General features: G+C 39.9%; 1 protein-coding gene across 6 annotated transcripts; it reads right to left on the reverse strand.

Annotated features, from left to right (window-relative positions):
• Nucleotides 1-15168: 15168 nt before the first annotated feature.
• Nucleotides 15169-331874, reverse strand: Sash1 (SAM and SH3 domain containing 1). Of its 6 annotated transcripts, none has more exons than XM_087193584.1 (20): nt 331730-331874; nt 157213-157341; nt 111297-111347; nt 111122-111171; nt 86129-86169; nt 83129-83215; nt 80755-80867; nt 74574-74675; nt 51846-51978; nt 45954-46789; nt 40330-40404; nt 38721-38864; nt 34923-35058; nt 33950-34119; nt 33052-33261; nt 32047-32197; nt 26412-26525; nt 21581-22713; nt 20158-20289; nt 15169-18585 (listed from the first exon to the last, which is right to left on the reverse strand). In XM_087193584.1, exons 1-20 carry the CDS (start codon nt 331772-331774, stop codon nt 18322-18324), a joined length of 4116 nt encoding a protein of 1371 aa, XP_087049710.1. In that variant the 5' UTR covers nt 331775-331874; the 3' UTR covers nt 15169-18321. The 6 variants fall into 6 exon arrangements, with proteins under 6 accessions (XP_087049710.1, XP_021093661.2, XP_021093660.2 ...); XM_021238002.2 differs by lacking the exon at nt 331730-331874 and adding an exon at nt 255891-256246; XM_021238001.2 differs by lacking the exon at nt 331730-331874 and adding an exon at nt 196320-196486.
• Nucleotides 331875-576716: the final 244842 nt, after the last annotated feature.

Raw genomic sequence — 576716 nt, forward strand, 5'->3', positions numbered from 1 at the left:
GCTTCCCTGGCTCAACCCTTGCTCTCATGCCCTGCGGTGCAGTGCTGTTCGGTCTGTGGCTTGGAGCTTGGGGACCCCTGCTCTAAGGAAAGAAGTGGGCTGTCCAATAAATAGCAAGCATTATAGTTCATTGGGGTTTTTTGGTTCCACCTTAAAATTTTAGGCAATTTTGTTTTCCTTTTAAGGACATTATACCTATGCATGTTTTAATTAGGCATATTTAATTCAAACTCTGTCAAATATGATGAGAAGTGATAGAGCAGGGTAGAGACTTGCTTGTTAGACGACCCATGTTTGAAGCACTTCAGTATGAAACAGGAGTAATTTTGGCCTGGATTCCTCATTAAAGAGAGCCCTCTACTGACCAAAGTGTTCATTCGACTTCGCTCCCCAGTAATTTTAAAAAGACCTTTAAGTAGTCATTTTTAAATCACCTTTTTAAAATTACACAATAACCATGGGCTGCTTTTTGAGAAGGGCAATTGGCTGCTTATGACCACTCAGCAAATGAAAAAAAAATGATTAAAAAGTAATACTCATCTGGGTGCAAAGGGGACACGCAGTCCCAGTTTTGTCTATGGGGGAGCAGCAAAGACACGACTCAGAGCATTGTTTTTTCCATTTTGTATCCCATTAATTTATCTTGTGCTGGAGCCCCTCAAGGTTAGAAACACATAAGTAGGATAAATATGCCAATAGGATTCAAATCTTGTACTCAAGACACGGACACAAGTAACCCAAGGCAGAAGTGCCACATGAGTTGAGCAGAAAAAGGAAGCTTTTTTTCCCTAGTTAGAGAGCAGTGGGAGTGAGGACCAAGAGGGCCATGAAGTACAGAGAAGGGAAGGAAGGAAAGGAACTGCAACTCAGGGTGGAAGCCACGGCTTCAGAGTGGGCCAAATACATTTATTTGGCAGTTTATTCTCTAAATATATTTGCAGCCATAAATATTATAATAATTTTGAGACGTGATATAGGAATTCAGAAATGTGAGTTAGCAGTTCATAGACATTCTATTTTATACATATTGCTTGAATTAGTCTTTTTTATACGGCAAAGAAAACTAAACAGGATTATATGGTTTAGAGCAAAAGAAAAACAGTTGTCCCTTGCCTCACCCCTGCTCTGCTCCACTCCTGAGATTCTCAGAGATCACTCTCAATTCTTTAATGGATTCATTTGATATTTATTTCTGGATTTCTAATGAGTATGGTTATATGAATTTTTTCAAAACTTGGATATTACCTATTGATTTTCTGTTATTCTAAATGACGACTGAGGTTTCTTACGTTCTCTACCCCCACTATTTCTCTTGCCTTGTTCCCAGTAGTTATATTCCATTTTCTGAATCAATGAAGGTATCGATATTAGCATCTTTGTATAAATAATATTCACTGCAAAACCTAACTAATCTACTAACATTCTATTTTCTTTCTTGCGCAATGTTTTGTTTTCCTGGAATAATAATCACCTTGTTTCTTTTCTCTTTATAGCTTCCTGGAAACTGAAGCCTTCATTTTGTTTGTATATCATATTGTTTATACATCAATAAATATAAAGCATGAGGACATCAGATGGTCTATTTGTTTTTCTTAGAGATCTCAATCCAAGTATTCCCTATCCTCCTCATAGTCTCGACTGGTTGCTTTGTAAACTTGCCACAAATGTCCATCTTGGAACTTGATCGTTTAGCTGAGTATTGCACTGCTACTGGACTGTTTCCTGGCTCTTCTATTTTCTCTTGATGTGCCCTATTCTCCCATTTTCCTGCTACATTCTTCAGGAGTTTCCAGTGGTTGCTTCCTGAAGTCCTTGCTGATGTACAGTCCTCACCTTGAACCAGGGCTGACCCAAGTGGCAGATTGAATGCAGTGCAAATGACGGTGTGTGACCACTGTGGCCAGGATTCCCAAGGCACCATGGTCTCACCTTGCCCTCTCAGATCACTGGCTTGCTGTATGTGAAAGTCAGCTGCTGTGTCGAACAGAATATCACACCAGTGATGGTGAAGGAAGTAGAAAGGTTCCTGTTTCCCTAGCTTCTAGTCCATAGGGAAACAGCAAAGACACCTGAGAATTTTTCCATTTTAAATTTGTATTGAGTTAATGTTCTTACATTTGCCGAACACTGAACATATGAATGCACCCTGCTTTTATATGCATTTATTCATTTCTGAGCAAGTATGGGAAGCCAAGGCATGATTATATGATCCTGCTCAGCCACTGATAGTTATCATAATTTAGTAAACTCAGCTAATGATGCACTTCTGCCATTTCCATGTTTGTAAGGGGGCTACTTTAGCTGCTAATGCCAATAAAACCAAGCATATAAATAAACCACCAAATCACCTCTTCCGTGTGTGACCTGACCAACACACCCAAAGGTAACATCTTTCTTATTAGCCTGCTGTAGAAAGTAGTAGCTACCTTGGTCCAGGAATAAAGTGGACACAGATCATACAAGAACCGTTAAGGCTCCTGTCAATATAAACAAGTTTCCTGTGAGAAGACACCTGGTCATGGGTCAGTTACTTAAATGTTAGATCTTCCACCAGAATGAAGAAGAATCCTGTGGAAGCACACTGTAAACTCTATGATGCCCCATCAGATCGTCTGATTCCCCATCCTGGATAGAACTCGAGTTTATGGTCACTCCCTTGTGAGAGATCATAAGACCAAATTAGATGAAAATATAATGCATAGAGAATAATAACCTACTAACAACAGTGTTGGCTATAAAGAGGTGAAACACGTCTCTAAAGAATGTGGAACCGAGAGTAATAAAGAAAAGCAAATTTACAAAGAAGGTTGATCTGTGGGTTGAATTGTGTCCTTCAAAAAGCATATGTTGAAACCCTACTCAGATGAACTTATTTGGAAATAAATTTCCACAGATGTGAGTTGTTAAGTTATGATAAGTTCATGCAGGAACAGGGTCAGCCCCTAATCCAGTAAAACTGGTGTCCTATATGAAAAGAGAAATTGGGACACCAAAATGCACACAGAAAGGATGTCATATAAGATGCAGGTAGAGATCAGGGTGATGTTTCCGCAACCAAGAAATGCCAAGGATTACCCACAAACCACCACAAGCATGGAGCAAATTCTCTCTCCCAGCCCTCAAGATGAACAAATTCTGCCTATACCTTCATCTTTTAAAAGTTTTTAGTATATGTTTACAATACATAATAATTGCATTTACTTGGGGAATTGGTACACATACATATCATGTCTTGATCATTTTATCCCCACTCCACCCACAACACCTTCATTAAATACATGGTTTCCAGAACCGCAAGACAAATGTCTGTTGTTCAACCACCCAGTTTGCAATACTTTATCATAGCAGCCCTAGAAAACTGCTACAAGGGGCCTCCTCCCCAAACTGGAATTCAGGACTCATTAGGGAAGTTGCCCAGTGGGTAATAGATTCATTTCATGAACTGGCCCAGGTCAGAACTGGTCCCCATCATAGGGCAGAAAACAGCCCCTATGTCAATCAGTGCTTACTAGAGAAACAGATTTAATGCAAGACATACAAATATAAGAATTCACCAGATTGGCTTAAAATGGCTACCCATGGAGTCAGATATGGAAGAATGCTAACGGGCTGTCTGCATACTGGAGATCTGAAGGATCCAGTCAAAGGCCTGGAGCTCACTGTAGAGTCCTGTGTGAGTCCGTATCAGGAGGCCGCAGGGTCTGTGGCAGAAGGCTGAAGAGTCTGTGCTGAAGGCTGTAGAGTCCTCACTGGAAACCAGAAGATGATGTCCAAGGTGAAGGTTAAGACCGGAGCTCCTCTGGAAGAAGCCGAAGCGAGACTTCCTTTTTCACCATCCAGGTGACAAGCCTCCCTAGGATGGATTTTTGTCTTCAGTAAATCCTTTCAGCCACAACCAAACTATGCTGATCCAATTTAGTTGGATGTTTCTTACTCCAGTTGACACAGTCAGTTATTATTACAGCCCAGCTTCTCAGACTGGCAGCTGGCAGCCTTCTGAAACTGCCAGTGTCAGTGGGCTGTGGCTGATAGGCAAGACAGATCAGGAAGGACCTCACTAAGAACTGTGGGTTCTTTGAAGCAGCAGTGGGCCCACACAGCCTCTCTAGCCATTCAGGGAGAAGCAGCACAAAAACAAAGGAAGTGTGCTGGATGCTAGGGAGAGAAGGTCCTTCTCTGGTCCATCCACTGCTCCTTCTTGACAGGGTAGAGTATCATGCAAAGGGGAAATATCTAGTACCCAGCTCCAGAGGAGGAAGTGATGCAAGATGAATTAGAATTGAAGGGGAAAAAATTGGCAGCTAGTTCACCCACCCTTCCCTTAAGCGTAAAGAATATAAAATAGAAGGTATTATTTTGAGAAGGATTTGTTTCCACCCAAGAGGTGAACAGGCAAAAGCTGGGGGCCTCATGGCAGAGTGGATCTCAGAGATTCTTAACATTTTTTGGTTCTATGAGTCCCTCTGACTACCTGGTGATGCCTTACTTTGCTTCTCAAAATAATGTTTGAAATGCATAATCTCAAGTACATAGAATTGTCAATATATTGAAACAGCAGTAGAAATTCTTTTTTAATATCAAGCTCAGGATATAATGTGATGATTAATTTAAAGTGTGAACTTGACTGGGTCATGGGGTGCCCTAGTGGCTGGATCCATTATTTCTGGATGTGTCTGTGGGTGCTTCCTGATGAGAAAAATGTCTGAGTTAGTAGACTGAGTGCAGCATTAATAGACTGAGCACCCAATGTGGGTAGACATCATTCAATCCACTGGGGGACTGGGTAGAACAAAAGGAGGAGAAAGGGAGACTTTGACATCTCTGCCTGAATGAGCCACTACATCCCTCTTCTGCCCTTGGCAGGCAGATACACCATTAGCCCTTTGGTTCTCAGAACCATACCATCAGTGTTCCTTGGTCTCAAGCATGAAGGTGGCAGATTATGGATTTCTCAGTCTCCACAGGCCTGTGAGCCATCACTGATACTGGGTCAGGGAGGCCCAGGATGACAAGCATAGCTGGGAAAGTCCAGAGGCTGGACCCTAGATCAAGAAACAATATATGCACCCACACTCATCCATGCACATTCACACACATGCATGCATGCAAGTGCACACACACACGCATTGCTTTTGTTTTTCTAGAGAACCTTAATACATAGAGTACACAAGTCCTCCTTTACCAACACATTAAAAGTCAAGATCTGTCAGTGAGTCCACGAGCTACATGACATCAAGGAAGCAATGACCATAAAAGACATTGCAAGGGCCAGGGATTTAGCTCAGTGGTTCCGCCACCTGCCTCACAAGCGCACGGACCCGAGTTCGATCCCTGGTATCAAAAAAAAAAAAAATGTGGTATCACATCATAAAAGACATTGCAGGCTATACCTGAAGTCCAATGAGGCAATATGAAGATACCCATGGTTTGCATTGGTGACATCACAAACAGTATGGTTGCTGTTGCTTGTACTCATAATTGAAGAAAATAACACATTTTAATTAAAGGTTATTGCAGAAAAAGAAAAGTAATTCTCTTCCAGGCTGCACTCCCTGTGTTGGCTGAGACAAACCCAGTGCCTCTGCATATCAAGCAGGCATTTTTGAGGATCCTATCAGGGAGACTCACCACCTAAACACAAGAGTCAGCCACTCTGTGCCCTTTCTAGGAACATAAAATGCTGTGTGGGAAGCTGTAGGTTCCCCTCTGGATGAATCACTGAAAAGTCCTGTTGCTTGCCCACAGAATTGCTGCCTAGTACAGGGAGTGTTCAAAACACAAACACATTCGTTCTTCAGTGTGTAGAAGAGAGCATCTGGCCTCACAATGACACACTTGAGGATTTTGGCGGCAGGGTCACGTGGTACCACCCACTTTGCACCCCGTGAGTCAGTGGAAGAGGAAACGCCTGCGGATTTTCATGGATGTCCTTTGAGAGAACAGCTGGCCCACTGGCCACTTGGCTGGCAAGGGTAAGGACAAAGCCGACTTCCCTCGCTGTTACCCAGCTTGTGACCAGAGTCCCAGCAGCAGGTGTGTGAGAGACCCAGAGGGGCCATGGCTGGCGGAGCCATGAGCACATACTTCGAGTCCAGAGCTGCACATTTGTTTGCCCGATCCCACTTTCCTTAGGGTAGCCTCCTGAAAAAGAAAGACAAAGAGTGCTGCACACCTTCTTCGTGTGTGCTATGCAGCACTGGCATGTTCTGGACACTGAGCTGGACACTGGGGAAATAAGGATGAATGCCAAGTCCCTGCATTTCAAGAGTTCAGCCTGGGTAGTAGATACTGGTAGTAGGAAAATAATCACAGTGTAGTGTGAGAACTATACAAATCCTCCTCAACTTGTGAGGGGTTCTTTCCAGATAAACCCATCTTAAATTGAAAATATAAGTAAACAAATGTACTTAGCATTCATTCAACAAAACCCTATCTCAATGACACAAATGAAGCACTCAGAACATTTTCATTTATTAACCTATAGTTGGGCAAAACCATCTAACATAAGGACTATTTTATAATAAAATGCTGAGTATCTCATGGGATTTATTGAGTACTACATTGAAAGTGGAAAACAGAATGAGTATAGATGTGTGCTTTTATGCCACCATAAAGTTGAAAAATCATTAAGTCTGATCACAGTAAACCAGGGAAGTCTGCAGAGGCTCTAGTGTGTGCCCTGCTGTAGGGAGGAAGGAGGACCTATTCCTCCACTCAAAAAGGAGTCCACTTTTAAAAAAATAGCTTGCCTACTACTTAGACTATTACAATGAAACCCTGTACACTTTGAGCTACTGCCATTTTTAGGGTTTTTACACTAGACCGAAGTGAAAGCAGCCACTAGTAAGCCCAGGGGAAGGAAGGAGCGCTGAAATACTGGTCATCACCCTTGAGAAAGCTCTTGATTCTGTGACCTCTATTCCAAGACACCTTCCTGCTCAGCCCCATCCCCTGCTAAGGTCAATGAAAACACCAAGATGTGAAAGATAACGATAAAACAGCCTAGGAAAATCCCAGGAATCATTTAAACCTGAAGACTAATTCTGGTTACCATCCCTTTAAGAGATATGAACCAAATGACTATCCGGTGATGAAAGGCAGAAATAGTGAGAGGTTCTCAGGTCTCTGAGAGACCTTCCGTGGCACCCTGCCCATGGGGGCTGCAGAGAAGGAAGGCCCACTCCAGTGTGGCACAGAGCCTGGTCCCCAGGAAAATGGTCGAAGCAGGGCTCAAGGCTGAAAGAGATTGCTTTTCCACTATGGTGGTGGTGATGACCCACTGTGTCCCCAGGTGGGAGGTGGGGGAGAGAAGCTGGAGCTGATGGCCTAGATACTTGCACAACTGTTTACCTTCATGGCACCCAAGTCATGAACACATGTCTGGGGGTGGCAGTGGTAAGTCGTGAGTGCTGGCAAGTCACCTCTCTCGTCTGCCAAAAATAAGAGAGCAAATTACTTGTCGAATTGTACATTTTTAGAGTAGTGTGAGCAAACCCAGCCATCCTGCAGCAAGCATATATTTGTCCTCACCCATCTGGGCCTCAAGAAAACATTTAATTTCTTAATTTATGAAAAATCGTTCTTCATGCTTCCTTTGAATAGATGTCCCAAACACACACTATATTATTTTCTTCCATTTTTGAAAGGAAAAATATCCATAAGAAAAATTTTAGTATAGAATTTGTAAATCCTCCACCATACAAACAACATGAATTCCTCATCAAATTTTTTTCTGTGGGGAACTCTCCTAAGTCTCAAGGCAGCAAGGGAGGCATCCTGGGCAGCAAGAACGGGATGTCCTTGTAGAGACACAGTCTCCACTTGTTCTGTTTCCACAGACAATTACTATTACACACCTTCCTGCAAAGCCTGATTCCATACATTTGGAGCCAGGACCAAACAGGAAGTGCTAGGTTCCAAAGCAAATGTTCTCCTCCCTGGTGCCAGGGCTCTGAATTTAAACCACAGCTGAAAAGGCTCTTGGAAAAGTTCTGAAAAGCTCCCCTAGGAAGACAGAGGAAATGCATGCACTGTCTCTGTGTCCATCAAGACAGCCTTCAATCTGCTCTGCAAACAACTGCTAGTTTTGCAGGGAGCTGATGCTCTGAGATGTGAAGCCTTACTCTGTCCCCAAGAGGCCCTCAACAGACCCTTGAGGAATTCTGAGGCAGGGACCCCAGAACAAAGAGTTACCTTTTTGTCCAAGTCTCAGGTTCTAGATCTGGGGCCACTTTTCATGTCTCCACGCCAAAACTCCCATTTCCCGCTGCTCCAAAAACAATCTCTTGAGCAGATTTTCAACTTGGCACATGAGACAGAAGCCACGAGGGGGCTTACCAGAGCTAAGTGTGACTAGCATTAGCCAAAAGATTGAACAAGGACTAAAATGACTCTCAGAAGCTATCTGAGAGGACAGAAGCCATTGTGATCTCATTTTCTGATGTGCCAGGGTAACCTGGGCATGGCTTCCCTGAGTCCAGGAGAGAGACAGGTCAGCTCTGGCCTCTGTCCCTGAGCCCACCAGAAAGGGGTCTTGTTTTCCCAAGGGGAGACTTCCCCAAGCCTGTCCTCTGAGACAGGTGCACCAGACAGAACCATGGGGACCACAGGGAGGGAAGAGAGCTGCAGGAGAGGCAGGGCCATAAGAAGACCCTGGACCTCCCATTGACTTCACTGCATTCAGAGCAGAGCCCCACTGAGCGGAAAGCTGGGGCCCCTTCTCAGTGCAGAGTCTGAGCTATTCCCACCCTAGCCAAGCAGGACTTTTAGAAGCTGCCAAATAAAAAGGATCAGCCATTGTCTGACTAGGTGATCTACCTGTCACCCTTCGCAATAACTTTGGGAACATCTTGCAGTGATTCTTCTTGAAGGCAAGTAGTTGCTGGTGGTGATACTAGGACATCGGGGGCCAGAAAGACTCAATCTCCTATGGCTTTTGGTGTATAGAGTAGGTACGCTTGAATAGGCCAAGTTGTCACCTTGGAAAGAGAGGTCCTCTAACCTTTCTGTTTTCTAGAATGCAATATGATTCTAACTTCTTGGACTCAGATGGTTCTGACAAATAACCCAGCAACCCTAATTAAGAACCCACCCCAGGGGAGGGGTGAGTCTGGACTGTCTCCTGAGCTCACCCTCCCCCTAGAAGGTCCACTTGGGGCTTTTTTGGGCAGATAATTTATTTCACCACAGCTTCCAGAGCTGCTGCTAAGACTCCCCGGGCACAGAGGTATCCTATGGGGCTGAGTGCAAATCCTGTCAGGAGCTGACCGGTCCTGCTGGCTTTAATCTCAGCTTGTTGACTGCAAGCAAGAAAGGCCTCTTTGCGCTGAGAAAAGCCTGCCATTCTGCAGCAACTTTTTTGCAAGCATGTTTTAAGGACAGATAAAGGACACTTTGTAATTTGGGGACTCCAGACTGAAGCAATTGCAATAAATAGAAGAAGATAACCTCACCTTGGTCAAGCAGATCAAACTGGTTAGTTATTTTTGGAGAGGGAACAAACTCAAAGCTGTTAGTGTTCTCTAGCTTCTATTACTGGACCTGTAGATTAATGTCATATTTAAGGAAACTCAGGAGCATGTATAAGAGATAGCAAAGTGTCATTGGACAGAACTTCAGTCAACTGGGACACTTTTGAACATGATTTAGAATGTATTTAAACTTTGTAAGTTTAGGGCTATCTGGGCCCTAACTTGGAAGCTGAGGCTTCCTTGATGAAAAGGAAATTCTGCCATGGCCAGCAGTTTCAGCCCATGTCCAAGAGCTCGGGTCTGCCCTTCGAGGTGGCCCAGCCCTGTGGATTTCATACTCCACCAGCCAGCCCCACAATTAAATAAACCGAATCTGGGCAATAAATTTCTAAATATATATCTCCCACTGGCTCTGTTTCTCTTGTGAAGCCCTGATTGGTGATAACACCACAGAATTTTAATATGCACCCCTGGCTGAGAACTGGGAAATTATTCAGCATAGCGATTAATCCAAAGGGCATGAGATACAACCCAAGGTCAGATCTCATCTCATCCACCTCTGGCTGCCGTGATCGCAGTTCCTGCAGCTGTGAAACGGGGACCACAGCGTCTCCTGCCCAGGCACCCTGTGAAGGTCCAGAGCGCTCAGTATGTAAGAGTTCAGGGCGCGTCTGGACGAAGCGGTGGCCATTTCTCTCCATCGGGCTATTCCGGCCTGGAGCAATAAAATGCCATCCAAACAAAAAACTGGCCTGGATTCCACCTCTCAGCTTGGCATCGAAAGTTTAGGACTCCGTTCATAGTCTAAACACTGCCCCGCACCCCCATGTGCTCTACAGCAGGCCGGCGGGCACCTGAGAACGCACAGAGACGTCCACACCCAGAGTGCAGGAAGCTGAGCCGCGTCACGCAGCTACGGTAAAGAAGAAATGAGGCAGAGAGCCGGACAGCCAAGAGCTCCAGTGTTCAAAACCGACTGAGTTCCGGTAGTCACCCATTCTCATTCTCCTAGGGCTAGGGCGTTTTTGTAGGAGTTTTGCTTACGGGACACTGCAAGCGTCGCGGAAACCCTACTCCGCCTTGCACCAGCTCAGTCCCTTTTTGAGACTGGGGTACCCCCGCGCTCACTCTGCCGCGGCTGCGCAGTACGCACATTCAGCACTCCCCCGGTAGTCGTCACCCCACCCTCCTTCAATCCAGCTGATCACTGCCCTCTGGTGGCCGCCCGCTGCAGTAACTGCTCCCTGTGCAGGTTCTGGTGCTGAAAACAGCTCTGAGATCTTGGGGTTTGCTGATGCTTTCCAAAGCCACGGGTGCGCACGTGCTCCAGGTAAGCCTTTGGTGAACAGACGGGACCTGACTCTTCACCAGTTTGCTCTGCCGCTAGCCATCCGTGCAGGACTTCAGCCGCTCCCGTCACTTCTGGGTCTTTGGCCCCTCACCTACAAGATGGAAGGTTAAAATAAGTTCTCTCTAGTTTTAATACCTAAGATTCAAAAGGGCCTGGGATGAAAGTATGAGGTTCCGGAACCGTCAAAGCTTGGGTAGAGGAAGAAGAGGCAGCTGAGGATACCGGGAGGCAATACGTGGCTCCCGCACCTCTGGCTGCAAACTGAGGCTCTACAGGGCATAAACAAGGAGACAGGAGCAAGGAGATCTTTCCCGATACAGGATTTGGCTGGGAAAAGCAAGAGAGAAAGTGAGGGTTGCTGAATGAGGGAAATGGGTTGAAAGAGAAATTTTAAAGGAAAGAATGGTCTCCACTGGCCTAGTTGACAGGATTATCTCAGTGGGTAAAACCAACAAACAGCTTTGACTCACGAGCAGGGAGAGGAAGGTTCTGGAAGAGCCCACGGGGCTTGCTGCAAAGATCTTCAATCTGGGATGCTTTCCACAGCACAGTGCCTCGGGCAGCTGGGATAGGGTCTGTTACCAGGTCAGGGTAGTCCTGAACTTACCTTCCTGCCTGGCCTGCCAGTGCTCCTTTCCATCTCTTTTTTCACAAATGCCCCTTTCCTCTCATTTCCAGAGGGGGAAAAAAGCATCCCTCTCAACAGGTTATAAACTCGGCAGGTTATAAAAATTCCTGGGGCTCTGGACAAGCAGGCAAACGAAATTGGTGTTGATCTTCTAGGATCAAGGCCCCATAAACAGCCCTCTGCCTTCCATCCATCTTATGTGGGACATTTCCAACTTAAATTTTCATAATTGATGATTATTTATCAAAAGTGACAACATAGCTCTACATTGCTACATTGATGATGGTAAGGGTAAAAAAAAATGAAGATTTTTGCAGAGAATTTAATCATAGGAAATGTAGTTTCAGTTCACAGACATCTTTATTATAGGAAAATATAGGATGATAAAAAAGATCCACGTTAAATTATTGCATCAGGATAAAAATCTGTGGTGGAAGTAAAATGAAGATAAAGCCAAGGAGAAAAGGGAGCGTATTAAAATTTATAAATTGCTTGCTTTTGTGTGCTTTCAGAGGGCAACTGGAAGGTATCAAATAGCTATAGTATTTATTTTCTAATAGATACATATTTTAAAATAATGTTGCAGTTTTATTTTTAAAATGCAATATAGTTATATGGAAATGTACAGTCTTGCAATTACTTAAACTTATGGTTAAGAAGTTTTGGTGGGCAACTTTAACATGTGCAAGAGAGTTCATGTTTGAATATTATTTTAAGGGGTATATGAGCCACAATGTCTGGTGGCCATTGGCATGAGGTATCAGATGAGAGTAGAGGAAGCCAGAGGGTCCCTTGTTTGTGGGGCTTTATGGATTCTTCAGGCATTGCCACCAGGGGCATCTCCATTGGCAGCACTTGGTTGCAGCCCTCTTACATACTTGACTTTCAACTCAAGAGCTTGATTCCAAGAGAAGGAGCCCCAGTGGCCTGGGTTGTGCTCACTACTCAGAGGCAGTTTAGGGACACCACATCTGAAAGTTGTGCCAGGATCACTTGAAATGTTGAGGGTGTAGTTCCCCAAAGGAATGCAAAGATAGCATTGGCCTGCTGCAGACAAGTGCCAGGGGAAGCTATTGAGATGTGAGGGAAATAATGATGGCTTAGGCATCCCAAAACAGGATCCTGAGTTCAAGTAGAAGAATTAGACAGAGTGACCTTTTTTGAGGTAGGGAAAACTACTTGAAGATGCTGCAGGGTTTACAAGTGGGCTGAAAGATCCAAAAGGGAGGTTAATGCATGGACTATCCCCTCAGGGACATCAGGACTTTGGACTCATGGGTTATATTTTCTCATTTATTGTCTTCTGTCTTTCAGGACTTGTGTTAACAGCACAAGATACATGCTTATAATCCATATAACTACCTCTTCTGGGCTTTTCTCTCCCCAGACTCAGTTTCCTCTCTGCTTTGCACAAACTTTTGTACACACACCTCTCTTCTATGGTTCTAACTGCAGTCATGATCCAACTTTTGAGGAAAAGTTCATTGAGGATGAATGGGGATGGCAAGTCCTACTCAGATTACGTATTCTGAATGACTAAGGCTCCCACACCACTACCCTGGTGTCTTTCCATACCAGACTCAAGCCTGCTTGGATTAGGACCTTCAAGTGTGTTTGTTAAGGTGTACAGGAGGCATCTTAGTCCATTTTGTGTTGCTCTAACATAACACTACAGGCAGGGTAATTTGTAAAGAGGAGGCCAGGGATTTAGCTCAGTGGTTTTGCCACCTGCTGCGCAAGTGCAAGGACCAGAGTTCCATCCCCGGTACCAAAAAAAAGAAGAAATTTATTCTTTGTAGTTCTTAAGGCTGACAAGTCCAAGAAGGAGGCGCTGCATCTGATGAGGATCTTTTTGCCACATCGTAACAGGGAGGAAGGCATCAAATAGCCAGACAGAGCAAGTGTGTCAGCTCCCTTTGTCCTTCTAAAGCTACTAATCCCTTTGTGTCCCCACCGCCATATGATTTCATTTAATCCTAACTACCCCCAAAACTGCATCTCCAAATATCACTAATACATCAATTTGAAGATTAAGTTCCCAACAAATGAGCTTTGGGGACACATTCAAGCCGTAGCTTCAAGTAAAAGCTAAAGTCCCTTTCCAGAGTGTGGTGCTGTCAGAGCAGCTCTGCATGAGGAATTGGGAGAGCTTCCAAGTAATGTCACCCAAGGTCCCCTGCTGGTCATCTTCTCCTCTCTCTCTCTCTCTCTCTCTCACACACACACACACACACACACACACACACAAGCGTGCATACAAATCTTGGGCTGTGAAGTACTGTGCAGTTTGCCGAGAAGCTCCTCATAATCAAGGATAAAGAAAGTCACAATTCTAAGGGCTCCAAAATGAGTTGTGCAGGTGAAAAATCGTTACCAAATGATTATCTTCTCTTCTATACTTTCCCTAATCAAATGTGAATTTTATAGAACATCCTAGTGAATGCAACACAGGTCTGCATCTATGAAGGGAGTAGGAACAGCAGGCATGTGGTCAAGATTTCTTAGGAATCCTAAGAAAAATGTCTCTTCTTTAAATTGAACTATTAAATCTTATGAGTCAGCCTACAATAAACTTAATTGAAATTTAGGGTAGGCTCTAACAGTTGAGACGATATTTCACTCTACGATATAAAATATTCCCATTTTCAAAATGAGTTGGGGATATGGAGAAGAAGACAGTGATGAAACCTACCAGAGTAGTTTCCTTTAATGAAACCCACCAGTAGGTTTAAAATATTCTATCAAAATTTAAAACACAACTTTAACGCAGCTATTCCATATGACATATCTGTAAGGATATTTGTAACAGCTTTTTTTTATAACAGCAAAAAGTTATGTGTTCATTAAGTTAGACAAATTACTCGCTTAATCAAATATTACCCAGCCTTTAAGAGATTGGAGGGGAGTTAACATGGATTTCCAAAATATTTTAATTTATAAATAAGCAGGTAAGAATTAAGAATTCTCAGGTTAAGAATATGCTAGCATTTCTGTATGAAAAAATATGTATTCAATTAGATTTGTAAATATGTATGAGCATTTCTAAGAACCTAGGTAAATGCTATTATGATAGCTGCCCACAGAGAAAGGAACAAGGTAGTTCAGAAGGAAAGGTGAGTTGTTTTGTTTTGTCCCAAGTGAATGTATTATCTATTAATATTTTTTATAATAACCATCCCCCTCAATAAAAATGTGCCTTTAGGGGCTGGGGATGTAGCTCAGTGGTAAAGTACTTGCCTAGCAAGCACAAGGCCCTGCATATGATCCCTAGAACAACCAAAAATAAAAAAGTCTTTGTGTCACTTATGGTCTATCAACAATGAAAATACATCACTGTCAAGTTGACTAATTTCTAGAAATCCTAACCTTCATTTTTTTCTCTTAGTAGAATACTTGGGTTGGGCAAGTCAACCACTTAGGTGGCCTCAGATTCTTTATTTGAAAATGATGGCTTAGAAAAGAGATGACTTCCAAAAATCTTTCTGGTCTTATATGAGTCAGTGATACATAGTTTTAAAAAAAAATGCAACAAATTGGCAAGGAGAACCTGGGTGTTTGTCAGATGGTGGGTTGTAGTGATGTGACTACGGTAACTATAAACAACTATAATTTCACAGTGTAGTTCATTTGTTAACAACCCTTCTTAATTTCTCCTTCATTTCTATTTCCCCATCTTTGAAATACCTGAGGAACCACCGAGGAACCACCAAAGAAGCAGATTCAACTGAAGAAATTTATTTACTTTTTATTCTAGGTACATAGATGACATAATTATAGACAAGTTTTGATACATAGGAAAACCTTTCTGTCCATCGTTCCTTTTGCTAAATGAATCATCACAATAATTTTTACAGTTCTTAAAACAATACACAGCTTTCTTGGGCTGAAGCAATTGCAAGAACATATTGGTACTGGTATATTACAGCTACTTACAATGTTTAAGAACAGCAATGGAGAAAAATAAGTTATTTAAATATTGATTTCATATACAGAAAGTGCAATGTTGTTAGTTGTTATATAACTTGACAGTTTGTTTTCTCAATTTAAAATCAAGATACCTTGGACTCAGACAAGTATATTTTTTTCTGAACATAATTTAGTATGCACATGCAGGAGTGACTTGGTGAATGGACCTCTCGCTGCAGTTATGAATGCAAACTCTGCTATGTCAAGGACTGATTTCTACTAGACAAATCATTTCTAATTTCAACTACACCTGGGGTCAGGACAGAGAAAAGTGCCTCTGCGTGAGGCAAGGCCATGAAAAGCTATTTGCTTTCAGTTATTTGGGAATGTTAAGTGGTAGCTGGGACTGGCTGCATTTCCTTCCAGACAGCTGTGAGATTACAAATGACACACAATGCCATGTGTACCTACCTGAGCCAAACTGCCTTTCCAGGTTTCTTTTGTGCTTTCCAAAGACAGTAATTTTCACCATTACTCAAATTCTGTACCAAATGCAACTGATAAAAACTGGATATTGCTAAAACCTACCACCTCCAGCATCCACAGGCAGCCCCAAACCACCTCAGTCAATGGTCACACAAACATTCAGGCTTTTCTCAGATCAAATTAAAAGTTTAAAGCAAAAGAAGACCAAACAAACACTAAAGGTAGTAAAAAAAAAAAAAAAAAAAACCCAAATTTAAAAAAGGTAAAAACAGGGCCAGGGGTTTAGCTCAGTGGTTCCACCGCTTGCCTCGCAAGCGCAAGGACCCAAGTTCGATCCATGGTACCAAAAAAAAAAAGGTAAAAGCAACCTAGCCCCCTCAAATCAGACATTCATCCTAAAAAGTTATTCATGGTCCCTGAATTTAATTTTCCATGCAAAGGCAATGATTTACAAAGAGTGATAAAAATATGGTTTGACATTCTCAAAATCTCTGATGCTAGTTTTAGTGAAACGAAATCTCTGGGCTGGGAACAAATTAAAACTGGGAAATTCCCATGTGATTTCTCCTTTGTTGCCTCTAACATGACCTTCACGTGGTCTTCTGGCTCAGCTGAAAGGAGGAGCAGACTCTGTCCGAATGCCAAGCCAAGGTATTTCAAAAGCAAGAAGAAAAGCCTGTTTTAAGGTCCCCACCTCCACCACAAATGACATCCAGTGACTGCTGTAGTTCTCTGGACCCTGCAGCCCTACCACCTTCCAAATGGGCTGTGCCACAACCCAAGAGGACAAATATTGCTGTAACTTTTAAGAATCCCACAGAAATTTGGCAGCATTGCCTTTTTATTCAGCATTGCCACAATTTCTTCACATGGCAATTTATAGAAGGTAAAAGTTATGGAAGAAACACATTGTTTTTTAAAATGCATACCAATGCATGAAAAGAAAATACATCACCTGAGAATGTCCTTTTCCTCAGAGACATATAAAGCATGTAAAGATGGCTTTGTAATTAATGAAATCATTTCCTCCACTTCCCTGAGGGAAACCATTTAATACAAGAGGAAACATTAGAGAACTTTTGATCAAGGTCTTATGTTCAAAGTGTTTCTATTGTAAATGATCGTATTTGATGCTTCCAATAGTGCTCATGATTAATAATGTGAAGGGAAAATCATTTTGTAAGCAACGGAAACCTTAATATTGTCTAAATTTGCTGTTTGCTAGAAAATGAGATACGAGACTACAAGAGGATATAATATGCTGAAATCAGTTGGAAAATAATTGAAAATATGCAATATTCAACACATGGCTAATGTGGTTTGGCTCCCTAATGAACCCGTTTGAACAAAAAGAATCATCTAAATAAGAAAAGAAGGATAACAATATCTTAATTATAAAACTAAAAAAATTGAAAATATCTTATATACTGCCTCCCTTTTTAGAAACAGCTTTCTGAAATATTTAACCTTACAGTGAGTTTCTGCAAGCGTGGTCTCTTAGCTGATGACTCAGTTTTGGAATGGACGTGGTCAGGATTCCAAGTCAATACTGCAACAGTGACCAATGTGGTATGATACTAAACTGATTAAAATGAAAGGCAGTTACTACACTCCCACACCCACACCCACACAGATATCTTTTGTCAGTTTCAGATAGCTTTTTACTAGGCTGTAGTTAGTTTAAACACAGAAAGCCAGGATGAAATGCGTGCCTGATCATCACCCCTACAAAATAAGCCATGTTAGAATAAGACAATTAGAAAAGGCCATTTTTGCTGAAAACATCCCAGACATGTCACATGGCAGTCTTAGGCTGAAGATTTGGAACTAGGGTTACAGGGTTGTGGACACTAGTTACAGATAACTGCTTGAAAGCTGATATTAAGGCAAATAAAAGCTGATTGCTAGAAAGCAATTATTTGAAAGTCTCTTGTTTATCTAAAGGAGAATAGGACTTTGTTTTTCCTGCTGCAGCCAGATGTTCTAACTTCTGAACAAGTGAGCACAGTCAATAGTATAGAATAATTCCCGGGTCTGGTACTTTGGCCTAGCTAACCCCACCTGGTTCAGGCATCCTGCAGGGTGACCAACACAGGGCAAGGGCACAACCAAAAACAACGGGGTGCTCTGCTCTCTCCTCTCTTCTCAGCCCTCTCCTCCCTGCTCCCCACCATCTGCCAGCCCAGAAACAGACAGAGGCACAGGGTCTGCAGCTACTTGGCATCTTGGTTCTTCTGCGTTCTGAAAATAAAAATAAGCACTTCTCCTGCCTTTGGGGGTCAAAGAGAACCACACCAATTTCCTCAAGGGGCTTCTTTGGAGGAGAGGGTCCAGTCCTGTGCCTGGTTTCATGTTCTGGGGGCCACATGGGGGCCTTTCTTCTGGATTCCACCAGCCTGCCCATGATGGAAGAACTGCATCAGCTTCATGAGCACAGGGAAAGGCTGGCTCTGGTCCAGGGAGGTCCATGGTGGGCTTGGCTACATTGTCTCAGGGCTGGGTGGCAGTTTGAAGAGTCTGGCTGCGGACACGAGCTTCCTGATGTGTCGCTCCTCTGTGATGCCGGCCTCTTGAAGGCAAGTGTGGGACAGAGAAGGCACTTGGCTCAGTGTGCTGAACCCCGCGTCAGAGAGGGTGCTGGTGTACATGGGGAGGCCGATGGAGATGAGCCAATCCGACACAGATGCGATGCATCCAGGAGAGAGGGGCTTCCTGCAGATTTCAGTGAGCCCACCACTTGGGATCTGGATAAACACAGAAAGCAGAATCTAAAGACTACCTGGGCTAGTGGAGGCTATGAATTATGAGTGTGTGCCTATAAGAAAAAGAACTGAGATACAACATTGCTAGGTTATAATCAGAAAGTGATAATGCTATGACAGGTCAAAATTCAAAAGTAGAATAAAGAGTTCTCCTCAAAAGTGGCACCTGGCACCATGTGCCAATTTTCAAACTGTAAACATTTCTATACCCTGCTATTTAGTCTCACTGTGCTACGCTTGTCAATGAGAGATCCCTAAGGATTTGCAGAGACAAACGTATATGAAAGTGTGAAAAGGGATATTCAGTGGCTGGGTTTTTATAAAGTAGATTTTTCTACTGTATTTTAATCTTCAGTAACAACCAGAAAATTCAGTATTTAATCAGTACAGTTACAAAGAATCTGAAATACCATAATATCAAATATTGGCTGAGACAGGGAAGCAGACATTGAAATTTGATGACTAGGAGCCAGGCACAGTGGCACACAGTCTGGCACTCTGGGAGGCTGAGACAGGAGGGGTACAAGTTCAAGCCCAGCCTGGAAACTTAAGAGACTCAGCCAGACCTTGTCTCTAAATTTAAAAACTTATGAAAGAGCTGGGAATGCAGCTCAGTGGGAAAGTCCCAGTGCATGAAAAAAAGTTTTTATTTTTTTAACCACTGGGCTACATCTTTCAAGAAGGTGATTATGTAACGTGTGTGACAACCCTTGAGATTTTGTACAGCATGGATGAGGCAAAAGCTTTTCAGAGAAATGACCTTGGAAGTCTACAATGATTTATTAACAAAGATATTCTTTACTACATTATTTAATATAAAAAACCTACATGTTTCGACAATGTGGGATATTTATCTACTGGAACACTTTGAAAAATTGATAACAGAAAAGAATTCCTGATCTGACAACTGAAAACAATCGAGTTTCAAAACTGTACATTTACAATTATACGTGTGCACAGAAATAGCTAAGTTTTTACATATTGGGAAATAAGCATTGTATATATTTGGGATATATAATATTCCTACAAATGTACACATTGTAGAACAGCTAAATCAAGCTATTTAAAGTATGCATTGCCTCACTTACGTTCTTTTGTGGTGAGAATAGTTAAAATCTACTGCCTTAAGAATTTTTAATATATTGTTATTAACAGTAGTGATAGTGTAGAGCTCTTGAACTTATTCTGCCTGTCTGAAAATTTGTGGCCCTTAGTTAGAACTTTTTAGAGGTTTTCACAGTACTAGGGTTATGATCATTTTAATTTCCTTCTAAAATTGTATGTTACGGAAGCACCTAGGTGCTGAGAGTATAGCTGAGAACACTTGCCCAGACGCAGGAGGCCCTGGACTCAATACCTGGCAACACAAAACAAAACAAATTCAAGCAATTCCTGGCTAATCACATGCTGCTTCCTCTCCAGGCATCTCCTTTCCAGGGCCATTAGCAGCCCTTGTCTACCAAGCACCTGTCAGCTACTCGTCACCAGCACTGTCACTAAATGTGCAACAAAAAAGCTACTGAGGGGCACCAGAAGCACAGGCTGGCTGCTCACCGCCATCCGGTGCTGCTTCCGCAGCAGTTTCACTCGGATCTGGTCCATGTTGGTGGCAACATCCTTCTCGGGCTGATCTAGGTCCTCTGCATATCTCTGCACCAGGGCTTCAGGGATCCCACAGCGGCCGTGCTGCAGGGAGGAACAGGCAAGGGGGCACAGAGGGCAGCATGGATTATTTTTCTTTTTCTAAGATACATTGACTATAAGCTAAGACAAGACATTTAGCTACAATAAAATAATATCAAAATTTTTAATTTGAGATAAATATATGCTGTTTGTGATCGGGATGGATGCTTTCAAGGAAATACATTTATGTCTTTATGTTCCAAATACTGATGAGCTCTAGGGCAACTTCTGAAGTCTACTGAAGGCCAAAAAACAATTGTCCTGAATTTTTTAAGCCAACGCCTACATCTTACTAAACCTGATCATTTTGCAAAGTCCAATTCCTCCGATGATGTTGATGCTAATCTCATCTCCAGGACAAACTTCTACCCTACGGATATTCCACTGTTTGCCCTTCATTTGTAGGACTTGTAGCATCAATCAGTGGGCCATGTCTTAGAATTCTCCCTACTTTCACTTCAAAGGGTGTTACTCATGAAATACCAAGGAGACAGAGGAAAGGAAGGGAGGGGATGTTACCACAGGCATTCATGGTCATAAGAATTTTATAACAAGGACTTCTAGGAACACTTTATAATGGCACATGCAGTTCCAACCAGCTCTGTTAGTGCTGATTTGTCTTCAAAGTCACTTTGGTACTGGTAGATCTTTTTCTATCATTTTCTTCAAATAAATTATTTTTCATTATACATCTAAAAGATTTTGGTACAATAGAAGTCTTTATATTATCATTTCCTCCCTATTATCTACATAATTGTACAATATAACTACTGTATTACATCTGAATGGCGTCCTGCAGTTTTCAAAGTATGGCCCCACTTAGATGTATTTGCTCTCAGCAATTCACCTACGAGGTACATTAGGGTGGTGATACTTAAGCCCAGCTGATTTACAGGGAAATGCAGAGGGGAGACAGTCATGACTCAACACACACGTGTAAGTAGGACCTAGATACTCGGACTTGAGTTTCTCTTGCCCACTAAACTGTCCTTTCAGAAACTGGTTCTGGTCATTCTCCCTGCAAAGTGTAGCTGCCAAAAATTAAAAACAAACAAGCAGGAGCATAAGAAAACTGTGAGGCTGCATTCACATGTAACCTGAGGACTGTGGTCCCTGGTCAGCAGCGGGCTGGGTGTCTGACAGGCAAAAGCCACTGGCAATGACTCACCACACTTTCAGAACAGCCTGCTCCAGGGCTGCCTCGGGCAGCTGTGTGGGGGTTTCATGTCCCCTGGATGCCTGACAGATAAAAACAAAGGACTGTAGGGGTTGGGGAGGCCCAAGCCTCTGCTACCTTATCAGAGTACGGCTCTTCTGTGAGGTCAATGCCTTCGGAGTGTAGCTTGCTCTCAGTGAGCAGTTCCAGGTCCACGCCCCGGTTGCAGGACACCTTCCTGCTCAGTGCTGGGCCCAGCTTCACACCATGCTCCTGCAGGGTGGCACTCTCAGGCAGCTCTGAGAGCCATGGCGGAGGCCTGCTGCATGATGGGCTGTCAGGTTCCTGCCCCGAGGGAGACCTGGATACCTGTGCTGAGAGACAATCAGCAGGGCTGGCCTTCTTCACTGGCAAGTATGGGGCATCTGGGCTGGGGAGGGTCACCCCAGGGACAACAGAAACAAGGTGGAGGCCGTTGGCAAGGCGTTCTCTGCTCTTTTTAGCAGGAACAGGTGGAGGCTGTGAAGGGTGCTTTGGCTGTGTCCTTGGCTCAGGGACCCTCTGCTCTGTATCTACCCCTTCTTTTATGCCTGGGGGATGGTGTGTTCCTTCAAAATCATGTCCTTTCTTGTGACCCTCAAGAGACGTCCTTGTTAAACTGTGCCTAACTCCAGAAGGCTGAGCCTCAAACTTTCTGGGCAAACACTGAGGAGGTGAAACACCACAGGAAGAGGCTGCTGGGGGACCTTCAGCTTTCCTGGGTGTCATCTTCTGAGAGTCAGGACATCTCTGGCTTTGGGTCAGTAGCGAGGCATTGTTGGCTGCAGAATTTCGCCCTGGAGGTTGGACCTTCTCGGTGGGGGCGGACATCTTTTGGGGCACTTCCGGTATAATCTGAGGAGAGGTTTCTGTCACTTCAGGAGGCACATCTTTTCCAGCATCAGGCTGTCCTTGGAGGTCATCCAGGGAATGGGATCGGGGCCATGTTTCCACAGTCTGGGGGCCCTCCAGGGTCTCACAGCTCCGACAGATGGAAAATGGGAGGCTTCTCCGGCTTTTACTCAAACCAGTCACACAAGGTGGGTCACAGTGCTTGGAGACGACTGGGGAGCCACCAAGGCCCAGCCTGCTCTCCTCTCCCTGCTTCCGTGTGTCCACTGACTTTGTTAAAGGCAAGGTGGGGTACCTGCCCAGCTGATTCTTGTGAAAAGGCTTCAAGCTGGACTCAGCTGACGACTTGCCAGGTAAGAGGCCAGTTTTCTGAGTCTTGCCTGTGAGACAAGGGAGTATTTTACAATCACGTTTTAAAGTAAATCACATTGATGCATAAAAGTGTGCGAACATAACTGACATCTCCAGTTCCCACATGCCCATGTTGAACTGCACTAAGGATACAGAATCATCACATATGACAATGGGTGAGGTAGGGCCACTCTGATCCCATTTTTATTTTTAGAAAGAATTCTTGGTCTTATTAAAAGACTTATGGAGACTGAAATTAATTAGATTATGCCATATTAGGAAGTAGCAGAAAGCAAAACTTAATGTCTTTTTCTACCCATAAGCAATGTAGAAGAGGGTCAATCATCCAAACCCTGTTTGGAAACCACACAGATGGAATTTCTGTTTAGCGAGTACAATTTCCCAAGGTCATGGTTGAAATGGAGAGGAAGACAGATTCCTCTGAACAGCTTCTATAAATGATGCCTCAAAAGGGTGATTAATGAATACTCAAAATCACACCTTCCTCCAAGCTGCTCCCTTCTAATAAATTCATCCAGAACCAACCAACCAACTTTGATACAGACCAGTAAACAAACCGAAGTGAGTAGTTTGTCAGAAACCACCTATAAAATGCTTCTCTGGTTCTAGGTCCCTGCAAAGCAAAGCCCTAGCTAAAATGAACTGTCAGCGTGATAAGTGAGCCACCAATCAGGCACAGTCACTTATTTATTTGATGACTGCTGACTGGTATTAACTGCTCCTGCTGCTCGAAAAGCTTTACGGAGAACATGCTATATGTGGGCCAGGCACAGTGCTACGTGAACACATACTAATTAACTGTCCCTGGTTTCATCTTTGGTTAATAACATGTTTGTTGTGAGCTTTGACATTGGCAAATCCCAGAGGGGAATGCCCCAGATAACAGAATATTTGAGCCAAGTGATCCCATTACTCTAGGCTTATAGGAAAAGATGAGTAATACTAAACCTACATCAGGTTGGGAAGGTTCAAAGAAATGGCTGGCTCTAATCTCTGGAGAGCCACTGTGTTGTTAAAAGTAAGGTTTTTCTTCCTAATTTGTTGCTTCAGTAAACATTTTTAATTATATATTTTAATTTAGAATTTTGATATATCCCAATTAAGCAGGCTTACCCTTTCCGTGTATAAAGCAGCAGGAGAAATCAGCCAATGGGCTGATGTGACCGGGTGGAGAGAGGAATGGGTGGGTGGTGCCCACCCAAAGGAGGAAATGGGTACTCTGGGATAAATGAAAGGCATTCTCTGATAAAAATCTCTACCAGTATGCTGCATACACCAGGGGAAAGGAACAGAAAGAAAAGTCCTGAGGCACTGACATTACAAGTGCTTTGGCCATTATCAGCAGGGAAAAAAACAGATTCCTGTATGATCTACAGACTTTTACCAAGCTCACTCTAATTCCAAATTAAAAATATGCCACGTGTCACATCATGCATACTGCAGGCCCTAAGACTGATAGATAAGAACAGTGGCATCTCAATCAGTCTTCATATTAGTGATTCCATCCTTTCTTTTTTTTTTTTGGTACCAGGGATCGAACTTGAGTCCTTGCACTTGCGCAGCAGGTGACAAAACCACTGAGCTAAAACCCCAGCCCTTCCATCCTTTTTAATAAAATAAAAAATCAACATATGAAATATTCTGCATTCAGCAGAGCACAGACCTGGTCAAATGACATTTGTCCTCCCTTATGAATAGTAACTTGAGACCTTAAACCCTCCCTACCTGTATGTTCCACGCCAACATGCCAGGCATTTTTCATAGGTTATTATTTTATTGCTACAAAACAACAACAAAAGAGATTGGTAGCCTAGTGTTATTACTGAATACACTAGTCATACTCCCACTTTTAATAACAGAGGACTCATCCCAATAAACAGAAAAGCGAAATACCTCTTCAGAAAACATATCACATTCAAATTTAAAAACTGGCTGAAACTATAAATTCTTAAAATTCCTGGGCCAGGGATTTAGCTCAGTGGTTCCACTGCCTGCTGACCAAGTGCAAGGACCAGAGTTCGATCCCCGGTACCAAAAAAACCCCCAAAAAACTCCTTTATTGTAAATTTTAGAAATACAGTGCAACCAGAATCACAGAATGAATACTTCGACCAAAATCATGGGAAAGAATTAAATTCGTGAACCAAGGTACTACTGTATGGCTTTCCTTCCCTTTAACTCCCAATATAAATCATACTCCCCATATAAATTCCATTTTCACATTCTGCTTAAATTGGAAAGATCCCTGGATTTACCTTGAATTCAAAATATGGTTCGTCATCTTCTTTAATCTAGTTCTTCAGCAGGAGCATCTGAATTCTTTTGGGCACTCAAAATTCTGCCAGTGCTATCTTTGAAATCCTTATCAATCCAGCACAGTTGGAACTAATTTTCTGAAAATGTTTGGCTATGGAAAGGTTATTGGCAGAAAAGCCTTCTGGACCTACATGAGGATTTGATGTTTACTGCAACTGAGAATATACTGTGACCTTGGTAGGTTTTATACCCCATCATGACCTAGGCTCCAAGGGACTGAGCACCCCATTAGGATGTGCACTCTGGGCACCTACTTGACTCAACCTCAGTCCTGACTTTGGTGCCCAAAATGGCTTTCACAATTATTTGTTTGGGGGGTACCAAAGATCGAACTCAGGACCTTGTGCTTTCAAAGCAGGCAGTGGCACCCCTGAGCTAAATCCCTGGCCCCTTTTCACACTATTTTTTAAACCATGATTTATAGTAAGAAAAACATTTTACATTCACTCACACACACATACCCAAACACATACATCACTGAAAGATTGTAAGTAACAACACTAGCAATACTGATTCTTACCTTACGGAATGCATACTGATATTTCCTACACTATTTTTCTCAGCAAACTGCTACCTATGACCCACTAAATTGATTTTATCCCGTCCTTATGAATTGGAATCTACAGTTTAAGAAAGGTTGCCTTAGTGGGTGCTAATGATTATGCTAACACATGGACTCATAGATGGGATCTCAATGACAGCTAAAAACTATCAGACCTGAGCATTTTTTCACAACAGTCTTCAAGTGTTCAACTGAGATTTAGGTCACAGTAGCACTGTAAGCCCTTGGGTAATGTTTTTGAATCTCACAATAATGGCAATTTTAAGGTCACAGCATCAAACTACAGTGCGCCCCCCCGCACACTGCCCCGTGACATTTAGCCTGCCTGACCCATTTCTACATAAGACTCTGCTTCTGTTTGAGACAAGTATGCTTTCTGAAATTCCATATTGAGGACTTCCCCACTGCCAGGCCAGGAAAGCCACAAACAAGACAAGTGGTCCTGCAGCTGTCCTCCCCCAGAATAACTGCTTCTGCACTGAGCCTGCATAAGGTGTTTCAGACATGGCTACTGCTGTGGTCCTGATGGATAGTCTACCTGGTAAATTGTTTTCCTTGTGGACCTAACAGTTCTCAACACTCCAGTGTTGGTTGTTACTGCATAAAGCAAAGGGCACAGGAGACACACAATTTAGGTTTTATAGCTGCAGGTATTTCAGATGGAATTTATTAACCTTACACAGGAGCCAGGATGAATAAGCACAGGGGCTAACTGGAGAGCAGTGTGGGAAGAGGCCAGAAATGAAAAGATGATTACTGGGTTCATCGTGGGAAAACAATCAACCTTTTGGATACAATTACACTTTTGATGGCCTGTGCTGACATTACCATTTTCCAGGTTCTCACTGCTCTCGTAGCACCCTGAGTCTCGTGGGGAGCATCCGCTCAGGCCGTGGCTGTCCACCAGCAGCTTCTCCTGCGACCCGGACTGGTCACTGTTACCTGGTGAAGGTGAACACATGGGGTAGAATCACAGAGGTACAGAAGCACAGGTCCCTAGTCAGGCAGCTCCCGACTTCATCCTCTTACTGCCATACATTTTTAAGCCTTGGACTTTAAAAGAGAACAAATTATTTCAAGGTAAATAAGATCAAAATGAACTAATGAGATCAGAACATTTCAAATAAAGTATCGATCGCATGAAGATAAATCTGGAAAGAGAGCACACAGTTGGAATATGGCGATGCCTCTCAAGTCAGCCAAACAGGAACTGAAGCCTCTGCGGAGAGGAGAAATGTATCGCAAGGTGTTGGCAGCAGGGACAGCATCGCAGACCATTTTGAGTGAGGACATCATCAGTTAAGAGCATAGTGAATAAATGCATAAATGACCTTCCACGGTTGGGTTAGGTCATGTTGTTTCAGAGATGTGTAAGACTTGTACTTTAAGTCATTTATGTTACTACCTCTCCAAATTTGGAAGCTTACATAAAAATTTCCAAAATCAAATTTTATTAGCATTTAAGAGCTTTTTGTTTTGGAGACAGGATTTCACTATGTAGTCCAGGCTGGCCTTGTATTACTGTGAAATCGAAGCTGGCCTCAAACTCATGATCTTCCTGCCTTAGGCTTCCAAGTACTGGGATTACAGGTATGCCGCTATACCTGGATTTTAGGAGCATTCTTAGCCCTTGGTAATATATGCTAGCTCTTGTATTACCTCTGCAAGAGTCAGGTTGGCCAGAAGAAACAGAGTCCCTGAAACTGAGGAGCCAGTGACAAACTTCCTTTTGTTTTTGCTGTCTGAGATGCATGAGAGTTTCCTTTCTTCTCTGCTTACTCCCTTTGTCTTAAGCCTGCATTTCTATTTCCTGTACACAGACCTGAGAGGGAATGTTCAGGAGACACTATGGGTGCTAATCCTGATACGTCAACTTCACTGGATTAATTAACAACTAGCAGGTTAGTACAGGGTAGGTCTGGGTGGGTCATGGAGGAGTAACTTTGAGTACTATCTCTGGTCCCTGGCTCTTCTCTTCATTCTTCTCTGGCACTGTTCTCTTGCTTTGCTTCCTGGTCACCGTGAACCAAGCAACTTTGCTCCATCAAGCCCTTCCGCCATGAGGTCTCTTTGCCTTGGAGCCAGCCAATCATGGACAAAAACCCTGAGCAAATTAAACCTCTACTCCTTTACGTTGTGGCTGTAAGGTAAAGTGTCTCAAGACAAGAAGGTAACTAATACACACTGTGACTTGTAACCAAGCAGAAGATACACTTAAGGTGGATGGCTAAGAGTTGAAAGAGAAATCTTGTTAAAGAGAAGCACCATTATTTGGTAACTGGACCTCAATAAAGCTGAGAGGAGACGAAATCAAGAAAAGTGTCTGGTGTGTCTGCAGAGGGAGTCTGCCCAGAGGAAACCTTGGGGAGAATCCTGTGGGCCTTTAACTTCCTCAGCATGGCCCACTGAAAGCACGTGGACCCACATGTGAGCACAGAGGCTCACAGAGAGCATCTCCATGCTATCATGCAGACCAAGTGCTTGGTCACATAAAACGGAAACCAACAAAACACTTCTATATAAAATAGCTAGTTGCAACAACAAATGGCTTTCATTTATTTTCCTTTTGCTTTGCCCCCCACCCCAATTACACAAAGAAAAAAGAATCCAGTAGACCAGAAACATGATGCCTGTTCTCAGGTCATCAAAATAAACATGTGGGGAGGCAGAGGGCTGCCAGGGTACACGTGAGCTGTGGGTTCTTGGTGTCCTCTTGCAACTTCCTGTTTGTATTTCTCACAGGGAAAGCTTCTGCAACGCAGATCACTACTGCAGAGATCGTGGCAGAACACGCTCTTCAATTAGAAACACAAATGAAGAGTGCTAATTGTTAAGTGATGAACGACAAAGTGACACTGGAAGCCCATGAACAAACACTGCCACCCCTACGCCAAAAATTGGAACATTCTAGAGTGATGTCCTCATCATGTGGAAGAGCCTGTGGCCTTGGAGGGGCCTCTGTTCCAGCACAGCATGTTATTTAGAAAAGTGGTACTTATGAAATGAGGGCTTTGAGCCTCTGCTGCAGCCCAGAGAGGAATCGGTGTTGTCTACCCTTGGTGGCAATGGTTCAGTGCACCCCAGAGGCCAAAGCCAACTCCAGAGTGCAGACTGATGGGAAGAAAGCAGAAGCTGTGGAAATGCACTGTGAGGATCCTAGCCTCAGCCGGCCTAGAAGGGCACCTAAATTGTTATGGAGAGGAAAAGGATCCCTCTCATCGCCTGAAAACCACAGTCCAACCAACTCATAAAGTCATGAGCACATGGGAAAGGACAAGAGTCGTTGTCTTCATCAGGGACAAATGAGGCAAAGGGCTCTCATATATGCTGCAGAATGCTCATATATGCTGCAGAATGAAGCCCATCACCTTCTTCTAGCTTATTAGCATTAATCCCTGAGCATGAAAGAAAAGAATGAGGATGAACTACAGCGTGCAAATTCTCAGTCAAATAGGAGTGAAAGGCTGAATCTCCAATTGGCATGAGCTGGGCTGAACCCCAAGTGACTCTCCCTGGGTTCCTGCATCCCCAAAACTGCACAACACATCCACACACACCGCAAAAATATGCTGGGACACGCAGGACATCTTCAGACATCTAAGCTGGTAGTGCACAAGGGTACACACAGTTATCTGAACAGCAGGTACCTTGGGAAGGAAGAAAGGGAGGGAATGGGAACCTTGGATACTTTCAACAGGGCTATAAAATGAAGACTGCTGGGAGGCTGGGCCAGGAGGATCCCAAGTCTGAGCCCAGCCTGGGCAACTAAGTAAGACCCTGTCTCAAAAAAAAAAAAAAAAAAAAAAAAAAATAGGGACTGGGATTACATCTAGTGTGGAAGCCCTGGATCCAATTCCCATTACAGAAAAAATGAATGAATGAATGGGATTGAAACAAAGATGATAAAATATCAACTTTAGCCAAATTCAGGAAGTGCGTGTGTATAAATTTATTTTTCTATTTTACTATACACTTGAACTATACTTAATTAAAATTTTCATAAATGTATTTCTATTGAGCTGTACATTTAAAAATGGTTAAAATGACAAACTTTTTGGTATGTGTATTTTACTACAATTAAAAATTTTAAAAACTTTTTGAATGGGTGCTTATGCTTGGCCCTAGACGAGTATAAACAACAGCAGTCTGACAGGAAGAGTCTTTTCCAGCAGAACCCCTCTGGAAGCTGCCCTTCTCCAAGCACTGGGAGACACTGGACAGATCTGACTTCCAAGCAGTGCTAGAGATGGACCTTTTCCTCTCAGTGGATAGCTGAGCTAGAAAACTTTTGAGATCTCCATACAGTGTCAAAGATCTCAATAGATCTGTCTCTCTAGTGCAAAGAAATTTAGTTGACAGAAAGTTACTGTGTTCCTCCAAGTTATCAGTTACTTAGAGGGATTACTTCTGAAATCCAATGAATTTAACGCATTGAATGTAAAATTTTATAACCCTAGGATAAGTCTGGACCCAGACTCTTGGTACTAAGTGGTGCCTCTGAGCCCCTTAAAGCTTTTGTTTTAAAACAATAGGAAATACTACTTTGGTTATCAGGAAAAGTCCAAAGAGTGGTAATGCATAGATCCAACATGGGATTTATGAAGAAGCAAAGAGGATTCTGTAGGGGTGTGTGTGTGTGTGTGTGTGTGTGTGTGTGTGTGTGTACTGATCTACATCCCCAGACCTTTTTTCTTTTGAGACAGGGTCTTGCTAAGTTGCTAATTTACCAGGCTAGGCTCAAATTTGCAATCCTCCTGCCTCAGCCTCTGAGAACATTAGGATTATAGATGTGAGCCACCATGCCTGGCCTTCTTAGCATTACGATGAATAAAAATGCCCTCCTTCAAAATGTCCCTGGTACAAATCTCAGGATGTAATTCCAGGACAAGGGGTCTGGGTCAGTATGGCATGAAGCAGACTAGGCCCAGATCCCTGCTCTATACTCGGGAGTTAGCTTTGTTCCTCCTCCATCTGGGTGATGAAGGAAAATGTAGTGGACAGTGGATGTAAATCAGCTATTTTCCATGGTTGAGGAACAGCAAATGAGCTATGTTACAGAGCAGATGTGGTGCAGGAAAACAGGTGAATATTAATTCATAGCAATACAGCTGGTCAGCTATACCAGGCACTGTCCCAGGTCATTTACACACAACATAGCCACAGACCCCAGGGTGTCTCTTAGGAAACTTAAATACAGTACTAGCAACCTAGTCATAAGCAACACCAAGTATGAGACACAATTCCCTCCAAATCTATCCCTGAAGGCCACCTATTTACCTGAGGCTCAGATACTCCTCCAGAACTCCATCATAAAGTTTAAAATGTCATAAAATAAAAATGCATTTAATATCCCAAACTGCTGAGCGCCCTAGCTTAGTTTTACAGGACACTGCGGGGTACAGTTTGTTCACCCTCATGACTGTGATTAGGAACTGCAGCCTGCTGCCCCTGCCCAACATCCTGGGAGAGCATGGTGTCAGGCTGCATATCACTAGCCCAGGAAAAGATCAGGATTCCAAATTGAAAGTGTGGTTTCTGCTGCAGTATGCTTTCACACCACCAGAAAGTCAAAACATCCTAGGTTGGGGATCATCTGTAATGCGTAACTCTATTTTTCCTACCCATTAACCATCGTTTTGGTGTGTCTTTTAGCAACAGAAATGCTATTAGCTACTGATATTCCTGAAGCAAAGCACTTGAAAGAAAATGTATTTGAATTCAGTAACTGGAAAGAATACTACCTTCATGATGAATAATTTCAGGAATGTTTGTGATGTGAGACTGAAGAATAAAGAGCAAGACTGGGTTAATGGGGCAATGGACAGGATCCTTTCTGACAGACTGCATAAAAGCTGTGAGCTCTCTGAATTCTGCTCACACACTGTTAAAACTAAGCTGTCATCTATTTAAGTTTGGAATCCTCTGCTCTACATACTCACTTCAGAGAGACATTTCCTGCTTCTTTAATGGAAACTGATTAATTTCCCTTATGAACCAGCCTACTCAATAAGAAAATACCTCACGCTTTTGAGAAATAACCCTTAGCTGGGCAAGGGTTGATCAGTTCCTTTTGTGCCCAGACCCGAATGACCTGCTGAAGACTACACAGCCCAACAGTCCCAACCATACAGTCCACTGGCTTCTTAAAAAAAAAAGCGGCTCATTCTCAGTCAAATGGTACAGCATTATTTCCAATTATTACCTAGAAACATGCCAGGAAAGCTGTGAGAGCTACCAAATAGTTGTTCTGCTTCCATGTTAACAGAAGTATGTGCATTGGAATTCATGTCCTTGAGCTATCTGGCATAGTATGGAATTGACTTTGGCTTTGGAAGGAGCAAGACTACGTGAGGAACTCCAACGATATAAGCACCTACTGATGGTTTATGAGAGGCCTGCTGGTGACCAAAGACTGTGGCTCATGTAGCAGGGACCCTGTATGCGTGTGTGTGGAGGGACTTACTGTCATATTCCTGTAACAGCTCCACTGCCGTCAAGAGAACAGCTCTGTGCTCTGGGTCTCTGATATTTAGTTCATCCAAGTCTTCCTCTTCCAGGAGCTTGAAGGTGTCCAAGTCTTCATATCCATTGAATAGGAAAGTGGGCATGTGCTCCTGTGAGACACAGAAAGAGGACCAAAGTGCACTAGGGGCCCACCATGCGATACACGGCCAACCACTAGCCTCAGACCCCTCAGCTCTTTCTCCATCATCATTTTTATACTAATCAGAAGATCAGTATCATTCATAATGTATTCTATACCTCCCAGCCCACCAGTTTAGCAGGCAGTCAAACTGTTTTATTAATCATAGGTTAAGAAGATGTACAATGTAGACTGAGGGATTCCACATCATAACTATGCTCTCAAAATGAACTAATTGCCGGGGATTTAGCTCAGTGGTTTCGCCGCCTGCTTCTCAAGTGCAAGGACCTGAGTTCGATCCCTGGTACCAAAAAAAAAAAAAAAAAAGAACTAATTCCTTTGTCACTACATGGCCCACCAGGGAGAAGGCTCTTTCTTCAATTAGAAAGGTATTAAAAATCCAACTTTGCAGGCCCCTCAAATATCTCAGAGCAAGAGAGTTTTGCAAGGAAGACACATAATCTACCACTGCAGATCCACCTCCCAGATGCATGGAGTCTTGGTGAGAGGGAGACGAGGGGAAGACATCCCATGGCCGCTGTGGAGCTGGCTGTGGGGAAGGCACCAGGGTTTACACTTACAGCCTTTCTTACAGCAAGTTTTGATCAAAGGCTTGTACTACCACCCACAGAGTAGCACAAGGGCGGTATCAGAATACTGGAAACTTCTTCTGTAGGATGGCTACTCATCACACTAATGCCTCACACTTGTTAGATGACATAGATCAACCCCTAGCCTACCCTAAAAATGCCTTCCCTTGCTTAGTTTAGGAGGAAGAGGAACAGGAAGTGAGGAAATGTGTGACAAGGATAAGAAGGGACTGACTTTCAGGTTAATCCGGTCCAGGAGATCCTCCACAGACTTGGGTTGGGGAGGTCTTCCTTTTCTCCTCCTCCTGGTGGGCCGCTTGGGCTTCTCCTCTTCCTCATTTAGCACATCCACATAGATAAACTTGAAGGTGCCGACCTTGTTGTTCAGCAGACCCATCCAGGTCCCCATGGGTGGCTTGCTGATTATGTCAATAATATCTCCTTTCTGTGGCCCAGAACACAGATCATTCCGTTAGGTACATTTTGAAGCATAAAAAGTGAGTCACACAGATGGAAAAATGACAGAATCGGGGTCCCACAAGTGACCTTTCTGAGACATCAATGCAGGACATGACAGGAGTCTGGCAGAACAGGGCAGTTTTGACTGAGCTGGATGCCACATGGGACCAGGTCACAGGCTGCCCTCCTTCTGGCACCTCAGGGCCAGGAGTGCTGTGCTGTCTCCCAGCCTGGCTCTCTAAATACTCTCATCACCCACAGTGTTCCTGCTTCCTAGAGAAAGAATTTCCTACCACTCACAAGTTAGCAGCAATCCCTGCTCTGTGGTCACTTCATTTGTTTTGTGGAACTCCATCTTTAGGTCCCATATAAATTTCTCTGTTCACACACAGAAGGGAGTCATTCATTTGCAGATGGAGAAAGCACAGAAACTGGGATGTGGGGAGCACAGGGGTTCTGGAGGGGAGCTGGGGTCAGAGGACAGGGCCCTGGTGCAGGTAATGATGAGGAAGCGACATGAACCATTCTGTCCTGACCACTGGTCCATCCTCACTTTTGTTTTTGCTAAAGAGACCAGTGGATCAACATGCCCAGTCACAGCTCAGCATCCAAGAGCAGGGAGGGAAGAAACAAAAGAGCCCAGCTGGTCTTCTCTGAGCCAGGGAGAGGCCCACCTTGAGCTTGAGTGAGTCTGTGTCATAGGGACTGGGAGTGAAGTCCGTGTGCACTCGGGCTCGCCCACAGAAGGGGCCCCGGTAGGGCGGCTCCTCGTCGTCGCCGTCTTCTGACTTGACGCTTTCCCTGTTGCTGGTGGAGGAATCAGTAGTGCTGACTGTCTGACCACCTGTGCAGCAGATACGGGAGGGAGGAAGGTAAGTACGGATTTCCTACATGGCACAGCTGAAAGGGACTGATGGGATTGCAGCTCAGGAAAGGAAAGCCCAGTGAACGGGAGCCATGCCCCACAACCTCGTGTCAGAGCCAGAAGGGGGACCACATCTGATTTCCCACTAACTGCTGTTCCCAATCAAGTTCCCGATGGCACAGCACATTACCCTCATGACTCAGGAATCCATGAGACAAGGAGAGTCCCTGAGGAAGACACCACGGTGCCAGGCACTTGCCTTTTCCTTTCACGGTCATGACCTCTTATTTGTACCCTGATGTTACCACATTTCACAGACCAGCAAACACCCTTTAAAAGATTGAGTAACCTTCTCAAGGGTAAGAACTTAGAGCAGTGGATGCCAACTTGACTTTGTCTCCTTTACTATTTGGCCAACACCAACCACACCCCTGGACCTGGAGTAGCTGCACAGCACTCATTACCAGTGACAACTGTAATTCAACCCTCTTTATCTTATCGCTCACCTTTAAGTGCTTTTCCCTTTGGCCTATTCGCCCCTGTTCTCCACATCCTTCCTCTCAGATGCATTCCCTATCTTCCCCAGTCAAAACTAATCACCCTCTGCTGGGCCACTCCTTACAGCCATTACCAAACAAGTGTGACTCTAAGTCCAGGTAATTTGTAGGTCTGGTTCTCTAATAGCACCCTGAGGAAACTCAGTCTTACTGATCATGAACTTGTCCACACATGTCTGATTTTAACCCCAAAGGAAATTATGTACAATTACAAACTAGACTTACTCATCGAGCTCTGCCCACTCAGGGAGCTCCGAAGACTTTCAACAGATCCTCCAGCTTTGAGCTTGGGTTTGTCCATGTGTTCAGAGCCAGGCTGGACAGAGGCAGGGGAGCCAGGCATTCCATCGAGGCCTGAGTCCTGAAAGGGTTAAGGAAATTAAGTCTCACAAGTACACAGGCGTTGTTTTGCAATTCTCAGTAATGTGGGCGTCAACCGCATCCATCAAATTGATCTTCATAGTCATACTTGATTCTAAATCCCATATTCTCTTGTATACCCTATATAATTTTTTAATTTTAAAGCTGTGGCCCATTATTTATTAAACACTCAGAAATTGTTTTTCATGTTCAGATAGATATTTTTGAAATCTGAGGGGAAAAAAAAAATCTGTCTACCACCAAAATCAAATATTTAGTTAAAGGCTTAGGAACTCAGCATACTCAGCAGCCCAGTAACAAGGCTGGACTTCAATGTAGGTCAAGTACAACCTACTATTAATGCAGTATCCAAAGTACTATCCGAGGATATCTAACATACTTTCAAGGGAAACATTTACATCAAAAAAAAAAAAAAAGTTTACTTCTTAAAAAAACAATTGGCCATACTGTCATGTTTCTATTTATCTAAATTATCGACACTGGCCAAGTAATTAACAACTTAAGACCCAGATACATGGCAAAACCATTGCTTTTCAGTCTGTCACAAAATTTGCACATGACACTCTATGGTTCTGCTTCTTTTACTTCTTTCCAGTGCTGCTAGCAAAATGAGCTCCCTTTCCCTGGTTGCTATGAAGTTCCTTTGGATCAGGCTGTTGGTATGATAACTAACTCAGCAGCACTTTTCACTCTGGGGTGGCTAAATGTGATCGGCCCAGCAGCTCCTCCTTCCCCCATCTGTACAGAGTACTTCTTGGGCCAGTGGGGCTGGGGCAATTGGACAACATCACAGTGTGCAGCGGCAAGCGTTTACATGGAACCACAGAAAGTCTCTGGCATAGCACTGAGCATGCAAATACAGAGCCATCTAAACAAAACCTGGTATTTACACAGTGTCACATCATCAGAAGGGATTTCCTACGATTCTGCTGGCCCCTCAGATGTTTAAGGACAACTGCAGCAGCAGGTTCTGATTCGACACTTGCTTGTGCTTTACGTGGAAGGCAAGTGAGCAAACCACACCTCAAGAGCAAGGACTAGAAATCAAGTTGCCATGATCACAGAAGTTATTGGAGCTGTGAATCGATGCAGCTCCTGAATCGAGTTTCATTCCTCCTTTCTGAATCCTAAAACAAGTGATCTTTCCAATTAAAAAATCTTTTCTAATGCTTCTTGGAAAAGTATATGATTTGAAACACAGGAAAATTAAATGTCCATCTTGGTATTATATGTTCAATAATGCTTTTTAAATTACTAATTTATTCATCATCTCTTTAGTAATAATCTACCAGAAAAGGTACCATTCTAGGTGCTAGGCATATACCAGAAGAAAAACCCCAAATCCCTACCATGAGAGAAACACATCTTACTCCAGAAAGGATGGCTATCATCAAGAAATCAAATAACAAGAGCGGCAAGAATGCAGGGGAAAAGGAACCCTTCTACACTGTTGGTGAGAAAGTAAACTAGTATAGCCACTAAGGAAAACAGTATGGAGAGTCCTCAAAAAATTAAAACTAGAAATTCCATTTAACCCAGTTACTCCTCCTCTAGGTATCTTTTTGAAAGAGTTAAAGCCATCATATTACAGTGATACATGTGTACCCATGTTTATAGCAGCACAATTCCCAATAGCTGAATCTTGGCACTAGCCTATATGTCCATCAACAGATGAATGGATAAAGAAAATGTGGTATTTACACATAGTAAAGTACTACCCTGCTATGAAGAAATTTAAACTTGAGTCATTTGCAGGAAAATGGATGCAGTTTGAGACCACAATGTTAAGTGAAATCAGACACACAAGCTTCAATATCACATGGTTTCTCTCAGAAAAGAAATCCAAATTATAAATAAGGAGCAAAATAAAAGGTAGATAATAGGAAGTACAGAGATAGATCTTTCTTAAATGGGAAGAGGATCAAGAGATAGAAAGAGAAGGAAAGGGGATGAAAAAAGAAATTAAAATGTGTTATGTACATGTACCAACTCCACACAAGGAATGTAAATATTATGTACTGCAAACATGTACTAAAAAAAAGGCAGAGAACTATAATACAAGTTTGCTATGTGGTAGCAAAATAGTATGAAACTGCTACAAGTGACATCAAAATTCTATGCTCACAATCCATAAAGCAGAAAACCTCTAAGAACATGAGCTTATAGGAGCTTTTCAGTGGATGTTTCAATTCTGGGGATTAGATCAAGAAAATGAAGTGCTTTAAATGAGCGGCATTACTTTCCCTGACAGACTGCAGTTTGCCTCATTGTTGGATAGAAACACAGAATCCCTCACTCACTCACAGGGACAAGAAAGTAAACAGAGTAAGGGTAGGGCCTGGGGATTTAGCTCAATGGCACCGCGCCTGCCTCACACAAGGACCTGAGTTTGATCCCCAGTACTTAAAAAAAAAAAAAAAAAAGAAAAGAATAAGTAAGTAAAAACTATGGAGAAGACACATTGAAGACAGCCCTGGCTTTCCCTTTAGGTCTGATAAGCCGAGGATTCTAGGCCTCAGCACTGTGGGCATTTTGGACCATCATACTTTGGCGTGGGGCCACATATGAATGCTACCATGTTTACAGCATTCTGGGCTTCTACCAACTAAATTCCAGTAGCACCCACATCACTCTACCAAATCCAGTGTGACTATTGAAAATATCCCCAAACATTGCCCAGGGGTGGATAGGACAGCAAATAACTCCCAGTCTTACAGTGATAACCACCATCATAAAGATGTGCAGGCTATGTCTGAACCCAAACGCAGGTGGCTGGCTGGTAGGTGTTCACAGTGACTCCAACAGGAAGATGCATGGTGTTTAGCTCACTATGCCCACCAGAGGGCAGCAGCAGAGAAAAAATGTCTGCTTTCCCTGCTTTTTACTGTACAGTATTTTGTCCATGAACCAGCATCCCTACATATTTTATGTAGTCAGCCAGCTCACATACGCGTATTTTAAACAGGCTGCAAAATGAGTATCCTAAGGATGTCAGAGGAGAAGGTTTTGAAATCCAGCGGTCAAAATTATCTAAAGGCTCAATTCTCCAAGTGATTTTATTCCTTCCACCAATTCAATTAAGACAGAAACTGGTAATGATGCTAACAATACATTTTTTTAAATAAATAGAACAGGAATTCTGTGATATCTTAATGGGCACAGTTAGTAAAAGCAACCCCGAGGAAACCAGGCAGCTATCAAAGTCTGGTAACCAGGAAATACTTTCTGAATTTGCTTCTCACACCTGCTATGTCCTTCGAAAATAACTTAGGTTACATTCAAAAAGCCTACTGTCCAAGGGCACTTCTTTAGCTTGGATTCTGCTGACAGTCTGTAGCAAGAGTATTCAAGGAACTCCTTTGCGTTCAAACTTACAGTGCTTATTGCACTAGTGAATCACCATTTCTTCCCATGGCTGTCTCTCTTGTCTGAATACAGAAAACAGGGTCTGTGTTTTGTATTCCCAGCACTAAACACAGTGCTTAATTTGTGCTTCTAGAATTGAATGTTTGTCTATATAAACAAAGCATGGTGCTAGAGTAGGTTAATAATATACACACTTGGCACCATTTGTAATCTCAGATGATCATCCTCCGCTTCCTGGGGGGAGCCGAAGGGGCTTTCTGATAGGCAGCCACATACCTGCTCAGAGACCGAGCTATTGTATTTCTTAGACATTCTCTTCCGCATTGTCTCTTTCACTGATTTCACCTTTCTTCCGAGAGATATGCGAGAGACAGTGGGTGATTTGATGACTTCTTTGTACACAAAATCTCCTTCCTTTCCCTGTGAAATAAAATGTTGTAAATACCTTCAGTCACAGAAAATGAAGCTCAGGAACAGAGGTCTTATTATCCAAACCATTAACGGCCACACTCTCAGAAAAATATTAGCATTCCCCAGGACCATGACATTTTTCTTATGTTAAGTCAGTGCTGTGCCATTTATCTTTTTGATTAGAAATTAAAATTGACTATAAGGCCTTTTGTTTGTCTGAAGTGGGATGTGAGTCACTTTTTACTTTAATCTTAGTACATTCTTCTTCATTTATGTTTTTTCCACTGTTTTCAACACCCAAGGGGCCTGCCCTTAATCAGTAAGAGTGACTACATGCACCAGTGTTCGATTGAGCCCAGCAGTGGGGAGAAGAGAGGGTGATACCAATGAGTCACCCCGGGAAAGTGCCAGCACCATCGCTGGAGGAAGCTGAGGCAGGAGAGCCCCAGCATTGGACTGGATTTTATCACTATGATGCTCATTGCAGTCAACTCCTAAGAGTGGAAAAGTTTCTTTCCCTGGAAAAGCCAGACCATGACCACCTCTCATTCTATTTCGCATTTAAAAACAAAATTTCCTCTGAGAAAGGAGGGGGAAAAGTCCTCATTTTTTAAAAGAAAAAGCCACCTGCAATTATTGGTTTGTGAATCAATAAAACTTGTTACCAAATGAAATAATCTACATCTTCCAGGATTTTCTGAAGTAGTCTGTATCTCACAGATGGGAATTTTAGCTGACACAGGATTGTGACAGATACAGTTTCATGGCAAAATACATATAGGATGTGGGCCGGGGATTTAGCTCAGTGGTTTCGCCACCTGCTACGCAAGCACAAGGACCCAAGTTCAATCTCCAGTACCAAAAAAAAAAAAAAATACATATAGGATGAGCAAAACTGCAGGTGAAATTCATCTACATCCCTGAGACCTTCGAGAACCTCAGGGAACAGATCCGTGGACCACAATGACAAGCTGGCCCCAGCCTGCAGTCCAGAAGCAGCCTGAGGAGGCAGTGAGCTTGGCCCTTCAGAATCTGAATTAATTCCAGGACACTCTCATGGCATGTACTGGGCCCACAGGAAGACCAGTCTTTAGAGATGCTAGCACATGCTTGTGGTACCCACACAAGGCTCCATCTGCTTGCACTACATATATGCAACTAGTGTGACGAAAAGGAGTGAGGACACAAATGACTAAGACCACGGAAGCCAAACTCATCCAGATTTGTCACTTGAAGAAAACTAGAAGGAAAGTCACTAAAAGAATTGTGCTACTTCAAGGAAAGATGGAGGCCAGAGGTGGTGGTCATTCCTTCCACACAGAACAGTAAAACATCTTTAAAAGGACTTCTTTCCAAATATAATTTAGGGTCACTGAGGAAAACAACTATTAATTCTCAAAGGTACTAAATGGAAGCTACTGTCAATCACAGCGTGTAAGCTGACATCTGTTGCTTTCCTCTGGCATCTACTCACCACTGGATCAGAACTGTTACTGCCAACGTGCAGGGAGCGATTGGTCAGGTCAAATCCTCCAAAACTGCAAGTTCTCTGCAGAGAGCAAAGGTCAGAGCAGGAAGAACCCAGTTATTCTTAAGTCAGCCAGCTGCACACAACCCAACACATGTGCCCTGTGCAGGCCATCTCTGAATCACAAGACATGTACGTGATGAATGCAGGAAAACGAGAAATGAGAGGGGAAACCCACATGATTCATGGCATACGGTAACTTCACTTACGTTGCCGTTCACAGACCACTGACACTCTGCCTTCACCAGAGGTCTAGGATCCTCTTAATGTGCATAAAACAACCAGTTTTTAAAATACAAAGGAAAAAAAGAAAAAAATTCTACAAATTTAGTGCTATCGCATAAAATTTTCCTTCAACGTTCATTAACAGCAGCTGTAGACAGTAGTGATGATAAAGGGTCATCAATCAGTGGTCCTGGAAACCCAGGCCTGACGGCCACTGCTTCACTACTGAGAGCAGGCTTTTTCTAAAAGACTTTTGTTTTGTTTAGTTTTAAGTCATTGAGAAGGGGGAAAAGAGGTTATGTTTATTGCAGTCCAATCAGTCCAAGAGGATTACTCACTCATTGCTATTCCATCCTAGCCAAAATTGCTGATAACTTCATCTAACTGCCCCACTTAATTATCACCTCTTTTTCTCACAGTGGATAAAGTGAAGGCACCACATTTGCCCAGAAAGAGAAAGGCAGATTGAGTGTGGTCTTTCACCACATTCTTTAATTTCAGTAGGAAAGATGCTGAAGTCATAAAAATGGATGAATATTTTATTGTCCTTTCAGTTGGTTTTATACTCTATGGAACTCCTTATATTTCAGTGATTTTATATTTCCAGAACTTGGACTGAATTTCTGTTATTTTTCTAGCAAAAGCCACTCTTGTTCCCAAATGACTACTCTTGTCCCCTCCCCACACCCCCCTTAGTGATCTTTTTCAAGCCATTGGTGATAAAAATTGAGTACCAGATTTGGGCTCCAATATTTCTTATTACCTTTTTCTCAGAGAACCTGAGTTAACAGCTATTAAATGGAAGCATAAACAGAAAAATCATAATGCATATTATATACATTGGTTATTTAACATAAATATACTTTAGACATATGGTGTATAATTAAAAATATGGTGTCTCTTTTGTGTCTTCACCAGATGTGCTAAAAAAATAGTGAATTCTGCTGCTGAATACCGTCCATTACAGAGGCAGGCTCATAAAGATATTACAGTGCCCTCATCCACTTTATTCACTGGATCTGGCACCAGATTTCTGGCTCTTGGCTAAAGTCAAAATGACCATGAAAGTTAAGTGTTTTGGATTGACTCAGGACCTTAACACACCCATGATAGTGCAGCTAAAGATACTCATGAAAGAGGACTTCCAGAACTGCTGCAGAAAGTGGCAAGAATGATGGGATAAGTGTGTTTGAAGAAAGGGTATTTTGAAAAAGATAAATGGTAATGTGCCTTTTATTGTAATAATTTTTTTTTAATTTAAACATTCACTGTATGTTTTGATCATACCTCATATATTAACTTACTGCACTGAGAAAGCACAAGCATCCTGGGAAGAAAACAACTAGGTTTTTGAAGTGCACAAAGCAAATGAAAGTTCTGGTTCTGCCATTTATGTGCTGTGTGATCACAGGTTCAGTACTAAACTCTCTGAGCTTTGGATTCTGCATAAATGAAATAATATCTACATTATCTATTTGAAGATTGCTAGTACATTGCCTGGTATGAAGCAGACGCTCCATGACTATTGGTTTCTTCTATTACTTTTCATTATGGCTATGCTGAGAACTTAGTAGCTCATCCAGACAACTGTTATATTTAAGTCTAGGCTTAGACAGTATTATGAATATGCAATGGAGAGCTGAAGTTTGGCTCTGGGATTTACCATCTAGAAGCTCAATTATAAAACCAGAGCACCACAGGAGAAGTGGCAGCTGTGGCACAACACAGGGCCAGGAGAAGAAAAAGGAAGGCATTCAGGGACAACCAACACTCAGGGTGTCACCAAGCTGTTCTGCTTTATTGGCACTACTGCTGCCATTTTAAAGAAGCTACTATTGACTGGTTTTCCAGTGGATGTGACCTTAACTTTATGTTCAATTTCAACGGACAATTTAGTTTCCTTTATGTCAACTTAAGTAGACTTTGGCTAGTCCATAAAAAGAGAAACACCTCTCTGCAAAACACCACATCATCTAACTGATGTGCAACAGTATGACCATGTCTCAAGATAAAACTTGGGCCAGGGATTTAGCTCAGTGGCACCGCGCCTGCCTTGCAACTGGCAAGGTCCTGAGTTTGATCCCTGGTACCAAAAAAAAAAAAAAAGATAAAACTTAACATTAACTTTCCTTTTCTAGCTAATAATGCCAAACAAGTTTTCTCATTTATGCAAAGGCAGTGACTTTATTCTAGTTCCTTTCCTATGACTCACGGCTTCCTAGACACAGTATGGCACACAGATGCCTGACTGCTTTATGATTTTTCATGTCCCTGCTTTACATGACATCTCCTGCAGTGCTGGAACCCAGTACACTATTTCTGATGCATATGGAACAACCAACAAAGAATTTATGTGGGAATTATGACTGCAATGAATTAGAAGCTCATTTAAGTTTTCATATGTCCACTGTATTCATTTAGACCTAAAATAAAAGGCTTAAAATGAAGAGTGGGTTGATTTTCTCCACTATCAACTAAAATCTTTCCCAGGGATATGCTAAAATATTTGGAATTGATTCTTTTTATCAGTGAGAATTGATAAAGAATATAACAATAAAGATTGCTTGAACGATTATCCATCTTCTCATAAGATCAAAAGTAGCTCTGGAAACACCACCCCTTGAGAAGAAAAAATGGAAAGAGTATTCATTAAAAAAAAATAATAAACCAATCTTTGACTTTGGTGACGTATATAAATGAAGCATAAGTGAAAAAAATTGAAATTCATACATCTCTTGCATAGATAATTATAAAAACATTTTAGACAGATGCTTGGGATGAGGAGAGCTAGTCAATGGGATGGGCATGCAGTGGAAAACATGTTTTGGGAGGTTGAATTTCAAAATGGACAAAATTGCAAAATGTCATGCATGTCTGTTCTCCCAAACAAAAATTGAATGATTAAATTAAAAGCAAGGCACATGATCATTTTCAGTAAATACAAAGCATTATCATTTCCCTGAAGTTTCATCAAGCAAATATGGCATTTTTGAAAGACAAAAAGATCAAGGTTGCAGATTAAAGGAAACTGCACATTTTGGGATAAAATAAAGGAAATATATGATGAGGAGAATGGAAAAGAACTTTCTAAATAAAAGATTCAAAGAATTAAGATTAATCCTTTACTAAAACAAAGCTCTAGGGCTGAGTATAGCTCAGTGGTAGTATTTAATGAGCATGCAGAAAGTTCTGGGTTCCATCCCTAACACCAAAACGAAAAAAAAACCCAAAACAAAAAACCCTAAAAAGCAGCTCTATTAATAAACACTTACTTTATCTTGCATTCTCCAGATACTCAGAAAATTAAAATTTATTTTCTTGATTACACAATTTTAATTACAAGATAGGCTCTGTGCAAATTTGTAGTTTTGCATTGAACACACATTTTAGCAAATAATAAAACCATCCGGGACTGCCTCAAGCTCGTAGCATCTTTAAAGTATCCAAACTGACTGATTCTTGGGGCAGAGATTACAAAGTACCATCTTTGGGGAAGCAGAAGGTCACGGGGCCTGCTGCTCAGAAACGAGCTGGCTCAGATGTTCATCCTCAATGTCAGTGAAGAATTCATCACTGGGCCACAGTGTCAATGAACACAAATCTCAGAGATACAACTTCCTGAGACAGTCCCGATGAAGTTATATTATTAATCCAGCAATAAATAGCATGAGGGGCCCATGAGCAACTCAAGCTGCTCGAACTGGATAGATTCTCAGTGTGTTACATGATTTAAACACACAGAGATGAGTTGTCACTTAACAAGGAAGTGGTTCTATTCTATTAAGTTCATGCCAAAAGGTTCAAAGGAAGATAAACTGGGTATAACAACTCGGGAGATTAAAAGAAATTCTCTTGAGACTGGTACTTTACAAAAGATCTGTGCATCAGAGCAGACCAGAGGCTGAATGAGTGACAAAGAGAATTCTGTCATTTCAAAGCAAAAATAAAACCAACAAAAACAAATGTCATGATGTAGAGAGAGCCAGAAGAAAATTTTTTGCCACAGACAAGTATTTATAAAAGTGTGGCCAGAATCATAAATGTGAAAAGACAGAGAATAGAATCACAGAAGAAAGTCAATGCATGTGGGAATATTCAGAAAACCCAAGGGCTAGGTAGCACCAATGGTCCTTTTGGGAATAAGAGAAGGTTATTTTAAGGATGGCATTGACCCATCAGTCTTTGTTTCCAGAAAAGCAGAACTTGACTGGATGAATTTAAATTACAGGAATCATCAGGGGAAGAACATCCTATTCATGAATGCAAAGAACCCTGGGAAAAGCCACTATGGAAGCATATTCTGTTCTAAAGCTCCTTTCAGGCCTTTCAAAGGGGCCCCCAGCCAGCAACACCCCCGGGGGGGTGGGGAGCAAGGTGCCAGAGGAGAGCAGTGCCAGCTCCTCCACTCTGCACCACTTTACTGGGCTATTGTGCAAGCTAAAAGTTAGGTGGGAATCTCAAGGGGAAAGAGGCTATATTCTGCAGTTCAAAATATGTTACACCCTGAAAAAACAATTTTTTGCCCAATCTCTCTGATCTTTCGGTATTAAAACTGGAAAACATTTTATTTTTTGGAAGGACTTTATTTCCTGCAATGTATAGAAAACTCAGGGTGATGGTAGAGGACATTACCAAATGTTGATCCCTCTATTTAAAAAGCTAAGAACATCGAAGAGACATAGGTAAAACAAAAGAGCTCTAATTTATTTTTTCCCTGTTAGAGTTCAGAATTTCCCATTTGCCCCTACTAATAAAAGAAAGGTATTTCACTGCTTCCCAATCCCCAAGCCAGGGCGGCAGAGATGTAAGCTTTCCATGTGCTCCTTCCTATTGTTTTAATTAACTGAAAGAACAAGCGTCTCTTTTAAGAGTGAACTGCTTTAGGGCTGGGGATTTAGCTCAGTGGTTTCGCCGCCTGCTGCACAAGCTCAAGGACCCGAGTTTGATCCCCAGTACCAAAAAAAAAAAAGAGTGAACTGCTGAACTACTTTGAATCAGCTCCTTTGAGATCAAGTGACCTGGTGGCTGGCAATCAAGACACCACTCCTAGAGGTGGCCAAACCCTAGCCCTGTACCCTGGAAGCCCCTCTCTGGATCAGCTTCAATGTTTAGCTTTGATTAAAATATCGGACAGCTTCCACTGGCAAGGGAAAAAGAGAAAAAAAGGAGAAAGGCACTACTAAGTGAGCGTAGGGTTAGGTATTTAAGGTGATGGTAGAATGGACCCTAAAGGGATAAGGCGAAGAGAGGGAAGGAAAGCAGGCTCCGCAGAAGAAAGGCCATGATGCTTGACTGGACATCACAGAAATGACAAGGCCATCCTCATGACCGTCTTGGTGACTCACAGACTTCTGGTGGATTCTCAAGAGAACCCTTTTAGTACAGCGGTCCACTGTGGCAGCCCACTTCCTCTTTGCCTCCTCATCCTCCTCCAGCAAGCACCGCCTCAGGTCCTGCTTCTCGGCCTTGCTCAGGGTTCTGTCTGAGGCAGGACGCACTAGCTGGGTCAGGTTCAGGTGGCTGTAGAGACTCCGCTCCACCACGTAGGTGACATTGAACTCGCTGACCGAGGCGCGCCCGCGTGCCCTCCTGCCTGGGAAGCTGCAGCTGCCTCCCCCTTTGGCCTTCTGCCGGGGTAGTGGCAGGTCACATGTGGTGCCGTTCACTCCTTTTCTGGAGGGACGCTGGCAGAGAAAAGCTCTGGAACAGGAATAATTAGTATCCGTTTTCTTCAAGCGGATTTGCTTGCGGACACTCTGAACCTCCTCCAGGGACACCAGGAAGTGGTGCCTACGGCGATGGTTGTCGTAGAAGAAAACACCATCCGTACTTACCCCGTGGCTCAGGGACCCGAGGCTCTTTTTCATCTCCCCCTCCGTGAGAGAGCGGGACACTTTCTGGGCTTTGTCTTCTTCTGGATAGGAGAAGAATGTCCCCATCTTCTTAGGGGGCTTAATCAGACCCCGACTCTCTCCTTTGCTGAAGGTTTTGACCAACTTCCGGCCAGCTCCCCAGGTATCCAGGCTGCTGGATGATGGAGATGTGGTGAGTGAGTCAGTGTCATCTTCAGGAGGTTTTTCAGCAGACCCATCGATGAAAAAAGGCTTCTTGTGTACTCCAGAGTAAAGGGCAGCCCTTTCATCCAAGACCGGAGGATTTTCAAACATGTGCTCCTCCCCACCTGGAGGGAACCAAGAGAGTTCTCCAGTGAGTGAACCTTTCCATTCTCCCACAAAATTTTCTTTACATCCTCTGTTCTGAAAAACATCAGGCAAGTCATGCAGAAATGACAGTGCCCTCCCTCTGCATATCATGAACCTCTTCATAAACATGGCTCCCACTTAAATGAGTGTATAACAAAGAAATAATCCAACTGCAAATGTATGTTTCATGTAAACAATATTAAGATTGTGATGTGTTTGCTTCTCCTTCTGTAAATAGCACTGTAAACCTAGTACCTTCAAAGACCTATTTAAAATAGCATTTGCAAAGTGGAAGCCAGTCATTATCATAATATGCCTTAGCTCCAGTTTCTAAGTGCAATCTGGAGAAGCTAGGAATTAGTCTTCTCTCTTCTGAAAGGCCTTCCTTTATGTTGGCTCTGGTGGCTTTTTATAGTTGGTGTGTGATGGATGCTATGTGGCTGACAGTGATTTTTTTTATTAGCACATATGCCATTTAAGTGATTAAATCTCCAAGAGAGTGTGGGCGGAGAAACACCATAAAGGGTTAATGTCTTGCAAATGCATCTGACAAATGGTCTCCAGTAGATAGGCCAAACACAAAAAGTGAGGGAACTGGGTGATTCCTGCCAGATATTCCCACCAACTCAGGACCTGCCTAAAACAGCAAGGGCATTTAAGGGCCCTGACACGCAGGCAGCTCCATGGAGGGCTCCACTTCGTCTCAAGGATTCCAACTCTTGAAGCCCTCACTGGGACCAGGTAGCAAGCCAAGCCCTCCAGAGCCCAGTGGAAAGGCTTGGACTTGCTGGCAGGCATACTGAGTTCTTTTCTGCCTGTGTTATGTGAACAGATGTGAGAAAAGAAGTAGGTCACGCTGTGGGTGTAGTGATCCCAACTGGCTTCTTCCCTTTAATTATAAGGAAACTTTGGAGCTTTGCAGCTTTCTACCAGCTAAATAGTGAAGAGGAAAAAATACAAAGTTCCCTGGAACAGAAAGACAGCATTAAATATACCAGCTGGAACAGGGGTGTCAGTGCATGGGTAAATGTCAGAGAGAAAGGCAGAGAGACGCTCAATTCAGAAGGGACAAGGTGATCGGAATAATAGCAGTTCTTTAAAATTCTACAACTCACTCCCTTTTCCATTTGATGAGAACTACAGTTAAAAACATACATTAAAAAAAGAAACTGCTGCTATTAATCCAATCAAGGACCAACTTTATATTCAGGTCCAGGAAACAGTGATGGGAGAGGGAGGGAAGTGGAGGACATTCCACACTGTGTCTATCCCGAAGTGCATTCAAGACTTGCACAGGGATCTTTTAGGAGCATTTCAAAGCAGGGTCCAAGGTCAGACACGATTTGACCAGGGCATGTGAGCAAGTATCATGGGAGCTTCCTACTCCCTCCTTGGATCACTGAAAATGGTATGGAGAGGTAAAGTCCTTGTGTTGTTACAAGTAAACCTAGCACCCTCTCCTAGAGTGCCAGAGGGAAACGCCCTCCACTTCTAGGAAGAAGTGACTGGGTCAAGGCCTGAGGCGCAGCCTGACAGCAATCTGTATTAAAGCAGTCAAGCATGGCCACGACCTATGCCAAGCTAGGTGTCTCTGAGGACATACGAAGACCCTTGTCCACCCACTGTCCTGAGGTGCTTCCGGGAGGCCTGGTAGAGCCATGCTGGATACTCTAAGGGCCTGTCGCTCAGCCATGGTCCGGATGGTTTCTAGACTGTGGGGCTGTCGTCAGAGATTCCAATACCTCTGTACTGAGTTATATACGAGTCTGGTATCAGCTGGGGCACACATGTTCACAACATATGTGACTCTATATTTTCTAGTTCTGGAAAGTCAGTGCCTGGTAAGGAGTAAGAGACTGTGCCAGGCTGTGCCGAGCCCATGCTGAGGACAGGCCATGCATAGTACAGGCTTTTCTGTTGGTGTCTGACCAGCTGCCTGGGCTTCCAGCCTTCTCCTGAACACCTGGGACTCAGAGCATTGTTTCCCCCGTCTTCTTTGGCCTCAAAGACATAACTCTCCCACTGGAGGGACAGCCAAGATATGCTTACTCCATCACACTGTGTGAAATCAGTTTCACGGGAAACCTTTATTTTACCATATGCAGCTGGGATCACAATACTGAAGGAAAGGTGACTCTGACCAGAGGAAGGGTGATGACTTAATGCCCAAAACACAGCTTTGCACTCTGGATTCCAGCCCTGGCTCTGCTCCTCACCAGCTCCATGACCTTGGAAAACTACTTCTGCCTCTGAGCTTCATCTGTAAATGTGCCTACTTATCTTTATATAACATCCCCCAACGTGGCTATTTCAAGGGTGACACTTAATGCAAAGAGCCAGGTGAAGGTTCTTTCTAAGCTGAAGAGCACTGCGTAAGAGATGGTGGTTCTTATTGGGTTAGATGAGCTGGTGCAATCAGAGAAGTGTACGTTCTGGGGACAAAGCCCAGAAGTAGGCAGGTGCAGAGAGCTGACACAGCCTGTGTTACCTATAGCCCAGGTTTGCTGTGCTGGATACAGACTCGAAACTCAGGGGAGAAGGGTGAGGTTGGGTGAAGAACTATTACGGTCCTGGCCTTCAAGTAGACACAGGATGTCCTAGAATAGTCAGGCTGCCCGGATGGGATTCTGGGCCTTCTGCCGGCTGGATGAGTGACATCAAGTAAATTACTTTTTTTCTTTGTGCCTGTTTCCTTACTTGTGAATGAAGATGGAGGAAGTGGCTGCCACTGGTAGGTATTCTGAGGATGGCATATTAAAAGGGAACATAAAACCTAAAGTGTTTAGGAAAGTGTCTGGCACATAGAATACGCTCAATAAATGGTAATTATTATTCAGACAACTTAGTTGGGCATAGCCTTGCAGGAAGTCAATCCCAGAATCAAATCTCTGTGAGTCCAAGGGCACTGGGGAAGAGGGCTTACTGGGACTATGAATCCTGACAGCTGAAGCAAGTCTCTCCCACTTACTAGGTCTTTTGACAATGAAGAACCTCAGAGAATTCCTTCATACAGGGGCTGAAGGAGTAATAGTCTAGCAGGGTATCCAGGCACAGCACAAAACAGACACCCTGAGCTACACACACCTGGGGACAAGCTGGCCGCTGGCAGCCCAGCTCCAGCTCATCAGATGCTGGAGTTTGGCCTGCAGCTTGAGCTCAATCGAGTCCATTTTCCGCCCATGACGCGTAATTCACCTCCAAAATCTATTGATTACTTTTTACTCTTAAGTTATCTCTTTTGTTATATTTTTCCTTTTTTTTTTTCCAAGGAGGCCTCTCAGGGATATCGGGATCAATTTATTCTGCCATAAATATGCAAATTAGGGTATTTCTGTATGTTTACAGTGCTACTCTTGAGCAAAGGCTGTCCTGGCACACTTGACTATCACTTGTGAAGGGTCTACTAGGCAGGGGGCCCAATGCTGGGTACTTCTCCCATTTTATCTCATTTATAGACAGAGCCCACCAATCTACTTGTTGTAGCTGAGATTTGATTTTGGCAAGTGTGCATGAAGTTTGTTTTCAAATGTGCACTCAAGGATGAATGCTGGCAATTCGATGTGGTTCTTCCAACAGTTCCAACTGGCACTGTGTGCATGATTTCAGTTAAGAGCTGACACACAGGAGAAAATCAGAGCGCATTCTGCAATATGGATAGCATGAGTGACAGACAGGTATTAATACAAATGTAAAATTACTGCACTCAAATATAAACCAAATTACCCTGCAACAAGACATCCAAATGCAGCCCTGGAATTAAAACAACTGCAAGTTTATGAAATAAGCCATAAAGCTCAACTCATCTCACCAGCCCCCTTTTTTCCTTTTAACCCCCATTGCTCCTGTCACCTTTTCACCTTCAGTAGTATTCTAGAAGATTTAAATCAATCAATAATTACAAATACAATTAGAAGGTGTTAATAATAACCAAAACTCTTATCTTTGCAAATGAGGGGAAATTCAGTTCCCCCACACAGCTTGGTTTTACTTATAAAGAATAAAAAGGCCTCTACAAAAATAATTTTAATATCTGCAAGTTAAAATTCTGAAATTCCTCACAATGAAGATGTGACACTTTAACAAATGATGTGCTTTTTAAAAAAAAAAATTTTAAAGGTACAGTCTTTCCAATATTTTTTTCTAATTTGCTTATTATTCTCATTTTCTAAACAGGTGGATGTTATTCTTTTTGTTGATCTTTTCTGGGAGAATTTTACAAGATGCTTCAAATACATATTACTGAAAAGAGAGAAAAATAAGGTTGGGATTTAAAATGTCATAATTACAATTCCAAGATTAGCTATTCAATACAATGAATCCCAGCTGTTGTCTCTTTCGTTTCATTATTATTGTTTCATCTTTGCAGCCAGCAATATAGCTATTAAAGATTCTCTTAGAATTGGAAGTCCTTAAAGCCACATTTGAATTGAGACTAGAGATTGTTCATGAAAGAACAAAGCATCCTTCAAGGATTTGAAGGGATATTAAGTACGTTGACTGTGACAGGTTTGTTCGAGATGGATATCAAATGCATGGACATCCTGCATATTAAATTCACACTAAATTGGGGCCGGGGATTTAGCTCAGTGGTTTCACCGCCTGCTGCGCAAGCACAAGGACCCGAGTTCGATCCCCGGTACCAAAAAAAAAAGTTTCACACTAAATTCACTGAACAAGGACTACAGTCCTTTTCAGAGTTACAGGCTTATGCTAAGAAGTTATAACATTTACATAAAATAGTACAAGCTCATAATTTAAGCTGTAACACACTTTGAGATTTCGCTGTCACATACTAGCCATTTCCCATCTTTGTCACATGTAAATTACCAAGCACCCAAAACATTTGACACCAGGGTCCTTCATTTCATAACACACTAAAGCATCCCAGTGCTAATGGACTGACACAGTCCCATCGGCCTCTGCCAAAACTCAATACATTTTCCACTTGAAATCATGTCCATTTTCTTCTGAAAAACTGACCCCAAGTGATTTCTTTTGGAATAACCAGGGTGGAGTTGCTTTTTTTTTTTTTACCTTCAGTGCTGGGCTTTTTCATTTCTTCCACCCTAATTAGTTTCTTTCGGACTCTGCGAGTGGAGTTCACCAGCTTGTGTAACCTCTTAAACTTCACCGACTCCTCGGTCTCATCATCCGATTGTTCTCTTGACTGGCAAAGAAACAGAGGAAAAGTTAATCAGGAAACTGCTTCAAGCCTTGCCCTTGCAGCTGGGTGCAGCTGGCCTCTCTGCCAGTTTGAACCTCACTCAGCACTTGGGTCAATGAACTTGGGCCACCAACATATTTGCTCAACAGGTTTACAATGCTTCCATACCATCCTAAGGTCCAATTCAGTGCAGAATTAAGTTCTAGGCACAAAAAGCACATCTTTGCCTTTGGCTGGCATGTGGGAATTTGTCACACCCCACTATGCCCCTAAATCTTTTAAGACAACTCTCTCTGCAAGACTCTGAGCTGGCCCTGTCGTTCCAGTTACACAGCTGTGGTTTGGGCCAGGCTCTCCTCTGTCTGGATATTGAACGTGGTCATCAACTACTTCTCCAAACCAAAATTCTATTGACTTTTTCCAGGCCTCTACTCAAAATCAAAACCAGCAGGCAGGAAAGGCAAAAAGATACAAAAAAGGCTTCTCCTGCCCCATTTGTTAGGACTGCCTGCCACATCACAGCCTTCCCTTCCCTAGCTTCTTCGGAGGGCTCCCAAGGCGAGTGTGAGGACAGCCCCACATTCCTTCAATAGGGACAAGGGAAAAAGCTGACCTTTCAGCCATACAGTACAGTCCATATTCCCTAGCATCCCATTCCATTCTGCAGCAACTCAAGTATGCTCTGGCCCAGCTGTTTTCCCTCAAGTATCAAACATTACAGAGAGAAAAAAAAATTCTCTCTCTGCAGCAGTGACCCAGGCTAAAAACAATCCTTTCCTTGTGAACAAAATGAGGGTTTCATTTCCAAGTCAGCTCCAACATACAATATGCAGCTTCCTCTGGCGTATCTGTGCAAAATGTGGAAAAGCAAAAGAAGCTTCCTCCTAAATGTGCATGCTGCTCAGGGGCTGGGTGGTTGGCCAAATGTTATGGGAGCGCGCAATTCTGGCACACCCTGTGCAGCCGTGAGCACTTCCAGCTGATCCTGCACATCCCAACAACCTCTCTCCATGTCCTCAAGCCTAGTTCACGAAATTAGCAGGGAAAGAAATGACTCAAACCAAAAAGCAAAATAACAACAAACCACATCTCCAAATGTGAGGCTAACACTGAGACATTTTTCCCCAACTAAAGTTGTCTTCAATCCCAATTTTATAGATAATAAAATAGATATGCTAGAGTTAGCAAAGACTAGCGCAAAAGAAGAGAGGCAGAGATTATATTAATTACTTAGGCATTAAAATGGTGCACATTGTATGGGAACAAATATTTTAGCACGATGGGTCTCTCTCCAAGGGATAAACACAACCCACTTCCTGGCCACCTCCTCACCCTAGAGTTCACAGCAAATAGCTATTCTCCTTTATTTCAGCGCGACCATAAGTAAAACCACTCACCCACTAATGATTATTGTAAACCTACCAGCAAGTCATCAGGACTGGAGTATTTCTCAGTCTTCCTTCTGTGAAATATATCGATATCTACATCCAATTTCTCTAAAATTCCTACATAAAATGTTGTTACAGATTTCAGAATTAACAACTGGCTACCTGGGAAAGAAGAATAGAAAGTGGGTCCTCAAGTAACAGAGGAGGGAAGTTGACAATTAGGCTAACTGCATTTGGCTAAAACTTGAAAGGTAAAAAAATAAAGTGTAGTTCCAAATATACAATGGTACTGTCTGGTTCGAATTTCACTTTTAGTTGGTCGAATTGTTGATGTGTAATGAAATGGTCGGGGTGGTCAACCAGAGGAATGAGACCTTGGTTAACCCTCATTCTGGGTAATCAGCACCTGAATAACCCACAGTGAATGGAATTACATGTAAACATTTAAAAACACTGTGCGCTCTGGATGCAGCTTGAATGCCAAATAATCCTAACAAAAGGATCAACCTTATATTACAGAAAGTCTCTGTACCTACCAATGAAAAAAACCTAGGATATGTCTCTAATCTCACATTAAAAGTCCTGAAGCCAGGCGAAAATAAATGAGCACAGAATTTTGCAACCAAGATATAGCAAGCTATATTATAGGATACAAATCTGTGATACATCATAATGAGCTTGGTGGTTGTTTGATGGTGATGACGGGGTTTGTTTGAGGAAGTGAAAAGAAATAGAATATAGAAATTAGTAATACAAAAATCTTAGTCTATAAAATGCAAAGCATCTGTGGAAAAGGTGCATTCAAGCAACTTTCCACAGAAAAATCAAAGCAGACACCAGGACAACAGACATAAAGGCAATTTCCCTCACAAAGTCCTCCTTTCCTCTGCCCAAATTCACTGCCGTGAAAAATAACATATTCCAGGTACTTATTTAATTGCTTTCACATGTTCCATTTACTTTTTGAGAAACGTGAGCTATTCAGAACTTTGAACTGAGGTTATTTCTATTTTCCTTTTTTAAAATAAAGGTTTTGGAGGTGTTTGCCAATGACAAATCACAAACCATGGCAACCAAGAACTTCTCCTATATTACTAAGTTTCAGACAGTCAGCAAGATTGAAGCAGCACCATTTATGTGAAGATAAAACCCACGTCATTCAAGAAATGTAAGCGCGTGTGTGTTTTTTAAAATAAAAAATGTCCTCTTAGGTTACGTGAGTTTGACCACGTAGCCCAAGGGTGCTTTTCATTCAAGGAGAGGTGTTGATTTCATACTTCCTTCTGAGTTTGGAAGAAAGTGTGAAATATTTGCCTTTAAAAAGTTCTCCCCAGCTGTTTTAACATAAAGTTGCTGTAGAAGGCTGCATTTCTTCAATCCTACATAGTAGCGGAAATCCTTCATGTCATGTTTCTCTTTTTAAATAACCATGTGCCACTTTCTAAATGCTGAAAATAGCATGTCATTGTCTTTTTATTCAGGAAATATAGTATAAGGAAAGGAAGACTCAGAATTTTTCAAGAAATATTTTTAAAACTATACAATTTTTAAATAAAATACTGTAAATATTTTTAAAAGAAATCTTCCCACCTAAAGAAAATCTGTAGAAGATAAAGAAAATATGCATCACATGTAAAATAAAAGATTCCAAGAAACATGTTCAAAGCTATGATAGAACAGGTTTTAAATAAACCAAAGTAGGAAAATAAAAGTATCTGTTCACATGTATTCAAATATGAGATGGTGTCATGTCACCTCCTTAAGTGAGTCTACTGAAGTTTACTAAAATAAATTTTAATTTGCCTGCCTGTAAACAATAAGGTGAACTCAATATTCCGTGTCCCTCAAAAACCTTCAAGACAAAAAGGATGTGGAAAGTGGCTTTACAACATTGTAAATAGAAACATTTGATTTCCAGCCTCTCCACTGCAGATTCTTTCCACCAGAAAGCCCATATGGCTCAACTTTTAATTACTTTGGCTAATGCTATATGTAGTAATTCTGTGGTGAATGCTTAAGTGTTTCATTTCTGGTTTCCATAGCAACATTACATCAGATTGCAGACAGCTGGCTCCACAGTTTTAAACCATAACAAATTGACCAAGTCAAGGCACAAAACTATAGTTGCTTTAAAGAGATAGCACACCATTCGGCTGCCAGGGCGCTGAATGGGGAACCTACAGGCCATTTGGCAAGAGAGAGAGGGTGGAGCCTCCTCCCTCTCCAGCTTCTTTTGGAACAAGTGCATCCTTGACACATCTGCGATGTTCTAATGAGAAAGCCATGGAGCCAGCGTGGAGAACTTTTTATAAGACAGCTACATATGGGATGATTGGAAAAAGGCAACCAAATTAATCACATCTGTAAAATACGAAGATCTGTGTGCCACAGCGCACTGAAAGCATGCCCTCACCGCTCGATGTGAGCCTGCCTCTGCTGCCTGAAACAGATACTTCACTTAACCTGATCACAAATGGTTCTTGCAACTGCGATGTACAGAATAAACACTTTCCAAAAGCCACACATGGCACGTGTGTTCTGGCACAATCGTAATGAGTTTGCTGGAATAAAGGTTAAACCAAACTTGCAAGGAGAAACTAGACCCTTTTGGGGACTGCTTGAGACCATACTGAGTGAAAGATTACAGCACTGCCCTTTGCAGAATCACTCACTCAGCTTGCTTCCCCAGCTCCAAACCCACAATACGTTGTCCATATTAAGTTCTTTTATCTCGCTCAGTGCCACATAACAGTATAAGATATATAAGTGCTTCTGGAAATATTTTTCTATTGCAAATGTACTTCCTTGAGAAAAATCACACAATGGTTTCTTTTTAAGCCAGCACATAATCAGGCATCAATTCTTCAACTTTCTAGGTCCCCAAGCTGTCACAGAAGTTACCCCTTAAAGTTAAGAGAAGGAAGCCAATCATTTGTAGTCTTCTGAAAAGCAATGTGAAGCACTGTCTGAATTCAAGTCCCTCACGCAAAAAGCCAGCTCAACTCACAACTGAGCTCCAACCCGCGTTCTCAAAATAATATTTACTATTCCACTCCAAAAGCACTGCATGATTTCTGGGTGAGCCTGCTGGGCAAGAATGCTCAGGGTTATGGATGGGGAAGGCGGGGAAAGAGAAAAATTTAGAGGAATTTAAAGAGGAAAAAAAAGATGCATCAGAGGCAGGAGAAAGCAGAAACCTTAGTCTCAAAGCAACAAAAAAGTTTTCCTTTCACTTACCGGCTTCGGCATTTAGCAGGCGTAAGGGACAGCTGTGAAAAGGTCCGGACTCCCCACCCCTCCCCACTCAGAGTGCCTCTCACTCCGATCTGTCAACTCCACGATGGCAAAGTCAGGATCCAACACTCCTCAAACATGTTCTCAGCAGTTACATGATCAGGCAGGGTCTGCTGTCACAGCCCAGTATCCAAAGGAGAAGAAAGTGAAGACACTGGATTCAATTAGCCTCTCTCTGCCTGCTGCCTGACTCCCCAGTCGCTTGCTAACTGCATAACTTGTAAGAAAGGCATAAGTCATCAGCTCTAAGCAAATCTCCTATTCACCACAAGGAAAAAAGGGAGTGTTGTGCATGGCCAACAATCCCTGTTTTCACTGAGGAAGGCTCCCTGACCTCCTGCTGGCCTCCAGTTCCTTAATTACTGTCTATGGAATTCCAGAGAAAGAAAGAAAGAACGCGAGAATCTGAGCAAATCCAGGACAAGGACTAACCTTTGAAAGTGACTAAACTTAGCAAAAGATCTCTTTTGCAGACACTCTTCAAAACCTTCCTTTAGGGGAGTAGTCCCAATTGAAAATAGACACCTTCCAGGGGTTATTTTTGAAATTACTGAATTAAAACTTATGATTTTGGTTTTCTCCTAGGATTGTCACTTTTTTTTTAACCTCACTTTCTCTCTCCCCACTCCTTTTTCTATTTTAACCACAAAAGTAAATGTAAGGTATTTCCCCTTCACTGGAGCTTCTAAAAGCTAGCTGTCTTCCCAAATTGTTTCAATGATTATTTCAGGACAGCTAGTTCTCTTGGATTCTAGAAACAAGCATGAGGGCTGTGTCACAAGATGATAGTTTAATTTTCTCAGGGGTCTCTGGGGAGCACAGGCACATGCTGTTACTTAAACAGAACATCTCCTAAAAAACACAGGACTGGAAACCCATATAAAGTCTCCATGACGTGGGCTGCAAGGCACATCTGTCTTTCCAGAGCTAAACTCATTCAGTGAGGAAGGTGGTTATTCCCCAAACTTCGAAGTTTGAGCTGCTGGTTCTTTGCTGGTTCCTGTCTGTCCCACTAGGCATTTATGCAAGGGCTCAGCTCTTTGTGGACATCACCCAACACAAATAAAATAGCTGCACAGGACTCACCAATGACTACTCTCCCTCCTAAAAATAACAGGTCATATTAGACGGTCCACAGGTTCCCTAACCTGAAAATAAGAGGATTGAAACCCAGAGCTTCCAAGTGGAAGGTCACATTTCACCATGCGGAGATCCAGGTCCAGCAGACCCTCCTGCTTTCCTGAGCACCTGGCCACCACCTCTGCTTCCTTGGTCCCCTGGCATCTCACTCTTTGTGGAGAATCGTATCAACCTTGCAGTCTATTGCCCCAGAAGGGCTTCCTCCCACCTCTCATGAAATTTCTTCTTCTTTTCTTCCACAAGGCTTGCCACAACTTCCCTGTATTGCCTACTTCCCCCATTACAATCGGATTCTCCCACAAGCTCTCAGATACTATCCCTTTCCCACATGTGCTGCAATCTGTGGCAGGGCTTTCCCAAGATGGTGCTTCCAACTCTATTTAACAAATGCACCACTGCCACATCCTATGCTAAGTACTGACATGCATGCCTCCTGCACTGACTTGCCTCTTCCCTGGCCCTACTCTACCTCGATGGCCTTCACCCAGGACGGACACTGTGCTGCACTGTTAGCTCCTTAAAACTGTCAGTTCTCACCTTCACTTCCTGGTGAGGAAGAAAATAAGAATACCCCAGGAGAGTGGGTGAAGGGTAGGAGATTAGCCTAAGGCTTCTGAAGTCAGAGTAACCAAGTCCCCCAGCAAGTCACCTGTTCTAGGGGCCTCAGGAGTCCTACCCATAACTTGGTGTGATGACATTTATCTTAATGCGATGTTGCTTTTAAAACTGCACATGTAGGGAGATGGATGTGGTGGTACATAACCAAACTTCAGCAATCTGGAAGGCTGAGACAGTTGGACTATAAGCTGAAGCCCAGCCTGGGCAACCTAGTGAAATCTATTCTCAGAATGGAAATAAAAATAAGAAAGTACAGGCGGTGTACTTCAGTGTTATGGCCCTAGGTTCAATCACTAGCACTGACAAAAAAAAAAAAAAAGTAAAAAATTGCATGTACATAATCAACACCTAGAGTTCAATGGTACTGATTACCTCTGCCTCTGTTTGTTACCAATTGAAGTTCGCTTTAATCTTTACAAACTGCTCTTAGGTGCTATGGAAATAGCTAGACCAAGGAAAGCTTTCCCATGTGAAGCCAGAGACATGTGACATTTGAGGCTGGGTGCCACAGGATGACAAGATCCAGAGCAGATGGAGAGGACTGAGGGCCAGGAGGAGATTCGGGTTCAGATCCCCTTTGTTCCCCTGGGAAGAGTGTGAGACTGAAAGGAGATGTTGCCTGTGGGGGCCGGTACCTGGGAGACAGGCAAACCCCAGAGCAGAGTGAGAGCCTCAGGAGCCTGCATGAAGATTTATGTCGACACTGGGAGGAGGGAGAAAGAGTATGAACCTTGCATGCTTTCGTTCAACATCACTGCCACCACCTTTCAAGGACAATTCTTTGGGGATTTATTGAACTATTCAATGTAGAGCTCTACGTAGGGACTCAACATGGACTTGTCTTTCAGAAGACAGGAAGCTCCCCAGGAACAGTCCGGAACTGTTCTCTGCTCCCCAATATATTCATGGTGCCTGCACATAACAAACCCTTAGGAAATGTCTGTGTAACTGATGTGGAATGAAGTGTAGAAGCCCCAGTTTGGTAGCCCTAAGCCCTTGACCTGTGTCGGAGTGAGATGTGGGAAATGTGAAAATGAGAGCCAGCCAGGCCATCCTGGGAAAGTACTTGGTAAGGGCACCACAAGTCTTATTTTCCAGGTAGTAGACTTCAATTTACTCAACACACAGTAGGTGTGCACAGTGGTTCAAATTTATAGATTTAAGCACTTGACTTCCTTGCTGAGGAACTATTCATTGGCTCCTCATAACAAGGTCCTTTCTGTGGAATGTGACTATGTGGTCAGCTCCTTTCTTCATTTCCAGTCTTTGTGTCCAACATGACCCCCTGTGTAAGTAGAGCACCTGATTTTTCTCCATCCTCTCCTAGCTGGTCCATCACAGACCTGCCGGCTCCTCTGCTAAAAGGAGCTCTGCCCGGTACATCTGGAAGCCTTGTCCTCCTTCAGGCTGCATGGCCGCACAGCAACCTCAAGAGGTTTAGCCAAGGCCTCAGCACACACTCTGTCACTATTATCCAGCCCCTCGCTGAACTTCAAGGGGGACAATGAACATGGTCATAGTCCTTCTGTACACTTATTATCTATTTCTGATTACACATGATGCTTGTTTACTTTGAGGTGCAGGGGACTGAACCCTGGGCTTTACATCTTCAGCCCATTTTTTATTTTTTATTTTTATTTTGAGACAAGGTCTCACTAAGTCACTAAATTGCCCAGGCTAGATTTGAACTTACAGTCCTCCTCCTTCAGCTTCCCAGAGTGCTGGAGTACATGATATATATTTAATTATTAAAACTTTTTAAAATGCAGAATATACAACGAAGAAAGAGAAATCAACTATTCTCACCACATATATAAAGTCGGAAAAATTGGTAATATTTTTGTTTGGGTCCTCCTATTTCCCAATACACTCTCTCTCCCCCACCCCCACCCCCCTCTCTCTCTATATATGTGTGTGTGTGTGTGTGTGTGTATATATATATATATATATATATATATACACACACACAACTTTTTGCTTTTGTTTTTGTATAATAAAGCAGACAATTGACCTTTACTGTCCCATCTCCCACAGTCACCATCAATGTCCCTAAAAGCTCCCTCAAACGAACAAAGGGTCTAAGTGAAACAATGTTCCTGCCTCAAATTGTGACCCTTCCTTGAGGCCTCTGCTGTCAATAATCATTTCCTTCAGAGAAAGTCTGGAGTTCTCCATGTATACTGCTCAAACCATTTTAAAAACCAGCTTTTTAAAATAAACATGTTTTGAACATGTTCCCATGTCAATAAAATATAACAACATAGTAATAATCCAACAGTACTCTCTCACAGAACTGTTTACTTAAATAATGCTGGTCATTGTACATTTGAAGGTGTCCATCCAATGCACACTTTGTGATAAAATTCCTGACATGTCTTACAAATTCTTTTTTTAAAGATAATTATATTATAGAATTAATGAGTAAAAGCTCATCTTTAAGACTTCCACTACATGGTAATAACCTGATCTGAGGAAAAGTTTTATTTTAAAATCTCACAAGCAATGAAAAAAAAGAGTGCCTGTTTCCTCATACCATTACCTTCCCTGAGCTTTGCCATGATGGTTTCCACTTAGATAAAATTAGTATCTATGATACTTTCTGATTGGAATCATTGGATGAATATACTGATTCAAGGCATTCAGGAGAGCAAGGAATATAAATATGAATGAGCTGCATCCCCCAGATATACAAAGGGTACACTGGAGAGTCTAGAGGTGGAGAGAGCCCAAGAGCAGCTCAGAAATATGATTCCTGTAAGTCAACTGTGATGACTGCACCCAAGAGAAACACAGGGATCCAGATATGGGAGAACTCATTTTGATTGGGGAAACTGAGGCAGGCCTTTGTGAAGGAGAATGGTCTGGGGACCTTTTCATGCTCCTAAATGAACCTACCGCTCCAGTGTTTGGACAGTCCAGAGACCCCATTTCTTTCTGTCACCTCTAACCTTAGATGCTTCCCTATCTACTCAGGCAAAGAAGAGTTCAGCTGATGCCTTGCCTCTTACAGCACTCAACACAATCAGCAGCTCCTGGCCTTCTCCTTCTCCCAGCTGGGTTTCATAATATCTCCACCTTGTCTGATCTCCCTCCACCATCCAAGAAGTGATAGGTTCAAGGTCTGTTCCTACCCTGTGGGCAGCATGATGCCTTGGGCTGGGTATGTTCCAGACTTTCCCTGTTCTGTGGACTGAGCAGTGTCTGGACATGGCAGGGCTTTCTGGTCGCGGTCATCGAGTTAAAGTGTTGTTCTTTGTGTTTACAAAAAATATAGTTTCACTGTGCTTAAAGAAGCCACATTTAGTTAGAAATGTGTAACTATATAAAATATGAAACACACTGTGGGGATTTTTTTCCTCTCTCTTTTATCACAAAGAAGTCAGGGTAAGAAACTCATCTGTTTAGTAAGAAATATTTTACTCATTAGATGGTGACATCATTGCCCTCTGAATTTGGGAAATTTCTGTCAGCATATGGAAAAAAAGATGAGATTCCATTCTTGTCCCAGAGGTGCAGTGTAACATGGAAATAATCTCCCTAGCAGCTTCAAAATTAACTAGTTGTCACCAGTGGTGGTGGTGGTGGTGGTGGAAGAGGAGGAGGTAGAGATGATGATAATTATAGAGACTTTTACTTGAAAAAAGTATGTGAGAATTTGAGGTAATATTACCATCCCATAGGGGCAGAGGGTTGTCAGCACTTAATTTGCCTAAGAAACGTTAAAAATTAACAACAAACCCAAAGGAGAAGCAATTGGACTTTACTTTCCATAATAAACTCTACTCTTATTTCTTAAACTCATCAGTGTTTAATTGCTTTTAACACTCCAAATGATGTTGCTCCTTTCCCCAAAAGTGGAAGAGAGGCCACAGAAGATCTCAGGAAGTGTTGCGACTCTTTATAGTGACTCAGAAAACGGGTGAGCCCACCCGCCCCACACATACAAGTTACTTTGAAGAGACAAAATGCTTTCCTTGCTTCTAAAGGGGATGGGAGGGTGCGAAAAGAAGACTGAATTCCTTGCTCTCTATACATCTCTGGGAGATTCTTCTGTATGGGATTATGTCATCCTGCCCAAAGGCCAGGATGAAATAGGCCAAGGTCATGAAGCTAAGGTAGTATGCACTGCTGGGAAGTCAGTCCTCAGCTCTCCTGGTCCCTCATTAGGGTTGGAGCGATTGTTCCCAAAGTAAATCCATGGGCTGAGGCACCCAGACCCCAAGTCCCTCAGTCCCTAAGGCCATGGTCTCTCACACAGCCCTATGCCATGGGGAGGAGATGACTCAGAACACCACTGCCAAGTAGGGCAATTATATATGCGCAGGAAGCTCCAGTTTCTGGAGCCAATAGAGTGTTTCGGCCCGAAGCGGTAAGTCTCCTTGGGGACTGGGTGGAATTGCAGTCACATTACTTTTATGGCATCTCAGACCAACTGACTCATGGATCAGGCTCGATGACTTCTCGGATAGGGCTGCCAAACAACTGTGTCTAGGCAAACGACAACATAGAAATGTAGAGAACTGACTATGGGGGCCAGATGGCCACGGAGGAAAGGTGAGAGGCCCAAATGACTTCCTCCAACCAAAATTATGTCACCAGGTCAGCAGTCATCTGTCAAGGCTGGAAGCAGGTGGGCCGCTGTGACTCCTGCAGTAATGATTTACAATCTTACAATGATTCTCCTTCTGTTTGCAGAATGAATGACAAATTTACTTCAAGTACCAAACTGAAGAAATCTGGGTTGAATCTACTTTTAAATAGGAAGCATTTAATGCTGGGAAGGCTATTTGTGGCTAATTGGTAAAACTATCAGGTCACAATCTCTGCGGAACACTGAACCACAGAACGTCCTTCTTACTACAACTGACAAAATGAACAACAGCCTCTTCCTGCAAAAAACAGCTAAAAACTAGCAAAAAGTTCCATCAGCAGGCAAATAAGCAAAGGTATACACCTAATGTACTAAAAATTTTAAAATGTACGATGAAGGCAAGAAACACATTTCAGAAGGCCCTCATTTCTCCAAAAGCCACACTGGTCAAACTCCAGAGCATTCTTTCATATAGCCCCAAATCTAGAAGGAAGCAAAGCAAACTGCAAGGGCTCTTTGTCTTTTTTCTGACCCAGGAGCAGTGGAAACAGTTACTGGAGAATGATGAGTGAAAGTCAATAGTGAAGTTGATCCTGATTAAAATTAAGCCCCTGGAACTCACTAGACTTTGAGAAATGGAGGTAAAGGAAGAGTGGTAGTCATCCTCCCAGTTGACTTCCAGCCACAAACCAACTGCTATGAACTGTGAGCACATTTAACACAATCTCAGGAGGGAGGAGGTGAAGTACAGGTTTGCAATGAAGATCACATCCCTCTACTTCCCTGGACATTCCATCTGGCTACAGCAAAAGCAAACACAAATGGTCCACAAAATAACAAACTAGTTAACTGCATCTTGGAAGAAGGAGAGGCTGTGTTGTCAGATAACATGGCAAATAGGTCCAAAAGTGACCCTCCTTACATCATCATGAATAGAAAGTGTGATCAGAGCCACACAAACATGATCCAGGTATGAAAAAAGTGCACAAAAACTGTCCAAATAAACTATGGGAAGAAGGATGGGGAGAGAGGGAAGGAGGAAGGGAGGGAGATAAGGAAAGAGTGAGGAAGAAAAGAGAGGGAGGGACAGAGTGGGAGTAAGAAAAGGGAGAGGGAGAGAGAACGAGAGAGAGAGAGAGGCTGAATCCAATCTTTTGACCTCATCTCTCCATCAAGAGAAAATAAGAAGAACAGGAAGAAATTCCAAACAGTTGCTTCACTCTATAGAATAATTTAGTAAGAACATTAAGCGAGAACTTGAAAACAAGATGAAAAACATGAATGATATGAATTTAAAAGCCAGAGACATAAGGAAATAGAAGACCCTCCCAAAAAACTTAATATAGAACCAATGTATAAATAAGAATGAGCAAAGAACCCCAATGTATACCCTAGTAATCCAAATACAAATAAAGAGAAAAGCTTCATATTACTTAAATCAATGTTCTCCTATCACCCAAGCTTTAAGACTTACCCAGCATTTCCCATAGATTTTGGACTTGATGCTCCCTTTACCTGACACTTTCTCCATCTCCTGGAGAATGCTCAGTGTCAGCCACCTCCCCTGCGAAGGCCTTCTAGACTCCTCACCAGGGCTTGATCCAGGACTTTCTGTGTGTATCTATCCCATGAGTAGGAATATCCCCACAAGCATGCTACCCATTTTCCTGTTTCCTCTTCTCAAACACAAGCTTCCTGTCTGTGTACAGGGACTGTGCATAGCAGGTACTCAAGAAATGTTTGCTCAATAAATTAATAAAACAATGCTCAAGATGGCATTCTTTCATGTACACTCTAGATCAAGTGTGCAGGGTAAGAAATTATTTACAGTACATCCTTTTAGGAAATTATTTGCAATGCTATGCTATGCAATACTTTCCAGGTGTCTGGTCTGATGCCTGACTATAGTTCTTAGGGTTTTGACATAATGGGTAACTGTGGTGACAAAATTTAAATGAACTCTCACTGAGTGATAAACTGCCTATGCTTTCAGTGAGTTGGCTTAAGACCCAGCTCACTGAATTATCAGTCTGGATCCTATTCACAAACTATGAGAGAGCCGGGTATCTCTCCAATCCATCCAATAAATAATGCTTGGCACCAGGGCAAAGTATTTAACAAGGAATAGACATGTGATGAATCAATACCACTGAAAACTGACGGACATCCTCTCTGATCCTCAAATTCCCTGAAGCTGGGTGCTCCCAAGAGCAAAGTAAGGAATGGCTAGTGCCAACTGAAATGCCAATTTCTAGCCCAAATTAGATTATATCTGTGCTTAGATATAATCAGCTAGCAGGGGAAATACAGTGTATCTTATCTGGTAGACATGTATTAGGTTGGAAAAATGTAACTGCCATTTTTTAGGGCAAAAGCTTTCTATATCTCCAATTTCAAGGGGCTCAACCTAATGAAAGGAACAACAGACCACACTGTATCCAGAACTCTAAGCGAAAAGCTCTTTTAAAATAAATACCCTCAAATTATGTAGTACTTGGATATTTTATCAATACTTTCTTTTTTTTGGTACCGGTGATCGAACTCAGGTCCTTGCGCTTGTGCGGCAGGCAGCAAAACCACTGAGCTAAATCCCCGGCCCTTTATCAATATTAATTTTTATTCATGTGGCCCTTGCTATGTTGAGAGGGCATCTTCAGGCACCACCCTCACCTCGCTGAAACTGTGCAAACCCGTGAAATAGATATATACCTGGTTAGTCTGCCAAAAGCAAACTTCCAGTATTTCTAGGCCTGTCATAAGAGTATCCTCCAACAGAACAGGAGGTGAAGCTACACCACACCCTCATGAGACCACCTCAGTATCTATTAAGGATTAGATAACTACAGTTAATTACTTCTCTCATACAGTGCCCCTGAAATCATACTGGGCTCACCCTTGAATCTTTTTACACAAAAATGCTTCCTGAAACAGAACACAAACTGTGAGTGTGTTCCTAAGAGCACATCGCATAATTACTCACACTGACATTAAGCTTGTTCCCCTGCTCTAGTCCATCTACTGATGTGTATACTTAATGGCATGTACAAAAATAGCACTTTTAGGGGAACTCAAGTACTTCAATGACAGCTAATGAGAAGGGCAGAAGATGGCCCCAAGGAGTGAAGGAAACCCACTGAACGTGAACAACTCTGTGCCATTTAGTCCTTAGAATCTCCTCACTGGACAGATGAGGTTGGCCTGTTTTGTGGTTGAGGAAACTGAAGCACAAAGAGACAAGTGAGCTGCCAGAGAGGCAGAGCTAAGGGCAGAAGAGTGGACCTGGGTCCAGGCTGGCTCACGTCTGAGCTTACAGCCCCTCTCCTGCCCTTGCTGGGCAGAGCCTGGTTTTCAGAGGCTGGCAAGGGAAGTGCCTCCTTCCGGTTGGGCTGTTTCAACATGATGATCTTAAGGGATTTGTCAAACACATATCTCAAACTTGGGCCCTTGTCCCAGGGAGAAGACTGGGAATGGGAGGGGACAGTAAGAAATAAATGACAGAGTGTCCCTAAGCAGCAGCTCTCAGTCAGTTCATATCCAGTTGGAACAAAAAAGATCTCACTATGTATGTCTTTCCAATGGACTGATGCTGTTGTCTCTCAGTCTTCCCCTAAATGAACCATTACTTTTACTGTTTCATTAAGCATTTTAATATGTCCCTATTTTGTTACCATTTTAGTTTCAAAATTACCGTTTTATTAAACTTTAGATAACATATCTTCCTGTACATTCCCATCCAACCAAATAAAACAGAAATTACACATCAAAATCAGAATTATCACCTGAAAGCTTCAAGTATACATTAAAAGGCAAGAATCTAGAAAAAGTTGTTAGTAATTCAGGCACAATGCCAGCACAGCACAGTATGAAGAACTGTTCAGCTGGGAGTGTGACTCAGTGGTAGAGCTTACTGACCATACCCAAGTGCTGGGAGCGATCCGAGCAAAGATCTGCTGTACGTATTCCAAGGACTCAGAACATAAATGCCTTTTGGTAACGTCCTAGGACTTGCTTCTCCTTCTTTCTCTCAGTCACATTACCAGTGGAACAAGTAAAATCACCTTTTGTGTGAGAAATAAAGAAATGAAGTATATGTCCAGCTGTCTCTTATTTAAGCCTGGCTAATACATCTAGTAAAACTCCACCAAGAAGCAGTGTTAAGAAAAAAAGAAGGAAGGAAGAAAAAAAAGTATAAGTATCTTGTCAATTAGAGACCTCTTACATTGAGACCATTACCCTGAGAGTCATAAAAAAAAAAAATCCCTAGGAAAAGATATACAAAAGAAGAAAAGTAAATACCATGGAAAGCAAAAAGCTTATTCAGAAATGTAATTTACTTTCATACTTGGAATGTATCCTTTCTTAAATTTCCTTATGATAAAACAATGCTTTTGAGAAGGCAGTAGAAGCAAGAGAAGCCATGTCTTGGAGAAAATGGGTCCTAGCCAGCCAATTTTAACACCCTGGCATATGTGGATCTGTACATATTTTATACATCCAATAAATATTCAATGTCATCCAAATCAGCAAAATTATGAATGTCATCTTTGTTTTTAATTGTTAGGAGTCTTTATAGCTGGGAGACTGTAAATTTATCATATGCTGTTATAAAAACTTTCCTTTGGGGTTCTATGTCTCCAAATGATGAAGCTAGTAACACTGATCTGTATTTTTTTTTTAACATCTTTGAAATACAAAGATAAAACTACTTTAAAAATCTTAACTTATAAACACTTTTTAAAAGTTCATCTAGTAAAAAGAAACATATTCAAGATAAACACATCAAGAATCACTCATTTGAAATAGGGTTCAATCCCAAGAACAGTAGACTCTGAGGGCTGGATACACATGTTGAAGGACACTGCCATTTGGTTCCCAAAGAAGTCAGAATACAAGGTGCTAGGGCACCTGTGATTGTATACAATGTTCTCCTAATGTTTATAGAGATTGCACCTTTAGTCTTTCCTTCTGCTGTGACAGAAATTAAGCCATTTGCTACAAAAAGCCACTATGTAGAATGCTTTGGCTTTTGGCATATTACAAAGTTATTAATAATCTTTAGGGAGGGGATGGAGGGAAAGAGGATGAAAAAAGGAATTAAGATGTGTTATGTACCCGTACCAACTCCACAAAGGGAATGTAAACATTAGTACTATACAGTTGAGCTAATAAAAATACAAAGTTTTTAAAAAAGAAATCTCTCACTTAAACTTCAGATATGGCAACCTTCTCCTCTGAAGCTCTAAACTTTAGTACTGTGGCTTAAAGACAATGCCCATTATAGACATAGGTGAAGTGACTTTTTAAAATCTAAGAAAAGGCTGGGAATGTGCTCAGTGTTAGAACACTTGCCTAGCATGTCCGAGGCCCTGGTACCCATCCCCAGCACCACCAAAAACAAAAATATAACTAAGCAAAACCTGGCTGCTGAAGAGGGACAAGTTTATGAGTTACAATTTTAGAAAGTCCCCAAGAGATTTTCCAGATGCCAACCCAAACTTCTTATAACAGGGAGATATTTTAGTTGAGACCTTTAAAGTCTTCAACCAAGGAAACGCTTAAAATAGCATTTTGTAAAAAGTATGGCCACGGGTATTCTGCCTGTGTTGCCCATAGTTTTAGACACAGTTCCACCAGTCAGCTCTCCTGCATCTCAAACCAGGTTGGCAGCAATATGTATAGCTGGAAGGAAAGATGAGGAAGAAACGCACTCAGCATGCAACCCACAGTTATAACATTCTGACATTCTTCTCACAGATATTTCCAACTCTGAATCTCCCCAAATGAAAAAGCGATCATTTCTGAAAGGATGACTTGCTTTAAAAACAACTACTTCACAAACACATTTCGCCACAGTTGCTTCACCCTAGCAGATAGCTCCAGCTCCAGGAACACAAGTCCAACTTTTCCTGGAACACATTTTGCATGAAGTGTAGCAACCAAAGGAGAGCAAAATGCATGTTCACAATGCACTCTTGTACTCTAGCGCCTTGATGTCACAGCTGTTTCTTTAATTTTTCTTTATATATTTTATATTTTAATAATGTAAATAGCATCATAATCAAATACTCGTAGTTTGACATTTTTTGGAAAGATCTCTTCATGCAAGTATTTTTTTTTATTAATATTCAAGCACTAGGTACAGGTCACCAACTCTTAGCTACCTAGCAGCATTGTAAAATCACAAAACCAATAATTTACTAAAACGTATGCCTTCAGCAAAGACTATAAAAGGCAGTAAGGTACACAGCATAATTTCTTTCAATGTTTTCTTAGCCAGAAGGTAAACTGAATCACAAGGCAAAGATTTGGTAGCACAAAATGACAACTCTTATAACCTTCTCCCTGAAGAAAGCAAACGGAAAAGACAATTATTAAAATAAATTAAAAGGAAAATATTGAAATAAATACTCAGGTATGTAACAAGGAATAAAGTTCTCAACCAAAAACCTTTTGTAAGACTAACGCTCACAACAGAAGTTTATTATTAATGAAAAACAGCACAAAACAGATTCTTCTTTGGCAAGGGGAAAGCTATTTTTCACTTCCCCTGGTATCTATCTTTAGTACTTTACACTCTTGGAAATGAGGAATGTGCATATGGATTTATTGTGAGGCAACACGCGATTATCTAATGTCAGTCATGGGGGTTGGGTAGCCTATGAAATCAATGCAAATGAAATCCTAAGGCATGTCAAGCATCAATATAGGCATTGAGGTCTGGTGACAAAGGCCTTATGGTCCCTGAAACTTTCACGGCCTGGACATTTTTGACTACAGCCAGGGGGCTATTTACATCTCAGTATAGAAAGGAATCGATAGAAAGCTAAAAATTACCTAACTCAAGATGGCTGAAGCAACCCACTGTAGGGATTATCTGAAATGAGCTGCTTTGGTACAGAGTCAAATCTAGAATAATACAAGAGAGTATTTTGGCTGGACTGTCAACTGGGATCTCTATAGTAAGGCTAAATCTCTACAGTAAAGTCAGCATAAGAGCAGCAGGAGTCATACACGTTAGGATTATAATCAAGCTCAACCAACATCAGAAAGAAGGGTGATTAGCTGTGTGTGTGTGTGTGTGTGTGTGTCTGTGTGTGTGTGTGTGTGTGTGTGTGTGTGTGTGTGTGTGTAGTGGGTGTCTGCAGAAAATCAACTAGCAAAAGATATGGGGCAAATAACAATGCTTCAGAAAACTCCATCTCTGCGTGGCCCATCACCTATGCTTCTCAATACAGACAAGTCACTCTATAGAGACTGTGAAAGACTATGCCCTGGGTGGACGGAGCATACGCTATTTCTGGCCCTTCATCCAACTAAGACAGCCTGAATTTATTTTCCAGCCATCTATAAAGAGATGATTTGGTATGAAGTTAGTAATGGAAATGTGTACATGGCATCTTGAATCTGTGTGTGGACATGTGGGTGTAATTTTAACCTCTGCATTAATGTGCAGCCAGGCTTAAAGGCCTGTTTCTTTCTCCTTCACTTTGTAACCTCAACATCTAGCACTACGCCTACTACATAGCAAAGGCCCCATAGATATCTCCTAAATAAACAAACACAGAGATGTTCAAGAGGATAAAATGTGCAGCCTTTAAGAGGAACCTTCTGACAACTTACAGCTAGGTAATTGTTCTGATCGAGCCTCTGAATCAGAACAACAAACTGATGCTTAATGTTTTCTTAGCAGCTTGTACAAAGTGCCAACAATGCTCAACATACATTAAATGGCCAAACGAGACAAGCACTTCTCCTTGCTGTCTGAGTGTATGAGGTTTTACTACACTCCTGTTTCTCTGTAAGGACACAGTTTTGTAACCTCTCCCTTGAATCATATGCTATTAATCAGGACGGCATACAGTGGGTCTGATACCAAAGGCCCACTATGGACAACTGGATCTTTGTTTTCTCATCCAAGTTGAGTTTGAATCACATCAGCCCCGAGTTACTATATTCTTCATGATTCTTTAGGTTCGTGATTTACATTTTTATTATGTTACTCTTAGGGCTTAGGTTAAGAGACCCAAAAAGGCACACTGAAAACCACGGCCATGGCTCTTTTGATTACCTCATAGTCCCAGGGTGCAGGGTGGCTAGCCTATGACACATTTATTATTATAAATGTTAATGTCTCACTCTCTTTCACACAAAAGCAAGCCAGGCAGCACTTTCGGATTCATAATCCTTTCACTGCAATGGAAATCTGGTGTTTGTTTCAGGAAATCAGGGAAAAGAAAGTAGTGGGAAGGTTCTATTTACTTCTGATAACCCACCATTTGTTGATTAGATGCAAAGTAAAGTAAAGGCTCAATCTGTAGCTGCAAGGCATGAAATATGCTTTTAAAGCAGCCAGAAAGGATGAATGTTCAAATACAACTTTTTTTTTTGGTACCAGGGATTGAACTCAGGACCTTGCACTTGCGAGGCAGGTGGCAGCACCATCGAGCTAAATCCCCAGCCCATAACTTTGTTTATTAAACATTTCAGTATAAGCTGGATACCAGGCTAGGTGATTACCTGAGAGACAAAAAACACATCATGCCTGTCCTGCTCAAGACACTTGCTCTTTTCAAGAAGGCTGAAATATGTACGGATACTTCTGATACTCCGAGGGAAGCGTTCAAGAGTATAAATACAGATTAGCAAACACACAGAGTAGAAACAGTAAATATGCTCACAGAGACTAAGGGAAAGTTCTATAGAGGCAGTTAAGAGTTGAGCTCTCACCTTGAAGGACGCATAGATTTTCATCAGGAAAAATTTCAGACATATTTTAGGTCGAGGAAACTGCATGAGTTAAAGCATGGAAGTAAGAAAATACAAGGTTGTTCAGTAATGCTCACAAGGTCCAATGTGGCTGGACTAGAGGGTACTGGGTGTGGGAATGAAAGATGAGGTCAGAGAACATGAATAAAGCCAGAGCACATAAGGCCATGAGTATGCCAAGAAGTTTGGAATTTATCTTATAGAAATGGGAAACCATGAAGTTTTTTAAAAAACACGTAATTGCAAGAAAAGAGGTACGCTTTAGAAGATACTTGGCTGTCTGGGACATGGGCAAGAAGCTCTAGACACAGAGGTAAAGAAGCTTTCAAATTTTAAGGAAGAGATAACAAAAGAAAACAACTATATACTACATGCTACATCTAAAAAGAGATAATTTCTTCCATTCCTGATCCTTGTAGTTTAATGATGGGACCATGTAATGTCTACTTGAAAATATTCAGTTTTAATTCCTATAATCCCTGTGAAACCATTAGTTAAAAACCACTGTTTTGAACACATCAAAACAGCATAAATAGTAAAAAAGGCACCCAAATTGAAACAGAAGATGTTTAATTATTTGCAGAAATGATCTTATGTGTAAAAAAAAATCCTAAGATTATACACACACATGCACAAACTATTAAATCTAATAAATTCAGCAAGGTTACAGGACACAAAACCAACACAATGAAAATTAGTTGCATTTTTATACACTAGCAATAAACAACCTAAAAAGAAAATTAAGAAAACATTTCTACTTAAAACAACATAAAAAGAAATTTTTTAAAACTCAGGAATAAATTTAACTATTGAGGCAAAACTTACGAATTTCAAACTGCAAACATTACTGAAAAAGATTTACAAATGCATAAACTGAAAGATATCCTGTGTTCACAAATAAAACTATATTCCTTACATGACAATAATACCTAAATCTAATGCAATTTCTATCACAATCCATTCTGCTGACACTCATGGAATCTCAAGGGATATCAAATATCTAAAACAATTGTGGTGTGTAAATGTGTGTGTGTATGTATGTATGTATGTTACTGAGGCCTGAACTCAGCACTCTGGAGATCTCTTACTTCCCAATTTCAAAACTACTACAAAGCTACAGTAATCAAGACAGTATGAAACTAGCAAAAGGATAGGTCTAAAAATAAAATAGCCCAGGAATAAATTCCTATATATACAGTCAATTTTTCAAAAGGGATGCCAACTCCAAAGGTCATGACACACACCAATAATCTCAGCTACTCAAGAGAATGAGGCAGTAGGATCACAAGTTCAAGGCCAATTTGGGCAACATGGTGAGACTCTGTTTCTGGATGGGGGGAGGCTAATGGTGTACCTCAGTGGTAGAATGTCCCTGGGTTCAATCTCAGATACCACTGAAAAACAAAATCACACAAATAAAAAAATAAGTGCCATTCCATTCAATGGGATAAAGGACAGCCTTTTCAACAAATGCTTGGAGGAAACCAAACAAAATCAGGTTGGACCCACACATAACATCAAATATAAACACTTAACTCAAAATGGATCAAAGACCTAAACTATAAAACCATTAGAAGAAAACACAGAGTGACATCTTCATCGTATTGCTTTTGGCAATAATTTCTTGGATATGTTACCAAAAACAAGAGCAACAACAAAGATAAACTGGAATTCAAAATTTAAAACTTTTGTGCATGAAAGAAACTATCAAGAATAGGACAGAATATTTACAAATAACATATCTAATAAAAGACTAGCATCTACATTATACAAAGAACTTCTACAATCCAACAACAATAACAAAACAAAAAAACTACAATTCAAGAATGAGGAAAGGCTTTGGGGAGATATTTTATCAAAGACTTATGAACTGCTAACATGCACATGAAAATAATATGTTTAGCATCTTTAGTTATCACAGCCATTAGGATGATTATTATTTTTAAAAAGAGAAAGTAAAAATTATTGATGAGCAAGCAGAGAGTTTCTAATGTTTAGGCATTGCTGGCAGGAATAGAAAATAGTATAGCTACTTCAGAAAATGTATAGCAGTTCCTCAAAAAGTTAAACATAGAAGTACCATATGATCCAGAAATTTAGCCCTAGGTATAACCCAAAAGAATTGAAAGCAAGGACTCAATGGGATCCTTGTACACTAATGTTCATAGCAGCATTGTCCACAAAGGGTGTCCATCAACAGATGAATGAATAAACAAACTGTAGGATATACATAGAGTGGAATATTATACAACCACAAAACGGAATAAAGCTCTGATATATGCTGCAGCACGAATGAACCTTGAAAACATTACCCTGGCTGACATAAAACAGACACAGAGGGACAACTGTTGAATGATTCCACTCCTCCAACGTACCTGGAATCGTCAAATTTATAGAAACAAACGAAGTAGAATGGTGGCAGGGGCCACAGAGAAGGGAGACTAGGGAGCTGTTGTTTGATGGGTACAGTTTCTGTTTGGACTGATGAAAAACTTCTAGAAGTGGTAGATTATGGGCTGGTCACACACAATGGGAACATATGTGATGAAACCAAACATTGAAAGGTAGTTAGTATGGTAAAATTTTTGTTATGTGTATTTTACCACAATGAAAAAACAAAAAAGCAAAGTACCCTGGCATGAATAGCTTGATTCTGACTGTACATGAGTCTCTATCACGTAAAGAAACCTATAACGAAAGATGCCTCTTTGCTGACCCAGGGGACAGCTGGAAGCTGCAGAAAGAACACAGGCTGTGCCTGGTCAGCAAAAGGGCTCAAGCTGCTCAGACAGCAAACTCACATTGCAGGTGGATGAGCCATCAAAACTCGGGTAGGAGCCGTCTGGCCAGTCCGTGGGGTCCAGGACAGCTGACTGCCGGTGCTGGGCCTCATATTCCTTGAGCTGCAGCAAAAGAAATGGAAGACTGAAATGGAAGAAGGTCCAAATGCTGCCCACTCACAGAGACAGATTGCTCTGGGCACCTTCGTGCCAGTGTTGATGATGAAGTGCCAGCCAAATACAAGTCTTCCAGAACCAGACAACGATAGTACCCTGCCCCGCGGGTTTTCATCTACATCAAACCAGCAGACACAGGGGACTCTTTGTGGCCACAAAAGATTCCACAAAGAATTCCACAAAGAACCTTGATTTTTTTTCCTCTTCAACATCCCCCAACATCAAAATTCATCTTTTTTCAGTGCAATTATAAATTTCAAACAGAAATTGTCTGTAGCTTCCCCTCTAAATCATTTTCCCACATGTGTAAGTCAAAAATACACACTCCTTTTTTAAGAGGAGACAATGGGGAAAATGCAGACATCCCAGTTACTGGGAGGGGAGACCTGAAACTCACTTGCAAGAAGTCACTTGTTTTTCTCATTCAGGACAGCTTCAAGTTCCTAGTTCAATGTCATCACCTAAGAGATGTTTGAGGGTTTACTGGGAACCCTTGAGCCCAGGGAGGAAATGAGGCAACTGTAATATCATCAGAGATATCTAAAGTTGGGCTTAGAAATTAAGTTTCTGTTTTTGAAAATACAGAAAGGCAAGTGAAATGCTGTAGAAAAGTGAGCATATTTAACTTAGCAAAATCAGATGAAGGATCTTTCAAAATGGCATACTTGAGAAGTTCCAGGTATGTTTTTGTATAACAGAGAAAATGAACTCTGCTTCTTAATACAAGTTGGGACTACATTCAAATTCTATTGAATAGCAGTTTTTAGATATGAATTTAAGACATTGATCAAATCGTGTTCCAAGAGCCCAGCAAAGAAAAACAGAAGGGCCTGACGTGACACCCATGTGCGACTGTCGGGACAGTCTTCAGTAAGGCCACTGCACTGACCAAGATCCCTCCAGAAGAAAGCAACTTCCCCAAGTGCTCTTTTACCTAGGGAATCTTTTCCACACACCTGTGTGGGAAAGTTGAGCAGTACTGTTCATCGGATAAGAGCTCAAATACAGATATCGAACACACCCCAGCTGGGAGTCCAGGGGCCATCATTTAACCCCTCTGTGTTTCAGTTCCTCCTCCGGTAAAAGAGGGTTGATAATAAACTCATCTCCTGGGCTCACTGCTGGACTTAAGCAAGACAGTGCAGCGAAGCTCTCAGCACACTTGTGTCTACGAAACAGGACAGTGTCTAGTTACCAGGACAGCGCTACTGTTAGCACCCTTGTGGCTTCAGAGGAAAGAAAGTTCTGCTTTCCCAGTAACCCCATGTGTTTTCTGTTCAGAACACTAACCATTTTAATCTTCCTCATACATTAGGGATATTTTATTGTCCTAATCTTTATAGTACACTTATGTTATATACCAGCATGTTCTTTCCATCTGGATGTATGATTTTTGAAATGCTACGTTCTCCCTGTGCAATCAGGAACAGCTTGCCAGATAGAAAACGGAATTATTATGGGATTATCAGGGTTTTTCTAGGTCTCTACTCCAATTTTATACTCTACCTTAGCCCCAACTACTAGGATCCACCAGATAAGTTTCATCTTTAATGAAAAAACAGACACAAATCCCTAACTAGGAAGTCATGACTAGACTTAATTTTTTAATCTCCCAAGGACTTTATTTTGACTTTTACACAGATGTGGCCTTGTGAAATCAAATACATACTTATCAAGCAGATAAATATATTCAGTAATTAGAACACATTATATGAGCAGTCTTCAGTGCTAAGGTTTAGATTTTTAAAGAAATGAAATTATATAATGGTCATAGATCACTCCCACTTTTCTTTAGGCAGTGCTTCCAGTAGCAATTTCAAAGGACACAGCTTCCTCTTCTCTGAGTACCACCATCCCAAAACATTAGGTTTTTTTGGTTTTCTTTTAAGATGTGGTCTTGCTCTGTTGACTAGTCTGGCCTCAAACTTGCACTCCTGCCTGCCTCCCTTCCCAAGTGACTAGGATTATAGGCCAGGCCTGACTTAACAGTATTCTTTTATTTTCAAAAAGTAATCTAAGACTTTAAATGTGAGTTTCTTCCCTACTCTCCTATCCTCACACCCCACACAAATTACCCAGGTAAATAACCTCTAGCTTCCAGGTCCTCCCTGGTCTTTCTATACCTTGCACAACTAGTACAAGATTTGAATGCTCTGAACTTACTTGCCAAGAGCTATGTATGCTCTTAAAATGAGTATGCACTTGAAAACTAGGTCATTCAGAACCTATGGATTACCTAGATTGCCCTCAACAGTTTGTTTTGTTTTGTTTTTTGCTTTTTAACTAATGTGCTTTCCTTCCTTAAAGCACAAGTATGAAGTATCTATCAGCTCATCTTGTTGGAGAGGTGGCTGCATTGTGAGGCACTAATACCTGAAAGGTACTAAGGAGGTAGGACCTAGTTCAGGAGAAGTGGTCACAGGGATGTACGTGACCATGGGGACTCTACTTGGTCCTTGGCTTCTTCCTCTCTGGCTGTTCCCCTGCTGTTTGCTTCCTGCTCACCCTGTAGTGTGCAGCTTTGCCACGACATTCTGCTCACCTCAGGCCCACAGCAATGGAACCAGAGGACCCCGACAGAAGAAACCTCTGAGATCATGAACCAAATAAACCATTTCCTCCTTTAAGCTGTGTGTGTCAGGCATTTTGTCCCAGCAATGGGAAAGCAGGCCCATACAGTAACCATCATAAAAATATTAGAAAATGTTTGAAATGCCATTAGATTGGGTGGAACTGTTCCACTAATGAAATGTAAAAATTATAAATTAAGTTGACTCTCTTCATAAATTACATATTCAAAGACAGTACACTGGGAGCAGTTTTGCAAACTCCCATCTCTTCAAATGCTTTCACAGTTTACAATGTTGTTTCACATGTGAGTTCCCAAACGCCTCTTTCTCTTTGATCTTTGCTTGTATCTGAGTAACTGGATTTGCAGGAATGTGAATCATGGCTGTATAATTGACAGTGGGAAAATATCTAGCAATGAGATCAAATCCACACCAATGAAGAGTAGTGGACCGAGCTGTCCTGGTTTGAACACAGACAAAGCTTCCCCAATACAACACTATCTGGCTCCAAATGGCACGTGGGCAAACTTTTCTCCTGACAGTTTTAGTGTAGACATCCATCAGGATTCAAACATAGACTGGCTGACAGTGGAAGGCACGCCCACCCGCTGTCCTGGAGGAATGGTATGCCCTGTCACAATCAGGAGTCTCACCAAGGTCCAGAGGTCTGTCTTATTCAGTGATCAAGCAAATTTAGAGCCCTGAACTGGTCACAAGTTAAAGGAAGCATATCCTCTCTGCAGCCTGCTTCCTATTCTAGATGACATTTTCTTGAAGGATTTTGTCTCTGGCTAAAACGAATTCCATGTAGGCACCAGTAATGGAGGCCGCTCGGAAAAGAGCAATCAAATAAGCATCTCTGCTACTTTGTTACCTGTCAAAGGGGGTCCAGCCTTGTCTGTAGAATGTAATGAAGGGTGGAGAATGTCACTATTTTTTTAATCTCCTGAGTGTCTCCATTCCTGGGTGGCCTTATAGACAATATTCTGGATGTCTCTGTGAGCTGCGTGGCTGCACTGCCAGCCCAGTAGCAGCCAGGTACATGGCTGAGAGTTCCATGCAAATCTGCACTAGCTGCACCACTGCTGCACTGAGAGGACTTCTGATTTCCTTTCCATGGAAACTATGGCTGGCTGTAAAAATTATGAGCCAGAAAGCTTCACATAAATTATTTTCTCCACTTCTTCCCCAAGTTTGAGTATTCTTTTGTTTCTGTTTCAACTACAGAAACAAGCACTGGGTGTGGTAGTGGCACACTTAAAATCCCAACTATTCAAAGGCTGAGACAGGAGGATTCCAAGTTCAAAGGCAGCCTGGCCAACTTGGCAAGACCCTCTCTAAAAGAGGGCCGGTGGGGCGGGTGTACTGGGGACATAACTCTGCAGTAAAACTCTCGCCTAGCATGTGCAAGGTCCTAGGTTCAATCCCTAGTACTGCAAACAGGAAAGACAAGAGAAAAAAAAAATACACTGTCTAAACTAGGCTGTATTAAGGCCCAGAAAATTAAACATTTTTTCTTGCTCCAAAAAAGCTGCCACTCCCCAAACACAGATGTCATGAGATGACTGTGGACATCTTAATTCAGTTCTTAAGTTTTGCTATTAAAAAGCAGTGCAGCAGCATTGCTCCCTGGGAAGTGGTTAACCTCTTGTTCACCATAGAGAAACTAAGCACAGGCCCACTCTTCTCATATGCATTTTCTAGGAATTCAGCAGGACTTTTCCCAAATACCAAGGGGTGGCCAAGTCATGCCCAAGGAATGGAACCAGAGAGAAATGTAAGAGGGGCTTTTTGGCCCACTGGCAGCTGTGCCAAGTGGTCATGGGTATAGGAAGCAGACAGACTGGGCTAAGGATGAAGGTGCAGGTGATCGGCAGTATGGACTTGGGGTTGTCACCTGTCACCTGCTCCACCACCCACCTCAGTACTAACCTGCTTACTTCCGGTAAGCCCAGCAACAACAACTCTGCCTCTGCCACCACCACTATGGTCTCCTCAAGGGCTCTGGAGGCCAAGGTCAGTCAATACGGCTCCTCTGAATCCACAGAGGGAGCGAAGCCACCAAGTGAGTGCCCCACAGCGGTCCCAGCCCCAGCTTTCCTACTAAACCCAGCCTCTTCTCTACTCGAATAATGTTGGTTTTTCTTGTAACATTGTCACAAGAACAAATTTAAAAAATTTTAAAGGTACTGAAGCTTAGAGTTAGGGACACTAACTAAAGGGAGTATGCTTGTCACTGTTTCAAGGATTGAGATCTTTGAGATTCCATCGAATGGCTGCTGTGCTTCGAATATTTACCCCTTCCAACTCATGTTCAAATGTGGCTGCCACTATGGTGGTGTAGGAGATGGAACTTGGAACTTAGGGGATAACAGGGCTCTGTTCCTATGAGTGGAATTCATAAAAGCACCTCCTTTTTCCTCTTGGCCTTTCCATCTTCTACCATGCAAGCATCTAACCTTCCTCCTTTCCAGAAGACATGGTGTGCAAAGTGCCATCTTGGCTGAAGAGCATGGCCTCCCTGGTCACCAGGTCCCAGGTCAGCATTTGGGCTTTGGACTTCTCCAGCCTCCAGAACTGTAAGCCAATATATTCCTCATTTTTATAAATTACCCAGTAGGTAGCATTCTTTTGTAGCAGCATAAAATAAAGAGAAAGGTAAAGTCATAAGTCATTGAGTGGTTGCTTAGTGATCTGCAAGTTTTTCATTAGTTTTTAACCCCATCTATTTACAGCTTGACTGCATGGTACAGAACCCAGTGTTCAAAGTGAAAATCAAGAACCAATCGGTTCACTGTTCAACAATAAGCAGAAAATATCTTAATTACTACCTCACTATCGTAAGTAGTGCTACTATTTATGCTACTCCAGTTTCCTAAAGGTTAATTAGGCATCTTCTAGTGCCTAATTTCGTATTTACTTAGATATGAAAGTAAGTAAAATCTTAACATATACTTGAAGCTTACTTAACCTTGACATTTTAGAATTGATGTTTGTATTTAATTTTAATCACTGTTTTTTTTTTTTTACCATTGGTTATATTCTTAACTCTTTTCAAATGGCTTGTGAATTTTCCAAGACATTCAGAAGGTGATTTCCCTCATTAAAGTGGTTCACAGATCAAAACTATCTGTCATTAATTCATTCACTCATGTGTTCATTGAATGTGGACATTTTACCTCCCAAGAGGATGCTTGCATCGAGTAAACAGAATGGAATAAATCTTCTACCTGAAAAATTGTGGTACCTCATGACCATCAAAATCCTGTTTGGAGGCTGGGGATGTGGCTGAGTGGCAGAGCACTGGCCTAGCATGCTCAAGACCCTGGGCTCCACTCCCGGCAGAGGTGGGAGGGTTGGGTGGAATGGGCCCATATCCTTTGATAACCTCAAATATTTTTAGATGGAAGGAGGCCAAGTAGTCACAAATGGAAACCAAGTATTTGCTCTCTTACCCTAGCAAGCGCTTCTTCGATGGTGATCATCTTCTCTTTGACCATCATCATTAGCTGAATCCGCTCCTCATCGCTCATCGTTATCTCACTGGCCACATAACCGACATCTTCTCCTGGAGATTGAGGACAGGGAGCAAGAGGAATGAAAACAGGAGAGATGAAAGAGACTCCCTGTTCTAGAAGTCCATTGTCCTAGGTGAGGGAAAGCTGTCTCTCAGGGGCACTGTCTACACTGTACTTTACTAACAGAGCCAGAGGGAGCAGAAACACACACGCTTTTCATGGAGCATTTCTATATGGGAAACAAACTCCAAGGACATGCAGATGTTACAATAGAAGCAAATCCTTTGAAATGACCTGAAACTTTGAGAGGCAGTGTCTAATTTGGGAAGACAGTGGTAGGGAGCTCCTTGTTAGAGAAGAGGCAGGGATCTAATTTAAACACCCAATGAGGCCCAGCAAGGTCACCAAGGCTCCCTTTGCTGAGAATGCTCTGTATCCTTCCATTTGAAATATGAATGAGTGGAATACATATTTGTGAGGAGTGAGAGAAACCTCTCCCATGGGAGAAGAAGGTCACCTCACAGAACCACATCTTGCAGCTTGGTAAAATCTTCCACTCTTACTAAGCTATCTGGCTGTGCTCTTCACAGGATAAGTGCAAATAAATAAAATCACAGATGTGAGGCATGCTGAGCACATCGGAAGAAAGGGACTATAGCTGTTTACATCTGCAAGTATTATCGTCATAAATAGGTCTTGAAAATATGAGAAATTCAACTTCTAACTCCAAACAGAAGGCAGCCAGAACTGCAGAGGCAAACAGCATCTCACGTTAGGGTCTTTCAAAGGCATTTTTCTGTGAAGTGCACAGACTACAGTCACCTCTCATACTCTGGGGCCACAGGGACCAGCTGTGCCTTTGGTCAGCAGGTGGGGGAGGATGTCAAGAGAGCGGGCTAACACGAAAATGGACAGAAGCCCACATTCCAGCCCCTCATCTTCTCCTCTGCTGGCCTCTCTAAAACACACTACCCTTGCTCCTGCTGTTAGCAGAATAAGAGCCATGGCTTGTGCTACTCTTGGTAAAGAGGCACTAAGCAAGGGGGTCTTGCTGCCGACTTGTGGGAGCCCACTGCAGGCAAGGCCAACTCTGAAATTTATGTTCCCCATGTTTACCTATCTCATTTCCGTCTTGGAATCACTCAGTCCAGAAACGCCCCTCCTGTTCCCTCTGACTTTCACCCACTTGCATGGGAAGAAGGACAATGTGGGCCAGGTGAGGAAAAGCCCTGTTGCCTCTGATGGCAAACAGAGTGATGCTGAGCTGGCCGGTTTTTTAATTAACCCACATGAGCTGGTGAATTTGTGGTTTCCTCCTTCCTTTGCTGTCTTCCTGTTTCTTTACTTCTCTCTTTTTTCAGAGTTTGCTTTCTAAACAAGACTTCTAGAATACAAAGTTTATTTTGAATCACAAATGACCCTGGCTGTGCACCCAAGGGAAAAACTGGAGGTGTTTAAGAATAACTCCTTTAAAGTTAGACAATTTAGAAAATGTTTGAGTTTTGTCCAGGAATCCAGGCAGGCAGGAGGGGTATCTGATGTCCACATCCACTTTTCTCTCTGTGTGTAGGAGGATAAGGTAGAACATATGATTTTGTAAAGGCAAACAAGGAGTGTTGTGGGTAAGCAATGAAAATTTTTCATCTATCGATGACCTTATTCCTCCAGACTGGAATCTGGAAGTGGATTTGCTCTGGTTTCCTCTGTGAATACTGGAAAAACATAAATTACATAACCAGCCTCAAAGGGATGACATATTTACTTACTATCTAAACAACAACAAAAGACACAGGCCAGAGTAGGGCAGGCCCTCCCTGCACAAAGCAGCCGGGCAAATTCCCATGATGTCAGACCATTTGAGAGTTTCCAGGGGCAACAACCCCATAACTGTCCCTGCCCCAGAACTGCATCAGAAACTCGGAAGAATGCGAAGGCCCTGCTTGGGAGTGAGGACAGGAGGGTCCAAAACTAACAAACGCTAAGACTGTCTTGGCCCTCGGAGGTTAGAACTTGGCAAGGTTAAGAGTGAAGATGTTTCTGAAGCTGGTGTGCGGAGGAACAACAGATTTGGTCTCTACTGTCAGATCTATGAAAACAAAACCTTGTTAACTTTTCCCATTCTATTTTGAGTGAAATAAAAATGACCAGGATGAAGTCTTAGAAGTAATAAAAAGAGGTCAGAAAAGCTGACCATTTTCCAGGCATGTACAATGGGTTCCTCTACTTTCCAACATCCAGTCAGGTCTGTGCACAGGCTTCCTAACATTTTAGAGCTAAAAGGACCTACTGTCCATCGGCTGCATCACAGTACCTTTTGAAGTCTGTCTCATTATTCCTTTTTGGTTCTTTCGAAAGTTCTGCCAGAAATACTTGTTTTTCTTCTTCCAATCTCCTTTCCCTTTAAAAAAAAAACAAGGGGAAGAAAAGGCACAAGCAATAAATTCATTGATAACAAAAGTCGCCTCTTCCTGATAATTGCAAAGCTTCAAAGAACACTGTGATTTCACACCAAAAAAAAAAAAAAAAAGTTTTTCTCTTTCAGTTTGTGAAAGACTGGGAAACGCCTATAAAGTTGTTTAAAAGAAATGCAAATTTCCTAGGAGCAAGAAATGGTACAGTAGAATTAAGAAGAGAAATAAAGAAACATCAAAAGGGCAGGCAAAGCATGCATTCTGGGATTCACTTTGATGTTTGTTTAACCAGTATGCCTCATTCTGCCTCGTCTTGTGGTATATTTTGGCCTCTTTGGTCTCAGCCATAATTACTTCCACTATACCACAAATAGAAGACTCTAAGAAGTTCACTTTGTTTTGTTGTTATTCCTGTTGCTGATCTCCCCTTGATTTATTTCTGTTACTCCAGATTTCATGAAGAGGGCAAAATGGCTGGTATTCCCAGTGCCCAGTGTGACCAACAGAACCAATTCCAGGAGCCTAGAGTGGGTGGGGCCAGGGGTTGTTCCTCCCTGTTTCTCTATGTTTATCTATAGCATGAGTGGGCCATGATTCTCTGCTCCCTGGCATTCAGGCTACTTGGTGGCCTACGATAAGCCAGGGCACAGTGACAGGAAGGCTTCAGTCCCATTGTGCTATCTTCCAACTCGACCTCTCTCTAACTGGCCAGACTATTTTTATTGGTACCGGGGATCGAACTCTGGACCTTGTGCTTGTGAGGCAGGTGGCAGAACCACTGAGCTAAACCCCTGGCCCTCTTGCTATTCTGAGTGGCATGTGAGTGAAAACAAATTCCTTGCCACAGGCAGACATTTTTTACATTCGGTAAAGTTGTGATCATCAATAATATGGAACATCGTTAAAAAGCAAAGGGCAAGAAAATCACAGGAATGAGGACAGGTTTGTTCTTTAAAAACAAAAGGCAGTGGTCGCAGCAATGATAACTGCCTCAGTGCTGAGGGAGCACACTCGGAGCAGCAGTTTCGTCACTGCTTGGTGTCTGTCTGGTGGCTCCATGATCACTGGAAACCTGGGCCAGCAAAGTGGCGGCGGCTGTGCAGTCTAGACTGGTGGTGCCAGGCACTGCGGCAGGGAGCAGACGTGTGGGAATGCTGCCTGTGGTGCTCCCAGGCTAGCAAGGGTGTCATTTGTCAAAACAGGATGCCCTCATTTAGGTCCTGACAACCGCGTGCCATGGGAATGAAACCAGAGCCCCTGGCCTGGGATGTCTCTGCATTTAGATCTTGAAGGCAACTTTCAGTGCCTGCTGCCCTTTGGCTAATGTGAGAGCAAGTGTCAGCCAGAAGGGGTTAAAGCAGACTTCTTCTCAAATGATCTGGGAGTAGTTTGTTTCCTTCCTCCCTTCTCCTTCTCCTTCTCTCCCTCCACCCATTCCTCCCCTCCCTCCACTCCTTGTGTGTGTGGTATTAGGGGTTGAACCCAGGATCTCAGGCATGCGACACAAGTGCTCAACCACTGAGCTACACTCTCCAGGCCTTTTTTCTTTCTCCCTTTCCTTCCTTCTTCCTCCTTCCCTCCCTCCTTTTCTCTTTTCTTCCCTTCCTTCCTTCCTTCTTTTGTCCTTCCTGAGTGAGTGATAGGGTCTCACCAAGTTGCCCAGGATGTCCTTGAACTTGCAATCTTTTTGACTTAGCCTCCCAAGTAGCTGGGATTATAAGTGTGTGCCACTACAGCCAGCACAAAACATCACTTTTCAAGAATGGCACCGAAGAGGAAAGCCTCAGCCCTTAGGGATTATTCTCTCACTCAGGAGGCCCAAGAAAGAGCCACAGTGTAGCCTTAATACTCCTCTGTGTTCACAGCTGTGTGTACTTCTTTGACTGTAAACTATTCCATACTCATGTTTTTAAAATGGAGGGGAAAAAACAACAATAGCTACCACTTATTCGGCACATACTAGCATATCTCATTTAAGATTCACTTACATGACATACATTATCACTCCCAGGCAGGAGATGAGAAACAAGGTTTGGAGAGGCAAGTGACTTGCTCGAGGTCACAAGTGAGCTGAGAGAACCAAGACTCATATCCAACCTGATTTGAGTACTTAGGTTCCTCATGGCTATGACCTCCCCGTCTCTGACCCTCACTAAATCACAAGTGGATTTTACAATCAAGGGCATATAAAACATACAAATGCATACTCTTTGATCAAAATATTCCAAGTTGAAGGATCTACCCAAAGGACATTATCAGGGATACAGATTCAAAGGCTTTTACAGTTATATCATCTGTTTGGAAAAAAAATGGAAATGTTCTTTAAAAATAAAAGGTCAATTAAATTATGATACATCCAATATAATACAGACCTAAAACTTGTTTTTGTTTTTTTTTTCCTGGTACCGATGATCGAACTCGGGACCTTACGCTTGCAAGGCAGGTGGTGGAACCACTGAGTTAAATCCCCGGCCCTTAAAACTTGTTTTCTTATATGACAAATATACAATTTTTCAGATCTTTTGCTATAAAGTATATTTAATCATCTGAGGAAAGTCTCATAACATCAATTTTTCAAACTGTGAAACAGTATATAGACTGTGATTCCATTTGTTATTTTAAAACCCTATGCAATGCAGAGAGAGAAAGCTGTGCCTTAAAATATTAACAGGGTTTTTTTTTTTTTTTTTTTTTTTTTTTTTGGTACCGGAGATCAAACTCGGGTCCTTGTGTTTGCACAGCAGGTGGCGAAACCACTGAGCTAAATCCCCGGCCCAACAGGGTTTTTTTTTAATTCCTGGGTAGAAGGATCCTTGGCAGTTTCTTCAATTTTGTGTGTTTATATTTGCTATAAAGTATGAAAAGAAAACAAATAGTTAAACAAAGAAAATGGTACTGACCTACAGAGCTGTCTTCGGAGTTTGATTTATGAAGAGGAGGCCTAGAAAAGAGAGACAAATCAGATTACCAGGGAGCCTTGCTTTCATGGGAGAACTGGAAATCCTCCTAACCAGCTTGACCCACCATCAATACTACTCAGAGGCGCCAGGGACATTTTTATAGGGTCTTTACCACTGTCCTTTCCTACCTGTTTACTGATTCCTAGCAACAGGACTAAGGTACCATTTGTCAACATTTACTACAGACTCACTCCTGAACTAGACCCATATTAAGTGAAGAGGACAGACTTCACTAGATGACTGCTGAAGTATTCTTCCTCTCTGTGAACTACTAACTACACGTTAAGTTACTACCTTTGAAATCTTTTGTGTAACTGGAAAAGAGAAAGCACATAATAATGAAAATATAAACTCAGCATCACAAAGGCCACTTGGTTCAGCAGTGAATCAAATGATAAGCTGCAAAAAATAAGATGAGTTGGGAGAAGGGTGAGGGATGCATCTAACAGATAAATACCCACACTGGCTGCGGCAGCCAGTACGTAGCTCCTCTAGTTGGCAGCTGCCAACTGGCAAGTACACTATTCATCTTGCCACATCTTCCAAGGTTCAAAGACAAGCCAGAAATCTGCCTTTTTACATGAGAGGTGTACATTTTTAAGTGATGGCAAGGAATCCAGTGCTTTTAGAAATGTGTCCAAGTTAATCAACATGTGTCTGGCACCAGATTTGGCCACACACCTACCCTACACCCTGGGTGCCAGCTTGTAACAGATGATACAGGTAAACATGGGTGTTATGGAAAGTGAACACAACCTAAAACCAGTCAATTAAATATTGCTCCAAAAATTACTTAGACATGTATCAACCTAAAGGAGGCACAGAATGAAAAAAAAGTTAACACTGGTTGTCTCAAAAAAGGAAAAATAGAAATTGGAACAAAATCTTTCACTTTTTGCCAGGGATTTAGCTCAATGGTTCTGCCGCCTGCATCACAAGTGCAAGGTCCTGAGTTCGATCCCCAGTACAAAAAAAAAAAAAATCTTTCACTTTTTTGAGTCTTCAAAGCCCAGAGAGCAAGATCAATACCCTTGGACTTGTCTCCAAGGAAAAGTAGAGAGACAGAACCTGTCTCCGAGCAGAAGTTGTGCACTGAGGGGCTGGCACACTTGAATCTTCACTGTAAGTTTGCCATCAGGAAGGAAGATGAAGAGGTGTCTAACCAAGTACTCCTTGGTTTCCCAATGTTGGAAAGACAGGTTCGGAGGTCAGGACTGAGTCACGCGGGAAAAATTAGAGGACGAGAAACAGAATGTGCAAATCTCCTATCAGTGATCTGGTGCTTACCTTAGAAGGACCTCAAGCATTTAAAATGACAGAGAGAAAAGAGAGGTGCATTTCTTGTGCAAAGCCACCTTTAATGCACTGCCACCTCCAGCAGAGCTGCACTGATGCTGGCTGATGGCCAGGTGCCCAAGCCCTGCAAGCATCATCCTGCTCCAAGTCTGGGAGGAGAGAACTGTTTCTGATCAGCACAAAACGGTGTAAGAGGCACAGTTCTAACTCAGGGAAGGTGGGAGCAAAGAACAGCACAGGAAATAGCTGCTGAGGACAAGAACTAGATTCTAGTTCTTTCCGCTTTCTAACATGCTGCAAATACTTAAGAGGTAGGGAAAACCTACCTTATCATCCTAGGATCTATTCAAAATGTAGCTCCTAGGATCTATTCACTTTCCTCCTATCCATGCAAACATGAAAAGGCCTAAACATGTATCTACTTGAAAGGCTTTAAAATTAGCCATTTAAAATTTTAAATTATTCAGCCAGGGAATACTAAGTATCATAAGTGAGGTACATGGATAAATATGAAAAAATGGGACTCACAGGCTAGGGAGAGGATGGATGTAAACAAAGATTCATAGGAAGGATGAAGAAAGGAGAGAAGATAGGAGGAGGAAAGAAGAGAAGACAACATTCTTGGGGTCACAAGAGAAGTGTCAGCAAAACAAGAAGGCAGGAGAGAGTAAACATTTGGCTAGTGGGCTGGAGATAGAGGCAGGAAATCCTTCAAAGACAAAGAATGCTTAAGCTAAATTTGGATTCTTAAAAAAAAATCCTTGCTGCATTTTGAACTCAAAGTCATGTAATACATATCAGTACACTTTACTTCAACTGGCCACGGCTTAATAAGTGTAACTGACCCCTTAAGGTAGAGGAGCCCCTCATCTATTTTATTCCTGTTCTAAGGACTACAAAGTGTTGATCTAATGGATAAGGACCAAACGCATCACATATCCTCAAGTCTGTATAAAACTGGTTCACTATGTAACTTTAACCATGTACGAACTTTTACTTTTTCTAAAAGAAACATTTTCATGGGAAAATGGCCTGCAAAAGCATTGCTTTCTTTAGTCCTTTGCTGCTTTATAATAACAAATCTTATCAGGTTGTAAGAAATTTTCTCAATCATTTAATATAAATCCCAATTTATAGGGAACCACAGTGTCTAGAAGTTAGGGATACAGCCCATGGTCCCATGGCTACTCGGCAGCCACCTGCCAGCAGGGACTTCATGCAGACAATCTGCTGTAGCCTGTTGTCTTTCCAATATATGCCCTGAATAAAATGCATATAAAATCATCTCAATTGTAACTCTGAAAAAAGTTAAGTGATCTTTTCTGTTCTTCCAACCCAGTTTTTATTGTTTCTGCCAAATGGAAATGTTCAATACCATAAAAATACTTCCGGACTTACACTGCAGAGAAAAGTAAGGCTTCTATTTGTCACAAAATATAGTAATATTTTTCTTTTTGAAATTCTGACTTACAATATTTTTATTATTTTTATTTTCTTTCTTCAAGTTACCACATTTTAAATAATTTCATCCTCAGGTTTGGACATGCCCAAATACCCTGCATCTCCCTCAGCCTGCCAGCAGATGGCACTATCGTCTCTTTAGTCATCTTGCTATAGTGTGTGGAATTGTTTTTAAAATTTTACAGGTTCACAGTTTACACACTGGGCAAAGAATAACAAGCCAATATTTCATAAGTGCAAAAGGCCCCTCAACTCAATTTGCAAAGGAGGAAAATGACACCTATGAACTTGGATGCAGTGAGTTCTCCCTGGAGACAGAAACCAGGCACAAAATATGTTTCCTTTCTCCTTGAGGCCGATTTTAAAATCTGTCCAACAGGAGCTGAAAATAAATGATGTAACCAAATTCCAAATTTGGATGGCAGAAGGTGGAAGGGGTCATTTACTGATCTCCTGGTGGAGAAAATTAATGCTCAGGAGTCAGCTCCAAAGAGGCCTCCTCTCTGTCCTTCCAGCCAGAAGCTTCAGCCTGAAACCAACAGGGGCTGGGTCATGGCCTCTCTGGATCCATCACTTTCATTGTCAAAGGAGTAAAAAGGATGAGAACTTCGGTAGGGTGTTGATTACCACGAAGCATTAATTAACATCCTGTTGCACTTTGAGAATCTATTTAAGCATTTGATAATGATTAAGTATTGTATTTAAATTCTCAGAACTAAGGCTTAGTAAATGCCTTTCCATCAATAACTACTATTATTAGATCCCAAAACTGCTGAAGTATGAACATATTTTCTCAAAATCAGTATATTACTTGAGCTGTTTCTGAAGGCTAAATTCACTTTTAAAAAATACCTAAATTAAGGAATGGTTAATTAGATCCAAAAATCAATCTAAGAAACCGCAGTCTCAGAATTAACTACTGACTTTCATCCAACCTAAATCTGTAACAAGTTCTTTGTTAAATTGCTTTGTTTGTTTGTTTTATTCGTTCTCTGTTCACCTCAGGCATCTTCTGAGGCGCTGAGAGCAGAGCAGTAAATAAGACAGATAAAACTCTGGTGCGGCCATGGATAGAGACAGGAGGGGCCTGCAGAGCCAAGAAGTGGGGAAAGGGGAGATGAGGCGGACAGGGAGGGTCTCTGAAGCAGAGGCCTAAAGGAGGAGCTGCTGTGACATTCACTCCCCAAAATGGGGAAGGAGAGGGGGAACGAGGTCTGTGTGGGATACATGAAGTTAGGGTGCTTTATAAATCTCCCATGGAGCCCTAAAAGAAGAGTGGCCTGTGTGAGCCTAGAGCTGGAGAACCAAGGTGAGAATCTAACTCACTTGCGTATTTTAAAGCAGTGAGACCAACTGAACACATATTAGAGGCAATACGGAAATTGAGTCCTGGGGCAGTCTGGGACCGACTTTTAGGGTCAGAAAGAGAAGGTGAGGCCAGGCAATGATTCTTGGGATGGGTATTCTGCAGGAATAAGAAAATCCAGGGGAGAGCTCTTTTCCCTTTGCTGGGTGGAATAATGCTCACCTTGATTTTATAAAAATTAAATTGCTGCCCCAAACTCACCAATAGGCTATATCCAGGTTGCCCCCCCTTCTTTTTTACTGAGCCTATTGCTTTATAGCAGAGATCCTGGAACAAACATATGGTAGGAGGAACAAAAAGGTCAAAAGGCAACCTTCACACTTGCATAGTATAGAATTCCACCTCCAAACTCACACTCTCATGGACCCTCTCGTCACAGAACAGGATTGTGACAGGGACAGGGAGTGAGGTCACTGACCCAGACAGGGCATAACTGCCTTATCTCTGTCTCATAACCCAATGTTTCCCCCTCGTGACCGCGTTTTTACTCGTTTACATAACAGACTTTCACCTTGTACACCTTCACATGCTGCCCATTTTTTGTTATCTAAGGGACAGAATGAAGGGGTACCCATTTGTATACTGGCCCCACTCTTGTGTAGATTACTGGGTTGACACTTAAAACTAGAAGATAAAACATTATCAACAGCAAATCTGAACATGGTGTTTGGATTTATAAGCACCAAGTATTTCAAGAAGACTTTTCAGGAGCTAGTTACTACTACATGATCCTCTGGCCTGCTTGTAGAACAAAGGAGGCCAAATAAAATGGCTCAAACTCAGTTTTCTTTCTTCTTGAGTCTGGTTGCAGGCAAATAATAAGATCCATCCAGGTAAGGAAAACTCTATCTTGTTTCTGCATACAAATCCTCTGGCACACCAGAAAAGTACAGTGAACGCCCAAACATAAAGAAATTCCTAAAATAAGACTTTTTGTTGGGGCTTGGATGAGCTGTCCAGAAAATTCACCATAAACAAATAAAAACAAAAGAAAAGAAAAAGCGGCTATAATCTAATTTCTAAGAAAGGAACATATGTTATCTGTTAGTGGAAAATCTGCCTTAAAGAGATTTTTATGATTCCACAATCTTAGGTCTCAGGAAACAAACTTCTCCATTAGTTTATTTCCTGCTGAGTTTTCAATTAGGGCTCTGACTGGGTCTGGCTCTTTTCCTGCACCATCCCAGGTCTGCCAAAGTAGTCCCCAAGAACAGCAGCCTTTTCCTCAAGATGGACAAAAAGGACCTATCTGCTCTTAATCTGGGGAAAGGGGGGGGGGGGGTGAAGCGCTGCAAGAAGTTAGTTTTTTTTTTTCCAAATCCTAAGTATGTCAGGTACATTCATATTCTGCTTATTTGGTGACAATTATTTTATGTAAAATAAATTAATTCCTTAATTCAATACTTATTATCCTTAGGATATCAGAGACATTTTTATCATATGACTACATCTCCTTTAATAGAAATAAATATGAAACAAAGTTCACCTAATACATGTACTGTCTGCCATAAAAACTCAGAGGTCATGCTTTCTCCTGGTGCAGGGCCAGGACACAGGGAGCTGAGAGAGCCACAACGGCCCAGGCTGCCTGGAGGTGCTCAAGCTCAAGATCAGGCATGTGGAGGGACAAATCCTCCTCAAACGCTGTGCCCTGCACGCTTCTCTTGTTGTGCCCCAAATCTGGTCCTTTCCAGATGATAGAAGCTGGTTTCATGCACATGACACAATTCTGCTTGCAAATTTACTGGCTGAGACTAAAACTCACTCTGGGGCCAAGATCTGGCACATTGTTAGAACTCTATGAATATTTAGTATCAGTGACAACACTGGTGACATTTTGTCAACCCAGGCAAAGGACTCCCCATCCAGGCACTTTCTTTCATTTCATGGTCTATTCCCAGCCTGCACTTTCTGGCTTTTTGTTACAAAGTCACCTTCTTAAGTGCTCCAGGCAGGTGTCTACAGTGCCAACTCCAAGGCAATAGGCCCACCCAGCCCAGGCCAAGAAGAGCTTTTACACTCTAGAGTCAGGCAGGCCTGGGGGAAATGCCAGTGCGCCACAAATCTAAGCTTTGAAGCCTTTGGATGTGTGATGATAAAGCAGAACCTTCTTACTGTACTGTTAAGAGGATAATGAGTGACAGTGAATGTAAACAGCCTAACAAAGCATCTACCACTTAGGAAGTTCCAAATAAATGTAACATCTCATAACTATTCATCAGAGCAGTCTCAAACAGATTAATATTCTTAGTCTCCTCTGCAAAACTCAGCATCCTCCCTCCATCCAGCATGACCAAAGTGTATAGCCTGTGCTAGATTCTGTTTCCAAATCAGAGCTCCTCCTTCACACTTCTTTTTTCAAACAGTAACTTCACTCAAATAATTAGGATGGATATAGTGGTTCTTCTTCCTCAATCACTTTTAAAGTAATTCATGCTTTACCTACAGTTACAAAACACTAGACAAAACAAACATATCACTGAACAAGATGTGAAAAGGTCTTTATCCAATTTATTTCCAGCATAATATTACTTCCATTTGCTTATAGCCCGTTGTTTTCCTTAAGCAGTATTTTGCTTAGTATAGCACTGTATTACTAAATTTTTCATTGATGCTGAGTAGTTTTTCAGTATGGACTCATACTATGGGAAGTGGCTTGGGTCCTTCTTATGCAGCATAACTGTCCAAAAGAAATGGCAGATTTGGGGGGTTTTAGAAGTACTGATGTTGTCTTGAAACAATAATATCACCCATTATTAATTCTGCTCATAGAGGACTTTTTACCACACAAATTCTTGCACTGGAGGAGTGCTGAAAGGATATTAAAGAGATTTGAAATTTTCATCCACGAGTCTTGGCATTTTTAACTTCTACCCTATACCCATTTTATAATGCCTTCTGCTTAAAAATCACTATCAGAACCACTTTAGGTCAGCCCACTCCCATACAAGATACATCAATAGGACACCTTCAGAAAAATGAGGAGGGGGAAGCCTTAACCAATTCAGGCATGCACCCTTGGTGCTAATCACAGTCACTTCTGCAATCCTTCAACCCCTGCTGGTTGCATCTGATGTATGGAAGCTCTAGGAATCTAACCATGATCTTAAGCTAGGAGTAGTGGTGGGTAGGTGTAATCCCAGAAGGCTAAGGCAAGAGGGTTGAAAGTTTGAAGCAAGCCTGAGCAACTTGGCAAAATCCTGTCTTAAAAGAGGGAGAGGGAGAGAGGGAGAGAAAGAGAGAGAGAGAGAGAGAGAGAGAGAGAGAAATATTAAAGCCATGATTTTGTCAGCTGCAAATCAAGCTCATCTCCCTTTGCTCTGTACTTGACAAGAGTCATGGGCAGCAGACTGGTGAATGATGTCCACTATATTGTCCTAAGGCTCAAATGTGGGTTGTGGAGTCCAAAGGCCAGGATTCAAAGCTAAACTCTACTGCTTACTGATCCAAACTCCAGGCAAGTTACTCAGTGCTGCTGATACCCAGTTTCCTGTTATGCAAAACAGATACAAAGTCACCCATCACATCTATTTTCCAGAGTTAGGACTTGCGCTGTGCAGAGAACATGCCTGCACATGCTAAGAAAAAGAAAATCGAGTAAAATGTGCTCTCCATTATTACTGGCCTCTTCTCTCAGTCAGCCCCACCTGCGAGTCAAGTCTCTCTCAGCCCTACTCAGAATGGATCTCCGCTTCTCAGGATGTGAGAGCAGGTTTTCTGGCTCCTGAGGGTGGCCAACAGGCCCTCCGGCCAAAACAGGATTCTATCTATGGGACACAATGAAAGCAGTCTTACAAGGGAAATTCATAGCAGTGAATACGCATATTAGGAAAACAGAACAACCCCAATTAAACAACCTGATGCTGAACCTCAAGCTTCTAGAAAAAGAAGAGCAGGACAATCCCAGAGCTCATACCAGGGAGGAAATTATAAAGATCAGAGGAGAAATCAATGCAATGGAGACTAAGAGAACGATATAAAAAAATCAATGAAGCCAAGAGTTGGTTCTTCGAAAGAATCAACAAAATTGACAAACCTTTAGCCGACCTTATCAGAAAAAGGAAAGAAAAGGCCCAAATCCATGCAATTAGGAATGAAAAGGGTGAAATGACAACAGACCCAGCAGAAATCCAGAGGATCATCAATACCTGCTTCCAGAACCTACACGAAAATAAGATGGACAACACAGAAGAAATGGACAGATTCCTAGATACATATGAATTACCAAAGTTGAACGAAGAAGACCTAAAAATTCTGAACAACCCAATATCAACCAATGAAATTGAAAATGTAATTAAAAACTTTTCAACTAAGAAAAGCCCAGGCCCTGATGGCTTCACTGCTGAATTCTACAAGACATTTAGAGAGGAACTGCTGCCACTACTGTTTAAACTCTTCAATGAAATGGAAAGGGAAGCAATACTCCCAAATTCATTCCTGGAAGCAAGCATCACCTTGATCCCCAAAGCAGAGAAAGACCCAACTGAAAAAGAGAACTATAGGCCAATCTCACTAATGAACATAGATGCAAAAATCCTTAATAAGATACTGGCAAACAGAATGCAGAAGATCATCAAGAAGATCATACACCCTGATCAAGTGGGATTCATCTCAGGGATGCAGGGATGGTTCAATATACGAAAATCAATCAATGTAATACACTATATCAATAGACCCAAGGACAAAAACCATATGATTATCTCCATAGACGCAGAAAAAGCATTTGACAAAATCCAACATGCATTTATGATAAAAACCCTACAAAAAATTGGAATAGATGGTCTCTACCTCAAACTGATAAAAGCCATCTATGAAAAACCAACAGCCAATATCATACTAAATGGTCACAAACTGAAATCCTTCACACTAAAATCAAACAAGACAAGGATGTCCACTATCACCACTCTTGTTCAATATAGTTCTGGAAGCATTAGCCACGGCAATTAGACAAGAGAAAGAAATAAAAGGAATAAAGACAGGAAATGAAGAAGTCAAATTGTCATTATTTGCAGATGACATGATACTCTATATAGAAGACCCCAAGAACTCCACCAAAAGTCTTCTAGACTTAATAACCAAATTCAGTCAAGTAGCTGCTGACAAAGTCAACACACAAAAATCAATAGCTTTCCTCTACACCAATGACAGACTCACTGAGAGAGAAATAGGGCAAATAATTCCTTTCACAATAGCATCTAAAAAACTGAAATACCTAGGAATCATCCTAATGAAAGAAATCAAAGACCTCTTCTCTGAAAACTATGGCACTCTGAAAAGAGAGATTGACAATGATATCAGAAAATGGACAGACATCCCCTGCTCCTGGGTAGGAAGGATTACTAGAGTGAAAATGGCCATACTTCCAAAACTGCTAGATAGATTTAATGCAATTCCAACTGAGATCCCAGCAGCATACTTCATGGACCTTGAGAAAACAATCCAAAAATTCATTTGGAACAAGAAGAGACCCAGAATAGCAAAAGCAATTCTAGGTAACAGAGACATGGCAGGGGGTATCACAATCCCCAACCTGCAACTCTACTACAAAGCTACTGTGATAAAAACAGCATGGTACTGGCAAAGAAACAGACCTGAGGACCAGTGGAACAGATTAGAAGATGCAGAAACAACGCCAGACACACTCAGCCACCTCATCTTCCACAAAGGAGCCAAACACCCTCACTGGAAGAAAGATAGCCTCTTTAATAAATGGTGCTGGAAAAACTGGGCTTCAACTTGCCAAAGATTAAAACTAGACCTGTATCTCTCATCATGCACTGAACTAAAATCAAAATGGATTAAAGATCTAAATATTAAAGACAACCCACAATGTGGGAAAAAAATCTTCACCTGCTCTTCCTCAGACAAAGGTCTACTATCTCAAATCTATAAAGAACTTAAAAAGATCAGACTTCCCAAATTTAAAGACCCAATCTGAAAATGGGCATCTGAAATGAACAGACATTTCTCAGACAAAGAAGTAGAAATAGCAAATAAATACATGAAAAAATTTTCAACATCACTGGTCATTCGAGAGATGCAAATGAAAACAAGGCTGAGATTCCACTTCACTCCAGAAAGAATGGCTACTATCATGAAATCAACCAATAACAAATGCTGGCAGGGCTGTGGGGAAAGAGGAACCCTGCTCCACTGCTGGTGGAAGTGTAGACTGGTGCAAGCACTGTGGAAATCAGTATGGAGATACCTCAAAGAACTAGGACTGGAAGTCCCATTTGACCGCGCTATTCCACTGTTGGGGATCTTCCCCAAAGAATTAAAAGAATCATACCACAGTGATATATGTGCGCCCATGTTCACAGCAGCACAGTTTGTAATAGCTAAAACTTGGAAACAGCCCAAATGCCCATCAACTGGAGACTGGATAAAGAAAATGTCATTGTTTTATAAAATGGAGTACTACTCAGCCATAAAAAATGAGAAACTCGAGACATTTATAGCTAAGTGGATGCACATTGAGGTGATACTCTTAAGTGAAATAAATAGGACACACATATGTAAATACCGAATAGTTTCTCTGGTGTGAGAAACTGAAAGTGTAAATAAGGACTAAAATGTATAATAGGTAATGTGAAATAGGAAGAAAAGGGGCAAAGGGGAAGGAAGTGGGAGGGCTAGGGGAAAGGATAGAAGGGAATGGGATTAATATGAGAAAATGGAAAAATAGGAACAAAATCTTTGTAAATAGGGAGGAATGGAGGGGTTGAAGGGAGGGCTGGGCAAGGGTGAAAAATAAGAACCAAGAGAGATTATGTAAAGGTGCAAATTTCCAATGATGAATGTCATTATATTGCATACCTAAAATGTACCAATGATTAGAATGAATAATTGATAATGCAAAATACGAAGAAAAGGTCCAAAGGGGTAGGGGTAGTGGGAGGGGCAGGGGAAAGGAAAGAAGGGAAAGGAAAAATGCTGAGAAATGGAAAAAACGGAAATAAAGTCTTTGTAAATAGGGAAGGGTGGAGGGGGTGAAGGGAGGGCTAGGAATGGGGAAAAAATAAGAACCAAGATGCATTATGTAAAGGTACAATTCCCAATGAGAAATATAATTGTGTTGTATATCTAAAAAGTACCAATAAAAGAATTTTTAAAACACCAGGATTCTAACCCTGCCGAATTAGAAAATGCTTCACAAAGGTGCACTGAAAAAGATTTGTGGCCTTTCATTCACCAGCTGGTAACTTGTCCTGAAAGTTAATGATGCAAGTCACTGGCAGAAATTTAAGAATTTCATGTCTGCAAAAGAGCCAAATGCCATCTCTCCACAGTGGACACCCATGTGGCCTGCTGGTGTCCATGCCACAGACTCAGTGAGGCCAGGACTAGTCAAGTGCAGAAGGGCAGAGGGTGATGCTTTATGGATGCAGGCTCAGAATAGGCTCCAACTTGTGATCCTCCTGCCTGCTGGGATTACCACCATGCCAACTAGGGAAAATCCAATCCAGTACAGGAGAGAGCCATCCCTGACAGTTTCCAAAGACCTCTCTATGAGTCACCTTTTCCATCAAGAGCTTATTCTTCATCTGTGGCCTCGTATGTCTGAACTGGCTAAAAAGTTAACAGCTTTGGTGCTGGTTAACACTACTGATAGTTACAGGAGACACTGTAGCATCGAGAAGTTATAAATGCCTCCCCAATTCCTTCAACTTTAGTAACCAATCTTCAGAACACCCCTATGACATAAGAAACGGCCTACAATATTTTAATAAAGGCCACAGAAAAAGGAATCATTAATTGACCAGTCTCATATAAGAACAACTGATGACAACTTATTTGCTTGGTAGACATGAAGTTCCAAGCAGCTTGTCATATGTTTGGGCTCCCAGGAAGTGGCTCAGTAAGAACAATGAATGTCCAGGTCCCTCATCACCGAGGGGCAACATGGTCAACACCTTCCAGGAATTTATAATTAATAAGGAAAGGTTTATTGACTCATTTTAAGGTAAGAACACTAGAGCCAGCTGTCTCTCACTCCAATAAACATCTTCCTTCTCTTCCTTACTGAGCTCTGACTTTGTTTAGGCTGGCAGGGTACTCACTTCCCAAGACTTCTTTGCAGGTAGGAGAGGCCAGATACCTGTTTGGCAGAGAAGAAATATTAGAGCTCTCTAGTGGGGTGTTTCTAAGAAAGTTAGTGCTTCTATGATGAAAAGGATTGGCTCGATATCCATGTCCTCTGGCCTCTACTCTTCCTCTTCAAACTCCCTGAAACATGGGCATCACATCAAAGCAGTCACCATTTTGTCACAGGGAAGGAAGTCATGTACTAAGGCTGGTGGAAGAGACATTGAAAATAATGTACCTCACCACACAGACAAACAGACATTTCTGTAAATGACTTGCCCAAGGTCACACAACTGGTATGGCAGCTCTACCTGTACTTGTCTGTGGTTCTGCTTCCCACAGTTTCAGTTACCCATGGTCAACTGTAGCCCAAATTATTAAAGGGAAAGTTCTAGAAATAAAGATTTTGTAAGTTTTAAATAATTTTGGGACTGGGGGTATAGCTCAGTAGTGACCACTTGCCTTAGCATGCATGAAGTCCTATGTTTGATCCCTGGCCACACAGAAAATTTTTTTTAAAACCCTTTTTATTACAGTATACTGGTATATTTGTTCCATTTATTATTAGTTATTGTTGTTAACCTCTTCTTGTGCCTAATTTATGAATTAAACTTTATCACAAGTATGAATGTACATGAAAAAATATAGCACATTCAGAATTCAGTACTATTCAGTTTCAGGCCTGTGCAGAATGTCTTGAAATATGTGCCCCCTGGGAAAGTAAGGTTGGAAGTCACAGAGCCAGGGCCTAATCTCAGCTCTTCAGACACCCAATCCAACACTTCTCCCACCAAAACTTGGGCATCATGAAGGTAAAGTCCTTGCCAGTCTTATTCATCCATATTTTCAAAGTACCAAGTGGAGTCCTGTGAGCCTGCAGCCAAAGCACCATGCATTTTCACTAATGACAACGACTGAAAGAGCAATTTCTGTGTGCAGCTTGGCCACAGGAGTCTGCAGCCTCAGGCCAAACTCCTATGTTTATGATTCCTCAACAGGCATACAAATTGCGGTACCAAAAAAAAAAAAAGAAGAATGGAAAAGACCTTAAATTTCTTCTGATCATTCTGGTTTTGGTGCAACCAGTCAATCCAGTGCTTCATTTTATGGCTCCCAAATTCATTTAAAATTTTGTTTAGGTCTTTATATCTCAAAACTACTAAGTTTTTGTCAAAAGCAAAATAAAATAAGAGTCATAACAAGTTCTTTTTACCACAAATGCTGGTATTTATAAAATAAGTAAAGTTACAAATAAGTTCATATGAGTTTAAAGCAAAACACAACTTTAGCCTGGAGGTGTAATGCAGCACAGAGCACCTGCCTAGCACACAACAGGCCCTGGTGCACCAAAGACAAGGCAAGCCAAACTGTTTTCACTTTTTAAAGCCTGATACTTATTCTTAATATTTAAAAAATTATTGCTTCTATATCCCCTTTAAAATTCCCTCTACGTGTATAACAAATAATCCCCCCCAAAAGGCAATGAGTTTGAGGACCAAGGCTGGTGGAGTGGGGGGGCCATCTCTGCAGGCCTCTCGAAGGCCACTTGGCTGTTGTGGGCAGGAGGCAGGCCTCGCTAGGCACTGGTGTGGGAGTGGACAGCCACCACACTGGCACAGGCAGAATCAGGAAACCTGGCCCCAGAGGAGGCCGCAGAGTGAAGGAAAGTGACTCTTAGTATTCTTATCAAGATCATGGGACCCTACAGGGGTCAGGGGGTACCAGGCCGCAGGGTGTGGAACTAACAGCCTCCGCCTGGGGTGGACCGAGGAGAGAAGAGAGAGGAAAAGGGAGAGGGGAGGAAAAGAGACTCCATTCAATTATCTCCTCCTCCTATTTCCATGGTGATGGCTCCGGAAGCGGGTCAGAACTTTCTCAGTGGAAACAAACAGCAGCTCTCATTCACCATGGCCCAGGCCTACCAGCCACACTGGCCGCTTGTACAGTCTGGGGACAGAAGTTGCAGGAAGGGACATGGGGGCTGCCCAGGCTTTCTTCTGTCACCTGCTCTCAGGGACAGCCAGAGAGTGGGAGACAACGCCTCTGAAGGCCAGAGCTGGAGGCTCTTTGGGTTCAGAAGGCCTCTCCTCTTCCTGCTTGGAGGAAGGGGAACCAGTCACCCCCCCAGGCCACCGCTGTGGAGCTGCCTGCCTGCCCTACTTCTCCTAGCAGGCAGCATGGACAATATGTTGGCCTAAATCTGGGTCGTTTCCAAGATGACTACTGGCATACCTGATGGGGCTTTCTTCTCCTTACTTTTCTTTCACAGACACAGCTGATGAAAAAATTAATGTTATGAATACTGTAAAAATGGGACTCAAGCCTTCCTGTCTTTTCAGATTTTTTAAAGAACATCTTCGTTGCATCCACTCACCCTGGAGTGTGTCCTGGAGGGTGACAGGTCTGGCTTAGCCCTCGGATTCTTTCTTGTCCTCCCCTCTCTGATTCTGTCCTTTATCCAAAGTGGGTGTGCACCAGCATCTGCTGGAGGTGATTCAGATGCATGAAGCTCTGCCAGTGTCACCCCGATGATGAACTGACCTCTACCAGTATCGGCTCAGTGACCCCCAAATTCTACTTGTGCTTGACAAGCAAAACATTTAAATCTGAATGGCAGACCCTGTTTTTGTAATGATTTCATAAAACCTAGCAGGCTGTCTGAGAATCTCCTGCGAGACTTCAAGTATCCAGGACTCCACAGCTGGAGAACCTAATCCATGAGGTCTGGCCAAAGCCTGAGGACCAATCCTTTCTACAACTCTCTGGGCAATTCTGAAGGTGGATATGCTTTGGAAGCACCAGTTTAACCCCCCAGCAATAGGAGCAAAAGCCCCATCTCCATTCTTTCTTCATAGCCTTATACTCCAGCACCCCCAAAATAAAGTACATAATTGTCCAAGTGAAGTTTTCAGAAAACAACACAGAGCAATACAATAATACAAGTGGGAAAGTCTCTTTGAGCATTATCCTGACTACAGGTTCTATTTGGAAAAAGCCTTTAGACAACAGATTGGAGGGCAGGTTTAGCTTAACCACCATGAGCTCCCGGCATGCAAGAGATGCTCTTGAAGGACCTAATGATAGAATTGGCCAGTGGATGAAAGAATTGAGAGTGGAAGCAGAGTGAAGAAAGGCCTGGCATGTTTTAGACCTTCACAATCTTTTGTAGCTTTGGCCTCCCACCTCTTGGAGCCCTACAGCACAAACCCTCATGCTGCTGATGGTCCTTCTCACATACAAATGGACCATCTATGGAAGGACAATCATCAGGCAACTCCTGAGCTGGCCCTGCAGGCCTCTCCAGATCCAGGCTTGCCCACTCCCCATGCCACAGACTCTAGCTGCTCTGCACTTCCTCTCTGCTTTGCTAGGGAAACCCCACCACCTCTCAGAGACTCACTCCTTGTAAACCTCTGCTGGGGTTCTGACGATGGAGTCTGATAATGCAGCTCAGAGGGATACATTTCCCAGAATTCACTTCCATGTGTAGTTCCAGGTTAGCGTGGGCCATGAGAGACATTTTCTGGGAGATGTGGAAACACAGGTAGACCAGTAGCCAATTTCTCTCTATGCTTCAGAGTCAGTGTGGGCACAAGGCCCTGTGGTAGCTGGTAGATGCCACTGCTCACCCCTGGGTCACTGAGTGGCAAGACCAGTAGCTCATATTCCTGCTGGTTTTCTCTCTCAAGTTCTCCAAGTCCTCGACCAATGGCTTGCTAAGCCACTGCAAGGAGAAAGGCAGCGCCTACAGGTCCCCTGCACCCCATAACACTAGGGGGTGCTTGGGCCTCAGTCCATCCTGGCTGCTGCAGTTATCCCTACTGTCCCCACTATGCATGCAGCATTTTTAGCCCTGCCTGCTAGAGGCTGCCTCATCTCACACGGAAGGAACAGCCCTACCTGGACTGTGTACCCAACCCCCGCAAGTGCATGAAGTCAAAACCTATGATAAAGTCCTTATTTTACCTTAACATTTTGCTTCTCTAATAAAATCCTAAATGATGCTCATATCTTGTATGCTCAGGCCCCTACATATCCCCTAACCCAGTTCCCCATCCCTCCTTCCACAGTTCCTCTCTCCTGATGGTTTTCATATCACCACATAATCATCTCTTCTGCAGATTGTAGGAGGACGGTTACCCTTCCTATCCTACTCATCTTGCCAGAGCCCAGCATATTTGTCCATACAGCTTGAACTTGACTGTTTATTAAATTAAGCTTTCATAGCTGCCTAGCCCATCATGGGTCTCTCTAAAGTACATCCTTCGAGACTGTCCTTGTGGTGGGCTGTCTGATAAGAAGCCTGGTCCTTGCAGATAAACAGACCCAGATGTGAAATCCAGTTCTGTCTCACCCAGGCTTTGTGATCTTGGTAAATCATTTAACCTTTCTGAACCTTAGTTTCCTTAACCGTAAAATACCATTGACACAGATTTGTCAGGAGGATTAAAAAGATACACAGAGAGCACTCAGTAAATTCTAAATGAGTCCTCTCTTCTTCCTGCCAATGTAGGGATATTATTTACTTCCCCTTCTCCATCTCTGACCCAATATCCTGTCACCTCTCATGCAGGAGAGAGAATAAACAGCAGCCTTCTCCATATATTAAACACTCCTGGTAGCAGTGCCTGTCCCCAGCAATTGCAGCAAGGGCACGCAGAGACTGCCACTGGTGCAGCATGCTGCCCAGGCATGTGGCCTCCAGCTGAGGCCTCGTCAGCTGGAGCTCCCCCCACAACACACACCAGACAGAGTGAAGGGCAACAGGGTTTGCAGTTGGCAACAGCTGAGGCGGAGGACACTGGCACAGCTGCTCCCACCCCAGCCCCCGAGTTTTGGAATGTTGAGCCCCTCAACTATGCATGCAATGGAGCACACATGTGTGCACACAAACACTGTGACAACACGGGCTCTATGAAAATGGCTTTGTTTCCCAGACCCCCTCTGTAGTGATATCAGAAAGGAAACTAAAGGTCGTGTGGGAAGGACATTATTTTAAATGACCGTGGTCAGGGATGAGCTCTGTGATGGGTGCTGTCTATGAGACTAAGGTTAGACATCCAGACACACTCCACTAAAGAGGGGCAGGGAGGGGACAGAGTGGATATGAGCACCTGTCATAAGCCAGGCACCATTCTGGATGTTTCACATCCCCTGGAAAGAGTTCACACTGAGCTCAAATGATCGATTAGGAACTCAAGGCTTAGAGAATTCAAATACATTGCTCCTAATGGCACAACCAGCAGAGCTTCAGTACAGGCATTGTTCTGTCTGGCCCCACAGTCTGTACCAGCAACACAAGCAGTCCCCAGGCAAAATTGGTGACTAAGGCATGCTCCACACTGGGTGAGAAAACGGAAGGTGACTGAGCTAGAGGAACACTACAGCCCCAACTGGAAGACTGCTGCGGAAATGAGACAGCAGAAGCCTGCAGGGGAAAAACGACATGGGTGATGAGTCACAGAAGGGGAGCACAACTCCAGCTGCTGGCCAGTGACCTTGCCCTTGTGCCCTTGCCATCTACAGATGTAATACCTGGCTTTGGATCTAGCCCATCTGTTTTTTGCTATCTAACTTTGCTACTCTGTCTTACTCTCCACTTTGGTGAGTCCAAAGGATCAAATGATGGTGGCCAAGGTTGTTCCTGGTTCTTGCTATGTTACCAGAAAGACACTGAGCATGCTGCTGGCCACGTCCACCTCCACTGGACAGATGATCTGTCACCTTCTCTAAGAGTATGGCTCCACATGACTTTCTCACTTCCGAACACAGATGCAGGGCCAGGGCCCAGGGCACACAGACACATTCCCCACAGGAAAACACTGACATCCTCCTCCTACCCTACAGCTCTGTCACAAACAGGATGCACGGACAGGATGCATTAGTCTCAGCTCAAGGGGGTATGGCTTGATCTGGATTTCCTAGTAATCTCATAACCCCATCAGCTATTCTCATTGAATCTGGTCTCCTTCCGAGGAAGATGGACAATCCAGTGGCCAGCAGACTTCTACTAGGCACATCTATGAAAGATCTACAGAGCTAGACCCTGGCTACATGGAAGAAAAATCAATGTGATCATACAGCAGATTCCACAAAGGGATAAAGCCTGAGTCCCTCTCCTCAAGCCCAGGATTGTGCTTGCTGAGAAACAATTTACTAAAAGAATAATTTCTTACAAATTTCAAAAGGCTAGATATACAGTTATCAAGAATTAGATTCAAGGGTTCTATTACAAATTTTCTTTCAAAAATGCATCTTCCCTCCACTTACGTAAAATGTCTAGAATAGGCAAATTTATAGTGATAGTAAACTAATGATTGCTTAGGGTTTACCAGTGATAGGGGTGTCAATAAAGAGCATGAGGTTTCTGTTAAGGTGATAAAAACATTCTCAAATTGCTACGCTAATGGTGACACATTACCTGTGAATATAATAGACATCACTGAATTGCACACCTTAGGTGAATGCACTGTATGGCATGGAACTAGATCTTAGCAAAGCTAATTAATACAAGAAAATATATGGTCACACAAAAATCTGTACAGAAATATTCAGAGCAGCATTCTTAAAAAAAAAAAAAAAAGCAAAAAGGAAGTAGAAATAACCACTCTTTGGATCAGAAGACTTCTGGGAGGAGCTGAGTGCCGGGGCTGGACAGATCTTGGCCAAGTGAGCAGGTTGAGGAGAGGTGGGGGGAACGAGGAGCCCATGGGGAGCAGAGACAATTTTAGAGGCTCAGCATGCCAAGGAAGAGCAGTGCCTGTCTTGGGAACTGCAGGAGCATCCCTTGTCCTACCTGTGCTGCAGAGCAGGGCCCAGGTACAGGGTGAGTGGGGAGGTACAGGAGAGGGAGGGGAAGAGGAGGAGAAAAGGTCAGAAGCGCAGGCACTCAGGGCCAGGGATTTAGCTCAGTGCTTCCGCTGCCAGCCTCACAAGCACAAGGACCTGAGTTCGATCCCCAGTACCAAAAAAAAAAAAAAGGAGCAGGTGACCTAAGGGACCAGGGTGCAGAGGAACGGATCAAGTGCCCAAGCAGGGGCTTCTCCCCTTTACATCCAAGAGGAAAGAGATTTCTTAGGGGGAGGAAAGGTGAAACGGACTGGAGAGAGAATTGTGCATGTGCTCCTGATGCCTGCCTGGCACCCACATCAACTCCATCCCACCTATCCATCCACTCAGCGAGGAACGCTGCTCAGTGGCTTTTCTCTCCTTTCATTTATCTGCCGTTTCCATCATGCTACATATATTTGGACTTTTTCACTATAAAATAGTTCAAATGTAGTCACAGGTAATGAAAGAAAGTGAAACTAAATCAGTGAATTTTCAGCTCTGGTGAAAGACTCAGTAGAAAATGAGTCATAAATACTGGCCTGGGTGAGGTTTTCAGATTTATTTTGGACTCCCCTGCTTCTGTAGATAAACGAGAGCCAGTTTACTTCTGGGTGACAGTAGAACTGGCTCCTCCTATCTCCAAGTGAACCACAAAGTGGAGGTTCTTGCTGCTACTATTCTATTCCTTTAATGCTAATATAAACTGAACTGGCCCCCAACCTCTCCTTATGCAGAAGTAATATAATTATACATACTCTGGAATTATAGTTTGGTGGTCAGGAGCATGGGAACCTAACTGGGATTAAATCTGGGCTCTGCCATTTAGGAGCAGTATAGCCCTGGACTTATTAACCTCTCTGTGCTTCCATTTCTGTGTCTGTAAACAGGAGTAACAGCATACGGAACCTCACAGGGTCGTTGGAAGCACAGAACACATCAACATTAAGTTCAGATACATAATAAGCACTCAATTAACATTACCTGTGTTGCCACTTTTTCTTTTCCAATTCCCAGTGCATATGAACCAACTCCATGAAAACAATCTCTACATGGAAACATACTGAAATAACCAGATAGCCTCACAGACTGCTGGTTTCCTTGAAGCCTATGGAATCCAAACAATCCTAACACAATGCTTATTTGTTAGAAATCTAGCAAATTTTCAGAGTCTTGTTTGATATGTGTACAAATAAAGATTAACTCTTACAGGAAATAATACCCATTCCCTACAGAACATCTCCTCTCCCTTCTAAGGAGACTATACCATTTTGTTTAAGGCAGCAGTGCATTTTGGTTAAATATGCTCACTGCTGAAAACTTCCTTACAGTAAGGGCGGGCAAATGACCTAAGTCTGGGTCCTCTTTCTTCATCTCAATACCACCATTTAAAATGCACATTTTTTTCTGTTGCATCACTCTGCCTTCAACTGTAAACTACATGCAGCTACCTTACTCTGTTCCCTCATCACGGATCCCAGTAAGTGCTCACTAAAGAGCTGCTGCATGAAGAACTTGGGGGAGAAACTGGAATAGGCTGCATAAGCATTCTAGAAAAGCTTTTGAAAAAGGATGTGGCTTTTGCCCTGTAGTTTTCTTCCCTTCACTTTGCTCCTCCTCCTTCACACCTGGAAGTCATGGCGGGTGAGGGGGCAAGTCTGGTTTCCTGAAAGCCTGTGGAACCACAGAGCCAACCCTGGACCCCTCTTGTCTATCCATGGAACAAAGATGTGTCTCACGAGTCCCTGTTCATGCCACTATGTGTCAGGTTTTCTGTTATTCACAGCTGACCTCGCTCCTCATAGATACAGTTATAAAGATATTTTCCAGGCCCCCACCTAACAACACCAAAAATACCTTACCTTACTTTCTATATATTCTTAAGAGTAGCTGGTAACAAGAAATTCAGCTAATGTTCGCCTTTCAAGCCGGTCGACATAAATCCAAAATTGATATAATAAAGTTCAAATATAATAAAATACAAGTATAATAGAGTACTCGGTCTCCCCAGTAGGCAACATAAATAGATACAAAAAGAAGGGACTCAAGTGAAAGCTCCCTTAGCCTCTGTTATATTCCCAGGGGAAGCATGGATTTTGTCAAACTGGTGATGGTGAGGAGAATCCATTCTCTCTTTCTACTGACCCATCTGCCTATGTTCCTCCCTATCTCCACCAATGTGTCCATGAGTGTGCAGGCCCAGCACACCTAGACATGAGCAGTCCCACCTAGCATGGCCACCTAGGTGCTGTGATGCCAAATATGGTACAATTCCCGGCCCTATCTCCACAAAAGACTCACCACTGCCACGTCTTCTAGTTAAAGCTGATTTCCTGTAACTTAAGACTTTAAATGCTGTTAAAAGCTACACAACACTGGGAAAAGTAGTATATTTTTTAGAAAGATATTTGTGTCATAACTCATGCCAGATCCCTCAGTTAGGATAGGCTTTTGCTGGGAGAAGGGAAGGAGGCACATTTACAAGGTCCCAGAGACAACTAGGGGAGACTGTGGATCCAGAGAAGTCACGGGGTGGGCACCCCATTCCTGGGGTGGGCTCTTCCTCTACATCTCTGTCTCAAAGGGTGGCTGCTATAGGATGTGTCTACTTCTGTTTGCTGATTCTCTTGCCTTCTGAACAAAAAGCAAAAGAAAATCTCTGCCCATAACACAACACTGTGAGTCACAGCAGTATTTTGGTTGGCAAATACTTTGTGGACTCTAACCAGACACAACCAACTGGTTTGCCAGGTCACCCTCCATAGCTCTAATGTTCAACTGCAAAGCTACCAACAAGCATTCTGATGGGAGAAACAGTGGGATTTTCCATTTGAACAGATTTGCATTCAAGTACAATGAATAAAAGTTCGACATAAATAGTGCATCAAATCTACTCAAATTATCATCTGACCAAGAGCTTTCAGAGTGACACCTCATCTTTAAAAACAGAAAACAAATCCACTTAAAACATTTAATCTAAATAGCCATCAATTTAAGAATAAGTATCACTATTTTGTAACTACTACATTTAAAACTGATTCAGGGAAGAATCATTTCAAAAATTTGAAACCAGTAGGTAAAAATTTGATGAGGAACAAGACATTTACACAGTCTCAGATTACCTCCCACAGAATCCTTTTTATTACAAAGGGAAAACTGTAACTTCTCAGAGGAAACCTGGCAAATACCACCTTAACCAAATGATCAAAATTCATGCCACCAATCAAGGGACAAACAGACATCATATGCCTACTGATGTAATGCCCTGTAGAGAAAAGAAAAAGAAACAAAGAAACCCCAAAAAGGAATAGTTCACAAAGCAACTAGCCTACCCTCTTAAAACTGTCAGTATCATGAAAGACTAAGAAAGGCTTCCAGATTAGATATGACAAAAGAGACAGGACATATATATGCCAAGAGTAATTTTTTTAAGTAATAAGTTTTTTTTTAAAGTGTGATAAGAGACATTAGTGAGACAGAAATACTTGAATACGAAATATCTATTAGGAAAACTTAAAACATTATTAAAACTCTGGTTCTGGAAGAGAATGTCCTTCTTAAGAAATAGATGCTCCACCTGCCTCACAAGCGCAAGGTCCTGAGTTCGATCCCCAGTTCCAAAACAGAAAAGAAATAGATGCTAACGTATTTAGGGTTGGAGGTCATGATGTATGCAACTTGATGAGTGGTTCAGTAACAGGTGGGTGGGAGGATGGGGGTGGGAGAGAGAGTAAGAAAAAAGAGAGAGAATGAGAGCTAGAGAATAAGAGAGAAAGGAAAATCATGCAAATGTCAAGAACCAGTGAGTCTTATGAAAATTTATAGTTCACTGCAGAATTTTGCAACTTTTCTGTAAATTTAAGGGTTTTCAAAATAAAGTTCTTTTATTTTTTTATTTTACTTTGTTTTTTGTGCTGGGGATTGAACTCAGGGACATACTATCACTGAGCTACATCTTTAGTCCATTTCATTTTCTAATTTTGAAACTGGACCTAAGTTGTTCGGGCTGGCCTTGAACTTGGGACACTCCTGCCTCAGACAACAAACAGCTGGGATTACAGGTGTGTACCACCATGCCTGACCAGGGTTTCTGAAGTTACAAATAAAAAAAATTAATAAGTACCAGTTTTCAAAAGCCATTAACAAAGAAATGAAGAACATAAATGTTTTAAATCTTTAAAAATGTTTAGAAAGACATAAGTCCAAACCATTTAAAAATACAGAGGCAGGGCCAGGGATCTAGCTCAGTCGTACTGCCGCCTGCCTTGCAAGCATAAGGTCCCAAGTTCAATCCCCGGTTCAAAAAATATATATATATATAGAAGCAAAATGGCAGTACTACAAATGGAGGAGATGAGTGCTGTCAAGAGTGTGTGGGGGTGTGTGTGGGGGTGTGTGTGCGCGCGTGTGCGCGCACGCATGTGCATGAACATGTGGTGAAAATTTTTTGTTAACCTCAGGAAGCCATCAGTCTCCTTTTGGCACAGGAGTCATGCCACATGGTACCAAGAAACAAACTTGGAAAGAATGACTCACCACAACTGAGGGGAAGACGTACCCAGCCTAACTAAGGTTAGTACAAATTGGGTGAGTCACTTCTTCCTAGGTGGAAGGGCAAACATGTCTAGATTCCTGAAAGATCTGGAGATTCAGAGAGAACACCTATGGTAAACTAGGTCAGGAGAGACCGTGGCCCACTTATTTGGCACTTCACCACCACTTCATTGCTTCCAAATTCAAAATCAACATCAATTTAAATCTTGTCTCTCTCAGTCAGCCTCCACATTTCTAAGTTCCTGAGAGGTTAAAACACAACCAAAATGAGAACAGTGTGTGTTGTGCATATACTTATTCTCTAACCTGAATGGACAATGACCTGGGTTTCCTTTGGCTCATCCTCAATGCTATTCCTCAGTCCTGACCAGACTAAATTGGCCCTGTAGGTTCAGAACTAGAGCTTCCTGGCAGAGCAGCCTCTACTCCCTGAAGCTGCCTCTGTGCCAGCAGTGCACACGTGGATGGATTAGACAGATCTGTGCTGCAAAGCACACACACGCGTCTCCCAACGTGTGCTTCTCATTCCAGAAATACTTCATTCCTGAACCACTTCTATGCCTCTCTTGGCATGAGACGGCACAGGTGGCTCTACGCCTGAGGAAGTATCTGTTTAGAGAGGTGGCCTTTCTTTATATTTCTTTACCTCAGAAGATCATTCATAGAACATTCTAGAATAATTATGATGGAAGAAAGTAGGAAATGTTATAAAAATTTTTGTTTTGTTTTTGTGGTTTTCTTTTTTTAAGCTGCCTAAAAGAAATACTGAAAATACAAAATAAAACATAACATTATCTTCCATAAGAGCAGAAATTATAGGGCCCAAGTTAGGACAGAAACAAAAAAATATTCCCTTTAACAGGAAAGGCTAGTGGGCATTCACTAGCTTCTAACACACACATTCATTTCTGTTCAAAGGTCACCTATCAAACAAAGCGCAGTGGCTCCGTTTTTTTAACTGTTGTTATAGTTGGGAATGTATCTGACTTTTGTACTTTGCTTCTTTATAACTTCCTTCCTATATTAAAAATTAATGTAAAAGATGAAAATCCCTGTCCGTTGACTTACCTGTCCTTTTGCGTATTTCCACATACTTATTTGAGGTTCCCTCACAATAAGCTGTGTGAAATAAATAACTCTTCTCATTGCCTTACAGCATCACTGGCTGGATTGCAAAACATGCTCTCACTCACCTTGACACATGTACACACATGTTAAGAAAAATACCACCAAATTCCAAACTATGCACACATACCACTGCCCATTTGACTTCCATCACTTTGGTCCTAAAACACACCTTGCTGAAAACTCAGATCCCAGGTAAAAAGAGGAAGACTTACTTTCTTTCCACTTCAGGTGTTGAAACAGCGCTAGAGAAGCCAAGTGACTCCTGCAAGAGAGCAGATTGGCAGCGTCAGGGCAGGCACAGCAGTGGGCTTCATCCGATTTGTACAGAGTCTCTCTTAAGAAAAAAAGGCAGAAGAAAAACTAGACGAAGAATGTCATTGTGCTTACTTCGATCTGGGACCGCAGCTGAAGTGACGTGGGGCTGGCGTCGGGTTTCTCCTAAAACAGAACAGATGCCTGTTAATGAGACTCCCAAACATGGCACACACCAGAAAGACAAATAGATGTGTAAGAAGACCCGGGAGGATTTGGGGAAAGCTGGGCTGTGTTGTGGGAGGAGATGGGGGAGATAAATAGATTTTCTGGAAAAAACTAAAGGACGTTTAAAATGAGAGCTATGACCTCTTAACATGGAACAGTTTACCAAACTTTATTGCTAAGACACTGCTGACAACTTTATCACAGACAAGCACAATTTAACTGAAGGGCACTGACAGTTAATGGTGAAATAATTCTTTGGATACACTTAGACCATCACTAGAATACTGAATTTACCACCTGCCATTTAAGTTCAGTTTATTTTTTAATAACAATGGAGTTCCAACCTGGTTTTAAAATTCTAAATGTATTCAAAGCACTCAGTAATATAGGGCTTGTTTTGAGCATCTTCAGGAAGCTGGAAAGCTAACCAGACATTATCTTGTCTCGCAACCCTAAAAATCACCACACTCCTGTAATACAAACAAACTGGCAAGCCTGAACATTCACCAAAAAAATTAAAAATTAAAAAAAAGCAACTATGCAGGTAATAAATGCAACTTTTAATATATGATGTTATAAATGCACTGAAAAATCATAAGAGAAAGGCAGAGGAATCAAATTATCTAGAGATAAAACCATGTAATACAATTGCCTCATATTATAGTTAAAGGATGCTGTATCCCCTTTGAAATTAAAACAAAAGTTAAGAGATAAACTAGTTACCTGTGGTGAAAATAATGGATTGAAATGAGTACTGGCAATAAAATAGAAAATTGTGCTTTGAAAAGCTTTAGATACAATCATGGGAAAAGAGATGTCCTAGTGCACAAGAGGACCACACTGATATTTTTTGTATGTGGAGAATAATTCTAAATTGATATAGGTATGATTTGTCTTCCAGGTACTTCATAGAAGTTTTCAAATTTATTTCAAAAAAGATTTTTGTAATATGCTCTCCATATCCTTTTAAATTCTATAAAATCTGTGGTGGTAATGTCCTCTAAATCTTGATATTATAATTAAAAATGTATAATTGATATTGTGTAATTGGAAGAAAAGGTCTAAAGGAGTAGGGCAAGTGGGAGGGGTAGGGGAAAGGAAAGAAAGGAGAAGAAAAAATATGAGAAAAGGAAAAACATGGAAACAAAGTCCTTGCAAGTAGGAAAGGGTGGAGGGGGTGAAGGGAGGGCAGGGGAAGGGGAAAATAACAAGAACCAAGATACGTCATATAAAGGTACAAGATCCCAATGATGAATGTAACTGTATTGTATACCTAAAATGTACCAATAAACTTAATGGGAAAAATAAAAATAAAGGTCCTTATCAAAGTGTGGTCCACAGACAAGAGAAAATTCTCGGATCCTCTCATAAGCAAGATGATGGGCTATTTCAGAGGAAGTAGTAATTATTATTAACATTGTACAAGTTTGAAATATCAGGTTGACTAGGATTCTCCAATAATCTTACTGTGATTTTTTTTTTTCATTGTGGTTCTGGGATTGGAACCCAAAGCCTCATGCATGCTGGGCAAGTGCTCCACCCTTGAATTATATCCTCAGCCCACTCTCACGTTATTCTTAACAATGGCTATATTCTTCAGACCTGCACATGGACTTGAGGAAATGTTTTATTAGCCTCAGGCTAATATTAATGAAATGGACAAATGAACTCTAATGATGCATCTAATTGCTCAGTTATTAAAGTTGCCTGTTTCATCATTCACACAATCACGCAACACTGAAAAACTTTTTCTAAAGTACAAGAGAAACAGCAAAATAAGTACAACTCAGAGTAAAGTCACAGTCTACTTAGATAGTAGGATCCTGTCCAAATACAGAACATCAAAATGAATGTGCTTCCATACACAGGGACCTGTCACAGAACACTGTTCATGTGGTTGACAATATCGTACTGTATATTTTGAAATGTTGGAAGGTTGTTTCAGGTTATGTGGAGTTGTTTGTAGTTGTTGTTCATTAGTTTTTGCCACAATAAAAACAAGGGAGTTGCTGGAATGAGTAAATCTGAGAAGGGGACAATTGTGGACAAGCAGCCCAAAAAGGACTGGCAATTAGCACACCCCCTAGACCCAGGGCCTTGTTGTTATTAAAAACAAAATCAGAGTGGAGGAAAGCCCCACAGAACTTCTCCCTCATTAACACCTTCCTGGTGTTTGCTGCGGCCATTGTTCATAATGTTTATATTTCTGTACCAATCTTGATGCACCATTTTTACAGAACAGTACATGGAAAATCTTTTAGTTCCAATTCCAGGGCCAGTGGATAGTACTTCAGACTCAGGTTTAATTAACAAACACACAAATCCTAATGGTTACAGACCCATCCCAAGGTCCTGATACCTAGCCTTTTAGCATCACATAGAGAAGTCTATAAACTTAAAGAGCAGGAGGTAAGCAAAAGTATACTTTTCAAGTATTTTGTCCTAAGTCTTCTTGTTCAGGAGCTGGTATAGAACCTTAGAATAATGAAGAATTTCTTAATTCCTCTCACATTTTTTCTGAAATTGCCCATTTAATATTAAGCTCCAGCCCATGATTTTCTGTAACTCAACCAAGAGGACTGATTCAATTCACCCTCTCCTCCATTCTTACATTTTCTTTTAGCTCTGTTTCTACCTCACCAAATAGACCACAATAGGAAATTATCTTCTTTAATTCTACATATCTACCAGCATTTTTGCATGGATTTTATTTGTTGAGTGTATCATTTCTCATTCCATGTCATAAATGTAACATTGATAGTATATTGGGCAAAATCCATCCACTCTTGCATATGAATCAGTTAAATGTTTGAAGATTCAGAAGTAACATTATAAGCATTTCATTTTAACATGATGCTTTGTTATTTGTAACAGGTGTCTGACTGTATTTTAGCTACTTTTTTAGGAAATTGGTTGGGGTTAGGTTGATGAATAATACGTTAAAATTCATTCTGTTATAATAGAGGCAGATAACATTTTCACACACAATGTTTGTTTTATCAGGGACAGCTTATTGACCTTCAAGCAGGAGATCATGAATAGGGATATTTCTAATGCAGTTTTTTCCCCTATAATATGCAACAAAATAATATCTTTCAAAGCACATCTTAATTATATCATTGGAGGAATGAATGCACTCATCATTTAGAGGTATATCTTGGAGGAAGCATATTCTAAAGTAAAAATATTATACAACTTAGGAGAATCTTGTAAAATTATCCACTAAGTTGAGGACCTAAAGGAAGCTTTTGAGAAAACGGAATGGACTATTAGCAAAATTCAATTATTATGAGACTGACATGTCATAGGATATCCGTGACAAAAGCGTAGAAGAGCAACTAGTATCATATATGTGTGCATATTATAAAATATTTAATAACACAGAAAATGTTCATGAATGCATCATAGAGCCCAAGAAATGGAATCTATACACAGAGTCACAGCTGGCAGATGTTCTGATACACCCTTGGGTAAAAACATCTTGTATACAGGGTATAACACAGGTCTTAGATGTGTTGTACACATGGAAAGGAGAAGCTCTGAACCATTTTTTATTCTGTTTTATCACTGAAAAAAATGGACTTTTTTCCCACAGTACAATATGGAGTGAGTGGGACGGAAGCCGACAGAAGGAGCAGCAGTGACATGTGCAGCAACAAACAGTATGGTTTTCATAGTAAAAGCAGCAAAGACTCAGGCTAGAAAGGCTCCGTGATATCCTTTTCTTTGTCTAGACTTCAGAGCATTCTATAATCCAATCAGTATAAAGGGGAGAAGACAAAAAGGGCAAAGAGCCATAATACTAAAAGTCCAGCAGGGGGAAGAAGTCCAGATAAAGGGGAGTAGTAGAGAAAGAAGAATAAGACACACCTGACTGCCCAGCCACAACTACCCAATTCAGATAACAACAGATAATCCACTATACACTTCCTGATTTGGACATTATCATGTTGATGGCAATTGCAAAATTTTTCATCAAAACACAAGTCATTGAGTGTGTATGTAGCTTCTGAGCAAGGGGGAAAAAATGGTCTCTGAAAAATAACATGCTTTTCTCCCTCACTAAGATACTGCGTGTTTCAGTAACTGGTGCTGTGAAACACCAAACACAGTGGCATAACTCAACATTTTATGATGCCGATTGATTCTATGGAAAAGTACTCAGAATGGTGACAGCAGAGAAGGTTTGTCAGCACCATGGCATGAGGGGCCTCAGCAGGGGAGACTGAGAAGCTACGGGTGACCAGATGGGTGGGCTGATCATTGAGAAGCTCATGCACTCTCCATTTGCCTGGAGGTTGACCCTGGCTCACAGTCCTAAGCAGATGTGAAGCTGGAACTCCTATGCGTGGTGTTCAATACAGCACTGTAAGCGAGGATCGGGCTTCCTCACAGTGGGACGTGGGATTGTAGGAGCAAGTATACAAAGAAATCCAGGAGAAGCTCTTAGCTTTACAGCATAGCCTATATAACAATATGGCTCCTGTCAGAGTCATAAGCCCTCGTAGGTGCAAAAGGGTCCACGACCCCCATTACTCACTGGAAGGTGTGGCAAAGTCACATTGCAAACAGGACTGAACACTGTTTGGACATCTTTGGAAATTCATCTGCCACACTGACTGTGAAGGTCAGGGGAACATGCTTATTAAGTTTCATAGTAAGGAAGAAGGTGAAACCATTTATTCATAGTGATGTTTATATGAATTATCTTGTAGTTTTTAAAACAGTTTACTCAAGTAAATCCTTGATGATATATATATTTCTTCCTGAATCTACCACTAATTTTAGGCTATCACCATTATTTCTCTCTTGTTTCAAGCTTATATAGAAAATCTAAAATACACAAAAGTAAAGAGACTGATACAATGAATCAGTAAATTTCCATCACATGGCTCCAACTATTAGCAACTCCTGGTCAATTTTGTCCCATCTATATTGCTACTGGTACTTGGAGAGAACCTTGGGCACTGTATCTTGGAACATCACAATTTTTTAAATTTAAGCTATCAAGTTTTCTTAGTTCCTTACTGCTGCTCAATCTTGAGCAAATGTCTCAATCACCAAGAGAAATCATGTTCATGAAATTTAGATCCTCTCTAATTTTCACAGGAACATGAAGACATCCCAAAGTTGACTAAAAACGAGTTCACTGGAAAACACTACTGTTCCACAAATGTAAACCTATCACCCTTAGTGTGTGAAAATGATATGCCTACTGCCTTTGCACTTGACAGAGTAGTCTAAGTGATAGTTAGTGAGAAATAACTCCATAATTTGGTCCATGTTCAATATGAGGTTTCAGAATTACATGGGCAGTCCATGAAACTCTGAACCTAAAACTACACTTCTTAGGTAGGTTATTTTAACTTATTTGAAAATTACAAACTTATACTTTTTTTTAAAAAGTACATGTGTGAAATTTTTCCTATGGATTAAGCCACATGTGGTTATCTTAGTTAAGAATAATGAGTATTAGGGCCGGGGATTTAGCTCAGTGGTTCCGCCACCTGCCTCGCAAGCGCAAGGACCCAAGCTCGATCCCTGGTACCAAAAAAAAAGAAAACAAAGAATAATGAGTATCACTAACATTATAAATTCTGAAGGACTTTCTCAACTTGCTGAAGTAGAATAGTGAAAAGTGAACCAAAATCTAAATATACCACAACATATATTTTACACACACATTTATGCATATGCACACAGGAAATACCTCAAGAGTTAAGAGCAGCTCCATGTACTTCTGTTTTCTACATTTTCCGCAAATATGTAGTCTTACATTGCTTTCATTACTTTTTTCTAAAGATGAACTATCAGCTAAAACAGATAATCTTCAGATACCATATAAATTTCTAAATGGTCTACATGTATGTGTTGACAAATAGTAAAATATGTAAAAATCATAACAATCAACACATCAATAGTTACTCCTATAGAAACCATTATATTTCTCAATTTTCACTGTTTTTCAAGCATATATTACTCTCATGTTTTTAAAAGCATAATAAAACTCCACCCAAACTAAATTAGGTAACAAGTTGTAATTGCAATAGTTAAATTTTTAAAGCTACCAAAGACATATCTAGACTTGACCTCTCTAATTAGATCATGCCCCATATTAAAATACTTTTTTGAGCTATAAAAATTCATAATTATCAAAAGAAATGCATGCATTCTGTAATTAACACAAGATTCATGCTAAATCATCTCATTTTCATCATAATTTCACTGAAACACGGTAAAACAGACTACTGTGTAGCATTAAAAAAAATAAAACAGAGGCTAGAGCTGTGATTCAATAGTAGGGCACTTGCCTAGCACATGTGAGGCCCTGGGGTTTAAAATATCACATGGCAGGTCACCATACCACCACCTCCAGCGCCAAGGAATAGAGCTGCCCCCAGCACAGGGGAAGTGAACCTTCCAGGCTGCTGCACCACCACCCCGAGCACAGAGGAGCAGAGCTGGCCCCAGTGCAGAGGAGGTGAACCTTGCAGGCTGCTGTACCACCACCTTCAGTGTCAAGGAGGTGAACTGCATGGGCACCAGCATCACACACCCCCCCCACTGAGAAAAGAAGACATGTAAACAAGTCTCAAAAGCAGACTTCCAGATCACCTACAGAAACCCCATAGGGAAATGAGAAGGAACAATCTGATACTCAACCACCTGGACTCCCTGAACTGACAACAAGAGGATCTGAAAAAAATGAAATAATTTTTCAGATAATAGCAAAGATTGTGACCATAGTGCAAGACATGATTAATAAATCTAGAGAGGACACAGATGGAAAAAAGAAATAGAGGAGCTGAGGATCATGATGGAATCCCACCACAGGAAAGATATGGAATCCATAAAACAGATGCAAACAGGTTTCCAGGAGATTAAAAACTCCATTGAAAGTTTACGCACCACAATTAGCCAATGTGAGGACAGAATTTCAGATGTAGAAGATAAGATTCCAATTAGTGAACAGGAAAAGAAAAATTGCTTTAAAATAGTAAGGGACCACAAGAAATCCATCCAGCAGCTGCTAGATGATGCAAAGAAGAATAACGTAAGACTGATCATATCCAATGAAGAAACTGGAGAGTGCAGATGACATAAAAAAAACTGTTCATAGAAGTTATGGCAGAAAACATCTGAAGAAGGGGAAAAATTTGACATACAGATAAAGGAGGCATATAGGACTCCAACTAGCCTTGATCAAAGAAATCTACACATAGCCATATAATAGTTAAGATTCCAGAAGCCCAACTGAAGAACAAAATTCTACAAGCAGTTAGAGAAAAGAAATCCCATACAAAGGAAAGCCCTTCAGAATCACAGCAGACTTCTCAACGCAAACCCTCAAGGCAAGGAGAGCTTGGAGTGATGTATTCCAAGCCCTAAAGGAAAACAGCCTCCAACTCAGACTGATGTACCCTGCAAAAATATCTTTCAAAATTGATGGAGAAATAAGATACTGTCATGACAAAGAGCACCTTAGGAACTTCATGAATACCAAACCAGCACTCCAAAACATTTTAGACAATATTGTAGGAAAACACAATGAGGATCACAACCCCAGGAAGCACAGCAGAATGAATCCATTGGGCACACACAAAAAAAAATTAAACATGAAAAGGGAGAACCCAACAAAAAGAAAAAGTCATGACAAGGATAAGTCAATAGGTATCAGATATAATGATCAATGTTAATGGTCTCAATTCACCAATCAAAAGAAATAGACTGGCAGAATGGGTCAAGAAGCAAGATCCAATAATATGCTGCATAAAAGAAATACTTCATTCAAAAAGAAACTCACAGACTGAAAGTTAAAGGGTGGAAAACAATACTCCATGTGACAGGAACCCAAAAAAAGCAGGAGTAGCTATCCTCTTTGCAGATCAAGAGGATTTCAAACCAACACTGATTAAGAGAGACAAAGAAGGACACTATGTCCTTCTAAAGGGAACAATCCAAGAGGAAGAGAAGACAACCATAAACATATATGCACCAAACACTAGTGCGCCCAACTATATAAAATAAATAACAGACATGAAAAATCAAATAAGCACTAATACGATAGTAGTGAGGGACCTCAATACCCCACTGTCACAAATAGATCAATTAAACAAAAAAGCAATGAAATACTAGAACTCAATGAAACTCTTGAACAAATGAACTTAACAGATGTTTACAGAGTGTTCCACCTCACAAAATCAGAATACACATTCTTTTCAGCTGTATATTATCAGACCGCATTGCGATGAAATTGGAGATCAATAGCAAAAGAAACCCCAAGAATTTCATAAACACATGGAAATTGAACAACACACTTCTGAATAAGCAATGGGTCACAGAGGAAATTAAAGAAGAAATCAGACAGTTCCTACAATTAAATCACAATACAAAATATAGGATCTATGGGACACAATGAAAGCTGTTTTACAAGGGAAATTCATAGCAGTGAATACTCATATGAGGAAAACAGAGCGAATCCAATTAAACAACCTGATGCTGAACCTCAAGCTTCTAGAAAAAGAACAGCAGGAAAAACCCAAAGCTCACACAAGGGAGGAAATAATAAAGATCAGATCAGAAATCAATGCAATGGAGACTAAGGAAACAATACAAAACATCAATGAAGCCAAGAGTTGGTTCAATGAAAGAATAAACAAAATTGGGGCCGGGGGATTTAGCTCAGTGGTTCCGTCACCTTTCTCGCAAGCATAAGGTCCTGAGTTTGATCTCCAGTATCATAAATAAATAAATAAATAAAATAAACAAAATTGACAAACCCTTAGCCAACCTTATCAGAAAAAGGAAAGGAAAGGCCCAAATCCATGCAATTAGGAATAAAAAGGATGACACTGTAATGGACCCAGCAGAAATTCAGAGGATCATTAATACCTACTTCCAGAACTTATACGCCAATAAGATGGAAAACACAGAAGAAATGGACAGATTCCTACATACGTATGAATTACCAAAGTTGAACAAAGAAGACCTAAAAATTCTAAACGACCCAGTATCAATCCATGAAATTGAAAACATAATTAAAAACGTACCAACTGAGAAAAGCCTGGGTCCTGATGGCTTCACTGCCGAATTCTACAAGACATTTAGAGAGGAACTACTGCCACTACTGTTTAAACTCTTCAATGAAATTGAAAGGGAAGCAATACTCCCAAATTCTTTCCTGGAAGCAAGCATCACCTTGATCCCCAAAGCAGAGAAAGACCCAACCAAAAAGAACTATAGGTCAATCTCACTAATGAACATAGATGCAAAAATCCTTAATAAGATACTGGCAAACAGAATGCAGAAGATCATTAAGAAGATCATACACCCTGATCAAATGGGATTCATCTCAGGGATGCAGGGATGGTTCAACATATGCAAATCAATAAATGTAATACACTGTATCAATAGAGCCAAGGACAAAAACCATATGATCGTCTCAATAGATGGAGAAAAAGCATTTGACAAAATCCAACACGCATTTATGATAAAAATCCTACAAAAAATTGGAATAGATGGTCTCTACCTCAAACTGATAAAAGCCACCTATGGAAAATAATGACACTTTCCCTTTTCATTTCCTATCTTTATTCCTTTTATTCTTCCTCTAATTGCTGTGGCTAATGTTTCTGAGACTATATTGAACAGGAGTGGTGATAGTGGACATCCTTGTCTTGTTCCTGATTTTAGTGTGAAGGATTTCAGTTTTTGACCATTTAGTGTGATATTGGCTGTTTTTCATAGATGGCTTTTATCAGATTGAGGTAGAAACCATCTACTCCAATTTTTTGTAGGGTTTTTATCATAAATGCGTGTTGGATTTTATCAAATGCTTTTTCTGCATCTATTGAGATGATCACATGGTTTTTGTCCTTGGCTCTTTTGATATAGTGTATTACATTTATTGATTTGCTTATGTTGAATCATCCCTGTATCCCTGGGATGAATCCCACCTGGTCAGGGTATATGATCTTCTTGATGATCTGCATTCTATTTGCCAGTATCTTATTAAGGATTTTTGCATCTATGTTCATTAGTGAGATTGGCCTATAGTTCTCTTTTTCAGTTGGGTCTTTCTCTGCTTTGGGGATCAAGGTGATGCTTGCTTCCAGAAATGAAATTGGGAGTACTGCTTCCCTTTCAATTTCATTAAACAGTTTAAACAGTAGTGGCAGTAGTTCCAATTCTAGGCAACAGAGACATGACAGGGTGTCACAACTCCCAACGTGAAACTATACTACAAGGCTCTGATAAAAACAGCATGGTACTGGCAAAAAAAAGCTTCTGTACAGCAAGACAAACCACCAACAGTGTGAAGAGACAACCCACAATGTAGGAAAAAATTTTCACGAGCTGTTCCTCAAAGGTCTACTATCTAGAATCTATAAAGAACTTTAAAAAATCAGCCCTCCCAAATTTAAATGCCCAATCCAAAAATGGGCATCTGAAATAAACAGACATTTCTCAGACAAAGAAGTAGAAATAGCAAATAAACATGAAAAAATGTTCAGCATCACTGGTCATTTGAGAGATGCAGATGAAAACAATGCTGAGATTCCTCTTCACTCCAGAAAGAATGGCTGCTATCATGAAATCAACCAATAACAAATGCTCACGGGGCTGTGGGGAAAGAGGAACCCTGCTCCACTGCTGGTGGGAGTGTAGACTGGTGCAACCACTGTGGAAATCAGTATGGAGATACCTCAAAGAACCAGGATTGGAAGTCCCATTTGACCCAGCTATTCCCCTGCTGGGTATCTTCCCCAAAGAATTAAAAGAATCATACTACAGTGATATATGTGTATCTATGTTCATAGCAGCACAATTTGTAATACCTAAAACTTGGAAGCAGCCCAACTGCTCATCAACTGAAGACTGGAGAAAGAAAATGTGGGGTTTTTTATTAAATGGAGTACTACTCAGCCATAAAAATGAGAAACTAGAGACATTTATAGCTAAGTGGATGCACATTGTGGTGACACTCTTAAGTGAAATAAATAGGACACACATGCAAATACTGAATAGTTTCTCTAGTGAGAGAAAAAGTGTAAAAAGCACTAAAAGCTATAATAGATAATGTGAAATAGGAAGAAAAGGGGCAAAGGGGAAGTGGGAGCTGTAGGGGAAAGGAAAGAAAGGAAAAGAATTAATATGAGAAAATGAAAAAATGGAAACAAAGTCTTTGTAAATAGGGAGGGATGGAGGGGTTGAAGGGAGGGCAAGAGAATGGGGAAAAAATAAGAACCAAGAGAGATTATGTAAAGGTGCAAATTTCCAATGATGAATGTCATTATATTGTATACCTAATATAGCAATAAAATTAATTTTTAAAAATCACATGACAAAGAAAAAATACTTGGGGGAATAATCTCAAATCTATTTCTTTTAAGCAAGACCATTTGTAGAAACAATGTTCCCTAAACATTTATTATATATAACACTGAAGCAAATGCACACATACACCCCAAGATAAAAGCAGTGGTTTGCCACACCCAAACCATATGGGTAGGCTTGTGTGCTTCCACCTGCTTGTCCAAGTGCACATACACATCCATGCAAACTTAGATGCTCCAAAAGGGGAGGAGTCAAATACAAAAATAAGGCTCTGTCCCTAAATGAGTACATTTTGCTCTAAAATACTTCAATCCATTGTGCAACAGCCCAGAGTCAAAAGGACAGAAAAGGTCCTGGAAAACACCTATCATGTCCTGGCCCCCACTCCAGTTTTGTTCCCAGCTCTTTATGGAAATCCATACTCTTATCTCCCTTACTGCTGCCAGGATCCCAGGCCAAATGAACTTCACAGCTGGAAAAGCAAGAGGGATAAACCTCTGCACTACTCCAAAAGCAGAACGGAAGAACAGCACACGCCCACCCACTCAGCTTAGTGCCAAGTTCTCTTGCACACTGGGTACAGGAAGGAGGAGGTGGAAAAAGCCAGACACAACTGCTTGCTTAGTATCATGCAGTAACCAGGTAAAATGCCACAATGCCTGGTAGATTAATGGAGGAGCCCAGCTCTACATAGCTGGGAAAAGTCACTGCTGGAGATAAGACTTTAAAACTACTTTAAAAGACTGTACGGTTGTAGTTTCTTCTAGATGGAAAAGTAAACTATATTTTTCTCAGCAGAGATCCTTATGAAATAAAAACTAGACAAAAGAACCATACAGGTAAACTGTACTTAAACAAAAAAAAGTCTAGTGTCGACTTTTATTTGGTTTCCATCTTACCACAAATAAGTCCACAATATCAAATTCCAGTAGGTTAATTCTCAACTTTTAAAGCAGGCCTCTTTCTCCTCATTTGAAACATAAAATATCATCCCATCTTTATATTTACATGAAAATCATCAAGACCTTATGTGGAAGTCCTGGCAGGTCAGGCCTGGCCTCAGGGTCTGGCTGGCTGCTGTGTACCCAGAGTCCCTCTAGATGAGCTGTCATCAACTCCTTGGCCACTGCAAGGATATGGTGCATGAAGATCCCAGTGGGGCTTGAAATCCCACACACCTAAAATTCTAATATGCATCTTTGCCTGAGAACCAGCTCCCCTCCTGCCTCATTTATTTATTATAGGTGATGCATGGGGCCCCTGGTCCTTTGGCCAGAATTTAAAATTTAACACTGTCCTGGGAGTCTCCTTATTCCCCCATGACACCAGCTACCAGCAGCTATTGTTTCTTTCCCCATGGTATTCCCTGCATCCACCCACCCCATTCCATGCAAGGGACCACCACTGTAGGCTGGAGTAAAGGGTGCTGTCTGGATTCTGATAGGCCTAGTCCAGTTCAGCTGCTCAACACAGTAGGAAATTTAGACCTCCTTTTATTTTGTTTGGTGTTGTTTCCTTTTTTTTTTCCAGTACCGGAGATCGAACTCAGGACCTTGTGCTTGCCAGGCAGGCGCAGCGCCACTGAGCTACATCCCCGGCCTTTGGTCTGAATTTTCCAATGTCAATAAAAAACAAATGAACCCCTTGATTGTCTTTAGTTTTTTTTATTTTGTTTTAACTGTAAAATCCTGTAATAAAGCACCAGTGTGGCCACTGAATCAGGACTGCTCAATAAATGTTATAGTGGAATCCAAGGCATTTCAAGGCTGCCTGCTTCAGCATCTGGTTGCTGCTGGGCTCCACCCCAGATCCCTGTGATGAAATTCCCTGCAATCTGCATGTTCATTTCTGCTTGAGAAGCACACTTCTCTGTTTCAACATCTTTCGGAAAACCCAGTCCCAGCAGGATGAAGCCCATTCACTTATTAGTACCTTATTTCAATGTCCTTCCACAACCCACCAAACCCTGCTCACTGAGCACTTATGATATGCTAAGTTCCCCACTCAAGCACTGATGGTGCAGCCATGAAAAAGACGTGGGTCCCTCCCCGCAAGGTCACTGCTTTTCACAGCTCGCCTGGGCCCTCTGCCCAGGACAAGGGCCAATACACCTCTACTGCTTTGATTTGTTTCAATCTGACCACTTTGCCAGGAAGTTTGACTCTTCTATTAATCTGTACTTGCCACTTCACTGATTGGGACATATACTTCTCTAGTTTGGTTTGAAATTTATTTTGGTTCACAGATTTACCCTGGTAAGTAAAAGTCATCCTTCAGCAAATGTTTCTTAAAAGATCTCAATTTAGAGCTCTAAGAACTTAAAAAGTTACGACGTTTAATCGCTTTTAGGTAAGAACCAGCAGTGAACTGTGAGTTTCTGTATCCACCTCTCCTTTTCCACCTTTTCATATCTCAACTCACCCTTGACTGTCCACAGGTGAAACAGGAAACGTTACTCATTTTTCTGGCTTTCGTAAGTTCATGACCCGTATACAGCTTTTTGGTAATGATTGAAAGTGAATTGAAAAGTAGTCTCATTCCATCAAATCAATAAAGAAATGATTCAAGGAGGGGAAAAACTTGTTTCATAGCAGAATTCTGTTGAGCTAACTGCAGCCTTAATTGTGGGGAAGAGGTTCCAGGCACCAGAGGGCACAGGGCACATAGCCCGGAGCCATCCCCGCCTTGTTCCCACGGTGGCTCTAATGACAACACCCTGCGCACTGGGAAAACTGGGCCGATCTGAAGTCGAAAAAAATGTATTAAATTTTTAAATAATACCTTAGAATTATTAAGAAAATAAAATCAGAGTATTATGGAAAACAATAAAAACTAAATTGGTATAAAATTTCCAAATAAAATCTTTTCTAACTTTTTAATCAAAAACCTTGAGCTTGCTACTCCACAGGCTGAAGGAGAATCACAAATTCAACATCAGCCTGGGCAACTTAATGAGACACTGTCTCAAAATTTTAAAAATAAATAAAAATAAATAAAAAGGGCTGGGGATATAGCTCAGTGATCCCTGCGTTCCATCCCCAGCACAGAGTAGGAAGAGGGAAATGCAGAGAGAGCTTGGGAGTTTACTTCCTTGAAAATAACTTATTTTGAAAAAGGCAGGTTATATGCTTGAAGGGGCTATCACCATTCCAGATTAAAAATTCAAATGATGACCTCTTAATGTGCTCATTGGTCCTTACTAACATGAAATAATACACAACTAAATGATAGAGGTTGTTTTAACTACTTTTACAACCATTTCAATTCATTATTTTCTATTTTAAGGAAGTAATGGCCTCTATTTGATTAATACTGAATCACAGTGAAGCTTCTTATGAAAATGCAACATATCAAATTCAGTTGAAAATTTTCAACCGAGAATTACAAAACACTGACCAAGTTCTAGTGAGCAGCCGTGTGCACACAGTGCTCATCCTGAGACTGGCTTGACATGCCGGAACAGAAGGTCCCTGTGTTCCATACCACATCTGACCACTGTTCCTCAAATTACCTGCCTAAATCTTGGGGGCTCCACGCCCCTATACCATGGTGTCCAGCAGCCGCAAGTGTCACAGTTAGGTACTGGAGTGCCTGTCACCCACTGCATTCATTGCCCACAGGGAACACACACACATACCCTAGTACCAGGCTCCAAGAAGTCTGGTAACAAAGGTTCTCAAACTTTATGCCTACCACTCTACTGGAGGGCTTGTTAAACAAAGAGTGCTGGGTCCCACCCCTAGAGTTTCAGTCAAGGTCTGAGATGAGCTCTGCTAATGTGCATTTCTCCCAAATTTTCAGGTGAAGCTGAAGCTGCTGACTTGAGGAACATTTTGATAGCTGCTGCCTGGAAGAGGCTACAGAGCTGCCTGTAGTCTGAGATTCAGAGGTCTGCAGGTTAAAGGAGATCATTTGTTTGAAGCCACACCTGAATTCTGGACTGATATTTAGTGCTGACTAATGATTTTAAGATTAAAGGAAAAAGACAGGCTCAATATCATTTTTTTAAAAGGCAAACAGAGCGAAGTGTCTGAAAATAGTGTCTGAAAATAGAGTAAATTAGTGACAATATTGAAAACCATGTCAATGGAGGATCAAGCTCTACTATAAGGTTGCCTGCAGCCTGAGAAGTGTTTCTTCAGGAAGCAAGCAGACCTCTCACTGACTACTGTGACTATTTGGCTGGAGTATAATTATTGGGAAGTAAGTAAGTTTTTATACCATAATTTTCATTTTGCATTAAATTTTTATGGTAAAATGAACTAATCCAATGACTCAGACATTTTGGAACACATGACCTTCACAAGTTTGTGACTGTCTATAACTGAGCACACATTCATTTATTAAATTCACTTACTCTACCAGTACCTTCCTAAGTATCAACTCTGTTCTCAATTGACAAGTGGGTACTAGGAGTATAAAGAATAGTCCCAGGCCTTTGAGTGCTCGTGGTCAGTTAACAGAACCACCTAAGAATATAAAAAAATCAATAGCTTCCATGAGATCATACAAATACCCTTGGAACTGACAAGGATAAAGACTGGGAGTCTGAGCATCGGTTTTACAAAGTTATAGAGCCTGATGGAACTGGAGATGCCAAATTTTACTGACCCCTCTAGCAGATGAGCTCACGATGAAGTGTCACTATTGTTGTTGTCTTTATTGTTGTAAAAATCAAGTGGTACTGTCATGACATTTAATCACCTGCTTTCTTGTGTTTCAAATTATATTTTCAAATCATCTTTTAAAATTGTGTAGTCATTTTTAATAGAGTTTGGGATCAATGGCAATCCAATACATTCTACAATCATTAAACACAAACTTAATTTTAAAATAAGTAGTGGCTGAGTATGTATCTCAGTGGTAAAAAAACTGAAGCCCTGGGTTCCAACAACAGCACCACAAATAATAATAAGAAGAAGAAGAAGAAGAAGAAGAAGAAGAAGAAGAAGAGGAAGAAGGAGAAGAAGAAGAAGAGGACGAAGAGGAGGAGGAGGAGGAGGAGGAGGAGGAGGAAGAAAACACATTCCATTTTATGAATATGGCCAGCTCTAGAAACAAAAATAAAGCCAATTGGGATCTTTTAAAAATAAAACAATGACTTTTGGGTTGATTGTGTTCTTTAATATACAACATTACAAATCAGATGGATAGATGTTATTCTGTTTGAGAAAGAAAAGAATAAAATAAAAATTGGAGTCTCAAGAGGTTGAGACAAATGCCAAACTTTAGCCCGGGGCAAACTTTTTATTATAAATGCTTGCAAGATCAGGTTTATAATGGAAACACAAGCAGACAAGGCTGGAGTGTAATATACATAAATGATATGTTTCTGTTCCTGTATAGTGATTTTCCTGCCTTCTGAGCATTAATCTTTGAATGACTTAGTCTATAAATTATTGAACTTAGTTCAAAAGCAAATGAAATTTAAAATACCCATTTATTGAATGGCCAAAGTGCCATGTTGAAATTACTGTGATTTATCTGTTTCTTTAATGATTCCTGTAGCAAACTCACTTCATTGCTCAAAATTATTACCTGGTTGCATAGTTTACTCTGGTTTAAACATAAATCCATTCCCACTGTTCAGAACAGCAGCCATTTGTCAGAATCTCATTCACTCATTCACAGCCACAACTTTTTCTTTCCACACCTCTAAACTGGCACACTGGTACATGGAGACAGTATCCATTTTTTGGAAATCAATTAAAATTCATTTGTGGCATTGACTGCTTCAATGGGGCAGGGGCAAGGAGGAGCATATGACCAGGACAGAGCTCACCCGCCATGTTCATGTGCCTGCTTGTACCCTCCAGAGCTACCACAGTTCAGGCAGGAAGTACAGAGTGGCACTATAAGGGCAGCCCTGTTTGTAGAATTAATGTTCTTCTTGAGTTATTAATGCCTGAGGGTATGGCTATCACAACAGTTGAGTACTTGCTGCTGTAGTTAGGAAGATTCTGGTTCAAAATCCAACTGTCTCCTATGCCAAGAAGAGGGTCTCCTTGGGGCTGAGGGTGTAGCTTAGTAAGTAGGACAGAACTTGCTGGCACTCAAGAGATGAGGGGTTCCATCCCTAGCATGCACATGCACATGTGTGTATGCAGATGCGCACACGCGTGCACGAGTGCACACACACACACACACACACACACACGGAGGACTCCTCCTCATTTCTTTCCTCCTCACAATTTACTTATTGGAAAAGAATTAGGGGAAAAAAATCAGGCTTTGTGCGTACCTCAACAGTACAGTGCTTGCCTAACATGCATAAGGCCCTGAATTTCAACCCCAACAACAGCACTTGGGGAGTAATTTACTACAAACATGATAATGGGCTTGACATATAGAGATGATGAATAAATGAAAATATTATTTTTCCAGAAAAAGTCAAAGAAATAACTATATGAAAATATGGATACTTGTACAATATTCAAAGAAGTACAATTACAAAAGTACAATGAGACTACTTTTCACCAAGCTTGTAGAGAGGTTTTGTTTTTGTTTTTTTCCTCATAATATTTAATCCTGGGGAGTATGAAATAAGAAAAGGAACACAAACAGGCTGCTGACGGAAGTGCAGCAACTATACAATATTTCCTGGTGGTAACTGAGTAGCATTTCAAGAGTCGTTAAAATGTTCCTGGTTTTTTGTTGTTGATGATGATGATGTTGTTATGACTGTTGTTGTCATTACCAGTACCAGGGATCGAACTCAAGACCTTGTGCTTGCCAGGCAGGCACAGCACCACTGAGCTATATTCCCAGCCCAAAATGTTCCTAGTTTTTAACCTGCTAAACTCAAGGCTAACAATTATTCTGAAGGACATAATACATTAGCAAAATGAAGACGTACATTAAGGATGTTGATGGTCATTTACATTTATAATAAAAGATTGGAAATTGTTTAGATAGCTCAAGTTGAGGGACATTTATATGATGAATATGATACATAACCACTAAAAAAAGCGATACTAAAGATATAATAAGGGAAAAGTATTCCTTACATCAGCTTATGGAAATAAGCAAGCACACTATGTTTGCACAGCTTGATCCTGGGATGTATTCTAGCATATAACGTACATATACAAACAGTGGAGTTTAAACACCAGGCCATGAAATGTTGTACGTTTTACTCACTGATACATCCCAAGAACTCAGGAGTGTGCCTGTGCCTGGCACTTGATAGGTACTTAATATTTGCTGAATAAATACACATGTCCGGGAAAAGCCTGTGGTTATATCTAAGCTGGAAGTACAAATGAGGATTTAAACATGACTGGATTTTCTTATTTTTCCGTATACTACTTCTAAAATCAAAACAAAATTGTTTCAATATAAACTATACATTATTCCTTCTAAAAATCCAGAGCCAAATTTGGTTTGAAACTTACATACAACATGTGCACACTGTTAAGGTTCCATATTATACCCGGGACACAGGAGAGCCATAACACAGAAGATCTATGCTAATTTTTTTAAATTGCATTGGTCATATGATGACTAATTTCTTTTCTACAAATAGTAAATCTTTGTAGAGTATTTGTCATTTAAAGATACATTATTCAAAACACATGTCATGCACTTTATTTTTTAATTGTATTACATTATGGAAGATTCTAAAACATAAGTAAAAATTTTCTTCCCAGAAATTTTGCTTTACTTTCCCTTTGTCTTTAACTGCTTTGTCACATTTTCCTTTTCTACAGCATGGAAAGGAAGAATTAAAGTTTGTTCCTACTGTCACTAAACTGGGCCTAAATATCACTAGAGTGGTAATTTGAAGACAGTTATTTCATATAAGATTATGCATATTACACACACAGAAATTTGCTTGTCGAAATCATTATGCCAGTTTTACCCTAGCAGATAGCATTTTTCCCCACGAAAAGCAAACAAACAAAAACCTCAGAAGAGGACAAACAGGAAACATATTCAGACCTAATGGCCAAGGGCAGAACACAGATGAATGGTCCTTTCCTAGCATCTGCAGCAGTGCAGATAAAAGCATAAATGACTTATGTGCCAAGTGCTGAGCATGTCCCTAAATACATGTTCATCTGCAAAGACTGAAAGTCTAGAAGTGTGAATATTAGTTAGAGAATCAAGTCAGTAATGAATTGTGTGCAATACAAATAGATTTTTCTTTATAGAGACCCAATCCCTATACTGGTAACATATCACTTCTAAGTCACACACATTTTCCCTAGCAAGCCCTAAAACACTATGTGCACATTCCAAGCACTAACACTTGAATTTTTATGCAGTCTCTACATAAAATTCAACATAAAGAGAGTGCTTGCCTTCACTACAAAAACTCAAGCTAGAAAGAGACAACACTAGCATTCTGGTGTGAAATTTAAGTGTTACACTATATATTGTCAAAGTAGCTATGAAGACTGAACATTCTAAGTTTTTATGGGACAAATGCCCTTCACAGCTGATGAAAATGCTTATAATTTCTAAAGAGAAAAATGGTCCTTGGAAAGAGAAGATTCTTCAGTTTTTACCATAAATTATTCATAAAAAGTAAACTCAAATTCCACCAAAAATGTTATAAAGCTGGAGTGCAAAATTCATTCTATTAGATGAAAATGGAATCACCACAAGGAAAGAGTCAGTGTTGGGAAGAAGATTTGGGGTCTAGAGAATAAAGTTTTAAGAAAATTAAAGATACCAGTTCTCCATGGGCTTGCTGAGTCCTGGGACAGGGTCAGGGTCTCCTGCCACTGGGTATAATCACACTCTTCTGTCTACAGAGGCTTCACTGTCATTCTGTTCACTTGCTCACCACTGTCTCAAGACCTAGCTAAATATCAGATACAGACTACTTACCTAACAAATATTTGTTAAGTGAACAAATGAATGAATGAATGAAGGTAGTGGAGCATAGGAAATGGGAACAAAAGCTTGGTGTTCTACGCATAATAGGAAATCAATAAATATTTACAAATTGAATTTAAATTTTATGATGCTTTTAGTCCCTAGATATTAACATTGTATAATGCGGTTCACAAAGCATGAGCAAGACAGTATGCTGAAACAGAAAACTATGAGAGAAACATGCTCAGGGAAGCACAGAAGCCACAGGAGACCCTATATATATCCTACCACATGTGTGAGGGGTTTTGTTAGGGATCAGACAGCCGCTTGTCCTTGCTTATCTTGCATGGACCACCAGGGAAACAAATGGAGTGCTTTAGGAACAAAAGTAAATCACTGGGTTTTTCAAATCATCTCTTAAATAATTATAATCAAATGGTATACATTTTAAAAACTGAACTGATTATCTACACCAAGATGTTATCATATAATTCTAGAAAGAGCAGCAACACACCCCTTTGGAGTTACATTGTCAATGTGCCTCACAAACCCCAAGTATAGTACTACTACATGCCCACCAAGGCACCCGCCAGTTCCCAGCTTGCATCCCACTTCCCCTAGTTACCAATCACCTATGAACTGAGTTCTTGTTCCAGTTTGAATGAATGTACCCACACTCAGCCCATGTGTTAAAAGGCTTGGTCCTCAAGGTGCTACTACTGGGAGGCGGACTTTACAGGAGATCTTGAGGTGATAGGGGGGCCCTCAAAGGGGATTGTGGGACCCCAGTGCCTTCCTCTTCTTCTCTGGCAGTTTACCCTGCCACAGACTTGTGCCATGATACGATGCCTCACTGGAGGCCCAAACCAGTGATGCTACAGGACCATGAACTGGAGCTTCTAAAACAGTGAGCCAAAATGAACCTTTTCTCTATAAATGTGTCAGGTATTTCATTATAATAATATTAAAATGATTAATACAATTGTCATCATCACATTAGGCTCTTGGATGGATGGATACATATTAATTTAAACTTCTCAAAAACTTATAATGTAGAAACTTTCACTACTTCCATTTTTCCCAATGAAAAGACTGAAACATGAAGAGATCCTGCCCAAGACTACCTGCTAGAAGACTACTGAGCGTATCTGATTAGATTCTGGTCCATACTCCTAATTGCTGTGCTAATATCTATCGGTCCTTGCAGTCCATATTCTAATGCTGATAAGATGCTTCCTCTTAGCTTCCTGAATGTTTTCTGCTGTTCCTCCTTGCCTGTACCCAAGTGTTCTGCTCTGTCTTGTTTTCTTCCTTCTTAGGCCTTGTTCTGATAACTGCACTGTAGCCCTCACCTTCTCCCAGCACAGAAGTTCTGACTCATCCACACTCAACCTGGTGGCCGGGCCTCTTCCGTCTGCTGCCAGACAATGAAAGATATGTAAACATGGGCAGCTCCTTTTCAAGCAGTACCCTAGTCTGAGGATGCCATCACATGCTGCTAGCCCAGACTTAAACTTCATCTTTGAAACTGAGTCTCTCCAGTAAATCTCTACCATGTGACCTCCCCCAGTAGCCGGGTCAATCTCTAAGGCTGGTCTCTCTTCTTCTATCAAGAATTGGCTTTGGGAATGGGGCTGGGGTTCTGTGATAGAGCACTTGTCTATCAATCATGAAGTCCTGGGTTTAACTCCCAGCACTGCTAAAATATAAATAACTAAGCCAGGCGTGGATGCACACCTGTGATCCCAGCACTCAGGAGGTTGAGACAGGAGGACTGCCATGAATTTGAGCCAGCCTGCGCTGCTGAGTCAAGGCTAGCCTGAACTACATAACAAGACCCTGTCTCAAAAAAACATACATACATACATACATAAATGGGGTTTTTTTCTGGCAAAAACTCTAAGTTGCTAGGGATGGTGCTGAATCTCACTCAGGTCCAGGGAGGATTTCACATTATCTGTTTCAGTTGCAATCCAAGGGAAGGTGCCTTCTCTCTTGCGGTAGCGTAGCAACCAAGACACACAGACAGAGCTCTGAGATGAGAGCTCTCTCTTCCTGCAAGCCACTAAGAGGCCTGCCACCTGTCAGCCACTGTGTGTGGTTAATTAGGTAACATTTGTGAAGGGTTTTGTGACATGTAGCACACATGTCGTCCAGGATCTCACACATGGCACTCTACACTGCAAAATCCAGGAGCTATTTTTAAAATATATCTACCAGTTGAGCAAAACTTATGAGTGTTTCCTTTTGCAGAACTCTGTAAACTTGTTCCTCTTTCATTGAGAATACCTTGAAAAGAACACACAACTGTTGGGGATTATTGACTAGGATACAAAGGACATTTAAAACAAAACTCCCCCCAAACTAGTATTTATAATCCATGTGAGTTTTCAGGGAAACCACAAAGAGCTTGCTTTTCATCTATTCTTTCAAAAACAAGCAATTCAAGGGGAAAGGAAGAACAACTGACTCTGTGTGGTTATCCAGATGTCACTTCCAGGTACATGAGCAGGGCATGGCCCCGACGGCTATCCCAGGGCACGAGGCTTCCAGGCTTCTTCCACGGGCGCCTCATAACCTGTAAGGACAAAGGCCAGCTTCTCTGAAGCCCTGGCTAGACCTGCTGGGTAAGCCAAACACCTTGATTGTGTAGGTTTAACTATGGGATCACCTTTACCTCCCCAAACTATAATTATACAAAGCTTTTCTGGCTTCAGGAAAAACAAATGGTCTATACTTAATTAATGAGGCCAGGTCCCTAAATTCCCTCTTTAAAAGAGCTTCCTTTTGCTAAGAGAATCCTATGAATGAGTAGGAAGGTTTAATGAATTGCCTTTGGCTAAAAGGTTTGAGGGCGGTTCCTCAAAATAGTTACCTTCCCGTAACCCCTTCTCCTGTAACACACCATGCTGGCTCAGTGGGCAGGCTTTGTCCTGCAAGCTCTCAGGTGAGACCAACGTTGCTTTAGTTTCTGAAGTTTGCAGGGACAGATGCTCAGATATTCTGAAACACACCTGGATGTATCTTTCTGCTCTCTATGGTCTCAGACAACACTCCTGATCACACCAAGTTCTTTAGTCAAGCCTGAATAGCAATCAATCTCCTTTGACTTCAATTGTTATTTATCTTAATGAAAAAGTCCTGTCCTTTATTTCCTACAAAACTAATGCTTTTGTTCAAGTTTTGTTCATCAGTCTTGTCTTCTACCCAAGACTCATTATGTAATATGGGGACCCTTTGGAGAAAAGTCTGTGGCAAGCAAACTTGAGAAAAGTGAGGTTCTTTCCTCATGCTTATAATTTATAGGAGAGAATGGAAGAAGCTAAAATACATGAAAATCAGTGCCTTGCACAGTCTTCTTGGCTTAAAATGATTCTCACTGACTAATGATGCCAAAATTGTCCAGCTCGCTTGCGCATATCATGAGAAGTACTCATTAATTTCCTTTCTCAAATTAGTAATATTAAATTCTAAATTCATTTGCCAATGGGTCCCCTACCTATTTGTCATCTTCAAAATAAGAAAATATTATCCTCAGGCTGGGTACGGTGGTCCACGTCTACAGTCCCAGAGACTCAGGAGGCTGAGAAGAGAGGGTCTGCCAGGAGTTGAAGGTCAGCCTGAGCATCGTAGGTGAGAGCACCACACCACCACCTGCCCTTGAAAAACATTTCTTTTCCTCCCATGAAGTCCCTAATGTTAGCTCCCATGGACTAAGCACAGCCTGGCATTTTGCTTGGTAATTTTCAGATATTCCCTCTTGAGAAATTTGTCTATTCTTCCTGGATTGGGTGGAATGGCAGCCCCCTGAGCACACACACTTTGCACACCACTGCAGCCCAGGACCAACAGCAGCCCCTGGTACATAAGTGTTCAATAAATGTGTGTTGGATAAAACTTTGAAAATTATCTCCCATAGATCTTACTGCAGCCTTCAGGGTACTGTGTTTTCTTTTGACAGAAAGAGAAAGTGAGTCTGAGAATGAGAAACTTGCTCACAAGCACTTAGCTAGAAGTGGCAAAACTAGGATTTCCACTGGGCAGCCTGACTCCTGAGCTCACTGCAAACCGCTCTGCTCCACACCTAGGAGTCTCATTCGATTCCCACTGAAGCCATCTACACCCAACAGAACACCCCCATGAATATACACACTGGAAGCTCTAGAAATTCTTCCCAGCACATGCTTCTGCCTGGGCCTTACAACCTGATCTTAGCATGCCTGGGCTCTCCAATCTACTGATTTAGTGTTTCTTCCATTTCTTTACATAAGTATCTTTTTAGTAAATACTACACAGACCAAAGTATAAGAAGCAACTGTGTGGGATGTCATGCATCTGCTGTGAATATCCGTGGTGTGCCGCTGGCAAAGGAGGACCACCTAAGCCACCCAACCTGTAAGTACATTCATTCTTCAATGAAGGAAGGTCACACCTCTCCAACTGTTTTTATGCAGACTTCATGAAAGATGGGAACAATTTGCCATCTGTTATTCGTTCTCTTTACTTATTTATCCCTCATTATCATTCTTTTCTTTTCTTCCCTCTGGCAAACAAACATGTTCAAGTCTCCCCATAAAAAGAAGAGGCCAGGGGAAAGAAAGGGAAGAAAAGGGAAAGTAAGGAAAGTAGGCTAGTTAATTTCCAATTCATTCCTTGCCTCTATACCTCAGAGTCAGAGTCCAAACTTCTTGAACAAATTTTCCTCACACATCACTGATCATTCGTAGCCATGCATTAAGTTAGGTGACAGCAGCACAATGAGAATAAGCGTCAAAATGCCTCTGTTTCTCACCAGGTGCTTCACCAGATCTGAGGCCATCATTCCTAACTCCCTGGCTATACTGCAAGCGTGTCCCACTGTACCTCCACCAAACCATACTTCGAGCTCCTTCCTCCACTCTCTCACTGAGATGCCTGACTCTACTGAGTTCCTCTGAGCTTCCTAAATGTGATTCAAACTAAATACTAACTCAAACCATGAATGGAGTGCAGTAAGGACTCCTCCCTTCAGTAAGAAGTCAATACACACACCAGGTTTTCACAGTTTCCAAAATGTGAGTATTTCTCTATAAAGTCTCATCATTAAAAGTCATAGCAACACTCAGATACACTGAGTTGCTTTCTTTAAAAGTGCTGCTTTCCGGGCCGGGGATTTAGCTCAGTGGTTCCACCACCTGCTTCGCAAGCTCAAGGTCCCGAGTTTGAGCCCTGGTACCAAAAAAAAACAAAAAAAAAAAGGGCTGTTTTCCTTTTTTTCAACATGAGAGTTTTCCCATGTTTCTTTCCCTGCACTTTATGATACAGAATTCTAGCTTTTGGGAATTTGCTGCAAAATCAAGGAGCGATGCTACAAATTCTAAGTTTAAAAACCAAATGTGAAATGCTTCACTGTATCATTTTCATTTATTTTTTACTTATTTACTTTTCTTTTGTTTTGTTTTTTGGGACAGGGTCTCACTATGTAGCCCAGGCTGGCCTCAAACACACAATGATCATCCTGCTTCAGCCTCCCAAATGCTGGGATTACAGGCGTGCCCCACCATCCCCAGTCATTTTATTTCATTTTTAAAAGAACATGCTTTCTTTCATCCATAGATATTTTAGGTGGAACTGTAATTTATTGAAGAATTCTTATTTCAAAATGTCAACACCCAAGTAGACTACCTGCTGGTACTGCCAGATGAAAATGAGCTACACACTGAAATTTATGTAAAACACAAGCATGGAAGGCAAAATCATTTCTTAAATGAATTGTAATTTTCTAAATCCTTACATGAAAATCTAACCAAAATGATTCCATTTTGTGCAAAAAAAAAAAAAAAGCCATTTTAAACATCCTGAAATAGGGCAAGTCAGACATCTATATGCCTTTAACACCTTAATAACAAGCTATGACAAGTCAGAACTATGAGCATATACAATTTAATAGCTTCAGGCCATGAAAGGGTCATGTAGCCACAGCGACTATATAAAAACAGATATCTGAAAGTATTTGAAAAATTATCAAAGTCTTTCAAGAATGAAGCTCACACAGAGGCTTTAGCAAATATTTCCATTATGGTCTTTGGTAATAAATTTTCAAACAACAGAGGGACTAGGGGATGTGACTCAATAGTGGAGCATGTGGTTAGCGGACACGAGGCCCAGAACTCAAGCCTCAGCCCCCACTAAAAACGAAAAAAATCAAACTGAAAATTTTAAGATGATTCGAAGCCTCATATTCAAATTACATCAAATTTTAAAAAGATATTTACTAAAAGCCCAAAAGACATTTTTTTAATCTGTAGTTTTACTGTACATGGTTGAGACTCAATAAATGTTGAGTGAATGTACTTTAAAATGCTGAATTCCATAAATCTTGTTCTCTACAATTTCATATGTATTCTAGTAAATAGGAAAAATTTAAAATGCATTTCTGTTGGTCCCTGTGGTACAAAGTACTCAATCAATCTTTAGTAACTGACTGAATCATCAGATTACATATTTAACTAGAATTCACAAAACAGCTTAAATAAAAGTACAGACCTGGAAGGCCATTTTTATGCTTGTGAGCAAAGATTTTATACTACTCTTCTAAGTAGCAAGAGGCACTGCAATGTGTTCATTTACAAAAATGTCCTTCTTTCAATTAATGTACCTTGGAAATTTTGCCTCTAAGGCAATGTGGCTGTTCGCTACCTTAAAGTGACACTTCAGGCACAACTTATAATTATGGTTGTCCTTGAGAGCAAATGTAATCCTGATGACTATGGTTTATGGGAAGGTATGGCTCTTGCCCCAAGAGGATCAATTCAGAGAAGGTTATGAACATTCTCCAATAAACAGCATCTGTTCTAAATTATTAGCAATCTCTTTGTGATCTGGGTCTGCATCCATTAACTGCATCACTAAGAAGCACTGTCTTCCACAATCACTGCTTCTTTTGTGTGAACAAAACCACACCCATCTCTGCTTTTCAGCAGTTTCCCATAGTGAATGCATCCGGACTGCTCCTCCAAACATTCAAAATTTACTATTTCTCTGCCACAGGTGTGTTCACAGTCTCTGGCTGCCACACACCAGGAACATTTCCATAAGCCACATCTGGGTGTGAGAAGTTGCATACTCATGTCAAGCTAAGACTGTCTTCCTCACTGTCTTCCAAGGGTGAAAGTGACTCTTGAAGTGACCAATCTCGGTCATTTAGCATACATCTCACCACTGCTTCCAGCGGATCAACTGTTTTAAAAACACAAGGGAATTAGCTTCTGTGGTCTGGCTTTAAATATGGATTGCCTGGGCCAGGGATTTAGCTCAGTGGCACCGCGCTTGCCTGGCAAGCAAAAGGTCCTGCGTTCAATTCCCAGTAGACAAAAAATAAAAAAAAGAAATATGGATTGCCTTTTTTTAAGGATAGCCTAAAGTCACTTAGGTATAAAATGTCTTGCATAACCCTAAGGTGTTACTGGTATAAAAACTCCTTCCTTCTCTTTCTTCAGTAGTGTTGATGGCAACTTTCACAGCATTTCAGACACTTTAAACAAAACTGAACCTGAGAATTCTATCCTAAAAAACATTTAAGTTCAGTATTTCTATTCATAAGACCACCTGATCACAACTCATTATAATTGGAAATCCTGTTAATTTGTGTTAAGCCACTATCAAATGCAAGTCTCCATGAGGAACTGGGGGCAAAGGCTTTGACACAGATGCAACTTAACTCAGCCACCTCATTGCTTGTGCTTCAGTAGACAAGATGAGACAAGTACATGAAGAAGAATGCATGACAGAGAAAAACAGACACCATATGAGAAGTATGGGAGAATTGCAATGAAAATTCAAAAGATCAACCATCACTTTCCCTGGAGAACCAAGGGAGGGTCTGCAAAGGAAGTGGTATCCGAACAAGTTAAAATGAGAGAAGCAGAGGGTGAATGCTGGTCCAGAAGAGGCAAGGGCTGGAAGGGAGGTAAGGACTGTTTTGCTTCACAATAACTCTCTTGAGAATAAAAGCTAAAGGAGTACTTTACACCATATACTCAAAATGGATCAAATACGTAAACAAAGCATTGGGTACAAAATACTTAGAAGATAACACAAAGGGAAGCCTCCTAATATTAGATACGGCAATGATTTCTTGAATATGACACCAAAGACATAGGTAATAAAAAGAAAAATAGATAAATTAAATGTTAGCAGAATCATAAAAACTTTTAAGAATCAAAGGATACTACCAACTCACAGAAAAGCAGCCCAGAATGGAATAAAATATATGTAAATCATATACCATCTGATATGAAATTAATATCCGTAATATATATGAACTCCTAAAATTCAACAATAAGATAAACAGCCCAATTCACAAAGAAAAAAAGGATGTTTATAGACATTTTCCAAGGAAGATATACAGATGGCCAACAAGCATATGGAAAAGATCCTCAACATCATCAGGAAAATGCAAATCAAAAACACAATGAGACAACACTTCACATCAATTATTACTTTAAAGACAAAGCAAAATAACAAATGTTGACAAGAACCGGGTGAAACTGGGTCTAATATGAACTACTGGTGAGACTACAAAGTGGTGCAGTCATTATGGAAAACTGCATAGAAGTTTCTGAAAAAAATCAAAAGTAAAAATCCATATGATCCAACAGTCCCACCTCTGGTTATATCCCCCTCCCCATGAATACAGGGACTTGGATATTTGTACATCCATGTTTACAGCATCCCCATTCACAACACTAAATTGTGGGAGCAGAATAGCTGCCTGTCAATGAAAGAATGGATAAACATGATGTGGTATAGGCATACAACAGAATACCACTCAGCCTTTAAAAAGGAGTAACATTCAGACACATTCTACTACACTGATGTCAGATGTTGAGATTTAGAACGTCACCCAAAATTCCCCTGTGCTCAGAGGTGGCGCTTTTGGAAAGCAAATGGATCACATGGGTGCTATATGCAACAGTGGGTCCAACCACTATTGAGTTCTACGTTTGAGTGTGCTGTTAGGAGGTGGGGCCTGGTTAGAGGTGGGTTACTGGGTTGTGTGTGACCTGCCAGGTTCCTCCTTTCTCTACTTCCTGGCTGCCACCACGTGAGCAGCTTTCTTCCACAGCAAGCCCTTGCACCATGCCATTTCTGCCTTTGAGCCTGTCACCCATGGACTGAAACTGTAAAGCAAAATAAACCACTCCTTCTTTCAGTTGTGGGTGTCAGGTATTGTCTCAGTGAAAGGAAAGTGACTAAGACAACTGATGAACACTGAATACTTTACACTCAGTGAAATAAGCCAATCTCAAGAAGACAAAGAATGTCCCTTATCTGTGGGTGCAGAGTAGTCAAGTTCATAGCCCCAGAAAGTAGAGCAGTGGTTTTCAGAGGCTGGGGGAGAGTGGATGGAGAGTTTTTGTTTACTAGGTAAAGGTTTCAGTTTCATAGGATGTAAAAAGTTCTACAGATGAATGGTAATGGTGGTTGCACAACAATGAATTTACTTACTGCTACTAAACTACAACTTAAAAATAGTTAAAAAGGGGGTTTTGGCCAGGTGCAGAGACATATGCCTGTAATCCCAGCAGTGCAGGAGGCTGAGACAGGAGGATCACAAATTTGAAGCTAGCCTTAGGCAACTTAGCAAGATCTTGTCTCAACATAAAAAAAAATGAAAAAAATTTAGAAAAGGCTGGGAATGTAGTTCAGTGTGAAGGCCCTGGATCCAATCCCTAGTGCCACTGAAAAGGGGGTGGGCAGGGGAATGAAGATGTACATAGCTCAGTGGTGGAGTACATGCCTAGCATTTGTGAGGCTCTGGTTTTGATACCCAGCACTGTAAAGAAACAAAAATAAACCTAAAAGAATAAAAACTAACCTTAACCCTCTTTTACAACCCCTGCTGTAACAATGCCTCTCTAGAACCTGTCCTCTTGGCCCCTCATTCTCTTGGATCTCTCTGTCCTCACTGGCTTTCCTGTGCTTAGAGTACTTTAAGGTCAGACCCTTCCTTGCCTATTGGGTTCTCCGGCAAGGTTCTGAGCAGCTAAGCTCTCCTAGGAGGTGACAGACAAATGTCAGCAGCCTCTCTGCTGGCTCGAATGTATAGGACAGTGATGGCGAACCTTTTAGAGCTTTCAATGATAACAAACAGCCAGCTGTGGCGTGTGTGCCATAGGTTTGCCACCACTGGTACATAGGCCATTATTCTAAGTTTGAGCACTGGCGTTAGGAATTTGTATGCAAACAGCAACACTACTAACATAATGCAACAAATTAAAATAACATTAAACATACGTAACCGCTTTTATTTACAACTTTCTTTTCATCGCTTGCAGATTTCACTTGTATCAGCAAGGTTCACACCGGGCCTCTTAATGAAATCCTTCCAAGGTATTCTTTGAGGTTCACATAGCCAGCCAAAACAAGTGAGCACAAAGCCAAATGACTCCTGAATAGATTCAAATCAGACTACAATGCTGGCTTGCGGTCAACATTTTCATCTCTTTAGGTCAGGCCAGGTGACAGGCACCAAGTGATGAGAACGCCTACCTGACCCAATCCACTGCCTCGCCTTTTCCCTGTTCACCCTGAGCTCAGTGGGTGTGGCCACAGCACAATCTCCACATGATCCATGGGAACAACTTCTGGCACAAGATGAGTGGACTATCACAGTCTGGTTCATTTGTTTGTTTGTTTGTTTTTAAATGAAGTAACAAATAAGCTTTAAAGTTAGTGAAAGTAGACAGAATCCCAGGCCAATCCACAAAGCCCCATTTTTCTCATGAAGTGCTGGGGTATAGAACTGCAGAACTTGCCACCACACAAAATAGTTTTGACAAGAAAAAGAGTGGGGAACTAATTCAAAAGAGGAAGATACATACACACACACACCCCAAAGGAAGTGAGGGCAGTCAGGGCCAGGAGCATTTTTACCTGGGCTGAGGAGCCAATGAGACTCCCAGTGATGGAGAAGCAAGAGGTGAGTGAAGGGAATGAGGGCTGGAGGAGGTGGAGATGAGGGGCCCCTCACAAGAGTGAGAAAGGGCTGTGCTGAGGAGTGACACGAAGGGCCGGAGGCAGGTTGACAGGGAGTATACATCAGTATGGCCGGATCCTGGCCATACTGATCCGGGCTGGGATCAACCCAAGCCCCTGTTCCTCTGTGCCTTGAAACACCATACCACAGAAATGAAGAGGGAGCAAAGGGGCTTGGGCAGAATCGGCATCAACTTGGCTCTCCTTCTTTCCTCCTCTTCTGCTCTTGAGGATATTTCCCATTACTTTTGGCCACCCTTAATTGTACTATTCTCTCTCAAATTCACATGAACACAAGGCATGATTGCAAGCAGGAAGTGAGACCCAGGATGCCAGAGCTGGAGGGACACCCAGACCACAGAGAGAGGCATGGAATCTAACTGTGCGGGTGTGGAATCCACAGACAAGAAGGAAATGGGGAGGCAAGATGGAAACTAGAGAGGACGGCACCCCCTCATTTGAGCATCTGTGCCCTTGCAGGAAGGTCCATAAACTATTCATGATGCCCTGTGAGCAGAGCCACAGTCTCTTCCTAGATTCTGCAGAGCAAGCATTGGTCTTTCATAGAGCCTACTGGCTTCTCACATTGGCATGACTGTTTTTCCCTCTCTGCTGTTCTTCTACTGTACAACAGGCTCAGTTCTGTTTAAAAACAAACAAATAAACAAAGGTTGCAGCTCTGGAGAATTCACTACCAGATGGAAGAGAAAATCGAGCAGAGACGGCACAAGCAACGACGACAGGACTGGGGCTATTAGCCCAAAAGAATTGGAGTCCTGATGCTTTTTTTTTTTTTTTTTTTTTTTAGTACTGGGGATCGAACTCAGGACCTTGCACTTGTGAGGCAGGCACAGTACCACTGAGCTAAACCCCAGCCTGCATTTTCTAATATATTCCAGGTTTTATAACTTAACTTGGATTGTTACACTTGTATACCCATTTTAAGATAACAGACTATCCCTCAGAACCATTTTAAGATATAAGATTATATAAGCTAACTTTTTAAGGCATGAAAGAGATTCTTTTATTATGTAATATACTTCAATGGCCTTTCCCCCTCTAATTAGGCATTTGAACTTCAACATATTTTACATTTTTATTAGCTAGCAGATTCATTCTATAATAAGAGCACTTCTTTTCCAGAATTATACTTGCCAAAACTTTCTTGCTTTAAAAAGAGTTTTTCTGGGCCAAGGATTTAGCTCAGTGGTTTTGCCGCCTGCTGCACAAGCGCAAGGACCCGAGTTCAATCCCCGGTACCGAACAAAAACGGGGGGGGGGGGGTTTCTTCTTATAAACTTTACCTTTTGAGGACAAAAAGTGAAAGAGTTCCAAATACATGACTAATTGTCATTCATTTGTCCCACAAATACTTACTGATCATCTACTATATTGATTGTCTATACAGAATGGTTACACCCAAAGACATAGAAATGGACAACATATTTATCATGTACTCCCTACAGAAAGATGAAAAATAGAATTAAAAACACTATGGAATTTGGAATTAGTGGTAAAAATTGTAAACCCTGTGAAAATACTGAACACCAATGAATTATATGCCGTAGGTAGATTTTATGGTATGTAAATTATATCTTCTTTTAAACTCATTTTATATTTCAAGGAAGTTAAGCATTTTATTTTTTTCTTATTATGCTGTAGAGCTGTTGCTTCACTACATAAAAACAGCACCAGCAGGGGCCGGGGATTTAGCTCAGTGGTTCCGCCGCCTGCTTCGCAAGCGCAAGGTCCTGAGTTTGATCCCCAGTACAAAAAAAAAAAAACAGCACCAGCAAATGTACTGTTTTTTAAAATTAAGTAAGTATTATCCTTCATCTGACACTGTACAACTAACACACACTTTCCTCCAATCCCAGTTATTTCCAAGGTGAAACTCACTGAAGTATTTAGACCTAAATCCAAGGGGAAATGTAAGAAAGTTTCAATATTATATTAGGCTTACAACACTGTCATCCTTGAATTACATAATTTTTATAACTAGTTTTTACCATGGATAATTTCATAAATTCTGAATATCAGAACCTATACCCCAATCTAAAAATACAGGTACCTCAGTTCACAAACTTAATCCATTCCACAATTCTGGGGAAGATTGCCGCAGTCATGTTCCTCATCCAATGCCAAGTTCAGAAACAGAAGCCAACATTTTGCCAAATGCTTCATCATCAACAATTCAGTTCACAAACAGAAACATTCATGAACCAAGGTATTACTTTTTTTAAAGGTGAATGTTGTGTTTATCTGCAGTCATTAGGAAATTAACAGGGTATTTTCTTCCAGCAGTAGTGTTAAGCATGGTTTCTTCCATCATTATATTATTGCTAAAAGTTGTTATTTTAAATCTTCTGTCCACCACTAAGTTAAGACCACTCTGCCGGCGTAAGTGGTTTCAAGCTAGTTTACCATGTCAAATATTTCTGATATGCTTCTTCACTCATAAGGTCATCTCTTTCTCAAGGATCACTCAGGCTCATCTTTACCAGCCAACCATCCTCATAACAAGATTTTTTGACAAGCACTGGATTTTCAGCAAGTGCTTCATTAATTTCACTTACTTCAGATACAGGAAAATAGAGCTCACTGGTAGCTTTCAAACTTCCTAAAACACCAAATTCATCTTGCTTTTTGAATTTGTCCCAACTTCAGGCAGAGGACAATAAACATCTCCCAAAGCTTCCTGTGCAAAATTGCTGATTTCCACTGTTCCGATACCATGTTCTGTTGTTATCCATTCATGTTTCTCCAGTGCACAGGGCCTGCTCACAGCTGCATCAGGCAGGGCATGTTGGGTATGAAGGCTGCAGGCCTCCACCCAAGTCTCCCGGCCACTCCCAGCGACATGTTCACAGGGGTTAAAAAACTCACTTCAAAAAGCATTTTGGAAGTGTTCTGGAAGAATATGCACTATGTGTTTTCACATGGCAGGTATTCCATAAATACTTTATAAAGCCTATAATCAGCTATCACATTTAATTAAAAGATGCCCATGTGAAAAAAAGAAATATTTGGCTATTACATAGTTGGAATTATCATTCTGCTTGCAATTGCCCTTGGAAGTCTCACCCTGTTAAATTTAATCAAGTTTCAGCTACTTCCATTGGTCCAACAGATGGGGTGGTATGAGTCAAGTAATCATGCATGACCTTGTCCCATTATTCAGAAATCAATGTTCCCAGGCGTCTGGACATATCCCTCTGTGCTTTCCCTTCAGTAGTCCTGACCCTATCCAGGAGCACCTGCCCTTCCAGACCAGTTCAGCTAAGGTTTCTACTAATATGCATCCCACTTCCATTGGCTTCCCACTGTCCTAGCACATGAGAACTGACAGAAAGCTACGGTTTGTTGTGAACAGATCTGTGTCACAAATTTAACTAATACAATGTCTCTTTGCCTATCTTGTCCCACTGTAATGTGATCTTCCTGGAACTGGAATGTATTTTCTGTTTTACTAGTAATTTCCCCATGACACAAGTAAGTTACTGAAAGGCACCAGAAACCCAGTAAACGCTGGTTTTAATTTGCTGTTTTATCAACTCCCTGCCATTCACTCTCAGGAAAAATAACACATGCCATCATTTAGCCATCTCTAAGAGTTATATTACCTGACAATTAACAGTATTATAAAAGCCTCTAGTATTAGGTTGTTCTGTTAAACAAACTGAGTTCTCAAGGAAAAGGACAGTCAAAAACAAAATAATTTTGTTTTAACTTCTTGACTGGAATGCTTCTAAAGTCTGTAATCCAATGTGTTCTCAAAAATTGTAAGGAACATAATCTAACAGATTCTTTTAAATTCTGGAAGAATTTAAATAGAAATTCAAAGTATGGCAAGCTGTTTGTCCCTATTCTAAGTAGTCCAGGTGAAACCTTTTTCAGTTCTGTCCCTCAAGTAACAAATCACCCTTCTTTTATTTTGGTGCTCCTCACCTGCTTGTCAGGAGAACATCAGGTATGTTTGTCCATGTGTCTGCACATGCATATGTGTGAAAAAAGTGAGAAGACAGCAAACACCAATAACAATTATTATCTTTTTTTTTGGTACCAGGGATCGAACTCAGGTCCTTGCACTTGCGCAGCGGCAAAACTACTGAGCTAAATCCCCAGCCCAACAATTATTTTTGAGAAGTCCATATTAATACATTTTTTTTTGGTACCAGAGATCGAACTCAGGTCCTTGCGCTTGGGCAGCAGGCGGCGAAACCACTGAGCTAAATACCCAGCCCCATATTAGATTTTAAACTTTTACATTAGTGAATTTGTTTTTAAGTTTTTTATGTAAATGTGTATTATGGTGATTTATACAATAAAAATATTTTTATATTAGTACTGTGTATTATGTTTATAATATTGTATAATAGTTTACCCAAGCACTTAAGCTGATCTACAAATCAAAATACCATGGAGAATTTCCAGAGGCCTGGAAAAATCTCCAGAGAGAAAAATGCAAGGTTAGTGAGTAGCATGGAGGATTCAGAGAATTTAGTGTTCCTCTTCTGATTTCAAATCTTATCTCTGCTGTTTACTAGCTGTCAACTCTTAATAAGTCCTTATTTTAGTCTTATCAATAATTAATATTATAAATAACAATAATAATATTTATTCTAAATGTTCACTGAGCACTTATGTGTGTCCAGCAACTGTGTTGAGTACTCTACAAACATGCTCTTGATTAACTTTCATAGTACCCAGGTGAAGAAAGCATGGTACTCCCTGTCCCACTGGTCAGCGTGGGCATAGAGGCTCCACTCTGGGGAGGGAGGAGGAATGCAGCCACAGTGTCCTTGGCTAGGTTATACCACCTCCCTTTCAGAGTACTGGTTTCTACCTCTGCTCAACCAAAATTGTGATTGTTAATATCAACCCCACAGGGTCATTAGGAGAACTAAACAAGGTAACAGATGTGATGCCTCATCAACTCTAATGTGCTTTTAAAAATGTCAATTTATGATTATTGCATATGGCCATTTTTATTTGTTCCTTTCTTCCTAGTTCTTCCAGGTACTGTAAGTAGTGAAGCAGATAAAAGACCCTGAGGTTCAGACATGTATAGTTATACTAATGACACAGAATAGCTTAATTGGTAATTATAACACCACTGACATTGCAAAGATACATTTCAAAAATATTAAACAGTAAATGTTTCTTTAATTAAGTTAAAATTCTCCTTTTGAAAGAAATGTTTCAGCTCCATGAGCTGAGTCCCTGACTCCAATGAAGAATTCAGATAAAATACCAAAACAGATTCCGAAAGATCAAAGAGTTCAAAGGCCCATCTTGGGAAGAGAGATCCACACCCTGAGGAGAAAGGACATACATAGACAAACAAAAATACCCTTTGAAATCACAGATGAGAATCTGTCTTCCTTTTGGCATCTCTGTTAGGAAGCCATGTCTCTGCTGTCGCACATATTAAAAAAAATAATACTCAGACCTACAAACACATACAGATGTTCACAAATATTCATGACGTGCTTCCAATTTGGTTTAGATTTGTCCTTGATTTATTTTTGATTAAGCTCCATCAGCTTGTGCTGGGACCCATGAGATGGATGGCCCTGCTGTAGCACAAATTTAGACCATCTTCATATTCTAAGTAATTGCACAAAGTCTGTCAAACTATCACTTACAAATAAATAATTTATTCACAGGCTGCAGAAAGCTAGAGATAGAAGCAGTTGGCCCACTCCTCACCTGAACCGTAATTCCATTGCTAGAGGTGCTAAATTAAGCCTCCACTTCTAATGCATGGATTGACATACCAAGGGAGGGAAAAAAAGCTATAAACTGACATATCAAGGGATGGAAAAGAGCTAGATCTTGATTTTCTTTTTGAGTAATAGAGTGATACACTAAAGGAAGAATAAAAACTGGGCTTTGGGAGTACAGAGTTGTATTTTCCACGGTTAGCACATTAGCTTATGTCCTCCAGATAAAGAAGAGGTGTTTGAAAAGCCCAAATAACTGAACCAACTATGCAAAATAAATTTGCTCAACATTTTACTATCTTGCTTTTTTCTACTTAGAATAAGGTTCTTGAAATTTCCAAATTGAAAGCAATGGCAGCTCCAAACTAAAACATACTACTGAAATGGGAGGCCCAAAAAGTTTCAAATCAATATACTTGGTGATAGGGCTGGTGTATCGCTCAGTGGAGAGTGGTTGCCAAGCAAGACTGTGATGCTGGGTTTGCTCCTCAGCACCAAAGAAACAAACCACAGTAGATAGATAGACAGGCAGGTAGGCAGGCAGGCAGACATCTACATTTGAGCCAATTCTTTTGCCGCCTCTGTCACTTCAGCACATCAGAGATGTGGTATGAGATCTGTCTAAAACATGGAACTAAGGACCAGGAAGTCAGTGCCAAGTGTGTGTGGTGATGGCAGAAAAGGCTCACAGCCCTGCCCCAGGTGACTTCCAGCTCACCCTGATTGTATGTATCTGTGCAATCCCATTTGAGATGTCAACCATTCTCATGCCCCAAACAGAGCCCTAGAGGACAGAGGGGCCACTGGGCCTGGGTCACCCAGTGTTCACCAGAAGTCTCATATTCAGAACTCAAACAAGATCATCAAATGACATTGTACAAATGTCCATAGTAACCCACTCCAGTGGCCTGAAAACAAGCAAGCATTCATTACACTCCTTTACATTTTGTCTTACTGCAAAACCATACTGCCTCTGGTGTGCTATAAATTAACATTTTTAAATGGCATGTAATTAGCTTGTGATCAGCACAAGTAAATGACACTGTCATCTGCCATGTTAAAAATGTTAAATTGTTAACTGTAAGCATTCAGGTCACACTGCAATTTTGGCAACCTGGTTTTGATATTCCAGGGCTCCAAGAAGACACCTGGCCTGGGTCTCCCTTACCCTCTGAAAGGACCTGATTCCAAAAACAACAGTGATCTCTCCACATTTCAACTCAGCCTGAGCCCTGGGCAAGGGTTTGATTCTCCCGTCAACTGGCCTCTCCTCCTCGAGTTCCTTGACTTTTCCCCCAAGTTGGTGTTAATTTGATTAATGTTAAGGAATTCTCTGTCACATGTAAATGAAACAGCAAAGCTCAGACTTCTCCCTTTCTTGTAAGCATTTGTACTTTAAGTAGAACACTATTTTGGTTTTTAATCCCCAAGACATACTAGGTTTTATTAAAGCAAACAAACGAAAAATCAGTCATATCTAAATGCTTGTGAGCAAAAAGAAGCTAAAGCTGTTGATCTATATTTGAAAAATCTGAAGCTCTCCAGTCTCAAGACTGTGATTATCAAACAGAATACAGGTTTCCATAACTACAGAAGCAGTCTGCAAAGATGTCCACCCATAAAAGGGTGGAAACACAAATTTATTGCTGGTTTAGTAAAAAAACTTTCTTAATAACTAGAGGTATAGAATGTCAAGATAAAATTCAGCACCAAGAGATCTGTTTATGTCCATGTTCACTCTGTGCAATGAGGAAAAACTGTTCACTAAATCGGGCCCAGGCATTTGAACACAAATGCCACTTTGTCTGAGGGAAGCCAGAGAAGGGAACTGCATTACCATCTGGCTTAAGATATAATGCCTCAGTGTATTCTGACATCAAGTGTGCGAATCCCACAGCAGATTGTAGTTCAGACTCACCATGTAATGCCCACTGATTCTGATTGCAATCTGCAAGTCAACGGTAGCCCAAAGCTAAAGAATGGAAGTTAACATAAGACAAAACAAAACAAAAACAAATGCCCTTCAGAGCAGCATGCTTCAGAGGGTGGAGGCTTTAGGAGGGTAACTTAGGACCCTATGCAGCCTGGTTCTCATTGCTTCTGTGGAAAAGAGAACAAAAATATGGAAGGTACATTTGTCCTCTGTGCTTCTCAGCACTGCTCCTAAAAACAGGGGGGAACCTAGAGATGAAGCTGGGGCAACCTCATTTTCTCTCTGATTTTCGTGAATATTCAGGGAGCCTAAATGTATAGGAACTCTGCTTTTCATATGCTTTGCTGTCTATAGCAAATAGCAAAAGAAGAGCAGTGAATAAAACAAAAACATTTAAAACAGAAAATGTCACACAGAACAGCCTTTGTGTGCGTGTCTGTGTGAAGCCACAAGCAAAGCAAGAACAAGTTCACCTCGGCCCAGCCGCTAAACAAGGGCGAAGTGGCGATTATTTTTGTTTTGTCTTGTGAAGAGTGATAATCAGAACAACATTCTGTTTCTTTATGTGATTAATAATCCAAGGACCTGTGAAAGAACAGCATGCATCTTTGTCCTGCCTCATTTAGATTTTAGTTTCCAGCTACAGTAAACTTCTGGCAGTGATCTAGAGAGGTCACATCTCCTTTCCCAACTTGATGTCTGCCGTTAGTTACTCTACACATTCCCCTCAAACTAGATCGGTATTACAAGTTCTTTAGGCTTAGGAAGTCCAGGTATCACATCTAAGAAGCCTCTGACATATTGCTAACCTGAGCCAGGGGCCCTCTTCTGTATTCTTGTACAGTATTTTAATAGTCGGTTCACTTGTTTTATGTTCCCACTAAATTGTGACGTCTTTATGGGTAGGGAAACAGCTTTTATCTATGTCTCTGGAAAGGCAAAATCACAAACACAGACTTAATGCTCAGTAAACATTTAAAAACAATTACATACATAAATGAATTCAACAAATACATACTGAGTATATACCATATGCCATGTATGTTCTCTATGCTGGAGCACACAATGACCAAAATAGACCAACAAAAATCCTGCTCTCCAAGCAGGACTTACTGGGAAGCACCAGGGGACTTTGCAGGTGAGGGTATGTTCTATATCCAGCTTGGCTGTGGGTGACATGCATGCATCCACTTGACAAATTATATGGCTAAGACTTGTGCACTTCAATGTGTGTAAATTTTAAGTCAAACAAGAAATTTTTAAAATAATAGTAATAAGCAGGAGTGGAGAGTAAAGACGAAACAGGAGTGGCAGGATACTGATGGCAGCTGAGGTTGAGTGACAAGTAGAGGCAGTTCATTCATTCCATTATGCTGTCTATATATGCTTAACAGTTCCCAAAATTAAAAACCGAAGAAAAAAATCCCTGCACTTATGTGAATAAATATTAATGAAGTGTGACTAACAGATACTCTTAGCCAAGTGTAGTGGCACAGTGACAGAGAGCTGATTAACACACCAAGTAAGCAAAATAGCCACATCTGAACCCCTGTCCCACTCCCTCAGCCAATTCCCATCAATGTCTCTCACACTTTTACCCATGTAACAAGCCTGAGGCAAGAACTCTCATTTGGGCTCAGAGTGGGATGGGAGTAAGGTTAGCACAGTCTAAAGAAACCCCAAGAGGGCCAGGGATTTAGCTCAGTGGTTCCACCGCCTGACCTGCAAGCGCAAGGTCCCAAGTTCGATCCTCAGTATCCAAAAAAAAAAACCAAGAATTACCACAAGAGACACTAGTTCTTATGTTAGTCTGTGTTAGTCCAAACTATATTTGGAATGATGACTTTATCTGAGAAGATTAATTGATTAAACTTTAATCTGGAAACATTAAATTATTAACATTCCAAGGAATAATATACCCAGAATCATTCCCACACCACATACAATGGTTCTCATATCCCATTTCACTATTACAATACCCAGCACTTTTATTTATAAGTCCAGTCCCTAAAGATCTGGGTGGGTCTCTTCTTGGGCTCCCTCTTCTTTCAAATACACAATCATGATAATGAACTGGCACAGGGTCCAGGCCAGGCTTCGGCTGCTGACAAATATGTCATCATCCATGGCATGCTGCTGCAGATGAGGGCTCTTCCATCCACTCTGTGACACATAAACTTGTTTTCTGCCAACATCCAAACAGATTCGACCCCAAAGATGCTGAGGAAGTTAATACTGCCAGCAATAAGAGGCCACCTTGGAGGTGTCCCTTTTCCTGGCTGGGGTGTCACTTTGACAGACTGTCAGACTTACCATCACTAGGGATGGGTCCATTTGGACTTGGAAGGTGACTGTCATTTCAGATGGCAGCTTCTTCCAGCCAAACTCACACATGGTACTCTAGCAGGTGCCAAATGTGAGGAAATCTGGGCAAAGTCCCTAATGGTCACAAGCACTAATGTCCCAAATCTCCAGCAGAGGCTGAGTCCGCCATCCAAACACATCATTCCTTCAGGGCACATTTGGTGCTAACTAAAAACTCTCCTCATAGTTACAAATTTGACTCAGAATCCCTGTTCATACTGTTGAGTCTTTACACATCTGTACTCCCTGTCGCCTTCATCAAAACTGGCCCCAAGGACACATTCGTGAACATTTTATTCCAGTCAGGATCCAGGTGATTAGATCTTAAAGAAATAGCTTGACATAAAGTTAATTACTAACATAATTATCCAAAACTTTTATTTTTCAGCCTTAAGTCAAGCATCTCTGTGGGAAGGATGTCTTTTTGGGTTGTTCTCCAGTTTACATATACTTAGCTCATAAGGGCAAGGTATTTCTTTTTTATTTTTCTTTTTAAAGTCAAATATAAAATTTAAATATTTATTCTGCTTACAAAATATTCAAGCCCTGGAATTCACCCAGAAATTTAGCAATCTACCACCAAGCTACATGACCAGCCTTCACCTATCATAAACTGATTCAACTCACCAAACTCAGGTCTGTTTTCGAAATTACTTTTTCAAAAACACAATATACATTATGCTACTTTTTTACTATTAACTGTTTTAGGCTCTTAATAACTTATGACTTTCTCTTATTGCTTTTAATAGATTATTCCTTTTTAAAGCTATCTTGTACTTAGCTTTGCCAGAGTTGCTTATGAACACAGAAAGAATATTAATCTTCATTTCTTCAGACTCAAGGTTGTTCTACCAGGCAAGCAAGGAGGCAGTTTTTCTACTTGTCCAAAGGCAGAATTCAAAGACTATAAATATACTTAAAATTCAGATGCAATAAGAGGGAGTGTTAAGTTATAGACTAAAAGTTACAGCTTTGCAAGGAAATGAGTTGCCATCAGGAGTCAAATGTATGATGAGCTACTGCTGAGAAAGGGAACACTGAGTAAGTAAGTGGCCTAAATGATGGATAATCTTAAAATCTGTTTAACATGGACTTCCAGACTACTGAGGCACGTGGCTGACACATGAAACATCCAACTTCTTACCTGGTGTTCAGTAGTGTACAAATACCCTTTTATAGCCAGCTCGCAGTGGCACACGCCTGTAATCCCAGTACTGTGGGAAGCTGAAGCAAGAGGACTCCAAGTTCAAGTCCAACCCAGGCAATTTAGCATGACCCTGTCTCAAAATTTTTAAAAATCTTAAAAAGGGCTGGGCATGTAGCTCAGTGTGAAGGCCCTGGGTTTAATCCCCAGCACCAGGGAGAAAACTCCCCTTTACTGCTATGGCTTGCCTGGAATTTCGTAGATTTGAATGTGCCAATTTAGGATCTTACTCTTCTCGCTGTCTGCAGTTTAAAGAATGAACAGTCATGCTTCTAGCCTGGCTTGAATTAGATCCCCTCAATTTTACCCAGCACCAAGTTCTTACACCTTTGATGGCAACTAATTAAACTCATGTGGTGTTTCTTTTTTCCCCAGACTGTCTTTTGCTGCTCTGAAATAGAGTACACCAAATTAGTTCCATCTGTCTAAACGGGAAGAAGGATATTTATCGAATCGACAGGCAGGCTTCCTTTCCTACCAAGAAGCAGCCTTCCAAGGTTCCTGAACACCATAGGGATGATTCTGGCAGCCCCAACTCTTAGACTAGCTAGAAGACTGCAAAGAGCAGTTTAGTGTTGCATAAATTCATAGCCATCATTTCTGTGTACCATGAAATGTCCAGGAAGACTATATAGGACTAATATTCCAGGTCAAAATGGCAACATTCCAAAATGAAGGGCTCCCGCAGCCCATGCCTACCACGTAAACAGCCCTGGGTTGAATCCCCAGCATGATAAAAAAAAAAAAGCAAATAAAGTAAAACTAAAGTGCAGTGGTTCAATTGTTGTTCTGTGGCAGTACTGTGAAAATGAAAATGAGAGTATTTTTTCATTAACTATACCCCAATAGGAGATTGTATTTATTTTAGCAAAGCATGGGAGTCTTTGGACTCTGGAAGTTATTTTCCTAGAAATATATGCCCCCGCCATTTACACACACCAGAGGACAACGTCGGGGGAAAACATCCCCTGGCAACGATGATGCCCATGTGCCTGCCTGAGCCAAAGTCTGGGACCACGGCTTTCTGTCCCCAAGTGACACTTCTTACCCTCAACCAACTCGATTAAACTAATGCCAATCCCTGCAGACTAACAAATCAGTGAACAAGAAAAAAAGAGCATAAATTACTACTTGGCAGTCATAATGTCACTTTCCGACCCAGGGATCTTTCCTTAGGTTGAGCTGAGGAAAGAAATTAATGCAAAGAAGAACTTTTAAGTGCACACTTAAGTGGAAATAGACTGTGTTCACTCACAGAATATGCATCAGTGCCCAAGCACTTGTGTCTCTTCTAAAACAGAATATTTGTATTACACAAAAAATTATGTTTTTAATTAATTCTAAATTAGTTACCCAATTCTCTGTTCCCACCCTAAGTAGATTTATAGAAAACTTTTGGATAAGTAAGGTTTCAATTGAATCAGAGCTTTTCAAAGGCAAAGGGGTGCTGTAAACAAGTCCATGTAGCCCCCATCATAGGAGAGGGTCCCAAAAGGAGCTCTCCGGGTGAGATACGGAGGGCAGGGACTTTTCTTCCACTTTCCCCTCTCAGGAGGAGGGTTGGAGGTCAGCACACATAACAACACAATTTGAAAAGCATGGAACTGCCAACCCTGGTGCCTCATGACTGTAGTCCCAGTTTATAATCCCAGCTACTCAAGAGGCTAAAGCAGGAGGATCACAAGTACAAGGCTGGCCTGGACAACTTAGTGAGACCATGTCTCAAATTAAAATTTAAAATGGTTGGGGATATAGTTCAATGGTAGAGCAGTTGCCTAGTATGTGTGAGTGTTATGGCTTGTGTCTAGATGTCCCCCCAAAACCCCATGTGATCACAGGTGGGACTTTTTCAGAGGTGACTGGATCTACAGTGTGTGACACTGGGATTGATTCATGGTGCAATGCTAGGCTCCGAGGCACTAGGATGAAGGGTATAAGGGCGGATAGCCTGGGTAAAATACAAGGGACAGAAAAGGGCGTGGTCGTCTCTCTCTTTTTTTTTTTTGGCACTGGGGATCAAACTCAGGTCCTTGCGCTTGCGAGGCAGGCAACAGAACCACTGAGCTAAATCCCCGGCCTGGTTGTCTCGATTACTTTGCTGACTTGTCATGAAATGATTGCTTTGCTGCTCTCCATGAACTGTTTCTCCTCTGCAATGCTTGTCTGCCAGCCACCCTCCCCTGCAGTCAGCCAATTATAGACTGAAATACACAAACTGTGAGCTAAATAAACCTTTCCTCCTTTAACTTTGGGTGTCAGGTATTCTGTATCAGCAATAAGAAAATTAATTAAGACAGTGAGGTTCTGGATTCAAGCACCATAGGACTAAGGTGAATCTAGTGGGTAGCAAATTTAAAGTGATAAATGTCAAATTTCAGTAAGACATTCTACACCATGGAACTACCAGCATATGTATGGACTGTATACAGAACATCTGTGCTGTTTATTATGTACCTCACACAAAACCAAATGTCCCCCTAGTTATACCCGCAAAGATCTTTACAAAGCAGCCAAATTCTTCTGAATGTCCCTGAGAGGGGAGCACAGGGTCATAAAAGTTGGTGACTGCAAAGAGATTTCAATACCCCGGGAGATGAACTATAACAAAGTAATAACAAAGTGTTTCATAAAAACCAAGATACAAGTTTTTAACATAATCAAGAAACCTGTATTGCAAATTTGGGGGGGGCGGGGTATGGGGGATGGAACTCAGGACCTTGTGCTTGCAAGGCAAGTGTGGTGCCACTGAGCTAATTCCCTGGCTCTGTATTGAAATTTTTTTTTTGGTACCGGATATTGAACTCAGGACCTTGCACTTTCGAGGCAGGCGGTGGCAACACTAAACTAAATCCCCAGCCCTGTATTGCAAATTTTTAAACATCCAGAAAAATGCTGAAAGAAGACCTCCAACATATTCCCATGTTTATTGCTAGGTGAGACATTATGGGTGACTTTTTGCTTCTGTAAATTTTCTTTTGTCTTTCAAAAATAAAAAGGAAAGAGAAGAAAAGAAAAATGGGATAAAACACCCTTTGAGCTTACCAGTCAACAGTAAAAACATCCTTTCTCCTTAAGTTAAAGATTAAATAAATAAAAACCGAGTCTCAGTTGGGCCCAGGATTTAGCTCAGTGGTTCCACCACCTGCCTACAAAGAGCAAGGTCCTGAGTTCAATCCCCAGTACCAAAAAAGAAAAATTTAGTATCTTAGTTACTGCAAAGATTTGGTCATATTATCCAGCCAACAGGCAGTCTACTAAATAACTGCTATGACCTTTTTGAGATCTTATGTTTTTACCACCCACAAGTACAGACTGAAGCTCTGGGCACTGTGGGGCTGTAAGAAAGACTGGGAGCTGCTGGGCCAAAGCAGAAATAGGAAGGAACACAGCATATACCCAGTGCATGCCATCACTCACCACATCCAGGTCCTGGGAAACCCGCCGTTTCCGCAGCTCCTCCATCCTCTCGCACACGTCTGAGAAGCAGGTATTGTAATAATCTGCATATTGCTGTGCCAGGTCATCAATGTTTCCCAGGGAACCGTCCTGGGGGAAGAGGGTGGGGAAGGAGAAAGAGGAGAAAATAAAGGCAGTCAGGTCAGTCCACCTTGGAAAAGCCCCAGGCCATCTGATCACCCTCTCTGCAGCATTTGCAGTAATAATGGGTATTTACTACCCTGTGGCCAAGGGCCAGGCTTTCTGACCTGTGAGACCCAATCCCTGGACAGTCCTGAGACAGGACTTGTTCTTTTTCTCACTGTACTGATGGACAAACAGAAGCTCAGTAAAGGTGAGTGACTGTTGTCAGAGGCCAAAGATAACAAGCAAGGAAGCCAGGAGACCTGCCTGATGCCAAAGCCATGGCCACCAGCCCACACCTGCCCGCCCATCAGGACAGAGGGAGGAGAGGCGAGGAAAGTGCCTCCTGCAAAGACACCCTGAGTCCCAGGCACCCTGGAACCCAAGTCTGGCCATGGCTACATCGCAGGTCTCCTTTCAGGAAGATTACAGAGACAGGCACAGGTGGATCCTGAGAACTCAGGATACCATGGCTAACAATGCTTCTGGACCACACTTCTTACCCTCCCAGGAGACCCTCAGAAAAGTGGAAACCCTTATTCATCAGTCATCAGTGTTCATTCCTATGCCCATTCATTCTTGTGGCCATTAATATTCCCATTATTCATTAGGATTATTACACATTCCAAGTACAGGTGGATATAAATTTACCTAAATAAACAATGTCACTTGTCTCTTGCCCAGGAGGTTGTCCCTCAGTGCACAGTGACTTTACACCCAGCTCTGAGGTCTCACAAAGGTAAGTGGCCCCAGGCTCATTTCTCAACCTGTCAGCCAGAGTAACAGCAGTGATCAAGAAGGAGCAGACTGGCAGCCGGAAGTTCTCAAGCCTTCTCTGGCTGAATACATTCATCTGAAGAATGCTTTGTACCCTACTTTTCCTTGAGGGAGTGGATTCCCCAATACACCTGGGTGCACACACACAGAAGGTAACATTTGTGAGTTAAGCTGTTTCTTCTATCACTTCCTCCATTTAAAAACGCACCTCCTCTCCTCTGTTACCTTCCAACAAGATCTCCCTTTGATATGAATAAGTGACTTGAACAAGATGACCAAGGGACATAAACTTTCAAGACAACAAGGAAAATACAAGTTCTTGAGGATCTACAACGTGCACCCACATTTTCCACGCTGGACTGCTCGCCGGTGTTTTCACTTATTAATGTCTGTGCTTCTCCCATAGCTACAGGTCTAACATGGAAGGACAGCTTTAGTTGCAAGTGGGGCTTGGGATTCGATTTGTCAAAACCCCAGCCCTGACCAAGAAGCCTCAGTCACAGCAAGCAACTGTCTGACCCCACTTCTGCATTCCCTGATTTTAGGAACTAAGGGAGAGGAGAAACAGAAATTGAAAGAAACAGTTTTTTAGAAACCGCTTCTTCCTTTCCCACCATTAACATGTTCTGCATTTAAGGTTTGTTCCTCAGAGTTCCCAGCACAGAGCCAGGGAAATGAAGGACTTGTACAAGGCCATTAAGATCTTTGAACATTTGAGCATGTCTGGGCGAGAGACTATTTTCTCTACAGTTGGTCTGAGACCCCAGGCTGCACATAGCTGACGAGGTGGGAGCCCATCCTCCCCTGAAAGATGAGGACAGAGGCGCTTAGCCCACCGGCCCTTCCTTTCCTTTCCTACCCCAATGCAGAAAACTTCTGGCAAATAGTCTCTTTCAAGGAAGAAGGAACTGGGCCAGAATATCTCAAGGTGAGGGTCCTAAAGTACCGCATGATAAAACATATTGTGATCCTAGGGACTGCGCTCATTTCAACTCAACAACACATGACCATGGGCCACAACACCGACACCTACAACTGCCTCTTGTCTCCTCCACCTTGCCTAATCTGCCCTTGACCAAGCCACCAACATAACCTTGCTAAGAGATCTGGCCAGGTCTCCCTCCACTGAAAGCCTTCTAAGCAAACTCATCACACACTCTTCGAGATAAACCCCTAATATACCAGACCAGCTTTCAGTCCCCTTCACTTCTGGTTCCCAGTTCCAGCAGGGTCAAGAAAGAAAGCTGAAGCTGTGCAGGGTAGCACACCCCTGCAATCTCAGCACTCCAAGAGGCTGAAGCAGGAGGACTGCAAGTTCAAGCCCAGCCTGGGCAACTTAGCGAGACCCTGTCTCAAAATTTAAAAAGAACTGGGGATGTAGCTGAGTGTGAAGGTCTTGGGTTCAATCCCTAGTACCACAAAAAAGAAAGGAAGGGAGAGGAGAGAGGGAAGGAAGGAAGGAGGGAAGGAGGGAAGGAGGGAAGGAGGGAGGCAGGGAGGGAGGCAGGCAGGCAAAATAGCTGAGCCCTAGGTACTGGGAGGACCAGAGAGGAGGCAGGGAGCAGCAGGCAGCAGCTCTAGCAGCAAAAGGAGGCCTGAATAGGCCCTCGTCCCTACTCACCTCTCATCTCAGCGCACATAACACCTCAGGAGAACAGAGGGAAATTACTGCAAGAAACTAGGAGAGAAAAGGGCAGAAGAGGAGCTCCTGTGGGGGCATCTGTTCTAACCACCAGATAACTGCCCTGGCTAGAACATCCCCTCAGAAGCCATTGCGCTGGTCTCAATGCTTGGGTCACTCCAGGAAGAACTGTGCTACTCCTAGGCCAAGGGGAACTGGGCAATTTTGACATCAGGGCATTAGCCTTTTATAACCTAAGGAAGTCTGTTCACAATTCAAAGACACAGTCCTCGCCATTCTGGTCACTTGCGCATCTCAAGCTTTCTCCGCATGCTGGGGAGGGACAAAGAGCACTTTTGTCAGTGTGCATTCACGGGCTGAGACAAGCAGGCTTAGAAAGACTGAGAACCCAGTTGAGTTCTATCCTTGATCCCCACAAAAACTACACTCCTAGTACATCCTGGGCTCTTCAGAGTTGTGCTGGTCTCTTAGGATTGTGATGTTATCTCTTCTCCAGAAACCTGTGCCTTCACCATTTAAGGAAACAACGCACCCACCACCTGAGGACACATACCACACCCCCACCCACATCTTCTACTAGCCAAGTCGACTTGCCACAAGGATTGTAGCTTACACTTTCCTGTGGCTGCTGCTTGTGAATAGAAATCTCTCTCTCTCTCTCTCTCTCTCTCTCACACACACACACACTCACACACACACACTCACACACACACACATGAGGCACTAAGAGTCACATCTTCCTCACCAATGCACTTCAGTGTAGAATTCTGGTTTATCTCAAAAATTACCAGCTCTCATGTTTGTGAACTATACGACCCGTAACTACTGTTTTCTCAAGACTAATCCAGGCCACTAGAACAATTAAAAGAATATATAACTAGGTGTATTTAAACTACATATTTTCTCCTCCTTGTTAAGGACACAATCTAAGTTAACCTCTTCTGTTCTAAAGTTTCCAATCTTTTTTTCCTGTTAGAGAAAAAGGTTAATTTTCCATTCCACTCCAAATCATGCAAAACTCTTGCAAATATTTGGAGGCCTGAAAACATATCTGTTGCTCATGAGGAAGAGGGCAGCTGTTCAACTCAAGGCAGGCCACTGACAGCCAATATTTCACATCCCCAATATGGTGCCACAGCCACTCCTCACGTGGACTCAGCAGGTAATAATTTAGGGCAAGGTGGCACAGCTGTGTTTACATTGGTCCAAATCACTCTCCAGATGTGCAGGAAGCCCCTATAATCTACACTTTCATCCATCTTGATAATTTAAATGTCAACAAAGGCAAAATAATAAAAGAATGTGTATATGTTTAAAAGTTGGTATTCTCTGCCATCCTCCAAAACAATCTTATATGTCTCAATTAAATGGAACCAATGAACTATCTGGTGAATTGGGGAGGAGAGGTTGTACATGGTAGGCACATGTTTGTACCACTGAGCTATAACCCCAGCCCGATTTTCTCTTTATCCACTTAAACCCCCAGCTCTTTAAAAATAACATAAAGGGGGGAAGGAGGAAATTCTGGCAGAACGTGAACCTTTATGCGTTTGATGACAGTGATGCTTTTGCTGGTATGCACTTATCCCTAAACTCATCAAATTGTACACAGTGGGTATGGACAGCTTTTTATGTCTTCATCATGTAAAAGTCCATGCTCTGTCTGTGATTTTAAAAAAGAAATATCCAGATTTTTTCAGAATAATCTGGCAAACCTCGTATCATTTTTACCAAACTGGTTTTTTCTTTGTGATAAGTATAGACCTAGTTAATGAAAATAATCACTGCCACTGAAAGTATCTGCAACATTTGTAGGGAATTTAAACAGTCAACTAATATGGTCAAAGCACCACACTTATGGTATCCTTTTGGAGAATGTGAAGCTTGTGTCTGGCTCTATGTTGCAAAATAAACTTCTAACCCTAATGTGACTTTAAGTCATCTTACTATAATAAATACCATTACTACAACACTTAACACAGATTCCTTGGGGGGGGGCCGTGGACAGGGACATGAAACATAGATGCCTTTTTAAATTTTTTAAGGTATTAAAAGTTTCTAGTTCAGTTTATAACTTGCTTAAACTGTTTCATTTCTTTATTTTTCCCCTTTAGTTCTCATGTATTAGGCTAAAGCAATATCAGTCCAAACTTAGAATGAGAGGAAAACTTTATTTCCTCAAAAAATTTAAGTAGATTGTGACACTCTGAGTCACATTATCTTTTTATAAGAATTTTCCCATGCCTGTGTTTAATAAGAAAAGAGTTACATGAAAATTCAATTTGAGTCACATTATAAGAATTTTTTTCTCATCCTTATCTTACAAAAAAAAAAAAAGAGATACATGCAAATGCAAGTTCTCTTTCCTTTTCTTACAGAACTGGGTCACAGCACCAGTTCATATGACCATCCACTGCACTTGGTGTAGAACTAAATCAGTGGCCCCACTACCAGTGTTGTTAGTTCAGTGGAATTCAAACTTATGCAGTCCTCCCTAGACACCACAGAGCACATTTACACCATGATATATCTTTCATATGACCACATACAGTAAAGCTATAAAGAGAAGGGCTGCTGCATCAAACAGTTCAGGCAGCATTCTCTCAATAACTGGTTTAACAGTATTTCTGAGCTTTATCCCAATGTACTTCTGTCTCTGGAAAATCTGAAATCTAAAAGTACTATGAAAACAGAAGGCATGTATATCCGTACCTTTGTTATTTTTGCTCTTCTCTCCCTAGATATCATTTATGGTTTAGAATATCTCCACAGACTTAAGAAGGGAAAGAGGAAATTTTTCTCTCTGAAAACACTGGGAGATACAATGTACTCTGTTCTATGCAGATTATATGTTAATGAATGCAAATTAACTCGCGGTCCTCTTATTTTATTATCTAGAAAGAAACAGCCCCAAGGGACAACTCAAATGTTTTGCTATAACTCTTCAAAGTTGTGGGAAAGAAAGAGGACAGATTCCTGGCTCATTCCTTTTTTCTCCTTTTCTATTTCTGTATGCACATACACGGTATATTTTATACAAAATAAATTGTGTTATATTTATAGTGCTCCTAGAGAGGAATAGATATAGATGTATAGATATAGATTATATATAGATATACCCTGCAAGCCAAATCCACAAAAAGAAATCAGTATAATACAATGATGACTGAGGTCTTAAATGACTTCACAACATGTTTTCATTCTTAATTAGTTTGCTTAAACATTTTGAGGTGATAAATACTTCTGGCAACCTTTCAGGTGAAACTGCTAGAAGCATAAAAAAGACATGAATTCTTGTTTCCTTGCTTAGCTTCATCAAAGCTGTTTGTATCAACTGTCATCATCTCATCCTGTCCTATCCTGTCATTTTGGAGAAATTCAATGAGAAACAGACAGACAGAGAGAGAAAGACAGAGACAGAGAGAGATGGGGGGCGGGGTTCGGCTGAAATACAGTTCATGAAAATGTTTTTAATCCATAACAACTAAAATCACGCACTCAAGGAACACATTAGATCATGCTGATGGTGTGGGAGGGGCCTGGGCCGAGCACACCCTATGGCCAGTGGCTGGAGGACTGTCTTCATACCTTCCATACCCCTCTCTCTAAAAACACCCAGAACTTATGTCTAATTCCTACTTTGGCAAATTGCCCATGGTGTCCAAGGCTCCCTTACTGTGCTTAGTTTAGGTGGGCCGCAGTTAACATAAACCCACTTCTGAATAATGAACAGCCTCACAGAAGGTGGGACTGACCATTCTCTCCTTTCCAAAACTCTGTCAGCTCCCAGCTCTAGAGACATGGACTCCAAAAATTTGGAAGGGGGTGGATGTCAGGGATAAAGGGGGCATGGAATCTCTTTAATATACAAGGGGTGATCATAATGTATGGTACATGTTCAAATTTTTAAAAATATATTAAAGTAAAAGACACATTGCCATTTATTCCCCTCAAAATAATTCCCCTTGCTTCAAACACACTCATCCCATTGTTCTTGCCACTTTCTAAAGCAGTTTTAAAAGTCCTCTTTCATAAGTGTTTCAGGTTTTAAAATATGGTAAATGCTACTGCTTATTGCAATACGAGGGAAAGGCAGGCTCATAAAAACATAATGATGTGTCTTCATCTGTTACTCACCAGATCAGGCACCATGCAACTTTGGCTCTTCCCCAAAGTCAATGACCATGAAAACGGAACATTCTGAATCAATTCAGGACATACAAGCAGCCACAACAGCCCAAGTGAAGACACTCACAAAAGAGGACTTCCAGAACTGCTTCAGAAAGTGGCAAAATGATGAGAAAAGTGTGTTTAGAGTGCTACAGAATAATTTGAAGTGGATTAATGAATTGTGTCTTTCATTGTAATAGTTTTTAAAATGTAAACATTTACTGTATTTTTGCCGGGGATTTAGCTCAGTGGTTCCACCGCCTGCGAGGCAGGTGCAAGGTCCCCAGTTCAATCCCTGGTACCAAAAAAAAAAAAAAAAAATTTACCGTATTTTAGATCACATCTCATATGTATAATTTATTTGTGACTATATCTAATAAAAAGCACTTATTAATATCAATTTAATCTATATAAAACTATGATTATTTACATTAAAAACACAAAGGGGCTGGAGGTATAGCTTAGTGGTTGAGAACTTGTCCAGTACTTGTAAGGCTCTGGGTTTGATCCCTAGCGCCACCACCACAACAAAACAAAACAAGACACATACACGCTGAAACAGGCGCTTAAATGAGATGAAACAAATAGAAGTGAAATGATCGACGTTCCTTCCGGTTGCCAAGTGGATAAGCAGCTGCAGACTGTGGCCCATCAGGGGCTTTCTATCTAGGTCACGGTCAACTGGGTCATAGGGAGCCAGTGAACTGACCCGACACAGGCCTTTCTCTGTGGCCAGCACGGCACCTAAGTCGCTCCAGGTCGGGGGAAATGGCAGTTAAGAAGAAGGCAGGATGTGAAAGAAAACAAGGCCAAGACAGACCCCAGGAGAACTGGGAGCCACAAAGACAACTGGAATCGGCCGGAGATTTAGCTGAGTGGTTTCGCCACCTGCCTTGCAAGCGCAAGGGCCCAAGTTCGATCCCCGCTACCAAAAAAAAGACAACTGGAATCTACATCGGTGCCTCATCAACTCAGCCTTGATGCCATGGACGACCTACAGGAGAAACTGAAGCTCTTCACACAGACCTGCTGACCTCTGGCTTTGCACTCAAGGAAGGGGAAGGAGAGCTGGAAGATTCTGGAGTCTCTTGAGGAAACATCACCTGTGGGTGGATAAGAGTGAAACCCCAGCAGAAGCATCTCTGTCTCTCGCCTCCCTCTCTCAGGTCCAAAGCAGTCCATACGCACCTAGGGTCCAAAAGGCTTGAGAATGAAGGGATGGCTATAAGGTTTGTGTTTACGCTCTTCAGTTATCAATAGTTTACAGGATATTTCATTAACCCAAGTAATACTGACTGAACACCTACTACAATCCAAGTGCTGCATACTTGCCAGGTACACAATATAAAATCAAGATATATACATGATTGTTTACTACTACCAAACAGAAGGGCAAAACGCATCCTTTAGTTCAGTGCATTAGTATGGTTAAGTCGTGGGAACTTGTTAAAGGAATTTAGTGAGCTGTATGTACAATATAAGGTTTCTTTGGAATTAATACATTCCCACTGGCTTGAACCACTGGTGGTACATGCATGACTGTCCCATCGGATACCTTGTACCACTGGTGGTACCAACAGATAAACTCTCTATCAGCCTTTTTCTAATAGAATTCCTAAAAAGCTGCCCAATGGGACAGTCATCTATGTATCACCTGTGGTTAAGCCACCCAGCAGTAACACATATTATGGCCTCCTCGTGAATGTGTTAAACGCCCTGAAAGAATCAATCTGCTGGCCATGAGTGAAAGGAATCTTTAGGACATGAAAATGCAGAGAAAAGAATGGTAACACTAATAATCTGCTTTTAAAGGACACAAGCATACTTGCTGGGCCTGGTGGTGCATGCCTACAATCCCAGTAATCTCGGAAGCTGAAGCAGAAGGACCCCAAGCTAGAGCCAAGCCTAGGCAACTTAGTGAGACCTTGTCTCCAAATAAAAAATTTTAAAAAGAGGCCAGGGATTTAGCTCAGTAGTTCTGCAGCCTGCCTCGCAAGCGCAAGGTCCCAAGTTCGATCCCCAGTACAAAACAAAAAAAATAGTAAAAAGGGATGGAGATGAACCCCTATTGCAAAGGCCCTGGATTCAATCCTCAGTACTGTAAATAATAACAGTGGTAGTAAATAAAGAACAAAACTATAGATTCAGACTCAAAAAGGACATTTGAATTTCTCAGATGGCAATTTTAAACTGAACTCATTTTCCATTTCTAAACTGTCCTAAGCATAACAAAATCACAGATCTGGAAAGAACAGCACTATTAGTTGGGTGGGAATGAAGTCACAATTTTAGACCAGATTCACAGATTTTGATGAGTATGAATCATACTTTGAGTCTGGTATACAAACCTGAAGTTGTATGTGGACATTTTCAAACTTTTAACCAACGAATATTTTATGCACTGGAAAAAGTAATCCATGAGATTCCTAGAATTTTGGAAATTAATGTTAATCTCAGAAAAACACTTAAATCTCTGGCAATATGATTGAACATTACATAATATTCAAGTTTGCCGTGCTTTATAAAAATTAGATTCTGCCACTATGTGAACAAAGGACCACGAAGTGTGAGCCCTACATGGAATTGGACAAATCTTAACTCTGGTTTACTTCCTCCTGGCCCTCCTAAATGCATCTAAGATGAGCCCCAGGAGTCTAGACAACAGAATCAAAACTGACTGGTAACAGGGCTGGGATTTAGCTCAGTGGTTCCGGTGCCTGCCTTGCGCGCAAAGTCCCAAGTTCGATCCCCCCAAAAAAAATTTGACTGACAACACACTTTGTGCTTGCAATAAATTTGATTTAACTGTTTCTTGGTGCCACTGCCAAAAAATTCACATTTTAAAGAACTGATGGGTAAAATCTAAAATACCCTTCACCTAGCATCTGACCTTCTGCACTGCATAAATCCCACATTCCCCATCTCACATATAAATGGCTTGACAAGATATCCAGAGGTACTTCAACATCATGGGGTCAGAAAAAGTACCGAGGGCACACAGAGCCAAGATTGAAAACTCCTGTGCTTGAATAAGGTGGTTCTTTAACATAGTCTACTTGATACATTTGAAATTTTCCATTATAAAGAGGTTTTAAATGGTGGCTTTTGTTTATTACTTATCGCCAACAACAAATGTAAGAGTTTTTGAAAGCTGGGTCTAGGTGTCATCCTTTTTTTTTCTGGTACTGGGGATCGAACTCGGGTCCTTGTGCTTGCAATGTCATCCGGTTTTTTGCAACCTCAGTACCTAACACCATCAGGATGCCGTAAGCTGTTACCTAAGAAGTATCTACAAAATGCACATATGCATAAAGGAATGCACATATGCAGCATGCATGCATGAATGAATGGAAGCCAGCAGAACCCATCTCTCACCTTCCTGTGATTACTGTAACAATCATAAAGTAATTATAAATTGACAGACTTCCCACCAAACAAGCATTTTTACATATGTAATAGTGAGTTTGTAGTCACAGCCCTTAGCCCCACTGACCTTACACCCATAATACAGTTCCATGAGTAAGAAAAGGAAACAAGAACTACATCATTAGAAATGACAAATGGGGGGGGGGAGCCTCCAGGCAGATGGGACAATTGTTAATTGCTCTATAGCACAAGACAGCCCAGTGTTGCAAGAGGAAAGGCTGCCCTGGGTGGCTGCATAGTCAGATGGCACAGGCGTGGGAGGAAAGGGAGACAGAATGAAACCCAGGCTTGGGACTGTGTCAGGAATTCAATGGCCATAGAAGGCTATGTAAGAAGGGAGGCAGAGTGTGAGTATTTACCATTAAATAGAGTAGGAAATTCCTGCCATATGTTTCAGTGACAACTAAACTACACAGATTTTGAAAGCAGCAACCCTGATTTCATTAACTTTGCATTTTGCATAAAAACCTCTTAACATAGGGCACTCAGTTGGGACCTGTGAACTGACAGTGCCTGTCCCTCACCAGGTAGAAAATCTCCCTAAGAAAGGAGTCCTTGCCTAGCTATTCTGCTTTTATTATTTTATTTAGCTATTCTGTTAAGCTCTGAAGCCACTCATGCAGCTGACACCAATAAAGTGACCCTAGGCAAACTGCCACCAGCTTATCTGCCTCTTCCCACCTTCCCAACACAAAAGTCTGCAGCTTCTCAACAATAAAGACAAGGTAAAAATCCTGAGTGATGTTAGTTGTCTTTCCCAGCATTCCTGCAGTCAAAGAGGACAGCTTCCGGGAACCAGGGCAGCCTAAAAGAGGAAGATTAATGCAGAGGCTGAGAACTCCTGCCAAGGGATTAGAAGGTCTTGATGTGACCTTGTTGGGATCCAAAGCTGTTTCTTACACCAAAAGGACTCAAGGAAAAGCTCCTTGGTGCAGTGAGCTTAAGTCACTGAAGTCTCACAATCTTCTCTTATTCTAAGAGAAAAAAAAAAAGCATTAAGATTTTTGAAACAAAGACTATATAAAAAGGCCAACAAATTTATATGGATGAATCCATCCCCAGCAGGAAAACACACCTGGAAACCACCATTTCCCTCCGCTAGTCAGGTGTGATAAGTAAACAAATGCACCTATAACGCCAGAGAAAACACGGTAAACCTTTGCAGTAGGATCACAGTGAGTTCGAGGCCAACTTGGACTACACAGGGAGTTCAAGGCCAGTCTGACCTACATAACAAAACCCTGTCTGAAAAACAAACAAACAAGGGCCTGGGATTTAGCTCAGTGGTTTCGGTGCCTGCTGTGCAAGCGGAAGGACCCGAGTTCGATCCCCCAGTACCAAAAAGAAAAGAAAAAATGCCAAACAACCGCAAAACAACTCTTCACAAACCTAACCCTCCCCCAACACATTTCATGACTTCACTTTTAGCATTTGATCTTCTGACCATGTCAATCACACCACAGCAACAGTGCACCGGGGATTCCTCTCAGGGTCACAAGGCGTGCTTGTGAATGTCAGGTATGGGGAAAATCTGTTGGCTTCACCCTGTACTACATTCTGCCTGTAACACATAGGAAAAGTCAGATTTAGATAAATGTACCCCTACATATGTATCCTCTGTACCCACATTTGTCATTTGTCCCATCTGTCCCTGCAGCTGGATAATACGTACGACACAATTTCAGTTTTCTTCAGAGATAAAAGTTCTTTGCTAACCACATAATTTCCCCTCAAGATGATCTCAATTTTTATCATGAAAAAGGTTAGTTTTGCCAAAAATATAATATGAAAGAACTCTGAAAAAGCATCAGAAGCCCATGGTTTGTTCTTACTTGTAAATTAAAAACAGCTTGGAACTTGAGAAAGGAGAGTATTTGTTTTGTACCACGTTCTACATAGGGTGACACTGTAAATTTGAGAGTCGTTTTATGGCTAAAAGAACAAAAAAGAAATCTACAAGAAATTCACATCATTCTACTAAGCCAGTTACTGGAAGAGTGAAACCATTCATCTTCTCAATTTCCTCACAAGATGAGAATCTACCAACATCACCATCGGCCCTTTTGTGATAACTAATAGTTAAATACCAATTGTATACTTTCTTGAAAGAACAACTGATTTCACTGAAAAATAAAGTCATCAGCTAGATCTCAGGGAAGAGCTGTCCCAGTCGGTGCTGCTTGAGCCTTCGCTCCTTCCCATCATGCTCTTGGATTCACAATGAAGTAATCCCTTATGGCCCCAGGAACTAGTCAGGGCAGGCCCAGCTCCTACCCAAACTTTTTATGTTTCACAATGGCCCTACAAAAAAAGAAAAGGGCAATTTTACTATCTTCTCTGTGATGTGGATAGGAAAAATATTCTTATTTTATGTTTGCCATTTTGTAGGGGATAAGCCTACAAAGAAATTTAAACATACTATCAAGATGTTTTGCTTGTTTGCTTGTTTTAATGAAGATGCTGATTCCATTCAGATGAGTCATTTTCCCATTACAAAGTACAGCAGTTCAACAAGTGCATTTTATTCTGGGAAACCAAAGAATAGGCTCCCTCTCTGCACCTCTAAGCATCCTCTAAGAACAGCAATTGGAGGGATCCTATTAGAACCTGAGTCAAATCAGGTCTCTCTGCTTAGAAACCTGACCCCTCATAAAGGCCACATCTACCTAAATGGATCCATTGACCTAAAGAATGCATCACACTCATGTACCCCTCACCTTGCTCCTGCTGGATTCTCATGCCTCTCCCTGGCTCCCAGTTCCCAATTGCTCTGGTTGCCTTGTTAGTCCTCCCATGCTCCAAACACCTTCAGCTCTGGCCGGGCCTTTCCACTCCTCACCCTCTCTCTATTGTTCTTCCCAGTTATCTGCTCACAACCCTGGACGTGTAACCCAGATACCCTCTTCTCTTCCTAGCCCAAAAAGCAACGTTCCTCCCCTGCAATCTCTAACCTCATTCTCTGACTTAAAACAGTTTGCAGCCAGGCATGGTGGCACACACCTGCAATCCCAGCACTTAGGAGGATGGGACAGGAGGGTCAGGAGATCAAGTCTCATGCAGGCAACTTAGCAAGATGTATTTCAAAATAAAAATTAAAAATAAGTGCTGGAGATGTAGCTTGGTGGTAGAGTGCCTCTAGGTTTGATCTCCAGTGCCACAAAAAATAAAAAAATTTATTCATTACCTGTTTATTTTATTGTCTCCCTTCCAGAAGGTCAAAGATTTTTCTAAGTTTTATTCTGCACTAGGACAGTGTGTAGCAGGCTGTCAATACTAATGTACTGGATGAATGAAAGAACGAACAGATAAGAGAAAGTAAAATGATCAATCCACTCACACAGTCCCAGGCAGTACACTCTGGCCCTTGGGCAAAGGCATATGAACAACTTATATATTGCTTTATATTTTAATTTTTCCTTTAAGTAACATATCCATTCCTCAGTTCTCAGACTTAAAAGTAACTAGCAAGTTTTAACTTCTCAAACACCATGACTTCATTATAATTTTAAAAGCCAGTATTAACTTCTCTGGTGCCTTGTATATATATCTATATGCATCATCCTGCTCTCTCTGTACGGTTTCAAAAGAAACAAATGGAATATAGTTCAAGGTGTTAATTACATAAGCTTATTAAAAACAACCCCCTGAGAGGTGTCAGTTCCAACACTTAGCACTTTTATGTTTATGTAATTTATTAGGTTTATACACGTGAGAAAGTCAAATGCAATAAGCATAATACTGCAAAGTAACTGCTACCAAAGGGAAATTATTTTACTCCACAGACAAGGCTTCTAAAGAACTCCTCTAGTCTGTAAGTTTGAAGGGGAAGGAACATAGCAGCAGAAACAGGTTTTTACATGCTAATGGTTCTGGGCTGATGGTAAGGAGATGGTGCACTTCCTCATACAGCTACAATTTGAACAAGTCCAGAAGTATTTGCATTATTTCATTTTGCAAAAAAGTGTGGATTATTTCAAAGCATTTTGTGTATCCAGGTCATAATCTATAACCCTGAACAATTTTTTTATCTTACATTTAGAGACGAAGTTCTATGAACAACTATGGGTGGAGAAAATGGATCTGCTAATGAATAACCCAAAATAAGATCTTTTGACCTCCAAGCTCAAGCAAGGGCCACAAGTGCAGGAAATGAAGATTCTCCACAGGCCACATGAGTTAACTCTCCAGCAAGAAGCTGCAGATGCACCACCACGCTGCTAGGTCACAGAAGCAGGTGTGCTGCGAGCTGGAGAGAAGATTTCTGCTGCCATTCCTGCCTCGTCTTTCTCTGAGCTCTAGGAACCCTGAGGCATCTCGGCTCTGGGCCCAGGGTAAGGCTCAGGTCTGTACCACCTGCCTAGAGACAAGAGTAGTCACGCAACAAAATGCAAAAGAGCAACTTTATTTTCCACAGAAATAATTTAGAGAATGCCTAAAGAGAGACTGATAAGTAATTTCAACCTCATTTAATTTTCTTCTAAACTTCGGCCCAATGACATTAGCGCCTTCTCTCCCTAACCCCCTCAGTGATAACAAAGCCCCTAATGTAAAACACAGAGGGTAAAGGAGTTGTGGGGGGACAGCACCATTCCTGAAACTGCTCAGTTCTATCAGGCTGGGATCCGGACAGGAACACTGCAGAAGATGACTATGAGGAAGACACTAAGCACAAAGCAGGTGGTGATACACTCCAGTTGTCTTCCATGATGAAATTTCACTTCTTATATAAAACGTGTTTCAGTTCTCATTTGGGAATATCTTATTAGATTTGAATATATTTCCAAAAAGACACAAGACTATAAATCATTCCAAAGCAGAGGAAAAATTTAATAGGAGATAACCAAGATGATGTGGGTTAAACACACGAAAATCGAGAGAGAGAGAGAGAGAGAGAGAGAGACAGAGAGAGACAGAGAGATGAGTGTTCAGGCAGGAATAATTTAAGGACTAGAGGGCTGGGACTAAGTATTTCAAAACTTTCTACAGACAACTTTTGTGTAAATTTCTTCCTGATTCCAAGTCTTGCCAACAACTACTGTACCTTCAAATCTCCAATGACAGTTACCTACTTGTTTCTGGGAATTGCATTGGATTTTGTCCATATTATACAATATTTTTTTCAACAAAAGATACACAAACAGAACTTAAGAGACCACAGAAGATTTTTGTCTAGAAAGAGACATTTGAGAGATTCCTTGATCTATCCCTCTATGCTTCTTCGCCCTACCTTCCATTTTCAAAAGAGAAAATGATAATTGTTATTAACAAATTATTCATCCATTTTATGGGGGTTTTGGGCGGGGGGGGGGACAAAGTTGTTTGGGTTTTGTCAAGGAAAAGAAAGAACCAGCATGGTGAAGTGATTAAGAGTTCCGCCTCTGACCTCAAAATTTAAAGAAATTATTAAATTTGTTTTGTGCCTTAGAGAGATACTTGCCTCACAAGGCAATGTGGCCAAACAAGGGAGATGATCCAAGCAAACCCTCTAAGCAGCACCTAGCACCTGGAACTCAGGAAATGACTGCTCCTATCATCAACATTTACCATTGCTGCTTATCATTTTAGGGATCATCATAACCAACACTTACACTGTCTTCAAAATTTTTCCTACAACATAATAAAATTACCTTTGTCCAGGTAGAAACAGTCAGTTCTTTTTTTTTTTTTTGGTACTGGGGATCAAACTCAGAACCTTGTGCTTGAGAGTAGAAACAGTATTAAACAGTATGTACAAGTCCTCGGACCTGTGACCCTGCCTGGCAGGGGGTGTGGCTAAAGTCAGGATCCTTGTGCTCCGTGTAGCAACCTCTCTCCCTGGAACCAGCTGCTGATTTCTAATAGTTTCACAACCGCACACTCAGGAATTCTGGTCAACATATATAAATCCACTCCTGTATTTTTTAAATAATCACAATATTTATAAAATATCTACTAGTTCTAGGTACCATACTAAGAATTTGTACAAATTTTAATGCATTTACTTTTCTCCTTCCCCACACCTTTATTATTGCATATTGGTTACACAGATTAAGCTTAGTCCTCAGCATGGCACTAGTGGGAGATCGTGGAACCATCAGAAAGTAGTGCCTAGTGGAAGGACGTTAGGTTATGGGGGGCATGATGATCTTGGATATTACAAACCCTGCTCTGTCTCTCTTTGCTCCTCCTCTACTATGCATTCCCCACCACGATGCACTGTGCTGCCACAGGCCCAAAGCAACAGAGCCAAGTAACATGGACTGAGCCTTCTGCAACTGTCAGCCAAATTAACGCCCCTTTTAAGCTGATTATCTCGAGTGTTTTGTTATAGTAATGCAAAGTTCACTTGCACAGCTTTAGCAGGCCAACATGTGTTTCTGCTTCCTGTTGCGGTGATACCACAAGGTTACATAAGGTTGGCATTTACTAAAAGCTTAACAATTGAATGAATCCTTATCTTCCCCACTAGGACACAGCATGCAGCTGTGTACATCATATGAATGCCTGGAAAATTATCTGCTTCTGTCTCATTTGATCAAGTTCATAAACAAGCTGAATGTTTTCCACTCACTTTCCTATACTGTGGACTCAGAACCAAAGACTCAGAACTTGCATCTATGTCAAGGAGAAAACAGAATCTGGTGTGTGTGTGGAGGAGGTAGGACCATATATATGTGTACACCTGGGTATGTGTGTGATGGAAATGTAGGAAGCACGGAAATGAAGGGAGAAATGAACATTTATTGAACATCTATACTATATGTATAGAAAATTTACATATATATGTACATACATACACATATACATACATGTATATCTACATATATTCTTATATACATACGCTATATGTATAGAACACTTATTGAACACCTAGACTATGTGTCAGGCACTCTTAGACCCTATTTCACTTGATACACAGAATATTTAATGTAGGTCTTACTAACTACACAATAGCAATGTAAGGCATAGAAATTTAAGAGATTCAGACATGTCTACTATCACCTGGCTAGTAAAGAGCAGATCCAGACTTCAAATCTAGACTGTCTACCCCACTGTCTGACTTCATTACCCAAGAAGCATTATATACAACCCAGCTGGGTATATGACAAACTTAACGCTATCGTCTTATTTCAATTACAAAGCCAACTACTGAGGCCTTCTACAGAAAACACCTCCCCATTACATTTTCAACTAAAAGGTCAGTGTGAGTTACAGTATTCCTTTGCTCCATACAGCATACAGTTGAATAATCCACTTAACCACAGATGAGGAAACATATGCCTGGGCTCGGCCAGGCCAAACAAATTGTCACATTTTCAGATCCATCATTCCTTCCGAAGGCCAGGTTCATGGCTGATTCAGGAGCTCTCGAATGACCCCACCCACAGGCCCTGTGGGAAAAGCTGGGACTCAAATCCTGATGCAGCTGCTGCCTGTGACTCTGGTGGCCTCCTAGGGGAACCCCCTCCTGGAAGTCCAGTGCCAGGGGGTAGAAATCTGATCTACCCCCCACAACCCCCAGCCCCAACTGAGCAGGAGGGCTGGCCATGGAACACAGGGCTGGAAAGGGTGGGCCCAGATACACACCCAGGCTTGACCTCAGCCAGGCCTGGGCAGGGGGCTGCATGTCATCACATCCTGCTCGGCCCTGGCCCACCCTCCCCAAGACAGCTTCCTGAGGAAATCCTGACGGCTCCAGAAAAATGGGTGGCCCCAGCCTGAGGATGTAAACAGGAGCCTTATGTTTTGTTCTGCATCCCTACAGACCTGAGCTGGGTCTCTGGCTTAAGAATTTCTTGGCAGCAGTGCAATGAAGAAGCTGGCTGAGCAGTGGCTCAAAGGACTAGAATTTACAAGCCCAGAATGTGCAGCAGTGACTCAGCTAAGAATTGTTGAAATGATGGAGGTGTTCTCACCAAAGCTGTTAGTTTAAGAAAGCAGAATTACAGTAATAACAAGAGACACATGGTGCTCTTAAGGCAAGTCCTCCACCAGCGCTCAAAATGACCAGAATGCATCTAGCTCTGGGGAACCCACCAGCTATAGACTGAGTTCCACACAGCCGAACCATGTTCCCTGGTCTCTTCCAGAGTTCCTGGCACGTGGTTAATATTCAATAATCATTTGTTGAATGAAGAGTTTTCCTCCCAGCTCACTAGGTGCTTACACATTAAAATATACTATCCTCTAAATTGGAAAAGAAACCCAAAGAGAATGAGTAGAAAGACACTGTCTTTTCCCACACTCAACAGCTTCTTGCTCACACCAACCTTGATCCATCCCATCCCTCACGTTTGTGCTATTCTTAGAAACCTCCTCAGAGCCAGGAGATTCCCAAGGCCACTGTCTCAGGATGATACGGCATCTACCTAGCTTCTCACTCAAAGCAGCACACGGGGGACTTTGACATACATTCTCTCCTATGGTGTCTTAATAAATCCAGGCTCCAGGGAGCCTAGTGGAATGAGTGTGTTATACACCAGTGTACAAAAGGGTCTCTCTCATCCAACCCCCCAGTCCCTCAGCCATCTTTTGGTTCACCTATTTCAACCAGTGACAGAAAACAGATGGAAGGCTGTTACCAGATGTTGATGCTGCCAGACTGGCACCTGCTCGCCAGTCAGTCTCATAACTGCAGGTGGGTGACAGCTCACAGCTTCTCCTAGGAGGGGGGACATTAGCACAGTAAAGACTCATGGACCTCTGGTGTTGCCATGGGAACCAGTGTGGGCTGGCAGGCGAGACTTTCTAAGATTTATCCCAGTTGAAACATTATGTGACCTGGGACAAATACACAACCTCTCTCACCTCATCTGCAGCATAGGATGATAATAACAATACTTATAATTAAAAATAAAAATACTTATAACTCATCTCCATGAGCAATCAGTGTGTCTTGGCTAGTTTTAATCATTAAGTACCAGAATTAGAGAATTACCTGGCTAAGGAAAGTTCCCTTTGTATTTCATCCTTAGGAATGGTAACAGAAGTTGCAGAGATTTTTGAGACATGTAATTAAGTCTGACACAATTATCACTCCAATAAGATTTTTAAATTTTAATAATTTATTTGTGTGTGTGTGTCTGTGTGTGTGTGGTGTTGGACATTGAACTCAGGGCCTTTGCACTGAACTGTATCTCCAGTCTTTTTTCTTTTTAAATTTTGAGACAGAGTCTCACTAAAATGGGCTTACAGGCATATATCCTATCCTGGCTTTTCCTAAAATGAGCTGTTAAACACAAAGCTTCATTTAAATATTAACTGGAATCATCTGTAAATGCCAGAAACTACTCATGTCACTATTTACATAACTAAGAGGTATCCATCCAGCATAGAAAAAAATCTCTTTCCAGGCATGGTGGCACACAGCTGTAATCCCAGCACTCAAGAGGCTGAGGCAGGAGGACTGCCATGAGATCGAGGCCAGCCTAGGCTACATAGCAAGTTCAGGGCCAGCCTGCACTACACAGCAAGGCCCTATCTCAAAAAACAAAACAAAACAACAACAAAAAAAACCTCTTCCCACTGGGGATGTGACAATCTCTTGGGCCGTGGGGCGCAATGTCCTCGGCTCCACATTGAGTTCCACCATCACCGTAGGGGCTGCCACGAGGTCCTGCTTTGTTCCAAAAGCTGAGAACAACCCTGTTCACCCACGTGGATTAGAGAGCACACGGGGCCTCCAGCACAATGACCACATCTCAGGAGGGTGGCCATGCAGCGTTCTGTCGCTACTTCCTGAGAGGAGCAAGAGATTCATGTGAAAATACATCTGCTTTTAGAATCATCTTATGATCATGCCGTACAGAAAAGGGTAGAGAGACTCGTAAAGGTCTTTCTAATTGATCCAATGCCTTCACAAAGTCCAGAAGACAGAGCAGCCGACTTGGAGGGAAAGATTTAAGAGTTAGGGAAGAATGTACCCATATGAAAGACACCTATCTTTTTTGCTTCCCTCAGTAGACATAACCAGACCCTGGCTTCACTGCACATGGCTGTAATCCCAGCTACTTGGGGGCTGAGGCAGGAAGACTGCAAGTTCAAGGCCAGCTTAGGCAACTTAGCAAGACCCTTCCCAAAACAAAAACTAAAAAGGTCTAGGGATATAGTTCAGTGGTACAGCACCCCTGGGTTCGATCCCCAGTACAATAAATAAATAAAACAAATAAACACATCTGCCCTTCCCACCAGCATGCACTGGGCTTAATGCAAAGCAAGTACAATGCCATTTGCCCTCTCTTTCATGCCATCCCACCCAAATCAGATGCCAAGGCCAGTGGTGATTTCTTAAACACCTTTTGAATCTGTGCACACCAGCCCCTTATATCCTTCCCCTTCATCCTTGCATTTCAGTAACCAACACGTGTCACAGCAACTACTTGGCCTGGGTCACTACTGTCTCTCCCTTCCAGTGGTCTCCTCCCACATGGATTTTACTTCATTTCCCAAACACCGTCAGTGATTATTACAGAACATCAACCGCTTTAAAGCCTCCATGGCTTCCAATCGTAGGCTAACTGTGGTCTCTACCACCTGGCCCCTCCTCTCTCTTTGACCTAATCTCAAATCTCTCATGCTCACTAAATAATAACCACATTGGCTTTGTGTTTACTCCTGGAATTCACCAAATCCAATCCCACCTTGGGGCCTTTGACAAGGTTGAGGTCTCTGTCTCCAAACTGCTCTCCCCCAAGACATTCATTTGGACTTTCAGCTCCTTCCTTGACCACACTATTTAAATCTAGCCCCTCAGGAAACTGGACTGTACCACTCATACAATCCTCAGGGAGTCTGTAGTTATTGTGGAAATATAAATTATCCTCTAAGATGTATTCCTACCCTGACCTGTCTCACAATGAACTTGAGTTGGCAACTCAATGTAGTAAGTGATAAGCGCTTTTTAAAGAGTCACAAGTCAAGAAAGGGCCATCTTTTACTATCATCTATGGAGTATTTCAAAAGACCTCCACTAACATGGTCATCTCCCTAAAGGATACACAGTTCTGCCTGATGTGGGAGATGTCCCCTCTTTGGAAAAATCAATCTAAAAGTGGAGCCACACATAAAAAGAAAAGACAACTAACAAAGGATATAACTACTAACATTTAGGATATAAAATATCCTAAATGCCCAGAGGAATTCAGACTAAGAGCTACTCACTAGTTCTACAACCCATGAGACAAACCCCAAATATGGTGAGAAGAAATGGAGAGAAGTGGCTGGGCATGGTGGCACACACCTGTAATCCCAACATTTTGGAGGCTGAGGCAGGAGGACTGCAGTGAGTTTGAGGCCAGCCTGGGCGACAGAGTGAGTTCAAGGCCAGCCTGCACTACAAAGAGAGACCCAGTCAAAAGAGAAAGAGAGAAAAGAAAGGAAAGGAAAGGAGGGAAGTTACGTGGAGAAGTATATTCTAAGTGGAAGCCCAATTTCTTGTGACAAAATTGAAGACCAAAACTAAATATTTGCCAAGCTATACACAGGGTTCAGACGTTCACATCAGACCCTAAAAACCCACTATCACCTCTCCCAGTCCAGATGCAACTCCAATTAGATCTTTCCCTCTTGCACCTTCCACTCCTTGCCGTCTACACAGGCCTTTCCTTTCATGCAGTCTTCTGCCTAAATCTTACAACTAACTTCCTCAGCACAGCGTCTGCCTTTCCTCAACCTCCCATCCTCAAAAACAGTCTCCAGGCCGGGGATTTAGCTCAGTGGTACTGCCGCCTGCCTCGAAAGCACAAGGTCCCGAGTTCGATCCCTGGTACCAAAAAACAGTCTCCATCTTCCTTGTCCCTCTCTCTTCTTCAATTAAAGCTCTCACGACAGGAGCCCTTTCTATGAGGAGCAGGATGTAAAAGTCGCTTAAGAAAGTGAAGGATGCATCATTTGAATTCCTCTGGAGAAATCTCATCATGAGGTGCAGGAGAAAGCAAGTGACTCCAGTGTGACCCCCTCCTCCCGTCCACTACGAGGAGAGCCAACAACACGTTTGCAAGGAGCTCTGTGCCCCTCAACATGGCCTCAGTAAAACAAACAAAGACAGCGCCAGGTGTGGTGGCACACACCTACAGTCCCAGCTACTTGGGAGACTAAGGCCAGAGAATCACTGGAGCCCAGGAGTTAAAGACCAGCCTGGGCAATGCAGCAAGAACCCCTCTCCCGACCCCCATTCCCACCGCCACCAAGAAAAATTACAAAGATTGAGAAAGAGTCTGATCCAACAAAACACAAAGCAGCCGACAGGCCTCCGGAAGACTAGAAATATCAAATGATACAAACAGTAGGTACTAAAGATCACACAGATAAGAGAAATAATGATTTTACAATGTCAAGAGATACACTGTAAAAACAAAACAAAAAGTCCAGTTTTGTAAATCACGACAGTGAAGCATGACTTCCAAAAACTTGCCTCGTCATAACAAGACACAGCAAAACACTTGAAGAGAAGGGTTTGGCTAATCATGAAATGCTCTGTATTTTGCAATACTGACATCCTGGACTCTACGGTTCATTTTTAGTGTTTTGCAGTGTTTCCTGTTGTCAGAATTCTTAGGGACAGTGCTGGTCCCCTCCTTGTGTCCTGCCCATCTCCCCTGATAGAACTTACTCTCACCTGACCCTGCATCCACAGAAACCTTCCTGTTGGTCTTGAGTCATTTCCTGTCCAGATTGGAACAACTCCAAGCTTTATGTTCTTCTTGAATACTAAATCATAAGCTCTAAATGTGTTCAGGACAGGCAACTTTTCCATTTCAACTTCCACACCTCACTAATGAAGTGTCTACGCCCTTTCTTGTGTATCCATTGCCAAGCATGATTCCAAACTTCTGATTCTCTGTCATTCTTTTACATGAGCACCAGTGCGAAGCTGAGAGAAGGGATGGCAACTATGGATCATTCCTTAAAACTTCTGGGGCCCTTTTCCTTTGGAAGGATGAATCACCTTCTTTCTCAGTCCCAGCTTTAAAACTTCTTTTCCTCTGCAAATCTGAAGTTTGTTAATAGGATGTGTACTGGGCTGTGTAATGTTCTCCAAAGGGAAATGATGGAGGCTTTGGCTTGAGTCACTAAACTGGAATCGGAGACAGTAATCAGCAATAATGTACCACAGGAAGTCATCCTTGACTAACAGGCTGGGCTAGGAAGCCTTATTTTTCTAACCACCCATTTTTACATTACTGTATGAAGAATTTCTCTAAATGCCTTTACTCTCAATGAATGGTGGGGATTAAAATGAATTTACTCAGGGATCTGAACTTTTTAGAACAAATAGCCCATAAGTATTAACTAAAATGTCCAAAATAGAATCCACAGAGAATAAAATATACCATAAATTGTTCCCATTTTCTCCACATCCTCTCTTGCTTTCTCATGCCAAACCCTCAGCAATGCAATCAGGAGTGATTTCTGCTCCCTCAAATCTTGTGCTGCAGGTAAGATGTCTGCACATCCTGCCCAGCTCTGACACAAGGGAAAAGTGGTGCCAGAAGAGGGCTCAAGCACAGGCCAACACGTTCACTGGACACCTTCATCCCTCCTCCTTGACAGTCCTGGTAAGATCTATCCACCGTGGAGTTGGAAGCTGAGCCACAGGTAGCCCTGAGCTATGGATGTCACCGCCAACACTCTTTTGGAGCCATACAGCTCCAGACCCTAAAACCCTTGGCCGAAGTTCCTGTCCCACAACAGCTCACCTGCCCCATCCTGGAAGTCAGGTCAAGAAATCTAGCCCAGTGACACTTCTACTTTGTTGTTTGTTTTGTTTTGATTCTTTTGTTTTGTTTTTGTCTTTGAGACAGGGTCTCACAAGGTAGCCCAGGCTAGCTTCAAAGGCACAGTCCTCTTGCCTCGGCTTCCCAAATGCTGAGATGATGGGTGTGGCCACTGTGCTAGGCTACCAAGGAGATTTTTGTCTATGTTGTGCTAAGATTTTTCTCTCCACACCTCCTCCCAGCTCTGTCCTGCTTGGAGGTAGTGACAGGAGAGGGAAAATTTTAAAAAGTATTGTCATCTTTGAGGACTTTAATTCAATTCCACTACTTCAAAGCAAACATTAAGGCATTCTTAAGTTTCCATTTCCTCATTGCTACCACCCCCCACTGTCATAAAAATGTGCATATGATTATGGTCTGCAGGAGAAGAGGAGAAAACCACAAGCACCAGGCTGAGGCCTTGTCTGGGCCAAGTCTTGGAATTTCTTTCCATTCTCTGTCCACTTGCTCACCTTGATAACCTAAAAAGAAATGCTGGACCTTCATCAAGGAAGCTGACTACACTCTCCTCTGTCTTTGTCTCTCGTTACTAAGTACTCTGGGGGAGGCATTGTCTTCCTTGCCCATGGGCACCCACCCCACCCACATGCCATAAACAGATTTGCCAAGTGGGTATCTGTGCTGCCATGGCCAAGTCTTACTGCTTATCTATTTTCACACTGTGCATTTTCAGGTGCTATGCAAAGTTCTAGACTCCCTTCATATGTAATTCTTGCGAACAGCACAAAGCTATAATGATAAAGTACCCACATGTGTTAGGGGCCTAGGGGTGCCATAACAAGGTAACTAAAACTGGTGGCTTAAGACCACAGAAATGTACTGTCTTGTGGTTCTCAAGGCTAGACGTCAAAAACCAAGGTACTGACAAGGGCCATGCTCACCCTGAAACCCATAGGAGAGGTGTCCCACCCTACCCCCGTGCTTCTTCCCATCAGCTGGTGGTGTGTCAGCCACCATGGCTTGCATTCCCAGGCTCACAGATGCACTGCTCCAATCCAATTCATTATCTTCACATGACGTACACTTTGTGTGTCTTTATGTCATCTTCCCTCCATGCCTACCTGTATCTGTGTCCAAATTTCCCTTTTTACTAGGGATATCAGTCATCTTGTAATAAAAACCCACCCAAATGACCCCATCTTAACTTGCCTAATTTGGAAAAAAAAAAAAAATTTCCAAAGTCACATTCAGAGACACTAGAGGTTAGGACTTCAATATTTCTTGGACGGGGGGATACCCATATTGCCACCTCACAGGGTCCCTGGAACAATTACTATAAATGGAATAATATATGAAAAGAGCTTAGTAACGTGTTTGACACATAGCACACATTCAGCAAGCAGCAGTGGTCAACATTATCCTTAATAATATACATCTCCATTCTTTCTGCCCTGTGCCATCACTGTTTCAAAGGTTTTAAAAGCAAGTTGTTATGCCAGCCCAGTTTCCAAGAAGAATAACCCACCTGAGATACAAAACTATCTCCTCCAATCAAACTCCTTGGAAAAAGTGTAATGGCAATGCCTGTCTGGATAGGAGATTATAGGACGCTTTTATTCTATCTGCTGAGCTCTGAAGCAGCACAGAAGCATGGCATGCAGAGGCATGGATGAATTGATGAAGGAAGTCTTCCAAACAATCTGCTGACAGCAGAATGTCTAAGTTCCTTTGGTTTACAGGAAAATTTCAACTCCACCCTGTATATTCTCCCTACAGTACCAAAAATAGTATACGTTTATACAAAAGGGTGATCAAAATATATGGTGAATGTTTAAATTTTAAACATTACACTAAAAGGCACACTGTTGTTAACTCTACCCATTTCCTGAAATAGTTCTGCAAATCTCCTTTCGTGTCTTTATGGGGTAATTAAAAATACAGTGAATAGGGCTGGAGATTTAGCTCAGTGGCACCACGCCTGCCTCATAAGCACAAGGTCCTGAGTTCGATCCCCAGTACCAAAAAAAAAAAAATTATGGTGTGTCCTCCTCCACCTTATTATCACTTATTCACCTCTGGCACCTCCCCAAAATCAAAATGACCATGAAAGGTAAAGATCCTGAATCAATTCAGGACATGGAGGCAGCCATGACAGCACAGCCATGAACATTCATGAAAGAGGACTTTCAGAGCTGCTTCAGAAAGCAGCAAGAATAATGGGATAAATCTGTGGAAAGCAAAGGGGAGATTAATGGCAATCTGTCTTTTACTGTAATTAATTTTTAAAATTTAAACATTCACCATGCTTTTAGACCATGTCTGGTATATTTCAATAAAAAACCCAAGGGGGCAGGGATTTACCCCAGTGGTTTCACAGCCTGCTGCGCAAGTGCAAGGACCTGAGTTCTTATCCCCGGTACCAAAAACAAAACAAAACAAAAAAAACCCCAAGGACATGAGATGTTTACACTTGATCTTAGCCAAAAGGCCGAGAATCGATGATGAGATGTTTAAACATGGCATTAGAAAACCAGAAGCCAAAGAACCAACTATCTAAAGTAGACTGACTTAAATGGAAAGGGAAAAATAAAGGCAAACGCCTCTAATTTTTGAAGATATGTAAGAAGCTGTGTGCAGTCCTGCGTACTTGCCATCCCAGCTACTTGGCACTGAGACATCAGGACTGTTTAAGCCCAAGCGTTTGATGCCTGCCTGGGCAACAGCATAGCAAGATCTTGTCTTACAAAACAATTTTTTTTAATTTTTTCAAAAGATGTTTAAAGGTATAGCTCTATTCCTAGCTGGACAATGACTGTCAGTCATAACCTTGGTAGTGTAATGTCAGCATGTTTTTCTCTGCTCTCATAAAACTTGTAGTTTTTTTTTGGTACTGGGGATTGAACTCGGGTCCTTGCGCTTGCAAGGCAGGCAGCGGAACCACTGAGCTAAATCCCCACCCCCAATAAAACTTGTTTTGATGCAAACTCTCAAGAGACCACCGAAGGTGGTATGTAGCTATCTCTTCGCCTCCACAAGCATTTAAAATGCTAAGTCATTTTTCTACCAAACAACCCCCAGAGCCTCATCAATCCTTCCTGCCAACTACATTGCATAATTCACTGCTTACTTATCTTGACCCAACTAACACACTGAAGACTCCGGCCCATCTGCTTTGGCATGCTCACTTGTTCTCTGGCTGATCCTCTGGAACCATTGGTAACCTAGTGCCCTCGAGCAACTCTTGCCCTGGATTTTCTTCTTTCTATGTAAGGACTTGAAATAGAACGTCCTCCAACTTGCCTGTGAACAAGTCTGCAGGCATGCAAACAATAGGTTTATGTGCCTTACAAGCTCCTTTTTTTTTTAAAGACAAACCTAATATTATAAAAAGCAAACTGCTCTGCAGCTTGAAAAGCTTTTTGGCTTACAGCAGAAGACTGTGCTTCCCAATGTGGTGGAAGCATACCTTCCTGTTTTCTGCAACAGAAAGACAGACTGGAAGTCATGAGGCTCAAGCTGTGCTGTTCCAGAGTTCCTCAGAGCTCAGCAATCACAGCAAAAAGGCTTGTGTTTGTCTCTGCCTCTCTGGAACAGGTGAGCCTGCGAGTCATGAATCTCTGCCACACTGGCCCAACTATGGCAACCAGCATCCGAGGAACTAGGCTGCTCACGGAGAAATGGGGAAAACCCAGATGGCAGCTCACTTTCTGGCTTTACCCCTAAACTCTGCTCAAAGAGCCACAGAGCCCACCTCCATCTGGGCCTGGTCCACTTTGGAGGGCACTTTGCAAAGCCATATAATCTCAATATCTATCCTACTTCTGTTTTACAGATAAAATTGATGAACCTGGAGGCTATAATTTAAAATTTGCAGGAGTCAAAACTCAATCAACAACTGTGGAAAAATGGGTATTGAGCTGTGAACAATGAAATGTCAGTGTGTTTAAACAGGAAACCAGAAAGCCTAGACTACTTATATGGCAAAGGATCTCAGATGCCAACAAGGGTGGATTCCTGGTAGCTGTGAGGGTCCATATATAAAGAGACACACTATTATATTCAAGGAATTAAACAAATATAAATATGATCACTCTAAGCTTTCCAGCAGCACTTCTTACAGCAAAGAATGTGGCCCGCTCTCCTAAGGTTGAAGGAGTGTATTTATCTGCCCTCTTGGTTTCTATGAGGCTCTTCCATTACAGAAGGCATCCTGCCTTCTAAATACACACTCAGCCAAGCACAGTGGTACACACCTGTAATCTCAGCACTCTGGGAGTCTGAGGCAGGAGAAGTGCAGGTTTAAGCCTTGTCTGAGCAACATTGTGACTCAGTGAGACCTGGTCTCAAAATAAAAAATAAAAAAGGGTAGGGGACGTCAGTGTGAGGGCCCTGAGTTCAATCCCCAATACTGAAAAAAAAATAAATTAACTTCAAAACATAAACTCAAAATGTAATTCAATGATATGACAAGTTTTGATACACAATGTTAATGAGGACTGTTACTATGTGACCCTTTGCTCTGTTGAAAGGGTATGCTGACTTTGTAAATAGGGAGGGTGGAGGGGGTGAAGGGAGGCAGGGGAATGGGGAAAAAATAAGAACCAAGATACATACATCATGTAAAGGTACAAATTCCCAATGATGAATGTCATCATATTTTATACCTAAAATGTACCAATAAAATTAATTTTAAAAAGGGAGGGTACACTGTTCTTTGCTAATGCTAAAGTTACATCACACAGATTTTACTATATCTTTCACATATCATTTATGAATCATTTTACACCTACTCACTTTAATGCTCATTATGAAGTCTCAGTTTTGTAATATTCTAATCAAGGCAAAGCACTACCACATATTAGTGTTATGAGGCTCTTCATTAAATTACCATCTGGCCACCACATGTTACGTAAGTTACACTAGCGTGTTACAGAAAGCAGTAATAACCATACCCCAGCAGATATGTCCTAATACAATATATTCTTAGAAAGTTTTTAATACAATTGTAATTCACAATAAAATGCTTTAACCATGAAATGTTTTACCTCTCGAGTAAGTGTTCATGGTCTTTACAGACTTTCCCAAAGATTTCAAATTCCTTCATGTTATTTGTAAATTCACAGTGAAGTTATCCCAAAATAAAAATTTATTAAATAAAAAATTTTATGCATTACAGGCTTCTGCTTCTTTCTCAAACCAGAGATCTACTTTCTGCCATACTCACAATAAAGGATGTCATCAGGCGCTCCTGGCTATGGGGGGCACCATCATGTGATACCTTTATAAATTCCTGATTGAGGACTTAATTAAAATACAAAAATCCAAAGTGAATTATTTCCAGCCTTGACAGAAACAGATGCTAACCAAATGAAACCCTGCAAAATTGTTCCGAAAAACAGACTGAGTATAATCATGACTCCAGCATCCAAAAAAATGAAATCATTAGCTATGTAGATGCTTTTAATATTCTACATGTTCCTAATAAGTCAACTATTAAAATTGCTCTCTTCCATGAGCTCACTCATATGTGGACTAGAAAAATGTTGATCTCATAGAAGTTGAGAGCAGAATGGTTTTTACTAGAAGCCAAAGAGAATCGCAGGGAGAGAGGGACGGGAGGAGGTTGATCAATGGGAATTAGAAGTTAGGAGAAGTAAGTTCTGCATACTCTTGCACACTAGGGTGAGTATACATCACAAAAATGCAGTGTACTTTTCAAAAAGCTGAGTGGAGTTTGAATGGTTTTACTAGAAAGAATGGTAAATGGTTAAAGAGATGGATACATTTAACATGATTTGTGCATTACATAATATACACGTATATGAGAGCATCATATGGTACCCCATTAATATCTACATTGTAATTTTTTGCTCTAGTTAAAAAATAAATTTAAATTTTAAAAAAATGAACTCTTCTTGCCAGGCATAGTGGTACATGCCTGTAAATCCAACCCTCAGGAGACGGAGGAAGAAGGGTGGCGAGTCTGAGACCAGCTTGATTACATAATGAAAACCTGTATCAAAAATCCAAGAAGTTTGAAAAAAATAACTCTTAAGTGATGTTCTGCATGCTTACAGGTAGGTATACAGCAAATCATGTGATTTTCTTTGGGAAAAAAATTTAAGATACTCTCTCATATTACTGTGCACTTAGATGCGATGCAAATTAAAAACAGCAACCTGGCCACCACTTAAAGAATATACTTCATCATAAATACCTTCTTGCCTCTGGAAAACCCTAGCTACTCAAAGGCACTCATATATTTCCTCTCTTCGGTACAGAAAATATTTTAAACACACATTTCTTAACACCTAACCTGAGGGTTACCTTGAAGCAATTTATGCTGACAAGTTGTTTTTATTTTTGTTATTGTTGTTGTTTTGGGTTTTGAGACAAGGTCTCCCTATGTAGTTCAGCCTGCCCTTGAACTCACTATGTATCCCTGGCTGTCCTTGAACTTGCAGCAATCCTCCTGCCTCAGACTCCCAAGTGCTGGGATTATATATGCCTTTATTTTTAAACTGTTTATAAGAAAAGAGCATTTGACCTACATTAAATCCATAGGTTAAGTCAATCTCAATTTGAACATGGGGAATCAAAACATCACACCTCACTTCAGGGTAAAAGTGAAGAGAAATTAACTCACATGCCAATTTAAAGATCAACTGTTACTGATGTTTAGTAATAACTAACATTTATGAGTTGCCTACCCTCTACCTTGCTTGGTCCTAGTGATTCAATTAATCCTCATGAGAACCCAGTGATTGAGTGGTCATCATCCTCATTTTTCAGAAGAAAAACTGAGTCCCAGAATGTCACCAAAGTCTGGTGGCCACTAAAGACTAAAGTCAGGATTTGATCTCAAACAATGCAAACTATTATGACCTTTTACTCTTAGCAACTCTGTTATAATACATTTCAGTCTTTCTTTTTTTGTTTTGGGGTTTTTGTGTTTTTTTTGCAATGGGGTCTCACTATGAAGTTCAGGCTAGCCTCCACTCGCAGTGATCCTCCTGCCTCAGCCTCCCAAGTGCTAGGATTACAGGGGTGCACCACCACACACAGCCATTCAATTTTCTAAGAGATGTCTAACAAATTTTGTTTCTAAATGTTTTACTTCACAGACTAAAGCTACTCTTCTTTCAAAACTTTTTTTAAACCTAGACATGTCCATACAAGTCCACAAAATTATTAATGACTTATTTTACATGAAGTCTTTAAAATCCCTTGAAAATTCGTATAAAACCCTATAGCAAAGATACATATTCTTGAAATAGAATATCCCTACCTTCTACAAATAATTTGTATTAAACACTGTATTTCCAAGCACACACACAAAGCATATAAACAGTTTTTTGACGTAATGAAAAAAGAAACTTGGCAGATAACAAGGTTTAGGCAAAATTACTAAAGTCAGTAATGTCAAAGGTGCCTAGGATAAAAGTAGCTATGGCATAGGACACATTCTAAGATTTTTTTTTTTTTTTTTTGGAACCAGGGATCAAACTCAGGACCTTGCACTTACAGGGCAGGCGTGGCACCACTAAGCTAAATCCCCAGCCCCATTCTGAGATTTTTAAATTTTTCTCTATAATGGCAATTTTCATTAAAATTGTGTAATTCTCACAATGCATTTATTTTCTTTTTCATTATCTGCCAGCCAGAAGAAAGAAGGAAGCCACAAGCAGGCAGAGGGGAACATTCCCTGCCCCTTCCTCCTTTGCTACTTGCTGCAAAACCCAATGAACAAATGGTAGATGAAGCATCAGATTCAGCATGAATGCAATCTCCATCACAGAAAGCCAAGGAGAAGTGCAAAGCATTTGTGTGGATGCTCAGAACATTAAGTATGACAAGCCTACAATCTAAATACAAGCACATTCCCATTTTCATCACTTGTTTCAGAAAGGCGAAAGACATAAGAGATGCCTTCAAAAAAGAAAAAGGCACTAACTTCAAAGAGAAGAAACCATCCCATTATCAAGTGTCTGTCTCCTGTCTCTGAGATACAGTGCAGCCTGGGAGGAGAAGTCTGGGTTAAGGGATCTGGGTGCCAGGAAGATGCAAGACAGGCACATCCCTCCTCATAAACATTTAACACTGCCCAGTGAAATGCTCCACGGGACGGAAGTGACACTGGGCATCCAGCTAGGTGCAATGCTGACAGGGAACACACTCCCATTTTCAGGTCTCATTACCACAAGTAAAGTAATAAACAAATGAACAGCATTTGAAACATGACCATTGCATGTGGCTGTAAAAATGCACTTTACCTCAAAATTAGTCTGAAGATTCAGTTAATTCTGACAGTCTCAGTGTATACTCTCAGGTTTGAATGGTACAGCTCCTTCTAAGAAGAGTCTTAACTCCATCATCTAAATTTGCTTTTTTAGACCTGGGGGTGTAGCTTAGTGGTGGAGTCCTTGCCTAGCATGCACAAGCACTTGAGGCTGAGACAAGGGGATCACTGTGAGTTCCAGTCCAGCCTGGGCTACACAGTGACACCCTGTTTTAAACCCCTCCTCCCAAAATAAGGGATGGGGAAGTAGCTCAATGCTTGCCTAGCATACACAAGATCCTAAGCCCAATCCCCAGTACCTGAGCAAAGAAGAAAAAAAAGTTACTATGGAAGAATTTTTTTTTTAAATGACAAATTTTGCAGATTTACAGGGTACAATCTAGTACACTGACCTGTGTGCACATTAGTGTGGAGCAATCCCTTAATTACTTTAGGTACTGAGTAAAATGCCGGCTGTAAGGAAGCCAGAAGCAAGATAATGATGCGATGCAGGAACATGTAATTCTGGATTTTATCACCTCTGTCTGGATCTCTAGCAGTCTCCTCCTTCCAAAGTCACTGCCAACTCATCATATTCCCAGAAGTTATTTTTCAGTTTTCTTTCTTTCTTTCCAGCGGATGGGGCACACTGGGCAAATGCTCCATCAATGAGCCACCACAGCCTGTGGCAGCTCAGAAGGGACCTCGCCCTGAAGGTGCAGAAAGACATCACACCCTGTGAGCTCCCAGACGTGGACTCCCTCAGAGATCTGTGCTTGCCAACCCTTGTCCCACTCCTCCTCCAACAAGGACCTTCCTCCTCCACTCCCCATTCCTGCCACGAGAAGGCCTCTATGAAAATTCTAGATCCTCCAGGGTCCAAATCCAAAGGTTTGGATATGTGTGGGAGGTGGGGTGGACCTACAGATGTTTTTCCTTGCAAAACTGTGCCTTGTCAGAAGTCATGGGCATGTGCAGTAGTCCCCCTCATCTGCAGGGGTGTGTTCCAAGCCTCCCAGGGGATGCCTACAACTACAGAGAGTACTGAATTCTGAATATACTCTATTTTTTTCCATATAGACACTTATGATGTTTGTTTTCCAAATTTAAACACAATAAGAGATTAACAATAACTAACAATATGTTAGAACAATTACAACAATATGCTGTGATAAAAGTTATGTGAATGTGCTGGCTTTTAAAATATTGTAGTGTAGATCTTGGCAACCTCAGTATACAATTTTTTTCTTTCCTTATTAGGTTTACATTTTTACCTTCTCATTCAAAGGAAGCACTTTATGGCTTCTCCTTGGCTTATCTGAACTGCCAGCATCATTACTCAGGTACTTTGGGGAGTTATTAAGTAAATTAAGGGTGAGTGAACACAGGCAGTGACAACAGATCTGGTAATCAGGGCGGCTACTAATGACTAGCAGGTGGGTAGTGTATACAGCATGGATACCCTGGACAAAGGGTTGATTCAAGTCCTAGGTGGGACTGAGTGAGATGGCAGAAGACTTATATCCCAATACTCAGAAGACCACAAAATCTTGTTGTTTTTGAGTCTCATTATGTAGCCCAGGTTGATCTTGAATGTGCTATGCAGCCTAGGCTGGCCTCAAGGGCATACTATTTAAAACACAAAAATTGTTTATTTCTGGAATTTTCCATGTATTTTTAGACCAACATCGACAGGTAGCTGAAAATCACAGAGACAGAAACCCAAAGTAAGAGGGGACTAACTGCATCACAACAAATACTTAAATTCAATTGCTTAAACAAGAAAACAGCCTAAATAACAAAAAAAAAGATTGACCTCCACCAAATGTCTGGATAGATGTGTGAAAATAAACTGTGTGAACAAATAAATTGCAACTGGAAGTTAATTTTGGGAAAGTGGCACTTGACCTAGATCTCAGCTTTTCTGTTTACTACCTATATGAATTAGGACATACATATTTACTTCTAGTGTAAAATAGAGACAATAAAACCCACTGGTCACACCTACTGGGAGGATCAGGCAAAGTGACAGATACACAGACCCAGCATAGCCCTGGGACTCCACACTCTTAAATATTAACTGACCCCACCATACACCTACCTTCTCCCATCAGAAGTCTGGGGTCTATGGCGAAATCCAAGGACATGAGTAGAAGAGGCAAAGTTCTATAAGCAAAAGGAAAGGAAAAGAGAAGCTGGGTGTGCCTGTAACGCTGGCAGCTCAGGAGGACGAGGCAGAAGTATCACAAGTTAAAGCCCTGCCTGGGCAACTTAAGAGAGACCCTGTCTCAAGGCGGGAGGGGGGGCGGGCAGCTCACTGTGAAGGCCCAGGGTTCACTAAAAAGAAGGAAGAATTAAGGAAGGGAGTTGGGGGAAGGGAGAAGGGAAAGAGGAGGGGAACAGGAAAGAAGATCCCTTTAGTACAGGGGAGTCTGGCAGCAAAGGATGCAGTGACCCCAACCAGAACTATGAAAGCCAACGACTTTGTCTTTACTAAGAACTAAACATTGGGGCACCAGAGATCTGGCCCTACTCTGTTACCTTGATCAAGTCATTACCCTCCAGAGGGCTTCGACTCCTCTCTAAGTGTTCAGGCTCATTTGCAAGGTCCCTGCGGTCCTCCCACGCCCTCACCCTGCAATGTCTCCACTTATACAAGTCATAAGCCTTTCAGCTGGCTAAAAAGAACATAAAATTCGGATGAAGTGAGAATATTTGAAACGGGGGCGGACTCAAATTCCAACATGTAAGATTAATTAAGTTATTAACTGATAGGTTTAACTCTAGACACCTCCCAAGAGGTCTCAGACATTCCCTGCTTTCAAAACAGTCAGCATTTTAAAAGCCCCCTTGGGAGCGCCCTAACATCTCCCTTCCCCCACACTATGCCTAACAAAGGAGGGGTGGATTTTTTTAAACTTGTTTTTCGTTTCTTCTGGTTAGGTTTTGGGTTTATTTGTAGGACTAGAGTAAACAGAAAGATGGGCTAAATAAGACACTTTTGTGGCCTGAAGCCTACCATATAGCTTTCTATAGTTTCCAAAGAATTGAGAGTAGGAGAAAGTTTGGAGCAAGTCTATACAATGGCTATTTTCTAAGCCCTACCGGGAAATGAATGTCAAGTGTAAGAACAGAGTAAGGAGCAGGGGAAATTTCAGGTTTGAGGGAGGTGCATCTTGCAGGATCCTGGAAACAGAACTGTAGGCACTTCCAACGCCCTGCCTAGTTAACAAGTAAGGAGTTAAAGGTTCGGCTCAGCTTTGTAAGTCTTCAAATCCTAGAGGCAGAAGCTAAAGAACCACTAGTGTGCCACATGGATAATCAGTCCTAAAAAAAGATCTTCCATATCTAATCATATTATAACCTTAGCAATTCCTACTCTTAAAAATGGTGCCCTCTCCCTCGGAAAAAGAAAAAGAAAAGGAATGCAATGACTGCAACCAAGGAATGGAGATAAGACTAAAATCCCATAGGATTCTAACTAATCTGAAACTTTTCGGCGGACATCTAAGCATGTCACAGGGAAAGGTGACTTGCTTTGCAAACCCAGGCCAACCACATGTTGCAGAGTTAGTGAAGAGAATGGCCCATTTCACCAGACTGCCTGAGTCGCTCTGGGCTCACAAACATTTCACAATCTACGGTCACCACTTCAAGTGCCAGGACTTTGGTTAGCGTGAAGAAACTGCCAGACCAGAACTTCCAACATCTTCATGAGTGCACCCCATCCCAACGGATATGAGTGCTTTAAAAGGTGTTTCGATGGGACTCCTGCATTTAAGTACATACTTTTTTCCTTTCTCATTCAACAAAATCATGTTATCTATATCCAGTAAACCACAGGCATCGGAGATAGAAAAAAAGATACTGACTCTGCCCTCCAGGGACTCACAATCTTACATCTTTGTAAATCTGTTTCCTCTTCATTCTATATGGATTTGTTGTCACTTGTCTATTCTAGTACTGTTAAAATATTTACAGGCTGTAAACTATTATTTCTTCTCTAAGCATTTGGGGGGGGGGCGGGACTGGGGATCTAAATCGGGACCTTGAACTTTCGAGGCAGGCGGTGGAACCATTGAGCTAAATCCCCAGCCCCTCTAAGCATTTTTTTTAATTATCTAAAAGTAATTATTTAGTGCTTAACTGTGTGTGGACTGAATTAATTTAAATACAAAATGTGTCCCAGAGAACTCAAACAGCTATTCTGTATTTATTGACAGCCAGGATTCTGGGGCAACACCTTTCCGGGCTCCCTGGGGTAAGTGAATTCTGGTGACACACGCCTGTAATTCCAACATTTGGGAGGCTGAGACAAGAGTATCTGTTTGAGGCCAGCCTGGGCACAAGACCCTGTCTCAAAACTTAAAAAGGAAAAAAATCCCTGAGGGACGAACACCTCTTATTGCTTAACACCTTCAGAAAAGGGGACTGTGTCATTCACCTAAAACGTTCTGACCTACTAGGCCACAAGGTTTGACTGTCACACTTAGAATCTTAGAAAGTAGCAACTGCGTACCTTGAATCTCTCAAGTATGGTGTTTGGGGGTATAAGGCCTGGACTATCTCCCCACCCCCTTGGATGTGGTTCCACCACCGAGTTGGCCTGAGAGAGTTAACTAACCACAGAGTCAGGGCCTCAGGCTCCAGGCTGGTGGGGTCAGGCCACTGAGACCAGCTCTGACACTGTCACTAACCAAGTGTCTGCTACTGGTCAATCTCTTCCCCTGTCCAGGCTGACAGATGACTGCAGAATCCCACATTTTAAATACAAATGGAGGAAATGGTGTCAACCATCAGTTTTGAGTCTTGATAAATTCTTCCAAAGCTCCAGTTTTTATAAACATCTGTAGGACGTTTTTCTATTAGAAAGAAGACCATCCCCCTCCACCTCATATCTTCCTACTGATGTATAAAGGGAAGCAAGCTATGTCTTCTTTCTCCACATTTTACCAGGGAGCAATCCCAATGCCAACGTTTACTCTGAAGGAAAACAAGACTGTTTAAGACTGGGAAGGCATGAATGAACAGAACCTGTTTTGGGACACGCTTCACTCTTGGAGTCCTCACACTGAACTAGTAGCTGAGTAAGAAGTACATATTTTCTTTTCTCCTGCATCTGCCCTTTGAATAACAGGTTTGAGCTTCTAGGGCCCCACCCCGTCTTTCAACTCAGCCAAAGAACACTCTGCTACAACTGACCGAACAGTGCTGGAATCTGCCAGGGAAGGGAAAGCAAATATTCAGAAAGTGCCACCTGCCAAGCCCTCCTCCCCTAAACAGCCCTCAGCTCAACTTTTCATTTAAGTCAGCACCTCCAGCCCACACCCTAGTAAGGGATGCACTGCAATGTATCAAATCACGTTTTCAATGATTGAAAACTTAACAGCACATCATCTCTGCATGAAAATAACAAGCTTCTTGCTTGATGAACTTTAAAAACACTCTGACTATAAAACGTTCATTGGGTTTTCTGGAATTTCAGTCTAGGAATTTATTTATCCAGAAAGTTTAGAAAGTGCAGAAACAGAAGCTTTTAAATTCAAAATATATACGGTACATATACTACCTACATATACAAAGTGTATATTGTAGGTAAAAATATAGTTTGTCACATATTTTTTAAATATTGAAAGTAAGAAGAGCAGACAGAAATTTTAAACCAACTTTTCTGGTTCTCTGTACAGTAGTGATCATAAATACCAATGAACACCTAGAAATGGAATAACTGGGATTGCAGCTAAGGTTATTTGAAAAAAAAACACCTATACAATTCTACGTGCAGGAAAAAAATAGAACTACATTAACTGAGCACCTGTTACATACAGGCAGTATGCTGAGCACTTGATACACATCCATTTGGCTAAGGTGCGTCCTTGCCTCAATTTTCAGGGGATGAAACAGGATCACTGGGTGTGGTGGCACCCAGCATTCAGGAAGCTGAAACCCCAAGGATCAAAAGCGTTGAGTAACTCTGCCAACAGTCAGTTGGACAGCATGGATGTGATGCAGTCCAACTCTTCAACACCAAGAGCCTAACCACCATGGTACAAACTGAACAGTTTATCATCCCCAAAGAAGAGATTCTTTCTAAAAACTATGTCTCTTCCCATTCGAAAAAGAAAATACTGTATCTCAAAGCAAACTAGTCGTTTCCAATTACCTACACATCTAGCAATTCCAAGTCTTGCACTAAAGTTGTCTTTTGATGTGTGGGTGAAGATGTCTGACTGTAATAACCCCCACCCCTCTGCTTCTAGCTAACCTAACCACTGCTCTGCCAAAAAGACATCCACTGACTGCCCAAAGTATTAAGCTCTGAGCAGTTAAAGCTTCATCCTCCATGTGTAAGAGCTTTTTTCCAGAAACATGCCAAACCCACGGGCGGTTTTGGTCACTGGACATTTCAAAATACTTGACAGTACAGATTAGGTAAAACAAATCCTACTGTTTTTAGTCCTGGACATACATGACAAATACAGGAGCCTGTAATTCTACAAATTGGCTAGAACTGCAAAGAGTAAGTAAACATTCTGGCGGTTCGAGTGAAGAAATGGTTGTTTTCTTCCCAAAGCACCTACGACAAATGGTGACGAGATCAACATCAGGACCACCAGCCTCTTTCAGATCCAACAGCGAGACGTCCGTCGACAAATATTTACAACCAGGTTTCACATTTACCCTTTGAAGGACTCTGTCTTGTCTTTTCTACACCAACTTCTCAGCAGGTGTCCCAGATTAAACTACTAAATAGTACAAGCGATTGTTTATTTAAAAGTATCCTGGACGTGAAACGCGGCTGGTTATTTTTTAATTAGGGCTGGAAACCCTATACCGTGTGTATTTAACCCCCTAAAGGCCTGGAGCAAGAGAAGGGCGCCTCGGATGAGACAGGGGTGCCCAGGGGATGGGCGAGAAGCGAACTCCAGTTCCAGCGCCTGCTCCCCAGGTAACTCACCAGGATGCCCATGACGTCGGCCCAGAGTCTGGAGAACGCCTCGGACGAACCCGCGTCCGGCTCGGGGTCGGGCTCGGGGTCCTGCGCCGGGCCACCCGCGCCCGCGTCCTGCTCCATGGCCGGTCCCGCGCGCCGTGCGCTCGCGTCCTCGCTGCGCCCCGGCTCGGCCCCGCGTCCCCGCCCGCGGCGTCACCGAGCCGCGCCCCCACGCCGCATGCCCGGGCGGCCCGAGGCTCCTCGCCCGCCCCGGCCTGGGCTCGAGGTGGCGGCGGGCGGCGCGGCTGACAACTCCAGAAACTTTCCCAGCCGGGTCGGAGCGGCACCAGGGCAGCAGGAGCAAAGTCCGCACCACTGCTGCCGCGGCGGGAACCTCCCAAACCCAGCAGCGCTGAAGCCCAGTGCAGAGGCGTCGCTTCCTGCTGCTGGGGACCTGGAGCCGTGGCACGCGACTCCTCGAGCTGGACGGTCCCAGCAGGGCCCAGCTGGGGGACGGCGGCGCCTGGGGACCGCGCGAGCAACTCCCGGGACCCCTCTCTTCAAAATGAGCTCTTCCAGCTCCACATGACTCTCTCCCCTCCAGGCTAAAGAAAGCGTTTAGCAACAAAAGGTGCTCTGATGTCCGGCTCTTTGCATGGAAATGAGCCACGGACCGGAGAACAAATCGCCTGTTGAAAGAGCAGCCGCGCCTCGGCCTGGGCCTGCACAAGTTTCCAATCACGCCATTCACAGACACAGTTTTGGTCCCAGAAAGTTAATTTTTAAGCTTCACAAGTAGTCAGTGTGGGCACAATGCACACCTCGCCCTTGGGGAAGTCGAGCGACCCAAGGAACTACAACCCTGCCTTTGTCAGCCAAGACTTCGCTGAAAAACAAGTGTGACGGCTTGGGCACGAGCCATTGTTTGCATCCACTTTGGAATGAGGCATTTTGTCTCCTGAGCTTCCCCAGTGCTGTGCACTGCCGGGCTTTCCGCTCATTAGGGGCCAGGCGCCCTGGGTCTGGGTGTTCTTTACCTCAAGGACGCAGCCAAGGGCTAGGTTGTAGCTCTCAGCCCAAGTATGCTTGGGCCCTGTGTGTGTTTTTGCAAGTGGAAGACCCTTGAAGGATTTATTTTATGAGGGAAATAGCCCTGCAGAGGTTAGTTTTCCTTTTGTGATTCCTTTAAACCCAGGGAGAGAATTTTCCCTGGGAGATCACAATACTTGTCACATTTGATTTGGTGACTGATCACTTTGTGAAACAGTCAGTTGTTAAGGACCCAGAAGGAATCTACCCCTTGTTAAAGAGTTGGGGAGGGGGACAAACCAGATGAGGTGCCCCAGGGAGACAGCCTTTACTTTGGACAGAAGATTCTGTTTGGTTTTTTTCCTTTGTGTGTGTGTGTGTGTCTGTGTGTGTGTGTGTGTGTTGTCTTTCTTTTGTTTTGTTTTGTTGCTTTTTTCAGGCAGGGTCTGGCTGTGTAGCCAAGGCTGGCCTCAGACTCAGCGATCCTCCAGCCTCAGCCTCTGGATTACAGGGTTGCGCCACAATTCCCAGCTCTTTTAAAAAAAGGAATTTCTGTAAAGACAGGAAAATAAGTAAATGGCGACAGAAAGTAAATAGCCTAGCCTTTACAGTTCAGTTCACTGGTATATTGGACAACTGAGACTAGCCCTGTGGTACTTTTTCAAATTCGGAAATGTGTAGAGTACCATCCAGCTTCCAACCAGAGGCAGCTCCTTCATAATTACTTTAGGGCATTACGAAGGGATGGCAGTGGGGCGGGGGTTGGGAGCAAGGCTGACTCTTCAGCACCAATCAGGAGTGTTTTCCTCCTGACTCAGAAGACCTGGGGCAAAGCATTTGACCTTTTGATGCCACAGTTTCCCTGTCCAATCTGAGGCAAGGCCATGCTAATTGCTACCCATCCCCTCAGTGGTGGTGGAGTGTTCTGAAGTCATCTAAAGATAGGTTCAGTTTAGGGACAACACACACGGGCGCGCGTGCGCACACACACACACACACACACACATGAACCTTACCCACCATTTTGGTACTTGTAGATATTAATACCCTAAATATTGGAATATCATAGGTATTTATACCCTAGATACTCCAGAAACTTAAGCTTCTTTTCCTGATGCTCCCTAATGAACAGCTGAGGAAATAACACATAAAAACATTTGGGAGAAAGTGTTAATGCTTATAGGGTGAAATTTTGTTTATTGTACTCCCTGAAGTTACTTTCCTACTTCTGGAACATGAATAATTTTGTTGATCGTTTTAAAAAATGAAGTTGAACTTAGCAGCTTTGGTACTTACCAGCTTCCCTATATTAAATGAAAATGAGACTGATTACTGTCCCCAAGATTGAGGCTTGTCTTCTAAAATTCCATAGGAAATAGCTTCCTTTTCCTTATAAGAGAATCACTGCCACCCTCGTCCTCATCATCATCACTACCACTATCCACAGAGTCGCCGGGAGGATCAGTTGCCAGGGAATTCTGTCCCATGGATGGAGGTGGAGAAGGTCCTTGAGGAGAATAGAGGTCAAATTCCTCTTTTCCAGATGAAGATATAAGCAACTGAGAATGTGAATGATTGGTCCATGTGAACACTGCTATGTGAGCAAAACCAAAGGACAAGCTGATTCTCTTTTTAAGTTTCTTTGATCTGTATTGTACTACGTTTGATTCCCACAAACCTCTGCAAGCAGGCAAGTGCAGATAACCCACTGAAAATGAGCATACAGACATCCTCTCTCCCCTTCCCCCTTTCCACCAGGGCTTTCCTTCACCTCTGTGGAATAGTGAAATCAATTCTGTGGGTCCTGATAAATGTTTAGCATAACAGATGAACAGAAAACGATCCGAATGCATTCACTGAGAATATTGATAATGCAGACATCTAGTAAATACTGATTATTGAATATTAGTCCCTATCATATTATTGCACATATCAGTGTACAACACATATAAACATGTACACCCACACAAATACATATACAGTGAGACACGTTTATACCGGCTTGCTTTGTAAAAAGTCGTTCTTGTAGGGCTTGATGGTGTACATGTGTAATCCCAGCATTCTAGGAAGCAGAGGCAGGAAGATCAAAAATGTCAGCCCATCCTGGACAACTTAGTTTAGATAGACACAAAATTTTTAAATTTTAAACTGGGGGAGGCTGGGGAAGTAACTCAGCGTTAAGTCCCAGATTTCAGTCCCCAGTACTGAAACGAAAAAGTTGCTCCTACTGTGGGTCAGAATTACAAAAGTTTAAAAGCCACTTCTCTAAAAGCTTGGCCTGCATAGGTCAGTATGCCAGTAAAAGAAAGGTCTATTGTTTGGCAGTATGCACAAATGCATAGTAGAACGCATAAATACAATGGGGACAAGAAAAAGCTAGGTTTAAATTTTTACTGGAGCTCTGTAAGACATCTGTAAATTACTTCTTAATCTTTAAAATGGGTAAATTCTTTGCATTTCACATAGTTACAAAATTGTCTGTGATCAGGCAAGAACCTCTACAATTAGATCCAAGCCTCCTTTTCCCCTTTGTTTTTCCTTCCCCACTGGTTCATCCTGTGAGGCTACATCTTTACAGAGGAAGTTTCCTTGTTCCTTTCTCTTGGATCACACAAGGGAGTGGTTGCAAGCCCTGGAATGTGGATAATGAATAATGCAGATAGGAGTTTGCCTCTGGAGAGGTAAGGCCCGGTAGTAAGGCCTCTTCAGTTTTTAGTGCAGTTAAGTAACCACAGCAATAACAATGGCTGCCACTTATTGAAAACCTACTCTCTGCTAGGCATTGTGCTTGAATTCTTAAAATCCATCAAAGCTTTAACATTCCCAAAATGGAAGGTAAAATTTCGCACCATGTTGAACACTCCCACCCAGCTCCTTCCCTCTGTTACACACATCTCTGCATTCATTCAAGCTACCAACCCATCTGAACCATTCTTCCCGGCTGAACCATGGATAAGCCCTGCTGATTGGCTTCCTAAATCTAGTCAAATTCATCCACTTCTCTCCTTCACCACTCCAAGCACCTGAGACCATGCTGCTATCATCTCATATGATATTTTATCCAGAGGAGTGCTTCTCCAAATAGGGACACAAGCTTAAGCACCACCTAAGAACTTTTGGAAATGCAAATTTCCACACCAACCCCAAGCTTACTGAGTCAGACACTATCGGAGGTGACCAGCAATCTCTGTTTTAATAAGCCCCCCAGAGCTGGGTATGGAGACACACGCCCATAATCCAAGCACTCTGGGAGGCTGAAAGAGAAAGATTGTAAGTTTCAGCTCAGTGTGAGCAATTTACCTAGACCCGGACTCAAAAATTTTTTAAAAGGGCCAGGGATTTAGCTCAGTGGTTTCGCTGCCTGCTGCACAAGCACAAGGACCTGAGTTCAATCCCCGGTGCCAAAAAAAAAAAAAATGAAAAAGGCTCAGGATATGTATCAATGCAAAGACCCTGGTTCAAAACCTAGTACCACACAAAAAAACAAAGCCCTTCAAGAGACAGTGCAGTATGCTCAAATCTGAGGGCCCTTGCAAACTTTGGGCAGAATAAGAAAAAGGAGCATTTTGTTGAAGACAGGTGAAGTTTTAGTACAGAACACACTAAAAAGCCATGCTAGTAGATTGTTTCTAAAAATTCACTGGTGAAAGAAGCTGTCTGGGGACAAGTGAAAAGAAATCCCCAAATCAGATATTCAGAGATATTTGGTTTTAAAGGGCAAAAAATTAAATATTTAAATTAAAATATATTCTTGATGTGAATGGCATATGTTTCTGAAACAGATCTTCATTTGAATATTTATTTTTTTATTTTTTTAAAAACACATTTTCTGAAGAAAAAAAAACACATTTTCTGCTTATAGGTTAAATCTGAAAGATTATGAACAGTTCAATTTATGTTGTACTATACTTCCTGCTACTGAAATTGAGCAATGCAAATAGATAAGTTCATTCAGTTCTGCCACCATCGGCAGCCCTCTCGGGCACTCCCACGTGGGCATTCCACAGTGCCTTAGGGACTGGCTGCAAGGAAAGACTGATATGCTACAGCATTTTTCCCCATCACAATTCCCAACTATTTTTTTTTTTTTTACAAATGCCTTAAAGGTGAACCAACCACAGGCGAAAAAAGCATTACTTGTATAAACCCCACTTCATCAGGGAGTATTTGGTAAGAAATGAGAAAAGAGCCAGTAGCAAACCGAGAAGAAGTTAAATCAAACTGAAGACAGTCAGCACAGGCCAGAAAGAGAAGGTAAACAGAATGGGATATGCAGCTATAATGCTTTCCTCTGAACTCTCTTCTCCTCTGATAAACAATGCTGCTCACCCAGCCAGTTACATGGTCCTTATCTGTGTCCATGCTGTGTAAACTCTAAGGTTCTGCTTGGAAACCATTCTATCAGACACAATAGTACTGTCACAAATATTTCATTTTACAACACGGGGTCAGCCTAGATGATTTCTAAAGCCACTTGTAATTCTGGACTATAAGGATTCTGAAATCAGGCATTATTTTCAGTAACAAACATTCTATTCAGTAACACATATTATAGACAAGAGGCAAATTTTGATGGGCTGCATACGGGGGCCCATGAGGATAAAAAACTGTGTTACATTAATTGAATTCCATACTTGTTGAGACAAAGAGTCGAAAAACTTCAACTCATCATAAAGTGACTACTGAATTAATATGAGAGCTGTCTTCCTATGGGAAACTGTGAGATTATGTGAAAGGGACTTGGCATGGTGGCACAGGCATGTAATCCCAGCACTCTGGGAGACAGAGGCAGGAGGATTGCAAGTCTACACCCAGCTTGGGCAGTTTAGTAACTCAGTGATACCCTGTCTCAAAACAAAAAGGTGGGGTGGGGTAGGGATGTAGCTCAGTGCAAAGGCCCTGGATTTGAGTACTTAAAGAAAAGAAAACTTGGAGAAGAAAAGTTGTTTCAAATCATTCCATAATACTTAACTTTTTTTTTTTTTTTGCTTAGGAAAGTGTAAGAAAAAAAAAGTATTAATAAGAGACTAGAAATTATGTTAACTATTTCCAAGCTATGTGAGGTCAGACTTAAAAGCACAATGGGGAAGTGTCCAACACTCAGACTGGTTCATCAATCTTGCCTATTTTATAAACTTTGCCTCTGAGAATGTCTACTTGGCTGTCTCTGTTACTTAAACATAACTGTAGAAAAAATGTTTCCATTAAATTTAAAAGCTCCAGTAAGAACTGTTGCTCTGCTTTTTTGAGATGCCACTGTAAACAGTCCACTTCCAGAATTAACCCCAGTATTTGTAGGAGATTGTTACCCAGAATCAGCTGAGTATAACATTCCCTGAAAAACATATGTTGACTCATCAAAACAAAGAAAAGTACAATGCCCTCTTTACTGCTCACTTTTTTTTTTTTACTGCTCACTTTTTAAAAGATCCATGAGTTTACTGTATAAATCATCTGAGGAAGAACCTCAAGTCTCAGGTGCCCTGCCCAGCTCTGATACTAATTCTATTGCTCCTCCTCCTTCTGTTCTGTCTTTCATGAAGAGGTCCAGATTTTGGATCACAAGGAAATAAAATGCATCTGCCAGCTATTACAAAAAGACACGCCCATTCTTGTTCCTGGGGGGAATAAAGAAACTCAACTTTCCCTCTAGCTGTAAGATTCTATTATTTTACAATCTCAGCAATACAGATCTTCCTTCTCATTCTGTCTAACTCCCCTCCTTCCTATGTACAGTAAATCTTACGGGCTTCTCCCTCCCCTGCTTGTTCAAGGCCAATGTCCCCTCCTGGGTACTTTCTTTCAAATTGTATTTCCAGTGACACACACAGATGCATAGAGACAGATATGCATGCATGAGTGCACACAAACACATACATACACACACAAAAAGGCTCAGTTATCTTAGTTTTTCTGAGTTGCTTTACACAATTGAAGATATAAATGCATGAACTCTGAGAACTCATCAAACGAGGGCGAGGGCGCACCATGGGAATGTGTTAATGAGGGTCTCACACGTGGAGACAGAGGTCCAAGTGACAGAACACGGGGGTCAAGGCTACTTATTTGAATAGGGCCTAGATCAAGCTTGGTGAAACAATTCCCTGTTTAGGAAAATACATAACATGTGCTGATCCTATGGGTAGAGCTGGCCTGAATGGGGTTGGGAATTTAAAGGAAAAATTAATAGGAATGAGCAGACACCAGATTTTTATGCACCATTTCCCTTAAAATGAATGAAAATATTTTTTAAATGGATTGTGTGGTGGGTTAACTAATAGTCAACTTGGAATGCCCAGCTGAATTGAGTCGGGTGGTTTTGGGTATGGAAAACCCAACTGAAAATTGTTGCCAAAGGCATAAAAGGAGAATGGGAGAAAAAGCTTGCATGCTGTTGATTTTCCTGGAGAAGCTTGCCGAGGCTGGTTTTCCTGATTAGAACTTGGCTCTTCTCTTTGTCAGAGAAGCTCTGGTCCTCGCTGTCGCTGGGGATGGCTGCTGTTCTCTTCCATAGAGCTCTGGTCTTGGCTTTGCGCATCACTTCCTGGCTTCAGCACAGATCCTTCAGTGCAGATCCTTCAGCCTTCTGGCCCAGACCATTCAGTAGCTTCCAGGACTGGCCTTTGGGCTTTCCCAGCACAGATCCTTGATATGGACTTCCATGAGACGCTGCTGTGGGCACTGGGCCTTTGGACTCATAAAGGACATTGCTGGGGGATCCAGGCCCTAGGCTGGATTCTTCTCCTCTGACTTTGACTATTTGGGTGAATATTTTGGAATAATCCTAAAAATTATATGTTCTGTATTAAATCTATTCCCTTGCAAACCCTGACTACAACAGACTGTTTGTGCATCATTTTTCTCTCTGCTTAATAAATGAGACAACTAGGTGCTAGCTACCCTTTTTATCTAATGAATATTCTCAAGAATCAGATGATGTTGATTCCAATAGCAAAGAGACACTTAACAAAGACCCCTTGTTCTAGAAATGAGGTCATGCGGACAGTCTATCCATTAAGAAAAAGCCTATTTTGCTTCCAGAGGTCACCTATTGAGGCAGGAAATCCATCTTTCAGCCAGTGAACTAACATCTGGCCTAAGTCTTCTGGGGTAAAATGTCAATTTCCTGATCTAAATGGAACACACATGAAAGAAGAAAAAGAAAAATACAAATCTTCACTTGCTGAAGAATTCAACAGTAGCCTAGATAAGGCTTCAAAAAAAAAAAAAGTTACTCATTATTGATCAAAAGAAACAAAAACAGTAAAGAACTTGTATGGGTATTTTATTTCCTTCTATAACAACTCAGAGATAAATGAGAAAAAGGACAGATCAATCATTCAGTGGTAAATACATAAATTTACTTCATCTATGCCAAATAATCATAATTCATAATGATTCATCCAGGGTGGGCAAAGATTTACTTTTTTTTTTTGGTGCTGGGGAGTGAGCCTCACACATTCTAGGCACGCACCCATTCTACTACTGAACTATATCTCAGCTACAAGATGTACTTTTGTGCTATGAAAAAGGGGGCTACAGGAGGAGTTTATTAACTTAATTAATAGGAGAAAACTTGAAAGGGAATTGGCAGATATGTAGCCAACTTACAAAAATAATCTTTTAGAGCTTGTTGAAAGTACCATAAAACATTATGTGTAAGGGCTGGGCATGTAGTGCAGTAGTAGAGTCCATGCTTAGTATGAGCAGGGCTCTGAGTTCACACACACATATGTGCACATGCTCACTTATATACACACACATACACACAATGTGTCAATCAATTTACCTTTTTTTTTTTTTGGAGTACTGGGGATTGAAACCCCAGGGCCTTCATACTGAGCTATATCCCTAACCCTTTTGAGACAGGGTCTCACTAAATTGCAAAGTTGCCAAGGCCGGGCTCAAACTCGTGACTCCTGTGCCCCAAAGTCCCAGAGTTCTGGGATTACAGACACATACCACCGTGCCTGGCTTCAGTTAGGTTTTGTACTCTGAAAATATTCCATAATTTTGACTAGTTTTTCTTCTGTCAGGATAAATTGTGGAGATTTCATTGTGTCCATCTATCCTTTATTAATTCATCCATTCATTCATGTAACAAATAACACTTGAGTGTCAATTATGCCTGACATGGTATTAGGTATCCATATACTTTGGGCTGTTTTCAGGACCATCTAATCTATGAAGGGAGACAGAAAAGTAAATACCAGCCAATAAAGAGGGCCCAAATGGGTGGAAAGCAGAAGGGTCCATAAAGAAAATGATACCCAGGAAGGGTTTCAAGGACACACAATTCACCAGCCAGTAAAGGAAGTAAGAGCAAAGACTTTCTAGGTAAAAAAGAAAGCCTAGAGGAGTTGGAGTAGAAATCCTAGTGAGGCAGGTAGCAGAAGAACAGGAGATGCAGGAAGCAGTAAGGATGGCTGGCATGTGTGCCAAGGTAAGTGCAAGGGTTCCATTATGTCTACACCTTCTCATGCATGCTTCACTGCAACTCTACCCTCTCATCTTAAGAAGAAAGCCTAAGTCATAGTGCTAGGGTGTACCACAGTGGCAGTGCACTAGCCCTGCATGTGCAAAGTCCTGGGTTAGATCCCATCTCCACAAAAAAAAAGAGAGAGAACAGAAAATAATAAAAAGGAAAGAAAACAGAGAAGCCCCTGGGGTTCAATTCCTAGCAACACACACATGCACACATGTGCACAAAATAATAATAATTTAAAAGCAGACTAGTAATGCAAGTGTGTGATAAATCTGATTACATCTTGCTAGTTAATGTAATAAAAGCAATATGGAGTGACTGAGGGATTTAAATGGGGAAGTATTAAATTCTCCAATTTAGATTTATTTCTTTATTTTTAAATTTCATTTTATTATTTTTTGGGGTACTGGGGATCGAACTCAGGTCCTTGCACTTGTGCAGCAGGTGGCAAAACTACTGAGCTAAATCCCTGGCCCTAGATTTATTTTTAAATTAATGGCAAGACAGAGCCCAGCCCAGCCCAGCCCAGAAGAGGATGAAATTTTAGATAAGCCAACTTCTAAGAGTCATGCTACTAATCCAGGCTAGCAGTTACAATGGCACCTTGGGATTCACACACCTGACACCCATCCCAACTTCTTTCCGGAAGCCAGGGCTAGAAAGTCACAATTACACTTCTCAAGGTTCCCTTGCTGCTTTGGTTCTGGATGATATGGAGCTCCTACTACTTCAGTACATTTGATTTGCATAAGCCTTTGGGACAGGGCATGCTTAGTGCACAGCCTGGCTACAGTGAGAGAAGCCCCCTGATTTGGGGACTGCCTGGTGATGGCAGAGGCATCTATTAGTTTCAGGGAGGCCTGTCCTAGGTGCAGTTTGCAGAAGTACAGTGACCAATCTCCTATTTTTCCCAGAAATGTCAATTTTAGCACTGAAAATGTTAGCACTAACAACCTTTATGCTGAGGTCTCTGGGACTGTTTTTCTACATTTCTTCCCAACAGTTCTGAGGACTCTGTTTTAATGCTTCCCTTAAACAAACAGGTTTTTAAAAACACAAGGCAGAGTCTCTTTTTCTATAGCCAAGAGCTATATAAAAATATAGCTGGGGGGAGACAGCCAGGAGCAATGACTATGGGATTAGTGCAGAGAAGCTGGATTACAACTAGGTAACAAATTGAATAAGGAAGTTGAGGGAGGGGAAGACATCCAGGCTTCTGGCTTGTGTAACCTGGCAGGTGACACTGCCACTCATGGAGGTGGGAATGAATGTAGAAGGAGGAGCAGGTATGAGAGGAAACATATTGGGTCCAGTAGATCTGTGTGGTACTTTACTGATGGAACAATCACATCCAGAGTTCCTGGATGATCTGCATGAGCCACAGACAGGCTGTTTTTCTTCTCAGTCTTGCCACACCAGACGTCTCCCACATGGTCCGCTCTGAGCTTCCAAGTGGAAGCTATCCACACTCATGTCCTAATGGACACTCTCGCATGTGCGTTCTGGCCTTCAGACATGCGGGCATGTTTCACAGGCCTTTCCTTTAACTGGCAAATGCAGGTCACACAGGAAGCCTTCCCTAGCCTGCCCCAAAGCTGGCAAAATGCACCTGCCTACATGGGTGTAACACTCACCCTCTTTTTCTGTTACAGCAGTTAATCTTGCTTTTTGCAATTTTGTATTGAGTCATGTTCCTTGTGTCTGACAACCAGCTCTATGCCATGTATGTCTTACTTGATGTTAATCCTCTCATGACTGGCATTGTACCCAGCACACTAAAACTTTATTTGATAAAGGAAAAAACCAACACAGAGGAAACAATGTGGTAAATGTCAAATGTGGGTACAGAATCACTGTGAGGCTTTAAGAGATGTGATCACAACTACAGTGAATGTATGAATGTCACTAACAGGTGCCATCCCACCGAAAGGCAGGGTCACAAAAACATTACAGTGTGTTCTCGTTCTCCTTATTCACCACATCTAGCACCTTGCAAGTTCTAGCTCCATGAAAGGTAGATGTTTGAGCCAATTCAGAACACCAAGGTAGCCATGACAGTGCAACTAATGATACTCACCAAAGAAGAGTTTTGGAGCTACTTCAGAAAGTAGTGAGAATGATAGGCTAAGTGTGTTCAAAGTGAGGGAGAGTATTTTGAGGGAGATTCATGGCAAAAGGGCTTTTTTTTTTGTACCAGGGATCGAACTCAGGTCCTCGCACTTGCGAGGACAAAAGGTCTTTTAATGTAATAAACTTTAAAAATTTGAACATTCACCGTATATTTTGATCACCCATAGTAAATAATGGATGGGATAACTCATAAGAAATATATGTATTAGGGCTGGGGATTTAGCTCAGTGTTTCCACCGCCTGCCTTGCAAGCGAAAGGACCCGAGTTTGATCCCCAGTACCCAAAAACAAAAGAAAAAGAAAAAAAAAGAAATATATGTATTGGGCTAGGGATTTAACTCACTGGCACTGTGCCTGCCTCTTAAGCACAAGTTTATGAGTTTGAACCCCAATATCTATATATATGTAACTCCTGCACAGAAGGTAAGTATTCTACCACTGAGCTACACCCCACCCATGAAATCCATGCACTGTTGATAAGACAGGAGCATTCCGCAATTCGTCATCTAGAAATAAGTGGTATCTTCATGAAAGTGACAATTGAATATGACCGATATGAGGAAAATTATCATTGTAAACTGACACATGATTCAAAAATTTGGCAGGGTTAAAAAAAATTTGGCAGATGCATCAAAAGCCATAAAAAAAGGGCTGGGGATTTAGCTCAGTGGTTTCACCGCCTGCTGCGCAAACTCAAGGACCCGAGTCTGATCTCTGGTACAAAAAAAAGCCATAAAAGGTTCATCTCCTCTGACCCAGCATTTAGATTTTTAGAATTTATTCTAAATTATTGGAAAGAAATCAGAGCCCTGTACTCAGAGGCTTACTATTGCATTTTATATAATATTGATAATTTAGAAAGAAGAAGCATATTCCATAACAGAAGAATGGGCATATAAATGCTGATATGGTGTCTTGAATAATTAATATCTACAGATAAAGATGTTAGTAGAAAAACATGTAGGGCTGAGGATGTAGCTAAATGATAGAGTTCTTGCCTAGTATGGGTGAAGCCCTGGGTTTATTCCCCAGCACCACAGGAAAAAGAAAGTGAGAACTATGTAGGATCTCAGGAAAATTACCTCTGTAGGAAGAACTTACCTCAGAAATTAGAAGTGCATATCATATACACAAAGGTGAAATGAGAAACTACAAATGTTCTGTGTCAATGTTTGGAACATAGTAGGGAGCTGAATAAATATATTCTAACAAATAAATGAATATAAAATGAAAGCGGTTGAGGCATTAGGATTGTGGAATTTGAATTAAATTATCTCTGAAGAAATTTCTATTCTCTTCTTATGCTGTTTAAAGTATATGTACGCTGGGTGTGGTGGTGCAGGTCTGTAATCCCAGCACTCAGGAGGCTGAGGCAGGAGGATCATCATGAGTTCTAGACCAGCATGGAGCATGGGTTATTTAGTGAGTCCAAGGCCATCCTGAATTACAGAGTAAGAGCCTATGTCCAAAAGAAACCCCTAAAAATTAAAGTGCATGTACTAATTCCTCAAGATGAATGTGATTATTATGTGTCACAAATATATAGAGTACTAATAAAAAGAAACTAAAAAATGATAAACACAGTTAATAACTAACATTTATTATTTACTGTGTGCAGATACTGTCCTACATATTAAATATTTTATAATGCTATCTATTCATTATCTTCCAGACTAGTGTCTCAGACCGCAAGGTCTGGGTTGCATGGTCAGGAATTTTCACAATAGAATTTTACATAGCCAATCTACATAAATAATTGCTAAAATTGGAATTAATGAGTTCCTGAAACTGAGAGACAAAGGAAGAAGAGTTCTTAGAACAGCCTCAGAAAGCATAACCTTTTATCTTACTTATGATGATCTCTAGCTGTGCATAGTACTGCATGCCTATAATCTCAACACTCTGGGAGTCTGAGGCAGAAAGATCATGAGTTTGAGCCCAGCCTAGGCAATTTAACAACTTAGTGAGACCCTGTGTTGAAAAAAGGGGGCGGGGGGGGGCTGGGGATGTAGCTCAGTTTGAAGGCCCTGAGTTCAATCCTCAGTACCATAAACAAAGGAAAACTTATGATTCCCTGAATGCCTCATGGTGAAACATCCAATGTATTGTGAAAAGTTTGCATATGGTAGCATTTGCAAAAAGGCATGAATGTACTACGGCAAACAGCTCACAAATGGAAACTGAACAGATCCAACAAAAGCAAGCAAGAGACTGTTGGGAGTCCCATCCTAAAAAGGCTTCTCAATATTGCCTCAAACTTTCTTAAAATCAACAAATATTCAGAAACCACCTCTTTTGATCCACCCATAGCATTTAACTTTCCTGGTTTTGCATGTTTGATGATAGGCATGGTGTCTCAGATGAATAAGAGCTCTGTATTAGACCAGATTCTAGCGCTGGCTTATGCACACGCTGGATCTGTAAAGGCCATTGGGATTGGTTGTCTGCATCCACAGGACTATTTAGCTTTGGTCATTAACACCAGCAATTTTACCCTTGACTGTTCTTGGATCCTGAATCCACCTTCTCTTCTATTCATCTCTAGATTTTTCCAATGAGAGACACAATTTTTAAAAATTACTCTGTCCTATTGACTATTTGTCCGGATCAGTTGTCCCTTGTCAGTTGACTCAGAAAGGAGGACAAAGCCAGCCAGGTGCCATTGTCTTACCACTACCACATTCCTTGGCACAGTGGGCAGTATTTCCAGGCACATTGGAAATACTGGACATTTTATCCCATTATCTCTCACAACATTCAGAGCCTCACTTTGATCTTGCATGATGTAGATTTCATCCCTTGATCCTACAGTCCCCAACTGTGCTGGATCTCAGGCCCTCTGTAAAGCAATAAATATAGCAAGATGTGCTCAACAGATGCTACCTGGTTTCACTTGGGCACATTCATAGTCTCTAATGGAAAAGAAGGAAAACATTTCCTAGACCAAAAGTGTGAAAAGCTACTCACTCTCTTGGTGTTACAAAATAAGATGTCTAACTTTCAGTGCTTAAGAGAAGAAAAATTGAGAGTCCAGCTGCACCCCGCCCAGTATTTCCTGAGGGCATTCTTCCAATCACAGATGCATTCTGGGAGAACCAATTAATCTGGGCCCTGTGCCCTCAAGTGGGCAGCGTGCTGCTGGACGTCAGGAACAGTGTGACATATATCTGTGTCCTGTACCCACTTAATTTGTCCCTGGCTGGAATACATGAACTTTCATTTGTTCTATTATCATATCCTGTCTAGACTGCAAACAGCTTCAGAGTGGCTCCCTCCATAATCACTGAATTAAAAATCAGAGACCAATTTGGCCCACAATGCCCAAGCCGGGGACTCCCATGGGTCCTTTACCTCTCTTGTCTCAAGTGGGAGAAACCTTGGGAAGACCGTGGAGGGTACTTCCAACTGAAAAAACCTAGATAAAAATAAAAGTAAAATCCGATCTTACATAGTAAACACTGTAATCTGACACCAACAATGCTATATTTTAAGGAAATCATTTGGAAAAATAATGCAAGTTTTAAATCAAGCTGGACAGAAGTAATGTTTGGACTACACTTTGGGTCTATTTTGAAAGCACTGGTGCTCCAGGAAATGAATAAACAAAAGGATTACTGTGTCCTAGGGGCTGGGGAGGAAAGCGCCTACTGGTGCACAGGACAGGGATTCAGTAAAGCTGCAGTGCCCAGGGAGGCTGCTCTGAGCTTGAAAATGTTCGTAGGGCAAGAACTCGACTATCACTGAAGTAAGAAAATCTCTCACATTTAAAAACAGCATGAAGTTGCCTGAAAGTGATCCATTAATGGGGTTTTTGCATCAGGAAAAATACCTCCCTTTTCAGGATTCATTTAAGAATCTAAAGTAAGGGGTGGGGGGCATGATGGGAGCTAGCCTGTAATCCTAGTTACTCAGGAAGCTGAAGAAGAATTGCAAATTCTAGGAGAGCTGTGAGACCTAAGAAAAATTTAAAGAGCATCAAAGATGTACCTAGCATGTGTAGAATCTAAAGTAGTGGCTGAGCACATGATCTTTGGTTTCAGACAGATCAAGTTTAGCTCCTAGCAAATCAGTCACTAAGGTCTCTTTCTTCAATTATAAAATGGGATTAATGAAGCGTCTATGATACAATATGTGGTTGTTGTTGTTTTGCAGTACTAGGAATTGAACCCAGGGCCTTGCACCTGCCAGGCAGGTGCTCTGTTAGTAAGCTATACCTCCAACCATTTTTATTTAATTTTAAGACAAGGTCTTACTATGTTGCCCAGGCTGGGCTCCAACTTGTGATCTTCCCCCTCAGCCTCCCAAGTAGCTAGGATTCCAGGCATGTGCCACTGCCTCCACTGACATAGTGTTAACATGAGGGGTAAATATGATCATTTGCAAAGACTTGAAGAATGGCACACAATAAATTGTCAATAAAAATATTTTCATTACTTTTTAAATTATTATGCACTTAGTATAATACTTACTTGGAAAAAGGTACCACTATTTAATACATGATCACAGTGGTTATTAAAGTTTTCATTTTAATTCTATTTATTATCAACCATAAATAGTAGCTCACCTAATCCCCTGAATGCTTGCAGATCATTAACTGCCTTTTAAAAAACCTTCATGAGGGCTGGGGATTTGGCTCAGTGGTACTACACTTGCCTCCAAGTGCAAGGTCCTGAGTTGGATCCCCAGTACCAAAAAAAAAGGAATCAAAGAACCAAAAAAAGAAAAAAACCTTTAGGGGATAGGAGTGGCTCAGTAGGTGATTGTTTGCCTAGCATGCACGAGGCTCTGGGTTTGATCCTCAGCACCACAAATATGAAATCATTTTCGTTATTTTTTGGCTAATAGATTTGGGGCTTGTCCCTCTTCTTAAGCTAGAGATACAGTATGTAATGATGTTGGGTGGAGAAGAAAGAAAGATGAAAAGATATCCACTTCTAAACTTTTGTCTGTGGCCCCAAAATGAAGCATGTGCTGTTGATTGTAGGAAAATTGCCATGAATGTCTTAGAAATAACCCTTAGACTCAGGCACAAGATAATACTCTCAGCAGGCTAAGGAAATTCCTCATTACCATATAAATTGCTTTCAAATCTGATCTATTAGGATTATGATTAATAATTGGGATTTGATTTCCTCCAAGGAGCTGAATAAGGGGAACCAATATAGTTTAGAAGACCATTCCTAAATTGATCAAATGTTTTTGAGTTCTGTTTTGTATAAATCAAAGTATTGTAATCCGAGTGCTGGGTCCTCTCAGTGCTGACTGAGGCAGAGTGAGGCTGTGGCCTTGGCATAGCGTGTGTTCACTCCAGGAGGGGCTACATCTCCTCACCATATGGGTTATAAAAGGAGAACTGCAAACACAATGGCTGTGCAGGGACAAGACTTGTGCCCCCTGTCATCTGTCTTCTACCTGGTAGTCTCCAGAATTGCTTGGGCTATTTCCCAGTCCTCTTCACTTTCTCTTTGGCCCATTTCTGAGATGCACAAGCTCATTTCTGGTGTAAATTAATGCAACTGGAGTTGCTTATGAATATCTGGAGAGGAAAATGCTGAGCTTAAGCTAAAGGTAATTTTCTTTTCTTTTTTTTTTTTTTTGCTTAAATTCTTTTATTGGTACATTTTAGGTATACAATATGGTTACATTTATCATTGGGTGCTTGTACTTGTAAATGATGTATCTTGGTTCTTATTTTTTCACCATTCCCTGTGCTCCCTTCACCTCCTCCACCCTTCCCTATTTACATAGACTTTGTTTCCATTTTTTTCTTTTTTCATAATTTTTCCTTTCCCCTTCTTCTCCCACTTCTAAAGATAATTTTCAAAGGAACAAAGTTTACTTGTCGAAGTTTTCCAAATTTTAGAGCCATGAAAGGGCAAGGATGGATTAGCAGGTTGAGGGAAATAAAAAAATAAGTCCTTTGATTAGGAGTTAACACAAGACACTCAGACCAGATGACACAATCATAGCTTTTACTTTTCTGCCAGGAGAAACAGGTAGTAATTTCCAATTCCATCGCCCACCCTAACGAAGGCATCCAGACGCATGTGCCATGTCAGCCACCAAAGCCCTTGTCAATGAGGAACAACTTTAAAATGACATCCCATCTGCTCTACAAATGTCAATGGCTCGTGCCACCTGTTGAGTGGTTGGGGGCATGGGGTAAAGAGTCTTGACATAGATTTGTATATTTATACAAAGAACTACTTGATTTAAAGCTGTCCCTTGGCCCCCACCCCCTATTCCCTTTCTCTGCCAGAAATCCTTCAAATAGTTCTGCAGTGGTATTTTGTAGCCAGAAGAGCATTAGTTGTATTTAAATACCATGCCCCAGGAATCACAGGACCTTGAAAATTATGCAACAGACCTCAGCTAGTAGAAAAACCTCTAGCTCTGAGTTCTTTTCAAAACATCTAATTCCTCTTGATTCATAAATAAACACAAAGGCATACTGTAGTCAAGAGGGTTTCAGTGTGAGCTAAACTGGTTTTCTGGGGTGAATACTAAGACAGTGGATTAAAGGTAGAGGAGATCATGAGAGCTTTCTCCAAGATTCAGACATTTGGAGAGCATATCAGAAGCAAGTTGTCACATTGGCTTCCAGGAGCTTCCAGCCCAGCCCCTGTTAATGCAATTTTCCTCTTCCCAGAGCATCTGAGCCCAACTTTGTGGTTTGGCTCAATGGGGCTTTTCTTCCTTTGCCATTAATTCCCATGATCTGTCCCCATAACCTGGGAGTGAGTGGGTATTGCTGTATCAGTTGCGGAGTCTCAAAAACCACTTTACATCACATTGGGTCTCTGTCTCCTGACACTTCTCCTTTTCTTTCAAGACACAGTCAGATGTCATCTCCCCTGGGAAGATTCTCTTGGTAATTTATCCCCACTCAGCCAGAGCCACTGACTACCCCACTCCTTCCCTTCCCCCTCCTCTTCTGTGTGCCTGGAACAGCATCCTGCAAAATCCATTGTGTGGGCACTTATGCTGTCTTTTAACTGCTAGCTTGCCTCACTCTCTTCTCTCAGACTGGGCTCTGGCTGAGTGCAAGAATTCCAATGGTGGGTTTTCCTTGTTATTCTTAGTACTCACACAGGAAGGATTCTCAGTACATCAGAAGACCAGGAGTCCCCCCTTCTAGAGGTCTTACTTTAGGCTGGGTGCTGCTCTCAGCATGGTGAGAACAGAACTCACCATCCAAGGTTGTTTGAATGGAAATAGACCTAACATAGTGAACACAAATGGACCTTGCAGCGATGGCAAACTTTTAGAGCCAAATGTCCAAGTTTCAACCCAAAACCCACTTACTTATTGCAAAGTGCCAACACTGCAATTAAACCTGAATACTGAGGCTTTAGTTTAGAAAGAACAACTCATACAGTAACATCTTTTGTCTTAAAAGTAAAACAGTTAGGGCCGGGGATTTAGTTCAGTGGTTTTGCAGCCTGCTGCGCAAGCTGAAGGACTTGAGTTCGATCCCCGGTACCAAAAAAAAAACAAACCAAAAGAAAAACAGATAATGTGTGCCATAGGTTCACTACCATGGGCAGAGTAAATGCTCAATAGATTTTTAGCTCGCTTTACTTAATGCATTGTGTCATTTAATTCTTAGAACTTGTTTTGTATAGTACAACCATTATTTGTTGTTATTTAAAGATGAAGCAATGGATATTTAGGAAGGTTAAAAAGCTTGTGGCAGATTCAGGCGCAGTGGTTCATGCCTATGATACAAGCTATTCAGGAAGCTGAATTAGGAAGATTGCAAGTTTGAGGTTTAATTCAGCAAGACCCTATATTGTTAAAATAAAACAGTTTTAAAGTATTGGGGATGTAGCTCAGTGCTCCTTGGATTCAATCCCCAGTAAGGAAGTTGGGGAAAGGCAGAACAGAGATTTGAATTTAGGTTTTTCTTTTTCTAGAGGTTAAATTCTTACCATACACTTCCAGTTACTGTGCTTGTTTATATTTTCAATTCTTTTCTTTTTTTTTTTTTTGAACCAGGGATCGAACTCGGGACCTTGGATATTTTCAGTTCTTTACTAGATTCTAAAATCTTTCTCAGACTTCTTTACATTTCCAGGGTCTTCACACTGGCTAAATCCACAGCCCCTTTTATTTTCCATTTTGAGACAGGTCTTAAGTCGATAGGTTGCCCAGACTGGACCTTGATCTTCCTATAATCCCAAGTGCTGGGATTACAGGTGTGCACCAGCATTCCCAGCTAGAATGTCCTCCATAAACATCCCTGATATGGCTGTGTAACTAGGGGGTGGAATACTCATTACTCCATGCTGGCTAGTCCTTATTCTCTCTTACTCAAGGGTCCTCAAATATGGTGTCTGTGTATTTAGAGCTCTCAATCACCTATCAGGCAGGCATAGGTCACTTGCCCCATATTTACAATTGGCCGCACTTTATACTTTAAGCCTTGTCAATACAAAGACAGAAGGGTTAGGCTTCTCCCTAAAGCAGCAGGAGAGGTAACATGAGCCCTGACTACCAATGGCATGAGGACAACTGCACTTCACATGGCAACATTCCTGCCTGACGTGTGAGCCCTGGCTGTCCTAAGGAATGATCATTTGCCACTCTGACCAGTGGGCAGGGTCAGCTCAGAGCAATTTGGGACCAGAACTAGTGGGCGGATGTGGGCAGAGGGGAGAAATACGCAACACTAGTGTAACTGAAACCGACTGAGGTCTTTATTTTGATTTTTGAGTAAATAAGCTAGCGTGGGCAAGCCCTGTGCCTGACCTCCAGTTTTGCTGATTTGTAAGAAAAGGCCTTTCTGTAACTCCCGGAGGGCAAAGCTAGCAGATCTTTGCTTAGCCCTTACCACTGAAAAAGCAAGAAGGCTTTCAAAGTCCATTTGAAGGATGGTGCCTGTGCACTCTGCTGTGGTTTAGATAAGTATCCCTGAAGGTCCATGTGGTTGATCAGAAGCCTGTGGCACTATTTGGAGGCAGTGGGAACTTTAAGAAGTAGAGCCTAGGCTGGGTGTGACAGCACACATCTGTAATCCCAGCACTTGGTAGGCTGAGGCAGGAGGATCACAGTGAGTTTGAGGCCAGCCTGGGCTATGTAGTGAGTTCAAGGCCAGCCTGAACTAAATAGTGAGACTAGCCTGGGAAGAGGTCCTCAGTGACGGGTGTGTAACTTCAAAGGGGATTGGGAGACCCTGGTCTCTTCCTAGTCTTCTGTTTGCTGTTTGCTGCTGGCTGTGAGATAAGTGCTTTTGCTCTGCCATGCACTTCCTGTCACAATGTGCTGCCTCTCCATAGCCCAACAGCAATAGGGCCAGTCAACTACAGGTTAGACTTCCTGAAACTGTGAGCCAATATAAAGCTTTCATCTTTTTCTTGTTGTACTGGGGATTGAACCCAGGGTCTTCACATATTGAGCTACATTCCCAGACTCTTTTTTTTTTTTTTTTTCCGATACCAGGGATTGAACTCAGGACCTTGCACTTGTGAGGCAGGTGCAGTGCCACTGAGCTAAATCCTTGGCCCTCCCAGACTCTTTCTAAAAAATTTTTATTTTGTTTTTTTTGGTACCAGGGATCGAACTTGGGTCCTTGCTTTTGCACAGCAGGCAGCGAAACCACTGAGCCAAATTCCTGGCCCCAAAATTTTTATTTTGAAACAGGAGCTCACTAAGTCACTAAGTTGCCTAGGCTGGGCTCAAACTTTTCATCTTCCTGCCTCAGCCTCCCAGGGTGCTTGGATTACAGCCTTGAGTCACCACTCACGACAATCTTTATTCTTTCTAAGTCAGTTATCTCAGGGTTTTGGTGGAGTGATGGAAAGTTGACTGACACATATCCCTTCACTTTTCTTGCATGATTATAACCTGTTCTCATCCAACACTCTGCACTCTTCTGTATGCACCAAACCATTTCTGATAGGGCCATTTAGAAAAAGATAATCTTACAGACCGAAAAGGAAGAACTCTATTTTCCAGATACCAGTAATTGGATTGCAAGATAGAAACACACAAAATACTTTAAAAAGTGAACTAGTGTTTGATGAACAACTGATACATGAAAGGCTTTTTGCCCAGGGCTCATTACAGAGTAAGTTCTAGAAATGCCATATTTTTAGTCATCATTATACATTTTTCTATTTTTATTGTGATTCAATGCCACCATTAAATTATGTACAAAGTGCAATGCACTTATACGCATGCATGTGTTCATGCACGCACATACACATGTAAATCACCAAAGAAAGAGAAGAAATACCAAGAGACACAGAGCTTAGGAACCCAGAGAAAGAGCCAGATCCAGATATGGAAAAAAAAGAGATCAAAAATAGGAGAAGGCTGTGGTTGGTTATACATCTTGCTTATCTCCATCTCTGAGTGTTCTTGCTATCTCTCTTCCACATTTTCTATCCTCCTGTTATTGTGGAATTCATTCTGGGGCTAAGGCTCCTCTTAAGTGTTTTGCATATCATGAACATCCAGGGTCAGCTGAGTTATTTCAGAGAAAAATTAAATAAAATGTGTTTGTTGTATAAATATTAATGGAAGGTCATCAGACCCTGAGCTAAGTGACCAGTTAAATAAAATTCAACTAACCAAATGATTTGCTTTCCATCAAAATAAAATAGAGCCAGCTTAAGTTGACTAAGAGGGTGTGCAAAAATTTTAATAACCTCATTCAACAAACAACTGCCCATTAGCAGCATGAAGGAAACGACAGGTCATTCTGGTAGACCTGGATTCTCAGCACAGACTGTACATCATCCTTTGAGACCTGTGATCAACAAGGGGTGGAAGACACTAAATACAATAGGAGGCATGAAGCTTTGGGCAGCCAGGGAACTTGGTCCATAAATATCCAGTCCCAAGAGGAGGTCATTGTTTATGGGTTTGGCAGCTCATTATACTGTAAGCTCTTTCAGGGCAGGCCTCCTTGCTTCCTCTCTAGTTGCTTATGAAGGTTGTGCTGAGGATGTGGCAGGTGGCCAGTTTTCTGGATCACTCAAGGATGACTAAGAGGAGCTGTCACCAAATGTATAAAAATGTCAAGGCCTGGGCATCTGACCCACATCTACTTGAGCACATTGTACAAAGTGAGTCCCTAGAGAAAGACTAGCAAGTCCTGTGGCCAGGATGAAGTTGTCTCAATCCTTGGGGACAGCTGGTTTCTGAGACAGAATAGGTTGACTACTTATGATGCCATTGAGTGAAATCATACCAGCCCCACACTCCTTTCCTTTTTGGACAGTAAAATAAAAGCAATGAGGCAGGGCATGGTAGTCAGGTGCAAAAGTTCCTTTCAGTGGCAATGTCCATTATATAGGCATATACCTATATAGGTAGGGGATCCAGAACAGAATATATTCCTTGTTCTGCCTTTGTATGCTGGACCAATGTGGTTCTTAGACTCTGACTTGCATCAGTATCTTCTGGAAGGCTCTCTGAGTGTCTGATTCAGGCCATCTGGATTGGGCCTGAGAAATTGTATTTCTAGCAAGTTCACCAATGAAGCTACTGCTGTAGGTTCAAGAATCACCACTTGAGAATCACTATACAAACATGTGCTTGGGTAGCATTTCCTACTTCTACTCCTTTAAACTTAACGCATCATGGGACTTCAGAATTCAGTAATCACTGGACGATTCCATAGTGCAAAAGACCAGTATATGCAAGACCAATGCTATTTCACTTCTAGAGGGGTCCTTTAAACTTAACACATCATGGGACTTCAGAATTCAGTAATCACTGGATGATTCCATAGTGTAAAAGAACTATGGAAGACCAATGCTATTCCACTTCCAGAGGGGTTGGATTCTTGGCAACCTCAGCTATTTGCAGCATACTCAGAAGCAAGATATAAAGGTCCTTAAGTTATAGTAAGGCTATGAAAACCCCCTTCAGGGGCAAATTGAGGAGCCCCTTTAGGTGTTTGTGCAAAATAAACCAGTAGGCAGGGAACAGCTAAGATGTATTAATTGAAAGATAATGGCAAGAAATTTGAAAGCACAAACATCAGTGTAAATTACCTGCAGGGCAAATTGTCCAATTTGACTTGTTAATATCCCTATGGGATCACCACTACATTATAAGAAAAACAACATTGATTGTCAAAGTACTAAGGCTAATCTTACAGAACTCTCTCCCTCTAGGATGCCAGTTTCAAACAAAGAAAATTGCAAATGGGCAATAAGAAACTCCCTGAATGTGAGAGTGTGAAAGACTTAAGACTCAGCTTGGGACACACAATGAGTGTAAGCTGGAATAAGTGTGCGGGCTGGTGGGTGCCGTGTACTTCAGCCTCTTTCATAGGTGGAAAAGTGAGATAGAAAAGAAAAGCTGACTCTGGCTGAACCATGTCTGTGATCCTAGAAAGAGTAGGCTACTTTGATAAATCAAAGGAAGGGCTGTAGATATCAGCAGGGAGGGACACCCTCCTTAACTCAGTCAAGGTCAGACACTTCCTGGAGAAACCTAGAAGGGTTTTTTTTTTTTTTTTAAATGGCTATTTTTGAAAGGGCTCAAAACATTGGAAGCAACACCAGCAAAAGAGGAAGTGGTAGTGTGTGAAGTCCCTGAGCAATCAAGGACAGGCCTGCTGGGACCCACCCAGAACCTGGGATCCTGGGGCTCAGTGGCCAGCGACCCCAGGGGATCAGGACTTGTGGGGCTTGTCATCTCTATGAGCCCCCTCAGATCATCTCTAATGTCTGTACTGACTTTCTAGTTCTCTGGCTTCCTTTGGGCTGGGTCAGTGGCAGAGGACAAGACTGGAAGGAGTCAAAGTTCCTTTAAGGCTAGGGATCAGTGGTGACAACCTCTCTTCCAGGGTTCTGGCCCCTGACTGAACAACTATTGCTTCTGTCTTTCCCTTTAGGCTTGGAGATGGCAAAGCCTTTTTGATGTTGCTGTCTTTCATGCTTTCTGCTTTTTGCTTGCTTTTTGATAGTGTTTAAACCTCCATTTAAAAAATGCCCCTATTTATCCCTTGTCAAAGACTTTGTGTCTGCCACCTGATTACTTCCTGGTTGTACAGAAATAGTAAGCAAGAACTTTCATGAGCTCCTGACTGATTTTAAACTTAGGAACAAATGGAATCATTACATTTTTCAGGAACCACACAGTAGTAGATAAGAGAGGTAAAGGACTTGAGGAAATAAGTCTAAGCTCAGGAATATCAATGAGAAAATGATTCTAAAAAATCACTTAAAGTGTATATTCAGGGATTAGCTGGGGTGCTGGTGTATGCCTGTAATTCCAACACTTGGGAGGCTAAGGCAGGAGGATCACTGCAAGTTCCAGGCTAGCCTGGGCTACATAGTGAGTTCGAGGCTAGCCTGAACTCCATAGTAAGACCCTGTCTCATACTCCCCCAAAAAGTGTATACACAGGGATCAAACAGGGGACTATTTTTGAAGAACTATCCAGTCAGGAACTAAGTAGCATTAGAATGTAGAAATAATTTTAATAAAGTTTAATAAAGTTTTCTAGAAGTCATGAAAATTTAAAGCTAGATCTTGAAAAAGTTCTATTTCTAGTTTCTTAAAGTAGAATATGTCAAGATTTTTCTTCCTTTTTACTATAGGCATTAACAGCCCTCTGAATACTGCTTTAGCTACCTCTCCTAAGTTTTGGTGTTACATTGCTTTATTACTTTCTTTTTTTAAATTTCTTTTTTGGTACTGGGGATCGAACTCGGGTCCTTGTGCTTGCGCAGCAGGCGGCAAAACCACTGAACTAAACCCTTGGCCCTTTATTACTTTCTTAAAGGTCTCATGAACATTAAATGATTTATTTTTTATTTTTATTTATTTATTTATTTTTTTGGTAATGGGGATCGAACTTGGGTCCTTGCGCTTGCAAGGCAGGTGGCGAAACCACTGAGCTAAATCCCCAGCCCTATGATTTTTTTTATTAAATGAGAAATACATAAAGATTACTTAGCACATTTGGCACATAATAATAATTTAATGAATGTTAGTGTTTTAAGATACAAAACTACTATTGCTACTAACAAAAATTTAGCAGCCCTCTATTTTCCCGAAAATAAAAAGAATTAAGAGAATCTTTTTTTTTTTGTACCGGGGATCAAATTTGGGACCCTGCGCTTGCGAGGCAAGTGGCAGAACCACTGAGCTAAATCCCCAGCGCAAGAGAATCATTTTTCAGTGGTGCTTTAGGGTTTTGTTGTTATTTGTTTGTTTAGAGATGGCATTTCAAGGAATCCCGGTGCCTCAGCCTGCTCTGTCCCTAGGACCACAAGCATGTGCCAATATGCTCAGAGCTGCTTTAAATTTTGAAACTCTGGCCTCATACTGTTTCAATGAAAAGAACAGAATATCTTATTTCTGGGAGGCCCAGCAGTTTTTTTTTATTATTATTATTTTTGTGATGCTGAGAATTGAACCTGATTTTAGCACATCACAGATGATGTTCTACTGAGCTCTGCCATAGACCTTATTTTGTTTTTTTAACCAGATCCCTTTACAGGGGGCCTTGAAAGGTTGGACCACTCAGAAAGGATTTTACAGAGAGAAGAAAGCATCTGATAGGCCTAAGATCTGACTAGATCACCTTTAACTTCTTCCTGACCTTGAGTTTGCTGAGGCAGACAACAGAAGCTCTGAAAATGAATATTAGCATACAATCATCTTGTGAATCTGATCCTACTAATGAAAAAAGAAGGCATTAATCAATTTATTTCTTGGAACTGTACTCAGGTTTTTAGCCTTCCATATTCAGTTTACTAAATCACTTCTGACAGCATGTTATGGTAATGTAGTCATAGGAAAGAGTTAATTCATTTCTACCCAAAAGTAATTTATTACCTCTCAAGTGTAGAATAAGAACTACAATGTGTTGCTAAACTGATATCCATGCCTCAATGGAAACAGGCCCTTGGAACTTATAGTTTTGTTCCCTCCTCAAAATCTTGACAACATTTTCTGCTGCTAAAACCTCCACCAAAATGTGGAGAGTGGAGTAGACTTGCTAAAATAATCTGATTGAAGAGTTGAGACTTTGTAACTGGAGACAGCATTCTGAATTATCATCTTACTTTCACCATAAAGGTTTCTTAAGTTTACATAATTTTTAGAAATAAAATTTCAGAAACCCTCTCAAAGGACTTAAATCATATATATATATATATATATATATATATTCTCTAAGATCATTATGAAATGGAAATTTGTGTAATGTTAGATTATACCACACATTATTATTAGGTCTCCTGCACTTGGCTTTGGTTTAAAGCTTATACATCCTCAGGAAACCATTCTGTAGAGTCTAAGGTTTAAAAAGACTGAGTTCATTTTGTTCTTTTCTGTTTCTCAAATACTTCAAATATTTTTTTTTTTTTGGTACCAGAGATTGAACTCGGGACCTTGCACTTGTGAGGCAGGCAGTGGAACCACTGAGCTAAATCCCCGGCCCTCTCAAATACTTTCAAGGGTGTCAGCCATAGAATGACTGTTTAAAGGGTATTTATTTAATGAATTTCCTCCTTTAACTCCAAAACATTGATATATGGTTAAAAGTATTTTTAAACATTTGCACAATTTTGTGCTTTTATTTATGAATTATTTAATGATACCCCCCAACAAACAACCCCCAAAACCCTCCCCCACTGCTTATTTAGCAGCACACTTACAGACCTATTTAAACTGGGAAATTGCCACAGGAAAAAGTTATGGTGAAATTAGTTGCAAGTCAATAATAAAATATATTTCCATTTATTCACTACTATTTCCCTTAAAACTTGTAAATTCTAGGAATGTACTAATTTTTTTAACCGCAGTCGTGGTATTTTGTTAACATTGATGCTTCAATAGGGGTGCCAGATAAAATATGAATAATGTTTTGGTATATATATCCCAAATATGTACATATACTTATTAAAGTATTCATTGCTGATCTGAGATTCACTTTTAACTGGAAATCCTATGTTTTTTTTTCATCTAAATTTGACAACCCTAGCTACAAAGGAAGCATCCTTGTTCTCATCTTAAAAGTGTTGTTCTGATTGCATCAAGGCAGCTTAATCCATAGCCTACAACTCTCTTCAGGTCTGATGTCTTCAGTGGCATTATTTCATCACCGTCTTTCCTCTGGGGAATAAAACACATCAAAGAGGAAAATGGCTTCTCAGCACTGCCCTGGTAGGCTCTCAACAGGGCCCTTCCTGTGGAGTTCCCAAGGTCATTGGCTCCCCTGGGCAGTGTACACCGCAGCCCAGTTTTGCCCTCTGTATTGAAAGAAGAGTATTTCACAGTTCAGATCCTCACTGGGATACTTTTCCAGAAGTTTCTCCCACTTGTAGAGGGGCAGTCTGTCCAAGCAGAAATACCAGAAATTTTAAGAAGGCAGCAACAAAGAGATTCTCCTCCTGAAGACCTTTCTCCCCTCAGGCTAGCCCCACACCAGAGACAAAATCATCCACAGCTGCAGACCTTGGTCTCTTGGCCCTTGCCTTCAGATTCAAAAACTGTGCCTTCTTATTTCTTGCATTCCCCAAGCCTTTCAAGCACGGGTAAGCTAAGGCCAGAGCAGACCAGTAAACTCTTCATTCTTGGCACCCTCCTGCCATCTCCTCATTAGATGCTCTGTGTTAAGAAGACTTGTTTCTTCTCTCCCCTGCCCTCACCTCCTCCCTCCAAAATGCCACTAAGCTGACACTGGGCATGGGCTACCTATGTGTGACACTGAATGGACAGAATGAGGGAAGCAACAATTCACAGCATGCTGCCTTTACAGCCAGACAGAGCAGCATTTTAAAACAACCGATGTTAGGTAAGTCATTCAACCCTACTGAGCCTCAGTTTCCTCATCTATAAAATGGGCCTATGAATACTATGTAGCCCGTAGAGTTACGTGCAATAGTGATGTAAGAAGTGTCCAGACACTTCACAGCACTAAGTAAATGCTACAAGTATTAATATAAATAAATAAAAAATTAAATATTTGTACAAATATTCCACAAAAATTGGCTTTTTAGTTAAGTAGTCCCTCTTTTACAATAACAAGGATTTCCAACAGTTTTAATGGCAATTAACAAAAGGCTTAATAAAAGTCAATGATAGGGCCGGGGATTTAGCTCAGTGGTTTCGCCGCCTGCTGCGCAAGCGCAAGGACCCGAGTTCGATCCCTGGTACCAAAAAAATCCCAAAAAAGTCAATGATAAAATAAGTGGTACTAGAATAATATGGAATTTCACACTTAATTTCCTGGAAGAAATTGTTTTCTAAGTGATTGGTTTCCCAACACTTACAGGGAGGTGACAAAAATTGAGCAGTGATTTGTCTCTGATGGACTTGTCAGCACAGAGGCAGAACATGGAGGGTATCAGAAATTAATGATGTCACTAAGGGGCTGAGCGTAGCCAGTACAGCAGCTGAGTCTACCCATCAGGTGAAGCTAGCTGCTACCATCCAGCAGCTCTGGGTGTACTGGGCTCTGAGGGCCAGGGCCACGCTGCTCCTCCTCAGGCTCCTGCCCTGGCTCAGCTGGGGAGAGAGAGTTCCTGCTGGCCTCCAGCTCGGTGCTCAGGGTATGTGACAAAGGCCACTAAGAAAATGCCTCTCAGTCCTGCAGGATTGTTACCCTCAATCCTCAGGCAGGAGGAAGAGGGCTTCCTGTTCCTGTCAGTATTATTATTTGTCTCAGTTTTTCCCCATCTCTCTCTCTCTCTGAGGGAGAAGAAGCTAAGAACAAAAATTAGTATGTGGATTCTGCTCACCCTAAGAATAATGTATCTATTCTGTTCCATAAAATGCCTTGATTGTTGATTTATTTCGGCTCCTTCTCTGAAGAAGAGTATCAGAATTTGGGGGACAAAGCAAAAATTGGGGATGGAGGAGGGGAGAGTGAGAAGGGGAGAGAGAGAGAGAACCCATGTGTGTGCGAAAACAGAGGTCCTTTCTCTAAGTGTTCAAAGTGCCTCTGTAATGAGCCTGCCCACCCTACCAAGGCATCAAAACTCGGGTTATTTTTCTCCCAAACCACCTTTAAAGTGGCAGCCGGGAATGCCGTACTCATTTGCTTCACAGTACTGGGCCTTAGTGTGCTCATCTGTAAAATGAAGACATTGAATTAGATATAGTCTCAGACCTTTCAGATCTAAAATGCTCTTATAGGGCCAGGGATTTAGCTCAGTGGTTCCGGCACCTGCCTCAAAAGCCCAAGGTCCTGAGTTCAATCCCCAGTACCAAAAAAATGCTCTTACATATTTAATTGAATCAGGGACAGTAGACTGGAAGCAAAGTTAACATGTGTGTGTATATATGTGTGTGTGTAAGAGAGAAAGAGAAAGATTCGTGCAACATGAAGCTTTCCTTTGCCTATTTCCAAAGTTGGAACCAGATTTTATGCATTTGAACAAAATAGCTGTGCTAAGGTTTTTAATCCACATTCTTTGGAAATGGTAAATGTCCATATGTGGCACAGAGTCAAGGCTGGAAAACCCTGTTGAGTAGTTGAATCACTTTAGAAAAGAAACTGGTGCTTTTTCCAGGTGCTTTCTCCATTCAGCAAGATATAAGGGCAATTCAAAATTTCAAAACAATTATTTTCCTCCATCTCTTCCCCCGTTACACATAAGAGCTTGGGATTTGATCACACAGGCTGAGGTCCACAGCTTAACCACGCCATGCATCCTAACCCAAGTATTATTTAAAACATGGAGCATTAACAATAGACCTTTCTGTGTTAAGAGTGATAATAAAAATCCAGCAACAATCATGAATCAAGTACTTAGTTACCTTCTAGCCAGAACACTAAGCAAATAATCTACCAGTTGCTGCCTAATCTTCCTAGATTTTGATGAGCAAGAACCTGTTCCTATCATTCTGATTTGGACCTCACTCTGGGCTGAATGGATCCATCACCCACCTCTACAGACAAGTACAGTGATTTGTTCATGGTCTGAAAGCTAGTAAGGAGAGTTCAGCTTTTGTTTGATTGATCCTGCAGTCTGTGTTCCTGGATTCTGCCACCGGTCTCTGTTTTATTTATTCATTTATTTATTTATTTATTTATTTATTTATTTATACCAGGGATCAAACTCGGGACCTTGCACTTGCAAGGCAGGCGGCGGCACCACTGGGCTAAATCCCCGGCTCCGGTGTCTGTTTTAAATTAGTTTTGGTCTGTGCCACTGGTCAGTGTCCACTGACTCTCTGACAGTTTCTTGGCTTTGTGGCCTCATTTATATTTTTGTCTGCTTTCTCTCATGGCCAACAACACATCTGCAAAGCCATTTGTGGCCACAGGACGGCATTTCTTTGAAAAATGTAAATGCTACAGACACATGCCAGTGACCAGTGTGCCTTGTGCTCATCTTTGTGTGATGGGGCCAGCCCAGGGCTGGTAGATGTAGACACACCTTGCTTTTTCAGAGATCAGAGTCACCCTTTGCTTCTCTGGAAATGTTCCAAAGACCCAATTGCAACTCACAGTCTTGTCCATGAAATAATTTAGCCATCTAAATTAGGTCAATGACTAATTCTCCGGTTTTCTTGCTGTCTGATGAATGTTAATGCTCAAAGAGTGTATAAGAATAACAAATATTTCCTAACTCCAACAGGGACTAGAACCCTCACTTTTCTTCCTCCAAGGACAGCTGGCATGGATGTTCTAAGGGAAGGACTGTGTTGTAGCATCATTGGCAGAGAATTAGGGCCACCACAGTGTTTGGCCACTTGTGGGAAGGCTTTATTGAAGGCTTCCCCCAGGACCCTAATTCACTGTATCTTCTGGGCAAGATACAGGGTGCTGGTGTGCATATTTTAGAAAATGTAAATCCTGGCCTCAGTAGAATAGAGATGTCTCCAATTCCTCTTCCCCTCGAGGAGGAGGGGACTCCAGGGGGCTGGATCTCCTGCTATAGAAAAAAGGGCAAGTGGAAAGCATCCATTGACAGTGGGGCCAGCATCAGGGCCAAGAAAGTGGATATTAATCTGCTGCTTTCTGGAAAACTCTTGGGATGTGATCATTCCATTTCCATGTAGAAGAAGGACAAGCTCTTCAAGGGTACCTCATCCAAGCAGGCATTTATCCGGCAGAACTGGAAACCCACTGAGGCTGTTTAATGGGCTGCTGATTTCTTGCTGTGCACAAGGAGCCAAGCTGAGAGAAAGAAAAGGGCAGTGTCTCTGATCAGCACTAGTCCAGATGTTTGCAGAACACTGGAAGGGGTGTTCCCAGTACCACTGACCTCCTATGGGGTTTAGATCATCTGGCATCCTCAGATTGTTCTGTGGCCACTTTGCAGTGAGCTCTGTCCAAGTTGAATGGGCTGCTTTACTAAATTACTGTAGATCATGGTACAGCTGATCCATTTCTGGGGCTGCTGTTAGTTCAAATATGCCATTTAAAGCTTGGCATGAATCTATGACCAATGGCATTCCTATATTGTTTGCCTTTGTTGCTGTGCCCTGATGCTTATTTACTGGAGAGAGGAACACAGCTGCCAAGCCTCAGTTCTGGCTCTGGCTGCATCCTGAGCGCCAAGTTCTCATGAGACTTAGTGTCTGAGCAGTGTGCCTTTCAAAGCTCTTCCAGGGACAAAGCCTTCCAAAGGTGATTTTTTTGAGTTATAAAGCCCCACAGGCCTGTGCATATCTATAAACACTTGGAAGTGCCTGATGGCTGAGTGTTGCTAATATCTGTATTAATATCCATATCCCAAAGAAATCTCATTTCTGTGGAAGGTTCTATTAGCCCATATCCAAGGATGAAATATGGTAGAGGGGACCCCTGGTTCTGTGCCATTCTTTTTTTTGGGTGGGGGTACCAGGGATAGAACTCAGGACCTTGTGCTTGTGAGGCAGGAGGCAGCACCACTGAGCTAAATCCCCAGCCCCTTGTGCCATTCTTTGCCTGTGGTGGTTGGCAGGCTAGCCCAAAGCTCAGGGCAGGCAGTGTTTTAAAACCTTGAAACAAAAAATTAAATGGCCATTCAAATTGCATGGCTTAGTTATATAGCTCCTCGAGGCAGGAAGTAAGACTGAACTATCTCTTCCAGCTGTCTGAGTCTGTGAAAAAAAGACAACCCTATCTACCTTCTTGTCTCAAGTAACACTGGGAAACACTTCATTACTTCCATTTCACGAAGTTCATTTCTTCCTGTTCTATTCCAGTGGTTTTTCTTTGTCTTCCTTTGCCTAATTTTGTTAACAACATTAGGAATGCCAGCCTCTGTTTTTCAAGAGAAATTTAACCAAATTCTTTTAAATAATCATACTTGTATATAAGACTCTAAATTTTTCTCTTGTTTTCCAAGCCTGGGCTTTTCAATTCTTTTATCCTGTTCCCAAAAGTCCCACAGAAAATGGCAGCAACAAGAATGACAATTATAGTGAGTACCTTGTGTCCCAAGCTGTGCTTTTCTTATTCTTATCCCTTCTTTTTTGCTTTCATTTTTAAAAAATTCTAGCGCTCAAAAAATCAATTATGTCTTGCCTCTCTCTTCATCATATTTTCTCTTAGCATCCTCTCTCTCTCTCTCTCTCTCTCTCTCTCTCTCTCTCTCTCTCTCCTGAAGGTATTCACACTGAGCTATATCCCCAGCCTTTAAAAAATTGTTTTTACTTTGAGACACCTCTGCTAAGTCACCAACTTGTCCAGGCTGGGCTGGAACTTGTGATCCTCTTGCCTTAGCCTCCATGTAGCACATACAGCTCTCTTAGCATTCTTGAGGAAAGCTTAGCCAGTGGGTGAATTCACCAATGGGTGAACTGTTCTCACAATTTGGAGGCACTGAGATTGGGAAGAGTATAAATGTCACTTCCTTAGTCATATCAGGTTGAACCGCATGAAACTGACAATATTGGACCATTTTTTACCTATAACTTCATAGGGGTTGAAATAACTAATAGGAATTTTGGGGCTCATAATCATACAGCTAACCACACACTTGGAAATAGCACTCAGGCAGACAGAATAAGGTTGACTTCCTCTCTCTCTCATAGATCATCTTCAGCTGAATGCCAAAGTTTTCTAAAGAAGGTGACAGCCAGCATTTATTGAATATCACCTTCATTATTCTGTTTGGGCCTCATATCATTCCCATGATGTAGGAAGGAAGACTCCTATTTTACAGATCTGAACACTGAGGCTAAGAGAGGCTGAGGGAAGGCAAGTTGGCCTTACCCTTCTCCCTCGTACTTTTCCCTCCACCATATTGCTTCTTTTTGCATGAACCTCTCACTTTTTTTAAGGCTATTCTTGAGATTCCTTATTTTTCTTGATAGAAATTGGGCAAATTGATAAATCACCTGGTTTTCACTGTGTCCTAATTGCCCAAAATATGGTGGCAATGCTTCCCTGTGCATAAGTGTACTATAGGGACGGTGCCATTTATTTATCAATCCCCAACCCCTTATTTCCTCAAGCATAAATGCATCAACAAACTTTTAAAAAATTTGTAGACAGATGACCAGTTTGTATGTGTCATGAACAAATGGAGAAGGCAGAGTACACATGTTTCATGTTTATAGGTGCCATCAAATAAAACCTAAGAAGTTAAATTAATCTGACACATCCTTAATCAAGTACATAATAATTATTATGTTGCATGGTAATTAGCCATAAATGGGAAGCATTTCGCAGAAATGACTGTAATTGGTGTGACTACACAGTCAAAAAAATTTTTAGGTTTTCTCTGATCATGTTGAGCTTTCTAAGATCTATAGTCAGTACCAATGTGAACTGTGTCCCTTGACTCCATGTGTCATCACACACACACACACACACACACACACAGAGGTGCAGGTGCCATTGTAGGGTTTTGCACCCGTTCCCTCAATAGTTAGGGTTTCCCTGTCTCCTCCAGGCCCCATCCCTATAGTAGGACAGCTGCTGCTTATATTCTGTCCCTGACACTTGCACCGCACAGATCCAAGCTGACACCCTACAGAGGCACCTCAGCAGCTGTGGAAGCTGTGATTCTCTTTCTCCTGGAAAGTCCTGGAGGCTTGAGGTGATTGAGCCCTGGGCTCTGGTGCTATGGACACCAGTGGTGCTGGGGTTGATGGGAAAAAGGAGGAAGGCTTAGGCCCAGGTTGCTGGCCAATGTGAGGTCTGTTTGTGGCAAGTGACTCTCTTCACAGATCGAGGGATTTGATCTGTTCTTTATATCAAGGGGAATTTGTTGGCCCCTATACTTGAAATATTGGTGGGAGTAGGGGAGTCCATGTGCTTGGTGATGTCACTGGAAATCTGTCTCTCTGTACACTAGGATTTATTCTTAGGAAGGCTTTTCTGCATGATGGAAAGATGATCATTAGCAGTTTCTGGATTAAACCAATCACTCTAGAAACTGCAGAAGGAAGCTCTTGTTTTCCAAGAGCTCCAGCAAAATCTTGATCAAGATTTTGTTCCTTGAACTCAGCAGAGAGGAATTCGACACTCTAATGGCCAAGACTCTGTCCTGGGGCAGCCCTTAGAGCTGGAGAAGGTTCAGTGTCATCAGACCACATAGACTAAGAGTTGGTAATTATGGAAAAGGGGGAACAGATTCTGTTTCTGTAAAAGGGTGACTAGAGCGAGTGGTAGAATTTGATGGATGGTCACGAGATGGTGAATCAGGGCAGTGAGAACCCAGGTAAAATGGCCTCTGAGCCCCCATATCTAGGAGGCATGGTTCCAAGAAAGGGAAATGTCAGAATTAAAGTAAATAAAAGAAATTGGAGTGGGTACATCATTAGCAATCCATGTTTCTACCCAGTGGTTCTTATAAAACCTTAAGCTAAGAGTTTCACTTTTCCACCACTTAAAATATCTCCTGCAACTGCATGCTGTTATTAGAAATTTCTTTAATCACATGTCACTCTTTGTTCTAGAAATGAAAAGGAGAACTTAAGAACCAACACCCTGGGAAAGACAATAAGGGATGAGAATGAGTTGTAGCCAAGTAAAAATTAAAATATCACATCCTTTTGAGTTTTGATAAAGAGGATTAAAGAGAAGCAGGAGAAAACAGGAATAATTTCTAATGGCCTATTGCACAAAAGGGTTACTGTGGTTAATAACAATTAATTGAATACTTCAAAATAGCTGGCAGAGAGGATTTTGGATGATCACAACACACACCCCAAAAGGACAAATGTTTGAAATAATGGGTGTGCCAGTTATCATGATATGATTATTATACATTGCATATGTGTATTGAAATGTCATACTCTTCTGCATTAAGTAGGACAATTGCTATGTGCCAAATAAAAATAATATACTTTAAAGAAAAAAGCAGGTGAAGTGAATACCATTCAAATGGGACAGAAAGAGCTATCCTACCTAGCACTTGGGTGGCTGAGGCAGGAGGATGGCTATGAGTTCAAGGCCAGCCTAGGCTACATGATGAGACCCTATCTCAAAAAACCAAAGAAAGAGACCTGCCCCCAGCACCAAGGAGGAGGTGAGCCTTCCTGGCTGCCATGCCACCACCCTCAGTGTCCAGGAGCAGAGCCACACCCCAGCACTAAGAAAGAGCCTTCCAGGCCACCATACCACCACTGCCAGCACCTCGGAGGTGAGCTGCTTAGGTGCCAGCAGCAGCCCCTGCCCCTTGAAATGAGAAGGCATGTAAACAAGTCTCAAAACCAGACTTCCAGATCACCTAAAGCAACCCCAAAGGGAAATGAGATGAAACAATCTGATACTCAACTACCTGGACTCAGTGAACATGCAACAAAAGAGGGTCTGGAAGAAATGAAATCAGAAATAATTTCTCAGATAACAACAGAGATTGTGACCATAGTGCAAGACATGATTAATATATGTAGAGAGGACACAGATAAAAAAATAGAGAAGCTGAGGAACATGATGGAATCCCAACATAGGAAACAAATGGAATCTACAAAACAGATGCAAACAGATTTCCAGGAGATTAAAAACTCCATTGAAAGGCTATGTAGCAGAATGAGCCAATGTGAGACAAATTTCAGATGTAGAAGATAAGATTGAAATTAGTGATCAGGAAAATAAAAATTTCTCTAAAATAGTAAGGGACCACAAGAAATCAATCCAGCAGCTGCTAGACGATGCAAAGAAAAATAACATAAGACTGATTGGAGTCAATGAAGAAACAGGAGAGAGTGCAGATGACATAAAAAAACTGTTCACAGAAGTAATGGCAGAAAACTTCCCAAGCAGGGGAAAAGAACTTGACATACACATAAGTGAGGCATATAGAACTCCAACTAGCTTTGATCAATAAAAATCTACACATAGGCATATAATAGTTAGGATTCCAGAAACCCAACAGAAGAATAAAATTTTAAAAGCAGTTAGAGAAAAGAAACAAATCATGTACAAAGGAAAGCCCATCAGAATCACTGAAGACTTCTCAATGCAAACCATCAAGGCAAGAAGAGCTTGGAGTGACATATTTCAAGCACTAAAGGAAAACAGCCTCCAACCCAGACTGATGTACCCTGAAAAACTATTTTTCAAAACTGTTGGAGAAATAAGATACTCTCATAACAAAGAGCACCTTAGGAACTTCATGAATACCAAACCAGCACTCCAAAAAATTTTAGAAAATAACCTAGGAAAAGACAGCGAGGATCACAACCCCAGGTAGTCCAACAGAATGAATCCATTGGGCATGAAAAGAAATTAAAGCAAAAGGGGAGAATCCAACAAAAAGGAAAAGTCATGACAATGGTAAGTCAATATATATCAGTTATAATTGTCAATGTTAATGGTCTCAATTCACCAGTCAAAAGAAATAGACTGTCAGAATGGGTCAAGAAGCAAGATCCAACAATATGCTGCATAGACGAAACACACTTAATTCAAAAAGAAACTCAGACTGAAAGTCAAAGGGTGGAAAGTAACACTCCATGTAACAGGAACCCCCCCAAAAAGCAGGAGTAACTATTCTCTTTGCAGATCAAGTGGATTTCAAATCAACCCTGATTAAGAGAGACAAAGAAGGACACTACATCCTTGTAAAGGGAACATTCCAAGAAGAAGAGATGACAACCATAAATATCTATGCACCAAACACTAGTGCACCCAACTATATAAAACAAATACTAATGGGCATGAAAAATCAAATAAGCACTAGTGCAATAGTAGTGGGGGACCTCAATACCCCACTGCCACAAATAGGTAGATCAACTAGACAAAAAATAAGAAACAAGATACTAGAAATCAATCAAACTCTTGAAGAAATGGACTTAACAGATGTTTACAGAGTGTTCCACCCCACAAAATCAGAATACACATTCTTTTCAGCTGCACATGGGTCATTCTCCAAAATAGACTATATACTCACTCATAGAACATACTTAAGAAAGTGCAAAGGAATTGAAGTTATCCTCTGTATATTATCAGACCATAGTGAGATGAAATTGGAGATCAATAGCAAAAGGAACCCCAAGAATTTCATAAACACATGGAAATTGAACAACACACTCCTGAATAACCAATGGGTCACAGAGGAAATTAAAGAAGAAATCACAGTTTCTACAATTAAATGACAATGACAATACAACATATCGGAATCTATGGGAAACAATGAAAGCAGTCTTACGAGGGAAATTCATAGCAGTGAATACTCATATGAGGAAAAGAGAGTGAGCCCAATTAAATAAACTGATGCTGAATGTCAAGCTTCTAGAAAAAGAAGAGCAGGACAAACCCAAAGCTCAAACAAGGGAGAAAATTATAAGATCAGAGCAGAAATCAATGTAATAGAGACTAAGAGAGCAATATAAAAAATCAATGAAGCCAAGAGTTGGTTCTTTGAAAGAATAAACAAAATTGACAAACCCTTAGCGAAACTTATCAGAAAAAGGAAAGAAAAGGCCCAAATCCATGCAATTAGGAATGAAAAGGATTAAATTACAATGGACGCAGCAGAAATCCAGAGGATCATCAATACCTATTTTGAGAACCTATATGCCAGTAAATGGAAAACAGAAGAAATGGACAGATTCCTAGATATGCATGGATTACCAAAGTTGAATGAAGAAGACCTGAAAATTCTAAACAACCCAGGATCAATCAATGAAATTGAAAACGTAGTTAAAAACTTACCAACTAAGAAAAGCCCAGGTCCTGATGGCTTCACTGCCGAATTCTACAGGAGATTTAGAGAGGAACTACTGCCACTAATGTTTAAACTCTTCAGTGAAATTGAAAGGGAAGAAATACTCCCAAATTCATTCCTGGAAGCAAGCATCACCTTGATCCCCAAAGCAGAGAAAGACCCAACTGAAAAGGAGAACTATAGGCCAATCTCACTAATGAACATAGATGCAAAAATCCTCAATAAGATACTGGCAAATAGAATGCAGAAGATCATCAAGAAGATCATACACCCTGACCAAGTGGGATTCATCTCAGGGATGCAGGGATGGTTCAACATAAGCAAATCAATCAATGTAATACACTATATCAATAGACCCAAGGACAAAAAACATGTGATCATCTCAATAGATGCAGAAAAAGCATTTGACAAAATCCAACATGCATTTATGATAAAAACCCTACAAAAAATTGGACTAGATGGTCTCTACCTCAATATGATAAAAGCTGTCTATGAAGCACCAACAGCCAATATCATACTAAATGGTCAAAAACTGAAATCCTTCACACTAAAATCAGGAACAAGACAAGGATGCCCACTATCACCCCTCCTGTTCAATATAGTTTTGGAAACATTACCCATAGCAATTAGACAAGAGAAAGAAATAAAAGGAATAAAGATAGGAAATGAAGAAGTCAAATTGTCATTATTTGCATATGACATGATACTCTATATAGAAGGCCCCAAGTGCTTCCCAAAAGTCTTCTAGACTTAATAACCAAATTCAGCAGAGTAGCTGGATGCAAGGTCAACACACAAAAATCAATAGCTTTCCTCTACACAAATGACAGACTCACTGAGAGAGAAATAGGGCAAACAATTCCTTTCACAATAGTGTTCAAAAATCTGAAATACCTAGGAATTAACCTAGTAAAAGAAATCAAAGACCTCTACTCTGAAAACTATAGCACTCTGAAAAGAGAGATTGAAGATGATATCACAAAATAGAAAGACATCCCTTGCTCCTGCATAGTAAGGATCAACGTAGTGAAAATGAGCATATTTCCAAAACTGCTATATAGATTCAATGCAATCCCAATTGAAATCCCACCAGCATACTTCATGGACCTTGAGAAAGCAATCCAAAAATTCATTTGGAACAAGAAGAGACCTAGAATAGCAAAAGCAATTCTAGACAACAGAGATATGGCAGGGGCATCACAACCCCCAACTACAATCTATATTACAAAGCTACTGTGATAAAAACAGCACGATACTGGCAAAGAAACAGACCTGAGGACCAGTGGAACAGATTAGAAGATGCAGAAACAAGCAAAGACACACTCAGCCACCTCATCTTCCACAAAGGAGCCAAACACCTTCTCTGGAGGAAAGATAGCCTCTTTAATAAATGGTGCTGGAAAAACTGGGTTTCAACTTGTCAAAGATTAAAAGTAGACCTATATCTCTCACCATGCACCAAACTAAAATAAAAATGGATTAAAGATCTAAATATTAAAACAGAAAGGCTGAACTGGCTGGAACAGTGGTTAGGTAGAACTCTTGAAGACATTGGTGTAGGAAAAGATTTTACAAACAAAACCACAGTTGTCCGTGAACTAGCACAAACAATCAACAAGTGGGATTTCTTCTAACTAAAAAGCTTCTGCATAGCAAGAGAAACCACCAGCAGTGTGAAGAGACAACCCACAATATGGGAAAAAAATTTTCACCAGCTGTTTCGCAGACGAAGGTCTACTATCTAGAATCTATAAAGAAGTTTAAAAAGTCAGGCCTCCCAAATTTAAAGACCCAATCTGAAAATGGGCATCTGAAATGAATAGACATTTCTCAGACAAAGAAGTAGAAATAGTAAATAAACATGAAAAAATGTTCCACAGCACTGGTCATTGGAGAGATGCAGATGAAAACATCGCTGAGGTTCCACCTCACCCCAGAAAGAAGGGCTGCTATCAAGAAATCAACCAATAACAAATGCTGGTGGGGCTGTGGGGAAAGAGGAACCCTCCTCCACTGCTGGTGGGAGTGTAGACTGGTGCAAGCACTGTGGAAATCAGTATGGAGATACTTCAAAGAACCAGGATTGGAAGTCCCATTTGACCCAGCTATTCCCCTGCTGGGGATCTTCCCCAAAGAATTAAAAGAATCATACCACAGTGATATACGTGCACCCATGTTCATAGTAGCACAACTTATAATAGCTAAAACTTGGAAACAACCCATTTGCCCATCAACTGGAGACTGGATAAAGAAAATTTGGTTTTTAAAAATAAAATGGAGTACTACTCAGCCATAAAAAATGAGAAATTAGAGACATTTATAGCTAAATGGATGCACATTAAGGTGATACTCTTAAGTAAAATAAATAGGACACACATGCAAATACCAAATAGTTTCTCTAGTGTGAGAAACTGAAAGTGTAAACAAGGACTAAAAGGTATAATAGATAATGTGAAATAGGAAGAAAAGGGGCAAAGGGGATGGGGAAGTGGGACCTGTAGGGAAAAGAAAAGAAGGGAATGGAATCAATATGAGAAAATGAAAAAATGGAAACAAAGTCGTTGTAAATAGGGAGGGATGGAGGGGGTGAAAGGAGGACAGGGAATATGGAAAAAATAAGAACCAAGATACATCATGTACAGGTACAAGTTCTCAATGATAAATGTAAATGTATTGTATACCTAAAATGTATCAATAAAAAAAGCAAAAAACACAAAACACAATAAACAAACAAAAAACAAAAAACCAAAACAAACAGAAAGCAAAGCAAAAAAAAACAACAGATAGAAAAATCCAGCTGGAGATGTTGAGTCATGTCAGTAATTCCGGTGCTCTGGGAGGCCGAGGCAGGAGGATCCCAAGCTAAGTCCAGCCTGGGGCAACTTAGTGAGATCTTGTCTTAAAATTAAAAAAAAAAAAGATGGGGACTCTAGCTCAGTACAAAGGGCCTATATTCAATCCCCAAGACAGGGACATAGATGAGAAGAGAAAGAAGAGAAGGAAGAGGGAGAGAAAGAAATCCAGAAGACTTAAAATATACACAGAATTTTCCTGACTTCCTGAATTTGCCATAAGCCCAGTTGACTGAGCCCAGACAATGGCCACAAGAGACACTGTAGTAGAAATTGTTTTGCATGGCACATGTTTAGTATTGGTTTCAAAGCTTTTTATTTTATTGCACGGAAACAAAAACTTACTGCTTGTTCTTGCGTGAGGATTTTCAATAGTCTCAATAATCATGGTCGAGTTAAGTCATAATTCCTGCTAGTGAGAAGAATTCAAGATAAAATACACCACAGGAAAAATTCCTTGGCTTTCAGTCCTGTCAAGAGCCAATATTTGGAGGCAGGACCTCACAATGAAGTTCAGGCTGACCTCAAACTCACTATGTAGCTCAAGTGGGCCCAAAACTTGCAGCAATCCTCTTGCCTCAGCCTCCAGTGTGCTGAGATTACATGTGCTACCACACCTGGCAAGAGCTGTGACATTTCTTTAGGAAGTTAAACTTTATTTTCTTTCATGATCTAATCTGTGTTTTGCTGAGCAGGACTTAAAGTATCTTGAACTTTATTCCAAAAGAGAGAAGGAGACAGTTCAAGCAACAATATTGCCTCCTGGCTGTCCAGTTACGGGACCAGCACTCCACCTTCCATCTCCACAGACAAACGCTTTGCACTTGTGTTTGCGTCCAAATCTCACGGCCTTAGTTCCAATTTTTGCTGTCTCTGAGGCTAATGGGGCTCAAAAGAGTCCTTTTCCTGAAAGCCATTTCTCTAAGCTCCCTCCCATGGTGACCATCGACTGCTGGTCACCAGAAAGAGCTCCACAGTGGCTGCTCAGGACAGATGGCTCAGGGACCTGACACAGACTCCCGGGGCTGGGTCCTTCTTCTCACCTACCTCACTGCCTTTTACCCCAAAGTAAACAAGAGAGGAAAACAGCAATGGCAACAATGAGGTTAGAGGCTCATGAGACTCATCTGAGAGTAGCTAGGCTTGGGCAGGATCACATCTTGTTATCCACCCATGAATGGACCGATCGCCATTTGCACAAGGTGAGTCACCCTCGCCCCACCCTGAGTCAATGCCAGTAGCTCCAACCGTTCCCTTTCCTGGCCTGCTATCCACTCACAATAGAAAATGCTTCTCCAGGAATGGGTCGCTTGGTGACTTGCAAGGGCTGGGAACAAACACAAACAGTCCCTTGAACCTGACATTGTATTCTGGATTTTTTTTCACAGTAACAAAGAAAAGGCATGCCCTTAAATTATGCACCAGGTGCGATTCAGCGGTCTGTAGTTTACTGAATCCCTCACAATCTAAGGGCTACAAGGTGCAATCTCCCTGGTGCATCCTGTGTGCTAACCAGGCTTGGATGCAAACGATGGGGCCTCATCCTGTATTCACACATAGAAGTGCAGATACAGGGCTTGCTGCTGAGAACCAGGTTGGAAATATTAATCTAACTGCTGCCAGAATCCATTTTTCTGATCTTAGAGTAGCTCCAAAGCAGTGTGTGTGTGTGTGATCTGTGTATGTTTGCGTCAGCTCTTGGACTGGCACAGGATTTACTGAGAAGTAGGAAATTGTATGGCTAAAATATTCTTAAAGTTAAGAAAGGAGACCAAGGAGCACACACACGTGGTAGATAAGAAATCATGCAGTGGGGAAATTTTAAAGCTGAGAGATGGCTTCCTGTTTCATGTAAGGATGAGTATGTAGTCCAGTCCCTTCTCCCGGTTTATTTCTATAATTTTAATCATACTGAATTTTAAGTATTTGACTTTGAAAGACATCTGCATGGTGCTTCTTTGCAAGTTGACAACTTTGGAGACAGATGGCATTTCTGTGACTGTGACGAGGTTGGGCATGACTCCCTGGTTGCCTCAACCTCGGGGGTCCATAATGAGGGCTCATCGAACAGGAGACCACTGGGGCCACTCTGTCGCTTTCTCTGATTTCTCTAAGTGATTGAAAAGCACACTTGACACACACTCCCTTTTCAGAGATCAAGTTATAATTCAATCCAGGAAATTTCTCTGACAGTGGGATCCTGCAGGTTTTTAGCCCGATACTTGTTCTTGAAAAAGCCACAGCGATGACTTATGTGCTGGTGCCATGAACAGGACCAGTTAGGGCGATTATGAAATGTTTGTTCTGTCTGAGGTTTATTTTGTTTGGTAAAAATGGAAGCCTGCCAGTGAAGTGGACTTGCTTGGAATACAGATTTAAGCATTTTTATTACAAAACTCAAGCCCTGATTCTTCCAGAGAGGACTAAAGGTTAGTTCTACATTGGTTCAACAAATAAGAAACCATCACTAAGCAGTTAAGAATAGGTAAACAAGAACGGCATGGGGAGGATGTCTGGTGGGATGCCAGTGTGGAGCTGGGATTTAACAGCTTCATCAAAGGAAATGTGTTAAATGCTCATTAACTAAATTTACCAAGGATCCCCAACTGGGAGGTGTTGTAAACAGCCGAAGAATGCTAGACACACACACACACACACTAATTACACATGTGCATGCACACAAAGCAGAAAATGCAGTACCATTCTGCTTAGAAAACAGACCCAAGATTAAATAATGCTAAATATAGACATCTAAAGCAGCATTAATATAGATTTAACACAGAATGAAGGCATTAACCCAAGAATAAATTCTTTGTCTCTGATGAAGGTTATTGGCACACTCCAGGGGCACTGTGGCTGAGGAGATGGGGTGTGAACATCCTTAAGCCTCTTGGAAAAGATCTGAAACACCCAGACAGCAGAGCACAAGGCCACTTCTTACCACCAGCAGTAGGACAATGATGGGGTAGCACTTGATGGCAATGTGCCAGCAGTCTAAATTTTTGCTATCCAATCCTTAACTTTCTAGGGCGTCAGGAGCTATTGACCCAGGCTGCACCAAAGATGTCAATGGTAGAGGAAGGATCACACTGCATTCCAGAGAAGTTCCTTTAGAAGTCATTTGGAGGATGTTTTGGGGCATTATTTTGGCAGTTGCACAGGTATCTTGTCCAGAAAGGAGTGGATTCAGGATCCTCAGTCTCATTCTGATGCTGTCAGAGACGGTGGAACAATAGCCTTCCACTCTTGCCCTCTCACTGAAATCCTTGCCTGTGAGCTCTTGGGACGACACACACAGGTAAGCAGCAGGGTGTAATGGCTGCTTGGGTGATAGGACACCTTGGTTGTAGCTCTGGCTCTCCCTCTCAACATTTGCAAGTGTGGGTGGGCAAGTCTCTGGTCCCCTCTGGGTTACAGGTCCCTGATTAGCTTGGGGATTTGTTAGGGACCGAATTGTGTCTCCTCTAAATGTCTATGCTGAAGTCCAGACCCACAATATTTCAGAATGTGCCTGTGTGCAGAGACTGGGTCTTTAGATAGGTAATGGAGTTGACCTGAGCGCATTATTGGCCCTAATCCAATAGGACTAATGTCTCTTAGGACGAGGTTAGGATGTAGACACATGGAGGGAAGAGCAGGCAAGCACACGGGGAGACGATGCCAGTCTTCTAGGCAAGGAAAGAGGCCTCGGAAGGAACCAACACTGTGACTCTTGATCTTAGACTTCCAGCCTCCAGAACCATAAGAAATAAATTCCTGCTGTTTAAATCTCCCAGGCTGTGGTTTCCTCTTATGGCAGCCTCACCTACTAATACAGGATTCTTATTAAAAGATCCACAAATCAATTCAAGAGAGATCTCAAATCCCTTGGTGCTCAGAGACATTTTATGTGGAAGTACATCTGTGTACTTTTTAGAGAAAGGACCTATTAAGTAAATCTTTTTTTTTTTTTGGTACCGGGGATCGAACTCGGGTCCTTGAGCTTGCATGGCAGGTGGCGGAACCACTGAGCTAAATCCCCGGCCCAGAGAAAGGACATATTCTTGGGAAAGAGTCATATTTTTAGAGATGTTCCAGATCCAAGAAAGTTAACAGTCATTATGTGTAACTAGATTATTGCCAAAATTCCTTCTAGATCCAAACTTCAACCCTAACAGACATGATCCCTTCAATCTCTAACTAACCCATATGAGCAACTCTGGTAATTCAGAAAGAGTCTGAGGCACCTGCTCATCATAAGTCACCAAACCTGCAATCCAGACGTCTGCCCACCTTAATTATGTGTGTTTGTGCTGAAAACTGGTAGAGCGTCTTTGATCATTTGCTTAGAACACAGTACAAGTTAGTCCAGGGTTGCAATTTTGACACATGCTTAGACCATCTCAGATTCACTTGAAAAGGAAAGAGAGGGGGAAAATCTACTGGAATTACCAAGAGAGCTTTCCTCAGACATGTTATAGATGTCAGTTTTAAAATCCAAGGAAAATTATGGAAAAGACACATAGCTTCTCACTGCTTTTGAAACAATAGCACATGTGACATCAATTTGTCCCCAGTAAAACCTTGTTAAGAATTCTCTGGCCACTATCCTGGAAAATGGCTTTCCTTGGTCCTCAGACGCCCAGAGGCCACACTGTAACCCACTATGTACCCAATGTGTGCTGGGAGCTTATCTGGGTTAATCCATGCCACAGCCATAGGAGGACAACATTCATCCTTGCTTTCCAAATGAAGAGACAGGACTTAGGAAATAGCAAGGCAATTATTCTAATGCCACAGATGGCAAGTATTCAAGTGCAGACAGCCCCATCCTAGACTCAAGTCCTGCTATTTTGCTCTGCCTTGTTTTACAGCTCAATAATTGGGTCTGATCTTTCTCCCCCTTTTCCTTATTATCTTCCTTTATTTTTATTTTTTGCAGTACTGAGAATCAAATCCATGACTTTAGCATGCTAGGCAATAAGCTTTACCAATGAACTACATCCCCAGACCTTCTCTTGCTTACTAGCAGATATAAAGACATCATATTCTTTTTCTTATTTTTGGTACCGGGGATCAAGCTCAGGACCTTGTACTTGCGAGGCAGGCATGGTGCCACTGAGCTAAATCCTTGGCCCTAGACTTCATATTCTAAAAAAAAAAATCTCTGAGAACACAAATTCAGAATAATGACTTCCTTTTGAGGCAAGGGGTAAGAAGTGATCAGGGAGGGCAGAGGATGTAGCTCAGTGGTTCCGCCGCCTGCCTCAAAAGCGCAAGGTCCTGAGTTCGATCCCCAGTACCAAAAAAAAAAAAAAAAGAAGTGATCAAGGAGAAACAGAGTGGCTGCACAGGTAATATGTTTTCTTAAGCTGGATGATGTGCCTGCACTTGTAGGTTTATTCATTTTGTCTGAAAAGTCTGGTATTAAATAGTAAACAAACTTTTCAACAGTCTGTCTAAAAGAAGGTTTATGCTTTAGAACTGTTCCTTCCACTTGATTGAGAAACACCATTTTTGGGCTCCGTTAGAAGGAAGTAATCTGAAACGAGGATTTTTGTATTCCAGAAATTCATCATAGTATTGTTTTTAATTTGAAAACTTTGCAATCATTTAAGAAGTTCAACAAAGAGCTATCAGCACATGCCTATAGTTTCAGTACTCCAGAAACTGATGAGACAGGAGGACTGTAATTTCTTCTTTTTGCTTTTCTTTTTTTTTGTTTGGTACCTGGAATTGAACTCAGGGCCTTGCACTTGCTAGGCAGACAATGCACCACTGAGCTACATCCTCGCCCCTTGGACTGTAATTTTGAGGCCAGTCTAGGCTACAGAGTGAGACCTTGTTTCAGAAAAAGGAGTCCAAAAGAAGACTGATTGGGCCAACTGTGCTGGAACATTATATAGACTTCCTGCTTACGAATGTATTTTATTGGTATTTGGAAATGCATTTGATAAAATTTTATGTGACAATCAGGATATGAAATGATACATAAAATAAACTTTCCAAAGTCTGGAAAAGTCTTTTTATCCTTCCTTTTTTTTCTTTTCAAATAGTGCTAGGAATCAAACCTAGGGCCTCATACAAGTTAGATAAGCACTCTATCACTATGATACACCCCCAGCCTAAGGTTTAATTTTTATACAAATCCTTTTATTTTTCTTTCATAAAAATGAAAACAATGATAAAAATAGTCAGTCTGCCAATTGGTTCTTATCGTGAAAAACCTTCTGGTGTGTTCCTGGTAATTAGGTTGACTTTTCTCCCTTGGCCCGAAGTGGCTGTCTCTGGTTACCTCCAACAGATATTATGTAGCTAAGCTGCAGTAAGTCATGGGTGGACACGTTGGGGTTTCTGGTCCCTCCTGGTTCATACGATTTAGTGTACTTTTTAATAGTACAGAGAATGATGCCCCCAATAATTCAGTGTGTTTCTCATATTGCTTCTTCTATTGTGAGAGGAGGAATAGATGAGCAAAGCCTTGTACTGGTTCAGTGTGAAACCCAGGTATTCATTCTTTCGTGACCTTGTGGGCATGGTAAAAGCTCTCTCACGGTGTCACCTGCTGCAGTCGCCTCCTCCTCCCCCTGGACTCTGTGGCAGGAAAGCATGTGGCGCTGGTCTGCGGCAGCTGTCACAGGGCCCAGGTGACCCCGGCTGTCAGCCTGCAGCCATCTCTTTCCTCTTCACAGTCCCCTCCTCTCTGTTTAGTCCACTCAGCCACACAGGAGGAAGGCGAGAGACTGCCAGCTGCAGGGTCTCAGTGTGAGGTGGCAGGACATCCTCGCTCACTGAGTATAGAAGCCTGCTGGAGTGAAGCGGTGAGAGGCAGCCTGGAGAGGACCCTGGAGGGGTGCACAGGGCTGGTGCAGCCTCAGGCACTGTCGGATGCACATTTGGTGTGTGTTGTCTCATAGGGAAATGAATGGTGCTTAGAATGGGGGGGCACAGGTCCTTATGACAGGGACAAGTGAGCTCAGGGTGTGGGATCCAGATGGGGCTGTGGAATGCAGAGGACAGACCAGGTCTGATTCCTCATCATAATCCCCACCCGCCCCTGGGGTTAGGGATTGAACCCAGGGCTTTCACACTGAGCCACGTCACCGGCCTGCTTTTATTTTATGTTTTTACATTTTGATGTGGAATCTTACCAAGTTGCCCAATCTGGGCTTGAACTTGGGATCCTCCTGAGTCGCTGGGGTTATGGGCATGTACCACCATTATGCCTCTTGTCACAATCTTGATCAAACACCTTTAAACATGTATAGGCATGTACACACATATATACTTTTTTAATCATAATGTTAGAAGGAGCTTAATAAGCAGAATTTTTATTAAGTACAATAGTACTCAGATATTATGCTCCTCCAACACACATAATTCCTTGCTCCACTCCACTTTCTCTGACACATCTATTCTTAACTCTTATAGTTGTTATTTACTTGCTATTTCCTCTCACACATATTTTCTTCTTCTGTTTTTATTTTTGTTTTGTTTTTATTGTTTTGCAGTACTGTGGATAGAAACCAAGATCTTAGGTAAGCACTCTGTCACTGAGCTATGTCCCAGACCCCTTTTCCTTATTTCTAAATCACTTATTACAAACAGCAAATAAATATATGACAAAATGTTCAACATCACTGGTCATTCAAGAAATGCAAATTAAAACAACACTGAGATTCCATCTCACTCTGGAAAGAATGGCTGTCATAAAGAAATTAACCAATAACAAATGCTGATGGGGCTGTGGGGAAGAAAGAACCCTTTTCTACTGTTGGTGGGAATGTAAATTGGTACAACTACTATGGAGATCAGTTTGGAGATTCCTCCAAGAAACTAAAACTAGAGGTTCCATTTGACCCAGATATTCCCCTTCTTTGTAGCTTCCTGGAAGAGTTAAAAGCATCATACTACAGTGATATATGCACATTTATGGTGATAGCAGCACAATTTGTAATAGCTAAATCTTGCAAACAGCCCAGGTGTCCAAAAACAATTGAGTAGATAAAGAAAATCTGGTGTTTATATACAATAGAGTATTAGTCTTCTGTAAAGAAGGATAAACTTGAGACATTTCTAGGTAAATGGATGCACCTTGAGAACATAATTTTAAGTGAAATAAATCAGACACAAGTGTTTAAATATCACATTGTTTCTCTTCTGTGAGAAACCTAAAGGGTAAATAAAGACCAAAATGGCTGATAGGGGCTGGGGATTTAGCTCAGTGGTTCCTCCGTCTGCCTCGCAAGTGCAAGGACCCAAGTTTGAGCGAGCCCCGGTCCAAAAAAAAAAAAAAAAGGATGATAGATATTGGGAAGAAGAATGGGAACAAGGGAGGGGGGAAGGGAAAGGGAAAAGAGGGAATAGGGGTAGAAAAAATAAGAAAGGATGGAAAGAAAACAATGGAAACAAAGTTTTTAAGGGGACTGGGAAGGAGAGATTGAGGGGAGGGGAGGGGAATGGGAGAAAAAAAAGAATTGGAATATGTTATGTATAGGTAAAAATTCTCTATGATGAATGTGATTGTTATGTAGGTCAAAAGTGTACCAATAAAATTAATTAAAAATAAATCATGCACTTATTTCTTCTGTTTTTTGTCTATTATGGACCTATAGATATCTATTAATTTTTTAAAGTCTTAATTTACTTTTTTTGTTGTTGTTTTTCCGATTTTTTTTTTGGTACCGGGATCGAGCTCAGAACCTTGTGCTTTCGAGGCAGGTGCGGTGCCACTGAGCTAAATCCCTGCCCCCTAATTTACTTTTGATTCTAGAATTGGCAGGGTTTCCTTGAAGGGAGGTTGGGTGCACCTCTGGCATCACATTTATATTCTAATCCATGGTTCTAGTCCTACCCAGTGTTTACATTATTTTATGCTATAACTGTATTTCTTTTCTCATTAATTTTACCTTTCCTAGAGGTTTTAAAAAATTTGCTTACTTTTCTATGTCCCTGTTATTCTTCTCTCAGCTGTCACAGAACCATCAAACACCTTGCAGTAGGGTGGGTACATCAGAATATTAGTTCCATTTCTTTCATTTTTTGGAGCTGTTCCCCTTCAAGCCCTTGTCTGTGCTGATTGCTCTGTGCTTCCTGCCTTACTGTCTGAATGAATGATTGAATGATGGATTGTGGTGCTGGGGTTGGCACCCTAGTCAAGCACCTACTGAGGAGTGGAAGTGTTTGGCCTAGGTTTTTAGTCTACCCTACTACACTTAACTGATAGTTCTAGGTCAGAAATCATTTGGCCTTGGAATTGTGAGGCTGCTGTGCCCTGACTTGTAGCAGTCCTGCCGAGAAGTCACTGCTATCCCAATTCCTGATGCTTTCTATGCCCCTTTCTTTTCCTGGTTTCCCTTACTTGTTCCTATTATTCTGAAGTCTTGCAGTGATGTGCCTTCTTCTTGGTAACAAGTGGTTTTCTAATCAAGAAAGTTGTATCATATTATTTTGGGGAAATTTTTGTTTATTACATTACTAATTTCTGTTTCTCTCTCTCTTTCTAGAAGTTTTATTATTTGAACATCTAACTTGAGATTTCTATTCTATTTCCTGTCTCCTTTGGATAGATTTCCTAAACTACATTTTCTCAGCCTTCTGTAGATTATGTCACCGTGTAGCATTTGTTTTTGTTCTTGCTTCCCTTCTATGATAGCTTGTGTCTAGATATCCCCCCAAAGCAGCACACAGTCATAGGGAGTTTTTCAGAGGTGGCTGGATCTATGTGTGACACTGGGATTGATTCATGGTGAAATGCTAGGTTCAGGGGCACTAGGATTAAAGGTGTGAATGCTGCCCACCCTAAGTAGTCTCCATAAGATAAAAGGGGCAGAAGGGTGCTGTGAAGGCCCCTTTTTGCTTTTGCTACCTTCAGTGTGCCATGAACTGTTGCCCCTCTTCCTCTCTGCCTTGGAACCAGCTGATTATGGACTGAAACTTCTACAAACTGTGAGTTCAATAAACCTTTCCCTTTAACTTTGGATGTTGGGTATTTTGTCTCAGCAATGAGAAAAGTAACTAAGACGCCTTCCCTCCCTGAGCATCCTCACTGTATGACTTGGAAACGCTCCTCCCGGCCTCCACACAGCCTCTGTTGTCTCTGAGCTCACCATTCTCATTGCCCTATGGAGAAATATGTCTTTCACATCTATCGCCTTCCCAGTTATCTGATGGTCCTGTGTCCTTTCTTCCTAGGTAAGGCTGAGGCACCAGAAACTAGCATGGCAGCCCTGCTGATCTGGCACAGGGCTCAGGCCTTGGTGGGATCTCAAATGTCTGTATTTGTCCACCTTGACTGCTGGGCAGGTCATCTGCAACAAAGAGGAGCCTGCCCATCTCCTCTCTGGGTGAGGGGGTGGGGGGAGCCTGGGTGCAAACCCAGCTGTGGTGTTTGAGAGCTGAGTTTGGTATGGTGACTGGGAAGTCCTACCTTCCTGTACAGAGATTCTCTCTTCATCCCTTAGCTACTTCTGAGACTAGAGTGTTTCTGGTTCAGCTTCTCCAGTCTTCTACTGGGATGCGGGAGCAACTGGCTTAGCATCTTGGCCATCCAGACGGGCCTGATGATGAGGGGAAGGGGCACCTGGCTTCTCCTTGCTCCCTCTGCAGACTTTGAAATGACTCTCCTATTGTTAACTCTTTCCTGCACCCTGGCTGCAGCAGGGGCTGGGGAGAGCATCCCCACACTGCCTCCTTTCTCAAGGCAGTGGCAGGGTTGGTGAGCCCAGTAACTTCTCCTTAGGGGCATTCTCCAGTCCCTGACCCTATGCAGTTAGTTTTCCATTTTCTCCATTTCCTGCAGGTTGCTACTGTTTCTCTCTGTCTCTTTTCATCTACCCGCCTTGTGCCGGCATTTCTCATTTCTGTACCCCACACTCCCACATTCCTAGTCATTATTGGTTTGGGGTCTTTTTTTATTTTCTGCCCTTATTTTCATTCCATAGGAGTTTGAGGAATAGGAAAAAAAAAAGCATATGTTCAAAATGTTATAATTAATGAGAAATCATGCTTTTCCTATGAGTTACCACACTTCTAACAAACTCTAGGTCAACTATCTCAAAAATGATTAAAAATATGCCTCTTCGTAAAATATGCTTAGAAGAAGAAACTGCTTCCTAATTCTTCTCTTTATCCCTAGATATCCTTCTTTTTTGACGCTTATGTGAACTGTTTCTTTCTTAAGGTAAACACAGGTTATCATTTATTGAGCAATTACTATGTTCCAGGTACTCTGCTGACATCTTATGGTCAGTGTGTCTCATTTCATCTTCAATGTGGCTACTATTATACTCATTTCAGGGACAAGGGCTGTGGCTTAGAAACTGTTCCGAGGACACTCTGGACTCTGGCAGATGAATAGCTGGCAAGCTGTGGAGCCCGGATTCAAATGAGCAACATCTGACTTCCAAGCTGATTGCTCATTCAAGGCCACTTTGCTGCCACCCTGAGAAAGGTGTAGTGCTCCACAGAGCAGGACTTGCATCTCGAGTGCTTTGTGGGAGAATGTTAAGTTCCACAGGGAAAGGGACCTCATCTGAGTTGTTCATTACTATTTCACAAGCACAGGAACAACATCTGCCATGTCCCTAATACAGGTTTATCTTTTAAAAGAATGAGTGGATGAATGTGGTCTCATTTAATTCTCAGCTTCTAACTGTAATGTTACCCTTTTTTTCAAGGTTAGGAGGGAAGTCCTAGAAGCCTGGGACTTTTGTTTCCCAGAACATTGTTCTTTTAGGAGGTGTTGTTTTCACATAATCTAAGAATTACCCATAATAATAACCTATGCTGACTCATGTCATAACCCATGTGAACAGGGCCTAAGCAGATGGCTCACTTGGGTTGCCTAGTTAGTCCAGAATTATTCGGTATTTATTCAATAAAATATTATTGAGTGTCCCTATGCACAAGGCACTAGGATGGGAGATTTTGTTTTAAGTACTGCGGATCAAATTTAGGGCCTTTTGAATGCAAAGCAAGTGTTCTACAACTGAGCTACATCCATGTCCCTTTTTCAGGAAAAAAATTATTCTGAGACAGGGACTTGTTAAATTGCCCAAGTTGGTCTCGAACCTGTGTTCCTCCTGAGTCAGCCTCCTGAGTAGCTGGGGTTATGGGTGTACAGCACCATGCCTGGTTCCAAGATTTTTATAAATATTCTCCCACCCCCTCCTGGGGATGGAACTCAAGCACTCATGTATGCCAGACAGCCCTTAAAATTAGTTTCTTAAAGGTGTTGGAGATTTAGGTCAGTGGAACCGCTGCATGGCAAGCACAAGGTCCTGAATTCGATCCCTGGTACAAAAAAAAAAAAATTAGTTTCTTAAAGATCCTTTACCTCCGTGAAGTATTTGTTTAAAATTCAACCTGTGTTTGACAGGCTAGATTTTATTTTAGTGCCATAATTCTTTTGGCATTTGGGGTAGTTTAATGATAAAAAATAATTTTCTCTAAAGGTATGACTAACTTAATTTTGCATTTATATTAGATATTTATTGAACTTGAATAGTTTAATTTCTAAATGATAGGATTTTTTTGTATACTTGAAAGTGCCTTTTTCTATTTGACTTACTTTGGGATAGTCAAGCTCTTTTTAGTCAGTTTGTGGAAAGCTTTTTTTTTTTTTTTTTTTTTCGGTACCGGGGATTGAACTTGGGTCCTTCTGCTTACGGGGCAGGCGGTGGAACCACTGAGCTAAATCCCCAGCCCCGCGGAAAGCTTTTTATTTAGAATTCAGATCAAATTAAAATTTAATTAAATGTTTATTTCTAGGACACCTGAACAGATGTACAAATGCTCCAAGGGGGATAGAATTTTACATAAATGGGTTTTTAGACAAAAGGTTCTCCAGCCAGGCTGGAAGGAGAACACAATGGGGATGAAGACCTGGACAGTCCACCTACTATACCTCTGTCTCTCTTCTCTCCCTTCCCTCTCCCTCACAGCAGCCAACAAGGACACTGGAACTCCTCCTGGCTTCTAGTTTTTATGATTCTAGATATCAAAAACTATTTTTCTTGTTCGAGTCAGAAGTAAGGCTGAAGCAATGAGAGAGTGTGTTAGAGGCATACAAAATTTCCTGAGCACCTCTTATACTCACATAGCTACCTATTCATCCATAAACCATGCCCTAAAGCATCAATGTGGGACATGTGGATGACTTTACACAAGGAAGAGTGGGACAGCCAGAAAACCACAAAACCTTCAAGGATTTGCATAATGATTTTAATTTAGAATTGCTTATAATAATTCAAGTAGGGAGAAAGGGGAAGGACCCACATGATTTTGTCTGCCTAACAATGTCTTGCATCAGAATTTGTTAAATATGTTGTATGTGTTAACTACTGGAAAAAAATGTCTATTTTCTATAGGAGAAAATAGGATCATATTGCTCAAAGCAATTTAAGGGAGAGGTAGGAGCTCAAGTTCAGCATAAGAATAATGGCATTACTTTAGAACATGAATTTGTCCAACCCAATCTAGCAAACATCAACAGACTTTTCTATTTTTGTTGTTTAAAAAAAATAAATGAAGTTGAGTGTGCTAACAGATGCCTGTAATCCCAACACTACAGAGACTGTGGCAGGATGATAGCAAGTTCAACACTAGACTCGGCCATGTAGTGAGTTTGAGACCAGCCTGCACTAGCTAGTGAGACCATGAAAAGAAGAAGAAGAAGAAAGAGAAGGAGAGGGAGAGGGAGAGGGAGAGGGGGAGGAAAAAGAAGAAGAGGAGGAGAAGGGAGAGGAAGAGGAAGAAGGAGATTATTCTCGGGCTTGACATGCAGCTTAGTGCTGGAGTGCTTGCCTAGCATGCATGAACCCCTGGGGTCAATAGTACTACACAATAACACACAAAAAAATGTAAAAAGAAAGTACAATTTTCTTTATTTTCATATCTAAAAACAACTGCAATGTCAACATAATATTTTCTATAAGCTTTCAGCAAGAATTTTTGTACACTTGCCCAGACATTATCTGGAACAAAGATGGTGCCCTTCTGCCCCTTGAAGTGCTGTATGGGTGGCCCAGATCATCTGACCTCTTCCCTGTGTCTGTCCCAAGACACTCTGACCAGTGACACTCAGATCAACTTTCCCTGAAACTCAGCACAATCACCTGGCTGGCTGGACCTAATGAACCAAATGCCCCTCCATGCTATAAAATTCTACCATTCTAACTTTTCAGGTATTATCATGGTACTTTGAAAAGTATATCCATAGGGCTCCCCACAAAACTGAACTTTGGTGTTTACTATAGCAGCTGAGTTGACCTTTGGGCCATCAGCTGCAAGTACCATCCTGTGGGACATCCAGTTATGGTTGGCATTTAAGAATGTGACCCCGGGGCCACACTGCTTGGCTTCAGATACTGTTCTCACGCAAGTGACATAGGTTACCTGCTGTGTGCCCTGTCTCCCTCTCAGTAAGATAGGGGTTTTATGTACCTATCTGACCATGTTATTGTGAAGACTGAGAGAAGCTTAGAACAGGGCCTGGCATGTGGTAAATGATATCTGAGTATTAGTAGTGTATGGATGTTGTTACTACATACGTGAAGGACTCAGAACTGAACAAGGCACTTCTCAGGTTCCAAGAAAAAAACAAAAAACAAAAATGCTGAACACTTTTTCTCTATCCTCTTTTCCATCCTTCTAAGTTTTATTTTATTTTGATCATTCAAGTGATACAGGACAAGGCTGATAAAAGATGGAGCCAGGCTACTGATGTGCTGCATCAAAAGGGAAGAGACCAAACAGCATGAGAGGAGAGTCCATAGCTGGGCAAAGAGGCCCAGGTTTCTTCTGGTTTCAGAGTTCCGTGTCGGCCATTTTGGATTTAGGTTCATTGTTTTACTAACGCTTATCTTCCACTTCATATAATGTAATCACTTGCCTAGACCTCTTAGATTGATTATGATTTAATCCTTACAACAACTCCTTTGAGGCAGGTATTACTTTCATCTTATGATGAATAAAAGAAAAAAAAAAACAACCAAAGGTAAATACGGTACTGAAGGCCACCCAAGTAGAAAGTAGAGAGCCTGAACTGAAACACATATGTTCTGACTTTAAATTCTAGTTTCTTTCCACTACTTATAGACCTCTCCACATACAAAGGTAGAAGTAAAATAAAAATCGACAAATTCCATCAGTCTCATCCTCTTGAAACTGTCTAAACCTCTTATTCAGAATTTTATAGAAGTTTCTATCTAGATTTTCACCCTTCTCTAAATAAACATTTTTTTCTCCAGTACTCTATACATCCAATCATCCTCCATCCTTCTGTCATCCCTCCATTCATCCATCTGTTCATCCAGTCACATATTTATCCATCTGATTATTCATATAAGTACTCTAATTTATTAGTTATTTACTAGGCATTAGGCATGATAAGTTCTGAAGAAATATCTGTCTTTAAATAAATAAGCAAACAAATTGTACTATAAGGCAGTAAATCTTAATACACAGCAGTACTTATAAAGTGTTAAGGAAATACACCAGAGATGAGGAGGGGAGTTTTGAATGTTATTAAGGGAGGATTTTGTAACTAGGATTCTTGGAGCTTTATGGAATTATTGGAGGAGCCACCTAAAGTTGTGTGCTAAATTTTGTCAGAGGGTTTTGTGGTCAAGGGAATAGACAGGTGGGAGTTTGACTGGGGCACCACAGAGGAGTTTTAACTGTGTTAATATTTGAGTTGATCAAGAATTTGCCAGGAATTAGAAGAGGAAGAAGACATTCCAGGCAAGTGAAACCACATTGGAAAGTACATGCAAATAATTTGCTTTGACTTTAGCCTAGGATAGCATTTGGGGGAGCACCTGGGGAAGGTGTTTAGGGTCCAGAACAAGAAAGGAACAGTCCACAGGACTAAGAATAAATCTTTAAGAATATTCAAGATGTTCTGAAAAACATTCTCAGAGTTCACTGTAATGTTTTTTCACCAGTGCAGTTAGACAAAATGGTAGGTCTTTCTCTCCTTTTCCAGAAGGTTTTTAGAAAATTATTTATATTTAGGGCAAATTTGCATTCAGGAGTAGAGCTGGGAGCCTAACCTTGTTTCTGGGGGACAATGCGTTCTGAATTCCCAACAATGGCTTAAAAAAAATCCTTTTGAACAGCAGTGGGGCTGTGAACTGGCATGGTGGCATCACCATTGGTGCTACAGTGGCACATCACCAAGTGCCTGATGTTTAAATATGGGGCCGTAAGAGAAATGGCAGGGAAAGAGAATACAGTCCAAAAAGCAGACCTGCTTATCCTTTTGCCGAGAAAGAGGCAGAGGGCTTTAGGGTGCGGATTGTGCTTAAGGTAACAGTAGCTAAATTTATAATCTAAGTATTACTGCACACGTCTTTCCACAGTCCTCTTTCTTCTGGGGTTGAAGAATTAATCAGGTGGATTAACTTGGTTAGTTAAATTAAGATATGTTACACAACTAACTCTCAAATAAGAAATCTGGTCTGACGGGAACCATTTCTCTTGATTTTAAAGTTCATTGCTGCTTGACTTAGGTAGGACAAGAATGATATTTCTAAGCTTGCAAATTCCCCTTTCTGGCTGAGTTGATCAATACATCTTTTTGCATCCTCTAGCACAAAAACCTGAATGTGTTTGCTTCTTTTTCTAAAAGAAAGCCTCTGTCTCATTGGGATTAAGAGGGCATAGTCCCATGACATAGTTTCCAGTCAAATTTTGGCATCCAAAGAAGCTTCTCTCTTTCAAGAATTGTGGGCAACCCATCAAGAGGGAGCAGTCTCTTGGCGTTTGGACTGAAAATGTTACCTGCCAACTGGGCTGCTCTTAGCTTATTGTTTCTAGGTCCAGGGGAGGCACATGGAACAGCACAGGCTTTGTCCTGTCAGAAAGCTTCGGATGAGCACATCTGCCCCTAGTGAGGGAAATGGGCCAGTGTGTCCATTCACTCTCTCCCCTCCCATCTTTCCTGAGGCTCCTGACCCTCTCACAGGGTTTGACTGCTGCCTCTCCAGACTCAGGCCGAAGAATTTCTACTTTGTTAAAACCATAACCATAGCACTATGCATTTTATACACAGTTGCTCCAAATAGCACTTGGGTACCTTTCTCTCAATTACCTGGCACCCCTATTCTTTACTTCTAGTTCCACCTTACCAAGATGGAGCGTGGAAATTCACCCAAGCTGAGGCTCACTAGCTCAACAGATCCAAACTGACATTTCTTCTGGAGTTCCCTCCCACCATTCAGCTTTCACTCCACTAGTACTTATGGGGTCCCTGCTGTTCCAGACACTATCCTCAGCTCCTCAGAGATGTCTATGAGACAAAACAGAGTTCTGGGAGCCGACCTGAGAGGTCTTCACTCACCAAAGCCCAGTCTGGAACAGAAAAGGAACCGGAAAGGCCCATGGAGCCAGGGCGAATTCTCAGCATCCCCATGTCCAGGTGCTGGGGCTGCAGACCCTTGCTTGTGACTCCTGTACTCTTCTCTTTCTTTAATCATCTTTCATGAACAAAGCTAATCTCTTGTTTAATTTAAAAGGCAAAGAACTTTAGGCACTATGAAACACTGTTTCTACAGAGAAGACAGACACAAAGTTGTTCAGCAGGCCGAAAAGAAAACTCCTTCCATAGAGTCTCAGATGCTGCATAGTTAATCTGATGCTCCAGTCCTCCGGGGCTTGTAACATGAAGTACAGTTACATTCTTCATTCTTGGCATATGTGGAAATCTTTTAAAAAATTTCAGAGATAAGCAGAGGGTGGATAAGCTCTGTAACAGTAAAAAACTTTCCTTGGCTAACAAAACCTTTTTAGAGTCTTGGAAGAAAATAAACATCTGCATAATTATATAAATATATTTTATATAATAAATGACAAGCCACAAAAATGGCAAAACTTTGCAGAAGAATTGGAAAGCAGAAGCTCCCCAGTCTCTCAGAGTTTTGATCAGTTCCTTGGTAGTATTGACAAGTCCTGCAGCCTGATTGTTCCCACCAGTCCCATTCTGAATATTCCAGCCTAAGTATCAGAAAGACACACACACACACACACACACACACACACACACACACACAGCAATCTTAAAACTAGAAAATGGACAGGCTACATACCCTGGGCTCCTGGTACTCCATGCAGGGAGCTGCTTGTGTCTATCGGGCCATACGTTCACGCCGGCTCCCACTTCCTCTCTGACTCATGAATCCGCAGCACTGATGGAAGGCTCTTAAAGGAATCTGTTTTCAATTCAGGGCAGATGTGGGACACTCGGATAGCCCTAGAGATTATCAACTTTAAAACAAATCGCCTTCAGGACGACAAGTCCCCAGGCAGTCCCTGCTTCCTGAGGCCTCACCTAGGGTCCTTCCAAATCCTTCACATAGATCACAGTGACTGGGACACGAAAGCAAATTGCGTTCTTTAGGGTCCCAGACTATAAAACAGAGCTTGCCAACACCTCTCAGGAACACGGCTTGTAAATATATCTCAGAACATTTAAATAAAAATACAGATATTTTCATCACATTCAGCAGGAGTAAAAATGCCACTCCTTCCTGGCCCCCACTAAGCTACCTTCACACTGTGTTTGGCTCATTGAGTTTAGTTTTTCCACAAATTGAAATTGAATTGTTCTGGTTCAGAGTTTTCTTGGCTCAAGAAACGGAAGGACAGGACTATTCCAAGACTTCCACAGAGAAACATCCAGAAATCTATTTACTACAGTAAGTCTAATGTTCTAGAATTAACGTTCACACGGCATGAACTGTCTGCATCTCGGCACACACTCTGTTCTGAGACTACTCAGGAGGGTTGGCCCATCCACCAGATTTTAAACTCTAAAGAATCCTAGCTGGAGTTTACTATAATTTAACTCAATTTAATAACCCTGAAAAGAAAGAGATTACAAAAACACGAATTTTGAAGACATTCAAAGGAAAAAAATTTTTTAAGTTAATAAAACTTTCCTTTTAATAAAATACAGGTTTATAGAATCCTTTACACTATTAAATGTAAATATACCTGATATTTCCCTCAGATAAGTTTAGGTATGAGTCACATCAGTGAACAATCAAATAGTCACATTAAAAATGCATATTCAGAAAACACAATCTAGTCTTTAATAGTTAAAAGTGACATGACAGAGCCACATGTAAAGCATCAAGTCACCAAAGAACATTAGGGTTACCATTTCTTCTACCTTTATGGAGAAAGACCAACTAAACTGCTAATTAAACTTTCTGAAACCTAGGAATGTGCCAAAATAACCATTCAGTAGATGGTAAAGGTAGTAAGAGTTTGGATGGGACAGAAAGGGACCTGATCCCAGATCTCTATTTAAAGGAGTGGCCCTGGACAAGTTTGCTCATGTGTAAAGAAGCTAAATTAGAGCCAGGTATGGTATGGTGGTGGACATTTGTAATCCTAGCACTTGGAAGGGTAAGGTAGGAGGTTTGCTATGAGTTTGAGGCCAGCCTGGTCTACATAGTGAATTCAAGGCCAGCCTGAACTACATGGTGAGACTCTGTCTCAGAACAAAACAAGACACAAAAATAAATTTTTTAAAAAAAGCTGAATTAGGCAGATAATATCTAAAACTGAAGCCTCAAATGTCAGTGATGATGTGTTAACCCAAACCTGCTAGGGCAAAGGGTTTCTTGTTTTTAAGTCATCACTTATATGGAATGCTTCTCTTACCTTCAAGCGTATACTTACACATAAGGCCAAGAAGGCAAAGTTGAATCTGGAGGTCAAGAAACCTGACACCTTATACAGATTAGACCCAGAGGTTTTCTATGGGTTGATGGGATTTGGGGGAAACAATGACCCAAGCTTTAATTCCTGAATTCTAACTTCTTCAGGGGCATTATGGATATGCTTATTAACCAATTAAGATTAGCTTAATAAAAATTTTAATGGGATGAAAGTGGTTGAGAAAAGCCAGATATTGTCAGCAAGAGTGGGTCATTTTGATGGATGGCAGAGGGTAGGGGACCCTCAGATGGAAGGCTGTGGTCGGGTGAAAGAGTCCTTGCTTATGAGGCAAGAGGCCCAATTTCCAGTTCTCGAGATTGCACTGAGATACTGCTCAGGTCTTCTCAGGTCTTCACTATTTCTTCATCTACACAAGGAAGATTATGATCTGCTCCTCCACTGCTAACAACCAAGAGAAATTCTGCCTGATGGGATGGAGCCTTTGTTTTTGAATTTAAGTCTCTGAAGCAAAGAGACCAAGCCCATAAAACCAGGGGGCACCAGTGTACAGTGCCTATCAGGGACATGACTGTAGATCAGGGAAAGATCTACAGCTCACTCTGGAGATGATCTTTGTCACAGTTGTGGGAGATTCCTGCTCATCTCCAGGAAGGCGCTCAGGTATCAGTCATGTTCAAAGAATGCCATCATTAGGGTTTTCTTTCCACAAATCTATTTTCATTTCATAGCTATGATTTCATAATAGATGCACATAGTTTAAAATAGCACTGCATAATACTAGCATTATGTGTCAAATTGTGCTCCCTCATTCTAGATTCATGTTCAAGTCAGAACCTCAATACCTTTGAATGTGACTTTAGTTGAAGATAGGATAATTACAGATGTAATTAAATTACAAGGAGATCATCAGGGTGTGTCTCAAGGTGACTGGTATCCTTATAAGAAGGGCAAATTTGGTGCACACACAAAGGGAATGCCACACTAACAGCAAGGCAGCAACTGACAAGCAAGGAGAAGCCGCCAATGGATACTTCCTTCTCAGTCCTCAGAGGGAATGAACCAACCCCACTGAGGCTTTCCCTTTGGACTTCCGGCCTGCAGAACTGTCAGAAAATAAATGTCTGTTGAGTAATGCACCAGACTGTGGTTTTTGGTTTTGGAAGCTCTAGTAGACTAATATGACTGGCATCCTCGGACCCTAATTGCCCCTTATCCCACACATCCTACTAGATGTCAGAGACTCACATACACAGATCAAGGCACTGTGGAGCTGTAGAACATGAGATCTGGAAGCAAGGGGCACTGGGAATGGGCTGACAGTGGGGGAAAGTCATTAGGAGTGATTTGTTTTTAGTTTTAAAAAATTTTCTGACATTTGTCTGTCTCCCCCTCCCCCCACCAAACACATGCTCTAACACTGGAGTAACAACAAAGCACAGTAAAACACACAAAAAATACAAAAACTTAAAAAAGCAGGGATTGGGGAGGCCACACACCTGAAAACACTCATAATTCCTTTTTTTTGAGATAAGACCTCTTTATGCAGCCCAGGCTGGCCTTGAACTCCTGTCTCAGCCTCCCAAGTACTAGGATTACAGGCATGCACCACCATGCCTGGCCCAAAACTCTGTTCTTGTTCAAGACCTGGTGTCCATAGGGTACCATGGCAGTAAGGGCTTGGCTCTGTTATCTCCCAGCACTTCCATGGGGGATGTGACTCCAAGCACCTAGAACATACTCTCTTATTAAGAGTTGGCTCCAAATACAAACCAATACAACATTGTCATGTTGTTATTCAGACTACAAAGAAGTAGGCTACATTGAATTTCCTCTGTTAAAGTAAATAACAAAAATAAAAGGAAACTTGTGCATGTAGCTCAGTGGTAGAGCACCAGCCTAGCATACACGAGGTCCTGAGTTTCATTCCCCATGCTGAAAAAAAACGATATTAAGGAATGGGAATGGTGAATGTGTATTAACCCAAGTACTTATTACACAGATCATGTTGCTATAGTTTCCAAAATAAAATTCAGACTTGATCCAGCATCATAATTCCCAAATGCCTTTTCTGGCAAAGTTTAGAAATGAGTAACTTGTACAAAGCCATTATGAAAGAAACACAAATATTTAAACCTTTAAATTTATTAAAACCAATCCTCATTATCTATCTTCTTAAAAAGAGGTAAATGTTGTCATTAAACACTGACAGTATTTATGATTCAAAGCTGGGAACAAGTAGGGCAGGAGTCGAACAGTGTAAGTTGGAAGGAGGAAAATTTAAGGTTAACTATGCAGGCCAGGCAGGTGCATGTGATTCCAGTGGAAAAGGAATTCCACAAGACAACTTTTCAAAGGCAATGTTAGAATGTTCAGGAACTCACTGATCAATGGTTCCAGCAGAGTTTGATTATCTTCAACATGGTGAGGAATGGAAATACCTACTCTTTCACAGAGAGCTGAGCTGAGTTTTGCAATTTGGATATCAGCAGCTGATGAACTATTTTTTCTTACACCACTTTTCTATGACCTAGTAGCTTGTCTACATATTATTTACATTAAACATGATCTGTCTAACTTTCTCATGAAAGCTCAGAGTAAATAGCAGATGCTTCATAGAAGTGCAATATATTCTTCTAGAGGAGGAAAAAATAAAGATTTATTTATGTCTGTTTCATCTAGAAGTCAATTTCCATTGTACACCCAAAGGCTCAGAGTATTATTTTATGTCACAACACACAAACATTTCTACTCAAATGAGCTAATTTTTCTTTCAGTGCATTTCTTAGCATTCCAAGTTGGTCGATTCAGAAACATTTCATAATGTTGAAATTTTTTGCCCATCAGTCAAGATTTCCTGAACTAGAAAGTGTCTGCTGCTGATTCCTGCTCAAAGAGAAACAGCTAACAGTTGTATTGTTTATTGTTCACATAGTTGGTTAACACATATTGGCCTTCCGTTTTACCAAGTAAATCCAAAGGGATTTACCAAGTTTCACGTGATTTTGAGATGATTCAAGTGTGAAGACTTTAAACAATATCCATTCCAACCATAGAGCTCTGATTTAACAGACTGTTCCTGCTGCCTGCTGATAAGAGTCCTTGTGGAACAAACCAGCTCCTAGTCCCTTTCTCCTGGAAGGGTGACTCAGTAGGAATAGTGGCTCTGAGGAGCTCCTTATCATCAGGGAAGTTTAAAAAACACTTTACTTCCCACTTCTTAATCTTGGCTGAATATTGGGAACATTTGGGAAGCTGGGTATTTGGATTTTTTTAAAGCTTCCAGATGATTCTGATGTGCCGCCAGGGTTGCGAATCACTGACTTGATTGAAACAACAGCCAGTTAACTGTGCACGTGGGAAAGCAATATCAAACATTCCTATGAATGAATACAAAGTGTTTTTATGCACATATGTCTCATTTGAATCCTTAACAATCTGGTGAAGCAGGTAGTGTTGGTGCTATCTTTCTTTTTTGGATAGTTTTGTGGACCTTAAATGTCCATCCAAAGCTCATATGTCGAAGGCTTGGTCACCAGTTATTGGCACTTTTGTGAGGTGGTAGAAACTTTAGGAGATGGGGGTTGTTAGAGGAAGTAGGTAATTGAGGGTGTGCCCTTGAAGGGTATTTTGGGACACATGCCTTTGTCCCTCTGTTTCCTGGCTACCGTGAGGTGAGTTGCTTTCCACTGGATGTGCTCCCACTATTATGTACTGCCTTGGCACAGGCCCAAAAGACCATAGACTGAACAGAGCCAGCTAACCATAGACTGAAACTTCTGAAACTATGTGGCAATATAAACATTTACCCCTTTTAGTTGTTTATCTCAGGTATTTTGTCACAGTAATGGAAAGCTGGCTAACACAACATTACATAATAAACAGTGTAACCTCAGAACAGCCAAGAGGCTGGATGAAGGTCCTAATTTAAATAGAATTCTTTTTTTTTGGTACCAGGGATCGAACTTGGGACTTTGCACTTGCAAAGTAGGTGGCGGAACCACTGAGCTAAATCACTGGCCCTTAAGTAGAATTCTTGAACTCAACTGAATACCTCCCTATGTGCCTCTACTGCTTCTTTGCTCTTCAGCATCTCAATCTCTCTTCAAAGAAAGAAATAGAAAGCACAAAATAAAACAAAACAAAAAAACCAAACCAAACCCAACCAACGAACTAACCAACCAACCAAACAATAATAAAAAATAAATAATAAAAAAAAATCCCAACTCTTGTCTCCCTGGAGCTTCTCTTACATCTGAATTTCTATTAATAACAATAATACCAACAATAGTCACAGCTAACATCAAGCCTTTTATACACCTTGTGTTAAGTGCTCTGCATGCATTATCTTACTTGTCTCAAGGATTCTGTGACTAGGTTGTATTTATATTTTTACAGAAGTTGAGGAAGCTAGGGCTTATCAAGTAGGCAACTTGCTCTTCTATTTTATTTAAACCTTTCTTTATTTGCCTTTCAGCCAACCAAATTTTAGCAATTGGAAGAGAGAAAAGAATTTGGTAAGTATTTCACAGTAAGCTAATATTAGTGACTATAGCTTCTCTGAATTCTATTACCATTTCTAATACTAGAATTGTATCTTTTAAGAAACTTCTAGAACCAGTCATCCAGAAGCATGAGTGTCAAGCATTTGACCAGTTTAATTGGAGAATCATAGGCTATTACTTTTTAAGTAATCTTGCCTTCTGAGAGATAGCCACAGTGCACTGAATGAAGTCCTAGTTCTGGCACCAGAAGGCTCTGTCCTGAGTCCCATTTGGTTTTTATTAGCTATGGGGTCATGGGCCAGACACGTTCAAGGGAAGGATTAATGTTCTGATAGAATCAGTAACACTTGGGATATTAATCGATACCATATCTTTTTCTAAGATTTCTAAAATAAAGAATTTACTTTTTGTTTTGTCAGTATTCAGAGCTCCAAGTCAATCAAGTAAAATTTTGGGTTCTAGAACTTCAAAAGATATGAGGAGCACCTTGGCTAGTTATAAAAATGTTCCATAGAAATTTGGTGCCATTATTGATGGTAAGAAGGGAAAAGATGCAAAAGAACAGAATTCCTTACCCCTCCAATTTGTAAGACTGCCATTTGGTATGGGGAATTTAGTTCCTTTCTGGAAAATAGAGATTATATTAACACCGAGGAGGAAAATTATACTTTTATGTATGCTACAAAGAGAATACTTACTACAAAGCTTAAGCTTATAATACATCATCTTATGAATCTTGACTTATTCAACAAATATTCATGGACACTTGCTATGTGCTAGAGATGGGGAATACAACCATGACAGATTCCCTGCCTTCATGAAGCATCCTTTTTATATGCGCAAACAAAGGACAAATACAAAAACAGATTAGTTATTAGCCATGCATTTGTGAAAAGAGGGCTATGGGGAATCTGTATCTGCTACTCAATTTTACTGTGTTTGAAAAAAATCCAGTGTATTATAATAAACTTACAAAATAAAGCAACAACAATTTGCATATTAAAGTGATAAACTTAAGAAAAGAAATTATTAACGGGGTGTTGAGATGGAGACTGGTAAAGGGACTCACTTCAGATGGGTCAGCCAGGGAAGGTGACATTTAAGCTGGAGGAAGAAAAAGAAGCCCACTTTCCAGCCATTCTGAATGTGGGAAGAAAAGAATTATAGGCAAAGAGGTTCATAAATGGAAAATCTCTGAGGTAAGAAAAATGCTTGCTGTAGTTGAGAAACTACAAAAAGTCAAATACAGTGGTACCTCAGTTCGTGAGTGCTTTTGAGAACACTGCAGTTCACAAATCGAAATGTTTGGCATAATTTTGTTTTTGCTTGCTAACTCTGCATGGAATGACTAATACAACCATGGCCATCTTTCTGCATGAACACAAACATGGCCATCTTTTCCAGAACCATGGAACAAATTAAGTTAGTGAACGAGGTACTGCCGTATAATTGGGATATGGAGCACACAGCAGAGAGGGCCTGGCAGTAGGCCACCTGCGCAATGGTAAGGAGTGTGGATTTTCCTTGAAATCCAGCGAGAAGCCATTGAAGTGCGTGCGTGAGTGTGTGTGTGTGTGTGTGTGTGAGACTGAAGAATTTTAAAAAGAGAAGCAGCATGCCTTGATTTGTGCCTTAATGTACTTCCTGTGGTGTGTGCAGAAAGGATCAACAGATACTGAAGACAATAATGAGCTTCCTCTTCCCAAGCAATACTTATTAGAAAAAGCAGAAATTATAAAATCTGCTTTTACTTTTAAAGCAATCTTTTATGGACCTACTTCTTCATATTTTTGTACAGACAACAGTTATTCAACATTCAAAATTGAGGCAATGTAATAGATTTAGAGACCATTAAACATTTACCTGCCTAGCTGAGGATAGGAATGCATTTCATAACACTCTCTGTGTGTGCATGTGTGTCAAAATAAAAGATAACAGAGTCTTTTCAAGCCACTGTCAGTGAAATGCATGCCTTCTGGTCTCCCTTTCATCAGAGAAAGGTGCTGTGTTGAAAATGAGCAAGATCCAGCTGTTGGTAACCTCCTAAGCTCCAGGTGGGCACTGGAATTCTTTGCTTCCTCATTTTGGACAGACAGCAGTGAGCAAAGCACAAAGGTACACACTTAGAATGCACAGTGGTCATTCAAGCCTTACTTCCCTGGATGATAGAAGTCTTGGCATCCTCCATACATGTAAAAGTTAAGACATCATATTTCCCATGAGCCAACTCAGAAATGAATCCTCCATCCTCAGGCAGTTTATTTCCATCATCTAGACAAGGGCAGGAAAGCAGTAAGTCCTCGTATAACACAGAGCTGGAAATGTGCACATGGAATGGATAATTGAAATACTTTCCAAGCTCTCAAAGCTAAATTGTCTTTACCCCATGATAGTTTCCTCCACAGGTTTCAGTCCAGTGTTGAGCATGTTTCTATGAATGAGTTTTAGACTCCTGAAATATAGACTTGTACTGGAAATGCAGATGCCTCACTGTAGCTGCACTACCGGCCACCACTGCAGGGATCAGTTTGAATAAGAGCTGTTAATATCACTTCCATCAGAATGGTTGCCCTGGGCTGACATTCTGGGCCATGCACAGGTGTTTCTGGCTCAGACTCTAATGTGGGTAATTACACTATCAACGAGGCACAGATGTGCTTGCTGTCTGAACTTGGGGTGGGGTTCCTGCCAAGGGCATAACTCTTTCAGTGGGCCCAGGTCTGCTCGTACTGAAATGCTGTTCTAGCTCAGTGAACCCGAGCGCTGCCTTCTGTTTTCCCAGGACAAGAGTTGTGAAAACACGCTGAAGAATGCATGCAGGCCAGGCTCCCAAAAGGCAGGCACTGGCTGCGGTAAGGCCATGAAACTCCTCCTGCCACCTTCTGCTTTTTCTGTGAAAGCCACATCATTGCACATTTATTTGTTGACTCATCAGGCATTTCTGGGGCACCTATCTGGAGCCAGGTGCCTTGGAGGGTTAAGGCTGGCCCTGCCAAGCAGTCTGCCTCTAGGTGCCCTCCAGTGCTTTCTGCTGTTTCTGGTCTTCTCTCCCAGCAACTTCTGAATTGTTGCTCCCAGAGGATCCAGTCCTAACATCATGGCATTTGGATATTTCCTGAATCTACCACCCTGGCATCTCCTTTTTCCTAAGCTTGAAATCTCTATTCATTGAACTTTCTGTATTCCCTTAGTCTCTTGGTTCGATTCTGACTTGAAACCCAATTTTCTTTAAAGCTGGCAGCTGCAGGAGCTGCTGGTAGCCTAGTGGTTTACCTTGGCACTGCCACACCCTGGTGGAGATCTGGGTGCCGAGCAACAGCTTGAAATGCACCCAGAGCCCAGGGTGGCACATTGCTATACCTGTATGTGGCCTCAATGCAGAGTTACTTGTCAGAGAGGGAATGGTGGGTAGGGGGAAATATGGGTTCTTCTCAGTGCGAGGGAGCATTTAGAATTGATTGTGACTTTGAGAATGACATTGCCTTGCTGTCCCAGAACATCTGTCTCTCACTCAGCTCACTGGCCACAATGCAGCCTCCCCCCTGCCATTTCAGTTTTAAGCATAGAGATGAACAGACGCAAGTAAGACACTGGTAAATGTATGTGCATACATGTGGTGTTTTGTGTGTGTGTGTGTGTGATTTGTGTGTGAACTTGGATAAGTGAATGATGTTTTCCTGGGCATCTGAGTACATCAAACTTAGGGAAAATGTACAAAAGACACAGTTAGGACATAGTGTGTCACTCAGTCCTTCCGTTGTATTTCTTGTTGTATTCCTCTCTTCTGTTAACCAAAGATGACAGAAAGATCCTGAAGATAAATGAAGGTTCTCTTCCACTTCCTTCTGCCCCCCTCCACCCCCCGCCCATCACGCCTGATTTCCCTCTATTCCCACTGCTTTTCTATCCCTTCTTTGACTGACAGGTTGGTAGTGGCAGCATGAAGGCATAGCTGGTGGCATTAACCCTGTTGTCTGTCCTCCTCCTCCCATAGGAATGAGATTGTTGCTGGGGAGCACAGGGCTGTCATTCTTGCAGCCTGCCTGAGAGCCCTGAAGATTTGGGCCAGCAGCCACTGGCCCTGGGGGCACTGTGGCTATTCTATATGGCTAGCGTCATTATGAAGTAAATCTCTTGACAGTCAGTTTGCTTCCATCACCTGTATCTAGAAAGCCTTTGCTGAGGCTGTGAGATGCATGCCATCCCTTTTCCTCTCAGGCTTAGCTCTCCAGATAGGTTCTGCTTCTGCCTGTTATACGTTGCCCTGTTTGCATTTCCATTTGGGTCATGAAATATTCTGATCACTTCTTCTTTCCCCTTGGCAGAGAGGCTCATTTTATAAGTAGAAGGAACACAAGCACATCAAAGTCCCAACAAATGATAATAGAAAAATGTCAGACCTACGTACTGTGTACTGACTTCAGAAGATGTGTGTGTAGAGGGGGTTGGGTGGTGGGGCGCCTGTTTCTCCAATAGGAATCTGCATTTGGATGAAATACAGGGGTGGGAGGGTTGACTTCATCTAAAGATTTGGCCTGGACTGTCTTCTGTCAAATATCAAGTGGAGATCTTTCTGATCATCATCTTAGTGACAGAAAATTTGGACAGTACCTTAGTAAATAAAAAGCTTTCAAAGGAGTTCTGTCAAATACTGTACAGATTCAAAATAAGGCAAATAAGAAAATAGCTTTTATTATATTTATATATCAAATGTATAAACTATATTATATGATTTGGGGGGGCAATTACAACATGATAGGTAATTTAAGTGGCACTTAAAAATAATTTCTATTTAAAATAGAAATCCTTTTCTTTTTTTTTTTTTTTTTTGGTACTAGGGATCGAACTCAGGTCCTTGCCCTTGCACATTAGGCAGCAAAACCACTGAGCTAAATCCCCGGCCCCTAGAAATCCTTTTCAACAAATACTTCCTAATAGAAGAATCAGGCTTTACAAATTTCAGGAAAATTGAAAGGAGCATTATAAAATCGGTATCCTCTGATTACTGTTCTTTTAGTACCATATTCCATATTTCAAAAATATTTGCATACTATACTTAAGCTAGAAGACAGGGTATTTTGTACTGCAGTTAAAATCAGGAAAAATAATTTTAAAAGCCAAGCTTAGTGAGTGTGGTGCCACATTCCTGTAATCCCAGCTACTTGAGAGGCAGGAGAATTACAAGTTTGAGGCCAGCCTAGGCAACTTAGCAAGATCCTATCTCAAAACAATAAATAAATAAATACATAGATAAACAAACAAATGAAAAAAAGCCATGCTGTGCTGTGCTTTGAAAAGATATTGAAATGGTAAAAATTGTCTTAGACTTTAAAAAAGATATCCTACCAAAGGGACCTACTCCACCCCCAGGAGCTAAGCCTTGGCTTATTCTTAGTGGAAGGGGATCCAAGGTATTCTTCATGACAGTGTAGTCAGCTCTTGAGACACAGTCTTGATAAATCACTACGTTGCCCAGGCTGGCCTCAACCTTGTCTTCTCCTACTCCAGCCTCCAGAGTTGCCGGGATTATAGGTGTGAACCACCACTCCTGGCCCTCAGCCATATCTTTCCAGGCATTTCTTTTTCCCTACTGGCCTCATGATCCACTGTTGTAGTAATGAGTGGAAAGGTATGAAGTTAGGTGTTTGCTGGGTTCTGGTGGTTCAGTGAGAAGCCAGGCAGATCTAACCCCACCTTTATGGGGCTTACAGAGATAGATAGCAAAATAGGCAACTGCTGTGCAGCCAGGGGAGAGACCTTGTGTCATCTATGGACCCTCACCTACCAGAGTGTATTGGTGAGGATGGTAGGGGACCAAGGGGCATTTTGCCCTGCTTTGAAAGAAGAATTCAAGAGTGATGTCTGGATTTTGTTGTTCTCTGCCCTTGCAGTTCATTGGAAGGACAGTGTGTTTGAGGACGGTACCACAACATTACGAACCCCAATTTGACCTGCAGGTTGCACACAACTGGCTTGCCTAGGCTGCACTGAGCTGGGAGGAACTCTCTTGGGCCACAGGTAAAGCATACAATATAGTTCATGTGTATAAATAACAAAATTTCTTTTATTTCTTCTATATTTTTAGTATAATGCAGGCATATCTAGCCTGCGTGCCATAGGTGGGACACATCTATCCTAAGTTTTTTTGTAGAATTTTGCCTTAGTCCTAGATACCCTGGCTGCTCTGAGTATGAATAGGAGCTTTGGACCCAGTTTAACTTTTCCAGTAGGAGGCACTGGTCTTACAATGGCTCCAGGCTCTCCAATCAGCAGGTGCTCCTACTTTGAGCAGGAACATCTCACCCTCTACCCCTGGCCTCTCATAGACAAGGATCTTTGAGTGCTGTCCAGTCATAGCATACACGGATGAGGTAATGGATGTGAAAAAAAAGTAGAAAAATACCACGCTGTTTGCTTTGGGACATAGAAACCATAAAATGAGCAAACACTTGGTTTTGTTTGTTGAGGTCAACATGAAAGCTGCTGAATCCCTTATAACCACTTAGAGGACATGTGATGCATGCCTTTTTGAAACACCTCCAGCCAATCTTGGCATCCTGAAATGTCAGAATGTTCCATCAAGGTAAGTATAGAACTCATACTGAGGGTTCCCTTTGTGCAGAACTCTGTGAGGCGCAGTCGAAAGGGGAATGAAGAGGACAACATGGAGACTGTGGAAACAGAGGCAGTGGAGAGTGAAAGCAACCTGAAAAGCCTTTTGGTTTGGGTTGATTTGGGACTGAGTTTATGGCCAAGGGGAAGAAGCCCATCTAGTCTTTCTGTGGGTCTTTTCATGGACTCCTACTCAGTGTAAAGGACTGCTTGGCAGTAAGTTTGGCTTATGGAGTAAAGAAAGCTCAGGATGATGGAGCAGAAGTTCGAAGAAGCTATGTGTGATTTTGAACCCAGGCAGGGATTTATTTGCTAACCTTGAAAGCCAAGAAACCTTGAGACAGGACTTGAAAGTCATATATGGAGCCATAACTATGCCTTCTTTTCCCATTTCTTTCTGACAAGGGTACACTGGCAAATAGAATATTGAGAAGTCATGATGATATAGGTGGTCAGAGTGCAGGCTTCTAGTTCCCAAGATTTGAATGATGGCTCCACTGCTATTATCTCTGTGACTCTGCACAAGTCACTTAATGTCTGTGGGCCTCAATTTCCACATCTATACAATGGGGGTAATAAAAATACTCATTTAGGTTTATTGCAAGGGATACATGAAATAATGAATGTAAATTGGATAGTGTGGAGTCTAATTAGAATTGTGCAATAAATGTTAAGCTGTCATCATTACTATGCCAACTCTGGAAGAAATAAATGCTTTAGTTAGGACTCGTATTTTGCTAGTTCTGAATGTAGTTCAGTGTTGAATAAGCAAGAAGTTCTGTGCCTTCTAACAAGTTAAACATAAAAAAGTCAAGTACTCATTTATTTATTTATTTAACTAGCATCTGTGGAGCCTTTCCTATATGCCTGACAGTGGGCAAGGGCTGGAAATGCAGATATAAAGTATAGTTCCTCTCTTTCAGGTTCTTGAAGTCCTGTGGAGCAGATTAATAAATACACCAATGGTGATAATGCAGCATATGTGCTTAATAATTGCAGTTTGGTTGACTTATGCTTTGAAAATCCAGAGCTTATGAGAAAAAAGTATGCAAAAACTACATGCTCATTAATGTCTACCATTCTAATTCTAAAGAATGTAGGAGGGAAGTTAGTATCATGTCCTCAGCAACTGTCTTGTCTCCAGTCTTGGACGTCATTCTTCTGTTGCTAAAGATGAATGCTGACCTTGGACAGGAGTTTTAGGAGCTCCAGGCTGGCCCTTTGTGACTCAGATGCAAGATAAGGCTGCAGCCAGTGAAGGCCTAAGCAGTGCCTTGATCTGATACCTGCCCTTCTGTCCAGAAAGCCTCTGTGTATAAGGTCATGGCTCTGAACTCCACATTCACGAGAAGAATCTTGGTATCTTTTAAAGACTACCAGTGACATCTCTTTTATATTTTGTACCAGCTTTATTCATGTATAATTCACATAGCATACAATTTACTTGTTTAAAAATGTACAATTTAGTGACTTCTAGTATGATCACAGAGATGTGCAACGATTTTCACAATCAACCTCAGGACATTTTTATCACTCAAAAAGAAACCTCTATGTCCCTTGATTGTCACTGTCAATTTGCCCATCTTCCCAAGCCTGGTGACCACTAATCTATTTTTCATCTTTATAAATTTGCCTCTTTTCAACATTTCAGATAAGTGGATATTATAGACTGAATTATGCCCTCCTGATTAATATTTTAAAAACCTAAATAGCAATGTGACTGTATTTGGAAATAGGGTTTTATGGATGTAAATACTGTTAAGAAATGTCCTAAGGATGGGACCCTAACCCTATAGGACTAATGTCCTTGTAAGAAGAGGAAGATAAACCTGTTTTAAATTAGTCACAGACTATTATAGTTTATATCTAGATGTCTCCTTAAAGCCTCATGTGATCATAGATGGGAATTTTGGAAAGTGATTGGATTATAGGGTCATTATAGCTGACTTCTGGTTAGGAAGTGGAGCCTGATTAGAAGAGGCTGATCACTGCGTGTATGACCCAAAAGGTTATATCTCCCTTCTAGACTTCTCCTTTGACTTTCTGCTTCCCATCTGCCATGAGGTAAGCAGCTATTCCTCTGCCAGATCTCTGTGTTATGCCATCCTGCCTTGGAACCAGCCAACCATGGTCTGAAGCATGAGCTAAAATAAACCTCTCCTTTAAATTGTGGATGTTGGGTATTTCTCAGTAACAAGAAAGTGACAAAGCCACAGCCTAAAAGAAGCGACAAAGAGCAAAAATTTCACCAAAATTTACTTGGTATAGGTTACAATGTAATTGTTAATTATCTAATACACTATTGGTGATATACTTCTTCCTTTGTTGAAAGAAGTTTTTGTATTTTTTTGGACTTTGAGAATCCCACTGAGGATTTTTTTTTTGTATCTTTTGTTTCCCTTATGGCTAAAGACACATTTTTGAAGGCTTAACCAAGCAAAATCATACTCTAGGTCTAGGGAGAGTAGGTTACATCAACAGGGTGCTTTCATAGGCAAGTATTTACCAGGAATTATTCAGAAGTTAGGCTAAGACTTAACATGTAAATTTTCTTCATATTCCACTTTTTCCTCTCTTAGAGGATATGTGTCTTTCCAAATGCACCATCTCATCCTTTATGGAGGTAGTTACTCTTAACAAAGGCCCATCTCATCCTTGTAATGATTCTTAATACTAGCTACAGATGTGTAGGTTAAATCAGCTTGGCTTCCTTCCCATAGAAATAGAACGTGCCACTCCAATTATGGAAACCTGGGATCTGGCAAGTGTTCTGCTCTGATTTTCTTCGGGTTGACCAGCAAGGGGCACTAAAGCATAGCATCTCTTCCTGAATTCCTCCTAGCAACAGTGGAGGTTTCACTAAGCAAGTAATTGGGCAAGAATGTGGAAATTGTTTACTCTTACAGTCAGATAAAAAAACTAGCAGTTATCTCTTTGATATTTTTCAAGGGTATTGACAGTTTTAGGAAGAAAAAAAATTCTGATTGGGCAAAAAGGCAGCAAAACAATTCCAAATATAAGAATCACTCTTTGCTTGGAAGCCATAATTCTCCTGTCTAGTCAATACTATTAAGTAAACCAGTGAAATCCTGTCATTACATTTCTGTGAATTACTGCATTTTCTTTCCATCCATAGAACATAACGCCCAAGCCACATAATGAGTCCTTAAAAGGATGAGCTACTTGGTGTTATGGTGACAAGCAATTATTATAGAGGCCTACTGGTTGGTCTTTTAAAATTCCCTTTAAATTTTGCCTCCCTATTTATTTCCTATGGTACTAAGCAAGACTCTTTTATTGTTTCAAGGAAAGGATGCAATCTATATGCTAGGCACACATTGTGAACAATTCCTTGTTGTGACAAGGCACGGATGTCCTTCACAGACTGGCATGAAGTTACCAAAGCTGTTTAATATTTGGTAACGGGCTATTCTTTCTCTCTCTCTTTTTAATTTTAGCTTTTATCTAAGCTTAATTACATCAATGTCCTGCAACATTAAGAATGATAGAATTTAACAATTGATCCACCAAGCTGGTAACAAACACCCATTAAAGTTCGAATTCTAAATTAAAGAAATAGTTTTCAGATATTTTGTCCACTTAATAATACAGAAATGGTTCAAATAAAGGTACTTAATTCAATATGCATATTCAATTACTGGCCAATGTATAATATGTTGAGAAACATTTCATTCTTTTTTCAAAGCCAGTTTTCTTTAAAGACTGAGGTTTTTTGGATCCTGTTATTTGCAGCATGTGAAAATTATATTAAAATGGATAGCATACTTCTTCACTTGTCTCATTACAGACCTCTTCCCTCAAATACAATCCTAAACCTCAAATGGCTGATTACTTAAGAACCCTTAAGAAGTCTTAGCTAAATGATGGATAGTTCAGAGCATAATTTCTAATATTTTTCTCTCTGTTAGCCAAAATTAGAAATCAGAGGAGGCAGAGAAAAAAATTTAGGGGCTAGGGAAGATATCAAGAGGGAGATGAAAAAGACAGAGCAAGAAAAAAGAAAGCTGTCTGATTCCACAGTTTTGGAATAACCCTAAAAGTGTTCTGTCTTAGCTGCTTGAGATGATTTTCATGTGCCCGGGCATTTTGTGTGTTCCAAACCCTCCAACCAAGTCCTTCTTCTCTCTGATTCCTGGGAGATGAATGAATGACTGGCAAGGTAAAGGAATTTATTTGTGGGTTCCTATTCTGGCTGTGCAACTGGGCAAGGTAATTTTCTAAGCCTCATTTAATTCTTCTGCACAGTAAAGATGCGCTCATTCATTAAAGAAAGATTCAGCAAATGCCTGCTATATAACAGACACCATTGAAAGCACAAATATTTGGGCCAGGGATTTAGCTCAGTGGTTCCGCCACCTGCCTGGCAAGCGCAAGGTCCCTAGTTTGAACCCCAGTACCAAAAAAAAAAAAAAAGAAAGTACATATATTTGTTCTGACGATCAAATGAGATAATGAAAATAAAGCACTTAGGACTGTAATAATAAGTAATGCTCATCATTATTTATTGAGAATCTGCTGTGCATAGACACTATTCTATATACCTTGGGCAATTATGTCATAGCTGGCTACCTCAGTTTCTCTCATTTGCAAAGAGAAGTTCTTGTCTCATACATCTCTTGTGAGGTTAAAATGAGATAATGTATAAAGTCCTTAGAACAGTACCTGGCACACAGTTAGTGTTACCTGTCATTACTTGTTTCTCTGTAACAACCTGGAGAGGAAAATACTACTATCATTGCTTTAAGGATGAGTTAACTGAAGCTCAGGCATGTAAGGTAACTTGGTCAAGGTCAAATGGCTGGTAAGCCCCAGTTTGGTGCCCCTGTTTGGATCCTAAGTCTGTACTTTTCCCACCATACCTTGATGCCCCCTAGGGGCCTTGAACTACTAGCTGGAGATCACACATGAGACCTTCGTAACTCTGAAATGGTATTCACAAATTCTTTTAGGTCACTCCATCACCTCACATGTGTGTATCTATACACACATGCACACACAAACCCACACACATGGACACATGCACTCATGTCTGCAGTCTTTGCACTAAGAATTCATTCCAATAAGCTGCTTCTCTTCCATGGAAGCCATACTGCCAGCCATATTTAGTAGAGTTAACATCTACTGCCCCAGGACCTGTATTCTTTCTGCTAGGCAATCAGTAAAAAAATGTAAATTTATTTTTTCTGTCTGTGAGCCTTGAGAAGGAGAAAGTTATTTTGGTGGCTTTCTTATTTAATCATTCCTTCAGTCATTTTGTCATTAATCATTCATCAAACCATTACTGTGAGCCAGGTCTGTACTAAGTCAATTGGTAAATATTTATGGACCATATAGCATGATTTTTCATTATGTGAAACACTGAGTCCTAATTATAGATCTTATACAAATTAGTTTAAAATGACAGGATGCAGCAGAAGACAGTGTAGTCTTGCTTGCTTTGAACGTCCCTAGCGGTTGTCCCTGACTGTCAGAAGATAGTTCTATCAATACTTCACAGCTTCGACAAGAACCAGATTTTCTCTAGTGTCCTTTGTACATTTTCTCCTTTGGGAACCACCGCTATGAATTATGTGGAGCTGCTTTAGTGCCAAACCAATCTCCTGACACTCGTGGGGAAAGTGACTGGTTTTCTGAACTGTTTTTTTTTTTTACTTGAAATTGAAAATGTTGCAAGTGTTCCAAAGTGAAAAACTACATTAATCTGATGATGAATTTGTGGGAAACAATATTCTATAGTCAAATATAGAAACTCCTTCTTAAAAACAAAACAGAAAGCTCCAAACAAGGATACAATATTTTCCTGCTCCAAATGTACCTATATCTGGATGAAATAGATTGGAGGATTGGTACACTTATGGCATGAATTTGAAATTTTATGTTCCCCAATTTTTCAGGATGCATTTGCTGGTTATTGTTCATGAAGGGTTCATTCTTCTTTTAATAATATGTCTCAACTTTTCCCTGGGGAAAGCTTAGTACTGGCTCTTGCATTAAAACAAACAAACAGAGCCAGGGATTTAGCTCAGTGGTTTCGCCACCTGCTGCGCAAGCTCAAGGACCCAAGTTTGATCCCCGGTATCGAACAAACAAACAAACAAGCAAAGAAACAAACAGGAAAATGCCCCATTCTAGTCTTGCAGGAGGTTGTGCTGTGACTGTTGCTGGTTGCTCCCGTCACTGGGCTTCTTCCTTAGGGGCTCTTGTTGGGAATGATCTAGAAGGGAGTATTGCATAAGAGATGAAGGCTTCTTAGCTCCATTATTTGGCCCATTATTTGGCAGTTCAGAGGATTTAAAAAAGCATATTGTTACTATTTAGGGGTTACCCCGAAGTTTCTGTCAATAACTCAAAATGCATAATTAACTCTAAGCATTAAGTGGCAAAATCAGTACTTCATGTCTCTTATCAGAGCACCTTAAAAAGAGAGACCTATTAGCCAGTCACTTTGATCACAAATACTATAGCTGTAGGCTTTAATTCTTCTACTGTTGGAATCTGGGGAGATCTAGGAGTTTCCACGGTGACACTATTTTATTAACTAGAATGAGACTATTTCCAAGTTTAATAATTGCATTGCAGAGGTAGATTTTCTATGAAATTAATGGGCCTCTGCTTACATGGGAAACTCAAATAAATATTTACTTTCATAACTGCTTTTTATTCATAAAGTTTATTGTTCCATTTTGAGGTCCCACAAAATTGCATCAACTTTAGTTCCCCCCAAACCCAGATTAGAGACCCCTAGGATGGTCATACCTGTGATACCAGCTAGTATAATCCCAGCCTTGGCTATGCCCGTGCAGGCACTCCAAGCCCATTGCAGAAAGTGTGCTTGCCCACGGCTGGGACCTGTCTCACTAGAGCATCATGCCTTCCATCTGGAATCATTACATTTCTCATGATCTTTCATCAGACATTAATTTCTTCTATTTCATGCTCACCAAGAAATCTTATGACTATAATTTAGCTCTTGTTTGGCTGCTTATGGTATGCTGGCCATCAGACTTAACAGTCATAATTCTTAGGCAGAATCTACTTCTCTGTACAAATTAATAAATTGGCCTTTGGCTTTACTATTAATTATTCAAAATTATTTAGCCAAGGTCTAGGGATGTAGCTCAGTCAAGGAGCACTTGCCTAACATGCTTAAGGCCCTGGGTTCAATCCTTAGTACTACAAAATGAAAAACAGAAAACCTTTCATTTGGCCAATGTGAGTCCACTTCTGAGAGACAATCTATGCAAAAGTTTCTGAGTCTGAGAAACTAGACTGAGAATGATGAAAAATTCAGTAAACATTCTGTCTCCAGGGACATATACTCCTTGGCCTTTTCCCCTATTTTCAGTAGTATTATGTTGGAACTAATAATTTGTCTCCCCAGTAGACTGTCAACTTCTTGAGAGCAAGGGCCATCTACATTCCAGACTTTTAGGACAGGACTTAGGATAGATATACAGGAAGGACTCCAAAATATTTATTCAATGTGTAATAGAATAAAAAGTGTGATATTCTTTGGGGACTAATAAACATGGGGTAGTGCAAACTTTTACTTAAATTTATAAATCATTTTGTTTTTGAGAAAATTTATTTTTTCATTAGAAAAGTATTCATAATACTTTGGAGGCTAAAGAGCTTTTATCTGTTATTTTATAAACATATCAGATATGTTACAAACCTGACCATGGCTGCAATAAAATGATCATTTCCTTATAATATTTTCTTTTTTACTATAGAATTTTATTTCTCAATGTCTATCAGATTTGCAAATATTTAGGAGGAATGAAAATCCTTTTGTATTTTGGACTAAAAGCTAGTGATGAAGAACTAACACCTTTATTGAAAAATGTGAGAAAAAGCACAAATTATTAGTATTGATGCTATCATAGGTCATTTTCAACATCCAGGAAAGACTGCTGTTTGTTTTAAAGAAGTACATCCAAAGGAAAATGCATGAATTGAATGATGATAAGGGAAATAATAATGAAAAGATATCTACTTATCTATAGCTATACATATCCTGTTAGCTCTTGCTTCTGATTTCACTGTCTTGTCAACTCTCAGGGATATCTGAGTAACCTAGGGAGGGAGGATGAAAATGAGAAAGGAAGAGAGAGAGGAAAAGGGGAGGAGAGGGAGAGAGAGGGGGATATGAGCACACACATGCATGGATAGGTGTTGCTTGTCACTTTTTGCTTTTTGCTGTTGCTGCTGCTGCTGCTGCTTGTCTTCTACTCCAAGATTTCCCTCTGCCATGCCACCCTACCTTGGAGCCAGCCAACTATGAACTGAAACTTCTAAAAACTGAGTTCAAGAGCTGTTTGAAAGCTCAGCAAGGCAGATGTGTTATCAAAAGTCAAAGTTCTGATGAAGAAAACCTGGGTGGGTGCAACTGAGCCAGGCAAATAGAAGAGAGAGAGAGAGAGAGAGAGAGAGAGAGAGAGAGAGAGAGAGAGAGAGAGAGAGAGAGAGAGAGAGAGAGAGGAGAGAGAGAGGAGAGAGAAAATGACTTCAGAGCTACCATAAGAAAGCACCACAGGGTGAACCTTCCAGGCCGCCATACCACCACCCCAGCACTGAGGAGCAGAGCTGTCCCCAGTGCAAAGAAGATAAACTTTCTGGGCTGCTGTACCACTGCCCCCAAGACAGAGGCACAGAGCTGCCCCCAGTGCAGGAGAGGTGAACTTTCCAGGCTGCCATACCAACACCCCCAGTCCCGAGGAGTAGAGCTGCATGGGCACCAGCAGCACACATGCCCCCTCGCTGCCCCTGCTGAAATGAGAAGACACTTGAACAAGTCTCAAAACCAGATTCACAGATCACCTAAAGCAACCCCAAAGGGAAATGAGATGGAACAATCTGATACTCAACCACCTGGACTCCCTGAACTGGCAACAAAAGAGGATCTGGAAAAAATGAAATCAGAAATAATTTCTCAGATAACAGCAGAGATTGTGACCACAGTGCAAGACATGATCAATAAATCTAGAGAGGACACAGATAAAGAAAATAGAGGAGCTGAGGAACATGATGGAATCCCAACACAGGAAACAAATGGAATCCACAAAGCAGATGCAAACAGATTTCTAGGAGATTAAAAACTCCATTGAAAGTTTATGCAGCAGAATGAGCCAGTGTGAGAACAGAATTTCAGATATAGAAGATAAGATTGCAATTAGTGATCGGGAAAAGAAAAATTTCTTTAAAATAGTAAGGGACCGCAAGAAATCAATCCAGCAGCTGCTAGACGATGCAAAGAAGAATAACATAAGACTGATCGGAGTCAATGAAGAAACAGGAGAGAGTGCAGATGACATAAAAAACTGTTCACAGAAGTGATGGCAGAAAACTTCCCAGGCAGGGGAAAAGAACTTAACATACAGATAAGTGAGGCATATAGGACTCCAACTAGCCTTGATCAATAAAAATCTACACATAGACATATAATTGTTAAGATTCCAGAAACCCAACAGAAGAACAAAATTCTACAAGCAGTGAGAGAAAAGAAACAAATCACGTACAAAGGAAAGCCCATCAGAATCACAGCAGACTTCTCAATACAAACCCTCAAGGGAAGAAGAGCTTGGAGTGACATATTTCAAGCCCTAAAGGAAAATAGCCTCCAACCCAGATTGATGTACCCTGAAAAACTATTTTTCAAAACTGATGGAGAAATAAGATACTTTCATGACAAAGAGCACCTTAGGAACTTCATGAATACCAAACAAGCACTCCAAAAAATTTTAGAAAAAAAAGACAATGAGGATCACAGCCCCAGGTAGTCCAACAGAATGAATCCATTGGGTATGAAAAGAAATTAAAGCAAAAGGGGAGAATCCAACAAAAAGGAAAAGTCATGACAATGATAAGTCAATACGTATCAGTTATAACCGTCATTGTTAATGGTCTCAATTCACCAGTCAAAAGAAATAGACTGTCAGAATGGATCAAGAAGCAAGATCCAACAATATGCTGCATAGAAGAAACACACTTAATTCAAAAAGAAACTCATAGTCTGAAAGTTAAAGGGTGGAAAACAATACTCCATGCAACAGGAACCTGAAAAAAAGCAGGAGTAGCTATCCTCTTTGCAGATCAAGTGGATTTCAAACCAACACTGGTTAAGAGAGACAAAGAAGGACACTACATCCTTGTAAAGGGAACATTCCAAGAAGAAGAGATGACAATCATAAACATATATGCACAGTAAGATGCCTCGTAGTTTAATTCTTTTCTCAAGCTTGAAAAAAAACCCCAAACAACACACTCCATCCCTCTATCACTAACATATATTCTGAAAGAAAAGAAAATCCCTTGAGTTATTATGGATTATATTGTCAGTTTAGTAACTTGCCATACTAAAGAACCATGGGGCAATCAATTACTCTAAGTTAAAAACTAATGATTCCAAATTGGTGATGCCTCAACAGTGAGACTTTAAGCTTCCTAGTCTCAAGCAGAAGGCATGTGGTCTCTATGTTTGTATCAAGGACAGTTCTTATCAGCTGCATCTCTAAATCCATTACCCGTTACTCAGGATTATCTTCACCTCCTTGATAGAACTGAGGTTGGGAGACAACCAATTGGGAACCAAATTTGCACTGGAAAAGAGAGGCGTTAGTGCTGTTTGTTTTCATAAGCAGAGAGGAAATTATCAGTCCTGCAGATTCTAAAATTCTAACACTCTCAAGTTTTTAATATTTCCTCTTTGAGGCATCAAGCAGCTGTTTCTCTTGAGAGGTTCCTGGCAGCCGAGTTGAACATGGCGTGCTGGAACGTGGGCTTGAAAAAGGAATGTTGAGAGACAGCTTGTAATCACACACACACACACACACACACACAGACACACACACAGACACACACACACTCCTCAGGCTCCAGAACCTGTGAGAAACTCAACTGAAGTTCTTTTTCCTTCTATCCAGGCAAAGCATGAATCCACTCTGTCAAGTAGAGTGACCTTTCTTCTGTTGACCCTCCTGGGGCCCTTGCTTAGAAGAACCCTGTGGTGAGGAGCACAGCTGTGATCCAGCTGCCTTGGGATAGCAGCCACCAGACTCACAACTCCAGGAGAAACAACAGCAATCAAGGAAACAGCAGCTCCTTCTGTAAACTGCCATATGAGTGTACCAGGGGCCTCCCTGTTAAAGACATTGAAGCCTTATGTATCTTATTCCATACCACAGTCCTTTCCTTCTATTGGAGTTGCATCCAGGAATACTGGCCCACTTTCTAAATATATCTACAACTCGTATTATTGTCATAACCATTTCTAATAAAAGAACTTCCTGCCACTGACTGTGTTCATCCATCAGGAAATGGATATAATATTCTGATCTGCTTATCATGGGAAGGCCATGGGAAAGGTCATAGCCCGTGAATGAGGCTTTCTCCCCTGCAGGGTCGAGAGACATTGTCCAGCATTGTCCAAACATGCAGGAAAACACGTGTTCAAGGGCATGACCCAGAACTCAGTAGGTGGTTAGGTCTGGACTCACAGGAGTCTCAGTGTGCTCCAGTCCCCACCGGAAAAGGGGGAAAGATAGCCTGGCCTAGACATGGATGCAGCCCACAGCTGGCAAGAAAGGAAGTGGACCAGCTCCACAGGGAAGGCACAGTTAGTGCTTTCTCTTTTTGCTATCCCAGTCCTTTAGTAAGGTCCTCTTTAAATTTTCCAGCTACTCTCAGTGTGCTTTGAAGAATTTCTAGTGTTGTCTCAGGTTAGCAATGGAAAGTGCCATCAGAGCAGGTCAGGGTTGCCTGAAGCTGATGTGGTTGTCACAGAAGATACTCCAACTTTTATTCAAGTTGCACCACAGGCCTCTCATTTCTTGAGTCTCCTTGCATTGCCTAATTTGCAAGATCAAGTCCAATTTAATTATAAAGAGAGGGTTTCCTTCTAGCATTTTGTCATAAGATTGGTCATTTTTCATCTCCACAGTCTTCCTAGAAACTAACATGTTGATAAAGTTCAACAATGGCTATCATAAGTGTTTAGAGAGTTAAAGTTAAAAATCTAGCTTTAAAGCAGGATTCTAAGTTTCCAGATCACACTTACTTCTAATTTTCCCACATGATCTGCCAATTGAAACATCCTGTTTTCATGGGGTGGCCAACAGATGGGACTTACACCATTAGTTGGGGTAAAAATAGCGTATACAAAGTGCCAACAGACGAGAAAACATAGATTTATTCTGCATACAGCCACAGCCCATGGTCCTTAAGGAAAAACACATTTTTCCTTTTAGGGTTTGGCCTAGTCCATGGAAAAAAAAAAAACCCTAGGAGGTTTGTGTCTAGTTGTAGATGCAACAATGGCATATAGGACTCTGAAGAACCCATCATATATTCCACCAAAGAGAAGCGATGAGAATAAAATGCAATGTGTATTTGTTACAGTGGCAGCTATCTGTTTGAGGGAAATACTAACATGATATTGAGGTCATCATTTAACCTGTAAATTACCTTGCAAATCATAAACTCTCTTTGAAAGTTGTAATAAACACTGAGGAGCGAGGGACAAAGGAAAAGGACTGGGGATAGGTGCTTACACACACACACACACACACACACACACACACACACTTTGTATGACTTTGAGAAAGACAGAATGCTAGAAATTGGAGTCTTTGTTATTAGGGGAGAAATTTTGAAATCATTCAGGCATGAAAGTGTTCCCAGGCTAATTCTAAGCTACCAAAATACAGAGCCCAAAGACACTTAGAGTCTGAGAAAGTATCTTGCCAAGAAAAAAATGGAACTTTGCCTTTTTGGCTTCCAAAAAGAGGGTTTCCATCCAGGTTCCCACTGCAGTGGAGAAGTCATTCACATATTTTCCCACCCTTTCTGGTCATTCTAAATCACTTTTAGCTAGTTATTTACAAAAGGAAAATGATCCCTTAAAGTCATTCAAACACTAGTCTTTAGGTTAAAAAAAAAGAATGTTAACAAAAATAGCAGGATATAAAATTGCATGATTACAATTATGGAACAAATATTATGTACAGAAAAAAGACTGGCAGTAAATAACAAAATGTTAAGGGTGGTTGTGTAATAAAATAAAATGAGCATATTTTCTATAATGAAGGTGCTTTCTTTGATATATAAATAATATATACTTCCAATCTTATTTCAAAATAAATCTATGATCAAAGACTTTCATTTTCAACTACCATTTAGAACTGCTAGTCAAGTCCTTACCATTTGCTTATTGATTAACTGAATATAAGTAGCAAGAACCTAATAGGCTATAGCTAATCTTAAATAGTTCCACATTATAGAAAGTTTGTAGACATATAAATAACTAAGGGACCCAGAAACTAACAAAGGCCATACTTGACTGTTATTTAATTCTTCTGATTAGATTTAAAATCATAAGATTTAAATCAATAATCCACATATTAAACTCATGTTCTTCATTTTTAACCCAATTCTGTTTATAAAAATAATACCTAACATTTATTGAAAGCTGATGATGTGTGCCAATATACTATCTACTTCAATCCCTACAATAGCCACATGAGGTAGACACTGGAATTAGCCCCATTTGCACAGAGGCTATGTCAACTTCCCAAGGTCACAGAGCTAAGAAGTGTCAGGACAGAGATTTGAATCCAGCCATTTGGCTCCAGAACTTACACTGTGAAACACGGAGCTTTTGTGCTGTAGGAAGCTGTATGATATTGTAGCTTACTCTTTCTATGATGACTGTCTGGTGTTCAAAACTCTCTGTTTAAATATTTATACAGAATATAAATATGTACCCTGAGACTTTACAATGGGCCTATTCCTATGCATTTCTCAGGCATAATTCAAAGGTTTCATAAATTTCAAGCCTTAAATGCAGGAGATGCCATTTGCCTGGTAGTTTTCATTTCAAAGTATGTATTTCAGGAAAATTCTAGAAGGGCAATTCTAAAATGTGTGACACCAGCTCTTGTATATGTCCAATTGTTTAGAAGCATTTGAATTGTTAGAAGTCTTAATATGTATATAATTCAGGTCTTCAACTAGGTTAAGTGACTTGCTTAGTGCCCAACAACTTGTTAACACCATGGCCAGGATGACAAGGCAGTCTTATTCCCATTTCTGGAATCTTCTAATTACTTCTCCATCTTAGGCTGAGGACAAGGTAGAAACATCTTTAATGAAACAACAGAATTTCAAAAATACCTAGAATCTGATGGTTCTTTTTTTTTTTTTAGTACCGGGGATCAAACTTGGGTCCTTGCGCTTGCACAGCAGGCGGCGAAACCACTGAGCTAAATCCCCGGCCCCTGATGGTTCTAATTCCAGTAAATATTTTTTCTCCCATGATGAATGTTAAATACCTTATAGATTTTTTAGAGTTTGGCAAAAAGCAGTCTGTGGAGTTGGAAATGTTTTGTTTATAGGGAAGAGATAACAACTTAAAAAATGAGGATTATGAAGGCAAAAATAATGATATGGGAAATTAAATCCTGCCTAAAGGTCTGAAGCTGATAACTTTTTCTAACCCCAGCAGGAAGGTATTTTTCTTTCTTAGGGAGCACAAAATTGTTGGCTGTGTATTTTCCATTTCTTTGAAGAATATCTCTTCCTCTTATTAGCTCAGCACAGACCAAGTGACAATAAATCCAAGTGGGGATTTAAATTTAAAATATCTTTCCCTCTATCATGTTGTAAAGCCTTCAGCTCTGAGCTGGCTAGGGCTCTGAGCTGTCTTGGCCCACAGAGGCCTGACTCACAGAGAAACGCATGTGGAGTGAGGAGGCTGTCACCCCCCACAGCCTTGGGTGTGGGAAAGTATGCCTTCCACTCAGGGAAGGCAGCCCAAACTCTGAAAACTCCATTTCCTTCTGCCAGAGAGCCAGCTACAAGATTCTGTGTCCCATCACTATTATTATAAATGTAAAGGGGGAAAATGACTTCATTGTAAACCCATGACCTCACCCTAATAAACATGTCCTAATCATTTCTAAAGAAAGCTGCCTCCTTTGCTCCTGCCAACTTGCAAATGAAAGAAATGACACTGGAACATGACTATGTTCATTAGCAATTATTCCATGAAAAGAGGGAAGATTTGAATTTACCCTACACTTAACCCAGGCAACTAAAATCACAGTGCCCTCTCAGGCCAAGTGTTGATTGTCTCTGCATTAGGAGCATGTTTAGTTCCAAGCTGTGAACATCACAGTGTTTTCTTTCCTCAGAGGGATACTGCTCTGGGTTCAGAAACAGAAAACAAAGCAACAAAAATATCCTTCCTAACGGGCAAAGGAATGACATAGCTTAGAACTTTTGAGTGGTATTTCTCTGATTTAATGCTACAGTTTTTGCAGTCCGAAGGATTGAGACTTGATACAAGCCTCTGTCTTATTGTAACCTGTCAGTGTCCTGAGAGATGGAACTGATGTAGGTTATGCAGAGGCAAGGTGAAGGCTGGGGCTGGTGTGGAAGCTCTGGTTAGGTGCTAACACCTGCCACTTCCTGTCTGGTGTGTGCACAAGTGTTCTTGGGTAGCTGAAGGCAGGGATGATATTTGCTGGAGATTTAGTCATTCCCTGGGCATCCTGTCTAGGCTGAAGAGTGAATTAGAGTAGGTTTCTGCAAGTAGAAAAGGAGAATAAAGAAGCACCATTAAAGAATGACTACATTTCCTAAAATCATTTTCATGAACCATTTTTGAGCTGATCTATATCTCATGGCTGAGAAATTGATTAGTGAGGTCCTCCTTTTACAGAGAAAGAGCTAAAATGATTTAAAAAAATAAACAAGGATGCTGTTATAATAATTTGCACAAGATTGACTCATAAGTCTAAGCAGAACCTGGAGCAGAATTCAGAATGTCAGATGTCCGCTCTTGAGCTCTGACAATGGAAAGGGACTCAGATTTTGGAAGGGAAGAAGATGCAGTGGACAGCTGGCTGGGATGCTCTCGGATCCCTGCCCTTGGTCATGGGAGAGCACTGGGCTCGGTACACGTGGGAGGCTGAGCCCACAACATTCCTCTCTCTAGTAAATCATCCCAAGACTTGTCACAGTGAGAGCAGGTCAGTATTATGTTACGACCAGGAAGACCACAGCATGTGATGTTTTTGTTACCTTTAAGAAATGCCAACACCTTCAAATCATTTGAACACCACAAGTCCCTAAGTACAAACAATCCATACCTGAAAATATATCTTGCAAACACATGTGCTTAGGGGCCATGAGTACATACTTCTGTCTCAAATAAGTTGCAAAGCTCCCCTAAATAGGATTCAGTGATAGAACTGCCATGGTTTGAATGTTTCTCCCCTCCAAAATTCATGTTGAAATTTAACTGCCACTGCAATATTAATAAGAGATGGGACTGCCAGGAGGTGATAAGTCTCCTGGGATTAATGCAGTCTAAAAGGATGCGTTTGACTCTTCTGTGCTTGTCTGTCTTAGCCTTTCTGCCTTCTAACATGTGAGGATTCAGTCTTCCTCCTCTTTGGAGGACGCAGCTGAAAGATGCTACCTTGGAAGAAGAGAATGGGCTCACCAGACACTAAACCTGCTTGTACCTTAATCTTAGACTTCTCAGCCTCCAGAACTATGATCTAATAACTTTCTGTTCTTTAAAAAATTACTTAGCCTGTGGCACTCTCTTAAAGAAGCACAAAATAAACTGAGACAAGAACTTAGGTAATTGTAATATCCCTAGTTGAACCAAACATCTGGCGTGACCCACTCAAAGGCCAGTGAAGTGTTTGGTACTTTGCAGATTCACAGATTTTGTCTTTCCTTCCTTCTGACCTTAACCCCACCCCACTTCCTTCAATATGCCTGGTAATTTGGTTATAGAGTGACAGTGTTTCCCAGAGTGATTTTAAGAGGTATTTTTGAGCAGAATTATATAGATAAATTGTTTCCCAACTAACTGGTATAGTGATAGAGTCAGTAGAAGAAAAAGGTATATCTTTATTATGAGGGTATAGTAGATTTATGAAATAAATTTTATTGAGACCCCACTATATTATGGGCACTTTTCTAGTCTTGGAAATATAGTAGTGAGAAAACAATCATAAAACTCCCTCTGTCATGGAATGTACAAGTGTGTGTGTGTGTGTGTGTGTGTGTGTGTGTCTATTAGGGATGCAGTAGATAAGATATAATGATCCAAATATGTGGAAAAATTTACATGATATATTAGAAGGCAATAAGTACTGTGGAGGGCAATTAGGTTAAGGGGATGGCAAGTTGTGAGATGGGAAGTGACAGACAAGATTTAAATAAAGTTTTAAGAGGAATCTCAGTGACAAGGTAACATTTGAGGAAATACTTGAAGAAAAAGTAGCAGATCCCAAGGCCATTGAGGGAAAAGGGAGAGCAAGTATAGGGACTCTGAGCTCAGGCCACCTTCATGCCCATTTGTGGGGTGTGCCAATTACACGGTGCCTCACATTGATAGTCTCCACTGAAATTGTGTTGAGCAAAGTACAGTGTGAAGCATGACTGAACTGTCATGAGGCAAGAGCATTCTGGCAAAAGGAAGAAGGTCAGAGAGAGTTGAGGGAAGTCAAAGAGAAAATGGAGGGCCAGGCATTTTGGGGGCTCCTTTCATTAACTATGTGGGAAGGCTGGTTGACTATCCATGGGATTTCAGATGGTCCCATTGGCATGCCTACTGATGCCATGCATTCTAAAGTGGCTGCACTATGTCTGGGCTACTTGGATATGATAGTTCACAAATGAGCTCCATGAGGGATGTATACCAGTGACAAGTCTTCATCATGTTTGTAAAAAAAATTCTCCACCTCCCTAATGAATGTGTGGGTGAGAATTTCCATCAGAACCTGCACCAGTTATAATGTGAACTTGCTATATTATTACAAAATGTTGAATTCTGCCCAAGAGAATAAGAAAACAAAGGCAGTGATGAAATGCATAAGAATCAATGGCCATAGGTAGTAAGTAAGCTAGTACTTTATGCAATATGAGCAAACACCTAGAATGTGTTTGCTATAGATAAAAAGTAATTTAGTGTATGCCAAGGCATATTAAAGACAAACAGAAATGGAACAAACAAGAATGTTACTTCTAGATAAAAATAGATAGAAATATCAAGTCACAAGTCTTGACTGTGCTACCTCTGGGCTGACTCCTGGGTCACTCCAGGTTAGCCACCCATTGGTAACCCTCAGTATGGTCCTACGCTGATGTTGCATCATTGGCCCAGGGGCCTTATGTTTGTGGACTTTGTTGCTCAAACTTCAACTCTGGTCCAACAACCACCATCAATGGAGAGAAAGAGACAGGAGTCAGGGGCCTGCACAATCTGGACTTCAGGCAGGGCTGCCATCGCTGTTTTCACCCGTCCTCCTGAACCAACTCTGTCACTTCCGCCTTGCTTTTCTCTGCATGTTTTAAATTACATAATTGAATAGACTGTAAGATCCCAGCATCTCACTTTGGTCTGTGGGTCCTCTGCTTCTTGACCTCTGGATAGCTTGGGATAATTTCTCGAAGGCCATCATTTTCTACAAATGCCCTTATTTCACAAGTAGATAGCCCCAGATGTTATGACATTTCCAACAGCCCTTACATTAGGCTGTTATTTTGTGAATATTTGTATTCACAATGAGTAAACAGGGTCCTTCAAAGCCCTTGAGCAGAAGAAAGTAATTTTACAATATAAATAGAAGTAAATTATCTTACAATGTCTCTGTGTGTAGTCAGTATGATCAAAATATACAGTGAATGTTTAAATTTAAAAATTTTATGACAGTAAAAAACACATTGTGATGAATCCCCCTAAAATACTCCCCCTAGCATCAAACACACTTATTCCATTGATCTTGCCACTTTCTGAAGTAGTTCTGTGTTCCTCTTTCATGTCTTTATAAAGTGTGATCGAAAGCCTGGTAAATGCTGCTAAAGAGTGTTATCCAACAGACACATAGGCTTACAAAAACATTATAATGTGTTCTTCACAGTGTTCACCTCATCTGGCACTGTGTGACTTCTGGTTCTTCCCCAAAGTCAAAATGACCATGAAACATAAATGTTTTGAATCTATTCAGGACATTGAAGCAGCCATGACAGCACAACTAAAGACACTCAGGAAAGAGGATTTCCAAAACTGCTTCAGAGAGTGACAAGAATGATGGGATAAGTGTGTTTAAGGCAAGGACAAATGTTTTGAGGGAGGTAATAACATATGTCCTCTTCTACTGTCATAAACTTATAAATATAAACATTCATCATTTTTGATCATATCACATATATTTACATTTTCATTAATTGTGAATGATGTTGAAAGGTTGACTGACTTTACCCATTTGTGAACTCAAAATAGAAGTTCTAGAAATGTGTTAACTAGCCAAGTTGGAAAATGCAAGGCTATTTCGGGATGGGTAGGAACATTTCTGAAAGGCAAGGCCTTAGTGACTCCTGAGTGTTCTTCCTATTATTTACTACATATAACTACTAGATACATATTTGTACTGGTCTCTTGGAATAAATGGGCTAAAATATAAAGAGGTGTGTGTTTGACTCATCATAATATATAGGAGTCAATTGTATGGCTACTGGACATGTTATTATGACCTGGAAACTGCTGAGTTCATGTACAATTTTGACATATAAAACCATGCATAAGTACATATTTTAAAATATATAAATTTTCCAATCAGTTTGATATGTTCTTTGGAAAATAATCATGATGAAAAAATAACAGTATTAGTTATTTTCTATAACTGAGTAGGTCAAAAAGGAAAATGAGTTATAGTAACAGATAATGCCTTTTTAATTAGAGATATTTATTTTTCTGATTTTGCCTTATCTTTCAATGAATTGATTACATTTTACCAGATTATGGCATATGACTGTATAAGGTCAGCAATCAGGTCTGTTAATTTATCTACAATATCCCCTTTACCCAAACACCCTCCTCTGCTATAAATATAGACCAAGTGTCTTGTAAAATTTTTGTTCTTTGCAGAATTGGGTTTAGTTATGTCATTAAAATTAACACATGATGTTATAACACAAGTGAGTGTCCCCGAGGTGTGGACCATTTTTTACATTAAATATCTGAGCCAAAAGCACATGGTAAAGGTAAGAAATGAGGAATACAGGGCATCCATGGATTTCCATAGTTAACAGATTCTCCATGAATGGATTTCATTCTTCGTCACTTTGGGGCCAAAATAGTCCATGGACCCATGAAAGGTGAATTTTAGAGAATATTTCAGATGTTAGAGAGGTCCTTCAACTTCCAACTTGTTCTAGCACCACTTTCTTGTCCTTACCACCTCAACCCTAGGTAACTGAGCCACATCCAGATATGCCCAGAGCAAGGTCAAAAATCCCACAGTTCAATTCCTATTAGTGCAAAAGACAAAATCCTACCAAACCTTGGAGCTTTGTGGAAATATCAGTGACAAAAGCCAAATATGGACACCCGCCACATGGCTCTCATTTCCTTCCTCACACTGAATTTCAACCTTACAGACCACTTGAGTCAACTTAAAAAAATTTAAAGGCCGGGGATTTAGCTCAGTGGTTCTGCCACCTGCCTCACAAGCACAAGGTCCAGAGTTTGACCCCGGTACCAAAAAAAAAAAAAAAATTAAGTTCACTTGTTTTCTATCTAAGATATTTTAAAGTGACTATAACTCAGAATGCACATTTCAGTGGAAAGAAATGGTACTTATTCAATTTGGCTTTGCCTTAAAATTAAACTTTGGATTCTGTAGCTAACCTAAGTAGTTCTCATTTGAAGTAAATGAGAATTTCCTCTTGCCTTTTTCTGTTCTTCTCTTTCTGTGTGGGTCAGATAAATGAACGGGGATTTAGAGAATTTTAATCAATATATAATTCCTTCCCTCTGGCTTTATCCCTCTTTTGTCTGCAAGCACCAGAAGGCAGTTGATTCTTGCTTCTTCCTGAATTACTAATGAGAGGCACATAGTCCATACTCAATACACACTTTCAAAGAAGATGGCTGGATGTTTGGGTGGATGTAAGAATGAAAGAAAGGAAAGAACGAAGGAGCAAAGAGAGGAACTGGCTGAGTGAAGGCTCCAACGTGCCAGAAAGGCTGGTGGATATAAGGGCAGAGAAGCTGGGCTCTGTAGCAAGGTGCCTTAGTGAACCAAGAGGTAAGAAGGCACTAAACTGTACTAATTGCATGTTACTCTCCAATGGGCCACTGACTTTAGGAACTCTGAGACACACAAGCTTGAAAGTTCTGGGTGATGCACAGGAAGGCTGAAGGAGGAAAAGCTAATTGCCATACCCTCTAACTTTCCTTCCCTACAGTTTTTGCTCAAAGATTTAACACTTTCTGGTCTTCAGCAATCTACAGAGTTGAATTCAATCCCACATTGTAATTGTCTTCTAAATAGTGGGAAGGTACATTGTTGGTTCAAATTTAACATATCTGACAACACCAAATGCCATATTTTCCCCCCAACTATAGCTTGCTCTCAGGTTCCTTCTGTTAATTTTACTTCTATTTTCTTGAACTCAAGGCTCCAAGTTTCAGAATCACATACTCTTGACTTACATGAAGGAATGATCAAACCAAGGCTTCTTGAGCCAGTGGACTTGATCTCAAGTCAGAATGATGACACTTGCCTGTTATTGAGGATGAGCTTACTACTTACGTCCACAAATGCTCCTTTTTCCTATTGCCTTCCATATTCATATGACTAGGTCTTCCCTTCCCCATGGTTATTAAACTTTGGAACTCAGAATTCATTCTTGGCAAGATATTCTTACTCAGTGACCACATCAGCAAATTCAGTAGCTCCTATCCTCTTGTATGTGAACTCTCAAATGTATTTCTGTCCCTGTATCTGCACACTTATGTCCAGATTGTACAGGTTGAAAGCATGGAACTTGGTTTCAAACATAACTGGGTTTAAGTGCAATTTCAGTCACATTTTAAGTATGTTTTGCTAGACAAATTGCTCCTCATCTAGCAAAATGCACCATAATAATATCCATCTCATGAGGCTTGTGGAAAAGAATGACAATGCTCACTTCTTATTGCTCCCCATGTCCACCTATCATATAATCCCATCATCCTCCCTCCAGTCCCAGAATCCTTCTACAGCATTCCTAATGGTTAGGTCATCTTGGATTGGCTTGAATCTTATTGAGAAAGATTAGAGCAGAATGTGAGCAAATCTGATTTATTTATGAAAGAATTTAGTTGTTATAAAGTTCCTCCTTATATTGAACTGAGGTTCCTACTCCCTAATTCAAACCATTTGGGTTAATAAGGAATTCACTGAAATCATTTTCCACATGACAACAACATTTTAAACCTATGAAGTCATCTTTTATGTGCTACTTTTGTATTTAATCTAGTGGATTAAATACCACAATTTTTTGTAAGCATTACTGTATTCTACTATCCTCTGGACCCTTTCCATTGTACAAATATCCTTCTTAAAACATGTTATCCTAAACTAATCATGGAAATTCAGTGAACTCAGAATAGGCAAAACAATCTTGAAAAAGAACACTTCCAAATTCTGAAACCTAGTACAAAGCTACAATAATCAAGACAGGATGGTACTGGTACAAAAATAAACATATAGATCAAAGGACTAGAACTAAGAGTCCAGAAGCAAACCCTAACATGCACAGTCAGTTCATTGTCGATAAGAGTGTTCAACAATTAAATGAGGAAAGAACAGATATTTCAACAGATAATGCTGCAACCAACTGGATATCTACATGTAAAGGAATGAAACTGAACACCTTCCTTACATTAAAAGAATCAAAAGAATGAAACCGAACACCTTTCTTACATTAAACACAAATCTTAATTTGATGTAGGTCATTGCCATGAATATAATAGCTAAAACTATGAAACTCTTAGAAGGCAACATAGAATAAATCAATCTTCATGATAATGGGCTGGGAAAAATTTTCTTATATATGAAACCAGAAAAATAAGCCAAAACACATAAATTGGACTTTATAAAATCAAAAACTCTTTGTCTAATTAAGAAAATTTAAAGAACCCACAGAATGGGAGACAATATTTGTAAATCATGAATTGGATGTGGGACTTGGGTTCAGAACATGTAATGAACTCTTAAAAATGAATAATAAAAAGATAATTCAATTAAAAATGGGCAAAAGATCCAAACAGATATATTTTAAAAGACAACAAATGGACAATGCACACAGAAAAAGATACACATATTAGTATTTGGGAAAACAAAGTCAAAATTACAATGAGATACCACTTTACATACCCAGATTGGCTATAATAAAAAGGATGATATTAACTAGTGTTCACAAGAATGAACAGTTTGACAGTTCCTTAACATGTTAAATGTAGAACTAGCAAACTACGTAAGGGAAATGTAACGTGTTGGCATAAAATCTTGTGAATGGGTCATTATTCATAACAGCCAAAACCAACCCAAATACCTCTCAAATCTGAATGGATTAATTAAATGTGGTATATCTGTACAATGGGGCATTATTCAGCAATACAAGAATGAAACTCTGACACATGGTACAAAATGGATGAACCTCAAAAAAATGTGCTAAGTGAAAGAATCCGGTTATAAAGACCACATATTGTATAAATCCATTCATATGTAATGTTCAGAATAGGCAAATCTACAGAAATGGAAAATGTATTAGTGGCTCCTTAGGGGCTGCGGTGGGGAGATAGGGAATGACTGCTATGGTTACAGGATCTCTTAGAGATGATGAAAATATTCTAAAATTGGATTATAGCGATGGTTGTACAAGTTTGTGAATATATTAGAATCCATAGAATTGTATGCTTTAAATGAACTAATTATACTTCATTTGAATTATATCTACATAAATCTATTTTTTATTTATGCTATTTTTAAAATATGATGTTCAATTTTAGCATAAAACTCTATTGTGATCTGACCAAAATTTGTTCACTGGGATAATTTGTGTTTTCTGAGGCCTATATTTTATACTTATAGCACAGTTGTAATTGTATTTGTATTTGTTTGCTTCTATAAGCTCTATGTCCCTGATGACAGGGGGAATTTTATTAATTTTTATATATCCATTTTCTCATATAATATTTTGTACAATGTTTAAAAATGTTAGTTGAATGAAAACTTTAGGGTAACTGAATATAGTTTGCATTCACTTTAGGGTAGACATTCTACATGTGATCAGCTAACCCTCCACAGGTCTCATTTATATGAATTCCAAAGCCCATGCAACTGCATTCTGTCTTTGGGTAATAATTTCTTAAAAAGTTTTTACATTGTGGTGCTGGAGATTGAATCCAGGGCCATGTGCATGTAGGCAAGTGCTCCACCACGGAGCTACCCTCCTGGCTCTCTAATTTTTATTTTTTGAATCAAAGTTAAGAGATTTACATTTATTTAAAAAATTTTTTATCTTGTTACAGTCCATCAATCATTTTAGTCAGTTAAGATTTTCTTTTTTTTGTTTTTTTGTATTAAATTCTTTTATTGGTACATTGTAGGTATACAACACAATTACATTTCTCATTGGGAATTGTACCTTTACATAATGCATCTTGGTTCTTATTTTTTCCCCATTCCTAGCCCTCCCTTCACACCCTCCAACCTTCCCTATTTACAAAGACTTTATTTCCATTTTTCCATTTCTCATCATTTTTTCCTTTCCCTTCTTTCCTTTCCCCTGCCCCTCCCACTACCCCTACCCCTTTGGACCTTTTCTTCCTATTTTACATTATCGATTATTCATTCTAATTATTGGTACATTTTAGGTATACAATATAATGACATTCATCATTGGAAATTTGCATCTTTACATAGTCTCTCTTGGTTCTTATTTTTCACCCTTGCCCAGCCCTCCCTTCAACCCCTCCAGTCCTCCCTATTTATTAAGATTTTTTTCCTATTTTTCCATTTTCTCATATTAATCCCATTCCCTTCTATCCTTTCCCCTAGCCCTCCCACTTCCTTCCCCTTTGCCCCTTTTCTTCCTATTTCACATGGCCTATTATACATTTAGTCTTTATTTACACTTTCAGTTTCTCACACCAGAGAAACTATTTGGCATTTACACATGTGTGTCCTATTTATTTCACTTAAGAGTATTGCCTCAATGTGCATCCACTTAGCTATAAATGTCTCTAATTTCTCATTTTTTATGGCTGAGTAGTACTCCATTTTATAAAACAATGACATTTTCTTTATCCAGTCTCCAGTTGATGGGCATTTGGGCTGTTTCCAAGCTTTAGCAATTACAAACTGCACTGCTATGAACATGGGTGCACATATATCACTGTGGTATGATTCTTTTAAATCTTTGGGGAAGATCCCCAGCAGTGGAATAGCTGGGTCAAATGGGACTTCCAGGCCTAGTTCTTTGAGGTATCTCCATACTGATTTCCACAGTGGTTGCACCAGTCTACACTCCCACCAGCAGTGGAGCAGGGTTCCTCTTTCCCCACAGCCCTGCCAGCATTTGTTATTGGTTGATTTCATGATAGCAGCCATTCTTTCTGGAGTGAAGTGGAATCTCAGCCTTGTTTTCATTTGCGTCTCTCAAATGACCAGTGATGTTGAACATTTTTTCATGTATTTATTTGCTATTTCTACTTCTTTGTCTGAGAAATGTCTGTTCATTTCAGATGCCCATTTTTGGATTGGGTCTTTAAATTTGGGAGGTCTGATCTTTTTAAGTAGACCTTTGTCTGAGGAAGAGCAGGTGAAGATTTTTTCCCACATTGTGGGTTGTCTCTTCACACTGCTGGTGGTTTCTCTTGCTGTGCAGAAGCCTTTTAATAAGAAGAGATCCCATTTGTTGATTGTTTGTGCTAGTTCACAGGCAACTGAGGTTTTGTTCATAAACTCTTTTCCTACACTGATGTCTTCAAGGGTTCTACCTAACCTCTGTTCCAACTGGTTCAGAGTGTCTATTTTAATATTTAGATCTTTAATCCATTTTGATTTTAGTTTAGTGCATGGTGAGAGATACAGGTCTAGTTTTAATCTTTGGCAAGTTGAAGCCCAATTTTTCCGGCACCATTTATTAAAGAGGCTATCTTTCCTCCAGTGAGGGTGTTTGGCTCCTTTGTGGAAGATGAGATGGCTGAGTGTGTCTGGAGTTGTTTCTGCATCTTCTAATCTGTTCCACTGGTCCTCAAGTCTGTTTCTTTGCCAGTACCATGCTGTTTCTATCACAGCAGCTTTGTAGTAGAGTTGCAGGTTGGGGATTGTGATACCCCCTGCCATGTCTCTGTTACCTAGAATTGCTTTTGCTATTCTGGGTCTCTTTTTGCTCCAAATGAATTTTTGGATTGTTTTCTTGTGGTCTATGAAGTATGCCGCTGGGATCTCAATTGGAATTGCATTAAATCTATATAGCAGTTTTGGAAGTATGGCCATTTTCACTATATTAATCCTTCTTCCCCAGGAGCAGGGGATGTCTGTCCATTTTCTGATATCATCTTCAATCTCTCTTTTCAGAGTGCCATAGTTTTCAGAGAAGAGGTCTTTGATTTCTTTCGTTAGGATGATTCCTAGGTATTTCAGTTTTTTGGATGCTATTGTGAAAGGAATTATTTGGCCTATTTCTCTCTCAGTGAGTCTGTCATTGGTGTAGAGGAAAGCTATTGATTTTTGTGTGTTGACCTTGTAACCAGCTACTTGACTGAATTTAGTTATTAAGTCTAGAAGACTTTTGGTGGAGTTCTTGGGGTCTTCTATATAGAGTATCATGTCATCTGCAAATAATGACAATTTGACTTTTTCATTACCTATCTTTCTTCCTTTTATTTCTTTCTCTTGTCTAATTGCTGTGGCTGATGTTTCCAGAACTATATTGAACAAGAGTGGTGATAGTGGACATCCTTGTCTTGTTCCTGATTTTAGTGTGAAGGATTTCAGTTTTTGACCATTTAGTATGATATTGGCTGTTGGTTTTTCATAGATGGCTTTTATCAGTTTGAGGTAGAGACCATCTATTCCAAGTTTTTGTAGGATTTTTATCATAAATGCATGTTGGATTTTGTCAAATGCTTTTTCTGCGTCTATGGAGATAATTGTGTGGTTTTTGTCCTTGGGTCTATTGATATAGTGTAGTACATTGATTGATTTTCGTATATTGAACCATCCCTGCATCCCTGGGATGAATCCCACTTGATCAGGGTGTATGATCTTCTTGATGATCTTCTGCATTCTGTTTGCCAGTATCTTATTGAGGATTTTTGCATCTATGTTCATTAGTGAGATTGGCCTATAGTTCTCTTTTTCAGTTGGATCTTTCTCTGCTTTGGGGATCAAGGTGATGCTTGCTTCCAGGAATGAATTTGGGAGTATTGCTTCCCTTTCCATTTCATTGAAGAGTTTAAACAGTAGTGGCAGCAGTTCCTCTCTAAATGTCTTGTAGAATTCAGCAGTGAAGCCATCAGGGCCCGGGGTTTTCTTAGTTGATAAGTTTTTAATTACATTTTCAATTTCATTGGTTGATATTGGGTTGTTCAGAATTTTTAGGTTTTCTTCGTTCAACTTTGGTAATTCATATGTATCTAGGAATCTGTCCATTTCTTCTGTGTTGTCCATCTTGTTGGCGTATAGGTTCTGGAAGTAGGTATTGATGATCATCTGGATTTCTGCTGGGTCTGTTGTAATTTCACCCTTTTCATCCCTAATTGCATGGATTTGGGCCTTTTCTTTCCTTTTTCTGACAAGGTAGTTAGGATTTTCTTGTATCCTTTTCTGACACCTACTCAGTGCAATCTCTATTTCTACCTGCTTTGTATTACAAAGAAATCTCAATAAGCTGTACTTTCTAAGTTTTTTGCCAGTAAAAACCTTGAACAGGACAGAGCTGATGTCAAAGGCTGGTGGACAATAAACACTAACTTGAAGATGGATATGGTCGAGGGTTCCAGTTAACTGGACTATTATACGGTCCTGCAGCTGGAAGCTCTCTGGTAGATCAGAATCCACTGAAAAGATCAGATCCAAGGACGTCTCTTCCATGGGCCATTTTCTGATCCTTTCAGTTCTCAGTCAGAGTATTTATCTCCTTCCACTTAAATTGTTTTAATATTTTGTTTGTACTAGTATTTTTTTTGTGTTACTGAGTATTGAACCCAGGGCTTTTATACTGAGGTACATCAGTAGTACAATTTTTATTTTATATTTTGAGACAGAGTCTTGCTAAGTTGCTAAACTTCCCAGGTTGGGCTTGAATTTGGGATCCTTCTGCCTCAGCCTCATAGAGTGATGGGATTACAAGCATACAACACCACCTCTGGCTTGCAGGTACTACCCTTGAAGCAGCTTATACTACTTTACTAGTTCACACATGTAAATCACAATTATTTTCATGTATACATCAGTATGTTTAGACCATAACATACTCAAAAGGAGGGCTTGTAATTTCTTTGATACTTTGCCTCCTACAATTTATGGGTGATTAACAAATATTAGGAATAACATAGATAAAATATGGAGTACTATTAAAATATTATTAAATCTCAACACCAGGGGATATAGTCTGAAAAAATTATCTTACATACATAAATTCTGAAAGAAATTAAAATAATCCATATGAAAAACTCTGCTAGAGGAGGTGCCTCTTCCCAATCTTCTTCAATTATTCACAATATAATTTTGCAGGAGCATCACAAATTGTATGTTTAGTATTTAGCGAATGAATCATCTCATGGTTTTCAAAGCAGTCCATGCATGTCAGAAATTCAGTTTCTTGCACTTGTGTTTTTCTTGTTTGGTTTCTGCCAGTCTGGGTGCAATGCTTGGGTAATTTTTGATTTTTATTTGTCATTGTGGTGTTCACAGGTGTGTTTTTCTCATTATGCTCTTTGCTGAGGATGGAGTACGGCACCATCAAACCTCTTCTCTCTGCTCCATGTCACAGAACTGCTTTAGTTAAAGGAAAAATGGGCCATAACTCTGGTGTCCATTTCTCATTTCAAAGAATGGAAGCTGGTCACATGTGCATAAAAAGATGAAGTGGGTTACATTTTTGGTTTGCAATATGAAAACATGTTTCAAATCCATGATTTCCACATGGTAGCTGGAGAGATATTTCAATATCATATTTCTAATTTTCATTGTTTATCCAACAAATAGTTCCTGAGTACCTACTGTGTGCTGATTCTGTTACTCTTGATGTTGGAAATGCAGCTTTGAACAAGGCATACATGGTCTCTACTTGTCAGGAAATTTGAATTCTAATGGAGGACACACACAAACTCTGTAAATAAAATCTTTTCTGACAGCTATTAAAATGAAAATGAAAAAAAACATGGTATCTGGATTTCAGATTGTCCATTTTAAGGACTAGAATGCTTAGAATCACAGTGCATGTTTCAGAGTTAGCTATTCATACTTCAGAGTCCTATATTTATGCCAATGGCTCTTTGGAATTTTCTGTGTTTGAATCTGGAATGTTCCTCCAAGGCCCACATGTTAAAAGCTTCATATCCAGCTTTGTGCCACTGGGTAGTGGTGAAAACTGTAAGAGGTGGGCCTTAGTGGAAGTTCTGGAGGAGGCTGAAGGTAAGCCTTTGAAGGAGACTGTGGGCCTCTGTCTTCTTATCCCTCTTGCTTCCTGGCTGTGAAGTGAGCAGCTTTGCTCCACTACACACTACCTGCCAGGATGTGCTGTCTCAACATAGCAGGATGTGCTGTCTCAACATAGGCCTCAAAGCAACAGGGTCAACTGAACTTGGAGAGCCTCCAAAACTGTGAACCACAATAAACCTTTTTTCTTATTAAATTGAGTATCTCAGGTATTTGTTACAGTAATGGAAAGCTGACAAACACAGTTTCTTCTCTATTAGCCACCTGCCATCTGAGACTACCCACTCATCAACCACAACCTCCCCTGCTCATCAATCCAAGCTTTTCTTGAGTTTTTACCCCTCTTCTGAGCCCTCTACACCAAGCAGAGTATTCCTGCTGTCCTTGACTGTGACTGTGTTAGACAAAGGGATATGATTCAGTCCTTATTGATGAAACTTGAGGTCTGACAGAAACCACTGGGGAAAAGATCTAGATTCTTGTCCCTCTGGAAATCAGGTGAGATACCTGCACCTGTGACAGTCATCTTGCAACCAGAAAGAAGCCACTGGGAGTCCACAGTCAACAACTCTAAAAAGGCCCAGAAGAAAGAGGGGGAGAAACTGTCATCTTGATGCCTCAGTTGAACCTGGAATCTAGCCCTGGACATGCCCACTTTGAGCCTTCTTGTTTAGGACATAATGCAATTTTTCTTTCATTTTAAAGCACTTTTAGCTGCATTTTCTGTTATTAGCAGCCTAAAGCATTTTAACAAATAAAAGTAGCTACAAATGCACATATATAATGAATACTCTGATGGGCTGATTAAATGTATGTGTAGGCATAAATTACCTCCCCATTCCATTTTTGATTGTCACATTTATTTTTACTTCAGGTAAAAGAAACTACAGAATTAGAAAATTTCAAGATTGAAAATAAATATCTGAATTTACTACAATTAAAACATCTATTCATTATGCAGTGGTATGGTACTAAAATAAAATAAATGCTTACAAATTGGTTAACTGCCTAAGATGTAATGAGACACCCAAAACCTCACAATGTTTCTTTAAATTCTTTAATAAAAAAAATCTGATGTTGAGTCCAGTCTTTTATTTTTATCACTGGAATAAACAGAGTATAGTCATTGCAATCAATTACCCATTTGTTCCCCAGCAAGCTTTTCCACAAACATACATTATGTATGGAGATGTGAGGAGAAAGTGGGTTCCTTTTCCTACTGTCTTTTCTTCTAAACTACAGTTTCTCCATTGGGTCTGCTTTTAAATAAAATGAAAGCAGAAATGCTAAACTACTGCTGTAGAAAACAGCTTCCACTAAAAATAAAACGCCAATTGTCTCGCAAATATTTTGTTTCTGTTTGAAATGTTCTATTGGTCACTTTGATATTGTCAATGCTTCTGAATATTTATAAAGATTTCTTATTTTTTTGGAGAAAGATCAGAAAGGCAGCAACAATGTCACTGAGTTGTTATCTAGCTATTTAAGCTCGTTTTAATTTATCCATATTTTTGGCGCAGTGGATTGAACCCAGGGCCTCACACAAGCTAAGCACATGCTCTACCACTGAGCTATGCCCAGTTCCTTCAAGTTTAATTTTTAAAAGACAAAAGGTAAGGAATTGCATTTGTAAAAAATCTAAATATATGTTTTATAAATATATTACTGCAAGTGTAACTCCACCTATAGCCTTTGGTGTATTGTGATTAGGAGCACAGAGATAACAGTTGTCTGAAGTGTACAGGGTGGAGGAAGTCGATGGAAAATGGCCACTCTCATGCTTAAAAAAATCTCAGGTCTCCTTTCCAGTGGCACACTTGACCCGCTCACCTTCTAGCTTGTTCTGTCTTCACCTCTAATAAGCAATCATAATAGTTCTTCTTATTTGTTTCCCTTAATCACCAAGCCTCAGTGGGCCTGCAGGGTGATAAAAATCTCCCCACCTGTCTGGAAAGCTGAGGAGAGATATGGAGCTTCTCTGGGTCCCCTACATACATGCCTGACTTTTCAAGAGGGCTCAATTTTGATATCTTCAACTTCCATAGATGTATTTTTCCCTAATACAATCTCATTGAAGGGGAAGCTTGGTTCATAATTGTTTAAACAACATTTTTATAAAATTATTTCTATCAATTAAAAAAAGGATACCCATCCTCCATCCTAAATCTTACTATGAAACACTGTCTGCACATGTAAAAACTTTTGAAGAGCTAAGCAAAAGTATACATAGAAATAATAGTTTGGGCATACCTGTTTCACTGATTTATCAAGGCAACTAAAACACGTAAGGTTTCCTATCTTTGTCTCATACCTAATTGTATAAAATATTGGTGCTAGCAAAGTGATATTTTATATCATATAGAGACAGATACTCACAATTCCAGCCAAAGCAGTAGAAGTTATTACAGCTGACCTTTTAAAATACAACAGAATGTTCTGTGGGTGTAGTCAAAATTTTGGGTATTAATTTGATAAATTCACATTAATATTTTGATCATTTTAATAAAGTCTTCAGAAAGTCTATTTTTCAAATTGATTTATGAGATACTTTTGCAATTACTGTATAGTCAGTCTTCATCTTATTTATTTTCTACCGCCTTATAAACCAAATAATAAAAATTAACTTATTTAAAGTTATAAAACAATTGTAGATATCAAATTTGAAATGGGTGGGTTGCATAAGCAAACATTTGTAGCAAGTAGAGAAGCAAGTAGCTTAAAGACCAGTAGTGGATGGGTGGATTGTTAGGTGGTAACTTCTTCCAAGTGACATTTGGAGTCTCTGTTGAACTTGCCCTTGCTCATAGCTCTATTCCTAACTATAGCCATGTCTACAACAAGCATAACTGTGTATTTTTGGACAAAGAGAAGCCTTTTGCCTGGCATAATTAGAAATAATGAAATTTTCATTTACACAGCACTTTGACACTCAAAGCAGTGTCCTAAGAACTTTATAAATATTAACATGTATAATCTTAGTTATAATCCTCTAAGCACAATCACAATGCTGTTCACACCTCTCATTTGGGGGAACCTGAGGGAGGACACACACCTAGCTAGTTTCATGCAAAACTGACATTCAAATCCTGACAGCTCAACTTTGAGACTATGCTTTGTTTTTTGTGGTGTTGGGGACCCAGGGCCTCATTCGTGTTAGGCAAGTGCTCTACCACTGATATGTACCCCCAGATTCTCAATCTATGCTGTTACCATGTTGTTGTGGCTGCCTCTCAGAAGTGTTTGCTTCTGGAGCCTTCTTTTGGAAGTTCTCAGGATCATGCTCTGCTTGGGTTGGCTACACCTGGAATGACCAGGGTTTGAAGGTGACCATAGAATTTAAAAACATTTAGTTCCAGGCCGGGGATTTAGCTCAGTAGTTCCCCTCCCTGCCTGCCTTGAAAGCGGAAGGTCCCGAGTTTGATCTGGTACCAACCAAACAAACAAAAACCATTTAATTCCCTTTCATCTGAGAATCAATTTCCATGCAATGCAAACTATCATTACCCTCATTAGATAGATAAGGAGAGGAGGAACAAAGAGGTCAGTTAAATCCAAAGCCCCACTCCCTACACCTCTGAGATCTAATCATATGAGAAGTTTCCACTGCCAGGAATTGCTTAGTATTCAGATGTGAAGAGATAGAGTAAATGACATTGAAAGAAAAGTAGGAAGAAGGAAAAACCTGAAACAAAATGATTTGCCTGCAATAGTCACATTTACAAGCTGGGTGTGGCAGGCTGCAACTGTAATCCTAGTATTATGGGCAGCTAAATTACATAGAAATTAATATGCAGAGAGGGACTGGGCTCTCAAGGAAGTCAGTGAAAAATAAAGACATCAGAATTGTGGCTGCAGGCCATCTGCAGAAGGCAAGACCTCAAGACAAAGTCTCAAGGGCCAGACTTGCCCAGTTCCCTAAGGGATAAGCAGCACTTGAGACTGTACTGTAGCTAGTATCATCCAGGCCATTAAATCCAGATATGCATCAGATACAAGGTTGGGTGACCAGAGCCCATGGATTCGTCCTTTCCCAAATTGTTCCTGTTTTAGAAGTTATAGATTAGCCAAGGTTAATAACATCAGCCATATACCCTATGTGTCCTGCTTCCCTATTGGATCAATATTAGCTAAGCAGCTCTACTTGTAATCCTATAGGTTGATTGTATGTTGACCCATATTGTACCCACATTGTGACTTTGCTGTATAAATCACCCCTGACAAAAGGCCTCAGTGGCAACTCACTTGGGACACCTCCTCTCAGGAGTTATAGCTCAATAAACCTTTAAGCTCCTTTGTCCCTTTGAACTCATTCCTCGATTTTAGGGGATAGGAACTCAGCACATCTGACATCTAACAGATTGAGAGTTATATTTTTTCTATATCACTAGCATGCCGGTAGGTTAAGGTAGGAGAATTTCAAGTTTGAGCCCAGTCCAGACAACTTGTTTTGTGCACTTAGCAAGACCCTGTCTCAAAAAAAAGGGGGGAGGAGGGGGCCTAGGGACGTAGTTTAGTGCAAAGGCCCTGGATTCAATACCTAATAACTGAAAAAAAATCACATTTATAAGGCAATGGAAGCAAAGTGGTTTTATTTATTTCTTCAACACTTCCTTATGTGGGGGATAATGTATTAGCATGCGTACAGTCATAACTATGATATTGTTGGTATTAATCTGAGAAAACAGTCACAGATCTTTCAAGAGGCTGGAAATCTTTCAAGAAGTCAAAGGCTAATATAATTGTACTTCTTGGTGCAAGATCTCAGCAGCCCCACAGGCCAAAGCAAATCGATGGATGTGTGCTTAGAGTTAAATGGCCCTGGCATCCCTTCCTGAGGGTAGGGCCCCTTTCCCTCTCCAGCTCAGGAACCTGGCATGTTCCCTACCTAAGGAATAACTTAATTCTTGGTTTTAATTAAGGCAAGAAGGAAAAGTTGTGAAATGTTTTCATGTTGCTAGGTGACTAAACATAGGGATATTGATTGTGTGTAAGAAAAATCCTAACTGTTGATTCATCTGGATAAATTCACTATTCCTAAATTAGCAAAGGGTTGCCTTTAACTGGGAATCCATTTAATATTGTTGCCCGTTGATAGTGAGGAGGAAAAACCAAATCAAGGTGCCCTGCTAATCTTAGGAGGAGGGGGAAAGCTCAATTTGCTTTTGAAGAGGAATATAAAACTGTATGAAAGAAAAGATTAGTATTTTCAGATTCATTTTAGGGGTAGTGTAAAGACATAGTGGAAGAGCCTGGAAAAGAAGTTGAAAGAAAAAATAAAGCTTGTGTGGGGTGAGTGAGAAGAAAGACATAAACTTAGAGACCTGCAGGTAGAGAAGTCTTCCAGAACAGAGAAATACCAAGAAGGGAAGGGAAAGAGACTTCCAAGTGTTGTAATAAACCTGAATTTCTCCTGCTACTTCCTTCTGTTCACCACTGTTGTCACTGCCCTTTGAAATTCTAATTTGTCAATTAATCACTGTTCATAATCACCAAAGCTCACCAAAGGGAAAATTATGGTCTGGGTTGAAGCTAAAGCAATATCACCCTTTGTCTAGATGAACTCAAAATCAGTCTCTGATAAAGGCTGTGCCCTCCTGCTTCTCACAGCCACAGTAAATTCTGCAAGATCCAGGTCATTTCCAAAAATGAAAAATTCAAATACAGACAGCATCTGTATTCTGTAGTTTTAGTTTCGTTCTCTTCTGTTTCAAATCTATTCACTCCTTTATATACAGCTATGCAAATGGGAGACATAAATTCGGTACTAAGTAAGCTCTGTTGAAGCTTTGTCATGTTAATATCAGTCACAAATAAAAGTAAAAATTTATTTTTACATTTAACCTTGCAAATTGCCCAAAAATATATATTTTTTTATTTCTAGATGATTTATTTGAAGAAAATAGGCTTAGATTTATTGGATCTGTTAATAAAAAAATTAAATGAACTTCCGTAGTTTCTGCTGCTATTTATTGAACTTTTTCAAATTCAGCAAGCAATTCAATCTGCAGAAAATGTGTTGAATAGAATGAGTTGTGAATGTGAAAATGAAATGAACATTTAAAAGCATTTTCAAGTCCCAGGAAGTAGCTTTAATAAATGAGAACAAATTAAATTCACATCACTGGAAAAAGAAAAAGACAGATTTTGTTTTAATGGTGGACTACACAGAAACAGTTTATTGGATATAGGATCTATTGGCCAATTTTAAGATTGCTTACAGATTGCTGTCACTCCAACGAGAGAAGATCCATTGTAATCTCTTACGGTAACTCCCCTTTCAGAGACATAACTTTGAAAAATCATTTATGCCATCATGATGGTAATTTAGTACTGCTTTTTCCATTGGACCATTGAAAATACTATGATTATTAGTAATGAAAAGTACAGGTAAGGTTTGAATGTTTCTCCTTCAAATTTCATGTTGAAACTTAGTTCTTACTGTGGTAGATGAAGAATTGGGCCTTTTGGGAGGTGATCAAGTTAGCAGAACTTCACTCTCTTGATTAATTAATTAGTTCCATATTAAAAGGGCTGGAGGGAACTGGCTAAGGCCCTTTGGCTCGTCTCCCCTTCCTCCATGGGAACATGCAGCATTCACTTCCTATTATCCTTCTGTCTCTTCTGCCATGTGAGGACACAAAGTTCAAGGCACCATCTTGGAAGCAGAGAAGGACCCCCTTCACCAGACACCAGGCTTTCCAGCATCCAAAATTGTGAGAAATAAATTTTTTTTTTTGGTACCAGGGATGGAACTCAGGACCTTGTGCTTGCGAGGCAGATGGCAGAACCACTGAGCTAAATCCCCAGCCCGAGAAATGAATTTTTAATCCTCAAAAATTATCCAATTGATTGTGTTATAGTAAGTCAAATGGAATGAAACAAATACACTTAACTTCAAGATAAGAAGAATCATTGGGAATGTTTGCTCAGACTTCAATGAAATGGATTCCATATTGCTGAACCCACATATATGTTTCTATGCATTTCCTATTTCACTGCTATTATGGTTGCCATTACTGATCCCCCCCAACATCTTTGGCTTTTTATTTTAATTTTATTTTTTTTACTTTTTAATTTTTTTTCCTTTGGCTTTTTAATATCATGCATCATTTAGCATAGATTCTCTGCAAACATCTATGACTTCTTTTTCTATGTATTTTTCTTGAAACCCCTGAGCTCAGTCAAGGGTTTTAACCTATTCCTTTAAAGTAACCCTTAAATACTGGGCCTTCTCCCAGAAGGAAGTGCTTACTCCTTCTATGGGCAACCTTGTTTATACATTACAATCCCTATATGTTGATTTCTCTCCCTCTCTCTCGATTTCTCTCCCCCCCATCTCTGTCTCTCTCTTTCATGACTCATTGCTCATTCATCTCAAACTTCATATGATTAAAACTGAACTATCTTTCCCCAAATATACTTCTATGTCTGCATTCCAGAGTGATACCATCATCTACCTGCCTCTCAAAGGGAGTCCTTGTGCCTATCTTGTTTTTTTTTTTTTTTTTTTTGTACCAGGAATTGAACTCGGGTCCTTGCGCTTGCAAGGCAGGCACTGGAACCACTGAGCTAAATCCTCGGCCCTCTTGGGCCTATCTTGATTCTCCCAGCAATGGCATATATCAGGAACCATGCTAGATGCTTGGGAGGGCCTCTGGACACTAGAGTTTGAGTTGGGAAAGGTGCCATCTATGCTGAAGCTGACAGTCATCCTTAACAGCTCCATCTCCCTCACTCCTCCATACAGTTGTCCTCTTAACCTTATTTTTCATCCTGGCAACATATGGTGGGAGGTTCAAGTGAAGATTTACTGACTAAAGCTCCCCTTCCTTCTTCCCTATGTTAAGCTCTGTCTTGATGGATTGCTTGCCTCTACTTGGCTGGTCTTGTGTGTGCTCACACTGCAGCCCCATGTTATCTTTCCAAAATGCAGATCTAATCCTGTACTTCTGGAATCCTTCAATGATTTCTCCTTGCTCTCAGGAAAAGTTTAAACTCTTTAGTATAACCTACTATACTGTCACTCCTGTCTGTCAAGCCCTCCTCACCAGGCCTAAATGTAGTTAAGAAAAAAACCCCTATCTCCAGGGAAAGTTAGATTACTTTATGTTGCTCCTTCAGTGCCCTGTACATTCACTCTCTGGTGCATTCATCCATCTATCCATCATCTACAGAGCACCAACTTCATGCCCGACACTCTTCTGTGCACCAAGGAGATAACTATGGGCAAAATAGTCTGCTCTCATGCAATCCATTTCCAGATGGGGACACAGACAGTAAAATATAAACACATGAAGACAATTAAATTAGGGAAATGGCATAGAAAGCAACTTGGTGGTGATTAAATTAGGGACTCAGGGATAGGCCTTTCTGGAAAGATCACAGATGAACCAAGAAAAAAGTCATGAGAAGAAGAGGCCGCATGAAAATCTAGGAAAACAAGGTTCCCTAGTACCGAGAATGACAAATTCAAAGGCCCTTGAGAGCTGGGCGTGGTGGTGCACACCTCTAATCCCAGCATTTAGGGAGGCTGAGACAGTAGGACTGCAAATTCAAGCCCAGCTCCTGCAACTACTGACTTAGGGAGGTGCTATCTCAGAGAGGGAGGGAGAGGAAGAGAGAGGGAGGGAGAGGAAGGGGGGGGGACGAAGAAAGAGAAAGAAAGAGAAAGAAAAAAAGAAGGAAAGAAAGAGAAAGCAAGCAAGCAAGTGAGCCCTCTGAGACTGTGAGGTGGGAATAAAACATTTGAGGGATGAGCAGAAGGCAAGCCAGAGTTCTGAAGTCACAAAAGGAGAGAAAATGATAGGGAGAACCAGGAGATGGGCTGGAGAGGGCTATAGAGGCCAAGTTAGGCATTTAGATTTTACTTTTATTGCAGTGGAAAGGCATCAGAGGCCTTTAAATAGGGCTGAAGGATGTTATGGCAGCTGGTGAGGAAAAAGATTGTAGACAGGCCAAGAGCAGAGGTATATTCCTGGGTGGAAGGCCTGTGTCTTGAATGGGGTTTTATCACAGGAGATGAAGGGATGTGTTCTGTTTGGGATATTTCCAAAATGGAGAATTCTGCTTGGTGGGTGTTTGATTCTGTGACCCTATTTTTTAGAAGAAAGAAACTCCTTTCTTTTCTTTTCCTTTTTTTTTCTCTCTCGTGTTGGGGACTGAACCTAGGGCCTTGTGTATGCTAGACACACATTCTACCATAGAGCTATATCCCCAGTCCTTTTTATTTTTTGAGATAGGGTCACACTAAGTTGCTTGGGCTAACTTTAAACTTTCAGTCCTCCTGCCTCAGATTTCTGAGTAGCTGGAATTACAGGCCTGTGAGCATGAAGGGAACAAACAGAGAAATAAATAACAGCTGCGGTGGTCTGGGAAGTCTTCAGGATAAAAGTGAGATTTGTTCTGTAACTTAAAAGATGAGTAAAATGCCAAGTGGTAGTGAATGGATGTGTGGAGAAAGTGAGCCCCTAACATTTGCAAGCCTGGGCAGGAGTCCAAATGAAACCCACATACCTCTTGTCTTAACATATTAAAGTCATAAGTCAAACTCCAGACTATTAAATAAAATGTGTTCTATCGATTTTGTAGTTATAAATTAAGCCAGCAGATGGTTTATACATGTCCTATCCTTTTACCTTGGCAAATATCCTGTATCATTGCCAGATTCAGATTTGGACTCCTTAAATTCCTCAGAGTTTTGGAACTTGGGACACAGCCCGGGGCATGAGACAGGTCCTTTTCTTTTCTCACCCCAGCCCCCCTGTACTTCAAGGAGCCTCAGATACGCTCAGTGAATGTTCCAGCCTGCAAGTCAAAGCTCATTCCACTAGGCAGGCCAAGAAAGCTGCTGTTGGGTTGTTGGGCAGGTAATGCTGGTTCCCAGGTATCCAGAGTAAGGACTAGACTGAAGGGAGTGGGCTCAGGGTTCGTACATGCCCTTGGCCCTGCCAGTTCTTTACCCCAGAAGCAGGCATCCCCCACGCCAAAGCAGAGTCCCCTAAAGTTGAGCCAGAGTGAGGGCCGGTCTTGCAGGTGAGAAACATGGGATGTGTTAAGAAACTAGAGACATACCAGTTTGTGTGTAGCAGGTAATTCATGTAGCTGAGTAGGGATCATATCATAGAAACACAGACTTTGAGGATAAATAATTTAACCTTGGGCCATACAGGCAATGCAGAGTTCAGAATACTTTACTTGTGTGCAGGGTGAATGAATGAGAAAAATTGGAGCAAAACCAAAGAGATTGGCAAAGTTACTGCAAAGCTTGGGTCATGAAGTGATCAGAACAGAAAACAGAGAGAAGGGAATTCATGGCATTCCTCTAAAGTGGAGACAATCAATTAGATGCAGGGAGATGAGAAAATGGGCTAAAGACTGGTTTGCAAGATAAGAGGTGGCTGATTATCTGGTTCCTGGCAAATCTCTTCTCCCTCCGAGATGTTGAGATCCTGCACAGCTATGCTTTGGACACAGTTCCTGTAACCAAAGCCAAGCTGGTCTTGCCAGGTCTCCTATGAACTTGAATTCCTCCACTTTAAGGTCTTTTCAAGCACTGCCCCCTTCTCACAGCACCCTGCTCTACCACTTTCAGGCTCGGCCTGAAAATGCAGCTTTAGCTTACAGTCATGTTTATTTCCCATTGGGAGGGGAAGGGTGCTGAACTTATAAAAATGTAGGATTGTGAAGGAAAGGCTAAACAAATGCTTTTTGAGGCAGGCACGTGGGTTGTGGTCAGAGAAGGTGAAATTCAGCATTGAGAGGCTTCAGAAGAGGTGACCTGGGCAGTATGGAATCAGGCTCCCTGGATTTAAAATCCCATCTCTATGACCTGGGAAGTCCTGGCAGAACTTCTTCCCCTGCCAGCTTCTGTCTGTTTTCAGTCCTGATACAGATGCCAGGTGGGGGCAGGAGGGTTCCCTCCAAGGTGCCAGCACCAGGGCTCTGCCCACTTCTCCAGGGAGGTGAGAATACAGCCAGGGAGTTTTGGCTGCAAAAGGCAGCCCCCCCATCCTGCTCCATGCCTTTAGAAGGCAGTGTGGGACAGAATGAAGTTCAAAGAATTTCCTACAAAAGAAAACGAGGCCTGTAGATTTGTGTGAGTCCATTTAAAAAAGAACAGTCTTATATTTCCATATTGCACTATAAAGCAACTTTTGGCAAAAAACCTCTGTAGTCTCTAAGTTATGTTTCTCATGCAGGCTCTTATTGTGACCATCTGTGGCAGTGTGCTAACTAGGTGTTTGTCACTAGTCCTTTGCTCCTCTTCTTCCTTCCACCGTTGCTTGGCAGCTGAGTTTGTTTTTCATTTCAATCAGTGGCACACAATTTCTAGCAGATGTTTTCAAAAGTGCTTGACTTTTAAGCAGAGTGTACGGGGAGTAGCCTCTTCACGGCACCACTACACTCAGCCCCAAATCTGGCTTGCAAATGAAGGTTCTGGGGTCCTCAGCAGCCTGGGAGCAGGGCCTCCCAAGCTATGAGTGCAGCATAACCTTGGCGTGTTTCTCAGGGCTGTTAGAGTTGGACCTGTCCTGGAAGCAACTTAGCATTTTACCCCTGCTGTTTGCTGAGGGATATAGGCCTAACACTGACAGATGGGTTGACAGGCTTTAGTTTCACTGGACCTGTGTCTGAACTCTGTCTCCACCACATGCTCTGTGTCTGAGATGTTGGACAATCCTCTTAGTCTTTTCTGTAAACTGGGGATAAGAATGGAACAGCACATCCAAGGCTACTAAGTAGAGGACATGTGATAATGGGCTAAAGCACTCTGTTTCCATAACTGCCACTGAGTTATTGAATGTCACTGGGTAAGCCCTCAGTGTGTGCCAAACAGAATTATTACCATCTAGATTTTTAAAACTCTTACAACAATCCTATGATGTGAATATTATTATTATGGTGTTAGGGACAAGGCATAGAGAAGTAAAGTAACTTCCCCAAAGTGGCACATTGGTTTGGCTCCAGAGTTTCTCTAAGCTGCTATTTAGTGTTAGCTGAGGCTGGGCATTCCTTTTTTTTTTTTTGGTACCGGGGATCAAACTCAGGACCTTGCGCTTGCAAGGCAGGCAGCGGAACCACTGAGCTAAATCCCCGGCCCTGGGCATTCCTTAATACATGGTGTGTACTCTGTGTTGTGTACCAAGGTAAATCCTTTGCAGCGCTGAGTGGGCCTGACTGGTCATCTCACATCAGTGTTCTCTGATGCCAGCGGGCTTCTTGGGAGCACATGAGTTGGATGCCATGTGTCCTCACTAGCCTGTTATTTCTTTGTTTTTGTTCCTGGTATTATAATAATAATATCACTTGCCACTGAAAGTAATTTAATATACTTCACGCTTTTTTCCCCCTGCAACCACAAGTATTATAATAATAAAAAGTTACTAAAATGAATAAATACTAAAAACCCAATTTGGACAAGCACAAGGAAGTACAGAAGGCCATGCAAACAAAAAAATCTTGGCATTTGTCTTTAGAAAATAAAAGCACTAGGAAAAAAAGCTAAAAAAGTGGTAATAGTATATGTGGTAAAGTAATACTGCAAATTCCTTCATGTTATCCATATTCTGGAAAATCATGGGCCAGGATCCATATTAGGAGGTATTACTGGTTATAGTTCTGCCAGGAAAAAAATTTTTTTTTGAAGTAAGGTATTTTCTGGTAGTTCTACCCACCCAAATACAATTTTAGTAACATGGGAAAGTCTGGGCATGCTACGTAGGTTGATTCTACCTGATTTTAAATTTGGACCTTTCATCTGGAGATACAATGAAACTATAGCAAACTTATCATCAGTAGTAAGATGTTCAGTAAAATCTTGTTTAAAAAAAGTCTCAGTTTTAAATGCTTCCAGCTATTACAATTTTCCTTACCAGCAGCCATGGAGAAAGATTGCCTGGAAAAATGTGTATATTCTTGTTAAAGGCAGCTCCTCTCTCCTCCAGAGCACCTATCCAAAATAGAAGAAACACTAGGGCTGGAAGTGAAGCTCAGTGTTACAGCACTCGCCTAACATGCACAGGCCCCTGAGTTCAATTCCGAGCCACACAAAAAAAGAAAGGAAAAAAAAAAGTCCTCAGCATTAGCTTTTGTTGTGCCAAGTTGCAAGGACGTATTTACCATGATTTAAACATAGCAAGTCTCATCAGGGTTTTTTTTTTTTTTTCCCTTCAGAATCTCTGCCTCAGTGAGATTCACATTTTGAAATTTTATGAAGTTCTCACATAACTAAGATTTGCACCCTTTGGCCAAAGTAGGAAAACTATTGATTGGTTTTCTACCTGTTTCCAAGTAGGGTGATTTTTTTTCAAACATTTCAGTTGGACTTTGACAGGTGGTTTTAGGCTCAGAGCTATTTAGGGCTGACAAAACATCAAGCAGGGCCAGCAGTCCTCTCCACTGATGGCCTGCCCTGTGTTCTCAGGGTCTTCAGTCCAACTCTGCAGAGGAAGAGACAGCGTGACAGAAACCCTGGTGATGACCCCAGATGAACCAGGCATCTGGGATCCTGGGAAAAAGGATGTGGAGGATGGGCCTGCCTGACTCCCAGCATGCTTTGTTTTGGAGCAAATTTTCCAGACCCAGCCCGTGATGACCACAGGGCCAGGCAGAAAAGAAAAGGCGTAAGGTGTAGCCAGGTGCAATGAGCACAATCATTTCCTTTGTCTCCCTGCACAGTTCAGCTGAGTAGGAGCCCCTACAGGCTGCTATATAGTAGGAAAAAAAAGCTATTCCTAATGGAGACTTGAAATCTCACTTTTTAGGCAAAACACTATGGCGACAGGAAAGTCACCTCCCCTCTCCATCAATGCATGAATTTTCTGATTTTTCAGAATTGGGAGACATACCACATATACAGCTTGGCATATCGTGGGACTCTGTTGAATTTAGGCTGAACTGCTGGAGTTAGAATTTGTGAAAGAATAGAGCTGGGAAATCATTATTATTCTGAGCGATAACGTTGATGATAGCAAACATACTGAATTTAGACACTGTGTTAAGCGCTTTATGTGCATTATCTCAATCCTAAAAACTCCCGTTTGGGGATAATCCTATTTATAATCCCAGAGAAAGAGGCACAGAGAGATGAGCCAATTTATCGATAGCCTCTACAGACATGCAGCTGATGAGCGATGGATTCAAGATCTAAATCAAAGCTGGATTAATTCTAGAGACCAAGAACTTAACCATTTTTGCTAAACTGAATTTATCACTTAATCTTATATATTAACACAGGGAAATGAGGGACATACAAGCATTTTTCACAAACATGCCTGTTTTGTAACTTCACGTTCAAATTGCATGCACCATCAGTTTCTATCAATTACTGTACACATACAAATCAGAAACAGCTCAGCCCAGTGTCGTGAGCCATGGATACCCCTGTCAGACAAAAAGCTAGCCTGGAATATATTGCACTTGGTGTTAAGTGACAGAACTGTCATAAAGGTAATCATGTAAAAAAACAAAATCTGCCATTATCAACTTTTTGAATTTTTGAAAAGGAGTTCGTTTTTGCTCTGGCTAATGACAAGCACACTTCTTCTATTCATCATTTCCAGTTTTACACTCTTGGGAGAAGGTTATCATAACTATCAAACCAGAGATATAAAAGACTAGGAAACATTTAGTTTTAGAAAATAATGGCTTATAACCCTAGTAAATCAAAAGAGCAAGGGGGAAATAAACAAGACAGTTAAGATGCCAGCTGGAGATTCTTTATGGTTGGGCCTTGACAGTGGTTTGCAAGTTTTAGTATCACAGATGATGAAAAGGAATCTGCCTAGGAGATCCAGAGTCTCCCAGCACATACAGACAAAAGATAACTATACAATCCTGGAATGAAAAGGGACCTCTAATGTAACCCTTGCGTTCTGGGCTGGCCAGTTGGTTGTTTATAAAACAGAGGGCAACAGAAGAGTGAGGGCTTAACAATACCTGTATGGGCAATTTTCTCGACATGAAGGAATAATCACCTCCCACCCCCAGCTTCTTCCAACACACACATACACACACACACACACACACACACACACACACCCTACTCACATACCCTTTTGGTCAGGAAAGGCCAGGCTCCTATAGCAATTATATTTAAACTGAATCACTGAATTGTATTAATTGAAATGATCTCTGGTCTTTAAAGTTGAACTTGGCTATTAATTTTGTCATGGGAAATGTACTTACTCCCCAAGAGCCTGGAATTAATATTCTAAATCTGGGGTCATGGACACAATCCTCGGAAACAACATGAGGAATTTTGACTGTGGAGTCATGCCTGCAGTCTCCTGTGGAGAGGGCTCAGAGCTTTCATCCAGCATGGTGAACAATCTGAGAGTTCTTCAGGTTCAAAGCACCTGGTCTGGAGGTGCTCTGATGTCTCCAGAAGATTTGATGCTCCAAAGATCGCTGCAACCCAACATTTCTAGAACTTCTTGCTAATAGGAAATTCTAGCTCTGCAGTTGTTCTTTTTCAAAAAAATAAAACCCAAAGCATCCATGAGGAGGTAGGGGGCAGGGGCAAGAGAGGATAAGGCACAGAGAACCATGAGTTCTCTTGAAAAGTGTCCTGGAGTTACTTTTCTGCTGGGTCACTGCTTGCCACTTTACAGTCCCTACTGGTACCATGCGTGGGGGAGAGTATTTTGAGTTCAAGATGCACACTCTTACTTTATACTGGTTGTGGGATTTTGTCCAAATAATTATTTCTCCCAATCCAACTTTTTAAACCTATAAAGTGGGGAAGATAAGACTTGCCTTTTAGGATTTCTGTGACAATTAAATGAGATAATGAGATAATGCAGAATTTTGTGCAGGATATATAGTCCTGTCTGAAACCCTTGGGACCAGATGTGTTTTGAAATTTAGAATTTGAGATTTCAGGAGTACATTGTCTTATCCTTTAAGTTATTTCATATTGCCAGTATTATCCATAATCAAATATCTGAGCCTTTCTACAGTAAAACTATGAATAGTCACAGTAAGAGGAATTAGTCACGATTACAGACAACCTTACATCACTTCAGGACAGGTTCTGTCACTGAAATGTTCACTTTTCAAGTGTCTTCGACTTTGAGATTGAGAATAAGCAAGTGTACACCTGTCTTTCCTCTTCTGCTGCTACTTTCTTTGGTTCCCAAAGTCCGATTTCTTCATCATTGTGGAGTCACTGTCCAGGTTTGTCCTCAGATTTACCTCTCCTGGCATCAGTGCCAAGTGGGCCCCATGGCCTAACCCAGGTCACCCCGGTGTTTCTCTCACCTTTATGCTCATTTGAATGTGCTCCATGTGGCCTGGTGGTCCTCTCCTGCTGGCAGTCTGGGTGAAGAAGTCTTTTTTCTTGGCTTTTGTTTAACTTCTAGTTCCTGCCCCAGATCTCCTATTCTAGGGGCGGTCTGATGTCTAATATATCCTCAGGGAGCTTATGAGAATACTTGTTGTGATACTGGTTGGTTCCCTGGTTAGAAGAAGGAACATTCTTTCCCTGGAGATGAGGTGGGACATTCCTCAATCCCACTCAGGTGTGCCCAAGAGCTGCTACAGCAGCAGACAGTGACGCACCAAATCCACTCTTTGCTGCTCTCCCCATTTCAGAGTGCTCTAGAGAATGAATGTAGGCTCCAATAGCACCATAACAGCCGAGGGAGACACTTCCACAGGCATGGTGACTGTCACAGCAAATGGCAGCTGTTGAAGCCCACCCAAATTACATCCTGTGGCTGTGGAGGTCTCATGGTTTGGTACTGGTGCAATGGAAAGAGCATGAGGAGACAGATGTATGAAGGTCTGGTTTCTGCTTCTTTCCAAGACTGTGTGACCATGGGGGAGTTACTTTAAGTTTTCTGAACTTCAGCTGTAAAGTGGGGTCTGGGGCTATCTATGATCAGGAGAATGTGAGAGAATCCATGGAGATGCCCTGATAAATTCCAATCTTTCCTTTAGGGGCCTTCCAGAGGCTTTCCTTGAGCCATCTAGGATATCCTTGAAGAGTGGGGACATGTCTTCTCTTTGTATTTAGTTCTAGCACAGGGTTTGATTCACAACAGATGTGTAATAAACTGTCAATAAGTGAATAAAGAATGCAATTGTTTCTGAGATTGGTAGCACACAGTCTCTTGTAATTCCAATATCCTCAATTGGATAAGAGGCCATGAGTTATAGCTTCTGGTCCAAGTCTCCATATTTTCCTTGGATGCAGATAACAGTATTTCACTGCCACCCACTCTTCACTTAATATTGTTTTCTTTTTTAATGGAACTTTAAGTTTTATAGATTGAGCAATAATATCTTAATAATTTCAAGACAGGTTCTTTTAAGAGAGTTATATGTGATAAAAAAGGTTCTTTTAGAGTAAGATGAGGAGATCTACCATAAGTCAGTAACTTTTTAGTATGCCTCAATTATTAATTAAAGCTTAAATTAACCCTAACATTCCCTTGAATTCAAGCATATTATAATGACCAAATTAACCCTGAAAGCTTTGTCAAACCCCAAGATTAACTGAAGATTTCACATGGGGTTTGAAAATGAAGATCTGTTCAATTTAAAAGCTTATTCTAGCAGCTCTATGATTGATTATTCTCCTACTCTCTTGGACTAGAAAAGAAACCAGGTTACCACTAACTTATTAATGTAGAAAGCAATGATATAATTTTTATAGCATTTTCAGTTGGCCTTACTTCCTGTATCTATAAAAGGGGCACCAGTGGCTTTGCCAGGCTGAAGAGATGCGCCCAGGCAGAAGGTGTGGCCAATGTGACAAGCTGAAGCTCGTGGATGGATGCTACTGTGACATAGTGCAAAGGCTCCCTTCAGGGCTCATTTTTCATATTTCCAATATGTAGTCTAGTAGTAAACAAGAATGAGCAAAAAACAAGGGTTTTGGTCATGATCTTTTTTCTTTTCTGCCTGATGCTAATTTTCACCATTTCTGAAAGGAGGGGCCAGGTGATACAGTGTGTGTGTGTGTTTTCTTGTAGTACACTATTTTGTGCATGTGCTTATACTAGAACCTATACTAGAGTAAAATCAAAGACAGTCTCCAGAGCAATCACTGTGGCCAGAATCTGAGTAAGAGAGGAGATTGGAGAGGGAAAGGCGCCACAGTTAGATGAGAATGGAGCAGTGCAGCTTGGAAGAGTGAGGTGTACTGGCTGGGAAACTCTTTTACCACCCTGACAGGTTATAATGCATCTTTCCCTGGGACCACACAGAGGTCTGCTGGCAAAAAAAAAAAAAAAAAAAAAAATGCTGCTGAAGTTTGAGATATGAGGTGTGATCAAACAATATGGTGAATGTTTCAAATTTGAAATTTGTTGCGGTAAAAGATACATTGCCATTAATCCTTCTCAAAATAACCCCCTTCACTTCGAATACACTTATCCCATCACCCTTGCCCCTTTCTGAAGCAGTTTTGGAAGTACTCTTTTGTGAATACCTTTTTGTGGCTGCCTTGATGTCTTGGATCAATTCAAAATGTTTATAGCAATTTCTGTCAAATAAAAACACTGTAGTGTGTCCTTATTCACTTTATTCACCAGATCTGGTGCCATGCAACTTCTGGTTCTTCCTCAAAATCAAAATGATCATGAAAAGTGCACATTTTGAATAAATTTAGGACATCCAGGCAGCCACAAAAGTGCAGCTTAAGACAAAAAAGACTGCCAGAACTGCTTCAGAAAAAGGCAAGAACGATTGGGAAAAGTGAGTTTAAAGCAAGGGGGAGTATTTTGAGAAGGACTGATGGCAATGTGTCTTTTAGTGTAATAAATTTTAATTGAAACATTCGCAGTATTTTTTATCACACAGCACATAGAGAGGACAGATGCTTCATGCAATGACAACCTGTGAGGATAAAGTGAGGAACAAAGATGCATAAATTCCTCGCACTTGGCCTGTATGACCAACACTCGTTCCAGGATTTAGGAACACGTGTACATTTAATTTAACCAAGCCCTGCGTGCTCCTCCCTATGAAAGGGAAAATCTTTCTTGCTTTATATTTTCTGTCCATTCCCTTACTTCATTCAATACAATTCAAGTTTTACTTGGGCAGAAGCACATGGTCACACAGATGCATCTACCTGATCTCTTCTGATGAGAGGGGTGTGCAAGATGGGAGCAAGCAGACCCAGCCTCTGATTAATATTTCAGTCACAGGAGAGGCATTCGGCTGCAAAATGAAGGCATATTAAGGAGTCGCTCCCAGACAAATGCATCTTGTGAATTCATCTTAAGTCATCTGACATCCGATTCACATGGAATCAAAACTCAGGTGATTTATACATTTGCATTAGGTTCTATTAATATTAATGGGAAATGTGTATGTGTATCAATACACGTTTATTAGTGAAGACAGATTCCCTGAAGGGTTTCTGCTTTGGGGAGAAAGCTACTATTATTTGCACCTTTTCCACAGTGGAAATAAAATTGCACCCATTAAAAAAGCGTTCAATACTCCATGCTCAGCAGAAAAAGACTTCATTCTTAAAAGATGCAAATAAAACTATATTTTATATTTGTAATGAAAAGCATATAACAAATTGCCATGTCTTATTCCTGCTATTTGTAATTTGCTATTGAGGGTTTATTTTTATTATCAATGATTTTCAGTAATTTCTGTGTGGTGGAAAATAGCATCTTCCCAGTCATTTAAAGCCATGTCAAAGATGATGAAAAAGGCATAATCTGGCAGTGATTTGTTCAGAAGGTATCCATGAAGTAAAATAATAAGTTGTGTCATAAAAGACAAAGAAAGGAAAAGCCAAAATTGTCTGCTATTTCTCTTTCTAAGGGGAAAGAGTTTAAGTCAAAATAGAGGCAATAAGAATGCCAGAATTTATTATCATTGTATCAGTAATGATGCCTATAGCTGCTAATAAAAGAAGACTCAATTCAAAATGGTGTAACCTGCTAGGAGGCTTATTGTTGCACAAAGTCCAGATTGCTTCAGAGTTAATTCTATTCTGCTGCCTACCATGTTCTACTGTGCCAAGGAGGACCCAGCCCACCCCTCCTCTATACCATCCTCAGGTCGTTGTTTTCAAGGATGAAAAATGGCAGCTACACCTTCCGGCTTCAGCTGTAGACCCAACAATGCCAATGGAGACAGAAGGGTTGTCTCCTATGCCTCTCTTTTTGTTAGTAGGAAAGTTTTTCTAAACATTCTTTTCACCAACTTCCCTTAGCACTGAAAATTGGCTGGCTGTAATGGTTTGAATATGGGCTCCCTCCTTCCCCAAGCTCATACAGGAGTATACACCTTAAAGTCATGTTAATGGTATTAAGAGGGTGGAGACTTAATAGGACTATGGTGTTTGGAATAGTGCTCAAATGATGGAATCCTGGTGGCTTTATAAGCACAGGAAGAGACACACACAGACACAGCACAGATACAAAAACATGTATGCTCTCTGCCTCTTGCCTCATGGTGTTCTGTGCTGCCTCAGGACTGTGAGAAACAAAAAAGCTATCACCAGATATGGCCTGTAGTCCTTACACATCCAAAACTATCAGCCAAAATAAGTCTATTTTGATTATAAAGTATTTTGCCTCAGATATTTCATTATAGTAACAAAAAGCTAGCAAATACACAACTGTTAGAGTATGTCCCTCTTCCCAAATCACTAAGTGATGTTCCACGATTGGCTTAGAAAATCAGTTTTAACATTCCATTCTATCCCATTCCATATATGGTCACCATTCCCGAGATACTTGACACTACAGAAAATGGGGACTCGGTTGGTAAGGAAACAGGTGTGAGTGTGAGGGGAAATGTGTTGGTGGTTATCTGTGTGTGCCACTCAAGTGAGTGCCATTCCACTGATCAAGGTCTACTTAAAGAAATCGTGGGTACCTGTGCCCTCAGTGGATGTAAGAGAGAGGGCCAGGTTTTCTCTTGAAGCTGATTCAGTACAATGGTCCCCAGAATTGGACACTGAAGCCTGGAGCCTAGAGCCAGCTCAAGCTGCCATCTCTAGGCTTAGCAGATTAAGAACAAACTACGAGAACACTGCTTAGATGAAATCTGAACCTTTGTTGTTGACTGATAATCATTTTTAGAGGGACAGAAAGAAGAATGCTCAGGAAATACAATATTAATAGAGTTTATCTGGGTGCAGTGCTGTATGCCTGTGATTTCAGCCCTCGCAAGGCTGAGGCAGTAGGATTACTATGAGTTCGACACCAGCCCGGGCTACATAGTGAGTTCAAGGCCAGCCTCAACTACATAGCAAGACCCTGTCTCAAAAAAAAAAATAACCCATAACAATATTAGTACAGTTTAGATTTTGGCTAATGTTGCATAACTGAAAAGGAGGAGGTGATTTATCTTTGATACCTTCATCTCCCTGTTCTGCTCACCCTTCCAATTCCCTAGGGCTCCACAAATCCTACATGGCTCCCACATTATATTGCTGCTACTTTCTGCCATACTTTTGCTCTGAGAATTTGCTCATATCAGAGTATAAATAAACAACAACTGCTTAAGTGCTTTCCCTGTCATTAACAAACCTGGTTGTGTGGCAGGATAGGCCTGAAAGAAAGGGAGAGAATTTCAGTGCTGATCAGTTTTTGGATAGAGACTTAGAATCCAAGAAGGATGGTCATCAGTCAAAATCCCATTGTCTAAGCTGCCCTATGCAATATGGTAGCCACTAGTCATTTGCAGCATCAGAGTTTAAAGTTAAATGAATTAAAATCAAATAAAAGGTTTTTCATTCATACAAGCCACATTTCAAATGAATAGAAGGCACATGTACTTGTGTATGTTTGTCAGTTTTTTTTGTTGCTGTGACAAAATATCTGAGAAACAGCTTAAAGGAGGAAAGGTTTATTTTGGCTCATGTTCTCAGAGGTTTCAGTGCATGGTCAGCTGGTACTTTTAGGCCTGTGGCAAGGGAGAAACATCATGGCAGAAGGATGTGGTGGAGAAAAGCTCCTCACCTCATGGCAGCCAAGAAGGAGAGAGGGGGAGAGAGAGAGAGAGAGAGAGCGAGAGAGAGAGAGCGAGAGCGAAAGAACCAGAGAGGAAGGGTTCTTGGACAAGATATTGTCCCCAAGGTCACAACTCCATGACCACTTCCTTCAACTCTGTCCCACTTCTTAAGTTTCCATTACCCCCCACTGGTGGATTTAGAGCCCTCCTGACCTAATCGCCTTCCAAAAGCCCTACCCCTGAACATGTGAGACTTTTTGAGGGTATTTTAGATCTAAACCATAGCACAGTGGTACTGCACCAGCAGGTGTAGAGAGAGCCCATTTACATCAACATAGAAAGGGCCACTGGACAGTGTTGCCACAGAGGGAAATGCTAAGTCAGCACTTCGATAGCTGGTGATTTTTACTAGAAAACCCAACTGACGGACAGATATGGCCTCAAGAGCCAATAAAGCTGGGTAGGTCTGGTTGGTTCATATCTTTTAGAACAAAAGTGTTGACAGTGTCTGGGTGGAGTGGGTGGACAGTGAACAAATAAGAAACTCTGAACAGGGTGGGCATCTTTGAGCTAGAAACAGGCCCAAATTACAGGCCCTATTCAAACTAGACAAGTATGAGAGATGATGAGAACAGTGAAATTACTAGAACAAAATTGAACATGAACAAACTTAATTTTTAAGAATGCATGATGTATTTGTCATTTTACATTAATTTATATTTTTAACTTATGACAAGTTATAGTAGCTTTAGCCTAATAATAAAAATTTTCTTTTCAAAGTAGTCATCCAAAGTTTGAAGACAGTAACTGTGGTATTGGAGAACTGCGTTATAATATACACTTTTTAAAAGTATAGTTTGCAAAAATCCGAAGTTTGAGAAACATTGATGCAAAGAAAATGGGTCTGCCAGGTAAGATTGATTTCTCTGTCAGGTAATCTGGGTAGAATGCTGAACTCTCACAAGGTCCATGAAACTTTTCAGGTCCGTGAAAATGTATTAATTTCAATTAAAAAAATTAAAGTCATAAGAAAAAATATACTTTTTGGTCAAAGAAAGTTTTAATATATAATATTATTTGTTTTTATACTGATACATTTGAGAGGAAGTGGAGGAAAGGATATATATGGGAAATATGTATGTATTTTTTGTAGAGTAAGGGTAAGATGCGTAGGGCCTATGAAATCATAATGTGGCCAGCCCATTTCTAGGCAACCTTGGGAGGAATCTTGAGGTGGATTGAATGCAGAGGGCCAAGCTTGCTCAGCAGCACCACCAGGTGGCAGGTAGGGTATTGAGTTGGAGGAGAGTCCCTTTCCCCTCAAGTCAGAAATAGCATCGGGGGTGCATGCTCACCAGCTAGGTAAGGAAGGAGCTCAGCTATGGATGAGCAGACAGGGTGTCCTAGGCTCAGACCAACCTACCAGATACCAGGCTTAGGACAATAGGATTAATCACGGCTCAAGAGATGAGTCCCTGCTGGTAGGGTTGGTTCAGGGAATTGTCAGGATTGAGTCTTTAGGTTGAAATTATTCCAGGGACTGTGGAAAAGCAAAAATAGAAAAATGGGGATTTTAAGCATCTTCCCTTGGGAAGCTTGGTTAGGGCTATTCAGCCATGAAATCACCTCATAGGCGACAAGGGACAATCACCTACATGGCCTAAGTCAGGCTGGTTATGAATGTGAGAAGCACATACCGAGAAACAGACAGACAGGCACACACTGCTCTTAACTACAAATGACTTGGGAATGCTGTCAGATATTCCTTCTGAAAAAAGAGGCTTATGAAATAATTGTGTTACATGCTTTGAAAACAAAGGACAGTAGCCAGCAGAGTGCAAGGGCAAACTGAGGCCAACTCCAAGACCTCTTGGCAAGTCCTGGGAAGGCAGGGTATAAAATGCAGTTTGATGGCAGAAGGGTGTGGTTACAGGGCAGGAGTGTGGGTCTATTTGGTAACTTCTCCTGGTGGCTCTCCTGTGGCTGAGTGAGGTGCACGACACTGATAAATCACCCTATTATAACTTGTGATAAAGGCAGCAGGTACTTAGAGGATGGACCAATATATACCTGAAAGAGACAAATGGCTATAGGAAGACAATGAAACAAGTTGGAATTTAGTGATACCTGCTGTGAAGGGAACAGGACAAAGCACATGGGATAGAGATAATATGCTAGCCACAAAGCATCCATCGACGTGGGTCACCTGAAGTCTTGGGAAAGAGTCTCAATTACTCATAACCTATATAAAAACATCCAGAAAATGGTGATCTGTCCTGCAAATGCAAGGCATTATTATGAATACACAAACCAAAATGGGAAGTTGAAGCAGTTTTCTTTATACTTTCACTTGGGACTCAAGGTTGGATTATTTGGCCAGGACTTTTCTTGAATATTCACCATGAATTTTTCCTGAATATCCACCATAGTGATGTGTAGAATCAGCATAGAGTATATTGTTTTTCTAAAACCTCCAACATTTTGAGGAACTCAGAATGGCTATGTAGGCATATAAACAAGTCTTGCAGATACTTCTCCCCTGAGACACTAGTGTATTTGCTACTGTTGATTCTGTCTGTTTCTACAGTAGCATTCAGTACTTATTCCACAAATCACTTCCTTTGTAATCCTCCAGAGCTTTTACAAACCACATTCAAATGGTCTGTAGAAAGTGTTACCTTACATTTTCCATGACATCAAAGTCTTGCCAAGTGGGCCTGTGGACTGGGTGGTGGTGGCAGGAGTCATTAGCTGCTTCAGTGCCCTCACATGTCTGATGAACCACAGATACACAATGTGGTTAAACAGTGGAGAAAGCCACATTGCAGAGCCAGGGCAAAAATGTGCTGCAAATTTTCTGGCAGCTGTCACCAGGCAACAAAGCCTAAACTGAGGCCTTCACTTGCCAACTGGTTTGGATGATACACATCCATGTTCCCAAGGTAGAAGGACTACCTTTTGATTGAGGGTAGGTTTGAGTCAGAGTTTCTTTACTGGATAGAATGAACATGGATAGAAAAACTGGAAGGCTTTGGAGACATTAATGAAGGACATAATGGATTAGTGGAAAGGGCAAATAAGTAAGTTTCTGATGAGGAATTAGTGATATTTACAAACTACATGTGGCATGCAATAGTTAGCCCATTTTTACTTCAAGAAAATTCATTCCCACATTCTGCAGCAGCTGCTACTGTTTGGATTATGAATACCAATAAGCCATATGGTGTGGCAGAAATGAATCACACATATTTTCACATGGACAAATATTATTATTCCAAAACATAAACACGTCAATATAAGTGTTTTTCTCCTGGGAGGAATATAGCCCCTGATCTCAGTTACACGAAAATGACTTACTCTGTATGTGCAAAATTACCTGCCAAGGTTATTATTGGAAAGAACCCGCACCATGGCCCTCCTCATGTTTTTCTTTCTTTCTTTGGTGTCAGGCACATTTAATGTGATAGAGGAGAAAGAGGAAATGAGGAGGCAGAAGATGAAAGAAAGAAAAGAGAACGAAGAAAAAGATGCTCTGAGGAAGCTGCTCCTAGCTTTGCCATCTGTGTGGCTGTCTCCACTCCAGAACTCTCACAATGGAGAGAACAGTGTGCCTGCCTGGGAATTATCATGCCAAATACCCAGCAGCCAAAACCAGAAGGCGAAGGTGGAAAAGACTTAATCAGGCCATTTAGACATGTCCACAAAGGGTTCTTCTAAAGCTTACCTCTCACTCTTTCTCAGATTTGATTTTAAATATCTCAGGGGCAAAGTTTTCATTATAGTCAATATAGTTCCCATAACAATTTCCCATTTCCTAATTTGGTCTTATTATTTCTCATTGTCAGTTCCATTTTTCTTTTTCATAGAAATTCTTACATTAACTTTCCTTCCTGAGAATATTCTACTCTTGGTGTCTATTATTTTGTAATCGGCACAGAGCCCTTCTCCCTTTCTCTTCCTGCCAAGGCCTGACTTCTTGTGTGGCTCCCCAAGCTCCTGGGAGCCCACTGATCTTCCAGTAGGTGTGACAGTCACTGGGGCTGTGGCAGGGCAGAGGTGGGGCCGTGTGTGAGGGATGGAAAGGGAGAGCTCAGCTATGGTCCTTGGGTATCCTTTTGCAATTAAGGTCCCATGGCCACCAGGGGTCAGCATCATTAACATGGAGTCTGAGCTGTGCTCTACAGAGAAAGGCTCTCAAGAAAATACTCCCTGAACTAGCAATGTTAGAATCAACTGCCATGGTAGAGCAGTTTTTTTGTGTGTGTGTGATTTTTATCTTTCAGTGTACAAGTGCATGTTGACTTCCTACAAGTGAATAAAATGGGATTAGTTTACCCAGTGATCCTTCTTTCATTCTTTAGAGTTGGAATCACATATTATCAAAAATAAAATCTAGCCAGGTATAGTGGTGAGCTCCTGTAGTCCCAGCACCTGGGCAGCTGAAGCAGAAGGTTCCCTTGAGACTAAGTGCTCAAGACCTGTCTGGGCAACACAGTGAGCCCATGTATTACAAAATAAAACAAAATAAAATCCAACCCGCATCACTTGTTGCTTGGTTGTCCTGCACCTCAGAGGACTTCAGCTCCAGGACCATCCATAGCCAGGCTGGTAAGTAGAAATGGGTCGACCAGCTGAACTAAGAGAGAATAGGGATTGTGGAGCTGGAGGATATATGCCTTCGATAGCATTCAAGACAAAACAGCCAAACAGCCCTGGTGCCCTCCCAGAGGAACACGTATCAGGGTGAATTCATCCCTGGGGTCCCCAGTTTATTATCTAGCTCAGCACCCTTCTACCCTCCTGTGAGCACTTCCCAGATTCTGTGCTTTGCTGCCTCTGCTCAGCCCACAACCAAGCCTTAACTCACACACAGTGTTGACTCTATTAGAGGACTACAGATGCATTGTGAAAATTAAATTAGATAATTTCTACAAAATATCTATCTGTTTGTAGCATTTATTAATCTTGCCATACATGTTAGGTATTATTATTTTGTCATTATTAATGCTATTATGTTAATAGAGTCTAATGTCAAATAAACTATTTATATTTGATCACCTTCTACTGTCAAATCTTAGCATCAAACACACCTATAGTGTTTTTGTCTCTCATTTACAACTCATATATTTACACAGTAATTGGACATATAGAACCTATGTTAAAAACAGTAGCAGACTGGGTGTAGTGGTGCATGACTGTCATCCTAGCACTGAGGAGGTTGAAGCAGGAGGGCTGGGAGTTCAAGCTCAACCTGGGCAACTTAGCAAAACTCTGCCTCAAAATAAAAAATAAAAAAAGGTCTGGAGATGTAGCTCAGTGCAAAGGTCCTGGATTTAATCCCCAGCACTGGGGGAACAAAAAGACAAACAAAAAACCCCATTAGCATAAGTAGTAGGGATGAAATATCCTCAAACATCCTCACCACTGGACAGGAAGTAGTCTTGTTACATCAACCAAAAATTCCAAGAATTTGGGGAGGAGGAAGGAAGGTCGCCCCCTCCCCCCCCAAGAAAGGAAGCAGTCACAGGGTGTAAATGCTTTGAGAAGAAAAAAGATGGAGGGGCGAGACAAGAAAGTGAATATTAATTTTAAAGCTTTTTTATATTCCAAAGGAAAGGGGATCTTACTTTCTTGTCTGTCTTCTACTTCTAAAAGCCTTGCAAATTCTCCATGCTGCTTGCATTTTAGATAAAAGTCTATTTTGAATGTTACTACACAAAAAACAGGAATGTCAGACTGCACTAGGCCTGTATGAAAATTCACTCAGTAAAGAATTCTGACTTTGATTAAAATGACTCCTACAGGAGAGCCAAGAGGCTGCCCTTCACGTTATTCAAGAGCGACACCAATCATCTGGCCTTGGCATGCACATGGGTTTCTTGCAAAGATTTCAGCAGGTGTTTTCTGAACTGGATCCAGAATCACACTGGACAGAAACACGGCAGAGGCCACATCAATAATGATAGGCAAATGACGGCGGCCCCCTCCTGCTGGCCCTGGGAGGTAGTGGGGATCACAGTGCCACTCCGAGCGTCTAGCCAACAGCCAATGTCACTTTAACATATTCAAGACAGAGAATGAGCCAACAGTTCAAGCAAGAGTTCTAAAGAAATAAATTGAGGCTAGGAGAGGAAAAGAGAGAAGAAAAATACACAAATATTTCATATCAGTAAATTCCATAAAGAAATTTGGGGTGTTTTCAAAAGAAATGCTTAAAGAGATGTAACATGATTATATTTCCAAATCCATATTTTTAAAAATCTCAACAAATTGAAGGGGAAAAAGCTAGTTAAGAAGCATATGCCTGGTCCGGGGATTTAGCTCAGTGGTTCCACTGCCTGCCTCGCAAGCGCAAGGACCCGAGTTCGATCTCCATACCAAAAAAAAAAAAAGAAGCATATTCCTTCTCATCATTGTAAGTAGCAAATAAAGTAACATAGACCAAATCTCCATCAAAGGCCACAAATGTACTATTATTATACATTTCCCTAGACTTCTGCTCTCCAGTTGATCTGCTCAGTATTTCTTTTGAACTGCTCAGCATCTTTGCACGTACTCGCCTTCATTTTCTTCCTCTAGCATCAACCTTCCCAAGTCCTCATTCAAGAAACAACTATAGTGCCCAGAAAGAGAAAGAAGGGGGTCAAAAATGTATAGTGGAGCTCAGTTCTAATATCTGTATTGCTACCAACTTCTTGGGTAATAGTAGAGAAGTTATTTAACATCATTGTGCCTTAGTTTCCTTTTCTGTAAAATGAGAGCCTGGTTAGATCAGGGGTCACAAGTTAAACTGTTCACAGACCCTGACAAGTACTCAAAACTTTAGGCGAGGGGGAGAATTCTTGTCTTACCTGCAGGAGACAGCTGACCTCAGCCCCTGTTGATTATTGTCACATTTTTGATTTTTTTCAAGAAATATATGCCTCTGGATTGTTATGTGAAATCTTCCAGATTTTAAATGTGGTTAAAAATGTATATAAAACAGCAACAACAATAATAAAGACATTGTGCAAGTCAAATGGAACATGACTGTTGTCCTTTGGCACTGTCATCTTCTATGATTCAACGTTTCCCCTGAAACCTAAAACCTTTCAGTTCAGACTCATAAAAGCTCCCTAGAGTTTCTTCATTTTTTCACCTGATGTACAAAACTTTCTCCTTTCAAATATCAAGTGAACAGACCCATTACTTATGTCAAATACAACTCTGTAGTGTATGCATGGCGATGGTAATCATCTAAACCTGAAGTATGCTGCTGTAATAGTCAGCTGTCCCATCGCTGGAACACAATCTTGACACCCACAACTTAAAAGAAGAGAGGATTAATTTGGCTCGCATTTTAAGGACAGTCAGTCCATAGTTGGTTGACTTCAAGGCAAAAATATTGTAGTGGAAGGGCATGAATGGAGGAAGAAAGTTGCTCAACTCATAGCAGTCAGAAAGCAGAGAAAGAAGGGGAAGCTAGGGAAGGAGGGAGTTATTGCCTCCGAAGTCACAACTCCAGTGACACACTTCTTCTAATCAGACCCCAATCCTAATAGCACATTTATCTATGACCTCATCAATGGATTAATCCACCGATTAGTACAGCACTCTTGTGATCCAACCAACTTCCAAATGCCCCATCCCTGAACATGAGACGTTTGGGGAACATTCTAGATCTAAATCACAACAGTTGCAAAGGAACCAAATCCCAGTAGACAGCCATGTTGATGTGCATGAAAACAAGGGAGAAATGGGAGGCACACACTAACTGGAAATAAGCTAAAATAGTGAGGAAAACTCCTGTTCAACAAACAGTAGCTAAGAAGCAGATCTTAGGAAAATGACCAATGTTATCATGAGTTCAGCTGGGAAGGAGGAGGAGGTTTGAGGGAAAAAAAATATCAGGATGGCTGAAGTGTTGCCTAGAAGATAAACTGTGGCCTGAACTCTCAAGATGGGCACTGGTACATATGGAATTTTATAGAAAAGGTTTGGTTAATTCAAGGAACAGGCAAAGAAGTATGAAAATAGTATGCTGATATTAGGAGCAGATCTAAGAAAAAGAATTAAACTTCTATCTTACTGTGAGCAATGATAGACTATCATCTATACAGGAAATACACAATTTTCTAACTTATGTAGTGTATACCTTACAGGATCCCATTAATCAACTAGTGTTTCATATTTTTCCTCAGAAACATGCTTCTTTCTCCCCATTCCACTTGTATCACCCTGGCCTGGGGCCATTGCCAGCTCATGTGTAGGTCCTGTAACAGTAGGTTTCAGATTGGCCTCAAGAGTCTTTAGAACCCAATCTACTTTGCCAGACTGATTTTCCTTAGCTGTTGCTTTCATCACGTGATTCTGTTGTACCAACACCTTCCACAGCTTCTATTACCTACTGAGTCTAAACTCCTCTTCTTGGTCTTCAGTCCTTTCCATGATCTTCTGAACTTTATCTTTCCCTGTCCTTCAAACACATATCCTGTTGAATCACTCAGTAGTGTCCCACCATCTGGGGTGTTTCTGCCTCAGCACTTCCCCCTTCACCTGGCTAGCCATCCCCCTCCTTTCAGATCCTATTCATCTTTCTCTGTCTTTTTCACACTTCCCTGCCTGTCTAAATTCCCTGACTTCAAAGCTGCTATTCTGCTTAATATCTACACTATATCCTCAGCCACTCAATATATAAGATTTGGTCCTCTGATTGTTTCATGCATATATCTCTTGCAGATCAAATATATTTTGACTTTGACAGGTAAGGTCATGTCTCTTTTCTTTGAGTTCTTTGCAGAAAGAGCAGGTTTAGTACAAAAGGCGGGCTCCCTGTGTAGTTACCCCAGGCTTCAATGAGAAAGATGTTCACATGAGCTTGTTTGGAGAGAAGGATGAGAAAATGAGGATTTTAGGTTTGAAAAAAGAAAGATGGCTTGAATGTCCTGAGTGGAGATGATCAAACACGACTATAAAACACCAGCTACCAGGGTCCACTTGCTTCTCACTGCCTGCAACCTCCTGTATGGCCTGTGGGTATTGAAGTTATGCTGGATTGCAGGGTGCAGGGCAGAGGCCTGGTCTGCCAGTTGCCCTTGGTAATAGGAAGTTGCACTTGGAGCCAAGCTCCTGAACTTGAATTCCCAAGGGCCACTATTACCCTCTTTGAGAGAAGCATTATTGTGTTATATCTTGCATGGAAGTGAATTTCTAAGTGACATAAATATTCTACAAGAGTGAAGACATTCAAAAACTCAGGTGCATTAAGAATAAAAAACAACTAGGAAACTCTCACTGGAAGAACTGCTCTGGATGGCAGAGAAGGCTGGGAGATAGTGTCAGGCAGTCCATATCAAGTCATCAGCCTTCTGTGGCAGAGGCTTCTATTTCTCACTCTCAACCTGCTTGCCAACACAGCATGCAAGCCTGTTATTAAATCTCTATGCCTCACGATCTCTACAGTGGAGATAACAACCTGCTGACCATAAGAGGGTAGGTGCATTAGTTACAAAAGAAAGCCTCAGTGAAAATAGACCAGGTTCTCCAAAATCCATCCTCTGAATCCACCCAGACTCCTGGGAAGCCACAATCACTTACTGCATTCCAGTCACTGCTAATCTGGGCCAGCCTGTGCCTGGGTATGTGAGCTGGCAGGTGCTCCTTCTATTGCCCAGCCTGGAAGGAGCTGAGAGAGGCTGTTTAGCCAGTGCCAGCTCCCTTTGGCAGGCTCCGGGGATGCTGACCTGGCTTGCTCATGGGAAGTCACCACCCACCTGCCAAGGAACAGTGTATAGTGGCAGAGGTGGAGCCAGAATCAAAAGAGAGGTTGCAAAGGAGAGCATTTTCAAAATGGCAGTTTGCATAATCAAGGTTTAATAAAACAGGCTAGTTTGAATTTGCATGGGAGATGTTTACCTTATAATTTTTATTACTGTAGATCTTACATGTGACTGTCTTATCTGGAAACCTCCTTGGACAAGGGTGGGGACTTAAGAATTGTGGAGAGGACCAGTGACTTCTTCTTAGCCCTTTGTGTATTTCCCAAGATCCAGCCTCTGTCTGGATTGTTTTTGGACCTTGGAGCTGAGCAAAGTCTGCTGGTGCCTCAGCTGCCAGATGTGGGAGCACAGAGACTCCTTCCTGCCTGAAGGCATGCAGAATAAACTCATTTTAGTTTTTACACCTTGTCAAAATGAACTTTTAATAAAAATGAGGAAGGCTGAGGAAAGAAGATTGCAAGTTAGAGGCTACTGTGGACAGCTAAGTGTGACCCTGTCTCAGAATAAAAAATTAAAAGGGCTGAGGATGTAGCTCAGTGGTAAGGTAGACCTGGGTTTTATCTTTATCAAGAGAGAGAGAGGGAGAGAGAGAGAAGAATTAAAAATTTAGAAAACTATACTTCACAGAAACATACAAGTGGTTGAATTTCCAGAATACAACTCATTGATATGCTTGTTAAGTAAATGAGCAAATGAACTGGATAAACAAAGATAGATATATAAAAAATTGGAATATTGATCTGAAAATTGTACCTTTTAAGCTTTGTCTGGAAATAGTAGATTATTTTTTACCCTCCTCTCTCCAAAACTATCTTATAATCTGACTTACCAGCTTACATGAAGTATTAAAACCTAAGACACTAGAGATAGTGAACATTCCTCAGTGAATAGGAGAGACTGCTCTAGAAACTAGTGCTTTAATTTATTGTTAGAGTCACTTTCATGTCATAAAAGAAAGTGGTACAAGTCATACTGCTGGGTAAAGGACAGATGGGTCACATTGTTGCCACCAAAAAATAGCTTATTACACCAATCTAAAAATCACCCATGTTTTCAACAGAAATTTCTATTTCCAATGTAGTTTGAATCCATATGAGAAAGGAGAAGACAAAATGAAAATTTATACTATGAGACAGTGAAGTAAAATAATTGAGAAAACACTGGTCTGAGGGGAAGGTGTGTCTGATCTTGGTGGTCAGCCCTGGATGGTTTGTATAGGGGAAATTTAGTGTATTCAACTAGAAAATGAGATGATCAATGAGGGTTACTGAGGTCTGGGAATCTCTGCCAGTTTATAATGCTTTCAGGATTCTATCAATTCATCTGAATTGAACACAGAGAAACAAAGGAAAATGGCAGGTCTGAATGTGTTCAGTTAAAAAATCATGAAAGTTGTCTTAGACATTAGCATACTCCTTTATCATGCTCTTCCTGATCACAGTATACGCACATATATGCATATACACATATACATATATATCTATAGGTGTGTATAGATAAAATCTTAAAAGAGGTATAAAGACCACCAAAGTAACATTCCAGCACAGAGTTATAAGAATATTTCTTTTTTGAACCACAAAAATTTAGCTCAACTTTAAAATTTCTTCTCATCAAGTGAACAATGCATTCACAAGGTCATGATGTTCTGCATGCCAGCAAGCTGTTCAGGATTGTTCATCAATAAAATTAGACAGAATTTACACCCAAACAGTTCATTCAAAGCCATTTATCACTAACACCGTTTGGTATCTAGAAGGCATGTTTCACTTACAACTAATGAGCAAGACCACAATGCTTTGATTAGAAATTCCTCTTTCATCTTGATTTCATAAAAAGCCACAAGAAAAATTCCCAGCAGGCTGTCGCTGATATTTAAACCCTTCATTCAACTTACCATTAGTTTGCTCCAAAACTCAGCCTCCCTTACACAAGGCTCCATCTTCAAGGGCTAAATTTCTTGCTCTGCCTTGTCAAATGTGTCACTGGGACTGCTCAAGTGACTGAGCATAGAAAAGTAAACATTTCAGCTGAGCCACTTTCATAACTTGACAGTTGCATCTCTCATAGCTGGGAGTCTTGAGAGAAGTGGAATTTACATACATTGGAGTGAGATGGGTGTGAGCATTTCCCACAGTTATGATTCAAAATTGAGATATGTCTCATTCAGGGAGGTAATACTATAATTCAAAGAAGAAAAGTATCCCCTAGCATTACTGCCACTTATGACAGTATGACCCATATTGCTATGAGTAGATGCACCACACCTTAATTGTGTTGCCAAGAACAACTCTTCAATGGGTGGTGTAGTTTCCTTCTGGCATTTTTTTTTTTTTTGTGGCAGACTCTAGTAATTATACATCTCTCAGCCCACTTTAAATTGTGTAAGGTATGCAAGAATGGACATCTGGAATGCAAGCAGAAAGCTCCAAGTTCAGGAGGACAACTTCTGGTATTCTTGTGGGCAAAATTAACCACAGCTGACTACCAAATACAGTAATTTATTACCCATGTTACTCTGTTAGAACAGGTAAAATAAACAGCCACGTAAAGATATATGTGCTTGTAATAATCTCACTTTTTCTGATGGAACGCAGGAGAAGGTATACCTTAAATATCCTTAAGTATCCCTTAAAATATCCTTGAGAATTAGATCTGTGGTTATCATCTTAGGGATAACTTGGACATGTCACATTTCCATCTTAATTTACACTGATTATTCTAATGGGTCACTCAAACCAAACGTCCTAATCATAGAAGTCTAACACCCCCTACCTGCCACTCCTGTAAAAAGAATAAAAAAGGAAAGAAGAGACCAAATGAAATCTGGTGGTGGAGAACTGGGAGAAAGTTTTGTTATTCCCGTCTGTAGTCTCATGACTTTACGTACATAATAAATGCTTCCCGGGTATTTGGAGGCAATGAAATCAAAGCATATGATGAAATACAAAACTCAAATGCATAGTCTACTTCTCCTTTAGTCAGATTTCCTTGAGTGTTCTGACCTCATCTCTCTCCCTGTGCCGGTTTCTGAATCCACAGGACTTACTGCACATTGGTCCTTTGTAGTAAAATATAACCTCGGTCACAGGCTGAGTGAAACCTCTAAAGCCCAGTGTAGAAAATCAGAAGGCAATCTCACATTGTTCCAACATGTACTCTACTATCTGCACAATTTTCCTTTTGTAGGAAGATCCCCCGCCCCCTAACAATCTTCATATGTGTAGGGCTTTCTAAAATACTTAGTTTAATGAAATTTTACCTAGGAAAGCAGTATATTTAATTCTGGCACAGCTTTTCCATTTCCCAAGTACCCTCAATTAGGGTTACCCTTGCCAGATTAACTGTTTAGATCTACAAAAACCAATGTTTACACACAAAGAGACCTGGGAACATAGCAAGTGGGTCAAAGACAAGCAACTTTTTTAAGACAAAAAAGATGATTTTGCTAAGAGGCCATCTCCAAGTTCTTGCTTACTCTTTTTGTCTGGAAGTCCACAGAAAGCTATACTTAGCTTAACCACTCCACTAGCCTAACTACTCCAGGCCTTTGAACCTGTCATGCAGGCCCTGCCTCATAACCCAGTCCACCTCTGTGTTAGTGTCTGTGACCTGTGAGTCACTAATGTCTTGTACAACTCTGCCAAAATATGTGAAAACACCACACAGGTCTGGCAGGGAATTATCTTCTTTTCCACCAGTGAATGGGTGGGTACCTGTTCTTAAATAAAGATATGCTTTGGAAAAACTACGCATAAACCAATGATTCAAAATTGAGACATATATACATATATATATTTATAGCTCATATACACATGCATATAAATGTACATACATATTTACAAATATATATATTTATATCTCATATACATATGTATATAAACATGTTCATAAACGATGTATATGTGTATATATACTGAATTCAAGGACATCTTGACACTTAAGGAGTCCCTAGACATATCCACTTGTCAGGTTTTACAACTTTTGCAAAGTCACCTGCCAAATGAATGTTTTACAAATGTGAAGTTTTATAGACTGTGTTTTATTGCATTGCGGGATATAAGCTCATTGAATTTGGTCTGTGACTGACTCACCTAAAGTCTCTGGAACACAAAAGTGATTCTATGGGCAAATGTTACCTCTCTTTCACAGAGGGCTTCTTGGATATTAGTGACTTTTACTAATTTGCAAACCATTGGTGAGAAAAAGAGGGTGAAAAATTGATTTACATTGTCCAACAAATGAAAATGATTGTAAGAGCAGTCTCAAAGGGTGAAGCAGTGTCTTGAAAATGAAAATTTAACCTCTCCATTCTCTTGCAGAAAAAGGGAGAACTGAAGACCCAGTTTTTTGCTCTGTAACTTGCTCACTCTATTTCTCCAAGATAATGCTAAACCCTCAGGTGGAGGAAGTGATATGTAGATTACTGCCACAGGTAGTAATAACAAGGCTTGGAAGTTAATTTTGTTTTTTTCTCTTTCTTTGTATTTTCCCCCTTTTCCTATAAGCCTCTGTGTCTGTGGCCATGGGATGGCAGAAGCCCATCTACCCTTCAAGTCTTCCTGGCTTTGGTTTTCTAAAAGCCTTATTCCCAAGAGAGGTGGAATTTGAAGAAAGGAGCATAACACCTCTGTGAGACCAGTTGTGGGGTGTGTAGTGGTACTTTTTAATGAAAAACATTGCTCTTGCTTTGGGAGCAGGGAATGGTCCAAGTGTCTCAGAGAAATGTTTCTCCTTGGCTTTGCTCTGGGGAGGTGGAAGACCTCAAGGAGAGTAAGACCTCAGGGGTGGGTGTTTGGGGGAGGAGAAGCATTTGGATTGGGATCCCCAGTTTACCCAAAGATCCTCTGGGGACATTGAGACCCAGAGATCAGGTAGGCATTCAACGGCCACCATGGGGTGGGACAATGGGGTTGCTAGGGAGACCACAGACACATGGTCAAGGCCATTGGTCTTTCTGAGTATTTCTCTAATCTAGTGCCACCCTGAGAAAGAGAGGAGAGGCCAAGAAGGACAAATAAAAAATGTGGCTGAAGGTGCCACATTACTTTAAAGGATGTGTAAACGTTTGAGGACATAGATTCATTCTAGCTCCTCATTCTCATGCTCAATGCTGTACTAAGGCCTTGTGAAGCCTGCCTAGTTTTTCTCTGTAGGCAGGTAGAGTCTGTTCCTAAACCACCACTAGAGAACCAGGATGACCTATGAGACCCTTGGTCATCCGGGAGCCTGTGGTCCTTGGGCATCACCTTGACCCTCATAGTTGGCCTCCAGGGTAGGTAATCTCCTGCTGTTGCTTTCTGATCCTGGAGAGTTAAATTACACCGGGTGAAGCAACAGGTGGTGAGGTCTCTGAATCAGAAGTGTTTATTATGCTCATCACAATTTTAGCTTGTGGATTTTGTGGATTTTAAAAGGAAGACAGCATATCCTGATGAAATAAAATGGCAAAAAAAAAGAGATTCATTTAGTTCAATTGTCATAGGTCCAGTGAGACAATGAGCAGGTAGCTGTCACTCCATAAATCAACCTCACCTTGCTCTTCCAATGTTAAGGATACCGGTTTCTGAAAATGTATTGTACCTACTGGCTGTGTCTATTATCAAATAACTTCATGGACCATTGACAGATACAACCAAAAAATGAAAATGAAAAAGATCCCTGCCATGATGGTTGGAGTCATCTCTCTATTTCCCCTAAATGACACATGAATAGGTTAAGCACATAGAATCTTAGATGAATACCCAAAACTGTAAAAAACATATTGACTTATCCCTCTGGAAAGTCACCCATGCATGGGGCATTGGAAAGCACTCTTCTTGCTCCTTGGAAGGGAATCCCTAGGTCACAGGAACAAGAAAGAAGGGGGAAGGAATGGTCTACATGTGGGTGGAAGGTAAAGTATTTGCTGAGGCTGTGTCTTCAATGTTTACAAACAGTGTAGGGGTAACTGTTAAATCACTGAGGTCATCTGCATTTTGTCCTGTGACCAGCTGCCCTTGGGGGACCCTGCAAGGTCCCAGTGTGCATGGAAAGGTGGTCTGTTTTCCTATCTCTGTCTGTAGGAGATAGTAAGCGAGGCTGGAAAACAGCAACAGGAGGAAAGAACCCATTATCGACTAAGCAGAAAGCACAGGTAGGAGAGCCTTGTCTCTGGCATTGGCCATGAAGGGTCCTTAAAGAAAGAGCAGAAAGATCTGCTCTAGGGAATATTCATGTACTGCACACATTTCTTGCTTCCTCTACAGCTGAAAGATTGATTCTCACCTCCCAAGCCTTGAAATGGTATATGAATCTTTTTCTGGACACAAATCCAGACATCAGATCTAATTTAGAGTTCATTTAAGGTAACCTGCAGTATCTAATCCAATCTCAAGATCAAGTGAACAACTAGCCTGGGAATAACAAGTGCTCAAAGCATTTCCTGCTATTTTTAACAAGAAGGAAAAATTTTGAACTTAACTTTATTAAACCCAGGCTGTATTCCTAGCACTTTATAGTTATTAGCATTTCATTATCTTCTCAGCCCAGTGAGGTGAATATTATCATTTTTTTTGATAAAGAGGAAACTGAGTGTTGGAGAGTTCCTGGTTTTCCCAGAGTCACTTGGCTGACAGTAGTTGTAAAAGTGCTGAAGTGGGAGTATGGAAGACCTCAATTTTTCTATCTACTAGTGTTGTGCATACTTTTTTCATTTAATCGCACAACAGCTAAACAAGATCTCACACTAATTTTCCAAAGGCAGAACCTCTAAATATCTCAAAACCATGACTGTAATCATTTAGATAGGAAATCAGGATTGAAATCCAGGCTGATTTATTTCAAATTTGATACCCTTTCCATTATATTATGATGTTCTTTTCACTTTCAGGTGTAAATAACCATATTGTCAAAATGAAATGATTAAAGTCTAAGTAGAGGACCTTAAATAAAAGTTGCTGTGTGTTAGATCTTCTGAGAAGATCCAGGAAAGCCCATGTGTAGGTTAAGAGAGTCTAACTGGTTTGTTTTATGTAAGCTCAGAAACTGTGCCAAGGTTAAATCCAATAGTGGGTGGCAATAGTTGAAGGGAACAAGTGAATAGATATTTCTAACTACCAGGTTGATATTTCTGTGATTTTTAAATTTATATCCATATTTTGCTCTGAGTTGTGTTTTACTGCTTAAAGAATAAATATTAGTGATAGTTTCATTAAAATTGGAAAAGGATAATTGAGTCAAAAATTTCTCAGCTGTTCATGCCTAGAGGATGAGAACATTAGGATCTTGGAGCTTAAGCTACAGACATAATGCTAACTATGGAGTAATTCTCAGGAACGTCTTAATCCAGTTTCTATGTGCATGGTGCCCTCCAGTAGACATGCATCTGTGAGCCAGCTGAGGGTGCACTCCTGCCGGTGTGTACGCTGAGGCTTTCCCTGGTCTACAGTCCTCTTGGAATTTCTATCTGCTATTTTGTTCTTGCTCTTCATTCACTCCCTTGAAGAAAGAGGGGTTAATCATTAAAGTAAGCCATCATTTGTTTAGGCAGTATCCTTATTTCTAATGATATTTAAAGATCTTTTGGAATCAAATTTACCCCTGTCCTCCCCGCCTCCAATGTCAAGTAGAATGCAGTATAAAATGTGCTGCCTTGACAGGGTCTCAATTTTTTGGTAATAGTTTATTTGTTAAGAACAAATTCATGACGCATTGCTAGCAATGACACAGGATTTGAAAGAGTACAGTTTGGTCTCATTTTGTGTTGATATAATCCTTTTGCTTTCACACATCTTCGAACCCCATGTCTGATGGACACAAGTAGGAATGTTCAGGGTTTGGGATTCCTAATTCCCAGCTGGCTGTTTGCAATATATATTTGGAATCTTTCATGGAACCTTCTATAGCACATTTAAAGCCACAAAACAATGCATTTCTAGTATATTTTCTTAAGCCATTGCTTAGAGTTTCAACCTATTTGAGCCACAGAAACATCATTTACTCCTCTGGTTAAGTCTACACTAAAATCAATCTTCAGATTCTGACAAATTTCCTCTTTCCTCTAAGCTCTGCTCTGATTCCTGTTTGGCCTTCTATTTCATTTGTGCTGAAATACAATGTGTATCTGAGGTACATATCACAGAGGAAGTTAAGATGGGGGATGGGTCCTATGCATAGAAAACAGAACCCTTTAAACTGATCACCTTGCTACTTGTCAAGAGCATTCTGCAAAGGGTATACATGGCTTTCATAAGATATTGCTCATTGTGGAAAAGTTACGATTCATATAAATTTCTCGAATTTGTTGATTAAAAATCTAAACCAACACCTAGTAATAGTCAAGGGAAAAGTGGTAGTAGTTTTTGGTTTTTTTTTGTGGTTGAAATAAAAGATCAACAAGCTATTTAGAGGATCAGCAATTTTCAACCTTGTTATGCCCAGTTTCAAAAACTCAGCCATTATCCTCGAAAGTATTAGCTTATGGGTATTAAGATGAGTTATCTTAACAAAAAAACCATGTTATCTTTCCTATAAAGGGTACATATGGGCTATTTAAAATGCTGCTTTAAGTCCAGTTCTATTTGGAGGTAAGAGAGGGAAGGGAATGGCTTATTGAAACCGGGGAGAGTAGTATAATATCCTAAGCTCCTACACAATCAGGTCAGAGCTCTGTGCTGCCAGTTAATGCCAGATTGATTCACTTTCTCTGCCTCCAACAAGAGGCTGGGGCTACAGGTGGACATGATAGAGCAAAACCCATTGCCACCTGGCCAGGGATGACAAGCATTTCTCTGCCTGCATATCAGTATGAGAAATACCTGGTCTGGCCCTGATGATCTAAACTCTCAGATGAGGGACCACTGTCTTTCAAACTCATAACAATAAACATCCACCATTATCTCTGTCTCTTTAGCAGTTTAGAAACCACAAGAAGTCCAGTTAAATGTTTTTCTTGTACATTAGGGAAAAAAAGCATAAAAGGTAAGCCATTGCTATGCACGGAACCTAAAATACCCCTATATTGATCTCCCAGAAAACCAGGGCTTTGAGTAATCTGTATTGACTAACGTATGATTTTTTAAGCATAACCTGATCAAATAGTTGATAATGTTTTTAGTTCTGAGCTAGTTCAAAGGGTGCATTTTGATTGAAGGAGTACAAGTGTTCGATAAAAATGTTATAAGTTGAATGTTGACTGTGTCTTTACTTTCTGGAATGACTGAAAATGAGGAGACCTAATTGAATTAGTTAGAGGCCAAAAAATTGGATGAAAAGCATATCAAGTAATTTCTACTATGTGCACAATGTTTTCGAAGGGAAGCAAATTGAACTGGCTTTTCTCATAGGACTATTGTACCTATGGGGAGCTATGCATAAAAATCAAAAGAAAACAAATATATTATCTTAATATGCTGCGTTTTCCTTCTGTATCCCCTATGCAGCAGTAAACTTTAAAAATTGGTTGAAATGATTATGTTTAAGTCCATTTTGTTATGAGCATCATGGTGGACATTCTCAGGGGGTTCTGTTAAAATTTCAAAATACAGATTTCTTCTGTATATGTCAACTCTTTAGGTTATCCAGTAAATGATGGACAGTGGAACACATCATTAATCCATCCAGGCCTTTAAATCACGTCTTCCTAGCTGATGGGCCAAGCAGGAAGGTGCTCCAGGAGGGAATGGGCTTTCAGCCATATCCGCAAATGGTCTCTGCTTTCCTGGGCACTGTCGCCAGCTCCTCTGCCACCTGGCCTGCAGCAGGCCCTGGATCCCACCAAACAGGCTCAAAAGGATGCTGCTCTCGACTGGGCAGCAGGGCATGGCCTTGATTTGTGCCTGTGGACACCTGCTTCTTGCAAGCCAAGCATCCTGTACAGATCAGTAATGTAGAACGTGGACCAATAGTGTTGTGGCTTGGCACACGGCTCCCTCCTCTCCTCCTGGGGAGCCATACATGAAGCCAGCCTGGCCCTGGCAGCACCAGGAGGGGTGGCTGTCACTCACTGGCGAAGGCAGACACAGCTGCCTCAGAAATGTGGATGTTTGCTTCACAAGGCACCAGCCCAGGGCAATTTATAAGAAATGCAATTTCACAGAGAGTGGGAAGAATGACGTGTCTGTAATTGATGACGGGAGGTGAAACTCTGCATTCTTGTCCCTTCGTTGCTAGTGTTAGGAGATGAAGACAGGATAAGCGTCACTGAAGGGGCATTAGTTACAGATTAGTTTTCCTGACTTACAAAACCTCCCCAAATAATTTAGTAATGAAGACCTCTTCTGTGTACTGTCAACTTTATTTATCTGTCCTACCTCCATTCTGAATCAGAGTCATTTGTACACTCTTTGTGGAAGGTGTCACATTCAGCAAACAGAACCCAGTATACGGTACAGATTTACAGAAGGATGTGTCCTTTAAAGTCAACGAAAATGATGGCTTTTATCACAGAGAATGTGACCCACAAAAATAGCTTTTTGAGTTATTTCAGCGATAGACGTTTTTTATTTTGGTCTAACAATCAGTATCGTTACTTCTAACAAAGAGTAATATGCCATTTCTCAAAATGGTTATTTTGTGCTGTAAACAAGGTCATTTGGAGACATTGGCAGACCCCAGGGAAAGTGAAATCCAGAGAGGGTAGAGCAGTTTGATGTGAGAACCTTGACAGGGAGGGCAAAGGACCTGGGTCTGGCTGTCCATCGGTCAGGGAGCCTTGGGCAAGCCACACCTCCACTTTCACCCTGTTTCACAGAGTTCAGGGAGGTGGCAATAAAAATGAACATTCTCTGACAATGGCCATGCACCACTCATCTCTGGTGAGGCCCCATCTGAGGTCCCCTTTAGATGAGTAAGTATCCCCTTTCCATTTCAGCTCCCTCATGTACAGCTTTTAGCTCAAGGGAGTAAGATATGGGTCATCCCACATACTCCAAACCCAAGGAACTAAGGTTTCTCAGCTGACTCTGTCCTTTCTCTTTGCATATCATTTTAAGTTCCTAACAAAGGGACCTTGTGGTCTACTGTGATCCTGACAGGCTCTGATCATGCTAAGCCTTGCACATCTTATTGCCCTGGGTTCATTCCAAAGATGGGGCCACCTACTCATGTTCAAAGAATCAATTGCCCCCACAAAATCTTTTCCCACCACAATTATTTCCACCACTTAGCCATGTCTCCCAAACTTCAAACTCAGAGAACCCTTTCTGTCATTCTGCCTAATTTTGCAAGGGCAGTTCAGGGAAAAGGTAGATCCTGGGTCTGTCAACCAAAAGGAATTTCCTGCTTGCCAACCCATCTTCTGTCTGTAACAGCTGTGGTGCAGGTTTGCACATTATTATTCTTCCTAATGTTCTTTTATTTGCTATTTATAAGATTTAAACTTCTTTGGGATAAGGCTTATTTTCCAAAATGACCTATAACTAATAGATTCAACTTATCTTCTTGATAAATTGTTGGTCATTAGATGCTTTCTGCTAAAGGAATAAGAAAAAGTTCCTTCATTTACTTATTTCCTTAGTCATCTAACCAACACTGATTGAAGCCCTACACATCCCTTCAAAATCTAATTGAACCAGTGGTTTTGCCGCCTGCTGCACAAGTGCAAGGACCCAAGTTCTATCCCCGGTACCAAAACCAAAACCAAAACCAAAACCAAAAAAATCTAACTGAACTTACCTGGAAACTTGGAGACAAGAACTTGAGAAGGAAAATTAGAAAATACACATAAATACTTATAGAAAGATCCCAGTCCTCTTAGCTGTTCTCTGGGCTTTGATTCTTTGCTCCTTAAAATAGAAAATTTCTCTGTAATTTTGTTCTGGTTATCAGTCATTGTCTATGTAACAAACCAACCCCAAATGTTTTAAAATAATTTTGTGATTGTCCTTCACAGGGCAATGGATTGACTGGGCTTAGCTGGGGAGCCCTTGTCCAGGATCCCAGGACCTGGAATATAATGGTAGACATGGCTGACAAGGGCTGAAGTTGGAGGAGTCTAACGGCCCAAGTGGGCTAGATGGGCAAGACAGCTTATTTGGGTGGCTGAAAGGTGATTCAAGTGGTAGACTGGGAGCTTGGCTGGGTCACCCACTGAAATGTCTGCATATGGCATCTCCATGTGTCTTGGGGTTCTCCAAACCTGGTGGCTGGGTTTTTTTCTGAGAGAGGCGTGACAAGAACAAATACACAAGAGGCCCAGGGGGAAGCTGCAGGACTCTAATTCCTAGTCTTGGAAGTCCCAGAATGTCATTGTCTCTGGAGCCTATCAAACTAGTTACAGATGTCAGCTCAAATTGGGAAGAAGAGAGCTAGACTTTACCCCTTTATGTGAGGAGCACAATGTGCACAAATGGAGGGAGGGACCCCTAGCAGCCATCTTGGGTCTTTCTTCTACAGGCTTCCTTGAGCTAAGTTCCCCACTACTGTTACCAAGATGGTGCCATGTACTCTTTGCAGCTTTACATGGTTCCTCAATTCATTCTTATGACCTGATAAACTAGGCATGATTGTCTTCCCTATATTAGAATGAAAAAAAATAGGCTTACAATGGTTATGTGATTTGTTCAATGTCAAAAAGATAGTAAAGGGTAGAGTAGGTTTTAAACCTGGTATGCCTGTCTGTAAGCACTTTCTCTATGATGCAACCCTACCTGAAATTTTTACAGTACATGAGGGTTGTTCAAAGAAAAGGAAGATACAGGGAAAAGAAGGATGTGGATAAGAGGTGCCTTTACTTCAGTGGCTGTAATTCTCTGGTGCTGGCAATCTCTGTAGCACAGTTTCTGTTAGAGCAACATTTTCAGATGTTCAAGGCCCCCAGCACTCTTCTTTTGCAGAGAATAGTCTCTAAGTTTTAGAGGAAGCATTTTAAGACTATATATGTCAACCAAATTAAAGCCCAATGTATCATCTAAATTAAAATTTATCGTAGAGTATACATTCTTATTAAATAGAACAAACATTTCTAGTAATTTTTAATTATCTTTGATATAAGGCTAAAATGAACCTTCCTGTGAAATCTGAGCTTTCAAAATTAGCTGCAAGATGAAATCTAGTATTATGCTGTAATACAAGTTGAATTTTTAAACATTTGCATCATTAAAATAAAATATGATTCAGAGAACCTATTTCAGCCTCATTTTTTTCCAGTTGTAGGAGGCAGCATGGGTCCATTAATGGCTCCCCCCTCTTCTTTCCTAACAAAAAGGAAAAGTCATTTTCTTCCATGCAGTGTCTTTATTTTCGTTTTCTATTACACAATGTATTATTTTCTTGAAGATCTGCCTTTCAAATTTCTATCTCAAATTCCACTTCTGATACAAGAATTTTGAGAGAAAAGTACTGGTAAAGGATTATGATGTTTTTAAATGTTAAATTTCCCTACAAAACTATTTTTCCTCTTACTAGAAAATAAAGAGAAGATCAAGATCAAAAGGAAAACCACCAGTAAGTAACATCAGTAAATGTCAACTGACGGCCCATCTATTGGGTAGGTGTTGGTGCCTTGAGGCAGAATCCATTGGGGCAAAGGCAGTGCTTGATTTTGGCCCACTTATATGTGACTGAAGTATTTAAGAGCTGAGGGGATAAATCCTTTTTTCCCAAGATTATCTAAGCAGTGCTGCCCCCTGCCGGTGGCAGTTATATAACCCAGCAAACAGGTAGTTCGCTGCCTTCTTACAATCTCTGCAGGGAAATACTTGGAATTTTAAAGCTCTCAAAGCTAATTTCGGTCACACTACCATGCCTCAACCCACCTTTTCTGCAGAGTAGAAGTAGCAGCCAACGCTTGGAGGAGGAATGACGTGTTAATTGTTAAGTTTTTGGTTCAGGTTTCTTTCTAAACCACTGAAGTTCATGGACACCCAACAGGTAGAGCTCACAGGTCCAAAATACATAGTGTTTAATGTCACTGTGCTGTTTGAACATTCGTTCTAAAGATCTGTATGAAAGTCTGGGGCTTCTATGGTGAATCTGAGTCTACAGATCTAACTACTTTAACTAGAATGGTCAGGATTTTCCTTAAACACTGAAATATGATTCCTAAGATGTGCATTTGTAACTTCCCTTATCTCTTTCATGGAATAAAACTGAAAAACTTCACTGTTCTGAGGTCAAGTTTCTGGGAAAAGTGTTCTTTTCTAACCTGGAATATTGATTTGAGGATGTGATCAAGAGAAACAAATTTGATATTTACAGAGCCAGAACATTTCAACAGTCCTTCTAAACTTTCGTGTAACTATGTTTTCTTCAGAGTTCATTAATACTCAAATTTTCAATATAATTTGAATTAGCAAAGAAAATTGTGTATAAAATTGAAATGGCTAACATTTCTTAGAAGATTCAGAATCTTATGGCAGCCTAGCAAAAATAATGAATCCAAGTCCGCTAGCTCATCTATCTTTTTAGTAAATATCCACACACTGTGTAACTAGTTAACAGTTCCAAGATGGCATCGGGCTCAGGCAGTTAGAGCTTGTTAACAAAATACCATGGACTTGTGGCTTATAAACTGTAGAAATTTGTTTCCTACAGGTCTAGAGGCTGGAAGTCCAAGATCAAGGTGCCAGTAGCTTCGGGTTCTGGTGAGGGCTGACAGTTGGGTTGCAGATTGCTGGATTTTTGTTGTGTAGTGGAAAGAGAGTGGGGCAGCTCTCTGTGGCGTTTTTAAAATAAGGTTACTAATCCTATTCATGAAGTTTCCCCCCTTGAGATTTAATTATCTCTCAGAGGCTCCCTCCCAATACTATCACATGTGGGGGTTAGGATTTCAAATGTGAATTTTTGAGGGAACCAAACTTTCTGTCCACTGCATTGTTCGTGTTCCAGTCATAGATACAGTAATCAAAACTTTTAAATTTCCACATCTAATCAGATGCTTTTCACAACTATAATAGGTACAAGCACAGGTGGAAAGCTTTTGTCAGAGATTCTTAACTCTCTTTACCAACAGCAAAGTCTCTTGTCTTGGGATATTGATACTATCATTCTTTCTCTAGTCAAAGCCTTCCCAACTCATCCCACCTGACTTTGGTCTCTTTTTCTTTTGACAGTACTCTGATATTTATGTTCCAGTCTTTGGCCTTTTAAAAATAGTGAAAATGATGTGTGTGTGTGTGTGTGTGTGTGTGTGTGCGCGCGTGTGTGCACACACGTTTTGGTACTGTTATACACTGAGCTAATCTGTAATTTCCTGCAGGTAGGTGCTGAGTCATTTCTTTCGTTACTGTTCTATCACGCCTGGTATAATCTACTAAGCAAAGAACTCAAATGATGTTGACCAATACATGTGGCATTTCCTAGAAAACTGATTATGGGAAAAGCTTCACGGAGGGGACAGGACCTCACCCTCCTTAACAAATGTGTCTGTTTCTCCTGAGACACTGTCTGCTTATCCACCCAGCCTGTGTGCTAGTCACTGCCAATTAGCATAATTGCTATCTCAAGGCCTTGCCCTTTATTGATCCTGGTAGTTAAAACAGTTTACAGTCAAGAGACATGCTGACAGAAGGTACAAATATATTCACCAGGACCTCTAATAGCACATTGTCCTTTTTCTTGCTTTTTGGAATTGCTTCTGTCTGCTTTTGTTTTAGATTGCACATTCCTTTTTCTCCTTTCCCCCAGGTTTGCTGTGGCAGAAATTCAGTATATTACTTAACACAGCCATAGGAAGTTGTGGGAAGACGTTTGCAACAAAAGCTCCGTTTCAATTCAGACTAATGTGATTAGCCTGTCAAAATAAGCATACAGTCAGATAAATAATGAGCAAGGTATTTATCAAATGCCATGGCGGACCCATATGGAGGGTTATTCAGGGATTTTTAGTTAATAGAAGGAGTTGAGGCTGGAGTCTTTGGCTCCTGAAAAGACTCTCATGAAGATGCTATTAAGGAAATGAATTAACAGTGAAGAATCTGGCAAAATACCAGCCTGATCCTGAACAATTTTTAGTAGCAGGAATTCTTGAGAGTTTAGAAAAAAGAAATGTGCAGTGACATTCACTAACAAAGAATGCTGCTTTTTAAATATTTTGCAGTATTGGAGACCGAACCCAGGGCCTTCACATTGAGCTACATTCTGAGCTCTTTTTTTTTGTTTTTATATACATATATATTTTTTGGTACCAGGGATCGAACTCAGGTCCTTGCGCTTGTGCAGCAGGCAGCGAAACTGCTGAGCTAAATCCCCGGCCCAGTGTGTTTTTTTTTTTTTATATTAAGACAGGGTCTCACTAGCCATTAAATTGCCCAGACTGGGCTTGAATTTGAGATCCTCCTGCCTCAGCTTCTCAGAGTGCTGGAATTCCAGGCTTGCACCACCATGACCAGCTAAGAATAGTGCTTCTAATTTATACAAGAAGCGCACCAAGCCAAGAAACATATTAAATACCAACACAACATTATTACATGAGAATGAGTATGTCTTGCGCTCATTTGTACGTACATTAAATAAGCCTGCAGGGACAAGATGGGCATAGAGGGCCTCAGATGAGGAAGTCCTGGTAGGGGAGGACTTGAGAAGGCCCATTGGAGGCTTTAAAGCTGAGAAGGTGGGAGGCAGGTGGCTCAAATTTCTTGAGCCAATTCTGATTGTGTGGTGAAAACTATCTGGGGTCCAACCTGTGAAGAGTTTGCACACAGTGGCACGTGAGGGTGTAAAGATGTGCAAGGCAGAGCTGCTCTGTTTGTCAGTCATATGGATCACACACATTGAATTCTGGGCCCGACCAAACCTCAGTGGGGACACATGCTCTGATTGACGCCTGATGTGCACTGCAACTTGAGGGGAGACAGGAAGACCTCTGCCGTGCACTCAGCATCCTTGCCTTCCTGTGTTCATCCTTTGCCAGGCACCAGCCCTGACCATCTCTCTGCTCCCAGCTGCTGAATCTTTCCGCTCTTTGGTAACTGTGGAAGCTAGGTATCGATGTTCTTTCCTTGTCAGATTTACTCTGGCTCTCACTGGCATCTAAGGAGTCCAGTGTAGTTCCCACTTATTGAAATGAAGAGAAAATCCCAGACTTCCCTTAACCAGTGGAGAATTGCAGAGAAATTTGAATGCTATGATTTCGTTTGAATGATATCATGCTATGTATACGTATGCAGTAGTTTATTTGCCTATTCACACGTAGGCCATATGTAGTCATGCGTGCAAAACGTAGGCATTTATTTTCACTTACTATACTTACTATAATGAATACTGCATTTGCCTGCCCAGCATCTAGTCCACTTTCATTGGGTAGAGTAGCCTGATTGTTTCCAAGAAAACTAGCCCTTCCTTTCTTGCTCTTACCCCTTATAATTTTTGGAGGTGACACCACTTTCAGATCTAGGGCTGTTCAAGTCATCCAGAAATGGGCAATAAATATTTTTTGTAACTCTGGAGTAGTGTATGATTTAGGAGTTGCTATCAGTTGGGTTGTGTCCTTTCTTCTCAAAAGATGGGTTGGAGTCCTAAGCTCTAGTACCATGGGATATGGTTTTATTTGGAGATAGAGGTAATCAAGTTAAAACAAGGTCATTAGAATGGTCACTAAACCAAAATAATTGATGAATTTATGAAAAACAGACAGACAATCATAAAAGGAAGATAATATGACAACTTGAAGAATGCCACCTACAAGCCAAGGCTTCCAGAAACCAGGAGAGAGGCATAGAATACTTTCATAGCCCTCAGAAGGAACGAAAGCTTGATCTTGACATCTTGATCTTGGACACTCCCCCTCTACAGCTGTGAGATGACAAATCTGTTGTTCAAGCCACCCATCTTGTGGCACTCAGTTATAGAGCCTCGCAAACTAAGTAGGATGATCTTTTGATTAGAGTACTGAAAATAAGAATGAATCTCAGAACTTTTAATGAAGCAATTGGGAAAAAGAAAATCTCTTTCTTTTCATAGTCATGAGGAAATAAGAGTAGAGCTTTTGGGGCTGCCATGTGGAGCACATCTCTGAGGGTGAAGGTAACACAGGGAGGCCCACCCAGATAGCCTCAGCAAGCAAGAAGCCACCCTAATAACTTTGTTTGAGGCACAGCATTAAAGCATTTTGAAATCACTTTCAGGCTTTTAGTTTTTCATTACATATTAGTCAGCTTTCCTGTGCAAAGTTTCTAAGCCCATAAGGAGGAGAGGTTTATTTGGCTCATGGTTTCAGAGGATTCAGTCCATGGGAGAAGGTCGTCACGTTGGGACAAAGCTGCTTAGTTCACGGTGGACAGAAAGCAGAGCAGGGAAACAGTGTCAGGAAAGAAGGTGTGAGGGATCGGATATAGTACTCAGAAGAGAAGTGTGCCTTACTAATCTCCTGCAAATCCCAAACCAATCAAGTTGAGAATTAATCTTTTTTTTTCTCCCATTAAGTTTATTGGTACATTTTAGGTATAAAACACAGTTTCATTCATCATTGGGATCTTGTACCTTTACATGAGTATCTTGGTTCTTATTTTTTTCCCCATTTCCTTGCCCTCCCTTTACCCACTCCACTCATCCCTATTTGCAAAGACTTTGTTTCCATTTTTTTCCTTTTCTCATATTTTTTGTTTTCCCTTCTTTCCTTTCCCCTACCCCCCCTGCCACTTCCCCTGCTCCTTTAGACCTTTTCTTCCTATTACACAATATCAATTATACATTTTTAAAATTACAATATCAAAATCTAGGAGACATTACCACAGATTTTACAGAATTTAAAAGGATATGGGAAGCATATTACAAAAATCTTTTTTGAAATAAATGTGACAACTTCTAAGAAGTACCTTGGAAGACAAATTAATGAAACTAACTCTGGAGGAAATATAAAATTTGAATAGCACCTATTAAAGAAAGTATATTCCTAGCTTGAAAACCTACCTAAATGACAACAACAGGCTCATATACATTTTAACTGATAAACATTTAAAGCAGAAAAAAAGAAGGAACAATTTTCCCCTCATTTTAGGAAATCAACATTGTGCTAATCCTAAAACTGGGTAAAGATAATAGAAGAAAAAAGTATGAACATAGATAGAAATTCGTTTAACAAAACAAACTATTAGAAGTCAGATCTGTCAGTATGTAGAAAGTGGTTTTATTATAGGGATGGCAGTGTTGGTTCAGCATTGGAAGATCCACCCCAAAAGTCATCATTTTAACAGAGGAAAGGAAAAAGCCATTTGATCCTGTCACTAGTTGGAGAAAAAGTATTGGACTAAATTCTACAGCTGTTCATGGTAAAAGCTATCAGGAGACTAGAAGTAGAACAGAACCTTTTGAGAATTAATCTTAACCATCACATATTATATTAGTCAATAAATTCTCTGTTTTTGCTTAATTCAGGTTGAGAGGACTACTCTCATTCCAAAGAGCCCAAACAAGTTTCTTAGAATCTCGAAGTCAATTAAGTATGTAACTGAGATACCTTTGGGTGACAGCCACCATCAGCTAGTTCCTTTTATTTCATAGATAAGGCTTTAAACAATGATGGGAAGTAACACTGTGTTCTACAAATTATATATCATAACAACAAAATGCTGTAACCTCCTGAATTGGGGAGTTTTTCAGAGCAGTCATCTATAGCATACACAGTGACATAAAAAGAATGTGTTCAATAGCAAAGTGTGAAATTAAATAGAATCTTTCACCTATTACTGACACAAGTCAAATCTATTTCTATAATTACCTATGACTTTCTTCATGCTATTGCCAAATGATACCCTATGACATACTTTTAAAAAATGATAACTTGAGAAATAAAAATATGGGGCATTTCAAATTCACTGATAGTAGAATATTTCTATAATCTCTACTTTAGACCTCAATACAGGGACATTCAGGAAGCTCTTTCTTCCTTTAAGGAGAGTGGTCACAGATCTTCATGGCGGGAAGCTTATGGATAGATGTGCACACATGGAGGTTACTGCTAGGCCAGATTGGGATGCTACGTCTCCATATAAGCCTCAATGTAATTGAGAATCACTGGTGAAAACCTGGCCCAGGATAGTCATGACCCCGAGTGATTGCCATCTGTTGATTATTGGTCTCAGTCCAATTTTTCAGCCTGTTATCCATGTTAGAAAAGCTATACACATATATTAGCCTCAAAATAATTAACCACAACAGCATCTGTGCCAAGGACAGAATGAATGGGCCATTTTAAATGCATTGTCCATTCACGCCTAAAGGTGACCTGGGCAGTCATTCTAGAGAACGCTTTTAGATAATTTCATGGCTTGGAGCAAGATTCTGACTTGTTGAGTTCTGGGATAAATAATAGATTATTCAAAACTAGAACCCAATGAGGATGGGGAATAGAGATATATATGGTTATCCATTATTTATTTTTGTCAAGGATATCCTTTATCCAAAAAATGACAAAGTTGCTTACATAGTTACACATAATGCATCTATCAAATATAGATTTAAAATAAAAGCAAAAAGTAAAGCAAAGAAGAAAGAAATGCATGAAAATCAGATTGTGTCATTAGTGACATTAGTATTAAAATAGCATGCCATCCTGTCCTAGAATTTTGCTTGTGGCCAGCTTTCTAGTATAAAATATGAAAAGGAAAACATGATCAGTTATAAGAGCCAGGTTTTTAAAAATAGTAAAGACAAAGAAAAAAACAAAAACCCTATTAATTTATGCAAAGAACAACTGCCTGATACAGAGAAAGACAGTTTTCCCTCTGTTTTGAAGCATTTAAGATACTTAATAGAGCAAAAAGCCTTGGTTCCTCCACTTTGCGGGACCTCTATCCCACTTCCTCTCCCCCTTGTTTTCCCTCAGTACACATCTTTCCTTACACTAATGAAAACAATACAAAGTTAATGTGGACCAAGCTCTCACTGAGAGGTAGACACCTTATTGGTTGTGCTGCCTGCAGTATTTCAGAACATCATGACCACACACATGTGGTGGGGTGACAAATATTGTTGCCCTTTTACAGATGAAGTCAGGTGTGGGGCAGGAGTGACACAGCTATTGGATCATAGACTATTTGACTCCAATATCTGTCCTTATCTGTGGCAGTAAGCAGCTTTCAAAGAAGGGGCCGAAGAATAACTAAGAAAACATGTCTAGGTAGTTTATGTTATGGTTATATTTCTTTAAAACATTTCCCTCATGGACCAGAATGTTTTTGACGACTCTATCAGGAAAACAGATGATTGTCTTGTTACCAGATCATGTGTGGAACTGTAAAAGTTTATTGTGCATTATGTTTCTTTCATGAATAGAAAGCCTAAATCTTCGGAGTCCAAGTGTCAACACACTGAGATGCAAAAAGCTTACTTAGCTCTCGTCTGAACTTATGGAGCTCAAGTTCAACAGGTCAGAAACAATGAGGGATGGTCCTGAGGTAGGATAAAGGAAATAAAGATAAAGGAGTGTCTGCATCACAAGGTTTATTAGCCCTAGATTTACCCGGTCTATCTCATTACCCTTAGATGGAGGACATCAAGATAAGAGAGTAACTAAAGTAATTTTCAGAGTTTTCAGGAATACTCCACCTCCAGCTTTCACTACATCCAGTTCCAGTCTCCCTCACCCCCATGATGCCCAGAAGTCCCAAACTTTTAATCACCTTGGATTCCAGAAAGCAGAGCCTTGCAGACCATGCTGTGATGATATCACCTGCTCCCAATAGGAGCAATTACCTTTGGATTGGAACCCAGGCTGCCCTCTCCAAAGCAAAGACAATCATCTCATGGGAACTGAATCATTCCTCAAGCCCTAAGGGTCCATCTGGAGCTATGAAAACCAAAACTAAGATAATGATCAATCAGACCCCAGCCAACCTCAGCTAATCCTTAAAAGCTGGCTTCCTGCTTGTCTGAGTGGCCAGTCTGAACCCTGGCATTAGAGGGAGCCCCTACAGTTACTCAAGCTAGAGTCTTTCCTATTCTCCTTCACTCTAATTCTCCCTAGAGTACCTTTTTATGCTTCACACTGATGCATCCTGAAATTCTTTTTTTGCGACCTGAGTCCAGCCGGCCAAGTTGAGGTCCCCATATCCTCTTTTTTGGACCTTTTTAGACCTTCTCTGGTGACAGTCCCTGTGCAGAAGTCTGGCCAATAAAGAATTTATGAGGGAGCCAGGCTGGCTTTTTAGTCCACAGTCCTAGACCAAACATGCTTATGAAACTGATGTCACACAGCTTAGCCTTACTGCTCAGAAAGGTGAAAGTGGCAGAGACAATGTTACCTGCATTTATGGCAGAATGAGCCACTAAAATCTTCTCAGGAAAGGACGCTACAAGAACAACACAGAGGCAGCCTGAAGAAAGGCAACTGAGCTTCTGGTTTCTAGGCAATATTAGCAGCTGGCACATCAGCATTCGACACCATAAAAGGAGCTGTAATTGATGTGTCTGAGAAAAATTGTCATGAGATTAAAAAAAGGTAAAGCCAAATGCAGCACTGAGCTTTGCAAACACACAGTACATATACCTAACACACACACACACACACACACACACACACACACACACACACCACCTGAAGCACTGCTATATATTTAATGTTGAGGTCCTCTGGCTCCATCACTGTTTTCTGTCATATCACAAAGGTACAGAGGACAGAATACAACCTAAATGGCAAGATGGTTATTATGATTTGATTTGCAATGTCCCGCCAAACTCAAGAGCTAGAGCTCAACTAATGGGCTTTTTGGGCTTTGATTAGATCAAGAGGGCTCTAAATTCATCAAGTAGATTAATCTATTGGTTAATTCAGAATTTGATGGCATTATTGGGAGGTGATGTACACTGGAGGTGGGGCATAGTTGGTGGTAGGGAATTATGGAGCTGTGACCTTGGGAACTACATCTGGCCCCCAGACCCTTCATCTCTGCTTTTCCCCTTCCTTCTCTGTTTCTTGCCTGTGTCATGAGGTAAGCAGCTTTTCTGTGCTTCACCTTGCTGTTACGATGATTTTACCTCCCTCTAGGCCTTGAAGCAATGGAACCAGCTGACCATGGACTGAAACCTTTGAAACCATGAGCCAAAATAAATCTTGTCTCCACTAAATTGACTTTCCAGGTATGTTGACACAGAAAGGAAATGCTGACTGACACAATGCTCATGCATACTTGTACAGATGAAGGTGCTGAAGGTGACAAAATGGTTGATCGATGTGAGAAGAGAACACTGCCTACTCAGAAAGATCCACTCTGAGCTGAAAATGGGGTGACGTTGGGGAGGATGAGAATTAGGGAATAATGACAAAGCCAAACCTGGAAGCCATCTGTACGTCTATCTCCCTATCCTTCCTGCAGTGAGTCTCCTGAGATGTTTTCCTAACAAGTCTGTTTATTCACAGTAGGAGACATTTCATATAGATCTGACTGAAGATGCACTTAATTACTGCCATGTTGATAATGGATAGCCTCCTTACCCTTCACCTACTAGGTTAATTGTGTGTACACCCATCTTTCCTTACTAGCCTCACTTCCAGAGAGCTTTCCTTCCACTCACAGCTAATTTTAAGGCCCTTCTTCTTTCTTTCACTTTATCATCCATCATTCCCTTCCCTGTTTCTTTTTCTCACTCTTGACTAGATCTTGCTCCCTTAGGTTTTGCTCAAATAATGCTCATCTTAAAAATAACCTTCTATCACACTCTTTAATCTGACACATTTCTTTTTTCATTTCAGCTCCTTCAAGGAACATTCTATACCAATAGCTTCACCTTAGCTACATATTGAAGTTACCTATGGAGTTTAATTGGCCTGAGATGCAGCACGATCATTGGTGGCTTTTAAAGATTCTCAGGTAATTTTAATAAGCAGTTGAAGTAGAAAATTACTTTTTTTTTTGAGACAGGATCTCATAATGTATTCCAGGCTGGCCTTGGACTCAACCTGCATAGCCCAGGCTGGCTTTAAGTTGCAGTGATGGTCCTGACTCAGCCTCCTGAGTGCTGGGATTATAGGAATGGCCACCACACATAGCGAGAATTACTGTTTATCTGTATTCTATTCATACCTCATTCCTTTTCACTTCTGATTTATGATCATTTCTCTGAAATTTCTCATGCTAAGTTAATCTATGGTGTCATCACAGACACCATAGACTATGTTTAGGTCTCTTTGGTGATTATTTTTTAGGTCTCTTTGATGACCTCTATTTCCTTTTTGAAACTTTCCTACCATTGGTTTCTGGACACATGATTCTCCTTGTCCCGACCTTCACACCCGTTTCTCAAAAGTTCTCTTTCCTTACTCATTAAAATAGCACTGTCAGGGTTCAGGAATGCTACCTTAAAATACAACGCCTCAGCATCTGAGAAATGAACAGAAGCAGAAGGCCACTCACCCCTTCCCCTTGCCCTCCTTTCCTAAAGCAAGATAAAATCTAGGAGGGTCATCCTCTGACCTTCTCTTTCCCTTCAGCAGGGAAGAGCCTCAGGTAATAGGTATGTTGCTCTATACCTGAGGCAAGGAAAGTCACACAGAAAGATCCAAAAGAACCCGAACAAATAGGTCTCTTTAAGTTCTTCCTGGCTTATTACCATCAGACCAGACCCTTTGGTCTTCCAAGCCTGTGTCCGCATGACTGTCCATGAAGGTGCACAGATTTACCCATTTCTGAGCCTTCATGTCCAAAGGTTGCTGTGTAAGGTGAAACTTACATCAAATGAATCTTTAGGTTTTCCTCTTTTGTAACCTGTCCTTTGTTATAGGACCTCAGCAATGAACCTTGCAACGGGTGAAGAAAAGAGATCACTTTTGCCCCATAGCACCACATTTGACATAGTCACCCAAGCCAGAAACCAGAGCATCACTGTTGACATTTTGCCTTCAGGATCTACATTCAACCTGTCATTCAATCTGGCTGTTTCTACCCTTTTAAAATCCGAGTCTCTGTCTCCTCTGTCCCATTTCTATTGCCTGGCTTAGGGTTAGCCAGGATTAATGGAAGGCTTTCATCACAAGTCTTCCCGATTCTAGTCTTGACCCCATTACATTTATCTTCTATATTGCTCCTGATGAAATAAAATAAAACTCAGCCATGTCACTTGCCTGCTTGAAGCCTGTCGTCAACTTTCATTCTCCTGGAGGATAAAAGTCAAGCTCTTAATAAGAAGCCAAGTTCCATTATCATAAGACTTCTGCCCATTAAAAGAAAATTTTTTATTAGTACATACTTGCAGCCTATAATGATCACATTCACTGGGGAATTAGTACGTGTACATAACACATCTCAGACCCTTAACCCTCACTTCCTTCCAGTGAGCCTTGTATCTGGAAACAGCAAGCTCCTGGCAACCCCATGCAGACTTCTGACATTGTCCTTCTCAGGCAGTTCTATAACCCTTTACTATTTCACTGCCCTAGCACTGAGCTGATGCAGGGAAGAGATTTTGCATCTTTAGATTCCTAGGTCTAGCATAGAACCTGGTACCTAGTAATGTGGTCAATACACTTTGGTTCAGTGAATAACCAAGTTAATATTCAATTCTCTTCTAATGGTTGGGTATGGCCTTATCTGACAGCTCATTTCCAAGCAACTTTTCTAGAGTGATTAATAAAGGCAGAGAAGGATGAAAGAAATGCAAAACACAGGATCCTGACTCTGAGAAAGGGAGCCAGAGCAGTGAAGGAAAAATGGGAAATGAATGGGCCTTGTTCTGAGCATTCTGGTTCTCTTTCAGGTCTGATTTTAGCCATTTAAGAAATCATTTCTTTTTTTTTTTTTTGGTACCAGGAATCAAACTCAGGTCCTTGTGCTTGCAAGGCAGGCGGTGGAACCACTGAGCTAAATCCCTGGCCCAAGAAATCATTTCTTTAAGACAAGTTCAATGCCATGTATGAGTTTCATTACATGTCAAATAGAAGGCAATACAGCACCCTGGATACAAAACAATAGCATGAAGAGGTTTGTAGATATGATCCAGCTCAGCATTTGAATAAGGACTATGTTAAATATAGAAGGAAAATATTCCAAATACTTATGCTATTTGAAATAGGTCACTGATTTACTAGAAAGCTGAAAAAAAAGGGAAAGATTTGTAGGGAAAGGTTTCCCACAGAAATGAAAATTACTTTTTAAAAATGTTTTTGCATCTTTTTTCTATTTGATACCCATTTCTTATGAATTAATTTGAATTCCAATATGTGCATGGGCACAGTATGGCCTTCTGGTAGCCTGTTCTATGGAATACTGGTTTTATAGTAATGTGAGAAACATGTATTTTTTTAAAGCTTCAATGCCTACTTGTTTGGGAGCAATTCAGCAAGAATCCAATTGAATCATTTCCAGTAAATTATGTACTTCTGGGTGCAAACTACTAATTGCTGATAGATTAATTAAAAAAATTCTTGTGAGTTTTTTGTTTCAAGAAGCAAAGCCAATAAAAATGTATTCAGTCACCTTTTCCTGATACTCTGACCCTTTTCCTAATACTCTGACCCTTTTCCTAAATATTAGGAAGAAAAATATTAAGATCGTTCATATGCACACTTCTGACAACCATTTTAGGATTCTATAATGCTAAAGAACAATTAAGAGAGGTTTATTGCTCTGACTAACCACTTTCTGGGCAACTGGTTTTGTTAATGAAGAGACTGCTTTCTTTAGGGTAATCAGACAACATTTAAGCAGAGGCTGCTTAGGAAAATTGACTACAATACTTGACTCCATTTGGGGTTTTGCTGCATCTGTCTGTCCACAAGATGGCAGTAAATGTTTGATGAGTTTCTAGGACAATTTTCATCTTTTGTGTGTGAATTTGTGTGTATGGTGGTGGTGGTGGTAGGTAAGAAATTTTGCTTTAGAAGAAAATTATTTATTTGATGTTTTATATTGTTTTGCATTTTTATGTCAAATAAACCCAGTAGTATATAATTAATTTAACATGCTTTCAAGTGGGCGACAGTTACGTTGTTTGTCATAATGATTAAGGGGTGTATCATAACAAAAATAATAAAATTGGTCTCCATCTCAACAGTATATGACAAAAAAGGCTGAACAAAAAGTAACATGTGGCTCACTCTTGTAATTCTAACTGCTCTGGAGTCTAAGACAGGAGGATCATAAATTGGAGGCCAGCCTAGGCAAATTTAGCAAGATCTTGTCTTAAAATAAAAAATAAAAAGGGCTGGGGTGAAGCTCAGTGATAGAATGCTTGCCTAGCATGCACAAACTCCTCGGTTCAATCCACAGTATTGCAGAAAAAAAAAAAAGTAACGTGGAGAAAATGATGGAGTTTTGAGTTTATTGGCTAATAGCTTGAAAATATATGGATGCATTGTCTCATTTCTCAACCCTAGGTGAGTGAGTGTCATATGAAAGAGTTCGGGTGATACAAAGTTCTGTGTACCAGAATCTTCACCTTATGAAGCTTAGACCAGCAGGGAAGATCAACATATATTCATGCAATTGTTATCCAAGGTAATGGGTGACCAGGGAGTTGTAGACAAAGAGCTAGGTCATTATAATGGAAATTACTTTTAATTAATGGGATCAGCGAAGAAATTTTTTTTTGAAAAAGAGGCACACACAACATTTGCCCTGACCAATGAGTGGTATGCAAACTGTGTGCATTGAGGTGTGGGAGGGAAGCACACCTAGGGCAGTTGAGGAGTCCTTGGGTGGACAGAGTGGTTGGTTTGTTTGCAAAGTACATATACCTGCGAAAGGAAGAATGTGAGCTTGGCTGTTGAATGCTGGGCTTAGGAGTTTGGCTTGGTTTTTGAACTGAGAAGTAATGTAGAGGCAGTGGTTCAGAAAGAGCTGCCTGGAATCTGTGCTTGATAGACGGAAGTAGAGAGAGGCTGGGTGTGTCCCCATGTGTAGATCTAGAGAGAGATGCTGGTACAGTCATGTCTAAGCTATGATCCCAAAGCCAGAACCATTAACTTCATTTCTTTAGGTCATTTTCTTCATTAAAAAAAACAAAGGGTTGGACCAGGTGGTTCTTTTCAGCTCCAGAAACCACAGGCCTGGCTAGGATAAAGGCAGAGTGGAGAGAAAGGGCAATGGATACAGAAGAGATTAGCAAGGCAGGAAGAGCAGCATTTGGTCTCCGACTGAAAAGTTAATGGAGGTACCTCAGGATGGGGTGTTGGGGGGGGAGAGGAGAGATGAGGGAAGAACATTTCACACAGCTAATTGCCTGGAAAGACAGTGAGGCCATAAGTAGAGAACAGCAGTGCCAGCACCGTGAAGAATAAATTTTTGGCTCTGCAATCACTGTACTCATATAAAGGCATGGTCTCTATCATTTAAATCATGGAGAAGAGGATTGCTTAAAATTCATCTGAAAGATTTGAAGATATTATCTGAACAGATAGCTAAATGACTACCATGGGCATATCCATTCTTTCCTTCTTACTAAATTCAGTATTCTGAACATTTAACATTGTCACAAAAGGCAGAAAGTGTCTTCAGTGCCATATTGCATTGGAGGCAAAGTAGGAGGCTCTTTGTGCACAAAGACGACACAATGGATGCTCCTCCTGGGGGCTGGGCCCTGAGTTGTTTTCTTCAGGTGATTAATCAGGGGGTTGTGGTCACCTGTGTGTCCTTCTGGCCCACCACACAGAGGAAAGTGTGGAGGCAGTGCATGTTTCCTGAGTCATCATTGAGGACCTGGTGTCCAGTCCCAAAGTTATCTCAACAACAGGAGCAACCCCCCTGGTAAGGATTTCTATCCACCCAGTTCTGACAACATTGTTGAGCAAAAAAACCAAATGTGAAGTCCACAAATAGTTATCAAGGAGTGAGTCAGAAAGGCAATTTCTGGGACTGCCACAGAGTGAGATCAGACAGTGGGAGGCTAATCTCCAGGACCACAAAACTGCACAATGACAACTGATGCCCAGAGTGGGGAATGGGGAGGAGGGAGGAGTAAACTCTGATGGGCCTCCAAATCATCTCAGGGTGAAGTCTGCTTGATGGCAGTGTTGTGTCAGGCACCAAAGGTGAAGTAGACATTTTTGTTTAGTGTGTTGAACGCAGTAAATTAATTTCCAGAATATTCAGTTGAACAGCAGATTACACCCTTGACCTTCCTCCATAAACAGACATTTCTCATGTAATAAAGGTATTTGTTAGGATAAGAATTTATGTTCTTTATTTAGTAAGGTAAAATATTCCTAACTGGGTTAATTTTACAGATAAAAGAGATTAATTAACCCAGTTAGGAATATTTATTAAGCTAGTTAGGATTATTTTAGCTTCATTGTTGGTACCTTGACTTTCTTCAGCTCTATTGCTGAATTTAGAACTGTGCATGAATCTGCATATAATTTTCAAACTTTCTAAAAAATTTTACATGCTTTTCCTGAGAGTGTGGAGTGGCTCAAACATTAGGGATTGGGGAAAGGTTGATAATATAACAGGTAGGCTTACCTACGTTTTGGGGAGACCACCAGTAACTTCCTTAATTTGCTAATAATAAAAATATTTACCATTCCTTTAATACCAACAACATAAATGTACCTATTCACCTTTCTTTTTCTTTCTTCTTTTTTTTTTTTTTCCTAAATCTACAATTCCTTCTGTGTGGGTCAGCTTTCTGTCACTGTGACAAAGTGCCTGAGAAAAACAACTTTAAGGAGGGAAGATTTACATTGGAAAGATTTATTTTGGGTCATGGTTTCAGAGGTTTCAGTCAGCGGTCTCCTGGCTCTTTGCTTTAGGCCTGTGGAGAGGCAGAAGCATCATGGTGGAAGGGCACTGTAAAGGAAAGGTGCCCACCTCATGAGAGGCAGGAAACGTGGTGGGGGAGAGAATGAATCAGAGGAGAGGGACCTAGGACAGGACCAAATATATCCCTCCAAGCTATGCCTCAGAGACCACCTTCATCCAATTAGGCTCCTAATAAGCCCACTGAGGAACTCATCAATGGCTTAATTAATTGATGAAGAGAGAGCCCTCACAATGCAATCTTCCCAAAAGCCCCACCTGTGAACATGGCTGCACTGTCTACCAAGCCCCCGGCAGACGAGTCTTGGGGGACACATCCTAGCCAAACCAAAATACCTGATTTTAAAAACATTAATGTCTTGGTTGAAAATAGTGCTTTCTTTCTTTCTTTCTTTTTTTTTTTTTTGGCACTGGGGATCGAACTTGGGTCCTTGTGCTTGCGAGGCAGGCACTGGAACCACTGAGCTAAATCCCCAGCCCCAAAATAATGCTTTCTTATTGACAGCAGTGGTAACAGAAAGTTACATTACACTATTCCTAATACATGTTTGTTTATACCTTCATTTCCTCAAAGGCATACTTTAAAAATTATGTATTTGATATGGTGATACTATGATCAAGTTAAAAGACAAAAGAATTCTAAATTTGAAAATATTTTAAAAGTGTACTGGTGATTTTTAAATGTAGCAAATTTTTACATGTATTTGCAGGAAAAAGTCACTTTATTTAAACTTTAAAATGAGAATAAAAACAAGAATCAGTAGCAATTTATGTCTCTTAAACATAGCCTTTTGCGTCTGTTTCTGAGAAACAATTTTCTCTTTAGTGACCACTGCAAAAGAATAAAAGTTTCTGTCCTAAAAAACCCAAGAAAACCTCCAATGCTTTCTGCAATGTATGAGGGAGTTAGCAGAAGAGACAGACACAGTGGATGTAGGAAACAAGGAAAAGAAAGAATTTCTAAAAGGAAGGAAGCAAGGGCCATTAGTTAATTTGGAGAAGTCTGAAGAGGAAAACTGACTTAGGCTTAGTGGATTTAATTTTCTGCCTTTGGATGAACTTGTACTAATGTCTCTGGTACAGTGCTAAACCCAGACCTTTTCCCAGTACTTATCTAGTAGGGCCATCTTGGAGATTCAGGGAGCCGGATTCTTCACTGGGTGCCCACTGTAGAGACCATGCCTTGAGTCTTTCTTGTGTCCTCAGTACCTACTTTGCCAGTGTCGTGGTCGGGGGACCTATTTATATGGCTTGTGCAAATCAATGAATCTTCCCTCTCCTTCTCCATCGTAGTTTGTTTACATGTATTCACAGATGTATATTAACTATAAAAATAGCACCTACTAATACAATATACAGTAGAAAGGTGAGCTGGGTGTTCCACAGTCAATACAAATGAAAACAAAATATGAGTCATGTAAATAATTTCCTAACAAGTCTCACTCCCCTTTTTTCCTCCATCTCTTCCTCCTTGCCTTCTTTCCTATGTGTGTTGAGTATCTATTATCTATAAGAAACTAAGATTACAGAATGTTAGAAGAAAACTTAAGGTGATCCAGGGCAGCCACCATCTTTTCATGAAGCTCTTCTTCCATGTGCGTGACAAGGGTCCAGTGGCCTTTGCCCAAACATGAGTGGTGCGAGAACTCATCACCCAGGCAGCTCACTCTACATGCATGCTGATCCGTGTCAGGATGTTCTTCTTTATCATTTGGCACAAACCTGGGCCCTGCACTTCTGACTATTGGCCCTGCTTCTGACTTATACAATGTAATTCTGAGTCTTCTACAGAATGGTTCTTAAAATATCTGAAGTCATGTATCACATCTGTCTTTAATCTTCTCTTTTTTAGACTAAACTTTCTTTTTTCTCATTATTCTTTATATATCTGGACTTTCGTCCAGGCAAGTGGAAGCTTGGGGCTCTGGAGCTGGTGGTGACAGGGTAACCATATTTCTGAAAACTGAGCCAGGTAGGGTGGGGTGCCAGGTGTTTGCAGGCTGCAGTTTGTGGAGTGCTTGATGGGGTGACAGGAAGCAACTCCAGAATATTTAGATTAAGAAAACTGGAAAAACTGTTCACATAATCAATTGCCACTTCCCAAACTGGTGATTCTCAAGCTTCAGTTTGCACCTGGGTCACTCACAGGGAAACCTAGGTGGCAGGTCTCTGCACACAGAAATTCCTCTTAAGTAGGTCTTGGTTGAGGATGAAAGTCTGCATTTCTACCAAGTTCTTGGGTGCTGTTGGGACTGTGGGTTCAGAAATCACACTTGGAGAACCATTGCCCTGGACAACAATGGAGCTGGGAACAGCCCCAGATGAAGAGAGAGGGCTGAAAGTCGATCATAAGGCCAGGGTGAAGACTAGGATGAGGTAGGCGAGGGACTACCAAGGGTGAACACTAGAAGAACTGTCAACTCAGGGCCATGGAGGTACAGGGCTGTGCATGGGAGAACCAGTTATGACTAGCAAGCTGTTGGCCAGTACAGCATTCATAATGCACTACAGTAGGGTGTTGGCCCTCAAAGATTTGGACATAGGGTGGACATATAAGAAAGTTCTCAGTTTATCCACTGTCCTGGTGACTGCCCAGAGTCCTGCTACTGACACAAAAGAGTTAAGTGAATAGGAAAGAGGGAGATAGATCTTTTGCAAATGGGAAGGGGCCAAGCAATAGAGGGAGGGAGAAAGAGAGGAGGGGAAGGGGAAGTAAAAAGAACTAAGGTGTGTTATGTACATGTACCAACTCTCCTGGCTGAATATAATCATTATATACTGAAAACATGTATGGATAAAATTTGAAAAAAAGAGTTAATTGGTCACAGTAAGGCCCCTCTTGCAAATGTGTCATATACACATGATGGAAATAGGATTCAGCCTTAAAAATGGACCTGGAAGACAGTGTGTTCAGTGAAATAAGTCAGGCACAGAAAAACAATGCATGATCTCACTCATAAGTGGAATCTAAAAAAGCTGCTCTTGTAGAAATTGAGCATAGGATAGTGGTTACCACAGATTCTGGAAGATGAGGGAGAGGACAGGAAAAGGCCAGTCGGTGGGTACAATGTTAAATAGGAGTAAGGTCTTGTGTTTTATGGCACAGCAGGGTTAATATGACTAACAATACTGCATTATATATTTTTATTTTGTGTATTTATTTATTTGGTACCAGGGTGGGGGGATCAAACTCAGGACCTTGTGCTTGTGAGGCAAGCACAGTGCCACTGAGTTAAATCCCCGGCCCTGCATTACATATTTTTGAAAAGTTAGAAAAGAGGATTTTGAAGGTACTATAAAGAACTGATAAAAGTTTAAAGTGAGGGATAAGCTAATTACTCTGAGCTAATCACTACCCAACACATACATGAATCGAAACATCACACTGTACCTTATAAATATGTGCAATTATTATATATTAATCAAAAACAGGTAGGGGCTGACATTGAAGGTATTCATAGGTTTGTTATCTCCAAACACCCTTGCTTCTCTAACATTCTTGGCCTAGCGTTGCTACAGTGGACATATACAGAAACAGGTAAAGGCTACAGACAACACTGAAGAGGGATTCTTTTTTTTTGGCCCCAGGGATCGAACTCGGGACCTTGGGCTTGCAAGGCAAGCAGTGACACTACTGAGTTAAATCCCTGGCCCCAGTGAAGAAGAATTCTAAGGAGAAAACAAAAGGGTCTTCTTCCATGAATAAATGTCACAAACCACCTGTGAAATTCTGCAATATTTTGGGCAGAATTATAGCAAGGTTGCCTTCTTAGAAATATTTGAAATCTAAGTATATGAGAGTAGATTTTAAAATTCCATTTTAATCCTTAAAATATTAGAATTGAACTTCTTTTACAAGAGGAGGAAGGGAAATCTCACAAAGGATGGCAGACTGTAATAAATAAAGGTTGTGGTCTGTGAGCTATTACCCTAACATTTCCATCCTCAAAGGCTTTCCTTCTCCTAGGAGACAAACATGTAAACAAGTGACATTACATTGCAGGATGAAATAAGCAGATATCCAAAGATCAGGCCGCCAACAGTCAGCCCTGGGGATAAGGGCAGTCAGGTGTCTGTTACTGTTTTTGTGCTTCAAGTAGATTTATTTCAGAATGTTACCCTATCTGAGAAATCTGAAAGTGGCAGTGGAAGTTCAGGTAGAGGGATGACAGGGAGCCGTAGAGTTGGCACATTTGTTTCCAAGCCTCAGTGCCTTGATCTGGTATCTTCCCCCATGTTGCTGCCAGCCTCAGGAGTCCACCACACCTCTAACATTCTCACTCTTTAACATGAAAGAAATTCAACTACAAGTTTTGCAGGAGCTTATGGATGTCATCTGTTGCATCCTTTGACTCCAGGTAGAACTTCAACAACCAAGACAAATAAGTATTAGCATTCTATGTTTGAAACCTCCAGGGGGGAAGGATCACAGGGTGACTTGTAAGTTGCTTATCAACATTGTATGTCCCATGCTTTAATTGACGCTCATTTGAAACTCCTTTATCTTTTGCTCATTTCAACCCAGCTACCACTTGTTATTAAATAATAGAAATGACAACCAGTCTCAGTTTTGTAAGAGTTTAAAATGCTTCCTTCACAGTGAGTGAGGTGCTAGGGATGAACTGTGACTCAAATTCTAGTAGGTGAGGACAGAAGTGAAGTCCCTCTTTAGGAAGCCAGTGTCCCGGTCCAGAAGGGGGAAGGGGGGGAATAAGCAGAACCCTGACCTGCCCCATTAAGTCTGTACCTCCTGGGGCAAGGACAGCCTTTCTTACTTGGTAAGTGGATGGGTAACCTATTTGTAAGGCAAATCAGAACCTAGACAGCACACTTCAAATGATCTATTTCCTACACCTGGTAACCTGGATGGATTTCCTAGGTTGGAAAAGAGAAGAGTTGGGTTTTAGTCCTGTGTGACTTTATACATACATGGGAACTTAACCAGTGTGGACTCTAAAATAAGTAATTTAAATATGGCATGCATAGGATCCCATTTACCTTTTAAATTGTCTGTTTTTCTTTGTGTTTGGAGTGCAAACGTGAAAGCTATCCTAATTGTGTTTTATCTATCAGCTGCTCAGATTTCCTTTTGTCTCTGCAAGACAAATGGACATGTCACCTCCACAGCTTTGCTGCCACCCTGCTGCTCAAGGCAGTCCTGTCACCAAATTGTGCATTCCAGGCTTGTCACACAAACCTGAGCCTGTCAATGCACGTCGCAGGCTAATTTGTTCTAATCCCGTCAAGTTCATAGCCCTGTGGATGAGTTTTCCCATTGGCAAGCTCGAGGCTGATTAATGGGCAGTTCCAACAGGGAACATGGAGGTAGAGGGTCAGCAGAGGGGGATGGACGGATATTACCTGGAGTAATTCACTAAATTCAAATCAGAAAATATTAACCTCTTTTCACGAAAACACATGGCAACATTGAACTTACAGATTCACATACCATAAGGACTGGGAAACGGAGCTGCTGGGTGGCAGAGTGCACTTGTCACACAGGCCTCACTACACAGTACTGCTGCCTTCATATCAAATGAGTTCCTTCTCCTTTAACTCCCAAACTACCTGGCATAGTTTTCCAGCTTGCTGGCTTGAAATCATGGTTATTTTCCTGGCAAGTAAAGGCTGTCCAGGGATGTATTGAGATGATCAGGAAACATACTTTGCTCCTTGAGCCTTCTGCCTGCTTTATATTTCCAGTTTTCAGTCCACCTCCTTCAGAGACTACCCACAGAGACTGCGCAGATTGGAATCAAGTTCAAAAGCATGGCCTGTATCTGAGAAACTTACAGAAAGACTGCCTTGAAGTTAAGGGGAGCCTGCTGTGCAGGTCTCAAGAAATCTCTAAAATTTTATCTCCTAATCACTTTTCCTTGAGCAGAGCCTGCTTTAATTTTCATTTGTCCTCCAGAATAGGAAGTTTCTTTTTTATTTTTTGGACTGAGGATTCATCTCAATTAAATTTAGCCAGGACTCTTTCAAACCCAAGTGTGTACAATACCATTGTACTCTAGGGCTTCAGTTCACAGCCTGGGTACACTTTGTGGTTAGGAAAAGAATGAGAAAAGGAAATAAAGCAATGTTAGTAGTAATTTCAGTGATTCTTCTGGGCTTCACCAACATTACTACCATTCAAATTCCAATAAACAGATCTCCAAGTTCAGAACTGTCAAAGTGTTGAATTGGAGAACAGTTGCCTCTGATAAAAACAAGGATAAATACAAAATACAAATACAAAAATGGCAGCTACTATTTATTGACATTGTTACTGAGCATATTACTAAGCTCTGTACCAGTCACTTTAACAACATTATCTCACTTATTCCTGAGATAACTTCTGAGGGAGGTAGGATTAGCTCCATTTTCTAGATATCAGAGTCCTTGAGGGTTAAATGACCTGCATAAGGTCATATAATTCAGAAGTAGAAGTGTGACAAGAATCTAGCTCGATTTGATTTCAAAACTGTGCTCTTTCAACTTCTTCCCAAGAGCCTCTGGAACAGAGAGTACTTCATTGTCAATTTCATCTTCCAGTATTACTGATATTTCATATGTAATCTTGACTGTAGATATGCAGGAGCAAAATAGATGGGCTCCTCTTTATGAATGGAAAACTGGTCTATGATTACTTTTGAACATTTGTCATTTGTAACTTTTTAATGAATGTGTTAGTTTAATGTCAGAGCAGAAGCTTCATGCATTGGGCCTTGGGTACCAATATGTTTAGATTATACATAGCTCAGAGCCTATTTTACTATAACAGGGTCTCATTCTTCCACATATATCCATCAACCATCCATCAGTGTAATATGCACCACTCATTTGAAGAGCACATTTCCATCAAACCTCTTCTCACTCTACTGTCTATCACCATATACAGTAATTATGATTTTAAGAACCAGAAGGCTCTTATAAAGTGAATAATCTAAAAATGATTAACTTTGTTCTGTTAAAAGTTGTCATTTCTGCTCTTAAAAAAGTGACTGTAATAACTTGTTCTTCTGCTACTTCCTTTTAAAGGTACTGGCGAAGTATTAGTTTGCTAGGGCTGCCATAACAAAGTACCTTAAACTGACTTAGATAACCAAAATGTATTGTTTCATAGTCCTGGAGGCTGGCAGTCCAAGATCGAGGTGCGGGCAGGATTGTTTCCTTCTGAGAGCTGCAAAAGAGAATCTGCTTCAGGCTGCTGTCCTGCTTCTGCTGGTTGCTGAAAATGTTTGGCATTTATGGCCTTGGAAAGGCATCATCCCAGTCTCTGCCTTCATCACAGGACATTTTCCTGTGTCCATGTCAGTGTCCAAATTTCCTCTTTTGTTTTGATACGGGGATCGAACTCCAGTCCTTGTGCTTTTGAGGCAGGCAGCAGAACCCCTGAGCTAACTCCCTGGCCCTAAATTGTCTCTTTTTATATGTAAGGACACTAGAGGCCCTGCCTATGCCAGTATTAACTTTTTTTTTTTTTTTTTGGTGCTGGGGATTGAACCCAGATTCCATACTGACCTACATCCTCAGCCTTTTTTATTTTTAATTTTCTATTTTGCAACAGGGTTTTGCTCCTTTGGTAAATTGCCCAGGCTGGACTTGAACTTGTGATTCTGTCTCAGCTTCCCACAGTGCTGGGATTATAGGCATGTGGTATTATGGCCAACTTGAATTCATCTTAACTAATTACGCCTGCAATAATCCTGATTTCTAATAGGGTTACATTCTAAGATGCTGGGAGTTAGGATTTCGACATAGATATGGGAAGCATATTTCAACCCATTATGGTTTATATCTGGATTTCCCCCAAAGCCTCATGTGCTCATAGGTGGGGATTTTGGGAGGAAACTGGATCATGGGAGCAAGATACTCATTAGTGTGATTAGTCCACTCTTGAGTTTATAGATAAATGTAATGCTGGGAAGTGAATCCTGGTTGAAAGGTGGGTCACTTGGTGTGGCCTAGAAGGGTGTATCTCCTTCTCTTTTCCTTTGATTTATCTCTTTGCTTCTTTTCTGGCAAATCCCTGAGCAAGTCTCTTCTTCCATGCCCTTGTGCCATGCTTCCCTGCCTTGGAGTCAGCTGACTATGGATTGAAACCTCTACAAACTGTGAGCCAAAATAAACCTTTCTTCCTTTAAGTTGTAGGTGTTTGGTATTGTGTCCCAGCAATAAGAAAGTGATTCAGAAAGCCCTATCAACTTCTTGGATAACAGCTGAGTTAGTATGTGGGGAAATTCATCACTGAGCACACTCAGAGTGGATCAGGGACCACACAGCTGCTGAAGAGGCACTGATAGGTGTGCGAGGTCAGCCACTCTGGAGCTCACAGGTCAGGCTGGGCTGGAGACACATATAGATACATTTCCTGTGATGCCAGATTTCAAAGAAGTGCACAGGCTCTTGCCCAAATAATTAGGACTAAGCACTTGAATCAGCTTGGCATTGCCAGCAAGAATTTAACATGGCACCGGTTTCTCCAGAACAACTGTTTATCAAACTAAAAAAGGTAAAAGATGTAAGGTGTAAATATGATTCTATGCTCAATGATGTCAGGGCTCTCTAGTACTTAACAGTTAAAGGAGTGGAAAAGGATGGTTTTAGGGGAAAGCATTAGTCAAGAATTTTAAGAAGTAGATTGCTTGCCTGCTTTGTGTAATGATTTGTTCTTTTGGTGATCCTTATTTAGGAATAAGTGCAAAGTACAATGTGATGGATGTAAATGTGTTCAATCTATAAATATATCCTTATATTTCTTGGTTTCATTTCTTTGCAATATAAGTCAAATCTCATTTGAATCAATCTGTTCCTGTGTATATAATATCAGAGTAAAGGAATTTATAGTGCTCAGCTTATGAGTTGTTGCTTGCATCAAATAGTATGGATACTTTAAAATTACTACACAATAAGTCAATAGTCAGACTCTTGGTGTTTGCTGGAATAAGACTTAATGTGGATGCATGACAACACCCCACATTTTAAGCTGGCCATTTATTTTAATCAGCAATGATCAGCATTTAACCTAAAGGGGGTAATGGGGTACACATTATATCTGAAGTTTGTATCTAAAACAAAGGTAATAATTTAATTTTTATAGGGTGTCAGTGTACCTTCAAAATTTAATACATAATGACAATCATTAGAAAAATGTCATAGATATTTCATGAAACAAAGAAAATATATATTTAAGTATTCTATGAGTACCTAGAAATCAATCTCTCTATTTTGATCTAGAAACATAATCATCATAACCTAACCACAGAATAAAGATGATAGATCCCATTATTAATAGCCAATAATTTAACTAAACAAATCTCTTTGACTTCCTGCACTTTAATTGGTCCTTCTCTTCCAAATATCCTTCTCTCCATCATAAGTTTGGGCCCCCAAAGTTCCTCTAAAGCACGTTGGTACAACAATTATAGAAGGAAAGACCCTGGGTGCACATTTAAAAGCCTTCTCTTCCAGTCACTGGGGTGGAGACTGTAAAAGTTGAGGGAATGTCCCCATCAGGGCTACTCATCCTATGGGGGCACTTTTTTGAAATGACTATCACTAAGAACCCCAGAACTTTTCAGTCTGCACCTCTCTCCCTCTCCATCCCATGAAGAGAAGAGGAAGAAGGTCTTGAGGCTGTATATACACAACACATGGATGCTCTGAACTATCTGATAGCTGAACTGTCTTTATTGGCTGTAGGATCTGGGCTAAGGACTTAGAATGGTTAGGGTTTCAGTTATTCAGAATGGCCTAATGAGGAATGAGAGTGTGCTGGAGGTGTTTGGGTTTTGATGGTGGATAACTAGCTCTTAAGCACTCAGTTGTGCTTCCAATTGCCTCCTTTTTATGCACCTATCCCAGGGCCCTTCAACTTACCATGGTCAGACTGAAAGTCATGGATCATCCCTTTTCTCTTCCAGTCCTTCACAATATTCCTCCATCACGTATGTGGTCTAAGTGTCCTGAGTGCTGTCCCCATCCACTTAGTTACTCAAGATAGAAATTTTGTTGACATTTAGTCTACTCTTCCCCTTATGTCTGACCACTGTTGCCACCATGCCTTCCCTGTTCTTTCACCCTTTTAGTGTCTTTAGACCTGTTATGACTGTTATGCCATCCCTTTTACTCCTTTCTATATTTAGCCCTCAGCAGCTCTCCCAGGGGAAATTTGACAGCCTCTGGGCCAGCCTTCCTACTTGTGTTGCCCTCCTCAAGCCCCCCTGATCTCTGCTTTCACACCACCAAGTACACAACCAAATTGGCATTATTTCCTACTTCAAATCCCTGAGTCTACCTGTGTTTACAGGGTATAGTTCAAGCTCACCTGGGCAGATAAGGATCCCTGTGGGGCCATAACCTCTTTTCTAATCTGATCCCTTTCCTTCTTAGCTTGATCCTTGATTATAAAACAGATTACACACTTTTAGCCTTGCACAAAGTTTCTCCTCCCTGTAATTCCTTCCCCTTTCTCTCCTGTAAAATGTCAACTTATGTCTTTAGACCAAGCTAAAACTATCACTTATTGGTCCCACTTGTCGAGATTGTCCTAATTATCTTTGGGTGTAATTATTTCCCCCCTCTCTATGTGAAGTTTTTTTTATGGATCTTTTGTTTTTTCTTACAATAGAATAAAAGTGTAATTCTTCATCAGTTTTCCTTCCTATGTTGTTTATTCCTTTGGGATGAGGATTGTGTCTTACTCAATTTTCAATTCTTAGGGCTTATCTGAACCATGATAAGTACTTAATGAATTTTTGATAAATGAATGAAATTAAGACTACCATTTCTTTCACATTAGGATGTGTTTTCCCCCCCTCTAACTTCCAGAATAAGGAATAAGGTAGGAAAAACTGTCCTATCAAATAATAATCTTAAAACTATATATTGTTGACATGAAATGCACAGTTGGAACAATGGGACTGAACAGAGAACCCAGAAAGAGACACAGCCACAAGCTTGTTATGACATTTCTGGCACTGCAATTCATGGAGAAAGGATGTACTTTTCAATAAATGCTGCAGGGAGAGTTGGTCATCCACGTGGGGAAAGAATGAAATTGGATCTCCCATCATATACCATATTTAATTCCAAGTTAATAAAAGATTTAAATGATGGGAAAATACAACTGTTAGTATGAAACTTTTAAAAGGCAATACAGGCTGCAGACAGGCATGTCTGCCCACACCCTACCGAGGTCCCCAGTCCCGCGGAACACACGCCGAATCAGCCCGCTGCAGACAGGCAGGTCTGTGCACGCCCTGCCAAGGTCCTGAGTCGCGCAGAAGACGCCGAGTCACCCTACTGCAGACAGGCAGGTCTGCCCAAGCCCTACCTAGGTCCTGGGTCGCACGGAACATGCCGAATCAGCCCGCTGCAGACATGTAGCCACCTGATTCCACACTACAAAGACGCAGAAGACACCAGACCACCAGACCAAGGTACTGAGTCCCACTGTGCCTGGCCCAGAGGTAGGGGCTTCTGAGCCAGCGTCCCACTGCTCCTGGCCCAGAGGAAGGGGTTTCCCGGCCACCATCCCTCTGGCTGCTCTCAGCCCACAGGAAAGGGCTTTTGGGCCACCATCCCTACCGATGCTCCCGGCCCCTGTCCCACCTCACCCAGCTCAGAGGATGTAATCCATGCAGGCGCTAACAGCCCCCCACCCCAGTTGAAATGAGAAAACACATAAATAAGTCTCAAAACCAGACTTCCAGATCACCTACAGCAACCCCAAAGGGAAAGGAGATGGAACACTCAGATACTCAACCACCTGGACCCACTGAACTGGCAACAAAAGGGGATCTGGAAAAAATGAAATCAGGAATAATTTCTCAGATAACAGGAGAAATTGTGACCTTAGTGCAAGACATGATTAATAAATCTAGAGAGGAGCTGAGGAACATGATGGAATCCCAACATAAACAAATGGAATCCATAAAATAGATGCAAATAGATTTCCAGGACATGAAAAACTCCATTGAAAGTCTACACAGCAGAATGAGTCAACTTGAGGACAGAATTTCAGATATAGAAGATAAGATTTCAATTAGTGACCAGGAAAAGAAAAATGGCTTTAAAATTGTTAGGGAACATGAGAAATCAATCCAGCAGCTGCTAGATGATGCAAAAAAGAATAACATAAGACTGATTGGGCTCAATGAAGAAACAGGAGAGAGTGGAGATGACATAAACAATCTCTTCACAGAAGTAATGGCAGAAAACTTCCCAAGCAGGGGAAAAGAGCTTAACATACAGATAAGTGAGGCATATAGGACTCCAAATAGCCTTGATCAAAAAAAATCTACACATAGGCATATAATTGTTAAGATTCCAGAAACACAACAGAAGAACAAAGTTCTCCAAGCAGTAAGAGAAAAGAAACAAATCACATACAAAGGAAAGCCCATCAGAATCACAGCAGACTTCTCAACACAAACCATCAAGGCAAGAAGAGCTTGGAGTGACATATTCCAAGCCCTAAAAGAAAACAGCCTCCAACCCAGATTGATGTACCTTGCAAAACTATCTTTCAAAATGGATGGAGAAATAAGATACTTTCATGACAAAGAGCACCTTAGGAACTTCGTGAATACCAAACCAGCACTCCAAAGAATTTTACACAATAGCCTAGGAACAGACATTGAGGATCACAACCCCAGGAAGCAAAGCAGAATGAACCCATCTGGCATGACAAGAAATTAAATGTAAAGGGGGAGAACCCAACAAAAAGAAAAAGTCATGGCAATGACAAGTCAGTACATTTCAGTTATAACCATCAACGTTAATGGTCTCAATTCACCAATCAAAAGAAATAGACTGGCAGAATGGGTCAAGAAGCAAAATCCAACAATATGCTGCATACAAGAAACACACTTAATTCAAAAGGAAACTTATAGACTGAAAGTTAAAGGGTGGGAAACAATACTGAATGCGACACGAACCCGAAAAAAAGCAGGAGTAGCTATCCTCTTGGCAGATCAAGTAGATTTCAAACCAACACTGATTAAGAGAGACGAAGAAGGACACTACATCCTTGTAAAGGGAAGAATCCAAGAGGAAGAGATGACAATCATAAATATCTATGCACCAAACACTAGTGCACCCAACTATATAAAACAAATACTAACAGACATGAAAAGTCATATATGCACTAATACAATTGTAGTGGGGGGCCTCAACACCCCACTGTTACAAATAGATAGATCAACTAGACTAAAAATAAGTAATGAAATACCAGAACTCAATCGAACTCTTGAACAAATGAACTTAACAGATGTTTACAGAGTTTTCCACCCCACAAAATCAGAATACACATTCTTCTCAGCTGCACATGGGTCCTTCTTGAAAATAGACCACATACTCACACATAGAACATGTTTAAGTAAGTGCAAAGGAATTGAAGTTATCGCCTGTATATTATCAGACCATAGTGCAAAGAAATTGGAGATCCATAGCAAAAGAAACTCAAAAACTTTCATAAACAGGTGAAAATTGAACAACACACTTCTGAATAACCAATGGGTCACAGAGGAAATTAAAGAAATCAGACAGTTCCTTCAATTCAATGACAATGACAATGCAACATATCAGAATCTATGGGACACAATGAAAGCAGTCTTATGAGGGAAATTCATAGCAGTGAATACGCATATTAGGAAAATAGAACGAGCCCAACTAAACAACCTGATGCTGCACCTCAAGCTTCTAGAACAAGAAGAGCAGGACAACCCCAAAGCTCATACAAGGGAGGAAATTATAAAGATGAGAGGAGAAATCAATGCAATGGAGACTAAGAGAACGATACAAAAAAATCAATGAAGCCAAGAGTTGGTTCTTCAAAAGAATCAACAAAATTGACAAACCTTTAGCCAACCTTGTCAGAAAAAGGAAAGAAAAGGCCCAAATCCATGCAATTAGGAATGAAAAGGGTGAAATGACAACAGACCCAGCAGAAACCCAGATGATCATCAATACCTACTTCAAGAACCTATATGTCAATAAGATGGACAACACAGAAGAAATGGACAGATTCCTAGATACATATAAATTACCAAAGTTGAATGAAAAAGACCTAAAAATTCTGAACAACCCAATATCAACCAATGAAATTGAAAATGTAATTAAAAACTTATCAACTAAGAAAAGCCTGGGCCCTGATGGCTTCACTGCTGAATTCTACAAGACATTTAGAGAGGAACTGCTGCCACTACTGTTTAAACTCTTCAATGAAATGGAAAGGAAAGCAATACTCCCAAATTCATTCCTGGAAGCAAGCATCACCTTGATCCCCAAAGCAGGGAAAGACCCAACAGAAAAGGAGAACTATAGGCCAATCTCACTAATGAACATAGATGCAAAAATCCTTAATAAGATACTGGCAAATAGAATACAGAAGATCATCAAGAAGATCATACACCCTGATCAAGTGGGATTCATCCCAGGGATGCAGAGATGGTTCAATATATGAAAATCAATCAATGTAATACACTATATCAATAGAGCCAAGGACAAAAACCATATGATTATCTCCATAGATGCAGAAAAAGCATTTGACAAAATCCAACATGCATTTATGATAAAAATCCTACAAAAATTGGAATAGATGGTCTCTACCTCAAACTGATAGAAGCCATTTATGAAAAACCAACAGCCAATATCATACTAAATGGTCACAAACTGAAATCCTTCACACTAAAATTAGGAACAAGACAAGGATGTCCACTGTCACCACTCTTGTTCATTATAGTTCTGGAAACATTAGCCACAGCAATTAGACAAGAGAAAGAAATAAAAGGAATAAAGATAGGAAATGAAGAAGTCAAATTGTCATTATTGGCAGATGACATGATACTCTATATAGAAGACCCCAAGAACTCCACCAAAAGTCTTCTAGACTTAATAACCAAATTCAGTCAAGTAGCTGGTTACAAGATCAACACACAAAAATCAATAGCTTTCCTCTACACCAATGGCAGACTCACTGAGAGAGAAATAGGCCAAATAATTCCTTTCACAATAGCATCCAAAAAACTGAAATACCTAGGAATCATCCTAACGAAAGAAATCAAAGACCTCTTCTCTGAAAACTATGGCACTCTGAAAAGAGAGATTGAAGATGATATCAGAAAATGGACAGACATCCCCTGCTCCTGGGTAGGAAGGATTAATAGAGTGAAAATGGCCATACTTCCAAAACTGCTAGATAGATTTAATGCAATTCCAATTGAGATCCCAGCAGCATACTTCATAGACCTCCAGAAAACAATCCAAAACTTCATTTGTAGCAAGAAGAGACCCAGAATAGCAAAAGCAATTCTAGGTAACAGAGACATGGCAGGGGGTATCACAATCCCCAACCTGCAACTCTACTACAAAGCTGCTGTGATAAAAACAGCATGGCACTGGCAAAGAAACAGACTTGAGGACCAGTGGAACAGATTAGAAGATGCAGAAACAATGCCAGACACACTCAGCCATCTCATCTTCCACAAAGGAGCCAAACACCCTCACTTGAGGAAAGATAGCCTCTTTAATAAATGGTGCTGGAAAAATTGGGCTTGTACTTGCCAAAGATTAAAACTAGACCTGTATCTCTCACCATGCACTAAACTAAAATCAAAATGGATTAAAGATCTAAATATTAAAATAGAAATTCTGAACCAGTTGGAACAGAGGTTAGGTAGAACCCTTGAAGACATCAGTGTAGGAAAAGATTTTATGAACAAAACCTCAGTTGCCCGTGAACTAGCACAAACAATCAACAAATGGGATCTCTTCTTATTAAAAAGCTTCTGCACAGCAAGAGAAACCACCAGCAGTGTGAAGAGACAACCCACAATGTGGGAAAGAATATTCACCTGCTCTTCCTGAGACAAAGGTCTACTATCTCGAATCTATAAAGAACTTGAAAAGATCAGACCTCTCAAATTTAAAGACCCAATCCAAAAATGGGCATCTGAAATAAACAGACATTTCTCAGACAAAGAAGTAGAAATAGCAAATAAATATATGAAAAAATGTTCAACATCACTGGTCATTCGAGAGATGCAAATGAAAACAACGTTGAGATTCCACTTCACTCCAGAAAGAATGGCTGCTATCATGAAATCAACGAATAACAAATGCTGGCGGGGCTGTGGGGAAAGAGGAATCCTGCTCCACTGCTGGTGGGAGTGTAGACTGGTGCAAGCATTGTGGAAATCAGTATGGAGATACCTCAAGGAACTAGGACTGGAAGTCCCATTTGACCCAGCTATTCCACTGCTGGGGATCTTCCCCAAAGATTTAAAAGAATCATACCACAGTGATATATGTGCACCCATGTTCATAGCAGTGCAGTTTGTAATAGCTAAAAGTTGGAATCAGCCCAAATGCCCATCAATTGGAGACTGGATAAAGAAAATGTGGTTTTTTAATAAAATGGAGTACTACTCAGCCATAAAAAATGAGAAATTAGAGACATTTATAGCTAAGTGGATGCACATTGAGGTGATACTCTTAAGTGAAATAAATAGGACACACATGTGTAAATACCAAATAGTTTCTCTGGTGTGAGAAACTGAAAGTGTAAATAAGGACTAAATGTATAATAGGTCATGTGAAATAGGAAGAAAAGGGGCAAAGGGGAAGGAAGTAGGAGGGCTAGGGGAAAGGACAGAAGGGAATGGGATTAATATGAGAAAATGGAAAAATAGGAACAAAATCTTTGTAAATAGGGAGGACTGGAGGGGTTGAAGGGAGGGCTGGGCAAGGGTGAAAAATAAGAACCAAGAGAGACTATGTAAAGATGCAAATTTCCAATGATGAATGTCATTATATTGTATACCTAAAATGTACCAATGATTAGAATGAATAATGGATAATGCAAAATAGGAAGAAAAAGTCCACAGGGGTAGGGGAAGTGGGAGGGGCAGGGGAAAGGATAGAAGGGAAAGGAAAAATGATGAGAAATGGAAAAAATGGAAATAAAGTCTTTGTAAATAGGGAAGGGTGGAGGGTGTGAAGGCAGGACTAGGAATGGGGAAAAAATAAGAACCAAGATGCATTATGTAAAGGTACAATTCCCATTGAGAAATGTAATTGTGTTGTATACCTACAATGTACCAATAAAAGAATTTAATACAAAAAAAAAGGCAATACAGGAGAATATCTTTATGATCACAAGGTCAAGAGAGATTTATTAAATAAGAAATAGAAGGAGAAAATCCTAAAGGATAAGCTTTTAAATGTGATATAAATATTAAGAAAACGTGCTTGCAATCCCAGTGCTCTGAGAGGCTGAGGCAGGGGGTCTGCAAGTTAGAGCTCAGCCTGGGCAAGTAAGTGACTTAGCAAGACCCTGTCTCAAAATGAAAAATAAAAAATGGCTGGAATGTAGCTCAGTGAGAAGGCCATGCGTTCAATCCTTACACTGAAAATAAAGAAAGAAAGGAAGAAAGAAAAAAGAAGAAAAGAGAAATATGTTTATGGAATGATAGCATAAAGAAAGTGAAATACAAAGAATGGACTTGGGAAAGATATTTTAAACATGTAAAACTAGGATTCTAATGTGCTACTTTTTATATGAACAGGTAGAAAAAGATCTTTAGGGTTTGAAGAAAGCATTAAATGTCAAAGACAGATCAATTCGAGGAAAAACAAACAAACAAAAAGAAACAACTGGGCTGGGGATTTAGTTCAGTGGTTCCACCAGCTGCCTCACAAGCGCAAGGTCCTGAGTTCGATCCCTGGTACAAAAAAAAAAAAAAAAAAAGAAACAACTTAGAGCCGGCAGAAAATGTGTTAGAAAAAGAAAACTTCAAAAGTATAATTTAAAATTTTAGATAAGTTAAGTACTGCAGGTGTCAAATATGTATAGGACACTATAAGGGAGAAATATTCCAAGATAAAAAAAGGACTCTTGGGAAACGTAAAGTGTATGGCAGAAATAAAAAGCTTAATTGAAGTATAGGTGGATAAAGTTGAAGAGATCTCCCAGAAAATAAATTAAAATGACAAAGGGATGGAAAATAGGAGGAAAAAGGAGAAATGCAATGATTATAGCAGATGGTCCAATACATATATAATAAAGGTAGATCTGAGAACCCAGAGAGGAGCCAAATATCAATGAAATAGTTGATGGAAAATTCTTCAGAAATAAAATGTACAATTTTTATACTAAGTACTAAGTACTCAGGAGAATGGATGAAAATAGTTCCAGTTAGAATGCCACAATGTCGTAAAATTCAGACCATTTACAACAAAAATCTTACAATCTTGCAGAGTAAAACACAGCTTTCATATAAAGAATCTAGATACAAAATGGCATTGGACTTCATAGCAAAACTGAAAGTAAAAAAGTATCTCTAAAGTTCACAAGGAAAAAAAATTTCCAACCTAGAATTCTATAATTTGCCAATAATGACACTGTTAGACATTCCTGTAGCAAAGTTTCTATTATTCGCATAGCCTTTCTTACAAAGCTATAGGCACATGTGCTCCAGAAAAACAAGGGTATAAAGTAAGACCCAGGACCCAGGAAACAGGAGTGCAGTGCAAGAGAGCTGCAAAGGGAGGCCCTAGAATGATGGTGAAGGGAGATCCTTAATGATGGCTGTTGACTGTCCAGATTGGAACGGATCTGAAGACTTCTTCTGGAGATGAAAACAGAATATTATTTAATGTTTTAATGTTTTAAAAGGATATTTACACTAGGGAACTGGGGAATCTAGAGCAGGCAGCTGATTCTATCCAGCCTGCATAGGAAACTGACCTGGTACTCGGGGTGCCTGCCTTGGACCAACAGTGTTACCCCAGCCTGTCTTTCAGATTGCTGTTCTAGATAAGAATAATGAGTTGAATTCCTGATGGCATATGAAAAACTTAATAAAAGTTCATTATTTTTTAACTGTATATCATTTTATTGGTATATTTTAGGTATATAATATAATGACATTCATCATTGGAAATTTGCATCTTAACATACTCTCTTGGTTCTTTTTTTTTTCCCTCTTCCCCTGCCCTCCCTTCAACACTTCCATCCCTCCCTATTTACAAAGGCTTTGTTTCCTTTTCTTCATTTTCTCATATTAATTCCACTCCCTTCTTTCCTTTCCCCTACCCCTCCCACTTCCCCTTCCCCTTTGCCCTGTTTCTTCCTATTTTACATTATCTATTATACCTTTTAGTTCTTATTTACACTTTCAGTTTATCACACCAGAGAAACTATTCAGTATATACACATGTGTGTCCTATTTATTTCACTTAAAAGTATCACCTCAATGTGCATCCATTTCCCAGACAAAGAAGTAGAAATAGCAAATAAACATATGAAAAAATGTTCAACATCACTGGTCATTCAAGAGATGCAAATGAAAGCAACGCTGAGAATCAACCTCACCCCAGAAAGAATGCCTGCTATCATGAAATCAACCAATTACAAATGCTGGTGGGACTGGGGGGAAAGAGGAACACTGCTCCACTGCTGGTGGGAGTGTAGACTGGTGCAACCATTGTTGAAATCCGTATGGAAATACCTCAAAGAACTAGGACTGGAAGTTCCGTTTGACCCAGCTATTCCCCTGCTGAGTATCTTCCCCAAAGAATTAAAAGAATCATACCACACTGATATATGTGCCCCCATGTTCATAGCAGCACAATTTGTGATAGCTAAAACTTGGAAGCAGCCCAAATACCAAATGCCCATCAACTGGAGACTGGATAAAGAAAATGTGTTTTTAAAAAAAATAAAATGAAGTATTACTCAGCCATAAAAAATGAGAAATTAGAGACATTTATGGCTAATGTTTCTAAAACTATATTGAACAGGAGTGGTGATGGTGGACATCCTTGTCTTGTTCCTGATTATAGTGTGAAGGATTTCAGTTTTTGACCATTTAGTATGATATTGGCTGTTGGTTTTTCATAGATGGTTTTATCAGATTGAGTTAGAGACTGTCTATTCCAACTTTTTGTAGGGTTTTTATCATAAATGGGTGTTGGATTTTGTCAAATGCTTTTTCTGCATCTATTGAGATGATCATATGGTTTTTGTCCTTGGCTCTATTGATATAGTATCTTACATTGATTGATTTGCTATGTTGAACCATCCCTGCATCCCTGGGATGAATCCCACTTGGTCAGGGTATATGATCTTCTTGATGATCTTCTGCATTCTATTTGCCAGTATCTTATTAAGGATTTTTGCATCTATGTTCATTAGTGAGATTGGCCTATAGTTCTCTTTTTCAGTTGGGTCCTTCTCTGCTTTGGGGATCAAGGTGATGCTTGCTTCCAGGAATGAATTCGGGAGTATTGCTTTCCTTTCCATTTCATTGAAGAGTTTAAACAGTAGTGGCAGCAGTTCCTCTCTAAATGTCTTGTAGAATTCAGCAGTGAAGCCATCAGGGCCCAGGCTTTTCTTAGTTGATAAGTTTTTAATTATGTTTTCAATTTCATTGGTTGATATTGGGTTGTTCAGAATTTTTAGGTCTTTTTCGTTCAACTTTGGTAATTTATATGTATCTAGGAATCTGTCCATTTCTTCTGTGTTTTCCACCTTATTGGCATATAGGTTCTTGAAGTAGGTATTGATGATCCTCTGGATTTCTGCTGGGCCTGTTGCAATTTCACCCTTTTCATTCCTAATTGCATGGATTTGGGCCTTTTCTTTCCTTTTCTGATACAGTGGGCTAAGTGTTTGTCAATTTTGTTGATTCTTTCAAAAAAACCAACTCTTGGCTTCATTGATTTTTTTGTATCATTCCTTTAGTCTCCATTTCATTGATTTCTGCCCTGATCTTTATAATTTCCTTCTTTCTATGTGCTTTGGGTTTGTCCTGCTCTTCTTTTTCTAGGAGCTTGACCTTCAGCATCAGGTTGTTTAATTGGGCTCGCTCTGTTTTGGTAATATGAGTAGTCACTCTTATGAATTTCCTTCATAAGACTGCTTTCATTGTGTCCCATAGATTCCGATATGTTGTATTGTCATTGTCTTTTAATTGAAGGAACTGTCTGATTTCTTCTTTAATTTCCTCTGTGACCCATTGGTTATTCAGAAGTGTTTTGTTCAATTTCCATGTGTTTATGAAATTCTTGCAGTTTCTTTTGCTATCCATCTCCAGTTTCATCGCACTATGGTCTGATAATATACAGGGGATAACTCCAATTTCTTTACACTTACCTTAATATGTTCTATAGGCGAGTATGTGGTCTATTTTGGAGAACAAACTGTGTGCAGCTGAAAAGAATGTGTATTCTGATTTTGTGGGGTGGAACACCCTGTGAACATCTGTTAAGTTCATTTGTTCAAGAGTTTGATTGAGTTCTAGTATTTTGTTGCTTGCTTTTTTCTAGTTGATCTATCTATTTGTGACAATGGGGTATTGAGGTCCCCCACTACTATTGTATTAGTGCTTATATGATTTTTCATGTCCATTAGTATTTGTTTTATATAGTTGGGTACACTAGTGTTTGGTGCATAGATATTTATGATTGTCATCTCTTCCTCTTGGATTTTTCCCTGTATAAGGATCTAGTGTCCTTCTTTGTCTCTCTTAATCAGTGTGGGTTTGAAATCCATTTGGTCTGCAAAAAGGATAGCTACTCCTGCTTTTTTTCAGGTTCCTGTCACATGGAGTATTGTTTCCCACCCTTTAACTTTCAGTCTATGAGTTTCTTTTTGAATTAAGTGTTTCTTGTGTGCAGCATATTGTTGGATTTTGCTTCTTGACCCATTCTGCCAGTCTATTTCTTTTGATTGGTGATTTGAGACCATTAATATTGATGGTTATAACTGATCAATATTGAGTTATCATTGCCATGACTTTTTCTTTTTGTTGGATTCTCCCCCTTTACATTTTTTTTTTAGTTCTTTTATTGGTACATTTTAGGTATACAATTCGTTTACATTTATCATTGGGTGTTTGTACCTGTACATGATATATCTTGGTTCTTTTTTTTTCCCCATTACCTGTGTGCCCTTCACCCCCTCCACCCTTCCCTATTTACATAGACATCATTTCCATTTTTTTTCTTTTCTCATAGTTTTTCCTTTCCCCCTTTTCCTTTCCCCTTCTCCTCCCTTCACCCCTTCATCTTTGGAACTTTTTTCCTATTTCAAATTATCAATTATTCATTTTAATCATTTTAACCCTTATTTACACTATCAGTTTCTCACACTAGAGAAACTATTTGGTATTTACACATGTGTGTCTTATTTATTTCACTTAAGAGTATGGCCTCGATATGCATCCATTTAGCTATAAATGACTCTAGTATTTCATTCTTTATGGCTGAGTAGTACTCCATTGTATAAAAAAAACACATTTTCTTTATCCAGTTTCCAGTTGATGGGCACTTGGGCTGCTTCCAAGCTTTAGCTATTATAAACTGTGCTGCCATGAACATGGGTGCACATATATCACTGTGGTATGATTCTTTTAATTCTTTTGGGAAGATCGCCAGCATGGGAATAGCTGGGTCAAATGGGACCTCTAGTCTTAGTTCTTTAAAGTATCTCCATACTGATTTACACGGTGGTTGCACCAGCCTGCACTCCCTTCAGCAATGTAGAAGGGTTCCTTTCTCCCCACACCCCCACCAGCATTTGTTATTTGTTGATTTCTTGATAGCAGCCATTCTTTGTGGGGTGAGGTGGAATCTCAGTGTTGTTTTCATCTGCATCTCTCAAATGACCAGTGATGTTGAACATTTTTTCATATATTTGTTTGCTGCTTTTACTTCTTTATCTGAGAAATGTCTTTTCATTTCAGATGCCCATTTTTGAAATGGGTCTTTGAATTTGGGGGTTCTGATGTTTTTCAATTCTTTATATATTCTAGATAGTAGTCCTTTGTCTGAGGTAGAGCTGCTAAATTTTTTTTCCCATATTGTAGGTTGTCTGTTAGCTCGGTTGGTTTCTTTTGCAGTGCAGAAGCTTTTTAATAAGATGAGATCCCAGTTGTTGATTCTTTGTGCTAGTTCCCGTGCTACTGAGGTTTTGTTCATGAAGTCTTTTCCTATGCCAATGTCTTCAAGAGTCCTACCTAACTTATCTTCCAGCAAGTTTAGTGTTTCTGTCTTAATATTTAGATCTTTAATCCACTTCAATCTTAGTTTAGTGCATGGTGATAGGTATGGGTCTAGTTCTAATCTCTGGCAGGTTGAAATCCAATTTTTCCAACACCATTTGTTAAATAGGCTATCTTGCCTCCAATGAGGGTGGTTGGCTCCTTTGTCAAAGATGAGGTGGCTGAGCATGTCTGGAGTTGTTTCTGCATCTTCTAATCTATTCCACTGATTCTCAGGTCGGTTCCTTTGCCAGTACCAGGCTGATTTTTATCACAGTAGCTTTGTAGTATAGTTTCAAGTTGGGGATTGTGATACCCTCAGCCGGTTCATTCTGTTGCTTAGAATTGCTTTAGCTATTCTAGGTCTCTTATGGTTCCAAATGAATTTTTGGATTGTTTTCTCTAGTTCTGTGAAGTATATTGTTGGAATTTCATTCGGCATTGCATTGAATCTGTAGAGTAGTTTTGGAAGTATGGCCATTTTCACTATATTGGTTCTTCCTACCCAGGAGCAAGGGATGCCTTTCCATTTTCTTGTATCCTCTTTGATCTCTTTTTTCAGAGTGCTGCAGTTTTCAGTGTAGAGGTCTTTTGCTTCCTTTGTTAGATTGATTCCTAGATATTTCATTTTTTGGATGCTATTGTAAAAGGAATTGTTTCCCTAATTTATTTCTCAGGAAGTCTGTTATTTGTGTACAAGAAGGCTATTGTTTTTGAGTGTTGACCTTGTATCCAGCTACTCTACTGAATCTGTCAATTAAGTCTAGAAGTCTTTTGGTGGAGATTTTTGGGTCTTCTATGTAAAGTATCATATCAGCAGCAAATAATGACAGTTTAACTTCTTCTTTTCCTATCTTTATTCCTTTTATTTCTTTCTCTTTTCTAATTGCTGTGGCTAATGTTTCCAGAACTATGTTGAACAGGAGTGGTGATAGTGGGTATCCTTGTCTTGTTCCTGATTTTAGGGTGAAAGTTTTCAGTTTTGACCATTTAGTATGATGTTGGCTGTTGGTTTTTCATTGATAGCCTTAATCAGCTTGAGATAAAGACCTTCTATTCCAATTTTCTGTAGGGTTTTATCATGAATGGGTGCTGGATTTTGTCAAATGCTTTTTCTGCATCTATTGAGATGATCATATGGTTTTTGTCCTTGACTCTCTTAATATGGTGTATTACATTTATTGATTTATGAATGTTGAACCATCCTTGCATCCCTGGGATAAATCCAACTTGGTCAGGCTGTATGATCTTCTTAATGACCCTCCTGTATTCTGTTAGCCAGTATCTTGTTGAAGATTTTTGCATCTATGTTCATTAGGGAGATTGGCCTGCAGTTCTCTTTTTCGGTTGGGTCTTTCCCTGGTTTTGGAATCAAAGTAACACTTGCTTCCAGGAATGAATTTGGAAGTTTTGCTTCCCTTTCAATTTCCTTGATGAGTTTAAAGAGTAGTGGCAATAGTTCTTCTTTAAATGTCTTGTAGAATTCAGCAGTGAAGCCATCTGGACTTGGGCTTTTCTTTGTTGGTAAATATTGTATTACATTTTCAATTTCATTCATTGTAATTTGGGTGTTTAGAATTTCTATATCTTCTTCATTTAACTTTGGCAATTCGTATGTATCTAGGAGTCTGCCCATTTCTTCTGTGTTTTCCATTTTATTGGAGTACAGGTTCTCAAAGTAGGTATTGATGATCCTCTGGATTTCTGTTGGTTCTGTGGTGACTTCACCTTTTTCATTCTTAATTGCAGGTATTTGTGCCTTTTCTTTCCTTTTTTGATAACGTTGGCTAAAGGTTTATCAATTTTATTTATTCTTTCAAAAAACCAACTTTTGATTCATTGATTTTTTTTATTGTTCTCTTAGTCTCTATTGCATTGATTTCTCCTCTGATCTTTATGATTTCCTCTCTTGTACGACCTTTGGATTTGTTGTGCTCTTCTTTTTCTAGGAGCTTGAGTTTCTGCATTAGGTTATTTATCTGAGTTTTCTCTGTTTTCTTAATATGGGCATTCACTGCTCTGAATTTTCTGCCTAGAACTGCTTTCATTGTGTCCCATAGATTCCTGTATGTTGTACTGGTATTTTCATTTACTTGTAGAAACTGTTTAATTTCTTCTTTGATTACTTCTGTGACCCACTGGTTGTTCAAGAGGGTGTTATTCCGTTTCCATGTGTTTGTTGGGGTTTTGCGGTTTCTTATGTCATTGATCTCCAATTTTATTGCACTATGGTCTGATAATATACAGGGGGTAACTTCAATTCTTTTACATTTACTTAGACATGTCCTATGAGCTAGCATGTGGTCTATTCTGGAGAATGACCCGTGTCAAGCCAAAAAGAATGTGTATTCCGATTTTGTGGGGTGGAACACTCTGTAAACATCTATTAAGTCTGTTTGTTCAATAACTTGGTTCAGTTCTAGAATTTCCTTGTTAACTTTTTGTCTAGATGATCTGTCTATTTGTGATAGTGGGGTATTGAAGTCCCCCACTACAATTGTGTTAGTGTTTATTTGGTTTTTCATGACTATTAATATTTGTTTTGTATAGTTGGGGGCATTCGTATTTGGTGCATATATATTTAGGATTGTTATCTCTTCCTCTTGGATCGTTCCCTTCACAAGGATGTAGTGACCATCTTTGTCTCTTTTAATTATTTTTGGTTTGAAATCTACTTTGTCTGCAAATAAGATTGCTACCCCTGCTTTCTTCTGGGTTCCTGTGGCATGGAGAACTGTTTTCCATCCTTTTACTTTCAGTCTATGAGTTTCTTTTTGAGTTAGGTGTGTTTCTTGTATACAGTATATTGTTGCATTTTCCTTTTTAATCCACTCTGTCAGTCTACTTCTTTTGATTGGTGAATTGAGGCCATTAACATTAATGGTTATAAGTGATAGATATTGATTTATCCTTGTCATGATGTTTTACTTTTGTTGGCTCTTTTATTTCTTATTTTCCCCCCTTTCCCTTTAGTGTCTTACCTTGCCTGGTGGCTTCCCTCTGTTGGGCCTCATGGAGTTGTGACCTTCATTGCTTTTTTCTAGGATATTGTTTAGAATTGCTTGGAGTGCTGGTTTGGTGTTCATGAAATTTCTCAGGTGTTCTTTGTCATGGAAATATCTAATTTCCCCATTGATTTTGAAAGATAATTTTGCAGGATACAACAGCCTAGGTTGGAAGTTATTTCCTTTTAGGGCTTGAAATGCTTCACTCCAGGCTCTCCTTGATTTGAGGGTTTGTGTTGAGAAGTCTGCTGTGATTCTGATCGGCTTTTCTTTGTAGGTGATTTGTTTCTTTTCTCTAACTGCTTGTAGGATTTTGTTTTTCTGTTGGGTTTCTGGGATCTTGACTATTATATGTCTAGATGTAGTTTTTTTTGATCATGGCTAGTTGGAGTTCTATATGCCTCACTTATCTGTATGTCCAATTCTCTACCTCTGTCTGGGAAGTTTTCCACTATTACTTCTGTGAACAGTTTTTTTTATGTCAACTGTGCTTTCTCCTGTTTTTTCATGGACTCCTATCAGTCTCATGTTATTCTTCTTTGCATCGTCTATCAGTTGTTGGATTGATTTCTTGTGGTCCCTTACTATTTTAAAGAAATCTCTATTTTCATGGTCTCTAACCGCAATCCTGTCTTCTATATCTGATATTCTATCTTCAGATTCCCTTAATCTGCTGTGAATACTTTCAACAGAGTTTTTGATCTCCTGAAAATCTGTTTGAATCTGTTTCATGGATTCCATTTCTTTCTTATGCTGGGTATTCATGGCTTCCAGCATGTTTCTGAGCTCATCTATTTTTTTTATCTGTTTCTGTTCTAGATCCTCTAATCATGTCTTTCACTCTGCTCACCATCTCTGCAGATATCTGGGAGATTATTTCTGCTTTGAATTTTTCTAGAGCCTCATTCATCTGTTTTGTTACTTCCTGTGCTATCAGTTCAGGGTATCCAGGTGGTTGGTTATGGGACTTTTCCATCTCATTTTCCCCAGGATTTGCCCTTGGTGGGATGGAAGTCTGAGTTTGTGCCTTGCTTAAATGTCTTGTCATTTTTGTTTTTAGTAATGTCCTTGGTTTAACTCCTGGGTTGATAGTTTGAAATTGCTTATTGTAGATATCTTTGTTGCTTGTAATTAGAACCCTTATGGAATGATTGCTTCTCAGAGGTGTCTTCCAGATATAGCTGGTCTTTAAGTTTTGAGTCTCTAATGACTCTAAGGCTATCTCATTTTCCTTATACTAGGAAGGTTCACTGACTAGATCAATAACAACACCTTAGCCCAAGTGATACAATCAGCTACACCAAGTGATACAATCAGCAAGTACATCTTTGAAAATGACATTTTGTGGTAGTTATTAATCTATAACCTTTAGCTGTGTGAATTAAATCAAGATCGAGGACCAACCCAACATATAGTGAATAAACTTTTCAATATAACAACTTTACCCTTAGGGATGGGGAGTTAGAAGGGGTTGGGGAGGGAGGGATAGATAGGAAGAAGGATAGGGGAAGGTTAGCAGTGTGGCCAGAGGACACAGGTGAGAAGGAAAAAGAGAATAATAGGAAAATAAAGAAGAACTCTGAATGAGGGCCAGAACAGGGACAGAAAGGGAAAATGAACAATGTGGGAGAGCAAGAGTGAGTGCAAGAGAGAGAGAAAGGAAAGAGAAAAGAAACAAGAAAGGAAAAGAAAAAAAGGAGAGAAAAATAAATATTTGCAAAGAGTAGGAAAAAAAATTAAAGATAAGAGGAGAAAAAGAAAAGAAAAGAGAAAAAAACTAATAATACTAATTTTGGGAATAAAAAATAACAATGAAGATGAAGGGCCTCTTTCAGGGTATGTCTCTGTTGTCACAATAGACAACATGGGTAGCAGTGTGCAGCTATAAGTCAATGAGTCTCAGCAAGCCAGTCACAGACCCGTGAGATTCAGGCAGATTTCTGGCTGCATGTATCACGTTGAGCTCCCTGTCCTCCTGTAGGGTTGAACTCTGCAGAGTTGTATTGCAGGTTCAAGATAGTCCCGGTCCTGATGGGAGGTGAAGATGACTCGAACTTACCCAGAATAGTGGTCTGGTGGTCTGGTGTCCTCTGCATCTTTGTAGTGTGTAACCAGGTGGCAGTATAGAGAAGAGGCCAGAGGAGCGGGTAGGGCGGGGGGGTGGGGGTTGTCCAGTGGATTGCTGCCGGGAGGTAGGCTGATTCAGTGTGTTCCGTGTGACTTGTGACCTTGCTATGGTGTCCACAGACCTGCCTGTCTGAATCAGGCTGATTCGGCATGTTCTTCACGACTCTCTCTTTGCATTTAATTTCTTGTCATGCCCAGTGGATTCACTCTGCTGGGCTTCCTGGGATTGTGATCCTTGTTGCCTTTTCCTAGGATTTTGTCTAAAATTCTTTGGAGTGCTTGTTTGGTATTCATGAATTTCCTCAGGTGCTCTTTGTCATGAAAGTATCTTATTTCTCCATCAATTTTGAAAGATAAATTTGCCATGTACATCAGTCTGGGTTGGAGGTTGTTTTCCTTTAGGGCTTGAAATACATCATTCCAAGCTCTTCCTGCCTTGAGGGTTTGCACTGAGAAAGAAGTCTGCTATGATTCTGATGGGCTTTCCTTTGTATGTGATTTGTTTCTTTTCTCTCACTGCTTGCAGAGTTTTGTTCTTCTGTTAGGTTTCTGGAATCTTAACTATTATATGCCTATGTGTACATTTTTTTTTGATCAAGGCTAGTTGGAATCCTATATGCCTCACTTATTTGTATGTCAAGTTCTTTTCCCCTGCTTGGAAAGATTTTTGCCATCATTTCTGTGAATAGATTTTGTTTTATGTTGCCTGTACTCTCTCCTCTTTCTTCATTGACTCCAATCAGTCTTATGTTATTCTTCTTTGCATCATCTATGAGCTGCTGGATTGATTTCTCATGGTTCCTTACTATTTTAAAGAAATTTTTCTTTTTCTGATCACTAATTGCAATCTTATCTTCTATTTCTGAAATTCTGACTTCACATTAGCTTATTCTGCTGCATAATCTTTCAATGGAGTTTTTAATCTCTTGGAAATCTGTTTGCATCTGTTTTATGGATTCCATTTGTTTCCTATCTTGGGATTCCATCATGTTTCTCAGCTCCTCTATGTTTTTATCTGTGTCCTCTCTAGATTTATTAATTATGTCTTGCACTATGGGCACAAATCTCTGCTGTTATGTGAGAAATTATTTCTGATTTCATGTTTTCCAGATCCTCTTTTGTTGCTATTTCAGGGAGTCCAGGTGGTTGAGTATCAGAGGTTTCCATCTCGCTTCCCTTTGGGGTTGCTGTAGGTGATGTGGAAGTCTGGTTCTGAGGCTTGTTTATGTGTCTTTTCATTTTGATGGGGGTTGGGTGGGGGTGCTGCTGGTGCACATGAGACTCACCTCCTCTGCTGGGAATGGTGGTAGATTGTCCTGGAAGCCCCTACTCTGCACTGGGAGCTGTGGCATGTTGACTGGGAAGCCTCCTCTAAAAGTTCATTATTAAGTCTAAGAAAAACCTAACAATACACAGAATGTTCTCTACTTCCAGCCATGCTGCTTTAAATGATAGATTTTCATTATTTTTTATGGTTGAACAATATTCTATTGTATGTGTATATCATATTTTCTTAATTCATTCATCTGTTGATGGACACCCAGATCGATCCCACATCTTGGGTATTGTAAATAGCAGTGCAATAAACATGTGAATGAAGAAAAATCTTCAACATACTGATTTAATTTCTTTGGATATACTCAGTAGTAGGAATTTTTTGAGTCATATGGTAGTTCTATTTCTATAATGTCTATCATATTGGCTGTATTAATTTACACTTCTATCAACTGTGTATGAGAGTCCCCTTTCTTTGTATCCTTATCAGCATTTGTTATTTTTTGTCTTTTTTGTAATACCATACTAACTGGAGTGAGATGAAATCTCATTGTAGTTTTAATTTGTAACTTTCTGATACTCGTCTCTTCACTCTGTTGCTTGTTTCTTTTGTTTTGCAAAAGGTTTTTGGCTTCATATCTTGAAGGTATACATGTATTCCATATCTTGAGCATATATATACATATATACACACGTATATATATGATTCATGCCTACTAATAAAAATATTGGGCTGCATCCTTACTTTATGAAATGCAAGAAATTGTATAAAAACAAAAAAGGTGCTTTTACACAATACATTAATGAAAATGTATAGAATATTGATTGCCTAATTATAGCTTGAGTTCAGCATTTAGCATTAAATTTAGGAAGTTAACAAATCTGATTATTATATTTAAAGTACAACACAAGGTAGATTGAGAAATTCTAAGTTAATTGACATCAAGAATTTAATTATATGGAGGATTTCCCCTATCACAGTTAAAAATGCTGTATTTAACAAAAAATAATTTTCAACTTGTTTTCCTTTGAACTCACTGAGCAATGTCATTATTGATGTTTATGGTTTTGTTTTTTATTTGGGTTCTATTTGATATTAATTGTTGCCAGCCCATGCCTTCACCTAACTGTTCTTATGTTAACCTAAGATACCATTAGCACCAAGTGCTATTAGCAGTTATATTACCACCATGACTACTCATGCTGAACTCACGTGTAATAACAATGAGGTAGGCTATTAAGAGAAATTCGTCTTACACAGCATCACTGAAAAACACTCCTAAGGTTTCTCCAAGTGACATAAAATGCTCCAAAAGTTATAACAAGAGAACATCCAATCTCCCCAAATGGCTTTAGTTGTCAGTAGCTTTATTATCAATACCAATTGTTGGAAAGTAATGTTCTTTTCTCTGAGTTTCAGGCTGTACTTACTGCTACTCATTTGCACAGCCAAAGAGATATTTGTTTGGGATGACATCAAATTGAGCTTTTGATATTTCTGATTTACATTTTCTCTTTGGATAGGACATCTCTGACATAGCAAGAGTCAAAAATATGAATTTGAAATCTGCTGATAGTCATCTGGTTGTAGAGTTTCATTTGGCAAAGCTACTGCCAGGGACTATGTTAGGATGCCAATGCTAACTAGACTGCATCTTTGCCTCTAATATTTTGGGATTTTAAAAAATATTAAAAAATAAAAACAATTTTCAAGCAATATTCAATATACTACAGTCCAACAAATATTTATTAAATATATCTCTGATACAAATAGTTCTAATGAGTTATTTTCCTATTCACTGACATGAAGGGTAGGACAAGCAAAACAGCTGTCAGATTAAGAATGCTGCTGTTGCTATTAATTATATCCCTTTGCTAGATAGCTCAAGCCATGCACCTGTTTTCTTTACCTTTTTTTTTTCTTTTTGGTGAAGAGCTACTCTCTTTCCTCCCCCTTATATTGAAAGCAGGGCGGGAGAAAGGAACAATAATTCAGCTGAAGGTCAACTAGGACCCCTTACTAATGGCTCTCTCTCCTCCCATTGCTGATTGCCTGAGAATAGGAAATCAGCCCAAATCTATTGTTGTGATCAGGAAGCAAAAGCTGTAATGTCAGTGAATGAGCACATGCTACTTACTGCCTTTTTCCTTTCGAAGAAAAAATAATTACCACATTTAACTGACACACTTCAGAGCAAATACCTTCTTCAGAGCCCATCATTCTGAGGGACAGTCAGTTGTCAACCAGTGAAACTGGTCACTCTTGAGAATATTCTGCTGCCAGAACTCCGGCCCCAAGCCTCTCTCTTCTCGCTTCTCTTTCATATCCCTGATTCAATGTAATACTTCCAATATGAATAAAGGGCAAGGTCTGCATATGTCAGCACATCAAGGTGGATACACTCAGGCAACCTGTAGCTTCCAGTTGCTCGTAAAAATGATCAGCAGATTCAGTTCTAAGAGTGGCAGGACCAATAACGGGGAGATAAAAAGACTAATTGTGCCCTGAGCCTGGCGTCCTGTTTGACTCAAGCCTGTCCTTCCAGTCAGGAAGTGAGCAAAGCTACCCAACAGCATAGACAGGAAGTGGGGCAGAGAAAACTCCCTTGCACAGGACAACCCACTTCTACATTCATGGGTTCCTCTGCCTTGCATAGCACAACAGGAAATGAGTCAGGGAATGATGATAATGACAAGAGGAAAACTTCCACTTTACAAAGTGCTTCCACACAGGTGCTCTCATCTTTTAACTGATTCTCTTCTCTGGAGCTAAGGAGATGAAAAATGAAGAAACAGGTTTTCTGAGAGAGGTGAGGTGAGGAAGTCACATGAAGGTCAGATATAGGAGTTGACTCAGCTCATGCTTCCCCTTGGAAAATGGGGGTATTGAACTTTTGGTGTTCAATACTTGAAAAACATTAGCCTCTAAAGAGACAGGCTTTTTTGGCATATCCTTTAAAATATTTTCCTTGCCGGGGATTTAGCTCAGTGGTTCCACCGCCTGCCTCACAAGCCCAAGGACCTGAGTTCGATCCCTGGTACCAAAAAAAAATTTTTTTTTCCTTTACTGAAAGTACACAATTATTATGGTATGTAATTAAAAATTTAATGATGAGCACCATCTACAAACCACTGTGAATTTTTGTGCTTCTACGGGTCCTTAGAGTCAAAGACTTTTTATATTTTTAAACCTGATGTTAATTTTTAAAGAAAGTATTTGGTTAGTAATGTAACACAGTGTTTTAGTCTTTCTGCTTCATTTATTAAATAACATTGAGTTTACCTGACTTGTAAATTTGATAACAATAAATGAAAGCATTTGTATACTTTGGCTTTAGTTTATAAAGACCATAAAATGTCCTTCAATTAAAAAGGCAGATACAATATAAAATAAATCCTATAATATACTAGACTACTTAAGAAGTCATATACTCAATAAAACAAATATTGATAATTATAGATGCCTAGGGACGCCACTCAGGTTTTATGTGCATGAGCAGTAACACATTATGAAAAATGTTATTAGACATTGTAGCCCCTATATCTGATCTAAAGTTTGTACCTAGCACAGTGTCTGGCCCAAATAAAGCATTTGATCAATATATTCCCTGATTAGGTTGATTTAACTTTTCACAATGTATACCTATATAAACAATCATTTGTACAACCACAAATATACACAATTTTTATTTGGCAATTATACCTTAATTATATTTATGTACATATATACACCCACACATTCATATACATATATATTCCTTAATGATAATGAAAACGTGCTGAGTTTTTAAATGAACATTGTGAATAGCTTCACAGTAACCTTAAACACATTCTTAAAGTCCTTAGTAAAATAATATCCATTCTGTATATATATATATTTGGACCTGTGGACATGAAATGAAAAGTACTTAGGCCACTCAAAATAACATAATTGGACAGTTAGCCTTTGGCAGCATGCTTTGAATTTTAGGAGAAATTCATCTCTCTGTAGACTTTATTCTTATGGAACACTCCTTTATTTCTTATTTCTTTCCTTTTTTTTTTTTTTTTTTTTTGCTTCTGTTCCTAGTCACTGATTCTGGAAGCCAATAGCACTCTCTCAGGTGTAAACAGCAATGGCTCCATTATGCTCTATCCAGTCTGTTTCACCACAGTGCTGAATGTCCTGAATTCTGTCTTCATTTCACTTTGAAACATTGAGTTGAAATATGTTTGAAATAAAAATGAAACAAAACCAAATTCAGAGGGGACTTTAGCCTATGAGCTCCTCTCTTCCATCACCTATTCCATATCTGTTCATTGATAAGGTTTCAAAAAACTTTTAGAAATTTATTGAGTCATTATTTAGAATGACCATGATAAAGGTGGTGTATAGCACAATGTCAATTCATCATTTTTTTCTGTACCCATAACAAACTTATACTATCTCAGCCCCTGCAACAGAATCATATATAATGCCATTAGATTCATGTGATATAATTTTATAAGACATTCTTTCTTGTAGACACCAAGCCAGCCCAAAAATATCACAAACTGTGTAAAATATGTTCATTTTTATTCTTATATGATATTCCTAATTATAGACTATTTTGTTTCTTTAGATTTGTTGCTCCCAGTAGTGGCATTACCCAGTTGATGATTTGATTTTCCTTTTGTTCTCATGGCTTCAAATGGAGTACAAATACAATATAATCAGTTTCTAACATGTGAATGAGCAGTGTTCCAAAGTTTATATATAATTTAGTCATTTGGAACTCAAAATGCATTTTTCCACAGAAGCAGTTTAAGAAATGATAGTTTCCAAGGGTAATCTCTAAAATTAATTTAACTCATATTGAATTGGAAACATTTTACTTACAGTACTCTTCCTAATTTACTTGGTCACCATTTCTGCATTATTTGTCTTGGAAAATGAATTCTTATGACTATCAGAAATACCTCATCTACTACAGAGCAGTACAAAGACCACCTGGCTTTTACTAGAGGGGGCCTGGATGAGTGACCACATACTCCTTAGGGACTGGCACATGCATGTCCTAGGGAGAAAAAGGGTGAATTTATGACATTTCCTCAAATCACTACTCTGTCCATGTCCAACCATATGTGAAGAACTCTCAGGATTAAATGATTTTTCACTTAGGAGCACATAAATACTTGAGCTGAAAGATGCTGCAGCATCTATTATACTTTCAGAGGTTTTCCCTAGGTACATGCTAAAGGAGGGACCATGGAATTTGTGGGAGAGCACGTTCCTCCCTCCCCTTCTCATTAGCAAATAGGGATGCATCCCTGGGATCTTATAGCTATTCTGGTGGGGGAAGGGATATAGAGGATACAGAGAGGAGTGAAAAACAATCTCTGCCCACTGAGCTTACATTTTATTCAGGATTGACAGACAGCCAAACAGAGGGTTAATATATAATCCCCTAAACATAAGAGAAAACACAACATAGCACAGTATATAATTTCAAGGGGACTTTAAGTATAGCTGGGAATACATAATAAACATGATCAGAAATTAAATCAGAATCTAGACAATAAGATTTCAAATGTCATAAAGGAAACTAGAAATAAGAGGCAAATGAATGTTATACACCAGAGATGGCGAACCTTCTAGAGCTTTCAATAATAACAAACAGCCCACTGCAGCACATGTGCCATAGGTTCACCACCACGCTATGCACTGTTCCTTGACTGTGGAAAGCTTCTTTCCCATGGAATATCTCCTCACCTCTCTCAGGACATAACTGTGTCACTCAAGGCAATTTGAGGATGTTGTGATGTGGAAATAAGTAGTATAAATTCAAGAGAGGAGGAAACTTTCATTTAAGTCATGCTAGGTAGACATACATGCTTATCTTTACTCCTTGTCCAGTCTCTAAAAGGTAATAGTGGTAACAACGATGATACTGTAAGCAGACAAGGCCAAGAGAGAAGAGAACACAGACAAGAGATGCTGATAAATTCTACAATACGGACAGTGGGAGATAGAAAGTTAACAGACATAGCAGAGAGAAGAAACCAAAACTCAAAGCTGTCAGTGGAGAGCCAATAAGAAATCATATTTTGCACTACAGGACCCCATAAGTAGATTCTTGCTAGAGGTAGCTGATCTAATAGGCAAAAACCTGATTTAATATGTTGGTCTTCCAAGCAATGCCCATGTCCTTTGGCCAGAGTTAAGATTCTCTTCCCCTCCTCCTCCTTGCCCTCCTTCTGCTCTTCTTCCTCCTCCTTCTTTCTCTTCTCCTCCTTCTTCTTGTCTTCTTCTTCCTCCTCCTCCTCTACCCAGACTTCCTTCTTCTTCTTTGGTATTTGTTTCAACTCTGTAGTGCTGGTGATCAAATCTAGGGTTTCATGCATGCAAGGCAAGTGCCCTACTATTGAGCTACATCCTGGCCTGCAAGACCTAGTTGGGCACAAGAGTTTCCAATCAGAATTGTAACACTTTACTCTTAGACACAAATGACTCAGGAAGGATTATGGGACCTGTGACAAAAACCCGGAATTAAACATGAAACTCCAAGGAAAAGAGGTTAATTCAGGAAACAGAAGAAGATTCCCCAAGGTCTACCATGAATGTCTCAAAGAAGTTACAAAAGCCTCTATTTAAGAAAAAAAAAATAGAAAGGGAAAGAAACAAAAAGGGAGAACTTAGAGAATAGAAAATCACACAGGAACTGAAAAAGAAATAAAAGCACTAATAATAATAAATTTTTTAAAAGTCAGTAGAAAAGCTGGAAGACAAAATGAAGTGAATCTCTAGGAAGTACAACAAAACAACTAACAAAAGCCAACAGGATAGAAAATATAGGAGGAGAGAGAAGAAAATCACAGTACTATGTGTCAAATTTGATCATTTAACTATTAGGACTTTCAGAAGCCAAAAAAGGAGAGAGAAGGAATTCATCTAATAAATAATGTATGAAACATTCTAAAAATTTATGAAGAACAGAAATGTATAGATTGAAAGGGCTCACAATGTGCCTCGCACAGTAAATATAAAAGATCCAGCTGGGCATGATGGTGCATGTCTACAATCCTAGAACACAGGAGGCTGAGGCAGGAAGATCACTGTGAGTTTGAGGCCAGCCTGGGCTACGTAGTGAGTTCAGGGCCAGCCTGAATCATATAATGGGAGCCTATCTCAAAAAAAAAAAAAAAAAAAAAAAAAAAAGCAACCCAAAAGAAACACATAGCAAAAAATCCATATCAAGGCAACTATTGCAAAGTTTTCAGGTTTACAGAGCACTTCTTACTTGTCACTTGGAGACAGAAGGTGAAACCATGGCACATAAAAAAGTTGAGTACAAAAACAGCCTTGAAAACCACTAGCACTAAGAAGTCTGAAACAATAAGCAAGGACTTCAGTGATCCCAGAGAAAATGACCTATCATTGGGAATACAATACTGATAAAGTGTAGTCATCAAAAAGCCATATTCAGGCAGAAAAAAAATCAGGGAAAATTTATCCCTAATGTAATCATCCTCAGGGAGCTACTGGGGAAGGTGCTCCACCAAAGTGAGAAAGATGCGGATCCAGGCAACAGATATCCACTACAGGAGCAAGAAGAAGGGAATTCCCAGGAGGATTGTGATGTAGTTTCCAGAAGAAACTTTATAGGTTCAGGTAAAAGAGCAACAGGCCCAGAAGGAATGCCTCCAAAGAAAAAAGTGGAAGTTACTTGATTACCTAATGATTTGACATTAGGAATTATTTTTATAATTCTTTTGGAAAAGATATGGATGAGTATAAAGAAAATTAAGCAAGCAAACATGCCATGTTAAGAGACCAAGACAATTCTATAGTAAACTATATAGGTCAGGTATAAGTAGTACTTACCTAATTATAAGCAGGTGACAACATGGCATTGCTATAAATAAAAAATGTATTACATTTTATTGGAACTATGGTGGAAAGAAATGTAGCATGAGTGTGGGAAAGAAACTGAGTCTAGGAAAGAAGGAAGCCAGTAAATAACATTTGTAATTAACAAAGAAATACACCCACCTAGGCAAGTTACATACCCTATTGGAGTGACTATTTCCTGTGGGAGGGAGGTAAAAGTAGTTGTGCCTGAAGAGTGGGGATTAGAAATGAGGCAAAATGAGAGTAGAGAATACATTCTTTCTCTATTTCAGGCTTATAACACTATCGATGTGTTGAAACAAGCTTACATGAATTGCTTTCTTAAACAAAAATGTGGAGACTGTTGATAGAAAATGAAGACAACAAAAATGTATCAATTCTATGAGACTAAGTCAAAAGAATGTTTAAATGTAAAAATGTTTTTTAACCATAGTGCCATTTGAAATGGATAATTTGAGCCCATTGGCACCACTTAGAAATCACTGCAAGTTTACAAGAGCCATGCTGAAGAATAGTTTACCACTTTGCACTTTGATTATCAAATGTTGGCAAGAAAATCAGATCACGCTTGCAATTTCCTTAATAATTCATAATGTAAAAGCTCCGTGTTATTGACTTAAAATAGTAGGATAATATAGTCTTTGTCTTAGTGTTAATTTTGACTAAAGTAAAAAAAATTCTAAAAGTTCTCACTAAACATGAATTGATTTTATAATAGAAGAAAATAAAAAGATTAAAATAAATTAAATACAGACGTCTTTACTGTTTCCATTTCTAGGTGTTTTTCTCTTTTTAAAATGTGTCTTCAGAACAGTATCTCAGTTTAGCACTCGGCTGGCCCATTTACTATCTCAGATTTTTCCTTTATGAAAATTAGAAAAGAGGCACAGGAAAGTTGGCTGTTGAAGCTCTTGCCATGTTGTGGATGAGATATAAAACAACATGGTTTGCTAGATGCAGACATGCTTTTAACTTTATATGCCACCAGAAAAGCATAGTTATTTCTGTTCACGTATGGATTAACTGAATTTCTGATGAAAACTCAAAAGTTCAGCCATTTCATTATAATTTGAGGAAAGGCTCAATTTTCTAAAAGTGAAATAAATATCTTTTCCATTCTTAAGTGACAATTTTCATGATAATAGTGAAGTTGATTTTGGATCAGAAAGTTTCCCACTTCTAGTACAGTTTTCAAATAAGTACAATAGAAATTGTTTCTTTAGTTAAAAAATATTATATAGGAGACTAAAGCATTATTCATCAGGGAATTTTCTTCGCCTCTTTTACAGAAATTACATTGTCCCATAGCCATATGTTAAATCTAAAGATTAACCTAAGTTATGTTAAAAAATATCTGTCTTATCATACATGCAGATTCTTGAATGTTTGGACAATACGGAAAGTATGGAAAAGGAAACAAAACCATCCACAAGCCTACCATTCAGAAATAATCAGTGCTGACAGACTGATATACATCACCTTAGTCTACTTCTCTGTTCATATGTAGATAAAAAGATATATTTGTTTCCAAGTTGGAATTGTATTATAAATATTTTAAATTTTCATTTTTGTTTACTATGTCTCAAATTTTCTCTATGTTATTAAATGCTTTTCTAACATGATTTTAATTTTCTCTAAAATCTTTGAAGATGGTTCTGAGTTTGCTTAATATCATGGCCCACTATAAAAAATAACCCCTCCTTTTTTCCTTACAATTGTCTTTTTAAAAAGTGATCAAAATTATGCATGCTGGATAGCTGGATAACTCCAACCTCCAGAGCAAGGTGTTCATTTCTATATAAACAGCTATCTGTACAAGGGTAAACCAGAAATTTTGGAGATCTACATGTTTCAACAAGTATACTTTAATTTTTTTAAAAAAAGCAATAAATCAATCAATCCTCTATTTTCGTCCAATCTATAATTTGCATCATTGGTTGTCCTGGATATGTCTTGACCATTATCAGATGTCCCTTGTCAGGAAGGAACTTACCAATGGGTTTTCTGCCCCTAGAGAGGTATAATTTCCAGCTACACAATGTCTATCAGTGATGTGCACATTCCTCCAGGGTCAAAGGTTGGGTTTCCCATGCAGTGACCTCCTTGATGGAAATCAGCAAGTTAGAAGTTTCTTAGGGTGTCATTGTGATTTGCTTTCACAGAATGGGTGGCCAGGGAGGAAGCAGGGTTGGGCAGAGGGGGAACTGAACTGTGGTGGAGTCTCAGTAGAATCCTCAGCCACTCTACACTTCTGAAGAGGAGATGGCCCAGCAAAGAGGGAGTCGAGGGCAAGTGGGTTTGGTCTTCAATATGTCTTTGTCAATCACTGGGTGCAGCTGTCCAGAGGGGCTGCCACTGTGTCTTAGTGGCTCACAGCTGGGACAATGGCCAGCTGGACTTAGTGACTGGGGCCCTGTGTCTGTTGCTCCACAGGATCTGTAGCAGTAAGTCCTTCATTCCTGAGGAGGCTCCAAGCAGATCATTACCATATTACCACCTCTCATTTCCCTTGGAAGAAAGCCTGAGACATTCCACATCATGCCTCTCTTTATCCAGTCTTCCACCAAGCCTATTGTCTGTTCCTTCAGAACATGTTTCAAATACACACATTTTCCCCAGGTAGGCCTTCCCCCTCTCCCTTTTGCCCCACACAGAGTCTCATCACCTCTGTTACTCTAACAGCTTCCTAGGTGGACTTTGGGTCTCATGTCTACTAGCTATGCCCTTCCACATATCATTGACAGATTATTATTGACTTAGAGTCATGGCTTTTATCATATTAATTTATAGCAAAAAAAGTGTTCTCTACTTCAAAATATGTTAATTTCAGTTTCCCCTGTTTAAGTTCTCAAAATCATAATTCCAAACTAGGCCCTTGGTATAGGTGTCTGCTCCCTGTTGCCCTCCAGCCCTTGACTCTGTTAGGGTAGCTGCAGTGCCTTTGCTCATGCTGTGCTCTTTCTGGTACATTCTTCATCTCCAGTGAAATCTGTCAATTCACTTGTCCTTTAAAACTCAGCTTGAGTCCTTCCCTTCTTGTTAAATACTCTCTACTGTCTGCCTTTATCTAGTTTTCATTTTTAAAGTTCCTGTTTCACTCATGATACATACAAAGGAGAACTCTTAATTTTTAAGGAATAGTTTGGGCACCAATTTGGGCACCCCTGCTAGAAAATAAAACATTTGAAGCCAGGGATTATTTCCTACACTTCTTTATATCCTCAGAGCTCTGGCCTATGGGACATTGTCAGGGTCCTGGGTGGTTAGTGATCACTGTCACTAGCTCTCTTTGGTGACTTCTGAGGGATTGCACATGTTCCTTTATTAATTCAAGCAATGCACTATAATGAGCTTGTACTTGGGTACTTCATGTATAAAAAGGCACATTTTGCTCCTTCTCTCTCACAATAGCAAAATGGCTCAGTGTGGATAAAAGCCACTTGAGTTCAAATATCAGACTCATACTGCTTATCCCTATGACTACTGACAAATTATTTAATCTGTCCCAGCCTCAGTTTCACCATCTATAAATTAGAAATAGTAGTATCTATTTCATGGTTTTATTATGAGGAATAAGTAGTAAAATGCATTTAAATGTTTATTATGATGTCTGGTATATAGCAAGAATTCAATACTTGTTATCAACTGTAATTCTGTGAAAAAACCTCAGACCACTTATAGCAAAGATATTTACTTGGTTCATGGTATCTTATGCCAGACTGAGTAGAGGGGAAGCACATCTGCCCACAGGTGAAGAGTCCCTTGCTTTGCCACCCTGTCCAAAACCAATAGAGATGCCTTCAGTGGGACTGGCTATGGCAGAACCTGCTCCCACAGCTACTGTACAGGCTGGAAGTGTGAAGGAATCCTGAATGCCAGTGCTCTTCAGAAAGGTAGGTGAGCCCTGGAGAACTCAGTTTGATGGTGACAGACTGCATATGCAAACAACAGCCAGACCCTGGATAAAAATAAATCTCTGAGCCACACTCTGAAATTAGGCACACCCCAAAACTGGCCCAGGAAATCAACTCATTTCCTAAGTAGCCGGCTGAAGAAGGCTAACTTGTGGAAGGCCACTATCTCTGGTAACAATTCAGGAAGACAAACAATAACCTTTCTAACAAGGAAACCCAAATGGTTGAAACTTCAGTGTCCCAATGTCCAACTTAGGGTTCATTAGAGGAAGCCAAACATGTATCTTGACCAATCACATAAGATGCCCCACTTCTGGCTCCCAGCACCATACCCCCCCCATACCCCCCCCCCCCCAGCACAGAGGAAGTGAGCCCCTCCCATTGCCCAAGAGGAGGCTTCTGGGCTGCCGTACCACATGCCCCCCGCCCAGCACAGAGGAGGTGAGCCACCTTGTGGGCCCCAACAGCAATCCCCACCCCATTGAAATGAGAAAACACATAAACAAGTCTCAAAACCAAGCTTCCAGATCACCTAAAGCAACCCCAAAGGGAAACGAGATGGAACATTCTGATACTCAACCACCTGGACTCACTGAACTGGCAACAAAAGAGGATCTGGAAAAAATGAAATCAGAAATAATTTCTCACATAACAGTAGAGATTGTGCCCATAGTGCAAGACATGATTAATAAATCTAGAGAGGACACAGATAAAAAAGTAGAGGATCTGAGGAACCTGATGGAATTCCAACATAGGAAACAAATGGAATCCATAGAACAGATGCCAACAGATTTCCAGGAAATTAAAAACTCCATTGAAAGTTTATGCAGCAGAATGAGCCAATGAGGACAAAATCTCAGATACAGAAGATAAGATTGTAATTAGTGACTAGGAAAAGAAAAATTTCTTTAAAATTGTAAGGAACCATGAGAAATCAAACCAGCAACTGCTAGATGATGCAAAGAATAACGTAAGACTGACTGGAGTCAATGAAGAAACAGGAGAGAGTGCAGATGATGTAAAAAAACTGTTCACAGAGTGATGGCAGAAAACTTCCCAAGCAAGGGAAAAGAACTTGACATACAGATAAGTGAGGCATATAGGACTCCAAATAGCCTTGATCAAAAAAAATCTACACATAGGCATATAATAGTTAAGATTCCAGAAACCCAACAGAAGAACAAAACTCTACAAGCAGTGAGAGAAAAGAAACAAATCACATACAAAGGAAAGCCCATCAGAATCACAGCAGACTTCTCAACGCAAACTCTCAAGGCAAGAAGAGTTTGGAGTGACATATTCCAGGCCCTAAAGGAAAACAGCCTCCAACCCAGATTGATGTACCCTGCAAAACTATCTTTCAAAATAGTTGGAGAAATGAGATTCTTTCATGTCAAAGAGCACCTGAGGAACTTCATGAATACCAAACCTGCACTCCAAAAAACTTTAGACAATATCCTAGGAAAGACCATGAGCATCACAACCCCAGGAATCCCAGCAGAATGAATCCATCAGCTGTGACAAGAAATTAAATGCAAAGGGGGAGAATCCAACAAAAAGAAAAAGTCATGACAATAATAAGTCAATAAGTATCTGTTATAACCATCAATGTTAATAGTCTCAATTCACCAGTCAAAAGAAATAGTCTGGCAGAATGGGTCAAGAAGCAAGATCCAACAATATGCTGCATACAAGAAACACATTTAGTTCAAAAAGAAACTCATAGGCTGAAAGTTAAAGGGTGGAAAACAATACTCTGTGTGACAGGAACCTCCCAAAAAGCAGGAGTAGCTATTCTTTTTGCAGATCAAGTGGATTTCAACCCAAAATCTGAAACACTTCTGGTCCTGAGAATTTCAGATGAGTGATAGTCCACTTGTATGTACAAATCTATTGTGAATATGCGTTTTCATTCATTTTAAGTAAAAATATAAGAACAGAACAGTTGGTTCTTAACAGTAATACAAGAAATTTCTATATTGTTTTCCAAAATGGTTTTGTCATTTTACATTCACATTAGCAGTATTAGACAGTTCTAACTGGCTCACATCTAAGCTGTCATTTGTTCTTGTAAAACTTTTAACTTCATCTCCCTAATGAGTGTATAATACGATCTTGTTATTGTACTGATTAGTATTTTTCTGATTCTAGTGTTACACAACTTTCTTTATGTTTACTGGCTATCATCTTCTTGTGTCTACTTTTTAATTGGGTTGTCTATTAATGAGCTATAAGTTCTGTATATATTCTGGTCATAGGTTATATGCATTATAAATATGGTCTGTATAAGGACTACTCTTCATTTTTTTAATGACATCATTTAAAGTTTTAAATTTTGATAGAATCTCATCTATCAATTTTTTCTTTTATACATCATGTTTTTTATATCCTAGGAAATTCTTGCCTACCCTAAATTCATGAACATTTTCCTGTATAATTTCTCCTTAAAGTTTTATAGTTTTAGTCTTTCATATTTAGGTTCATAGATCCTTTCAATTTATTTTTATGTATGGAAATAAAGGGTTGAGGTTTACATACAGATACCAGGTGTTCTAGTACCATTTTCTGAAAACACTATCTTTTCCTCTGCTATTGAATTGAGTTTATGTTCTATGAAATGTTAATGTTAAATAATCTTTCAAAACTCAGTGGAACATATATGTGTGGTTCTATTTCTAGATTCTCTGTTTTATTCCATCTATATGTCTTTCCTTATGCCAACACTGCCTTGATTACTGTAGCTTTAGAAGAAGTCTTAAAATTTGGTAATAAAAGTTTTCCAACATTGTTTTTTTTTCTTTTTACTTTTCTTGGTCCTTTGTACTCCCACATAACTTTTAAATTTCAATATCCAATTCTTCATTTATAGCAAGTATACATAGACCTGAATTTTTATATATACCTTGTGTTTTCTAATCCCGCTAAATTCAAATACAAGTTCTAAAGGCTCCTAGAGATTTCTTAGTATTTTCTATGTAGATGATCATTTCATCTACACATAAAGATTTTACTTCTACCTTGCCAATCATATGCTAATTGTGTCTTTTTATTGCCAGACTATTTTGGTTGGGCCTATGTTTCAAAGTTTAATGGACAGATGAAGGGTATGCATATCTTTCCTTGTTCCTCACCTTAGGGAGAAAGCATTGTATTTTTTCCATTCATATAAGGGGTTTTTGCTGGAAGTATGGAGTACATGGCTTATCTGTTGAGAAGGTTCTCTTCCACTTCTAGTCTCCTGATAGCTTTGACCATGAACAGCTGTAGAATTTAGTCCAATACTTTTTCTCCAACTAGTGACAGGATCATATGGCTTTTTCCTTTCCTCTGTTAAAATGGTGACTTCTGGGGGTGGATCTTCCAATGCTGAACAAACACTGCCATCTCTATAATAAATCCATTTCTACATAATGCCAGATCTGACTTCTAATAGTTTGTTTTGTTAAACAAATTTTTATCTATGTTCATATTTTTTTCTTCTATTATCTTTATCCAGTTTTAGTATTAGTATAATGTTGATTTCCTAAAATGAGGAGAAAAGTGTTCCTTCTGTTTTATGCTTTAAATGTTTGATATAATTTATCAGTTAAAATGTGTATGAGTCTGTTGTTGTCATACAGGTAGGTTTCAAGCTAGGAATATACTTTCTTTAATAGGTGCTATTCAAATTTTATATTTCCTCCAGATTCAGTTTCATTAATTTGTCTTCCAAGGTACTTCTTAGAGGTTGCCAAGTTTATTTCAAAAAAAGATTTTTGTAATATGCTTTCTATATCCTTTTAAATTCTGTAAAATCTGCGATCATGTCCTCTAAATTTTGATATTGTAATTTAAAAAATATATAATTGATATTGTGTAATAGGAAGTAAAGGTCTAAAGGTGTAAGGGAAGTGGGAGGGGTAGGGGAAATGAAAAAAGGGAAAAGAAAAAAATATGAGAAAAGAAAAAATGGAAGCAAAGTCTTTGCAAATAGGGAAGGGTGGAGGGGGTGAAGGGAGGGCAGGGAAAGGGAAAAATAAGAACCAAGATACATCACGTAAATGTACAAGATCCTAATGATGAATGTAACTGTATTTTATACCTAAAATATACCAATAAACTGAATGGGAAAAAAAAGATTCCCCAGTTCTAATTAGTCACCTTCAATTTCATGCCAAAACCTACCAATCAGATCATACTTGAAACCTTTGCTTTTTTCCACTCTAAAGTTTTTTTACACCCCTACCTGTCTTTCAGTTTCTGCCAAATGGAAGTGATTATGGCCGACTCCCTTGCTATCATAAGCTCGGAGTAAAGAGCTTTGGTGTCTTCTCATTTGTTTGGTCCTCTGTTTCTACAGTGGGCTTACTTAAAGCAATGTTGTTCATTCATCAGACCTTAATTTGAACTAATTTCCAGATTTTTTCCAGCCTTTACTATGCTCTCTACTATGAATATATCTATGTAGGTTCATTCAATTTTTTTTAGAAGAGATAGATAAGCAAATCTCACAAGATATGTAGTAATCCTATATGTCTCAGTTTCATGACCTCAAAAGTGCTTTGTCAGTGGGATCATTCACCAGTTTTTTTCTTACATTGCTGAATCAGAAGTATGGAACTGATAATTAATTTCTGCATGTAATTCTAACTCCGGCACAAATGACAATTTCTTGCCAAAAGCAGTCTGATTTTAGAATTGATTAAAAATTTCTTCTGCATTTTAAAATTTGAAAGTAGTCCTATTTGCATAATAAAAAGCCATCCAGTTAGCTCATACTCCTTTCCTGTTGCTTCTAACTGATTAGCAAAGTCTCTCCAGCCTCCTGCAACATGTTTCTTTGTTATATGACAGAAAATCCTTCAAGTAAACAAAACCAAAAACTCAATGATTTATACTGCATGACAAAATCAGAGGTACAGATTGACTAATCACACACAGGAATCACTTACTGAGAGGATGGGGAAACAAGTGAGCTATGAACTTAAAGCCACATGGCTCAGGCATCTGCTAGCCAAAATCTAGCCAAGTCATGTGACTTCAATGAACTTTCCAGTTTCATTTTCTACCCAAGCCTCCAAGCTCAGGGTAGAAATTTCTTTTTGTTTTTGTTTTTTCAGTATTAGGGATTGAACCCAGGGTTTGCATATTACAGGCAAGCACTGTATCATGATCTACTTACCCTGTGCTCAGGCAAAAGGTTTTTGTGAGAACACTGACTGAAGACCCCACAAAAGACAATGTAATTGCCCTTCTATTAAACCTTTTTAAATTTCTAATTTCATTTAAAATTTATTTTAAATTTAAATTTGTGATGTAAGTTTTAGAGTGGTAAGGCATAGGAAATGTTGACTTGCTATTGTTTAGCTCTTCAATAGGATTCTAGATATCCATGGAATTAGAATATTTTCTTAATACCTCATTGGGAAATGGTATAAAAATATAAAAAGGTTATAAAGCTCTGATAGCTAACCTAGGAGGAGCTGTGGGCATTGGTGTGGGGGTGGTGGAGGACCACCTGTCCTACACATTTGTAGAGGGGGCCCTGGCATCAAGGGTGGCTGCCTGGGATCCTGAGTGTTTGGGGCTTTGGTTGGTCTGAAATGATGGCTTTGAGAAAACTGGACAAATTCTCTTTAAAAAAAAATGGAAGCAGGGGTCAGAGATTTAGCTCAGTGACACCATGCCTGCCTTACAAGCAAAAGGTCCTGAGTTCAGTCTGCAGTACCCCCCCCCCACAAAAAAACCCCCCAAAACCAAAAAGCAAAAATGGAAGCAGAGTTGTCAGCCAGATCCCCTCCTGGACAACAGCACAGCAAGTGTACAGGCCCCTGCCAAGGGCCCACCCAGAAACCAGCAGCTTGGGAGTGCAGGGCCCAGGCAAAAGCTGGCCTAGAAAACAATTGTGCAGGCATGCAGGCCCCACACAGAGGTCATCACAGAACCCCAGCCAGACAACAGCACAGCACAGGGATCCAGAAGGCCATCATTCTGTACCCAGTAACTGGCCCAGTAACTAGGCTAGTTGAGAATTGAAAGCCACTGGGTGAGCAGAGTCACCTCAACAAAGGCAAAGGAGACTGAATCTGTTGAAGTGAGAAGACATATAAACAAGTCTCAAAACCAGACTTTCAGATCATCAAAGACAACCCAAATGGAAATGAGATGGAACAATCTGATACTCAATCACCTGGACTCCCTGAAATGGCAACAAAAGAGAATCTGGAAAAAATAAAATCAGAAATAATTTCTCAGATAACAACAGATATTGTGTCCATAGTGAAAGACATGATTAATAAATTGAGAGCAAACACAGATAAAAATACAGGATCTGAGGAACATGATGGAATCACAGCACAGAAAACAAATGGAATCCATAAAGCAGATGCAAACAGATATGCAGAAGATTCAAAACTCCATTGAAAGTTTATGCAGCAGAATGAGCCAATGTGAGGACAGAACATCAAATATAGAAGACAGGATTGTGATTATTTACCAGGAAAAGAAAAATTTCTTTAAAATAGTAAGGAACCATGAGAAATCAATACACATTCCTGGGAGCAAGCATCACCTTGATCCCTAAAGCAGAGAAAGACCCAACCAAAAACAAGAACTATAGACCAATCTCCCTGATGAACATAGGTGCAAAAATCCTCAATAAGATACGCAAACAGAATGCAGAAGATCATCAAGAAGATCATACACCCTGACCAAGCAGGTGCAGGGATCATTCAATATATGCAAATCAATGAACGTAATACACTATGTTAATAGAGCCAAGGACAAAAACCATATGACCATCTCAATAGATGCAGAAAAAGCATTTGACAAAATCCAGCACCCCTTTATGATAAAAACCCTACAGAAAATTGGAAAAGACAGTCTCTATCTCAAACTGATAAAAGCCATCTATGAAAAACCAACACCCAAAAGCATACTAAATAGTCAAATACTGAAATTCTTCACACTAAAATCAGGAACATGACAAGGATGACCACTATCACCACTCCTGTTCAATATAGTTTTGGAAACATTAGCCACAGCAATAGACAAGAGGAAGAAATAAAAGGAATAAAGATAGGAAACAAAGAATTCAAATTGTCATTATTTGCAATTTATAGAAGACTCCAAGGACTCCACCAAAAGTCTTCTAACTTAACCAAATTCAGTAGAGTAGCTATTCCAAGATCAATACACAAAAATCAAGAGCCTTCCCATACATGAACAACAGACTCACTGAGAGAGTAATTGGAGAAACAACTCTTTTCACAATAGCATAGAAAAAAATTAAATACCTAGGAATCAACTGAATGAAAGAAATCAAAGATCTCTACTCTACAAACTATAGCACTCTAAAAAAAGAGATCAAAGAGGCTATCAGAAAATGGAAAGACATCCCTTGGTCTTGGGTAGGAAGAAGCAATATAATGAAAATAGCCATACTTCCAAAACTGCTATATAGATTCCATGCAATCTCAGTTGAAATTCCAACAGCATCCTTCACAGATCTTGAGAAAACAATCCAAAAATTCATTTGGAACCAGAAGAGGCCTAAAATAGCAAATGCAATTCTAGGCAACAAAGACATGGGAGTGGGTATCTCAATCTCCAACTTGAAACTATACTAAAAAGCTACTGTGATAAAAACAGCAAGGTACTTGGAAAGAAACAGACCCAAGGATCAGTGGGACAGACTAGAAGATGCAGAAACAACTCCAGACACACTCAGCCACCTCATCTTTGACAAAAGAGCCAACCACCCTCACTGGAGGAAAAATAGCCTCTTTAACAGATGGTGCTGAAAAAATTGCATTTCAAATTGCCAAAGATTAAAACTAGACCTATATCTCTCACCATGCACTAAACTAAAATCAAAATGGATTAAAGATCTAAATATTAGAAGAGAAACAGTAAACCAGCTGGAAGAGAGTTTAGGCAGAACTCTTGAAGACACTGGCATAGGAAAAGATTTCATGAACAAAACCTCAGTTGCAGGTGAACTAGCACAAAGAATCGACAAGTGGGATCTCTTCTCATTAAAAAGTTTCTGCACAGCAAGAGAAACCACCAACAGCATGAAGAGACAATCCACAATGTGGGAAAAAATATCTACCAGCTGTTCCTCAGATAAAGATCTACTATCTAGAAAATATAAATAACTTAAAAAAATCAGACTTCCCAAATTTAAAGACCTTGTCCCAAAATGGGCATCTGAAATGAACAGACATTTCTCAGACAAAGAAGTAGAATAGCAAATAAACATGTGAAAAAATGTTCAACATCACTGGTCATTTGAGACATGCGAATGAAAACAACACTGAGATTGTACCTCACCCCGGAAAGAATGGCTGCTATCAAGAAATCAACAAATAACAAATGCTGGTGGGTTTTGGGGGAAAAGGAAGTGAGAGGGCAGACTCATGCAATCACTGTGGAAATCATTATGGAGATACCTCAAAAACCTAGGATTCGAGGTGCCATTTGATCCAGCTATTCCCCTGCTGGTTATCTTCCCAAGAATTAAAAGAATCATACCACAGTGATATATGTGCACCTGTGTTCATAGCAGCACAATTTGCAATAGCTAAAATTTGGAAACAGCCCAATTGCCCATCAATCATAGACTGAATAAAGAAAATGTGTTTTTTAAAAAAATAAAATGGAGTACTACTCAGCCATAAAGAATGAGAAACTAGAGATCTTTATAACTAAATGGATGCACATTGAGGCAATACTCTTAAGTGAAATAAATAGGACACACATGTGCAAATACCAAATAGTTTCTCTAGTGTTAGAAACTGAAAGTATACATAGGCTCAAAATGTACAATACGTAACATGAAATAGGAAGAAAATGTGCAAAGGGAAAGGGGAAGTGGGAAGGGTAGGGGAAAGGAAAGAAGGGAAAAGAATAAATATGAGAAAAGGAAAAAATGAAAATAAAGTCTTTGTAAATAGGGAGGGGTAAAGTAGTTAAAGGGAGGGCCAGGGAATGGGAAAAAATAAGAACCAAGATATATCATGTAAAGGCACAAATTTCCAATGATGAATGTCATCATATTGTATACCTAAAATGTACCAATAAACTTAATGAAAAAAATAAGAGATATAAAAAAATGGAAGCAAAAATATTGTAAATATGTGAGATGATAGATATGCTAATTAGCTTAATCTGGTCATTTTACAAGGCATATTGTATCAACAGAATCCCATTGTACCCCATGCATATATATGATTATGTTTCTCAATTAAAGTACATTAAAATGTATCAATTAATAAGTAGAGACAATGGCTGCCTATCCCCTGTGGAGAGACTGCCCAAGATAGATAGACATTTCTTCAAGGAAGACTCTGGTGACTTCTCCCTGGGTCCCTGCTGGATACTGGGAAGGGGGGTATTAGGAGGAGCTTTCAAGACTGCTTCCTGAACCATGTGTGAATCTGTAAAAATGAATAAACCAGTCCCTCTCTTACGATGCTGTGGTAGGAGTGGCTGAGGCCCTTCCCCACAGGTGTGATAGCAGAAGTCGTGTTAGAACAGTTCTGTGGATGCATTGATAACTCTGCGGGTGATCTGGGTCACCAGGACACCTGCTGGAGTGTGAGTCTCCCCATCCTGCTGAAAGAGGCTTCACTTTGAAGGTTTTATGGAAAACCAGATCACACCCCCACCTGATAATTCTGCTCAAATAGAGGCTATTTTAGATTTTCAAATGATACGAGGAATTCTCAAACTCTTAAAAACTGTTGAAAACATTCTGAATTAAAGACCCTCCCATTTGTTTTTGTAATTCCATCCTTCAATGGCATCTCATAAATTTCCCCCAAATTTTTGTTTCATTATTCTCAAAAGCCAAATGTTAGGAAAAACTCAAATGTCCATCAAGAAATTGACAGATAAACAGTCTGTCCATAAAAAGGAACATTATTCAGCCATAAAAAATGGTTGAAGTACTGTACTGATTCATGCTCTAGTGTGCATAAAGTTTGAAAATATCATGCTAAGAAGCCAGGCACAAAAGTTAACATATTGTATGGCCTCATTTATGTAAAGTAACCAGAACAGGCAAACTTGTGGAGACAGAAGGCAGGTTGATTATTTCTAGGAGAGGAAGAGGAAATGGGGAGTTACTCCTCAATGTTACAGGGGTTTATTTCAGAGTGACACAAATGTCTTGGAACCAAATAGAGGTGGGAGTTGCACAACACTGCAAATATCACTGAATTTATGAGTTAAACTTAATTAAAAGAAAGAGGGTGAGAAAAAAGCTATAAGAAGAAACAGGACAAAGAGCAACTCCTTCTCAATAACTTTTTTTTCAGGAAGAGGCCTTCAATTCATTCATTCATCTATTTTTTCCGCCATTCATTGTTTCAACCCAACCTAGTAAATTATTATCACTGTATCTCTGTCTACTCCTGAAATATGGGAATTAATTTGTTCATAAAGCTCACTGTCTTTCCCTTTTTTGGTGGTGGGACTGGGAATCAAACTCAGAACATTTTGCTTGTGAGGCAGGCATTGGAACCACTGAGCTAGATCCCCAGCCCTCCTTCCATTTTGAAGATTCTGCTTTCTCTTTATACTCACCTACATACATACACACAAATCCCCTGGACACACACACACACACACACACACACACACACACACCCAACAAAAACCAAACTACATCCTCATTCTTTTGAAAAAGTACTCAATCAATGAGGGTCCGGGGATTTAGCTCAGTGGTTTCACTGTCTGCTGTGCAAGCACAAGGACCTGAGTTTGATCCCTGGTACCAAAAAAAAAAAAAAAAAAAAAAAAAAAAAGTACTCAGTGGGCCCCCAGTGCAGAGGAGCAGAGCCACCCGCAGTGCAGAGGAGGAGGTAAGTCTTTCAGGCCACCATATCACTGCCCCCAGTGCTGAAGAGGAGCCTTCTGGCCTGCAGTACCACCCCCCAAGTGCAAAGGAGGTGAGCCATGAGCTGCATGTGGATCAGAAACCCCCGCCACCCCCTAAAATGGGAAGACACATAAACAAATCTCAAAACCACACTTCCAGATCATGTAAAGAAACCCCAAAGGGAAATGAGATGGAACACTCTGATACTCAACCACCTGGACTCCCTGGACTGACAACAAAAGAGCATCTGGAAAAAAATGAAATCAGAAATAATTTCACACATAACAGCAGAGACAGTGTCCATAGTGCAAGACATTATTAATAACTCTAGAGAGGACACAGACAAAGAAAGTAGAGGAGCTGAGGAACATGATGGAATCCCAACATAGGGAAAAACTGGAATCCATAAAACAGATGCAAACAGATTTCCAGGAGATTAAAAACTCCACTGAAAGTTTACACAGCAGAATGAACCAATGTGAGGACAGAATTTCAGTTATAGAATATAAGACTGCAATTAGTGACCAGGAAAAGAAAAATTTCTTTAAAATAGTAAGGGACCATGAGAAATCAATCCAGCAGCTCATAGATGACGCAAAGAAGAATAACATAAGACTGATTGGAGTCAATGAAGAAACAGGAGAGAGTGCAGATGACATAAAAAAACTGTTCACAGAAGTGATGGCAGAAAACTTCCCAAGCAGGGGAAAAGAACTTCACATACAGATAAGTGAGGGATATAGGACTCCAAGTAGCTGTGATCAAAAAAAATCTACACATAGGCATATAATAGTTAAGATTACAGAAACCCAACAGAAGAACAAAATTTTACAAGCAGAAAAGAAACAAATCATATACAAAGGAAAGCCCATCAGAATCACAGCAGACTTCTCAACATAAACCCTCAAGGCAAGAAGAGCTTGGAGCGATGTATTCCAAGCTCTAAAGGAAAACAGCCTCCAACCCAGACTGATGAAACCTGCAAAACTATATTTCAAAATTGATGGAGAAATAAGATACTTTCATGACAAAGAGCACCTTAGGAACTTCATAATATCAAACCAGCACTCCAAAAAATATTAGACAATATCCTAGGAAAAGACAATGAGGATCACAAGCCCAGGAAACCAGCAGAATGAATCCATTGGGCATGACAAGAAATTATAGCAAAGGGGGACAATTCTACAAAAAAAAAAAGTCATGACAAGGATAAGTCAATACGTATCACTTATCACCACCAATTAATGGTTAGTGGTGTCAATTCACCAATCAAAAGAAATAGACTGGCAGAATGGATCAAGAATCCAACAATATGCTGCATACAAGAAACACTTAATTCAAAAAGAAACTCATAGACTGAAAGGTAAAGGGTGGAAAACAATACTACATGTGACAGGAACCTGAAAAAAAGTGGGAGTAGCTATCCTCTTTGCAGATCAAGTAGATTTCAAACCAACACTGATTAAAAGAAACAAAGGACACTACATTCTTGTAAAGGGAACAATCCAAGAGGAAGAGAAGACAGTCATAAACATATATGCGCCAAACACTAGTGTACCCAACTATATAAAACAAACACTAACAAACATGAAAAACCCAATAAGCACTAATACAATAGTAGTGGGGGACCTCAATACCCCACTGTCACAAATAGATACATCAATTAGACAAAAAATAAGCAATGAAATACTAGAACAAAATCAAACTCTTGAACAAAGGAACTTAACAGATGTTTACAGAGTATTCCACCCCACAAAATCAGAATACACATTCTTTTCAGCTGCACACAGTTCATTCTACAAAATAGAACATATACTTGCTCATAGAACTTGTTTAAGTAAGTGCAAAGCAATTGAAATTATCCCCTGTATATTAACAGACCATAGTGTGATGAAATTGGAGATCAATAGCCAAAGAAAGCACAAGAATTTCATAAACACATGGAAACTGAACAACACACTTCTGAATAACCAATGGGTCACAGGGGAAATTAAAGAAGGAAGACACTTGCTACAATTAAATGACAATGACAGTACAACATATTGGAATCTATGGGACACAATGAAAGCAGTCATACAAGGGAATTCATAGCAGTGAATACTCATATTAAGAAAACAGAGCAAGCTCAATTAAACAACCTGATGCTGAACATCAAGCTTCTAGAAAAAGAAAAGCAGGACAAACCCAAAGCTCATACAAGGGAGGAAATTATAAAGATGAGAGCAGAAATCAATGCAATGGAGACTAAGAAAATGATACAAAAAATCAATGAAACCAAGAGTTGGTTCTTGGAAGGAATAAATAAATGCTTAGCCAACCTTATCAGAAAAAGGAAAGAAAAGGCCCAAATCCATGCAATTAGGAATGAAAAGGATGAAATTACAACAGACCTAGCAGAAATCCAGAGGATCATCCATACCTACTTTGAGAACCTATATGCCAATAAGATGGAAAACACAGATGAAACAGACAGATTTCTAGATATGCATAAATTACTAAAGTTGAACAAAGAAGACCTAAAGATTCTAAACAACCCAATAGCAATCAATGAAATTAATGGAAACTGGATAAAGAAGATGTGTTTTTTTTTTATAAAATGGAGTACTACTCAGCCATAAAGAATGAGAAACTAGAGACATTTATAGCTAAATGAATGCATATTGAGGCCATACTCTTAAGTGAAATAAATAGGACACACATGTGTAAATACTGAATAGTTTCTCTAGTGTGAGAGATTGAAAGTGTAAATAAGGATTAAAATGATTAAAATGAATAATTGATAATTTGAAATAAAAAAAGGTCCAAGAGTTTGGGGATGGTGGAAGGGGAAGAGGAAAGGGAAGTAGGGAAAGGAAAAATTATGAGAAAAAATTAATGGAATCAAACTCTGTGTAAATAGGAAAGGGTGGAGGGGGTGAAGGGTGCACAGGTAATGGGAGAAAAAATAAGAACTAAGATACATCATGTTCTGGTACAAACACCCAATGATAAATGTAAATGTATTTTATACCTAAAATGTACCAATAAATATATATATTAAAAAAAATCAACAAAATTGAAAACATAATTAAAAATTTACCAACTAAGAAAAGCCAGGGTCCTGATGGCTTCACTGCTGAATTCTACAAGACATTTAGAGAGGAACTACTGCCACTACTATTTAAACTGTTCAATGAAATTGAAAGGGAAGCAATACCCCCAAATTATTTCCTAGAAGCAAGCATCACCTTGATCCCCAAAGCAGAGAAAAACCCAACCGAAAAAGAGAACTATAGGCCAATCTCACTAATGAACATAGATGTAAAAATCCTTAATAAGATATTGGCAAATAGAATGCAGAAGATCAAGAAGATCATACACCCTGACCAAGTGAGATTCATTCCAGGGATGCAGGGATGGTTCAACATACGCAAATCAATAAATGTAATACACTATATCAACAGAGCCAAGGACAAAATCAGATGATTATTGCAATAGGTACAGAAAAAGCATTTGACAAAATCCAACATGCATTTATGATAAAAACCCCATAAAAAATTGGAATAGATGGTCTCTACCTCAATCTGATAAAAGCCATTTATGAAAAACCAACAGCCAATATCATACTAAATGGTCAAAAATTGAAATCCTTCACACTAAAATCAGGAACAAGACAAGGATGTCCACTATCACCACTCCCGTTCAATATAATTTTGGAAACATTAGCCATGGCAATTAGACAAGAGAAAGAAATAAAAGGAATAAAAATAGGAAATGAAGAAGTCAAATTGTCATTATTTGCAGATGACATGATACTCTATATAGAAGACCCCAAGAACTCCACCAAAAATCTTCTAGACTTAAGAACCAAATTCAGTAAAGGAGCTGTATACAAGGTCAACACACAAAAATCAATAGCTTTCCTCTACACAAACAACAGACTCACTGAGAGAGAAATAGGACAAACAATTCCTTTCACAATACCATCCAAAACACTGAAATACTTGGGACTCAAGCTAGGAAAAGAAATCAAAGACCTCTACTCTGAAAACTGTGGCACTCTGAAAAAAGAGATTGAAGATGATATCAGAAAATGGAAAGACATCCCTTACTCCTAGGTAGAAAGAATCAACATAGTGAAAATGGCCATACTTGCAAAACTACTATATAGTTTTAATGCAATCCCAATTGAAATTCCAGCAGCATACTTCACAGACCTGGAGAAAACAATTCAAAAATCAATTTGCAACAAGAAGAGACCTAGAATAGCAAAAGCAATTCTAGGTAACAGAGACATGGCAGGGGGTATTACAACCCCCAACTTGTAAATATACTACAAAGCCACTGTGATAGAAACTGCATGGTACTGGCAAAGAAACAGACCTGGGGACCAGTGGAACAGATTAGAAGATACAGAAATAACTCAAAACACACTCATCCACCTCATCCTTGACAAAGGAGCCAAACACCTTCACTGGAGGAAAGTAGCCTCTTTAATAAATGGTGTTGGAAAAATTGGGTTTCAATTTGCCAAAGATTAAGACTAGACCTATATCTCTCACCATGCACTATACTAAAATCTAAATGGATTAAAGATCTAAATATTAAAACAGAAACACCAATGCTGAGCAGGCTGGAACAGAGGTTAAGTAGAACTCCTGAAGATATTAGTGTAGGAAAGGATGTATATGAACAAAACCTCAGTTGCTCATGAACTAGTACAATCAACAAGTGGGGTCTCTTCTTATTGAGAAGCTTCTGCACAACAAGAGAAACCACCAACAGTGTGGCAAAAAATCTTCACCTGCTGTTCCTCAGACAAAGGTCTACTATCTCGAATGTATAAAGAACTTAAAAAAATCAGACCTCCCAAATTTAAAGACCCAATCCGAAAATGGGCATCTGAAATGAACAGACATTTCTCAGCCAAAGAAGTAGAAATAGCAAATAAATACATGAAAAAATGTTCAACATCACTGGTCATTAGTGCAATGTGGATGTAAACAATGCTGAGATTCCACCTTACTCCTGAAAGAATGGCTGCTATCATGAAATCAACCAATAACAAATGCTGGCGGGCCTGTGGGGAAAGAGGAACCCTGCTCCACTGCTGGTGGGAGTGTCGACTGGTGCAACCACTGTGGAAATCAGTATGGAGATACCTCAAAGAACTAGGACTGGAAGTCCCATTTGACCCAGCTATTCCTCTGCTGGGCATGTTCCCCAAAGAATTAGAAGAATCATACCACAGTGATATATGTGCACCCATATTCATAGCAGCATAATTTGTAATAGCTAAAACTTAGAAACAGCCCAATTTCCCATTAACTGGAGACTGGATAAAGAAAATGTGTTTTCTTTTAAAATAAAATGGTGTACTACTCAGCCTTACAGAATGAGAAATTAGAGATATTTATTGGTAACTATATGTACATTGAGGCAATACTCTTAAGTGAAATAAATAGGACACACATGTGTAAATACCGAATAGTTTTTCTAGTGTGAGAAACTGAAAGTGTAAATAAAGACTAAAATGTATAATAGATAATGTGAAATAGGAAGAAAAGGGGCAAAGGGGAAGGAAGTGGGAGGGCTAGGGGAAAGGAAAGAAGGGAATGGAATCAGTATGAGAAAATGAATAAATGGAAATAGGGAGGACTGGAGGGGTTGAAGGGAAGGCAAGGCAATGGGGAAAAAATAGGAACCAAGAGAGATTATATAAAGGTGCAAATTTCCAGTGATGAACGTCATTATATTGTATACCTAAAATGTACCAATAAAATTCATTAAAAAAGAAAAAGCAAAAAAGAAAAAGTACTTTGTGTTGTAGCCACTGTAAACAACTCTATTTCCCCAGGTACCCTCCTCACCTGTCCAGTAACATCTCCCACAACACCATTAGGGCCCAGCCTCCTAGTATCAGGAGCTCTATTCTGCATCTCAAAATTTTGGACCCAAGAACTCGAGCCCCCTCCCAAACATTGTTTTTAATCAGCCTTAGGCAGGTAAGAACTGCATGTGTCTTACTTTCTTGAATCTCTTTAAAAGCAAAGTTCTCTCAAAAATGCCACAACTCATTATCTCAAAACTTACTTTTATAGGCAATGGGACTTTAATAGATAGCAATTGCTAAATAAATAAATAAATAAATAAATAAATAAGACAGAAAAGCAGGTGAAAAGTAGATGAGATCAATGCAAGTCATTCATTGCTACTCTGATGAAAATTATGGTAGAGTGAAAAGGTAGATTTTCCTACCAATGGATTGGGGAATGAAGTTACAAGAACATGAAAATCTTGCCTTTCCTTTATTTCTATTGTACTTACAAGGAGATAAATGTCTGTGACTTCTATTTTATTTGTAATTCCCATTCCAAGACCTCATAAATTATGTATGTTTATTTGGCTCATGTCATCTCCTAGAATTTTATTTCAATGTGTGCGTCAGTGATCCGCTAATTTTTATTTTAAAGGGGAAATGTGCTGAATCTCATTTATTCCTAAAACATGACCTACCTTAAAATCCTATTACTTCTCATCTGAACCAGCTTTAAAATAGCAGGTCTTGTTCTTACTTCAAGCCTGATTCTGTTTTTCCCATCTCAGCTTTATGTCTGTGATTTGTGATTTGTAAACAACAATCATTTTTTAATGTTCATAGGGAAATGCTTTGGCTGCATTTCAAACCTTTTATGTATTCTTCTCATGATGTTATCTGTAATTAAGCTTTAGATAATTAACATTTTCCTCAAAATTAGTATCTCTATATCTTTCCCCCTTGTTTGTTACAGAACATTAAATTAAATTCAGTACAGCTTCCACTGTGTCCTCATCTCTGATCCTGAAGGTCAACCAAGTTTTAATTTTTCTCACATGTAAATAATAGGAAGAGCAAGGTCCAAAAACAGTAGCATTTAATCCAGTAAAGGCAGAGTCTGAGGCTAGGAAAGAAATTGTTTTCATGCAGGCCTACTATCCCTTCTGCACTTACATCACTCCCAGAAGTCTTCCTAGCCAAGATGTGAACCATGGCAGAGGGGGGATATGAGAACTGCAGGCAGAAAGCTGATTCAGCCCTGCCTCTCAATGCATCCAGCCACCTTGAGGAGGAACTTGGTTGTAAGTGGCTCTCTGGGTTGGAGAGGAGGCGTTTTGCTGTTCAGGGGTAGTGATAATACTCTGGGAAATAGCTCACGCAAACCACTTGCCATCATTTTGTTGTTACAGCTACTAGGAAAATAGAAGCTATGCTCTAAATCTATATGGCACACATCTCTGCAGGAATTCCAAGTGTTACAGTATCTGTTTTTCCTTTATATTCTTACAGATTGGGGGAAAACAGAATTGTGAGTGAGACTTTGTCTAAAGCATGTGGAAGATGAGAAGAGATCCAATGCTCTTGACAGTAAAGCTGGAGGACAAATCTTCTGTATAGTTTCCTTAAAGAATTATGAATCATGATAGGGCTCTTGTTTAACTTTTGCTTAAAAACTGACTAAAACTCTGATAGCCACATTTGGAGGTGTGATCCTGAACACAATGCTCCACCCCTATAGTGGACACGGACGACCACACCACACTTTCAAAGATGGCACACTGCCTACTGAGATAGATCATTTTTTAATGAAAAGGAAGTCCATTATAAAAACCAACACAGATCTTAAAAAAGGGAAATGTTCCTCTTTAAAAGAGTATCTGGATGTAATTATTAAAAGGTAGCAGATAATACAAAGTTTCATACAATAGGAAATGAATTAGAGCTGTTCTAGTCACACCAGGTAAACAATGACTCATATGTGCGAAGGAAGAAGCTTAAACCTTGGGAGTAAGGTACCATACACTCCATTGCAATTGTAAATGGTTAATGATGCAGAGCTATTCTTCTAGAGATGGTCAAGACCACTTCCTACCTCTGGACACAGATAACCAAACAGAAGGCTGTGAAGATCCTTATTTGCAAAGAAAAAGCAAGCCCAGCAACCTGTCATCATCAATACTCTGTAGAAGCTCAGCTCTTCCATAGGTAATCACCTGGCTAGTATTTCAACCTGTTACGGTGAAAGACCAATCTGAATGATATATGTAGCAAGACAGTATAGACTGAATGTTTGTGTCCCCCTAAAACTTGTATGTTGAAACTTAATCCCCAAGGGGATGGTATTAGGGTTAGTTCATGAGGGTGGAGCCATTACAAGTGAGATTAGTATCTGTATAAAAGAGACCCCAGAGAGCCCCTTTGCCTGTTCCTTCCATTAAATGAGGTTATAGTGAGAAGATTGTAGTCTCTGAAGCAGCAAATGGGTCCTCACCAGACACAGAATCTGATGCCCCCCTAATATTGGACTTCTAAGCCTCTGGAACTATGAGAAATAAATGTCCATTATCAATAAGCTTCTTAATTTATTTCTGTCATGGAAGCCTGAGAAGACTGAGACACAGGATTTCCATTTGGATAGGAATTGTATTCAGACCAGCATTTGGCCATCAAAGGTTGGCTTCCATGAGAGACTGAAGAGCCCCTGGGCAATAAATAATATTGAGGAAAGAAGAGGTACAGAAGAACAGGGCCTTGGAAAGGGTTATTACTCCCCTGGACAGCACTTGGATTGTGTGTCTGTCACTTGGAATTAACAAAACCATAAATCACATCTGATAAGATTTGTCAATTGTCCTAACTATATCTATGGTACTTTTGTATTTTATGGTGAATTTATCAATGGCAATGTACACATCAGTATTGCTTTCATTTTGCTATACAAAAATCTGTATTTTATTTTTCAACAAAATTCTCTTGTCTTAAAACTAATAAAATATGTTAAAAATCCATGACATTTAATTTTTAGAGACTCTTCTTATCCATAAATCCAGAGGTTACACATAAAGCAAAAATGTCTTCTATCTAGACATTTTAAACTGAAGTGGAAAAATATGAAATCTAATGCAACGTAGCGATTTTTTTTCCCTTGAAAAAATTCTTTTCAATTCTCCAGAAATTTCCTCTCAAGAGACATGATCATGTCCAAGCCACTGACTTTCTCATAAACAGGATTTGGAGGCATCTGTATTTTCCACAATGAAGATATCCAGGCTCATCATAAGAAAGAATTTCTCAAAATAGGTAAACTTTAACCTTTAAGGGAATGGCACGTTGAATTTTCAAAGATTTATGTTGGTTGAATATATATCGTCTACCCGATTGAATAAATATGTTTGTAAAGTAAATATAATTTTTATTCTAAAAAACTTAGTAACAGAGTTCTCAAGGAAATTTGGAATCTAGACATCCTGTTTTAAGGCAGGTAGTTTTTTGATAGTATTGCCAGGGAGTTCTTAACTCAAACTTAAGAGATTTGAGAGAGGTAGATCTAGGACTATAGCTAATACTGTACGATCTATACACATACAAAACAAAAACTTCCGTATTTGCTATGGTAGATTTGTTCTCTCCTAAGTTTAAAGGTTGAAACTTCATGACCAAGGTAAGAATATTAAGGAATAAGACCTCTTGAAGAGATGATTAGGCCATGAAGAGTTTTCTTGGTTCATGTATGGAATTAAAGTCTGTATAAAAAATGTTTACTCATTGTTCAGCCCCTTGTCCTTCTGTCTTCATCCATGGGAGGACACAACAATGTGCCCTTCTGGAAGACACAGAAACCAGGCACCATCATGAAGCAGGGACCATGTTCCTCCCCAGATACCAATGTTGGGACCCTAATTGTGAATTCCCAACTTCCATAACTGGGAGATATAAACATGTGTTTTGTATAAATTACTTTGTGCTACAATCTGGATGCTGAAATTCCTCCAAAGGCTCATGTATCTCATGTATTAAAAGCTTAAGAAAATCATATTGGGAAATGGTGGAAACTTTAGGAGGTGGGGCCTACTGGGAGGTTTTTATGCCATTGGGAGTGGGCCACCAAAGGGAATTGTGGAACTCCACCCCTTCCCTTCCTTCTCTTTCTTCTTGGCCATGAGTTGGGTGCTTTGCTCCACCACACACTCCCTATCATTACCACCTGGCACTCCTACCTGAAACCTAAAGGAAATGGGTCCTCCTGCTCATAGACTGAAGGCTCTAAAACCAAGAGCCAAAATCAATATATTTTTTTTAAAGGTTATTTATTTCTGTATTTTAAAAAGTAGTGGCAGAAAGCTAACTAACACTCAGTCTAGATCATTTTGTTATAGCAGCACAAATGGACTAAAATGTCATTCTTCCCAGTTGTGGACTGACTATGTGGTGTGAATATGAGGCTGGGATTATCAGCTTTTTTGTCAGACAGTGCTGGGATGCACAGACTGTGTCCTCCATGACTTGTCAGGGAGCCCCTCACTTTGTGTCTAGGTGGACCCAGAGGGTAAGTGAGAATACTCATCCACAGCACACCGACTTCTGTGGTAATCAGATAGTAGCTCAAAGGGATGAACTAAGGCTAATAAGTTAAATTTCAAACAACAAGAATATTGGATTGTCCAGTTCAAATTGAATATCAAGAAACTATGGGCTTGACACTCCCAAGATTCATGTTTGAACCCCAGGGTAATGGAGGTAAAATAGCACATAAAAACTAAAAGGTGCTCTTACAAAACCCTGAGTAATGCATTGGAGATTTGTAGCTTCAATATTATGGATCATAGTCCGGCTTTGAAGGGGAGAGGAGTGGGTGGGACATAGACTGTTCTGAGGTGATTATTGAAATTGGTTTTAGAATAGGACAGGCACAGCATATGGATGAACAGGCAGGAAGGCCAAGCGTGTTGACCAAGGTGCAGTCAGACCCATGTGCTGACAGCAAGGCCAGGCCTGGGCACACCCTGGGAGGTAGAGCCCACAGATTAGCAGTCTGAGGGGTTTTCCCAAGCCTAGAATCAGCTTCACCACAACTTCCAGGGATGAGAATTCTCAGCAGGAGATACAGAGCAAGAAAGTAGAGATGTCCATGTGTGCAAACCACATGGAGAATCTATATATTGTACATGTGTGTGTATTTGTGTCTGTGTGTATATGTACGTTTACTAACTAGACCTATAGTCCTGGGGTTGCTGCCATTTCTGGTGGAGCCAAAGCTAGAGACGTGGGTTTTGTTAATAAAACTGTGGCCCAGTTTTACTCCCCTGGAAACCACAGGGTGGTTGCTATGGTGGCTGGAACCAGCTCCTGTGGTAATAATACTGAATGGTCAGAAATTCATTCAGCTAAACAGTTGTAATAACATATGCTAAAAGTATTTTCTAGAACACCGTAAATTTGTGTAATAGAAATCTTAAAAACTGAATATTCACGTAATAGCTGGGTATATTTTAAAAAGTGTCTTTCTCAAATAAAACGGACATATATAATATATACAGTGTGATTGGAAAATGTGGTGTGTTTTAATATAAAAATTTATTACAGTGAAAGAGATATTGCCACTAATCCCCTCAAGAAACTCCCCCTCACCTCAAATACAATTATCCCTCATTCTTGCCACTTTCTCAAGCAGTTCTGGAAGTCTTCTCTCATGGATGTCTTTAGTTTCACTGCCATGGGCACCTGGATGTCCTGAATTGATTCAATGTGTTTACCTTTCATGGTCATTTTGACTTTGGGGAATAGCCAGAAGTTGCACAATGCCAGATCTGGTGTACAAGGTGGATAACAAGCCATAATGTTTGCCACAGAATGGCACTTGGCAGCAGCATTCACCATTCTTTTGATCATGACTAGTGAAGACACTCACAAAAGAGGATTTCCAGAACTGCTTCAGAAAGTGGCAAGAATGATGGGATGTGTTTGATGCAACAGGGAGGATTTCAATGCATACTAATGACAATATATATTTTATCTTTTAATGTAATTTTTATATTTAAATATTCACTGTGGATTTCAATCACCCCTTGTACATATGTATGCATGTGTATATATTTATTCATATACAGACATATATAATGAGTTTTATATCAATTAAATCCTTAACTAAGAGCAAAGAGGCTTCTTCCTTTTAGTTTTCTATTGTTAATGATTTCTATGGAAGAAAATGTAAAGGTGAAATTTCCTGACATAATAAGGGCTTTTCTGGTGTAAGGGAGACATGTTAGAAATATCCTTAAAATAAAGCATCATTGGCGCTGGAATTATAGTTTGAAATCTGCTTGTGAAGTAGATTACAAGAAAGAAGAATATTAAATACATTAAAGGAAGGCTAAAAATATTTTACCTTCACTAATAGTTTAAATATTCACAGGGCATTTATCACTATGAAATGCATGACTGTAAGTCTCTAATTAAATTGCTATTTCTAGGCCTTGAGCTACAATGAAAATTCTATAAAGGAGGCTATAAACCAGTTATCAACCTATTTTAATCACAGTTAAAATTAACACAAGAAAATAGAATTCAAGGAGAGGGCATAATTTTGATTCATACTAGGCAGGCTTAAATTTCCAAACTGGATGGCAAATGCTATATAGACAAGAGCTGTTTTGCTCATTTCTTTGTACACACTGAGGGCATTGAGTAGGGCTCTGCCAAGGCAATATTCCATAAATCTTATGGACTGCTAGGAGTCTCTTGAAAAAATAATAAAAATGCCATGTAACTGAAGTTCCAGGTTAGAACATCCTATGGAGTTCTCTGGCCAGGAATAGTGAACTCATCAGGTAGTGATGACAACAACTGGACCCTCTCATGACCCAGGTGTAAAGGGATCAGTGCTGCTATATTTTCACAGCTGAAATCTGGCTTGCTGTCCAAAACCAAACTCATGGAAATAGTAATTTAGCATCAGTTCAAGCAGCACAAAGGAAAAGAAAATGATGAGTGACTGTAATTTATGGTGAGATGCATAGAATGCTACAGTCCAGTGAGAATGATATAGGAACTCCAAATGATATAGGGGTGGAAGCAGCCCAATTGCCCATCAAATGGAGACTGGATAAAGAAAATGTGGGTTTAAAAAAAATAAAATGGAGTACTATTCAGCCATAAAAAATGAGAAATTAGAGACATTTATAGCTAAATGGATGCACATTGAGGCCATACTCTTAAGTGAAATAAATAGGACACACATGTGTAAATACTGAATAGTTTCTCTAGTGTGAGAAACTGAAAGTGTAAATAAGGACTAAAAGATATACTAGATAATGTGAAATAAGAAGAAAAAGGGCAAAGGGGAAGGGGAAGTGGGAGGAGTAGGGGAAAGCAAAGAAAGGAATTAAATTAATATGAGAAAATGAAAAAATGGAAACAAAGTCTTCATAAATAGGGAGGGATGGAGGGGTTGAAGGGAAGGCAGGGGAATGGGGAAAAAATAAACGAGAGATTATGTAAAGGTGCAAATTTCCAATGATGAATGTCATTATATTGTATAACTAAAATGTACCAAAAAAAAAACTATGACTTTCTGTGAACTTTCCCTGAGCTTCAATGATCACCCCCAGCTGCTTTGCCAATCTCAAATCATCTATGACTAAAACCTCTTCATGAAATATTGTTTTCATTGTTTGAACTATTTGAATTTCTAACTGTTACTGACAAATAAAATAGCATTTTCAGTCATGGGACCTGCATCTAGCACAGAATTAATCTTAAAAATATTTGCTAAATGAATTACTATTTTCAATAAAACATCTTTTACTTTTATAGTGGAAAGGAATTTTGAGGTGTCTAGGGAAGGATAAAAGACAGCAAAAGCTCAGCATTAGAAGGCAAGACTGAGAACAAGCAGACATTGTTTTCCTGTCTTGTTTTCACCCATAGTCCTGGAAAAGGAGTTATTCAAGAAAGAGTGAGAAAGCAGAGCCCAGCAGCAGAATTACAGGTGGAGTTCATATTTCTCAATGCTTTGGAAAGATTTATTTAAAACAAATATTATTCTAAAATGTGCAATTACATTGCAAGGTGATAAGGTTGCTATTTTTCTGGAAATGTATTTGCTCAAGCACAGTGGGCTTGTTGTACAGGTGTCATTGTATACCACATGCGAACAGTATCAAATGTACCAGTTCTGGAAGCAGAGACAAAGAAACACAAGTCTCCAGGAAGGCTGAACAAAACAGATGTCTCTTGTACTGAACTGCTGCAAAAAAATGTCACTGCAACTACCTGCCTTGCAAGCACAAGGTCCCGAGTTTGATCCCCAGTACCACCCCCCCCCAAAATGTAACTGATTTCCTAAATCTGAGGTCAGCCCAAATCTACTTAAAGATTGCCAATGGCGAGAAAGAAAGGCTGCAACTGTGGATAACATAGAACACGTGACGGCACTTAACAACCATATTAATTGCTAAAAAGATAGTGTGATCCAGAGGTGACAAATCAGGAGACCTATCCCCCCCCCTGGTTTCTTATCGATATCTCAAATGGTCACAGTAAAATTATAATTGGGACCTTTATTGTTACCTGTGAAACAAAACCACAGTAAAATCCTGGTGGTACAGATGGAATACAAGCTAATCATATAGTGTTGAAGTGATATGGTATAGTCAGATCAATCTGAGAATCAGAAAAGCTAATCTAGTGACCCTGGGCTGGTCACTTAACCTCCCAGAGCCTCAACTTCCTGACTGTACAGTGGGTATACACCATCAAGTCAGAAGTTTTCTTCTGTGTTTTAAAGCAGCAGAAACCGGCTTCACAAGAAATTGTGCATGGATTTTCTCAGAGCCCCAGCCGAGCCCTGTCCCAGGCCCCTGAGGCTCTTGGTGAAACAAGAGCTTTAGAATCCCCTGAGATCAGTCAAACCTAGAATCTTATGCTTGTACCATACTTAAATAAATCTAAGGTCAAAATGATTTATAAAACTACCAAGAAAAAATATATATGTACTTGGTATATGAAACATTATCAATATTTCTATGTGATATTTTTGCCTCTTAAAAAGGATCCATCCAAAAAGGAAATGCTACAGTGCCACTCGAAGGCTAAATTAATACATACCTATTAGCATTTTTTCTCACTCGCCCGATCTCAAGATAACATTTTCTTTGAAATAGTATTTATGTCTTTTCCCATTTACTAATTAACAATGTTCAGATGGTAATTATTTTATAGTTATTTTAATGAGAAAAAAATACAAAATGCTCTCCAAAGTTGATAATTTTAACCTAACATTAACCATAAGGCTCTTCTCACGGAGCGATAGTAGTTACTTAATATTAGGACGAAACTTAATTGTTTATCCCATTAACATCTTACTTGAGTAGTATTAATGATGCCACACGCATAGAGGAAAAATAACATAAACACTGGTAACAGTAAATAAAACTCTCCTCCTAATTATGCATTCTTGTGTGTCATGGCCTGAATTTTGTCCCTGACCCTCTAAGTTCATATATTGAAACTATGACCTTTAGGACCTCAGTATATAACTAATTTTGGAGATAAAGGCCTTTAGGAAGTGATTAGGTTAAAAATAAAGCCAAAAGGGTGGGTGGGCCCTAATCCAACCCGACTAGTTTCCTTATAAGAAAGGGTAATTTAGATACAAAAGGACACACCAGAGATGTACATGAAGAAAACCATGTGAGGACACAGTGAGAAGGTAGCCACTAGTGAGCCATGGAGGGAGGCCAGATAAGAAATCAGACCTAGGGAACACCTTGATCTTGGACTTCCAGTTTCCAGAGCAGTGAGAAGATTAATTTCTATTTTTTAAGCCACTCAGTCGGTGGTATTTGGTTAATGTAACCCTAGCAAACTAATATATAAACATTATATGCATACATACATTACAGAAAAGGATGTGTTTATCTGCACACTCACACACACACACACACACACACTCTTCAGGGATTATTACTTCTTTAATTGAAGGCTTCCTGACATATCACTGGCAAACACTGAATGTGCCACCTTATCAAATTATATTAGAATTTATTGCATTGTTATTATGTACATGTAGATGTATTTCTCTCATAGTAAAATATGGAACTTGAGACTTAAAAATAATTCTATTTGTTTTTAAATTGCACTAAACCATAAATCTCCCTTCATGTCTACCAAGTTAGCTAAAGAAGGTTCAAATATTATTTTATACTATGCAGTATTATATACAGATGATTAGATTGGCTGCTAATGTAAAAGAAAAACTTTGAGGAGCTAAGATGAATTCTATTATTAGTCATTGTTTCATTTCAGGTCAGTGTTATTGCTGGATTGTTCCTATGTTCAAGACCATTACTGAAATAAAACTATGATCTTTTTTTGGCCAAGGATTTTGGAAACTACTTTGTTATATGTGGTGACTGTAATAAATAAATAATTCCTCTGATATTAATGATATTAACATTTCATGTAACTCATTCATTAAGCTCTCAAGTGCATGCTCAAAGTGATTATAATTCAGCACATAGTCACTTAGTATGAAACACGCCTCCTATAGCACTATATCCACTTTAAAATTGATAGCACCATCAGGTCTACAAGGTCTTGAGAAGAATTTCATTTTCTTACTAGTCTAAAGTGATTGTGCTATGTTCCCTGACCTTCAAAAGCTTTTTGTCATTTTTCTGTCATGTAGCTTAGTGGTTCTTTCCTCCATCTATTTCGTTTAAATATGTGCTGTGTGAGTAAATCCAATAAACTAAGTAGCCATTTAGTTAAGACCCTCATGGGGTCAGAGCCCCAGGGAACATTTCAAGGCACTGATGTTCCTTCTTCAACTCTTATTTCCTAGACCATTGATCATCTTCTATCAGCTCTTTGAAACAGATCCTCTCACTTCTTACTCTTAATCCCCTGTGTTGAAAGGAACCTTGGGCCTCCACTGGGGATGAACAAAGGGAGGGGAAACTCCTCCTCATGCTAATAGGCTAGCACTGTCCCAGGGAGAGATGCGTCCTGGGCATAGCCTTACTCCTTGAAAGTGAGTGTTGTGGTCAGGGTTTGCAAGGGAAATAGATTTAATACAGGACACATAATTTATAGAATTATTTTATAATAGTTACCCAAAAAGTCAAATGCAGAGGAGTGCAAAAGATTTGCGATACACTGGAGGTCCAAAGAATCCAGCCAAGTCCTGGATCCCATGGCAACGTCCCACATAAGTCCAGCTGAAGGCCTAAAGTCCAAGGCAGTGTTCTCCATGTGTGCAGCCAGTGGCCTAGAGTCCACAGCAATGTCTCATGCTTGTCCATATAGAGGATCAGCACCCGGAAGACCCACAGGCCAATGGTAGAAGCCAGAAAACCTGTGCCGGTGGGATCAAGGATTTGTGCCACCAGGCTGACGGATCTACACTGGAGCCAGATAGTGACACTCACAGTGAAGATCAGAGCTCCCCTGATGAGAACAGCAGCCATTCCCACTAGACAGTGAGGCCTCGAGCTCCACCTCTGAGGAGAGAACAGCCAACTTTGCATCAGGAAAACCAACCGCAGCAAGCTTCTCCTAGAAAATCAACAGGCCCAGTCTGTCGCAGCCCCAGCCAGTTCTCTTTTTATGTCATTGGCAACAGTCCTCAGGTGGGTCTTCCACACCCAGAACCACACTGATTCAGTTCAGCTGGTCGTTCCAGGTTGACCCTTAGTTAATCCAGCACAGCGGGTATATGTGTGCGGGGAATTCTCTTTATCAGCTGTGTTTCCCAGGACCTATGGATGCTTTGCTTGTAAACAAATTTCTCCTCTCTTGCAATGATAAAAAAGAAGTTCTCTGGGGCTTTTCACCATTTTTCCTACTATTATTGCTCTCCTGACTGGAAAGTTGGGGTTGAGGAAGATGGTCAAGGGAAACCCACGGCCTTGTAAGCAGGAGGTGCTAAATACAGTGGAATATAAATGAAGGAATGAGGAGAAAGGTGGAATTTAAAAAATTTGTCCAATCAAAATGCAGTATGGCATTTGATATGTGCTTTCCATTGCAGTTTTTAGGTACAAGAGTTCCACAATAAATTAAACAAAAGGTTTTAACTTGAAAACAGGATTTTGGGGGTGAAACAAAGCCAGAAAACACTGAGTTAAACAATGAAAGAAAGAATGGCTTTTTAAATTTTAGGACCTTTTGCAATTTAATGCTCTGTGAGGTGGCCACAGTGTGCAGTGCTTCTCTAACTTCATTCTAGAACTTGTTTCTTCTAGTTGAGAAAGTTTAGCCTTTAATTCACAGAAAAATTGATGTCTTAAACTGACTGGATCAGAAGTTTTAGCTTTTCTCATATAGCTTGATGTGACTGGGCCAATGTCACTGCCCTAAGAGAAAAGGGCCAGCCACTCAGGGGCCCCAGTTTTAATTTTTTATAAGAGCAGTGTGTGTGTGAGTGTGTGTGTGAGTGTGTGTGTGAGTGTGTGCGTGATGGACACATCTACCAAGTTGATTTTTAAATTTTTTTTACATTAAAGATCTATTTTTTGGGCAATAAGCATTGTAATACTGTTTCATTGCAGAGAAAGATCATATGAGGGGAGAGCTCAGATGACAAACTGTAATGAGGTTTCAAAAAGGGAAGACAAGCAAAAATACAATTTGAAGTTGTATAGGGATAGGTGAAGCCTCTTTCTTTACTCCTTGCCGGATAACAGAGCCTGAGAGAAGAAAATGAAATTCAAATTGTCCAGCAAGAGTAGCAGGTGCCCTGGGGAAGGAAGCTGAGCAGGATGTCTGCTTGTGCTAAACCGCCTATCAGAGACCAATGCCTGTGGTACCTCAGCTGTAATTTATTCCTGTGTTTTTCAACTTAGTAAATATATTTTCCAATGGTGATGGATTCTTACTTAAATATGCATTTTAAGAGGTTTGGTCATGTCCACTTGTAAGTTCAACACAGACAAACAACTAATGCATGCATTAATCCACTCAGTGTCAGCACCAATAGGTGGTTAAGGATACATTATAGCACATGGGAAAACTTCTAATGTTAAGTGCAAAATATGTAAACAAGCATATATATACATATATATATACTGTATAGCTATCAAAATTATAAAAATAAATGCAATAAACTTTGAATAGTGATTATTTTAGGTGTAATAAATAATACTGGAAATCTTGCAGCCAAGTGGCATCCAACAGGAAGGCAGGGATCTTCAATAGGAGAAGTGGAACATCCTACCTTAGTAACAGTTCATGTGTGATAAGTTTGAGGCAGTCGGTTGTGAGCCATGGTTGAGAGAAGTGTGTTTTAAAGTGTCCTGTAAATTATGGATCACCAACAGTGCATTCACTGGTGTTGGGCAATGGTGCCACTTCAGGTTTCAGCTTTTTGAGAAATGTCATCGTGAGAGATGAAACTCGGGCCTATGGTTATGAAATGTTGTGTGTAGAAAAAGACTTGAGAAATGGGCAGTTTTGTCCTCCATCATAACAGCACTTGATGTCAAACATTGCTTTTGGTACAGCAATTATTGTCAAATAAAAACATTTCCTCATCCACCTTATTCACAGGATCTGGACCGTGCCACTTCTGGCTCTTCCCTGAAGTCAAAATGATCATGAAAGGTAAAATTTGAATCAATCCAGGCAGACATGACAGTGCAACTGTGGACCCTCATAAAAGAGTACTTCCAGAACTGCTTCAGAAAGTGGCAAGAATGATGGGATAAGTGCATTTGAAGCATGGGGGAATGTTTTGAGGGGAATTCATGGCAATGTGGGTTTTACCATAATCAATAATTAAAGTTTATTCAATCATTGTAGTTTCTGATCATACCTCATATAATTATAGGTAATTTTTCTTCTCTAAAAAAATTTTAATGTGGATCCACAACTTATATCGTTTTTAATGATCTAGCTTCATTGTCAAATGTGATTTTGTTATTGAGGAGCCATTATTTTAAACTTGAGTTTCTCATTTCAAGTTTTCTAATGAGACAAATTGGAAAGAAAAAATAGATGGATAGATGTGCACTTTTAAAACAAATTATGGTCAAATTTCCAGGAAATCTCTGTCTTGTTGATTACTAGATAATTAAAAAGACAATAAAGTCTGCTTCACTCTGAGTTATAGCAGATGGCTTTATTACAAAGAAGGAATCTGTTTTAAATTAACTTCTAATAACAATTTTCCTTCATCTTCAAAAGGGATGTAATACCTTCACTCTCTGAAGTGAGCTACACATTCTCTTCAAGGCTATTTGTTGTTTTTCTTTCTGATGCAGACTGGCAATCAAATTTTCACCAACCTTAGAAAAAAATTTCAAAGTGTATTTTTCTTACATCTTTACTCAATTGTTGATACAAGAAGACAAATCTGTTCCTGGATAATAAGAGAATGTTTCTTCTTTTATAGTCAATTTTAGAAATTAGGTCAATATTGAACTCAAAATTAATATAATACAAATGTCTACATTATCTCCCAAGATACATACTGGGACTAATTTCTGGTCATGTTCAAGTCATCAGGTGGTTGATGAAGAGAGATGCACAAGTAACCAGCATTCCCCACGACCAAAAAATGGTACTAGAAAGTTAAGTTACTCCCAATAAATCAAAGACCTGTTTTTCTAGGGATCCTAAATTTAATACTTTGACTGTCAGTATTGTTACTTTTACCATAGAACCTACTCTGCCAAACAAAAGGTAGCTATGTGTTATTGCAGTGTAAGATAGTAGAAAACGACCAGGTAGTTAATCTTACAGCTTAATACTATAATCACGCACTTCCGGCTCAGTCAGCATTTCCCCCAATCTGATCATTCATCTGTGCATCCATCTCAACTAGGTATGGCCCAGAGCTACTTCATAAATTATTTGTATGATATGAAACTTTGATGTATGAAACAGATAGGATTTCTCTTTTTTAGAAAAAACTGTAGGAAGGAAACATGTGGCTAAAATCTGGAACTGAAACTACCTATTTTCTTGTTTATACCATTGTGGAAATGGGGATTTGTAACAAATTAGAAAAATCCACATTCCATTACCCACTTTCTTTGGCTTCTATATTCACTGGAATAAGAATTTCACTTCTTGGTTCCCCTTTTTTCTTTCACAGTGTATGGACAATTCTGCAGTTGAAATACTGAAAGATCTTTTGCTGAAAGCTCTCTAAACACAACATATTTTCTTATTTTATTTCCAATCACAAATTTCATGTAAGTTCTCTAATATTTCCCTCCTATTAGTATATTCTAGTGATCTCTATCCAAAGAAATAAATAGTGTTAGTGCCAGGTGCTCTGTGCTTATGAGCAGAGATGAATGCATTTACATTTGTAAATATCCACTTGTGAAATATCATTGCTCTTTTTTTAAACATCCATGTTTGCAGAGCTATCAACCATTCCAGAGCAATCTGTCTTGCTTGTCTGTGCTCAACTGCTAAAATGCATCTTGATCTCCGCCTTATTCCCCAAAGCCATGACTCCAGCATAAAAACAGATCTTTATTACTAATTGATCTGGTATTGTCCTGTCTCCAAAGCACAGGATGCAGAGACCACAGTTCTCAAGAAAGAAAAGTAGTAATTGAATATTTTATTTAAATGCAAAATCACACTTTCCACTCTTTTCCCAATGATGGTGGGATGAGGATTTCTGAAAGGCCAGATCTAAAATTTATTATTCTAATAGGAATCATGGTACTTTTACTTTCTTTGTTCTAAGTAAAGGAGACACTCAAATACGTATTTTCCACTTCCAGTTTCATATTTTCCAAATATTTTTCAAGAGTTACTTCTACTACTTTGGACTTAGAATACTTTTTCTCAGAGTTCACAGATTGCAAGATTAAATAAATAATACTTTCTCTGGTCAGCTTATGAGATGAGCTAGGCTTTTGTTTTTAACAAAAACAAAAAGTTTATTTTGGTTCATAGTTTTACAAGTTGAAGTCTATGATTAGTTGGCTCCATTGCTTTGGACCCATGGTGAGGGAATGCAATATGGCGGGAGCACATGGTAGAATATTATGGCTTTCTCCTCCATTGAGCTCATGCTGCTGCTTCCTTTCTGCCATGCCCTTTTGCCATGCTGCCCTGCCTTGGAGTCAACTGACTAACAAATTGGGCGCCAAAATAAAAGTTTCCTTCTTTAAGTTGTGGGAGTATAGTATTTTGTCCCAACAATGAGAAAGTAACTAAGACATGGAGCAGAATCACTCACCTCATGGCCAAGAAGAAAAAAGATTTAAAAAAAACTTATGCTCTAACTTTTGTATATTGTGGATAATTGCTCAGTAGCTTAAAATCACTTTTTTTGTTCCATTAACATGTTAGAAAACAAACAAATCTAACTGAATAGTTTTCCCCTAGGCTGTTTATACTAAGTTAATAATCTATTAATAATATGTAATGGGAGTTAACACTGAAACAGAAAAACATACATTATCTTGACAAATTACCCTCAGGGTCTGATAAGGCTTAACTAATTATTTATGTACAGCAAAGAGCAATCTGGTAAACAAGCACAACAAGGCTTGCTCAACAGGCTTAAATTTGGTTTCAATTCATGTCATACCTTCTAAGAATGACCCACAAAATTATACTGTGACTTACTAAAAAAAACTCCACCATGTTTTGATTTAACCGAGGTTTGGAGAAAGTGTTTAAACAATCAGCAGGACAAAAGAATTAACAATAAATATCTCACATTAAAATGTTATAGGTCTGTTGCATGCTTTCATTTAGTTTAGAATTATTTACTTTAACACCAAAGTCAGGCTGTCTGAGATACTTTAACTCTTAAAAAAAAGGATTAAGGCATTGGTTTAGGTAATTTGAAACAATCCCATCTGAACCTTTTATTTTGCCCGTGAAAAAGCTGAGGTTCTGACATTCTGGCTGCAAGGTCACCCAGGTGATCACCTTGACCCATCTCACAGGCCAAGCTTCCAGTGTCTGAACCTTTGGGAGATACAATGAGCAGATCTCTTTGGGTGGGAGAAGGTATGCATTCGTAAGGATTGCATAGTTCTATTTTTGAATGGACAGCAGCCACACAGGTGCTTGTTAAAACTATTCTTAAAACTTGGCAAATTGATATGTTCTTCTCTGTGCATATTTTTTGATTTTTTAAAAGGAAAAGGACACACTATTAACCATATGCGTAATTATATCCTTCCCTGCCTACCAAAAGATAACAGTAAGCCCGTTAACCACGTTGGGCCCTCCCAGAGTCAGCACAGCATTCCTAGCTTTCTCTACCAGATACTAGGGTAAAAAGGGCAGAATTGGAAAGCTGTGAGTTTTTTTTTCCAGGTTTCAAGTTAATTATCCATATGATGATGTTATTATTTTACTTGAAGTGGGGGTAAGTTACAGTTACATTCTGATGTAGATCTAGGCATCAAAATGTATTTCTAAAGCTACCTCAGAGGTATTTGGAAATTCAGTTGCATTGTCTAAACTTCTGCTCCTTGCTCTGCAAATGGCTGACAATATATTATCATATTATTCCCTATGAGAGTCTATACATTAGTTCTTATTTATTAGTGATCATACAGCAAGAGTCACCATTTATACCAGGAAAGACTATTAGTATCATCATCCTGTTCCCCTAACTTACTTTATTGCTAAAACTTGATTTACACCATTTTTAAGAAATAAAAGACATGACAACTTTTAGTTTTGTATTTGAGCCATCCTGAATGGAGTCTTCCTTGTTCTTATCAAAGAAGTAGTTAAATAATCCTCTTAAACATTTTAACAAGCCAATGGTAAAAAATGACTGAATATTTCCAAGTTCTTCTCTCAGCCTAGAGGCTCCAGAATATGAATTAGGTGCCCTGATATAAATGTTGAATCTTTAATATTTCACACCAAAAGAAATGCCTCCAGGTAGTTTTTAGCATACTGCTGTAATCTTGGGTAATGAATTAATCATACCCCTCCTTAGCATAGAATGTTAAGGTGGAATTCATATCGAAGAGTATGGATCAGATAAGTAGGCACTTTTGCTCCTCAAAACTGTTTCAACCACTATATTAGGGTTCATAGAACTGGATAATCTCTGCCAGTTCTAAAATTAATATGGATCTAAAATTAATATGGGCCCCAAAGCCCCAGTCTCAGAACAGTGCCAGATAAAAAAATCCCAAATCTAACTGCTAGAAGTGCTTCCAAGGAGAAGGGCACTCAGGAACTCAGTATTATTAATTCAGTAAATAGGAATTTATCCTACTTACCTTTGTCCTGAGGCCTTTCTGATTAGTAACCCATTTACAGCTACAGATGGGAGCAATTACTTTGCAGAAGGCTGGCTCCCTTAACCAAAGAGGAGGTGTTTGTATGTACATTAATATTCCCTAGACCATTTCTGCCTACCTGGGTGACAAATAATATTGAGGCTGATTAGAAATGCAAATGTTCATTGTGGTCATATCAAATCAAGGCTGACTGACTGGACTCTTTTCTGTAACACACTGGGGGAGGGTTCAGTTCACATGTAATTTTGATTATATAGAGTTATTTGATCTCTTGTATACAAAAGCTGTTTTACTGTTTTTTAATCCACACCTCCAGTGAACTTCTGCACTCCCTGATAGTTTATAGATATAGTCATTTCTTATAAGCAATATTTAGGAACCTAGGTGATTTATTCAGCTTTCCAATATCTCAGACACAATAGCCATCATCCACAATTTAAAGGAGGAGGCTAAATTTTGCTTATGGTTTCAGGGCGTGCAGTCCATGGGTGGCTGGCTCCAAAGCAAAAACATCAGGTGGAAAGGTGTGGTGGAGAAAAGCTGCTTAGTTCATGATGACCAGAAAGCAGAACAAGGGAACAGTACCAGAGAGGAAGGAGTGAGGCCCAGATATATTACCCAAGGTCACGCTTTCCTGACCCACTCAGATACACCCAGAAATGTGATTTTATTCCTCTCAGCAGCTCCTAAGCCAATTAAGTTGACACAAATAAGCTTTACTATCCCAATAGGGTGAGTAGAACAAGCATGTGAAGAAGAGGCCCACAGGAGACAGGGTTTCTTTTGTAAAACTGGCAGGGTAGGGCAAATGTATGCATACCATTTCACTAAAGAATTGGTAGAGAGGAATGTTCTGAGTGGGAGAACACTAAAAAACATGTATTTTATGGTACTGTACCAATAAATCACATCTTATTTGTAGATGATCATTGCTTTCATTCATCTACCCATTCTTCAAAAATATATGTGTTGGGTCCCTTTGATGTTTGGGATATTTGGCAAAACAGATTAGGCAAAAGCATGTGATGTGAATTCTGTCCTTCAGTTTACATATGGAAAAAAGAGACTGGGAGGAGAGTGAAAATGAAGAGGATGCCATTATCAAAAAGTTGATCATGGCTGGGGATTTAGCTCAGTGGCATTGCACCTGCTTTGCAAACACAAAGTCCTGAGTTTGATTCCCAGTACCAAAAAAAAAAAAAGTTGATCATGAACTTCACCTGGATTATTAATAGTTTTATTAATTTTTAAAGATCAGTTCATCTATCATCACTGAATAAATGTCCTACCTATATTTAAGCATTGTCATTGTTTAGAAAGCATCACCCTTTTGTATCACTACTGAGTTGCACAAAAATATTACAAATAAGAATGAAAAAATGTCTTATATAAATATCTATCATACAAGGTCAAGTGAAATAAATCCTACTGGAAAAGTACAAAGCACTATGAGAATTTATATGAATAAGATATTTCATTGATTTAGAAGATCAAAAATTGAAGTTTCCATAAAGGGGCTGTCTTTCAGATTGGCTGAAAGACCATGCAGGATTTCAAGGGACAAGAGAACTCCAGTTCAAATGTCTTAGAGGTGGGGAATCTTACGTATTTGAAAACTGACCTGAAGGTGGCAGGAGGGGTCCAGGATGGCTGGGAGGTGAGACATGTAGAGTGAGAGGAGGGGCTGGAGACACAATGTATAGACATGACGGGATGTCTGGGAGAAGGACAAGGGCAGGTTGAGGTTTGGCAACAGAATGGTAGGATATTTTAATAATTTGTCTCATTCATGTTAATTTAGAAAGCTGGGGCAAAAGCTCAGTGAAAAAGTCTAATAGGTAGATTAAAACAGAGCTTCCAGCCTTTTAAACATTTTTAGTCCTGACATATTGGGATAACTGACTCAGAAAGTGTGTGTGTATGTGTGTGTGTGTGTGTGTGTGTGTGTGTGATTTCCTCAATTGAAGGTTGAGAAGAAAGAGAAAAATATGGGGCATGTTGGATGTCCACATTTGGAAGCAAAATGGAAGAAGAAAAAGCAAACCATTAGAAAATTGTAGCATGTGTAAGTCAAGGAAGAAAATGTATTAAAGGTTGTAAGAACACTGATTATTTGTTTAAAAATAAAATAACTTGAACTTTTAATTCACAGCATTTGCTCAAATGCATCCCATATGGACTGAAGACTTTAAAATCTTTAAAAAGTAAAAGAAGCTACAAATGAATATTTGCCTGATATTTGGACAGGAAAGAACTTTCCAAGAGTAAAAGCAATGTGTATTAATGTTCTCCAGAGAAAAATACATCCCAAGAGATAGTTAAAGCAAAATATGTAACATACATAGACCAATAGGAGATAGTATATATATATATATGAATGAAGTGAGATGATTATGATAAGGATTTGGTTGGTGCAATTGTGGAGCTTGAAATCCCCAAGATCTGCACCTTAAGCTGGCAAGCAGGTGACCAAGGACTACTAAGTGTAGTTTCCCTCTGAGCTTGTAGGCCTGAGACCTGGGAAAACTAAGGTATAGAACCCTCTGAAGCTCAGGTGCTGCCAGACATAGGAAGAGCTGGTGCTTCCTTTTGAGTCCAATGGCAACCAAGCGCAAAAATCCTCTCCTACTCTGGAGAAGCTTGGTCTTTTTTTCCATTCAGGCCTTCAACAGACTGGACAAGGCCCATCCACATTAGGAAGGGCAATCTTCTTTATTTATTTTATTAATTCAAATGTTAATCTCATCTAAAACCACCCTTACAGAAACATCTAGAATGTTTGAGCAAATATCCAGGTAGCCCCTAGCCCAGTCAAGTTGTATTATCAGCTTTCCCATCACTTGGAAAAAATACCCGACACCCACAATTTAAAGGAGGAGAGGCTTATTTTGGCTCATGTTTTCAGAGATTTCAATGTGTAACTGGCTGACTTTAATGCAGAAACTCTTGGCAGAAGGGCCTGGTACAGGAAAGCTGCTCCCCCATGTGTGGGAAAGAAGCAGAGTAGGTTGGAAATAGCCAGAGAGGAAGGAGCCAGGGACCAGAAATAGGCCCCAATGCCACCCCTCCCATGACTCACTTCCTCTAACGTGTCCCCACCTTCAAATAGCCCACCTAGCTGTGAACTCATCAATGGGTAAAATAATGAATTAATTTAATAACGAGTCCTACATTTTCCATTACTTATGTCCATTTGTGGCTTTATCTTTCAAGGCTGAGACACATGGCTCACTTACCCAGAGCAAGGGTAACACTTGGGAAAATCCTATCCAGTTCTCAAAATCTGCTTGAGAGTTTCTGCTGTGGTTTGATGTGACCCTCTATGACTCAGGTGTTGCCAATGTGACAGAATTACAAGGTAGAGCCTTTAAGAAGCAATCAGGTCATATGAGCTTGTCCTTTGTGAATGGAACTCAGTACTCTTATAGAAGAGCTTGACAGAGGGAGTTCATTGTTTTTCTTCTGCCTTGCACCATGTAAGGCATGGGTGGGGAAGATGAGTGTGTTCTTTCAGGCAGTGGAAACCTGAGCAAAGCTGTACAGGGTAGAGAGAGGAGTGTTCAGACAAAAGAGCTGTTCCTTGTGGTTATTAGTAGAGATGCCAAATGGAATCTTAGAAGGATAAAAAGGAGTTTGGGGGTCAGATCACAAAGGCTTGGCCTTGTAACTATATTAAGAAGTTTGCACTTCAACCTGTAAACCATCTGGAGTCAGTGAATACTTCTGGTGAAAAATGGTTAGATTTGGTAAAAAATGTTATGGCTTAGATAATGAAGCTTCCCCCAAAGATGTATATTCAGGGCTTGATGCCCAATACATCAGTGTTCCAAAGTGGGCCCGAGAAGTGATTGAATCATATGGGCACTGACCTTAGGAGTGGATTAATCCACTGATGAGTTCACAGCTGAAAGAGCTGCTAGGAAGTGGGGGCCCAGTTGAAGGAAGTAGGGGTCATTGGGGACTTGCCTTTGGTGGATGTATTTTGTTCTAGACCTATACTTTTCTTTTTGGCTCACTCATTCTCTGCATCCTGATTTCTGAGGTGAGGCCTTTGCTTCACCATGTGCTCCCCACCATGATATTCTGCCCCACCAAAGGCCCAGAAGCCACACAGCCAAGTGACCATGGACTGAAATCTCTGAAACCATGAGCCTAAATAAATCTTTCCTCCTTTAAATCGACTTTTTCTGGTATTTTGTCACAGTGATGCAAAGTTGACTAACATAAGCATTAACCAAAAACACACAGATACTGTGGACAGTAGGTTGAAGGGGTCAAGTTAGATGGCAAGTACTAGATACAATGAATTATGGACCTCCAAGAAGAAAAAGAAGGGAGGAACAGAGGAGAAGGGTAGAGAAGAGGGGATTCAGAGTCAATATGACATGGAGACTGACTAGATGTAGGATTGGGGTGGGGGACAGCGAGGAGATGGTACTGACTCCTCATAATGCAAACATTGGGTCTACTTGGTAGTTCTCATACTTGAGCCTTCATGAGAATCACTGGGATCTTGTTAAAAATATATAGAGCCTCCCCCATTTGTAAAGTAGGGGACCAAGAATGAATGTTTAATGAACACCCCAGGTCATTCTCATTAGATCCATTTTGAAAACTATAGCAAAGAGTTTTTCTCTTTAATTTTTACTTTTAAATAACTTGCAAATTACTGTCTGTAGCTGATGACAACTAAGTAATCATGCAAGTGAAGAGGGCAAAAAATTTCACAGAACAAATGGTAGAGAATAGGGACCATATGTATCAGCAAATATGGCATGTGGGTGGCAGGAAGGGATAAGTGATGCCCATGAAGGTACACAGCATTTAAGGGTCAGCATGGGAAGAGAAATTAGTGACAGTGGAGAGTGTGCAGCAATAGAATGGGGAGAGTGGCTACCACATGGGTGCTTCTAAATGAGACAATGGTCCATTCAAGTGAAGCAGGAGGTCAGAAATAGGAACAGAGACAGGACTTCTTGCATTGGTCATCAGGTTTTGGGAAAGCTGAGAACTAGAGGAGTGGCAAAGAGCTGGAAAAGTGAGCATGGAGAGGGAGTGGCCATAGGAAGTGACAGTAGTATCTGTAAATCATTGGCTCCTGAACTTTCCGAATGTAATATTCCTTCTATGTAAACAACTATTTAAAAATGTAAAATACATCATTCTTAAATGATATAAAGACACAAAATCCAAATTCTCCAATACTGAACGATCTTCATAAAGATGTGAACTATGGGGCTTGGGATTTAGCTCAGTGGTTCTGCTGCCTGACTTGCAAGAGCAAGGACCCGAGTTTGATCCCCGGTACCAAAAAGTCAAAAAGATGTGAACTATGTGGATACTACTAACTGGTATTATTATTACCATAGATATTATTACTATAGATATTATTACCATTAGTTTGAACCAATAAATATACTGATAAAGCCTTTAGAAATATTTTTATGAAAAGTATATGCTCCTATATTTGCAAGCAAACTTTATTTCATGGTTTTTAAAGTTAAAATCTTTCTCTATGATGCACTGACAAATCTATCATAGTTACCTAGGGTTAAGAGGTAAGTAATTTGGAAACAGCTCACAAATTCTGATTAGCTAAAATCTAACGAGAGCTCATGTGTCAGCCTGCACAAATCATGTGGAAGTGTGATTTGAGACAGCAGAGAAGGGCCTGATGCTCCCCAAGAGGTACTTTCATTTATTTATTATTCTCTCTTCTGTGGTGGCCTCAAAGACCCTGCAGTCAGCCACAGCTATTTCAAAGGCCCCAAGGCTGCTCTGGGAGACATTTGCTTTGGCTGCAGCAAGTTTCAGGCATGGGCCAATCCCAGATGACTCCACCATATAGCCCCTCTGGGGAGCTCTGCCCCTCTGAAACCATCCTCATTCAGGTAGGAGGCCCACCTCTACTCATGACTAGACAGAAAGTCTGACACTGTATGTCAGACACAAGTGTGAGCCCTTTTCTCCTATAGAGCAGCCTCCCCTGCGCTGTTACTAGGTCAGCCTGTGCACTGTTCTCCTTTATGCTTCAGTATAACTCCAAATAAAACCTCTTCCTGATGGCCTATTCATGGTTTCTATCTCAAGTAGAGTTTATTGAGATGGTACACTCAGAGCTGGTAACTTCATAGGTCATTGACACTGAAAGCAGCTAGCAGCCAAGGCTGGTAACACTAAAGGCAGTTAGCAGCAGAGAGCAATGGAGAATTGCTGGGAGCTATCATATCTGGTGGCCAGAAGAGTTCCCAAGAGATGCCAGTAGCTGCTGTCTCTAGCTGTCAAGATGGTTGCACAGTGCCAGTAACACTAAGAGCTGATAGCCACTGGTACTCAAAGCTCAGGGATGTCAACATTAAAAAAAACTACACTTTGCCTATTTGTGATTTCTATATGAATCGGGAAAAAGAACCCTCAGCCAATTGATAACATTTTTAGGTTCACTGATACCAAATGCATCACTGTAAGTGCAACTCCATGAAAAACCAGTAGTATTGAAGTGGGTTGAAAAAAACATTGAAAGGTGAAAGCTTCTTTAAAGTTTTCTCAAAAAATTAGTTAACACCTAACTTACTTAAAATGAGATGAGTTAAAAATATTTCTGCCCCCATTTCTCCCCTAATCCCTATGGAAGAACCATGAAAGCTCTATTCAATGAACTCTCAATGAATAGTGGGTGGACCAGGAGGCGACATTGCTCTACAGGTCACAAGGAGGTGGAGAACAGTTCTTAAATTTCAGAGCTTGAATAGCTCTTTGTCAAGTGTAGTCTGCATTGGAATGGTCCAAGGTCTTGGTTTCCTTGCCATGCTGGCTTCATGCTTACTATGGTCAGAAAGCTGGTTTGAGAATAACTGTAAATGGGTGCTCTCTGATTTCAGTTTGTACCGTAAAAATCCCCCTAGGGGAAGGTGAACCAATAATTTGAAACTTGGTGTGTGGTTAGTGGAAGGAGATCCCTGAATTTTACCAGCCTTCTTTTCCTTCTCCAGTCCTGGAATCTTGCTTTTCCTTCTCCCCTTCCCCCTTCTCTTCCTTTTCTTTTGATTTTTCCTCAGTATATCCCACTTTATTGTTATAACCTGTTGGATTCTGCATTCCATCCATGGCCCAAACTCCATGGCTTTGACTCTGGCTTATACTTCTGAATCTGGTCCACCTGCTACTACTGATGAGTGCAGATAGAGTTCCCTACATATTTTCGATGATATCATAATACACGTTTTATATCTAAATAAAAATAAAATCATACATTATATATATTATATACCAAATTATTATATATTTTAAAGTTAAAAATCATTTGGTCTTACATTGGGCCTATCAGAAGCTAACAGTCAAGTGTTCATGACAATCACTTGTTAAAACAGAGATTCCTGGGTCCCATCTCTAAATCTGTGCAGTGAGGAGGGAGAATCTGAAAAAGCCCCAACTCAGACCTTTTTTTTGTGGTACTGGGGGATTGAACACAAGGTCTTATGTGTATCTCTGACCCCCCAAAGCATTCTTCCTGAACATCCATGGTGATTCTTACATAGATCCACTTTGATAGACAAAGCAAAATGTTTTTTCCTTTTAAATAATATGTAAATTATCATCCCCAATTAATCATGTACAAGCGAAGAGAATGAGGATACAATGCAGACAGGTTATATAATTTTTCTTTGTGCTTTTGTAATGACTTCCTTTAGTCCCTAAATGAGCACATATAACAGACAAAGCTTTTTAGGGTATCAGAGGAAAATCAGGAGCTTTCCAACAAACATTATTACAAAAAGAAACAGTGAAAACATGTTATTCTTTCTGCCTTGGGAACTATGCTCGAGCAGGTATTAGCTAAAATAAGCAAGACTTTTTTTCAAAAAACAGAACATAGCTTTCTGATTACCTAGAGCTTGCTCTTTCAGAGATAGAGCAATGGCAGGGCAGAGATTTTTATCTGTGCTGAAGAATATATTCTGACTACAAACAGCAAAACGAAATTCAAAGTTGTCTCCTAGCTACTGATCCTAGCTGGCGTCTGAGAAATTTGGTAAATGACACTGATCCCCATGAGCTGACCCTGACATTCTCATGTGCAGAACATCAAAGGGACAAAGGCACACAGACGAAAGGGGAAGAAACCCCATATCTTACGGAGTCGAGTTCTATTTTTGAAAAACAATTTTGATAAAAAGTCTATAAGATTATGTGAAACTTGGGTCATGGAAAAATTGGAAAAACGTATCCTAGCTTGTCTTAATTTCAAAGAATGACTTTTTTTATGCTAAGCCTATAATTTATAGAGGTTCTGGTTTCTGTTATCTTACAAATAAAGTAAGAAACACATTCTTTTTTGTTCCTGGCTTCTAAAGCTCTGCTTGTTAAGTAGATTTCTGAGCATATGAGAAACATAAAAGCCTTTTTTTATGTGGGGTGCAGGGAAAATGGTGGGGAAGGACAGGAAAATGTCATCACTAATAAACTGCCCAAATGAGGTACGCACAGGGGGTGAGCCAAAAGACCTGATCATTATTTTTAAGCAAAAATTTAATGGTTGAAAAAAGAAAGACCAATGAATTGAATGGGTAGTGAGCATAGTCCCTAACTCGAAGCATTTAAGAAATGTTCCATAATGATGGTTGCCAATGTGAATGCCCGCCCATTGCTAGAATGAAAGTGAATGAAATCCCTTAGAAGACCTTTGATTAGGCGCTACCCCCTGACAGAAGTCAGCCTGTACCCAGAAAAGAGCATGCCATCCTGTCGTGGGTAGGGAGGTTGCTACGACCACTCAATTAGACAAAAGGTGATGCCCCGGGGCTTATAATTCTTGAGGAGCCCCAATTAATTTATGCACCTGCTAGTGTGTGCCAAGCTGAGTTAGAATTTCTTTTAACATTTTTATATGCCTTCTCTCAAAAGTATTCATATTTATTAATATTGGCTTGGTAATGTTATTCTCCTGCAGAGAAAAGGAAATGTGTTCATCTTAGCATTTTTGCCTACTTCCTCTACTTGCTCCTTGTTTTAATTAACAATTGCTCAGTGCCCCAAGGGCTGTCATTAATTAAAAGATTAAAAAAATCCTTCAGGAATAAGTAGAACTGATATTTTCCTCTTTTCAACCTGTATGTGGTTTTAAGCTTTATTTTGTAGTGGGGCTTTCTCTGTTAGTGCTCCTCTCCCTGTGATTAAATGTATTTCCAAAATATTCAGTGGCTGATTTTATGCAAATGTAAGAGTTTTCAATATAGAGAATAAAATCTCTTGATGTTTTATTAATTCATGCTTTTTTTAGAGTCTGTTAAAGGAGATTTCTTGCCATGGGAATGGTATTTTCATAGAAAAAAATACAAACATTAGTGACTGTTGTAATTGGGAAAATGCAGTTTGGTCATTTCTTTTTCCCATTGTTTAAAAGGAAGGTAAAGATGTGTTTGGGAGTTTAAAGAATTCACTGATGAAGGCAAATGGAGGAGATAACTAGGAAGTATATGTGCCTTCAAGCCATTAGGCTGTGACTTACACTATCTAATTACTATTTTGACCACTGATAGAATTTTTTTTCTCACTAGTCTACGAAAAAACAGATTAAATAAGAGACTATAAAGGGACCAAAATGATTCCAAAGGTGGCTTAATGAAAAAAGAATAAAATGTTCTGCCTTTTTATGGAAGGTTGTAAACCTTATGAAGTGAGCCATTTTAGGATGATAAAATGGTGCTGGAAGGGCGGTCCAGAACCTTCTGTGACACAGAGCGGCTTGTCTCTCAGTACCAAGGTCACCAGGCAAGACACACATATTTCATCATGGCTCAAATCTCTTTTGCTGCGATTTCCAAATGCCATTTCTCATGTTGGAATATCATAGAACTTAATGTGAAAGAACAATTTGTACTAAAGTTGAATTACAAAAGCCAGTATTCCCCTTGGTGGGTTATGCTTAGCGAATGGGCAAGTACATTATCGAGTCCCCTTTCTCCTCAAACCAAAGATGTCCAGCCTGTTTCAGGGTCTGGTTGTCTTAAACTCCACACACTTTTAGCACCAACAGCAGACACACACTATTCAGTGCAGTCTTTTCCAGTTAAGCCTCCATCAACTCTACTCACCACATTCCTCTTCTTCTCCAACTGTGGAACACTCCATGGCTCCCTATTGGCCCACTTTGATCTCTGTTCCCTAGATTGTTCAAAAACTTCAGCCAACATGATTTTGACTTTGTGGCAAATAGCCCTAAATACCAGTCACCTAAATACAAGCCTGGAGTTTGTGCACTTCGAACTACCTCTTGGGCTTTTGATTTAAAATACTTTTAAAATCTTGAAAGCAGTACGAATATGTTATAATTTGAACACTTGAAAAGGGGAAAAAATCACTAAAAAGGTCGTCATTTTGAAATGTCCATATTATTTTGGAGTATTTCATATTTGCATTTTAGCATGATAATCATGATTAATATCTTGGGTTATATTCTACTTTTTCTCCCAGTACCAGGGATCAAACTCAGGACCTTGCTCTTGAAAGGCAGGCATGGTGCCACTGAGCTACATCTCCAGCCCTTCTTTTCATTTATTTGTAAGCCAAAGATGTTGACATGTTGCTGTGAAGTTATCCTATCATCCTCATGTTAGCTGAATAGCATTCACCAAGTAGATAGCTCAGTATTAGTCATTTTTTTTTTGCGGCTGGATGTTTTGGTAGTTTCTAATATTGCATTAGGAATAATGTCATCTCAAGTATGTTCCTGCATGCTACTATTTCTTCAGAGTAAGATCTCAAGTGGGAATTACTGGGTTAAAGTTGTGAATGCTGACATGTATCTTAAGACACATATATCTTATGCATCGCATATATCTTAAGATCCACTGGCAATGTCAACTTTTTGTCTTCAAAAGTGATGTTTTTCTCCTTTACATTTTCAAACAATTTCAAATTTAGAGAAAAATCACAAGAGTAGTACAAAGAACTACTGTCTACCTTGTGCTCAAAGACCCAATTGAGTTTTGCCAATTGTCGCAGCCATGTCCTGCACGGCAAGGGGCCACCTCCAGCATCCTGGGTGGCACTGGTTGTCATGTCTCTCTGGTCTCCTTTATTCTGGAGCTGCTCCTCATCTCTCCTTCACATTCATCTTGAAGATGACATAACCAAGGTCAATTTCTATGCCTCATCATCTCCTGCAATATATCAAGTCTAAAATTGAGCTCACCACCTTTTTTTCAAAATCAGCTCTCCCATGGGCCTCCTACTTTCTGTCATCTTTCTTTAGCTAACTTAGACTTCAAACTTTCCCTCTCCAGTAGTGTACAGGTGGTTACTAAATCATTAAGTATTAGTGTTCACTGTCATTACTTGTCATTACTTGCATTTTTCAGAAGCATCTCAAACTTTACCGAATACATGAGAACTTTGCCCTCAGCTTCAGAAGCTATCTGCACGAGGAACTTCTGGGAGGCACCAACTGGTCCTTTGGCCAACTATGCCCAGGTAGCCTGAAGAAAGACAGGCAGTGGGACAGGAGCCAGCCTGTGTACTAGAATTGTAGGAAGGAATGTAGATCACTCTTAAATTTTTCTGTTTTTCTTTAGTTCTCTTTTTCTTGGATGACATCTGTATAAATTATCTCTATTTCTTTCTTCCTCTTCTACCTCCTCCTACTCCTCTACCTTTTGTACAGTACTTTAATTCTGAAAGCAGATCTCTGAGATAGTTAAATTTCTATTTTATAGCCGAGGAACCAGGAACAGAGAGCTTAAATATTTATTAAGTGCTAAGTTTAACACTGGGATTGGTGGTGGTAAGTCCTCAGCAAATTTTTGGTTAAAATCATACAAGCCTTGATATCACCTGTTTACTAAGAGCTAAGCCATTTGAATGCCAACTTAATTTTATGTTTGTCTCCACAATGAGCTTTTTGTTATAATTTCTTTGTAATTTTCATTGCAGGCTGTTCTTAAAAAAGAATATTTTGGCTTTTATTTTTTGCCCTGAGCCAAAGATTTAATTTATTCTTGTAGTAAGTACTTCTACTCTTTAACTTTTTATGGGTTTCAAAAGCTTCTTTAATAGCAGTTGACATGAACTTGGATAGAAAAAAATCCCAAAGAATCTACTTAAAAAACTATTAGAACTAATAAATGAGTTCAGCAAGGTTTGCAGGTACAAGACCAATATATAAAAACTAATTATACTTCTATATATTAGCAATAAATGATCAGGAAATGAAATTAAGAAAATAATTTCATCTGCAATAGGATCAAAAGAATAAAATACCAGGAATAAATTTAACAAAGGAAGTGCAAGACAAATACTGAAAACCACAAAGTATTTTTGAAAGAAATTAAAGACCTAAATAAATGGGGACACATACTCATGGATTGAAAAATAACACGTATATTTTAAATTTCTTTTATGCATCTACTTTTTCAACATATATGACAGTTTTTAATATCTCAAACTCATGCAAAGCATTTATTCTCACACATTTGTTACAAGATTGAATGCTCAGTGATAAAAATAAGACATGAAATTTAACATAGAGGTTGCGAAATGGTCTTATGAAAAATATTGAACAGGATTATATAGTTCTCTTTTTATTTGTGATGGTTTTGCTTGCGATGATGTTTCTAGGCTGAAATATACTTCCCAGTGTTCTCTTTCCTGTATAATTCCAAGTTAGAATTGACCACTAAAAAATCTTATGCATGATTCGAAAGATATAATAAAGCAGAAGCCAAAATGCTTGGGAGGTCAGGGCAGGATCCCAGGGCCTTTGCTCCTAGACACTGTCGTTGAACTGCAGACTTACTGGATTGCCAGGCAATCCTCAGCTCCCTCAGCCTCTCTGAGTCCTGGGCCAGGTACACAGGCCACTTTGCCCATCAGCTTTACCTGCAGGTCTCATGTGTTTTCTGGTTAGGTGCAGGGAGAGCTACCTGCAGACGATTTCTGTTTTGTCTTGCGGGGTTTAGTTTTTTTCTTTCTTTTTTTTGGTACCGGGGATCGAACTCGGGCCCTTGCGCTTGCGCAGCAGGCGACGAAACCACTGAGCTAAATCCCCCGGCCTTGTGGGGTTTGTTTATCTTTGCATATTCCAGCTTTCTTTGAGTTCGCCCAGCTTTTCATCTCAAATGTATGCCCTACTTACATTCTATGAATTCGGGGCCACCATTAGACACCGACAATAGCTTTCTAAATGTGTCATTACAACCTCCCACCATTATTATAATGTATTGAATATTCTTTATTGATAGCAGTGGCTCTTCTCATCTTGTTGAATTCCAACCAGTATGCCATAGGTTAAGTGCCTAGGTTTCTCCAAAATAATCATTTTTCCTTTGTATTTGTGTAAAGGACCTTTTCCATATCTGAGCCCAGGAACTGATTTTGTTTAATTATTTCACTTGCAATATTGTATGAGTTATAGAAACGATGTTTGGTCCAACTTCCATCCATGGGTATTATTATTTTTTCTCTTTAAATAATTCATTTTTATTGTGTCCTTATTATGTGTCAGAGACTATGCTAAGTGCATCATCTCATTTAAATCTGTTAAAAATTATATGAAGTAGTTTACTATTAATAATATGCTCTTTAGAAATGAGAAAAGAAAATTTCAGAGCTAGCCAAATTTTGATTTCGTCTCTTTGTTACTAGACCATATTGTTGGCCTTCTTGAAAAATCACTACACACCAATTTATAAAAACATTAGGATGTTTGCAACTAAAGGGACAGACCAAGTAGAATAAAATGAAAATGACATGATTAAGAAGATCATTGAGTAGTAAAACTTTGGTCAGTGGTCACACAAAGAGAAAGAAAATGGCAGAGTCAAGAGTCTGCTTCAGGATCTGAACACTTCACTAACACCCTTACCACATCAGGTTTCAGCAGCACATCAGCTTGACATTTCCCACAGAAAGCTACTGAAATTTTGATTAGGATTGCATTGAATGTACTGATTCTTTTGGGGAGAACTGACATCTTAAAAACATTGAATCTTTTAGTTTATATATTTGGTGATTGCAGATGTTTCTTCGTTTATTTAAATCTTTGCTTTTATTTCAAAAAAAGTCCCCTATTACCCCTATCCTGGGGATTGAACACAGGGAGTGCACATCTACATCCCAAAATATCTCTCTCTCTCCTTCTCTCTCTCTCTCTCTCTTTCAAGCCAGGGTCTCTGCATGGTCGAGGATAGCCTTCATTTTTTTTTCTTCCAGTATTGGAGATTGAATCCAAGGCCTTTGCACTGAGCTAAATCCCCTCCTATTTTTCTTCTCAAATTTTGAGACAGAGTCTCAGTAAGTCTCTAAGTTACACAATCTGGGCTCTAGTTTGCAATCTTCCTGCCTCAGTTTTCCAGATGGCTGGGATTATAGGTGTATGGCACCAGGCCTGGAAATATTTGTAGATTTTTTTTTTTTGAGACAAGGTCTTGCAATGTAGTTCAGGCTGACCTTGAACTCACTATGAAGCCCAGGCTGGCTTCAAACTCATGGTGATACTCTTGCCTCAGCCTCCTGAGAGCTGGGATGACAGGTGTGTACCACCACACCTGGCAATATTTGTAGTTTTAAGTACAAAGGTTTTACATATCTTTTATTAACCTTATTCTTAAGTATTTTATTCTAATCATTTAAATTACTTTTCCCAAGCCCAAGGAGTTATGTAACTTGAGTAAAGTAATAAAACATATGGCGGCAGAATTGGAATAAAATAGTTACTTATTAATGGCAAAAGTTTCAGTTTTGAGTAGCCATTTTGTCACCCCATAGTGGTAATACAAACAGTTTGACCAGAATATAGATCACTGTACATTGAATAGGAGCATGGCATTAGGTGACACTTCAAATTTAGACTGCCTGGAATAATTTCTTAGGAAGTCACTGTGTTATGATGCTAGCTTGAGGAGCAAAAACTCAAATACTAACGAGAACAAGGAGAACATATTTTTTTTTATAATACAACCTGTTTTTTAATTATTATTATTTTTGCTTAAATTCTTTTATTGGTACATTTTAGGTATACAATACATTTACATTTATCATTGGGTGCTTGTACCCATACATGATGTATCTTGGTTCTTATTTTTTCCCCATTCCCTGTGTGCACTTCATCCCTCCATCCTTCCCTATTTACATACTTTGTTTCCATTTTTTTTCTTTTCTCATAAGTTTTCCTTTCCATTCTTTCCTTTCCCCATCTCCTCCCACCACCCCTATTCCTTTGGACCTTTTCCTATTTCAGAGTATCAATTATTAGTTATTAATCCTTTTAATCCTTATTTACATTCTCAGTTACACTAGAGAAACTATTCGGTTTTTACACATGTGTGTCTTATTTTTTTCACTTAAGAATATGGCCTCAATATGCATCCATTTAGTTATAAAGATCTCTAGTTTCTCGTTCTTTATGGCTGAGTAGTACTCCATTTTATAAAAACCCCACATCTTCTTTATCCAGTTTCCAGTTGATGGACACTTGGGCTACTTCCAAGCTTTAGTTATTGCAAACTGTGCCGCAATAAACATGCATACACATATATCTCTGTGGTATGATTCTTTTAATTCTTTTGGAAAAATAACCAGCAGGGGAATAGCTGGGTCAAATGGGACCTCCAGCCCTAGTTCTTTGAGGTATCTCCACACTGAAAACTACAGCACCCTGAAAAAGGAGATTGGGGAAGATATAAGAAAATGGAAAGACATCCCTTGTTCCTGGGTAAGAAGAATCAATATAGTGAAAATGGCCATACTTCCACAACTGCTATATAGATTTTTTTTTTTTTTTTGGTACTGGGGATCGAACTCGGGTTCTTGCACTTGTACAGCAAGCAGCGAAACCACTGAGTTAAATCCCCAGCCCTACTGCTATATAGATTTAATGCAATGCCGATTGAAATTCCAACAATATACTTCACAGAGCTAGAGAAAACAATCCAAAAATTCATTTGGAACCAGAAGAGACATAGAATAGCAAAAGCAATTCTGGGCAACAGAGACATGGCTGGGGGTATCACAATACCCAACTTGAAGATATACTACAAAGCTACTGTGATAAAAGCAGCATGGTACTGGCAAAGGAGAACATTGATTTCATAGATCACGCAACTAAAAATGCCAAAATTGCCAATTCAACAAATGTCCTAAGTGAGATTCTCTACTGAGTCTGTGGGAAGTTTCAATATCAGTAGGAATACAGAGTGCTCCATCATCTCAAAATGAGGGAGCATTTATGAGGGATGACCTGGGACAGAATATACATTTCTATCTAGGTGATTGCAGACAAGAAAAATCATTTTGAGGATCTAAGGGCAGTTCCAGTGGTGTTAATGAAGAGAAAGGAAGCAATTACTTTCATCATGGACCTGCTCTCTCTTTTCTTTCTTTCTTTTTCCTTTCCTTCCTTCCTTCCTTCCTTCCTTCCTTCCTTCCTTCCTTCCTTCCTTCCTTCCTTCCTTCCTTCCTTCCTGTGGCAGCAGGGACTTTCTCATTGAGCTACATCCCCAATCTTATTTATTAATTAGAGTTTACAGCATGGAAATGGGTGGCTAATAGAAGGTATTTTAAAAAGTGAATAGACATTAGTATATACTGCTTTACCAGTGTTAAACTAGAAACCATAGAATAATGATGAGTAGATTTGCTAGCTGATTATAAACTTAGAATTGAGGATTTACCAATAAAGAAGTAGATGCTTTTTCTGCTGGTCCCATTTATAAAGAATTTTTTCTCCAGCTTTATTGAAGTCTAATTAATAATAAAATCATACATTTCAGATGGACAATGTGATGATTTGGTAAATGTACACATTGTAAAGTGATTCCTCTAAACAAGCTCATTACACTACTCATTACCTCATGTAGTAACCCACCTCTTTTTTTGGTGAGAACACTTACTGCTTTATTCTTAGCAAATTTCAGGTATACATTATTACTAACTATGGTCATCATGCTCTACATGTTCTATTCTCCAGAATTTATTCATCTTATAACTGAAAGTTTGTGCTCTGACAGATCTCTCTTCATTTCCCACATATACAAACCCTAGTAATCATGACCCTATTTTCTCTGTTTATGAGTTTCATTTTTAAAGATCTATGGGAAAGTAAGATCATGCAGTGTTTGTCTTTCTGTGTCTGGCTTATTTGACTTAGCATAATGTCTTAGTTACTTTTCTCTCATTGTTGAGACAAAATACCTGACACCCAAAGTTAGAGGGGATTTATTTGGCTTACAGTTCGTAGAGGTTTCAGTCCATAATCAGCTGGCTCCAAGGCAGGGTGGGAGAGGGGCAATAGTTCATGCCAGCAGGACATAGCAGAAGCAACAAGAGACATCAACAGTGTCTTTCTGCCCCTTTGATCTTATTCAGACTACTTAGGACAGGTAGCACTCACACCATTAATCCTAGCGCCTTCGGGACAAGCTCCACCATGAATCAATCACACATTCTAGGTTCAGGCACCTCTGAGAAAGCATGAGGCTTTGGGGGAGATATCTAAACACAAGCCATAACATTCTGCCCCTAATATCCTCTAGGTTCATTCATGTGTGAACAAAAAGATTTTCTTAATTTTAAAGACAAAATAATATTACACTGTGTGTACCTATGTATATGTGTGTATTTTTTTTTCTTTCTTTTCTTGTTCATTCATTCATAAACATTTAAGTAGTTTTGTATCTTGGCTATTGTAAATAATGCAACAATGAACCTGAGAGTACAGATGGCTCCTCTAGACAGTGACTTTATTTTCTTTAGGTATATGCACAGTAGTGGGATTGCTGGATCATACGGTAGTTCTATTATTATTTTTTAGGAACCTCATATTGTTTTCCATAATGGCTATACATTTCCACCAACAGTGTAAAGGAATCCACTTTTCTCTTCATTCTCACCAATACACATTATAATTTGACTCTTTGATAACAGCCATCTTAACAGATGATAATTCATTATAGTTTTGATTTGCATTTTTGTGATAATTAGTGATGTTGAGCACCTTTTCATATATCCCTTAGCCATTTGTATGTCTTTGGAAAAATTTCTATACAGATTTTTTTGGCCCATTTTAAAATTGAGTTATATGAGTTTTTTGTTATTGAGTTGTACAAGTTACTTACGTACCTCATAAGATATAGGTTTGTAGGTATTTTCTCTAATTTTATAGGTTGCCATTTCATTTTGCTGTTTTCTTTGCTATGCAGAAAGTTTTATTTTGATATAGTACTACTTATTTAGTTTACTTTGGTTGTCTGTACTTTTGGTGTCATATCCAAAAAACCATTATAAAGATCCATATCAAGGAGCTTTCCTTAATGTTTTTTCCTAGGAATTTTACAGTTTTAAATCTTGTGTTTAAGTTTTAAATTAATTTCAAATGAATTTTTGTTTGTGGTGTCAGTAGGGTCCAATTTCCTTCTTTTGCATACAGATATCCAGTTGTCTCAATGCTATTTATTAAAGATAAGTGCTACAATTCCTCATTGTGTATTTTTTTTTTTAGGTCAAGGTGAGTTTATTTTCCAAATAGCATAATATGATTGCATTCAAAATTATTTTCAAATCAATCTTATACTACTCAGAAAAGGTTACTACTTTTAAAAATTGTGTAACACTAATCAGATAAAATTTTAAAGGCAGCTGACTATATCATGTTACCATCATAGCCAATACCATATTTTTTCCATACATCCTAAAAACCTTTTCGTTTACACTGATCTTGCTACTTTAACACTTTCTAGCAACCAGACCAAATAAATACATACCTTCCCTATAGAGCACATTGTGAGAATAACAGTGACTCAATATGGCATCACACTTGTTTTAAAGTAACTTTTAAAAAAGAAAAAAATCTAAGATGAGAAACTATAACAGGGGTGGGGAGGCATGAGGTACATGGTACAAGGGTAAAGAACACATTGGAAAAAATTCCAATTGTCTGGTAATTTCTGGCATACATGAGTTGACCAGCAGTAAGAACTAAAACTAATTAAAAATTAAAGAGAAATTTTTTTCCCCAAAGAGCAGGTACTCATCTGGAAGATTAGCTGACTGTACCTGTGAAATTTATTTCTAGACGCCCTATTCTTTTTCAGTGGTCTACATGTCATTTAAGCTAGTACCATACCATTTTGATTATTATAGCTTTGTAATATAATTTGAAGTCAGGAAGTATGATGCTTCCAACATCGTTTCTTAAATTGCTTTAGGAAACCCATTTTTGTGTAGTTATATATGGATTTTCAGATTTCTTTTTAGTTCTGTGAAAAAAGGGCCATTGGAATTTTGAAAGGAATTGCAAAGAATCAATAGATAACTTTGAATATTATGGACATTTTAACTTTTTTTTTTTTTTGGTACTGGGGATCGAACTCAGGTCCTTGTGCTTGTCCAGCAGGCAGAGAACCCACTGAGCTAAATCCCCGGCCTGACATTTTAACTATTAAATCTCCTAGTCCATGAATACACAATATCTTTCCATTGTGTCTTCTTCAATTTCTTTCATCAATATTTTATAGTTATAAGTGTATAGATCTTTTTTTGCTTAAATTTTTTATTGGTACATTTTAGGTATACAATACATTTACATTTATCATTGGGTGCTTGTACCTGTACATGATATATCTTGGTTCTTATTTTTTCCCCATTACTTGTGCTCTCTTCAGCCCTTCCACCCATCCATATTTACAAAGACTTTGTTTCCATTTTTTCCTTTTCTCATAATTTTTCCTTTCCCTTCTTTCCTTTCCCCTTCCCCTCCCACTTCCTCTACCATTTTGGACCTTTTCTTTCTTTTTCAAATTATCAATTATTCATTTTAATCATTTTAATCCTTATTTACACTTTCAGTTTCTCACATTAGAGAAACTATTCGGTATTTACACAGGTGTGTCTTATTTATTTCACTTAAGAGTATGGCCTAAATATGCATCCATTTAGCTATAAATGTCTCTAGCTTCTTGTTCTTTATGGCTGCATAGTATTCCATTTTATTAAAAAAACCACATCTTCTTTAACCAGTTTCTAGTTGATGGGCACTTGGGTTGTTCCCAAGCTTTAGCTATTACAAACTGTACCACTATAAACATGAGTGCACATATATCACTGTGGTATGATTCTTTTAATTCTTTTGGGAAGATACCCAGCAGGAGAATAGCAAGTGTATAGATCTTTAATGTCCTTGGATAAGTTTATTCCTAAGCATTCTATAATTTTTGGTGGTATGGTAAATGGCATTCTTTTTAAAAATTCTTTCTTTTGGAGGGGGGTAGGTTATTGTTCATGTAAAGAAATGCAACTGATTTTTGTAGGGTGATTTTTGTATCTGCAATTTTACTAAAAATCACTTATTTCTAACAGAGTTTTTTGGGTTGAATCTTTAGAATTTTCTATATGTCATGTCTTTTGCAAGCAGAGACAATTTTACTTCTTTTCCAATTTGGATGCCTTTTATTGCTTTCTTTTTTTATTAATTTCTTTGGTACATTTAAGGTATACAATATAATGACATTCCATCATTGGAAATTTGCACCTTTACATAATCTCTCTTGGTTCTTATTTTTCCCCCTTTCCCCTGGCCTCACTTTAACTCCTCCATCCCTCCTTATCGACAAAGATATTGTTCCCATTTTTTCTTTTTCTCACATTAATTTCATTCCCTTCTTTCCTTTCCCCTACCCCTACCCCTCCCACATCCCCTTCCCATTTGCACCATTTCTTCCTATTTCACATTATCTATTATACCTTTTAGTCCTTATTTACACTCCAGTTTCTCACACTAGAGAAACTATTTAGTATTTACACATGTGTGTCCTATTTATTTCACTTAAGACTATCACCTCAATGTGCATCCATTTAGCAATAAATGTCTCTAGTTTCTTATCCTTTATGGCTGAGTAATACTCCATTTTATAAAAAAACCCACATTTTTTTTATCCAGTCTCCAGCTGATGGGCATTTGGGCTGCTTCCAAGTTTTAGCTAGTACAAATTGTGCTGCTATGAACATGGGTGCACATATACCACTGTGGTATGATTCTTTTAATTCTTTGGGGAAGATCCCCAGCAGGGGAATAGCGGGGTCAAATGGGACTTCCAGTCCTAGTTCTTTGAGGTATCTCCATACTGATTTCCACAGTGGTTGCACCAGTCGACACTCCCACCAGCAGTGAAGCAGGGTTCCTCTTTCCCCACAGCCCTGCCAGCATTTGTTATTGGTTGATTTCATGATAGCAGCCATTCTTTCTGGAGTGAAGTGGAATCTCAGCCTTGTTTTCATTTACATCTCTCGAATGACCAGTGATGTTGAACATTTTTCATGTATTTATTTGCTTTTTCTACTTCTTTGTCTGAGAAATGTCTGTTCATTTCAGATGCCCATTTTTGGATTGGGTCTTTAAATTTGGGAGGTCTGATCTTTTTAAGTTCTTTATAGATTGGAGATAGTAGACCTTTGTCTCAGGAAGAGAAGGTGAAGATTTTTTCCCACATTGTGGGTTGTCTCTTCACAGTGCTGGTGGTTTCTCTTGCTGTGCAGAAGCTTTTTAATAAGAAGAGATCCCATTTGTTGATTGTGTGTGCTAGTTCACGGGCAACTGAGGTTTTGTTCATAAAATCTTTTCCTACACCGATGTCTTCAAGGGTTCTACCTAACCTCTGTTCCAACTGGTTCAGAATTTCTATTTTAATATTTAGATCTTTAATCCATTTTAATTTTAGTTTAGTGCATGGTGAGAGATACAGGTCTAGTTTTAATCTTTGGCAAGTACAAGCCCAATTTTTCCAGCACCATTTATTAAAGAGGCTATCTTTCCTCAAGTGAAGGTGTTTGGCTCCTTTGTGGAAGATGAGATGGCTGAGTGTGTCTGGTGTTGTTTCTGCATCTTCTAATCTGTTCCACTGGTCCTCAGGTCAGTTTCTTTGCCAGTACCATGCTGTTTTTATCACAATAGCTTTGTAGTAGAGTTGCAGGTTGGGGATTGTGATACCCCCTGCCATGTCTCTGTTACCTAGAATTGCTTTTGCTATTCTGGGTCTCTTCTTGTTCCAAATGAATTTTTGGATTGTTTTCTGGAGGTCTATGAAGTATGCTGCTGGGATCTCAATTGGAATTACATTAAATCTATATAGCAGTTTTGGAAGTATGGCCATTTTCACTATATTAATCCTTCCTACCCAGGAGCAGGGGATGTCTGTCCATTTTCTGATATCATCTTCAATCTCTCTTTTAAGAGTGCCATGGTTTTCAGAGAAGAGGTCTTTGATTTCTTTCATTAGGATGAATCCTAGGTATTTCAGTTTTTTGGATGCTATTGTGAAAGGAATTATTTGCCCTATTTCTCTCTCAGTGAGTCTGTCATTGGTGTAGAGGAAAGCTATTGATTTTTGTATGTTGACCTTGTAACCAGCTACTTGACTGAATTTGGTTATTAAGTCTAGAAGACTTTTGGTGGAGTTCTTGGGGTCTTCTATATAGAGTATCATGTCATCTGCGAATAATGACAATTTGACTTCTTCATTACCTATTTTTATTCCTTTTATTTCTTTCTCTTGTCTGATTGCTGTGGCTAATGTTTCCAGAACTATATTGAACAAGAGTGGTGATAGTGGACATCCTTGTCTTGCTCCTGATTTGAGTGTGAAGGATTTCAGTTTTTGACCATTTAGTATGATATTGGCTGTTGGTTTTTCATAGATGGCTTCTATCAGTTTGAGGTAGAGACCATCCATTCCAATTTTTTGTAGGGTTTTTATCATAAATGCATGTTGGATTTTGTCAAATGCTTTTTCTGCATCTATTGAGATAATCATATGGTTTTTGTCCTTGGCTCTATTGATATAGTGAATTACATAGATTGATTTTCATACATTGAACCATCCCTGCATCCCTGGGATGAATCCCACTTGATCAGGGTGTATGATCTTCTTGATGATCTTCTGCATTCTGTTTGCCACTATCTTATTAAGGATTTTTGCATCTATGTTCATTAGTGAGATTGGCCTATAGTTCTCTTTTTCAGTTGGGTCTTTCTCTGCTTTGGGGATCAAGGTGATGCTTGCTTCCAGGAATGAATTTGGGAGTATTGCTTCCCTTTCAATTTCATTGAAGAGTTTAAACAGTAGTGGCAGCAGTTCTTCTCTGAATGTCTTGTAGAATTCAGCAGTGCCCAGGCTTTTCTTAGTTGATGAGTTTTTAATTACATTTTCAATTTCATTGGTTGATATTGGGTTGTTCAGAATTTTTAGGTCTTCTTCGTTCAACTTTGGTAATTCATATGTATCTAGGAATCTGTCCATTTCTTCTGTGTGGTCCATCTTATTGGCGTATAGGTTCTGAAAGTAGGTATTGATGATCCTCTGGATTTCTGCTGGGTCTGTTGTAATTTCACCCATTTCATTCCTAATTGCATGGATTTGGGCCTTTTCTTTCCTTTTTCTGACAAGGTTGGCTAAAGGTTTGTCAATTTTGTTGATTCTTTTGGAGAACCAACTCTTGGCTTCATTGATTTTTTTGTATTGTTCTCTTAGTCTCCATTGCATTGATTTCTGCTCTGATCCTTATAATTTCCACCCTTGTATGAGCTTTGAGGTTGTCCTGCTCTTCTTTTACTAGCAGCTTGAAGTTCAGCATCAGGTTGTTTAATTGGGCTCGTTCTGTTTTCCTAATATGTGTATTCACTGCTATGAATTTCCCTCATAAGACTGCTTTCATTGTGTCCCATAGATTCTGATATGTTGTATTGTCATTGTCATTGAATTGAAGGAACTGTCTGATTTTTTTCTTTAATTTCCTCTGTGACCCATTGGTTATTCAGAAGTGTGTTGTTCAATTTCCACATGTTTATGAAATTTTTTGAGTTTCTTTTGCTATGGATCTCCAATTTCTTCGCACTATGGTCTGATAATATACAGGCGATAACTTCAATTCCTTTGCACTTACTTAAACATGTTCTATGTGTGAGTATGTGGTCTATTTTTGAGAAGGACCCATGTGCAGCCGAGAAGAATGTGTATTCTGATTTTGTGGAGTGGAAGACTCTGTCAACATCTGTTAAGTTCATTTGTTCAAGAGTTCGATTGAGTTCTGGTATTTCATTACTTATTTTTAGTCTAGTTGATCTATCTGTTTGTGATAGTAGGGTGTTGAGGTCCCCCACTACAATTGTATTAGTGCATATATGACTTTTCATGTCTGTTAGTATTTGTTTTATATAGTTGGGTGCACTAGTGTTTGGTGCATAGATATTTATGATTGTCATTTCTTCCTCTTGGATTTTTCACTTTACAAGGATTTAGTGTCCTTCTTTGTCTCTCTTAATCAGTGTTGGTTTGAAATCTACTTGATCTGCCAAGAGGATAGGTACTCCTGCTTTTTTTTGGGTTCCTGTCGCATGGAGTATTGTTTCCCACCCTTTAACTTTCAGTCTATGAGTTTCCTTTTGAATTAAGTATGTTTCTTGCATGCAGCATATTGTTGGATTTTGCTTCTTGACCCATTCTGCCAGTCTATTTCTTTTGATTGGTGAATTGAGACCATTAACATTGATGGTTATAACTGAAATGTATTGACTTGTCATTGCCATGACTTTTTCTTTTTGTTGGGTCTCCCCCTTTATATTTAATTTCTCATCATGCCAGATGGGTTCATTCTGCTTTGCTTCCTGGGGTTGTGATCCTCAATGTCTGTTCCTAGGATATTGTGTAAAATTCTTTGGAGTGCTGGTTTGGTATTCACGAAGTTCCTAAGGTGCCCTTTGTTATGAAAGTATCTTATTTCTCCATCCATTTTGAAAGATAGTTTTGCAAGGTACATCAATCTGCGTTGGAGGCTGTTTTCTTTTAGGGCTTGGAATATGTCATTCTAAGCTCTTCTTGCCTTGATGGTTTGTGTTGAGAAGTCTGCTGTGATCCTGATGGGCTTTCCTTTTTATGTGATTTGTTTCTTTTCTCTGACTGCTTGTAGAACTTTGTTCTTCTGTTGTGTTTCTGGAATCTTAACAATTATATGCCTATGTGTAGATTTTTTTTGATCAAGGCTATTTGGAGTCCTATATGCCTCACTTATCTGTATGTCAAGCTCTTTCCCCCTGCCTGGGAAGTTTTCTGCCATTATTTCTGTGAAGAGATTTTTTATGTCATCTCCACTCCCTCCTGTTTCTTCATTGAGTCCAATCAGTCTTACATTATTCTTCTTTGCATCATCTAGCAGCTGCTGGATTGATTTCTCATGTTCCCTTATAATTTTGAAGCAATTTTTCTTTTTCTGGTCACTAATTGCAATCTTATCTTCTATATCTGAAATTCTGTCCTCACATTGGCTCATTCTGCTGTGTAGACTTTCAGTGGAGTTTTTCATGTCCTGGAAATCTATTTGCATCTGTTTTATGGATTCCATTTGTTCCTTATGTTGGGATTCTATCATGTTCCTGAGCTCTTCTCTAGATTTATTAATCATGTCTTGCACTAGGGGCACAATTTCTCCTGTTATCTGAGAAATTATTCCTGATTTCATTTTTTCCAAATCCCCTTTCATTGCCAGTTCAGTGGGTCCAGGTGGTTGAGTATCAGAGTGTTCCATCTCATTTCCCTTTGGTGTTGCTGTATGTGATCTGGAAGTCTGGTTTTGGACTTATTTACATGTTTTCTCATTTCAACTGGGGCGGGAGGCTGTTAGCGCCTGCATCGATTACCTCCTCTGAGCTGGGTGCGGTGGGACAGGGGCCAGGAGCAGCAGTAGGGATGGTGGCCCAAAAGCCCTTTCCTCTGGGCTGGGAGCAGCAGGAGGGATGGTGACCGGGAACCCCCTTCCTCTGGACCAGGAGCAGTGGGACGATGGCTCAGAAGCCCCTACCTCTGGGCTGGGAACAGCGGGACTCAGTACCTTGGTCTGGTGGTTTGGTGTCCTCTGTGCCTTTGTAGTGTGGATCCAGGTGGCTGCCTGTCTACAGCGGGGTGATTCGGTGTGTTCTTTTTGACTCAGGACCTCGGTAGGGCATAGGCAGACCTGCCTGTCCACAGCAGGGTGATTCGGCATGTTCTGTGTGACTCTGGACCTCCGTAGGGCGTGCACAGACCTGCCTGTCTGCAGTGGGCTGATTCGGTGTGTTCTCTCTGGGTCTCTTCTTGTTCCCAATGAATTTTTCGATTGTTTCCTCCAGGTCTGTGATGTATGCTGCTTGCATTTCAATTGGGATTGCATTGAATTTACATAGCAGTTTTGGAAGTATGGCCATTTTCACTGTTGATTCTTCCTACCTAGGAGCAAGGGATGTCTTTCCATTTTCTGATATCCTCTTCAATCTCTTTTTTCAGAGTGGTATAGTTTTCAGAGTAGAGGTCTTTGATTTCTTTTGTTAGGTTGATTCGTAGGTATTTTGGTTGTTAGGATACTATTGTGAGAAGAATGGATTGCCCCGATTCTCTCTCAGTGAGTCTGTTTTTTGTGTACAGAAAAGCTATTGATTGTTTGTGTTGACCTTGTATCCAGCTACTTTACTGAATTTGGTTATTAAGTCTAGAAGACTTTTGGTGGAGTTCTTAGGGTCTTATACGTAGAGTATCATGTCATGTGCAAATAATGACAGTTTGTCTTTTTCATTTCCTACCTTCATTCCTTTTATTTTTTTCTCTTGTCTGATTACTGTCGCTAATGTTTCGAAAACTATATTGAACAGGAGTGGACATCCTTGTCTTGTTTCTGATTTTAGTGTGAAGAATTGCAGTTTTTGACCATTTAGTATGATATTGGCCATTGGTTTTTCAAAGATGGCTTTTATCAGATTGAGGTAGAGACTGTCTATTCCAATTTTTTGTAGGGTTTTTTTTTTTTTTTATAAATACGTGTTGGATTTTGTCAAATGCTTTTTCTGCATCTATTGAGATGATCATATGTTTTTTGTCTTTGGCTCTATTGATATAGTGTATTACATTTATTGATTTGTGTATGTTGAACCATCCCTGGGATGTATCCCTGGGATGAATCCCCCATGGTCAGGGTGTATGATCTTGATGATCTTCTGCATTCTGTTTGCCAGTATTTTATTGAGGAGTTTTGCATCTATGTTCATTAGTGAGATTGGCCTATAGTTCTCTTTTGGGGTTTGTTCTTTCTCTGCTTTGGGGATCAAAGTGATGCTTCCAGGAATGAATTTGGAAGTATTGCTTTCCTTTTAATTTCATTAGAGTTTAAACAATAGTGGCAGTAGTTCCTCCCTAAATGTCTTGTAGAGTTCAGCAATGAAGCCATCAGGACCCAGGCATTTCTTAGTTGGTAAGTTTTTAATTATGTCTTCAATTTCATTGATATTGGATTGTTTAGAATATTTAGGTCTTCTTCGTTCAACTTTGGTAATTCACGCATATCTAGGAATCTGTTTATTTTTTCTGTATTTTCCATCTTATTGGTGTATAGTTTCTTGAAGTAGGTATTGATGATCCTCTGGATTTCTGCTGGGTCTGCAGTAATTTCACCCTTTTCATTCCTAATTGCTTGGATTTGGGCCTTTTCTTTCCTTTTTTTTATGAGGTTGGCTAAGGGTTTCTCAATTTTGTTTATTCTTTTGAAGAACAAACTCTTGGCTTCATTTATTTTTTGTATCATTCTCTTAGTCTCCATTGATTTCTGCCCTGATCTTTATAATTTCCTCCCTTGTATGAGCTTTGGGGTTGTCCTGCTCTTCTTTTTCTAGAAGCTTGTGGTTAAGCATCAGGTGGTTTAATTTAGCTTGCTTAGTTTTCCTAATATGCATATTCACTGCTATGAATTTCCCTCGTAAGACTGCTTTCATTGTTTCCCATAGATTCCAATATGTTGAATTGTCATTGTCATTTAATTGTAGGAACTGTCTGCTTTCTTCTTTAATTTCCTCTGTGACCCATTGCTTATTCAGAAGAGTGTTGTGTAGTTTCCATGTGTTTATGAAATTCTTGTGGTTTCTTTTGCTGTTGATCTCCAATTTCATCGCACCATGGTCTGATAATATTCAGGGGATAACTTCAATTTCTTTGCACTTACTTAAACATGTTTTATGAGCGAGTATGCGGTCTATTTTAGAGAGCAACCTGTGTGCAGCTGAAAACAATGTGTATTCTGATATTTTGAGGTGGAATAATACTCTGTAAACATCTACAAAGTTCATTTATTCAAGAGTTTGATTGAGTTCTAGTATTTCATCGTTTATTTTTTGCCTAGTTGATCTATCTGTTTGTGATAGTGGGTTATTGATGTCCCCACTAGTATTGTATTAGTGTTTATTTGATTTTTCATGTCCATTAGTATTTGTTTTATATAGTTGGGTGCACTAGTGTTTGGTGCATATACATTAATGATTGTCATCTTTTCCTTTTGGATTGTTCCCTTTACAAAAATGTAGTGTTGGTCTTTGTCTCTCTTAATCAGTGATGGTTTGAAATCCACTTGATCTGCAAAGAGGATCGCTACTCCTACTTTTTTTTCTGCTTCCTGTCTATGTAGTACTGTTTTCCACCCTTTAACTTTCAGTCTATGAGTTTCTTTTTGAATTAAGTGTGTTTCTTATATGCAGCATATTATTGGATCTTGCTTCTTGACACATTTTGCAAGTCTATTTCCTTTGATTGGTGAATTGAAATCGTTAACTTTGATGGTTATAACTGATATGTATTGATTTATCATTGTCATGACATTCTCTTTTTGTTGGATTCTCCCCCTTTGTATTTAATTTCATGTTGTGCCTCATGGATTCATTCTGCAGAGCTTTCTGGGGTTGTGATCCTCATTGTCTTTTCCTAGGATATTGTTTAAAATGTTTTGTAGTGCTGGTTTGGTATTATGAAGTTCCTAAGGTGCTCTTTGTTGTGACAGTATCTTATTTCTCTATCAATTTTGAAAGATAGTTTTGCAGGTTACATCAATCTGGGTTGGAGGATGTTTTCCTTTAGGGCTTGAAATATGTCACTCCATGCTCTTCTTGCCTTGTGGGTTTGTGTTGAGAAGTCTGCTGTGATTTTGATGAGCTTTCCTTTGTATGTTATTTGTTTCTTTTCTCTATCTGCTTGTAGAATTTTGTTCTTCTTTTGGGTTTCTGCCATCTTAACTATTCTATGCCTATGTGTAGTTTTTTTTGATCAAGGCGAGTTGGAGTCCCATATGCCTCACTTATCTGTATGTCAAGTTCTTTCCCCCTATTTGGGAAGTTTTATGACATCACTTCTATGAACAGTTTTTTTTTATGTCATCCGCACTCTCTTCTGTTTTTTCATTGACTCTGATCAGTATGATGTTATTCTTCTTTGCATCGTCTATGAGTTGCTGGATTGATTTCTTGTGGTCCCTTACTAGTTTTAAGAAATTTTTCTTTTTCTGGTTAGTAATTGCAATCCTATCTTCTATACCCGAAATTCTATCCTTATATTGGCTCATTCTGCTGTGTAAACTTTCAATGGAGGTTTTAACCTCCTGGAAATCTGTTTGCATCTGTTTTATAGATTCCATTTGTTTCCTATGTTGGAATTCCTTCATGTTCCTCAGCTTCTTTATTTTGTTTCATCTGTGTCCACTTTAGATTTATTAATCATGTCCTGTTCTATGGTCACAATGTCTGCTGTTATCTGAGAAGTTATTTCTGATTTGATTTTTTCCAGATCCTCTTTTGTTGCCAGTTCAGGGAGTCCAGGTGGTTGGGTATCAGATCATTTCATCTCATTGCCCTTTGGGGTTGCCTTAGGTGATCTGGAAGTCTGATTTTGAGACTTATTTAAATGTCTTTTGATTTCAACAGATGCAGCCTGGTGTGGTTTTTTTCAGGTGACTTTTTGCTCATCCACTGGTCTTGAATTCTCAGCAAGCCACTGAGAAGCCTTTACTCTGCTGCTCACTGGTACGTCACCTCCTGGGTTCAGAGTGGTGGCCTTCTGGATCCCTGAGCTGACCTGTTGTCTCGGTGGGCTTTTGGCTGGGGCCTGTGCACACTTGGGATGGTATCTAGGTGTGCCTCTCGCTGTGGCCCCTATGTAGCTGCTGTCTGGGAGGGCCTTTGGTTGGGGGTTGTGCACCCCAGTTCCTGTTGTCTGCACAGGCTTTGGCTAGGGTATCCATGCACTTATCAATGGTATCAGGCAAGTCTCTGGGTATTGCTTGTGTGCCTGTCCAGCTGTTCTCCAGGTGGGTCCCTGGCTGTGGCCAATGGTATGCCGAGCCTCTGGCTGAAGCCTGTGCACCTGTGCAGCTCCTCTTTGGGAGGACCTCCAGCCTGGCCTGTGTGGGTGCTCTGGAGCCTCTGGGGTTGGGGCAGACCCCGACTGGGATCTGCCTGCAGCTGCACTGGTCTGGACCATGCAGCTGCTCCCTGGGATCTGCACATACTCACGGATGGAATGGTGGGCCTCTGGTGGAAGCCTGTGGGCCCGTGGAGCTCCTTTCCAGGTGGACCCCCAGCCTGGATTTTACTGCTTTCTTATGCCTACATTGCACTGACATTAGAATAAATATGTAGAGCAATGGAACTCAAGTCAATAAATAATCCCATTTTTTATGGTCAATTGATTTCAACAAAGAGGTTGTAACAGCCAAAATGTTAACCCAATTATTCACCAACTGATGAATGTAAAAACAAAGTATATCCATACAATAGGATATACTTGACAATAAAAGTAAAGTACTGATACATGCTCCAACATAGTTAACTTTCAAAATACTATGTTATGTGAAAGAAGCCAGTCATAAAACACTACATGCTGTGTGATTCCATTTATACGACATGTTCAGAATAGATGAATCTATAGAGAAAAGTAAAATAGTGGTTACCTAGGATTTGCAGTAATTGAAGTGGGTGAATTCAGAGTGTATCTCTTTTTTTGCTATATTAAAATTGTTCTAAAATTAGTGATAATTTCACAACTCCCACATATACTAACAACCATTGGATTGTATAGTTTACCCAGTTGAAATTTATGGCATGTAGATTCTATCTCACTAAAGTTGTTAGAAAACTGAAAAAAAAAATTCCTTAATATCCATGGGCCCTAATCTCATAGACGTGCATAGCTATTTCACTGCCACTTTAGATTAAATATGGAGAAATAAGGTATTCAATTGTTCCTTGTTCATATTTAAAGATCCATAGCTGAAAAGAAGCCATGACTCCCTATCCCTCTAAAGAAATGTAAGCTTCCCCTTCTCTACATCATTTTCGTGTTCTAAGATAGAATATTTGTTTTATTTCAACTAAGCATTTCTTAGGTATGCTTGAACTCCCTTTCTCACTCACTCTTGCCCTCCCCTTAATTTTGAGGTAACATTAATTTCCAAAGTGTTAAAATCCTGCCTTTTAAAAAAAGTTTCTCTTCTTACTATGATGATATCTGTGCCCTCACTGACTCATTAAGAACACACCAACTGTTAATTAAATATTAGATTCTATGATTACTATCCAAGATAAATGACCCAATTTTGTCTTGAAGAAGCTTTCAATCTGGGTGTAGATGTATTCAGCTAGCTCTGTAACAGCATAACAATGCAACAGGTGCAGGAGGCAGGTGGAATTAATCCCAATCAGGAGAGATGGGGAGGTCTCCAACTCAAGCTGATCTTTATAAATCTGCCATATTGTCAGGTGACTTCAAAGTCTTTCACTATATCTTCAGAGATATAAAGAATCCAGTTCTTAATGTAAAAGATGAAGTTATAGGACTTCACAGGTAGTTCCATCCTTTTCATAAAGGAGTCTACTAGCTACTTCTATATTCATGTGGAATCTATAGAGGTTAATCAAACTAAGTTGTAAGCTAGAATCAAAAGAATGTGAAGACACTAAAAAGGTGAAACTAGCTTTTTTTTTGGTATGGGGGATCGAACTCGGGACCTTGGGCTTTCGAGGTAGGCGGCAGCAAAACTATTAAGAGTGCGTATTTCCGAATCACAAAATGAAACTTTTTACAGCAAAAATAAAACTACCTCCAAACAAAATAAAACTAAGAGCAAGCAACACTCCCTACCTCCAAATAAAGAATAAATAGAGAATAAATACGGTCTTTCCTAAGGCTTGAACTTCTTGCTTGCCCATTTACAAGATTCCTGTGTGATTCCTCCTGTACACTCCAACAGAGCTACTAAGACTTTCAGAACCAAGAAGCAAGCTTGGCTCTGTGGTATGATGCTCAGAGGAACTTTGACTCATTCTTCAGCTCATGGTGTCCCTGTCCACTCCCTGTTGTACATTCTAATGTGAATCTTAATGTTATGTTAGTGAATCTTTCCCAACACAATGCATCACGTGTCGAATTATTTAGATCTTAGTGAATAAGACAGTTCTCTGTATCACCCCAAAGCAACTGGCAAAATAAGGTGAGACTGAAACCCAAAAGCTTACTCTTCAAGATCTGAGGTAAAAAACCCTGCTTCCTTTGATCACATCTGCCAGGGTTTGGTCTCCACATGCCCTGACATTAATTAACCTCGTGGTCCTTCACCATAAGCTGATTTCCCTAAGTTGCAATCACTGTTTCCAGTTGAATCTATCTGGGACGAGCACCTGTTCCACTGGTAGCAGCATTCACACAGGTATCCACTGGTACCTGTCATCATTTTCATTCTTTGCCAGACCCTGGGTTCTGCAGCTTTTGGGGGAACTTTCCTCAATTTAGGATGAAGTCTTCTCCTTAGGAATCTCACTTTCCAGATTTCTGTTATGTGTTTGGCTCATGTTTGTTTAATGACTGAGTAAACCTATTCCATCAACTTTTAGAAATTATGTAAAGGCAAGCAGAAGAGCTGTTTTCCAGTTCATTAGTCAGTTATCTGTAAGTTTTATTATTATTCTTAGGACTCAAATAGAATGACTAAGATTGCAACTTTAAAAACCTTCAGGATCAGAGAAAATGAAATTTGCTACTCTTCTTTTAATACCTTTACAGTGAGAGGGAATAAAAAATTGCCAAATCAGAATCCATCTAAAAACCATTTCTTCTTTTTTTTCTAGAAGTGATTGAAAGGGAACATAAAAAGATGTCAGCTTGACAGATGGATTGCTGCTATTTCAGATTTGCAACCAGAAAACAAGGCCAGGCTATGGATCTTGGTGTGAAATTGCAAGTCTTCTATCTATTTCAGGAGATCACATTGGAACAACTTATTTTATTTCCTAGGCATCCTCCACTTCTCTTACATACACAATAGCAGCTACACTGGAGGAGAGCGGTCAAGGACAGGGCTAGAGTTATATTCCTCCAGCTTTTCCTTTCCCAACCATTTCTTAAATGTATAACAATTTTTAGAACCTGAAAGGCTTGTAAATATATGTTGCTCTATGGTTACTAGATAATTTGTAAGACTGGAGTATATCATGGAACTGTAAAATACTGAGTACTGTTGCTACTACTGTCCAACATCCCTTCCTAGGATCATCTCTTTCCAGGTCCTCACACTTCCTACACCCCCCTCACACTGTTCATTACTGCCACCCTGATTCTGACAGCCTCAGGCATTCTTTCATTTCTTGACCATTTCCATGAATCTCCTCCCATCAAAATTTATCTTTTATACTTCCTGACACCAATAAAAAGAGACAATCTAAGTCCAAGCTCACACTGGGTTTAATATTTGAGAAGAACTTTATATCTTTCTACTGTAGAGTTATTTTCACTTAAATAGATGCTTCCTAAAACATATTACCTGAATGTAACATAACCCATGTAAGAATAGAAATTTAGACAATGCAGCAAGATAATACTGCCCTATCTCAAATCCTATACAGGGAGGACTATTTCCTCCATTCATAAAGCTGGGGTTATGCTTTGATCTTCAAAAATAAACATCTCTATTCTACTTCAGTTGAATCATTACTCAAATAGCATTGAAATTGTTTTTGTTGGACATTATATTTGATCATTCACATCAACACCCAGGTAATTAAGCATTTAAAAATATTCTTAGTATTTATAGTCTGGGTTTCTGATATGAAATATTTTCAGTGTTTCTTCATGATGCATGAATAAACTTAATAAAAATTTCTATAATCTACTAATAAAATGACTCAACTTTTATAAGTAATATTATTTTCTTTCATTTTCGAATAGCAACTAATTAAAAAACCTTCAATGATAATACAGTATCTTATTATCAAAAGGAAGTCCTAGAATTATAGTTATAGCTCCTGCCAGTTCATCAATTAGTGACATGTCACTGAGAAAATGATACCACTCTGCTGAGTTTCTAAACACTGAGAGTTGGATTCAGTGACTCTTGAAAACTTTAGGTCATAGATCCTTTCGTGAACCATATGAAAACTATATTATTTGTTGTGGTATCATGATTAAGAGACTTAATTCTGGCCTCAGTTTGGATTCTACCTTCGCCAGTTTCTAGTACTGCAGCCTTGGAAAAGTTGCTACAAGAATCTAAGCGTTACCTCCATTTCTGTCGCCAGTTTTAATCTATCCAAAAGGACTTAGCTCAGTGTCTGGGACTTATCAGGCCCACAATAAATGCTAGATTAAAAAATTAAGCCCAAGATAACTAGATTTAATTTAATGATCCTTAGTAATATTTAAGTCCATATTTCCTAAGCAAACATCACAGAAAGTTGTTTTTCAAAATATTAGGAAGCAGACGCAGGAGAATTATTCCATTGAGCAAGTTGATGGAATTCTGCCTGCTAGCTCTCCCTCTTTGGGATTCAAAATGTTGACAGTATATTAAAAGCTCATATGAGTTCTAAAATTAAAAAATAAATGCCAGATTGGCTTATCTCAGAATTTTTCAAACTTCTTTCACTGGATAGCCACTTTTCCTCTCCATATCCTTTAATTTCTCCAAGAATTAATATTACTGGTCTGGGATTCTTTTTCTTTATTCAAATAACATCTTCTTTTAGGTTTTGCTTCCTTAATTGATAAGAGGCCATTTTATACTGTGAACTTTAGTACTGCTAGAATATACAAGTACCTATAAAATAGCTATACAACACGTATGAATTTGGTGATATATTTTGCCTATGTTGACAAGGCCTAGAACACAGTCCAGTCAATCCATCAAAAATCTTTGCACACTGAAAACCAACTGCTAATGATGCTTGCAGTCAAATGTGTCAACAGACTTCTTGACAGGACCACAATGTTAAAACTTACACCCTACAAATATTGAATATAATGTTACTTCATATAGTTCTTCATCCACAGAGATTCTGGGATGGCTGCCATTCACTTAACTACTTCATCAAAGTATTCAACTGAGAGCTATGGAAAGCAATTTGGAAACTGCGAAGAGCCATTGAATTGATGCATCTGAGGCCACCATTCTGGGTTGTGAATATTTGGTGTGAAAATTTGGCAAATCAGGTTCAATCTGGGATATCTATTGATACTAAATACCTCTTCACTGGACAGAAATCTATCAAACACTCAGAAACTTTCAAATCTCTTCTTTTTTAAGGCAATCCAAACCTTCCAAGAATCTTGCTAGTTTCCGTTTGTCTCTTTTTAGGCAAACATAATATTTTAGCACTGTGACACTAATTATTTCCAGAAACTTGCACTAGAGAAGGAGGAAATGATTTTTTTTTGACTGAGGAAAACAAATCTATTAAAAAAAAACCCTGAGAAACTGAAATATAAGGACCCAAAACAACTCAGGGATAGGAAGAAGATTAGCCCTGGGGTTAAAAGAATTAAGTATCTCTCCAAAACATAAATGTTTAAATGTTCATAGAATTAATATAAATCTTTTAAGGGGGAAAGAACTTGATGCACAAAACAGGAGATAGTCCAAAATTCTGTCATATACAAATAACATACCCTGGAAACAAATAACTCCATCCTGCAACATTGCAAAATAACTGGGTGAAAGTTTCTGTTTTTTTAAGAATTCCAAATAACTCACAAGTTTTGTTTTCATATATGCTTGTCTAATGGCCAATTTCAATTACCAGTAAATTATTTGTGTGGGTAACATTTTTATAATAATAAGTGTACATTAAGAAGGAAAGATTTCTAGCTACTTATAATCCTCTGGATTCTACAGATACCAGTTTAAATTTTCTTTATGTTTCTACTAGTTCCTCAATCGATTTTATTCCACCAAAAAGGCACCCAAATAAAAAAATTGAAACGAGTCACACTGCATCATAGCTGGAAACAACAAAACATTTTAAAGGTCTTTTGTATAACATATTGCGAGTCACCAGCTGTTTTCTGATCCATCGAGCAAATTCTGTGCTGAGGGACTGCTGCCCAGAAGGCAGGAACTGACATTGATTTGAATCCACCAGCTCTCCTGGTGGATCAGATGGCATCTCAGCACTGGAATCAGTATTGCTATCACATCCTCATCTGTCGCCTCATGGGACAAGAGCTGCAACAAATATGAAGGGAAATTGCTCCCATTAGGGGACAGCTACATTTATTTCTGTTACAAAAATGCACCACCTATCATGTGCATGTTAAAATGATGCCTAACTGTAAAAAGAATCCATCTACTTCTGCCCAAATATGAATAAGCTCAACAGAGTAATGCAGTATCTCTGCTTCCCAGCCCTGTTGGTAGATAGCCTGGCTTGGGGTTGAGCTGCCCGTCTGCTGGAGGTGTGTAGAAGTGATTTGTCCGCTAAGCAGCTCACACCCAGAGACCCTCCAGAAGGGGTGCCACCCTAGCCTTTGTGCCTAGTCTCAACCTTATGCACCTACTCACCAAATTCAGGATTTTTTTCAACTTATGAATCAGACTCTTTTTTACATTTTTATTTATTCTCCAATTTCCAGAGTGGTAGATTAAATGGAAAGACTGCAACCATTTTAGGGAAAGCAATTTCAAATTTGAGCTCATTTTCCAATCCGAAAATAAAATACCTTCACTTAATAGTAAGCCACATCCTCCTCTGAAGAGTTTATTAGCCCTCTGCATTGTGAATTCTACACAGGAACAGCAGGACACTGACTTCCAGTAAATGTTTGTGAAGCTCAGTGATGCAAAACAGACTCACTGAAGCCTAGGCTCTCAGTTAAAGCACAGCCTCCCACTCTAAATTGCACACTTACTTATGCTATCCATCCATCCATCCACCCATCCATCCATCCATCCATCCATCCATCCATCCAACAAATATTTATTGAATACTTGTTATATACAGCTAGGAACAAATAGACACAGCTTTGGCTATTATAGAGCTTACCACCTAGGATATAGATGAGATTATGTGTTTGATGTGTTTCACTAAAAAGCTGTGATTGGCTGATAATCAAGGCCATCATTTTCAAAAGATTTCCTTTAACTTTGAGCTTTCCTCAGTACATTCTGCACCATGAAAATGTTCAGGGATAACTTTTGCAGTTTAAGAACATAAAATATATTAACAAAATCAAAGATGACACCTGGCCCATCAAGTGTTCTTAATCAGAAAACTATCTTAACAGAAAAATTCATAAATACATTTAATGTACGATAACACTAAATATATGGATGTAAACATAAAAAAGATGATGCCTGCAACATAAATTGTTAACTAAGAATTTCATTCTGAAAAGAAATGAAATAAATTCTTGTGGGTCTTAGGCCATAAAGATAGCATTAAATGCAAAACTTGTTTAGTAAAAACTAAATTCAATAGTAACAGTAGCATGTGCCACTTGGGAATAACAGATCATTAGAAGCTTTTAAGATTCTCATAACAGATGACGTTCCCTTAGGTCCCTTCCAATCCCAATTCAACCCTAATCATTCTCCTTCTTTGGGTGTTTTTTTTAAAGTCAGCATGTTGCTGTATAATATATATTGACACCATAACCTGAAATATCAGGTCTGCTCAATTGTTATGCAAGTAATGTGGCTCTGTAAATGACTGCTGGGCGACAGGATGCTACTAAATGGAAAAGAAAATGCGAGCCACGTCCACTGCCTTCTGCCTGTGGCTTAATCTGAAATAACATCTGTGAAGGAACATGTGACACTCTGATCCAACAATGCATTTGACGGGGAAAAGTATCTGTAATGAAATTTCTAGTACAAGGGAATCAGGACATAGAAACTTCTGCCTGTGCCAGTCTATACCTTCCTCACTACCTCACCTCTGTCAAAGTCCCCCAGAAAAGAGATCCAGGGAAAAGCTAGCGCCCCTTAAAAGTAGCATTTCATAATACTCCCCCAAATTAGGATTCCAACTTCAGGATATTTTTCTTTCAAATGGGAAAATTTATTTAAACTCATTTATGGTCTCAAGAAAGCAAGCCAGAAAGGATTCATCTCTGCATAACTGCTATTCAAATTCATTTAATTAAAAAAAAGTGCATTTGGTAATCTGTATGCATGAATAATGTACTCATGAAGTATAATCTTTTGTTTTTTCCTTTATAAATTTTTTTGGAACATCAAAAACGGTAGTTAAAGGGGCTCAAAGATGATCACAGGAGTTATTGGGCACCTACCTGATTCATGCTGAGAAACGGAATGGAGATGAAAGGACACTGAAGGGACAGATTGTAGGAAAAGTCTCCCCGTATACATATCCAGAGTGTGTCTGTGTCTGCTTTTAAGGGTTCTCTTAGAATAAAAACATTGAAAAAACACATATGGATGCAAAGATATCAGGAGAACTCCTTGGAAGTTTCATATTTCCCTCCGTCCTCAGCATGCACTGACAAGATGCCTTCGGGCTTGATAATGTGTCTATTACCAGCAACCACTCCCTGTATATTATTAAGAAGATTCTGGCTGCTTAACTGCTGAATGAGGCTTAAATTAGTTACAGCATCGTGTAAGCCACCATTTTAATACTTATCACAGCATAAGGCTTCAGAGTGCCTGGTGCAAAGTGGCCACTCAGTAAAAATGATTATTATTTTTGAAGGAAAAAGGCAGAAGATGGAGCCTAATGCATGGCTATCACAGGATCTACACCCAAAAGGCTATTCAAATGTTCTCTAATTCTTTAAGATCTTAACGGGGTGTTGCAATGGCCACCAACTTAATAAAAGGACATTTGAGTAGCTCCTTGAGAGCCTATATCCTCAGATCTTATTTTAGGAAATGAATGAAAGAGGTGTGTGATGGATGGATGTTATTGTGACATACTCTGCTCTTAGTTATAGATGGCAAGGTGGGGATAGTGCAGAAGGTCTTACAGGCTAGCACATCCTTCAGTTCACATTCCAATGACAAGAAATTAGCACATGGCGTTCATGTTCTACATGTCCAGGAGGAAATAAAGATGGGGCTGATGAACAGCTAAGCAGTTTCTGCTAAGGATTCACACATCTGGTCATGCTCACTGACTGGATGGTTCAGTGGTAGCTCTCCTTAGGCTTTGCACCTTTCCAGTGTCTTGTCCATACAGAAACTAAAGAGTCTCTCTGGCAGCATCCTAGTTCTTCCATCTCAAAGCAGATTTCTTCCCATTTTTGTCTGCTCCATTTTTGTTTCTAGGTCCACTAGGGTTTCTAAGTCTGAGCACCTTTAGGATCCTCTGCCTGCAGCCCAGTTTTTATTGCTGCATTGGTGCTGCCAGCTGCCAAACCTCTGGACAGAGCATTACCAACTTCCTGGAACATTCAACAAGGGCTCCCAGATAGCCTTTCCTAAAGCTATCTGCCGTATATCTGGGCTCCTCTTGTTTCCTGGACAGAACAGGTACTGCAAGGCAGATCTAAATTTCTAAGCAAGCACAATGTATTGCAATGATTATGGGCTCTGGGGACTTGGGTTCCAGATTCCCTGTTGATATTTTGATATTTTTAGCTGCATGACCTTGGCCAGTGTAGACTCATGAATTTCATCTGTAAGGAGAGGCTAACAACATCTATATTCCCAATTGGATAGAGGCCCTGTGAGAATCAGATGAGAAGGTCTGGGTGAAAACAATTTATAAACTTTAGAAAGCTAAGGTGTCATCGTGTAAATTTTGGGGATGTGACAGCAGCTATTTCAATCAAATCATGCATAGACACAACATCTTTCTTAAGGGAACATAGTGATTTATTTCCTTGGTTTTGTAAAGAGAAGTTATCAATTGCTTTTCATACTCTAGTAGCATCTATATTTGTATAAACCTCAGCAGGCCACAACACTGTCTTTTCCAAGTTTCTTTAGTTTGTTGTTACTAAAATTTCCCATCTACACAACTATACTCATTCTTCTATTCCAAACAGGGTTTTCAAGGAAATACCCAGAACCATCAGGCAACCAAATACATTACAATTACCAATGGAAATTCCAAGTTCAAAAATGCTATGCGACTTTTCATAAGTCACAGGTCTTTTTGACACTCCTGGGGTTAGAAGCTACTGATGAAGAACATGTGTTCTATTATATAATACTGTTTGTTTCCAACAAGGAGAGTTTTATTTTCTGACTCTCCCTATTACCCAATTCACATATCTGCTCTTAAGGGAGGGGAGAAGTAGTGCTGGCCTTGCTGCTTAGGTTAGTAGGTCACCCATGCATAAAAGCAGAATTGGGAGATTTGACTATCATCAAAGAAAGGGGAGATCAGAAATTTCTATTACAGAGTTTTTCCTTTGCATTCACGTGTTTTCAGAGATGACAAGAACATTCAGGCTTACTGCTGGTGGGAGTGTAGACTGGTGCAAGCACTGTGGAAATCAGTATGGAGATACCTCAAAGAACTAGGACTGGAAGTCCCATTTGACCCCGCTATTCCCCTGCTGGGGATCTTCCCCAAAGAATTAAAAGAATCATACCACAGTGATATATGTGCACCCATGTTCATAGCAGCGCAGTTTGTAATAGCTAAAACTTGGAAACAGCCCAAATGCCCATCAACTGGAGACTGGATCAAGAAAATGTGGTTTTTTTATAAAATGGAGTACTACTCAGCCATAAAAAATGAGAAATTAGAGACATTTATAGCTAAGTGGATGCACATTGAGGCAATACTCTTAAGTGAAATAAATAGGACACACATGTGTAAATACCGAATAGTTTCTCTGGTGTGAGAAACTGAAAGTGTGAATAAGGACTAAATGTATAAGAGGTCATGTGAAATAGGAAGAAAAGGGGCAAAGGGGAAGGAAGTGGGAGGGCTAGGGGAAAGGATAGAAGGGAATGGGATTAATATGAGAAAATCGAAAAATAGGAACAAAATCTTTGTAAATAGGGAGGACTGGAGGGGTTGAAGGGAGGGCTGGGCAAGGGCGAAAAATAAGAACCAAGAGAGACTATGTAAAGATGCAAATTTCCAATGATGAATGTCATTATATTGTATACCTAAAATGTACCAATGATTAGAATGAATAATCGATAATGTAAAATAGGAAGAAAAGGTCCAAAGGGGTAGGGGTAGTGGGAGGGGCAGGGGAAAGGAAAGAAGGGAAAGGACAAATGCTGAGAAATGGAAAAAATGGAAATAAAGTCTTTGTAAATAGGAAAGGGTGGAGGGGGTGAAGGGAGGGCTAGGAATGGGGAAAAAATAAGAACCAAGATGCATTATGTAAAGGTACAATTCCCAATGAGAAATGTAACTGTGTTGTATACCTACAATGTACCAATAAAAGAATTTAATACAAAAAAAAAGAACATTCAGGCTTCCAGTTTAAAGTCTTGCTGAAACAGAAGAATACAATTATGAAGGGATGCTTTTCTGAAAGCCAAGTCCCTTCAAACCATCACCTTACTGTGTTGCAAAGCACTCCACTGAGCATCTCTGCTCCCAAGAGATGAGGAAGAGAAGGCCTGGATGATTAGTCTTCCCATAACCTGCCAGCCCAGCATGGATGGATTCTTAAATTTTCTTTACTGAGATGATTAATTTTTTAGCAGTTCTTTTTTAGAATGCATGATTCTACTAGGAGTTCATACTACTGTTCCACAGGCTGTCGAGTGTCTTTGTCTCTTTCTTTATGTTCCTTTCAGTTTTAAATCATCATCGCCTGATTTATACATACATTTTCTTTTTCATAAGTCTCCTGGGGATCCTCAAATATCCTCTCATTCTTTGGGTTGGCCACTGCTTTCTGGATTGCAACACAAATGGCTTTGCTTTCTCTTCTCCCTTCCCAGTTATTCTCTGTTCCTTCCATTTTGATTGTTCTCAGTCAGTATTATTGCCTTCACCCCACCCTCCTCAACATGAGTGAATACAGGAGCCTCAATTCTTGTGCATCTGCACTTCCTTTCCATAAATTCAATCACCAAAGCATTGACTCCTGCACCTACCTTTTCCTATTTCTATCTCTACTGTTCATGGATCACCTGTCCTTTTGTTACATTTGCATTTGCATCCTTAACTAGCTAGGGTCCTGCCTGGGCAAATATTCTCCAAGGCAGGTGTGCAGGTGACCCACTCAGGTGACTCCATTGCAATGTTTTTCCTAGAAAAGGATAAGAATTGAAAGTTTCTTGATATTTAATACATGATTTGATATTACTACCTGTTATTGATTTGTGAGTATATATGGCTCTTTAATTGAACAAGGCAAACTTGATACATGTGAAAATAACAGGAATTAGATTTTTCATACCACTGCCATCTGGCAAGTTCTCTGAACTATGCTCTTCACCCAGGGGAGATCTTAGCCAGATCCCATCCTTTTCCCAGGAATGTTCTGACACTAATCAAAGGTCTCATTTGACCTTCTACCTACCTATCACTGTTTCTTGATCCCTAGAGCAGGCTAGGGAGAAGGCTCCTATGTCATCTCTGTGCCTCCTTCCTCCCCTGGGATGCTCCTCACCAGGCTTGTGTGGGGGTGCCAGGAGGAAAAAAAGTGACTTCTCAAGACTTTTCTTCTTTAAGAATCAAGGAAATGACCAAATGTTCATGGTACACATACTGAGCACCAATTAAAATAATGCTAAGTCAGAGAAGTTGTCTATGAGGATAAGTATGAGTTGTCGTTCTATGACAATGCTGAAATAACTATGACTATTCTTAAAAAGTGCTGAAATAACTATCACTGTTCTTAGAAAGTCCTTAAGGAACTTGTCCAAGGTCTTGTGGCTATCAGTGTTGGGATCCAAGTGCAGTCTGCAAGCCCCAAACACCTTGTTCACTCTGCATGCTTCCAGAACTACTCTCACCCTGACTTTTCTTCCTTGGAATCACCCACCTAGTCACAGTTTTTTTAAAGCATTCCTTCTTGCTGTCTGACTGTGTGCCCATGCAGGGCTCCTGGATCTCCTCCCTCTGGACCCCATGAAGCAAGCACAGTGCCATTCTGTAGCAGGTATAGGATGGGCAGAGCCATGAAGGAAACAAGGGTAGGGTGGTTGGCCAGCTGTAAGGAGAATTAGATGCTTTGATTTTGAGGAAACACACAGAGTTCCAATGGAGGAAATAATCCAGACTCAAACCACTCAGAGAAGAGCAGTAAGAACTCAGAACTGTCTGCTAGATTTCCCATTTAGAAGCAAGATTATGTGTGGTTTTGGGGAAAAAAGCTTTCATAAACTTTTGGGAATAGAATCTAGATTCCTATGAATTCAAGAGTGAATGGGAGGCAAGGGCGAGGAATTAGCAGGTGTAGATTACTCTTTCCAGAAATCTATCTTTAAGGAGTAGGGAAGAGATTATATAACATGTGAAGACACATTTTTAAGGATAAGGGGCATAAGAAGGAAGAGGGAAAGGAAGAAAAGAAGGAATGAAGTGATGAAGAAAAGGAAGGAAGGAGAAAAGGAAATGAGAAAAGGAAAATAAAAGTGCATTGCGTACCTGCATTATGTTTCCAAAATTCCCTGAGATACTTGTCCTGGGGCTCTTATGTCTTGAGTGGTGTTGAACATGGGACCTGTCAGTAGTTAGTATCTTCCCAAACTCTTTTACCCCAGTCTCCCCAAATTAATAAACTTGAATAGTTTAAATTTTCCTAAAAAAATTGTATGCAATAGGATTTTCTTTTGAATGTCTGTGTTTTGCTTTTGCCATCCCTACACCTTGAGAAAGGGAAGTGGTATGAGGTGAAATAGTTGGCTGGCCCGTAGTACTTCTGGAAAATTCAAGAAGAGTCCCCAACCCAGAACCCAGGTCAGTGAATGCCTTCAGTATCCTGGGAAGCTCTGAGCAACACCAGGAGTGTGTGACCAGTTTCTTTCCCTGGAATACCAAGCAGTACGAGAGGAACATGGAGAGGTGAGTTGCAGAAGTGGCTTACCCATGATGCAGTACAATTTACCAGTCACTGTGCTGTGAAAGTCATCGAGGAACGAGGAATGTATATTGTGAGCCTGTGATCTATGACCTGATGCCCAAACAGCGCGTTTATGGGGCCTTCAGGGGTGTAAACCAAATTCTGACACCATTACCTCTACAACATGGCAAAGGTTAAAGTGCTACACCTAATGTAACTTTGCAGTTTTATATGGCAAAGATATTGGGGCATGTTACTTAACGATCACTCTTTGATTTAAAGAGCCAAGCAGTTTGCTCAAGGCCCTGGCTCGGTCTCCAGTAGCATGAGCTACTGCAGTAAAACATGGGCAGTGACAGATGGTTATTAGCATGAGGAAGCCTCCTAAAGCGTTGAGCGAGCTCCAAAGGGCCACAAATGGAGCCGGAATCAGTGAATTCCAAAAGTTTAGAGGTTTCCATCACTGGAGGCCAGTGGGGCTAATGAGAGACAATCTGGGAGCAAAGGTCAAAAGCCATAGGCAGCCAGAGTCCCAATTTATTAAGCAGCCTCTAATTAGGAACTGGTTGGGGAGAAGTGTACACACAGGCATACCTCAGTCAATACCTCACAATGGAATTCTGGAACAAATAGAAACACAAAGGAAATAAGAAAAACGACACCCCCACTCACATTCCATTCCAGAGATCTGGTGTGTGTGTGTGTGTGTGTGTGTGTGTGTGTGCGCGCGTGTGTTTGGGGAGGGTGTCTTCTGTGGTCAGGCCAATCCAGAGATGTTTTTGAAATCAAAGTTTTTCTCAGTCTTCCAGCTTCTTGGATATTTTCTATGTAAATAATGTTGACAGCTTTTAATCTTTAAAATCATCTCTAATTAAGAATCAAAAAGGCCATGAAGGGGTTCAAAACCATTCCTCTACTGGTTGTTATTCCAAAGCAAGAGAGAACAGGGCAACAGGGAACTATTCCAAAATGTTTCTCAATGTGCTCTGTTTAATGTGTATGTGTGTGTATGTGTGTGTGTATTTACACATACTATTTTCTCTAATTGCAACTTAATAAGAATTAATTCTAAGGAGAAATCTACAGGAGAAATTAGTGGATATAAATCATTCTTTAAGTAAAAGGCTAACACAGGAATCAAATGAGTATCGAGAAAAGCAAATCTTCCCTCACTTACCTATTTTTTCTCTACAGGAATGCAGGTAGCATCTTTTAATACAAAGACAGGTAATAGAAAAGGTCTTGGAAAAATGTACAGAGAAATGTCTAATGAAAATACTTTATAACTGCAAAGAGATAAAGGTGAGCAGGCAGCACATTCATGCTATGATCCCTGGAGCAGGGCGGCTGATGTGGAAAAGCCAAAGATGCTCCTTACAGTTAGGCCGAGGGAGGGTCCCCAATAGAGTTAAGAAGTCACATGGGAAGTTTGTTATTGTCACTTCCTTTGTTTCTGAAAGGATTGGAAAGAGGCTGGGTTGAATCATGAGGGAAAACATTGTAGCACAAAGTTCCATCTTCAAACTTTAAACAACTGTAGTAGAAATATAAATGGAATGGAGAAAGACTTTTTTAAAAAAGGATAAGAATGACTGCTGTTGAATAATTAAGGTGAAGGGTAAACAGACTAAATAAATACATTGCCAACTGTTTTCAATAAAAATATTATGACATATGCAGTTGAATATATATGTGCTCAATATTGCAAAAAAGAATGTTTCTTTTTAAAAAGCTTAATTGGTAAGAGGCAAAGTTTTAAGAGGAAATTCCACAACTTGAGATATTTTCTTAATGGTCTCAGTTCCAGTTAACCAAGTTTTCCAGCAAAGCAGTCATCAGCCAGATGGCCTGGAGACAGAGGTGCTGTCTGTCGAGCAGTCACAACCAACTGAGATTCCAGAGACCTCCAAGGCATGACTGTGGGAGTGTGTGTGTGTGTGTGTGTATGTGTGTGTGTGTGTGTGTGTGTGTGTGTGTGTATAGGGGGATGCACAATCTCTTCGGACTCTATATGTGGAAGCAGCAGCTGGCTCAGGTCCCACTGCTCCATATCTCCTCAAGGTACAGGAAGATGGGAGATCTGAGGAGTCCAGCACCCTGGTGACAACCTAGAATAGCAATCTCCAGTAGATCTCACCAGACCACTTCCTGGTGGCAATCACCAGGATATTTCAGAGAAATTTGGTTCCTTGGCATTAAAAAGAAACTCTCTGAGACCGGGCATGGTAGTGCATACCTGTAGCTCTAGCACTCTGGGAGTCTGAGGCTGGAGGATTGCAAGATTGAGCCCAGCCAGGGCAACTTAGTGGCTTAATGAGAATCTGTCTCAAAATAAAACATAAAAAGGACAGGAGATGTAGATCAGTTCAAAGACCTTGGATTCAATCCCCAGTACCACAACAAAACCAAACAAATATACCTCTCTGGAGAGTTGTATAAAGATGCAAAAATGTTTGGGAACTTCTGTTTTTCACTATGTTTTTCTTTAAAACCATTCCCCAAGAGCACTAAATATACATAGGACAGAATGTGAGCACTACCCAGACCTCAGAGTTTCAATAATGTTTCTTGAACTTGAAAATGAATTTCTTCTTTGAAAAAACAAAGTTCAGATTTTTGAAGTCTATGACAAACTCACTGTAACACAATGGGATATATAGAGTTAAGCAGAATTGTATTGAATTCCAGCTGTAGAGTTAAATTACTAAAATATCATATTGGCAGTCAGTTCAAAAATCCATATAAGGGATTTGAAGACTGAGTTGAGGACAAATCAACATAATTTCTGTTTTACAGAGCCGTCCTAACAAAAGATTCCCCCATGAGGTTTCTGGCCTGAACAATGGCCATTGTAGAATCTTGGGGTGGCTAGAGAATCCCAAGCAGTGGTGACCAACCTGTCACTAAGAAAGATTTGCCTCTGATTTGTGCATGGTGTTGTTTAATTCACAATGCAGATAGATTAGTCCTGACGGGCAAAAAAGAGGACTCTAAGAATCACCAGCATTGGGGAAATAATTGCTATTGGAGAAATTGGCAAGTGGGCGCATAATGATTCTCTTATCTTACCTTCCATGTGGGGGAGGGTGCTGGTCAGGACATAGAATCAAAATATCACTTTTCTCTTCAACTTAACTGAATTACATACTTTATCGCCTGGTGGCTTAGGCAATAAATGTTACTGAAAGGACTAATTTAAGATCTGAATTTATTTTAATTAGTCTTTGTAATACTGTAGCAGATGTGAGTCTGCTTAAATTCAACCTGTACTTGCTAAGAATATCAATGAAGTCCCAAACAATTTAGATTGCTAGACAAGACAATTTTTAAATCGTGTGAAGAGAAAGAGGAAGCCAAAGAAGGGGGAAAGAAGGAAGCAGGCCCATGTGGTTTTGGACCAGTTCTGCAGGCACCGGCAGCCCTGTGGATGGGTCACAGCACGGGATAGTAAGTGACAGCTGCTGATAACTCCTGCGGAAGAGTCGATAACCTTACGTGGAACCCATACCCGGGTCCTGGGCAGCAGAGTAATGAGTCCCCCTGGAATGAACGCTCTGGCCTTCTTTGTTGTAACTATCGATCTACTGTAGAATCCTGATGTGATTTAGATGAGGGAGGAAGAGATAATGGTATTGATTATTCTATTTAGGAAGCAGACTAAGACAGAACTCAGGTACAATACACGAACAGAAACAAAAAACCTCACTCAATCATTCCTTGTCTTTTCTTTGCAGTCCGTGGCTGCACAAGGTGGCCGTGGTGACAGGGGAATATATCTTGATAAACCTGTAATTTTGAATTTCAGGGACCATAACATTGCCTTTATTTCCCCAGATTTTTCATGATTATGTATGAGTCCTAAAACAAGCCTCTGGATTGTTGTAATCCAGAGAGAGAGATGAACTTGAGGAAGGGTACTCCCGAGCAGAAGTGTCTTCCCCAACTGCCATCATTCTAACTTCATTAGGTACCCATTTCTTTTATTCAAAACTAGATTCTATACAGTAATTGTCCTAGTTGGGCTGTTATAGCAAAGTCCCATAGACTGGGGAGCTTCTACAACACATATTTATTACAGCTCTGGAAGCTGGAAAGTCCAAGATCAAGGTGCCAGTAGTCAGTGTTTGGTGAGGACTTGGTTCCTAGTCTTTACACAATTGTTGTACTCTCACATGGAGGGGAGGAAAAGAAAGGAGAGGAAGGAAAGAGAGGGAGGAGGAAAGGAGGGAGAGCACAAGTTCTCTGACTCATATGAAACACTAATGTACCAGGGCTTCATTCTTATGAACTAATTATGTTCCAAAGGTCCCTGATACCACTGCAACAGGGTTAGCATTTTAACATAGAAATTTGAGGGGGAGGATACACACAAACATTCAGTCCATCACAACACTGAATAACATTCAGCCTGCCTATGCCATTCCATCTAGCTCAGTGGTTCTCAAGTGGGGTTGAGGAGTCTGGGAGGGATGAGCGTGTTCTCCTGGCCCCCCAAAAGGATAGTTAGTATTATCTGGGAAGATTTTTGGTTGTCATGATTGGGGGAGGAGATGAGGCTGCTTGTTCGTATCTAGTAGGGATAGACTATAGATGCTACGAATTATTCCGCCATGTATAGGCCAGCTTACTAGGAGACATAATTACCCAGTCCAAAATGTCAACAATGCCAAGGTCAAGAAACAGACTATCTAGACTTCGTGTAAAATTGTTCACCAAAAAGCTACTGAAATACTAAAAGCAAAAGGCACAGTGGTTGTGTTTTTTCCCCAGGGGTTTATCTAACTCCCATGACCTCTTGTCTGGTTAGAGGTGGTTTACAGTACAGTACACCAGTGCTGAGCACTACCATGGCCCCAGAAACTGCCTTTTGGGGAGAAAATTGCGAAGTGAACTAATGGCTTTGACCTCCATTGGGTTAATATTCTGCACTTGAATAACACTAAAAAATGGAATGGTATATGTCTTTCCTGTGAAAAGTGGAGACCAGGAGGTTGTGAAGAGGGACATTCTGGATTCAGGGTCAGAAAGAACCAGATCTTAGCTGTTCTAATAAGGTTTTGAGCTATGAACTTGGAGGCTTCAGATGGGCAGACCTGGCTGTAGCACATGTAAGCTGTGAGATTCTGAAACAAGTGCTTAAGCTCTTAGAATGGCAATCTCCTCCCCTCATCTCATCTGCGGGGGGATACCCTCCAAGACCCCCAGTAGAGATCTGAAACTGTGGATAGTATTAAACCTTATATACACTAGGTTTTTTTCCTATGTGTACGTACTATATCTATGATCAAGTTTAATTAATAAAGCAGGCACTTAAGAGAACAACAACAGTATGTAGTAAAGAAAAGAGATTGAAAAAAATATTGGTGGAATTTAATAAAGACAGTTTTAGGACTGGAACTTATTTCATAGGCATTCTGTCCTTTAAAAAGTATTGAGAGAAATGAAATGATCAAGCCATTTAATTAAAAAAAGAATGATGGCTATAGTCCTTATATTTAGGAGAATTAATGTGGAGTACCCTGTGTACTCCCTTCTCTGTTTCACTAGACAGTTTTCTTAGGTTCAGGCCACACATACAAGATTTCAAGTTTTCATTAACACATGTGCCCCTAGGGAGGCTTCAAATGAATGAAACCTTTTTGAAAAGCTGAGCTTTGCTTGCTTGGAAGCAGGAGAAATTATTTCAGTGATGCTGCCAGGGGCTTGGTAAGAAAGGAACCGAAGATGCTGAAGGCTTCAAGCACCCCCAATGCAGGTGTCTGTTGAGCCCAGCGTGCCTCTGGAGGTGTCTGTGTGCCTGGGAACTCATGGAGCAGCTGCCTGCAACTTGTTCTTTTAGAACAGATTTATCTAGAGTGGGCTTCAAATATATAAAATTTTCATATTTGAAAATTATAAACCTTGGAAGCACACATAATGGACCGTGATATCTTGATCAACATTTTCATTTCAAAGACTTGCATCCAGATTTAAATGCAAAAGGGGGAGTACTTTCTTCAGTATCAGTTGGGGTCATCGTGGGTGATTTGGAGAAGGTATGGGGAATTGTGTTAAGAAACCTTCTCTACTGCCTTTCTTGCCAAATGACCTACATGAAAAGGTTTCTTGGATTGGCCCACTTGATATGCCTTGCAGACCTTAGAACAAAAAAAGGAAAATAAATTCTTTTAGTCTCATCCACTCCTTTCTGTTTATTCTAGTATTTGTATATAAGCTATTTAATCTAGAGCTTGGTGCACTAAGCCTGAGAATTAGCAAAACTATGAATTTAACGTTAAATTTCATCAATAAATTTTGAATGATTATGGATAAAATAACTTCTTGGAGTGATTTGGCAGTCTTAATGAAAGAATTATTATAGCTGGTTTTGTAGATATCACTGTTGTGGTAAATGAATTTTTTTTTTTGTACTTGGGCTTGAACTCAGGACCTTGCCCTTCCAAGGCAGGCGCAGTGCCACTGAACTAAAACCCCAACCCTTGAATTTTTGTTTTTTGAGACAAGGTTTTGCTAAGTCACTAAGTTGCCCAGGCTGGGCTTTAACTTGTGATCCTCCTGCCTAAACCTCTCAGTGTAAATTTTTCAAGTTGGCAGCAGTATTTCCCATCCTACATGTTTTTCTTACACTGTGACTCTGCTATCTTCTTAGTGTGAGGTGGAGATCTATGTTCCCACCCCTTGAATCTGCAGGGGCCTGCAACAACAGAGACAGAGATGGCATGTAACTTCTGAGAACAGGCTATTAAAGTAATGGGACTTCTACCTGGTCTCTCTTGGGGTACTTCCTCTTGGAATCCCACTGCTGTGCTGTGAGGAAACCCAGGGCACTTGGAGAGTCCACACGTAGGTGTTCCAGACAGCAGTGCATTGGGGATTCCAGTAGGCAGCCAGCATCCATCAGGCACTGGATGTAAGAAGATTCCCAGGCCAATGATTGAAATTCCACCTGGCTTCTTGTGACCCAGGATAAAATACGAAAGGGAAGACAGGGGTTAAAGAAAGGCTTCATTCAAAGGAGCCAACCCTTGAGGTTTGATATAATCCCTTTTCTCATTTACTTCCCTAGACAGCAGGTGATTCTGGATCTAAAATTGCCTTCCAAGAGATCAAATCTGGGGTGGAAAGTAGTAAAAAGTTTCAGCAGAAAAATAGCCTAGTAACAAAGCTGAAAGCCTGACTATAAAATTGCTTTGCTGAGATCTTAAAAAGGTCTAAGGTGATGACTTTCACACAGACCAAAGCCTCTGTCCTGCAGATTAAGGACACTGTCCCATGGGAGTTTCACTGGGATGCCATGATGGAGATGGGCTTTGCTGCAAGAGATTTGTAGCTGTTGCACTTTCTAATGGAGTGGATCATAAGTGAACACACACACACACACACACACACACACACACACACCCCCCGAAAGGTTTTGAAGAAAATTGTTTTGACAGAAACACCACCAACTTGCACCAAAAGAAATAGAGACTTCAATAAGTGAAGAGGAGCTATGGGAGGCCTAATCTCTTACAGACAGGATGAAGGATGAAAAAGCTGCTGAGTTACAACAGTCTTTTGGCAAAGATCATGTGGCTTAGAGGGGAGAAAAAAAATCCCAGAGAGTGGAGCCAGGAGCCACAGTGAGGAACAAGGCTGAGGGACAGAGCCCTAACCAAGGGGCTGGCAATGTGTGTTCCGCTCTATTAAAGAATTGCTCTGACACAGTGACTGCCGAGTTCCTCCAGCAGCAGCTTTTTGAATGAGAGTAAGCACATGCTGAACCCAGCTCTCTCCCCACTAGAGGCTGGGTGTGTGGGGAAGGAGGAGGGCAGACAGCTTGTCTTTTCAGTACATAGGCTTTCAGGTAGAAAGGAATGGTTCTTAAGGGTCTACCCAAGGAGCCACACCCAGGGACCCTTATTAGCATGCAAGTGTGATGTAGGTGATGATTCCTAAACCTGTGCAATAATGGGTTGAGTCAGGTTCTTGAAGGGAAAGATTGAGTAGTTTTGCATATGAGAAGTACATGAATTCTTTTGGCAGCTCATATCTTTCAAGATGACCACATCAAGATCCTCTCTCTATCACATGTTCCTTTCTTATAATGTGGTGTATTTCCTCTGCATTTGGCCAGGCGTGTGACTGTAGAGGAAATGACATACAAGGTCATATAGAAAGACAGAGCATCAAGCTTTTCACTTGGGATTATTGCTCTCAGCACCTACATGCTATGCTATGAGAAAGCAAAGACCACCCATAGGTGTTTTGCTAAGCCCAAGCCTGGATCCTGACATGGCCCATGTTAATTGCAGACATTTAAATGAAAAATCCTTTGAAGTGACTCTAGACCTAGCCACCTTCTGACTGCAAATGCATGGTGGATGGCAAGTGAGAACCACTTAGCTGAACCTAGTCAACCCCAGAACTGTAAGAGGTAATATTGTTTTTAGCCACTTAGTTTGCAACAGTTTGTTATGCAGCAATAGAGAACTGGAATGCCTAGTTCCTTCATACTCTGCAATGTGTTCACGTTTAGTGCTTTGACATCACTTGTGGTTTTGTTATATGTAATATACACATATTATATATGAGAAGAGGCCAGCAATGTAGAAAACCTTTAAAAAGTTTCTAAGGTCTTTATGTTTCTTCCCAACAAAAGTTTGATATGTGTGTATATACATAGTCTTCTCTTGGTATCTGAGGGAGAGGATTCCAGGACCCCTGGATGATACTAAAGTCTGTGGATACTTAAGCCCACTATTTAAAAACAGCATCGCTGGGCATGGTGGTGCATGTCTGTAATCCCAGCACTTGGGAGGCTGAGGCAGGAAGATCGCTATGAGTTTGAGGCCAGCCTGGGCAACATAGTGAGTTCAAGGCCAGCCAGAACCACATAGTGAGATCCTGTCTCAAAAAAAGAAAACAATAAAATTCCAAATGGCACAGTATTTGCATATAACTTATGCACAATCATCCTGTATTCTCTAAATCATCTCTAGATAACTTATTATATGTAATGCATTGTAAACTTTGTAAATAGTTGTCATGTTGTATTAAGAAAAAAATGTTTGTACAAATTAAGTACAGATTCAATCATAGGTCTAATTACCTAGTACATGTCAGCAACAACATTTATTTTAAAAATTGTTTTTGATCTCTGGTTAGTTGACTTGATAGGTGTGGAGCCCTCGGGTATGGAGGCATGATTTTGTATAGAGGGATGGAAGGAGGGAGAGAGAGAGAGAGAGTCAGAGACACAGACAGAGAGAGAGAGAGACAGAGAGTCAGAGAGACAGGGAGGGAAAAGAGAATATCAGAAAATATACATCTGACAGTTTAAAATCCTGCATAATAATTTCTCAAACTTAATTTAGAATTTTGCATTTCTGCTGACATTCTTGTTTCTTGTTTTTTTGCTGAAGTTGGTTTTTAAGGACAATCTTACTGCTTGTGGGCATTTAAACTATGAATTTTGAGAGCAGCCCTGGAAGTTGAGTTAGAGGGATCTCATCATATTCAGTAGCTGAGTAGCCAAGCAAATCACTCTGTGAACTCAGCCTCACTGCTGATAAATATCTTTAATCTGATTCAAATATATTCTACTTTCAAGCCTATTTATAATAAAGTTTTCCCCTACCATCAATTCTATTCATGTACTTGCCAAAGCTCCCCAAATTATTCTCCTTCCTTTCAATAAATTACCAAAATGTAATTAGTAATATATCAAAGGTATACTTGACCCAGCTCTCCCCTTTTGCATAGAAACAAATTTTAAATAATGCCTTCAACTTACTTGGCATAAAGACATAGGTGAAGTCATATATAGGTTCAGTGCAAACAGATCCAGAGGTAAGACCTGTAGTGGTATAAGTTGGGCTCAGTCACCTAAGCAGTAGAACAAGGAGAAGAGACATAGGGACGTGTGGTTGTTGGTATAAAGTTGAAGTCAGTTACCTATAGTCACCCATAGTCAGACACCCATAGTGCCAGGTGAAAGTTTTAAACTGCATAAAGCACAGCAATAATCTGACTCTCGGAAAGAATTTTCTAGATTCCCAGGATCATCTAACACTGCAAACTAACTTCTCAGATAATACCGCTGTTTTTCTAATTTCTCTACAATTAAAATGTAACAATCACTGCAAAATAAACCACATACTCGCTCATAGAATATGTTTAAGTAAGTGCAAAGGAACTGCAGTTATCCCCTGTATACAATCAGACCATAACACGATGAAATTGGAGATCAACAGCAAAAGAAACCACAAGAATTTCATAAACACATGAAAATTGAACAACACACTTCTGAATAACCAATGGATCACAGAAGAAATTAAAGAAGAAATCAGACAGTGCCTTCAATTAAATGACAATGCCAATACAACATATCAGAATCTATGGGACACAGTGAAAGCAGTCTTACAAGGGAAGTTCATAGCAGTGAATACTCATATTAGGAAAACAGAGTGAGCTCAATTACGCAACCTGATGCTGAACCTCAAGCTCCTAGAAAAAAAAGAGCAGGAAAAACCCAAAGCTCATACAAGGGAGGAAATTATAAAGATCAGGGCAGAAATCAATGCAATGGAGACTAAGAGAACAATACAAAAAAATCAATAAGGCCAAGAGTTGGCTCTTCGAAAGAATAAACAAAGTTGAGAAATTCTTAGCCAACCTTATCAACAAAAGGAAAGAAAAGGCCCAAATCCTAGCAATTAGGAAGGAAAAGAATGAAATTACAACAGACCCAGCAGAAATCCAGAGGATCTTCAATATGTACTTGGAGAACCTCTACTCCAATAAGGTGGAAATCAGAAGAAATGGACAGATTCCTAGATACATATGAATTACCAAAGTTGAATGAAGAAGACATAAAAATTCTAAACAAACCAATATGAATCAGTGAAATTTAAAATATAATTAAAAACTTACCAACTAAGAAAAGCCCAGGTCCCGATGCCTTCACTGCTGAATTCTACAAGGCATTTAGAGAGGAACTACTGCCACTATTGTTTAAACTCTTCAATGAAATTGAAAGGGAAGCAATACTCCCAAATTCATTCCTGGAAGCAAGCATCACTTTGATTCCCAAAGCAGCGAAGACCCAACCAAAAAAGAGAACTATAGGCCAATCTCACTAATGAACATAGACACAAAAATCTTTACTAAGATACTGGCAAATAGAATGCAGAAGATCATCAAGAAGATCTACACCCTGACCAAGTGGGATTCATCCCAGGGATACAGGGATGGAGGGATGGTTCAACATATGCAAATCAATCAATGTAATACACTATATCAATAGAGCCAAGGACAAAAACCATATAATCATCTCAATAGATGCAGAAAAAGCATTTGACAAAATCCAACATGAATTTATGGTAAAACCCTACAAAAAATTGGAATAGATGGTCTCTACCTCAATCTGATAAAAGCCATCTATGAAAAACTAAAAGCCAATATCATACTAAATGGTCAAAACCTGAAATCCTTCACACTAAAATCAGGAACAAGACAAGGATGTCCATTATCACCACTCCTGTTCAGCATAGTTTTGGAAACATTAGCCACAGCAATTAGACAAGAGAAAGAAATAAAAGGAATAGGAAATGAAAAATGAAACTAAGATTATTTGCAGATGACATGATACTCTATATATAGAAGACCCCAAAAATTCCACCAAAAGTCTTCTAGATTTAATAAGCAAATTCAGTAAAGGAGCTGGATACAAAGTCAACACACAAAAATCAATAGCTTTCCTCTACATGAACAACAGAGTCACTGAGAGAGAAATAGGGCAAAAAATTCCTTTCATACTACCATCTAAAAAACTGAAATACCTAGGCATCAACCTAACAAAAGAAATTAAAGACCTCTACACTGGAAACTATAGCATGCTGAAAAGAGAGATTGAAGATGATATCAGAAAATGGAAAGACATCCAATGCAATCCCAACTGAAATTCCAGCAGCATACTTCATGTACCTTGAGAAAACAATCCAAAAATTCACGGGAACAAGAAGAGACATGGAAGAGCAAAAACAATTCTAGGTAACAGAGACATGGCAGTGGGTATCACAACCCCCAACTTGAAACTATACTACAAAGCTACTCTGATAAAACAGCACGGTACTGGCAAAGAAACAGACCTGAGGACCAGTGAAACAGATTAAAAGATGCAGAAACAACTCCAGATACACTCAGCCACCTCATCTTCCACAAAGGAGCCAAACACCCTCACTGTAGAAAAGATAGCCACTTTAATAAATGGTGCTGGAAAAATTGGGTTTCAACTTGCCAAAGATTAAATCTAGACCTATATCTCCCACCATGCATTAAACTGAAGTCAAAATGATTTAAAGATCTAAATATTAAAATAGAAACACTAAACTGGCTGGAAGAGAGCTTAGGTAGAACTCTTGAAGACACTGGTATAGGAAAAGATTTTATGAACAAAAGCTCAGTCGCAGGTGAAGTAGCACAAAAAATCAAGTGGGATCTGTTCTTATTAAAAAGCTTCTGCACAGCAAGAGAAACCACCAGCAGTGTGAAGAGACAACTCACAATGTGGAAAAAAATTTTCCCCTGCTGTTTTTCAGACAAAAGTCTACTATGTAGAATCTATAAAGAACCTAAAAAAATTAGACTTCCCAAATTTAAAGACCCAATCCAAAAATGGGCATCTGAAATGAACAGATATTTCTCAGACAAAGAAGTAGAAACAGCAATAAACATATGAAAAAATGTTCAACATCACTGGTCATTTGAGAGATGCAGATGAAAACAATGCTGAGATTCCACCTCACACAAGAAAGAATGGCTGCTATCAAGAAATTACCCAATAAGACATTCCAGTGGGGTTTTGGGGAGAAAGGAACCCTTCTTCATTGTTTGTGGGAGTGTAGACTGGTGCAACCACTGTGGAAATCTGTATGGAGATGCCTCAAAGAACTATTACTGGAAGTCTCATTTGACCCCACTATTCCACTGCTGGGGATCCTCTCCAAAGAATTAAAAGAACCATACTACAGTGATATATGTGCCCCCGTGTTCATAGCAGCACAATTTGTAATAGCTAAAAGTTGGAAGCAGCCCAAATGCCCATCAACTAGAGACTGGATAAAGAAAACGTGGATTTTTTATATAATGGAGTAGTACTCAGCCATAAAGAATGAGAAATTAGAGACATTTATAGCTAAGTGGATGCACATTAAGGCGATACTCTTAAGTGAAATAAGTTTCTCTAAATAGTTCTCAAAATTGTTTCTCCAAATAGTTTCTGTAGTGTGAGAAACTGAAAGTGTAAATGAGGACTGAAAGGTATAATAGATAATGTGAAATAGGAAGAAAAGGGGCAAAGGGGAAGGAGAAGTGCGAGGGTTATGGAAAAGGAAAGAAGGGAATGGAATTAATATGAGAAAATGAAAAAAAAATGGAAACAAAGTCTTTGTAAATAGGGAGAGGTAGAGGGGTTGAAAGGAGGGTAAGGGAATGGGGAAAACATAAGAACCAAGATGGATTATGTAAAGGTGCAAATTTCCAATGATGAATGTCATTATACTGTATACCTAAAATGTACCAATAAAAGTAATAAAAAAAATAACAGTCAAAGAATATACTACCATAAGACATAAATAGTTAAATTTGAGGGAGAGTTGGTTAGGTATATGGCTAGGCTTTTGGGCTGGCAACCCGGACAAAATTCAGTTTCAACTCACAGACAGGATGGCTGTGATGCTTTCCTGGGGCTGCGGTAACAAAAGCCTCCATCAGAAAGGCTGACAGAGCAAGAAGCTCTCATCTCATGGTTCTGCTGGAGACTGGATGTCTGAAATCAGAGTGATGCAGGCTGATGCCCTCCTGTGGTTGTGAAGGAAGACTGGAAGACCTCTTTCCAGGCCCTCTCCTGGCCTTGGAGGTGCTCATCTTGCTGTTCATGTGGCATTCTCTCTGCATGTGTGTCTCTGTGTCTCTTGTTTTTATAAGGTCACTGGCCATATTGGCCCATCATGATGACTTCACTTTAACTGGGATACCTCTGTGAAGACTGTCTCCAAATAAGGTCACCTTCCATTTGACCTTCTGGAAATCACAGTAAGTCTCCCCTGAATGTTTCCTTTGCATCCTGACCTGTCTGAAACTTGGCTCCCAGTAAGACAACTTTCTTTCTTTTTTTTTGTATTAAATTCTTTTATTGGTACATTGTAGGTATACAACACAGTTACATTTCTCATTGGGAATTGTACCTTTACATAATGCATCTTGGTTCTTACTTTTTCCCCATTCCTAGCCCTCCCTTCACACCCTCCACCCTTCCCTATTTACAAAGACTTTATTTCCATTTTTTCCATTTCTCAGCATTTTTTCCTTTCCTTTCTTTCCTTTCCCCTGCCCCTCCCACTACCCCTACCCCTTTGGACCTTTTCTTCCTATTTTACATTATCGATTATTCATTCTAATCATTGGTACATTTTAGGTATACAATATAATGACATTCATCATTGGAAATTTGCACCTTTACATAGTCTCTCTTGGTTCTTATTTTTCACCCTTGCCCAGCCCTCCCTTCAACCCCTCCAGTCCTCCCTATTTACAAAGATTTTGTTCCTATTTTTCGATTTTCTCATATTAATCCCATTCCCTTCTATCCTTTCCCCTAGCCCTCCTACTTCCTTCCCCTTTGCCCCTTTTCTTCCTATTTCACATGACCTACTATACATTTAGTCCTTATTTACACTTTCAGTTTCTCACACCAGAGAAACTATTTGGCATTTACACATGTGTGTCCTATTTATTTCACTTAAGAGTATCGCCTTAATGTGCATCCACCTAGCTATAAATGTCTCTAATTTCTCATCTTTTATGGCTGAGTAGTACTCCATTTTATTAAAAAAACCACATTTTCTTTATCCAGTCTCCAGTTGATGAGCATTTGGGCTGTTTCCAAGTTTTAGCTATTACACACTGCGCTGCTATGAACATGGGTGCACATATGTCACTGTGGTATGATTCTTTTAATTCTTTGGGGAAGATCCCCAGCAGTGGAATAGTGGGGTCAAATGGGACTTCCAGTCCTAGTTCTTTGAGGTATCTCCATACTGATTTCCACAGTGCTTGCACCAGTCTACACTCCCACCAGCAGTGGAGCAGGTTTCCTCTTTCCCCACAGCCCCGCCAGCATTTGTTATTGGTTGATTTCATGATAGCAGCCATTCTTTCTGGAGTGAAGTGGAATCTCAGCATTGTTTTCATTTGCATCTCTCTAATGACCAGTGATGTTGAACATTTTTTCATGTATTTATTTGCTATTTCTACTTCTTTGTCTGAGAAATGTCTGTTCATTTCAGATGCCCATTTTTGGATTGGGTCTTTAAATTTGGGAGGTCTGATCTTTTTAAGTTCTTTATAGATTCGAGATAGTAGACCTTTGAGTAAGACAACTTTCTTTTGATGACCTCCCACATGGTAACCATTTTCCCTCTATATCTTCTTTTCATTGGACCCAGAGATAAGGTACTAGTCTTTCTGGCCTACTATTGCTCCTTCTGGATTATTCTTTCTCCTTTCTCCCTTGAAAATATAAATCTCTTTGGACTTCATGGTTTAAATCTCTATCAGCTTATTCCCATCTTCCACGTACCCTCAGCCACTCATTCCCATGGTCATCATACCTACACTTTATCATTACCAATAACCTCCACATAATCTTTTCTCCTATTATCCATTATCACTACTTCATATATCTTGTTCATCTCCCTATGATTCTGATTCCAATCCTTTAGCCTTATCAGCTCCTACAATTCATCATCCTTCCCTTTTCAGTCTCCTTTCTCCTTTCTTCATGCCCTCATTTGTCCCCACGTCCTCATTTCCTCCTCTATTGAGCTGAAATGTCCTGGTCAATCATTAGAATAAACCCCTTTCATGAATTTTTAATGTCCTTGTCCTCGCTCATTTTGATTTACCAGTGGGACAAAACTGGAGTTCTTTCAGATTCATCTCTTCATGTATTCCTCACCTGTGTGCAGATGGAGACAACAGAGCCTGTGTATATTGGGCTCAGTAAAAATCCATGTCCATTAACTTCTTAATACACTCCCATCCAATGCTCTGGGGACTTCCCTCAGCTTCACAGGGCAATATTTTTAGGAACATAAGTGTCATGGTATATAATTCATTTTTCCAATAAGAAAAGTCATCTTACACGTGAATGGTAAAAGTTAAAGGGGAAAAGTAATTTGTCCTTTAAGAATAATTGTCCCTAACAAGTCTTTTTTCCCCTTCGGTCCTGTTGATAGAACCCAGGACCTTTGCACTGAGCTACCTCCTCAGCTCTATTTATTTATTTATTTATTCATTCATTTTTTTAAATTTTAAGACAGGGTCTCACCAAGTCACTAAATTGCCCAGCCTGGCCTTGAACTTGTAATCCACCTGCCTCATTCTCCCAGAACATTGAGATTATAGGAGCCTGCCACCATGCCTGGCTCTTAAGAAATCTTTTATTTATTACATCTGCTATTTTGCTTTGTGAAATAGTTCACTGAAATTCAGAAAACCAAAATTTAGGCAAATTTCATTCCAGTTGATGAATCTGAAGGATCCTATATTTAATAGTCTAACTGGACATGCAGGACAGGATTGTTCATGATTAAAGAAAAAAATGAATTTTTCAATCAAAGTGGTTCATTAATTTCCCTTTCAAAGGAGATGTTGCCACTTCCATCCTTGGTCTTCTCTCAGTAAACTGCTATTCTGCTTTAGACTTTCTGGGTCATCATTGCTCAAAATGTACAAATTCAAACTGAAATGATGATAATGCCTTCCACTTAGTGTTCTTTTTTCTCTGCTCAAGCATTGCATGTGAATTTTAGATGTGAGAAAAAGGAAAAAGTCATACACATTTTTCTTCTTTTTCTTTTTGAGACAGTCATTTCTGGTTTTGTTTGACTTGCACAACTTACTTTCTTTTTGGAAATTTAAAACGTTCCTGGTCTTGTTCTAAACTCACTTCAAACAAACAAAAAACACTGAACTAAAGTCTTAGCATCTTTCCTAATCTTTAAACAATGAATTGTCTATTCATAGGCTTCTTTTCTTCCTATTGTTTTTTATTTCTATGGCTTTTCCTGTGTAGGATATTGTTTATTTAAATCAAATATTTTCCTTAATTGCACTTATTCTGGAAAAAATTGCTGATGAGATATATGGTTTTCTGGAATTTAGTTTTGAAAATAAGAGTTAAAAAAACCACATTTTGACCAACGTGTTGGCTTTGAAGTAGTTGACTTGTGAATAAAACTTTATTTATTCTTAAACTAACTAGAGAGTAAAAGATGACATTTTTACCAGTAGAGGTGAATATTTCAATTTCCTTAAATTACCGATTCCCTTTTGCACAGAAAGGAAAATGTATGATTCCCAGTTGTCACTAAAGTTACCTATATTTGGATGAACATGGAGTATGTAGAATATGGAGGGCCTGTTATCATAATCTTAATCTTAATGGCTCCACAGTTTTTCTTCTAAAATGCTTAAATCTCTTTCTTACACGTGAGAAAATATAAAATGTTAAGTAGACAGGCTGTACTTGGATAAATTTGAGATTTACTATTTTTATCTTGGCTACTCTTTCCATCTTAAAGAAAAATTCATGTTTTACTAAGATTCTTAAAAAGTATATATGAGGAAGAGGACAAAATGAGCAGTGAGGGCCAGCAGCTCAGATTCTCCAGGACAAAGTATCTAGAGTCTGGAAAACAATAGCTTGAAGAGGAACCAGAGTGAGAGGCAGGTACACAGGAACCAGGAGGGAAGTGACAGAGGAGAAGAAAATAGGATTAAGTGATTCACAGAGGAGAAATTGCAGTGCCACCAAAATTTCAGGGCCTGGCTGGCTGCCAGGTGAGAGGCAAAGTGAAACTGACAATTCTCTGCTCATAGAGAGCTGCATCAGGACCAGGAGAATCTTATGCATTTGGAGATAGCAGGAAGAACTGAGACACTGCTTCCTCAGTGTTTCTCCAGAGTCAATAGTTGGTGAGTGACTACAGTATAAGCACTAGAGGATACAGTCATGTGGAGCAGGAGCTGGCATTGATGCCATTGTAGGGAAAGACTGGGTGGGTGTTTGAACCAAGGGCCCAGAACAGGCCCTTGGCTGCTTCACAGTGCCAAGTTCCCAAAGTGGATGAGGGAAGGACAGTCAGGGAAGACTGCTGGTAGTTAGAGAGCAGTGGAGTGAGTTCCACTCAAAGGCAAGGAGTGGTGATCACAAACTGTCCTGCAGTCAGATGCTAGGTTCAGCCTGAGTTAAACATTACAGGAAGCTCATATCAGCACTGTGTTCCCACTGCTAAAGGGAGACCCCAAACAGGGTCTTCCATTATTTCTCAACTAGCCCTGATAGATACCACTGTAATCGATTAACCTGTTTCTGCTGTATGAATTGATTGTATAGGAATAGTCCCAACTCAGTGGACAATTAAGTGCCAGTGAACTTCTCTGATGGATCCGCCATCGCACCCAGGAGAGGGACAGCAAGAGTTCCTAGTGCAAGAACTCAGACTGGATCAACTCTGGAAGAATGCCTGCAACCTGGCAGAAAAAAGTCCTGAGTCTGAGTGAATTTCAGTATCGCAGCGGAGGGATCAGAGGAGTTATTGGGGTGCAGATTGTCTGGCAAAGAAGCTATTTGGGAATCACATGAGCAATGTCTCACTGGAATAGCTAATCTGTGTTCCCATCAGGCATCTTATTGGTTTAAGTTTTTGTAAGTTTCTTGAGTTATTTAGTAATGTGGGGTTATGTTATGTTCTTTTATGGTTTCATGTGTTTATTAGGTTGTTACTCTTGTATATTTGTTCTTTCACTGGCTTTGATTTAGTAGGTGTCTAGGTACTCTCTCTCTCGTCTCAGGTTTTTATTTAGTTTCTTCACCTCAAAACACTGAGACAATACTATTAGCATATTTCTTTCTTCTTTTTCCAAGCATATAAACTCCTCCTCCCAAGTTTTAAAATTCACCATACTTAGCTCCATCACAGTTGCTCTTATCTTCACTACTGTAATTCCTTGATCCTTCCTATTCTAAGCCTTTGGCTCTTCCATCTTATTTATCTTATTGTCCTCCCTACAAGCAAGTTCTGATAACCACATAGATTTTCTCAGTGATGAAATGAACCCCTTTCTTCCATATCTTACCCTTGCCCTCACAAAATAACTTCTGAAAACTCTCAGTACTAAACCCTCAACTAAAAGCACTCCAATAAAATCAGATCCCACATCAATCTTTTCTTCTCATCTACCACTAGTCTCCCTTTCAAAACTCCCCTTAGTGCCTAACACTACTCATCCAAACACTCCTTCCCCATTCTATGCACCTTACCTCACTACACAGCAACCACAAATAATAAACTGTCACAGTGTGCATAACAAAGAGAGGGAAGAGTAACTGCAAGGACTATCATATGAAAGTGTTATAAGATTGAATTTGTGGATGCTGTTATAACCAGAAGCACTTCTTTTGGCAAAACAATCACTTAAAGTAATTAACAGAAGGAGTAAATACTAGCACTAGACATACAAAGCTGAAAATTATTCATGGCGAGCCAAGATCCTACTAAAAATCTCCATATAAGCCACAAGCTCTCCTCACTTCTCCAGTACCCAACCTGCAAAACCCTCTCAAAAAATGGAAGAGAAGAAAGAAGGGAGCCACATATTAAAAAAATATAGATACAAGTAGGCGAATGGAGAAAGGAGAAAATAGATCTACCCCCTCCCCGTCCCCAACTCTTCTAGGCAAACCAAAGGGTCACAAAGGGAGAAGAAAACAAATACCAGGTAACAAAAAATGTATGAAAAGTTCTTAGAAAGGATGAAGAAAATAGATGAGTTCAGAGGAAATGAACCAAAAATTTATAGCAATTACATTCAATATGCCCATGGTGGATTTTGGTGAAGTAGGTGAAAAACTGGATGAGCTAACCAAAACAGTTCAAAATTTGAATGACAGATTCAATAGGGATCTAGCATCCTCAAAAAGAAGTCAGATAGAAATACCTGAAATAAAAAACAGTATAGAGATCATACACCACAGAAATGATCAATGTGAAGACAGAATGCCTGATTTTGAGGACAAAATGGTAAATTACTATAAAGAGCTCAAAGAAAACAGAAAAATAAGAGAACAAGAGAAGACTATCCAGCAGCTACTAGATGACAACAAGAAGGCCAAACTAATGCTAATTAGAGTTAGAGAAAAACTAGAAGATAGCACAGATGGATTCACTAATATGCTTGCAAAAATTATGGAAGAAAATTTCCTAGATATAAGGAAAGAGTACAAGTAAGTGACTCTATGGAACATAAAAGGAGAAGCTCACCAAGGCATATCCTCATTAAATTTACAGATATCCAGTAAAAACCCAGAATTTTAAAGGCAGCCAGAGAAAAACAAAACAAAAAAATCACATATAAAGGTAAAGCAATTAGAATCACAGCAGACTTTTCAGCCTAAACCCTGAAGGCCAGAAGAGCCTGGAGTTAAGTATTTCAAACTCTAAGAGCAAATAGCTTCCAACACAAATTAATTTACCCAGCAAAGGTTTCCTTCAAAATAGATGAGAAATAAGGTATTTCCATGAAAAAGATCAGCTAGAAGATATATGAGTGCTGAACTAGCTCTAGAGAAAATACTCAAGAATATTCTTCATAGAAACAATGAATTGACACAGCTAAAAATGCAGAGGAAACTGGTGAAATCAATGGACAAACAGCAACAAAAAACACCAGGAAAAGAAAGACAAACGATATACAACAGGTGAAGAAGGCAACGATAATAAATAACCAACACATCTCAGTAGCATCTCTCAATGTTAATGTTCTCAGTTCTGCAATCAAAAGACACAGACTGGCAGACTGAATAAAAAAACAAACAAACCAGAATCAACTATCTGTTGCATTTGAGAAACTCAACTAATCCAGAAAAATAATCATAGGCTAAAAATTAAAGAACAGAAAACAGCATTTCATGCATCAGGACCCCCAAAACAAGCAGGGGGTAACAATTCTAAGATCAGGGATGGTAAACTTCAAGTGAAAACTGATTAGAAGAGACAAAGAAGGTCACTATATGCTAGTTAAAGGAACAATGCAACAAGAAGTGATAACATTGATAAACATAGCTGCATGGAATACTGGAGCACCTATCTTCACAAAACAAAAACTGCTGAAATTAAAAGACCAAATAAACATTAACACAATCATAGTAGGGAATTTTAACACCCCACTTTCACAAAGAGACAGATCAAGTAAACAGACAAACAAAAAAACAATAAAGAAATTTCAGAGCTGAACCACACCTTATAGACTTAATATAGTTATCCATATAGACTTAATGGATATATACAGAGTATTCCACCCTACTACAATGGAGTATACATTTGTACACATGGTACTTTTTCCAAAATAAATCACATGCTAGTCCACAAAGCCTGCTTAAGTAAATAAGAATGGAAGTAATTAAGAATGGAAATCACCCCTTGCATACTACCAGACCACTGTGCAATGAAAAGAGAAATCAATGACAGAGAAATTTCAGAAAAGACAAAAGCTACTGGAAAATTAATAACATGTTCCTAAACAATCAATGAGTCATAGAAGAAATCAAAGAAGAAATTAAAAATTTCTGGAAGTTAGTGACAATGATTGCACAAGCCAATGAAACCTTTAGGACACTATGAAAGCAGTCCTAAGGGGAAAATTTATCACAGTAAATGCTCACATTAGGAAAACAGAGTAAGCCCAAGTGAATAATCTTATGAGAAATCTTAAAATACTTGAGAAATAACAACAAACCATCCCCAAACCACAATTATGGAGGGAAATTATTAAGATGAGAATGGAAATCAATAAAATTGGGACCAAAAAAACGTTTAAAAAATCAGTGAATCAAACACCTGGCTCTTCAAAAGAATAAATAAAATATATAAGTCTTTAGCCAGACTAACCAAGAGAAAGAGAGAAAAAACTAACATCAATGTAATTAGAAATGAAAAAGGTGAATCATAACAGATACTGTAGAAATCCAGAAGATAGTAACTACTTCAAAAATTATATTGAAACAAATTAGAAATTTTTGAAGAAATGGACAGATTTCTAGACATATACAAACTACCAAAACAAACCCAAGAAGATATAAATATGCTTAATAACCCAATAACAAGCAATGATATTGACTCAGTAATAAGACTCTACCAACTGGAAAAAAAAAGCCCAAGACCCGAAGAATTCACTGCTGAATTCTGCAAAACCTTTAAAGATGTTATATCATCAAAAATCCATAACCTCTTCAAAGAAATTGCGAGAGATGGAGAGCTTCCAAATTCATTTATAGAAGCCAGTAACCCCCAAACTGTGATAAAGATCCAACTAATACAGAGAACTACAGGGCAATCTCTTTAATGAACATAGATGCAAAAATCCTGAACAAGATATTAGCAAATATAATGCATCATGTTATCAAAAAGATTGTACATCATAATCAAGTAGATTTCATCCCAGAGATGCAAGGATGATTCAACATATGGGAGCCAATAAATGTAATACATCACTTAAACAGGAGCAAAGTAAAAAAACTACATGATCATATAATAGACACAGAAAAGGCTTTCAACAAAATCCAACATGCCTTCATGGTAAAAGCTCTGAAGCAAATAGGTACAGAAGGACCATATCTGAATATGATCAAGGCTATTTATGACAAACCAATAGCTAACATCATACTAAATGGGGAAAAACTAAGCTTTCCCCCTAAAGTCAGGAACAAGACAAACATGTCTATTATCTCTTCTATTCAACATAGTACTTGAAATATTACCCAAAGCAATTAGGCAAGAGAAAGAAATAAAAGGGACACATATAGGAAAGAAAGAACTCAAATTATTATTTGCACATGATAAGATACTCTACGTAGAAGACCCAAAGAACTCCATCAAAAAACTCTTAGAATTAATAACCAACTTCAGCAAAGTACCAGGATACAAGATGAACACACAAAAAATCATTACTATTTGTGTACACTAACAATGAAGAGGATGAGAGGGAAATTATGAAAAAAATATCATTCACAGTAGCTTCAAGGAAAATGAAATATCTAGGAATTAACTTAACCAAGGAAGTGAGAGACCTCTACAAAGAAAACTACAGTATTCTGAAGAAGGAAATTGAAGAGGACATCAGAAAATGGAAAGATATACCCTATTCCTGTATAGGCAGAACCAATATTGTCAAAATGGTGATACTCCTCAAATTGTTATACAGATTCAATATAGTACCGATCAAACTACCAACATCATACTTTACAGATCTAGAGAAAAGTAAAATTCCTAAAATTTATACAGAACCAGACAAGACTTAGAATAGAAAAAGTGATTCAGGGCAACAAGGACAAGGCAGAGGGCATCACAATCCCTAATTGGAAGTTATACTATAAAGCTACTGTGATAAAAAACAGGATGATACCGGCAAAAAGCAGACCCAAGAGTCAATGGAACAGAACAGAAGATGCAGAAACAACTCCAAGCACGCTCAGCTACATTATCTTTGATAAAAGGGTTGAACACCTTCACTGAAAGAAAGATGATTGTCAACTGCATGAATTGCAAACATGTACTAATAAAAATTTAAAAAATATTTTAAAAAGTATGTATATATGACATTTCCACTTCTTTGGAAACTGATGATATAATTTTAAAAAAGCATTCATATAGAAATGGAAGTTATAATGTTAAATCAGTGTTATTTATCTAGGATGAAATATTCTTTCATGCAATATTATCTCTTATGCACTGCTGTATTAAGATATTACCATTTTGTGTAAAATTTTTGCATCTATATGCATGAGAGAGATTAGTCTCTTATCCCTTCTCACAATCATCCTTATCAAGATTTTGTTAAGAAGGTTATAATAGCTTTATGATATATCTTTTACTATTCTGTAATGAACATTTTTAATCTCTAGAATTTTTTTCTAACTGCATTAATTTCATAATAATATAGCTACACAGACTGTTTAGTATCATCCTACTTCATTTTTTTCACCCATTGACTTGTAATTGTTCTGCTTATGCATTAATTGGTCTTCTAAATAGTATAGATATACAGTCTGACAATCTTTGTCTTATAGCTGGGAATTTAATCCATTCACAGTTTTTTATACTGATAAACAATCATGCCATGGTACTCCTTGTGGATAACCAAATCAGTGCATGCTCAAATCCCTTAATACCAATAGGGCAGTGTTTACATGTAATCTATCTACATCCTCCCATGTACTTTAAGTCACCTCTAGATTATGTATAGTATGTAATACAATGTAAATTTTATGAAAGCAGTTGTTACGCTATATTGTTTAGGGAATAATAAAGAGAAAAAATCTGTACATGTCTAGTAAGACACAATCTTTTCTCTAAATAGTTTTCAATCTGTGGCTGATTGAGTCCTTGGATGTAGAACCCACAGATAAGGGAGAGGGCCTACCTAAAGTATTTGGATTTTTTCCTATTATATTATTTTTCTCTCATTCTTAATTTATTATTCTCATTACCTTCTTTTTAAAAACTGAAGTGTTTTTCTCATTTTTAAAAAACTCAAATTAGTTTGGCAGCTGAACAAACTTCATCTATTTTCTTTGACTCTGTGTATTGTTTCAATGATTATCATAGGCATCTTTTACAAGCACACTTAATTGATTAATGTTAAAAATATTAGATATTTTCTACAAATCACTTAATACAAGGACCTTCCACTTTCTCTGATTTCACTACTTTAGACTTGTATTTTTAGACTCTCTTTAACATATAGAAGATTATAACTATTGTTTTATTTATTTATTTATTTATTTATTTATTTATTTATTTATTTCAGAGGCATAGGCAGATTGACTAGGCAGAAAAAAGTAAGAGAAAATAGGAAAGGAACTTGAACTTCAGGAGTTTAAAGGAACACAACTCTGCTGAAGAGGATCACACAGGTCTGAACAAAATAATGAGACCAGCCTTTATGGATTAGCTGAGATGGTCCATGGTCTAGTTCAGTGATGGCAAACCTTTTAGAGATGAGTGTGCAAACTACAACCCCAAACCTGCTTATTTATTGCAAAGTGCCAACACTGTAATTAAACCTGAATACTGAGGTTTTGATTAAAAAATACATTAACATCTTTTGTCTTAAAAGAAAAACATAGTAACAGAGCTTTCAATGATACAAACAGCTTTTTGAAAGGTAAACTTTTGCATTTGGTGTGCCTTTGCACAATTAGTGTGATCTTCGCTGTTGTACATATTGATAATTTGTCAAACGTTGGCTGGGGTGACTTGGCTCATGTGCTGACAGAGAGGGCTCTGCATGTCTGCTGCAGCACATGTACCATAGGTTTGCCACCACTGGTCTAGTTGAATGTCCTAGTAAATCTCTTACCTTGAGATTCTCAGTCTGAAAAGGGGTATGAGATAGGTTATATAAATTCAGGACTAATTAATCTTGTCTTTCTAGTTTTCAGGTAGACACAAAAAACAAACTAAAACAGAAATCCTTCTAAAGTTCTTCTAAATGCAAAACCATTTTGGGGGTTGATGTTATGTGTTTAGTGGAGTCACCACATTAAAATAATGACAACTTTCAGAAATAGTCAAGCACAGTTTATATATGCTGCTAACCTCATTGTGTGGTTTAGATCTCAGACATATAGAACTGCATATAGAATGGCAGTTCTGTATAATAATGGGAAATAATAATTATTTGATCCTTTCATTTCTTTGGATTAATAAGTGAGAGTAAGCCTAAGCTAACCAAGTTTTAAGCACATTGCTAATGTTTTAACCAGGAACCTAGAGAAAATATTTTTTAACAATATCTAAAGAAAATAAAAAGTGGTTTACATATTTTAAAATAAACCCTTTTTTCTTTTTTTGGTGCAGGAAGAAATCAAGAGTTTTCTGTGTTTGAAATTTACATATTCTCAGGAACATTCTTTTTCTATATTTTAACTTGTGAATAAAATAACTGAGGTGCAACAATAATCTCCCCCAAGGGGGTCACAGTTCCAGCATGGAAATGAGAAGTAAAACTTTCAGTTTAACAATGAAGAGGCTCAGGTTCCATATAAGCGATCTGAGTCTTTGCAGAGTTTTCACTGAGACCATGCATGTCTCACGTGTCGGCTTTTGGTGTGAAAGATCACAAGACGTCATTTCTTCAGTTTAATAATCCATTTAATACCATCTTTCAATCCTATTTCACGCTCAGCAAAGCAAGAATAAGTGAAGCTTTTGCTGACATTGGTTTTTGCGGAAGAGCTTTTGTTTATAAAGCAGTGGCGACATAATCTTATCATGGTCCATCATCACTGGTGTGCCCTGTCTCCCGTCTAAGTAATGTTTGCCTGTGATGTCTTTTCAGAGAGATGACGCCTGTCTTCTGCTAAAGTGGTCTGGTAACTCTTGCTTTTAAAACAGAGGCAGATTTCAACTTTCTGCTTCAAAAATCTCTTTAAGTAAGGCCCTTTATTTAACCATATCTGAATTTTGCTAGGAAATATGAATTCAACTGCTTGAACATGAGTAAAAGGGAAGGAAGCTCTTGACCCTTGAACTAATTTCAGAAGGCTACAAAGTGGACACTTGATGGTTTTATGCTGAACCTTCGTCCCTGCATGAGCTGTACTTCCTTATGAAACACAGGCTTGTAATCAAGTTAGAAAAGCAATCAGGTGGAGCTGACAAAAAAACCCCTTTAGATATGTCTGCCTAAGATCTGTGAGGGTTATGTACACATTCTCATGTTTTTCCTATTGGAGAATGATATCAGCAGAGGGATGATGCGAGTCCCCTTTCACAGGACATATTTTAAGAGCTGGATTCAGCATTTGCAAAGGAAATATTATTATGGTTTCCAGAATGGTTTTATGCTATGGCAATTTTCATATTAAATTTCTACAGCACTTCACAAACTATTTTAGAGTTCAAGTCCCATCGTATAGGCTTTGCACAGCTACATCCAGAATCTCTTTTGACTTTAAGCCAGTGGTTTTTCCATGGCAACCAGGACTCCGAGGAGTTCCGTTCTTGTATGTCCTTCTGCTCTCTCTTTGTCTCTCTCTGTCTCTGTTTCTCTCATTCCCTCTCTCCTGGAAAGGCACATAAAATTTCACATAAATCGACAGTAGATATAGGTTTATACCACATATCTAATCTCTCGGTTGAGAATTCTTCTCACACTACTAAACAGTCATTCCAGGGATACTTAGTATACTGATGTCCTAATATGAGTTGATTTAAGTTGACAGATAAACACAGCACTAAATGACTAAGAGAAAGTTTGGAAAACTATATATATATATATATATATATATATATATATATATATATATAGTAATTCCTGAAAGGACTTCATAGTACCATCACAAACAAATATTGTCTATTGTATGTTATATGCTTGTGATAAAAGTTTTTTTTTTTTCTGAATTAGGTGAGAAGATAGGGTGTGTGTCAGAGAAAATCATATTCTAAGTCCTCATCATCCTAAAAGTAGACAGAGGGGTGCAGAATGTCCTAATGCTTTGGAGGTATGCAGAGATATTTGGAGAATGAAAAGAGGGAAATATCACACAAAGAAATAGGGATCTGCATTTTAGGGATGAAAGATCTAGAAACATCAATCAATAGCACAGGGTCAGACCCCATCTTCCACTGAGAATCAGGGAGTTCTGCAGACATTTGCCAGAGCTCAGGAGCATCCATACCCTGTGTGAAAATGGGGCTTATGACCCAAACCTGTTTAAAAGAGGAAGTTGAGTGCAATTTTGCATGTGGTAAAGCAAGGCACCAGATAAAAGAGGGAAGGGCAGATTGAATGTATACATCTGTAAAACTTGACTGTAACTCTGAAGGTACTGACCACTTTGGTAGTGAAGTGCTCAATCAAAAATGCCTCGGACTCTCCAGAACTCTTCATGGCTGCTCTTGGACTTGATGCAGCGGTTTGTGAAGCCATGTGACCAATGCCAGGTGACGCACTCTATAGCATTACTGAGAATCTTGTACGCTTTGAATAATATACATGAACCTGTAGTGAAAGGCTGTGTTCATAGCTCTGGAGGTGTTATGCTTTGATTTTTAAATAGCACAGAAAGAATGCTTGCACTAAAAAGTTTTAAGGAAGTATATAATTATTTCTTTTCCCCCCTTGATTCTTTCTTTTCTTTACTAAATTATTGGAACTGGACATTACTTTCCATGAGATTACTATGCTCTCTCCATGACTGGCTTCAGTGTGTTTTGATTCATCTGCCTGGATCATGGACAAAACAATGACAATGAATAGATTTTCCAAACTGCAGCTCTTCCGGTCTCCATTTGTAATACTGGCCCAGTAAGCTATAGTTTTACAGTTATCTGTGGGGTCAACCAGAGATAAAAATGCACTAGAAACAAAGCCAGTTTGAACTTGACAGTGGGGTCAATAGGAAAGAAAATAAAAGAGAGATTCATTGTATCTATGAGTTCAGAGTTGTGGGTCTAATATTAATCACATTCTAACACAATTAATGTTGCACTGTGTTTTGGCAAGCAGCTTGGTGCCAACTAGAAATCACTAGTCCTATTATTTTTTAAAGTTTCAGCAATATATTTTGTAAAGCTTAATATAAAAGTGTGAGTATGAAGTTTGCAGCAGGCCAGAGGGAGTCCCGATCAAGTGTTACACAGAGTGAAAAGTACAGTCTTGGGGGCCCCTAAGTCTTTGTCTCTGGTCCATCCTTTTCAGCTTCAGTCAGTACCCGATTGAGAGGGAAGGAAGTTGATCAAATGTGCAAATGAAACAAAATTGGTCAGGATAATGAACTTGCATAGCCATCCAAACATAAACAGATTTGGCAGCTTAAACAACAGACCAAAGTCAAGCTAAAACCTCACAGGAAAAGAGTCTGGCATTGAGGGTAAATGTAGAGTGGGCATAAACAAAGATCTGCTACTGCCTTGGCCAAAGATAAAGAGCTGAATGTTTTCATTTGATGAAAGGTGAGGTGGTCACTTTAACTAACACATAAGATCAGTCTGTGCTAAGAGGAGGAATTTTTAAGCAAGAATTTTTGCATCTAATAAAGGGGCAAGTCATTTCCCAAAAGCTGCACATTAGAATCACTCTAGAAAAATGAAAATAAATTTACATTTTCTGAGCTTTATGCAGCTTTTTAAAACTTCCTCTTTTAGAATTCTCTGTTGCCTGTTCTAACATATGATGTGACTATAAATCTTTTATCCTATGGCTTTTTTTGTGGATCTGAGAAAGTACCTTCAAAAACCAACTTCTACATTTTTCAAGAACTGGAAATGCCAGCCTTTACCTAGTACAGGTGCTGCTGCAAAGCACAAGAATATTCTTGGCATCATTCCTCACCACTGCCTCTCTAAGTAGTTCCCTCATGTTTCATGATTTGGTTGAAAACCCAATATGGTTAGGAAACAGATGTGCATAAGTGAAGCATAATTATATTGATTCATGTTCAGCTGATAAAGATTTATTTGTCCCGAAGCCATAATAATGGCCAAGATTTGCTCCTGATCAATAACTCTTGAGCCAATAAATCTTAGTATTGGCAACAAAAGCCAATATCTACTTAAACTTTTTTCCAAGTATTCTTATAATATGCTGATGGTGTGAAACATGGGAGCATACAAAACACAGTCTCCTGAGCTTTATGTTGACACTAAATTTGTATCTCCAAGAGGTAATATTCTAGATTCCCATGACATCAGAGCAACTGGCTCAAGGGGAAAGTTAATAACAATATTTTTATTATAATAATACAATGATCAAATATAATACCACATTTGATATTTAACAACACATATTTAGAAGAGTAAATAAGAAGAATGCATTTGGAAGCATCTTGTTAAAATCTAACCATTATAGAAATGTAAAGTATACCAGTTTGTCTATAGATTCAAGTTATGCAGAACATACTTGCAAAGTATTAACAACTTCTTGTAAAATGAGCAGGAAGGCAAAGAAGCAAGATAAAAGAAGAGGTAAATATTTATGAAACAAGAGAAAAGGGAAAGGATAGTGACAGCATTTTAGTGGGTACTTAGCTTGTACCAGGAGCCAAGGGACTCATTTCATGTGTCTTGCTACTTTAATTTTCCCAGTGATTCTTTTAAGTACAACCAGAACAGAAGCTATAATTCCAACTTGAATTGAGTTTAGGTTCAGGCTAAAGAACTAGTTCCATAGTTCTAAGTGGCAGAGCTGAAAGTTGAACCCAGGCCCGTCTGATTGCAAACATCATGCTGTTTTTACGCTACTATAGATAAAACATTCAAAAGTTGCCTTCACAAAGCCATTTGTGCTTTGTTAGTGGCTTGACAAAGCATTTTGCTGAGGCTGACTAACAGGTCTGGGCTATTTTTGCCTTCTCACCCTTGTGTTATATTCTTTGCTACATTAACATATCTCAGACAATTTTATGGAAAGACACTAAATAGTGGTGGCTGATCATCATACAAAAGCAGATAATGCAATTTTACTCTTGATAGGGTGAAAAAGATTTTGTGCAATCAAAGCATGCTGGAACGTCTTTGACCCTGAGGTGCCCTGCTGGCTTCACATTCAGTTTTACCACTGGTGACCATGTGAACTTGGGGAAATTCCTTGTAAACCTTCTTGATCCTCAGTATTGTCACCTGACCGATACAAAAGAAATTCTATGCTTGTAGACATCATGGGGTGTGAGGAAGATCCAATTTCACAACAAACAGGGACTCCAGTGTTTTCCTGCATGACACTTGCCCAAGAAAATGCTAAGTGACTAATGTTTCAAGAAGAATGGATATTATGAGGAGCTCTTATTTTCTGATGTAGCAAAAGTATTCTAAAATGTTTACTCAAACATCACTTTTTAGATTAAAAACTTTGCCAATATATCTCAAGATTTTAATACATTCTTTTAGTTATTTACTTGTTGCTGTTTTGAAGTTATGCAAATAGTACATGAACATACATTACAAAAACTCCACACAATACCAAAGTAAAAAGTGAAAGTCTCTGCTTAGTATAGTTGTACAAATCTTACTCCCATCCCTACAGGTAACCACTGCTCTCAGTATGGTATATTACATTCTGTGTTTCTGAAGGATAAACATGAATATCTGTACATGTATATATAACATGTGCAAGCACATAATTTTGTAGAAGATTTTTTGTAACATGAAAATATCATGCTTCAATTTTTGTTCTTTTCCTTTCTGGTAAATATATATTTTTCTTAAGCCCAACAATTATCTTGTTGAACTAAAGATTTGCAACTTTGAGCATGTGTCAAGATTTCTTTCCTTATCTAGATTGGAGGTTTAAAAGATTATGCTTTCTGCAGTATCAAACCAATCATTTTCTTCAATTTCCTACTAATTTTTATAAAACAATGAAGCAAAACATGCAATTATTTCAATATCCTTGTGCAAACAAACACTGCTGTGCAGACAAAGAGGGAAACATGGCTGAAACAGAACTAGCAGCCACCAGGCAGTGCTAATATGCAATCATTTAAGATATTTGTTCATTAGTAACATCTAATTCTAGGAGAGTAAAGGCTGCTTCAAAATATGTGTGTATTGTACAAATGTTTAAGTTGTTCAAAATTCCTTATAAAGTTTGACTTCATGAGTGAATATAATTTGTAAGACCAAGGGGACCTTGGAAGAAGAAATAAAAAGGCTGAAGATATGATATGTATATGTACCAATTCCCCACAATGAACGTATGGCATCAATGTATCACAAACATATACCAATAAAAATGTTTAAAAAGAGGAAATAAAAGGAAGAAAGAAAAGTCTTATTATGATAAAAAGTATTCTTTCAAACTTCCTGTGAATATTCTCACATTCACTCAGTGTAATGTGTGGATGTGTATGCAAAAGAGAGAGAAGAGAAAGAGAGGTTTTTATAATCTGTCTAAATACATTTTGTCTCTCATCCATTTAATAAATGGGTCTTATTTTATAATTAATTACAATTTCTCTTAGTTTCTCTTCATGTACTTCAGATTACTTCCTTGTGCATTTACTCTTAGGAAAGATAATAGACTTAAGAATGAGGTGTTTTTTTTTTTTAAGTCACCAACAAAACACAGATGATAATTTAAGCGGCTAACAATTGAATTCTGTCCTACTTAACCTGAGCAGTACTATCCAGTGAAAGGCAATGTCTTGATGGATCATTCATGGAAAACTAAAGTAATTACCATCATTCTAATATTCCTATTTAAATGCATGAAAAACTGATTAGCTGAAGGCAGCCCTATATATAGCAGAAATGGCATCTTCTTAATAGTTATGCTAATGTAAAAGACATTTTACACAAAGGTTAGAGGTGACATATGGGTAAGAAATGATCTTAACATACATATTTATTTACTTACAGTAATGCATGACATGAATATTACTCCCTGAGAGAGATGTAACAGGCACAGGAGGCTAGGTATGGAGAATAATTCAATATGAAAATGCATATACATTCATGGGCACAAATATGAACAGTTATAAGACATATTCTTGCAGAATCACTAACCACTTTGTTGAAGTGGAACACCCACACCTCCAAGCTCTAGTTTTACAAGTAGATTTCAGTTCACTTTCAGCCTGAGGTAGTCACATATTTTTAGTCCAAAGAGAATTTTGATGGAAATTGGAAAAGGTTTAATGATTTAGCTGACTCTGAGCATTACCTACCTCACATGTAAAGAAACTAAAAAATGTTAAACTGATGCCATTTCAAATTGTAGTCACTATCTTAAGCAAACAATGAAGAACTTGGCTCCTAAATTCAATTTGATTTTTCTACTGTCATTTCCACATGGCTAACTCACAGACTGAATACTGTTTTCTGCCAGCTTTCTAGGTATGCTCCAAGGTGAGACTCCCTAGAAACGGTGCATAACAATGAGCACATCACAGAAGCAGTGCATGAAGAACAAATAAAACATGAAATTACACATAGAATTGAGACTCGCATAAGCAGGCTAAGAACGGGTTACTGCCAATAACAGATTTCAAATAAGTCCCTGATTTAATGACAATCCAAAGCCAGAGCCTGATTGAGGGCAATCAAATGCTTCTCTTTTTATCTGTTTCTAAGTCATTTTTATATGAAAAAAACCCTGCTATTACAACATCAGCAACATAAGGCGACACAAAGATCTGAAAATAGAAAGGCCATTTCCACAAGCAATTATAACACAATGCACATGCACACCTCAAGTGTGGTCAAGTGAACAGGTAACCAATAGCAACTTCTTACTCAGCACACTGGTACAAACTCACTGGAGAGCGGGAAGTTGCTCTTCACCTAAGCATTCTAATTGTGCCTCTCCTTGCTGGCACAACTGTCACTCACAAGAAGCATGACTTTCAGATTTAAAAACTAAAAACAATCAGATGATTTGCCCAGGGGGAAATGAGAATACCCTGGAAAGAACCTCAGTGAGTCTCTAGGGCTGGCAGCCCTTTCACAGTTCACACTGAACACTTGCTGCTCACGTTCATTTGTCACATCCTAGTCGTTTCCTTGCATCCCAGCCTCTCCACATATACTCCAGGAACCAAAATTTTGTTTTGCATATGAGTATATTTCTTTTAGCATTTCATTATCTATTATGTATTACTGTTTTCTATGACTTTGGGTTTAGTTGTTTCTCCTGTGCCTTAAGTCTTCCTAAGGAGGCTTTGCTATGATTGGTACTTGTTGAATTAATATTGTTTTGTTACACCATTGTCATCCTATGACTATCATAGAATGTACTAGACCTAGAAGGTCTAGGTCAGTTACCCAATGTGGCCTTATGATGCAACTGAGAGATTCCATGCTGAAGCTTGATGAGGCAGGACAAGGCTGCTGCTGGCTCTGACTCATCAGATTAACCAATTGAACTTTTAGAAGTGGAAGAGTATACTCTAAAATAATGATAGGAAGTATAGGGTAATGAATATGTATACCAGTCACATGGTTGTTTATTGTCAAGCATCATATACTACACATAATTGTACATACTATACTTTTATATAATTGGTTGTGCAGTGAGTTTGTTTACACCAGTGTCACCACAAACACGGTAATAGTGCCTAGCTCCACATTACAGAGTCACTAAGAGATGGGACATTTTCACCTCATCATCTTACAGCCTCGGATCCATTGCTGATAGAAACACTTCATGTGGCACATGGCTGTATACTGCTGAAGTGTATGCATGTGTGTATGCATGTGTGTGTGTGTGTGTGTGTGACTGGGAGTCAGAGGAAGGCTGCAGAAGCTGATCCATGCTGGTCTACTTCCAGCTTGCCTTGAAAGATATAGTTTAGTTGCATTGACTTCACGAGTGGGACTAGAAGTCAGAGGACAGAAATGCCCTAAGAATCTCCCAGAAGCTTATTGCTGGACAAACTCCTAAACTTTTGCAGTTTGACCTCACTCCTTTCCAGGCAGTCCTGGGAGTGTCCTGCCAACCCTAACTCCTCCTTCTCCATTGGACCCTTGCTTCAAGGTAAAGAACAGACAATTCCAAGTGCAGCATCAATAACTCAGTTTTCTGGGTAACTTAGGCAGGGAAAGAGAATTTAAAATTATAAGAAACACTCATTGTGACCAGGAATATTCATTCTCCTCCTGACTCTTAAGGCTTTCTCTGCAGCCCATGGCAGTGTCCCCAGCTGCTCCAAGTAGCTACATGTTTAAAGTTAAATGGAAAGTGAAGTCTGCTGCTAAGTTTAGCTCTTCTGATGGAATCCTTGGGAGATTATTACTTCCTTCTGGCTATATCAGGTCCCCCTTTTCCCATACTTATCAAACGTGTTTGAAGTTTTACTTCATTTGAAATATTGTACAGTAAATGCACTCAGTGTGCTAACAGGCTGCATGGATTAATAGAGCAAATAGTTGCTTAAATTTAATTTAAAAGTAGTTCAGATAAAGACCTAGAGAATTAGTACTGGGGTTAAGGATGGAACCTATTGAGCTATGCCTGGCTGAAGGGAAGGATAAGAGAGGAGGAGGGCCTTTCCCTGCTCCCTCACCTCTTACCACGAGAGGAATTTGTTTAGTGCCTTTGTGTTGCCAGAGGGGATCCTGGCAGTGTGAGGACAGATATGTATAAATTGCTTTTAGATGAATCAAATGTAGCTCTGCTATGCTCTACTGCAATGTGTATATGTGGACCACCACGGCTACCCTCTGCTCTCTAGTATATATTGTATGTAAGTATTGGCTGCTGAGAACAACTAATATACTTTTACTGCAAAAGCAGAAAAATGTATACTGTTCAGTCACAGCTGCACCAAGAGTTTAGGAAAAAGCATCAAATTCCCTGCTATACATGGATTTTTCTGCGGACTTTTTTTACTTAGCCCTGTCAATGGATTTCAGTGATCCAACTGCACCTCATTACCCTTTTTACAACACTGCAGCAAATTCTAATTCATAATCAGACATCTTTTCCAATTCCAGGTCGCAAAATTAGCTTAAGCAGCCTTAATGAATGCAGCATCCTCAGGTTTTACATTTAGTAAAATCTTAAAATATTCCCAAAAGGAAACAGCTAACTTAATACTCCAGTCCGTAATGCAAACCAATGATACTATAGGTGATGTAGTGAGGCTCACTTGTTCTCTGTCTCAACTCTTTTCTTGTTTTGTTTCCTGAAAACGTCCTTGACATTCTTGGTGAAATCAGATTGTCATCAGTATGTCGTAAGTAGGAATGAAGTAAGTATTCTGGGCAATCTTCCACCATGGTTTCCCCCAGAAGTAGACTCTCTCTCTCCTTAACAATTTAGTTTCATCCAAGTGTTGTAGCACATGTAATCTCAGTACTCTGGAAGACTGAGGCAGGAGGATTGCAAGTTCAAGCCCAGTCTGGGAAATTTAGTAATTTAATGAGATCCTATCTCAAAATTATAAAAAAGAAAAAAGAAAAGAAATAAAAGTCTGAAGATGTAGCTTAAAGTGAAGCCCCTGCAGTACTAGTACTACACACAAAACATAGTTTTACATTTTTACATTTAACTTCACGATTCAATTTGACTTAACTCTTCATAAGTTGGGAGACTTAAGTCTAGGATCAAGTATCTAAATAGCCTATTCTCCTAGAGTGAGGCACACTTACATTGCACAGTGATTCTCTATACCTAAGTAATATTTAAATTAATTCAAACTTGACCATTACCATCCAGAAGTTGCCGATACGATACACAAAGTACATATGTCATTACATTTTATGATATATTAAAAATTGGAAAAACATTTATATAAAAGCATCTAATTGTATGTGACTTTGATCTTAAGGAGATAGAATAAGAATATAGAAAAGTAGCTGTAGAACTCTTTGTATGGACTGTTAGTACATTGCCTAGCATGCCACAGACAATAAATATCTGTGAATGAATGAGTAAAGATGCATTGGATATTTGATGAAGACATCATTCCCTCTGAAATAAGAGTTTTGTAACAAAGATATAAATTAAATCTGAAAGCCCCTTGGGAGAATTTATAGATATATAAGGATATAGTTTATGAACCAATACGTAAAAATGCTTTTGACTTATATAAGCCAAAATCATTGTATTGTATAGGTTCATGGTTCATATATGGATTCTTGGAAAATTTAAAGAATTTTAGGATCAAATAATCTTTTTAACATCATACAAAGCATGAGAAAAATAATAGTCACAAAGTTAACACTTTTATTCACATTAAAGTTAGTTAATAGTTAAGCTTCTAGAGCATATTGAAAATTCTTTTCTTCAAAAGACAATCAAAGGTTTGGCCACTGTCAGAAAACTGATTCATTTTTAAGTACACAAATGACTTTTTTCCTATTCTTGGTTTTCTAGGCCTCGGGATAAAGTGCTTCCAAACAGCACGGACCTTTCAAACTGGGACTCTCCTGAGCCTTGTAAATTAAGTCTCACTGACAGGCAGAGTTAACAGAGACCCAGGCTATGACCCACCTGAAGCAAACCCAGTTTCTCCCCAGCAAGCAAATGCTGGCCAACTCTCCACATTTTTCATAGGCAAGGATGTCATTGTTTTAATTAGTTACATATAGACATGCCAAATAAAAGAAATTCTTCTGATCATTGCAATATTTAGGGTAAAGAAAGCACTCCTACATCAGGGTCCTCATTTGCTAACCCTTGATACTTTTAGAAGATGAAAAAAACATGTGCAGAAAATCTTGACTTTCTTCTTTAGCAGCAAGCCAAGATTTCCCATACTAGCGAAAGAAAATGACGCATGGTTCTCTCTACGTTTTTAGGTTTTCCTCAAGTGTCACTTTCTCTGGGGCATCTTCTGGCTAGTCTGCTTAAAATTTCACTCATCCTTTCCACTCTTGGTTGACAACACAAAAACTTAAAATTATTCCCTTCCTCCTTTCCCTGCCACATTTTTCTCTAAAGCAGTTTTCACTGTCTTTGTTCACTGCTATATCCAACATTGCCCCTGGCATGTGGTAAGTGCTCAATCAATACTTACAGAATAATGGTTGAATGAATTCTCAAGAAAAGAGATAATTGCCACAAATAATTTAGCCATCAAGATGAAGTCTACCCTGAATAATTCAGATGCTACTGATCACAGAGCAAACCAAAGCAAAGGAGAAGAAGATCTGGTCTGGAAATAAGATGAATCTGAGGTGGTAACTCTGGAAGTGTTATCTGAGTAAGTGGCATGGCCTCTCTGGGTTTCAGTTTCTGGTCCTTAACATGTAGATCAGCCTAGAGGATCCTTAAAGCTCTTTCAAATTCCAAAATCCAGCTACTTACTTGTTTATTTTTTTCCTCACCTGTAAGAGATTTGAAGCCCGAATTCTTAGTGAAAATACCAATGATTTTACTAATTGTCCTTATCATATATTTTTTAACACTACTGACACAAGTAGATTAGAAAAGATGCTCAAAAAGTTTAAGATAGTTTAATAGAAAAAACACAGTAAAATAATAGAACAAAGCAGATCAAAAGAAGAATAAATAAAAGTGTGGAGAACTATTATATTGTATAAGGGGAACCATGTAGAAAGGTTTATATTATCAAGAGAGATGAGTTTCTAACACCATGTTCAGCTCACAATCATATAATGAATCAAAATTTACAACATAGTTTTATTCAAATAGACTTGGTGCATTGAATTGTTCTAACAGGCCATGTTTATAAATGACTTCTGAATCTTTAATAATAATAATAATAATAATAATAATAATAAACAACTTAACATGTGGACCTTGAGATTATGCCTTGCCATAAAACAAGGTGATTTCACTTCATTAAAGTAAATTATTCCATGAGCTACTGCAAGGCTCACGAAGCACCCTCCTCATCAATTCTTTTTTTTATGCACTTTTCTTTGCTCTTTCCAATCATAAGTCATTGCACCAATAGAATTTTCACTTGCACATGAAGTGATGGGTACCATGGACATATTTACTGTCACTTTTTATAAAAAGACTATATATTTTCAGCCATGACAAGAGAACAGCTGGCTAATTTAGAATGCCTGCTGAACATTTGAGGAAAAGTAATCATTTTATTTTTCACAGGCATATTTAGAAGGCTCATGCTGAATATGAATGATTATAAATATCAGAATTGTACAGATATACAGGGGGTATCCAAATGTTTTCATAGGAATGCACAGCAATTCTTTTTGCAACTCTCTGGTGGTTTTGAGCAGAGCAAATTAGAGTGCTTACTTTTTAAAGCCACAAATAAAGGTTGGCTAAAACTGTGTATGTGGTGTTTCAAATTCTTAATGTACCATTTTACTGTTAATAATTCATTGGACCATTATAAAATAAATTTTTATGTATTATCATGACATATGGTTCTTAAATACAGTAGCTTAATTGTTATTAGGCACAGTCCTTCTACTGATTATTCAGCAAATCAATGTGTGAAATTTCATTATTATTACATTCACACATTAGTGATTAATTTCTAGAATGTAATTTAAAATTTGGGAATCCTATATTATGTCTCTGAGTACGAAATCACAACATGATTTATGGAGTACAAGATGAAAATATTGTAAGTTTTCTCTAGATTTAGTTTATTTCATTCTTTTCAATTTCTACTTTTGATATTATAAATGGTACTGCAATGATATATGTATATAATATATAAATAAGTAAACATACATACACTGAAGAATGCATGATCAAAATATACAAAAATAGTAAGAAGAAAGTCCACTACATTGGAAAAATTGAGTCTGAAAAATTTCTATTTGCTATCAATCACCAAACATATTTCATCTATTAAGTATTTTTAATGTGACTATCATTAAAGTGAGCATAATATGTAGAATTATTACTAATAAAATGTCTTATGTTTTAACAAACCACGTGCTACTATATGAATGCAAATAATATAGTATAGCAAATAATATAATATAATATAATACACTATGTCACTTCTCAGAAAGTTCTATTATGTATAACATCTCAAATATATCAAACCCTTACAGTCAATAGAATCAGCCTTTTGTTTGACTAAAGTGGATAACTTACGTCCTCATGCATTTAAAAGTAGTATTCTTTATGTTCTGGCACATAGCTTGTCCCAATGAACTTGATTGTCCCTCTTCCTAGTGTTAGAAATAGCAACTCAGAAGGAGTTGGAAGGTGTAAACAATAGAGAAGCAGTAATACCAGAAAGTAGTACCAGCTGAAAAGTAAAAGGGAATTTAAAAATGAACGTCAACTGTTATCTCACATTAAAAATTAACTAGAAGTGGATCATATATTTGAAGGCAAAAACTATACACACTCAGAAAAAAAACAAGATCTTTCCAATCTTTGTATTATCAAATATTTTACAAATGTGACACAAAAAGCATGAACCTTAAAAGGAACCTTTGAAAAATTAGAATTAATCAAAATATAAAACTTTGTTCTTTGAATGATATTATCAAGAAAATGAAAAAGCAAGTCACAGAATGGGAAAAATATTCACAATACATAAATGAGACAAAGGACTCAATATAGAAGTTATATTTAAATAGGCAGATCTCAGCAGGAAGTCTGTGTGAACCAGAGCAGTATGGTGCGCAGGGCCCAGTTAGGGCCCCACCCAGACATCAGTGGCTTGGGCCCACATAGAAAACAGCTATACAGGCACAAAAGGAACATCCAGAGGCCCACCCAGATACCATCAGTAAGGGTGCACAGGTCCTAGCTAGAAGCCTGCATGGACCAGAAAGGTGCGGGTGCATGCAGGTCCCAGTCAGGGCCCCACCCAGACACCAGCAGCTTGGCCCCACAGGCCCCAGCCAAAGGCTGGCAAGGAAAAGACCTGAGCAGGCATGCAGGCAACAGCCAGAGGCCCCCCCGATACCATCCATAAGTGTGCCCAGAGCCCAGGCAGAAGTGTGGTCAGACACCAGCAACTCGAGTGCATAGCCCCCAGCCAAAGATGGGCAGGCCCCAGACAGAGGCACAAGACAGATAACATCCCAAGTGTGCTCAGCCCCCAGCCAGAACCCTGCAGGGACAACAGGGCAGTGCAGGGATATAGAAGGCCACCATTCTGAACCCAGAAATTGGCATAGTGGTGAGCAGCAGAGAGAAGGCCTCTCTGAGGCTTGCTGAGAATTGAAACCCATTGGGTGAGCAAAAAGTTGCCTCAACAAAGGAACAGCAGGCTGCATCTGTTGAAATGAGAAGACACATAAATAGTCTCAAAACCAGATTTCCAGTTCACTTAAGGTAACCCCAAGGGGCAAGGAGATGGAACACTCTGACACTCAACCACTTGGACTACCTCAACTGCCAACAAAAGAGGGTCTGGAAAAAATGAAGTCAGACGTAATTTCTCAGATAACAGCAGAGATTGTGCCCATAGTGCAAGACATGAATAATAAGTCAAGAGAGGACACAGATAAAAAAAAATAGAGGAGCTGAGGAACATGATCGAATCCCAACATAGGAAACAAATGGAATCCATAAAACAGATGCAAACAGATTTCCAGGAGATTAAAAACTCCATTGAAAGTTTACACAGCAGAATGAGCCAATGTGAGGACAGAATTTCAGATATGGAAGATAAGATTGCACTTAGTGACCAGGAAAAGAAAAATTGCTTTAAAATAGTAAGGGATCATGAGAAATCCATCCAGCAGCTGCTGGACTATGCAAAGAAGAATAACATCAGACTGATCAGAGTCAATGAAGAAACAAGAGAGAGTGCAGATGACATAAAAAAACTGATCATAAAAGTGATGGCATGAAACTTCCCAAATAGGGGGAAAGAACTTGACATACAGATAAGTGAGGCATACAGGACTCCAACTAGCTGTGATCAAAAAACATCTACACATAGGCAAATAATAGTTAAGATTCCAGAAACCCAGTAGAACAGAAGTCGACAAGCAGTTAGAGAAAAGAGAGAAATCACATATAAAGGTAAGCCCATCAGAATCATAACAGACTTCTCAACCCAAACCCTCAAGTCAAGAAGAGCCTGGAGGGAAATATTTCTTTTTTTGATTATTAACTTCATTGGTACATTTTAGGTATACAGTATAATGAGATTCATCATTGGAAATTTGTAGCTTTACATAATCTCTCTTGGTTCTTATTTTTTGCCCTTCCCCCACCCTCCCTTCAACCCCTCCATCTGTCCCTATTTACAAAGACTTTTTTCCATTTTTTCATTTTTCTCATATTAATTCCACTCCTTTCTTTCCTTTCCCCTACCCCTCCCACTCCCCCTTCCCCTTTGAACATTTTCTTCCTATTTCACATTATCCATTATACCTTTTAGTTCTACTTTACACTTTCAGTTTCTTACACTAGAAAAACTATTTGGTATTTACACACGTGTGTCCTATTTATTTCACTTAAGAGTATCGCCTCAATGTGTACACATTTAGCTATACATGTTTCAAATTTCTTATTTTTTATAGTAACTAGTACTCCACTTTATTTAAAAAAACCCACATTTTCTTTATCCAGTCTCCAGTTGATGGGCAATTTGGCTGCTTCCAAGTTTTAGCTGTTACAGATGGTGCTGCTATGAACATGGGTGCACATATATCACTGTGGTATGATTCTTTTAATTCTTTGGGGAAAATACCCAGCAGGGGAATAGCTGGGTCAAATGGGACTTCCAGTCCTAGTTCTTTGAGGTATCTCCATACTGATTTCCACAGTGGTTGCACCAGACTACACTCCCACCAGCAGTGAGGAGCAGTATTCCTCTTTCACCACAGCCCCATCAGCATTTGTTATTGGTTGATTTCATAATAGCTGCCATTCTTTCTGGGATGAGGTGGAATCTCAGCATTGTTTTCTTTTGGATCTCTTGAATGACTGGTGATGTTGAACACTTTTTCATGTGTTTATTTGCTATTTCTACTTCTTTGCCTGAGCATATCTGTTCATTTCAGATGCCCATTTTCAGATTGGGCTTTTAAATTTGGGAGATCTGATTTTTTAAAATTCTTTATAGATTTTAGATAGTAGACCTTTGTCTGAGGAACAGCAGGTGAAAAGTTTTTCCCACGTTGTGAGTTGTCTCTTCACTCTATAGGTTGTCTCTTCACACTGTTGGTGGTTTTTCTTGCTGTACAGAAGCTTTTTAATAAGAAGAGATACTACTTCCTGATTGTGCTAGTTCATGGGCAACTGAAGTTTTGTTCATAAAATCTTTTCCTACACCAACATCTTCAAGAGTTCTACTGAACCTCTGTTCCAGCCTGTTCAGTGTTTCTGTTTTAATATATATATTTTTATTTATATATTAATTGGTACATTTTAGGTACACAATACATTTACATTTATCATTGGGTGTTTGTACCTGAACATGATATATCTTAATTCTTATTTTTTTCCCCATTATCTATGTGCCCTTCACCCCACCACCCTTCCCTATTTACATAGACTTTGTTTCCATTTTTTTCTTTCTCATAATTTTTCCTTTCTGTTCTTCCCTTTCCCCTTCCCCTCCTGCCACCCCTCCACCTTTGGACCTTTTCCTATTTCAAATTATCAGTTATTTGTTTTAATCATTTTCATCCTTATTTACACTTTCAGTTTATCACACTAGAGATACTATTCGGTATTTACACATGTGTCCTATTTATTTCACTTAAAAGTATGGCCTCAATATGCATCCATTTAGCTATAAATGACACTAGTTTCTCATTCTTTATGGCTGAGTAGTACTCCATTTTATAAAAAAACCACATCTTCTTTATTCAGTTTCCAGTTGATGGGCACTTGGGATGTTTCCAAACCTTAGCTATTACAAACTGTGCCGCTATAAACATAGGTGCATATATATCACTGTGGTATGATTCTTTTAATTTTTGGGGGAAGATCCCCAGCAGAGGAATAGCTGGGTCAAATAGGACCTGTAGTCCTAATTCTTTGAGGTATCTCCATATGGATTTCCACAGTGGTTGCACTAGTCTGCACTCCCACCAGCAATGGAGAAGGGTTCCTTTCTCTCCATACCCCTGCCAGCATTTGTTATTGGTTGATTTCTTGAGAGCAACCATTCTTTGTAGGGTGAGGTGGAGTCTCAGTGTTGTTTTCATCTGCATCTCTCGAATTACCAGTGATGTTGAACATTTTTTCCTATATTTATTTGCTCTTTTTACTTCTTTGTCTGAGAAATGTCTGCTGATTTCGGATGCCCATTTTTGAATTGGGTCTTTGAATTTGGGGGGTCTAATTTTTTTCAATTCTTTATATATTCTAGACAGTAGACCTTTATCTGAGGTACAGCTGCTAAAAATTTCTTCCCATATTGTAGGTTGTCTCTTAGCTCTGTTGGTAGTTTCACTTGCAGTGAAGAAACTTTTTAATAAGATGAGATCCCAGTTGTTGATTCTTTGTGTTAGCTCCTGTGCTACTGAAGTTTTGTTCATGAAGTCTTTTCCTATGCCAATGTCATCAAGAGTTCTACCTAATTTATCTTCCAGTAAGTTTACTGTTTCTGTCTTGATATTTAGCTCTTTAATCCACTTTGATCTTAGTTTAGCACATGGTGATAGGTATGGGTCTAGTTTTAATCTTTGGCAGGTTGAAATCCAGTTTTTCCAACACAATTTATTGAACAGGCTATCTTTTCTCCAATGAGGGTGATTGGCTCCTTTGTCAAAGATGAGGTGGCTGAGTATGTCTGGAGTTGTTTCTGCATCTTCTAGTCTATTCCACTGATCTTCAGGTCTGTTTCTTTGCCAGTACCATGCTGTTTTTATCACAGTAGCTTTGTAGTATAGTTTCAAGTTGGAGATTGTGATACCCCCAGCCATGTCTCTGTTGCCCAGAATTGCTTTTGCTATTCTAGGTTTCTTCTGCTTTCGAATGAATTTTTGGATTGTTCTCTCTAGTTCTGTGAAGTATATTGTTGGAATTTCAATCAGTATTGCATTAAATCTATATAGTAGTTTGGGAAGTATAGCCATTTTCACTATATTGATTCTTCCTACCCAGGAACAAGGGATATCTTTCCATTTTCTTATATCCTTTTCAATCTCCTTTTTCAGAGTGCTGTAGTTTTCAGTGTAGAGGTCTTTTGCTTCCTTTGTTAGGTTGACTCCCAGATATTTCATTTTTTTACATGCTGTGGTAAAAGGAATTATTTCCCAAATTTCTCTCTCAATGGGTCTGCTATTTGAGTATAAGAAGGCTATTGTTTTTTAAGTGTTGACCTTATATCCAGCTACTCTACTGAATCTGTCAATTAGGTCTAGAAGGCTTTTGAATGAATTTTTTGGGTCTTCTATGTAAAGTATCATATCATCAGCAAATAATGACAGTTTCACTTCTTCCTTTCCTATCTTTATTCCTTTTATTTCTTTCTCTTGTGTAATTGCTATGGCTAATGTTTCCAGAGCAATATTGAACAGGAGTGGTGATAGTTGACATCCTTGTCTTGTTCCTGATTTTAGAATGAAAGTTTTCAGTTTTTGACCATTTAGTATGATGTTGGCTGTTGGTTTTTCATAGATAGCCTTAATCAGCTTGAGATAAAGACCTTCTATTCCAATTTTCTGTAGGGTTTTTATCCGGTGTTGGATTTTGTCAAATGCCTTTTCTGCATCTATTGAGATGATCATATATAGTTTTTGTCCTCGACTCTGTTAATATAGTGTATTACATTTATTGATTTACAGATGTTGAACAATCCTTGCATCCCTGGGATAAATCCAACTTGGTCAGGGTGTATGATCTTCTTGATGACCCTCTGTATTCTGTTTGCTAGTATCTTGTTGAGGATTTTTGCATCTATGTTCATTAGGGAGATTGGTCTGTAGTTCTCTTTTTGGGTTGGATCTTTCCCTGGTTTCGGAATCAAAGTAACACTTGCTTCCAGGAAAGAATTTGGAAGCCTTGCTTTCCATTCAATTTCCTTGATGAGTTTAAAGAGTAATGGTGACAGTTGTTCTTTAAACGTCTTGCAGAATTCAGCAGTGAACCCATCAGGACCTGGGCTTTTCTTTGTTGGTAAATTTTTTATTACATTTTCAATTTCACTCATTCTTATTAGGGTGTTTAGAATTTCTATATCTTCTTCATTTAACTTTGGCCATTTGTATGTATCTAGGAATATGTCCATTTCTTCTGTGTTTTCCATTTTATTGGAGTACAGGTTCTCAAAGTAGGTATTGATGATCCTCTTAATTTCTGCTGGATCTGTTGTGGCTTCACGTTTTTCATTCTTAATTGCATGGATTTGAGCCTTTTCTTTCCTTTTTTTGATAAGGTTGACTAAAGGTTTATCGATTTTATCTATCCTTTCAAAAAACCAGCTCTTCAATTCATTGATTTTTTGTATTGTTCTCTTAGTCTCTATTGCATTGATTTCTGCTCGGATCTTTATAATTTCCTTTTTTGTACAAGCTTTGGGGTTGTTATGCTATTCTTTTTCTAGGAGCTTGAGGTTCTGCATTAGGTTATTTAACTGAGTTCTCTCTGTTGTCCTAATATGGGCATTTGCTGCTATGAACTTCCTGTGTAGAACTGCTTTCTTTGTGTCCCACAGATTCCTGTATGTTGTACTGGCATTATCATTTACTTGTAGAAACTGTCTAGTTTCTTCTTTAATTTCCTCTGGGACCCATTGGTTGTTCTAGAGAGTGTTATTCAATTTCCATGTGTTTGTGGGTGCTTTGTGGTTTCTTATGTTATTGATCTCCAATTTTATTCCATTATGGTCTGATAATATACAGGGGATAACTTCAATTCTTTTACATTTACTTAGATTTTCCCTGTGAACTAGCATGTGATCTATTTTGGAGAATGACCCATGTGCAGCTGAAAAGAATGTGTATTCTAATTTTGTGGGGTGGAACACTCTATGAACATCTATTAAGTTTATTTGTTCAATAGCTGGTTCAGTTCTAGAATTTCATCATTAATTTTTTTCCTAGATGATCTGTCTATTTGTGATAGAGGGGTGTTGAGGTCCCCCACAACAATTGTGTTATTGTTTATTTGATTTTTCAGGTCCATTAATATTTGTTTTGTATAGTTGGGGGCATTCGTATTTGGTGCATAAATATTTAGGATTATCATCTCTTCCTCTTGGATTATTCCCTTCACAAGATGTAGTGACCATCTTTGTCTCTCTTAATTAGTTTTGGTTTGAAATCTACTTTGTCTGCAAATAAGATTGCTATCCCTGCTTTTTTCTGGGATCCTGTCATGTGGAGAACTATTTTCCATCCTTTTACTTTCAGTCTATGAATTTCCTTTTGAGTTAGGTGTGTTTCTTGTATACAGCATATTGCTGGGTTTTGCTTCTTAATCTATTCTGTCAGTCTGTTTCTTTTAATTGGTGAATTGAGGCCATTAACATTGATAGTTATTATTGAGAGATATTGACTCATTCTTGCCATGATGTTTTATAGTTGTTGGCTCTTTTATTTCTTATTTTTCCCCCTTTCCCTTTAGTGCCTTACCTTGGGTGGTGTTTTCTCTCTGTTGGCCCTCATGGAGTTGTGACCTTCATTGTCTTTTTCTAGGATATTGCAAAAAATTGTTTGGAGTGCTGGTTTGGTGTTCATGAAATTTCTCAGGTGTTCTTTGTTGTGAAAGTATCTAATTTCCCCATTGATTTTGAAAGATAATTTTGCTGGATACAACAGTCTAGGTTGGAAGTTATTTTCTTTTAGGGCTTGAAATCCTTCACTCCAGGCTCTCCTTGATTTGAGGGTTTGTGTTGAGAAATCTGCTGTGATTCTGATGGGCTTTCCTTTGTAGGTGATTTGCTTCTTTTCTCTAACTGCCTGTAGAATTTTGTTCTTCTGTTGGGTTTCTGGGATCTTGACTATTATATGTCTAGATGTAGATTTTTTTTGATTGTGGCTGGGTGGAGTTCTATATGCCTCACTTATCTGTATGTCCAATTCTCCACCTCTCTCTGGGAAGTTTTCTACTATTACTTCTGTGAACAGGTTTTTTTTTTATGTCAATTGTACTTTCTCCTGTTTTTTTGTGGATTCCTATCAGTCTTATGTAATTCTTCTTTGCATCATCTAGCATCTGTTGGATTGATTTCTCATAGTTCCTTACTATCTTTAAGAAATCTCTGTTTTCATGGTCCTTAACTGCGATCCTGTCTTCTATATCTGATATTCTGTCTTCATATTCTCTTAGTCTGCTCTGCATGCTTTCAATGGAGTTTTTAATCTCCTGAATATCTGTTTGAATCTGTTTCATGGATTCCATTTCTTTCTTATGTTGGGTATTCATGGTTTCCAGCATGTTTCTGATCTCTTGTATTTTCTTGTCTGTTTCTGCTCTAGAGCCTCTAATCATGTCTTTCACTCTACTCACCATCTCTATATTTATCTGGGAGATTATTTCTGCTTTGAATTTTTCTAGAGCCTCATGTATCTACTTTGATACTTCCTGTGCTATCAGTTCAGGGTGTCCAGGTGGTTGATTATCTGGCTTTTCCACCTCATTTCCCCCAGAATTTCCTTTTTGTGCCATGGAAGCCTGCATTTGTGCCTTGCTTAAATGTCTTCTCATTTTTGTTTTTGGTAGTGTTCTTGGTTTAATTCCTGGGTTGATATTTCAAAATTGCTTAATGCAGGTATCTTTGTTGCTTGTGTTTAAAACCCTTGTGGAATGAGTGCTTTTCAGAGGTATCTTCCAGATATGGCTTGTGTTTAGGTTTTGAGGCTCTAATGACTCTGAGGCTATTTTATTTTCCTTATACCAGGAAGGAAAACTGATTTGATCAATCATAACATGTTAGGCCAAATGTTACAATCAGCAATACCATAGCATCAAGTGCAGCTTAGAAAGTGACAATTTGTAGTAGTTATTAATCTATCACATTTAACTATGTAAAATATAATCCCCTGTGCCTCTGTAGTGTGGGACCAGGTAGCAGAAGAGCCAGAAGGCGGGGGGAGGGGGGACATGGAATTGAGACTTGCCAAGCAGAGCACCAGATGAAGGTGGGGCTCCATGCAACTCCTGGGACCTCACCGTGCTGTGGGCAGGAACTGGAACACAGCCAAGGAGCTTCAGGCTGCTTCTCTGTTTTAATATTTAGATCTTTAATCCATTTTGATTTCAGTTTAGTGCATGGTGAGAGATATAGGTCTAGTTTTAATCTTTGGCAAGTTGAAACCCAATTTTTCCAACACCATTTATTAAAGAGGCTATCTTTCCTCCAGTGAGAGTGTTTGGCTCCATTGTGGAAGATGAGGTGTCCGAGTGTGTCTGGAGTTGTTTCTGCATGTTCTAATCTGTTCCACTGGTCCTCAGGTCTGTTTCTTTGCCAGTACCATGCTGTTTTTATCACAGTAGCTTGGTAATATAGTTTCAAGTTGGGAGTTGTGATACCCCCTGCCATGTCTCTGTTACCTGGAATTGCTTTTGCTATTCTGGGTCTCTTCTTGTTCCCAGTGAATTTTTGGATTGTTTTCTCAAGGTCCATGAAGTATGATGCTGAGATTTCAATTGGAATTGCATTGAATCTATATAGCAGTTTGGGAAGTATGGCCATTTTCACTATGTTGATCCTTCCTACCCAGGAGAAGGGGATGTCTTTCCATTTTCTGATATCATCTTCAATCTCTCCTGTCAGAGTTCTGTAGTTTTCAGAGAAGAGGTCTTTAATTTCTTTTCTTAGGTTGATTCTTAGGTATTTCAGTTTCTTGGATGCTATTGTGAAAAGAATTGTTTGCCCTATTTCTGTCGCAGTGAGTCTGTTGTTCTTGTAGAGGAAAGCTATTAATTTTTGTGTGTTGACTTTGTATCCAGCTCCTTTACTGAATTTGGTTATTAAGTCTAGAAAACTTTTGGTGGAATTTTTGGGGTCTTCTATATGTAGAGTATTATGTGATCTGCAAATAATGACAATATCACTTTTCATTTCCTATTCCTTTTATTTCTTTCTCTTGTCTACTTGTGTGGCTAATGTTTCCAAAATTATGCTGAACAGGAATGGTGATAGTGGACATCCTTGTCTTGTTCCTGATTTTGGTGTGAAGGATTTCAGTTTTTGACCATTTAGTATGATATTGGATTTTAGTTTTTCATAGATGGCTTTTATCAGATTGAAATAGATACCATCTATTCCAATATTTTGTAGGATTTTTATCATAAATGCATGTTGGATTTTGTCAAATGCTTTTTCTGCATCTATTGTGTAGGGGACCCTGCCCCCCGCTGGAACTCTTGAGTGCCTTCTAGGGACATGCCCAGGCTTGCTGCAGGCCTTTGACGGACATGCCCGGGCTTGTTGCAGATCTACCTGGCAACAAGGAAGTAGCCCCAGTACACTCCTCTTGCTCCTCCCCTCTAGCCCTACAGTATATATGTTGTAGCAGCTTCCGCAATAAACGAGACTTGATCAGAAACCTGTCTTGTCTCCATCTCTCGTGTCCCCTGTCCCCTCTCATCCTCGCTCCCCCTCTAGGGTCTTCGTTGACTTACCCGCGGGCCGGGACAAGTGGCGCCCAACGTGGGGCCCGAGAACGGGGGATCCAGTGAAGGACGCTGCTCAGGGGCCCTAAGATTAAGATTGAGGAACAAAGAGCACACTTGACACAGGAGAGGCTTGCAATTGACGTAGACCTGCCGTCTTTTCGCACCTCGGTAAGTTGACCAGCGATTATGGGGCAGGGCATTAGTCAGCACGAATTGTTCGTGCAAGGTCTCAAGGAGACATTACAGGCACGAGGGGTAAAGGTTACAGTCAAACAATTGCTGAAATTTTTTGATTATATTAAGGATCTCTGTCCCTGGTTCCCTGCCGAGGGAACCATTGACGAAAAGAGATGGAAAAGGGTAGGGGAAGCTCTTCAGGATTATTATGCTGCTTGCGGACCCGGAAAGGTCCCGATTGTGGCATTCTCTTATTGGAATTTGATCAATGATATCATCTCTCAAAAGACGAGGGACCCAGTGGTAGCTCAAGCTATACAGGTTGGAGAGATAGCCCTCCGCACTGGTGAAAATCCAACGCCTCCAGGCGGCTCTGATGCAGTCTCCCGGGACGCCGATATGGCGCCGGGACCCAGGCCCGTTAAGGCCACGACTTCCTCACCAGACGAGAAAGAGGACTTGATGTCCTTTGACAGTGATGATGATCCCGCCCCCAATGGACATAACGCTCCCCTGGACCAATCCCAAACGGCCATGATCCCTGCCAAGCCCTATAAGGCAAAGCCTCGCCGGACCCCCCAGCCCCACCCTCGTGGGAGGTTCCGCCCCTATATCCCTCCCTTCAAGCCTATCGCTGCCTGCCTCTGCCCCCAGATCCGCCCCAAAAGGACTCCGGGACTGACGAGTCTGTGGGGGAAGCACTGTGGGGCGGCTCTGGGTGCCCCCCTCCTTATATCCCTCCAGGCCCCAACACTCCCGCTCTGGCCTATCCTGTTGTTGATCCCCAAAAGGAACTCCGGGACAAAATAGACTTTCTAAAAGAACAGATAAGGTTAGAAAAGGAACATCAAGAACTTATTACCCAGCTTGAAGGCTTAAGAACAGGCAAGGCCCATGAAAATGTCCCTAGAGAAGACACCCATAAGCCACGACCCCCCATTAGAGGGGCAACCCCCAGGGTGCCATCCAGATCAAGGGTACCCCTAGAACTTGAACCTGTGGAAGCCTTCCCTGTCACTGAGACTGTTGACGCACAGGGTCAGGCATGGAGACACCATAGCGGCTTTGATTTCAAGGTTATTAAAGAGCTTAAAACGGCTGCGGCTCAATACGGGGCCACTGCACCTTACAACATGGCTATTTTAGAATCGGTGGCAGAAAATTGGCTCACCCCAATTGATTGGCAGACCCTGGCCCGTGCCACCCTTACAGGAGGTGACTACTGATTATGGAAATCTGAGTATGTTGAGAATTGCCGAGAGACCGCTAGACGCAATGCTCAGGCGGGAAATGATTGGGTGCTTGACATGCTTCTTGGGGAGGGGGCCTACACCGCTAACGACCAACAAATGCAATTTGACGCGGGGTTGTATGCCCAGATTCAGACCGCAGCCACTAGGGCCTGGAGAAAACTCCCCTCCAAAGGAGACGTAAGTGCCTCCCTCACTAATATCCGGCAGGGGCCAGACGAGCCGTTTGCGGACTTTGTCCACCGCCTTCTCACGGCGGCAGGCCGGATTTTTGGGAGCACGGAGACAGGGACAGATTTCGTTAAACAGCTTGCTTTTGAGAATGCCAACGCCGCCTGTCAGGCCGCTATCCGCCCCTATAAAAAGAAAACTGACCTTTCCGGCTACATTTGCCTTTGCTCTGAGATTGGGCCGCCTACCAACAGGGCCTTGCCATGGCAGCTGCCATGCAAGGCTTCACAGTCAAACAATTCTTGCAACGCCACGTCGGCAATAAGTGTTTCCGGTGTGGGGCCACCGGCCATTTTGCTAGAGAATGCCTGACCGCTAAAATGCAGGGCCCCAACGCTCCGCCCCCAGGGACCTGCCCCCGATGCAATCGGGGGAGGCATTGGGCGAATGAGTGCCGATCCAAAACTGATGCCCAGGGCCGACCCCTCCCCCCTCTCCAGGGTTCGAATTCGGGAAACGGGAAAGGGGGCCAGCCCCGGGCCCCCAATTCCAAACAAATTTACGGGGCGCTCAATTTTGCTCTAATAAACAGCAATCCATTTCAGACCTCGTCAGAGCCACAAAAGGAAGTGCCGAATTGGACCTCAGTGCCACCACCCACACAGTATTGACCCCAGAAATGGGAGTCCAGGCCCTCGCCACAGGAGTCTTTGGACCCTTACCTAAGGAGACCTTTGGCCTCGTAATAGGCCGAAGCAGCAGCACCATGAATGGACTGCTGGTTTACCCAGGAGTGATTGATAGCGACTACTCCGGGGAAATTAAAGTTATGGCTTCTTCCCCCAAAGTTATCAGCACCATTCAATCAGGCCAAAGATTTGCTCAACTGTTACTCCTTCCCCTTCTCCCTACCTCTCATAAGGCTCGTAACGACGCCCGAGGTAGCCAGGGTTTCGGCTCATCCGATGTCTACTGGTCGGAGATACTTTCAGCGCAAAAGCCTCTCATGACCTTGTGGTTAGATGGGAGACAGTTTTCTGGGTTGGTGGACACTGGTGCTGATGTAACTATCATAAAGGGAGAGGATTATCCTCGGGCATGGCCATTAAAGGACACCCTCACCCATCTCAGGGGTATAGGTCAAAGTCAAAATCCTAAACAAAGTGCCAAAGATCTGACCTGGAGGGACCAAGATGGTAATCAGGGCACCATTCAACCTTATATCATCTCAGGGTTGCCTGTCAATCTATGGGGGAGAGACCTATTATCACAAATGGGGCTAATTATTTCCAGCCCCAATGAAATTGTCACTATGCAAATGTTTAAAAATGGGTACATTCCAGGAACAGGGCTGGGAAAACACCCTACAAGCCTTACCCACCCCATTGAGCCTGTCCCTCCGCCCCCTCGAGCAGGGTTAGGCCATTTTCCATAGGGGTCACTGACACTCCTGTGGTCCATGCTGAAAAGATCACCTGGCTCTCAGACGATCCAGTGTGGGTCGATCAGTGGCCCCTTTCCAAGGAGAAGTTATTAGCAGCTCAACAGCTGGTGCAGGAACAGCTTCATGCTGGCCATATCATTTCTAGCCATTCCCCTTGGAATACTCCCATTTTTGTCATTAAAAAATGGTCGGGAAAATGGAGGCTTTTGCAAGATCTCGGAGCAGTTAATAAAACCATGGTACTTATGGGAGCTTTACAACCCGGTCTTCCCTCACCGGTAGCCATCCCCCTTGGATATTATAAGGTTATTATTGATTTAAAGGATTGCTTTTTCACCATTCCCTTACATCCTGCTGATCAAAAACGCTTCGCATTTAGCCTTCCGGCAACCAATTTCTGGGCCCCAATGCAGCGCTTTCAATGGCTAGTGCTGCCCCAAGGCATGGCCAATAGTCCCACCCTGTGCCAGTCATTTGTAGCCGCAGCACTCCAATCCACCCGAGACAATTGGCCTCAAATGTATATTATCCATTACATGGATGATATCCTCGTGGCGGGACAATTAGGAAGTGAGGTTTTAGCTTGTTATGCTGACCTTCGGCGGGCCCTTGAATCTCGTGGCCTCCAAATTGCCCCTGATAAGGTTCAACTAAAAGACCCTTACAGTTACCTCAGATTTCAGATGAGGGGACGTCACATTTCCTCCCAAAAGCTTACCTTACGGCTGGACGGTCTTAAAACTCTGAATGACTTCCAAAAACTGCTCGGAGACATTAATTGGCTTATGCCCTATTTAAAGCTCACTAAACATGACCTGAAGCCTCTCTATGATACCCTACAAGGTGATAGCCACCCCACTTCACCTCGGGAGCTCACTGCCAAGGGGCGCAAAGCCATTAGCACGGTAGAACAAGCCATCCAAAATCAAACAATTACCTTTATAGATTATAACTCTCCTTTACAGTATATCATCTGCAAAACCTCTCTTTCTCCCACTGCTGTCTTTTGGCAAACCACTCCCCTTTTGTGGGTTCATCTCCCAGTTTCCCCTAAGCGGGTCTTTTATCCCTATTATGTTGCAGTTGCAGACCTGGTTATTTTAGGCAGAGACCATGGAAAGATGTACTTTGGAAAAGAACCTGATGTCATTATCCAACCCTACCCTAAAGATCAGATCGATTGGCTTATGCAGACTACCGATTCCTGGCCAATTGCTCTCGCTTCTTATTCAGGGTTATTGGACAATCACTATCCTCCCAACAAACTCATTGACTTTGCCAACAGACATGACTTCATTTTCCCGAAGGTCACTTCTTGTTCTCCTCTGCCAGAAGCCCTATCCGTTTTTACAGATGGTTCTTCCACCGGGATGGCTGCCTATGTGTGGGACGATGACATTGTCCAATTCCAAACTGCCCACTCGTCGGCCCAATTAACGGAGCTACAGGCAGTCATAGCGGTCTTTTCTGCATTCCCTGCGCGAGCTTTTAATCTCTTTACTGACAGTGCTTACATTGCTCAATCTGTCCCCTTATTAGAGACATGCGGACTGATCAAACTTGCTTCTCAGACTGGTGGTCTCTTCCTCCAATTACAAGATCTAATCAGAAAAAGATCCAAATCCTTTTTCATTGGGCACCTTCATGCCCACTCTAACCTACCTGGCCCACTCGCAGAGGGCAACCGCTTAGCAGACCTAGCCACAAGACCTCAGGCTTTTGCCTATTCAATAAATACTGATGCCCCCATTCCGATTGACCAGGCATGGAAGGCACACCAATTCCATCATCTTAATGCTCACACGCTTCGCCTTATGTATAAGCTTACTAGAGAACAAGCTAGACAAATTGTTAAGGCCTGCCCTACGTGCACTCTGCACCTTCCTACGCCTCATCTGGGAGTTAATCCTCGTGGCTTAATTCCAAATGCCCTCTGGCAAATGGACGTCACACACTACCCTGAATTTGGCGTTCTTAAATATATACATGTCAACATTGATACCTGTAGTGGATTCATATTTGCCACCCTGCAGTCTGGGGAAGCTACTAAACATGTCATCGCTCATCTTCTCATTGCCTTCTCAGTACTTGGATGTCCACAACAAATTAAAACAGACAATGGTCTCGGCTATACCAGCTCTGGCTTCTCCAAGTTTTGCAAACAATTTGAAATAACACACATAACGGGAATCCCATATAATCCTCAGGGACAAGGCATTATAGAAAGGGCTAATCTCACACTCAAAATTACTTTAGACAAAATAAAAAAGGGGGACTAGTACCCTACCAAGGGGTCTCCTAGAAACCTGATATCACATGCACTATTCATTCTTAACTTTTTAAATTTGGATGCCAAAGGTTTATCTGCAGCCAATCATTTCTGGCAACCAGAGACGCAACGACAATTTGCCTCGGTGATGTGGAAAGACCCCCTGGACCACTCATGGCACGGGCCCGATCCTGTACTTATCTGGGGCCGAGGATCGGTGTGTGTTTACTCCAAGGAAATGAAGTCAGCCCGGTGGCTCCCAGAACGCCTAGTAAAACAAGTCGATAGGCGTGCTGATGATGCCAATGACCTGACTTGCCCAATCTCAACCAGTTAGCAATGGCACCTACAATTACAATTTAACAATCATCAAAAGTACACTGTCTTATATGTTTGTTTATTGTCTGTTGTTTGTGTTCGTACAGTTGAGCTCAATATGTTCCTTCCCTTTTATAGGATATTCACCTATTGTTAAGTTAACTTATAGAGAAAAATGGCTAAACTAAAGACATGCTTTTCTTCCCAGGTTGTGAAATTTATGAAAGTAACGTGCATTGTCACCCACAGGCAACAATCAAATTGCAATCCACAGTTGTAAAATAAAAGGATACATATTCTTAATTATTTGTTAAAACGATCATAGATGGGAACTCCCTTTGATGAATATAGAAGTGGCCACCCATAAAATGATTATTCTGGTCTTAATTCATCAAAGGGACCCCTTAGTAAATTTTATATCATGTGATCTTATGGGAGATATATCATAGTGAATATTATCTAAATAGGCTGTAAATTGACTGTATTAGTTGTTCAGGATGTTTAAACACTGAATATGTTGTTACGAAACGTTCATAGTGGTTAAGTTCTGAAAATGTTATTGTAATATGCCCACTTTGGTTATCTTCAAAAGCTCAATCAGGTTAGCCTAACTCTCTTATCTGTGGCTCGACCTTGTTTATATCGCAAGACAAATTCTGCTTACAGGCTCTGAAGATGATACCCCTGATCCTGTTGCACGGCCTGTTGCTGCTCCTGGCATCAACAACGGAGAGTGGATTTCAACCAGTTAACAAAGAACAATTGCTCACTGCCTTGTATGGTAACCCCTGTGATTGTACAGGGGGCTCTGGTAGGGTTGTGCCCTCAAGTTACACTCGCAGATTGCGGGGATAAGACTGCCTATTTAGTTTATGAGGCCGCATTAGCGGGAGGACACAACCAAAAATGGAAATGTGTCCCTAAACCTAAGATTATACCAACAGTCAATGACAAACCAGGGCCATGCCCTGCCGGGTGTGTCATGGCCACCGAAATGCATTCTACCTGCTATATTGAGGCCCAGCAATGTACCCATTCCGACGGGAAAATATATTTAACTGCTGTCTTGCAAAGAACTTATAGTGGCTCCGTCGGAGGCGACTGGGACCTTCCCAGCCCCAAAGGATACTCTAAATTTGGTCAGGCCTCTTGTTGTGGCACTCCGGGAAAAGACGTCTGTTGGCCGCCACAGGCCCCCATCCATATATCGGACGGTGGAGGGCCTTCGGATCAGCTCCGGGAAGAACGAGTACAAAAACAACTTGAGACTATCATCCAAGAGATGTATCCCTCCTTAAACTATCATCCACTGGTCCTTCCCAAACCTCGAGGCCCAGACCCTGACGCCCAAACCCTGAGTGTCCTAGAGGCCACTTATCATGTGATCAATACATCCAACCCAGCTTTTGCTGCAGGTTGTTGGTTATGCTTGACCCTTGGCACGCCCCTGCCCCTCGCCTTGCCGAATGTCGACCAAACTGACTACGCCAACAGTTCTAGTTACAATTGCAGCTTTTCCCTGCCCTTCAGGGTCCAGCCAGTACAGTTCAATGCCTCAGTTTGCTATCTAAATTCGGGCAACAACAATAGCTTCGACATACATGTTGGAGTCCAAAATTTCTCTCTCTGTTCGATAGTGCTTAATGACTCTGCCGCCATTTGCCCTGCCCCGGGTCACGTGCTCGTCTGTGGAGGGAGCTTGGCGTTCACCTCCCTCCCCAGTAATTGGACTGGGCTGTGCGTAGTGGCGACTGTTCTCCCGGACATCTCCCTTATTCCTGGAGATGAGCCGGTGCCCTTGCCCAGCTTTGACTATATCGCTGGGCGACATAAAAGGGCCGTCTCACTGGTCCCCTTGCTCGTGGGACTAGGGGTGTCCGGCGCCCTTGCCACTGGCTCTGCTGGCATCGGAGTGGCGTTACATTCTTATGCCAAATTATCCAACCAGCTGATTAATGATGTTCAAGCTCTCTCCAACACTCTTACAGATATACAAGATCAGATTGACTCCCTGGCTGAGGTGGTCCTTCAGAATAGAAGGGGCCTGGACCTCCTCACAGCGGAACAAGGAGGAATTTGCGTAGCCTTAAATGAACATTGCTGCTTCTATGCCAACAAATCTGGGATCGTCAGGGGAAAAATTCGCGAACTTCAAGAAGATTTAAACAGATGACGACAAGAACTCATTCAAAATCCCCTCTGGACTGGCCTCAGTGGTTTTCTCCCCTATCTCCTCCCTTTGTTGGGGCCTCTATTGGGTCTACTCTTGCTCATTTCTTTAGGGCCCATACTTTATAACAAAATCGTGGCCTTCCTAAAAGCCCAACTCGAGGCTATAAAAACAGCGCCCATACAGGTCCATTATAATCGGTTAGCCATGGCTGATCAGGATGAGTACCTGGTGAGAGGGCTGGCAAGCCAATGACGGGCAACTGAGCAAGCGTGCCATGCCTGAGGGAATCCTCGTACACCGCCTAAGACAGGTGCCAGAGCCTTGATTCTCTGGTTAACCGAGGACGGGTAAGGTGCACAGTGCAGACACATATGTCGCTCTGACCCAAGACAGGCTCAGCCCCCGCAGGCTTGACTCTCCTGACGCTTTTCTAAAAAATAATTTTAAAGGGAGGACCTGTAGGGGGCCCTGCCCCCTGCTGGAACTCTTGAGTGCCTTCTACGGACATGCCCAGGCTTGCTGCAGGCCTTTGACGGACATGCCCGGGCTTGTTGCAGATCTACCCGGCAACAAGGAAGTAGCCCCAGTACACTCCTCTTGCTCCTCCCCTCTAGCCCTACAGTATATATGTTGTAGCAGCTTCCGCAATAAATGAGACTTGATCAGAAACCTGTCTTGTCTCCATCTCTCGTGTCCCCTGTCCCCTCTCATCCTCGCTCCCCCTCTAGGGTCTTCGTTGACTTACCCGCGGGCCGGGACACTATTGCAATTTCATGTTTTTTTTCCTCTTGCCTCTATTGATATAGTGTATTACATTTATTGATTTGCATATGTTGAAGCATCCCTGCATCCCTGGGATGAATCCCAAGTGGTCAGGGTGTATGATCTTCTGTATTGTATTTGCTAGTATCTTATTAAGTATTTTTGCATCTATGTTCATTAGTGAGATTGGCCTATAGTTCTCTTTTTCAGTTGGGTCTTTCTCTGCTTTGGGGATCAAGGTGATGCTTGCTTCCAGGGATGAATTCAGGAGTATTGGTCTGCTTTCAATTTCATTGAAGAGTTTAAACAATAGTGGCAGTAGCTCCTCTCTAAATGTCTTGGAGTGAATTCAGCAGTGAATCCATCAGGAACCAGGCTTTTCTTAGTTGGTAAGTTTTTAATTACATTTTCAATCTCATTGATTGATATTGCATTGTTTAGAAGTTTTAGGTCTTCTTCGTTCAACATTGGCAATCATACGTATCTAGGAATCTGTCAATATCTTCTGTTTTCCACCTTATTGGCGTATAGGTTCTGGAAGTAGGTATTGATGATTCTCTGGATTTCTGTTGGGTGCCTTGTAATTTCATTCTTTTCATTCCTAATTGTATGGATTTGAGCTTTTTCTTTCCTTTTTTGATAAGGTTGGCTAAGGGTTTGTCAATTTTGTTTATTCTTTCGAAGAGCCAACTCTTGGCTTCATTGATTTTTTGTATCATTCTCTTAGTCTCCATTGTATTGATTTCTGCCCTGATCTTATAATTTCCTCCCTGTATGAGCTTTGAGTTTGTCTTGGTCTTCATTTTCCAGAAGCTTGAGATTCAGCATCAGGTTGTTTAATTGCGCTTGCTCTGTTTTCCTAATACGAGTATTCACTGCTGTGAATTTCCCTCATAAGACTGCTTTCATATTGTCCCATAGATTCTGATATGTTGTTTTGTCATTGTTATTTGTCTGATTTCTTCTTTAATTTCCTCTGTGGCCCATTGGTTATTCAGAAGTGTGTTGCTTAATTTCCATGTTTTTATGAAATTCTTGTGGTTTCTTTTGCTATTGGTCTCCAATTTCATTGCACTATGGTCTGATAATATACAGGGGATAACTTCCAGTCCTTTGCACTTACTTAAACATGTTCTGTGTGCAAGTATGTGGTGCAATTTTGAGAATGACCTGTGTGCAGCTGAAAAGAATGTGTTCTCTAATTTTGTGGGGTGGAACACTCTGTAAACATCTATTAAGTTCATTTGTTCAAGAGTTTGATTGAGTTCTAGTATTTCGTTGCTTATTTTTTTTTACAGTTAATTTATCTATTTGTGATGGTGGGGTGTTGAGGTCCACCACTACTATTGTATTATTGCTTATTTGGTTTTTCATGTCCATTAGTATTTGTTTTATATAGTTGTTTTAGTTTGTAGTTGTTTTGTATAGTTGGGTGCACTAGTGTTTGATGCATAGATATTTAAGATTGTCATGTCTTCCTCTTTAATTGTTCCCTTTACAAGGATCTAGTGTCCTTCTTTGCCTCTCTTAATCAGTGTTGGTTTGAAATCCACTTAATCTGCACAGAGGATAGCTACTCCCACTTTTTTTCATGTTCCTGTCACATGGAGAATTGTTTTCCACCTTTTAACTTTCATTCTACGTGCTTCTTTTTCAATTAAGTGTGTTTCTGGTATGCAGCATATTTTTGGATCTTGCTTCTTGACCCATTCTGCCAGTCTATTTTTTTTGATTGGTGAGTTGAGACCATTAACATTGATGGTTATAACTGATATATATTGACTTATCATTGTCATGACTTCTTCTTTTTGGTGGATTCTGTCCCTTGGCTTTTAATTTCTTGTTGAGCCCAATGGATTCATTCTGTTGGGCTTCCTGAGGCTGTGATCCTCATTGTCTTTTCCTAGGATATTGTCCAAAATTTTTTGAAGTGCAGGCTTGGTATTCATGAAATTCCTAAGGTGCTCTTTGTTGTAAAATTATCTCATTTCTTCATCAATTTTGAAAGATAGTTTTGCAGCTTACATCAATCTGGGTTGGAGGATGTTTTCTTTAGGGCTTGAAATAAGTCACTCCAAGCTCTTCTTGCCTTGAGGGTTTGCATTGAGAAGTCTGCTGTGATTCTGATGGGCTTTCCTTTGTATGTGATTTGTTTCTTTTCTCTAGGTGCTTGTAGGATTTTGTTCTTCTCTTGGGTTTCTGGAATCTTAATTATTATATGTCTATGCGTAGATTTTTTTTTGATCAAGGGGAGTTGGAGTCCTATATGCCTCACTTATCTGTATGTCAAATTCTTTTCCCCTGCTTCTGAAGTTTTCTGCTATCACTTCTGTGAACAGTTTTTTTATGTTGTCTGCACTCTCTCCAATTTCTTCATTGACTCAATCAGTCTTATGATATTCTTCTTTGCATTGTCTATCAGCTGCTGCATTGATTTCTCATGGTCCCTTACTATTTTAAAGAAATTTTTCTTTTCCTGATCACTAATTGCAATCTTATCTTTTATATCTATATTGCCTCATTCTGTTGCATAAACTTTCAATGGAGTTTTTCATGTCCTGGAAATCTGTTTGCATCTGTTTTATGGATTCCATTTGTTTCCTATGTTGTGATTCCATCATGTTCCTCAGCTTCTCTCTTTTTTTTCTGTGTCCTCTCTAGATTCCTTAATCATGTCTTGCACTGTGGGCACAATCTCTGCTCTTGTCTGAAAAATTATGTCTGATTTCATTTTTTCCAGTTCCTCTTTGTTTGCCAGTTTAGAGAGTCTAGGTTGTTGAGTATCAGATTGTTCCATCTCATTGCCCTTTGGGGTTGCTTTAGGTGATCTGGAAGTGTGGTTTTGAGACTTGTTTATGTGTCTTCTCATTTCAATGAGGGGTGTGCTGCTGAAGCTCATGTGGTTTACCTCCTAGGTGCTGGGCAGGGATCTGCTCTTCTGCCCAGGGAGCAGTGGTATGGCAGCCTGAATGACTCAGATTTTCAGTGCTGGAGGCCTCTGCTTCTCTCTGGAGTGAAGTATTTAAGGTGTAAAATAAAACAACCTCCAACCCAGATTGATGTACCCTGCAAAACTAACTTTCAAAATTGATGGAGAAATAAGATACTTTCATGACAAAGAGCACCTGAGGAACTTCATGAATACAAAACCAGCACTCCAAAAAATTTTGAACAATATCCTAGGAAAAGACCATGAGGATCACAATGCCAGGAAGCCTAGTAGAATGAATCTATCAGGCAAGATAAGAAATTAAATGCAAAGGGGGAGAATCCAGCAACAGAAAAGGTCATGACAAGAATAAGTCAATACATATCAGTTATAACCATCAATGTTAATCATCTCAATTCACCAATCAAAAGAAATAGACTGGCAGAATGGGTCAGGAAGCAAGATCCAAAAATATGCTGCATACCAGAAACATGCTTAATTCAAAAAGAAACTCACAGACTGAAAGTTAAGGGGTGAAAAATAATACTCTAAGCAACAGGAGAAAGGAGTATCTATCCTATTTGCAGATCAAATGGATTTCAAAGCAACACTATATGAGAGAGACAAAGAAGGCCACTATAACCTGGTAATGGGAAAATTCCAAGAGGAAGAGATGACAATCATAAATATATATCCACCAAGTACTAATGCAGTCAACTATATAAAACAAATACTAACAGACATGAAAAATCAAATAAGAACTAATACAATAGTAGCTGAAGATCTCAGTACCTTACTGTCACAAATAGACAGATAGATGAACTAGATAAAAAATAAAGAAGAAAATACTAGAACTCAAATTCTTGAACAAATCTTCCACAATGGAGCCAAACATGCTCACTGGAGGAAAGATAGCCTCTTTAACAAATGGTGTTGGAAAAATTGGGTTTCAACTTGCCAAAGATTAAGACTAGACCTATATCTCTCACCATGCACTAAACTGAAATCAAAATGGATTAAAGATCTAAATATTAAAACAAGAAACATTAAACCGGCTGGAAGAGAGTTTAGGTAGAACTCTTGATGACATTGGTGTAGGAAAAGATTTATGAACAAAACCTCAGTTGAACATGAATTAGCACAAACAATCAAGAAGTGGAGACTCTTCTTATTAAGTAGCTTCTGCACAGTAAGAGAAACCACCAACAGTGTGAAGAGACAATACACAATATGGGAAAAAAATTTTCACCTGCTGCTCCTCAGACAAACGTCTGCTATCTAGAATATATAAAGAACTTAAAAAATCAGACCTCCCTAACTTAAAAACCCAATCTAAAAATGGGCATCTGAAATGAATAGACATTTCTCAAAGAAGTAGAAATAGCAAATAAACATGAAAAAATGTTCAATATCACTGGTCATTCAAGAGCTGCAAATGAAAACAACACTTAGATTCCACTTCACCCCAGAAAGAATGGCTGCTATCAAGAAATCAACCAATAAGAAATGCTGGCAGGATTGTGGGTAAAAAGGAACCCTTTTCCACCGTTGGCAGGTGTGTAGACTGGTGCAACCACTATGGAAATCAGTATGGATATACCTCCAAGAGCTAGGATTAAAGGTCCCATTTGACCTAGCTATTCCACTGCTGGGTATCTTTCCCAAAGAATTAAAAGAATCATACCACAGTGATTTATGTGCACCCATGTTCATAGCGGCATAATTTTTAATAGCCAAAACATTGAAACAGCCCATTTTCCCATCAACTGGAGACTGGAGAAAGAAAATGTGTTTTTAAAAAAATAAAATAAAATGGAGTACTACTCAGCCACAAAGAAGGAGAAACTAGAGACATTCATAGCTAAACGGATGCATGTGGAAACCATACTCATAAGTGAAATAAATGGGACACACATGTGTAAATACCTAATAGTTTCTCTGGTGTGAGAAACTGAAAGTGTAAATAAGGGTCAAAATGTATAATATATAATGTGAAATAGGAAGGAAAGGTCCAAAGCGGAAGGGGAATTGGGAGGGGTAGAGGAAAGGAAAGAAGGGCAAGGAATAAATGTGAGAAAAGAAAAAATGGAAATAAAGTCTTTGTAAATAGGGAGGGGTCGCATGGTTGATGGGAAGGCAGGGGAATGGGGGGAAAAAAAATAAGAACCAAGATATATTATGTAAAAGTACAGATTCCTAAAACTGAATGACAGCATATCTTATGCCTAAAATGTACCAATAAAATTAATGAATTAATAAAAAGAAGTTATATTTAAACCAATCTTACAATTCAATAACACAAAAGACTCCTCCTATTTTGGCAAAAAGATTTGAAGAGACATTTCACAATAAATAAAATTTGAATGTTCAAAAAGTATACAAAAATATCCTTAATATCATTAGTCATCATGGGAGTACAAGTTAAAATCACAGTCATATATTAATACATATCCTTAGAATAGCTACAATTGTTTTTGGTACCAGGGATCGAACTCAGGACCTTGTACTTGCCAGGGAGTCACGCTGACACTGAGCTACATCCTGGGCCCTGAATAGCTACAATTTTTTAAAGAGCAGTCATACCAGGTGTCAATGAGGCTGCAGAACAAGTAGAACTTTCATCTCTGCTAGTGGGCATGGAAAATGGTACACCTACTTTAACATACATACAATTAGCATACAAACTAGTAATACTATACCCAGATATTTCCTCTCAAAAAGGAAAATATATGACATCCATAGAAAGACAGGTAAACAAATATTCACTGCAATTTCATTTGAAAAAAAATTTAAATAACCTGAATGTTATCAATAGGTAAGTAGATAAACATTGTGATATACACATAAAATGCTATTTAATAAAAGCAAAACAACTATTGATAACACTGATACATGTTACAACATGGATGAGTCCTAAAAGAATAATGCTGAGATGAAGAATCCAGACAGAAAAGCTTGAGAGACAGCATATGATATGATTTGTCCCCACTTCTTTAGTGGTTGACTAGGTTTTGGAAAGATGAAGGGATGAATCGAGAAAGTTCCCTTTGGGGTGTTGGGAAATTGAATATCTCGTCTGTGAAGTCATATCATGGGTGCATTGAACTGTCAAAGCATTCAAATTATATATTTTAAAGGCAGACAGTTGATAGCATATAAATTATAGATCAATAGGGGTGATTAAGGAAAGTAAAGGAGATAGAGAAACTTGAAAACATACACAAATTTTAATTACAAAATGTGAGGGAATCAGTGCATTTCCAATGGTCATAAAACAGCTCACATAGTAAAAGCACAGGCTCTCAAGTTCAGCTGCTTGCAGGGTGACTTTGGTAAAGGAAGTTTCTCATTCTGTCTCTCAGTTGGTATCTATTATAAAGGAGTGTGATAATAGTTCTTACTTCATAAAGTTGTGAGAATTAATGAGAAAATGCACATGAAGTATTTTTCAGTAATTAAATCTTATTTTCAGTGACTGCTGAGAGAATCATATCATATATTTAATGCAGAGGAAAACTCAGAGTTATAAAGAGATCAAATTAAATTTAAGTTTATATTGGTTAAGAAATTATGGCAAAAGAAAACATATTTCGATACAGATTTAAAGTTGTTAAAATGCCCCTATCAGAACCATTTTACCCTGTCATTCTTTCTTATAACATCCTTAATTTTCCATCAATTTCTAATTTACAATGGAAAAATATATTTAATTCATTTTTTTTTCAATTTAAAAGTTCCATGAAGCAAGATATACCATGAATAGCCACTGGCCCGCATAGTACCAGACATCCGTAAGATGCTTGACAAAAAGTATTAATTGAAGAAATGGAGGGTGGCTAATTTATGGGGTGCTCTATGATTGAGTATTGAAATATGGGGTATATGGCAGTGATTTACATTTTTAATTTCATTTTTAAGCTGTGAACCTGGATCTCATTCATCATTAGAAATCTTATAAAAAATCTCAACAGGTAAAATAGACCCAGCTCTATTTAGCATGCTGCCACCACACACCTCCTGTGCTCCTGTGCCAGCCAGTGAAAAATCTTCTCAATATGGGGTTGGTAGGACTTGGTTAGAGTCAGGGAGGACTAGCAGGAATTCCACAACAGAAAGTAGAAAGACTGATTAGAATTGAATTACATATACTGAACGATAAAGCAAAGCTGGGGTTAAATGGTGGGGCTCCACTTAATCTGTTTTCCAAATATCCTCCTTGGCTTTCTGCTTTCTGCTTAAGTCTAAAGTCTCAATTATATCTTCCAAAGTTTAGAAAGTCCAGTAATATTTCAGCTCTGGAGCCTTTTCTGACTATCCTGGGAAGAGGAACTTTCTGCTGACTTCATCACACAATCTACAACCCTTCATCAAAGCAAAAGATGCCATCAGTAGTAAGACACCTCATCATTTCACCCACCACTAAGAAAAAATGTTGCCAGTTACAATATGACATAATGTTTCCTCATCACTCCAAATTCTTATTTTATTTTATTTTTTTCCAAATTCTTATTTTAACTTATCGAATGAGCTGTTCTATGATTATGTAGACATAGAAGATATATAACTTGATAATGAATTTGACCTCTTTGATACCTTTCACATTGACAACATAGTTCAAGAACACCAGGGTTTAATTAGTATATCTTTGTAGTTTTATCTTCCCCCAGCAATCACACTTTGCTGGAAGTTAGGAGCTTTTGTTTAATCAAGAAGTACAGTGAAAATTCAAGGCTTTAATGTTAAATTCTAGAGAGTGTATGTGTTGGTAATGCCAGTTTCTTGTTGCTTTGACATTTCTTTCATCTCATGGCAGATTGTATTTTCCAAATACAGCTGCAACAAGAGGTTCCAGACCATATGTTCTTTTAGAAAGTTGTTATTCCCCAGTCAAGAGGTGAGATTAGTTTCCCTCCTTTTGAATCTAGTCAGTGTTCTGACTCACTTGTAACCAATAGAGTTCAGAGAGAGGATACCTGTGACACCAAAAATCAGCTCATAAAAGGTGATTCAGATTCCATCTTCCTCATTGGACAGTTACTCTGGAGTCCTTCAGCTGCCCTAATAAACAGTCCAACTGCTCTGGGACCATCAAGATGTTTCAGAGCTCAAAGTAGTTCACGAAGCAGAACCACAAGCGAGGCTGGGACACCACATAAAGAGAAAGATCCCTGGTCAACCTCCAGATGCTTTGCTTCAGCTTCCAGCTGTCCTATCTCCAGTTAGTTCCTAACTGCAGTTCCAGGGGAGACTTGGAGTCAACTACCAGACAAGTCCTCCTTGAACTTCTGTCCCACAGAGACCTCCAGAGATAAAAGAATGACTAGAGTTGTTTTAAGTTGTCTAGTTTTGGAGTAATTTATTATGTAGCAAGAGAGAACTGGAATTATCCATTCCCAGGAATTTGGCAATTGCTCCTACCTATAGGTCTTTTGCTTGATTTGTGCTAGGCAATCCTTTTTCAGTTATTTCAGGAACAAACATAGCCATTTGCATCTACTTTGGTACAACTCAATAGCAGTAGTCCTCACAATGAACATAACCAAAATGAAATAAAGAGCATAAACGGCCATGAGCAAATTCAAGAACATTCAGAAAATCACAACTATGTCATGATGGCTATCTGGTTATCAATGAAAAAAATATGCTACCCATTTAAAAACACATCCAAATTTTGAAGAATAAGATGTGAAATTTTGGAATTAGAGTGTGGGAAGTATGACCTCCTCTCTCATATAATCTTTGCTTTATAGTCTAGGTGTGTGTATAGATGTGTCATGAGTGTCACTTGGACCATTCTATTTATCTTTGTACTGCCAGCACTTTCAAAACTTCACATTTGCACTTTGCAAACAACCTCAGAGAATCAGTCAACCATCAGAGACATCACATTTTGTGACCTCAAATCTTCTGTCACTCCCACTTGGCTGTGAGTTTCAGTGCCCACCGTCATCAGGCCAAACCTTCCTGCTCTTCTAAGAAATATAGCCTAGCCAGAGGTCCTTAGGTCGGTCCTAGGGCACACGTACTGGACAGGGATTGTGGAACCCCAGTCTCTCTGCGGCTTCCTGGTCTTTGACTCTTGCATATGCTCCCTCTTGGAGCTCCTTGTCAGAGCCGAGTTGATGCTGACTGGCACTATGCTCATGAACCTCAAGAACTGTGAGGTAAATAAGCCTCTTTAAAAAAATAAAGCTAACCCAGCTCAGTTATTTCATTATAGTTACAAAAATGGACAAATAAACTTTATATTTAAAACAATTTTTTGTCATTAATCAAATGTTATAATTTGTTAGTTTTCTTGATTCATTTTTCCTATACTGGATTTCATTAATTTGGGTTTTCTGGTTTTTTGTTTTGTTTTGTTTTTTTGGGAATTGAACTCAGGGCCTCACACTTGCCAGGCACGTACTTTGCCACTGAGTTACGTTCCTGGCCCTGACTAATGTGGGTTTAAACCCACTGTTGTTACCTGTGGAAGCTATTTTGACTTACTGTATAATTGCTTAATATATAAGATTATTTAAGATGAAGTATGAAAGATTAAGTGAGATACAGTTGAAGACAGGTAAAAAGATATCTGGAATATGACAGATGATTTAAGAAGGCTTAATGTTTAGCAAATGTCCTGAATTTCTCCTGATATTTTTTTTCTTTCTGTAATAGTGTAGGGTACCAGAAGGATTTTAGTATGCTAACATCTGGGTAGTTTGTCTTTTTGGTCTCTGGGTTTTGAAAAATTAAGAAAAATAACTGCACATTTCTGGAATTTCATATCAATTTTATCTTTAATAATCTATATATGTGTGTAAATTTCAAAAACCTGTTTAGAGCAAGATTGTCCCTGTTATCTTTCATTAATATATGCCTTATAATCATATTTTCCTGAAGATGGGCCAGAAACCATATAAACTGGATTGATGGTCCCTGAGATTACTGTGAAGTACTTGCTAAAATTGTACACTAAACTCATGGAATATTTAAAGTACCGTTTTTGTCTATTTAATATAAACATTCTTATAGGTTTTTGTAGGAAAACTCAGTGCATTTATTAAAAAAACATAATCCAAGGCTTCCATGATAACGGAGGAAAGAGTAGAAGACCGAGGTTGGTTTAGACTGTGATCTAACTTGTTATCTGCAAAATTCACCAGGGCCTTGATCATCTCTCTTAATCACACTTGCCATCTTTCTGTTCACTACCTCAAACCAAGGGACCTGTTAATATCACTGGGCGCTGAATTCTGTAAGGGCAGGGACAATGTTCTTTTCAGAAAACCAGTCACGAATAGATCGCTAAGTGATCTCTCCAACTCTGGCTCTGAAAGTAGATTCTACCACGAATCTTATTGCTACTTATGTTTTGGTACTGAACTGAAAATGAGCCAGTGTCTTTAGAAAATGGGATTGGTGGTGAAGGCAGTCAGGCACATTGAGAATCCTGGGCTATTTCCTTGGCACATAGCGTGGCAGCTAGAGGAGATCAGCATTTGCCTTAGTTTAAGGATTTGTGCTCAGGTCAGTTGTAAAGGAAATGCTTTGAGGAGAAACTGGAAAGTAAGTTGGACAGGAAGAAGCCAGAAAAGAGCTCTGGAATGTAAAATATGAGTCAAGATCTGTCAAACTCCAATAAGGAAGCTGGGTTTCATGCTCACCCACTGGCAGGGAGTTGGCTGAAGCCTGTTCTGGGGAGGATGAAAAACCAAAGCACTTCCAGAGCAAATAAGCAGGCCTCTGGGGAATGTCATGAGTATAGGCCATTGGATGAAAAAGGGCAACAAGAAATGAGGGACAAAAAATGCAAAAAGGAGCACAGGTTATCCACTTCAGGGCCTGTGAGGGTACTTTCAGTTATATGTAAGAAAACACTTAATCTGAATTGATCTAATCAATAAAAGGAATTTACCAGCTCCATTCAAAGATAAGATAGCTTTCAGATATGGTATGTTCTGGTCTCTAGCACCCTCTCTTCAATTCTCCAGGGTCTGATCTCATGTGGAAATTGTTTTTATCCAGCAGCAAACAACATTACACATTCCTTGTTCATATTTTTTCTTTCTCAAAAATCCGGAGTTTTACTCTAACTGGAACATATTGGGTCAAGTACCCTCTTCTGAGACAAATTATGCATGTTTCTATGGCTAAGGCATGGGTGAGGCCAATCAAGGACTGTTACCCAAAGGGAAGCAGATGAAGTGATTTGAGGAACAAGTACAAAAGATCCACTGTAACCTTTTGCTAACCAATATCTGTACATCCTTGTCCTTATATCCAATTCCTCAAATCTAAATCCCTAAAGGGAAGCAGTAGTTCTACGCTGGCTGCATCATGGAATCACCTATTGCCTGACCCCCTCAGGTCCTCACCTTCTGGCAGAGGGAGTGTTAATTAATCCAAGGTGCAGCTGGGCATAGGAATTTCTAAAACTTCCCATGTGGTTCAGCTGTGCCCCCAAAGTTGCGAACTCTTATCTCAAGGGAGACAACCAACTCTCTTCCAGTCACCAACAACCCCACTGTAGAATGTCTGGGTGAAGTTCTTTTTAAATCGAATTCTGATATAATTTGTAATGTTTAGTAACCAGTAGATAAATGGTAAATAATCCATCACCTACACTTCCCAACACACAATGGTGGAGAGAACGGCAAACTGCAATACAAATTTCCATTTTTAATAAGAATGGAGAGTGAAATGGAGTGGTCAGTGATTCACAGTATGTATCATATCTTGCTAGACAGAAAATTGTACATATAAAGAGTGAATGATTTTATTGATGGTTAGAACTTAGTCCTATTGTCAGGGAGTCCCTTTTCTAGCCTTCCGTTTGTAGCATTATATCAAAGGACACATTTGAGAGAATTCTTTTTGGACTTGGATTGCTTTGGGGACCTATATTTGTGTAAGAACTTAGAGATTGCTCTAGGAATAAATAATAATTTCAAAACTCTTGGCTTAAGGGTTCTTTGGGAATTGTAATATTGGGAGAAGACTAAAGAGTGGGGTTTTCCTAAGTACTGGCTTTATGTACTGAGATAGCTTCTGCCTCCTTTTCCTCCAAGTGACCTTACCATCAAGGCAAAGAATTTGATTTTTTCAACCTCTTCCTCTCTAGAAAACCAGATTTGATCCAAAAATGGGTATCTGAAATGAATAGACATTTCTCAGACAAAGAAGTAGAAATAGCAAATAAATACATGAAAAAATGTTCAACATCACTGGTCATTCGAGAGATGCAAATGAAAACAACGCTGAGACTCCACTTCACTCCAGAAAGAATGGCTGCTATCATGAAATCAATCAGTAACAAATGCTGGTGGGGCTGTGGGGAAAGAGGAACCCTGCTCCACTGCTGGTGGGAGTGGAAATCAGTATGGAGATACCTCAAAGAGCTGGGACTGGAAGTCCCATTTGACCCAGCTATTCCACTGCTGGGGATCTTCCCCAAAGAATTAAAAGAATCATACCACAGTGATATATGTGCCCCCATGTTCACAGCAGCACAGTTTGTAATAGCTAAAACATGGAAACAGCCCAAATGCCCCTCAACTGGAGACTGGATAAAGAAAATGTGTTTTTTTTAAAAAATAAAATGGAGTACTACTCAGCCATAAAAAATGAGAAATTAGAGACATTTATAGCTAAGTGGATGCACATTGAGGCAATACTCTTAAGTGAAATAAATAGGACACACATGTGTAAATACTGAATAGTTTCTCTGGTGTGAGAAACTGAAAGTGTGAATAAGGACTAAATGTATAATAGGTAATGTGAAATAGGAAGAAAAGAACAAAGGGGAAGGAAGTGGGAGGGCTAGGGCAAAGGATAGAAGGGAATGGGATTAATATGAGAAAATGGAAAAATAGCAACAAAATCTTTGTAAATAGGGAGGACTGGAGGGGTTGAAGGGAGGGCTGGGCAAGGGTGAAAAATAAGAACCAAGAGAGACTATGTAAAGGTGCAAATTTCCAATGATGAATGTCATTATATTGTATACCTAAAATGTACCAATGATTAGAATGAAAAATCGATAATGTAAAATAGGAAGAAAAGGTCCAAAGGGGTAGGGATAGTGGGAAGGGCAGGGGAAAGGAAAGAAGGGAAAGGAAAAATGCTGAGAAAGGGAAAAAATGGAAATAAAGTCTTTGTAAATAGGGAAGGGTGGAGGGCATCAAGGGAGGGCTAGGAATGGGGAAAAAATAAGAACCAAGATGCATTATGTAAAGGTACAATTCCCAATGAGAAATGTAATTGTGTTGTATACCTACAATGTACCAATAAAAGAATTTAATTAAAAAAAAAAGAAAACCAGATTTGAATCCATTTAGGAAAGAAAGTCACTTATAGAAAGGGCTTCTCTTAGAACAATCAAATTGTCTTTCTTCTTTCTTTTCAGGTTGCTTAGTTTCAAGTCAAGCTTGTCTCTCTTTTGAAGGATTTTAGTGAAAACTGTAATTTTTCCTATGAAGCCACCAAATACTATAGTCTTGGTTGACACTTAATTCAGCTGTAAGGTTCAACAGGTAATCATTCAGCCAGTTATTTTTGTGATTGTATAATAAGATTTATCTAACTCTCAACCATAGAAGTGAGAGGCTCTTTCCTTACTGCTCTGCTTACCTAGGTGCAGTTTGTTCAATATTTAAGGATCTGTTACATGCAAAATATTACCATTTTTAGTTTCAAATTCTGTAACTTGGCAGGTGCCTTTGGTTACCAATAATAGAACATCACTCCAATTAGACTTTGACCACGAAGAGAAATAACTGGCCCATGAAACAGAGTGAAGAACCAAAGAGGTGGATATAATTCAGGCCGAGGACTCATTCTGACCCTGTAGTTCTCTCTTCCCTTTCATCCTTAGGGTCGGCTTTATCCTCCAACTGGCTTCCCTTGGGATCACTAGATGGCTACAGCTTGAACACAATAAATATACTTTCTTCTCCAGACCAGGTGTGGTAGGATTACAAGGGTAGAGAAAAAATTTCTCTATCATTAAACGAAAATCTAGAAATTTACTTTAATTGAATAAAATTTGATCACATCTTTACCCCCTGGGCAATAACTCTGGCATGAAGGCTGGAACTGCCTCATTGGACTGAGGCTAATGGCTTGTTAACTTGTAGCTGGACTAGGGTCAACCCCAAGGGACACTTGTCCATGCATGGAGAAATAACCAACAAGAGATATATTAAAGGCACAGAAAAAAAGTATTTGTTCATATTTTCAATGTGGATTAAAAGACAGAGAATGAAGAATTCTTCTATTTTCAAGAGTTTTCATATGAAAAGGTATGAAAACTGTGAGATAACCATTTTGTAGTCTTGGTGAGTTTGCTTGCTTTAAAGCAACTGATAGGTATTAAACATAGAGAGATTTTTTAGCTCATCTGATCCCCTGTAGGTAAACAAATAACATCATAACATTATACATGTTGGTATTTAACAGGTTTTATACATTTTATAGTCAAAAGCAATAAATACACAAACGTGTCACACTACTAAGAGCTAAGCTTTCTGTTATATTATTGTATTCTTGTTAATGCTATCATAATGGCATGTGGTTTTTTTTTGTTTTTTGGTTTTTTTTTGGTATTCGAGATTGAACTTGAGACCTTGCAGTTGCGAGGCAGGCAGCGGAACCACTGAGCTAAATCCCCAGCCCCTTTAATGGCATATGTTTATGTTATTATATTATTATGTTCATGTTAATTCTGTAATAATGGCATATATAAAATTGTGAGAACCAAAAGGTTAAATCTGGGTAGTACGAGTGTGTTGACAACCAGCAATCCTGTTTTATTATTTCCAGCATTTCTTCTCTGTATGTTTCTTCTTCCTAAATGAAATAGCCTCAATATGATAATCTACATAAAGCACCTCCACAATCATATTAAGATTAAGGAAATACATATGAGACATTTTATTTATGCTTAGTGACAGTAAGCATGGGGGAAATAGGCAAAATAATTTTTGTGACAGTTTATATTCCAACAAATAATCACATTTTGTCCTCTTAATAAGTTTAAAGTATACATTCAGAACAGATTATACATTATATGCATTTAATTATAATCATACTTTCCTCTTATCTGAGGTGAATATTTTCAATTTAAATATAAGTTTAATTGATGTCTATCATTTAATAATAATGCTATGAGCCAGGCCAATTACAATAATTCTTCCTATAAAACTTCGGTTGTTAGAGGAATGTTGAGTAGGAAAATGTTTAAATCCTGACATAAAAATGTCTGTGATAAAACCAGGAGCTTTGAATTTCATGGTTCTTTAATATTGGCTTTGAAGTAATGAAAAAGCCATTTTCCACCACTTGCTTCAAGGACTTCACTAATAACATCTTCCACAAAGGACCGATCTTTTTTTAAGCAGGATATTGTGACATTATTCTAAAGCATTTAAAATCATATAACAAACTTTTACTGAAATTTTTCAGTTTACCTTTTTTATTCTCTCTAATGAAATACTTATTAAATAGGTTACTTCATCTTAACCTTAGGGAAATGCCCATAACAGGGTAGCTGTTATTTAATTCAGTTCCAGAAATAAAGGATAACAAGTTGGGGGCCGTGAGGAGGAAGAATGTCATAAATAATCTAAAGAACTGCGAAAAAGCCTTTTCTTAGGTCTTGTCTTCAGGTTCACCTTGGGTTGCAGAAAAATAGTGATTTGATAGCCTTGTATTAGTCTCTGGTGGATACTTGCCCTCCACACAAACCTTCCCTTTGGTATGACTGGCTGTCTACTTAGAAAGGACCTAGATGGCCAGGCAATCACTAGGTCTTGAATGGGTCAATGGACCCAGCAGGAATCTTTCAAAAGTTTGTGTGTTAAGCTCTGCAGCCATCTCCTTGTGCCCTGAAAAAAGTCAACCTCTCCAAGAGTGGAATAAGGAGTTGTCTAATTAAAAAAAAATTGTTTAAAATGAAGTTTCCCAAGAGCACAGAAATCTAAAGAGAAAATTAGTTTTCTACTTTCACTTCTTGTATTTATATTCTTTGACAAGAAAACTGCCAAGGGTAATTATGCAAAATGCACATGAGGATGATACAGACTATCTGGACCAAGGTAAAGGTGACTTGAGGTAACAACTATCCTAGGCATTGGCTTTGTGCAGTTCAGTTTTTCTGGAAGGATCAGGTATTAGAATGAGGAGTAAGTCTAGGAAGTGACCAGTAATGAATAAGAGGGCAGCTCTGCCAATTAGTGGTAAAAAAGAATATATATGCATGAATGAATGAACTCAGTGAAAATCAGCTATAAGGAAAGGCCTTCCTATTATAATGGTAGAGGGTATGTCCATTTTTCCTTTTATCATACTTCTCCACTGGTATCCTTTTTCCCCATGGGAAATGATAATAATGTCTTGCATAAAACAATGACCAACACATTAGGACCGTGCCAAGGACATTCTTAGGATAGCTATGCTTATCATAAGATTCTGTATACTTAATGCTAATGGTGGGTGCCCAACCTGATCAGCATCTTATCCATATCAATAAAAGTGCTAAGAAACAGTCACCTTAAATGTTTCACAACATTAAAATCATTATATTCCACAAGTTGGCCTGGTGAGATAATGTGATATAATATCATTAAATTAAGTCATTCTAGGAGAAAATCTTGATATAGAAGATGACTTAAATCTCTTCAAGTGAGGAATATCTTTTAAATGTCATTCCCTTCTACTAAAATTTGATTTCTTCTTCATGTCTTCATTTTACTAGGTTAAAAAATGTTCTACCTATAAAATATTTTTAATGTTTTGGATTGGGAAGAGAGAAAAGTTAGGAGGTAGGATGATATAAAAGACAAGATGGCCAGTTTATCTTATAGAACACAAACTCATAAAGTTTTAAGGCTAAAGTGGTCCTCAGACAACATCTAACCTAAATACTTTGTTTAAAAAGTATAAAAAAGAAGCCATCTAGATTATATCCATAGGGAATTAGAAATGTAGTCATCAATATAGCACTATTATTGAAATGAAGGGCATTGTTTCGGTAACTATGGTCCATAAGAGGCACTGAATTGGTGATCTTTGGTGATGATTTCCTGTTTAATTGTCAGAATTAGAACTATTAGTTTTCTTGTAAGTAATCTACTCACAAAAATATGGCTCTAATCTTGGTAGCAATTATCATATTTAATTTTAAAAGGATAGATTTGTAAAAGAATCTTTTTTTAAGTTAGAGAATTTATTTGACTTGTTATATTAAGGATAAAATTAAGAAAAAGAAGAGTATATACAGTTCTAAGGTTGATAATTGGTATTCCCAAACTTTTCCTACATTGAAACTCAGAAATATATGTAGCTGTCCTGTCTTAAGAACAGGAGACTATAGATGGTAGAAGAATCCAAAGTTTACTCCTGCAATCTTTGAGGCTATGTAAAAAAAATGCTCTCTGTGTTATAATTGGCCAAATTGGTGGATGGGTAGATTACATGGATGCCCCTGTATACTTTAATAAGACTCATGATACAAAGATGACAGTGTCTTCTATATTCTATAAGAGAAAAGATGGACAGTCTGCCTTCCTTCAAACTCATTTGGACGCAGTTTTAGATGAAGATGAGACCATAAATGAAATCTGGCAATAAATGTAACCAAGGACAATAAGAACATAAAAGTGTAGACAAAAATAACATCATGAGTTATGTAGAAAGCAATCATAGTTTCCATTGGGGTTCTGCATAACCAGTATACTATTTTTCTTTGTCTAATCATGGTTTTTCCACCATGGTGAAGGGGAACTGTCTGGCTAATTCCTAAGCAACAAGGAGAAATTTAGAGGTAATGCCCTGATGTGACATTCTGGAAGCTGGCTCTATGTTTGTAGGTGATTTATATGTCCTGCTTTCATAAATTTCCAGTTTTTTACCAAGCACATTCTGCGGAGACTATTCTAATATACAGATTACCAGGAGAAAAAGCCACATCTGTATTAAATAATAATAATAAAAACCAATTAAGAGTTTATATATAACCTCAGGCCTAAGAGTCACACTGCATAGCTCTTTCTGAAATAAGAAATTTGAGATAAGATCTCAAGATCTTCCTGAAATCTGTGTTGTTGGATTTCAGTACGATAGATAAGGTGACTTTCAAATACTGAGCACATGGACACAAATCCAACCCTTCAACTGCAAGTCAGAACAGCATTAGATTTTAGAAACCAGAAAAGAAAAGTGCCAGTAAAAACAGAAAAAAAATACTTTATAACCACAGGGGTCGTACATTACTGAGAGGCTCTTTTGTGAGTCTAATATGAGTCATAGAAAGAGGATATGCGCCTACCTGAGCCTAACTGGGGTCTCCTTTGTTTTCATTCATCTTACACCTTTGATGAGTCCTCAGGGATTTAGGTCAATGCTCCCTTAGTAGATGCTCAGGATAAGGCTTCAGTGGTCCAATCCCCCATCATCACCTTCCTTGATGAGAAGCAAAGAGGTCTCCTGCTGGTCCATCAACATTTTGATTTATGGATCATTTTTTGAAAGCCACTGTCAAGAGTTCTCAGTAATCAAAGTCATCCAATGGCATGTGATAGGAACTGTTAGACCATTAAAGGAATTCCAGTTGATCTGATATCAAAGGGTAAGCTTTCCTTCAGAATCAGTTTTCAGTATCCTGAAGTTAGCAAACAAAGCACTTCAGAGAAACCCTATGACCTGCACAGGGAAAGGTCCATGCTTGCAATCTCCAGCTCTCCTGCCATTTCCCACAAGGTGATCGGCTCTCCCTTGAAGGAGATGGAAACTGAAAGCTAATTCTTTATATTTTGGAACAGGGAATGATGCAACGCAAGTATCTTTTTTTTGAGACAACCAAAGTACAAGTTATTTATTTATTAACATTTTCATATTTTATCGGTACATTTTAGGTATACAATATAATGACATTCATCACTGGAAATCTGCACCTTTACATAATCTCTCTTGGTTCTTATTTTTTCACCCTTTCCCCACCCTCCCTTCAACCCCTCCATCCCTCCCTATTTACAAAGACTTTGTTTCCATTTTTTCATTTTCTCATATTAATTCCATTCCCTTCTTTCCTTTCCCCTACCCCTCCCACTTCCCCTTCCCCTTTGCCCCTTTTCTTCCTATTTCACATTATCTATTATATCCTTTAGTCCTTATTTACTCTTTCAGTTTCTCACACCAGAGAAACTATTTGGTATTTACACATGTGTGTCCTATTTATTTCACTTAAGAGTATCACCTCAACGTGCATCCACTTAGATATAAATATCTCTATTTTCTCATTCTTTAGGAATGAGTAATGATCCATTTTATTAAAAAACCCCACATTTTCTTTATCCAGACTCCAGTTGATGGGCAATTGGGCTGGTTCCAAGTTTTAGCTATTACAAACTGTGCTGCTATGAAGATGGGTGCAAATATATCACTGTGGTATGATTCTTTTAATTCTTTGGGGAAGATACCCAGCAGGGGAATAGCTGGGTCAAATGGGACTTCCAGTTCTAGTTCTTTGAGGTATCTCCATACTGATTTCCACAGTGGTTGCACGAGTCTACACTCCCATCAGCAGCAGGAAGCAGTATTCCTCAGTATTCCTCTTTTCCCACAGCCCTGCCAGCATTTGTTATTGGTTGATTTCATGATAGCTGCCATTCTTTCTGGAGCGAGGTGGAATCTCAGTGTTGTTTCCATCTGCATCTCTCAAATGACCAGTAATATTGAACATTTTTCATATGTTTATTTGCTGTTTCTACTTCTTTGTCTGAGAAATGTCTGTTAAATTCAGGTGCCCATTTTTGGATTGGGCCTTTAAATTTGGGAGGTCTGATTTTTTTTAAAGTTCTTTATAGATTCTAGATAGTAGAGCTTTGTCTGAGGAACAGCAGGTGAAAAATTTTTCCCACATTGTGGGCTTTCTCTTCACTCTGTTGGTGGTTTCTCTTGCTCTGCACAACCTTTTTAGTAAGAAGAGGTCCCACTTTTTGATTGTTTGTGCTAGTTTATGAAAACTGAGGTTTTGTTCATGAAATCTTTTCCTACACCAATGTCTTCAAGAGTTCTACCTAAACTCTGTTCCAGTCTGTTCAGTGTTTCTGTTTTCATGTTTAGATCTTTAATCCATTTTGATATAGTTTCATACATGGTGAGAGATACAGGTCTAGTTTTAATCTTGGCAAGTTGAAACCCAATTTTTCCAGCACCATTTATTAAAGAGGCTATCTTTCCTTCAGTGAGGGTGTTTGGCTCCTTTGTGGAAGATGAGGTGGCTGAGTGTGTCTGGAGTTGTTTCTGCATCTTCTAATCTGTTCCACTGGTCCACAGGTCTGATTCTTTGCCAGTACTATGCTGATTTTATCACAGTAGCTTTGTAGTATAGTTTCAGCTTGGGGGTTGTGATACCCCCCTGCCATGTCTCTGTTACCTAGAATTGCTTTTGCTATTCTGGGTCTCTTCTTGTTCCAAGGTCCATGAAGGATGCTGCTGGGATTTCACTTGGAATTGCATTAAATCTATATAGCAGTTTGGGAAGTATGGCCATTTTCACTATGTTGATCCTTCCTACCCAGAAGCAGGGGATGTCTTTCCATCTTCTGATATCATCTTCAATCTCTTTTTCAGAGTGCTATAGTTTTCAGAGAAGAGGTCTTTGATTTCTTTTGTTAGGTTGATTCCTAGGTATTTCAGTTTTTTGGATGCTATTGTGAAAGGAATTATTTGCCCTATTTCTCTCTCAGCGAGTCTGTGGTTCATGTACCAAAAAGCTATTGGTTTTTGTGTGTTGACCTTGTATCCAGCTCCTTTACTGAATTTGGTTATTAAGTGTAGAAGACTTTTGGTAGAGTTCTTAGGGTCTTCTATAAAGATATTATGTCATCTGAAAATAATGACAATTTGACTTCTTCATTTCCTATCTTTATTCCTTTTACTTCTTTCTCTTGTCTAATTGCTGTGGCTAATGTTTCCAAAACTATGTTGAACAGGAATGGTGGCCATCCTTGTCCTGTTCCTGATTTTAGTGTGAAAGATTTCATTTTTTGACCATTTAGAATGATATTGGCTTTTGGATTTTTATAGATGCCTTTTATCAGATTGAGGTAGAGACTATCCCAATTTTTGGTAGGATTTTTATCATTAATGCATGTTCGATTTTGTCAAATGCTTTTTTTGCATCTATTGAGATTATAATATGTTTTTTGTCCTTGGCTCTATTGATACAGTGTATTATATTGATTGATTTGCGTATGTTGAACTATTCTTGCATCCCTGGGATGAATCCCACTTGGTCAGATCTTGATGATCTTCTGCATTTTACTTGCCAGTGTCTTATTAAGGATTTTTGCATCTATGTTCATTAATGAGATTGGCCTATGATTCTCGTTTTGGGATGGGTTTTTCTCTGCTTTGGGGATCAAGGTGATGCTTGCTTCCAGGAATGACTTTGGGAGTATTGCTTCCCTTTCAATTTTGTTGATTCTTTTGAAAAACCAAATCTTGGCTTCATTGATTTTTTTGTGTTGTTCTCTTAGTCTCTTTGCATTGATTTCTTCTCTAATCTTCATAATTTCCTCCCTTGTATGAGCTTTGGGTTTGTCCTGCTCTTCTTTTTCTAGAAGCTTGAGGTTCAGCATCAGGTTGTTTAATTGGGCTCGTTCTGTTTCCCTTATATGAGTATTCACTGCTATAAATTTCAGTAGTAAGACTGCTTTCATTGTGTCCCATAGATTCTGATATGTTGTATTGTCATTTAATTGAGACCACTGTCTGATTTCTTTTAGTTTCCTCTGTGACCCATTGGTTATTCAGTAATGTATTGTTCAATTTCCATGTGTTTATGACATTCTTGCAGTTTCTTTTGCTATCAATCTCCAATTTTATCACACTATCATCTGATAATATACAGGGGATAACTTCAATTCCTTTGCACTTACTTAAGTATGTTCTATGAGTGACTATATGGTCTATTTTTGAGAATGACCTGTGTGCAGCTGAAAAGAATGTGTATTCTGATTTTGTGGGGTGGAACACTCTGTAAATATCTGTTAAGTTCATTTGTTCAAGAGTTTGATTGAGTTGTAGTATTTTGTTGCTTATTTTTTGTCTAGTTAATCTATTTGTGACAGTGGGGTTTAAGGTCCCCCAGTACTTTTGTATTAGTGCTTAAATGATTTTTCATGTCTGTTAGTATTTTTTCATATAGTTGGGTGCACAGTGTTTGGTGCATATATATTAATGATTTATATCTCTTCCTCTTGTATTGTTCTCTTTACAAGAATGTAGTGTCTGTCTTTGTCTTAATCAGTGTTGGTCTGAAATCCACTTGATCTGCAAAGAGGATTGATACTGCTGCTTTTTTTTGGGTTCCTGTTGCATGGAGTATTGTTTTCCACCCTTTAACTTTCAGTCTGTGAGTTTCTTTTTGTTTCTTGAATGCAGCATATTGTTGGATCTTGCTTCTTGACCCATTCTGCCAGTCTATTTCTTTTGATTGGTGAGTTGAGACCATTAACATTGATGGTTATAACTGATACGTATTGACTTATCCTTGTCATGATTATTTCTTTTTGATGGATTCTCCCCCTTTGCATTTAATTTCTTGTCGTGTCTGATGGATTCATTCTGCTGGACTTCCTGGGGTTGTAATTCTCATTGTCTTTTCCTAGGATAATGTCCAAAATGTTTTGTAGTCTGTTTTGGTATTCATGAAGTTCCTGAGGTGCTCTTTGTCATGAAAGTTTCTTATTTCTTCATCAATTTTGAAAGATAGTTTTACAGGGTTCAGCAATCTGGGTTGGAGGCTGTTTTCATTTAGGGCTTGAAATAAGTCACTCTAAGCTCTTCTTACCTTGAGGGTTTGCATTGAGAAGTCTGCTGTGATTCTAATGTGCTTTCGTTTGTATGTGATTTGTGTCCTTTCTCTAACTGCTTATAGAATTTTGTTCTTCTGTTGGGTTTCTGGAATAACTATTATATGCCTCTGTGTAGATTTTTTTTTTTTTTTGCAGTTCCGGGGATACAACTCATGACCTTGCATTTGCGAGGCAGGAACGTTGCCACTGAGCTAAATCCCCAGCCTGTGTAGATTTTTTTTTGATCAAGGCTAGTTGGAGTCCTATATGCCTCGCTTATCTGTATGTCAAGTTCTTTTCCTCTGCTTGGGAAGTTTTCTGCCATCACTTCCATGAACATTTTTTTTATGTCGTTTGCACTCTCTCTTGTTTCTTCATTGACTCTGATCAGTCTTATGTTATTCTTCTATGCATCATCTAGCAGCTGCTGGATTGATTTCTGGTGGTCCCTTACAATTTTAAAGCAATTTTACTTTTCCTGGTTATTAATTGTAATCTTATCTTCTACATCTGTAATTCTGTCCTTACATTGGGTCATTCTGCTGTGTAGACTTTAAATAGTGTTTTTAATCACTTGGAAATCTGTTTGCATCTTTTTTATGGATTCCATTTGTGTCCTATGTTGGGATTCCATCATGTTCCTCAGCTCCTCTACTTTTTTTTATCTGTGTCCTCTCTAGATTTATTAATCATATCTTGCACTATGGGCACAGTCTGTGCTGTTATGTGAGAAATTAGTTCTGATTTCATTTTTTCCAGATCCTCTTTTGTTGCCAGTTCAGGGAGTCCTAGTGGTTGAGTATCAGTTTTCCAACTCATTTCCCTTTGGGGTTGCTTTAGGTGATCTGGAAATCTGGTTTTGAGGCTTGTTTATGTGATTTCTCATTTCCCCCAGGGTGGGGGGGGCTGCTGCTGGTCCTTGTGTGGCTCACCTCCTCTGTGCTTGGAGTGGTGGTATGTTGGCCCAGAAGCCTCTTCCTCTGTGCTGGGAGCGGTGGCACAATGACCTGGAAGCCTCCTCCCCTGCCCTGGGAGTGGTGGTACGTTTGCCCAGAAGCCTCCTCCTCTGTGCTGGGACCCCAAGTATCTTTTTAATTCCATAGGAGCATCAAAGATGTTGAAGCCAAGGCTCATTCTTAAAAGGCTGCACAGGGAACCAGCATGCGAGGTGATCTTTGTGGTGATTTAGGACAGCTTCCAACAAAGCCCCCAGATTTCTCCACTGAGAAACATGGAACAATGATGAAGAGAACTCTCAGCAGTCAATTAATGGTATCTATAAATTTAAAGCTATAAATAAAATGAATGCTATGTAAAAGAGCATTGAAATGAATACCATAAAAGAGTGTATCTTAGAAGAAACCAGGGCAGCTGAGATAGGCTCCATAACTGGGAGGTGCCTGGTAAACTTCAATTCTATTCACCATGATTGTTTAGACCCTTAGGCAGCGCATGCTCAGGCACTACCAACAAATTACGCATAACTTTTAACTTGGATATTTCATACATAGTCTTCCTTTGTATTACTTCTGACTACTACTTTTTCCATTTCTCCCTTTTCTGTTTCTCCTTCTATCCATTCTTCTTCTATTCTCCCTTCCTCTTCTCCCTCTTTTTCTTTCTCCCTCTCTCCTTCTTTCTTTCTTTTCTTCTAAAAGAGACCAAGAGACTATCCCCACTCATCATCAGAAGGGATATTTTGACAGAACAATGTTACATTAGGAAAAAAATAAAGGATGAAGTCCAATGATACTAAAAACAAATGTTCTTTATTGCCTCCAAATTACTCTGGGTTAACGTCATTCAATTTTTACAATAAAGAATTTCTGAAGTTTGTAAAGAAAAAAAAAAACAGGACCATGTAGTCCCTCAGTTGAAGGAAACTAAGAACGAGGGAGAGGAAATTGGCTTGCTACAGTCACACTGTTAAAGGAAATTGTTCTGATAAAGTGAGCAGCTTTTTAAAGGTCTCCAAGGATGTTTACTCAACAATTTAAACAAATCTTAAAGAAAGTTTCCACATGTAACAGTTAGTTTTTGTCATCATCAGATTACATTTTAGTGCCTGGGATGAAAAGAAGGAAAGGACAAAATCCAGATGGATTATGTCTTATGTGAAAAGGCTGGAAGAACTGTCTTTATATTCTACATTAAAACAACAATAAAAGAAATCTTTGCTCTTTTCAGTCTATAGAAGGACTCTGTGAGTTTTGGGGAGCAGTTTTCCATTTCTCCCCAAGCACAGACTAGTATGTGATGTAGTAGACAGCTTGGGTTGAGAATGTAGAAGGATTTTTGTTGAAAGAATTCAAGCTCTAAAATGCCCAAGTGCCAAGCCAAGCTGTGAGATTTTTTTGAATATCATATATTTCAGTGTTAGTTTACGTGGAATGAGACTATGATCCTGAATCACCTTTAAAAGCTTCTCAGAGGCTAAAATTATCTAGTTTAGAGTCTGACTTCAGAGCTTGTACACTTGTGATTTTGGTACATTAATTCAACATTTTGAAAAGAAGTAAGCATCCTCCAAGTATTGAATGTAATGACAGTAGTTGGATCTGCAAGGTAAGCACATGATTTTTTTTTCTTCTTTATACTCTGTGTCTCCAGGTGGTGGAAAAGTTCTGGTCTCTGACCTTCTAACCCAATTTATCAGGAGTTCAAAGAGCTACAAGGCAGCATGATGACAGCACAGTCACCACTGAGTCTCAGGTAATGGTGGTCTTCAAAGAACCTCTGGCCTGAAGCTTGCATAATTTCCACAGTGTATCTGCCTCAGTTCTTAAGAAATAAGGACCCTAACCATATCCCTTTATTATGAAAATAAATTATCCAGTAAAACAAAATTTTCTATTGATAGTTTCTACAAAACCAATTCTTATTCCATTAAATTTTATCTTTTCTATGAAAATAGCATTTTTAATATTTTTTTTCTTTTGGGGGTACACCCAAATCAGAATCTCTTGAGGTGCTTGTTGGGAAGGGAGATCATGAGGCTCCACTCATGGTATACCAGATTAGAATTACTCAGCACAGCACCCCAAATCTGCTATTTGAACAAATGTAATACTTATGCATTGTTCTAATTACTTAGATATTACTTAAATCAATTTGATAAGCATGCCTTGAAAATTACAGTTCAACTATATCCAAAGACTAAAATCAACACCAAAAAATATATAGGCTTTAACTCTAAAATAAAGACATCAGGGGCTGGGGATTTAGTTAGGTGGTGCTGCCACCTGCCTCACAAGTGCAAGTTCCCAGGTTCGATCTGCGGTACCAAAAAACAACAACAACAAAAATAAAATAAAGACATCATTATATAAATAACATGGTAAACTGTCCTCAAAAATATATGCAGAAACAGATTCTCTGAAATTGTGTTCTCAGTGCATAAATCTTCTAACTGCTTCATCTCTACAGGTCACATAGATATTTATATCTGTGTAAAATTTCATACCAAATTAAGAATAATCAAAAAAATGAATAATCACCTGCCTTCTCTCTCTGACTCAGTTTTTATGAGATCAACTCTGTCTAAATTCAATATTCTGTACAGTGTTAGGCTTAAATCCACAAGGAAAAACAGCATGAAATCTTTGTGAAAGGTCCTCATCAGAACAAAATGAATAAGCAGCACAGACAACCAGAAAAAGTCATCCAGGGTTTGAGAAAAGTTAAGTTTTGATAAGATCAGGAGTGATTCAAACTGGCTCCACATCCAATTTTCTCAACCTTCACTCAGAACAGCAGCTTTTGTGCAATTGCCACGCCCTTGCAATGTTTAATGCTCAGTAAAACTTGACGCTTTCTTTAGGCCACTGGCCTTTGCATCTCTCTGCAATAGGATTTCCAATCCGAACAGCTCGATGACAGAAGCTGGCAAACAGGAGTGTTATGAATGGCTTTCAATTCACAGCTGAAGAAGTTATACATGGCCCAATTGACAGATGTTAGCTTGGGAAGGAGTTACAGATGCTTAAATATCTTTCCATTCATGGAGAGAAAGAAATAGCCATTTCAAATATGTACTAACTGATCTATTGCCTGCTGGCCCAAAGCTCTGTATTTAGAAATGCCATTTTACACAGCATAATCACAAGCACAGGAGGAGCAAAGCAGTGGCTTTAACTTTGGGACAGCAAGAGGTCTGAAGAAAAAAAATACTTTCTCCTATTAAGTGGAAACAAATTTAAAACCATGCTGTGTAACCAGCCTCCTGTTTACTTTATAAGATCAATATTTCAATATGATCCGCTAAGAATCATATCACTAGATTCTCATGTGATCGAATCTGAGCAGAATTATTGTCACAGAATTAGTGTCACAAAAAGATGTCCCCACTGGTAATGCATATTACTGAGAGGGAACTCAGTATGAATTACTGCTACAGGGTCTGTGAACAAACAATAAATTAAGGAGATAACAATAGGAAAACAGTCTGCTCATTTATTGTGACACTGCTATTTAGTTCAAACTAATCAAGAAGATATCACTGATTATTATTCTGTATGTAACAGTTGAGGATTTGTCAAAGCAAAGATGTGTCAATGATTTGAGAAACAGCAGTAGCTCTCTGGTATTTTTTTGTGAAGAAATGTCAGGGAAAAGGAAGCCTGGAGATTTTGTAAGACTTTACATCAGCAAAACACCAAGAATGCTACTGTATACTTCTCATAAATTTTAGACTACGAAAACAGCCAGATAAAAATCTTATGAAATTATTCTTTATTAGGAATTAATCAGAGGATCAGCTTTGAATATGTCACCTTTAAAAAGCCAACTTTCACTGCAGTACTTCCACTGGCTGCAACTAAAAAATAAACTGACACAACTCTTTGGGGAGCCACATGGGCAGGATACATCAAACCTTAAAAATAAGAATGCCCTAGGACCTTGCAATTTAACTGCTAGGAATTGAGCCTAAGCCAATAATTAAGCATATTAAGTAAAGATGAACATAGGCCTAATTCATAAGAGCAAAGAAATAGAAGCATCTTGAATATGGTAAAAATATAACACTCTTCAGGGTCCGGGGATTCAGCTCAGTGGTTCTGGTGCCTGCCTCGCAAGCTCAAGGTTCCAAGTTTGATCCCTGGTACCAAAAAAAAAAAAAAAAAAAAAAAAAAATATATATATATATATATATATATATATATATATATGTATGTATATAAAACACTCTTCAAACTATGATGCAACCATTCAGTGAGCAATCCACACTTCTGAAAGACACAGTTGTATGAAAATGCTTAGAATATGTTACTTAATGCTTCAGAGATTTAACAACAACAACAATAACAACAATATTATAACCCAATATTATAATTGGTAGAATTTAGGGAAAGTGTGTACATGGAAACTGATTTTTGGTGAATTTCTTAAGTGAAGAGTTTGTCTTGAGAATGCCCCTGGAATGAAGGTGGGCCTGAGAGTTTCAAGACTGCAGAGGTTGTACAGAGACAGAGGTTATCTACATGCCCAAGAAGGGCATATTCACAAACTCTGCCTTTCTGGGCCACTAGATCCCAGCTCCTGGAGTGACACCTCTGGCTCTTACTGCCAGCATCACAGTCACAGAAAGAGATTAAGGCAGGGGTCAGCAGAAGTGATTGTTGGCCTCAGGAGTACTACTACTCTTTCTTCGTAGGTGACATAAACATGAAGCTTAGATCAGTGACCGTCCAGCTTTGCATTTTAAGCTTTTTTTAAAAAAAGAAATAATATGTAGAATGAAAATATATAAATTTGACTAAAATAAGTACAGGAGATTTCTAAACTATTTCTAGAAGTATAATAGACCACATGCCTTGGCTAGTCCTCCTGTTGAAAATAACCAAAAATTCAAAAGAGAACACTAAAAATAACTGATGATCAATAGGTCAGCCAAGTGTGCTAAAGAGGATCTTGGCTTTGAAGATATTACTATCAGAATGAACTTAAGCATGAATCACAATATAATGAAATACAGAGCAGAAGACAAAAAAGCAGAGTATACCCAAGGTACTTTCATTTGCGGCCCCCATAAACCAAATTAAGGCATTCACTGTTTAAGTGCATAATGTAAGGGGGACCAAACGTCACACTCCTCATAAGAGTGAAAGAAAATCCACACAAAACAGAGAGTTTTAAAAGCACAAGCACTCAGAAAGAACAAAATAAAATAAGTCCTGGAATTGCCAAGCATAGAATATGAAGTAATTGTTTTTGATATGCAAAAAGCCAGCAAGTTTGAAAGCATGAGCGAAAAGGCAAAAGATGTGAAATAGAAAAACCCAAATATGAAAAAAGCTGAACAGAAACTCTAGAAATTATAAAGAATGTCTTTGGAATTGAAAACTCTGTTGCTAAGAGTTGTTATGTACTAATGAATGTTTTAATGAATTTAATACTAGATCTGTAGAAATTATTCAGAACAAAACACAGAGGGACAAAAAAATGGGAAATATGAAAAACAAGTCAAGGAATACAGGTAATAGAATGGGAAGGTCAAACTGCAACTTACAGCAAATGCAAAAGAAAAAATGAAAATGAGGTAGACACAAAATTTAAAGAGTGACTAAAACTTTTACTGGTTATATGCTGTTTATGTCCAGTTTTATACTATATATACTGAATAGTAGAAATACTGATAATAAACACAGGATAGTAAGTTGCAGAATATCAAAGACAAAAATAACATCAAACCCTCATTGTGCAGGAAATAGTACCAAGAATCAACAAATAGGATATCAAATGAAAACTTCTGTACAACAAAAGAAACAACCAAAAGAGTGGAAAAAAAAAAGATTCTGATTCTACAGAATCAGAAAAAAAATTTGCCAAGCTATTCCTCAGACAGAGGAATAATGCCTAGAATATATAAAGAACTCAAAACATTAGACCCCCCAAAATAAAAGAACCAATCAAAGAATGGGCAAATGAAATGAATAGACACTTCTCAGAAGAAGTACAAATGGGCAATAAATACATGAAGAAATGCTCAATCACTGACCATTAGAGAAATGAAAATTAAAACAACACTGAGGGCTGGGGATTTAGCTCAGTGGTTCCACTGCCTGCCTCGCAAGCACAAGGTCCAGAGTTTGATCCCCAGTACCAAAAAAACCACAAAACAACAACAACAACAACAACAACACCCCCCCAAATAAGAACACTGAGATTCCATCTTATCCAGAAAGAATGTCCATCATCAAGAAATCAAATAAAAAAAAGAAATCAAATAATAACAAATGCTGACAAGGCTGGGAAGGGTTCCACATTGTTGGTGGGAATGTAACCTATAAACTAATATCACTATGGTAATCAGTGTGGAGATTCCTCAAAAATTATAAGTAGAAATTCCATTTGACCCAGTTATTACCCTGGTAAATATTTTCCTGAAAGAGTTGAAAACATAATATTACAGAAATACATGCATATCCATGTTTATAGCATCACAGTTCATAATAGCTACATCTTGGAAATGGCCTATATGTCCATCACCTGATGAATGGATATAGAAAATGTGATATTTACACACAGTGGAGTACTACTCTGTCACAAAGAAAGGGAAACTTGAGTCATTTGTAGAAAAATGAATGCACCTTGAGAACATAATGTTAAGTGAATAAATCAGATAAACAAGCTTAAATACTGTATGGTTCCTCTTATAAGAGAAACCCAAATTATAAGTGAAGAGCAAAATAAGACATAGATAATAGGAAGTGGTGAGATAGATCTTTCTCAAATGGAGTGGAGACTGGTGCAACCACTGTGGAAATCAGTATGGAGATCCCTCAAAGAACTAGGACTGGAAGTCCCATTTGACCCAGCTATTCCACTGCTGGGGATCTTCCCCAAAGAATTAAAAGAATCATAACACAGTGATATATGTGCACCCATATTTACAGCAGCACAGTTTGTAATAGACAAAACATGGAAACAGCCTAATTGTCCATCAACTGGAGACTGGATAAAGAAAATGTGATTTTTAAAAAATAAATGGAGTACTGGTCAGCCATAATGAATGAGAAACTAGAGGCATTTATAGCTAAATGGATGCACATTGAGTTGATACTCTTAAGTGAAATAAATAGGACATACATGTAAATATTGAATAGTTTCTCTGGTGTGAGAAACTGAAAGTGTAAATAAGGATCAAAATGTATTACAGATAATTTGAAATAGGAAGAAAAGGTGGAGAGGGGAAGGGGAAGTGAGAGGGGTAGGGGAAAGGAAAGAGGGGAATGGAATTAACATTAGAAAATGAAAAAATGGAAACAGTCTTTGTAAATAGGGAAGGGTGGAGGGGTTGAAGGGAAGGCAGGCAGGGAAATGGGGGAAAAATAAGAACCAAGAGAGATTATATAAAGGTACAAACCTCCAATGATGAATGTCATCATATTGTATACCTAAAATGTACCAATAAAATTAATTTTAAAAAATGGAAAGGAGATCAAGAGGAAGAAGGAGGGGAAGACGGGGATGAAAAAAGGAATTGAGATGTGATATATATGTGTAATATGTGTACCAACGCCGTACAAAGAATATAAACATTATGTACTTCAAATATGTACTAACAAAAAAGAAAAAATAATAATTATAATAATATAAAATAAAAACAACAGCATAGTGACTGGTATATCCAATCATGTGTAAAGAAACACTAAGTGGATTGAGAGTTGTTAAACAGGTAGGAGGCGACTAGTCAGAGGCTATCTCCCATGTGACAAGCTACTTGCAATCTAACTTTACTCTAAAAGAATTGAAAATCTAACACATGAGTCTAATTTTTGGAAACATAGCCACACATCAGTCAACCACAAGCAGCCGACAGATCAGTCCATGTCCAACTAGGAAAAACGCCTACACCCTGCTTCCCAGTTCTGTTCTTAAACACTCACTGCCCTTGTTGCAGACTGGAGCTCTCCAAACTTCTGGTTCTGGGTACTGATTCATGAATTGCCCTTTGCTCAGATAAACTCTGCTAAATTTAGTTTGCCTAAAGTTTTCTTTTCACAGAGTTTACTTCTCAAAATCCACAATGGAAAAGTAACAACAGTAGGCTATATTTTATGTAAATACAGAAAGATAAATGTGTTCACCTAAATTTGCAGACTTAGTGAAAGGATCTTTCAAAATCAAAGGCAAGGGCCGAGAATTTAGCTCAGTGGTTCTGTGCCCGCCTCGCAAGTGCAAGGTCTCCAGTTTGATCCCTGGTACAAAAGAAAAAAAAAAAAAAATCAAAGGCAAAATACATTTTAAGATAAAGAAAACCAGAGTCAGTCATTGCTCAACAAAGTCATGGTTCCTTTTAGTGAGGCATGGTGTTCAAATTTATAGTCAGGGTTCTGTGTGTTCTCAGTTACTGAGGTGTTATTCTTAAAGAGAAGAATAAAATTTGCAAAACTGTTTTGAAAGCAGAAAAAAATTGAAAGAGACTCAAAGAGAGAGAGAGGAAATAAATTATAATCAGAAGCAAAGGGATGACATACATTCAAATGCTGCAAAAGACTAAAAACATAGCAAGAAGTTATTTTTAATAACTTTATAATAATAGATAAATTCCTTTAAAACTGAACCAAAAACTGACTTATGAATAAATAGGATATCTGAATTATACCATGTTTATTGAACATTTGGAATTATTAAATAAAAATATTTCTAAAAGAAAACTCCAGGTGGTATTTATTACCCATTAGTTCTATTATTTCTTGAGGGGGTAATTAACATGACCTTTCAAAACTGGAACCAAGGACAGTACAAAAAATTACACCCATGCTTTCTCATATCTATATGTATTAGAAACTGTTAACTGTCTCCAAGGCTCAAATATTTCTTTGTTATTTTTAGTAATAGAAATTCATACAGAATTTTGTTATCACCTGGGCTCACAGCCACCTGCCCAAAGAAAGTATGTTTCTGTTTCCCTTGAAGCTATCTGTAGTCATGGAATTAATAAGATGGAAAAGGAGGGCAATTTCTTCCTCACCTTTTTAAGAATGTTCAGGACTCTCTGTTTTGTTTTGAGCTGGCTGAGAAATGGTGATGATTTGGAAACCAAGCACTGAATACACAAGGCTGCCCTGCCAGATACAAACTATTGGCCTACTTCAAACTAGTACCAGAGAGTTAATGCCTTATATATTTTAGATATATTGGACTTTTTGTTATGAAATCTTGGATCCTAGACTAACTAATATAAATTAGCAAACTGATTGAATCTAGCAAAATAAGATAAATGAAGAACAAGTTGGTTTATTTCAAGTGTACAAAGTTAGCTTAACATAAGATATCTTATTCATATATTTCATTACATTAGCAATCAAAGAATAAAAATAACATCATGGTCCCAGTAATTTCATGAGGAAAGCATTGGGTAGCATCCATACTTTTTTTTTTTGGTACCAGGAATCAAACTCAGGTCCTTGTGCTTGCGCAGCAGGAAGCAAAACCACTGAGCTAAATCCCTGGCCCAGCATTCCTACTTTTAGCAAAATATATATAGAGAAGATTCAAAAAGTATAGTTACAAGAATTATACAATGCACTCAATGTGGTACAATATTCACTTTAAGATTAAGAATATCATGAGTGGCTATTTTAAGTGAAAGCAATATAACATGGTAAGAAAAGAAAGAGAATTAGAAATAAACTGTAATTTGCTGATAACCTGGTCTATATAAAAATCCTAGGGAATTTATAAAGTATTACATTATTATTAAGAAAGTTCAATGAGTTTTCTGGGTAATTTTGGTTCCATAACACTATCTAAATAAAAATTGTATTTCTTCTCTGTGCCATGAAATTTAATTGAAAAAGATATCATTTATAGTGGCATCAAAATATAAATTTCCCAAGAAAAAATACAGCTACTTTATTATATGGAGAAAATTTTAAAACACTACTGAAAAACTTTAAAAGTTTCCCCTTCTCCCCCAAAAGATACTTCATGTTCAGAGATAGGATGACAATATTTTAACAAACTGATCTACCAATTCAATTCCAATCCAAAATTCCAATCTGAATCCTAGCATGTTTTGTCTGTGTTCTTGTTTCTGTTTTGTGGAGTAAAACAAATTGATTTAAAAATGTATAGGCAGGAATAAAGTATCAAGAGTATCTAATGCATTTCTTCTAAAAAGAGAAAACAAAGGTAAAACTCAATGTACTTGAAATCAAGGATTATGAATCACAAGGGTTATGGTCACGTGGCATGGGAGCACACAACTAGTAAACATGACTTATTTCAAAACTGGATCCAATCAGAGAGTAGAGGACAACTTTTCAATACATAATGTGGGACTAACTTTTAAGTTAGTCATTTGAAACACGGAATTAGACCCTTACCTCACACCATAAATAAGAATCAAATTCAGATGGATTAAAAATAAGTATAATGTAAAATTACAAAACTTCTAGTAGATGACCCAAGAAATGATATTTTTGACCCAGGTGGAGAAATACTTTTTATCTGATTCATAAAATATCCTTTGAAGACACACTGGGAAACATTGAAAGGGTAATAGTTTATGATTCTGTTCTAGCAAGTAACCAAAGAAAAGAGACACTCCACATAGGGCAAAAAAGATCTTCAAAATTCAATTTGGGCAAGTTATGGGGTTTTTTTGGGAAAGTGTCAGGGATAAGTCAGCCCACACAGGCTTCTTTTACAGAGATCTTCTCCTCACACCCCAAAAGGACTGGCTGCCCTGTCTGACAACAGCCATATCAACAGAGGCAAAGCAAGGGAAAATGCAATGGATACTCATTGGCAGAAAATTTGGTTGCCTGAATGATCTTATATAGGTGATAAAATAAATATGAAAGGTTGTATTGAGTCTGTGAGGGCATACCTTCCTATCAGTATTAACAGAGGTAGTACATTAGTACCTGATAGCTACACTTAACATTTTCATCTCTAAAACAGATAGAAAGAAGTGATTCCTGTAGCATATAAAAATGATACGTAGCCAGGGACATCTGCCATAAACTATTCCCCAACTTATTTGGTTATAAGACATTAAATCACAGAAGCACCATTAAAAGCTGAGACCAGAGGACATGAGAGTTTTCCTCTAGGCCAGGGCACACTGTCTGGTGACCTCACAGTCACTTCCATAAATATTTTAACCCTCATGCTTCCTCATAAGAGCTACCTGCTCATAGAAGAACTATAAAATCTAGATAACTGCAGATTTTTTTCCTCCTCTTCCTGACCTTTTCCTCCTTTCCCATACTTTCTTTCTTTCCTTTCTCTTCTTCCTTTCTACTCCTCTCCTGCTTTCTCTCCTCTTCTTTCTCTGTAATCTTTTCCTCTCCTTCTTTTTTATTTTGTGAAAACAAAAGTTACAAACAAAGGTAGAAAAATTCTTTTCTTAATGAAAAGGTACCAAAAATTTTGAAAATAGTGTATCGTAAACTAGTCTTAATAAATAAAAAATGTGAGCCCAATATGTTTCCAATATCAGATGCTTACTCTATTCTCAGGAGTATAAGACAATTTTCTCTGTATGCTGGAAGGAGAAGAAAGTCTTATTTTCCCTATCTAAACAATTTCAGGCATACCACAGATCAATAAACTATAGCTGACATAAAACAATGATTATTTCATAAGGACAAGTCCTTGTGAAATAATCATAAAGTCTAGACTTGTAGCTGTGACTTCTTTTTATAATGACAACAATATGAAACATGAGTTGCTTTTTTTTCCTACAAAAAAGTTTGTAATACTATATAGGAGAACACTGGAAACTCAATTTTAATAACTGTCCTGAGACGGCACTGACCTCAACTTTTCAGCTTCTAATTTATGCACTCAATTCAATTTAAAGAATGTGGGTATTGTTCTAAGATGTCTGCCTCATGTGCACTCTTCTTGTCCAGTGTCCAGCTTCAGTATTTCCTACTAATTTGGCCCAGTGGCTGAGGGCACCATGTCCAGCCAGGTTAGTGATTTCTAAAGATGCAGGGTGAAGTCATCAGCCGACATTAAGGTAAAAGTGGCTTCTCAGTCGTAGAAAGTCACCAAGGTCAATTGGGATATCACATCTGCTTATATTTGTTCCACTCTATGCATTTAGATCTATACATTGTCAAAAAAAATAAAAAATTCTTCAGAAACATCATTCTTATTTTGGTAACCCCTTTCTCCTGTGTCTTGCTGGCCTCTGATTTCTTTGTTTTATCATTCCATTATGGTTCTGGGCTGGCCCTTCTGAAGTGAGGACAACAGAAGATATACGTATGGCTAGCAAACGTGAAAAAATGTTCAACATCACTAATCACTAGGGAATGCAAATCAAAGCCACAAAGAGATATCATCTTGTCAATTAGAACGAAGAGTATAAAAAAGACCAAAAACATATGCTGGGGGAGATGGACAGAAAGGGAAATCTCAAACACAGTTGGTGGGAAGGTAAATTAGTACAGCCATTATGGAAAGAAATTTGGAAGTTCTTCAAAAAACTAGAAATAGAACGACCATATGATCCAGCAATCCCACTCCTGGGTATGGATCCAAAGAAACTGAAATGTGTAAAATTATCTGCAGTCTCATATTCACTGCAACATTATTTCTGGTAGCTAAGATAGGGTGTCAATGTAGGTATCCATCAACAAATGAATGCATAAGGAAAATATGGTACATTTATACATAATAGGATACTATTCAGGTATAAAAAGAAGGAAACTTTGTCATTTGTGACTATAGGAATGAACCTGGAGAACATTATGTTAAGTGAAATAAATCAGGCACAGTAAGACAAATATTATATGTTTTCACTTATTTGTTGAATCTTAAGTAGCTGTTCACATAGAAGTAAAGTAGAATAGTGGTTACTAAAGATAGAGAAGGAGAGGGCAGGGAGGAATGGAGAGGGGATGGCTATTGGGCACAGGGTTGCAATTGGAGAGGAAGAATAACTTCCAATATTCTATAGCACAGTAGGATACTATAGTTGACAATAATTAATTCTTTATTTGAGAATAGTTAGTGGAGAGTATTATATATTTCCCACACACAAAACTGGTAAATTTTGGAGATGACAGAAATCCCAATTACCCTGTCTTGACCACATTAATTGTATACAAGTATTAAAATATCACACTATACCTCATAAATATATATAATTGTGAGGTGCGGATTAAAACTGAAAATATAGGGCCGGGGATTTAGCTCAGTAGTTCCACCTCCTGCCTCGTAGGCACAAGGTCCCGAGTTTGATCCCCAGTACCAAAAAATCCCCCCAAAACCCCCGCAAAACTGAAAAAATATATTAAAGCAAGAAGAGAAAAAAAGACAAAGTTTGACATCCTGGACTCCACTTTGAATGTGTTCCCCACAGCTCATATTTGTGGGTGTTGCACCTGGCTGCTCTCTACAGGGACCTCTTTGAGCCCTCTGTGTTCTTCTAGGAAGGGATCATGCAAGTGTTGGACAGGACTGAGGGAAATGGAGTGATATCACCTGTTTTTCCTGCAAAGCTAAAATATTCTCTATCTTGAAAGCTTCCCAGCTCATTTGACCCCTGCATGGCCACATGCTTTAGGTGTTTTCCATGTCACACTTCTTTGTTCAGTTTCCCCCTTAGCTGGCATTGGAAAAGGAGATATAGGAAGACACTGAGCATGTGTACAGTCAGGGTTATGGCTCCAGAGACCTCCACCCTCTGGTGAGTGCCATGTCATGCCATGTTGTATGGCGAAAGAGACTTTGAAGATGAAATTAAGATGATGAGAATAAAATAGTGAGGTTACTGGGAAGAGTCAATCCAATCACAGGGCCTCCTTTCTCCACTGGGAAGCAGAAGAGCGGGGCATCAGATGAAAAGTGAAATGGATCCAACACACAAGAGGGACTCAGCTTTGAAGCTATTGCAGAGAGGGCTGTATTGGTGAGGATTCGCCACAGAAACAGAACTGATGGGATGTATATCCATATGGAAAAAGATGTATTATACAAAACTGAACTACAAAATTGTGGAAGCTGATAAGCTCCAAGTTGTGCAATGTGAGGTAGCAAGGTGGAGGCCCAGGAGAGCCACTGGTTTAGTTCTACCTGAAGGTCAGTGGGCTTGAGACCCAAGAAGAGTCAATAGTTCACTCTGAATCCAAATGTGAGAAAAACAATTTCCTAGTTCGAAGTCAGGCAAGGGGAATTCTTTCTTCTTTAGTAAATGATCTACCTTTCCATACTGTTCAGGCCTTCAACTGATTGGAGGTGGCCCAGCCACATTAGAGAGGGCTGCCTGCTTTTCTAAGTCTACCCACTTTAAATGTTAATCTTATCCCAAAACTAGCTTTACAGACATAACCAGAATAGTGCTTGACAAAATATCCAGGCTCTCCATTGCCCAGTCGAGTGACATATAAAACAGACATCATAGGAGCCAGGGTTAGGGGACAGAGGCCACCTCTGGAAGCTGAGATTGGTATCCAGCTGAGAGGAAGGAAACAGGATCTATATCCCCAAGGAACTATCTGTGCTAATGACCTGCAGGAGCCTTGAAGCAGGTCCTCCCCACTGCACTTAGGAGCCTTAAGGCCCTAGGCAGCCAACACCTTGATTGTGGCTTCATGAGACCCAGAGCAGAGAGTCTGTCTAAATCCACTCAGCCTTCTGACTGGAAGGCATCATCACTCAGCAAAAGGCTCTTTTCTCTGTTTTACTCTTGTAGCCACAATCTGTGTTCAGAGCAGGGCAGGGTGGCCCTAGCATGCCTTTCACTGGCATGACAGGGCTGGGGGACACCAATAACTGACACACTTCTGTGTGTGCTGATGGTGCATTCTGTAGCCATGC

This window comes from Heterocephalus glaber, unplaced genomic scaffold, assembly GCF_053883595.1.
Source record: "Heterocephalus glaber isolate CG9 unplaced genomic scaffold, H.glaber_assembly_v1.0 deba00001593, whole genome shotgun sequence".
Lineage (NCBI taxonomy): Eukaryota > Metazoa > Chordata > Mammalia > Rodentia > Bathyergidae > Heterocephalus > Heterocephalus glaber.

Excerpts from the sequence above, each read along its gene's own strand:
- Sash1 (XM_021238001.2), bottom strand. The coding sequence starts at position 196,436 with ATGGAGCAGGACGCGGGCGCGGGTGGCCCGGCGCAGGACCCCGAGCCC. Across the intron at positions 111,172-111,296 it reads AGCTGCGGTCCCAGATCGAA|GAGTCACTTGGCTTCTCTAG; the intron begins GTAAGCACAATG and ends GCTCTCTTGCAG. Across the intron at positions 38,865-40,329 it reads GTAACAGTTCTGATCCAGTG|GGAAAGGAAGGAGATTTTGT; the intron begins GTGAGTAGATGC and ends TTTATTTCACAG.